Here is a 576716-nt window from a genome sequence, read left to right as displayed (position 1 = left end):
TATGACTCTTGCTCCCACTCCACACAAATACTGTATAGGAAGTAGCTCCAGCCAAACCATTGCCTCTGGCTGGTATGGAAAGTCCTGTCCCATCCATATCCTACTTACCCTCAGCATCTCCTGTAAATCTCTTTCCTTCCCTCTCGGATACAGCAGGTTCCATCCTATGGGAAGTCCTGTCTCCAGGCTACTATGAGGTGATTCTGGTCACCTGACCTATCTGCTGATCCAACCTAAATCTATCACCTACAGTTGGATAACCAGTGACAAGGGGGCTGAGCCCAATTCCCTTAAAGGGTCAGCCCACCCTGTGAGAGCCACATTTAAATAATTATTTATTATTTTCATTTCTTGCATGAAATCAATCAAAGACCCATTTTCCTTTGGGCCATGTTAAAATGCTTTTCAATTACACTGAAGTAAAATAACAAGGCAATTAGAACTATTAAATGTTTACAGAGCACTATGCCAAAATGAAATACATCCTCAGATCTTAAAGATACTACAGTAGAATCTCAGAGTTACTAACAACAGAGTTACAAACTGACCCGTCAACCAAGCACCTCATTTGGAACCAAAGTACACAATCAGACAGCAGCAGAGACAAAATAATAATAATAATTAATAACAAATACAGTACAGTACTGTGTTAAATGTAAACTACTAAAAAATAAAGGGAAAGTTTAAAAAAAAAGCTATGACAATATAGGGAAACTATTTCTGTGCTTGTTTCATTTAAATTAAGATGGTTAAAAGCAGCACTTTTCTTTTGCAGAGTAAAGTTTCAAAGCTGTATTAAGTCCATGTTCAGTAGTAAACTTTTGAAAGAACAACCATAAAAATGTTTTGTTCAGAGTTATGAACAACCTCCATTCCTGAGGTGTTCGTAACTCTGAGGGTCTACTGTATATCCATTGGGAAATAGGAAAGCCTTTGGGAAACATATTTGCTAGCTCATAAGAACATAAGAACGGCCATACTGGGTCAGACCAAAGGTCCATCAAGCCCAATATCCTGTCCTCTGACAGTGGCCAATGGTAGGTGCCCCAAAGGGAATGAACAGATGGATTACCTTATGATAACCTATGCCCTGTTACCCAATCCCAGCTTCTAGCAAACAGAGGCTAGGGACACCATTCCTGCCCATCCTGGCTAATAGCCATTGATGGACTTATCTTCCATGAATCTATCTAGCTCCCTTTTGAACCCCGTGATAGTATTGGCCTTCACAACACCCTATGGCAAGGAGTTCCAGAGGTTGACAGTGCGTTGTGTGAAAAAATACTTTCTTGTTTTTGTTTTAAACCTTCTACCTATTAATTTCATTTGGTGGCCCCTTGTTCTTGTATTATGAGAAGGAGTAAATAACACTTCCTTATTTACTTCCTCTGTACCACTCATGATTTTATAGACCTCTATCATATCCCCCTTAGTGGCCTCTTTTCCAAGCTGAAAAGTCCCAGTCTTATTAATCTCTCCTCATACATAAGCCATTCTATACCCCTAATAATTTTTGTTGCCCTTTTCTGAACCTTTTCCAATTCCAAGATATCTTTTTTGAGATGAGGTGACAACATCTGCACGCAGTATTCAAGGTGTGGGCTACCACGGATTTATACCAAGGCAACATGATATTTTCTGTCGTATTATCTATTCCTTTCTTGATGATTCCCAACATTCTGTTTGCTTTTTTGACTGCCACTGCACATTGAGTGGATGATTTCAGAGAACTATCCACAATGACTCCAAGATCTCTTTCTTGAGTGGTAACAGCTAATTTAGACTCCATCCGTGTATATGTATAGTTAGGATTATGTTTTCCAAAGTGAATTATTTTGCATTTTTCAACATTAAATTTCATTGGCCATTTTGTTGCCCAGTCACCCAGTTTTGTGAGATCCTTTCGTAGCTCTTGGCAATCTGCCTGGGACTTAATTATCTTGAGTAGTTTTGTAACATCTGCAAATTTTGCCACCTCACTGTTTACCCCTTTTTCCAGATCATTTATGAATATCTTAAATAGGACTGGGCCCAGTACAGCTTCCTGAGGGACACCACTATTTACCTCTCTACATTCTGAAAACTGACCATTTATTCCTATCCTTTGTTTCCTATCTGTTAACCAGTTACCAACCCATGAGAGAACCTTCCCTTTTATCCCATGACTGCTTATTTTTCTTAAGAGACTTTGGTGAGGGACCTTGTCAAAGGCTTTCTGAAAACCTAAATACACTATATCCACTGGATCTCCTTTGTCCGCATGCTTTTTGACCCCGTCAAAGAATTCTAGTAGATTGGTGAGGCATGATTTCCCTTTACAAAAACCATGTTGACTATTTCCCAGCAAAGTATGTTCATCTATGTGTCTGACAATTTTGTTCTTTACTATAGTTTCAACCAATTTGTCCAGTACTGAAGTGAGGCATACTGGCCTATAGTTGCCAGGGTCACCTCTGGAGCCCTTTTTAAAAATTGGCGTCACATTAGCTATCCTCCAGAAATGCTCAGGTTTGGGAATTTCCCTCACATCCTCAACAGTGAAGACCGATGCAAAGAATTAATTTAGTTTCTCCACAATGGCCTTATCATCTTTGAGTGCTCCTTTAGCATCTCGATCGTCCAGTGGAATCAGGAATCCAGGGCTTTACTCATGGTTTTGCTAAACATCTCCAGTGTGATTTTGTGCAAGTTGTTTAATTTATCTGTGCCTCAGTTTCCTCATCTGTAAATAAAGAAAATACCATACACAGAATTTGTGAAGCTAATTTAATGAATATTTGAAGAGTGCCTTGACATCCTCAGATTCAATGATCTGGTTTATTTTAATTATTTCTATATTTGACAACTAACTGCAGAGTGTCAAGGTAGGTGAGAGTGTATCGTTCTGTCTATGGTACAATTGGTAAATAATTATTCAATGAATGAGAGTCTTGTTCTCCAATAGATATTGAAAAAATTCAGTGACCTGAGGACCTCTTCTTGACATGTGAATTATAATCACCAGATTTTTATTTCAGGATTTTTATAAGAAAGGCATTGTCCTCACCAGTTTTTCCATTAAACCCTGAGAGTGGTGTAGAAATTTTAATAATGGATTCTTACCCTTTTCTTCAATTCTTGCCCAACAGACCAAAAAGCTGTTTAAATGCATTTAATTACCATGCAGAGAATAGCAATACTTGGGATTTGAGAAAGATTATACAGCAGCTTGTTCATATCTCCATCTGTCCACAAAGTTTTATTAGGGTGGGTGTACTGTATTTTCAAAAATATTATGAAACCAGGTGAAGACCATATGGTCCTTCGAAGACTGCTTTTATAAACCCAGCAAATGACAATCAGCCTACTGTACATCACATCAGTTTTACTCTGGCTTAACTGCTATATTCGCTCCCTTTCCAAAAATGCGTCTGGCTCCCTCCAGGAAGTATTTATATAACCACCTTCTGTTGCTGAACTTGACAGTTTGACCAATACTCAAATCACCCTTATATATATTGGATTTTGAATATATATATATATATATATATATATATATATATATATATATATATATATTCAAAATCCAATAGGCCCAGAACCACAAGCACAATTCTGTGGCTAATTTTGGCTGCAATTATTGTGGTTGCACTCATAAATCAGTTATCTGTGTATGCACATAGCCAGTTAGATGAATTAGTATATATATTTACTAATTTCTGTATTTATTACTCGTGGCTCAGTAAGCTTATACATTACCTTTTTCTCCTCTGAAAAGCTAGATTCCAGTGTGTCTTAGGTCATGACTGAAATGATTTTGGAGGCCTCAAACTCGTCTTCAGTGGAGATTTGCCAACCTTATCAAGCCACTATATGATCTTGCACAATTAGCAATCTCTGCTCAGAAGAGGCCAGGAAGCGTAGGGGAATTGAAGGACAGGATTCAGATCCATTGACAGGGCTATGCTGAAAATCTTGCACACTGTGCTTGGCTGTTCTCAATGCTATCAGTCTGTTGCTGGCAGGAATACTAACATTCACCAAATTAAAAAAATTCTAAGCATTGTATTTACATAAACTTGTTCCTTTTGCATCTTGCTTGAAATTCTCTCTTTCTGCTTGTTTTCCCTTTTTCTAAGAGGAAGACCAACACATACCTTGAAAACAAAACATTTTGATTGTACCCTAGTACATATTTTAAAATTCAGTAACATCTTTACTATAAAAAAAATCACAAATAATAATCTGTGTTTCCATATAGTGACTGACACAATAAGTTCTACTGATTTATATTCAATTGTCTACATTTTTAAATGTAGCTTTTATACTGTGTGCTCACAATTTCTTTTGTGTAAAATTCTGGATATCCATGTTTTTTGTGAACACACACTCACACGCACGCACGCAAACAACATCCTTGTAACCCAGTTTGATGGACCCAAACTGAATACCTCCAATTTTGCAGTTCGGTCATGCAAACACTGTTGATCTACTCAAATTCCAGTTTATTGGTCCTCAGGTTGTAGTCTAATTCAACTAGCAAATGTCACTAGAAAGTAATTTATTTTTATTTTTCAATTCTGTTAACACTATATCCTTACCCATTTGTGCATGTAGGATTTTTAACTCTAATTTTATGAAGGTCTTGGTATCTGATATATGAAACATTAATAAAATCAGTATTTCAGAAAAAACAGATGTTGGGTTCTATATGAATTTTGGAAAAAGGGGACAAATTAATTTTGGATAACAAATTTTGGATAAGCAAGGTTAAGAAAACTAATATTTACAAGTATAGTATAACAGTGAGATGGGAGGAACAAAGAAAGGTGAATTGGGAAATACAAGCCCCTTCTATAAGGGATACTTCTCTTCTTTTTATGTGAGTGTAATTTTTTTATTCACTTTTGATGGTGCAATGTGAAGCCCAAGTGGCTGGTTTATAGCAAAGTTACACTACATCTTTCTGCCTAAATAGACATGGTTCTGGCAGATTTTGGTTGGTATTGTTCAGAAGAACAAGCACTTTTACTTTGTAATTTCTAGAAATATAAACGTTATTCAGCAAAGAGACTAGATTTCATGGGTTTCATGCCCTGTTTTGTGGCTCTGTCAACAATTAACAGAGCTTGATCTTTCCTGAATCCTTTAAAAATAGATTTGGGGAATTGCTCAAACTAGGATTAAACAGCACCATTACTCATTTCCTTTCTTTTTTCTTCCTAGTTCTGGAGAAAGTTTGAAAGAAGGTAATTTCTGATTTCACATCATTAAGGACAAGTACCTTGTAAAGAAAATCCAGGAGTGGTCAAAGGAGTGTTTTATGATCAACTTTGTACCATACAACATTTTGATGGAAAAAAAACTAGAACAATATGAAATTAACATGGCACACATGAAATGAATTAAAAACTAATTGATGGTCTCAAAAATGTAATTGTAAAAGAGGGATCATCATTGAGTGGGTGTATTCCTAGGGATCGGTTGTTGGCCCTACACCACTAGTTTTCAATCTTTTTTCATTTGTGGACCTCTAAAAAATTTCGAATGGAGGTGCAGACCCCTTTGGAAATCTTAGACATTGTCCGCGGACAACAGGTTGAAAATCACTGCCCTACACTATTAGTGCCTTATGCTAAATATATTAAATATATAAAAATAAAAATATATTGATGGCTGGGGTTCTCCTGGAAGGCTGAGGTTTCAGGGTTTTGTTTGTTTGTATTTCCTCAAAGAAAAATTTTCCACTGTGTCAAAGAGACCAAAGTTAGCATTACTGGATTACTAGAATCGGAAAATGATATCAGCGTCTGTGAAAAATTTAATGTGGGTGCTCCAGCGATAGGAAGAAAAGCAATTTTCTATACCCCAAAGCTATCTATCTAAAGACTTTTCCCTTAGAAAAGGAGATTGACATTCTGGAATTTGGACATGGTGTCTGCTGCTAGCATCTGAGTCACAGATGTTGTCTTGAATCTTTGCATGTTACCTTAAATCTTTATGGAGTGAAAGACGGACTCATATAGAAACATGGCACATTATTATAAGTGTACCTATTTCTAAGGCACGTCATAAACATACAGCTAAGGGCAGCCTAGAATTCCTCCTTACCTGTAAGGGGTTAAGAAGCTCAAATAACCTGGTTCGCACCTGACCAAAAGGAGCAATGGGGAAAGAAGATACTTTCAAATCGGGGAGGGGCTTTTTTTGTGCTCTGTGTTGTGTGTTCTCTGGGGAAGCAGAGAAGCATCAGGTCAGAAAACTCCTTCTAAAATCATCCTAAAATGAGTCTCAGTATTGCAAAAAGAGTTAAGTAAATAAGGCAAGGCGTGTTAGATTATATTTTGTTTTTAGTTTGTGAATTTTCCCTATGCTTAGAGGGAGGTTTATCCCTGTTCTTTGTAACTTTAAAGTTTTGCCTAGAGGAGAATCCTCTGTGTTTTGAATCTGTTCACCCTGTAAATTTACCTTCCATCCTGATTTTACAGAGCTGCTTCTTTTACTTTTTTTCCTTTATAATAAAGTTCTGTTTTTTAAGAATCTGGTTTACCTATTTGGTTGGTATATTATTGTCAAGCCTCCCCAGGAAAGGGGGTGAAGGGGCTTGGGGGGATATTTTAGGGAACAGGAACTCCAAGTGGTCCTTTTCCTGAATCTTTGTCTAACTCAGTTGGTGGTGGCAGCAGTACCCATCCAAGGACAAGGAAGGATTTGTGCCTTGAGGAAGTTTTTAACCTAAGCTGGTAGAAATAATCTTAGGGGATCTTTCATGCGAACCCCCACATCTGTATCCTAGAGTTCAGAGTGGAGAGGGAACCTTGGCAACACAAATCCCCATAGCATCTAGGCACTGTGACATGGTTTTAAAGGTAACCTACAAAGAATTTTCTAAATTAAGGTGTGAATGTTGTTTTTTCTTTTTCAAAACTGTTTGTTTTCAGGGTGTTTTTTTTTTTTAACATTAGCAATTGAGGTCTTGTCTACCTTGCAAGAGTTACAGCCTTGCCTACACTAGGGAATTTTACAAAAAAAAAAAAAATTAAATAAAAATCCCACCAGTAGCATTGGTGGGAACCTTAGTGTAGCTAAGTTTCCAATAGCTTCTGGCAGAATTTCCATTGCATTGTTTTGACTCAGTAAATCCTGAAAGTGGCCCCAGTTAAATGCGTTCTGTCAGTGACATTGTAGTAAAATGTCTTCTCTGTCCATAGTAAAATGTATTTGACATCAAATGCCTTGGTAAAAAAATATCATTGTAAAATATATAACTAAATACTAAATTCACTGCATACTCTGTATTGGAGACATTAGGACCGATTCTCCATTGTCCTGCACTGCACGTAGTCGCACACCTGTGCAAAGTGGATGGAATATGCCACCAAAACAAAATGGTGGTGTTTTACACTCTTTTTGTATAGGTGCAAATAACTTCACAAGGAACAAGACAGTGGAGAGTGAAGTCCTATATAAAAAATGTATTCAATAGTATTAAAGTCTGAGAATCCTAACTGCATAAAAGCAGTAACATATTTCAAAATAGGTCATTTTAAAATGGTTCTCACTTTTAGCTTATTCAACAGAATCACTTAAAACTTTCCAAAACATCTTATCTGGACCACTTTAGTAACATATGTGAGTTTGGGGTGGGAACAATAGACATAAAATGACCCACAAATAAAAATAAATATCTGTAACATACAACCAACAAAAATCAAACCCTAAACAGAAGGGAGAGAGCCAGAGACTCCTTGATTTCCACTAGCAAAATTGCTATTTTTATTGATTTTTACATAGAAGGTACTCAGCTACTATGGCAATGCACAGCAGTATGTGTCACATAGATGGATTCCTTCAGCAAAGCATTACACACATACTTAGGTATATGCTTTATTTCCATTAACTTCAATGGGACTTCAGCACATTAATTTTGCTGACATGGGGTGTTAGTGACAATAGTTTGTCCATTTACAATGACTTGCATGTTTTGGACATATGGAAGTTGAGACATGTGGGTATGGTGGGGAAGTCTGAGAAATTTCTGTTCTAAACTAGTCATTCCCTGACTAATCATTATTCAATGGCTTCCCATTCTCCCAGGAAATGCAGTTTTCTCTCCTCTTCTGTATATAATTTTTTTTTACTGTGCTAAGTGTATTATGGCATTATTTACTTTGTTTTGCAGAGTAGAGACCTTGATGTGACTTTCCATTTGCCTGTCCTAAGTATTTTGCAAATGAACCATTGGTGGAGAAAACAAAAAACTGAGAAGGGAGAAATAATATAGACTGAATGTTAATTAATTATGTGTTAGCAAGGTATCTTAGGCCCTGATCCTACAACTTGATCAAGCAGAGTGGATCTCTGATGTTAGTGAGGCTCTATTTGGGTGTAGAAAGTCACATGCACGATATAATTTGCAGGACCAGTGTGAACTTGCTTTTCCAAAACACTCTACCAATAAAGGACTGCTTGGATGCTAAGGATATAGCAAAAAAAGGAAAATCATAGAATCACAGGGCTGGACGCGACCTTGAGAGGTCATCCAGTACCGTCCCCTGCACTCATGGCAGGACTAAGTATTACCTAGACTACTGGTCACCAACTGATAGATCGTGATCAACTGGTCGATCCTGGAGCCTCTGCCAGCCGATAACGATCTCTGGACGCTAAAAGTCTGGCGGCGCAGCGGGGCTAAGGCAGGCTTCCTGCCTGCCCTGGCCCCATGCCACTCCCAGAAGCATCTGACATGTCTCTGCAGCCCCTGGGGGGGCCAGGCATGTCCATGCACTGCCGCTGCCCCTTCCCCCTGGCGCTGACTCCTTAGCTCCCATTGACTGGGAACTGTGGCCAATGGGAGCTGTGGGGGCGGCAGTGGGTCTCTGCGTGCTCCCCGTGTTCATGTCCACACCCCAACTCTGCCCCAGCCTGGAGCCCCCTTATGTACTCAAGCTCCTTCCCAGAACCTGCACCCCCATTCCCCTCCCACACCGCAACTGCCTGCCCGAGCCCAGTGAATGTGAGTGAGGGTGGGGGAGAGCGAGTGATGGAGAGAGTGGGGAATGCAGTGAGTGGGGCAGAGCATCGGGGAAGGGGCGGGGTAGATCCTGGGTTGATCTTAAATTCAAAAAGTAATCTTGTGCATAAAAAGGTTGGAGACCACTGATCTAGACCATCACTGACAGGTGCTTGTCTAACCTGCTCTTAAAAATTTCCAGTGATGGAGATGCCACAATGTCCCTCGGAAATTTATTTCAGTCTTAACCACCTTGACAGGAAATTTTTCCTAATGTCCAACCTAAACCTTCCGTGCTCCAATTTAAGCCCATTGATTCTTGTCTTATCTTCAGAGGTTAAGGAGAACAATTTTTCTCCCTCCTCCTTGTTACACCATTTAATATACTTGAAAACCGTTTTCATGTCCACTCTGTCTTCTCTGCTCCAGTCTAAACAAACACAGTTTTTTCTATTTTCCCTCACAGATCATGTCTTCTAGAACTTTAATCATTTTTGTTGCTCTTCTCTGGACTTTTTCCAATTTATCCAGATCTTTCCTGAAATATAGCACCCAGAACTGGACATACTACTTCAGTTGAAGCCTAATCAGCATGGAGCAGAGCAGAAGAATTACTTCTGGTGTCTTGCTTACAACAAAATGTCAGCATGAAATTGTTTACAAATGTTATTAAAAGTTTTTCAGATGTAAAAATAACCGCTAAACAGCACTCAGATTCTATAAGTCAATTATAGCTGAAATAGAGCAGAAATACACAATCAAAGAGAACATATGCAAGTTTTCATCAGTCTAGACTCAACCTAATGGTGAATCAGATACCTCATCAATTAGCAAAATGAGCTGACCTCTTAATATCACTCTTGTCCCCGCCTCCCAACCCAATATTACATCTTGTTGCAATGTTGCCAATTCTCCTGATTTCGTCAGGAGTCTTGCAATATTTGGTGTTTTCTTAAAGTTCTGGAAGTCACCTGACTACACCAAAATCTCAGCTTTCTTTTTTTAAGTTTCTAGCTTTCATGGTTTTAAACATAAGCTTTGAAATATCAATGCTAAAGATTCAAACACCAGAAGGCAAAGAAAAAGAACTCAACATATATTATTTAAAAAGTTTCATGACTTCTTGGACTGCCTCATGATTTTTGGCACGCTTAGGGTTGGCAGTTACATTTTAAAAGTCATAATGTTTATCTGTTTTCTAAAAAAAAAGCAGATAAAGCACGGTATCTGCTAAAGGAAAAGGTATCTATCACGTGTTGAAGAGTGACAGAAATAGTACAGATTAGGAATATAAAAGCGAGCAAGGAGTTAAATGACAGGTTTCAGAGTAGCAGCCGTGTTAGTCTGTATTCGCAAAAAGAAAAGGAGTACTTGTGGCACCTTAGAGACTAACAAATTTATTAGAGCATAAGCTTTCGTGAGCTACATGCATCCGATGAAGTGAGCTGTAGCTCACGAAAGCTTATGCTCTAATAAATTTGTTAGTCTCTAAGGTGACAAATAGTACTCCTTTTCTCAAGGAGTTAAATGAGTCCTTGAAATAGTCAGCAAAAGCTCTCTGTGCCTTAGTTTCCCCATCTGTACCATGGGGATAACAATGCTGACCTTCATTGTAATGCGCTTTGAGATCTTCTGATGAAAAGCACTATAAATGTTACAGGTTTCAGAGTAGCAGCCGTGTTAGTCTGTATTCGCAAAAAGAAAAGGAGTACTTGTGGCACCTTAGAGACTAACAAATTTATTAAATAAATTTGTTAGTCTCTAAGGTGCCACAAGTACTCCTTTTCTTTTTATAAATGTTAGGTATTATTTGCCGTGTTGTAGCTGTGTTGGTCCCAGAATATTAGAGAGGCAAGGTGTCTCTCAGGTATTATTACTAATGAGCATATGTACATTGAGCTTTAGGAAACAGAGAATAAAACCTATTTTTCCTTTATTAAAAAGTGTATCTTGCAGCAACGGAAAATACACTCTAGTGTCACTATTGTAAAAGTATGCACCTTGCCGAAGACCAGGACCCCACTGAGCTAGGCCCTATACAAACACAGAGCAAAAAGACGTTCCCTGTCCCAAATTGTTTAGATTACTGCAGAATACTTTCCTATTTTTAAGAAACAAAGGCTGCCCCAGAAAACGGACCGTCCATAACACACATGCAGCGGTAAGCCACACACCACGCAGCGGATAAGCCTGCCTGGCTCGCCAAGACCTTTACAGGCGCCCTCAGCCGCTGTTTTTAACTCGCCCCTTCAGGCTGACTGTGCATCCGATGAAGGGAGCTGTAGCTCGGGAAAGCTTGTGCGCAAATAAATGTGTTAGGCTCTAAGGGGCCGCAAGTCCTCCTGCTCTTTTTGTCAATACTCTGTCACACACCCGCCCCTAAAACTGCCCCGCCGAGCCCCGCTCGCTCGCAGCTGGGGGGGGGGGCTCATTTTAAGGCAGTTTTGACGCCTGGGGGGTGGGGGGGCATCACGGGAGGGAGGCAGGAGACACCTCCCCGCCCTTAGCTGACGCTAGAAGAGACTGGCGCGGCGGGTCTGGGCGGCTTGGGGAAGCGTGCGAGGGACTCTGAGCCGAGCGGGGCCGGCTGCGCAGGCGGGGGCTGGGCGAGCGCGTCCCTGCCGGGCTCGGTTTCCATCCGGGTTGCAGGGAGGAGCCTGGCTCGCCGGCCCGAGCATGGTGCCGGCGGCTGGCGCGGGGGACGCCGAGGGCGCCGCTGCTCCCGCTGAGGGGAGCCCCGGGCTGGGGTCGCCCGTGGCGGGGGCGGGCCGTCACCCTGCAGCAGCCCAGGACAAGTTCTTCCTCATCAAAGGTGCGGAGAGCCGGGGGGGGGGGGTGGGGTAAAGGCCCCATGTGGGGGCGCTGCTGCTCTGCCCAGTCTCCACAAGGGGGGAAGATTCCCCCCCCTTCCTCATCACAGCAATGGCAGAGGCTGTGTCCCAGGGCGGGCAGTGGGGCTGGCTGGGGGGGCCCCTGGCCATAGTCTTGGCTGTAACAAGAAGGTCCCAAGGATGCCGCTGCTTCTCCGCTCCCCAGCTGAGCTGAGTGCCCCACTCCCTGCCCTTTGCTTCCTTGGCGGATTTATGGGTTGCAGGAGGGGCCATGGCTGCTCTAGCAGGTGCTGGGGCTTCAGCCACATCTTGGTACTGCCCGCCTCTGCCCGCCCACCCCCATCTCTGAGGGGTGGTTCCCCCTGCACTGCTGTTGCCGCAGCCCCAGCGCCCCGTTCCAGCCCCAAAGGGAGCAAGGGGACCGTCCCTTTGGGTGGGACCCGCTGCTGCTTCTTCAGCTTGCTCAGAGGGGAGCAAGAGAGTGCAAGCGGGTTTGGACATGCTCTGAAGCTACTGCACTTGTCCCAAAGCCATCACTCTGTATCTGAGCTCTCAGGCCTCCTCCTCAGAGGAAACCTGCACAACAGCTTCAAAAGATGAGCCTGGGAGCTTAAATTCACACCTTTGCTAGACCCTACAAAATATGGACTGAACAGACGCACTGGATTTATGGCTCATTACAACAATTTGTAACCCTCCTAACCAGCCCATGACTGGAGAGTTATTAATGGGCAGCTTCACCTTGAATGATCCTTTGAAATATGTGTTGGCTAAACAGTCTATTCCATTTTATGTTTATCAATGAAATCTGAGTACATTTCCCAGACCTGAAGAAGAACTCTGTGTAGTTCAAAAGCTTGTCTCTCTCACCAACGCAAGTTGGTTCAACAAAAGATATTACCTCACCCACCTTGTCTCTCTAGAGCAACTGAAAGTTGCACTTCCCCTTCTCCCCAAGACCTGCAGAAGCCCCTCAGCTACCACCATGGGGATAGAAATGGTGCTCTAGGCCACAACAGGAACAAAGCTGGAGAACAGCTGCTGAATGTGTCTTCAAATATGGGCAGATTTTCAGTCAGCAATTTGAACTGATGAACACTACAAGAAGCAGAGTTAAGTCTCCCCCTTGAAAGGGTGCTGAAGTGTATTGCCATGGGATACATAGCTCTTGAGAGACCCATGCTGCTGTGGGGCGATACTGCTCAGAGAGCACTGTAAAGGAGAAGGACCTTACCTGGAAAGCCTGGAGTCTGCCTGGTTTTATCTGACTTTCCTATAGATGAGTGCAGTGTAGTTGTAGCTGTGTCAGTCCCAGAATATTAGAGAGACAAGATGGACGAAGTAATATCTTTTATTGTACCAACTTCTGTTGGTGAGAGAGACAAGCTTTTGAACCACACAGACCTGACCAGAAGAAGAGTTCTGAGTGGCTCTAAATCTTCTCCCTCTCAACAACAGAAGTTGCCTTACCCATCTTTCCTATAGATGATCAGTCTCTACATGGATTTACTGGCCATGTGCCCTTTCTCTTCACCAGCAGTGTGAAGTAGCAAATCAGAGTTTTAATTTGCTGATAAAAACTAATCATTGACTTTTAAAGTACTATATTACAAAACATTCCTTGTCATTCACTAGATTGAGAAAATGAGCAGTTTGACAGCTATTCCATTCCCTTAGGCAGCTGCTGATAGATCTGCACTTCTGATTTTTTTTTTAATGTTTGAACATTATTTTTTTCCAGGAAATAAATGCATTATTTTAAATTTCTTAAATTTTGTTGGCAGGTGGAATTTTTCTAGGTACTGTTGCTACTGCAGGAATGATAGCTGGTTTTGGTACAACACTTGCTATGGCTAAAAAGAAAAACCCCAACTGGTTCGATAAGGTTTGTCTCTTTTAAAGTACTATACAACCACGCAAAAGTAAAAATAAAATTTTTGCTTCCTAGTGTATTATTGCATGCTAATTTTGGCTATACTAATTGTTAATGGTATAGTAGTTTTTATAACCAGGAGGCCTGATTTTGCGTCAATGAGAGCAGGAGTTAATTCTAAGTTAGGCATTAGTGTTCCTTACTGCTGTAGTGGCAGACCTGGGCTGGTTATAATAAAATCCATAAAAAGTTTATTCAGTCTGCTGTGATCATATTACTATAATCCAATGAAAAATATGAAATAAATTTATCTCAGTTCAGGGAGACTACACCTGTATTCCCCCTTTGTGGCCAATTAAGGGCACAGACGCTAGGCTTCTGGCTCTCCAGCCATTGTCTCTCTTGGGTGGAGACATGCATCTCTTACTTTTCTGACTGGGATATTTCCAGGCTGCACAGCTCCCTAATTATACTATAAATTCACCAGCAAAGTCAGACTGTCTAAGCAGACCTGTTTGTTTTCTCTTCAGAGACTAATAACAATGTTACCTCACAGCACTTTCTGTGCAAACTTATTTATTCTTAGGGTAAAAGCATTACAGAGAAAACATATTAAAAACAATAAAAGAACCTACATGCACACTAATAAGCTTACCAGAGATCAGTCCAACTCCAGCATGGGTTCTGGCAGGTGATTAGTCCTTCAGATCCCACAAAGGATTCTTGTCTAGGGTCACAAGTTTATAACAGACTCAGCACAGAACTAGCACACTCATGAAAAGTTTAGTCCAGCCTCATAGTTCAGGGCTCTTTACCTGCTTCTGGAAACCAGATTAATCAGTAGACAATGGGTTTTCCTCCTCAGGACATAGCTTCAAATGCCCTCCTAAGTACCTCTTAGGAAGCCCACTTTGCACATACTGTCCCTTTGAAGTTCATAACATTTCCCCAAGGTATACATTAGTCATTATCCTAGAAAAGTTACATACAGTCTTACAACAACACAAACAATTCTATTTTTAATACAATGGGTCCTTATACTTAAAAAATTTAACTTAATTCGCTAAGGTTTATCTGGGATATTGCAGGAAATTGCCCTCTGTCACAAAATTATTGAAACACAAAGCTGTTAAACAATACATTTGCAATTTAAAGCCCCGATTCTGCAAACATGGGTATACTTTACTCATATGAGTGGTCCCATTGACAAGTTTAAAGTTAAGCACACACATTTGCAAGATTACAACCTATATGATTAAATGAATATCATGTAGATAAATATTCTGTCACAGATAAACCTAGTGTGTGAATGATCACTGTTATAAATAAATATGCAGAAAGCTGTTTTAGTTAGATTATACAGAGAAAAACAAGGACATTTTAAATTAAAATGTTTACTCCATCTTTAACTTGTCCCATGCCACCTAGGTATTACAACACATGGTACATGTACTGGTCTGTAACTCACATGTATGTAACACTTGCAATAAGATAAATAAAAAATAGTGTTAGATCATTCAAAAAGCTTCTAAAATGTATTCAAGTTCAGGACATTCTGTGTGTATAATGAATGTAAGTAGGGAATTTTAAAATAAAGATTATGTAAATACATAATATTGACCTAGTAGAACATCTGTGCCATAAACATTTAGACCGAGAAACCTGTAAATAATTCTGCATTTTTAACTGCAAGGACAAACCTAATGATGGGACTATATGTGCAAATATATCTAATCTTGGAACAAAACACAACTATTCAAGAAGAGTTTTTCCTTAATCAGTTTTTCATTGAATGAGCATTTGTAAAATAAACACTTAGAATTGATCAAACACTAAAACTACTATAATATCTATTGCACCCAAGAGATACCTCATCCTCTAAATCCTTTCGATTTGACATACAAAATCATATCTTTTTATTCATTGTACTTTCTATTAAGTTTATCACAGCGTTTATTCTGAACCCTTAAAATCTCTTCTTTTGGAGGAGGGAATATCCGAGATCCATCCTTCATTTTGCAAAACCCTACTTTAGGCTGGGACACATTCTGTGGCTGTTCCATACTGATCCCATGTCACCTCTAATACTAGAATATCTAGCAAAAAATGCAAACGCCCTCTAATTTCAGATAGGTGAACTGTAAGATGCAGCATACACATTATTTCTGTGAGTAATGTAATAATTCTTCTAAAGACAAACTAATAGAAGATAAATTATCAAAATCTAGATAATTTAAAATAAGAAAATAAACAGCAGGGTACTTTTAGTAGCAGAAAACCAACAGGGATCAGTTTTTTTTTTAACATCCCATCCTCTCCAACAGTGACAAATGTTTTTACAGTTTAGCACAGTGGTGGGCAACCTGCAGCCTGTGGGCCGCACGTTACTCGTCAGGATAATCCGCCGGAGGGCTGCGAGACAGTTGTTTACATTGACCGCTCGCAGGCATGGCCAATGGGAGCAGAGGGGAGCGGCAAAGCATGGCTGTTGGGAGGTGTGGGCGGCCATGTCTACGGACGGCCAACGTCAGCAAAATGTCTCACGACCTGCCAGCGGATTACCCTGACGGGGGGTTGCGTGTCACCCACAGGCCGCAGGTTGCCCACCACTGGTTTAGCACAATTATTATTATGTTCAGAAGAGCCTTGTGTTACTAGAATACTGGGAAAGATGTGATGTAGGTGAGGATTAAGGTACACTGGGTGAGATTTTTTTGGAAAAACTTGCAGAGTGCCTTCCTGCCTTATACCTGGCTTTAGTAAGTGATAAAAGATTTTGATGAATATTAAACTTCACTGGATTTAAAAATAAACAAGCCAGGTTAATTGTAGAATGTATTTATACATTGTTTTGTGACTGTATTGTATATTGTATGGCCTATTTAGATTTGAAATATACAAAGAATTACTTAGTCTAACAATGCCCAGATTTTTTAACCTTCAAAGCTGTCTGCAAAACTCATCTTTCTCTCTCAGCTTTTGGTTATATTTATAGTATATATACTATAGTATATATAAGTTATAGTATCGGTTATTATGTTTTGTTTTGTTCTACTTAGAGTGTGTGAGTATAGTGTCATTGGCTTTTATACGTGTAATTATTTGTAATTAATTTTGTGACATTCAAGTTTTGTAAGATATGTAGAAACTAAGACAGTTGTCTCATTTTAAAAATATTAAGAAGTAGGCACATTGTATCATAATGTAATTCCACAAATTATATAAATCCTGTTTCAAATAGCACAGTTGGTTTCATTCGGACTAGCTATTACTTTTTACCATCTTGTAATGATGTTTTAAAACAACTTTTTCCTGGACATTACATTAACACCATTTCAGATCTGTATGCTCTCCACTGGCTCACCTGCCCTACTACTCAATATGAAATTAATCTAGAGTGACATTAAGATGACACTGAAGTGTATGTAGATTGGACGTGGCACCAAATGAAGTGAAGGATTTTCCTTTTTGGTTGAAACCTATATTTGCTGCTAGCCCTGCAACTGAATTAAAACAGTTTATCAACAAACATCAGTGTCTACCACGAACTAGAACCTTATAGAGCATAAAAAGGAAATTCTGCTTTTTGTCATGCTGATTGTGAGGATAGCTGGTGAACAGTTTCACAAGACTGAGGCTAGACTTTGAAAACGGTATAACTGTCAACAAAAGAATGGCTGAGGACTAGTCACCAAACCAGAAAAGTAGCTCTGTAGTAGCATTATTAATTTCATTTAGAATAGTATATTTTAGAGCATTGAACATTATCATTTGTAATAATACAACTTTTAAATGATATTGTACAAAAGTAAAAGCATAACCATGAATAACTAGCTTTAAAATTAAATGTAGTCATCATAGAGGTAAAATGCATAGTTAAAATGAATAATGTTTTTATGCTTACAAAAGTGAGAGACTAACAGCAGGGGTAAGAGCCAGGCATGATGCAGGAAAGGACTGCAGTAAATAAGTAAATAAGTAAAATCCGTTTATTCATGTCTGACTCTTGGTGAAACCATAGCAGAATTTTCAGACGCCTTCTCAATCCATCACTAGCTTTGAGCACTCAGCAGCTGACCTCCCAGTGATCTGCTGGACACCATTTATCCATCTTCTCGCTGGTCATGCCCTATTACGATGACCTGGCACCATTCCTTACATGATCCCTACCAAATTCACAGCCATGAAAAACATGTCGGAGACCATGAAATCTGGTTTCCCACCGTGAAATCAGGTCTTTTGTGTGCTTTTACCCTATACTATACAGATTTCACAGGGGAGACCAGCGTTTCTCAAATTGGGGATTCTGACCCAAAAGGAATTGCGGGGGGGGGGGTCACAAGATTATTTTAGGGGGGGTCATGGTAATACCAGCTTAGTTCTGCACTGACTTCAGAGCTGGGCAGCTGGAGAGCAGCAGCTGGTGGCTGGAGAGTGGCAGCTGGCGGCTGGGGTCCCAGCTCTGAAGGCAGCACCCCGGCAGCAGCAGCGTAGAAGTAAGGGTGGCAAAATCATACCATGCCACTCTTACTTCTGCGCTGCTGCCTTCAGAGCTGGGCGGCTGGAGAGTGGCAGCTGCTGACTGAGGGCCCAGCTCTTCAGGCAGCAGCGCATAAGTAAGGGTGGCAATAACATACCATGTCATACTTACTTCTGCACTGTTGCTCGCGGCGGCTCTGCCTTCAGAACTGGGCTCCTAGTTAGCAGCCGCCGCTCTTCAGCTGCTCAGCTCTGAAGGCAGCACCGCTACCAGCAGCAGTGCAGAAGTAAGGGTAGCAGTACTGCAACCCGCCCCCCCAACTCATTTTTGGGGCAGTACCCCTACAGTTACAACACTGAAATTTCAGATTTAAATAGCTGAAATCATGAAATTTATTATTTTTAAAATCTTATGATTGTGAAATTGACCAAAATGGACCATGAATTTATAGGGCCCTAATAATGACTTTCTCAAGGTTATTTCCATCTCTGTGCCTGATGTGACCACAGTACACAAATTTGCATCTTTTGATTAGGAAAGTATGAGGCAAGGCCCCAATCCTTTAGATGCTTATGTAAATGCTTAACTTTACTCCCATGAATTGAAATCATTGAAATTGAATCAGTGTAACTACTCATGAGAGCAAAGTTAAGCATGTATGAAATACCTGGAGGACAAGCTCTGATAATGTACCTTAATTCTGACTTGCAACACCCCAAAGCAGAAACTGCCAATTAAGAGATTTTTTAAAAATAAAATCCAGTGCCATTAAAGGAAAAACTCGTAATTTCTTTTTCTTGTGATTTAGGTTCCAATCCTACAAAGATTTGTGCATGCATTTAACTTAACTCACAGTGGGGTCAATCATGTCAGGTGCTGAGAACTCTGGCCCCAGTCCAGCAAAGCAGTGAGCATGACTTTCTGTAGGTGATGCAATGCATTAAATGATCATACACCTGACCATAACAGACACCTATATCCATCACACAATTCAATACATATGGTAACATGTTCAGAAGAAACAGTACTGAACTATTAAAGATGCTGAAAGTGACCAAGTTTCTTTGGCAGTTATTCAAGGAATACAGACCACTGTCTATATTAGTACTATCCTACCATTACTACAATATTTGATAAAATAAATAACTACAAAACACAAAAATACTAAAGGTCAACATGTATGAAATAACTTTTTGTTATTGAACTAAGCTCTACTCTCTGGTGTTACTGTCATATGCTGTTGAATCTTTAGTTCAATAGTAGAGTTTGCTAAAGAGACAAATGCATAGAGCAAAAATTTTTCTTGTCTTAGATATTTTAAAATCCTTTTGTTACTGAACCTTGATCTTTTTATCTTGATTCTAGGGTATTACTGCCACAGCTGCATTACCAGAGAATGGTTCATTGCTGGCCTTACGAGCCTTGGGGTGGGGTTCACTGTATGCCTGGTGTGGAGTTGGGCTGTTCAGTTTTGCCATCTGGAAGGCTTTGGGAGTTCACAGTGTGAGTACACACATCATTTTCTCACAAATTGTGATTTAGGTATGGAATGTCTTTCGTGGCTCCTCCGCACCACTTGAGCCCTACAGAGTGCCATCTGCAGAGGTGTATGCTAAGGGAGAATGGCTGCTCAATGGCCTCTGTGCACCAGAAAGCAGGGGCTTCATACTAGCCACAAATAGGCTGTTTTGGAAGGGGCTGTTGTGGGTGATGTGGGAGAGGAATGATTCATACCATACTTATATGAACCAGTATTCTAGATCCTTCACATAGGGCCACTATTCCAGCCATAAGACTAGAATAGTAGCCGCAATTTTTCTTTGTGTTAGGAGGTGTGAATTCCAAGTTATCCCTTGCTTAGTTCCCCATACAGTCTGAGTTTTGCCTTTAGCACAATCTGTTTATTTTCAGCACCCTTCAGGCATGAAGTGTCCAAGTTTTGCATTAGTACTTCAGCAACATAAGAGCCATCTGTTTTTCTTTCAGATATCAATTTCCTCAATGGTGTGTTTCTGTAGAGAGTAAGGGGACAGTGGATGGAGATTTCATGTGAAATAGAAGGAGGGGGAATCTTGTGATGTCATCAGTAGGACCAAGGAGCTAGGGAAACATCCTTATACTGCAAGGAGTTCAAGCTATCTTCACACAGAGATGCTTATGCTCCAGTGCCACATAGTATTGAATATGAACAGTAAAGATCGTACAAGCATTTCATTTTGTTCCTGGTAGTGACCCATGCCCCTTGCTGCAGAGGAAGGTGAAAAACCTGTAGAGTTTCTGCAAATCTGACCTGGGGGGAATCTGCCATCAGGGCTCCCTGTGACTGCAAGTTTGGTGGAGCTGTCTGCTTCCCAAGCTGGAATGTTAATGAGTAGATTATGTTCTTGGCTACTTTAACAAACTACATAAATCTCCATAGCCAGCAAGAACTTCTCTCTTAGTTCCCAAAATGAAAAAAAACCTAAGCATACTCCAGCCTGATATTTTCCTTATTAAGCAAACCCCTATCTCCACACCTTCCTCTGGCCCCACTGTGAATTACCTCATAACCCTTCTACTAGTAAGTCGTGTGTCATGGCCCTACTTCCCCTGGCATTTTTCCTAGCAGAACATTTGACCCCAAAATATAGTGTTCCACACACACACACTCACATTATTCTTAATAGAATAGGAACAAGTGAAGGGAGGCAGAGCTTTCAGTTAGGACATGAGACAAATGCAAAGCAATTTTGTTTAAACTCAAACACTTTATCAGGCTGCAGGGGGTACAATGTAGGAAAGAGGATGGGGACACCCAATTATCTCCTTTACATGCTGAGCTCCAACACGTCACTCAGCAGCCAAAATGATGCTTTCCACAGTATATTGCTGATTCTTATTTCCATTCAGTCAAAGCACTTCAGGCGGTGCCAAAGGATGGCAAGATTTGTCTCTAGTCAGTAATTTCTGATAATTCTGTTTTATTGAGCTTAGTTTGTATTTTCCTGAGAAGTTCAGATCTACCCTGACACTGGCCCAATAGCCTACCTGCCCCCCACTGATGTATATTATTCTGTTAGCTTTTTAAAATCTTCAGATCTTAGAGAAATTGGCATATCCCACATCTGATAATGTGGATTAGCACTGATTATTGGGTGAGTCTCACCCACATGCTCAGGGTCTGACTGATCATCATATTTGGGGTCAGGAAAGAATTTCCCCCCAGGTCAGATTTGCAGAGACCCTATGGGTTTTTTGTCTTCCTCTGCAGCAAGGGGCATGGGTCACTTGCAGGTTTGAACTAGAGTAAATGGTGGATTCTCTGTAACGTGAAGTCTTTAAATCAAGATTTGAGGACTTCAGTAACTCAGCCAGAGGTTATGGGCCTACAAGAGGAGTGAGTGGGTGAGGTTCTGTGGCCTGCAATATGTAAGAGATCAGACTAGATGATCATGACTGTGCCTTCTTGCATTAAAGTCTGAGTCTTTTGCACAATCAAAAATTGATGTTTTATACTAACCACTGTCATGTATTTGTTTCTCCTCTCCTGATCTTATCATGCACCTACTGAACTGTAAATGTTTAAAGTATCTACAGGTACAAAACCCAAAGTTTACTGTAAATGAAAAGTTTTCTAACCAAACAAAGAATTTCCTCTGAATATAAGTAATATTTCTGAGGAAAGTCATCTTTTTGTATTGTTGCTGGTGGTTTTTTGACCAGCCCTTTAACATACTTTACAGAAGCAAGGGTTGAATATCAAAATAGCGTCATCTAGAGTTTAGACATTAGTTTCCAGAGGTATCTCCCAAGAGCTATCTCTGGAAACTCACATTGCAACATTGCTATCATTCCCTTAGTTCTAGTTTTGCATGTGTTAGACAATCATTTTGACCAGGAGTTGCTGATGTATATTTTTTTCCTGTATCCAGGGAAACAAGTGCATGCTTTTTGGAAAGTTATCAATTGCTATCATGTGTGCAGAGGTATAGACCTACAAAATGGCCTGTTAAAAATGTTAGCTTGTTTAACGTATAGATGTGGAATGATGAAGTACCAGGCAAAAATCAGCTTTGATGGTAATGCTGTACTAATAGTTACTTTTAAGAGTGAACTTAAGTTCCTTTGCACATAAAACTGTTAAAGCTACAATAGTGATTATAGTTTGTAACCCGAGCTCAACATTTTCAAACCAGGGTACATGCATACTTAGACACCTAAATAAAAATGTACCTTCTGCTCCCATTGGCTTCATTAGTAACTGTGACACTCAGATGTTAGGGCTTATGGACTGCATTGATCTGGCCCTGATAGCAATGTACCTGCCATAAAACTATTCTAATTAGTTCGTGCAAAAATATGTGGAGGAAAGTGATGAGCATGTCATGCAACTTGTCTACCACATGCCTGGAAGTAAAGCCCTGCAGTGGGACTGGGATCCTGCAGTCCCCCAGGATCTGCTGCCATAATAGCAGGAGCGGGATAAAAATGCAACAAACAATGCAGGAGTGGGTGAGAGTGGGTACTGCACTGCGGGATGGAAGTGGCATTAAAAAAAAAACTACCCCATGCTGGGCTCTACCTGGAAGTATAAAATTAAAAACAATGTAGAAAGTTACAATATTTAAGAGCTATTTAAGGGTTAACAGAGGTGGATGAAGGAAAGGAGACTCAGTGATACTCTTTTATAAGAGCAGTGAAACTTGAGTTGTCCTGACAGAATTGGTATAATTAAGGGTAGAAATGATGCCAGCAGTTATTGTGATCTATTGTAGTGCACAGCTATGAAGGCAGAGGCATTTATTAGCCTGGGTTGTTGTATTTAATTGTCAAACATCAAGGTTGCACTTACTTCCGTGCAAAACAAAATCTTCCCTAGGAGACTTCTGAAGACCAAGAGGACATTTGTCTAACAGTCTCCATCTAAGGATAGTGCCATCTAAAGACAGAACTGGAGAGAACATCTCTGATGTGTTTGCATTGTGCACGGCACCACAGCTACATCTGCTGGCAGGAGATAAAATAAGCACACTTAAAAAATGACATTTCATAAACATTTTAATTTTACTTGCTGGGATTATTTTTGTATGTTTACACAAAAAGTTATTTCATACATGTTGACCTTTAGTATTTTTGTGTTTTGTAGTTATTTATTTTATCAAATATTGTAGTAATGGTAGGATAGTACTAATATAGACAGTGGTCTGTATTCCTTGAATAACTGCCAAAGAAACTTGGTCACTTTCAGCATCTTTAATAGTTCAGTACTGTTTCTTCTGAACATGTTACCATATGTATTGAATTGTGTGATGGATATAGGTGTCTGTTATGGTCAGGTGTATGATCATTTAATGCATTGCATCACCTACAGAAAGTCAGTCAGAATTTAAATTAATGAAAAAAATCTAGCACATTTACTTCTACATTTTATACTACAGCAGACCCTTGCTAGAATGCACATCGCTATAGCATGGATTCACATATAGCGTGGTCACGGCGATGGATCCCAAATTTAAATATTTAAATTGGGATCCATGGTTACACGGTCCCAGCTATAACGTGGTCCCCGCGTTAACGTGATACTGCGTATGGATCCCAAACCCCATGTTCTAGCGAGGGTCCAGTGTATAACTTTTCCAATAATTTGTTTTCATTAATGTGTTCATGTGGTTCAGAAGCAGTTGCAAAGCATTTGTGGTGAAGTTTCTTTACTGACTTAAGAACAACTAAAGCTACAACCTATTCTGGATGTTATATCCTTAAGCCTCCAGTAACAAGACTGTACACCACCACAACTTGTGCCTGCTGTAGGAGTAACCACAGAATTGTTATTGTCCGTTTCTAATATTGCAACTGTATGCTGGAGCCCTAGTCAGCAGCTGGGGACTGTCAGCCATGCCCATCTTAGGTTTTTGTCCCTTTCTTTAGGGCTCTATTTATTGTCTTTACAAAGAAAGAAAGAAAGAAAGAGCGTGCAAAATATCACAAACAGTCTGGTTGGGAGTTCAAACAGGGATCCTGTGGCAGCTACCACCTAAGACCCTTTCTAATCCTTGGGGCCTCCATAGGGCTTGGTTGCCTGCAGCCTTCTGCTCTGGTTACCAGAATATATCCTCTCTCCTGGTTCCCTCCCAGCCCCTTATGGAGCTCAACTCTCCTTTATATTATCTAGCTGAGAGTATGGGCCAGTCTTGAGGTGCTGACCTAGGCTGCCTTCCATCTAATGATTCAAAAGAAGAGACGCCCAAAGAAGACTGCAGGACTTCTCTGATCACAAGCCACAGATAGGGTAACATCTTATCCAAGTTCTGGGACACAGTAGTTCCAAATTTTCATAGCATTCCTTTTAACATGCAGTTAAACCTTTCTACCAATCCGTCTGTTTGCAGGGGGTAGAAAGAGGTTCTTACCAAGTGGACCTTCAGAAGGGCCAGTGCCTCCTGCATTAGTCATGATGTGAAGGCCATGCCCCAATCTGTCAGGATGATTCTTAGGCTCCCTACCCAGGAGAATACTTTCAGTAACTGTTGCCTGTGTGGTTGCAGAGCGCAAGGCCATGGCCTCCAGGTACTGCATGGTGAACTCTCCAATTACTAAAATAAATCAAAAAGAAAAGGAGTTCTTGTGGCACCTTAGAGACTAACAAATTTATTTGAGCATAATGCTCAAATAAATTTGTTAGTCTCTAAGGTTCCACAAGTACTCCTTTTCTTTTTGCGAATACAGACTAACATGGCTGCTACTCTGAAACCTAAAATAAATCAACATTCACTTGAACTCGGCTCTAGGACTCCTACAAGGCCTATCCTAACCCACTCAAATGGGGTGCCCACTAGTGGCTGAGGAATTAGGAGGCCCTTATGAGCCCAGTCCGTGGCCCACTAATTGGAATTCTGGGCAGGATGCATAATAATCCTTGATATCTTGGTAAATGCCTTGCCAAAAGAACCAGGCCAGTATCCTTTCCTTGGTTTTGTCCACCCCCAGGTGGCTGGACCAAGGTATATCATAAGCTAGTTTTAACACCTGGTTCCTGTATGGCCTGGGAACTGGGCTCTACGGGCGCCAGTCTGTTTGTCTTGGGACACCTTTATCAGGTGATCCCCCTCTAGTTCAAAAAGGGAGTCCTGAACAGGGTCAACCAGTACCCCATTCGCCCTAGTCGGTCACCATATAACAGTCTGAACACTGTATCCTCCCTGTGTCCCTAAATGAAGTTGTCTCCCTGGTTCAAGCCTGGCAGGTCTTCCCCTGCAGTTTGGGTCTGCCTGTTCTGGTGGGTGAACCCCAGGGAAGCCCAAATTACACTGCACTCCAGTGCCCTTCCCTAATCTCTTCCCCTTGGGCCCTGAGAGCTTCTATTCTGGCTTGATGCCATTCCTAGTGTGACTTGGGCCATAGATCAAACAGCATAAGATCAGAAAAGGGGAAGACTTCCTCAGGACTGTAGTCCCCCTAGGCACCAAGAGGGGGTTCTGATCCTGCTTTAATCACTGCCTTCAAAAGACTGGCTACCAGGCCCCAGTCTCAGCCTAACACCACTGTAGGCTAGGGCAGATACTGAGCTGCAGCCATACTCAAGTCAGCTTCTTGGGCCCCCATGGTCAATCTAACACTGACTGTGGGGTAAAGCAAGACATCTCCTGGAACGCAGCCACATACACCCATTCTGCGCCCCGTAGAGCCCTAGAAGCTACAAACTGCTCCTGTACAAATGTCTGTCCCAAGCCAGAATCTAGCACTGTGGTTCCCTCTATTGTGATTGGCACACAATACCTCTTCAGGCCAAGGGGTTCCTCCATGAATTCTAAAGCACAGGCATGGGTCTAGTCACACTGCATCTAGGGACTGTCTTTATACCCATGGCCTTTCTGACCTCAGGTAAAGCAAGTTAGGAGACATCCCCCAACCCTTTTATTTCATCAGTACCCCTCTACTACTGGCTCTTTACCTGTCATCCCTGGTGTACTTGTCAGGCTTGGCCCCAGGGCCAATCCCTTGGGAGAGCACAAACATATCCCACAGTCTACTGATGCTCTGCTTGAAGGGGGGTCTTGCAGCCTGTGCCCATCCTCTTATAGACTAAGGCAGTGGAGTTGGGATTCTTGGGCTTTTTTGTCAGTTGTCTAATTTTGCCTTCAGAAAGTGTTCCAAGAGGCGGATTGCCTCTTCTACACATATGAGTAGGGCGCCTTGGGTCTGGCCAGCAGGCTCTAGCAGAACTGTTCTAAGGTTACCAACGCCACTATTTGCGTGAGGGACTGATCATCTGTATTTAACCAACAAGTGCTAAAACCGTGGCACCACTGCACACCCTAAGGTGGAAGTCTGGGGAAAACAGTTTCTGTCTAGATCGCTGGTGATCCCCTTCTTCACTGAGCTGTAAGTGATGTAATATGGCAACCTTGAGCGTCCCATAATCTTTTGCTGCAGACACACCTAGAACCCAGTACTATACTTGTGCCTCTCCAGTTTGATAGGGTGCTATCTGGGTGGCCCAAGCTTTCCAGGGCCATAGTGGGTATTTACTACACTGCAGTTAAAAACCCGTAGCTGGCCCATGCCAGCTGACTTAGGCTCATGGGGCTCAGCCTAACGGGCTGTTAATGGCAGTGTATATATTCAGGCTCAGGCTGGAGCTCAACCTCTAGGACTCTGTAAAGTGGGAGGGTCCCAGAGTTTGGGCTGCAGCCAGAGCCCAAACATATACACCACAATTAAACACCCCCTTATCCCAGCCCCTTACCCCAACTCAGCTGGCATAGGCCAGCTGTGGGTGTCTAATTGCAGTGTAGACATATCATGATAGGTCTTAGCCACCCATTCAAAGGTTTCTAGGAAGGCCACCAGGTCATCTTCTGGTCCCATCTTAGTGAGGGCTCCTCCCTCCCACACTGGCAACCATGGCTCTGCATCAACCTGTGGAGCTTGGGGGTCCCAATTCAGACATTTGAGTATGACTGGCCGCTGGTCCTCCTGCTGGTTCTCCTCTCTTTGTAACTGCTGCTGTAACTGTTGCTGTGCTAGGATCAGTTGCAGCTTCTATTGTTGCGGCTCTCTCATCCATTTCCCAAGAATTGCAGGATCCATGTTTCTCCCTGGTCAATGGCAAGTTATGCCCATGTTCTCCACCAGTGTACACTCTAGCTATCAGTTGGGGATAGACTTGTCAGCCACACCCAGTTTAGGTTTCTGTCACTTTCTTCAGAGCTCTGTTTGTTGGCTTCACAAAGAGTGTAAAAAGTAACCCAAACAACACCTTGGTAGGGGGGACAGGGGTCATCTGGCCTCCAGTAGCTGCCAGGTAGGGCCCTTTCCAACTCCGGGGGCCTCTACAGCTACTACAGCCTCCTGCTCTGGTTACCAGAGTGTATCCTCTCTCTTGGTTCCCCCCTTGGAGCTGAGTTCTCCTTTATATTGTCCCGCTGAGCGTATGGGCCAATCATGAGATGCTGATCAGCTGTATCATCTGATTCAGAGCACCCTGTTTGCTGGGCTTCTCTATGGGGCAGGGTTGGCTGCTCCCTGTCCCCCAGTCCTGCCTCTGGGCTATTAAAGGACCAGATCGGGGTTTGGATCAGGCTCTGGGTGCAAAAGCATTGCAACCGAAGATCTTCTTTCTCAAGGTTAAATATATATTTTGCAGAATAGTGCAGAGAAAAAACTGTATTCTGCCTTAAAACAATTTAAGTTCTGCCTACTTCCATGCTCAAAAAAATAGTCAGAACACAGCATTCCTGTAAGTTTCATCAGGAATTTTTAGATGAAGTGTTTTTTTCATTAGAAAATGCTTGTTTATCAAAACCTAAACTTTTCGTGAGAAAGGGTCAATTTAGATGAATTTCCTGTTTCAACATTTTTAAGGGAAAAAAACCAGTTTTGAAGTTGTCATAAAGTTGCGTTTTGACATTTTCTAAATAAAAAGTTAATTTTTTCAGTTCTAAATGACTTTCTTAATTACATTTATCATAAAAAAAAGTTCAAAATTGAAACTAAACATTTTGAAATTGAGATGAACTGTTTTGATTGACTTGAACTGAACATTTTTTTTTAGTTTGGAAAAGTTTTAGAGATTTTTTTCATCCTGATTCAGGATGGGAAATTTTTTTGAAATCTCAAATATTTTAATGGGACAGGAAAACCTCACAGCTCTCTAAATGGCAGTGTTCTCCCGTTCTGCAACTAGTTCACCCACCACACACAATTTTTATTGTTTCTAAGCCATCTTCTAAATCTATATCTGAAATTAACTCTAATATATATTATACTTCTATGTCAGTTCAAGGTAACAAAGGCATTTGGGGAGTAAGACAGTGTAGTACCTTAGATTAGTCCTGATCCAGCAAAGCTCCCAAGCAGTGTCCGTAATTTTAAGCATACGGGTAATTTCATTAAACTCACATGGGACCTTAGTCCACTTCTTTCCATGTCTATAAACCTGCAGTGACGTACCTGGATATTCTGGCTGGAGGATAACTGCTGACAAAATGTATAACTGATTTTCTTTTTTAAACTAGTTTTCTAACTAAAAATCATCTACATTTTTAAAATTTATTTAAAAGGATTCTGGGCTCAGTTCTGTTCTTGACTGTATTAGAGTAAATGCCATTAAAGACAATGGGAATTGTGTCCATGTAACAGAGGGTAAAATTTAGCCTGCTGTCAGGATACTTTATCATTACTATGATGACTTATTGTTCTTAGTAGACACTTGGAAACTTGAAACAGAAACTTAGTACCTTACAGAATGCAGCCAAATTCTACAGTTTTATTTCTTTGGCATTACCTCATATTATAACTCTTCAATTAAACTAAGTTATAGTATACTAATTAAAAAAAAGTTAAAAACCTAAGCTGATTTGTTAGAACTAACATGACTTGCCAAACATATCTGACCAATCATTTTGTTTTCCTGTCCTTTGTCTGTATAAATTATAAGCATTTGGGAGCAGAAACTTGTTTTCTTACATGTCCGTATAGCACTGTGGTTCTCAATCTATTTACCATTGTGGACCACTTCCAATACTCCCTATATGGCCTGGAGGATGTGACATGAGCCGCAGCTGTGTGCTGATTGAGCCACAAGCACCCATGGGCCATGGGTTGAGAACCACTGGATAGCGTCATGCACACCACATAGCTCCTAGCTCTGTTTAAAGTCTGGTATAGACAGGGACCTGTTTTGAAGAGGAAATAATTTCTTTTCATTTTGAAGAGGTCCTCCAGGACCCATCGTTCCAGCCAAGCATGCTACTTACTCCATTCTTCTTGCTCCCGCTGCCCTGGAAAGTTTGCTTGACTCACAAAGTCTGACTCCCATGTGGCAGACTGCCAGACTGCCCCATTTAATCTTCCTCTTATACTGTATTCAACATAAATACTTAACCAGAAATATTCATATTGTCACAATTGAGTAGAATCATTATGTTCTAGCAGAGATTATTACATCAAAAGAGAGCTCTGTCACATAAGAGTCCTTTTGTCTTAAGTCAACATATGGAGCAAAGAACATTTTTTATATGTAATTGTAAGCTAATTCCAAGCACCATCATGAATCAGTTATTCTAAGTGAACATATGTGATGACGACAACTTTTCTATTATCTTTAATTCTAGTTTTCTTACAATTATAATAGCTACAATATGTCAACAGCACAAAACACTTGAAAAATGTGTAATAGTTTAGCAGTTTTCCAGCAGTTATGGTTGTGTTGTGATTACATATTTTAAACTAGAGGTAATAAGCAATATATTTTTGTTTTAATTAAACATAGCAGCTATAGCATTTGGCAACTATCAAAACATACCTTTGAATGCCTATTTTCTACCACCAGCTGATTATGATTCTTTTTCTAAAGCCAGAACAATGCCCCCAGCATTTGTAGAGCTGAAATGTACAACAATTAACAGTCAAGATAAACTGAGTCATAAAAGTCCTTTTGCTTGTGCTGCCTTCAATAAATCAGTTTTTTATCACCTCAGAAATAGAGATGTTCTCTTTCTCTTAGGAGAAAGGCAGGGATGATTCATGAAGGATATTTGTGGTGTCTTTTTTTTCGTGTTGCTTACACATCTGTTGTATGGGAAGCAGGGAAAATTCTGGGGAGAATCACATGGTAATTCATGACTAATGTACTTATTAACTAGAGTTTGTCATCTTTGTGACAACTTCTAACACACTATTCTGTTTTCCTTTATCTTAACCTTTAAAAAATGTTAACAGTACAAAACCACTGCACAGCTTGTACATACAGTTAAAATAATTAAAACACAAAAGACATGCATGCCATCGTTTGTTAGTGAGGGCACTGCCACAGACTTGCTGTGTGGCCTTGGGTAGGTGATTTAACCTCTGTATCTCCATTTAACTATCTGTAGAACAGCAATAATATTTTCCCTCTTTAGAGGGTCAGGCGTTTGGTTTAATTCTAGAAGACCTCATTGAAAAGTACATGTAAGTACAAAGTAAAAGTAGCACTAAATATGGATAAACTTCAAAAAGGAAATAAATACAAAGAGACAGGATCTCAAAGAAAGCATCCCTTTGGCATTCATAAGGCGGCATCTACACTACAAGCTAAGGGTGTGATACACACCCTGTACGCATATCCGCGCTAGCTTGCCGAGAGGTACCATGATATAAATAGAAGTGTAGCCACAGCAGCATTGGTAGTACCAGCAGAGGCAGCCACACTGCTATTTATACTCATGCTAGTTCGCTGAGAACTAGCATGAGTACGGTGTACACGAGCAGGGGGAATCACACCCCAAGCTCATACTGTAGATGTAGAACTAAATTGTACTAAGATTTATAGATCTGAACCAAGCACAAGCATGTCGTGCGATAAGGGCTGAATTTTGATGATAAATGATAAATTAATTGCTGTTATCAAAGCAGTGAAATATTTAGAATCATTAAATCAATTTCTTCTTTTTTAGTTTTGTTTTTTTTTTAATCCTCACTGAGGTTAAAGTGATACCATTTCTTTTCTCTGATCATGTTTCTGGATGAAGTATACAAAAACATACATGACTATTCTTTATTCCTTTCCTTTTGTTGTTGTTGCTGTTGCTATTTCATGATCAAATAACAATTCAAATCTTCCCACTTTTTCTCTGATCTAGTTTTCTTAACATAAAGCAATTTATTTAATCTATCTTTATAGTAGTATTACCTTATATAATTTTAAAAAATAAGGTGGGTTATTGATAAGAGTTTAGCAATTCACCATCTTTTTTTTTACACTCAGGATTTTTCTACAGTACTTAAGCTGCCTGGTTAGAATTTATGTTGAGAGGCATTGTCATCTTCATATATGTATTGCTAGTACTGCTCCCAAGAAGTAAAAGAATGACCCATAAACTTCCCCCATACATCTTCCAAAAAATAAAGCACAACAGGACATTTGCTGAAGGAATGAGGTCTGAATCCTATTCTGATTGATTTTATTGGGGCTGTAATCTCTGCCGTTGATAGCAGAAACAACTGTAGCAAAGGGAAGTATGTGAGGAATATAGGAAGGCAGTGATATGATTACATATTGAAATTAAGTCTCTTTAGGAATTTTATGACTATAATGTCCTCTGAAGAGGTTTCTAGCCATGTTACCAATGATTGAAGACAAAAGAGGTAGTACAAAATAGCAATCAGCTGTTTGTGTAGCAGCTCCACATTCAGTTGCTTGGCTTAGGATTTGGGCCTTATGTGTGATCCGGCCTCCTCAGATACATACTTGTATTACCAAAAATTTGAATGAGATGTGTCTGAAACATGCAAAATATCATAATGCTAAAGCTTAGCTCCATGGAATCCTACTGTCATATTAATTGAACATGGGAACACTATGCCTGTGTTCTACTTGTTGGTCAAAAACCCCCAAATGCTCTGTTGTTTAAATAAAAGTGCCAAGTCTTCACACATCTCATAGGGTATGTCTACACTACCTGCTGCATCAGCGGGCAGCAATCGATCCAACGGGGGTCGATTTATCATGTCTAGTCTAGACGAGAAAAATCGATCCCTGAGCAATCTCCCGTTGACTCCTGTACTTCACTGCTGTTAGAGGCACAGGCAGAGTCGACGGGGGAGCGGCAGCAGTCGATTCACCGTAGTGAAGACACAGCGGTGAGTAGATCTAAGTATGTCGACTTCAGCTACGTTATTCATGAAGCTGAAGTTGCGTAACTTAGATCTATTCCCCCCCCCAGTGTATACCAGGGCATATAAATATATATATATATATATATTTGTATATATGTATATGTACATGTATATTCCTGGACCTATTGGGTGAAATTCACCTTTCTGTAGAGGGTCAGCACAGGGTTTATCCAACACTGAAATGAGAAGGTGGGATTTAAGTGGTGCAGATGCCGTGTGCTGACCCAGTACATAGGAGTCAATTACACATGTAAATTATACACTCTCCAAGTATAAATTATTGTGTATAAATAGAGAAAAAAACAGTGACATGAGCCTTTTGGGGAGCTGTCTGGCTACATGTGACTTTTACACATTTTTCATTTAACTCAAAGACCCAAACTGCAGCACTCAAGGACTACAATTGCATGACACTCATCCTCTGATTTTGGGTCCATTAACCAATATGTTTTATATGTCTGTATATTTAGGTTGTTTTGTTTGATTATGAAATTAAGAATATTATCAATAGCATAAGGAATCGAGGGTGATTTAGTAATATTGACTACTATTGGCACCATGAGCCTATTTTCATATTTGGTCATTTAGCACAGCGGTTCTCAAACTTTGGGTCATGACCCCTTTTAAATGGGGTTGTAAGGGCTGATGTAGAATTGCTGGGGCCTGGGACCAAAGCCCAAGCCCCACCACCTGGGACCTTCAGCTCTGAATGGCAGGGCTCAGGTTACAGGCCCTCTGCATGGGGCTGAAGCCCTGGGGCTTTGACTCCTTCCCCACCACAGGGCGGCAGGGCTCAGGTTTTGGTCCTCCCTCCTGAGGTCATGTAGTAATTTTTGTTGTCAGAAGGGGGTCATGGTTCACTGAAGTTTGAGAACCCCGATTTAGCATTTGGATGTATTTTTAAGACAGCCATGATGGAAAATTAGACTCCATTTGTGAGAGAACACACTAGAGTGGAAATTGCTTATACAAAATGGAGTAAAGTTCTACGCAAAATATAGTATGTCTCTCAGTGAAGTAAAAGGTATGTCACTACTTCTCAGCCATGACATGCAAGCCTCATACAGTATTAATCTATAACCCTCAGAGCTTTTGGAGTAAAATTCCTTTTGCTTCCTGATTTCAGCACCATTGAAATTAATGGGAGTTTTACCATTGACTGCAACTGAAGTCAGATTGGTGCAGAAAGACTGACATTTTGCAGTTGCATTATTGTGTGCTTCAAGGAAATAATATATATCTTCTAGATTTAAGTCTCTGATCCTTTTTGTTTTTAGAAAAAACAAGATAAAATTTTATCTTAAAATCCTAGAAATGTCTCTTTGATTTCTCTGAATCTGAGAGATTTATAATAATTTATAATATATATATATATATAATTTATAAACAAATTAAAAAATTATATATCTACACTAAAAAAAAGAAAAGAAAAAAAAGAAAACTTTCTCTTTTGGCATTGCTCAGAGTTAGATCTCTGATCTCTCTTCTGATTTAAAATAATCTCCAAATAATCCTTTGTTATCAATATAAGGAAGTATGACTTTACATTCTCTAACTCATATCTATTAATAGAGGCTTTACTGTGACTGTAGATATATAAATACAAAGATCCAGACTAAAACTACCAGTGCTACTACAAGAAGTTAAATAATATACCTACAAAGATTCATCCAGCCAGAACAAGGCTTCTGATTTTTTTTGTGGTGTATGTCATCTACCCTCTCATTCAAAATTGCATGGACTCTCTCTCATTTGCATAGTATCCTGTGGCAACTACAGCAATTGTTTACATGGAAAAGTAATGTTAGAAGTGTCTTTATGTATTTGCATCTGTTAATGTGATATACCAGCTGGAAGAAGGAGACCTAGAATCATCTGACCACCCAGCTCTCTGCAGTGCACCAGTATAATTTGAGAAAGAAGCAGGGTGGATTGATTTAAATCAGAGTAATTTTAAATCACCGCTTTTAATCTTTTAAATCAGCAAGCAGGAAATCCTCAATTTTAAGCTTGTTTTGCATTTATATTTTTTAGTTATTTTCCTAAAGAAAGATTGAATTTCATTGGTTGGTAACCGTTAAAACTGTTGATTTGCAACTAAATATAACCTTTACACTACATTTGGTACTTCTTTTTGCCAACCAGGAGGATACACTATATCTGTACATATTTATTTAAGTAGTTATATAGCTTAACTTACATTTATTCAGATTCTTAATTTTTTTACATTTTTTATGTTAGAAAATGGTGAATGATGAACTTTTTATTTACTAGGATTAATGTTTTTACTTGTGATTTGTGTCAAGTTGAATTTGGATAGCAATTCAAATTCAACAAAAATGCACAAAAACAGCACTTATTTTTTAAATTAAATCTACTTTAAATGTGCTGAATACGTAAGACATTTTTTTTTTATCAAAAAGTGCATCAAAATATGTTTTGTATTTAAAACTGATTTTTTAAAGAACGGAAGTTCTACTATCTGTAATCAGTGAATTAAAGCGATGGTTTCTGGTCACCATCTCTTTCATCTCACACCTAGTTTTTATACATAGTTTGGAAGAGGAAAACAAGCTTTTCTGGTTTTTCAACTGCCAGTTGGTTTCTTGACTTTGAATGTACTATTCATTAAACTGAACTATTTGAATAAAATGAAATGAAGAAAATATTCTTTTTGCACGTGCAAAAGAAGCTGGTTTAGTGCTTCAGCAACTCTATGCAGGTGTTTGGCAGTGACTTCTACCACTTAAGTGGTTTGACTTTCTTTAAAACTTAGCAGCAAACATGTACGGTTTGATATTATTTGATTTAAGTGATTCTAATAGATTATAACTTTAGGCCTTAACATACATTGTAAATTTCATATTTAATTTTAAATAGGTTTCTGTTTAATAGATAAATCTGAATTTAATTTAAATTTTTAAAAATCAATTTTTATAAAAATCATAGATTTTTATCTACCCTGGATAGAAGATAAAAATCTAATCCTTCCAAGCTCTTCTGTTGGTAAATGTTGGTAAACATTGATTTCTCCATAGACACGCATATTTGCCTATCTGTAAATTTAGATTATCAATTAAAAGTAAAAAAAAATGAATTAGGCTTGTGAATGAACAATAAAAACAGGTATGATTTTTTGATTTGAGGATATTTACTTGTTATATTTTGATATGCGATGTTGACAATTAGTGTTTTAATGGTTTATAACTTTTTGAATCTCAATATCTACTGTCATTTAATAATACAAATAGACAAAATTAAAAAAATGCTTAAAATAAGCATTGATATTATCCATCAAAATTATAAAAAAAAAAAATTGAATTCTGCTAAGCCTAAAGATAGAGTGGCTTTGAGGAGATGGGTACCCTTTTTAAAGCCAGGACAGCTTCATTTTCATTGGGATTCCCTTTACAAAATAAATTTTCCTCCCTCTTCATAAATTTTAATTTTTAAAAGAAATATGTGAAAAGAATATAAAGTATGGTACACCTATATTAATTTATGATTATGTACACAATATGGCTGAGATTCTGGAAACACTCATGCTTAACTTTATGCACTGTGAGTTCAATTGATTTCAGTGAGACTACTCATTGCATAAAGTTAAGCACACATGCAAATCTTTGCAGGATCAGTGCGCACTATGGCAATATACTCTCCTAAAGGTTAGAATTTTCTCTGCTTCTCTGTTTCTCTGCATAAGCCTGGAATACACAATCCAGAAGACAGGTTAATAAACATTCCTATGACAATACAAAGTAGAGTAGTTAAGATAAAGTATGACGTGCTGCCTAGACTGACCTTTTAGATGCTATTTTCTTACGCCTGTAGTTTTTGAATAATTAGGGAAGATTTATAGTACTTTTCCAATCCAGCATGAGAGCTGAGACTTTGAAAAAGGGCATTTTTTCTATGCTCATTTTAGAGATCATTTTGCACATTGGCATAAAATCACCGACAATGAGTGTTCCACTTTACCTAGAAAATCAGAGAATTACCTTGAGCTAGCAGGCTGTCCACTCCGCTCTGAGAATATTTGGAGGGGCTGCATGCTTGTCATTTTGTAAGAAGAACTCACTATTTCTGTACGCTCACCGAGATCTGCATTTGCTAACTGGTATGACAGCAATAATTTTGAGATTTGGGGAAAGACAGTAAGAATAACAACCCTCTGTGATTCTCTTAACAAATCCAAAGCCTCTGAATTCAGTATAGGGCCACCTTTCTCATCTGTATGTCATATACAATTGAGTAAGATGATTAGAATATAAGACATATGCATACTGCATTCTGCTGCCAGTCACTATTCCATTTCAGAGTATCTAACCTCGTTTGACATGGAAGATAATGTAAGCAATTTTAACTAGCACAAGTACTAAAATAGAAAACTAATAATCCTCAGAATCCAGGTTGCCTATTATGAATGTCAAACATTAAAGAGAACATTCCTTTGAAAAACTTTCACTCTAGGATTCATAGAGATGCTCCACCCCCACCCTCTTTCCATTCATTTTAATATGAACGGACCCATAAGTGCTCTCTGTAATAGTACGATCCCCATTTTTGTGTGACATTCTGACAACAATGTACATTAAAAAGACATTATTTAATGGAAGATGCTTTTAGGTCCCCTCTTTTTCTCCTGAGGTGGGATCATTAGGTTAAGATAAAAAAAAATAAGTTATCAGTAGCTATTAGAGATTATTTAATGCAGTAAGGTAGATGAGACTCTTTTAGAAAGAAGCCTGACAGTCAGAGGTGGAACAATCACTGCAATTTATTTGGTAAGAAAAAACAGCATCAGGTTTTGCAGTATCTGTGATAAAAAAATAAAGTTCAGTTGAGTGAAATTCACTTCAGAGAGCTGCCTCTAGGAACTAAGCATGCTGGGATGTTAAATCAGGGAATGTGGTACAAGTTCTTCACATATGGTTAGGTTTAGAAAAGGGGCGGGCAAACTTTTTGGCCTGAGGGCCACATCGGGTTTCCAAAATTGTTTGGAGGGCCGTTTAGGGGAGGCTGTGCCTCCTCAAACAGCCACGAATGGCCTGGTCCCCACCCCCTATCCGACCTCCCCTGCTTCTCGCCCCCTGACGGCCCCCCCCCCGGGACTCCTACCTCATCCACCCTGCCCTACTCCCTGTCCCCTGACCACCCCTGGACCCCCCCACCCCTGACTGCCGCCCACCTCCCCATCAAACCCCTCCTCTCATTCCTGACTGCCCGCCCGGAACTCCTGCCCCATCCAACCACCCCCTTCTCCCTGTCCCCTGACCGCCCCCAGAACCCCTGTCCCTGACTGCCCCCTGCTGCCTCATCCAACTCCCCTCTCCTTCCTGACTGCCCCGCCAGGATCCCTGCCCCCATTCAATCCCCATTCCCTGCCCTCTGACCGCCCTGCCCCCTATCCACGCCCCCACTCCCTGACCACAACCCAAAACTCTCCTGCCCTCTATCCAACCCACCCTGCTCCCTGCCCCCTTACCGCACTGCCTGGAGCACTGGTGGCTGGTGGCACTACAGCCACGCCGCCCAGAGCACCAGGACAGGCAGCCGCACTGCCAGGCTGGAGCCAGCCACGCCACCGCGCAGCACAGAGCATCGGGTCAGGCTGCGGCTCTGCAGCTGCGCTGCCTGGCAAGAGCTCGCAGCCCCAACACCCAGAGCATTGCTCCAGCGGCGCAGAGAGCTGAAGCTGCGGGGGAGGGAGAACAGCAGGGGAGGGGCTGGGGGCTTGCTTCCCAGGCCAGGAGCTCAGGGGCTGAGCAGGAGGGTCTTGCAGGCTGGATGTGGCCTGTGGGCCATAGTTTGCCCACCTCTGGTTTAGAAAGACTGTGTTAGAGAGGGGCCTGTGATAGTGAAGCAAGCAAAGAAATGTACAATACATTCTACTGATGTTCAATTTACTAGACTTAATTGAAGATATCATTACAATTGAACTATGTGCCCTAGTGTTGCTGACAATAATAAAGAGCCATTTCAAAATATTGCATAACTCAGTACATTGCACATTAGCTTTTATTATTAAATTAATTTTAGTTTGAGACTATTGGTATGTATTGCGGGAATATGGAAGGTAAAGATCACTGTGTAATTTGTGTTCATAAGAAAGACTGTTCAGTTAGGTTCCACCTGAAAAGCTGTGATTTTTAAATGAGAAGAAGAGGGTTTAGATATAAAGTAAAAAGCGCGCTAGTCACCTCAAAAGAGCAAGTAAAGACGGGTCCAATTCTTGAATCTGATATCAATGGTACAAAGGGGGTGTACAGTGATGAGCCACTGAACATTTCCTCAGCATGGAGGAATCACTCATTAATGTAGAGCGGCCTGCATGCCATCCAGGCCCTAGCATTGCCAGAGTACAGCAACACTACAGTGATCCCCAGCTGCTCACCAGCCCTTTTGGGCTGTTGGCAGTTAGATGCATGTCAGAGCAGCCCTGAGGCTGCTGTCAGTTACTTTGGGGATTGAACTGAGTTCTGTGCCAAGCATAGCTGGGCCAGACCAGAGAATTGGACTCATGGTTCTGGAAGGTACTGGCTTGTCCTCAGCCCCGAAGGATCCACTGCCATAGCCAGATTCTTTCCAGACACAATTTTAGTTTCCAGACATAGGGAGAACCTCCCCACCCCCAAAACAGTTCCTCAGCCAACCCCTGGGATACAACTCCCAGGCACTTTTCTCCTTTGCCTCTCTCAGTCCCTCCTGCTTCAGGACCTATTGCAGGATTCTTCTGTGCTCTTTTAACTGAGCACTGGCTCCCAGATCTCACTCTCCGGAAGCTCTTTTTCCCCAGCAGTTCCTTCTGCCTCCCCTCCCCGGGGACGCTGGCAGCCCATCCCAGAGAATTTCCTACTGCTCCTGTTCCCCCTTCCTTACTGACTGCCTAGCTCTGTATAGCTGCAGGTGCTGTCCTTCCCTCTTAATTGGCCACATTAAGAATATCTGTTCTAGCACAGAGGAGCTGGATCTGCTTCATTTAAAGGGTCCTGCCACCTTGTGACAGTCTCTTACCAGAAGAGCTTACAACCTAAGTTCAGAAAAATAAGGTTCATAGGTGGGCAAATAATAATATTGGAAGAGAAGGGACAAAGATTACAAGAGTAAGATTATTCAGTCACTGAGATATGCACATCTTAGTTCCTTTACATCAGAGGGTTTGTTGTCTAAGTTATCTCAGTTCTTATAGGGAACATGGCAAAAGAAAGTTTTATGGGGAGATTTGAGGACAGGCTGAGAAGTGCTCTGTATAGTATGTCTATACTACCCGCTGGATCAGCGGGCAGTGATCGATCCAGCGGAGGTCGATTTATCGCGTGTAGTCTTGACATGATAAATCAATCCCCGAGTGCTCTCCTGTCAACTCCTGTACTCCACCGCCATGAGAGGCACAGGCAGAGTTGACGGGGGAGCAGCAGCAGTTGACTCACCGCAGTGCAGACACCACAGTGAGTAGTTCTATGTACGTCGACTTCAGCTACGTTATTCATGTAGCTGAAGTTGCATAACTTAGATTGATCCCCACCCAGTGTAGACCAGAAAAAAAAGAGCGTTCCAGCATAGAAACTGGCACAGAAGTGGAAGTGGGAGAAGAGAGCATCAGTGATGGATGGTGGGGACAAGGGGAAATACATTATTAGATAAAGAACCCCAAAACAAAAACACAACACTACACACACAGTTTTCTCCCCAGGAAGGAGAGAGAGAAAACAAACCACTCATGACAAACATTACCCATGTTGCTAATGCACTACTGAAAGGTGCCCAGATAGTACAGTGATGAAGGTGGCTTAGGAAATAATGTCATATACCATCTTGTGAGTAATACAGATATGAAAACTTCCCAATAAAAGTTAATAGCTGTGACATCTGTACTTCAAGCAAGAGGACGCTCTTTAGAAATGCTGTAATGACATTATATATTGTTTATTATTTAAGTGCCAACAACAGGCTGGACACTGTACCAGTCACAGAATATTATAGAAAATTCCTCCTTTGAAGGGCCAACAATTTAAAAAATAATATGGAGAAGACAAAATGCAGTAGTAGACTTTCAGGAGAGATTAATTTGCAGTTATAATTTATTATTATTATTATCATCGTCATCACCCATGGCATCACAGAACAAGTGAGTTTATCAAAGAGATTTGAAAGTAGAGAGACTGGTAATTGTGTGCAGTGGGATGAGAAGAGCATTTTATGCCTTGGGGGTGACACGGAAAAAAGCATCGAAGCTGCAGTGAAAGGAGGCAAAAAATGGGACATTGAGTCTAGCATTACTGGCAAAGTAATATGATAATGTAGATGAGAAGCAGAACAGATTTGTGATGGTTCTTAAAGGCAAGAAAAAGATGTTGAATATTCCAAATTTTATGCTCAGGTGTGAGGAAAGAATTGCTTTCCCAGGAAATGAGTTCCTTTTATGTGCAGAAAACAAATTAACACGCTAAGAGGAGATAAAGAAATGGAACATTCTTAAAGCCACAGTCACCACAAGAGGTTTAGTGCTTTCTGGATAAATACATTGTTGTCAGAATGGGCCTTTAGTATTTTTATTGCTCAGACAAGACTGTCTGGTACATTGTGAGGTTAGTGTTTTGGTCTCTGAGTTGTAATGAGTTATCTGTTAGTAGGGGAGCATTATGTTTTATTGGATGCTTCCCCCCACCCCTTTCTGGAGCTTTTATACTATTGCTTTTAGTTTTTCTATGAAATGTTTATGCCGTGTATAAATTGAGATTGAGTGCTTATGAGTTCAGCATTTAAATTTTGGTAATGAAAAAAATAAATAAAACGAAAACTGAATGTAGAGGTGTACCCAAGAAACACTGGACCAGATCCTCAGATGGTATAAAATTTCATATTTATCTTCCCTGACACCAGTTGACCTATAACAATTTACACAAGTTGAGGATGTGACCCATTATCTCTTTTTAACACCAAGATACTTAGAGCAAAAGTGTTTCAGTGTTGAGAATATATAGTGTTGATTGACTGGTTAGTAAGTAATGATTTGAAGTAAACCTAAAGTACATAGAATAGTTTGCACACATCAGAGCACCCAGGTGACTGAATTGCAGGATAGGAAAACAGCTGAGCCACAGAGCTCTGCTGGGTATTTCCTGCTGCAAGTACTTGCATTTAATTGTCAACAGTTGTTTAACATAATTTGGGTTGTCCCTCATGTCAGCTCTGACACTTGTATGCAATATTCTTAAAATATATTAACTTTCCAATTCATCAGCAATGCTGACCTGAGATAGAAAGATCTGGCCATTTGATATGAAGTGAGGGAAGTAAGAAATGGAATACAGGGTGAAATAATTTTGTATTAAAATCTCTCAGGGAGGATAATATAACTCAGTTTTCCTCATATTTCTTCATACAGTATTTTTCACTTGAGCAGCAGTGCATGGGGAAGTTTTTTCCTCAACTAATGTCCCAACTTGCTTTCTTGCATTGAATTTTTTTGAATTATGGCATCTCTAAAAAACTGTCATTTCTTTTTAAATTATTTTGTTTCTCATTTCTGTATTTTGGCCACATTGCAGCAACATTTGTGTAAGGAATTGTAGATTCTCTGTCAGAATTTCTCTTTCACTGAAGAATTTAATTAAGAAATACCCAGAGATATTTGTAATTCTTTTTATTGTTACCTTTTAACACACACAGTGCCCTCTTTAATATGTTAGAGGGAATGGCCCAGTGATCCAAGAAGCATTACATTTGAAATATCTAGGTTCCCTGGACACAGAGTTCAGAGCAGGACTGAGTCAGCCTTTTACCCTTGAGAGGTAGATAAATTGAGTTTGCATGCAGTTTGTTGTCTTTGAGTACCAAGGTCCTGTCTTCTTTCTGGGGACATTATAGATCCCCTAGCATTTCCTAAAAGTAAGAGTTGGCCAAACAGTCCATTCAGTTCACCTCTTTCCTTGTTTTTCAGCAGGAGTTGCACTGGTTCCCTTGCTTCCCAATTGTGGCTGTACTTCAGTAGTGCTCTGTGTAAAACAGTTTAGGATGAAAAGTGCTCTATAAATATACATTTTCTACAGAGAGAAGCCTTCTTTAAAGAAATAGGACATTGCTACTGCCCTGCAAAATTTGCCATTAAATTAGACCAGTGGTTTTCAATCTTTTTTTTCATTTCAGGACCCCTAAAAAGTTTTCGACTGGGGGTGCGGACCCCTTTGGAAATCTTAGACTGTGGATGCCCAGGGGTCCGTGGACCACAGGTTGAAAACCACTGCATTAGACTAACCCTGGACATGGTGACAATAGGGTTACAACAAATACAGATTTGATGATACTTATTGTTATTTTGATATGCAATGTATGATACTAGATTATATTTTAATCTTGCAGCAGACATTTTTATCCATTGAAGCTTGACTCTGTAGACAGAGATAGGAATTTCAGATCTCATTTTTCCTTCTTACTGCTGTACACTCTACATGCTTCCCTTAAAAAATATCAAAACCAGGCTTCTTATTGCATCACATATATTTACATCCTAGGATCAAACAGAGTTAAGTTATGTAATATAGTTGAGGGTTTTTGTATCCACTTTTTAAGAGTCCCTGATTCATACTTATAGACTACCAGGCTTTCATTAAAGTGTCTTTCTCCCATTTAAAATGTTCTTAATCTTTCTTTCTTTCTTTAGGAGGAATGTGCACTATGGTCAAAATCTGTAGTCCTGCCCTTCAAGTAATTTCCCTTCCTCCCCCAAGTAAAAATTCTTAGTTATATTATATCTGTGTAGTGAATCATTTGGAAGCAAAGAATGTAAGGAAGACAGCCTGGATTTTGTGGAGTAACTCAAGGTTGCGAGGTGTATCTGTCTTGATTTGTTTCCTGTACAACAACTGCTGACTAATTTAATATTTTCAACCTCCCTTATAGATGAAAGAATTTCGTCATAAAATGCAATCAATATTTCCAGCAATTCCGAAAAGTGCAGAGCACTCAGTCGAATGGGAAGACTTACTGAAATCCAAATGAAAGGAGCAGAAAGGATTTGGAATTTTATACTTCAATGGGAGAGACTGTAGAACTTGTGGAAAAATCCCATCTAAAAAAATAAGAAAGAAAAACAGACTGATTTGAATGCATGAAAGTGAGCAAAGTAGTGACTGTTTGCTGAACATGGGGGCGGCAGTTATTATTTTAACAGCAAAAGAACTGTTACGTTTTTGCTGTTACTTTTTCATCATTGTCATTAGAGTTGAATTGTGGAGAAAAGAATTTTATGGGATACCTTGGGCTGAACTTGAAAGAAGAATATAACTATATGAGAACGTGTTTCAGTAAAACAAAAATCAAACAAGAAACTGATCTTGAGTGGATATTTACAATAAAATATAGTTGCAAACTCTTACTCTCTCTTGCTTCTTGGATAAAATTCTAGGTTGTTCGGAAAATAAGGAACAGCTGTAATTTCATTGACATTTACCTGTCTTATTAGGAATAAAGGTGGCTCAGTCCATCACATCAGATCAGTTAATATAGTCTGTAGAAAAGGCATGTAATGGGTTACCTCAATTCCTGAGGATAGAAGAGATACCTGAATAATACCTATAGAGGGAGGGCTGAACACATCCAGCATACCAAGGGTATACAAGAAAGACCTATCTCGTTTCCTCTATGAAGTGAAGGATGTTCTCTCTATAAAAAAACATTTTTTGATCCATTGTCTATTTTTTTATTGGGACTCTGTAACAACGGGTCTGGTAGCTTGCACAAGAACCTGTCATGAAAATGAAGATGCTATAAAATAGTGCGACATCCAGTCTGCGCTATACCACAAACACTTAAGAAGCCATGTGGGCAGGTATAGTTTTCAGTATCTGAATGGTTCCTATGGCTCTGCTACCTGGCGAGTCCTAAGTAATGTGTCATTTTTCATGCTGAAATGATCTCATTGTGTGGGTGTAAGCTAAGGAAGATAAATGTCTAATTCAAATGTATTTGCAGAACTGTAGATCTAAAACAGTTGTAAAAATATTTTTAATAGGTAAATTTTTCCAGTGAAACAATTCCCCCAATCAGTTATCAGATTTCTTTTATTAATTGCTCAAGGTCCAATTAGTCAGCCATCAGGTTTAATAAAGTGCTATTGAAGTGTAGCCTTTAATAAGGTGCTGTTGAAGTGTAGTGTTTAAACCTTTTCATATCTAGTAAAGAATATTTTTTAAAAAATCATAAAGGTCAAATGAATAATAGAGTAGCGTGGTTTCTCACTGTAATATACCACAAGGATATTATCTTTGAGTAAACTGAACTGGAATAACTGACAACATTTAAATAGCTTACCTCGTGCATTTCAATATTAAACAAATCATGGTGAACACTCTTCAGCACACATCCAAAAATGGCATTATTTCATTACTTCTGTTAGTTCGTGTACAGTATTTACTAACTACTGTATTGCCTAATGCTAAGGCAGCTTGATGCTGAGTTGCCAAGATTTAAGAAGATGGATGTGCCATTTGCAAAGCCAAAGACAATCAAGTGCTAAACAAAATAACTGAATGTTGCATCATGTCCTTAAGATGGCTAGGCTCTGGTTGAACTACATTCTTGCTTCCACACAGCTAATAACATTCTTAGGAATAGCCCATCCCATATGTGGTAGCACTTCTAAGGTCCAGAGTCCACCACAGATCTTAAGAAGCACCTACACTCTGGATTCAGAGTAGCAGCCGTGTTAGTCTGTATTCGCAAAAAGAAAAGGAGTACTTGTGGCACCTTAGAGACTAAAATTTATTAGAGCATAAGCTTTCGTGAGCTACAGCTCACTTCATCGGATGCATTTGGTGGAAAAAACAGAGGAGAGATTTATATATACACACACAGAGAACATGAAACAATGGGTTTATCATACACACTGTAAGGAGAGTGATCACTTAAGATAAGCCATCACCAACAGCAGGGGGGGGAAGGAGGAAAACCTTTCATGGTGACAAGCAGGTAGGCTAATTCCAGCAGTTAACAAGAATATCAGAGGAACAGTGGGGGGTGGGGTGGGAGGGAGAAATACCATGGGGAAATAGTTTTACTTTGTGTAATGACTCATCCATTCCCAGTCTCTATTCAAGCCTAAGTTAATTGTATCCAGTTTGCAAATTAATTCCAATTCAGCAGTCTCTCGTTGGAGTCTGTTTTTGAAGCTTTTTTGTTGAAGTATAGCCACTCTTAGGTCTGTGATCGAGTGACCAGAGAGATTGAAGTGTTCTCCAACTGGTTTTTGAATGTTATAATTCTTGACGTCTGATTTGTGTCCATTCATTCTTTTACGTAGAGACTGTCCAGTTTGGCCAATGTACATGGCAGAGGGGCATTGCTGGCACATGATGGCATATATCACATTGGTAGATGCGCAGGTGAACGAGCCTCTGATAGTGTGGCTGATGTGATTAGGCCCTATGATGGTATCCCCTGAATAGATATGTGGACAGAGTTGACAACGGGCTTTGTTGCAAGAATAGGTTCCTGGGTTAGTGGTTCTGTTGTGTGGTGTGTGGTTGCTGGTGAGTATTTGCTTCAGATTGGGGGGCTGTCTGTAAGCAAGGACTGGTCTGTCTCCCAAGATCTGAGAGAGCGATGGCTCGTCCTTCAGGATAGGTTGTAGATCCTTGATGATGCGTTGGAGAGGTTTTAGTTGGGGGCTGAAGGTGATGGCTAGTGGCGTTCTGTTGTTTTCTTTGTTGGGCCTGTCCTGTAGTAGGTGACTTCTGGGTACTCTTCTGGCTCTGTCAATCTGTTTCTTCACTTCAGCAGGTGGGTACTGTAGTTGTAGGAATGCATGATAGAGATCTTGTAGGTGTTTGTCTCTGTCTGAGGGGTTGGAGCAAATGCGGTTATATCGTAGCGCTTGGCTGTAGACAATGGATCGAGTGGTATGATCTGGATGAAAGCTAGAGGCATGTAGGTAGGAATAGCGGTCAGTAGGTTTCCGATATAGGGTGGTGTTTATGTGACCATCGCTTATTAGCACCGTAGTGTCCAGGAAGTGGATCTCTTGTGTGGACTGGTCCAGGCTGAGGTTGATGGTGGGATGGAAATTGTTGAAATCATGGTGGAATTCCTCAAGAGCTTCTTTTCCATGGGTCCAGATGATGAAGATGTCATCAATGTAGCGCAAGTAGAGTAGGGGCATTAGGGGACGAGAGCTGAGGAAGCGTTGTTCTAAGTCAGCCATAAAAATGTTGGCATACTGTGGGGCCATGCGGGTACCCATCGCAGTGCCGCTGATTTGAAGGTATACATTGTCACCAAATGTGAAATAGTTATGGGTCAAGACAAAGTCACAAAGTTCTGCCACCAGGTTAGCCGTGACAGTATCGGGGATACTGTTCCTGACGGCTTGTAGTCCATCTTTGTGTGGAATGTTGGTGTAGAGGGCTGATCCCACTGAGAGTTACCAAAAGAAACTACAGCATTTGCTCAAGAAACTCCCTGAAAAAGCACAAGAACAAATCCGCACAGACACACCCCTGGAGCCAGGACCTGGGGTATTCTATCTGCTACCCAAGATCCATAAACCTGGAAATCCTGGACGCCCCATCATCTCAGGCATTGGCACCCTGACAGCAGGATTGTCTGGCTATGTAGACTCCCTCCTCAGGCCCTTCGTTACCAGCACTCCCAGCTATCTTCGAGACACCACCGATTTCCTGAGGAAACTACAGTCCATTGGTGATCTTCCTAAAAACACCATCCTAGCCACTATGGATGTAGAAGCCCTCTACACCAACATTCCACACAAAGATGGACTACAAGCCGTCAGGAACAGTATCCCCGATACTGTCACGGCTAACCTGGTGGCAGAACTTTGTGACTTTGTCCTGACCCATAACTATTTCACATTTGGTGACAATGTATACCTTCAAATCAGCGGCACTGCGATGGGTACCCGCATGGCCCCACAGTATGCCAACATTTTTATGGCTGACTTAGAACAACGCTTCCTCAGCTCTCGTCCCCTAATGCCCCTACTCTACTTGCGCTACATTGATGACATCTTCATCATCTGGACCCATGGAAAAGAAGCTCTTGAGGAATTCCACCATGATTTCAACAATTTCCATCCCACCATCAACCTCAGCCTGGACCAGTCCACACAAGAGATCCACTTCCTGGACACTACGGTGCTAATAAGCGATGGTCACATAAACACCACCCTATATCGGAAACCTACTGACCGCTATTCCTACCTACATGCCTCTAGCTTTCATCCAGATCATACCACTCGATCCATTGTCTACAGCCAAGCGCTACGATATAACCGCATTTGCTCCAACCCCTCAGACAGAGACAAACACCTACAAGATCTCTATCATGCATTCCTACAACTACAGTACCCACCTGCTGAAGTGAAGAAACAGATTGACAGAGCCAGAAGAGTACCCAGAAGTCACCTACTACAGGACAGGCCCAACAAAGAAAACAACAGAACGCCACTAGCCATCACCTTCAGCCCCCAACTAAAACCCCTCCAACGCATCATCAAGGATCTACAACCTATCCTGAAGGACGAGCCATCGCTCTCTCAGATCTTGGGAGACAGACCAGTCCTTGCTTACAGACAGCCCCCCAATCTGAAGCAAATACTCACCAGCAACCACACACCACACAACAGAACCACTAACCCAGGAACCTATTCTTGCAACAAAGCCCGTTGTCAACTCTGTCCACATATCTATTCAGGGGATACCATCATAGGGCCTAATCACATCAGCCACACTATCAGAGGCTCGTTCACCTGCGCATCTACCAATGTGATATATGCCATCATGTGCCAGCAATGCCCCTCTGCCATGTACATTGGCCAAACTGGACAGTCTCTACGTAAAAGAATGAATGGACACAAATCAGACGTCAAGAATTATAACATTCAAAAACCAGTTGGAGAACACTTCAATCTCTCTGGTCACTCGATCACAGACCTAAGAGTGGCTATACTTCAACAAAAAAGCTTCAAAAACAGACTCCAACGAGAGACTGCTGAATTGGAATTAATTTGCAAACTGGATACAATTAACTTAGGCTTGAATAGAGACTGGGAATGGATGAGTCATTACACAAAGTAAAACTATTTCCCCATGGTATTTCTCCCTCCCACCCCACCCCCCACTGTTCCTCTGATATTCTTGTTAACTGCTGGAATTAGCCTACCTGCTTGTCACCATGAAAGGTTTTCCTCCTTCCCCCCCCTGCTGTTGGTGATGGCTTATCTTAAGTGATCACTCTCCTTACAGTGTGTATGATAAACCCATTGTTTCATGTTCTCTGTGTGTGTATATATAAATCTCTCCTCTGTTTTTTCCACCAAATGCATCCGATGAAGTGAGCTGTAGCTCACGAAAGCTTATGCTCTAATAAATTTGTTAGTCTCTAAGGTGCCACAAGTACTCCTTTTCTTTTTACACTCTGGATTGACTTCTTTGGTGTTCCTAAATTCAATAGCAGTTACTACTTTTGTTTTTCTAAGCCCAAAGCAGTAACCACAGTGCTTCTAAGGCCTGGTCTGCACTACAGGGTTAGGTCAATGTAAACTGCCTTGTGTCTACTTAGCTGTGGAATTGCCTTCACTTAAATTTGGCTTCTGCAGACATAAGTGCCTCTCTATGCTGATTTAGTAACACCACTTCCTCGGGCGGCATATAGCCATGATCAATATAAGTAGGTTGACACAGTGTCAGTGTAGACACAGAGTTGATGAGGTCAACTGTTACTGGCTTTCAGGAGCCATCCCACAATGCCCACACTTACAATACAATTGATACAAACACTCCTACTGAAGTCGCTCACTGCCGACACGAGGCAAGTGTATGCACACACAAGCAATTTAATTATTGCGGTGGCTGAATGCTGATGTAAGTTAGGCTGATATAATTTTGTAGTGTAGATATGGCCTAAGCCTACAGGCTCCACATATATCGCTTTCAGAGCCATTTTTGAATATTTCACAGTATAAATAATAATATATATCAGATTATATTAAAAACCTGGAGAAATCTACAGACAAATTTTTAAACTAGAATTAAATTATATATATATAATGATACAGCAATTTGGTACAACAATCTTAAGATATTGATGTTAAAAAAAACAACTACTGAAAATAAAGGAATACATAGTTCAACTTCTTATACCATCCATAACTCCGCATCATTTATTCATGTTTTGCCTGTTGCAGCTTTGCTTGCAAGGAAAAGTTTGTGTAAAAAAGACAGAGTGCATGATTTGTAAATCAGATTCCAATCCATGTGAAAAATGTGGATTGCTCATCTCTTTTAACTTGTGTTGTGACTATAATCCATTGGATATACATACCACTCTTCCTGTGCCATTTTACTGCTTTTTGATATCATATTTAGCATGGATGCTACCTGAAACCATAATAACGGCTCAGAAGGCTTGCATACTTCTGCACAAAAAGAGAAGCAGGAAGGCAAGAATTACATCAGAGTGGCTAAACAGAAAGGCTCAAGAAGTTATTCAAACCAAAGAGAATTTGGAAGAGCTAAGTCTAGTGAAGCAAATAAAATGAAGGATCAACTTCTGTAGGCAATACATAAGAAAATTAGAAGGGCTAATGGATTTCAAAGAACATATAACTAATGGTGTACAAACAAACAAAAAGTTTTTTACGTGTCAGAAGCAGGAAGCCTGTGAAAGAATTGGTGGATCTGCTAGCTCATCATTTTCCCTCTTTTTTAAAAGTTACTTGCTTTTGACTGCTCTCTGCATCAAGAGTCTAGCCAATATGGAGGGGAAAAATCTAGGAAATAGAGGCAGGCCATTTATAATATCAACTCCTCCAGTGTAAGGGATTATAGTAATATCAGGTAGGTAATCTGGATTAGTTGTGGAAAGATTCTGGCTGCTTCAAGGCATCTTTGCTTGTATGTACATCTGTGTTGTTTTCATTCACTCTCACCTATTCTTAACCACATTCAGTAATAAATGAGACAAGCTTTCTCACCAACAGAAGTTGGTCCAATAAAGGTATTACCTCCACCAACTTGTCTCTAATATCCTGGGACTGACATGGCTACAACAACACTGCATACACCTTCAGTGATAAGACTCACACAAGCACTGTGTATTACATATGAAATCTGCCTATAAAACTATTAGTCACAATCCTGTGTTCCTAGGAAAATGTGGTTGCCCTCACTTTTTCCCCGCTGCTCATTTTGTAAAAAGGCAGGGAATGTGGAGTTATGGGGATGTAAAAAAACTAGAACAGGTCATGTCTATAGAAAAATAATTTACATATTACACAGTCTTTCTGAAGGATCCTGAAGTGCTTCCCAAAATATATACAGGACCTATGACACACAACTCTCTCTGCAGTAGAGGGTGGCAAATGAACACAAAGCACAGTGCTCTTGTGTGGGAGGTGGAACTATCTGATCCATGACATCTGGGCCTTCTACATACTCTGACAAAAAGTCTCATGGGCCCTTAATGGCCTGATTTTGGCACCTTCCACTGATTTAAACCAGTCATGAGTGCTGAGCACCTCTGCAACCTTAGGCCATGAAAATACACACAGAGCAGACTGGACCTTGGTTTTTAAGGTTTCATTCAAAAGCCCCCGGAGAGTTAAATGTGTGAACTTCAATTAAGGATGAAGAGCTGAGCACTGCTGAGTTTGAACCTGTTGCTGTGGGGATTCTAGATGTTTCAAACTTGATGCGCAGGCCAGTAAGTAATCCCATCTGGGTAAAATGGTCTATAGTAGCATTTGGAATTAAGCTGACAGAAGTTTTTTGTAATTTGTCTATTTCTTTTTTACCAGGGGCGTATTGTTAAACATCCCCCGCCTGTTAACTAATTTAACAGCTAATGTTATCCTTTATGTGAGCACCATCTGTGTATTGTGTTCTGAATGTTCCTGGCTATGGAAGAGCAGAAATTATATAGAATTTCAACTTTGCCGTTTTGTCATTATCTTGGGCTGAGTATGACGAACAATCACATTTATCTCCTGGAGCACACAATCATCCTATTAACCAGGAAGACATTTTTCACACACTTAAAAAGGAACAAAGCAGATATTATCTTCCCACAAGCAATTCATTTCATGGGTGCTGAGCACTAGAAACATAAAAAGGGGTGAATGAGACAAGGTATTTCCCCTTTACATCCCAATTAAGAGGGATTTTAGTCAACAAGGCCCATTTTAGTGGTTAATCCTGAAATTCTGAACTTGAATGCACAAAAGAGCTTTTGTAAAAAGCAGAAGAGAACTTGGTTTGAACTATTTTTTCCGTGCATACAAAAAACAGATTTTGTTTGGCCATTTATTACTACCAAATATGGTTACGGTTAATTTAAGTTTCAAGAGAACAGGTCAGTTATTCATTAGACTGGTAAGTAGGCCACTTGGCCTCATTTCATCCTATGTGTTTTTCTGATAATCCAGGGAACGGGGAAGGACACAACAATTAATAGTTTTAGTATACAAAACAATATTCCTCCTATGGCTGTCTAGCCCTAGACCACAAGAGAATGATGAAAAGAATTAAGGACAGACAGAACCAACCCTAACTGACTGTAATAAACTATATATTCATTGCCCAAAACTCTGTTAATACAGTGTTCAGGTTGAGTACCAGCCCCTGGTACCTTCCAGAATGTGAAATGTACCAATACTTAAAACCTCTCCAAAACAGGAAATAAAGCATTACAGTAAAACAAATTTAAACCTTTAAAAAATGCACCTTTCACCCCCACCTTAACTCTGCCCTCCTGGAGTTGGCTTTGGGCATGGGGACTAAACCAAACCTGACCTATGCCAAACAAAATCTGCTATTTTCTGTGTTGTGTCCCACACAATGCTATATTGTCATGCCTCCTCATAAACTCCTGACCCTCCCTCTGCTAGGTATAGCTGTATGGGACCTGGGGATTAGGCGCAGTGAGTCGCCAGAGGTTACACTGAAATCTGAGAAGTGCAGCTGCAGCTGCAGCTAGAAGAATCAGGATGCTTTTTTCCTGGGCTGTGCTATGTAGACTGTCCAAGTAGATGGACACACGGGCATCTCTTGGATCTAAAATCTATGAATGTATGACATTTCTTGGGCTGCTACAATGACTACAACCGTCACTTCCAGAGGCCAGCATCCCAATACATATGTCAAGAAAACTGGGGAAGATAAGAGAGCTTTAACCCTTTGTAAAACTTGCATATTGTCAGTGCCCGTCAGAACTCCACATCTACACTGGCATTCCCACAGTGCTTGCTCTGTCTTCTGTACTGCACTGTTGTCCTGAGGAGTTCTAGTGGTCGGGTGGCACACATCTGTCTGTCCCAAATGCTCAATAAGGGCTAACTAAAGAAGATGGCCTGGAGGGACTCCCTCTGACCAGGCTGAATAGGTGTGACCATCTCCATCTGGAAGGACTTTGGTAGTTTGCCTGGAGTAGGTGAAGTGGTTGAGTCTAGTCTAGTTTATATAAATTCTTACATCAGCCTCATCACAAGTTTAGTGTTTGCTAAGCCTATCCTAAACTCAACCTTTATTCTAGTGCAGAGACGGCCTAAGAGTCACCCGCCCCCCAACACACACACTATTCCTGTGCACTTTTCGCAGTATCCTCCAAATGCTCAGGAAGGGTGGAGTCCTATGATCTCACACAGGCAATCAGTGTGCCATTGCTCGAAGAGGAGAGAGTGAAGCTAATGGCATAGTTAATCTCAGGAACTCATTGACCAAATGACCCCAAATTTGCACCATAAACTGCAACATGGCTCCTGTTGTGGCATACCAGTTTTCAAGACAATCTCCTTATGCACATGGCATGTAGTGCAATTTGAATATATTAAAAGCAGCTTTGGGGAGGAGCATATCTGAGGCACCCCCGACCAAATTACTCCAAACTTGCACCACTAATTCTACCCTCTGATCCTGATGAGGTACAGCAATTTTCAAAACAATTTGGATATGTCTATGAAATTTAGAGCACTTTGAAGTATCGGTTGCAAATTTTCCAGTACCTTCTTAGCTGATGCAGACAGAGGATAACTAATGTGCACAACTCACTTTCAGAAAGCTCCCAAGCGAAGGACTCAAATTCTCAGTACATAGGTATGGCTCAGCTCCAACAGCCATAACATGTCACATGCAAATGACTTTCTCTATCACATCAGGTTGTCTCAAACCTCACTGGAAAGCCTGAATAACTTTTCAAATACTGCCAGATACTAGCTCAGATCAAACCTGAGGGGGGGTGAGGCATCAGTTTGGGAAGAACCAGAGCCATTCTCTCAGCCCCAGGCATGAACAAAATAAGCTATACAACCCATAAAATGTTGATGTCATGATAGTTTTTTGGGGAGGCTATTTCTGAAACCCCTGGCTTAAATGACCCCAAATTTAGACCACTAACCCTACTCCAAATCCTGATGACACATAGCAAATTTCAAAGCAATCTGAATATGCATGTGGATATTAAAGCATTTAGGGAAAAAATCAGCTGTTGAAGTCTCAATCTTAACTGAAGTGATGCTACCATGCTGCTCTAATGTTGTAACTGTTTAGCTGGGTAATGATTTTGCCTTGTTTTCTGTATATTCCACCTTTAAATCTCTAAGGACTCTGAAGACACCCCTCTTGTGTATGGTCAGTGCAGCATATCAAAGGAGTCACACCCTGCATGCTCTAACCATGGAGACATTGGTTCTTACTGGTATAGTTCTCTTAAACTAAATTAAGTTATTAAAGTTAATTAATTAATTAACTAAATAGTTATACTGACAAAGCATTTATTTTATTTTTTTATTTTATTTTTTTATATCTGGAAAAACATAACAATACACAGAGTGAGAAATCACTTCATTTTAACAGGTTTCAGAGTAGCAGCTGTGTTAGTCTGTATTCGCAAAAAGAAAAGGAGTACTTGTGGCACCTTCGAGACTAACAAATTTATTTGAGCATAAGCTTTCATGAGCTATAGCTCACTTCATTGGATGCATTCAGTGGAAAATACAGTGGGGAGATTTATATACATAGAGAACATAAAACTATGGGTGTTACCATACACACTGTAACCAGAGTGATCACTTAAGGTGAGCTATTACCAGCAGGAGAGCGGGGGGGGGGGGGGGGGGGAAGAATCTTTTGTAGTGATAATCAAGGTGGGCCATTTCCAGCAATTGACAAGAACGTCTGAGGAACAGTGGTGGGGGGGGAGGGGAAGATAAACATGGGGAAATAGTTTTACTTTGTGTAATGACCCATCCACTCCCAATCTCTATTCAAGCCTAAGTTAATTGTTTGCAAATTAATTCCAATTAAGCAGTCTCTTGTTGGAGTCTGTTTTTTTGTTGAAGTATTGCCACTTTTAGGTCTGTAATGGCGTGACCAGAGAGATTGAAGTGTTCTCCAACTGGTTTTTGAATGTTATAATTCTTGACATCTGATTTATGTCCATTTATTCTTTTACGTAGAGACTGTCCAGTTTGACCAATGTACATGGCAGAGGGGCATTGCTGGCAGATGATGGCATATATCACATTGGTAGATGCGCAGGTGAACGAGCCTCTGATAGTGTGGCTGATGTGATTAGGCCCTACGATGGTGTCCCCTGAATAGATATGTGGACACAGTTGGCAATGGGCTTTGTTGCAAGGATAGGTTCCTGGGTTAGTGGTTCTGTTGTGTGGTTGCTGGTGAGTATTTGCTTCAGGTTTGGGGGCTGTCTGTAAGCAAGGACTGGCCTGTCTCCCGAGATCTGTAAGAGTGATGGGTCGTCCTTCAGGATAGGTTGTAGATCCTTGATGATGCGTTGGAGAGGTTTTAGTTGGGGACTGAAGGTGATGGCCAGTGGTGTTCTGTTATTTTCTTTGTTGGGCCTGTCCTGTAGTAGATGACTTCTGGGTACTCTTCTGGCTCTGTCAATCTGTTTCTTCACTTCAGCAGGTGGGCATTGTAGTTGTAAGAATGCTTGATAGAGATCTTGTAGGTGTTTGTCTCTGTCTGAGGCGTTGGAGGAAATGTGGTTGTATCGTAGAGCTTGGCTGTAGACAATGGATCGTGTGGTGTGGACTGGATGAAAGCTGGAGGCATGTAGGTAGGAATAGCGGTCAGTAAGTTTCTGGTATAGGGTGATGTTTATGTGACCATCGCTTATTAACAATCTCCCCCAGGATTTGTTAATCATTTCCTGTGCAATAGCACATTTTTTGTGAGAGTTTAAGAGCACGACAGATCGGTAGTCAGTGAAAAACAAGAAATGGAGGAGATCCTTTGCAGTGCATTTATTTCCACTGCATTATGCTTCACCCTTAATTTGAATTTGACCTTACTTGTAAAACCACAATGGAAACCTTTTTTCATTGTTTCACTGACTCTTTCCATGTAGGATAATTCTGATTTCGAGCCTGCAACTTTTTATCCACTGCAACTGATCTTAATCTACCTGCTTCTCTTCAATGATGCCTCCACAGATCTTTGCCACCTAGATTAAAATAGGTTTGTGACTTCTCTCCTTCACCATTTTTGTTGGCTAGGAAACTATTTAGATAAAGTAGACTGAATCAGAGGTTCCTTTCTTCAGACTATGGACCTCTACTCTGCTCAGTTACATGGCCTATTGTTTGATATTTTGTATCATTCATCTCAAGAACAATCTGTGGATGGGGTGTGCAAAAACTCTGGGATCCAGTCATTTAACTCTTGCAGAAGAAACCCAGACCACGTTCTTGGTGAGTGTCTGTGCTTTGGCCTTTTAACCCTTGACTTCATGCTTCATTGCGCTCCATATTTTGTCTCCCGTTAAGCAAGGCAGTTGCCACTCCCACACATACAATTTTACTTTGCTTTCCTCCATTAAATTCCTTTTCCCCCCAATTTAATGTACAAATATTAGCCACGATTTCCAGGAAGTGACAAGTGATTTTAAGTGCCTTGATTTTGAATGTCAAATTTGAAAAGCCATAACAGGGGCTAATATTCAGAGAAGAGTGCTCAGCACTTTCTGAGAAGCAGGCTCCTGCAAAGTGTTTCAGGTTGGGTACTCAAGTAACTGATTAAGCGGCTGAGAAGCTGCTCTGTATATGCCCACTCCCAACACATCTAGGGTTAGTGAGGTTGAAAAGCAGCTATCAGCCAGGAATGATGGGGACCCAGTGGCTTGCAGATATTTTCCCTGGCAGGCAACAGAGAGCATGGAGCACAATACAAGCCCTGCAAACCCCTCTAAAGCACAAGCACAAGCACAAGCACAAGCACCTGTTCTGGAGGACTGAGTCTGAGATCCTGATGCCCCTCTCTCTCTCCCTGATAGAGGCTCCCCCTTGATTCTGCAGCTCTCCATAGTCCCTGTGCAGGGTGTTCAGATATTATGGAGGGGGAGCTTCAGTCAGACAGACAGACGGGCCAGGATCCAGTCACAGGGAGAAGAAAAGCCCCTTTTTGAATCCTTACGCTATATGTTCTGATCCCCCACAGCTCCTGACCTTGGGACTGACCAAGTAGCTATTCCATGTTCACAACTGTGCCTGTCTGACTGTCCTCAGGATCAGACAGCAAAGAGCTCTGGCACAGAGCTCCCCTACACAGGATTAGGGTCTTCGGCATCCTCTGCAAACAGATACAGATTTACTTGAAAGACTTCTGCACATAAATCCTTAGGCACATGATTTGGTCATCTCTCTTAACCCCTCTTCAGGGGAAGACAAGTGGCTTAGGGAATTCCCCACCCTGCATTCAGCCACCCAGATCACTTGATTAACTGAACCTCTCACTATTTGAAGGTTTCAGGCATCTCTAAAGACTCTCAAATAATTAAGGCTCTATTGCATTTCAAAGCTAACAATTAGCTGAGTAAGCCATCACCATAATGTTTGACTGCTGATGTGATCAATTAGGGATGGGAAGATGAGTTACAGTAGAATAACTGGAAAGGCTAATGATCTCATACAGAAGAGTTTTTTCATCTGTAGCTTCCATGACTGCATGACAAAAAAATAAAACTAGCGAAGAAAGCTTAAGGTTCCACACTGCCTTCAGTAAGAATGAATCAATATGGAATACAAATCCATTAAAATTAGAGTTACTGTAAGTGACTTAGAAAAATTCCAGGTCCCGGTGTTTAACTAATATTCACAAAAACGTCTGCCCTAGTAACTGTAGCTCTGTTTGATATGTATGAGGGCTTTAATATTTTATAACAGTGATGGTTGTGCTCAGTTAAAGGTGGCAGCTTCAAAAAAAAATTACAATCCCAGAAAACACTTGGTCTTCCAATTCAGCATTATGTAATATTTCAGATGTGATGCACACTCTTTTGAAGGCTTTGCGACCTGGTAATATGAGTGTCATCTAGAAAAGATGTTTCATCTAAAAAAGTTGGTGATAGATAGATAGATAGATAGATAGATAGATAGATAGATAGATGATAATGTTATAGTGATAGTGTTAATGCTTCATCTGAAACAAAATCGGGAGCTGAATAGGAAGAGTGTTATAGAGGAAGACATTGGGGAACACATTTCTTAGCTATCACACACATTCTCAGTGAAGCCTAAGTAGAAATGCATGGAGTATCAGATCTTAAGAGAATGTAATGCACTCCAGAAAGGATAGAGATATTGCATGCTAATATAGTCAATATTTTCCTCCGATATAAATGTAAGGATTATTCCATATATTTTATTCTATCTCTGAATTAATTTTGGTTGGAAACCATTACCCATTAATTATCAAATATGACTAAACTCCAGCTCACTTTTTTTCTTAGGTTATTAGATGTCTGCTGTGAGGCAGCTATGTTGCAGAATGTCATTTATATCAGCTTTGGCTAATGTGTTAATATTCTTCCATCCTGCACCACTGTATAAGGCCTGCTCAGTGCCTAAAAAAAATAAACCTAAGCTTAAAGGGGCATAATCATGTAGTTTGGATCTAATATTTTTCTGAATGGTAAATGCTGCCATTCTTAACTGCTGCAGTAAGTGTTTGCTTGAATAAAGATGGCAGCATTTAGTCAAAAATATTCTCCAGATTGTCGATTATATCCCGAGAAGTACTGAGCACCATCAAGTCCTATTTGACTCAGGCTTGTGTGTTGGTTTTTAATAGCTATCACTCCAGTTTTCAATAATATTTTATATAATGGATGATCTCTAATTACAGCCCCAATTTCTCCTGGCCCAAGTTCAGAACTTGAGGTATATCCAGAGCTTGTCACTTTAAGACCAAGCATATGCTAGTTAGGCATAGATTCAAGTAGAATAGAACTTATAGAATCATAGAACAGGAAGGGACCTCAAGAGGTCATCTAGATTCATAGAGACTAAGGTCAGAAGGGACCATTCTGATCATCTAGTCCGACCTCCTGCACAGCGCAGGCCACAGAATCTCACCCACCCATTCCTATGAAAAACCTCACCCATGTCTGAGCTATTGAAGTCCTTAAATCATGGTTTAAAGACTTCAAGGAGCAGAGAAGCCTCCCTCAAGTCAACCATGCCCCATGCTACAGAGGAAGGCGAAAAACCTCCAGGGCCTCTCCAATCTGCCCTGGAGGAAAATTCCTTCCCGACTCCAAATATGGCAATCAGCTAAACCCTGAGCATATGGGCAAGATTCACCAGCCAGATACTACAGAAAATTCTTTCCTGGGTAACTCAGATCCCATCCATCTAATATCCCATCTCAGGGGATTTGGCCTATTTACCCTGAATATTTAAAGATCAATTACTTACCAAAATCCCATTATCCCATCATACCATCTCCTCCATAAACTTATCAAGTAGAATCTTAAAACCAGATAGATCTTTTGCCCCCACTGCTTCCCTTGGAAGGCTATTCCAAAACTTCACTCCTCTGATGGTTAAAAACCTTCGTCTGATTTCAAGTCTAAACTTCCTGGTGTTTAGTTTATACCCATTTGTTCTTGTGTCCACATTGGTGCTGAGCTGAAATAATTCCTCTCCCTCTCCTGTATTTATCCCTCTGATATATTTATAGAGAGCAATCATATCTCCCCTCAACCTTCTTTTAGTTAGGCTAAACAAGCCAAGCTCCTTGAGTCTCCTTTCATAAGACAAGTTTTCCATTCCTCGGATCATCCTAGTAGCCCTTCTCTGTACCTGTTCCAGTTTGAATTCATCCTTTTTAAACATGGGAGACCAGAACTGCACACAGTATTCTAGGTGAGGTCTCACCAGTGCCTTGTATAATGGTACTAAAACCTCCTTATCCCTACTGGAAATGCCTCTCCTGATGCATCCCAAAACCGCATTAGCTTTTTTCACAACCATATCACATTAGCAGCTCATAGTCATCCATGATCAACCAATACTCCAAGGTCCTTCTCCTCTTCCGTTACTTCTAATTGATGCGTCCCCAACTTATAACTAAAATTCTTGTTATTAATCCCTAAATGCATAACCTTACACTTCTCACTATTAAATTTCATCCTATTACTATTACTCCAGTTTACAAGGTCATCCAGATCCTCCTGTATAATATCCCGATCCTTCTCCTATCTAGTCCAGTCCCCTGCACTCAAGGCAGGACTAAGTATTATCTAGACCTGACAGGTGTTTTTCCAACTTGCTCTTAAAAATCCTCAATGATGGAGGTTCCACAACCTCCCAAGGCAATTTATTTCAGTGCTTAACAACTCTGACAGTTAGAAGTTTTTCCTAATGTCCAACCTAAACCACCCTTGCTGCAATTTAAACACATTGCTTCTTGTCCTATCCTCAGAGGTTAAGAACAAATTTTTCTCCCTCCTCCTTGTAACAACCTTTTATGTACTTGAAAACTGTTATCATGTCCCCTCTCAGTCTTCTCTTCTCCAGACTAAGCAAACCCCATTTTTTCAAACTTTCCTCATAGATCATGTTTTCTAAACCATTAATAATTTTTGTTGATAGTTGCTAAAAGAACATGCAAGAGAAAAATGGAGATAGAGTGTGACAGGTACCATTTGTATTACAATAAAGTGCGTATGCAGGGGTGGGGGGGCGGGCGTAGATGTTCTAACTACATGCTCCCCAGTAAATAGATTTAAAAACTGAAATAAACTGTTGAAGCCATATGTGTACCTTGCTAGTTTTAGTTAAATAGCTTTGTCAAGTAGTAGGCCTGGAGGAGATGCATTCCCTCCATGTCTGTAAGTCTTTTTTTCTCCCCTACACGTTTCTCTCTCTCATCACCAGGCCTCCTCTTCACTCTCACTAGTGATTTGGTACTGAGGATTTGGTCCTATTCATTCAGAAGTTCTCAATCTATGGTCTGTGAACCACTGATGTTCTGAGGAGCACATACTGGAGAGCTGCCTGGTCACATAGTGTTGGCTCCATTTTTCCAAATACTAAATTGTACTAGGAAATATAAAAATACATGATATAGTTTCCTGATATTAGTTTTCCCTTTAAACCACTGTAACTGCTGTAGTTGTCACAGGGTACTACCCTACTGCGGTTTGAAGGAGCTGGTGCACATGGTTATTAATGGGATACAAAACCATCTCTCTATTAAAATGATGAAAAAGTTTGAGAAACCCCATATGAGCTTGTTTTCCCATTTAAATAACATTGTTTAAGGAAGGCAGCAACATCCCTTGGCAAACAAACTAAATGCATTTCACTGGAAATTTATTCCTGAAAAATACAACTGTAGCGGTAGTATAGCATTATGTGCAACTTCCCTGGGAACCTTTGCTAAAAATACTGCCATTTGGTACAATCTAGCCCATTCCACAGGTAAAACCCTTGTTCTTTAGAAGTATTTTTATGATCCCCAAGTCTCAGACAGGGATGATTTAGCTACATCTATATAAGGGTGAGTCCAACTGAAGTAGAGAAGTCATCCAATACTCCCTTGAGTATGCTGACTATATTTGAACGAGGAACTTCCAAGAGCACCCTCCAGCACATCACTGCACCTGGTTGTGTTACTGTACATTGGCTAACTGCAGAATCCAGAGACAAATGTGTGTACTCCATCCACAATAAGTAAATAACTCTTCTCTTCAGTTCGGTGACTGAATTTTAAGAAAGGGCTCCTGAGAACCCCCTACAAGTAGAACTCCTTCCTGAAATATTTATAAAATCCATCTTTCAGACCAAATGAAAATATCGTGAATGGCAGGTTTTAAATATCTCCCAGCACACTGATGCAACTTAATCTCTTTCCTTCTCACCTACAGGAGTCTGTTACTGAACCATGAAATAATGTCATGTGTTTACATTTCTGCAAGAAGGCATAGTGAAGATGTACTCCTCACTCCACTGAGGTGCTGATACAGCAGCTCTTCAGAAGTACAGGATCTGTGCAGAAGACCAGCAAAGCCTAATTTATCAGAATACAAGGCTACAGAAAAGGGGAGGGGGGGAATGGTGGTGGTGGGAGTACAGTAGTTAATTGTTAGGAAGTCCTTGAAAAATAAATCTGAACAAAACACCAGAACATGCGATGTACTGTAATACGTTTGGAATTAACTTTTACTCCCTGTTTTATTTTAAGTTGCTGTGCAGACAGTCAGTTGTATTATTCTTTTCATTAAAAACAGCTTCTTCATCCTCAGCAGATGTTCAGATCTTTCAATATGTATGTTCTGTAATTCCCCATAATGCTAATAATATGTCTAGTAATGTCAGGTCAACGAGTTTTCTTATGTTACTTCTACAGTATCTGTAGCATTCCCCTTCAATTCTAAATATAAAACAGCTTCAGGTTTCAGTGCGTAGAGGGAATTGTTTTCAGATGTCCTCATAAAAGAAGACTTTGCATCTTCCCTAAAGGGCAACAATTATAATCCCTTGAGTCCACATCCATTCTAAAATATTTAAACCAAAGCCTTACCTCACTCTGCCATAACTCCAAGATCTTGTAAAAGACATCTGTTGCCCTGGTTATACTACATTAAATTAACAAAGGATTTGGGAGTAGAATTTATGACTGCTGCTAATTGCATTTGATACGAAATGTAGTTTTTACACTATTTCACATCAATTAACCAAAGACAATGCACCTGTTACAATTGGGAAACAAGCAAGTAAAAATATAGAAGAATGCCATTTTTCCACAATGCCAGCCAATGCCAGCTTAATTTCAGAATCTGAGTTTTACTTTGTCTTGAGCTTTGTTATGAAAGCTTCATAACACTAAGACCCCTGATCAGCTGACTTCTTAAGCACATGATTAACTGTAATGTCAATACTCTTCAAGTTTCTGCCAGAAGGTGTCACTAAAGGCGATACAAGGAGCTATTTTCTTTCCCCCACCTTCCCCAAGTCACTCTTTACACTACATCTGGTGGGCTTCCTGCCTTGGCTGGTATGATACCTTGGGAATGAGCTCAGGATCCTTGTTCTGTTTAACTCTATCACATTTCTATAGTGGTACCAGTATGTGCTCCTAATTCTGACTTTTCCTTCACTCCATGTTCTGTGCCTTTACTGACAAGTTTCAGAGTAGCAGCTGTGTTAGTCTGTATCCGCAAAAAGAACAGGAGTAATTGTGGCATGTTAGAGACTAACAAATTTATTAGAGCATAAGCTTTCGTAGGCTACAGCATTAGGATGTGTAGAATGGAACATATAGTAAGAAGATATATATATATACATACAGATAAGTTGGAAGTTGCCATACAAACTGTGAGAGGCTAATTAGTTAAGATGAGCTATTATCAGCAGGAGAAAAAACTTTTGTAGTGATAATCAAGATGGCCATTTCTGGGTTTGAATAGAGACTGGGAGTGGCTGGGTCATTACACATATTGAATCTATTTCCCTAAGTTAAGTATCCTCACAACTTCTTGTCAACTGTCTAGATGGGCCATCTTGATTATCACTACAAAAGTTTTTTCTCCTGCTGATAATAGCTCATCTTAACTAATTAGCCTTTCACAGTTTGTATGGCAACTTCCAACTTATCTGTATATCTATCTATCTATATCTTCTTACTATATGTTCCATTCTATGCATCTGATGAAGTGGGATGTAGCCCACGAAAATGTATGCTCTAATAAATTTGTTAGTCTCTAAGGTGCCACAAGTACTCCTGTTCTTTATGCCTTTACTGAGACATATCTTCAGTACAAGGAAATAGGAGGCCAGTCCTCAAACTCAGCCATAGAGAAAGCACACACATGGCAGTAGAAGGGGCTCTTGCAAAGTTACACAATCTGCTTGTCTAAATCCATTACTGCCTAGCACCTAATATCTCTCCTAGGGAAAGGGTCCCAACTAACCTGTTCACAATCAACAGATAAACTCTAGGGCCATTACCTTAGGCAAATTCTCCCTCTCCACTTCCACACTCCCCATATGGACTTTTGGATCTTCCCAGGACAGCACAGGCTATAGTTCATAGGGTGATGGGTAGAGAGCAGTCACCACCACTTGCTGTTTTGACTCATTGTTGTGTTTGGGTCCCTCCTCTAACTTCCAGCCCATGCCTTAATCCAATTGGGTAGGAGTGTTTGCAGCTAACTGAGCCTATATGTACACTATAAGTGAGGAGGGGAGCAATCTCAGGCATGAATCTCAGCAGCCCAGAGCTGGATTAACATTCAAAGGTTTTTAAAAAGCTTCTGTGGCCATATGCAGAGTGACCTTTAGGCCTTTTTGAATCTGGCAGAATGCAGATGAGGAAAGAGAGCCACATTATAAAGACAGAACCATCTTTCTGTGTCTTGCTGTCACCACAAAAGGGCCCACTGGAAGAAATGAAAATCTAACCCAAGCAATCACAGTTCATCTATGTTTCATGGAAATAAATCATGGGGTATGTAAGCATGCCTCTTCCAGCAGCACTTCCCATAGGTGCAAAGAACGGAACAATTTGTATGAACACAAACCTTGCTGATTTTGTGCTTTAGATGATGAGAAATTAACATCTCGCTCTGCTAGGCAGGGGGCCAATTTAAGGTCGTGAGCTTGCTGTGAGAAGGGCTGGGAATACCATATAAGTAGCATGCTCACCTCATAGGGAGGGAGGGAACAATTTGCATTGTTCTCAAGCATCTGCCCCTTCCATCAGCTGGTGCTCAGAACACCATCAATAGGTTCCAGAAGGAACTACATTAAGCCCTCTTGGACTAAAGGAACCCTTCAAGGAAATTATGAGAAATTTCACTGCCAATGTCAGATTCCTTTTTACATAGATTATGATTTATGACATTAGGACAGGGGTTTTCAACCTAGATATCACACAGGTGTCAAAGGATTGCGACAATTTTGCCCTATTGCTAACTAGGAGAGGGGTTCTGGGGTTGTTCTGATTTGGAAAAGGTTGAGAACCGTGGTATTAAGGCAATAGCAGCTATAAATATTAGAACCATATTCCCCTCATCCCCCTCCTCCAGTTAAAGGGATACTATGTAGGTTATATCCATACATTTAGGCCTAATTTTTCAACTGTCCATTAGTTTTGGATGCCCAACTGTAAAAACCTGGGGCATAGTTTTCAGGGTTGCTGAGCACCCACAAGTCCAACTGAAATTCATGTGAGTTGAAGATGCTATTAAGCATTTGTGAAAAACAGGCTGTAGGTTTCTAAGTTAGGAACCAAAAATTAGTGGAGTTTTACTTACCTTAAATTTCACTTATCTTTGATATTAATATTAGAAACTATCTGGTTGAAATGTTTTCAACAGATTTTTTTGGTTGAAAAATTGAATTTTCTGAAACTTTTTTTTTGCAAAAAATTGACGACATTGAGATTTTATTTTGTATTTGTGCCTTTTTATATTTATTTCAAAATTTGTATCAAAACATTATAAAAATGGGTTTTGATTTTTGTTCACTGAAAATCCAGGCTTTGAGCCTTTAGGGTTAATAAATAATAATGTTTTCAAGTTTTTCTCCACAGTAACGAAGGCTAAAAACTTAGGGATTTTTGTAACAAAAACAAAATCCTAGAGTCTCACATAATGACCCAAGAGCTGGAGCTTTGAGGAAAACCCCAAATATGAGGAGATTTTACAATACTGTGAATATTTTCTTTTGCTTTCACTGTCCTACAACTCTACCCATGACAGATTTTTCTTCACCATCCCAATCCTCAACCAAACAGCAGGACTCCAGCCTGATTTTCCAATCCCCAGATATTTCCCCATGGTTTCATAGACACTGAGGCCAGAAGGGAACACTGTCATAACCTAGTCTGAACTTCTGTATAATTACACTTGGTAGAATTCAATTTTTTTTTAATAATTTTAACAGATAATATTGATGTTTATTTTTAAGCATTTTTTATTTTTATCAATTTAAATTTTCACAGTTGTGCAAAATTATGGCTTTTAAGCTTTTTTTCAATTTTATTTATTTAAAATTTTACAATTGCAGGAAAGTATGGATGTGTATGTCAGACAACAGGGAGGTCAGACAATAAGTATTTAATGACAGTAGATGTTGAGATTAAAAATTTTGAAGCTTTGTAACTTTTAAAACACAAATTGTCAACATCACATCACATGTCAAAATATAAAAAGTTAATATCCTTAAATCAAACTCTCATAAGTTCTTAAGCAGCATTTTTCTTACTTTTCTTATCTGTATATTTAGATCATCATCCATGGAAATATTTTTTTCATGTGTTTGCATGTATGTCGTGGAATTGACATTTACCAACCTTTACCTATAAAAATCTAATCCTTCCAGGCCTATGTGTAACACAGGCCATTCAACTTTCCTGAAATAATTCCTCTTTGAACTAGAGCAGAGGCAACATGTAATTCTTGAGAGTGAGGGGGCACAATTTAAAGGGTCTGGGGAGGGGGCACGTGACCACCACACGTGTGGCCTCTGGATGCAGAAACCTTCCAGCCCCACTTCCCGGGGCCAGGGCAGCCAATTCTACCAGCTCCTGGGGGCTGGAGATACAGGAGCAGGGAGCATGTGCCCCTGGTCCAGCCCAGGTCCCGGACCGGGAACTCACAGCAACAAAGTTTCTCCCCGGAACTCCAGCACCTTCGTGGACACCTCAGCAGGGAAGGGGTATGGGCAGTGCCCCAACTCGGGCTGAACACTGGGAACCTGCTTCCAGCGCCTTCCCCAGTGACCCCCAACCCTGTGCCCGGACCGAGGCCACTGCGCTCTCCCCACCCCGTCAGGGTTATCTGCTGCACAGGCCCCTGCTGCCACCTTCTCAGCTGGACTCTTGCAGGCAGCTGCCACGCTGCACAGAGGCAGCAACCTGGAATGTTCGCTCTGATCCAGCAGGAGAAGCAGCTCCGTCCTACCCCCTCCACTCCCCATCCAGGCCCCGCTGCCAGGGAGAGGGGCTAGGCAAGATGGAAACATGCCGGTGGGTGCAGCGTGAGAAGGACAGAGCCCCCCCACGGCAGAGCAAGCACAGGAGCAGCCTGATGAGATGTGGTGAAGGGCCAGGAGCTGGAAGGGGAGCAGCACTGGGTGCATTGGCCCCCTGTGCATTTCACGCAGCACCCAGACATTGCAGTCATGGGCTCTTTGTGGGGCTGCAGGGTCACTTTGCTCTGAGCCCTGCAAGGGCAGCTCGGTGCTCACAGAAATCAGGGGAGGGGGGGCATTTGACCCTGCATTCCCTCCCATCCCCCCGTGTCACCTCTGAACTAGAACCTATCTTTCAGAAAAACAGTCATCTTGATTTAAAAATGTCCAGTGATGGAGAATCCACTAAACCCGCTTGGTAAGTTGTTCCAATGGTTAATTACCCTCACTGTTAAAAAATAGAACCTTATTTCTAGCCTGAACTTGTCTCATTAGTTCATCAGGCTCATCCTCTAACCTTATTCCAAGTATGTCACAGCTCTCCTGTATGTCCCTAATTTTTCCCCTCTCCCATTCACAGATCGAAGCCCCATTTTCCCCTCCATTTTACCTCCTATTTCCCATGAAAATGTCCCTATTTTATCTGCTGATATCTATGCATTTTTGGGAGGGCGAAAACTCCAAGCTTACCTTCTGGCATCTACAAATGTACCAATTCCCCCAACTTTCCTCTTAGCCCCTATAAATTCCACACACACATGCACACATCCCCACTCCTTTCCTTAGACAGGTCTGATTCCAACCCTGGTTTACCTCTCAGAGACTCAGCCTCCCTAGTGAGGGATTTTTTTTTAGAAAAGTCAGTGGACCACACTGCCTGCTTCCCCTCCAGTCTGTGATATTTTCTAGGGGAAACGTCAGGTGTCAGTCCCCCAACAGGAGATCTTCTGGAGTGACTGAGGGGCCTGAACTGCCATGATGGCTCAAATGTGAAGAACCTGCAGCCTAAACCACATATGCACAAAAACAATGAGGAGTCTGGTGGCACCTTAAAGACTAACAGATTTATTTGGGCATAAGCTTTCATGGGTAAAAAACCCACTGGGTAAAAAACCAAAAGTGGGTTTTTTACCCACGAAAGCTTATGCCCAAATAAATCTGTTAGTCTTTAAGGTGCCACCAGACTCCTCATTGTTTTTATGGATACAAACTAACACAGCTGCTCCCTGATACTTGACACATATGCACTGAAAGTATCAGAGATGGGTTTTTTTCTGATGTGATGTTCCAGTGTTTGGATCATGGATTTAGATATTTGTTTTCTTTAAAATAAAAAAATTGAATTTTTGAAAACATATTTAAAAATTAAAAGTAAAGTAGCAGAGAAACACAAAAGGCTGGATCCTCAGCTGGCATAAACTGACATAGCTTACAGTTATTTCAGTGCTGATTTGCACCAGCTGAAAATCTGGACCTAAAACTGAAAGTGAGAGTTTTCATTTATTTATTTTCCAGATACAGTACTTGTATTTCTGAGCCTAAGAAGACTGATAATGGAAACATATTTAGCACCATGTGTACTTTTGGATTTCAGATTGGGTCCCTTCCCCACCTCTTCTCAGAGCCAAAGATTATAAATCATGCATTTTTAAAAAACGACCAGCAATGAATTGAAAACGTTCTGCTCTGGTTTCTTGTAGCACTTTACACACAACAAGCTTCCTCACTCATGATCATATCATATCCTTTCATCTCTCTGTAGCTGGTCTATTATTATTTATTATTTGCATCAAACAGGTAGAGAGTACTGTATTTTGAAGTTATTGTGGTATTTGATGTGCATATGTATTTGAGGTTGCAGGGAACATGTTTGCAGTCAGCAACATAATATTACAAGATATGCATTTAGGGATAAGCCCTACAGTGGGAATCAAAATTTCCCAACATTCAATGTAGTGTGAAGTTTTTACTGTAATTTGTTGTGTTTGAAACTTAGATCAAAGCTAAAGGGTCTGGAAAACATCTTTTACATCTGAGAAGCAATAATTCAAAGTTTCCTAATTTACTGCTCTTTCTTGTACTGCTCATTTTGAATACTGGTATTTATTATCCAAGACCTTCGTAAGCTGGAAACTACTGAAACCTTTGAAAAATACAGCAGTAAAAGCATTAAAAAACAAAATACAAACATTAAAATTGCAGCAACCAGTGTAAGAGAGAACCCTGGTTTCAGTCCCTACAAAGCAGTCCCAGACTCCTCTCAAATTCTATATTCTCAGCCTGTGGGTTAGGGTAGTGTTGTCTCTGGTACAGCAGGGAGTATTAAGAATCAGGGCACTCAGACACCATTGAGTCTTACCTGACACTAACCTGAGAAAAAAAAAAAAGAAAAGGAGTACTTGTGGCACCTTAGACTAACAAATTTATTTGAGCATAAGCTTTCGTGTGCTACAGCTCACTTCCTGCATCCGATGAAGTGAGCTGTAGCTCATGAAAGCTTATGCTCAAATAAATTTGTTAGTCTCTAAGGTGCCACAAGTACTCCTTTTCTTTTTGCGGATACAGACTAACACGACTGCTACTCTGTAACCTGAAAAAAAAAAGTTACCCAAGGAAAGAAAGAATGTTTCACAGAAAATTAAGTAGTAACTTACCATTTCTCCAGCAGAGGGTGGCCTAAGTATAAAAGAAACAGTCTTGCACTTCACTAATCAATCCTTTCTGCTATGAATTGTGGTAGAGATGGTGGAATCTTCTGTCTTTTCCTTTTAAATAATTGTATATGTAGATAGAAGACCTGGAGACCTACAGAGTAAATTTTAGGCTCATTGCTGAAACACAGAAAAAAAATTTAAAAAAATGTTAAGGCAACATCAAGAGTACACATTTAAATTAAAAAGGTTAGAAATGCAAAAATTGAGCTTTCAGCAGCAATGTTAACTTGATTGTGATCGTGAACGTGATCCACATCCTTCATTCTTTATGGGATATACACAACCAGTACTATTTTACTTATTGTAGGGTGACCAGACAGCAAATGTGAAAAATCGGGACACGGGGTGGGGAGCAATAGGAGCCTATATAAGAAAAAGACCCAAAAATTGGGACTGTCCCTATAAAATTGGGACATCTGGTCACCCTAATTTATTGGTACTGTTAACGAATATTTGGATTGTGGTAGTGTCTAGAGGCCCCAATTCTTGTCTGGGGTCCATTATGCTCGGTGCTATACTCCACACACAGATAAACATGTATCTTGGAGCAGGGATTAAGGCCTCATCCTGAAAATACTTACACGAGAGTAACTTTTCTAAGTGCTTGCAGGATCAGGTCTTGATTTTTAAAAAATGGAATAACAGATAATCTGTATGTGCAAGGTGGCTGAGTTAACATAACTCTTGAAACCTTAACTTCTGCGTTTCCTGTCTTTATAATTTTCATTTTATTTTAGAATAGTTACATTAATTTATGTTGCCTGGAGTCTATCACTATAAGACATGTTTTCTTTATATATGTGGGTTGTGCTATTCACTATAAAGATACCAGAGGATAGGACAGGTCTAATGGACACCCCCAATCACATTGGAGATGTCATGAGGCTACCAGCCTTCAAGGTGACAACAGTTATGGGGGAACCAGGAGGTGCTTTGGGAAGGGAAAGATGTGTAAGAAGAGGTTAAAGGGTCTGGCAGGAACTTCTATAGGTTCCATAGCATCTGTGTTTTAAGATGCTTATCTGAACTCTGAACTTTTGGAGTTCTCTCGTATAGGGTCTGAATTTTTATTCCATTACTCCAATTTTATGGAGATGTATAACTTTACTGAAATCAAAAAGTAGGGGATCAGACCCAGTGTGTTTATATATATTTTTGTGGCACCTTAGAGACTAACAAACTTATTTGAGCATAAGCTTTCGTGAGCTACAGCTCACTGCATCCAATGAAGTGAGCTGTAGCTCACGAAAGCTTATACTCAAATAAATTTGTTAGTCTCTAAGGTGCCACAAGTACTTCTTTTCTTTTTGCGAATACAGACTAAAACGGCTGCTACTCTGTAACCTATATATTTTTGCTATATTTACTGTGGGGTTTGATCTTATGGTTTTTGCTATGCTGCATAATTATGATAAAACACACACGAATGACAATGCAACCTATGGGGATGGAAACATAGTGGATATCTATTCTGACAGGAAAATGTAACTGTATCATTTTGATAACTCAGATAATTATATGAGTAAACCCTCTAAAATGCATACACAAGCCTTCAATGGGTGGGGAAATAAAGACCCACAGACTGTTTTATTTGGAAAATTGTTCCCGAGGGAAAAAATGTGGATGTTGGTAACTATGGGTTTAATATCCGGGAAATACTGTAGTCAGTGGTACTTACAACTGAGTTTGACCAGGACAGTTTCAAGTGTTTTCAATCTTTACAACCTCAAGAGCAGCCCAAGAACTGAGTATCTTTCTCAATGGACGTTGCTTGAAACACGAATCCCACCCAGTCTACCTCGGAGTAAGCCTATCACATATCTTAGGCACCTGAGGAAAACTGTGGCTAAGGTAAAGACATGTGACAACCTTCTAAACAAATTGGCCAGTACTTCCTGGGGAGCAAATGCTCAAACTCTCTCATCGTCTGGTTTAGTTCTGTGTCACTCTACAGCAGAAAACTATGTGCCAGTCTGGCTCAATTTGTCTCATGTCAAGTTGGTTGACTCAACTACACTCAACCAGGCACATTGTAACTGGGCCAGTTTGACCCACACCAGTACCATGGTTCCCTGTGTTAAGCAACATCACTCCTCTACTCATCCCTCATGGTCCCACTTGCCTGCCCAGACTTCTCTGCGACGTTGATGTGGCATGAAGAATGGTCTGCAGCCAACATCAGAAACCAGTCTCTTAAAATTGACCTAGCCATGCATTTGACTGAATGCACCCCGTATTCAAATCCTACATACCATTGTAAATTCTTTGTACAAAATATGCCTTGGGAATGTCATTTGAAAACTAACAAGTTGCTGGTCAATAATATCATGATAAAATGTATGTTGCAACATTATATGTAAAGTTATAAATTCCCCCTGAATGATGTTGGTGACAATTAAAACTAATCCAGTGTTGTGAATTGTTTGGGTAACTTCATTTAAGGTAGCAGGCTCTTGTATGTTGATCCCCTTAGAGGAGCAATGGATCTAATATATCTAGGCTGCTCAGGAGAGAGCTGGACAATACATAACACACATTTTTGGGGGGAAATCTGGGACTGGGAGTGTGTTGGGATCACCCTGCAGGTGCTATCAAAGGCTGCTAGAAGCCACAGTGTGGCTGGTGTTTGCTGACAGGTTGCTGGGGTCAGAGCAGCTGGACCAGGGCTATGGCTATACACATAGACACTCAGGGTGTGACCTGAATGCTATTTGGCTGTTTGTGAGGAGCTCAGGTTGAGAGCTACAGCGGCAAAGCATGGTGAGGCTCCCCAGGTTGCAGAGCAAGTGGTGACACAGCCCCTCACTGGTCTGGATTTTACCCTGATTGCATAGCATGTACCTTGTTTTGATTTGCCACACCGCTTATGGGCCCTTCTGAACAGATTTTGAACGGGCCTGGGTCAATGTGCAGCCAGCCTTTACACCTGGGGCCAATGAGATGATCCCACATGTGGCTTTGGCCAAATTCAGACTATGTCATACATCACTGATGACTGCCCTCTGATCAGATTTGGCAGTGGTCTGATGGCATTGCATTTTGCTGATGAGGCTGCTGAAAAAAGGCTTGGCAAGCGTCACATCCGATAAGAATACCCTGGATTGGTGAAGTTCTAAGGTTCCAGCCCTGTAAACATTCACACACGTTTAACTTTGTGCATGTGAGTAAAGTTCCACTGACTTCAATCTGACAACTCACGTGCATAAAGTTGTGCCTGTGAGTAGGGTTTGCAGAATCAGGTCCTGAGAAAAGAAAGAAAGGGGGGAAATTAAAAGCTAATTGGAAGGAAAACCGATGTTGAAAAGCAGGAGTGGGGGAGGGAAGAGATGCAGAAAGAAAAGAAGAGAACAGAACTAAGTGGCTGAAATGAAAAGAAAGAGAAAGAAAAAGCCCTAAAGGGGGAGAAAATAAAATTTGCTGCCTACAATTTATATTGTAAAATATAGGCTTTATTCATAAACACACACACACACACACACACACACACACACACACATATATATAACACAAGAGACACATTCATTTTCATTGCATTTTATCTGTGCAGGGTAATCCACAATTTAGATTAGTCATGTTAGTTATGTATAATATTAGTAATCTTATACACATACGTATAATTTTAAAACCATGTGAAATTATAAAATAAAGCATTTTTAGTTGCCCATTTGCCACTTTCATGCCCTCCTGAAAACCTCCTTCTCTCCTCCTCCCATTTCTCTCTGAACAGGATATCGCTAATTTAAAAAAAAAATTGGCAAGATTCAATAGGGCTTTTTACCTTCTCCCCTTCCAACATGCTCCTCCTCCCTTCCCACAGATACAAATTGCTCATCTGCTCTAGCCCCTCCACCTGCCACAGTGACTCCATCTTGCCTCACTGCCTTATTTCACATAACCCCTAAGTTATACCCCTTTCTTTGCACTTCTCCTCAATCTCTCACCCTCCTCCCTTCACAGTACATGTATGCTTTACTGTTCCTCAAGATGAAAACCCCCCTCCAACCACCATCCCATCCTCCTTCTCCCTTTCACCTCCAGGCTTATTGAATGCACTATCTACAACCAATGCTTTAAACTTCTTTCCTCCAATTCAGTCCTTGATGCTTTCCAATCTGATTTCCATCCTCTCCACTCCAGTGAAGTGGCTCTCATTAAAGTCTCAAATGATGTCTTCCTGGCCAGATCCCAGAGCTTCTATTTCATCCTAATCCTCCTTGATACACTGACAGCTTTGGACACCATTTACCACTCTTTGCTTCCTTAAATCCTGGCCTCCATTGGCTTTTTGAGGCTCCATCCACTCATGGGCTCCTCTTACATCTCTTTTATTTGAGCATAAGCTTTCATGAGCTACAGCTCACTTCATCAGATGCATTAAGTGAATGCATCTGATGAAGTGAGCTGTAGCTCATGAAAGCTTATGCTCAAATAAATTTGTTAGTCTCTAAGGTGCCACAAGTACTCCTTTTCTTTTTGTGAATACAGACTAACATGGCTGCTACTCTGAATCCTACATCTCTAATAATTACTTTAGCACCTTAGTTGCCAGGGCCACTTCTTTCCCTCTCTCTTTCATTGGTCACCCCAAACCACAAGGCTCCATCCTTGGCTGCATACTCCTCTCTTTCTACACCCCATTCTTAGGGCTCTTATCGACAGTCCTGGCTTCAAATACAATTTTAACACCAATGGTTCACAAATACATTCCACTAAAGACCTGTCTCCTTCTACTCAATCCCTCTTCTTGGCCTGTCTTTCTGACATCTCCTTGTGGATATCCAACAGGCAACATGACCGAAATCAGGCTTTTGATCTCTCTCCCACCCTGCCACAAGCTTTCTCTTCTCTCCTATTTCTTTGTCGCCATCCTCCTCCCCAATACCATCCTCCTCCCCATCATTCAGGCCTGTAATCAGGGAGCCACCTTTGACTTGACTCTCTCAACGTGACACATGCAAACCATCTCCAAGCCTTGCCACTGCTACCTACATCACACTTCAAAGATTTGGCCATTTTTGTCTATTCAGACTGCTTTTGTTCATATCCTCATCATCTCATGCCTCAGTTACTGTAATATCCTCCTCTCTGCGCTTTATGCCACCCATACTGCACCTCTCATAATGACCTCTCAAGGCCATTTAAAGTGCTCATGCTAAGATTGTCTTCATGGTTCATTGCTTTGACCATTTCCTTTGGGTCACTCTGTTGGCTCCCCCTCCTCCACAACATCAAACACAAGTTCCTTGTCTTTGTCTTCAAGGTATTCACCGTGTATCTACCAGATCTAGTAGCTTTTTGTGCTATTGAATCCCACCTTCATTCTTCATATGATGCCAGCCTCAATCACTCTGTCTGCTCCTCCTTCAAGTACCTCCACCCTTTCTTTCCAGTTCCCCCACGAGGAAAACTCCCCTTCAAAAATGGTAATGCTGCCACCTTAGCTCTTAAATTCCTCCTTTAAACCTGCCTATGTTATGATACCTACAAACCATGCTCATCTGGCATAGGTTAAACAAGTGATGAGCTGACACTTGTATTGTTCTGCTACATTTGGTTTATTTTATTACCTTGCTCTCTGACCAACCCCTACCCTGAGTGTCTATTTCATCCATCTCTTGTATCCTGTCCGACACACAGGCTGTAAACTCTCTGAGGCAGGGATTGTTTTCCTTTTGATCTGTTTTTCCAATGCCTAGTACAATGGGGCCCTGATCACTAGGGCTCCTAGGCACTACTGGAAACAACAACAATAGCATCTCTGTTTGAGAAACATAGAAATTATTGGGTTTTTTGTCTGCATACCCATATGTACACTGGTATAGAAGGGCCCAATCCTGCAAGCACTTAATCATGTGTAGTGGTTTTATTCACGAGTAGTGCAGTTGAAGTCAATTGATACAAGTGAAATTATCCATATGCTTAGGTGTTTGCAGTATTGAACCCCCACCACCACCCCAGATTAATTTATTCTTGGCACTATCGCAAACAATGTTCTGCCCTTACTTACTGGTTACAGGGGAAATCTTGCATAATGACAGGTTTCAGAGTAGCAGCCGTGTTAGTCTGTATTTGCAAAAAGAAAGGCGTACTTGTAGCACCTTAGAGACTAACAAATTCATCCGATGAAGTGAGCTGTAGCTCACGAAAGCTTATGCTCAAATAAATTTGTTAGTCTCTAAGGTGCCACAAGTACTCCTTTTTTTTTTAGGGGAAATCTTGTTACATTATAATCAGTAATAGATAGCGCCCAATCCACATTTCTGAGTCAACCAAAAAGTCTTCCAACAAAAAAGGGAAGAAAAGACTTAAGACACCTAATATTTTTATGGATAAAGCAACATAAAAATTGCCATTGGATTAGAACCAAGGTCCATCTCATCCAGTATGCTGGCTCTTACAGTAGCCAGCACCAAATGCCTGAGAGGAAGGTGCAAAAAGAAAGAAAAGAAAAGAAGGCAGAAGTAGGATAATCTGCCCCCATGAAGATCTCATTCTAATTCTTAATAGATAGAGATTGATTTAAACCTGAAACATGAGGTTTCCTAACAAGCAAAAATAACTTCGCCCCTCGTCAAAAAAAAAAAAAAAAGGGCACAAACTCATTGAGTTTTGTTTGGAGAACACTTTAAGCAGCACAGTGAGAGACCAGAGGTATAAAAGTCTGTGCTGCTCACGTGGGCTCCGCACATGGTGAAAGTCAGGGGCTCAGTTAATCTCTTGTTTTCACTGTCAGCTTGCTTACAGCAAAGATAGTATCAGAAAGTTTTAAAAGCAAAATAGAGGTTATATTCCATTTAATGTTGATACTCTAAATTTAAATAATAAATGAATCATCCAGCTGTATTTAATTGGCAATTAACATAATTCTGGTCCAGTGTAGCTGAAAGATAATGAAAGAGCTGACTGCAAATGAACCAAGAGTAATGGGGGAGGTCATAATAGTCCCATACCTCTGAATGAAAAAACAGTTTCTCCTCTAACACTAGATGCTTTGATTGGTGAAGGTCTTTACCATGCCATGAAATTCATCCATCACAGTAGGAGACATGAAAGGAGCTTCTGCTGTGTAGAGGGGAATGGTAGGTGGCTATAGAACATGCACCTTGTGAATAGTGGAACTGCAGAAGCCAGTCCAAAGAGGGGAATTAGAGGTGCAGAGGTGTGTGGAGAAGGGAGGGACACAGGTGGTGCCAATGAGTCCACAACTATAAAGAATGAGTGGTCACAAACTGCACAGAGAGTATACTGGGGTGACAGCCCCTCTTCTGGCCCAGGGGATGAAGCAATGGTTGAAAAGATGACCCACACTCTGTCCACAGGTTGGAAGTTGGATAATCTCTCCCTAGCCCATAAATTTCTTCCCATTTAGCCAGGTTGTCTGTGGTTGGACAGGGTAAATTCCACCCATAACGTTTTTCTCTCCTTTCCACTCACCACCTCAGTTCATGAGCCTTTTAAAATTTAAAATCCATTCAGCAAATTGTCATCCTATAAAACAAATCCTATGTAATGCCAATAGTAATGCTGACAAAAATCAAAAAGACAACTGTGTCTAAGTCAAGGTCCACCTTTAGCCCCTTCTTGGGCTTGGGAGGGAAAAACCCATTTATTATCACTTTAGAATTCTGTATAAAATGGCAGATGAATCTGGTTCCTGGAAACAGATATAATGTTAATGCGGTGAAGGTACACCAAAAAAGAATATGGTCTAGGGAGGCAACTAACTTTTCTCAGTGTTAACCATCGTCACTCCAAGGTCCTTTTCCTCCCAGTTAAGCCAAGTTATTAGATTTTTTTAGGGAGAGGACATAAGCTTAGATCCAGACATAAGACATTACAAATCAACAAACTTATCCCATGCATTACAAGCAGAGCTGGCAAAAAAATGGAACTTCATCCTACTGTAAGGGGACTGTTTCCCCCCTTACTAACATTCAGTGCGGGTGTTTTAGTTGCTAGCTCCCAGTACTAAAAAGGAGGAAGGGTTGATGGGGAATCAGGACCTTGAGACTGACAGCCCCCAGGAACAATGGGGAGAGGCCAATGCTCCAGGTCAGCCTGAATGACAGGGCGAGCAGGCTAATCAGGGAGTCAAGTGGCCAGGGAGGTCCTGTCCTCCATGTGAGCTGGATTTGCCTGGGTCAGACAGAGTGGGGCTGAGCTAAGGAGAAAGCAGGGGCCCAAGCTGAGCTGGGGGTAGAGCTGTGTCAGATCCAGAGAGAGCAGACCCTGTCCTGGGAGCAGAGCTGCAGCAACCAGAGTCAGAGGGGCCAGAAAAGCAGCCCAGGGAGCAGGGTCACAGAAGCAGCCTGCAGAGCAGACCTGTCCTGGAAGTAGAACTGTAGCAACCAGAGGCAGAGGGGCCAAAGAAGCAGCCCAGGGAGCAGGATGCAGAGCAGGAGCAGCAGCAGCAGTGCAGAGACAGAGTGGTGGAGCTGGGGCTGGAGCAGTCTGGAGCTGGGTGCGGTGAGCAGCTGGGGAGACCGAGGGGGACCCTGGGCAGTGGGCCCAGCACAAGGAGATGCCTCAGCCAAGAGGCTCTGCAGGCCAGGCTTGGATCGTAACCCTGACAGGGCGGGGGCGACACTAGGAAGAAGGGTGGCCACCACCAGAGCGAGTGTCCAACCCACAGCATCCCTGCAGCACAGCCAGGGCCTGAGAAGAAGGCCTGGGATTTACAAGGAGCAGACTGTGAACTGCCCTGACATTCCAAAGACACTGTGATGTTCCCTGCCACAGAGCAGGTTGATGTGTTTCCTTTAACCTTTCCCATTTTTCCTTATTCTTTTTAAAATTAATTGTTGATTAAATAACTTGCATTTGCTTTAACTTGTATGTAATGGTCAGTGGGTCAGAGAAGTGCCCAGTGCAGAGAGAGTACCCCAGAGTGGGGACACCCTAGCCCCTGTCCTAGGTGACCACAGCAGGGTTGGGGGTCAAGCCCCCCAGGAATCCTGGGCCCAGCCTTGTTGGGGTTACGAGGACTCTGCCAGACAGGAGAGTGGAAGGGGAGTCCTCAAGGGCAGGGAGGCCACTGGGTAAAGGAAGTGGGAGCGAAGACTCAGATCCTTTCGCTAGCCCACTTCACCAGGATAATGCAGAAGCCAGGAAAGTTCCCCACAGTAGCGGGACTATTCCCCCATTTACGCTACAAAAAAGTGCACGTTAAAAAAACAACACTTTCTAAATGGACACAAAATGTCAAAACTGAATTTTTTTGCAGGAAATGTTTTAAGGAAAATTTTCAACCAACACTAGACAGGAGCAAAGTCTGTCTGTCTATCTGTAAATAGTTAATAGAGGAAGTAAGTGCCAGTAGATAGCACTCAAGAGTATGTAGCATAGTGCCTGCATTTTGTAGGACCAATAGAACTTCAAGCTGTTGTGCACTGCAAATGACTTTTGTGTAGTTCTTTTCATCAGCTCTTACCACCATCGACTTGCTGAGATACCCAGTGGAAATATATATAATCAGGCAGGTCAACTGAGAGCAAAGATACCAAATGATTTGTTACAATCCTTTCATTCCGAATACCCAAATAAATACAACCCAGACCACAGATAAACAACTAATTTGGTGATAACAGAATGGCCACAAGCGTGGTTATAGTACATTGTGTTATCCCAGATGTGATGGAGCATGGTTTACTGACTGCAGCAAGGACGGGAAGAAGGAATGGCTAAGCAACACAGTGCTTAATTCTGAAAAGTACAGAGCATCCGCAACTCCTGAAGTCAATGCCAGAGGAGGGTGCTCAGCAGCGCACAGAAGGCAACCAACACCTTGTAGGATTGGGCTCTTTAAGAACACTATTTCTCCCTAACCTATGCCAGTTGGTTCCTTTGTTTTCTTTGATTAACTTAACAAAAGATATCTTACACCAGAGAAAGATACTTTCCCCTTCTCTACCTTCAGCTGAATTACACTAGAAGTCACCAGTGATAAATCTCCCTAAAAGAAAAATCGTAGAAATTTTTTTACCAGGCTTTATTGGAATCGTCTAATGTAATCTCTCTATCCTAGTTGAGTATCACTATTGCACTTAACACAGTGGTATCTGAGCACTAAATAAACTCAGCTCTGCCAAACGAACTCAGTACAAAGCCAATCAGGAAAGAAGAACTAGGCGTAAATTTAGAATAGGAGTGGGGGGGGGCGGATTATAGAAAAGGGATTTAAATACACCATTATGGACAAAATCACTAGGCAGAGCTGTTACGCCTAGTCTGACAAGATCTTTTTGCATAGCATGTGAGCACTGCTCAGTATTTAAAGACATACTGTATTGTAGTTTTGTGATGGGGTTTCTTTTTGTGGGAACTGTTGTAACCAGCAGAGGAGTTTTCCCTCTGCCCTAATCTCTCTAACTGAAATCACTTCTTGGGGCAGAGCTGCTCCCCAGGACCTGGGCATCGGTGTTTTAGCTGAATACCTTGCAAGACAGAATTGCCTGCATGCTGTTTGACCACCCATATTCAAAGACTGGTGTATATAGTAAACAAAACAAGCTAGATTAACGCTATCCCAGGAGCCTGCATCATTGATTTCTCCTCTAATGGGAGGTCAGACTAGACTATCAGAATAGTCCCTTCTGACCGTGAAATCTATAGAAGCTGACCCGCAGGACCCTGACATCTACTGCTGCTTGGCAGTGGAGTGACACATTAAATCCTGCCCCTCCATATATAACACTATCAAATTAAGGGCCCAGTCCTGTTCTACTGAAGTCAATGTCAAAACTCATATGGACTAGGATCAGGCCTTAAGATATTATTTTGATTATAGTTTGTTCCGGAATCCTGGCACTGGTCTGTGGGCTTTATCAGTTATAACAAAATCTAAGGAAATGCATCCTGACACTGAAATCCTATGAAATCTTACACATAAAATACCAGTTTGTTTAATCAAAAGCTTTGCCTCTTCCCAAGGACATAAGAGCCTTCAGTTTACTGCCCACAGAAGAACGAATTATTAGTAAAACCGCCTCCACGTATTATTTATTAAATGGCTGTTCAACGTAAAACTGGCCTGATCGCTGACACTGTCTAGCTTTATTTACCAGGTTGTATATAGTTGAGCTTCCAAACCCAAGCAAAAATTGTTCTTTGTGTTATATTCACCCTTGTGCCAGAGGCTATCACAACCGAGAAGTGGGTTGTCTGATTTAGCTGTCGGAGCAGGAGCCAGGCCAGGCTGGATACCAGGGAATCAGAGTCTGCAATACTGCCACAGGGCAGAGCCAGGAGATCAGAGTCAGGCAGGAAATCCTAAACAGGAAAAATCCCAGTTGCATAGACAATTGCCTGTTCCTCTGCTTGGCTTAAATAGAAGCAAGGAACCAATCAGGATCCTCCAGTGCTTTGCCAGTTAGCTCCCAGGGCTGGAGTCCTTTGTCAGAGCTGACCTTCTAGTGTTGTAGCAATTAACAGGTCAGTGGCTAACAGGTTGGAATTACTGGGTCCTAGGAGCCCAGTAGACCAGGGTTTGTCCCTGGCTGATACCAATAGAAGGTCTATGCAGCACTTAAGTCCTAATGCGGGCCCTGATGTATGTGCTCTTCATGAGGCTGAGTTTCACCCTTTCTCCAGGAATAGCTGGCTATAAGTAAAGTGAGGGGCACTTGTCCTCCATGCGTATATTGGTTGCTGTGCCTTTTAAACGTAGGATTTCCTTTCCAGATAGAGTTTCACCAACTATTTGGAGTATGAAAAAGAAGATAAGTACTAATAGCAACGTCTGTGCTTCTTTAATGCCTTTTGTAGGAGGATGCCAAAACCCTTTACAAATATTAACTAATTAAGTTTCAAAATGTCTGTGCAAATTAGGGACTATAGTCCCCTTTTTTGCAGATGGGATGATTGATACAGCGAGAGATCAAGGCCTACATTTTCACAATCGTCTTTTAATTTTGTGTGCCTCGTGTTTGGGTGCTCAGTTGGAGACACATTAGTGACTCAAATTGAACAGCCATAAATGGAGACCCTAAAATTAATAGACACTTAAAAATTCTTGTCCACATTCACCCAGTGTCTGCACAGTAACATACATTTCTACATTTCTCCAACCTGTCTGGTCTAGATAAATTACCAATCTCAGTACGATCTGAGATCATAAAATATATTCCAAGGATGTTCTCAATTTCATAACTATATAGTAGATATGAGTTCTGGACGGATCCCAGACAAAAAAAATCCCAAATAAACACAAACCCAAAATCAAGCCAAACGACTTTTAGCAGTAGAAAGAAGCAGAGCAGAATGACAAAGCCAATGAAGGAATCTACAATGTGTCTGCCTGTATCTAATGGTAATTAATGGTTTTTGAGATATTAGATAAACTTTCCTTTGTTGTAATAGAAAAAGATTTCCCACATCTACTCTTCCAGCTCTCATGGCCTACCTTTTCTCTGCTTTGTTTGAAATTAGCCACATTTTCCACCACTTTAATAAATGTGGAATACATTTTGGAAATTATCTGTTTGCATTAGTCCTTGCAATGAACAATTGCTCAATTTTTGAGCGTCAAGGCTTCAATAATAAGGCCTGATTTTCTTCACAATCAGATGCACATGCATGTGTGCATACACACACACACACACACCTCCCATGTATCTCTGTGAATAGGCCCCAAAACAGTTGCAACCTTCCAGAAATTAATTGGATTCTGGATTATTTGCATTTTGATATAGTTTACCAACAAAAGATGGAGATAGTAAGTTTATTAATGTGCAAAAAAAACCAACACACACACACATACAAAACCTGTCAGAGAGAAAGTGAGTAGCATTCTGGGTGAGCTACTAATCCAAATTTTAATACATGTAGTTCCCTCCAGCTCCTCACCCTATACTACTGCAGTAGACCCTCTAAGGTGGGAATTGATATGCAACTCTAAAATGCAGGCAGCTGTTAAGGACTACTAGTGATTGCCTAAAGCCCTTACAAAACTTCATCTGGGTAGGCATTATGATTTGATAATGGCCATTTTCAGACAACACCCAAGGCAATTCTAGGATTTGCTGTCACAATAGACATAGTCAGTGTAAATAGATTAAGAAATTGACAGAATAACAAGGCAGAAAGAATTAGAATGAATACACAAATGCCAGATGACAACTAAATGCATTGTGCTGCAGAGATAGGATAAGGGAAGTGGAGCTGGAGGATTTATCTACTGGCTGTATGGCTTCAACCTGCTTCCTGACTGTATAGATGCTTATTTCACTGGGAAATGAAGTCTTTATTAGATTTCTTATCTATCTGGCTTCCTATTGAAAATCTTTCTTTGTCCTAAACTGAAAGCAAAAACTCTTGCTCTGCAGATGTAAAAAATGCCTTTGGTTTTTCAAACTAGTCAGCTGGTGACTAATTGGCATAACTGGTCATGTGGATTTTGGAGTGGGCAGTGGGAAGACAATATTGGCCTGATTTTCAGAAGGCCACATTACCCTAACTCTCAAGGATGTCAATATGAGCTGTAGGTGCACAGAACCTCTGGCCCTTTGTTTACTTCACACAAGGATCCCCAGCAAAATCTAAGAAGGGATGCAAGTGAGGTTTAGCAAAAGGAATGCTCTATTGATTCCATTATTCAGTGTTCAGAGTAGCAGCCGTGTTAGTCTGTATTCGCAAAAAGAAAAGGAGTACTTGTGGCACCTTAGAGACTAACAAATTTATTAGAGCATAAGCTTTCGTGAGCTACAGCTCACTAAAGAGATGGAATTTGATTTACTCACGTTTACTATGAACTATGAAAAACAGCAAGTTAGCACTATAGAGATGAAAAGAGTAAAAAACAACAATACAACACAACCCCTATCCCCACAAATCACACTAGTCCCAGAAATATGAAAACGTGGCTGCATAGTTTGACATACAAAATACCTACAACCAGTACATGATGTATTGCTTACCTCCTGTCATGTGTCATACCAATGTATATATAAACATTTCAAATGGGCGAGGGAAGGGAAAAGAATAAGCATGAAGATGAAGAGGATGGACCTCACTGCTGTATTTGGAGTAAAGGTAAAGTTAAATAAATAATAGCTTAGTTTAATAAGAGTTTAACTAGTCTTCATGAGCTGGAGCACAGCTTCTCTGCCATGCCACAGAATCCAGGTCGGATTAGCGGGTGTTGCTGGGCAACATTATCTGAGCAGTGCACATCCAGTGCCCTCAGTGAAACTGTTCAAGTGGCATCTCCAGGGTACTTTTCAGGGGTTAGGCTTCTATTTGCAAAATGCTTAAGGACATGCTTGACTTTAAGCATATGCTTAAGGCTCTGACTTCAGTGGCATTCAAACACATGCTTGAGTGCTTTGCTGAACTAAATTTCTTATGAAAATATATGTGCACAGAGTGTGTGTCATACATGTGTGTAACTTTTCCCATCAAATTCTGTAACATAACCAATGGGGGGGAAAAACACCTCACCATTGTTGCATTCCAGGATGCAATTCAGACCAGTGACAGTTTGTGTCACTGCATGCCTATAACCCTGAGGACCTCACAATGTTTTGCTGTTGTAGCTCCCAACCGGGGTTGCTCACAAGCAGCCTAACAGCATGCCGGTCACCCCCAGAGTGTCTGTGTATAGCTACAGCCCTGGTCCACCGGCTCTGATACCAGCAGGCTGTCAGCAACACTCCAGTCACACTTGGCTTCCACCAGCCTTGGTTACTACTTACAGGGTGACCCCAAAACACTCCCAGTCCCCAATTTCCCCCAAAATGTGTTCTGCACTGTCCAGCCCTCTCTTCGACTGTTCAGATATTAGAGATACGTTGCCCCTATAAAGGATCAGTATTCAAGAGTTTGCTACTTTAATTTGAGTTACCAAACAGTTCAGTTTAAACACCGCACTCTGGATTAGTTTAGAAGGCAATGTGGAGTCTGGTGGTGAAGGTGTCCCCATGTTCTTTCTTCTCCCTTGTGTATAATGAAATACAGATTTGCCTTGTCTCCTGCCGTTCCCCCCCTTGCTGTCTGAAGGACCCTGTTTACTACTTGTATGTAAATTGAGGTAAACATATATTCCCTTGTCTAGTATAGAACAAGAACTCTTAAGAACTCTTGCCTAGTCAGGGCTGTGTGGGTTTGAACATGTGCTAACATCATCAGACGGGGAATTCATAACTTCACATACATTTCACTCTGATATTACTAACCCACAAGTTATTAGTTTTCAAATTATACCTCACAAGGCATATTCAGTACAAAGATTATTACAATAGTGTGTAGGGTGTGAATACAGGAGCGCTGTTGGTCACAAACATGCCTTGCTTTTTTCTTCTTTCCCATTCCTTCACTCCATTATCCTTGTGCTGTATCTTGATGCCACCATTTCTTTATATTTTCCAGTGTCTGTTTTCCCTCAGTCTGATTGTAGTTTAAAGTTTAATAACTGTCCCCACTTTTATTCTGTCTCTCTGCTCTTCTTTCTTTCCTTGTGTTGTGTTCTCTTGTTTCCTTCTTGTGCTTTTTTAGTCTTTCCTTTTTCTTCCCCTTTATCTTCTCTATCACTTCCATTGCATACTTCCTCTGCTTAACATTCATTCACTCTTTATCATCTTACCTTCCCAGTTTTCAGTCTCTCTACTCATTCCCTCACCATTCTCACCAGCCTTTCCAGGGAAGAAAAAGTAAAGGGGGACAGAGAAACAACCAAAGGAACAAGGAATCAGATATTAGGGATTGAGGAAATGGAATAGAGTTGCTATAAAGGGGAAAGTGTTGGAATAATCATTATGGGAGAGGTGAATAAAGGAAATCACTATGGGAAGAGAAGGGGTAGAAGGAGACAAACGGAGAAGCAGTATGGCGAGTGGGGATTGAGAATGCTAATGCTTTTATTTCCAATTTGACCCTACCCTCATTTTCTGTGGGATCTGAAATTGGAATGGATCAAGGCTCCATTTAATCTAAATCACCCCTGTTAAAATTCATCTAGGGAATGTTACAGGAATACCTTGATTACAATTAGTTTGCTGTCATTTAGAAATTAGATGCAGCCCATAGCCAACATTATTTCTGGCAATCCACCTGGATACAATAAGATATGTAAGGGAATGATGAAGTATCTAAGTACAACAGGAAGCTCTTACTTATTTAACTTTCATTAACCTTACCTGAAATTCTGCCAATGTACTTGGACAGCACTGAAAAGCCAAGCAAGCTATAGTCTCACAATCATGCAAGGTTCTGAAAGATCCAGGCTCCCCGCATTTGTCCTGCTTAAAGACTTTATAGTGCCCCAGTTTCCGAGCAGTCAAGAAGGGTTTGGACTCTTGGGGTGAAATCCTTACACCCTTGAAGTCAATTGATGTCAAACTCCCATTGGCTTCAATGGGGCCAGGATTTCAGTCCTGGAATGGGTTAGTTCTTCATTGATAGGGAATTTAGTGGAGACTGGCTCAGGATAATCTCATCTAGTCTGTTTTTATTTACACAATATGCACTGAGTTCAAAATACTAATTGGGAAAAAGATGGCTTAAAAGCAGTAAAGGAGGAGGGAAAGCAGGCAACTAATAGACCTGGTCACTGGGGCATAACTGCTGCAGCATGTGAGAAGAGGGCCAGAGCCACTGATGCTGAGGGGGAAACTGAAGTGTGTATGTGAGAGGATGGGAAAAGCATAGCCCTCTGGAAGTGGGAAGAGAAGGAGGAGAGAGGCAAAGGTGTCACAGACCGGAGCTGGGGCTAAAGGAAGGGGATAGTCACCGTTAGCTCCATTAGAGAATTGGGATTAGAATCACTGTGGATTGAGGGTGAAGAGAGAGGCCCAGAGAGGGTGAAGCAAGAACCCACACTTGGCTTAAAGAGAAGATACAGCTACCAGGGTTTGGTAGATGCAGGGATGAGTGAGGGAAAGGAGACAGAATGACCAGGAACCAGAGACAGTGTGTGAATAAAAGGGGAAGGAGACACATTACAGATTTGTGCTTGGGGGTCCAATCCAAATACTGGGTATGTTTACAGTTCAAGTTGGAGCTGTATCATTTCAAAATCGAGGCAACATTCCCACGCTAGCTCTAATCAAAATCAACATGCTGAAGACAGAGCACAGCTGTGGTGGCAGGTGGCACTCTGAGTATGAGACCAGAAGTAAATACTCCGAGCAGCTAGCCCCTCCTGTCACCACAGCTCCACTCTATTTTTAGCATGCTAGCTAGATCAGAGCTAGGCAGGTATGTCTCCTTGAGCTGGAAACTACAGCTTGAAGTGTGGACATAGTCACTGTTACATCCCTACATGTCACATCATAGCTGTGAAATACAACTTTAAAACAGTATTAAACAGAAGAACAGCTGAGATGAACATTCAGCATTTACAGTGCTGATCTTTTAATTGCACGCAGATTCTGAGCTTCCCGTCACACTGGGCCTGGTGACCATTTTGGAGCTTTTCCTCAGGCGGAAGAGGGAAGCCCAAGAGCAGCTCTGGAAGACTGAAAAGCGTTTTTTCCCACCAACAAAAATTCTATTGCATCTCCCCCAATTAGAAATAAAAATGTTAAATTGTTGAGCGAGTAGGCAATACAAATGTATTAAATTATTTTCTGTTCAACAGAACAAACACAGGATAGGGATGTACACTCAATAAATAGTCATAGGTGTTGGAGATGGAAAGGGTCTATTAGATTATCCCACCCCTATTGTTGCCTAGGCAGGATTGTTCTTTACAGTGCATTTTCTACTGTTTTGTGCATTCTAGTTTTAAAAGCCCAAGGGATCGATCTTCGCTTGGAAGATTATTCCACGTAGATTTCATTGTCAGAAAATTTTCCTGTCTTAATTTTGCCCCATTACTCCCAGTTACTTCATGACTTGGAGGCATTAGGATTTAACAAATTTCTCTTTCTTATTGGCATTTACACCCTCCAAATGTTTATCATGTATTCTATTGCTCCTTAGTTGTCACTTTACCAAGCGATATATATTTGGCTCTTCTAATCTCTCCAGCCCGGTGACCATTTTTGTTGCCCTTCTCTGAACTCCATTCACTTTGTCAACCCTTCCTAAGTAACATGGTGACTCAAACACATAACAGTGTTCCAGGTGTGGTTACACCAGAGCCACATACAGAGGGACTATTAAGTCCTGGCTGCGTGATATGATGCCTTTCCTTGTGCAGTCTAAAAGCTAAGGTAGTTTTCCTTGCAGCTGTATTGCATTATGCAGGCATATTTAATTTGCTGTTCACTCTCACCCCTGAGTAATAAAGAGGACAAGGATATAATCCCATTCAATGCCCTAATTTGAGCATTGCTTTCATGGTAATAAAGATGTCATTAAGAATGTTTTTATGTCTGCATTTTGCCATCAGGGATGTACCATAGTAATTATGGTTGCAACAGAATATTCATTTAAGCTCCTATATTTTCAAAGACTTATTCCTTACAGAAATACGCACTTTTTGGACTGAAGTTTCTCTTGCTTCGTATCAGCCCCAATGCAGTTTTTCATTTTGAATAGTTTGAAGAAAATCCATTCAAATCTTTTGTCCTAGCTGAGCAAAAGGAAATAGTGTCTGTCTCCAGTTTGGAAAGTTTTCTGGTGCTCTATTGGGGTTGGGTAATTCAAAAGCTGTTTGGGTTTAAAACTTAAAATTGGGAAATGTGCTGGCGTCTGAGCAAAGACTGTGCATTTTGCTAAGTTTGAGTGTGGGAATTAGTTAACACCATGATATTGAAAGGACATTTCACTCCTAAATAAGGCCTTAATGCTGCTATGAGCTCTACATAGACAGAGCTCACTGCTGGATTGGGGTCTAGGAGGGTACCAGAAAGCCACACTCAGATACCATAATGATGGGCTCAGTATAAGAACCTAAATTGAATAGAATTTAAGAGTATGTTGTAGAGGTTACAAATAAATCCAGTCTTTTAAAGGATGTATAGAAAAAGTTTTATGCAATTGGAGAATATTTTGATTGCTACTACACTTAAGTCTCAATCCTGCATTCTGCATCCACACAGGTCCTAATGCAGGCTGAGGGCCCAACTGACTCTTAGTAATTAATGTAAAGTATCAGGGGGTAGCTGTGTTAGTCTGTATCCACAAAAACAACAAGGAGTCTGGTGGTACCTTAAAGACTAACAGATTTATTTGGTTTCAGAGTAGCAGCCGTGTTAGTCTGTATTCACAAAAAGAAAAGGAGTACTTGTGCATAAGCTTTCGTGGGTAAAACAACACTTCTCTGTTAAAAGAAAAGGAGTACTTGTGGCACCTTAGAGACTAACAAATTTATTAGAGCATAAGCTTTCGTGAGCTACAGCTCACTTCATCGGATGCTGTAGCTCACGAAAGCTTATGCTCTAATAAATTTGTTAGTCTCTAAGGTGCCACAAGTACTCCTTTTCTTTTTGCGAATACAGACTAACACGGCTGCTACTCTGAAACTTCTCTGTTAGTCTTTAAGGTGCCACCAGACTCCTTGTTGTTTTTTAAGTAATTAATGTTTGTCTTGTAATGCCTACAAAAGACTTGACAATAGTTAGGCAACTTGTGTGCTACAGTCATCACTGATTATGGATATCACAACCCTGACATTGTTACCCTATGATTTCCCCCTCCTCCCATCTCATTGTTGGACCCACCTTTTAGACCTTTTAGACAGTCTGCTCAGATTGGAAGCTCTTAGAGGCAGGGGCCATCTTTTTCTTATGAATTTGAATGGCTCCCAGCACAATGGGATGTGGCCTTCCCAGGGCTACCACAACAAAAATATATAAAATAACAACACCTTTCTGAACATGAATGAAATACATTGCTTGCTGTTGTTGTTTTTCATTTATGCGTCTAGTTTTTGTTTACTTTAGCTCCCTTTTTAAAAAAACCCTCTGATACTATACTCATATTTTTACTATCAAGATACAGTAATACTATATTGGTTAAGAAAAATACTGGCTTTTTTATAAAATATATTAAGAAGAAAATTAGTTCAGCAATAAAGAAATTATCAGTGAAGTAGACTAATGCATCGGTTCTCAAACTGAGTCGTGACCCCCTTTGAATAGGGTCACTAGGATTGGCTTAGACTTGCTGTGGCCCAAGGCTGAAGCCAAAGCCTGAAGGCTTCAGCCCTGGGTGGCAAGGCTCAGTTTGCAGGCCCCCTGCCTAGGGCTGAAGACCTGGAGCTTCAGCTTTGGCCCCCTTGCCCAGAGCAGTGAGGCTTGGGCTTTGGCCACCCCCATCCAGGGAAGTGGGGCTTGGGAAGCTCAGGCTTCGGTCCCCCTCCTAAGGTCATGAAGTAATTTTTGTTGTCAAAAGGCGGTCATGTTGCAATGAAGTTTGAGAACCCCTGGACTAATGTAATGTGCCAAAAGTCCTATTGTTTTATGCTGTCATCCAGTTCGATTTCTTAAGCTAAGCAGGATCAGCTTGGGACGGTTCTTACATGAGAAACTGCCACTGAGGAACATCTAGGTGTTGATTAATTAGTTAATGTTTATAAATCAGATGTAGGATGCTATGGAATTACAAAGCAATATTATTTCCTGTACTAGCCTACTGTAACTGTGCACTATAGGTGAAATGAACCCCTCTGCAGAGGGTCTGAATGGGGCCTACACACCATGTAAATCCAATTTAAGCCCTGAAAACAGAATTTAAGTGGTGCATCGCCCTTGCACTTGCCCTCTTCACAGGGGCGAACGTCACACTATCTGTGGATATCTGCACCAAGCCCTTGACCCTACAGACCCTCCCTGAACCTCGTCACAATCTGCCCTACACATTGCTTTCCTACCTTAAATAAAGTATGTCAAGGGACAAGCCTCCTATCCCTACAATTAAAAAATTATGGACTCTTCTATTTAGTTTAAACTAGTTAAGTTTATCCCTCAAGTCAAACACAGCTTCACCAGGCAATCCAAATTTCAAAAGAATTTAGAGCAGGGGTGGCCAACCTGTGGCTCTGGACCTCATGCAGCTCTTCAGAATATACATGTGGCTCCTTTTATAGGCACTGACTCCGGGGCTAGAACTACAGGCGCCGACTTCCCAATGTACTGTGGGATGCTCACTGCTCAACCCCTGGCTCTGCCACAGGCCCTGCCCCCACTCCACCCCTTCCCACCCCCTCCCGAGCCTGCCATGCCCTCATTCTTCCCCCCCCCCCAAGCCTGCCGCATGCCACAAAACAGCTGATCGGGAGGTGTGGGGAGGGAGGGGGAGATGCTGATCAGTGGGGCTGCTGGTAGATGGGAGGCACTAGGAGTGTGGGGCGGGGGGCTGATCAGGGGCTGTTGACATATTACTGTGGCTCTTTGGCAATATACATTGGTAAATTCTGACTCATCTCAGGGTCAGGTTGGCCACCCCTGATTTAGAAACTGTGTTTTAGCATAAATTTGACTTTAAACTGAATTTGGCCTTTTCCATATAGGCTGACTAACTTATGTTTAAATCAAGACAGCATGAACTGGTTAGTTTTAACTCACACACACACATACAATCATGACCCATATATTAAGTATGTTATGCATACTTTAGCGCTGAGCCTAACTTTTTCAGCAGTGACTAAGCACCTTTCAGTCATTACTAGAGCCATTAATTTAAGTATCAGCATTGTCAGGATGTACTGTTCTCCTAGTGTGCCAAAGATGTCCACACAGCCATTGATTTAAGAGATAATATCACTTGCTTCCAAGTTTATGAAGCAATAAACAGCTCCTGCATATTGATGACTGCTGAGGTGTTTGCTCAGCACATTTGCAAGGGACATTTATTACCAAGTGCTGTGCTTTAAAAGCAAATGAAATTGAAACTATTCTCACTTTCTTTTGTGGGGGGAGAAAAAAAACTGTTGTTTTTAATTTGTTCCTCCACTTCCCCTCCTCCTGTGACTCATTAAAATGACAGATTTAGCCCTGCAAGTTTCCTTCTGTGTGAACGGTTCAAGACTACAGTCTGGTTTTTCTTTTGTTGCTTTAGGTGAAAATGCTTTCAAAGTGGGTGAGATTGTCAAAGTACTTGAAAAGAATGGCTGAGACTGCTTTTTAGTTCTTTATTAGCCAAACCCACCTCCAATGCCCCCTGGGATGAATTTCAAGTTAGCCCATCAGGATACTCACATGGATTGTTATGATTATACTCACATTCATTCATCTGTCCATACCATATACAATGCATTGTTTTTAGTCTGTGGATCATGAAAATGTCAATGACTATAGAGGAGTCTTTAGAGTGTTCACCAGGTAGAATGTTTTTTGGAATCTAAACACTTTTACCTGTTCAATATTGTGAAGGGAGCAAGGAGTGGGGGGAAAGGAATGAGACTGACTGCAAAGCTTCGTGCCAACTGAGCCATTATGAGGATGCCAACTAGAGAGAGCAACCCTTGAAAAATGCATTAGATTATCAAAAACATAAAACTGATTTATAGCTGCAGTAATCAATTCTGTGCTCTCCATTTCCATAATAGAAAGTGATTACAAAAAAGTGCATTTAAGGCTGTAATAAAAAGTTATGCAAAGATTTTCTGTAGATATTTTGTTTAGCTGCAGTTTGGAGCTAAAATAGGAATACATTTGCATGAAAAGTTGGAATGCAAAATCTAAGTTGGAAGAAAGAGTATTTTCCAAAATCTAAGAATCTTTTCATGAGAAAAAGAAGAGCCAATAGGATCTTTTAATCTTTTGTGCATGATGTTAAATGTAAGCAGCAGCAGACCTATGTGTTATTTTAAAAATGTGTATTTGAGCTTTTTAGTAGAACATGAAAATTCCTTCTTCATCCTTAAAGCCTGATACTGGGGAAGAAAAATAGCTTCAAATACATTATGATGTCACTATTATTTGCATTGTGTTCTTTCTAATTTAGGAGCCATAACCATGCCATCCGTTGAGGGGTTTTCACTTTTAATGGATGGTACATCATGGATGGACCGTAGTGCTCTGAGGAAATAAAACAACACATGGAACAGACATTTTCTGTTCCTCAGATACACCCACTCAAACAGTCCCTTCTACCTAATCCTCACAACTCCCATCATGACCCTTTCTCCTTTGATTTATATTATTTACACTAAGGGTATGTCTACACGGGGATAAAAGCCTTGTGGCACAGCCGTGGCCGGCCCAGTCAGCCGACTCAGGCTGGTGGGATTTGGGTTACTGGGCTAAAAATTGCCGTGTAGATGTTTGGGCTTGGACTGGAGCCCAAGCTCCAGGATCCTCCACTCTTGCAGAGCCCCAGAGCTCAGGCTCAGCCTAAACCTGAAAACCTACACAGAAATTTTTCAGACCCAGAGCCCGAAGCCAACAAGCCCAAGTCAGCTGACCTGGGGTGTGACATACCAGGGTACAATGCAGATCAATGGGGGGGCTGTATCACCCCTGCCCTGTAACCTGGGGTGCCTTGCAATGCCTTGCTGTTGTGGTCTCCAACCTGTACTGCTCATAATCAGTCATCAGCATGCAGGCTACTCCCAGATGTGTTTGTGCAACTTCAGCCTGCCAGTCAGGCCTTGGCTCTTACCAGCCCTGGTTTTACTGCAGGGTGATCCCAATGCACTCCCAGTCTCAGACTTTCCCCCAGAAATGTATGTTTTGTACTGCCCAGCCCTCTCCTAGACAGTCCATATATATATTAAATCTGTTATTCCTTTCAGGGAATTATATACACTAGCCTGTTCTCTTAAATAGAGTTACCCAGACATTTAAATTTAAACACACTGGATTAGATAAAACCATAAAAACTACAGAGAGAGAGATTTTAAGTGAGTACAAGTAATGAGGCATAAAAGTCAGAAATGGCTATAAGAAAAAAAAAAGATAAAATGTTTTCTAGTGCCTAACAAACTGTATTAGATTCAAGCAAAATTTCTCACCGCATACTTTCAGCAAGATTACTGATCAGACTCCTCAGGACAGGACCCTCCTCCCCGCAGAGTCCAACAGCTGTTTCCTTTTGTCTTTACAGAGAAAGCAATGGGGGGGACTCTCTTGGGGTCTTTGCCCCTCCTTTTTAAAGTTCCAGTCCCCCTCTTGAAAAACATTTCCAGTTGAGAACCAAGAGACAAGGAGTCTATGTGGAAGGATGTTCCCTGCTGGTTGTTTTCACCTGTTTGAGCTTCCTTTGTTTTCCCTTCCTGCTTGATGACTCTGTTTACTGCTTAAATGCAAATTAAGGCAAGCACACATTCCTTTGTTTAGGACAGACCTGTTTGCTGGCTTCTGCCTAGGCAGGGATGTTGGGTTTGGAGCATGTGTTAATAACATCATACAGGGGAATTTTATGATTTCACATACAATGTTACCACACATATTTTATCAGGATATTACTGATCAGAAAGTTATGAGGTTTCAAATGATACCTCACAAGGCATACCTAGTACAAAGATTATTACAATAGTGCATAGTGTGTGAATTCAGAGTGTATTATGCCACACCTGGGCCAGTTGCGGGTTTTTTTTATCCCAATGTAGACATAACCTGTGGCCCCTTTACATTGCTTTGCCATTTAAAGGGGCCTTAAAGTGGGAGTAAATGATTTACTCTCAGTTTAAGGCTCTTTTACCAGAATGGGGTAAAAGGTCTTAGTGTAAATGAGAATAGGGCACATTCTCTTCTTTTTAATTTACCTGGGTCACAATAATCAGTACATTACAGCAATATAGGACAGTATGGGAATATTTAATCTAAATAAAGATTTTTTTTTACTGAACATTTAAATATAATTTCCAGACAAAAATTGTGTTAAGATGGAGTTAAGGTTGAGAATACATTGCAGTAATTTAGGATAAAATACATCACAGGGACAAAATGATACCACGCAATAACCATAAGATTACAAAGGCATTTTAGTGTTTGTCATCCCAGATTAGATCAAACTGATTTTTTAAAGACACATTATATTTTCCCCTTCTTCATATTGACACTACAGGGCAAAGTAAAGGTGATTTGGCTGCCCTAACTGTGCACTTCCATTCTTTAACATGACTTTTCAATTCAGAGAAACTCATGAAGAATTGTACCCTTTCAAAATGACTGCCATCTATAATTTTCCTCAAAGGGACTGAGGTCATAGGCTTCCCTCAGTTAAACTGCCCTCTTTCAAAATGGTCACAGCCACGCTGTCCTCAGGGAAAATAGTCCCCTATGCTGTCAGAAGGTAGAGAAGAACACTGTGAGGAGTAGGCAGAAGTGAAAGTAAGCCAGTCTGGTCTGGTACGGCGTACTGGCAAGAGCCAGTACGCCATGCCGGACCAGCTTCCCCGGCGGTGATTTAAAGAGCCGGGGACCTGCCACTGCAGGGAGCCCTGGGCCCTTTAAATCACCTCCGGAGCTCTGGCAGCCGGGCTTGGGTGGCGCTTTAAAGGTCTCGGGGCTCCCCGCAGTGGCAGGTCCCCGGCCCTTTAAAGCACCACCGGAGCCCGGCTGCCGGAGCCAAGCTCCGGTGGGGATTTAAAGGGCCCAGTGCTCCTGCTACTGTGGGGAGCTCTGGGCCCTTTAAAGCACCGCCAGAGTCCTGCTGCCGCTACCCTCTACCTGCAGGGAGCCCAAGGCCCTTTAAAGTGCCACCGGAGCTCCGGCAGCGGGGCTCGGGTGGGGGCTCCCTACAGTGGCCAGAGCATCGGGCCCTTTAAATCTCCGCCTGAGCCGGTGCTCTGGCAGCTGGGCTCCAGCAGGGATTTAAAATGCCTGGAGTTCTGCTGTGGCTGGAGTCCCAGGCCCTTTAATTCACCCCTGAGCCCCGAGGCTCCCATCCCCCTCTGCAGCGGGGTGATTTAAAGGCCCCAGGGCTCCCAGCCAGCCCTGGGGCCTTTAAATCACCTCTTCCGGTTGAGGTCACACCCCCCACTCAGTACTCCGGTGTACCGGTAAATCCTTTAGTTACTTTCACCCCTGGGAGTAGGTGAATGGTGGCAGTGGCCATCTTTGGTAATGGCAGCCTGTTGTGTTAGTCCCACTAAGGACAAAAGGAGGTGGTGGTTATTTTGAGAAGATAATTTTGAATTAAGGCAGCCCATGGCCTCCCTCCCAAGGAGAACAGTAGGAGATGGCAGCCATTTTCAAAAATGGCAGTTCTTTGTGGAATTTTCTGAAGAGTAAGATTATGTAACAGCCCTACTAAAGAAGAAACTTTTAACTGTGAATTTAAAAATTACCATTAATATTAAACAAATTCTTCAAATGTAGCCAAGGAACAAGATTTCAGATTTTCACTTTTAATGATATGAGAAGTTTGAAGAGTCTACATTAGTCTGTTATGAAGATTAATGGGGGCAAAAAAAAACCAAAAGAAAGCAAAAAACAAAAACAAAAAAAGCCAACACCAAGTGCTAAAATTATTTAAGAACATCTAATTAATTTTAACAAACTAATTAAAAGATTTATTTTTAAATGCTGAGGAAATTAATTCTGTACTCAAAGAGTAAGGGCTGTAACTTCAGGGATGATATGTTGTATTTTTCATGCATAACAAAGAGAATCTCTGCTCTAAATGCAAAACTCAATTCAATCTTCTGTCAGCCTCAGAGGGAGGCCACTCTGCCTCGCTACGCTACCTACCTACCTACCTAGAACCAATCTACAGGGGATTAGCACAGTAAATCAGTAACGAGTCTATGACCCTGGCCCCTTGGGACCGGGCAATTGGCAGCCTTTAGCCCAGCCCCCTGGCTGGGGCAGACAACCACCACAGTCAGGCTCAAGCCCTCTGGCTGGGGGAGGCAGCAAGCATGGACAGGCTCAGCCCTCTGGCGTGACTGTGCCAAAGCAGTCTATTGCTCAGTTCCCTGGCTGGGCAGACAGCAAACAGATGCAGGCTGTTTGACCTATGGTGGATAGGCAGCAGTGTCTGACTCTTTCCTGGTTCTCCCTGAACTGAGCTGTTGGTCCTGCCTCTTATCCTTCCTGTTCCGCCCCTCTGCTTCTGGTGCAAGGGGCGGTCCCATCCTGGCTCCACCCACAAAGGTGAAGGGAGTGGTTCTTCCCTGTCAGCATCAGAGGGAGGCCACTCTGCCTTGCTATATGCTTCTGTGGCCCAAGTAGTTAGCCCATATTTGGCGCCTTATAGCATTGTTTCCATTAGGAGGAGAAATGGCTAATACAAATTAGATACATACTTTGCAGTGATCCTCTTTGTTTACTGAGTCCTGTTTCTCTGAAAACAGTAGAAAAAAGTAGGCAGTACCCTATCAATTTCGAAGTGTGTCCCTCCACTCAGTTCTGTACCCCAAGGAGCTCTGTCTCTCTGCTATCTCTCAGGGCTATGCTTACGACTGCCTCTCTTGCGGTTTGCTTGCTTTCACACTCTAATAGATACACAGCTTGCCAAACAATCACCTTAGCCTCTGTTTGCAAACAGGAAACCACTCAGCCCACACAGGTTAGCTTGTGATCTGGCCTGGCCATGTGGCCCAGGGCCTTGGGCAGTGGCTTCTATTGTTTCCAGCTATCTCACTGCATAAAGGAGCTTACTTTGCTTAGCACACCCATCAGTGCTAACTGGGTCTGTGATTGTCTATAGATCAAAGATCTGCTTGATGGCAGCCATGAACATTTTCTACCATAACATTATTGTAACTGGGTACAATACTAAGTACAATTAATTTTAAACTAGAAAAGCCCTTTTATTCCTGAAAAAAGAAAAGGAGTACTTGTGGCACCTTAGAGACTAACAAATTTATTTGGAGCATAAGCTTTCATGAGCTACAGCTCACTTCATGGGATTCCTTCAAGTAAAATATACACCACAAACATATATTCTTAGAAAGTACTGACTCCTGATATGGATGGGAGATATGTTTTAAAAGAGAAAAAATAGAGAGGAAATACAGCTGGCCCTCTGATTATGTGTGATTTTCACATTTAGTACCTTAATTAGATCTCTTCAGAAGTAGAGCGGGCAGTCATTTAATTATTAACAGAAAAGGAAAGTGGAGCTCCTTAGCACCGCAGTGGTAAGATAGGAGACTAACTTTGAATTGGGGCAATGGTGCACAACCATATGCTTTATACAAAGAGGACACTTTGTGTCAATCTTAATAGAATATGCATATGTGGGAGGGGGGAGGGAGAGGAAAATTGGCTCTTAATTAAGAATTACTCCATGCAAGCTTTCCGTTGTGGATTTGGGTAAACCCTCCTCCCTCTGAAAACAGCTGCAGTTGTTTTTCATTTTTAATACCATTTGTTATTTCCTGCATAAGCCTGAACTGTGGCTCACCCTCCAGAAAGCAGACATAGAACTATTAAAAGTATCTTGCTATAAAGGACTCTATAAAACAGTATGTTTTAATTGCTTCCTGGTTTCAGCAAACTGTTTTATATTTGAAACTTAACATCAGAATTACATTTTATTTTGTTGGACTTCTTATTTTAAACAAATTATTGTGAGATGTTAATGTGTTTAGAGGGTGTCTTTCTGAATGTAGATGGCACTTGTGTAACTGATAAGGTGTTTTAAATAGTTGTACAACCCACCAGCTTTTAATTAGTTACACAAAATGTCACCAAGCCCTGTAAATGTAATGCTATTTGTATAAAGAAAAGGAGTACTTGTGGGACCTTAGAGACTAACAAATTTATTTGAGCATCTGAAACCTGCTATTTGTATGACAATACTTCAGCAAATACTGAACAATTAAGTGTTACTTTTTCATCATTAAAGTATGGTATATGTATCAGTTAAATAATCCTGTTGGTAGGTAATTATATCCATTTGACAGAGGGGTAAAGAAGTTAGATGACTTGTCCAAGGTCACAGAAGGTTTAGAGGCCTAGAACTCAGGAACTGATGGCTTCCTGTTCTGTGCTCAGGTCACACTTTTTCATCCAGTATCATTTAAAGCATATATATGACAGGCCCAATATTCATGACAGGCCCAATATTCATGCTGTGCACTGCCATGCCAGGGGAAAACACATGAAACGGAGTATCTATCTGCACTGGACAGTTTTAGCAACATTTGGGGAGTTAATGCTGCTTGTTTGGTACTCACATAATATGTCTTCTCCTTGGTAATTTGTCATCTTGCAGATTTTGAGATTGTAATATGACTGCTAAAATGTGCCTAGGTGATTTATAGACTCAGGGACTCTCCTGAAGTCTGTGTTATAATAAATGGATGTCATTCTGGAGAGAAAGATATAGAGGATCCAGTGTACTCTGGCTCTGCCACTGTTTATCTCAAGCCCATGAAGTTAAAAATCAACCCAGGGATTTTTTACATTATATATTCTGACTAGAATCAGATGAAAACTGATGATGTGTAAGAGAACTGAACAGTTTGACATGATTGTGGTGCGATTTTCAGTAGTAATATCCTGTTTAGTTCTGAATTACCACGTGATATATGGCAAGATGGCTGATCCATGAGCATCACAAAGTCATCAGGTGACAAAGATGTGTAACTTTTTCAAAGGGCTGTTTTATATTACTTCCTTGGGAGGAACAGGAAAATGCAAATTAAAATGGTATGCTGCTTAAGGATAAATCAGCTCTCCACCCCAATCAACAGAAACAGGTCTGCATGGACTGAAGGCTCAGACATCTCTCAGAAGCTTTCCAGCAGTCCAGCTTTGCAAGCAATAGTGAAATCAGTGGAAAGCCTCAGTATCAATAGTGGATTTTACCCATATTTGGGGAGATTATAGGGACACAGTAGAGGGTCCAACCCCAAATCTGACAGTCGCTGTGCTGTTGAGGAGGATGTCAATCTCAGGGAAGGAGAACATTAAGCTGGAATGAAGGGAAACAATCCTATAGTTTGGACCTTCCTTCCAGGTAATGTCACAGTGTCCTCTCACATAAGGCTATCCCTCCAGAGGAGGTAACCCCAGTTATTATGAAGAGATAGGAATCAGTAATGGGGGAGTCAATCATTAGAAATGTAAATAGCTGGGTTTATGATGACTGGGAGAACTGCATGGTGAACTGCCTGCTGGATGTGAAGGTTGCAGACCTCTTGAGACATCCAGATAGACCTATGTGCAGTGCCGGGGAGGAGCTGGTGGTCATGGTACATATAGGTACTAATGACGTAGGGAAAGGTATAAAACAGGTGCTGGAGGCTGACTTTATGCTGTGAGGAAAGAGATTAAAGTCTGGGACCTCCATATCATCATTCTCTGAAATGCTTCCAGTTTCATGCACAAGTCCAATTATATGGGCAGAACTGCAGGATCTCAAAGCATGGATGAGATGGTGGTGTTGGGAGAAGAGATTTAGGTTTATTAGGAACTGGGGAACCTTTTGGAAAAGGAGTAGCATATACATGAAGGATGGACTCCACCTAAACCAAAACAGAACCAGATTGCTGGTGTGTGAAATTAAAAAGGTTATAGAGGAATTTTTAAATTAAGGGCTGGGAGAAAGGTGAAGAGGAGCACATGGTTTGGACAGACAGATCCCTTAGGGAGGATTTATTAAAGGGGATACTCTATATCCTACTAAAGAGGAGATGACAGAAAGTGATAAATACAGGCAGGAACTTAAAAGAAACAGTCAAATGAAAAAGAGTCACAATCAATTACACCACATGAAGGAAGACAACTATATATTGACAACATTTATGTATGCTTGTATACAAATGCAAGAAATCTAAATACTAAGATGGGTGAACTTGAGTGTCTGGTCTTAAATGAGGATAATAATATAACAGAAACTTGGTGGAATTATGATACTTAATGGGACATAGCAATACCAGGGTACAAAATATAAGAAAAGAAAAAAAGAAAGCAGAGAATCAAATATAGTAAAAATCTTAAATGAATCACACAGTACAATAGAATCTCTATGGATAGAAATTCCATGCTTGACTAATAAGAGTATAACAGTAGGAATATATTAGCAACAACCTAAGCAGGATGGTGATGGTGATTGTGAAATGCTCAGGAATATGAGACTATAAAAACAGAAAACACAATAATAATGGAGGATTTCAACTATTTCCATATTGAATGAGAACATGTTACCTCAGGACATGATGCAAAGATAAAATTTCTGTACACCATTAATAACTGTTACTTGGAGCAGATAGACCTGGAACCCACAAAGGGAGAAGCAAAACTTGTTTTAGTCCTAAATGGTGCATGGGATCTGGTCCAAGAGGTGAATATAGCTGAACCACTCATTAATAGCAACCATAATGTAATTAAATGTAACATCCTTGCAGTGGGGAAAACACCAAACAAACCCACCACAGTAGCATGTAACTTCAAAAAGGGGAAATACACAAAAATGAGGAGGCTAGTTAAATGGGAATGAAAGGGAATGTTCACAAGAGTGAAATGCCTGAAAGCCGCATGGAAACTTGAAAAAAAAGCCATAATAGAGGTTCAAATTAAATGTATACCCATGTCATGGGGTAAGTACCCCTCATCAGGGGGCGCTGGGTTGCGGAGGAGTTAGAACACAGCTAGGCAGCCCAAGTGGCCAAATCTCCTGAGCCGCCACAAAGGCCTTTAAATGATTTCTTGGAACTGTTAGTCCTGGAACCCACAAGAGGAGAGGCAATTCTTGATTTAGTCCTAAGTGGAGCACAGGATCTGGTCCAAGAGGTGAATATAGTTGGACTGCTTGGTAATAGTGACCATAATACAATTAAATTTAACATCCCTGTGGTGGAGAAAACACCACAGCAGCCCAACACTGTAGCATTTAATTTCAGAAAGGGGGACTACACAAAAATGCGGAAGTTAGTCAAACAGAAATTAAAAGGTATAGTGCCAAAAGTGAAATCCCTGCAAGCTGCATGGAAACTTTTTAAAGACAATATAATAGAGGCTCAACTTAAACGTATACACCAAATTAAAAAACAGAGAACCAAAAGTGACACTGTGGATAAACAACAAAGTAAAAGAAGCAGTGAGAGAGAAAAAGGCATGCTTTAAAAAGTGGAAGTTAAATCTTAGTGAGGAAAATGGAAAGGAGCATAAACTCTTGCAAATGAAGTGTAAAAATATAATTAGGAAGGTTAAAAAAGAATTTGACGAAGAGCTAGCCAAAGACTTAAAAAGTAATAGCAATTTTTTTAAAGTACATCAGAAGCAGGAAAGCCTGCTAAACAAAAAGTGGTGGTCTTGGACAATCGAGGTGCTAACGGAGCACTAAAGGAAGATAAGGCCAATGCAGAGAAGCTAAATTAATTCTTTGCATTGGTCTGCAGAGGATGAGAGGGAAATTCCCACACCTGAGCCATTCTTTTTTAGGTGACAGTAGAGAAGGTTGTGGAACAAATTGATAAATTAAACAGTAAGAAGTCAGTAGGACCAGATGGCGCTCACCCAAGAGCTCTGAAGGAACTCAGATATGAAATTACAGAACTACTCTTTGTGATATGTAACCTATCGCTTAAATCAGCCTCTGCACCAGATGACTGGAGGATAGCTAATGTAACACCAATTTTTAAAAGCAGCTCCAGAGGTGATCCTCCTAATTATAGGCCAGTAAGCCTAACCTGGCAAATGGTTGAAATTATAGTAAAGAACAGATTTATCGGACACATAGATAAACACGATATGTTGGGGAAGAATCAACACAGCTTTTCTAAAGGGAAATCATGCTTCACCAATATACTAGAATTCTTTGTGGGGGTCAACAAACATGAGGACAAGGGTGATCCAGTTGATATAGCATGTCTGGACTTTAAGAAAGCCTTTGACAAGGTCTTGCACCAAAGATTTATAAGCAAAGTAAGGAATCCTGGGATAAGAGGGGAGGTCCTCTTATGGATCAGTAACTGGTTAAAAGATAGAAAATAAAGGGTAGGAATAAAAGGTCAGTTTTAACAGTGGAGAGAGCAGGGTCCCCCAAGTATCTATATTGGGACTGGTGCTTTTCAACATATTCTAAATGATCTGGAAAAAAGGATGAACAGTGAGGTAGCAAAGTTTGGAGATGATACAAAATTACTCAAGATAGTTAGATCCAAAGTAGACTATGAAGAGTTACAAAAGGATCTCACAAAACTAGGTGACCAGCAAGAAAATGGCAGATGAAATTCAATGTTGAAAAATGCAAAGTAATGCACATTGGCAAACCTAATCCCAACAATACATACAAAACAATGGGGGTCTAAATTAGCTGTTACCATGCAAGAACGCGATCTTGGAGTCATCATTATGTTTCCATACTCACTCAATGTGTAGCAGCAGTAAAAAAGCTAACAGAATGCTAGGAACTATTAAGAAGGGGATAGCTAATACGACAGAAAATATCATAATGCCACTATACAAATCCCTAGTATGCTCACATCCTGACTACTGCATGCAGTTCTGGTCACCCACATTTCAAAAAAGATACATTAGAACTGAAAAAAGTACAGAGAGAGGCAACAAAAATGACTGGGATATGGAACAGCTTTCATATGAGGAGAGATTAAAAAGCCTGGGACAATTCAGCTTGGAAAAGAAATGACTGAGGGGGGATATGATAGAGGTCTATAACATCATGAATGGTGTGGAGAAAGTGAATAAGGAAGTGTTATTTACCCCTTCACATAACAGAACCACCACGGGTCATCCAATAAAATTAATAGGCAGCAGGTTTAATACAAACATAAGGCAGTATTTCTTCATACAACACACAGTCAACCTGTGGAACTCATTGCCTGGGGATGCTGTGAAGGCCAAAAGTAAACTGGGGTCAAAAAAGAATTAGGTACGTTCATGGAGGATAGGTCCATCAGTGGCTATTAGCTAAGATGGTCAGGGACACAACTTCATGGTCTGGGTGTCCCTAAGTCTCTGACTGCCGAAGCTGTGACTGAATGACAAGAATGGGTCATTCAATAAATTGCTCTGTTCTGTTCACTCCCTCTGAAGCATCTGGCATTGGCCATGGTCAGGAAACAGGGCTGGATGGACCATTGGTCTGATCCAGTATGGCCGTTATTATGTTTTTAGATTCTAAGCTATGCTGCATAGCTTAGAGCAGGGGTGGGCAAACTACAGCCCGCAGGCCGAATCCGGCCCACGAGCCATTTTAAGCTGGCCCATGAGCCACACCACGTGGCTCAGCCTGACTCTGGCAGGGTCGGGGGGGCTGTACCATTTTAAAGCTTTTTCTGCAGTCATAAGGTCTAGGAATTTACTTTAAAAAGCTGATAACCGAACTCGAAGAACCGGGGATTTGCAAGAGTCACCAACACCGCCAATATCAAGCTGACCAGCCCCATCTCACATGTGATTTCAGTTTGCTTATTGCTCTCCGGTTTTAAGTGCAGTTAGTAGTCAAATTAACACAACAAGTTTCAGCAGCTAAGAAACTAGACCCACAAAAAGCAATGTTCAGTGGGAATGTATGATACCATTTCAAGTATTCTGGATTTTCATCTGACTTTTAACACACTTCACACTTTTCTTTTCCCACCCCCACTGTCCCTGTATGAAGAAACAGAAAGGGCCTCTTGAAGCTGGCAACTCTTTTTCCGGGGATGACTGTGACTTTGTGCCTCCACCCCCAAGAGGGATGTGCTGTCACTGGGGAATTTGCACACAGCGAGTTCTCCCCAATTCAAAAAGAAAGCTGCATAATTTGGATGAGTTGCTTTTATCTTCCAACTATAACAAAAAGAAATCTCATTGAGCAGAAAAAGCCCATAATAAGGAATGAGTGAAAATGTAAGGAACACTTAGCCCTAGGAGAATTCTAGCCAAGGTACATTTACAAATTGATATATTCATGCTAACCATTTCCATAAGCATTATTTTTAACCAAGTCTGCGGTGCCTCTTGTTCAGTTACTCAGAACTTTATATCGTCTCATTCCTGAGGTATTTTTGTGGTGTTTCTTTGGTCATTATGGGTCAAACGTGGCCCTGATTTACAGTTTATGTAACCCTACTGAGGGGAATGGAGAGGTGAAACGCAGGTCAACATTTGGCTCTAACCATTCAAAATGACTCATACCTTCTCTGTGAATTGACTTTTGTTAAACAAAACACATTTGCTTTAAAAAACAGGGCCCTATTGCTTCCCCAGATCTGTACACATCCCTTCCCTAGTCTGCTGAAAGTTGAAGAAGGGATGAAGTCTCCATTTTCTAGGATTTGTGCATGGGGAGGAGGAAGGGGAAGAACAATCAAAAGAAAACCCTATGGAGAATCTATGAAAAAGTTAATACTACCCCAAACTTTTTATAATTAATTTTCTTTTAACTTTCCCAACATAAAAAAAAATGGGTTACTTCCCATAGAGTAACTGGAGTTCTTTGGTTTCAGAGTAGCAGCCGTGTTAGTCTGTATTCGCAAAAAGAAAAGGAGTACCGGTGGCACCTTAGAGACTAACAAATTTATTAGAGCATAAGCTTTCGTGAGCTACAGCTCACTTAATCGGATGCGTTTGTGGTCCCTATGGGATGGGTATTTCCTGTGGGTGTGCATGTGCTCCATGCACCTGAGCTCAGAAGATTTTTCATTAGCAGTGTCCATTGGTCCACACCTGCATCCTGCATTTCCTTGTGCTCCAAACTGAGGGCATAAAGGGTGGTGCGGACTAACTGCCTCTCCAGTTCCTTCTCTACCGCAAATCACTTTAGAAAAGGATCCAAAGGATAAGGATGGTATGGAGTACACTCAGGAACCACACATTTGAAATACTGCAGAACAGCTATCCAAATCTTTCTGCATGTATTTATGTGGCCGATCCCCACACACTGACACATTCACGCTTGTAAATCTGATTAGCAGACAATGTTTGACTTGATTAGTCAAGTGTGAAACTCAATGCATTCAGACATTTGAAATTCAAGATTTCCTGGAGCTGTGTTAATAGAATTCAGAGCTGAGCAGTGTGAATATGAAGCAGCAGAAGCCACAAATTCCTGTACACAGCATTTTGCTTCTGGATATGCGGGGGCTACTGATGCAGGAACTGCCTCTGAACTCCTCTGTTTGTCAAGTGCCTTGGTTTATTGCTTGCCATCACAACTTTTCTGGAGCTTATTAAAATGAAAAGAAAAGGAGTACTTGTGGCACCTTAGAGACTAACAAATTTATTAGAGCATAAGCTTTCGTGAGCTACAGCTCACTTCATCTAATGCATCCGATGAAGTGAGCTGTAGCTCACGAAAGCTTATGCTCTAATAAATTTGTTAGTCTCTAAGGTGCCACAAGTACTCCTTTTCTTTTTGCGAATACAGACTAACACGGCTGCTACTCTGAAACCTATTAAAATGAAAAGCAGTAAATGTGTGCAATATAGCTACAGCAAATTCCAGCACCCCTATTGTCTTCTCTGCATATATCTGATAACCTCTGGAGCTGTTGCCAACCAGCTCTTTCATTTCAGAAAGTTGGACCATATACCCCGTTCTCCAAAGCCCACCCTATGTACCCCACGAGAGGGCCTCCTCTCTGTTCCCTCTGTAATTCAGTTTGATATTTTTAATGTTTGTTGTTCCTCTTTCTCCCCTAACATGAGTCACTTATTTTTAAATCTCACCATGAAACCTTCCTTTCCTTCTTTTAACATTCACATTCTCAGTAGAGCATATATGATATTGTCCATTAAGGATGCTCTGTGAAATCAGTTTCATAGTAATGATATGCTAGATGTGCTTAGGAACACCCGTAAGTTTCTAAATGTCTCCTTGTGTACTCTTAATGTTAGCAAAGCAAGAAGCTGAGTGCTTCTATCTATTTGCAAACTGGACACCATTAAATTAGGCTTGAATAAAGACTGGCAGTGGATGGGTCATTACACAAAGTAAAACTATTTCCCCATGTTTATTTTTCCCCCTACTGTTACTCTCACTTTCTTGTCAACTGTTGGAAATGGGCCATCCTGATTATCACTACAAAAGGTTTTTTTTTTTCTCCTGCTGATAATAGCTCACCTTACCTGATCACTCTCTTTATAGTGCATATGACAACACCCATTTTTTCATGTTCTCTGTGTGTATCTATCTTATCTATCTATCTTCCTACTGTATTTTCCAATGCATGCATCCGATGAAGTGGGTTTTAGCCCACAAAAGCTTATGCTCAAATAAGTTTGTTAGTATCTCAGGTGCCACAAGTACTCCTCGTTCTTATCACTGTAAGGATGCCAGAAATGATGCACATGACTACAGCTGCAACATGATCATGGTTAATTTTAGGAAAAGTCATGGAGGGGACATAATTACTATTTATATGGAGCCAAAGGTGCACATGGTACTTTACAAGCCAATAAAAAGACATGATCCTTCCCCCTTGGGTTTTATAGTATAAGGCCCAGACTATATGAATGAAATACATGCTACAGTGATGTAATTACACTAGTGCAAACCCTTAACACAGCCATGCTGCACCGACGCAGCTTAATCTAGTAAACTGCATCAGTGTAAACCCCATGTACACTACTGGCCTGTCTCCTCAGCCCAGGAAGGACTGACACTATGCCTAGAATCTGATTCAGACTCTTTTCTCAGGGCTTCAGCTTTATTTCTTTCACATAAAACTAGTACAGCGCATCAATCACCCCTTCTTCCCTAACCTGGGATCTTCTGCAGGGACCTATCTATTCCCTACAGGTTCCCACTTTACTGGCCACTTTCCTGAAAGTCACCCTGCTCCAGGGGCTCACAGAGGAGCCTGCCTGCTTCCACTGATACAGCTGTAAGGGGACTGTTGCACTAAAACTCAGTGGCGGTTTTTTGGTTGGCCATCTCCCAGTACCAAAAGAAAGGGGAAGGGCCGATGAGAAATCAGGACCCTGAGCATAGACAATTGGTGCCTCCACATACTGGGGGAGGGGCACCAGCTAAAGGGGAGGATACTTGTCTCCTCCACACCCCCATCTCAGGGCCCCGTACTCTTCCCACCCCTTCCCCACATCCCACATTACCTGCGGGGCGGGGGTGGGGGCTCTGTCGTCCCGCTGCACCGGCTCCCCCCAGCACATTCGGCTGCTCTCCTTGGGGGCCAGGCCTGGGCGGGGAGCTCCCGGTCGCTGCTTTGCGCAGCGTAGTTAGCTGCCCAGAAGACAGACTGGCTAGGGAGGGGCAGCAGCAGCAGCCCGCTCCCTGCCTGGGCTCGGCTTCTGGAGAGAGAGGCTGAGTCTGCCGGAAGCCGAGCCTGGGTGGGGGCAGCCTGCCTCAGCCAGGGGCTCTCGCAGGCAGGTGCTGGCGCTTGCCCCCCACACGTTGCCTCTGACCTGAGGGCCAGTGGGGAGAGGCCAATGCTCCAGGTCAACCTGATTGACAGGACAGGCAGGCCAATGAGGGAGTCAAGAGGCCCGGGGCCCCGTCCTCTGTGGGAGCTGGAGCCGCCTGGGCCAGCTCAGAGCCCAGCTCAGGGGAGAGCAGGAGCCCGAGCTGTGCTGGGAGCAGAGCTGCACGAACCAGAGGAACAGCCCAGGGAGCTGCGCTGGAGGAGGAGCAGAAGCAAGGCCGAGGCAGAGGGGAGCTGGGGCTGGAGCCGGGTGCGGTGAGCTGCTGGGGAGAGCGAGGGGGACCCGCACCCAGTGCAGGGAGACGCTCCCAGCCAAGACACCTTGCAGGCCAGACATGGAGGGGGACAGTAACCCGGGGGGTGGGGGCAACACTGGGAAGAAGGATCCTGTCCCCTAGAGCCTGAGGGCATGTGGCCACCACCAGAGCAAGTGTCCGACGTGCCGCATCCCTGCAGTACAGACAGGGTCTGGGCAGGAGGCCTGGGACGGATGAGGAACAGACTGTGAACTTCCCTTACGTTCCAGAGATGGCTGTTTGTGATGTCCTAGGGTTGCCAACCCTCCAGGATTGGCCAGGAGGCTCCCGGGATCAGCATCTCCCTGAAAGGAGTCCAGGAGATTTTAATAGGATATTTTAAGAAAATGAAATTATGTCATGTTGGGAAAATAAAATCTCCTAGAATAGCTTCAGTCAGAGTTGACAACCCTAGGATGTCCCCATGCCACAGAGTGGGGTTACGTGCTTCCCTTTAACCTTTCCCACTTTCTCCTTATTTTTTTTAATTGATTGCTGTTTAATAAATTCTATTTGCTTTGAACTGTATGTATTGATCAATGGGTTAGGGAAGCATCTGGTGTGGAGAGAGCACTCTGGAGTGGGGACACCCTGGCCCCTATCCTAAGTGGCCATGACAAGATTAGGTGTCGAGCCGCCCAGGAATCCTGGGCCCAGCCTTGTGGGGGTTACAAGGACTCTGCCACATGGGAGAAAGGAAGGGGACTCCTCAAGGTCAGGCAGGCTTCTGGGTAAAGGGAGTGGGAGTGAGGACTCAGATCCTGTTGCTAGCCAATTCCACCAGAGTAGTGTATAAGCCAGGGAAGTTCCCCACAATAGCAGGACCATTCTTCCCCTTACACAAGGTCTTCCCTGCCAGTAACTCCCTAGTCCTGGAAGCACTCTACCACTTGCTGGCTTTTATAATCACCTCATCTGTCCCAGGAGAGGCTGGGCTCAACTCCCCTTACAGGGTCAGTCACCCCATGACACCCCACCTTCGTGCCTGTGCAATATGTCCACACAACGGTGGAATTTCCTTTATGACCTACGGGTCTGATCCTGAGAGGTACAGCAATGTCTCATCATAGGTACGCAAATTCCTCAGAATCAGACCCTAAAATATGTCATAAACACAATACAAAAATAAGACCAGATCATGATAGATAGGGATAAGTAAAAGAGGGAGGAAAGAGATTCATAAATACAAGGACAGGATACTTAACTGCTCTTGGGTGAGGATTCATCGAGAGATTGTGTTGATTTGATTTGATTTTTTTAGCATACTTCTTTTTGGCTACTCATGTTTTTTATACTATAATATATATTTATTTTGTGTCTAGACTATTGTTGGAAGGACTCATCAAAGACAAATTTAAGGAAGGATGAGAAAGAAGAGAGGATGGTGGTTGTTCCATCCATAAGGGTCACAACGGATGTACTTATAGGCGTGAATATTAGAGCAGATGTTGTAAGTATTTTGGCCAATGCGTATAATGCTAGGGTATAGTATATATGCTTATATTTGTAGTTGGGTTATAACCAATACCAAGTGGCCTTGAGATTAATAAGGGAATGCTTGTGAGGAAACTGCATCCTTGTAAATCTTAATAAAATTATTAGGAAAATTATTTCTACCAGAAGCGAAGGAAGAAAAAGAAAGTCTACATGGAAGACTTGAGTAGAACAGAGAGCATGATGGTAGTATCACATGAGATGAGACCAGGGATTAAGTAGAAAAATTATTGATGCCATCATTTTAATAATGATTGAGCTGGCATTAAATAGGTCAATTGGGTCAAAAATAGAGTCCTTGGTCACCAAAACCCTGCACTCCTGAGAATACAGGGCAAAAGTAATGGGACCCAAATTAAACAGGCTTACTCCAATACACGAGTTTATCTGCCTGTCTTAACTCAAAAAGAAAAGGAATACTTGTGGCACCTTAGAGACTAACAAATTTATTAGAGCATAAGCTTTCGTGAGCTACGGCTCACTTCATCGGATGCATTTGGTGGGAAGTGAGCTGTAGCTCACGAAAGCTTATGCTCTAATAAATTTGTTAGTCTCTAAGGTGCCACAAGTACTCCTTTTCTTTTTGCGAATACAGACTAACACGGCTGCTACTCTGAAACCTGTCTTAACTCACTCTCTCTGCTCACACTGTGCTGTCCCATCTCCTGTATTTAACTACACCTTCTCCCTCTTCCCAGATAACGAGTCAAGTCATTCTAATGTCCTGTCTACATGAAAAAAATGTTCAGTATAACCTACAGTGCAAATGTAAATCAATATAATTATATTGGTATAACCCCTCACGTGGACAGTTTGATCCCAGTATAAAAGTATTTTTTTGAATTTAGCTTATGTTGCTTGCAAAGGGGTTTAAGTCAAACCGGAAAAAGCCACTCTGGTGCTGGGGAAAACACCGCTATAACTATACCTGTATAATTATATTCGTATACCTGGTAAAACTTTCTTGTTTAGACAGACCCTCATTCTCACTTTGTAAACTTTATTGGCATCTACAAGGGAACAGTTAAATCCAAACCCAAATTTTCATTGAATTGAAATGCTAATTAATGAAAAATTAATTTATAATTGCAAAAAGCATTTTAAAAACAAAACCATGAGACTAAATGTAACCTGCGCAAACCCCTTGAATATTTGAGTTTCATTTGATACAGGTTGAGCGCAAACTAACATCAAAAGAGCATTCTCTGCATCATTGGCATGATTGCAAAGTGGTCATTATTGGGAAATTTAGTAAAGATTTAAGGGAAATTGCATTATTTTGCATAGTACTTGCTGAAAAGACAATTTTAGCATTTGTTAATATGCAGGGACAAATACTGCTTGCCTTAGAACAGAGGTTCTTAGACATTTTCATAGTGTGGATAATATTTTAACCACATCAGCCACACCAGCAGGAGTTCATTCACCTGCACATCTACCAATGTGATGTATGCCATCATGTGGCAGCAATTCCCCTCTGCCATGTACATTGGCCAAACCAGACAGTCTCTACTCAAAAGAATAAATGGACATAAATCAGACATCAAGAATTGTAACATTCAAAAACCAGTAGGAGAGCACTTCAATCTTCCTGGACACTCAATAAGAGACTTAAAAGTGACCATTCTTCAACAAAAAAACTTCAAAAACAGACTTCAACGAGAAACTGCAGAACTGGAATTAATTTGCAAACTTGACACCATCAAATTAGGCCTGAATAAAGACTGGGAGTGGCTGGGTCACTACAAAAAATAATTTTCCCTCTGTTGATACTCACATCTTCTTGTCAACTGTTGGGAATGGGCCACATCCACCCTGACAAAATTGGCCTCATTAGCACTACAAAAAGTAATTTTCTCTCTGTTGATATTCACCCCTTCTTCTCAACTGTTGGGAATGGGCCACAGCCACCCTAATTGAATTGGCCTAGTTAGCACTGACCCCCCCCACTTGGTAAGGCAACTCCCATCTTTTCATGTGCTGTGTATTTATACTTGCCTACTTTTTTTCCTTCCATGCATCTGATGAAGTGGGTTATAGCCCACGAAAACGTATGTCCAAATATATTTGTTAGTTTCTAAGGTGCCACAAGAACTCCTCATTGTTTTTGTTGATACAGACTAACATGGCTACCCCTCTGAAACCTGTCTTCCACAGGTGACATACTTCCTGGCAGTCTCACCCCAGGACTGAAGTACCCTCTCAGTCCATGATGTGATCCTTCACTGTCATATTCAAGTATAGTAGTGGGATACTGTACTGAGGATTATGCTGCTGCTCTCTGTTCTGTGGAGAGGGCCAAAATCTCCAGCACTGTAAATGTGGGACAAGATTTTCAAGGGCACTGTGATTTTGGGTGCCTCAAATTTTAGGTGCCAAATCTGAGACATTTGAAAGGGGAGGAGAAGCTGATTTTCAGAAAGTGCCGAGTACCTACCCTCTGAAAAGCAGGCTCAAGATGTCTCAAGTTGGGCTTCCCAAAATGTAGGCATCTAAAGCCACTAGTCACTTTGGAAAATCCTAAAAGTGTTTTTTTTAATAAGCAATACATAGACATGTATAGTATTATTCATCCCACATATATCCTGTACTTTAATGAGACCTAAAGCTCAAATTCACTTACAGTCAAGGGAAAAAAGATGCCTGCTCTGTCTACAATTCACAATGAATTTTTCAGTGAATTGAGCTCTGAAGCCTGAATAACTGAGCAGTATACATTTGGAAAACTGAAGTATTAATAGGTTTAATTAAGTGCAATCCCGGCAGCTCAGTAGAAACATTTAAACATTGTTATTTACCTTAGCATGAATCATCAATCTAGTGAAGGAAAATCTGAGTAATGAACAATGGCATCTAAATTTCTAAGACTGGTTTCCTTCATAAAACTTATTACTTACACATTTGTATGTATCAAAATGTAATGTATTACTCAACTTTGAACTAAAAGGGTTTGAAAGCTTAGCTTTATATAAATAGAGAGCCTCTCACATTGAAATTCTCCAAAAACTGTTCCTTTGACATAGGAACCCATTTAAGAGAGTGAGATTTTTTTTTAGAAAAGCCAAAGAAGAAAATAATCCACATCTCTCTGCCAAACCTTACACATTTTCTACTTCTTTGTGGTATTATTTTGTTGGATAAGTATATCATCAAATGAAAGTTTTCTTAATTTAACTTAAAAATAAGCCAGAGAAGGCTGTAATTCTCTCTTTGTTTTTTTTTTTAACTTGTGAGTTTTTTTTTTTTAAAACAGATGGAAAAAAAGAACAGTAACAGAGAGTAGAGACGATTAGGAATAAAACCCAAACAAACATGACTTTGTCTAGTTTCCAATATTAGTTCAGTGGAAAAAAAAATCAAAGAAAACTGATAGTAAGTCTTCTAAAACCATTAGATTTACCGATGTTCTTTGACTGTGGCTGTTACCAGTGGGCAGGGTTCCATGTACTAGCTAGTTGAGTGGCTGCACAAAAGGACCAGAAAGTAGAGGACTCACCTCACCTTTTTGTCAACTTGTGCATTACACCCCAGTTCAGAAAAGCATTTAAAAATGTGCTTAATTCACAGTGAGTCATCAGAACTTAAGCACATACTGAAGTGCTGTCCTAAATTGGTGCCTACATCTTCAACATGCTGCTATTGTGCCACTTCTTGAGCTTGAGGTTCTCCACCCACCATTCTGCCTTCATCTCCCTTTTCTGTTTCCTTGTGTTGTGGTTTTTCACAAAAGAGGAACCTCAGTGGTTTTTCTGTCTGATTCTAAGCTGCTCCCTTAAAAGGACATCATGGGTGGATAGAAGAACTTTCTAGAATGGGGATTGGCAATGAAGACAAGAGAGGTAGCTGGCTCTCCTGGACCTTCTGTCAGAGGCAGGGAGAAATCATTTGTAAGCCTTACTGTCCAGACCAAGGTCGGGAGCAAGCATGCAGAAGCCTCCACGCTATTTAGGATTGTTAAGGAGAAGAGAGTATGTGGCTTACTGGAAAGGCAATGGCAAGTCAGAGGTAGCTCCATATGGCATATAATTAAATATTTCCCCTATGCTGCAGATTTTTAGAATTATTTCAGTAGAACTGGAGGCTGACAGCTGATTTTGTAATCAAGTTAATGTTGCTGACTAATTTAGTTCTGCTCTGCTATATATTTTAGGCCTTATGTGCCACATAAGACAAAGGATCTTGTCAGTGATAAACGTGGTGCGGGGATTTACCTTAAGAATTAGCTAGGTGGTGCATTAGTATGGTTATATATTGTTGTACTAATGTGACTTGTCCAATCCAGGAGGTTGATCAGAAATACCTAGAAAAAAGGAATGTTTGGCGGTAATATACTGGTACATCTTGACTTTATCACTTTGATTCATTTGTTTAGATATTCTATTAAAATCTGAATTTCAGTGTATATGCATGATATAAAATGTTTTATTATATATAATATTTTATATTATATTATGTTTTGACTTTATCAAAACGAAATGTTTTAATGGTTCCAAACTGTAAATGTTTTTGAATGTCTTTTCTTTGGGAATTATTTTAATTTGAACTTTTTGTATGATTTGGAACATACAAACATTTCAGAATATCCGAATTTCCCACAGAACGGAAATACCAGTTTCAGATCAGCTTTACTTCTCATTTAGCCTCTCCAAGTTCAGAGGTCAGGTTTCTTCTCTCCAACGTATCCCAACAGTGATTACCCCATCTGCAGTCTTCTCATCCATATAAAAGGACAGCTTATTGGCACAGTACCGAAAATTAAAATATAATTGGAATCAACAATTACAGAATTGGAAACAAGAAAGAGAACTGAAAATAAACATTTTTCACTGGGTACTTTGAAAAGCACGTCCATTTGGGTCTAAAGCTTGTTTCACAAAGTATGGAAGTATTCTCTACAGTATGGGAAAACAAGGTCTTGCATATTGGTTTTTTAACACACAGAGAGTTCATATTTAAGATGGTCATTATTTTATTTAAACATCCTGTAACTCCAACAAAACAGCACCCAGAGCCTGGTGTTCACTGGAGCCTGCAGCTCTCTGGCAATTGAGAGCCCCATTGTCCAAAATGGAGAATGACCTTTGGTTAGTGCAACCACCCTTGCATCCTGACACGACGATTGTTACTTCACACAGATCTCTCTCTGCCTGACAGACTTTCTCTTGTTGCTAGATCAGTCTGTGTCTCCTTAACTAAACTGTTCTCTTTTGTTAGCTCAAAGTGACACCTCTCAGCCTGTGTCAGAAAGCTTGAGACTGTCCCAGCATGGGGCTTTAGAAGAGATGCATTTCCCCCCTCTTTTCCAAAAGCTCCACCCTTTTAACCAGCCAAAGTGATCCAGGATATCATGGTCACCCACCGCTCAGCACCAAGGCTCCATGACCTTGCTTAGTTTTTATGGATATTTGGCCAACGACAAATAATTACGAGTAATTTTGTTCATTGCTGTGCTTGCTTGCTATCCTTTCCTATGAATGCAAAACATCACCTCAGACTGTTATCTCCTCCAACCAAGGAATAGGAGGAGATGAACAGATTGGTACTGCCCTTTCTTATATAAAGCAAAAGTAGCCCAAGTATCAGTCAGGCACAGCTAGATGCATACTTCCTCCTTTTGGAGTTGGTCACTATGTCAACACGTATTTCAGGGATGAGATTAGACCAAAGTGCACAGAATGAAATGGCAGCCTCTTTCTGTCTGCACCTATTCCTTGTCAATGACCTCCAATGATTGTGAAGTAGATGTGCTACTGGAAAAGCTGCTACACCTCTCCCAAAGGAGTTCTGCTGAGCAACATCCAGGGTTCTCAAAATACTCACTTGCCCTGCAACAATGGGACCTTAAACTGGCCCTGTGCAGCCAGCTTTACACAGGTTAGAGGAGCATCAGCCTCTTTACCTCTGGCTTCCTGAATGACAATGTTTTTTTCCCCTATAGGATGGGGAAGGTGGTCCTCCTTGAGCAGCTCTGGCCAAAATCACATGCATTGTCATTATAAGTCTCACCAATAACACATTGGAGGTGGGCTTCTTACCGGCTTGCCCTTTCAGATGAAAGGAAAACAAGACTCCTGTCTTCTCCCATCCTCATCAGCAAACAGTATATGTAAGGAGAAGTTTCACAAGCTGAGGGGTCAAGTGGAACAGAAATGTAGTCCAATGTTAACCCAAGCAGACAAATATATATTGAAGTGGTTGGACAGTGTTCGTCACAAGGGTATGAAAGGAATTGCGCAATACCAGTCGATAATGACTTACCAGTATATTTATATCGCCCCTGCCCCTTCCATCTTGAAGGATTCCACAGTGGTGGTCCTGCAGCCCTCTCTGTATCTACATCTGTTGCAGGAAGGTGCTTGGCATATTGTAGGCTCAGTGTTCGAAGTGTGTCTGCGATCACTTGTATCAGGTGTTGGTGTGAAGCTCTGACAGGCACTTGGACTAAGCCAAATCAACCAGTTCTTGGGCCATTTGGTGCTATAGAAAAGCTTGGTGACAGGGCATAGGTGATCAACTTTAATAGTGCAGGTGCGGGGGGGAAGCTCGGAGAGATTTTTCATCCCACAGTCACAGTTTCAGTAACTAAGCCAAGGATATAAAAGTTAAGATTCCTGCTACTTCCAAATTCAATTGAGTGAACTGCATATCTGAATTCCATGCTGCTACCTGGTGTCTAAAGACAGAATGGCAGGGAAATGTACACAACTGGAGACTTATTTCAGGTTTTACACCACTGCATGTCAAACATCAGTATCAAAATGGAGGCACAAGTCATTAGTGCAAAACAACAACAAAATCAAATGGAAAGTGTTTGAATGTGAACAATTTTGATCTCAGTTACACTTGGGTAAATCAGGAGTAAATCCACTGACATATGTAGATCTGGAACAAGTACAGAATCTGGCATGCACACGCACACCCACCCACCTCCTAACCTGGTATAAATCAGCATAGCTCCCTTGACTTCACTAGAGCTATAGCAATTTACACCAGCTGAGGATCTGACCCATATAGCTTGAAAAACTAAACACCTTGCTCCAGATCCTTAGCGGGTGTGTATTACTGTAGCTTCACTTAAGTCATAGTAACGACAAAAGCTGAGAGGCTGGCCTCAGACTGTGTATAATGTATAATACACTGTACGCTATTAAGCAGACTTATAAAGACAAACACAATGGTTCAAACTGCATTAGGGATTAGATTCTCCTTCTCTTTAAAATATTTTCTATATTCATACACGTTTAATCTCTGTATAGACATTATATATAGGAATACATACATTTTGCATTGTATCTCATGTTTACTTTTCTGAGTTGTTGGTCTACTTGTCAAAGTATTGGCAATTTAGTTTTGCTTATTAAGCAAGATAAGTGCATGGTGACTGATGGAAATAAGCTATACTGGTAGGTATGTTGAACTACTTAGTAAACAGAATCTACTGTGGTTGAGTTGACTTTTGGTGTTAATGTTATTGGCCTCAGGGTATACTGCTCATGCATCTGAGTGCTTTTAAACTGATAGACTGATTGATATTTAAAGCAAACACTTTTACTCAGAAGACCTAATAAAAGAAAAACTAGAGGGAATAGATCACAACTGGGAAAGCTGGTTAGTCACGCTCACCATGAGTAACAAGTTCATCCTTTCAGGAGGCATAGAAATGTAAGTAACTGCAATTTCTTTCTCTTTCCTATCTACCGTAACAGGGGGCTCAGAGTAAACCCATCCTGTTGGCACTGGCAGATACATTGCAGTTTTGGTCACTTTTCTGTATAGGATAAGTATATGTGACAAGGACTAGCACTAATGTCTGATATAGTATGTGAATCCTACTGTACAATAAAAGATCAGTAGCTGACAAGATCCAGGTTTCTGAGATATTTGAAATGTCAGGACTCTGCATTTGGCCCTAATACCCTGAGCGAGAGAGAGGCAACAGCAAAAGCTTTGAAAAGCAAGCATTATAAAAAAACAAGAGAAGCAGCTTTCCTCTTTCAATAGCATATTATGAAGTATGCTAATATGTTAGTAAAAGATGCTAAATTGTATGCAAAACTGAAGCTGAACATGAGACGAGGCTGTTTACTTTAAAGTCATACATCAGGATCAAAACTACAGAGAGAGAGTTTTTTGCTTTTTAAGGATTTGGACTAAAACAGTCGGCCACACATTTCAAAACTGATCTCTGGTAATTAACCAATCAGATTTTTATGCAGCTATGGAACAGAAACAATTAAAACTGCATAATGCAGGGGCCACACAATGCAGATTATGACCCAAAAGACCTTGCTGAAATTAAGCTTTTGGGCCAAAGCTTTTCTTGCCGTTTTAGAATACCTTTTAGACTCACACAATGTTGCCTTCAATCTGAGATTATCAAAGTATTTTACAAACATTAATTAATTAAGGCATTGAGGTGGGGAATTACTATCCCCACTTTAAAATCAAGAAACTGAGTCACAGAGAGGTAAAGTGACATGCCACAGGACACTGGTGGCAGAAGTTGGAAACAAAACCCAGGAGTCCTTACTGTATTTTTATGACAAGATCATCTTTGTCTTTTTTATGAAAAGATCATGACAGAACATTTCAAGACCTCCAAAAGAGAAAAGCTCTCTTCATAGTTTGCAGTGGAAAGGTATTTGCTAGGATTGACATAAAGCATACCATCAGATACAGTGCATGCACCATGATGCAGCAGTGGAAATTTTCTTAAGTAGGATGGCAGCAATAAAACATTTGCCAGTAAATGTTAAAAGGCAGATTCTGTCTTCCACAATGTAGACCCATAAAGTGCTCAGTACCAGTTTTGATGGTAGAGATTCAATTATGTTACCTTGATGATTTCCATGTACTGTGTTTCCCTTGGTATAGTTGCTTTATGTTACATATCAAAGTACTTCATACAACAGAACAGTCCCCACCCTCACAACATATCTGACTTATATATCATGCAATAAAACCAATGTAACATTCTTTCTGTTTCCCTTCCTTTTGAGAAATGTTGGTTTAACAATTGAGTTTATAGTCCTCGGTTATAATCTGACTGCAAAACACCAGCACTTTTATAGCAGGTGTTTGCTTTCCATCTTCTTTCTTATTTTACACAGAAATGACCAGCAAAATTTACTAGTACAGACATACCATAAGGTATCTCTCGCTTTTGTCTAGCATTAGTCTCCTAGGATTAAAAATCTCATGTTAGAGAAATCCTCCCTGTGATTTATTTATTTATTTTTTAATACTTGCCTTTTGTTGCATTCTGTTGCATACCAAAAGTCAAACCATTTGCTCCTCAGGATTCTCCTTATGGACCAAGATAAACATAACCCCTGATGGCTTAGCCATTTGCAGATAGGCGGAGAAAGAGTGGAGGGGTATCATCGTGCCAGTGGAAGGCAATTCCACCCCACCACCTGTTTAAAAATTGTTCTTTAATCATTGGATTCCACAATGGAAATGTGATATGTACATAATAAGAGTGGTTTGAATAAATTAACAAATGGAGGGCAAGATAGTGTAGCCCTATTAAAGTCAATGGAATTTCCCTGATTTCCTCCAGCTGAGGAGCCAGCCCTGTGTCATATTTTAATGTGTTTTGGCAATACTTTAAAACTAGAATTCTATTGCTACAGTTTCTGCATCAGCAAGATTGAAAAAAACTAAAACATTATGGGCTTGAGCTTCACTCCACCCATAAAAGGCCTCACTTCATTGCACCCACAAATTTCTGAGCACAAATAATTACAAGCACGATTTAGGTCATTCATGTACGTAGGTGCCTGGACTGGGCACACAACAGACATCTAAGGCTAAGATATCTAGGCTATGATGCTCCCACAGTTATTTATGGACACAAAAAGGGAGGTCAGATTTTGAAAATATGCCCCTAATGAGATGCAAGAATATGGCAACGAAACTCATCTTATCACCATGCATCAACTATGGCGGAAAAAAAAAGAAATTCCTCTATTCAAACCATTGTTAGACATTGTTATACAAATTAAGAAACATGGATGGAGTTAGCAATGAAATCGATATTAATGCCCTTTCCCCTGCCTTCTCCAGCCAGGATTCAAGAGAAAAGATTAGTAATGTGAATAATTAAATAAAAAATAAACATAGCACTCTGAAAGTGGTGCCTTTCCTTTAAGTCTCACACCTACTTTCCTTCCCATCAAGCACTGATGCAGTGCCAAGTTTCCGCCAAGTTTTATGCCAGCATAACTATTCTTTTCACGGGAGCAATGCAGTGGTGAAATAGGCCTTGAACTCTGTTATTCCTTTCCTCTTGCCTCCTCTTCTGTCTCTTCTTTCCCCTGATGCCTGTATCTTTCAGCTGACTATTCTTTCTTTCCCTTGGATCTCCTGAGTGTTTCTTATCTGTTTCCCATAGATCATTCTCCTCCAACATTTTCTGCCCCCATTCCCTTCCCCAGGTTTCTCTTTACTTGAAACTCCTCCCTTATGAAGTGGGAAAAGATTCTGTAAAAACCAACTCTTCTCCTGCTGCCCTCAGCCAGCGAGAGGGACATCAGTTCTATTCTGCCCATTGACAGCTCCAGCAATACTGGTATAGAAGAGCATGAGAGAGCACATAGGCCTGCACTGTTAGTTCTGCTTGGCTTTCTAAGGACAAGTGGAGCAAAGCAGAGTACACAGCGCAGATCTCTGCTCTCAGCAGCAGCAGATCCTGATTGATGCCAGCAGGTAGTGGGAGCAATGCCTGTTTTTGCCCCCAGGCACATCCAGCTGCATGCCATGGCACATGTAATGTGTGGCTGACTGTGCTGCTGCATGTATAGCCTGAAGGCCCTTACAAATAACCTACAGAGTGCTAAGCGCAGTCACTCTATTACTGGTGAGGGATATAAGGTGGGAAGACATCAGCTGGACCCAGAGTTCAGATTAAGTTTGCACAGCTGGTAGTTAGCAAAAACACCCCCATTCTCTGTACCTGTAAACAGAGCACATTTCAGTAGGAATCCTTGAGAGTCAATCCTCCTGGAATTCACAATGTTGTCTTTGCAGAGTCAGTTCTTTTCAGAGTTTAATAACCAGAGGCACTTTAATAACCATAGGCACAGGGTCCACTGGAATTGCAAGAGCAGGGCATCTGGGGGATGGCTGTATTCAAGATAGGCAATGATAAATCAGGGGCTATCAACCTGAGGAGAAATTACCATAGTAGACGACAGCCACAACCTGCAAGATTGAATGGAATGCTAATTCCATCAGAAATGGCGACAGGGAACAGAGTTCTTGATGGTACAGAAGACAACTGAACAGCGCATCCATATTACCCTCTGTTAAGCAGAGAGTACAGAAGCAGCTGATTCAGTGGCTCCACTCAAGAAAAAAACCTGATGAGAAAAGAGCAATAGGGGAAACAGAAACCTCACAAGGCACCCTGAAGAAAATTTGGGAATGTAACTGCTGTGTGGAACCGTCTTCTCAGGCTTTATAATTCCATTTCACTGCAAGAGCTGAGCGGAATGGTTCAGAGGTGAAGAATCATCTCTTCAGAATCTTTTGAGGACCTGCCCTTGTTTGCAATAATATAAAAAAACACTGTAGTAACAGCACCACACAAAATAGTGTGACTGTGATATTTTGGATGACTGCTGTAGAATACTTCTGAATCTTCCCTTTCTACTGATGGACAGCAGCAGATGGGCAGAGATGAATACTTTGTTTCTACAAAATTAACATCAGCTTTTGAATGAAACAGCCATGCTGCAAACAGAATGGGATAAACATTTGTGAGGGTCTAATGTAGACAGGGCCTTGACTTGGGGTGGAGGTGTGTCAAAAGCCACAATTGCATCTGATTCTTATTTAATTTACAGTATCTTTACACCCCTCTGGCAATAGAAGAATGCATTTCACTGACAGAATGTCATACAAGGGTCTTAGTATAAATGAGAATCAGGATAATTGTTTTTTATTTGTTGCTATTTTTCCATAGGTAACTCTTTTCTGTGTTCTTTTCTTTTCCCCTGGCTCTGGGCACTCAAAGGGCAAAGAAAATACACAAATGGTGGAATAAAACATGGAGTCCTTTGCTTCCAGCATCAAAATGAGGCGGGGGGAGTGGATAGGTTCCTTTTGCCTCCTTGTTTCCCAATAGGGAAACGGGATAGAGACTAAAAGGAACAATATTTGTTTCTGTTGAAAGGGATAGTCAGATCTGGGTTCCTAAAATAGTTATGGGGCACATTGGTCAATAAGACTCCAATGACTCCACATATGTGGTATCTACGTTTTTAATCCATATAAAATTAGTTGCTTGGGTTTGCCAAAGGAATAGGTGGTTTATTAGTAGGTAACACCCCGCTATTTCTATTTAACCATCACTGCTTTAAAAATAACACACAGCCACCTTATCTTACATAACATTTTTCTCTTACAGTAAGATTTCAAACATTGTGACTCTTCTGTTTATGTTATTCTCAGCTTTTTGCACAGAATTTATGCTCAGACTGCTGGAAAGACAGTAAACGCTACACATTTTTGTTACCCTCTGGTATTTAATCCTTACAAAAAAATTCTTGCCACAAGCAGCTCAGATTTGTTCACAAACCAATTAGAAATACCCTGAAATTTGCAATTCTGATGTAAAATCTTCTCCAAAGGCTTTACTTGGACACCATTGGTTGGAAAGGTGCAAACTATGTATCAAATTAAAAGAGGAGAAAAACTGTTAGATCTTTCATTGGTGTTGCAACATTATCTAATGAATTGGATCTGCTATTATCTTAACTGCAAATCTACCAAACTCATGCTGTCTCTACACTAACCATCTTCCCCAATTTCCCACTATTTCTACCACTGATACAACTGAACTGGTAGTAGTTCTACTGTAGATAGGGATCCTGTGGCTGCCAATCCCTTTACCACAATATTGTCTAACCTCCTCCAAGCAAATCTGATGACGCTGGTTAAAATATTTTAGCACTGGTACAGCTCCCATAGTGGTAGCAATGGTGGGAAATTTGGGAAAAAAGGCTAGAGTAAAAAAGGCTAGAGTAAAAAAGGCCCAGTAATTTTTTTTTTCCTTCTTTGACTAGCCAGTAGACACAGGAAAAAGGACAGGAAAGGACTGATTACAGATCAATTTTGGGTTTAGATAACAGCCTGCATCCATACAATGGATAGTATCACTCCCTAAAACAGTGCTAGCAACTGCGAACAGTATTGGATACTGCTTCTCCCTGACCTGATGTTAAGTTGTATGCCTCTTCATGTCATGGAGAGTTACAAATGGGTTATAATTCAACATATATGTCTGAATGTATTGTTATGCAAGAGAAAAAGAGATCGTTACAGTAGGTGATGTGGGAGTGGATAGATTACTGTATAAAAAAAACTAAAGGAAAAATTACTTTTCGTGACACTCCAGAGTCACGTTTCAAACGTGGATTATAATTGTATATACTTTATGTGTCGATGAAACTTGCTGCCATATATTAATGTGTTAGAGTGAGCTACATGAAGATAAGCAGTAGGCCTGTGGGAGTAGTAATTCTCAAGAAACTCTGTACTGTGATTGGAGAAAGGAGGAGGATACTAACAGTGTAATTATGCAGCAATTCTGGGTAAAATGATTATTATTAGCTTTTTATGATCACACTAACAAAGTCAATGTTCCAAGATGAAATAGCAAAAATATTATGGTTGAATATTCAACTATGAATAATATAAACAATATTCAGCAACGAGCTGATCACCAGGGGAGCGGTGGATGGGAGAGAGTCAATATATCTGAAACCAGATAAATCCTGAAATTTAAATGGCCATCTCCCACCAGTTGTAAGAAAGGATGTGCTGTATTAAAGCCTGATCTACTTGAATGGGAGTTCCAGGAACTCAGCACCTCTCAGAGGAAGATGCCATGAGTGTTGTAAGTATGCAATAACGTATACAATATCAAGGAGCATGTGTGTGTTTACTGTGAATGCCCATATCACTTGGGTGCATTGTGCCTTTACCCAGAAGAGAGAATTACAGGTAGTTAGTACAGATCCATTTCTTGAAGTTGGTTCGGGCTTTAACAAAAATCTTGTGTGTCACTTTTTCTAATATTCTCTTTATAATCCCTGACTGTAGCAAGTGGAGTGGATACCTGCTGAATCAGCACTATCACCAGCTAATCACATCTTCTCCTTTTAAGATCACCTTTTATAAGTAATAACTGGTATCTATTCTCTGGGATCTCAGAAAAGAGTCTTTCAAAAGGAGAGTAAATTAATGCATCACTTGATTAATATTACAGATTAATATTTTTAAAGTCATAATCATAAGGGTGTGGGGGAGCAGAGAATAACTATTATTGCAGTTTCTTGTACTTGGTTTGTTTTTTGGTACACTACATTGAAACTAGAACATTATTCAAGAACACCCATCACAGTGCTTAACAAGATTTAATGTACATTTATTCTTAACATGTGGAACATATAAAGATTTTATACTGAATAAATGATATTCATTAAGCCAGAGGAAAAGGAGGAATTTACATCAAGTTTTTTTTCCTTTTTAAACTACATTATCTTGAAATACAAATGCGGATTCTCATCACTGAAAAATCTTTGAAGCTGTGTTTCTTCCTTTTTTTCTGTATATATTTTTTTGTCTGTAGATTGATAACCATTTTCTTAAATCAATCTATACGTAACCATTTCCACACCTTGATTTATAAAGCAAATTGTGATCGGCTGCTCTCCCGAAATAGAGCATGACTTTATACATACAGAAACTTGTACATTACCCTCGGGTTTTTTTTGAGATATGGCCCAAATGAAAGAAAAAAAAAATTCTACTGTCACTTTGGAGTTACGACATCATGGAAAAGAAACTAAAAACTTTGTACTTAAAAAAAAAAAAGATGAGGGCATGTTTAATGTACAACTTCTATATACATCACGGCCCTTAGGCAATAAAAAAAATATTTAAAAAAATGATTAAAGGAATTGTGAAGAACTGTCATTGTGGAAGGTCAAACAACAGATGCAGACAAGACAGTTCTGGTGAGGAAGCAATTTACGTTTATCGTCGTAAGGTTTGTGTTTAAAATCTTTTAAACTTTAAAAACTTTTTTTTTGTTTTGCTCCTAGCCTAATGTAACCATTTCTCCTGTTGAGAAACCAGTATCATTTTGTATTTTGACTACTGACTGACACCCTTGGTGATCCCCTATACCTACATCACTAGAATTTTCTATTGCACAGAGCTTTGGGTGATGGTGTACAGATTATTTTTATTTTTCCTTTTTTTGAAAAAATAAAACACACAGGAACTTGGTATGTTGGGTTTTTTTTTCACTTTTACATTTCAAAGTGGTGAGATTTCTTTTCCCCCATCATACAATGGTTTGCCACAATTTTTTTAAAGTCACTAGTTCGCTTCCCAAAAAATATGTAATACAAACATGGAAAAGAACATTGAAAAGGATAATCTATGGAAAAAAAGTGTGACCTTTGAATGTACTAGACAGCAACTTTGGTTAAAAAAAATAAAATAAAAAGATGTACTTATACACATAGACAGCAAATATTAATTTCATAACTGTTCAAATTAATAATTTCTTTAATTCCCAATTGGTAAATAGTGAATGGGGCAGAGGAGCAAAGATTCTTTTTTTTTCCTTCTTCCTACGCTGGATAAACAAGAACAGAAAACAGCCAGTTATATGTGACCCTCTAATCTCCACTCACACATGCTTGGCTTCTCACTTATGTCATAACTGCCCAATCTGAAAAAGTACATCACAGATGACAGATGCAACCATAGAGTTCAGGACAGCAGATATTGAGATATCCAACAAACGACCCTCATGCAAAAGGAACTCTGAGCGGTTCTCGTCCACTCTAGCCATGGCTAGCAAGGCCTTGGCTGCCCTGCACATCATGTCTACGCTAGGTGGCTCCAGAGGTGGAGGCTGCATGTGCATGAGGTTATGCTGGCTCTGTTGGTACTGGGCCATAGTGACCCCATCCTCCAAGAAACTTATCAAATTTCCAATGCTTCCCTTCTGCACAGCTATTGCCCTTGCTGCTAACATGTCCCCCTGGGCAAGGTTCGATAAGAGAGCCATGGACATTTCTCGGCAGACTGGGTTTTTGCGGTCCCCAACGTACCTAACTAAAGTAGCGTAGAGTTTCTCCTGACGACTGAATGGAGGAGTGGCCAAGATAAGGTCCACATTATTGTCCTGGATACTGAGCTTACACAGGGTCTCCAGCACAAGTCTTTGAGGCGATAGGACTGAGTTGGGCCCCACGGTTGGAAAAGGATCTTGTGCCTCTGCAGATGGGCACACCATCCAGTGCAGCAAGCCATCCAAAATTGGCAAACAGATGCTTTCTGTATAAGCAGACAAGTCTAGCTGCCCAGAAATGTTGGCTAATGTGACCAATGTATTATCCCTCAAGACCTCGAGGCAGTCCCACCACCACTCATCCTTGCTGCAGGCCACCCCTTTGTCCTCCTCTTCCTCCTTCTCATATGTCTGCGGCGCTCGCTTTCTTTCCGGATGCTCATGGTGAAGGAGGATCAACTTTCCCAGGATCAGCACCAAGCCTGGATGTTTGGACATTTCGGCGTCATTGCCAGGCACAAAAGACAAGCTACGGACAATATTTGACACACAGATGCAGCGTTTAGCCAAGGAGTCTTGCCAATGAGTTATGGTGCATAGAGGAGTCTCATCCCGGCTCCTTGGCTCATCTTCTAGCAGTTTAATATTCCGGTGGCTTTTGGCTTGATGGATTCCAAAGGGAAATTTACTGCTCTCTGTCTGGGAACTAGGGTTTGAGTCTTCGGGCAATGCTCCTGGTCGAGCTGACAGAACATCATCGATGGTAGCTGTTATACTTTTTTCCTGTTGTTCTTCAGGTTCACCTTTCCCCTGTAGATCCTTTTTTTTGCTTGGAGAATTCAAGGCCGGAGGGGCCCGCCTTCGTGGAGGAATCTCCATCTTGCTTTCAAAGTGAGTCTGGATGTGTTCAGTTGTATCCCCCCCACCAAGCTGCCAGTGGAGAAGCCCACTGTTGAATTCTTGAACACGCCCCAGTTTGTCAGATCTGTCAACAACAAATAGATTATTTTTCTTTACAATCTTTATTGGCAGCTTGTCAAATTTACTGGCTTGTTTTGGCCTCTCACTTGGATCAGCAATGGCACTGGGAGTGGCAAAAACAGTGCTCTTTTCTTCTCCTTCTGTTTTTTCTATTTCATCTTCCTCCTCCTCCTCTTCCTCCTCCTCCTCATCTTCATCAAAGTAGTTAATACATTCATCATTTTCCTCCTCTTTTCCAGTATCCATTGCTAAGGACTGGCTGTCATCCTTCTTGACTGCGTTGGGATCAAGTGCTTTGTGACCTGGATCTCCCACTTCATATTCCATAAGGATTCCAAAAATGTCAATCAGGCATTTTCTGAAATATTCTACCAAAAGCTCAAGAAATCCAGATAACTGAGGAGAGAAAAAATAAAACACAAGTCAAAAAATCAGATGAACATTTTAGACTGCATGGAATTTGTTAGTAGCAATGAGCATATTCAAATGATGCTAAACAATCTATTCCACCTTGTATTTAGCAGTGACACTCTGAGTTAGTTTCCAGACCTGAAGAAGAGCTCTGTGTAAGCTTGAAAGCTTGTCTCTTTCACCAACAGAAGTTGGTTCAATAAAAGATACTATCTCACCCACCTTGCTTCTCTAATATCCTGGGACCAACCTGGCTACAACAACACTGCGTACATATTTCTATGAATGTTTTCACACATCCTTCAAACTACTGACAGCCAAGCCTTGAATGACAAACATTTACTAAGGGAAATTCTTCTTCCCTTCTGTCTACTCCTGAATTGGTGTAAACTGTCATAGCTCCTCTGACTTCACATGAGCTAAGATGATCTACATACGTTAAGGACCTGACCTACTCTCTCTAAACCAACTTTCCAATATGTGGGACTCTGGCAATGCTGATTCTAGGAGTTGATACTCTCCCCCCTGTATGATGTATATAGCAGAATATTTTTCATTATGTCCATGCATATTTGAAAGCTGTTACCAGCTGGCAGTTCTCTATACTGTAAGATACCCTCAAAAGTAGTTTTCCTGTGTGTTTAAATCTTGATTAATGTGTAATTATTGCACTACTGGAGGGAAACACTTGGATTCCTGATTCTGGTTCACCCTCAGTGGCTTTGTGTCAAAGATGAATTACTGTTACTACATTCAGTCCCAAACGTCTGCCTATTAATTGTTCTTATTAACTATGGAATAATAATCAGGGATCCTAGAAATCCATTTGCCACAGAAAAACATGGAATTTGCATTTTTACAGAGAATCTTTAGTTTTTACGTTTAGTGAAAAAATAAAAACACGTATTAACTACTGACTAAATTTTACTGAAATACCAGTGTCCCTTATTCAATGCATGCAACCTCCCTCTCTTGTGGTTGATTTCTGAATGTGCTTAAAATTAACATACTCCAATAAACAGCTTCTGGTGTATTCAGGTTACTCAATGGTGTATAGGGGTTTGTGTTTTAATGCAGCTCAAATTTCATTTCAGCCTTCAGATGTAATTAAAGTTATAAAAAGATGCCAAAAACTTTAAAAATCACCCCTCAGGATCATGTCACTGAGTTTGGCAAGGACAAATTTCATGCTGATGATAATGTGTTGTTCTGTACTGTATGCAGCAAGGCTGTAGATTACATTTGAATTGTAGAACACATGGAAAATGCTAAACATAAACTGAATGACAAAAAAGGAAAACAAGAGCCTCAAACAGTGGGGCCATCAACAACAGTAAAGAAACAATGCACTGTGACTGGATTATTCCAGTGTTTTTGTGCATTTAAAAAAACCCCTATTTTCCCAAAATATAGAATACAGACATAGAAGTATTTAGTATACATAAGAAATACAAATTGCAATTCTGTTAAATTTATTATAATGATTAATGGTACTGGTAGGCTTCAAACTTACTTAATTGTAAATATATCAATAAAACATTGTGTTCATCTGATACCTATATATATTGTGGCTTGGGAAACTAAAGTTCAGCATTCAACTTTAATCGTGGAAAAGCACGGATTTTTATTTTTTTTTATTGGAGAATGTTGTTTTTTTCTGTCATGGAAAACTAGGATCCCTGATAATAACAATTCAGTGAAAATGTCCCATCTTACATCCAATTTCTATTTTTCTACACTAGTTTTATTTTATTGGGAGGACAAATATGTTCATATTCTATGGTTCTCTTAAGACTTCCAAACCCTCAAATATTAAAAAAAAAACCCCACCCCAAATAAAAATCTACATTTAATAACTGTAGAAATTTCCAATCATCATATGGAATCTTGATCAGCAGTTCAAATCAAGCCCAAGACAATAATACCCAAAAAATCATAACTGATGGCTGTACAGTGTTTTGTGTGAAATAAATTGGAGGTTTTAGACCCAATTCTAGTAGACTATATTAAAAATTGCCACCAAACTGGCACAGAACCTCATCAAAAAAGTGAAGGATTAAATGGGTCAAAGAAACGAAACGTAATAGAAACTAAATACTCTATTCTACATAGCATAGGTTCTTTAAACCATACTCATCACCATAGTATCTGCTACCTTGATTACTAGAACAGGGCTGAGAAACACTGGAAGGTAGCGTAGAAGAAGCTTACACCATTAGATCCTGTTTTATACATGGCTGTAGATAAATAGTGGATTTTGGTTTTAGCAGCATTATCGATCTGACACCTTTTGTGAAAACATAATTCCTCATTTTTTAAAAACGTCCAGTTTAAAAAAACCCCAGTATCCTGATATGCCTGGTGCTAACAGCCAATGTTTGTTTTAGTGTACCTGACCCAATGAATACCTCAAATGAGTATGTATTCATGGACGTTGCCTTCTCCCAATGCTGAAATGCTCCTATCCCTTAACTGTCCATTTTCACAAAGGATACTCCTCATTTTAAGCTTATAATCTATCCCACACTAGCCTGGGTTCCTCTTGTAGTTCACTGATGTTCAACCAGCAAAATTGAGGTTATGGAATCTTTTAATTTACGTTTTTAATTTATGCTAATGATAATTTTAATGGAATCAATCATTTTTCTGTGTCCATTCTGTGTCCCTCAATTTGGATTTTTGATCTTATCAGGTTGAAAGGTAAAGTGCCATCTCACCTACCTGCGAAAGGTTGAAAGTAGCAACAGTGCTGTCATCATACAGAAGAATATTAATAGTGTCTAGAGCCCAGGTACTTTCAGCCAAAAGGCCAGATTTAAGAGACATCATCACTCGCCAGGCCTCAGGAGTTACTGGAGAATGAGAGAAGAAAAAAATATTAGAAGCGGTGCTTTCTAGAGGAGAGCTGGTGGACTTTCAAGGGAGACTTCTGACATGCTGACTTTAGAGAATACAAACGAGGTAGTCTGCTGAACAGGGTGTGTTCAGGTTCTAAATTATGGCACTGAGCATCACTGCTTCCACCATGTGGTCCAGTTCTTCTTTTACCTTTCTGGCAGAACGGACATGAGCCTTGTTTCTAGTGAGTACTTGAAACTGGCAGTTTTTCTTGCCTTTCCTCATGGTGAGATACTTTTACTAATGTTTGAATAGTTGAAAAAATCTATGAAACAAGTTAAACAAAACAAAGAGTACAATGATCATTTTGTTTCTGCCCTTTACTCCCGTGTTGGGGTGGCAACTGGAAGGAATGCTGAGTGTATCTTTATCACTCAGAGATGCATTTACTTAGTATAACACACTGCAGAGAACATAAAGTAAAGTATCAAAAGCAATGAAAACAGCCAGGTGTCTCAGTGACTGCTGTGCTGGTAACTCAAGAACTTGGCTGAGGAGACTGATATGATGGAAGCTGCAGCTAAGAGGGCCTCACATATGTCATCTCCCATCAGTATGAGGAAGAGGAAAGGACAGAACAGAACAAGTCAGAAAGGACATGAACAGAAGTGGGAACTTGAACGAGTGAAGTGTAGTAATGGGTTCAGTCAAAATAGGAAAATATTTGGGAATAATGTGGAGAAAAATAATAAACTCTCAATTGTACAAGAGTAAATATTATGGGAATGAGCACTAAATCATAACTGATGCTATAAAACATAATCTCCCTCAGAAAGATTAAAATAATTCTTTAATTTAAAAAACCGTCTCTCTTAGATTATTTGAGTGATTTTTAAGAATATTTTCCACGCTCATCAATGAGATACAACCCAGGTCTATCCAAATGTTAAAGAAGTCCCAACTGTGATAAATATATAGTGCATGACTCAAGTCACTGAGGATCTTACACTAATATCCCCTACACTGGGCATACGATTACACAGCATGCCAAGTCAGAATGGCCTCTTGAATCTTACCAGTATGATTTCACACTAACACGTTTCTACCTTCCCCCAAAATATCACCTCCAACAGCACTTTCCTACATGATACTTAGAAGATACCTTTAAGTGTATTCGCCCCTCAGCCACAGAAAACCCATCTCCACCAATAACACAAAGCCTTACCATTAGAGTGGCAGGGAAATTCTTATCCTGGCTGGATATAAAACTTGCCATCAAAAAACAAAAGGTCATTTAATGAAGGTGTGTGAATGTAAGTAAACAATGCAACAACAAAAAGAAAAGGAGTACTTGTGGCACCTTAGAGACTAACAAATTTATTTGAGCATAAGCTTTCATGAGCTACAACTCACTTAGCAGTGCTTGGTATGCTTTCTGTGCCACAAGAACAAACTTTGCTCAACTGATGGTTGTACTGAACATTGCATAGGTGTAGCAGCTAACACATGGAATTTGAGAGCCTAAACTGCCTTAATCTTTTAATACAAAGAGACCTGTGGAGACTACAGGGGTCAACATTCCATGCTCCTTTTGTTCCCAGCTACTGATGTCCCATGTAGCATTTGCTGAGCTGTATATGACCCATGGGATGACCACCCATTCTGTACAATTTTTTTGGTGCTATTATGTTTTAACAGATAAAATCACTTTACATTTAGCTGAGTTAACTTTCAAAGCAAGGTCATAAACTCAAAGTGAAAAAAGAAAACCAAAACTGAAACCAGATTCTTTACTTCTATTTCTGTATTTAGACCTTTGTTTGATGCTCACCAATATCTTTTGAGGTAATCTTTCGTCTTGGTTTTAAGACGGGTTGCGATGCTTCTACAGAGCCTGGAGGGAAAGTAATTTCTCGCCTAATTGGTGGTGGCTGGGGTGGAGGTCCTGTGACTTGTGACACTGGAACTGCGGGTATAACCTTCTGCATCTTCATAGAGGGTAGGAAAGGAGACTTGCTTGGAGACATACGGTTCTCTAAAGAGCGCTGGAAGGATGCTGGACTTGGAGCCCTAGAGATGTGGTTTGGCATTGAGGGTGGTGTCTGGTAGGATGACTGAGGAGGTCGAGTGATAGGCTGCATGGAGGCTGAGGATGACATGTAAGAAGGCTGACGTTGGTTGACATGAGAAGGCCACTGACTCTCATGGTTTATCCTCTGGTCAGGTACCATCATATCATCAGTGCGGTTCATCCCTGGATAGGGTGGAGCCTGTGCAGGGCCTCCAGGGCCTTGCCTGTTCTGGTAAGGGTAAGGCATATCATTTCGTGTTGGCCACATGTTCTGCTGAGGACCTTCACTGGTGGATGATGACTGCATGGGGCCACCAATCATCTGCGGGGGTATTCCATGCTGCTGGATTTGTCCGGGGCCCTGCATCCTCTCCCTGTTATAAGGATATGGATACTGTCCCTGGATAGGCCTCCTGTCTGGTCCAGAGTAAGTGTTACTGTACTGGTTATACATTTCTTGCTGCTGATTGCCGTACTGCATGTTATACATATCCCCTTCATGGCGTTTTGCTGGAGGCCCATACATGCCATCCATATGACGCTTATAGTTCTGAAAAAGAATGTTTTGGAGAAAAAAGCTCAATCATATTGACAGTCAGGAGTTATATTTAATATGTAATTAAAAAAAGTTATTGGCATCCTTAGATTCCATGACACTAATATAAAGGCAACATTTCAGAATGAAGACGTTACACAGGAGGTGGTAAAATAGTAGTTTTATAATTATTTTTTAAACAAAAGTTTTCTGTCTTTTCCTATCATACAAAACGTATATGAACTGGCAGAAAGCTCATTTGAAAAATAAAAAATTCTTAGGACTGCACAGAATGTTTCTTATAGAGTCAAGCTAGCAATGCTATGGTTATGATTGAGCCAACTTGCATATTAAGACCCTACTTTGATGTGCTTATAAACTTATATTTAAAAAAAATTACCACTGGATAAAATTTCTCATGTTAGCTCTCAATCCAGGGATGAATTTTTTGCAAGTTTGGTAAAATTATATTGCTCACTTAGCACACATTTAGGCATGAAAAAGAAATTATCTTCACCAGCTAAGGTATTTTTTCAGTTTTTTTATTTTCGAACTACCAAAAAATGTCTTTTTAAAGTTTCAAACTTGTCACAGACTTAGTCTTCTTGGAGGACAAGTTTTGAAAGTCTTCTAATATCCCAGAGCACGATGCTTCTTCAAGTATGTATTCAGGACACTGGAGTTTGAAATAGAGTACAAGTCAGGCAAAACAGGCTGACTGGTGGGAGAAACACCCATCTCCGTTATGTCTGGTGTTCCAAAACCTCCATGCATCCCTACCAAGAAGATGAATCCCTCTCCCTAAATTCCCTAATCACATTTCATGTGTGATTATTCCAGCAGTTAAATTCAAACATTCTATTTTATTCTAGATAGGTGCTTATATGGTGCTCATCACCATAGAATCTGAACACCTTCCAGGAGTACATTAAGTGACATGACTAACATCTGTCATGTGTGGTTCTTTCTGTCTCTCATCCTCCCTCTGAAGGGGGAGAACTGTGAGCACAAAGTTGTGTTTTGTTTTGACAGGGGTTGATATTTTGTTTTAAAATGTACATGCTGCTCTGTGTTTATGTTAGAGAAGGCAGGGTGAAGAACTGCGCCTTGCACTTTGTAATGGTCTTTAGTTCCTGGGGGGGTTTGCTTCACAGTTCAAGCCACACTGAATGTCATGAGGCAAAAAATGTGAATTAAATGTGCAGTTTTTTGAATATATGATCTATATGGTAAACTCAAAGTTATGGCTCCCACAGAAACCTTAACTCAGTCACACTGCACAATGTATACTAATGTACTAAAGTTAACATCATATAAAATTCTATATGCATACAATGCGGGTCTGTTAGAATTGCTGTGGGAACCATTAATTCTCATTTTCTCACTTTGGTGCATTGAAAATCCTAACCACTGATTTGCATTTAATTTGCCAGTGAGCTGTCAAGCTATTTCAGAAACAAAGGGTCCATGGTTGGCTTCAGGTCCTACACATCTATGTAATATACCGAGTCTGTGACACGAACTCTAATGCAAGACACAGAAAAACAGGCATCATGTAAAAAATTGTCCACGTTGAACCACAATTTCAAATGGTTATGCATAAATCCACTTAGACGCTGATCCTGCAACACCTGTGCACATACTTAATTTAAAACATGTGAGTAATCCCACTTCAATGGGATTTCTGACACGATTAAAGTTAAGCCTGGATTTGTTTGCTGGATTGGGATCTCAGACAGTCAGATAACTCAGATGAAGGATATAGATGTAAAAGGGGTATAGTGGGACAAAAAGACAGCATGTCAATGGCACCTTTAAAGGAGGGTCCCACTATGATAATTCAGCCATTAACTCCCACCCAACCCTACGTCACACCACCAACCTAATCTTAACTTTGTCCCCTAATATGTGACAAAATATACAAAAAGGTCAAAATAATACATTATTAAGACATTACTGGAAATGGATACCAAGAATAAGAAATGAGATTTTATAGTTTCTTAATAATGTTAGTTTGACTATATATTTTTGCAAAGTTTAGTTTGTGAAGTTCACATCTTTCATGAGAATCTCGTTAGCTCATTCCCTGGATACCATAGTGTGGGATGTCACATGCTATTTTTGTTATTGATCTTTGTAATTTCTCCACTAAATTACCCCAAATTACTAAAAATGCTGCTCCTCAGCAAGACCAACCAACAAATGTGGAGTTTCTTGACCACGACATTTTGGAGATAGTATGAGAGAAAAAAGAGAAGTATAAAGAGAAGTATTTCAAAAGTGAATTTTAGATACATTTTCAAAACCCTGCAACTTTAGAGCTTCACTTCTGATCTTTACTGAACTTCCTAGAAAACCTCTGCCCCACGCTGAGATGTGGTATGTGAAATTTCAGGAAGATAAATTTATTTCTGGGGAATCCTGGCATGTTTGAAAATCTGTCTGATTCTAGCAACCTAGCACCAGCCATAATTACAGAGTGAGTACCAACTGCTTTATCATACATAGGGTGAAATCCTGGCACCATTGAAGTCAATGGGATTTCTGCCAATGACTTTAATGGGGGAAGGGTTTGCACACATATTATCAATACATTTTACAAAACCTATGTCTAGAAACAGTACCCATATTTTCCAGCATATTCTGTATATTTTATACATTACAGAAAGGCTCAAATGTTTGAATGTTTAAATATTTTTTCAATGTTAGTAATAAAATATATTGGAATATATCATCTGCTATACATTCAAAGTACATGATTCTCTCACATGCAGGTTCTATGATAGTCTTGGATTATCTGTGTGACACTCTATGCCAGCCTTAGCAACCAGGAGGCTTGGGTCTTTCTCTTCCTGCCAGACTTCCTTGGGTTCAGTTGCCTGCCTGACAGGAGTGCTTTCTGCTCTTCCAGTCAGCAGCTTTCCTATTTGTCTCTGGAAGCTGGGTGTGCAATATTATCAGCCTATGAATTGCTGGGTGTGCAATATTATCAACCTATGTTTTGATCTGCCTGTTTATTGTGCCTGGGGCTTTACCTGTCATGGACTCCACACCACAGAATTGCAACTTTAAATTACACCCTTCAACCTAACTAGTACATGGCCTTGTTCTTGTACATCTGCTGCTAAAATGGGCCTGATTTTGGCCCACACTATGTTGCTCACCGGTGCGAAAACTACATGCATTTTAAGAAATTGTTTTAATTTCATATTATAAAGTATATTTTTGGGGGCTTGATATTTACAAAATAAATGTCAAGAATATAAATGATTCCACCTCTTTTACCTGCTGCTGTGGATACATTCCAGGTTGATGTCCTCCATACGGTGGCTGTCCTGAAGGAGGTCCTTGCCCTGGATACTGCTGCCCATATGGTTCATGCCTAGAATGATGCATTCAAATCAGCACTTAGTACTGTTGGAACTTCCAAGCCACTGGAAAAATGAAATTGCTGTGATGATTCTACATCTTAAAGATGGCCACCACCATGAAACATTTGTTTTACCATACCACCTAATTTCCATACCAAGACTCAGCACAGTGATAGTAATTTCGTTTTTAGAATGGATGGTGACACCTTTTTTGGGCATGTTGCCAAAGTTGTTTGACCCCCCTACAAAGATGTCAATGAGAGGAAAATTAAGGACTCAACAACCCCCCAAACTGTACAAAACCAGTTAAATTCCTTGGATTCCAACAGTCAGGAGATCTCATGTATTCCACTAATTCAGCATTAAGACTATTGGTGGAAGTCAGCCGCAAGGATGTACCTGAAGGAATTACTACACAGAGTATAAAGCAATATAGTTGTAACAGAGTGAAGCAGGATATATATTCTAGTAAATAAAATATCTGACCTACAGTGTAAAGAGGGTGCGTTCAAATTCTAAAGAATTTTCAAAAGTGGGTCTGATCAAGAAACCCACTTTATGGAACATTAAAGACTCTACTGAACATAAAAAAATATTTTAAAAATTGGTTTAAACTGAATTTGTCATTTTCACTAGATCATAGTGGCACAAAATGAGTTTAAATACAAAACTATGAAAAATATTTCAAGATGCTACACTTATGCGCTGGAACTTTTAATAAAAAAATGTAGAACTAAGGCCCTGTGTAAATAACAATTTCACAGACTGCAAGGAAATAGTGAAATTAGTCCAATACTGTGATTTTTCCAACAGTGGGGAGGCAGAAGCAGAGATGCCCAAGGGATATTGGAAAAATCACAGGACTGGGCTAATTTGGCTGCTTGAGGTAGACCATGTGTGCGGGTGTGACCACATGGTGCCAGCCATCTGGCTCAGGCTGATGTTGCTGCATCCTGTCCAGCCAACCAATGGAGAGATTGTCAGTGGTGCTGACAATGTGCTTTGATTAGGAGCCCTGGCCCACCCACAGCAGCCTCTGGCAGGCCTGGGTGAGACACTATAGGAACTGAGACCAAGATCCACTGCTTGGAGCATGAACAGAAGGTAAGGGGGCTTGCTCAGCAGGGAACCAAAGGTGTTGAAGGGAGCCCTGACCTGACAATGGGATTGGTGTGTGTGTGTGTGTGTGTGTGTGTGTGTGTGTGTGTGTGTGTGTGTGTGTGTGTGTGAAGGGGACCCTGCCGTGTGAGGGGGTTTGATGGTGATGGATTCCAGTCTGAACCCGATCCCTGCCAGGGCTGGGCTCTCTCACACACCTGCTTGTGCTCCAAGCAGTAGATCTTGGTCCCAGTCTCAGCTCCCATTCCTGGTGGTGACTACTGTGGGGTAGGCCAGGGCAGGGCTTCTAACTGCTGTGTATTGTCATTGCCACCCCATGTCCCCATTGGCTGGCCAGTCAGGAAGCAGCCACAGTGGCTGGGGCTGGAACTGAGCGTGGAGTGAAACAGGCCTCAATGTCCAGCACCATGTGGTGGAATTACCACTTCTGCCTCCCTACTGTTGGAAATATTGCAGCAGTGCCTATCCTGTGAAATCCCAACACTTACCCATGATGATGATGTAATTTTTTTAAAACCTGCAATATACATATGGCTTCAATGGTGACATATTGTTCTTTTTTGAGGAATAATATAGCAGTTAATGAAATACTGTGTCATAAAGTACAGAGTTAAGGTTGCACTTACAAACTTACCTGTGGCAATTCCTGATTTTTTGAGTGCTTAACTGGGCATACTTTTATTTTTTTTAAAAAATGAAACAGAAAATCACTTGAAGGGAAATACATGGAAAGCCGTAAGGATGATAAATACCTGGCGCTGATGGTGGATAGGAAATTGGATTTGAGCTTGCAGTGTGATACAGTAACACAATAAATATCAGTTTCAGTTTGGGTAGTATACACAAAACCATCCTGTCACAGACCAAGATGTTAGCAGTCCCTTTGCATACAATACGAAAGAGACCACTCTTAGAATTCTGATCACAGTTCTGAACACCAGAATATGTTTAAGGGAAATTCAGGAAAAAGGAACAAAAAAGATGAAAGGGCTGGAGAATTTGACTTCTTAGAAAGAATTAAAAGAACTAACATGGCCTGATTATCAAGGTGCTGAACATCCGCAACTCTCACTGACTTCTGTGGGTGTAGTAGGTGTTGAATATCTCCGAAAATCAAGCCAGACAGAGAGGTTATCTAATTAATGTCAAATGAACTACTTAACTGATAGGAATTGTCTAGGGTTGTCTGAGGTAATATAACAGAGTAATGAGATGAAACTAGGCAAAGGAAAATGAAGGCTATATATCAGGAAATACTCCTTAAGAGTTAGTGTTACTTAGACTACAGAATGGCCACCAGCTGAGCCTCAGAGTTTGAATAATTTAAAACTAGAATGGACAATTTGAGAATATAACATTGTGTACATCCTGTATTGGCACCAAATTGTGTGATTTCCTTTTCTAACATCTATAATTCTATGGAAACACACAAAAAAAATAGCTCTCCCAACCCCAAAAGCAAACCCAATGGAAAAATCTCTATAGCAAAACACAAACAAATAACACACCAAGCTACTGAATATTCTGTTTACACACAATCAGTAGCTGCTAGGATTTAGGATTATCCAGATATTATAAACAGAGAAATCAATGTTCACCTCTGCTGGCCAGGGTAACGATTAGGAGAGTACATGCTTGGGTCACTGTTTGAAGGCACCATGTTGCTCTGACCAGGTGGTCCCATACTGCCTTCAGGACCCAGCCCATGATCCGACCTAAAAATGACAAAGGAAACCTCATTCTGTAAAAAGCACTTATTCTCCAAAATCGCCAAATCAATAAAACCTAATGGAAAGGATTCTTCTGGCCTAAAACCTTCTGCTGGGACCTTTAATCTGGCTGACAACACAGCAATACGGCTTTTGTTGAACAAAATGTTCAAAATGACAGTTGTGTTATTCTTCCCCTACTGCTTCAGCCTAAGTTTGTGAAAACTGGCCTACTATTAACTTAGGAGGCCAATACTGTACACTGCATTGGCTGCCATCAGGAAATGTTAGCAATGAAGCAAAACTGTACAACTAATTGATGGTAACGATGGGAAAAAATTTCTACAGTTCTAGCTTGCAAAACATACTGCAAAACTCAGTATACCGAAACACTCCAAAACCTTTCTGCCTGTTCCCAATGATCAGACATCAGTGATTCTATGGATTTAAAAAAAAACACAACACTTTCCCAGGATAAGGAAAATGGGGAAAAAATGGTTTCACTTCACTGAAATTTGGACCCTATGGGGATCTAAACTCAGTACAGAGGATCACTATGGTCAAACACTTGAAGAGCAGTGTCCCTATACCACAGGGATAGTATAGACCTTGAAAGCTCCAGATGAAGTTCTAGTCTCCAGCAGACCAAAGAAAACATTTTTAAGATGTATATTTTGTTTTTTATATAAAAAAAATCAACATCTTCCATTTAGGTATGAACAGGGCAAGAGGACTAACACAAGTGCTACTTTAGCAAGCCACAGCACAACACAACAGCCTGCCAAAAGCAGCTGTCAAGCAGACCTACTTGCTGATCAGCTGTAGATTGAGTGACTCCTGAAGTGTGACAACTCTCTCCTTATTAATTTCTGCAAAAAACTAGACTCTCTCATTATGTGGCTTGACTCCCAGTGATTTAGTAAGCAGCTGCAGGAAGTGAAGGACAATGGGACAAAGGAGAAGAGGACAGGATCATTTCCACTAACTTCGCTGAAGATTGACTCACCTCCTGTCATAGCCACTTCCATAAGAGAACTGCTGCCGCTGGCTCATGCTCATGGTGGACATTGCTCCAGATGGAGTCTGGTTATAGATATCCTGTATTCCACTATTGGGCATTTGTCCAGGGGCCATGAAGGGCTCACTGCTTCCAGGCACTGCAATAATAAGTAAAAACGGAAGAACTGCAAATTAAACATTTTATTTTTGGTGTTCAAACATGAGCTTCCAAGGTCTGTTAAATGACATCATTTGAAAAAATGCCTGAAGCCCTAACTCTGCCACGCAGAATTACTAGGTGTCTGACAAGCTCTAGGAGAGTGATGAAAGCAAATAAATCAGCACTATCGATAAGATGGAACAGCAAGGTAGTTAGAATATCAAATAACTTCCAATGAACAAAATCAGATTTGGAACCTCATGTTAGAGAATTAAACCCACCAGGTAGAAAGCTTTCTTCTTCCTCAGTGTCCTAAAGGGTCAAACTGGACTCTGTTCACAGTTTCTCTTCGTAGCCCAACAATGTTGACTCAAACTCAAATCTCTAAATATCAGAAAGCCTTATGTGCTAGCCTTTAATTAGCACCCTGTAGCCACAGGGCTGTTTTCTTTCCCTTTCCCAAAATGGGGCTGATGTCTGTGCATAGGATCCTGTATCCTGGAGGTATCCCCCTGAGCAAGGTAGGTACAATTCTAAAGGGTCCAAGAAGAGACTTGGTCAGCACCAGCCATGACATCATTTAGTAACAAAGGATTCAAGGAAGTAGCCCCATCTCTCTAGTTTGAGATATTTAACATAAAAAACCAGAGGTGAGGGGGAAGGTAAGAAGGCAAAGGCTCGTCTTGGAAAGGAAGAACAGGACTTCTCCAAGAACAAAGCTTTCCACTTCCTGTCACTTGCTGCCTTAGAACAGGCCAGATTCGTAACTAAAGCAATGGAAAGAATAGTAGGTGAGAGAACTAGGCACCCTTATAATAAAGAAGCAAAGAAGCAGTTCTATTAATTCCAGGAGCTAGAGATTGAGTTATATGCATGATAAGAGGATATTTGAAAATGCTACAGGAAGCCCTGGAATTGTTCCCGAAATTTTGTATGCAATCACCACCTTGCCAAACTCTTTTATAAATGCAGAAACACCATCAGCAGAATGAGCTGAGTGAGGGAACAGATTTGAATCACATGTGATCATCTTTCCAAGAAGCCTGAGATGATATGACAAAACTAATTTTTACTTGTAACCTAATCTAAATGTGAAATAAATGGGTATGTGCAGTAAACCAACCTGATCTCAAGATGACCATGGAAATCAAAATAAATTGAAGTTGGAAAGGATGTACTTCCCCTGAAGTTCTGCTGTACCAGGGTCCAGGGCAAAATACATGGGATTTAAAGGAAACATAAGGCCTCTACCCAGCTGCTGTTCCAAATGGTCTCATCAGTATCACTTTCACTCTTTTTTTTTTTTAAAGTAGTGACACCAGTACATCATCACTTCTCCTCCTCTCCCTGTTCTTTGTCCTTTTCCTCTCCGTTACCTCGTCCTTCAGCTGCCACTTCATACTCTTAAACCTCCATCATCTGCTCTTCTCTTTTCTGCTCTTACAAACTCTGAACTGCTTCCTACCCTCTCCCTTTCCTATACACAAACATGTAGGAGAATAGCTCAAATTATTCTTTCCTAAGATACTTTAAAATTCACAGAAAGACCCTGAGTGAAGTGCACCCAGGGACTGAGTTAGTTTTAGTGTTATTCTCATTTTTAACTTTCTAAAACACTAATCTTTGAATTACGTGGCACCTTTCACCAAAGGATCTCAAAATGCCTAACAAACATTAATTAATTATACCTTGCAACACTTCTGTGTGCTACACAGTTAAGTATACCTAATTTACAGATGCGCAACTTGAGGCAAAGAGGTTAGGAGATTTGCTTAAGACTGCACAGTGAATTTGCAGTTGAACCATGATAGCACCTATGAGTTCTGACTCCCAGTTTCCTACTCTAACAATTAGAAATGCTATCCCAAGTTGTAATATAGTGTACTATATTCAAAGATGCTACTAGAGCATTAAAAAACCCCAGGCCCAACTAATTTAACTTGCTGATCCTTAGTAGTATAGTCCAGTCACAAACAGTGCTGTGTAGTATTCCTGAACAACCATTTTGGGATCCCATTGAAGCCTGAAGCCTATACTTGCATAATTTAACTTTGAGAGGGGAAAAAATGACTAGAGAAGACTGAGGTGTGGTTACATTTCCTTTATTGCCGTGGAGATATGATGTTGCTGATGGCAAGGATAGGAGGATATGCAAAGAGACAGGGAGAGCATGCAAAAAGAGCCACACCAAGCACACACTGACAAATCAAAATACGTTGCTTGGATGAAACTAGGGAAGAACACACTGTGACTGCCACTAGTAGGTACCTTTTCTTATCCCACCAAAAGGATCCTTATTCGGTTCATAGGGCATCCTTCCCATCATATCTGGCATGTTCATCCCCTGCTGGTATGGTGCATTTGGCGTCATGGAATTTCGCTTCGGGAATGCGGAATCACTTACATCAGAAAAGGGATCGTGCACACTAACTGCACTGTTTCTAAATGGACAGACAAAATGGAGACATTAATGTCATAGGAACACATGCGAGAAATTGTGATACCAGACCAGACTATGGTCCTTCTAGTGCAGTATCCAGTCTTTGCTAGTAGCCAGTGCCAGATGCTTCAGAGAAAGGCATAAGAAATGCCATAATAGACAATTATGGAATAACCTGCCCACAGGAAAAGTTTCTTCCTACCCCTGCTTTTTCCTTAAGCATGAGGGATTTTTTTATCCAACCTAATGTAAATGTGCATATTGCCATTAGTCACATAAAAGTCCTCACCTTTTTGGAATCTAGATCAGCTGTTTGCTTCAATACTCTGAGGCAATGAGTTTCACACGTTAATTATGTATTGTGTCAAAAAGGTATTTCCTTTTATCAGTTTTAAATATAATTATCTTTCAAGTTCACTCAATGTCTCCTTGTTCTCATATTATGAGAAAGAATAAACAGCAGCACTTGATTTACTGTCTCAATACCATTCAAGGAATGGCTGTAACTTTTGTGGCTTCAGCTAGTTTTATTATAAGCCCATATAAACATGGCTTGAAAAACTGAGTTGCTCTGAGAACTGCCACATTTATTCTGAAGGCAAAGGAAAATGTTTTTATAAATAGGAAAAAAATTAATCAAACTGTTTGAATGAGAGGTAATTAAAAAAGGTTTGCTACTACCCCTTCTATCTCTCCACCTAGTCAGATCTCTTTGAAAACTTGTGCACCGATTACATCTGAAAACAAGAGACTATAATTAAGCAAAGTTGTGAATGATTTTGTTGTGGATAGTCTGGATCTCAATCCTGCTCCCACTGAAGTTGCTGAGAGTTTTTTGTCATAGACTTTAGTGGTAGAAGGGTAAGGCACTGTGTCTGCACAAGGACATTGCCCTTGGCTGGCTGACTGCTGCTTAATAAAACCACAAGGGTCCTTCTCTATAGACCAGAATGATCCTCCTGCAGTTACCAGTTAATTGATAAGTAACAGAACTCTCCCTTTAGCTCAGGGGCAGGAGACTGTACATTTAGAGGTGAAGGACCAGGGTTTTAGTCCTTGCTCTGCACATGTACGTAGTTTATGATGGAAAGGACCATTATAAAGATGATCATGATCCCACTTTTAACTCAGAAAAATCCCCATGTTCTCAAATTTTAAGGTTATCATTGACAACTGAAGCATTGACTATCAACTCAGGAATTCTGTTTTTTCCAAATGTACATTATTATGGGAATAGAAGGCAGAGCACTGATAACCATAGTTGCTGCAACCTGTTGCAGAGCAAGATGTTATGATGCAAAGTGACCATGCAAAGATGCCCTTGAAATGAACAAACGAACAAAAACCCTAAATGCTGCTTTTCTTTATACAAGCGACACCCTGATGGCACACTGTTCTACTCTATGTAGCAAGGGTAAGAAAGGTGAAATGAAGCACTGAGTTTTCAATACCTGCTGCCCTGCATGGGCGTCATCTGTCCATGAGGTGTTGATGCTGGTGTTGGAGGCTTCAGGTCGCCTGGCACTTCTGTCATGGAATTACTACCAGTAGACTGGGGAGTCTGTGGACCTTGCAGGGAACCAGAATTAGCTGGCAGATTTAAAATAAAGACATATTAGATATATCAAGCAATGTACTAGGGAAGCAGCAATCATCAAGGAGAAGAGAGTTATTTTAAAATGAGTCTGCTACTCTGCTTACATACTATGCACTTCAGTATGTCAGCCTTCCTGAGCATCCCCTGTAATTGGTATATTCAGTGTTGTACTATCCCCCATCTTATCTAGAACTATGAATTTAGTCCACTGCCTAAAGCAACATGAATGGAAATCATCTAGGCAAAGGACCTCTAATTTAAATAATAGGTCAGAGATGCAAAGTTAATTGTCTGTAGTTTACATCAATGTAACTGGTATCCTGTTCATAAAATGACATAACTTCATCACATAATCAGTACCACAATATATTATAAAATATATATTATATTATAAAAATATTTATACAGCAACTTTTACCCTGAAAGATTACTTTACTAACTCAAACTGATATATAAATACTACATCAGGATAATTTCATCTACCACTGAAATGCATCTCAGAGGTGAAATGTGGCAGCCAGTTAACAGTGCACAGCAATCTTATACAACCTATAAGATAGGATGAGAAGAATACTCTATGGAAAGAATACTGTATTCTTTGTTAAATATAGAGGGAACTTTAGTTAAGAATAAAGCAGTTACTAAAAATAGAGTTTGAACAGGACACTGTGGTTAACACCTCATATCTTGTGAAATAGCAAAGGAAAGTTTAACAAGTGGTTAGGACCTTGGTTTTACACATCATTCAAACACGACCACTGAGAGTGGAATATACTTCAATATGCTTCAGCTCTTGAAGAAATGACATAGGTAAAGCAATCTGCGAAGTACAGTATGAAAGGACATTGAAGTTCTTTGCTTCCATCCTGCACTTTCATAGCTGGTATTCTGCAGATGTCTTCCTCTGGCCCCACTGAACCATTTATTTCAAGGAAAAGGTATGCCCATGCTTAGTGTGTGTCTGTCTAGATTAGGTAACTCTGCAAGGCCACCCATTTCATCTGCAGCTGCACTTGTACTGAGATTTCAATGAGGGATGGAGAGCATTTGCACGCCTGGCACTCTTTCACCCTGTTAAGTGGCTACATTCTTACTATAATTACAAGGAGAGAGAGAGAATTCTGTGAAGAGTTCTATTCCAATGAGAATGAGCAGTTATATATGGCCCACTTAACTGAATATATTATACAAAGCTGGTGATGGAATACATTCACAGTGTTCCTTTTAAGTAAACCTACAGATACCCTTTTAACGTAAATATCAGATGAACATATTCACTGCATGAGATATTAGAATATTTTCCCAACTAATTTAGTTTTAGAAATTTGCTAGATGAAACTATACAAATCCATGTATGAGCTTTGGATCTGATTTGCCATGCCCCCAATATCAAGACCCCTATTGACTTCAGTGGGAGTACCACCTGAGGAGGGCTTGCAGGATCAAATCCTTTAATGTAGTTGCTGTAAACAAAGATTCACCAGAATGAAAAACAGAGCTCTAGAATACTTAGAAAAAAAATCTTAATTTAGCCTTAACTTGGCATTTCCTGGTTTTTTCCCTCTAGATGGCTACAATCTGTCATGTAAACTCTTTCTAGCGCCTGGCTTGTCTACATGTGCTCAATGACTAAATCACAAAAATGTGTACACCACTGCTAGGAGGAAAAATCCAGAAGGAGGCAGCAAGGGTTAATCTGTTCTGATTTCTGGGAAGGGACAGTGGGTCAGAGTTTGCCCCAAATCCTAGGAATCACAGCATCTTGATGGATGCAGCTCACTCTTGCTTGAAGGACGCCTTGCTTCGGTTTGCTTCATTCACATCTGTACTGAATCTTGCCAGTATCTGGAAATAATTCCTGTTCCTGAAACATCAGGACCTTTGCACAGCATGTTTCATTAGTCCTAATGGTGCCATCCTTGGTCCTCAACTTTCCCAACTGATTTGATTTATGCCCATATAGTAATGAAGTTCTAAAAGCTTTTAAAAATCACTGAGCCCACTAAAGATGAAGAAAACCAAAACACAAATACAACACAAAACTCATGTGCAATGAACATTACATTTGACTTGGAACCTTGGGTACGTCTATAAAAACCTCCCACCAACCCTTGTGGCAGCAAGTCTCAGAGCCTGGGTTGCACTATGAGGCTAAAAAGAGCAATGTAGATGTTACTGCTCAGGCTGGAGTGCAGGCGCCGACACCCAGTGAAGGGGGAAGGTCTCAGAGCCTAGGCTCCAGCCTGTGCCTGAACATTTACATTGTTATTTTTAGCCCTGTAGCATGAGCCCCACGAGCCTGAGTCAGTTGACCTGGGCTCTGAGACTCACTGCTGCGGGTTTTTTTGTTTTTGTTTTTGCAGTGTAGACATACCCTTTGGGTGCTACAGCAATACACATTTAAATAATAATACTAATGAAAGTCACATGTGCATACACAACAAACCCTTTGACTACATGAAAGAAGTCGAGTGATTCAGCTGTACACCCCCCCACACACTTTACATCTCAAGGTATCCACTGATACCAGGCAAATTCTACATTACTTCCCTGAAAAGTGCAAAAAACTGAAACCATTTCTCAGTTAAGTTATACAGATTTTAGAGTCCATATACTAGAACCAGGTAAGTATCCTAGCATAGCCCCATGCTATTTACTATAAAATACAATATTACCTCACCACTGTATTTCAAGCTTCTCTCATGATGGGCCATTAAGTGCCAATTAAATTTTCCCCTCACCTACCTCAGGCAAGAAGAACTTAATTCAGATCTAAAAAATAAAGCTGACAGCGGTTAAAATATATTTGCAGTATTTATGGGTTGCATAAATATACCATATTTTTATTAAAAATAATAATACTGTGTTTTATAGTATTTCCTTATATAAACATGTCTGACTCAAAAAATCAAAAAGCAAAATGAGACACCCAGCTGAGAACTTGTAAGCCAAATTTCTACCTGCTGGCTGTTTTTAAAAAATGAATGGTAACAAACAACTGAAAAATGTGTTGTACAATAGAAATGCCAATTCCAGCAGAGTGAATGCAAGCTTCCCGAAACTACTTTGTCAGTGTGCCTCAACTTTGACCTGGCAGGAGCACTTCTAGAGATGTGAAAGCATTACAATGTCTGTGCCTGTAAGGTCGTGGAGTGCCTACAAGGACATAAGTGTGTGTGATGTGGATCCTGTCCACTAGGAAATGAAGAGAGAACAACTAGTAGGCCACTGAAAAGTTAATCTATGGTTTTTGAAGAGTGTTAATGTACAAAACACATTCTTCATGGCAGAAAAATCTAAGCTCCTAACTCAAAACAATAGTTATTATAGACAGGGCAGACTGAATTGTCTATTATTAAGATTGCCCAACACTTCCCTTTATTATAAGACCCTGTTTGCCAAACTTTAACCATTTGGACTGAAATTTTCCAGACCAGGTATCTGCTTCAGGATGAATTTTTTATTTGGAAAGTTTCAGTCAAAATGGTTTAGTTGTTTCTGGGAATAAAGCTCAGGAAAACACATGATTTTACCCATTTAAAAAAATCTGGCAAGTATTCTTACAGAAGCTTTAGTGTACTCATGCTTTGAAGCATGGACTTTCAATCTGGTGTGAGGCGGTCTTGGTGTCAGTGGTGTGCTTTTTGCCGCCTTTGTGAAAGCCTTTGAAAAAATCAGTTTGCAAATGCTCACTAGTGACTTGCTAGACCACAGCTTAACTCCCCCAAGTTCCTGTCTGTATTGAGCATGCTCCAGTCTAGGGCTGGGCGGGACTTTCCCTGCAATTTCTGTTCCTGGTTGCTCTGGGCTGTGCTGGATCTGGGTCTGGGCTTGGAACAAACAGCAGAAAGTCCATCTCTTCTGTGCTCTCAATGCTGTGTGTGCTGGGCCCAAGCAGATGGAGAAGTTGTCTGAACTGAATGCAGAAAGGAAAAGACCTAGACCAGGAAGGATGCAGGGGTAGTAGACTGGGACAAGGAGCCTGGGAGGGGGAGGACTGGGAACCAGCAAGTCAGGGGACTGAGTTTGTCTAAGGGATTATGGGGGGAGACTGGAGCTAACTGGGACTGGGAACCATTGGGATGGAGAAAAGTTGTGTGTGGGGGGGCAGATATATGATGAGGAGGGTGTTAGAGATTAGCTAGGACTGGCTGGGCAAAGAGAATGGGAAGAAGAGCTGGATGTTGGGGGACACTGAGATTGGATGAGAAGCCTGGGGAGGGAGACTGGGACTGGTAGCTAGCAGGAATAAGGAATGTGGAACTGACTGGACATCAGAGGAAAGGAGACGAGAGACAGACTGGATGTGGAACTGGGAGAGGCGAAACTGGGACTGGCTGGGCAAGGAGACTGGAACTAATGATGGGGTGAGTGAGACTGGGATGGGGAGTTTAAAGGGTAGACTGGCTGGGCAACACCGAGACTAGGATGAGAAGCTTGAGGTGAAAATACTGAGACTGTCCGAATAAGAAGAATGGAACTGGGACAAGGAGCCAAGGGTAGGGAAGAGACAGGACAGGAACAGGGGCAGAGGGAATGCGGCAGAAAGGGTCAAGGCAGAAGAGTCTGGCCCGCTACAGCACATTCATCTCCAGAGACTGAAATGGAGCCAAGATTCTTGAGTATCATTATTCCTCTGCTGTTGGCAAATATCTGTGAAACCAACTGGCAAAACAACTCATCACCCTGTAGTGCTGGTCCACATAGAGGATGACAACCTACTATTGCTAGCAGTTATTCCATTAGCTCAAGAGGTTTGTTAGATGGATCTAAAGGTTTCAACTGCTGATGAACTACATGGGTGTCAATAGGACACCACATGATGGAATTTCTTCTTTTTTTTTTCAGTTTGCTTTTTAAAAAATCTTAGGATTTACACACAAAAAATCCTATGTTAAAATAACATTATTATTAAGGTTGCAAACTCAAGCACTCAGAAGTTAGGAAATGCCAGAATTAAGGTTATCTGTGTTACTTAATTGGCCCTTGTGTGTATGCATTATGATACAGTCTTTAATTACATGATCACACACAATTTTTCCACAAGACCCTTCCCTCATTTAGTGCACAGCACTGACATACTCTGGGGATGAATCAGCATTATGTAGTGAAGGAGACTGTTGTCTGTAGGACCCTTGCCTCATTTACAGTAGAAGTTGGAAGGTATGTTGTCAATGAGGCAGGGGATTACAGGAACAGAAAGAACTTTCTCATACTTAAGGCAATTGAATGCTGTCCTGCAAATTGGAGTCTATCCTTGTCTGTATTACACAGTTCCCATGTGATGCTAGGCAAGTCACTTAAACCAAACTTTTCATAGGTGGTCACTCACAGTGTTCTTCATTTACTTGATATAAGACCCTGTGATCTGATTTGCAGAAGTGCTGAGGACTCATGATTGCAACTGCAGTCAATGGGAGCTGTGCTTTGAATATATTAAGTACTATATAATGCTAAATACTCTGAAAAATCAAGGTCCTTGGTGTCTCAAATTAGGCTCCTCAGATTAGTGGATACTTTTGACCATGATCTCTCTTTGTCTCAATTCCTCCCTGTAAAATGGGATAATAACCCCTCAGAACACAGGGGTTTTGTGAAGACAAATTAATTAACGCTTGTGAAGTACTCAGATATTATACTGATGAGTAACATAGAAAAGCCTATGAGGAAATTAATAATTTTGTATTCAGAGCAGTAAACAAGGCCTTAGGCTACACAGTGAACAAAATACTGAACTGGAGGAGAAAACAAAATATTGAAAAGCTGCTCACTAAGTGATCAATGTCCTTTCTGTGCACTGAATGAAGAATGGGTCCTTTGGAAAAAAAACAGTATGATCATGTAATTAAAAGACTGTACCATAATGCATAGGCACGAGGGGTCTGAGCTAAGGCTGCACAGGCAAGCTTAACTTTGGCATTTCCTAACTTTTGGGTGCTTGACTTTGCCATCACAATAATGTTTTCTGAACATAGCTTTTGTGTATGTTATATAAATACCGTGTACACACACACACGTTATTTATTATTTATACTGAGTACTGTCCAACATGTAGTAATACTTTTCCAGTTAGAAATGATGAAACTAAACCCTTTTGTCTGTGTGTCAAAGCTGCTACCTGCTCCTTCTTCAAATCTCTCCTTACATCCCACTTTTGTTTAGATTTTCAATGCTACGTTGTTTTCTGACACTGTTTACATCAATCCTTGAAGCTTATCTTTTTGTTTCTATTGTAACTGTTTAAGTTGACTGTAAATTTCTTAAAACAGGGACCCTTTCTTCTTACTTTGTCAAGTTCTACATAAGTACTCAGTACTATAAAACAACAACAACAACAACAGAGAATTAAAAAGAAGGAAACAGACAATTATTTGAAGTGTTTAAGCTGTGCATACAAGACCGTACAGAGATGGCCAGAAAAATACTCCTCTGTGTCTAGTCAACTAGTGTAATATGTGATTTTTCAACATACAAAAAAACCTGAGCAGCACCTGCCTTATAGGTGCCACCGCAGATTTTAAAAAATTGAAAGAAAATTGTCTGAAAGCAACGTTTTCATTATGGCATCCTTAAAAGCGTCCTACATGGACCAATTTGATGCTAGCTGCTTCCTTAAAAGGCCTGCAATGCTAGGGAGTGTGATTTCAGGAAAGACCCTTTATTTATAATAGTTCAAATGTGCAGTTAATAAAAACAGAAAAAAAATTCTTCCTCTTGCCAGAATTATTTTTCCTTCAGGGGGGAAAAAAAAAAGAATGAAACCTCTTGAAACTCCATTACTAGGAGGCCTGACATGCTCTCTAGGATATCCCTACCTTTTGCCAGAAGCTACAAATGTATACGCTAAAGTAAACAATGGAAAGGTTACTGAAGGTTAAGTACATTCACATACTTCAGACTGAACAGCCAGACGCCACGCTGGGAAGATAATTTACACAGCATGAACCCAGTGCCCTAATTCTGACTAGGGTGGGGGTGGGAGGGGAGAGTTAGTAAGATATGCCACAGGTCTACAGTGAACAGAGGTCAGTGAGAGGGCACCTTTATTTATAACCCAGACCCTTTTCTCATTTATCTTCCACTGGGGATTCCCCGGTTGGCTACATGACAGGTTTTGTGACATCACCTGTCAGCTAATAATAGAAATTCAGTCAGCCACCTGCCAGTAAAGATGGATGGGTTTTTGGTTACAAACTTACTAATTGGATGACTGGCTTTTTTTCCCCCGCCACCCCAAGTCTCGTCTCTGCTGCCAAGGAAACACAAAGAACAGGCTGTTGGATCTCTGGGTTACAACAGGAGCACAAACTTTCACAGGTTTGCTATCATATGATCTCAGTGACACCATCAAGACCAAAGTCTTGTCTGAATTTTATTCAGGAGTTCCCCCAATCTATCGCTGAGTACTGTCCAACATTCACCAGGTGCTATGACAGGAAGGTATGGTCCCACATATATGTTTATATAGTCTGTTAAGAATGATTATTAGCAATATTTTCCAATTAGAAATGATGAAACAGAATCCCTTCTGTGTGTGTCAAAGCTGCTACCTGCTCCTCCTTCAAGTCTCCTTACATCCCTTTCTCTGTGTCAAAGCTGCTACCTACTCCTCCTTCAAGTCTCCTTACATCCCACTTTTGTTTAGATTTTAAATGCTATGTTGTTTTCTGACACTGTCTATATATACATCCATGAGCTAACCCACAACCAATTCTGAGCCAGTACAATAATGAGTAATACACCCCAAATAGACAGGCTAACAGTGGCCATAACTTCCAGATTCATGTGTACTCAATTGATCTGTTTATTGTGGCTAACAGAATTTCTTTTTTGACCAACGAAAAACTCTATAGTGTCAGAGTCGAAAACAGATCGTATATGTTGGAAGCTTTTTGCAATTTGCCTCCTTGTGACCATTAGCGTTTTACCATAATGGCCACCTTGTATTTTCAATTTAGAATTTTCCAAAACATTCATGTATATTTTGGTTAAGAATATCAAAACACTAATGAGCTAATGGCTGTATGGAACACTTTGTATTCTTCACAAGAATCTTCAAAAAGCATTAGCATCCCGGATGTGCTATTCCCTAGTGCTTGTTTGTCTGCAAGAAGCAGCTCCATGACACATTCAAGGCCATCTCTTCTCATATGATTTCTGAGCAGACTGGAGAAGTTCTGACAGTAGCATACATTCAACTCATGCTTTAAAATGGACAATTAGAACAAAAATAACAGTAAGTTGGTTGAAGTGTAGCTGACTCTGGCCTCCAGTGAACAAGGCCCACTGACCTACTGCTTTGCTGAACTAGTCCAACTCTTCCTTTGGAATTGTTGGGATATACCTTGAATTGTCACAGGCAGCAAAGACAGCTAAATTCTACCTTCAGTTACTACCCATCCTCACTGAAGTCAAAGGGGTTACAAGAAGTGTAAGTGATGATAGAATTTTGATCCCCCAACCTCCTTATGTAAGCCATTGGGCTATATACCAAAGAACACTCTTCAGCCACAGGATTTCAGATTTACTTCAGGGCTTTGGTTTTATTTCTTCAAAACGAAACTGTTTGATACAAGTTCAACATACCAATCACATGCTTTCTCCCGACCTAGGGTCTTTTGCAGGAGCCTATCTACTCCCTGAAACTCTTACATTCCTTCTTAGCCTGCTCCCTGCAGGATTCCACTCCACAGACCATCTACCAGGGAGTAGCATATGAACTCTGAACTAACTCCAGCAAGGAACTAAGGGGCTACAATGCAGAGCATTGCAAAGCATAACTCCTAGGCTCTCGGCTGCCTAATCAGAGTCCTCAGCCCCAAGGTAGGTGCCCAGGCTCTGCATAAAATGCATGGGGCAAGTTAGGCACCTAAGAAACGGAGCCTCAGAAGCCAGCACGCTGAGTTGGGGGCCACCTAAGCTAGCCAGGAATGAAATGCCGAAGAAAAGGGCAGGGCTTGGGACTCAAATTCACAAAAGTACCTTAGCACCTAACTTGCAGCGATCTAGGCCTTAGGTGCCTGACTGACAGGCCAAGCCTGTCTATGCTGGAGTTAGACGCCTAAGGCAGATCTGCCCTTTCTGAAGAAGAGAGAGAGAGAGACTGACTCTATAGCCCCAGGTCAGTCCTTTCTCGGGGGAAGGGGAGGAAGAAAGAGAGAGAGAGAGTTTGACTTTCACTTTATAGCCCAATGGTTAAGAGCACTCATCGGGGAGATGTGACACACAGGTTCAAATCCAGCCTCCAAAATATATATTTAATTATTTATACACAATGAAACAGTTCCAACAGGAGAAAAGAGAAAGACCCCACTCAGAATACTCAATAGCCCAGTGGTTAGAGCACTCACATGGGAGACCTGTGTTCAAATTCCTGTTCCAAATCAGGCATACCAGCAATTTGATTCTGGGTCTTGCACATCCCAGGGAAGTGCTCCCTAACCACTGGACTACTGGGTACTCTGAGGACAGACTGACATGCACATGTGTGAAAAATTGCTTGCCCCCGGTTGTCTTTTGTGCAAGGCCTGATCCAGCAGGCATGCTCAGAGATATGCTTACTGGCTTTGGCCCTGTGAGTGAATGACTCATTTGAGAATCCTGCTGGGGCTTAGGCATGAGTGAAGGCACAAAGCAGCTTGTTAGCTGTGGGGTAGCCATAGACCTTAGGTGGCTTGGCACTTGCCCACTGGAGGCACCTAAATGTTGGAGTTTGGTGCTTAGGTACCTTTGTGGATCTAGTCCTCGGTTCTTCCCCTGACCCAGAGACTCTGGCAGGATTCTTTCTACTGTCTGAAACCTCTTCCTAGCAACCGAGCTACTTGCTGGTTTTCATGGAGACCATGTGATCGTCAAGCTAACACCTGAACCTCAGTCTCACAGAATCAGCTGTGAAACAGGTGATCTGTCACTGAAGGGGGTTAAACCCAATTCCTTTAGGGCAATCCTACCCTTCTTCCTCATGTACTGATTATCAATATCGCATCAATATCGCAACTGGTTCGGTGCAGCTGAAGCAGGCTTTAAAAAGGCTGCTATGTCCAGCACAGAGGTGTCCTGCACAGAACCAATCTCATGATGTCTTAATGTTTAAAAGCAAGAATCTTTTAGTCTACTGCTTCCTGTTCCATTTGCAAGCCAAAGATGGATGGATTACCTAAAGTACATCTATAATCCTACTGCTTTTGTGCAGTTAAAACATTAATGTTGCCATAAACTGAAGAAAAAGAAAAAAAAGAGCTAACTGTTAAGGGAACAAGCCCTGTACTTTCTGCAGCATCTATACCTCAGCGGGATTTCATGTATTAAAGCTGATACACACTGGGAAAGCCTTTTTCCACACAGAAGTGCAATCCATTCAGTGACACAAGTTCTTTTCCACCAAACAAAATAAACCTTGAGATCTTTGCTCGAGTCTTCCCCTCTTCTGGTCCCTATGTCCAGCTGTGTTTTTATTTTGGAAAAATAGTTTCAGTTCTGCTCCCAGACAGCTTGTTTGAACTGAATGTAATGTTGTGATAAATTCAGACTTGGACTTTGTAGTTTTCATTTACAGTTTCAAGGTGCACATGGACCTGCAGGGCAGCCCATGACATTTCTCTGCTTTTGTTCAAGGTCTGGATATTTAAATCAAGATTCTTTAACTCAAAATTCAGACAGTTTTATGATGATTGTTCCTGGACCACTAACCAAAATTACTGAATGGCAACATTGTAAGGGAGTTGGGGAGAGGAAGAGAGAAGCGAAATATTTATTTAGTTTTGCTGCTTAATTAAAAAAAAACACATTTCCTTTTCCTCCTCCCTAATGAGTCTAATGGTCTCAGCTCCATTTACTGGTCCTTGCTGCAGGTGATGCAGCCAAATCCAACAGCTTTCAATTTTGAATAAGAGTGCGTGTGCTGACTAATCTAAACTCCCTCTAGGGAGTCAAATACTCTGACTGCTGCTCTTGTTTATAATACGTGGGCCTTTCCCCCTCCTAAACTTGTTTTTCAGAGTGACATACTTGCTTGATACAGTAAATACCTATTGATGGGGTACATGATAATCTTAAGTATTTGTAAGGTATAAACATTTAGGGTGTTATAAAGGGGTGAACTTAGTGGTGATGGAAGATAAATTTAAACTGAGTAGCAGGAAAAAATTCATAATACTGAATTCTATTAGACTATGGAAGCAGTTTAAACAGGAAGCAGTTTAAACCCAATCACTGGAGACATTTACATTACTGGACAAAGCACCACAGAGAGCATCAGAAGGAATAACCCTACCTGGTAACTGAATGTAACTGCATGACTTAATGAGTCTTTTCTATTTCTAATATCTATGACAGAGGGTCACAAACTAAGGGGACAATTGGCTGGTTTCCTGGCTCTTCTCCTTATTTCCAGCTGCTAAAAGAAATCAAGTTATATTAAATACTTTCCTAATTTCACATTTCCATGTAAGCAACTGTTGTCACTTTCACAGGGATGATACTATGTTACTAATGGGAGGAGGTGGCTTGTGTAATAGTGAATGCCCCCCCATTCACTATTTATCTATGAGATTATTGTGTATTAAAAAGTACTCCACACCAGGAAAGAGTTTTCTGAGAATTCCGTCTTTCTGATTCACACCTTACAAAAGTCTTTGCCCTTCTGTGATTTCATGCAGACAGGAAATAGCGCATACCAATTAAAAGTCCTGTTTTCCTCTTCTGCCTGAAGCCAAGAAGTTAAATTCTCCAAAAGGCAACAATACTTTCTATTTATTCTTTCACATGTAAACATGTTACTCCTCTAGATTTCACTAGCTTGAATGTCAATCATGATTGTCATCTTACGAGTCTTGAGTTGAATGCAGGCAGAAAAAAAACAAATCTCATTCTCCTAACTATTTCAAGCACCATACTGTACATGAAGATTCATTAACCAAAATCAACCATTTGGACTGCAGTGCCCTTCTACAGCTGACAATAGGATGCAGACAGTGCTGCTAGCACTCCATCTAATACACAAGATTAGCAACAATGGCAGAGGAAAGTGACATATTCTAAACTACAAAGCTTGATATTATACTATGGGTGTTCTCTAGTCTCTCAACTCTCTCCATTTGCCAGGTATTTCAAATAAACAGTAGTGGAGCAGCAGGCTGAGTTCCATTTATTGGACCAAAAGCTGCCATCCTTACTCACACTGAGTAGTTCTTTTACCTGCCAGCAGGCCCATTGAAACTCAGCTCCAGATTTCCAATAGTTGAAGTGTGGGTGGGAGAATCCAGCCCTTCCTTCCTTTATTTGTTTATTTAGTCCTGGGTATCTGATGTCTTACAGAGAGCAAATGCAAGGGATGGAAAATCCCTGTAGAACATTGCTGTTATTATTCATTTCCATTTAACAGTTTGATCATTAGAATGCTTGTATTTTTCAGACAGAGACAAAGAAATGCTTAAAGATGTGTGGGCATATACATATCTCTGCAGCCTACCCCTTAAAGTTAACTTCATATTGTCTTGGAGCCAGTTCAGAACACAAATAGGATCCCCAAGGAGTATTTATTTAGCTAGCTTATCTAAGGTTAGCAAGGGATGCTTCTAAAATGTTTGCTGGGACAGGAGATTTGAGAGATGCAGGATGCAGTCTAGTGAACTATTGTATAAGAAGCTGCAGTTCTTCTACTTACCAGGAGATGGCGGTTGAATCTTAGGTTGTTTCTTAGTATCTCCAGTGCTGAAGACCTCTGGAGGGGGCTCCTCCCCTCGTTCAATCTTACACTCAAAGGCAAACAGGTACTGAATATACTGTTTTTTCAGGGAGCTGGCTGCGCTGCTTGAAGTGCCAACATTCAGGTTGGTTGCCAACTCACGCCACTTCTTGTTTTTATTAACCTACCAAAATAAATGGCAGAAGTATTGGTTTGCAGCAAAGCAGCTTGTTTAAAGCCAAGAGGAAAAAAAGCACTTAATGTCTTGGTTTACTTTTTTTATTTGCCTCTTTTAACTAATGCTCATTACTCCCCCACTCAGTACTGCACAGACAGCGTTTACAGTTATAAACCTATTAAGGAACCTGCTGATAGCTACATAAAAAGCTTGTTGAGAGTCTTCTGCATGGTGCATCTTTTAAATGCCTTGCACTCTTCCAAGGCTTGTGCTGTTCAGTTAGCTATTTATCTCCATTCAAATGCACACTCACTGACTCTCTCTCTGACACACACACACACCCTATTCTAATTAAAAAAGCAGCTTTTAGAAACTAATTTAAAAAGCAATAACAATGTTATTCTGCAGTTTAAGTGTTTCAGCACTGATATGAAAAATGTTTGCTCCAGAACAGCCACCAGCTGTCAGATAGTTTAGCCTGTAATTTCTGGTTCAAATCCTTTCACTTTAAGGCTTCTTGTGGGATTGATCAATGATCCCGTTGCAACAGGAGATGCAGAGTCAAGTGAGGCCCCTTCTTATTAATTAAGACAGACTTCAAGCACACTGGGACAGTGCAATAATGTTCTGAATTACAGTTCTGCTGGCACAAGCATGCCGTTGGTGTGAGCCTTGTTTTGATTTGTATGCCAGAGTACTGAAAGGGACTCTTCAAAGTATGCTCTTAAATTGAGGCACACTGGATTTACCACACCAGATCAGACCACTGGTCCAGCAATGCCTCTAGTAATGACCAGTATTTTTCCTTTAAACAAAAGGTGAAAATGCCCCAATGTGAATCAAGCTAGATGTGCAGTGCTGGGTGTGATCCTATGAGGTGCTGAGCACCACTGAAGTAAATGGAAGTTGAAAGTGCTCAGCGTCTCTTAAGATTATATTCTGTGCGGGGTGGGGGGAGCTTACTTCTTGAATGCTATGATCAGTTTACATCCTGAAGCATGAGATTTTATCATCCTATCTTAGCTTAAATAGCTACAAAGTTTATTACTGGTCATATCTGTTGCCAACCCTATATGCCAGCCAAGAAGATATTTATATAGTTTTTATCTTTGTGTTCAATAATCCCTTCACAGCTGCCAGACAGGACAGTTCTCTTGGCAAAAGAGTTAATAACATACAGACTGGCATGGTCGAGTGAAGAGCTTTATTTTCCCTGTATATTCCAGGTACATCTGGCAGCAACCCAGGGGTCAAAGAGAAAGTGATTTTCATAAACTGGCACTTTTGAGACTTAAAACTCCAATCACACAGCCCTTTTTTGCCCATTTACTTAGCACTACGTGGTATACAATGAATCCACTGCATAATGCACGCAGAAGTACTCAATGCCTAAATGTCCAGTGTATTGGCATATAAAACAAGGCTGCCAACAGGTCTGCCCATGGATTTGGAAGAGAGAAGCAAAGCGCTATTTGGTGTACCTTGAAATGTAATGCTTCAGGAGGATAAATACACACCATCGCTGCACATCTACATCCTGTCACTCACTGGGCAGAGATCATGAAACATGGAGAGCAGTGGTAGGGGAAACTATGCTTTTCAGGTGGGCACCATCCAACTATATTTAAATAAATCTCATTAGACAAACACATGCATTTCTCTGTAGCCCTAACCAGAGAATACATGTTAACAGGCCCCCCGCGAACAATCAACCTTTGTCGCCTACAAACCTACAAATCAAGTTACTTTCAAAACTGTGTCTGAATCGGACAGCATCTCCTCACCGGTGATATATGTTGGTCCATACTGGAAAGTAAGCTTGGTCCCAAAATGTGTTTTAAAAAGAAATTAACCTTGTTATAAACAAACATGCAGGCCTTTTTAGGATTTCAAATTTCAACTCCCACTTTCTTCATATTTAATGGTTTAATATTAACCAATTGTATAGAAGCATTTGAGCTTCTTTAGACACTGAGACAAATGCTGTAGCCAGACTTAAAAAGAGGGCTGCAGAGCGTTATGACCAATAACAAAGTTTGCAAGCTAAGGGAAACTCTGGGGCACACATCAGCTGGTCATTGCAAAATTCAAAATTGAATCCCACCTTTAGACAGCATTTAACAAGTGGCAAGGTGCAATACATTTGATCTTCTACCTTCCTCTGCGGCGCCATTTAGCATCACTGGATTTGAAAGACCATGGTCTAATTCAATATGCTACATCATGCTACATACAGTACTACTGTTAAAATCAGCTGTAATCACTGTTGGAAGTGGGTTTCCGGAACTGGCTAGATGGGAGGGCTACTAGGCGCTCACTTTCCATGGGCCCAATTGAATTTAACACACTTCTGTTTTCAGATTGTATGTTTTAGTGTACAGAGCTCATGTGTATTTTAGTTATATTTAACTAATAATTTAGGGCCTGATCCTGCAAAGTGTTGATCACCCTCAATTCCCCTTAATTTAGTTGGAGTTGTGAGCTCTCACCATCTCACAGGAAGCATTCAGCACACAGCAGGCCTGGGCCTTAGGTGGAGGGGAAAGACCATACTACATAAGAGAGAGACAGCAAGGCAAAAAGAAGGTTTTGAATCCCAAATCCAATAATGCTATTACTTAATATTTAGTATCTACTCTAGTGCTTTACTCTTTCAAAGTGCTCCACAAACATTAAAGGATCAACCTGGCTCTAAAGACACGAATGGGACTGAACTTAAATAAGTTAATGTTCACAGCACCTGTGTGAGTCAGGCAACTATTATTAACCCCAAGTCGCACGTGCGAAAAGGAACCTCACATTCTCTCACCTGTGACATCACAGACATCATATTTACTCTCGGTGGGAAAGACAAGGTTCAGTGCAGCAAACTGTATCTCTGACTTCTACGTTTTTTTTATCTGCAGCCCCTTCCACAGTCTACCTTCCTGTCCTTAGGTTAGGTTTCCCCATTATTTATTATTATTGTATTTATTTATATAGATTTAGACAGTGCAAAACATGTGGTAGGTATTTTCCAAACAGAGAAAAATACAGTCCCTTCCCGGCTGAGTGTACCAATCTAAACATACAGAGGAAGAATGGTTTGGGACAGACATTGCTTGCACATTAAATACTCCTGCCACTTCCTAAGAGATTTGAACCGACTTTTCCTAGAGGCACTTTCCTGTCTGAGATGGATGGATTTCAGGTTCTCTCTTTTCTTCCATCTCTAGAATAGCTGTTTTCCACCACCTGTTTTGATCTTCTTCCATGTTTCTAACCCTTCTCTTTAATCCAATGGCCTTCTCTTCTGATTCTCTCTTAGCACTACTAGAGTCCCCTTGATCAGACAGCAGCCTAAGCTCCCTTGACACTCGGCAATTTAGAGCCACACTGTGCACTATGAGAGCACTTGTGCAGCCCAAAATGGACTTCAGGGCTTGTTTACATAAACACTGAGTTCATGGCAAGCTGGGGTGTAAATCTACCCCAAACCGAGTGCATGTTTGAACCTTGCCTTCATCCCTCGGCCCACGCCACTTCCCGCACCTTCATTCCTGCGCCTTCATCCCATGCCACTTCCCACACCTTCAACCTCTTCCACTCACCTGTGCTAAACCTCCAATCTCTTTGACACAGACATAAAGCCTGAACAGGTCCAGTGGCTTCTTGCCTACAGCCGGCAGACTGGCCACAGGTGTGCCCCTTTCTTCCATGAAGGTGAGGTATCGATCCACCCACATCTTGCGCTCTGGCTCACTTCCCAGCTCATAGACTTTTGTGATCTTTTCTCCCGTTGTGGTGGAGGAACTTGATTTCTAGAGCACAAAACGAAAAAAAATAGAGTTGGGGGAAGGGTGGGAAGGGAAAGGAAAAGAAAGTAAGATACTCACAACATTGAAGAAGAGAAGATGTCAAACAAACTAAAGCTATCACACAACAGTCAGGAATGAAGGCTACTAGTTCTGGCACAAACAGTACATTCTGTCCATATACTGCAAGTTACATGATTTTAAATAAAGGGCCCAAACTCCCCATTTTCATTATTTTCTTATGTTTCTTTCATTGATCTGAGCTTTGGATCCCAGAAGGCAAGTTTCTGATGATGCCTCAAATCATTTAAAAAATCATATCTAGTTTTTATATAGTGCTTTTCATCCGCAGATCTCAAAGCGCTTTACAATTTTAAATTAAGCTACATTAAAATCAGCCTCTTCTGAACAACTTGTAATAATACAAAGAACACCCTGAAAGAAAGAAAGCACTAAAATGCTCCATCAGAAGAGGAATTCTGAAGAAACAGCTTAGAGCAGAAGTTAGGACAACCAACCTTCTTTGGGAGCAGGGCTGGAATTGGGTAGGGGTAGGTGATTATGTCTTTCCTACTCTTCCCCTCATGGCTGGCTAAAAAAAAAAACCCACAGAAAAGGGAGCCAACTCTCATTTTCTCATACCAGCCAATTTGAGTACTGGTCATGAGTAACCACTCTCTTCACTTGCAAATGTGAAAGAGAACCACAGAGCATAGCCATCACATGTATTCGGCGTGTGCAGAAAGAGCATACATAGCACACTGAAGAAAATTAGGGCTATAAACAGAAGTAGAGCCCCTTCCAAGTAGCTGGGCCAGGCAATGGGAAAATCCACAAAAGTGGAGGGTGGGAGGAAAATTAGTTCTCCCTCTGTTGAGTAGTAGGAATGGAACCATTATGTGGCTACTCTTCTCATTTGACCTCATCCCCCACCCCTTGTAAGGAAGGGATGGGAGAGGAAACAGCTGGTGGATCTGTGTAAAAGTGCATCCACCAGCCTGCCTTGGACCTGTTCACCACACCTTTGCTATGCAAGCAGAGACCCTTGTGAGCTAGGCTCTGTGACTCACAGGAATTGCATCCCACTCATGTGTAGCTCTCTCAATAGTGTCCCCCTTTCACACAGGATAAGTGCTCTGGGTTCTGCTGCAAGAGGGCCCTCTGCCCTTACAGAAGAGGGGAGATGAACTTAGTGAACTTGGTGTTATTCAGAATTAGACATGATCAGGACATTTGAACACAAAGGTATGTGGGAAGGAGATATTCACATAACATTATGGAGAAGGACATGTATTCTGTATATATAACATATCAGAGGTGTGGCCCTGGCTGTGGTAAACACTCCACCTATCCTTGTCCACCCACCGCCCTTCCCCTTCTTAACTTTTCTCTCTCTCTCTCTTTTTTTTTTTTTTGCCTTGTAGGGTAAAATATTTTAAAATAAGCAAAAATTTGTTTGGATTGATCAGCTCTAAACAAAATTCCTAAATGTACTTTGGGATGAGTACAGAACGAGCTCTCTGTTGATCACAGGTTCTGAACGGGGCTTGGCACTGTGGCACGGTGCAACATGTAATGTGGCGACACGCAGCTTCCAATAACTTTAGCCTGTTGATTACTGTGGTGTTCAAAAAGCCAGTGACAGCTCACATAAAGCATTGCCACCAATCACCTTGTACAATTTGGTCTGGAAAATCTGAAGCGCTCCAAATCTCACTCTGGTCTCTGCCTGAAACTTGACAATGTTGGGGAAGAGCCAGGAGGGAAGAGAATCAGAGCCAAGAGGATGTGACCCTGCAGTTCCATTGTTGATGTTATTTCCAGTGAATGGATATTAATTTTAATTAAATAAATAGCCTCCTGAAAAGCTCCCCATTTTGCTAACTGAATTTCTAATTTCTTAAATTGTAATCCTCCCTACTGATATGTATGTAATATTATCTTTCACATTTTGAAATTAGAAGGTGCAATATTGAATTCAGTGAACCAAATTCAGCTGTGCTGCAACTCTCCCGGAAGTCAATGGAGCCAAGGCTGAATGCGGTTTACCGGTTTTAAATGGACGGAGGAGTGCGCACTGGCATAAGCCCCATGGATTAGGCTGTGAAAGCACAAATTTAATGATTCTGTATGTGGTTGTGATATCAGTTCAGTACCTGAAATTGCTTCATCCCACACATTTAGGAGCATTTTGTTTTTAAACAGTATTTAAGCAGTAATCTTTTTACTTCAAAGCTTATTAAAATGGAAAGGAAAATTAAAAAAAGAGGATGGACAGTAAGTGGACAGTCATAATCCTAAATATTTTATTCTCAAATAGGAACCTAGGGATAAGCATATAATGCTGAATAGCAGAGCAGAGTGGAGCTACAGTGCTACCCACTTAAGTGAAGAACAAAATGATTCTACCTTTTACCAGCATTAATTTCACAGTCTCACATTTGTGATGTCACAGACATCTTTATCTATATTCTAGGCAGGAACTACAAGGTTTTATATAGCAAATTTTATCTCCACTTACATCTAATGTAAGAGGTAATAAACTAGTTTCTATTATGCTTTTATACAAGTTCACCAGTAGAATTTTCAGGCTTAATATTCAAATGAAAGGTTTTACACTGTAAAATTCTTCTTCTTTTAAACCAGTATCACTGCAAAATGGTAATTGGTTTACAGTCTTTCATACTGGGCTTATACTATCTCTACAGTATATCACACCAAAACATATCAAATTATGTTGCTTTTCTGTAACATGGCAGCAGGCTCCAAAATGACAGTATAATCTGAAAACTTCTGAAAGTTTGCAGAAGGTAAGAAGTGCTTCTCACTCTGTAATTTTCTTTTAAAATATAAGATTAATTTTAGAAGAATGCACTGGGGGAAAACAACATCCTTTCCCCAAAGTAAATGTTTTTTTCTCTTCTGAACTATTTTGTGCAAAATGACAGATTTTACACAAGCTTGTTCACACACTAACACAAACTGCAGTCCAGCATGGCCAGATTCAGCCTAGAGCTGGTAAGTTTTAAACCTTAGAAAATAGGGATTTATTACAGCATAACTACTGACTAACTTAATTAAAATGGGAGCACCAGGCAATAGTGGAATAATAACAATTATCCTACATTTTTCTTTGTGAGTTCATTTATGGTCTGATTAAAATAACCAAGAGGGTTTAGGCAAGCTTGTCAGACCTCGCTCTATTACAGGGATTGGCAACCTTTGGCACACCGCTTGTCAGGGAAATCTGCTGCTGGGCTGGGCCGGTTTGTTTACCCGCAGCGTCCGCAGGTTTGGCCAATCGCAGCTCCCACTGGCCGTGGTTCACCGTTCCAGGCCAATGGGGGCTGCGGGAAGCGGCGACCAGCACATCTCTTGGCCCATGCCACTTCCCGTAGCCTCCATTGGTCTGGAGCGGTGAACCGCAGCCAGTGGGAGTCGCGATCGGCCGAACCTGCGGACGCTGCAGGTAAACAAACCATCCCAGCCCACCAGCGCATTTCCCTGACGGGCTGCGTGCCAAAGGTTGCCGAACCCTGCTCTGTCACCTTGCTTCAATTCCCCTGTAACCAATGTTCCCTCTAATTTTTGGCAGTCCATGTGTGCAAAAAATTTCTTCTGTGCAAATTGTGCTTCTGTGCAAATTTCTGTGCATGTGGTGTTTCGCAGTGTGCGTGGGGTTTAGGATATGTGTGTGCGTGCAGACGCGCACAGCTTCGAGGGAACAGTGCCTGTAACCCTAACCTCTGCTGCTCTAGCCCCAGGACTTTCCTGTGGAGAGATCCTGTCATGCCAAAGTGGGTGGAGGCTTTTGAAACAAGATGAGAAGAAGCAAACTCATTTCCATATTTAATTTGTATATTATTTATATCACACCAAAACATACACTGATGCCTCATAGAACAATAATCTACCACATCTCCTATGGTAAATTTGCAAGAATCCTTCAGGCAATCCAAGGTATCCGCTTGATAGTTCATTGTCTCCTACAACAATTCCTTTCAGATTTTAGCGGTAGGTAGTTATGTTTGTTTGCGTCTGTGTGTGTGTATAAAACACAGCCTGAAAATCCCACTTTAAGAGTTTAATATTTTTTTAATAATAAAGACCTATTTTGATTATATACCCACCCACCCACCCACCCACAGAGTACACATACAGTCAAAACTGTGCATGGCTGAAATCTCAAAAGACTGCTTGCAAAAGACTCCTTCGTGCTTTCAAGAGACAATGCACAGTCATGGAGATTTTTATTGATTGCCTGAAGGATTCCACAAATTGCAAATCTCTCACTGAAAGCACTGTGGGAAAAACGTACCATTCAACTATCTCTACTGTAATATGCATACATAGATACACACAGTGAACAGTTTCAGAGCATTTTAAGGGGGTTCATGACCCTACTGTATTAATTTGTGTCACAATGACCCTGCTCACAGTCTCTCTCATATTGAGACACTCACATATTTTCATATTCTATTTTAATTAATTTTTAAGCCATTTTGTTCTTTACATAACTGATTACAGTATAGCAATGCCACTGTAACTATCCAGGTGGAGCATCCCACAATGTATATCATTATACAATCCCTCCTCTGCATCTTCTCCCTCCACACTTGCATAAAGGAATTACTGAACAAAATGACCCACTGTGCTGGTGCAGGGGTTCTGCAAATCTAACCACAGACCATGCTCACCCTTGCCCACACTCACTCCTGGAGCTAAGAACTCTATCAGAACCTTAGCACTTGATAATCTGATGAATAAATTAGCCAGCACAGACTATTTTCATATATCACTGGGAAGAATGGGGAATCCCAATAATCATTTCAATCAAAGTCAGACTAGTGTTGTCAATATCAGCTGTAAACAAAGTTATCCAACAGTCTGGCCTCCACAGATAAAAAGAGATCAGCTGGTTGACATTTCTTATTTTTCTATAATTCTACAGTTCTCCAAACCAGCACCACTCTAGTCACTTGATCTATGTATTGAGAAGCTAACTGAAATTATGGAATCATTGCTAAGAACTTTGAACAGGAGTGTAACATTGCATTTGAAGAGACAAGCATGTGGAATAGGAGCAAAACCATAATGCCTTCCACCTCCTTCACACATATATTCTAATTTTCTTTGTTAATTTTAAGTGGGAACAAAACGTATATGCTCACGATGGGCCCTGTGGTTTATTAACAAATTATTAAAATGAGCTCAGGAATGCACATTCACTAGACAAAATATTTTCCAATCTTCCAGAAAAGAAAAAGTGAAACATTAAAAAAAAAGAAAAGAAAATTTCCCATTACCAGTTTATAGCATCGTCCATTCAGAAATGCTATTAAAATAAAGACAGGATGGGACCCGGAGGGCGTAAAGAACACCAGCTGCCTTCTGAGACTCAAAGTCAATGTCATATGGACATCAAAATTAATGTGGTGCATTTCATCCCTATACTTCCCCGGTTCTCTCCTGCAGAGCTTATATTTGCTACATACCTCCTCAGGCCTTTTAAGGTGAAATTCACACCAGTGCAGAGGGCATGCACAAGAACTCTAAAAATCCACTTGAGCCTATTAAATGTGGTTCAGAAGATCTTGTATGGACCCTCTACACTAGCAAGAATGTCACCCTCCATGAAGAAAGCTGTCTCTGCAGATAAAATGCCATGAGCTTAACTACTTTCTCAGAGGAACAAAAAGTTAGTAACACTGAATTGCCATGTGAAGTCTATAAACATTTTTGGGGACAACTTTAATATCTGGTCTATCTGCTGCAACAAGATAATAGTGATTAATAACATTCCCTGTCTTGGATGTTATACTTCCAGGCTCTGGATTGGTAGACTTTTTCCCCCTCTCCAAATTGCTTTCACCTTGAGTTGCGCTCTTCAATTTATCTTGTGAAAACTAAGGCATTACTGAAGACTAGTTGCAAAGTTAACTATGCATTAAAATTGAAAAAGAGCATTATATTTCATATATAACTATAATACAGTATTTTGCTTGAGTGAAGTTATATTTTAAATAAAAGAATGACGTATACTTTCCTAGTTTAAGAAATAAGCCAAAAATGGTCAAATGGATATTAGATCGCCATATATGCTTATGTTTGCATACTTTTTTTGTATTTTTTTGCTCTATGCATCTCATCTGGAAATGATAGTTAATTTAAATGTTATGTCTCATGCTGTTCTGGATCCAGATTTTTCTGCATAACCTGTTTCTAGTGTGAGTACACATTGTTCGTCTAAAAAAGGAGCTTTCTAAAAATATACATCCATTAACTTTTCCATCCATTAACTTTTGGTTCATTTTAACTAACTGAGTGAAACAAATCACAACTGATATTATTTCAGATTGTGCCCTGAGAATTTAAATTTCTACATATGAAATTTGGAAATAAAAATGTTTCAGAACTGTAAATGACAGACTTGTCTGAGGTGCCTTTTGTGGTGCAGAGCCTGTAATCCATACTGTGCCTGTTCTTACTACCCATAGAGAGGAAAATATTTGTTTTTTTTTAAATAGTAATACTTAATGAACAGTGGGACAAACAATGAAGTCAGTTGTGTGAAGGAGTTTGGACCCAATAAAAGAAATGGAATGTCCTTATCAACACAATTGGCATGCTCTGTAAGCTGATGCATTATGGGACGGATGCTTTCTTCACAACAACTGTTGTATTACCAGACAGTAAACTTACACGATGCACTCAATTTTACTTTTTTTATTACTACTGGGTCAAATTTTGCCCTCTGATAGGCATGCTCAGGTCCCACAGAAGCCAAGTCAGTGGGAGTTGTATGCATGTATCTGAGAGCTGAATTTGGCCCTATTATTATAAAGAAAGAAAATCCTTTAGTGGATAAATAATGAAGAAAAAGAATTTATAAAACAAACAAGCAAGCATTAAAATATAATTAATTACAAAAAAAACCAAAAAAACCAGAGCCACTTACAGGGCTTGATGGAGTCTTTGGCCAGCCTGGGCTGCTAATGCTATCACTTTCATCTCCATGAAATGAGGAGATGCTAGCAGAGCTTGGGGACATTGGGGAAGGGACTGGCAGGTTGCCTGGGGTTGGGGGCTGAGAAATACCCTGAGAGCTGTAGCTATCCTGTGGTAGAGGAATAAAAAAAAATAATATGACAAAGGCAGGGCAAACTTTATTAAAAACAAAAACAAAAAAAATACATCCAGTTTAACAGACTGACCAATTCTTTTTATATATAAAATATATATATATAAACAGAGAGACACATACAGAAAACACACACATATAGAAATATATATATATATATAAAGGTATTAAAACAACATTGTTAATTAGTATAATTTGGAAAGTTTGCTGGATGCTTGGCTAAAATCACTAAGCCACCATGCTTACTTCAAGCTCAAATGGAATGCTAAGCATGGGTTTCCCCTTATGAAAGAAAGAAAAAAAAGCTGTTCACCTTATTTTATCAAATAAGGCAGGAAAGCAAAATATTAACGTATGTTGCTGCTGCGGAGGCGGCCAAAACAGGAAGCTATAACTGAAGGCAGAGAAAAATGGCTGCAAGTATTGAAACCAGGCAAGACCCTCCTTTCCCACCCACCTGGCTTAGCCAAATCCCCACACAACTGTTTGAGTGGGTTGCTTTGCCCCCGCGAGTTAAAATGCCATAAGAACTAGTAACTTTCAGATCCACACAATGGAGGAAAAAACAAGAAAGAAAAGAAAAGAAACAGAATGCACATGAATGGAAAAGGCATGCAGGAAAGAACAAAAGAGGGTAGGCCAAAACCAGAGAATGGAGGACAACATAGCGGACTTCTGCTGGGCCGAACCAATACCACGTGCAGAGGAAGGAAATACCTTTGACTTGCTCTCGGGCGGTGGGGGTCCTTCTTCTTTGTTGTCTGCTTTGAGAGGAAGGGGCAGTTTGGACTCACCAGGTGTCATCATATCTGCAAGACCCATAGGTGCTAATCAAAAACAGGAGAAACAGTTTAGCATGATAGGTTTGGCTTTACAAGAAAATGCTTCCTGCTGTCAAAAATTGATGGTATATGAAGCACAGGTCTTCCACCTTCCTCTCTCCTCCTTTTATTATAGCACCTGGAAATCTGGAAGCCTCTTAGGTTTAAACAGACAAAAAAACAACTATCGCACTGCAAAATCATTTTACAAAGTATAAACAAAATTTTAATACTGCTGGCAAGTTTGTGTCTATAACAAGATTGGGCTGTTATACAGTAAGAAGATGACAATCTTCTTTGGAAACAGTTACATCTTTCACTTTATCTAGAGAAGAACATAAGCCAAAACTTTGAAAAATTGATCTCTGTGTTAATGCTGGGAAAAGGGTGACAATTCGAGTCATACTCCTGTTTGATTTCGTGGCTAGCAGACCATGTTGCTACTTCTCTTCACTATCTGCAGTTCGAACTCCATGGTTATGTGGAGTTTTTTATTTAAGGTACTAAAAGCCTTGGAGTTCCAACACATTCATCTTCCAACTACTGAATCATACATCTATAAAGTCAGCTCTAAGGGAGAAATGGGCATTCAACTTTTCTCTCCTGCAGAAGCCAGGTGGGACAACAGGTGAGTACTCAGACTACATGTTTAGATAATACTTACACAGACACCTTGTTGGGGTGTTGTGAAGGTTAGTTAATTTTTGTTCAGTGTCTGAAGATGCAAGTGGCAAGTATATTTTTACTGCAGCAGTGCTGCTGAGTTTCTGGATTTCTAATATGAATGCAAGAAAAGATTCCGAGGTAAAAATACATACAAATAGCCAAAGAACAACTGCTAGACACTGCCTGAACACTATGTGCACAGCGTTCACTAAAAATTGGGACCATCTATAAGACAACCATTTTATTTTTAGAGATTCAAGATAAGCAAAAGGGGGAAAGACAGATAAAAAGGTGCGGCAAAAAAGGGGAGGAATTAGAGTTGCAAAATGTACAAATTATAAGAATTAGAAAAGCAACATTCTTTAAATAAAATAACATAAACCTGATGGTTGTTGGACCAGATTGCTTTTCTGCAAAATGGCAACACTGGCTAGTCAGCACACGCACAGCATAAAAAACTGAGGGGGGATATTAGCAGGGGACAGAAGAAGCTTTAAAAAATACTTCACAGATTGCCCACTACAAAATGATTATTGCACATATTCATGTATTACTATGTTTTAGAAAATAATTAGTTTTAATTATAGCAGTCAGAGAGCAAGCAGGACTCTGGCGAATAAGCTGGCAAGCTTTGCAGTGCTAATTTGCTAATACCTTTAGCATCACTGCAGGTTGAGATTATGGGTCTGCCAAAAAATCTACCCAACCATGTGAGTTTACAACTGTATGCTTAATATTCTGTGTGGAACTACTGGTCTTTTTCATGGGCATGTTTTCTTGTTTTTTTTTCAAAGCATATTTGTAGCCCTATCAACCCCTTAAAGACATCACAACACAGAAATCATAATTGAGACACTTTAAAAAAATTACTCGCAATACTTAGAGACTTTAAGAACTGGAACATAAAGCCTTTTTTAAATGATGCAGCTGCAGCCAAAATCTATTGAGATCAGCTAAAAACGCTGTTATTTTTATGAATGTGTGTGAAACCTCAACAAAACAACCAAGCAATATTATGCTGAGAAGCCTGTCTGTATTAAACATCTGATTTGTATGCAGTATTGCTCTTAACTCCCTTGAAAGAACAGGGCAGCTTGTGACCAGAATGAATTGAGGACCAATAACTTGACACTTTTACTTTTTTAATCCTACATATTTTTAAAATAAGTTTGTTTCCCTAAAACAACATCATCACCACCACCAAAAAAACCCCAAACAAACTAAAGAACAGAAAACCCACATTTATGTAAGATGCATAAAATGTGCTCCTGTAATTTGGTTCCAAACTGACATAATGTTACAGAATTTCATGTCATAGAAGCTGAAAACAGAAAGTAAACTTTTAGTTTAATACCAAACCAAACATTTTCCCAAAAATTATTTTGGAGAGGTGGAAAAATCAGCTAAGCACTAACCACATTTCTGCAGCAGAACATCATATGACTAAATCCTTCTTTTTATAAATTATTCGATATTCTTTTCTTGTGATTCTGTTTATATCAGAGGTTACTATTATGAATCCTGTTTTTGAAGGGTTATAAATTAATAGTTTAATAAAAAGAGAAATGACCCAAGTCTGCAACTTACCACTGTATTAGCCATTTTTAAAATTCACTAAAAAAAATCAAATAATTATTTTGGATGGTAAATTATTTTGAACTTTTCTGATTTTGTCTGCTTTGCAGTGTACTTAAAGACAATTCCACACATACTGGTAACAGGGATTGTCAGGAGCTGAAGACAACTATGAAAAACTTTTTATTTAATAAAGTGCTCAGAAAAGTGGTTAACAATCTTTGTTATATGTTTATTTTGTTTCATCTACCTTGCAATGGGAACTGCAAGGGCTTTGCTATGCTCATTGTAAGACTGTCTAGTTTTCTTGTAGATTCTGTAAGTACTTCCCCATCCTCTGATGAAATGCTGTTTCATAACTTCTTGCGAGAATACTCCCCAGTGATTTGCAACAGACATCCCTTCACTTTCTAGTGCAACGTCACACTAGGGGCATTCTTTTGACCCTTTTCCAAGCAGTGGGAGAACATCACTGTCACCAAACTCCGCTAAATTAAGACATCAACCCTTTCTATATATACACTAATAATCCTGCATGTAAAGTGGAGACCAAAAGATAAAAAGTAAAAAAGAGGATAACAGGGAAATTTGTGACTCAAAAAAAGTATTGCAGTGTACTGTGAACAGGTTTCTAATTCTAGCCTCTCGCTTTATTATAAGAATATAAGAGCTAGAATGATTTCATAAAGCGAGTATGAATTAGCTATTCTACACCGAATTTAATGTACTCAAAGGTATATATGACATGAGTAAAACTGCAGCAGAGTATTCTTCTTGCTAAAGGTTGACTATCAGAAGAGGGTGAAATACAGTAAGAGCAGCAATACACAAACATTGCTTTTCTCTTTATTGCTAGTGCAACAACAAATCACACTCTACAAACAGAATATTCTGGCCTCTCTAGCTCTCTCCCTTGCGTATAGGGTTGGCAACCCTCCCAGTTTTGCCGGGAGTCTCCCAGAATCGGGCTCTATCTCCCGGAGACTACTGAAGCCGAACCAGGAGATTTTAGGCTGCTAAAAGTCCAGCAGCACAGCGGGTCTAAGGCAGGCTCCCTGCCTGCCCTGGCTCTGTACTGCTCCTGGAAGCAGCCAGCAAATCCCTGCAGCTCCTGGAGAGGTGCCGGGGGGCTCCGCGTGCAACCCCCATCCCGAGCGTCGACTCCACAGCTCCCATTGGCCAGGAATGCCTGCAGGCAGGGGTAGCATGTGGAGCCCCCTGCCCCCCTTCAGGGACCACAGAGATATATCGGCCACGTCCAGGAGTGGTGTGGGGCCAGGGTGGGCAGGGAGCCTGCCTTAGCCCTGCTGCGCTGCCACTAGGGAGCTGCCCGAAGTAAGCGCTGCCTAGCCACAGCTCACACACCTCACCCCCTCCTGTACCCCAACCCCTTGCTCCAGCCCCGAGCCCCCTCCTGCACACAAATTCCCTCCCAGAGCCCACACCCCCTCCTGCATCCCAACCCCCTGCCCCGGCCCTGAGTCCTCTACCAGAGCTTGCACCCTGCACCCCATCCTGCACCCCAACCCTCTGCCCCAGGCTGAGCCCAGACCCCTCTCCCACACTCCGAACCTCTTGGCCCCAGCCCAGAACCCACACCCCCTCCCAGACCCCAATCCCCTGCCTCAGCCCAGTGAAAGTGAGTGAGGGTGGAGGAGCGCAAGGAATGCAGGGGGGGGATGGCGTGAGTGGGGCAAGGCCTTGGAGAAGGGACATGGCAGGGGTGAGGCCTTGGAGAAGAGATGGGACAGGGGGCAGGGCAAGGGTGTTTGGGTTTGTGTGATTAGACAGTTGGCAACCCTAGCATGCACACACATAAAAGTGAATTTAGTGCTCATGTCAGATTGACAGCACTGAAATCTCAAGTACTTTTCACACCCACAGAAGTGATACAGCATGGACAGCAGCACTGCCAATGTGCCTCAAACTCTTGCCTGAGGAGACCTCACTCTACAGGTGAAATGATAACGTAGGACCTGATAGTGCAAAGATCTGTGCATATGAGCAGCCCCATCAAATTCAATTAAACAACTCGTGTAAGTAAAGTTAAGCATACATCTTTGCAGGATTTTGGGCCCTAATCTTTGTGACCATTCAATCTCTGATAAGACTGCGAACTATGACTTTGGTTTCTGTGATGTGGACATCTGTCCACTAAGAACTGGCAAGACATCAGGTCATACAAGTTACAGAATGACAGTCACTACCAATATGGGCCTAGGGACGAACAGATCCATACACTGTTACTAATTCCACAAATCATATAGTCCTCTGAGAACTGTAATAGCTGCAGTAGTTTCTATGTGCATACACAGGGGCTGGGTTGAAGAGTATCACATAGCAGGAGATGATGACCTCAGTGAAGATTTTTAAGTGACTCTGGAGCAGGGTTAAAAATCAAAAGAAGTGTCCAAAACCCTCAAAATAATCTAGTCAGAATAGGGCAAACCATTTGATAAGCTGGCGAAAATTTGGCCACAACTTTTCTAAATCTGATCACCAATTGTAACCTTACAATAGGTCCCTTTATTTTTTCCTGTGGAGGAATGGAGATTATCCCTCATCCCTATGAAAAAGTGAGACCCCCCTGAGAAGCCCATTTCAATGCTGCTTTATCAGCCAGAGGAGTTACTGATGAGAAATATGAGGCTCATTTTCATTGTAAGAGATCAGAAAAATGAAAATGTAACTAATAGCAACACAGTGAAAAATAAATTCATTTTCTAAAAAATTTCTCATTTTTAATAACGTAATTGTTATCCGTATCATGCATCTGGACAATTACAAAAATATGTATACTTTTTAACTTGACAGCATCCCTTCAATTTCTTCAGCACAAACACCATTTTCCAGGATCTCATTTTTATAATTTGGCATTTCTGAGGTAAATAATTTACAATTAATTATAAAAGAAAGAAAATGCCTGGTATGTGTGGGACAGAAAACTTGGGTCTGTAATGAGGACTGTCCCTTGCAATAAGAGAGAGATGAAATTCTGCTCAATGTTTTATGCTTCTGTGGAAGTGCAAAGGAAATCAGGCCTGGTCTACACTTAAAATTTAGGTTGACATAGCTATGGCACTTGGGGTGTGAAAAATCTACACCTGTGAGCACTGTATGTCAACCTAACCCCCTATGTAGACACAGACAGATTGATGGAAGACATCAACCTAGCTACTGATGCTAAGGGAGGAGGTATTCCTACAGAGATGGAAAAATCCATTCTGTCACAGTAAGCTGCGTCTACACTATGGGACTATACTGGCATAGCTATGGCACAGTAGCTATGTTGCTACAGGCCCTGCAGGGTAGACATGGCCTCAGTGTCACTTTCTGATTCTCATGCACAAGAGCAGTGCTGAAACATTTGAGATGCAGTGGCTCCATGGGACAGATTGTTCAAATAATCAATTTCCACTAGAATTTTAAAACCACATCATGAAAATATTTTTTAATGGGCTTAAGTTTTGTGCAAATTTTGTTATTCTTTTTTAAAAAAAAGCAAAATATTGGGTCAGTTTAACTCTAAATAGGATAATATATATCTAAGAGAGATAAACCCGTGTGTTTCAGGATAAAAGCTGATGCGGGGGAAGGGAAAAGGAAAAACTTCCTCTATGGCAGTTTGTTTCATAATTGCCAAGGGATCCTAGCACTTTCTTCTGAAGCATCTGGTACTGTCATAGAGAGGACACTGTACTAGACAGACCACTGATTTGATCCAGCCTGGCAATTCCTATGTTCCTAAATTACTCTGTGTCAGCAGAAATTGTGAATGTGCTCCGCTTTACACATGGTGACTGCTTAAGTAACAAGATGTAGAATTGCAAAGCTATCTTCCATGGAACTTGTGGCATCTGTTTAATTTAAAATACCACAGAAAAAAACAGGGCTGACTGGGAATAATAAATATTAATTAATAATAAAAATCCAATCTGCAAAAACAAATATTAGGTCATATTGAGCAACAATGCAACTCTATTTTGAGTAAAACCATTGTAGAAATAATCCCTAATAACATCAACACAAAATCCATCTCTATTGTATGGAGATTGTAAAATCTTAAAATATGCTTGTGTTTTTTTAAAAATCCCCTCCTGCTTACTGTATTTTTTCCCTGGCATTATAGCTGAAGAAATAGTTGTCACATTCATATTCCTGCTGGCTCCATTTAAATAATTACTTGCTCACTGAAGCCTGTAACAATTTGTCACTACACAAGAGGCTTTTTTTTTGGCCCTGTACGCTGCCTAAAACACATTTTAACTGCCATGTTGTCTTAACTTAGCAGAACAATGGCTGAAGGGCCACTCAGCAAAGTTGGTGTCAATGGCATAGTAAATCCAATTTTCAGTCATATAACAGTCTTCATCTGTATGCTCTTTACCTCCTCAAATGCTGCACTTCAGCAAGAACAGAGCATTCTGGCAACCCCAATGTCTTCCCTTTACCCAACACAAAGTTATCATAACTACTGCATTTAGAGCAGTTCTTATCTTGGAAATTAAACCTTTTGCTTGATGTGGGTGGATTAGGGGTGGGGATATTTCAGGACATGGGAGAAATGGAGAATTCCCATTGCTCACCACCAGCATATTCTTGAATTAGGCTCCTCTTTTCTTTTCATCCCGGTCTTTACACAGTGCATATGCTCTCTTGTAGTTCTACTTCAAGAGGCAGTACAGCACAATACACATATGTGTGTGTGTGTGTGTGTGTGTGTGTGTGTGTGCACATCTCATATTTCACTTCCCATAGGGTAAACTCCCCATTAATAAGATTGGAACAAAAGAAAAACTTCACAAATGCACAAGAGAAAAAAAAGCTGATAAATGTTTAAATTATTAAAAATCCAATATTTCAGAATGCATAACACAATAAAAAGAATATGACTAGCCCATACAAAAGACTGCTAGGATAAATGGCCTTGCATTGAACAGATTTCCACTGTATGAAATAATGAATGGCTGAATTATCTGAACAAAAAAAAACCGTCTGTGAATCTTCCTTTAAACTGGTTATTCCTTAGGAATACATAAATCTTCTTAGGCAGGGAACTCTGCCATCTGTTTGTTGTTGGTTATTTTTGCAGCTCTGGGGGCCAAAGAAAAAGGAGGAAAAATTACTGCTGCTAATGGCAAGCCAGAATTTATAGTGTAGTTTCAATGCTCAGAAGTAATTTTATTTCAGCAAGCCAGACAAAACACATAACTACACAACCCAAATACAGTATTACCTGGGACAGCTGTGGTGGGGGAAATACAAGGCATTAACTAATGGCCTGTTCAATAGCTTCTCCCTTTTTGTCCAGAATGTAAGCGTGCTACCTGGACAAATAAAGAGCTGCCTAACCAATGTTAAGGAAAAGCTATTTTATTTTATTTTTTAAAATCTCTCTTTCTGATTCCATTTTTTTCTTCCAGTAACAGAAAACATACCGTGATCCCTTGAAAAATAAGTTAGCTGGGAATACCTCTGTTTAATAGTGGTCAAGGGAAAAAACCCAACACCCTGGACATAATGTGGTACTGTGGTATCACTGTCCATTTTCTATTTGAAAGCAAAAGAGGACTGATAGTTGAAGAGGAAAAAAACTAGAAAGGACGAAAAGGAAGGAAACAGGGAAGGTAGAGTTGGGAGAAAGGTATAAAACCCTAGCTCTTGGTAAGATACAGTTCATCTTAAGCAACAACAGGTAAGTTAAGTTAATCTTAAGCATCTTGCTTAAGCAACAGCAGGTAAGTCAGGTACTGTACCAGCTAAAGAGAGGAATCCCATCAACTTGCCTGACCTTTGTAACACCTCCCGAGGAACCCCATAAAAACAAAAGCTTTTTCAAGAGGAGTAACTATAAATAGCAAGTGCACAGATAGAGACTCAAAGGTTTGGGCTCAAGCACGCTGAAGTTATGCTTTAGGACAGTGATACTCAGAGCTCAGTGGTTCAGGAGCCAAATTAGCAATCAGCGTTACCCAAAAGAGCCACAGTCATGTGAATTCATTGTTTCATTTACTATGAAACAATATGTGATATAAAAATGTGTATTATTCTCATAGCAAAATGACGGACCAAGCATTATTATTTTATCAACGACAATTGGTTAATAACATAGTAAAAAATACTGAGTGGTTAATAACTTGGATTGGTTAATAATTAAATCACACAGTGTTTTAATATCAGGTGCTGCAAAGAGTCGCAGGAGGCACATTAATGAGCCACCTGCGGCTCGGGCGCTTCAGTCTGGGTATCACACTTTAGGGTCATTGAAATCCTATCCAAAACTCCCTAATGTCTTGGATATTAGGATAAATATAAAGGATAAACTCTTACTCATATGTGATCTTGCAGGAATTTAACTGTTAACTTTTCAGATGGGGTGGGGAGCCTCTCAATATTGTACACTTTAACATGTAACACAGAACCATATTATCAACAGAGAATTACATTAATTTGGCTCCCTTTCATAGGTGCTACGGGGCATGGAAGCCACAAATAGGGCAACAAATAACAGTACTAATACTAATCTTACACTCCCATAGTGCAAGGCACAACCTGTAACACAATTTTAGCAGGTATTTCAAGTGTATATTGTTTGCATTTGCAAGTTTTTTCCAGTTATGACTGAATCCAATTGTTTCATATAGTAAATGTCAACAAGCAAAGGAAAGAAGCACTATATAGATATACTGACTTTGCAAATACCATGTATATGGTACACATTTTCAAAAGTGACTAGTTATTGTGGGTGTCCAACTTATAGCACCCTGAAGTGGCTTGATTTTCAGAAGACAGATGCTCAGTGCTTTCTAAAAATCAGGCCCATTTTCGCTGTCTCAAGTTGGGATCTCAAAGAGTGAGGCACCCAAAATTAGTCACTTTTGAAAATGTAGGAGTCTCTCTCTCTGTGCACCTCCACATGCCCCCAAAGGTAGGCCAAATTTGGACCCAACTCCAAATATGCTGCCATAACTTTTCAAAATCATCACATTCATGTATACACTATGTGAGAGGATTTGATTGTAGCAGAAATATATCAAGTATTTCACCAAAAAATCTGAGCACCTCATCTCAGTATAGAGTCAATAACATGCACTTAGCTGATAAACTGTATAAAGGACAATCCCTCTGCCATCATTTGAGGGCTTGTACCTTTAAAGAGATTCATGGAGGAAGGTCACTCCTGAAATGTTACCCACCATTACCTGTTGAACTGTTCACCATGTTAGGTGCCATGCTGTAAGAAGGAGCTTGTGGGTTCATCAGGCCAGAGCTGTTGTTCATCGGCTGTGTGTAGGGAGAACTGGATCCCATAATACCACTCTGATTCATGCCAGGAAAACTGCCTTGCCTATGTGAAGAGAAAGCACACGCACAGGCTCTCGTTACATATCTATCTCACTGCGGGGTGTGTTATGGTTCGTCACAGCATTCATCTCTTAGCATTCATGGGTAGCCAAGGAAGAGGCAGGCAATTAGTTTTTTACCTGCATTGGGGGGCTATTAGTGTTGAATTAGTTACTGTACTAACACAAATTAGATCGAACACAAGCCTCCAAAAATGTACACACTTATTAATTTGAACTGATACAACATAACATCACAAAAGGAAGTATAGATTATTATCCGTTCCAAGGGAATAGAGTGATGGACTCAGAGGAGGGAGAAAGGAGAATTTTAAATTGGCATAAGAAAAGCAACTGGGGCAAGTTCTGTTTAAAAAATAAAGTTCTTTTGATCCTATATTAAAGCTCCTTTGTCTGTCACAAAAACCACACAAACAAAACCAAACCCAAAGAAAACTTGGTGAATGGGGGTCATTTTTAGGAAATTCACTTATTTGCTCTTATCAAAGGTGTCTTGTTTGCAGTAAGATTTCAAATCCCTGTGGTGGAGAGTGAACATTAGTTGTACATGAGAATGTATCTACTCATCCTGGGCTCTTTGAGAACTATTAATGGCCAAAATTAGCTTCAATGGCATTTTCAAATCACACCATGTGAATGTCATATATTACTGCTGCTGCTTCTTTCCCCCAAAACCAAGATCCTGCACAACAGCAGATTTTTCTCTTGTCAGTCCTGACTTTGTTCACAGGGTTATAGAATCAGTCCTTCAGTAGATGGCACCAAAAGAATGAAGGTAAAGAACCTAATTATGGATTTGATTACAGCATTGGGCACAAAACGTACACCAGGTTCCAATCCCGCAAACAGGCACTTATGTTTTTTACTGACAAAAGAAGTCTCAATGGAACTACTCAGATGCTTAAAAGTTACCCCCATTTATATACATGTTTGCATGTCTGGGATCTTAGTTTGCATAAGAAGGTGTCCTGAATGAAGCCTTGCCAAATGATACTCCTCCACACACCAGGGACCAGTAATTTTTTTTTGAAGACCTAGTAAAATATCATTATTTTTTTTTTAATCATCATCAATCTAGTAAAGGCTAGACTGAAGATTTTGTGCCTGGGCTAGCAAATTTTCATGAACAAAAGGAATTTGCTTAGTTGTGTAAACTATCAGTTTTGCAGTTCTTTACGGTAAACACAATGCCCATTCCACTAAAAAAAATAGCTCCTTTATTCCTTACATCTATACTGTAATTATGTACCATACATTGGTATACTTATGTCTGCGCACATACATATATATAAATATAAAAACATACGCACAAGTATACTTGTATATGTGTATCGTATGTGTGAAAATACAAACCCCAAATCTAAGAGTTTCTCCATTAAACATCTCATAAATTTTATTTTGTGATTTTCAAAAAATGAAATAAAAGTTACAAACCCACCTTTAGTGACCCCTTCTAGCAGAGAGAACATTTAGCTACCTTACAAGTACCTAAAATGGCATTTTATGGTGGCAGATTGCAGGTTTGGTACAAATGCTTTTTTCAGCATTATGTAATATTAAAAAAACAAAACAAAAACAAAAGAGAACAAACAAACCAATCCCAAAACATAAAAACAAACCTACAACCTCCGAATAACTTGACTAGCTTCAGTATTTTTTATTTTTTTTTGCAAAATAATGTTAGATTTCCAAGGTCTTTGACAGGAATTGATCTTTTCCTTTGGGAGTGGGGTACAGAGCATTAAAGCACCATTTGGCTTAATTTTTCCAAATACGTTGTGAATTTCTTTAAAGGAGTAGAGAATGTGTTGTCTAAATAAAGCATTTTTTAAAAATCAATTTTGTCCTTTGCTGTCACTCCTGCAAAGAGGCAAAGGATTCCTTTTGATATGAAGGAGACAACTGCCATAGAATGTCATTTCTCTGCCGTGATGATGAGCATGTGATGAGTTGTGGAGGGAATTAAAAAAAAATGCATAGTGGGGCAAATCTTCAAGGGAAAATTATGAAGGGAAATAAAGAGTAGGACCATTTGGCAACAACTTTAAAAGAGTTCAGTGTTACAATCAAGCTTTTCTTATGTAAATATTGTAACCTTTCAAAAGAAAGCACTTCTCAAAGTTTTGGCTAAAAACTGTTATATATCACAAGTATATCTGGTGGAAAAAAGCTTTTTACTCTGAATAAATGTGATCCTTGTAATTAAGGGCTACAAATACTAACAAAATGGGGAAACCCTGCATGTCTCTTTCTATGGGATAATACACAAAACATGTTCTGAAAGGTTCTTTCAAGGAGTGGGATGGGAAGGAGAGACAGGAAATAAGCTTCAGAAGCCAAGTCTCTCTCATGTCTGCCATTTGCTTTTAAAGAAACAATGCAGATTTCCAACTAGCAAGCAAACAGAAAATGCTCTTGGTTCAATAATATTATAATAGTACTACAACAATACCATATCTTTTTAATAGCATCCTTCATGCCAAATTGTTTTATTAACTATGGGGCTCCAGGAAGGTGTAAGGATCCATCTGAAATGATCTGGTTGTAGGACTGGGGGTCTTAAATTGACATACAAACTATATAATGGGATCACATCAACTACCACAGTGATCAAATGTGACAATTGCTAAGCAGTGCACAATAACACTATACAACAGGAAGTACAAAACTCTTTCCAGTTGAAACCGCAGGTGGGAATTAGGTAAACATAATGAGAGGTCTATCTTTGGCCAGGAGATCCGGAAAACTACCAAATCTTTGAAAAAGTGCCTCGGAATCTCGAATGACCATAATGACAGTAAATGGCAGAAAGAGAGGTTACTCCCTTGAGCAGTAACTGCAGCTCTTGTGTCCCTGAGGGTGCTCCACTTTAGGTGCACATGCGCCCCTATGACTTTGATCAGAGATTTTTGGTGGCAGTACCCATTGTGCCCATACATGTACCCTACATATCCTCGTGCCCCATACCAAGGCTAAACTGGGCTATGCAGGCAAACCACCTTCTGTTTCTTCTCTACCCACTATGTTGTTTGTCATGATCTTGATGGACTTGTTTTTGAGTAGGGAAAGAAAGCAGAGGCAAGCATTTCCTGACTCTCCTTAATTCCAATTCCAACAGATTGATGTGAAAGTGTAGTGCCCATTTACATTGGACTGAGTGAGAACCCATATGTGCTCTGCAACCCACGATGGAAGCGTCCAATGTTAATAGGACTGTAGAGAATTCTGGTTGAGGAGGATTCTTGCACAAAACTTTGAATGGATTCATCCACCCGATGAGTGACTGCAGGACCTGACTGGGTCCAGGTACCTGCTTGTTGACAGTGTGTTTGTTGGGTACATGAACAGTCCTAAGCTACCCCAGAGACATCGAACATACAACCTGGTGTTTTGTGTAACAAAAATGCAAGATGCCATGTGTTCCAGCAGTTTCAGACATATCCTTGCTGGAACTTGTCGGCTGAGCTGCAATCTTTGTATAAGGTTCTTTAGCACAAGGAACCCGTCGAGAGGGAGATAAGCTCTGCCCCCTATCAACTCCAGAATCAAGAGAATTTGTTGTACAGGGAGTCATGATTGATTTCTCAAGATTTACCTGCCGGCCTAGACTTCAGAATAGAGAAGATGTTTGAACTGCCAATCACACTTCCTAATATGACTGACCCTTGAGAAGCCAATCATTAAAGTAGGGAAAGACAATTATTCCTAGATGATGGCAGTAGGCATCGATGACCTCCATGATTTGAGAACATCCTTGGGGCGGATAACAGGCAAAGGGTAGGACCCGATACTGGTAATGATTGTCACTGAAAGTGAAAAGAACAAATCTTTTGTCAGAAGGATGAATCGCTACATGGAAGAAGGTATCTTTGAGGATGAGGGTCGCAAACCAGTCGCTTGATTCCAGGGAGGGAATTATAGCTGCTAGGGAGACTACCCTGAATTTCAGATGTCAGGAATCCTTATTCAATTGTCTGAGATCTAGTATTGGCCTCCAACCCCAATTTTTCTCGAGTATCAGAAAATATCTTGAATAGAACCTTTCCCCATCCAGCCATGAAAAAGGTAAATCTTCCACAGCTGATTGCATCTTCTACAGAAACCTGGACAACTGAATCCAGGAAGCTTGCCTCATTACTACTGCCGTGGAAACAGACCTGGCTTCATTGTCTGCCACATCAAATGAAGCCTACAGTGAAGTTTTTGCCAAAAACTGACCCTCCTTTACAATGTGCTTAACTGTTCTTGAAGTTCCTGTGGTAAATGGTCAATAAAAGCATTAAACTTTTCATAGTTCAGGTAGTCATATTTTGACAACAGCATCTGGTGGTTAGCTATCCTGAACTGAAGTGTTGCTGACAAACAGCTCTCATGACGAAAGAAGGTCCAGATGTTTCTGGTCCTTATTATAAAGGGTGGTTTTTTGGGTATGCTACCCACCCCTTTCATTGACTGCATCCATGACCGGAGAGTTTGGTGGTGGATGAGAAAATAAAAACCTTCTTGTCTGTCCTTGCCTCTTGTTCCTCAAAAGTCTCCTCTGGCACAAAATGGGGAGGAGGGATGGATGGTACTGGGAAATGGGGTCTTGTGTATTTCCTGTGGGACTGAGTTGAGGTCCCTCAAAACTGCCGGCAGTACATTGCCCATGTATCCCAATAAGGCCAATGAGGGAAACCATAAGGCATGGGGGGAAACTAATGCTGGGCATCCCAAGTGTTGGGAGGCAGAGATCTGGTGTCCTGCCTCTGTTGTATTTGCAAAGGGGAATAACATCTTCTGGAACAAATTGGGGATCCTTGAACAGAAAGTTCAGAGTCTGAGTCAGTATGCTCCTCCACATATTATATTAAAGGTGACAACCCCTCCTCATGGATCACCAAAGGCGGAGAAGAGGTAGGTCTCCTAGAAACATGAGCAGTCAGTGACCCAGCCAACCTTGGTACTGAGAGGCATCCAGAGGTTACAAGGAGTGGACACTCAGACTCATTCAGTACCATAAGGTGTTTCGAGTACCAGAATTCCTGCAATACCAGAAGCACAACAGAACTCAGAACTGGCACTGATAGTGCAGCAGAGGCCATTATACAAGGTGCTGATGTTGGTATCAAGGGAGTCGAGGATTCCACTGAAGCTGATCCCTTGCAGTAGCTGTCCTCAGTACTGAGCCCTTTACCACTGATGTATTGGACGCAGCTGAAATCTTAACATGCTTCATGGTATGCACGGTATTCAGAGTCTCACTAGCACTTGTCTAGAAGCCTGAGGCCCCTGGTGACCAGAACTTCTTTGATGAGGAACTTTCTTTTGTTTTGCTCCTCTTATCTCCTTCCTTATACTTGGACTAGAAAGCTCTTGACACTCGTGGTGTGCTTATCTGTACCTCAGTCAAGGAGAGTGTTGGAGACTGGGGTTTCAGTGTCATTTTCTTCTTGGAAGCTCTCCGTAGTAGCGATCTCAATGATGACAGGGCACTGACAGACATTGGGGGTTCTCTGTACCTGCGCCTAAAGCTGGTTTAAAGCTTGCTCCATTATTAATAGTCTATACTTAATTTCCCTTTTTTAATGAGATCCTCCCTTAAAAGAAAAGAAAAGGAAAGAAAGGAACATGAGAGTCTCCCAAGCAATGAATGCAGTGGAAGTACCTGTCACAAACAGGGATTGCTTACTGACAAGAGAGGCACCTTTTAAATCTTGGGGAGCCCAGCAGAAGAAAAAGTTGTTCAAGCCAATAGGAGAAAAAGAAAAACAAAAATGTATTCTTTTTAAGATAAGGGAAACAAACACCTCAACTATAAGGTATTAAACATACTACTACTAAGAACTCATTACAAGTATAAAACACTAATAAAAGGGGGAAGCAGGCACATAGGAAACAAGCACATACTAGACTTCGTCTCTGGCTGAAGGCAGTTGAGAAGGAACTGAGGGCAGTTCACCCGCACAGTCCAATATAGCCTCGGTATGGGGCACAAGGATGTGTAGGGTACATGTGTGGGCAGAAAGGGCACTGATACCAAAAATCTGCAATCAAAGGCACAGGGGCACATGTACACCTCAAGTGGAGCATCCACAGGAACACTATTCAGAGAAGAACTTCAGTTTTCACTGTAATCCAGTTCTATCCTAGCACATTGGTTCAGTAATGAAACAGAGAATCACCAAGCACCAGTTCTGTAGAACTTATGTGTTCTTTGGTGGTCTCCTATCAAAGTACTGACCAATACTGAAATATATTACATACGGAAGACTTGAGAGACCCTGATAGCTAAAACTTTATCAGAGTAAAGACTGTTTTATCCTGAGGTAAGCTGCAGTGTCCAATACACAGCTCACCAACTGTACGGCTCTATGATGGCCTGGAAGGACAGTTTCTGGTAGGGAGTAAAAAGTAGGTATTACTTCTGCCTCTAATTCTCACTTCACAGTGGTCCTCCCTTTGAGTAAAGACTGCTGACTGTGACAAACTGCATCAGTGCTATAATATGAAGTAGAGTCTATTAAAAAGAGAGCGGAGATCACCAAACTCATTTTGATTAACCTCCAGGTCACTAAACACTTATAAATATGTTACACAGCAGCTGCTAAACATATTTATATATGCTTAAGGTCATAGCATCATCTGTTGGTTGCAGGAATAAAGTCAAAAATCTTATGCTTCCTTCTGCAGTGTTTCACTAAAGTATTTGATACCTGGTTTAAGTAGTAGTTATTTGAAAATATATTTCCAATCTCTCCCTACATGCCCCCCAAACTCTTTATTTTTGCAAGGCAACATTAAAATTAATTGCTGAGATTTTTAAAAGACAGTTTTTACACATGGAGTGACATCTACTGGCGAGAACTTAACTAACCAGCTGTATACTGCTGAAGAAATCCAATGAGCCGTACATCGCATTAAGGGTGTGATCACCAAGGAAGGAACTGGTTAAAGGGAATACAAGTGATTATAAATAGGAATAACAAGAAGAAATTAAGAAAAGAAAAAAGTTAGGCAAAATGTAATGGAAAACATTCTAACCTTAAAGGGTATTTATCCTTCAAGGGAAGTGATGGAAATCCCATTCCTTTACACATTTACAAATAGACTACAAAAGGCATTAGAATATACACTGTAGGGAACTATTCTGTATTTGCAGGGGGCTGAACTAGATGACGAACCAGGTCTTTTCCATCTCTAATGTCTATGATTTTATGACACCGTAGCATACTGTTTTCTTTCCACTTTGGAGGAAAGTCATTTGGACTATTATAAAGTGACACCAATAGCTAAAAAAAACACACTTATATTCACCTTTGTTTGTTTTGTTTTAACCTACTATTGCTACAAGTAATCCCCAAGGATACTGTGATTGAACGAGATTAGGAATAAATTCTATATTTTTATTTACTTTGTGGAACTGACAGCACTTTGTGTACTGTCAGTTTCACTGTTTTGCTGATAATTGCTCTTCCTCTCTCTTGCACTAAGCATGATGACATCATTCCCATTTACTGTTCTGAGGGGAGTTCATGTTCATGCTCTTCCCCAAGCCTTCCCAGGAATGTACCGGGAACACAGAATCAGAACAGCAGAGGCGGATTAAGCTTTTGTGGGGCCCTGATCCAGAGCAAGTGGCGGCCCCTCCCCACCCCTTCCGCCTGCAGTCCCCTCTGCCCCTTGCAAGCTCTTGCCGGAGAAATGGGGTCAGGGCGCGGGGGCTTGCCCTGCTCGCCAGCAGGAGTGTTGGGTGGGCAGAGTGGGTGCCCATTTTTCCAGGGCCCCCGGGCATAGGCCCCGTTGGCCCAGTGGTAACGTCATGTACAAGTTTGGAACACTGAAAGTGTCCCCTTTTCTCAAGACTCCTGTATGGAGAAGGTAAGCAACAGGGACTGGGGGTGCCCAGGTGAACCCTCTTTCTTCACTCCCCAAGCACCTATCATGAGGCTAGGGACCAACTGAAACCTGGAGGTTTGGGAAAGACTTCTTCCTCTTTACTCAGGCCCTGCATGGAGGCGAGCGCCATGGAACCCTAGTTGGGGGATAACGGAGAAGGCAGGAGCCCCTTTTTTCAGTGGCCATTCTCTTGCAGAATGTTTCTCATTCCTTGGGGTCACTTTGCAGCCTTGGGGATAGAGCTTAGCCTCTTTATGGCCTAACCTCAATGCTGCTGCTGCAGAAAGTGGCAAGCAGGCAGGAGTGTGCACAGATGGGGGAAGGAATCACCTGAGCACTTAGTGCTGTTGTTGTGAGGCTCAATCACTCTCCCTTGCTGAGAAGGCCCATATAAACATCAGCAGGGAAGCACAAAAACTCTTACAAACGTTTTTACAAAAAACTGAGTGTAAGAAATGTGTCAACACACTATTTAAAGGGTGTGATCTCAGCTCCTAGCTGAAGTTAGTCTATTTCAAAATGTCCACATTTGCAGTGCTCTTTAACAAAGTTAGGGGTATTTCTCTTTCATTTGCAATCAATCTAAGAACGGGTTGGTACGTAACCCCTCGTCTATGTAAAGAAGAGCAACCTCAGGGTGGCCTTGGTAGCAGAGAGCTCATTTAACCATGTGTTCTGAGCTGAAGTACTGATCCTTACATTAAAAAAAGAGGGGTTGCAATGCTAGATCTGGTCATTATAACAAAGCAAAACAAGGCAATCTTATTAAAGAACAGAGATTACAGAAAATACACTGACAATACCAGGAGTCCACAGCATAATAGAGGTCACTGCTATCTGAGCAAGAATTCTGCCCCTTAAAATGAGGTGCCATTACTTAATTGGGCCTGCAATCACCAGTAGGTTAGTGGGCCATTTCAAGCTCTTATAGTGAAGCCACTTCACAGCACTGAGCTACTTTATGGAATGCTGACTGGTCTGTTGGTTTAGTACCTATTAAATGTTTCCATCTCATGTCAAGTGCTCTTTGCAGTCATCTTCCTCAGGTTGGGACAGATGACTAATTACAAAATGAATATCAGAAACACCAGGCACAATATCAGGAAATTCCAGAGGTGGGTCAGGATTAGCTATTCAGAATGATAAAAGCGGGTTAAGCTTCCCACAAGAACAAAAGTAAAACCTTACATCTCACAAGGAAACATGTCAGAGTTTGACTTTTTGCAGTGTGTGCGCGTGTGTGTGTGGATTAGGTTCTCTACACATATATTTACTCCAGGTCTTTAACCTACATTGGTTTTGCAGAGAATGCACTGTAGCTTCTCAGAGGGTAATTTGTGTAAACATTTTAAAAGGAGTATTTTTTTTAATGCTGACACATTGCTAAGGTGGCTACTTGATTACTAGCTGTGAAAATGAGTATGTTACTCTGTACTCACAAATCACAGTGTACTGACCAAATTGCCTTGCGCTTATCTGTGCTAGGTCTGCTGCATGACAATATTTCCTCTCTCTTTTAAATGTCAAAGTATGATTTGGGGGGTTGTTATTTAAACACACTGACCTGCACAATAACCAGAAGTATTTTATTTAAATCTGTCTTGAGCGGGGACTAGCCATAAACACTTATAATCTGTCATACTCTGACACCAAATGGGTTATTATAATGAGAGTAATTCAGGAGTGAGATCTACAAACACATTTTCCCTGGAGGATTTACACTCACTCACTCTCTCTTTCTCTCACACACTTTTGTTATGGATTTTCCCCCTTGCCACATTATGAGCTTCCTTGGAGAAGTGAAGCTGTAATCTGCCATCAGGGGAGGTTGTGAATTGGGAGAGAGAAAGAAAGGAAAGAAAAATAAAAAAGTAATTGCTTGCTGTGCTCTGACCAGAATCTCATCAGTGAGTAATAATTTAAACCACAACAAAATGTATGAGATCAGGATGCTGGTTACAAAAGCATTAAAATGGCATTTCAAGATAAGTATATGTGTATCTATGTGTGTGTATATATATATATATATATAAACAAATATAATGTAACACTATGTTAAAGCTTAATCTTCCCTTTTTTTTTGTTAGCTGTTACTATAAAACTCCCCAAACATGTATTTGTCCCTTCCCTTGTTTAGTGGAGAAACTCTGAGTTACAATAATAATAATAATAATTTAAAAAAAACAAACAAGAAACTTTCTGGTGTGATGGGTGCTGAGACCAAGACAAGATTTTTGATAAAATTCATTTTTCAGGAGCGGCAGGGAAAACAAAAGTGTATGCTTGAGTGGGCAAGGAGGAGCCATGGCTTTGAAATGCAGATGACAGTGAAGAAACATTATGAAATACCAATGACAAAAGCATATAGGTTAGTACCAGCGAAGATGTACTGATACCTCGTCAGTGGAATCAACCCACAACCTACAACCCAAACTAGGTTGCTCAATCACCATACATGAAAGGCAACACTGAAATGTGGAATAATTTGCTACCATCATAGGGAAAAGATAGTATCCAGCATCTCCTATCCACGTTATTATAATTCAAGGTTATATTTAGCTGTGAACCTAAAGGGAAAAGAAACCCAGCATTCAGTTCTCTATTGGCCTGATTTGGAGCTATGCTGCTCGGAACTTCAGAAAATTGTGGCCACATGTGTTTATCCATTAATTTACAGGCTATTGTCACCAAATTAGCAAATTTTTGCTGCTAAATGGTTCACCTCACTGGCCACCTACTCATTCCCATTGGGATCTAAAGCCCCGTGAATTGTAGTAGCATTACTTACATCATATCAAACTCTGAAAAAGAAAAGAAAGATGCAAATCTAATTCATGAATATTAACAGCATCACCACATAGCATTTACTTAGCTTTTTCAGCTACATACCTCTAAGCATTTGACAAAATGGGATATGTCTCTTTATCCCAGTGTTTTAGATAAGGAAAAATGAGAAGCAGAATTAAGACAGACTTTCAAAAGTGGTCTCAAATTTTGGTGCTCAGCTGTAGACACAGAAGTCCTGAATTTCAGGGCGGAGCACCCACAACTCCAATTGAAGTTAATGGGAGCAGCAGGTGCTTAACAAGTCCAAAAAGCAGGGTTGAGATTTCTAAAGCTGGAGACCCAAATTAGAGGCTACTTTTGAAAATATGGCCATAAAGAGACATACCCAAGGTAACATACTAAGACACTAACCCACAGAAACAAATCACTAATCTCCTTTGCTCCTGATCATATATGGGCATATTTAGCTAAATGCATTGTCCTTTGACTTTATAATCCTATTGGGGTATTGCAATATGGACTTGTCTACATGGTGCAGCAATGCATACTACAGGGATGTGATTTCTAAAGCACACTAATGTGTTGCACTTTAATTGATCTGCATAGATACTCCTGGTGTGTACTGAAGGTTCCCTAACCTAATGCTGTTTAAAACAGTACTATGTTAAAGCGCACTAGGGACCATTCAGTGCTCACCAGCAAGATCTACATGAACCAATGGCTGTGCAACGTATTATTAGTGTATATTATCCTACCATGTAGACCTGCATAAAGCACCGTGTGAACAATGGTCTTTTTTTTTTTTTTTAAACATGTGCCTAAATTTAGTGGAATGACTGCAGGATTTAGCCACTAATTTTTCTCTCACAATGATCTCCCAAAATATTTTTATTACACACCTTTCATCCATGTGCTTTGAGGCTTCTACTCTTTTATTTTCTAGTTTAAGAATAAACTAAATCATCTGTAGACAACTGCAACCTGTATTAGATAAACACAATATAATGCTCAGTGACAGAGAACATGGGACTGCTGAAAAGCTGATCAAGTCAAATGGTTTGTAATCACATTGAAGCTGTGCTCTCTTAATGACCCCTGGCTTCCTTACTGACAAGGTGGATTTAAACTGCAGTTCTAAAGACAGCTGCTTGTCTACTGTCCCTATGAAATATAACGTGCCAGCACTAGGAGGAGATACATTTCTTGGCACAAGTGGAGCATGCGATGGGATGAAGAGGGATTCTGTAGTCCAAACAGTAATGTCCTGAGCACAGCTGGACACAAGACAACCCAGCAAGCTCAGCTGGGCCCAACAAGCTGTCTCCAAATAGTCGTGCTTCCAGATAGGGCAAGGTGAGTACCACAATGAGTACCACACCCGCAGCTGCGCTTGCCTGCTCTCCCTTCTGCTTCCAGTCCTTGTTCCAGCTCTGCTCCTGCCTTGGCTCCCGCCTGTTTCAGCCTAACCCTTGCCTCTCTGCCCTGTCCCGACCTCTGGCTTGGGTTCTCAACCCTGACTTTGGCTTACTCTTCAGCTTGGTGTTCCTGATCTTGACTTCTGATTTTTTTGGGTTGGCACCTGAATCCTGGCTCTATGCTTGCCATTGCTCCGAACTGCCACTTCAACCACCAGGCAAGATCCTGCTCCACCCACTTTCAAGTGAACTGGTTTGTTGGAAAAACCAACTTGTCTTGTACAGTATGGGAATGCAAGGAGTCAGTCAAGCTGAACAGAAAGCCAAGAGGCTAGTTTAGTCTGGTTTGACTTGAAACCAAAATTAGGAGTGACTCATATGACTCGCTCATTGTGTACCTTCTATTTTTGTGTATTTTATAAATAGCATTATTAAAAAGGCAGAATGCCCTGTGAACTCCAATTCCAGAATGAATTACTTGAAAGCAGGTGAGAATCTGTTCTTGGTGCAGTAACAGCCATAAGGTCACCAATGTGTGGCACTAAAAATATAAACGAAGGGAAACAGACATGGAATTTTTCATACTTCCCTATGTGCAATTGCTGAAGAACTGATCCAATTTCCCCAGACATATTACTACCACTAAAAGAATCCAGGATCCTCAACTTCCTCTGCCACTTTGATCTTGCACTGTGATTCTCACACTTCCCTGCACCAAGATTTTATGATGGCTCAGTCACATTTTTGCATCACTTTTGAGCACTGCCTAGCTCTACTGAGATCACTATGCTGGCAACTTACTAAAATCCTGATCACTTAATGGCAGCACTTCAAAGTTCAGGATTTTCAGAGTAAATTTCATTTGTCTTCCAATACACTGAACACAACAGAGCAGGGTGCAGCAATATGGCAAGGGAGAGCAATTCAAGACAGCAGGTCCTGAAAAGGGATTTCCAGAGGGGCAGGTTTTCCATAGCATTCTTGTCCAATAGATAGCCTGGAGCTATTTAATTTTTACCAATAATAAAATAATATTTATAATAATATAATTATCAGCCTTGGGATTGCTGCATTCAGATATTCTCTTGCTAGTGACATGGTGCACATGTCAATACAAATCCCCAGCAGGCTCTTCCTGCATCTTTTGCTGAAAAGACACCAAAAACTCACTGAAGTCAGAGGAACAGTTTGACAGTTTCAGTGCATCTGCTATCATCATTACACAGAGACACATCTACAGCTGTAGAGGAGAGAAGCTGGGTAGCTCTCTCATAACATACGAAATGTAACCCCATATACTTCAGGATTTGCTGTATTTATGTATTTATTATTAATATTTAACTTATATTAGCAGCTAGCAGGCTAATAAAAATTTATGCTCCACCATTCTACATAGGAAGAGAGTCCATGCTGCAGAAGGTTCATAGTTTAAGAGAAAGGCATTATTTTCTTTTAATCTCCCCTGAACATCCTTGGTCAACCCCGATAACAAAATATAAGACCCTTCCTTCTTTCTCTCTGCTGTACGAGTCGCACATTGCCTGTGTCAGGTCACAAGGAAACTTGGTCATTCTTTCACTTTTTCCATTCTGCCCACTAGGAATAAGGGACTCTTCACCCAGTTTTGATTCCCATGGTCTCAATCTACATCACACACATTTTCTTTCTGTTCTTCAGTGAAGTTAATGATGCAAAGCATTAGTTTCTCTGGCCAACAGACTGATCCTATCTACGAAAGCTTGTTATCTGGCTCTTGAAATACTCCTGATCACTCAAAAACGGTGTTCAAAATGACATTTCCCTTTCTCCTGAGGAGGCCAAGCTCTGTGATTGTCCTAGAAAAGCAATCAATGAAGCGCTGTATTCTTAGTATTCCATCGATAAAGATAATATCTCTCCATTAAAAGCAAAAGTTAATTTGTGTTTCCCATTAAATCCAGTTCAGAGGCAGCAGGTTCCTAAGCTAGACAGATTCCTATACTGCAAATCTGTTTCAACAGAACTATAATTCCAATAGAGGGAATCATCTTTTCTAAATAACTAAAGGGACTAAGCCAAAATTGGAAGTGAGACAGTAATCAAATCAAAATATCTTTGAGATTTTTGAAAATTCAGAGCCACTATCAGAGAATCAATCACCCCTTCCCTGACCAATATACCCTTGCTCTCACAATTTAAAAATGAAAAGGAGTACTTGTGGCACCTTAGAGACTAACAAATTTATTAGAGCATAAGCTTTCGTGAGCTACAGCTCACTTCATCGGATGCATTCACGAAAGCTTATGCTCTAATAAATTTGTTAGTCTCTAAGGTGCCACAAGTACTCCCTTTCTTTTTGCGAATACAGACTAACACGGCTGCTACTCTGAAATTTAAAAATGGTTACTTTCAAAGGAGGGAAGGACTGTTTATTCCTGAGGTCTGTGGCTGATCTCTAATAGCATGAACATCATACAGCAGTCCATTTGATGGATGAGTAACAAAAAACAGGCTCCCTAAATCATTGGTTCCATGTTCCTGTGTGGGATCTATAGTCTGTTGACACCCAGGACTCCAGAATGATGGATTTGCTTTTCAGTAAAACAAAATTCCAGATAAAAATGTATTCCCCTCATTCCAGTACACAAATAATTTTGTTCAGTGTGAAGTTTCTGCTGTCCTGACACATTTTTATCTGCAATTTGAGATGATTTACAATATATATATCTTTATAAAAATCACAAAAGAGACACTTCCTGCCTCTCTTTAGTTTAACAAGTATACCAGCTAAATTATACTCTACCCCTCTGAAAAATTTCTTACTTCAAGAAAAACTTGTATACGGTTCTGCTCCCAAATGCAAAACATGAGCAAAGGAAGTTCACTTGAAGGGGGGAAAAAAGAAAAAAAAATAGCCAGCTGGAAGTAAATGACTGTTTTTGGTGGAGGAGGAGGGGCAAGGGTCTTTAAAGAAAAATCCATCAACCTTGGTTTCGCAGCTCAGCTAGAAAGTACAATTACAACTATCATTAATATCTTTCCTTTGATCCCAAAGTCACTTAGAAACTTTGTATATACAGAAATCACTTCACCAAAACACTGAAATGCAGCCAACAGCAGATGTTTAACAGTTCACAGGAACACCACACAACTGTTTAGGCCAAGAAGCAAATACCATATCATCCAATTGAGACTGTAGGGGGATTTTTTTGGAAGCAGAATGCAGTCTCCCTGACTGAAATTTATTGCTTGGGTATCCAAGCAGTAATAATAGAAGGCAAGGTGGGGCTCATTTTGACTAGATTTGTTAAGGCTCCTCTAGGAAATCAAAAGTCTGGGAGTCTTTGAAGGGGCAGGGGACGAAACACCTTGAGGTTTTAGAGTTGTGGATATTCTGAAATTCAATAAGACTAGCTACTTTGCATCTTTCCTCTTACACAATAATTGTATATTCATGTTATATTGGCTTGAAAAGATTAGATTTCTATCAGTAAATGTCGGTAAACATCGATCTCACTGCTCACGCACAAATCGATGAAAAAATATTCCAACAATAATAGATTACTGATAATAATTATAGATGGGTAAAGTAAGGAAAATCCTGCTTGAGAACTCAGAGTTTGATGTAAAACTATTTACTTTGTATATTTTCAGGTGATGTTGACAATTTGTGTGTTAACCATTATAAAGCTTTAACCTTTTGCTCCTCAGTGTCCACTATCATGAAATATCACGTCTGACCCCCCACAATTTCCCACAACTGTGAAAATTTAAATAGATTAAAATAGGAAAAAATACTTTTGTGTAACTGAAAATTTAAATCAATAAAAAATTAAAAAATGCTTAAAAATAAACATGGATATTATCCATTGAAATGATAAAAAAGGAAAAATTGAATTCTGCCAGAGAGAAGACTGGGCAGAAGGATGCTTTCTATAATAGGATCCTATTTCAAAGGCAATATGTGAAATGCCCCCAGTGCTGGCTCCAATTACAGCTACTAGTTGCTGTCTTAGCTTAGTTTACTTTGGGGATTTCACAGCTGCCAGCCTTACATCTAAAAATGGCCTGGTTTGAATACGCATAGAAACTTGAATGAGTACTTAACCTCCCTGAACTCCACAACACTTCCCAGGAGAGAAAAACAGCACCTCCAAGTTCAGGGGGAAGACAGTACACAATAGGAAACCCTACACCTTACCCCAGGAATAATAAAAAGAGGTTTTATTGCAGCACTTTAAACCTTTGTGCGATGTAAGCACTACATGTCACAAGTATGCTTTTTAAAATCATGATTATAATTGTAAACCCAAATTCCAAGATCAAAAGGGTTAAACTGGCAGACAATGTAGTTACAAAATTCCTCTCTTTGCATATCTGAAACCATTATGGCAAAACTCACTGTATCTAGGACTTAAAATGTTGAGAAGATTATATATTTTTTGTAATTTAGATTTTTTTTAAAGTGTATTCTTCTTCCTCTCCTTCCCATTTTTTCCCTTTTGACACTTTAATGCATCACGTCCATTACTATATTTCCTCACCAGTGGCTTCTAGTCCATCAGTAGTATTGTATTATCCAGGCGGTAGAGAAAATAATATGGAAAAAGTGCTTTGCTGGCACCAACAACACGAAATATGAATTATAAATACACCACACTGGAGAAATGCTGATGGAAGGTTTGTGTGTGTCAAATATATATGCAGAGATATACACATACTGTATACTAAATACACAGAGGAGAAGAAGTTACTCACCTTGTGCAGTAACGATGGTTCTTCAAGATGTGTCCCCCTATGGGTGCTCCACTGTAGGTGTGTCTGCGTCCCTGTGCTGCTGATTGGAGAACTTTCTAAGCAGAGTCCATTCAGCCCGTATATGCTCTGTTCCTCGCCAGTCACAAGGCTAGCCAGCATGTGTGGGTGAACCCTCTTTGGTTCCTTCTCTACGGCAGAGTCATTGACAAGAACTCCAAAGTAGAGGGGAGGTGGGCGGGTTGTGGAGCACCCATCGGGGGACGCATCTCAAAGAACCATTGTTACTGCACAAGGTAAGTGGCTCCCGAGCAGTGCCCATCACTGGAGGCTGAGACATTGGCATCGAGTCCGTTACAGATGATAGTACAGTGGCACCGAAATTGATGTCTGCAGCCAAGTCTCCCAGGACAGTACAGTGTGCTGCAAAGTTATGTGCAGATGCCCATGGAGCCGCCCTGCAGATTTCTGGTACAGGGATGCCCTTGGAGAAGGCGATGGAAGTGGAGACTGATCTTGTAGAGCGCTGGCATATTGAAGACGGGGATGCTACATTACACATCTAATAACAGAGCTGATACAGTTTGAGACCCATTTGGAGAGTCACTGAGCTGAAATCACTGTATCTTTTGACCTATCTGCAACAAAGAGGAAGTCTCAGAGATTTTCTCAAAGCTCTTGTCCTGTCTAAATAGAAGCTTAAGGCTCTCCTCACATCCAGTGTATGAAGGATGGCATCCCTATTATTCTGATGACTTTGGGATAAAAGATTGGAAGCTGAATAAGCTAATTTATATGGAATGCGGAAGTCACCTTGGGAGTGAATTTCAGATGTGGTCTAAGAGTGACTTTGATGGGGAAGAACACAGTGAAGGGGGGAAATCAGAGCCACTATCTCCCCTATCCTTCTTGCTGAGGTGATGGCGATCAGGAACACCATCTTCATGGAAAGGTGTGTTAAAGAACAAGCGGCTATGGCTTCACATGCAATCTAGTCCATCCTTTTAACACTAGGTTAAGATCCCACTGAGGAGTGGGAAGTCTGGGTCGACGAAAGAAGTACACTATGCCCTTGAGGAACCTCTTCATAGTCGGATGGGAGAAGATTGAGTATCCTTCTACTGACTAGTGGAAGGCTGCAGTTGCTGCTAGGTGAGCCTTTAACGAGCTAATAGAAAGACCTGATTTCTTGAGAATCAACAGGTAGTCCAGGACTCCTGGTAGGGTGGCTGCATTTGGGGTGACGCCTGTAAGCTGACACCAGATTTGAAATCTTTTCTACTTTTGTAGAGTAGCCCCTTTCCTACAGTGTCATAGCACCTCTTGTACCTCCTCAGAGCAAGCTGTCGCTATGTGCTGGAACCATGAAGAAGCCAGGCTCTGAGTCCTGGTCACAGAATCCGCAGGTTGGGATGGAGAGTGTGTCTCTCGTTCAGCAATCGCAGGTAGGGAGTGATAGGAACAGTCATCGGTGGACATAGTGCCAGTTGTGACAGGTAAGGGTACCACGTCTGTCTGGGCCAGGTGGGAGCAATCAGTACGATGTTTGCTTTTTCTCTTTTCAGGGAATGGGGGAAAGGCATAAAGACGACTCTGGTCCCATGGAAGGAGGAGAGTGTCTCGCGTGGAGTATCGCCCGATCCCCACTCTGGAGCAGTAATATGGACATTTCTTGTTCTAGTAAGTAGTGAACAGGTCTATTGTTGATATCCACCATTGTAGGAAAATGTCATGGAGGATAACCATATCTATTTTGCATTTGTGGTCATGTCGGAATTTGCGGCTTAGACTGTCTGTATCATGTTGCATACTCCCAGTAGGTAGGTTGCTGATATGATGTCATTGTGGAAAATGTACCAGTTCCATAGCTTTAGTGCTTCCATGGACATGGAAGGTGATCTGACTCCGCCTTGTCAGTTTATGTAATACACGCAGGCCACATTATCTGTCATGACATTTGTGTGTGTGTTTTGATCAACAGGAAGAAAAGGGCACACTCATTTTTGACTGCTCTGAGTTTGAGCAGGTTGATGTGAAGGCATGTTTTGGATGGAGACCATCTGCCCTGCACTGTGAGATCACTGAGATGTGTGCTTGTAGTGTGGCGGCTGCCCCACTCCAAGGTAAAAGGAGTTAAGAGCAGCTGAGGGAGGCTGGTGGTAGTTGGCCCCAGATGTGGCTGGCTTAATCAGGCCACAGCTGGCCCTGATAAAAGGACTGTGGGGCCAGGAGACAGAGGAGTCTCGCTCTAGCCCTGGAGTGGGAAGGGCTAGCTGCCTGGGAGCAAGGTATCTGAAGCAGAGCAGTGCTGGGGAAGGGCAAAGGCAGCTGGGGGGCTCCAGCCTGGTAAACCCCCAGGCTGCAGGCCTTGTTGAAGGCCTACGAAAGGTACTGGGGCTGCAGAGGGGAAGTCCAGGGATAGGCAAAGGCAGCAGACCCTACCCCCTTGCCAATGATGAGTGGCCATTATAAACTGCAGCCTGCCCCAGGGAAAGGGGGCTAGATGATGACTGGCAGGAGACACTGAGGCAAGGCGGGCTTAGAGGGTTGGGGGTTCCCCTGGGAGGGGAGACCCAGAGTGTGGGGGTATTGCTGGGGCAGAACCCCGAGATAAATGGCACCGGGGTCCGGGAGTGACACGGGGCCTGTGGCAGGCAAGACACCGGCCAGCAGAAGGCACCGCAGCAGTGAGTCTGCGATCTGCTACAGTGCTCCATCCTATGAGGAATGCATAGGTGGTCAGGAGTAATGAAGGGGAAGGTTGAACAAATGGGATTCCCATACAGACGTCATCTTGGTTCTTCCACCAGTATAAGGATTGTTTGATCTAGTGGGCATCAATAGTAGTTTGTTTATTTTGTCTCTGTTTGGCCTGTAAACCGAACCGAACCACACTTGGAGGGATCTCATGCAGAGTCTGGCATGAGTTATAACTTATATGCCTGATGCCATATGCCCCAGAAGCTGGTGGCAGCATCTGGCTGATATCTGAGGGCTGGATTGCACCGTCTCTAACAGTGTGGCGAGCCTGAGAAATCTGTGATGTGGAAGGAGCCCCTTCACCTGGATGGAGTCGAGGTAGACTCCTATGAATTCCAGCCTCTGTATTGGTGTTAACATCAATTTTTGTGCGTTGATTTGTAGGGCCAGATACAGGAACAGGTTCAGTGTGATCTGAATGATTCGCTGGGCTTTTGTGAAGGAACATGCCCTGAGAAGGCAGTCGTCCAGGTAAGATAAATCATGATGCCTTGAGAGTGTAAGAGGGATGCTACTACCCGAGAGGACCTTGGAGAATATCCTGGGGACTGATGAAAAGCCAAAAAGGGAGTACTCTGTACTGGTAGTGGTCTTGGCCTAGTGTGAACCTGAGGTAACATCTGTGACTCGGTAAAATCGAAACGTGGAAGTACACATCTTGGAGGTCGAGTGTTGAGAACCAACCTCTTTTCTCTAATGCTGGAATAACTGTTGACAGAGTAACCATTGTGAACTTCAGTGCCTGGATTTGTTGAGCGGTCTTGACATGTAGTATGGATCTTCTTTGATACCAAAAAGTAGTGACAGCAGAAGCCTTTGCCTTTTAGATGTGTTGGCACTGGCTCTATGGCTTCTATGCTGAGGAGATGGTTTATCTCCTGATGTAGCAGGCTTTTGTGAGAAGAATCCCTGAAGAGGGATAGGGAAGGGTGTTTGTCCCTTGCACACGTAGTGTGACCAGGGACAGCTGCTGGTGAGCCTGGTGCCTGCCGCAGTGGGCAGGGATGGAGTCGCTACAGCCATGCTGGAGGAGCTGCCTAGGCTGGGCACTGGGCTGCTGCTTTTGCCACTGTGGTTCCTGCCCCGGTTGTTGGTCATGGCCCTCCTGGTCTTGCTTGTTGTCGCTAGACCCCACAGCTCTGTGGATATCCACTTTATATTCGTGGATACCCACATCCATGGATATAAATTGTGTATCCACGTAGGGCTCTACAGGCATGCCCAACCAGGCCAAATAAGCTCCTCAGATAAAATGGGGGAGAAGAAAAATGTAAACCTCTGGCAGCTAGCTAACTAATTCCATACTAACAACAACTTTAACTAGAAACACCTAAACTAACTAAACAACTACAAACCACGCTGAGGAACACAAGAGGCAGACATGCTAGAACTCCAACTCAGGCTGAGGTGGTTAGAGAAGGAACTGAAGGTGGTTTGCCTGCCCAGCCCTATATACCATTGCAGAGACGGATGAAGCTGTACAGAGTGCAAGTGCGGGCCAAGCAGACATTGCTAACAGAAAATCTCCAATCCAGGGCTCAAGAGGTGTATGTGCACCTGAAATGAAGCACCCATAGGGACACTACTCAAAGAAGAAAAATGCCTTGTAGTGATAGTCTCAAAGAGCTCAATCAATTTAGCTTAAAAAAGAGAAGGCGAAAAGATTAACTTGGTTGCAGTCTATAAGAACCTACATGGGGAACAAATATTTAACAATGGGCTAGTCAATCTAGCAGAGAAAGATATAACATGATCCAATGGCTGGAAGTTGAAGCTAGACAAATTCAGACTGGAAATAAGGCACAAATATTTAGCAGTGAGAGTAATTAACCACTGGAACAACCAACGGTCATAGTGGACTCTCCAACACTGGCAATTTTAAAATCATAAAATTACTTGCACCATTTACAAGTAAAATTAAGCACAGACTTGTTGTGACTGCAAGCCCTGAAAACTCAGCCTGGGACTTGAGATTTAATCTGGTCTCTTTCCTTCTTCTGCATCATCAGCAAAGAGCCTGCAGGCAACATTAAGCCGTCTGTTATATCTGTGTAACTCCACTGTGTCCAATTCATGCTGTTGGTGACCCCTAGGCAGCTTTGGAGTAGAACCACATTTTAAAGCGTGTAGAGGGCATATCAACCCAATGTAAGACCACGTATTGCCTTACTGCTGTGGCACTTCTGGTCTCTGTTGGGATGATCAAAGAAACCGTATCACTTTAGTTTCCTATGTAACTCTTAAAATAAAACATCTGCCTTATGTCCTGTGGACACCAGCTGGGGTGATGGAAAGGAGGAAATTAACCAGCTCTCTCTTAGTATATGTATAAACAGCAGTTTTTAAATGACCAGAGGTTATAAATAGCTCCCAAATTCAATCAGTGACTATCATTTTAAATAATTCCTCTAAATGCAAATAATGAACCTCTTGCTCGATCCGAACTGTCTGAACAAAAAATCGTATCATGAATTTATAAGTTAACACATTTCCCAACAAGGCAGATTTACTCAGAATGACATAGTTGACAACAGGGATACTCTGAAAGTGCTTTTGACACTTGTCAAAACCCTGCACTAATTTTGGGTGCCAAACTTCAAACAAGTGGGGTTCAATCTGTGAGTGCTGAGTACCAACTTCTCCAGCAGAAGTCAATGGGAGGAGTCATGGCTACTGAGCACCTGTGATAATCCGTCCGTAGGTATCTCAAGTTGGGCACCCACAAATTGAAGAACACAAATTTAGCAGACACATGAAAATTTATTTGTTGCCATTTTACACTCTTGCATGTGTATCCAGTTGACAAAGTCTAAAGATGTATGTTCATTTTTATAGTGAGTTAATTGAATCCATCTATGACAACTGCACAGATTTGCCCAGTGATGAGCTGCCAAAATCTTAACAACTGGTTCCCTATAAAAAGTTCTGATTTAAGGGATGTGTCCCAGTATGTATTTTTTGTACCAACAGGGTTACCATATGTCCGTATTTTCCCGGGATGAAATTTTAAAATTTAAAAATTCCTCCCGGACGGCGATTTAAGAACCAAAAAGCCTGACCAGTCCGGGAAAATACGGATGTATGTTAACCCTGTCTAAAGTTCTTTTTTAAAAAGATGGGCCTGAACTAGAGATGAGCTTCGTTTCACATGTGTGGGTCCCCGCCACTCCCTGGGGGTGTGCTAGGGTGACTAGATGTCCCGATTTTATAGGGACAGTCCCGATATTGGGGTCTTTTTCCTATATAGGCTCCTATTACCCCCCAACCCCTGTCCTGATTTTTCACACTTGCTGTATGGTCACCCTCGGGTGTGTACCTGTGTGGGTCCCAGCTGCTCCCTGCCCCCCTCAATGAAGCAGGTGTGCAGGGTTACTGCCCTGGGAACTGCAGGGCACCAGTGGACATGGGGCCAGCTGCAGACAGGGGCGTGGTGCAGGGCTAGCTGGAGACAGGAGGGTGCAGGGTTGGCTGGAGGCAAGGGGGTGTGGGGCTAGCTGGAGACAGGGGCAATCTGCGGGCAGAGCAGGGGATGGGTGCGGCAGAGGTTGGCTGGATACAGGGCAGGGGGTGCAGCAGGGGCTGGCTGCAGGCAGGGGGTGCAGGGCGGGCTGGAGACAGGGCAGGGGGTGCATGCGGCAGGGGCTGGCTGCGGGCAGGGCAGGGGGTGCAGCAGGGGCTGGCTGCAGGCAGGAGGTGTGGGGGTGCCTGGAGACAGGCTGGCTGTGGGCAGGGCAGGGGGTGTGGCGGGGGCTGGCTGCGGGCAGAGGGTGCAGGGGTGGCTGGAGGCAGGGCAGGGGGTGGCTGGAGGCAGGGGCTGGCTGCGGGCAGGGTGGTGGTTACTCATGGGGAGAGCAGCAGCACGCAGCCCAGGCCCAGCAGAGCAGCCAGGGACCCACCAGGCAGCAGCGGGAGCCCCAGGGCCAGGGGTCGGGGGAGCAGCAGCAGCAACAGGGCTCGTGCCCAGGGCCAGGCAGCAGCCCACATGGCTCCCACAGTGCAGCACCCCCGGTGGCCGGAGGAGGAATTACATCACTCCCTGGCCGGAGCCCATCAAAGCTGCAGACAGCTGCAGTGGCACAGGAGCTAGCAAACAGAGCTCTAAACAGGGGAGTTTGAGTGGGAGTTCTCTTGGAGGAGAAGGTAGTTGTACTTGGTTTTGTATTTTTAGTATTTGTATGTGTGTGTGTGTGTGTGTGTGTAGGGGTTTTGTGCTGGGAGAGCAGCTGAGCCTGATTAGGGGGTGGGGCTTTGTGCTGAGAGAGCAGCTGAGCCCTGCCTAGGGGGTGGGGCTTCTGACTAGGGGCCCTATAAAGGTAGCCAGCCAGTCAGGCAGCGGCACAGACAGCTGCAGCGGCACAGGAGCTAGCAAACAGAGCTCTAAACAGGGGAGTTTGAGTGGGAGTTTGTATTGTGGTGCCTGTTTGGGGTTTGCTTTTGCTGGGGGGTGTGTGGTCTTTTTGGTGTGGCTTGTGTTTCCCAGATTAACAGGATTTAGGTGGGAAGGCTATGACAGATACAGAGGCAGCTGTGGGAGTGACTCCTGCAGTGAAAAACACATTGAGGATGACTGGATGTGGAAGCTGTGGTATGTACATGATCCTGGAGGGGGGAACAGGTAAGAGTTTTGTCTGCATGAAATGCCGTCTGATAGAGCTGTGGAGGAAAAGATCCGAGGTTTGGAGATGCAGGTGGAAAGTCTGGTTGAGTTTAGGAAGGGGTTTGAGCAGATGATGGAGTAAAGATATGAGGTATCTGAAGGGAAAAGCTCAGACTCACGGATGGAAGCAGGGCTGGGGAATTTTGAGGGGAGACTGGATGAGGAAAGTGGTCAGTGGAAACATGTGACTCAAAGAACCAGGCAGAGAAAAAGACGGGCTAGTGAAGGAGAAATAGAGCTTAGGAACAGGTTTGCAGAGTTGGAAAATGAAGAAGGGGCTCAGCAGGTAGTCGCTGAAGGTGGAAGGGTAAGGAAGAAGAGAAGAGAGGCTAGCCCTATAGAAAAAGGGGAAGAGTCAAGGGAGACTACACCAAATATGAGCCCCAGGAGGATACAGGATGGGTTGAAGAAGATTGTAAGGGAAAATAGGAATGGAAAGAACTTGCAGCCAGAGAGAACAGGGGAGACACTGGAGAATAGCACTGTCACCAGGAAAAGGCAGGTCTATGTGATCGGGGACTCTTTATTGAGAAGAATAGACAGGCCTGTAACTAGAGCTGATCCTGAGAATAGAAGGGTGTGCTGTCTTCCGGGTGCTAAGATACGGGATGTAGACCTGAGGTTGAAAAGGATCCTAAAGGGAGCGGGAAAGAATCCCCTAATTATCCTTCATGTGGGAACAAATGATACGGCTAGATTCTCGCTGGAAAGTATTAAGGGAGACTATGCTAGGCTGGGGAAGACGCTTAAGGAAATTTTGGCTCAGGTGATCTTTAGCGGGATCCTTCCTGTTCCTAGAGAAGGGCAACAAAGGTCTGACAAGATTATGACTGTCAACAGATGGCTTAGGCAGTGGTGCTATAAGGAGGGCTTTGGGATGTATGACCACTGGGAGGCATTCACGGAAAGAGGTCAGTTCTCTCGGGATGGACTTCATCTCAGTAGGGAAGGAAATAGACTTCTAGGATCGAGGCTGGCACAACTGATAAAGAGAGCTTTAAACTAGGAATTGGGGGGAGATGGATGGGAGATGTCCAGAAAACCTCCACGCCAGATTTTAGCATTGAGAGGGAAGAAGATGAAGTAAAAATGGATACAGCCGTGGGTAGGAGAATGTATATAAGGAGTGAGGGCGGTGTGGATACTAGTCTAATAGGTTATACTGGATGTAGAATGACTGTGCCTAATAGGGTACAAAATGTGAGCGAGGCCAAACAGCAAAAAATAAGAAGTTTGTACACCAATGCGAGGAGTCTAGGTAACAAAATGGAGGAACTAGAGCTACTGATGCAGGAAGTGAAACCAGATATTATAGGGATAACAGAAACATGGTGGAATAGTAGTCATGACTGGACTACAGGTATTGAAGGGTATGTGCTCTTTAGGAAAGACAGAAACAAAGGTAAAGGGGGTGGAGTAGCATTGTATATCAATGATGAGGTAGAATGTAAAGAAATAAGAAGCGATGCAATGGATAAGACAGAGTCTATCTGGGCAAAAATTACATTGGGGAAGAAAACTAGTAAAGCCTCTCCTACGATAGTGCTTGGGGTGTGCTATAGACCTCCGGGATCTAATTTGGATATGGATACAGCCCTTTTTAATGTCTTTAATAAAGTAAATACTAATGGAAACTGCGTGATCATGGGAGACTTTGACTTCCCAGATATAGACTGGAGGACCAGTGCTAGTAATAATAATAGGGCTCAGATTTTCCTAGATGCGATAGCTGATGGATTCCTTCATCAAGTAGTTGCTGAACCGACTAGAGGGGATGCCATTTTAGATTTAATTTTGGTGAGTAGCGCGGACCTCATAGAAGAAATGGTTGTAGGGGACAATCTTGGCTCAAGTGATCATGAGCTAATTCAGTTCAAACTGAACGGAAGGATTAACAAAAATAAATCTGCAACTAGGGTTTTTGATTTCAAAAGGGCTGACTTTCAAAAATTAAGGAAATTAGTTAGGGAAGTGGATTGGACTGAAGAACTTATGGATCTAAAGGTAGAGGAGGCCTGGGATTACTTTAAATCAAAGCTGCAGAAGCTATCGGAAGCCTGTATCCCAAGAAAGGGGAAAAAATTCATAGGAAGGAGTTGTAGACCAAGCTGGATGAGCAAGCATCTTAGAGAGGTGATTAAGAAGAAGCAGAAAGCATACAGGGAGTGGAAGATGGGAGGGATCAGCAAGGAAAGCTACCTAATTGAGGTCAGAACATGTAGAGATCAAGTGAGACAGGCTAAAAGTCGAGTAGAGTTGGACCTTGCAAAGGGAATTAAAACCAATAGTAAAAGGTTCTATAGCCATATAAATAAGAAAAAAACTAAAAAGGAAGAAATGGGGCCGCTTAACACTGAGGATGGAGTGGAGGTTAAAGATAATCTAGGCATGGCCCAATATCTAAACAAATACTTTGCCTCAGCCTTTAATAAGGCTAAAGAGGATCTTGGGGATAATGGTTGCATGACAAATGGGAAGGAGGATATAGAGGTAGATATTACCATATCAGAGGTAGAAGCGAAACTGAAACAGCTTAATGGGACTAAATCAGGGGGCCCAGATAATCTTCATCCAAGAATATTAAAGGAATTGGCACCTGAAATTGCAAGCCCATTAGCAAGAATTTTTAATGTATCTGTAAACTCAGGAATAGTACCGAATGATTGGAGAATTGCTAATATAGTTCCTATTTTTAAGAAAGGAAAAAAATGTGATCCGGGTAACTACAGGCCAGTTAGTTTGACATCTGTAGTATGCAAGGTCCTGGAAAAAATTTTGAAGGAGAAATTAGTTAAGGACATTGAAGTCAATGGTAAATGGGACAAAATACAACATGGTTTTACAAAAGGTAGATCGTGCCAAACCAACCTAATCTCCTTTTTTGAAAAAGTAACAGATTTTTTAGATAAAGGAAATGCAGTGGATCTAATTTACCTAGATTTCAGTAAGGCATTTGATACCGTGCCACATGGGGAATTATTAGTTAAATTGGAGAAGATGGGGATCAATATGAACATCAAAAGGTGGATAAGGAATTGGTTAAAGGGGAGACTGCAACGGGTCCTACTGAAAGGCGAACTGTCAGGTTGGAGGGAGGTTACCAGTGGAGTTCCTCAGGGATTGGTTTTGGGACCAATCTTATTTAATCTTTTTATTACTGACCTTGGCACAAAAAGTGGGAGTGTGCTAATGAAGTTTGCAGATGATAGAAAGCTGGGAGGTATTGCCAATTCGGAGAAGGATCGGGATATTATACAGGAGGATCTGGATTACCTTGTAAACTGGAGTAATAGTAATAGGATGAAATTTAATAGTGAGAAGTGTAAGGTTATGCATTTAGGGATTAATAACAAGAATTTTAGCTATAAGTTGGGGACGCATCAATTAGAAGTAAGGGAAGAGGAGAAGGACCTTGGAGTATTGGTTGATCATAGGATGACTATGAGCTGCCAATGTGATATGGCTGTGAAAAAAGCTAATGCGGTTTTGGGATGCATCAGGAGAGGCATTTCCAGTAGGGATAAGGAGGTTTTAGTACCGTTATACAAGGCACTGGTGAGACCTCACCTAGAATACTGTGTGCAGTTCTGGTCTCCCCTGTTTAAAAAGGATGAATTCAAACTGGAGCAGGTACAGAGAAGGGCTACTAGGATGATCCGAGGAATGGAAAACTTGTCTTATGAAAGGAGACTCAAGGAGCTTGGCTTGTTTAGCCTAACTAAAAGAAGGTTGAGGGGAGATATGATTGCTCTCTATAAATATATCAGAGGGATAAATACAGGAGAGGGAGAGGAATTATTTCAGCTCAGCACCAATGTGGACACAAGAACAAATGGGTATAAACTGGCCACCAGGAAGTTTAGACTTGAAATCAGACGAAGGTTTTTAACGATCAGAGGAGTGAAGTTTTGGAATAGCCTTCCAAGGGAAGCAGTGGGGGCAAAAGATCTATCTGGTTTTAAGATTCTACTCGATAAGTTTATGGAGGAGATGGTATGATGGGATAATGGGATTTTGGTAAGTAATTGATCTTTAAATATTCAAGGTAAATAGGCCAAATCCCCTGAGATGGGATATTAGATGGATGGGATCTGAGTTACTATAGAAAATTCTTTCCTGGGTATCTGGCTGGTGAATCTTGCCCATATGCTCAGGGTTTAGCTGATTGCCATATTTGGGGTCGGGAAGGAATTTTCCTCCAGGGCAGATTGGAGAGGCCCTGGAGGTTTTTCGCCTTCCTCTGTAGCATGGGGCATGGTTGACTTGAGGGAGGCTTCTCTGCTCCTTGAAGTCTTTGAACCATGATTTAAGGACTTCAATAGCTCAGACATGGGTGAGGTTTTTCATAGGAGTGGGTGGGTGAGATTCTGTGGCCTGCGCTGTGCAGGAGGTCGTACTAGATGATCAGAATGGTCCCTTCTGACCTTAGTTTCTATGAATCTAAAAGCCTCAGCGCCCCCTGCAGGGAAGCAGGTTAACAACCGGTTCTAAAACTGGTTCAAAATTTAACAACCAATTTGCGCGAACCGGTGAGAACTGGCTCCAGCTTACCACTGGATTTCTTTTAAAATTGTAACTCGAGAAAGAGACTTAACTCTTCAGAGCACTCTCTTCCTCAAAGGCAGTCAGCGCTCCCCAGTCCTTTGAAGCCTGATCCAAAGCCCATTGAGATCAATGGTAGTCTTTCCATTGATTTCACCGAGCATGTAATCATATCCTGAATGCAGAATTCCTATCATGATAGTAACCTGTTTTCTGAATCCAACTGAGATATAAAAGAAAGATATTTCTTTGTAATCCCTCCGTATTACTTTCCTGAAGGCAGGGGGAATAATTGTATATAGTACTAGAGAGTTATTTTGTAAGTTGTTATGTAGGCCAAACAGAAACATTCTGGGCTACGTGGATTCCTAAAATCATGGCTGCTGCTAGTGAGAAAGGGCTTGGACAGATCTCTCTTTCCTTTACCTCCAGCATCTCAGTTTTCATTCAGGAAACACTAGGCTGAATAAATGACAGGGACTAATACATCATAAGGTTTCATTTCATAGGAAAAGTAAGCATTCTGTAGGCTGCAGGACATAATCCAAGGATAATACAGGGCAGGTTGCAAGGTCAGGTCAAACGCTCATGCAAACTGTGTGACACACACCTAGAACATTTCTCAACCATCTCTTTCTCTTTTAATCTTTCTTTACCTTTTTTTTTTAATTAAAAAGGTGATGTTCTGTAGTGAGTAAGAGGACTAGGTATAACTCACTGAGCACCTCACATTGTGATCATCCATCTCTGGTTAGGTAACACTGATTTTCTGCCCCAGTGGAAGTGATTTTACTCTGATGCGTGCCATTTAAATTCATTTTACACAGCTGCTTAATGTGGCTTGGAAAGCCAAACTAGCTTTCTATATCTAAATGGGACTCCTGAGTTCATAAAGGACAGATCCTGTGGATTAGCACTAGATAAATGTCTCTCCCCCACTGATATGTTGCTACTGATTTAGGAGCTGACCTTGAAGGCTACCACAACCTACTTATACAAACAGACTGCTGTATAACTATAACCTGCTCATTTTGTTTCCTTTTAACTCTACATACAAGAATATCTTTCACAATTATAAAGATCAAATAATCTTTGAACCCCACAAATCTATTCTACAAACTCGAGACATACATGGAAACAGGCTGCACGGTGTTCATGTATTCTGGCATGGGTAGATCATGGGTAGACCAGGGTACATCTTTCCAATTCCAGCAAATGGCAGGGGATTGAGGAGAGGGGGCAAGTTTTGCTATTTTGCAGCTTCTACCATTTTAAATAAAGAGAACCAATACTGATTTTTATAGTAGTTTCTCAACCTTCTTTTCTGGAGTTTCTCAACCTTTTTTGTGTGTGTGGCTATATAAACAATATACAGTTCACGGAAAACTGAAATTGAAACTTGCTGATGACTGGGAAGACATTGGCAACATGGGTCTCGAGACTTCCTATTGGTCAGTAATGGCGATAACGTCATGGAGGGAATTCCATGACACTTGAAACTAAGATGAAGTCTGGCACTGTGGAAGATCAAAGGCTGTGCTGGAAGTAGGTTTGTACATATTTCCTGCCCCTTTCCTCACCCTCGATGCTGTGATTTGTAACAGTGCTGCAGAAATCACAGCATGAAGAATTCTGATGGAAAAACATTAGGCATGTTTCAAGCTGATGTTTCATATTGGACACTTCAGCATGTTTAAAAGTCCTCGGTAGCGAGGGACTAGCAGATATCTTTCAAACACACACTCTCTCAGTCATGACGTAATGAAACCTTTTGTAAGTCCCATTAATGAATCTTGTCATCACTTTTAAAATAAGTCTCCTGTCAAAAAGGGGCTGTTGAATTATGTGAGAGTAGCTCCCTTAAGTGGTAATAATGCCAACAACTACAACATCACAGTCATGAAAGCAACGTTCCTAAACAAAACAACAACAACAATGGGGGAGAAATGATGCCTGGAGTGTGTGGTGGGGTGCTTTTCATTCTTTTTCAGTGATGAAGTTCTTCATTTCCCTCTCAGGCATGAAGGAAACAGAGCCATGCCAAAAGCCATGCAGGGTGTGTGTGAGTGAGTGACATGCAGATTTTCATCATATTGTCACAATAGAGTTAGTAAAAACAAAAATAAAAGAACCAAAGCCCCCTCTATGATGCAAATATTTGTAATTCTTTCACTTGATTTTTATTCCTTCAGTAGCCAGATGGCATGTTCATAAACATTAAAAAAAAAACTGCTAAGGTCCCACAGCAAGTCCAGTTTACATTGCTACCTACCCGTACTGGTCAGGCTGGTGCATCATGGGAGCCTGAGCGTTGCCATAGTTGGGGTGCTGTGAAGAAAACATGGGGCGTCCGCCAGCCCCAGACTGGCTGGGATAAGCAGGCGACCTAATGTATGGTGGCCTAAAGCAGAACAAAAGAACAGCTTCTTTGGATTTGTTCTGTATCACAAGTATGAATCACCCTGTCAACTACATTCCTTCCATATATAAGTATGGAGGGCCTGCAGAATTAAGGCCAAAAGCAATAATGCTGTCTCCCAAACACTTAACCTGGGATCAAGGAGAGAAATGTCATGCTTCCAACCCTTCAGAATAAGAAAGGGTTGACAGGTTTCACCCAATTTGTAGCTTGTAAATGTTCCTTTTGCGGTAAAGACTTGACAAAAGCATAGTCCTCCCTACAGGTGTTGGATCACTCGAATTGGCAACGTGATGAAAAGGCTTTGGAATGGTGCATTTTTGACCAGGCAAAGCTAGAAACTGAAAGCAAATCTACCAAACTGATTCGGGAGGGAGGCGTTAGGTAGGAGCAGGAATTAATTATCTTAGTTTTTAATCAAACACCAGGCACTATATTCGAAGTATAAGGCAAATCACCACCGTATACTTTCCATTTATTACAATCAATTATTTTCCTTTTAATTAAAAAAAACATGATTTTTTCTTTGTCTACCCACTTGTACTATTATAAAGAAAATGCTCCTGTAGTTGCAACATTAGCTAATTTATTCCTTCTAGCCTGACCTATCAGTTTATATCCTAAACCAGACAGACAGAACCAGACTTTGTAAATCTTACTCAATAGGTCCGTGAAAACAATCAAGCCAACCAGAGCCTGCTGGTCCACAGACCTCTGCAAGGGTCTAGGCTATTTTGCTGAAAGGGAATGTGATTTATTTTACTAAAAGGGAATGTGAAAACAATGAATTTATTATTGTTTTTAAAGTTTTACTAACACTTAACAGTAGGAGCCACCTGCACTCAAAAAGCACCAAACAAGAAAGCAACATGTATCTGAATGCATTAGCTTCCTATTTCCTTTTGACATTGTGTCTTGGAATTACCTGCACCTCCAACTTCCAAATACCGTTGTAGAATGTATACTAGAATTTTATAAAGACCTATACATGCATATGTGCCTTTGTTTGTGCGCTTACGTGCGCTTAATGTACACATGCATAAAAACTTTCATACACATAAGAGGGGAATGAGCTTGTAGTAACCTCAGATATAATGAACCTCCTTTTTTATGGTGAAACAGAATAAAAGTATCAGTCGCTATTTGTTTCAATTCAGTGAAACATGCACATTCCTTATATGAAGATGTTTGAGAAAAAAATGACTTCACTATAGGCACTTAGGCAACTTAAAAATACCCGAGGGCTAATCTGTGGCCTTGCCACAAGCCATGAACAAGTAGCAGTGTGTAGCTGCGCTGCCCTCAGGAGCAGACAAGAAACCAGATTGTGACTCAGAGTCACAATCTAGTAGTCCCCAGTTCTCCCCTTGCAGGTGGGTGGAAGTAATTTCCTACAGTTTATACCTGGTACAGCTTGCTTCTCGTTCCATGCCAGCTCACCTCTACTGGCCAGTGTGTTAGGGAGGAGACAAGGCTCCGCCCCACTCCCCATCCTGCCTGCATGCCTGCTTGGGAGCAAGAGTAATGGCCTCATAGAAATGGCTCTCCCCTAATGCTGTTACTACAATATGGATAGGAAGCAGAGGAAAGTAAGGGGAGCCTTGTGCCCCATTACTCCCCAGCACAGGCACTCCACCAGGGACACAGTCTGGCCCTAAGATAGCTATAGGGTTCCAATTCAAATATTAAAATTCTCCATTTTAAGTTGTAAGAGCTTGTTTTTGGCTCTTGATGTCAACAGAGCCCCTGTGGGATTTCCTGTTCTAACAGCCTATAGTGCCAGGAATCATATTGTAAATGGCAAGTCCTTTCCTTGTAAGGCTGGTTCACACAACATATAGCTGTACTGTGCTTTCCCTTACATTTAAAGATTGTTCTTTCACATTCTTTGTTACCCCTATATGTATAGGACATATAACTAGAGCATATACAGATCAACACACATATCTACGCAACTGTTACTTTAGAAGCTTCTGAAACCATACCAGGTTTCTACTTGTTTAAAACCCTTTCACTTGGATTCATACCTGCTCTGAGCGGAGTTTGCAGCAGCCTGCATCACTGCAGCAGCTGCCTCCTGTGCCTTACGGTTCACAGTTGGCATGGGTGGGCCCATCCCAGGGCCGCCCTGCAGAGACATGCCAGGAGAATTGGGGGTCATACTGCCCATGTTTCCAGGAAATGGTCTGCTTTGCATCCCAGCTGATGGCATCCGTCCCAGGGGCATGGTACCACATGGCTGGCTTGGCCCCTGTCCATGCATCTGACTATTGGCATTTATACCCATGCCGGGTCCTGGGCCACTGTAACTTGTGTTAGTCACCCCACTGTATGTTGGCGGTCTGGAGTAGTTTCCTAAACAAAACAACAAACACAGAGAAAAACATAAAACTTTTCATCTGATGTTTCCATTTAGCAAGTTGCCTGCTGGAAAATTCTTTAGGTAGTCAAATAATGTGAGCAACACCGGACATGAGTCAGAATTTCTATTAACCCCTAGAACACTGGTATTTTCCAGACTGATAGCCATATAAATGCATAGGGTAATATGAATACAGAAACACACTCATCTAAAGGATTAACAATTGATGTTCAAAATTGTTTTGTGCACTGAAGAGACGCCTAGGGTTAAAGAAACTCATATAAATTCTTTTCCTTTTTGCTCATTTTATATCCTCAGAGTTTTTATCCTTCTGTAATTCCAGCACCAAAATTTTCTCATTGGAGCCATGCTCCTAAAGGTTCTGCTCCTAACCACAGTGTGAATTTACAATACAAATGTGCCTGTGATGTTAAGATTTTAGGAATCTTTCCTTTCCCTTTCAGAAATCCATTTTTACCCTAGTAGAGCTCTACGTCCACAAAGTTTCTTTTTGCTTCCCAAACAGTGTTTCAATTTTCTGGAATTGAATTCCCCCTTTTGGTCCATATTCTAGCTGCTGCATGCATAAACACCAGTGCAGGCTCAGAACTCTCCCCCGCGTCCCTGTTTGTGTTTCTCTATGATTCAGAGTATTCCTTGTGGTTCTGTGGACTGTATTCAGTACATGAAAGGTGGGGTTTGACTCTCAGATTGTAAAACACTGAAAGATTAATAGTTGCCCACCAAAAATATATAAGTGTAAACATACTAAATATACCAAGTATCCATTGTACTGGACAGGGCAGCTCAAACACATGATTACACCAAAGCACCAACACCTCTACCTTCATCTTGAGTCTTTCATGCTACAAAAGGGACAGTAATATTTAGTATTTAACCCAACAACACTTTACATACTCAGATTACTTTACAAACATTTCCTAAAGAATCCTGAACATTACCCAAGTCAACGCGTTTTACCTTTTTCTTCAAATTTAAGTACTAACTTTTCTGGAACACAATATTACTTAAAAACAACAACAGCAACAACAACAAAATCAACCAACCAAACAAACAGCATAAGAAAGGAAAAGAGAGGAAGGGATATTTGACCAAGATGTTTAAAGAAATATATAAAACCGCACATTTCCCTCGATTGCTCAACTGCTTTGCAATTTCTTTTCCCATCACACCCAACTTAGTAGAAATACAGCTCAATTCCCCACCATGGGATAACACAGAATGGAATACTCTGACTCTTCCTCATTATTCCCACGCTTATTTAAATGGTACAGCCAGTGAGGTCTTCCTCTGAAATGAAGAAATAAAACATCTCTCTTCTCACCCCTCAAGCTACCAGAAAGAGAAACAGATAGAATACAAGGAGTCCTCCATCCTCTTCTGTTTATATTGAAAAGAAATATATTAATCCATCATCTGACTGTATGTGTAATTAATTCATATATTCATGCCATTTTACTGTGCATAGTTCTCTTTCCTCCCCCTCCCCGGCCACTTTTAACTGACTCATTCAGTTACAAGCTCTCTACAGTGGAAACATATGTGACCTATGCTTTCGAAGGAAATGAAATAACATGTTACTCTTGTTTTAGAAACCCAGTATCTATGCATGGTTGTTTTATAGAAGGATCCCCACAATGTGGTTTAGCAGAGATGAAAATGTCCAGATTTAGCTGTACTCTAAACACCGTGCCCTGTTATTCCCTATCCTCTTCTAGTCATAGTCATTGTCAACTGACCATTTCTATTCTTGAAGAGGGCCTGTTATTGATGCCTCTTCCAGCCAAACCTCTTCAATCCAAACATATTTCCACCAAATGAGTGCTTGTTAGAGCTTTCCATACTCTGCTTACCTTTGAACTAGTAACACACAGCTTAGCTGTTGCTCTGGTCTTAAGACTGCTTGGTAGATAGATTTATGCAACTGGGTTGAATGAACACATATACACACACACAGTACAGCATGTTTATATATATATATATATATATATATATATATATATATATATATATACACACACATACATACATACATATACACACACACACACACACATTCACACTGTATGTAAGGTACTTTCCAATGAGGAGCAAATTCAGCCCTTATGTAAGCAGGTATTACTCCCACAGAAGTCAATGACAGTTAATGCCAGGGTTGAATATTCCCTGAATACCTAATTTTTTTCTGTCTTCATTCAACATGGGTCTATAAAATATAATTCATCAGCACACATGGAAGAACAGACATGATGGCATTATTATTTTGAGACTATTTTGTATCAGGGACAGAATATTTCTGATTTTCCTTTTTTTCCCTTTGGCTTACAGAGACTGAGCACCAAACACAAAAACAGAGGAATCTTCTCCATAAACACATGTTGGCTCAGTTAAAATCATTCTAATCATTCATCTCCAGGGATCCATGTCCAAGAGTACAGGGAAATGATATCCTTTCAGAAAGGAAAACATGTTTCAATGTTTTTTCCACAGGTTTGTATTTTTTTGCTAAACATTTCCTCAATACCTCAAGTACCAGCTATTCTTCCACCTTTCCCAAACCACAAAAAAGGAAAAATAAAAGCCAAACAAAATAGAAGAGAAAAATCCAGGACTGAGAAGTGCAATCTTATTTCCATGTTTCTCTAATAGATTAGTAATTTGCTGGCAGTGGCTTTGACAGAAAACAGATGGATGCAGCATTAAACACAAAGAATGCAGCAGATGCTGGGCCAGCCCACATCAGCTGGACGTGTCAGGCTGCCAAGTCCAAGAGCCCACACTTTTCAAGTGGGTACAAGCCTGGCACAGCAGCTCTGGAATACTAGTGAGCAACCCCTCCCCTCTGCATCCAGTGGATTTTCGATTCCAGCTCACCCAAGCTAATTAGAATGGAATCCAGAAGTTTGGAGTCTCAAATGGAGGAGGAAGCAATCAAAGTTACTTGTAAAATGATAATTGGAGTTAAAAAAAGGGAAGACAGACAATAAAAACACTGAAGACACTGACAACCTGCCAAAGGCTGAAACTTCTGTCCCATACTCACCACTCCGCTCAGGCATTGCTGTGCATGAACTACAGTATGTAACTGCACTTAGGGGTCTGATACCTTGCAATTTCTAGGCAATTAGAGAGGAAGGAAGTTTCAGAACTGACTGTAAGTTTCCTTGCTTTATGGTTATAGGTCAGATTCACAGTATTAAAAATAATATCCCTACAAATGTTTTTAAAATTATCTACACTTCCATTTAACCATCAAACTGCAGTGGTGCCTTTTTTCATTGGATAAATATAGATTTCAGGAATTTTAAGGAAAGGCCCATATTTAAATGAATGAGTTAACACGGCTATGATGTTAAATCCCATTACAAGCATTTCTGATTAGGGGACGCTATCAAGTGGCGGAGACCTCATGTTTAGGAGCCAACCCTGCAAACACTCGTTTGTAGAACTGGAGCTTTAGTTTTTACTTTAAAAAGAAATGACAAAACATAAGATTAATAGGCACTAATGTTATATTTTTAAAATTAAATGAAGAGTGTTTTTTTGTTTGTATTTTAAGATTTTGGGTGGGATTTCAATAGCATTCAGTATTGGCCTAATACACTAAAGCAGTGGTGGGCAACCTGCAGCCCACCAGAGTAATCCACTGGCGGGCCGCGAGACATTTTGCTGACATTGACCGTCCACAGGCACAGCCCCCCCCCCCCCGGCAGCTCCCAGTGGCTGTGGTTCGCCGTTCCCTGCCAATGGGAGCTGCAGGAAGCAACACGGGACACAAGGACGTTCTGGCTGCCACTTCCCGCAGCTTCCATTGGCTGGGAACAGCAAACCGTGGCCCCTGGGAGCTGTGGGCTGCCATGCCTGCGGACAGTCAATGTAAACAAACTGCCTCATGGCCTGCCAGCAGATTATCCTGAAGGGCTGCAGGTTGCCCACCACTGCTCTAAAGTCAATGAGAGTTTTACTACTGACTTAAATGGGAGCAGAGTTAGGTAAACACTGCACTTCAGAAAAATCCCATCCTTAATAGGCCCTGTTGGGCTCTATTCTATGCTGATTCTTCTATGGCCTTAATAGCTAAGTATCTAAGAACCTTCCAGAAGAAATTAAGCGAAGTGACTAACATCCATTACGATAACAATTATTTTTTATTTGTATTCAATAGCACATAGGAGAGCTAGTCATTGACTTGGACCCCATTGTATGAGCCATTTTACAACACAGAACAAAAAGACAGCTTACATACAGTTTAAGTGTATTTATTTCTTTGGGATGGGCAAGAAAAATTGTGTTGAGGATTTTTTTCATATTTTTCAAAAATATAATATATGTACTCTTTGCTATGTCTGTATATTAGCAAAAGCAAGGTTGAAGAAGTGTGCCTTGAATTCGGAGCAGAAAGTGGTGAGGTTTGCGATGGTTTTATTTCTGTGGGAATTTGTCCCACAGACTTGGACCGGCCCGAGAGAGCTGTGTCCTATACAAATGAGCTTCACTATTGCCGTGAAAGTGCATGACAACCAAGTGAAACTGACCATAAACAACTCAGATAATTTCCACTCTATAGTTGAAGGCTAACTTCTGCAAACCCTAACTCACAAGAGTAATTTTTATTCTATTGCAGAGTAAGGACTACTTCCTTGAGAAAGGGTTTGCAGGACTGGTCCGTGAGTGACAAAGAAAACTTAAATTAAGGCACCCGATCTAGCAAAGCACTTTAGCATATGCTTATCAAGTACACAAGAGGTCTGATTGAGTTAAATGGGACTACTAATGTGATTAAAATTAAGCATGGGCTTAAGTGCTTTGCTGGACAAAGGCTAAAATGAACAAAACAGTGGAAAGTGAATATGCTTCTAGTGAATTCTTTTAGTTTTAATAATTTTATAAAATATGATTTATATTTTGACAGTTGAAAGACAAGTGGAGCAACACTGTCGTATATTCTTAATTTTAAGTATATTTTTGTGCAATGTAAAAGGTTTTGACTGTAACTTTTGAGGTTCTTATTTCCAAAGTGTTATAATGCTGTAAAGTGCAGCCTTTCAATGTTAATTTATTGTTTGTTTGATCTTTGTATATGTACATTTGGTGACTGAAAGAAATATTTAACAAAGCTATAATTTTAAAAAAAGTGATTTTTTGACTTTCTGAGCCAAAATGAGCTTTTATACAGACCTCTTTCCCAATATTCATAATGTATCAAAGGTTAGTGACTAAGTGTTAAGAGAGGAAAGTACAAGTTATGCTTATTAAAAAATGAAGAGGTGTCTATTAAAAGATAAAACTTAAGCATTCAAACTAAAAATATATTGGATAAGGCCCAAGACACATTATGATTAGTGATTGTGAATATTTAACATAATTATAAGATTCATGCCAATGTTTCATAAGTGGTCAAACAACATGGTGACAAATTTCAAGTTCTCTTCTCCCTTTGTCACCCAGACAACACAGAGTCTGCAGTGTACTAATTTTACAATTGCCAGAGGACGGGATCACCAGTCCCCTCTAGGCTCTGACAGAGAAACACCCTTTACATCCATCACACTATTCACGAAGCCCTTTTGAAATTACTTGTTAATGCTCATTCCCCTACTGCCCCCAAGTTCACATTTTAATAGCCATTTCTTCTGACCATGATCCATAAAATCATTACATAGGCACTTTCATCTACAAAGAGAGGCGAAAAACTGCTGAACTCAAGAGAAAAATAAAGTAATATTTGGCATGTTACTTAAATGCATTGATTTAGTATAAAAACCTTTCCATTCAATCAGCGTGGATTCATTCGGCTAATGTTTTACTGCACTGACACCAACTATTTCCGTGATCTGGAATCTCAACAGTATCAATGTGGCTGGAAGTAATGACGGTACATAATAAATCCACTGGATTTTTACCACTTAAGCTAACTGCTCACTGTTCAGATAATAAAAGCACTCCTACAACATTTTACAACTACAAAATGCTTTACAAACAAAAGGAAGGCACCAGTAAATTGGACTTAACTAATTAATCTTCACACATCCCTGTGAGGCATTATTATCCCCATTTTACAGTTAAGGAAACTGAAGCAGAGAAATTAATTGACTTGCCCAAGTTGAAAGAGGGAATCAGCAGCAGAGTCAGAATTAGAATTCAGCAGTTCTTGCTCCTAGTCTTTTGTTCAGACCACTAGAACAAATGTATCATAGGGATTAATGAGAAGGGGATTTTCTGTGGAGTGAGAAGAGTCACCAAAACAAAACAAGGAGAGGGATTAATTCTGATAGAACTCAGAATACTAAAATCATCCTCCTTGTTAGAACTCACTTCCAACAGCATTCTGATGAGCCCTCTACAGAATTTCCTGGATCAAGATACAGACCTTTTTCAATAAAATACTGTTTTCAGTAAACAAGCAATGGGAAGAACTTGCTGAAACAGACAAGCTTTTTGATCCAATTTGAAAGGAAATACTGTCCCTGTATATTCAGTGGTTTTGCTGGAAATTCATTAAATCTCTAAACAGATGCATACTTTAAAGGTTATCCATTAAAGACGAAGCAACAGACTAGTTCAAGGTTGTGTGCATTAAATGTTCAGGGGTAGAATTTGTTTCTTCTTTTTTTTTTAAATCCCTCAACAGTTCTGTCAAACAAGCAAAATAAAAGGATGTCTCTCTCTCTCAATTTGAAGGGTTAGTTAAAATTCACAAACCGCATACTTTAGAGCTCAATATTACATGCCCACAGTAACTACTGTATTATGATACTCATGAATAGACTTTAACCCTCACAGTTACTTCAAACTGGCCTCGGGGCTCCATATATAAAGGGAAGACCAGTTTTGTGATGCTTGTCCACTGAGTTGGTAGAACTCAAGCACATCCTAGGGATGACAAGCCTGGCCTCCAAAAAAATGGGCCAAACAGCATTACAGATCCAATATTCCATGTGTATTTTATGGTGGCACATTTGCAGACAGAAAGTGATGTTAATTAGAAGAAGCTACTCCCTTGGGCAGAAAACCAAACCAGTGAAGACAACAATCTACTTAGAGTAAATTAATAAAATGATAAAGAATAATTAATACCAGCTTCATCAACATACACATACATTGCTGAAATGCTGTCATCTGTTGGCTAATGAGGGCTAGCTAAATGGTGTACAATGAAGTACCCAACACTGGTGAGTAGGCAAATTTTGGACGAGGACAAACATTTGGCCAACTTATGTTCTGACCCAGGACAAACTCTTGCTCTTACAAACATACCATGAAATCTTCAATTTCCATTAAAAGGAGACCGGAAAGTAACAAATCAAAAACAGGAAGAGATATGGACAATTAGGAAGTAATTAAGACCATTATCAATACTGTAGCTGATGACAAAAAGCAATTAAGGAAATACTGGGAAAATGTGAACTTCCACAGATCAGCAGGTCTCGGTGATTTGTATCCTAGAGTGGTAAGTGAACAAGCTAACTAATTTACTAAACCACTTATAACCATTTTTGAAAAATCATGGAGCAGCCATGAGTTTCAGATAAATTTTGTTTTAAATTGTGTGTTAATTCAAACCTGAAACTCCAAACAGAGTTGGAAGGGTGTAAACCACACAGATTTAACCCATTAAAATGTTTGCTCAAGCCAAAGTGAAGTGAAACCCTAAGTTTTGCACAGATTTAATTAGCAATAGTGTCAATTATTAGTCTAAATGGAAAATAAAAATACATGGCTATTAGTGCTTCTACCTCCCTAGGAAATAACTGGTAATGTTTCAACTCAAGCAGACTTAACCCTACTTTAAAATTTACAAAGCGTCTAACATTGTGTCTTGTCTGTCTTGGATTATTTTATTTTTATATACATGTTCAGTTTTATCTTCAGTCACCAAGTCCGATGTGGCAACACTGGAAAACAACTCCATGTATGTCCCCAAATTATTTTTTTGGGCCTCAGTATAATAATGCAAAACAAAAAGTTTTAACTCAAGTGACATGGTAGTGAATTTTACTGAGAAATTAAATAATACAAAGATTGCTAATAACATTTTGAATATGATGTTAGCTAAAGTTGTTTTTGCAATTATTTTAAAACAAAAGGTGCATCGAGTCCTTTTAAAAAATGCATTCTTTGAACAACAGTTTTCCACAAAATTATCAGTTTTTTACCTTACAGATTAACAGCATGTCTCATGGTTTGTTTGTTGTATTACCTTGTGGTCCATACTGGCTCATCTGAGGCCCGTAAGTACCACTTGAATTACTCTGCTGGAAACTACCAATCCCAGGATGCATTTGGCCTCCAGGTGAAGGATGTGGTGACATGGAAGGCCCAGTTTGTTGAGGTCCATATTGGGATATTTGTGGGTTCCTTTGTATGCCTGACATAAAACCTAAAGAGAGATAAATAACAAAACAAAAATGTAAATACAGAACTTTCACTTTAATATTTCTGAAGACATTTATATTTTCTCTTTAAGGGATCCCCTTCCTTATGAAGAAACTTTTTCAATCATTTTCAAAGTAAAGATTCCCAGACTACAGACAGCTGTAATTGCTCATATCAGAAAACAAACAGAACCAGAGACAATAAGTCAAAATCTCTGCTGGCATAACTCCATTGCAGTCAGCAAAGCAGTTGACTCAAAATCCAAAGTCAAGAGATATGGCTCACAAATTTTTATTTTCCAAAGAAGGGCAGTGGAGTCCTACTTATTTTATTTTAATTAAATTGAAAGACAATTTCAAAAACGGAAAGTCTCCAGAAACAGAATTAACAGCAATTCTGTTCACTGTAATAAAAATAACTAAATTCACCAGGGGAGGGGAGGTGGGAGGATCAATATGTAGGAAGTTTAGCATCTGACTGTTTGCTACCAGAACACAGGGTTTTTTTGTCCAGTAATGTGGCATTTCCATCAATACTTCTATTACCTGTGCCACTTATAAAGAGCTCCAAACATCACTGAAAAGAGGAGCAGGATGTAGCAGTCATAAATAAAGTATACCTAAAGGTTCCCATCCATTTTCCAGATCCTTATTCCACCAATTTAGAGGCATCTATATTGTCATCAACACATCTGAACTCCATACTTTTTTATTTTCCCTCCATAAATGAAAAGTATTAATGAATCACATTTTTGATATATGCGGTCTAATAAAATTCATTAAAAATCAACAGCCCTATAAAGTCACAAAAGTAACCCCACAAAATGGGAGGGAAGAGAGGGGATTCCATGAAACTTTTATCTTTCCAATAATTAAAAAGAAAAGAAAAATCTTACAAAATGCAGCCCACCAAATGTCTGTACAATTTTGCGGGTTTTTTTCTCTGAGAATCTTCAGTTCTGCTTTTAACTCTGATGATGATTTGCTGAGGAGAGGGCAAGTCATTCTCTGTTTTCTTGAGGAAAGGTAATTTCTTACCTTTTCTGTTTGCTTGTTAAGATCTGTCTTTACATTTGCCTGAAAAAAGCCCCCTCAACTCAACATTATAGAGAAAGTTTTGAGTAACAGAGTTTTTTCCACTACTCTTCAAGCACAAATAGAATTACGTATAGTGAGGCAAAAGCATGTTAGGCCTTGAAGTTGTATTTTAATAAAAGTTACTGTTCAAATACAAATGTTAGGCAACAAGAATATGAAGACATTCAAATAAAAAATGAAAGATCTTTTGTTATTTTTTTCTCAAGTACTGCAGACACTTTTGAGTCAATACTCAGTGGGATTAGACAGTTTAAAATGGCAATTTTACTACAGTGGAGAGATAGCATTTTCAGATTCTACAGCATAGTATAAAATGCTGGATCCAGCTTGCCGGATGTGTTGATGCTGCCATATTCAGATTCTGCAGAATGTAAGTGTTCATGAAAAAAAAAAAGTAAGTTTCTGTCCTTCATGATTGCAAACAAAACCTTCCAAAATGCGAACAGAGTACAAACTCATGCAGTGTCGTCTTCTGGGACTGGAGAGATCAGACACAAAAGCTCTGAAAGGTGTCAGTTTCCCCTTCTCTCCATTAATCTAATTGGGGGGAGGGGGTTAACGCTAAAGCCTATTGACACCTTAAACGTCAGATTTAAAGAGATAAGAATATTATGCCATTGCTTGTATTAGTGGTGGAATGGAGGAGGGTAAAAATGAAGCCCATAGATGAGTACTGGGAAACTGGAAGTTGCTGCAGGTAAGGAAATTCAGAAGGAAGAAAGAAGGAGAGATACAAAGATAAGGAAGTGGGAGAGAAATAGGGAAAGGAGTTTGGTGAAAAGAAGTGGCAAAAAAAGGGACAGTGGCCCTAACTGTAAGCATATTTTCCCCACTGAGTGATACTGAGTGTGACAAAGTATTGAACATTTAATTATTATTGTAGTGCGAGGAATTGGGTAGTATCCCTTTAAATAGTTTGTGAGCCCAGAGTCTAGAGGAAGCAAACAGTATGCACTGTAGTGTGGCAAGACAAACCATGGTAGTCAAGGTCAAAAGAGATGTCTTGAAGACTGGGTAAAACCGACCGGGAACTTCCGTACTTCCAGACTGGGAGAATTTATGTAGGTTTTGTATTCAGCTCTGTTTTGAGACAGACTCCTACACTGTAAAATAGTTTAATTTACTACGCAGACAAAACTTATTACAAAAAATCTGCGGCCAGAGGACATCATTGTAACTAATTTAAATCCTAACATAATAGTTGGCATGAAATAAATGTTAATATTTCCAACAGACACCACCTGTATCACACTCCTGGGATCCATTTAAATGAAACATTCTGTACTAGCTGCACTGTAAGTCTTTTATTATAAAGATAGTAAACCCACTTCTATATCCAGTTAGCACATAAAGTATACAGCCTTCCTATTCACAATGGACCTTTTAATCTATATGACATGGTTAACTTTCCAAATGTTGCACTGGCTAAAAAGATTCCTCAGCCAGGCTATTATCATTCCTAATACCTTCTTGACCATCCTGGCTATGGTGGACACACTAAAAGGCAATGATTTGTATTGATATGAATGAAGTGATGGTTTCCACAGGTGGACAGGGCCTGATGGGTATATGCAGATACATTTCTTCCACCTCCACTGACATTGGAAGGTCTCCTGAAGAGACTGCAACAATAATGGAAGGAAGAGTCTCCATCCCAAATGACCTCTTGTTCAGCTTCTAGAACTTTTGGTTGAACTGGACAGCTCCTGAATCTTTGTCTGACCACAAAGCAAAGGGAGTGGAATCCTCATCAGCTTTTGAGCTGAGGGACTGTTTCTATTGCCCCGCTTTCAGAAGATGTGAGATTTCTCTCAGGATGGTTTGGTGTTTCTTGTTATCTTTTGAGACTAGAGAGGGGAGGAAGTTATGATGTGATGGAGTCTGGAGATGCAGAGAGAGCATCTGTGCTACATTATCTTTTGTTCCCAACTGGCTGAGACCAGTTAAAATCATGTCCTTAGAAATGGGATATCCTGCCCCTTAAGGCCCATTTCTCTCCAGAAATAGGTTATGTTTCAGTCCCACTGTTGATGTGAACTGGAAGGAGGGATTGGATTGGGTCCTGATCTGGATTTCCCTGAGACATGGACATTCTCCCATGGCTCCTTGGAGAAGTCCAAGCTTGTTTCCAAATATCTGCAGGAAGCCCAAATATCTTAGAAAGGAAACTGGTTCATGATCAAAAAATTAAAGTTCTCACACCACAAAGAGAAAACTGCATCAATTTTAGGAATCTTATCAAGAGGGCAGGGAACAGCTGGCATTCATTCATTTTTCCTTGCTTGCACATTTTCCCACAAGTGTTCAACTTCATTTTATAACCAAAACAAAAAAGAAATGCATTTTCTTTCTAACAATTAGATTTAAGATAAAGTTTTTTTGATTTTTTTTAAAAGAAGAGAAGTAGGATTAGATTAGGGTTACATTTGAGTTGGAATGGGGTGGTCAAATAACTAGATTGCATCAGATGTGTCAGTTTGTGTGACAAGTTTGCTTCTTTTAGGAAACTGCTGTAAAACAGCAGTATGCTTAGCCTTAAAAAATCATCATGGAAATGCACTCATCAAAAAACAAAATCTATTTATGGTAATGGAGGAACAAATTCTATTTTACTAGCCATCAAAATAAGAAATTACTTGCCACAGGAAAATATGCAAATGAGATTTGGTACGCATGAGCTATTTAAAGAGTAGCTGAATAAAGTGTATGCTGCTGTATTTTTAAGATGTATAGAACTTTTTTATTTACATATTTCTTTTTTAAAAATAAACTTTTTATTAAGTACACAATTCATAAAGGCGTTAAAGTTGCCTTTGCATTTTGCAGGAAACAAGTGAAATTGTAGCAGACTACCTATTAACAGTTATACAATTAACTTAAGATAAAATACATTTGTACATTCAAATAAAGCATACATGTAAAGTTTTAAATTGGTTAGGTACAAATTGATCTCTTTTTAGTAAAATGCAAAAATAAAACACACAATCTTTGCTATTGACAATGAAAAATTGTCTTTTCCTTCAGAAAGGGCCAGAAAAAGTAAATGGTATTTTTACAGTATCCTACACATCACTGATACTTATTTGTGTCTGAAACATTTATCACAGAGATTTAAACTTTTACTTTTTCTCTTCATATGTACATATATATGTACAACATGCTACTCGATGCTTCATGAACTAATGCACTCAGACTCACTTAGGCCATGTCTAGACTACAGGCATTACAGCAGCACAGTTATGGAACTGTAGTGCCGTAGTGTAGAGAAGGGTTCCTACAGTGAGAGAAGGGTTTTTTTCTTTGCTGTAATCCATCTCTCTGAATGGTGGTAGCTAGGTCGATGGAAATTTTTTTCCATTGACATAGCCATGCCTGCACCGGGGGTTACGTTGGAATATCTATGGTGCTCAGGGGTGTGAATTTTTTACTTCCCCTGAAAGATATAGCTATGCTGACCTAACTTTAACTACAGACCACGCCTAATACATATTTGTACAATGCCCACCATCACTATCTATTTACTGAATATGGTTATATTCCAGGGCTATCTATCAAGCACTAATCAATTTCTGAACTGCAATCCTAGTATGTACGGGGCCCTCCTTTAAAATCTGAGAGGGATTCTATCAATGTTTCATATTTCTGGTTTGGACTCTGGAGAGCTTCCTTCCAGGACATAAAGAAAAGGAGTACCTGTGGCACCTTAGAGACTAACAAATTTATTAGAGCATAAGCTTTCGTGAGCTACAGCTCACTTCATTGGATGCATACGATGTCTCTAAGGTGCCACGGGTACTCCTTTTCTTTTTGCAAATACAGACTAACACGGCTGCTACTCTGAAACCTTCCAGGACATGACACTCAGGGCATGTCTACACTACAAACGTAAGTCAACTTACAGCCCCCCCCCAGCCTCTTGGCTCCCTGGTTCCCACCTGGAGCATGGCAGCTGCCCAGCGGAGAGCTCTGTTGTGTGGAGCCTGGGCAGCTGCCTGGCTCGGAGTAGGGAGCCTGAGCGGAAGCCCCGCTCAGAAAGGGGAGCTGGGAGGCAGCTGGGCTGGTGCTGGAGCTCCCTTCCTGCCCCAGAGTGACAGCCCAAAGCATGTAAAAGCCCATAGTTAGAATCACATTTTGCACACGACTTTGTTTATTTTTCTTACTTGCCCAGGAGCAGAGGTTTTTATTCAAAGTTAAAAGTCGGGGGCAGGGTGTATGTTGAAAGGGGTTCAAAGGAGCTGCTTTCTTTAGGGAGAGAGGAGGCACAAAATGCATTTTTGTATTTGATCAAATAAACGATTAATAGAAACACTAAAGACAAACATTTGAGAAGTGGTACCCTCCTTTCAACTGAAGGGTAGCACCTTTATAAAATCAATTAGCAACAGAATCAAAAGAACAATGGTGAAGCCAGGGTGCTCAGTTAATGGCCCATAAAAAAGACATCTTTTTCCACTTGATGAACTAGCAATTCCTGGATTCTAAAAAATGCTGAAGGATCTCAAAATTCTATGGGGGGAAAAATATTCAGGGTTGATGTGAGCTCTGACTCATTGTTCATTCTACAATAAATTCTAAAGCTTGTTGGGAAAAATATTTTATTTCTGCCATACCAGCTATGCAGAAATCAAATTTCTATATTCAGCTGTGTCATTAGCTAGCAGGAACCTCAACTTCTTCTACAAGTGCAGCAGGATGCCACTAAAAACATTCAAGGTTCTTTGGGCCACAATTAACACAAAACATGTTTTCTCTTTGGCACCTTGACAATTTATTTTCATCTTGACATCTGCTATTATTTGCAGACTGATTGCCTTGTTTCTTTGCACCAGTTCAACAAAAGATGTTTCTTTGCATGTGTGAAATAATAGTCACACAACGCACCACCTTAGCAAAATCATCTCCAACTGCAAAGACAGCGAGAGCGATTGCTCCTCTTCACAAAGAGGACAAGTTTCTATTTGGGGGGAGGTGGGGATATTGGATCTGTTGCATTTATTTATTTATTTTAAATTTCCTATTATTCTTTAATATCTTACAATATCTTCATTGTTTATTTTTCAGCCAGTTTCTCTTAACAATGCCAGTAGCTTTGGGGAAGATGGAAACTAATGACCTAGCTAAGGCTTTAACCCAGAGCCCCTAGTGTTCTACCAGCTGTGCTATTAGGTTAACTGCCTGACCCTCTCCCAGTTCTTTCTCCGATATTACAAAACCCTGTCTAGGTATGGCATGCAATAATATTTAAATTTCTTCACACCCCCAGCCCTGCTCAGCTACTGCCCAGCCTTGAAATTCATATAATCTATCATTGATAAACTGGAATCAGGGGAAGGATCAGACAGATTACCCAGATGGTAGTTTAGGAAGAAAAATCCAACCATTCCTTATACAACTCTTGCCTAATGCTCTCTGGTGTAAAGTTTAAGTGCAGCACTGTGGGTAGATTGTGGAGTCCTCAACACACTGACAGAGGCAAAGACTGCTGTTCATGTGGCCCTTAATGCACTATCTCACATGCAAACAATGTATTATCGCAGCACACATGGTACATGATGCCTTTTGCCATGGAAACTGGGACAACAGTAAACTGCAGTTAGAAAACAGATCCACAGTAATTTCACTTGTTAGCGTGGCCTGCAAAAAATGAATCTGAGAATAAGTGTGAAAACTCCAAGGAGTCTGTCTGCTTTATACAACTGACATTTGTCTGTTTCCCCCGTAACATGCATACTTATGAAAATAAAAGATGAAAGAGTGGAAGGAAGGGCATTTTTCAGTGTGTTAATCTGTAGCATCTGCAGGCTTTATAGTCAGAACTTCAGGTCTGAAAAATTTAGTGTCCTGGAGACTCAGGTTCAAATCTCCACTTGATTGCTCAGCGCTTCCTTCTTATGAGGTAAATATACTGAATTCCATGAAGTATGCAGAGTTTTGAGCATAAGACCATAAATATATGTAGTATGTCCTGTCTGTCTTACATGGACATAAAACGTTATGTGACATTTTTCATAAATGAAAAGTTAGCCTATTGTCTTTGGCCCCAAAATGTCCCTGTCCTCACACTGTTGTACCACATGCTGTGGTCTGTTGATTTTCGCCTTCCCCATTTCTGGCAGCAGCTCCTCAGTGATAAATGTATATATTGTAGTTTGCAAAGCCATTTGGGATCCTTTAGAATGCAAAGACCTAAATAAATATAAGCTATTGTTAAATATATTATTTAGATCTTAGATAATTTATGTATTGACTTAAAAAGAAATAAGGGAGCTTAGATTAGCCATTCAATATTTTTAGGGAGGCCTCGTATAAAGGTTAATTAAGGTAATGTAAATACCAAATCTCTTTGAAATTATAATGCTGCTCAATAGGCAGACCAAAGGCAGCTCAGATGTTACAAGCCATGATAGGAAGCTGTCCCAAGGATAGCGATCAGATTTAGTAACTTTACAGTAAGCCTGGTGACAGGAACAATGACTGTCACTTTGTCAAGTTCTTCATCAATGACTGGTTGTGGCTTATTTCACTCCCAGACCCCAGAGGCACAGAATTCAGAGGCTGTCTAATGAAGTCAGTGGAAACTTTTCTGTAGAGAAGCCTCAGTGTTAGCAACTGTATAAACTCTTAGACTAATTCAATTCCCCTCCCCTAACCTCAAAAAAAGAATTCCCAATTCAATTTAAAAGATGAAATAAAGATTCATTCTCATGTATAACTATATTTAACATCTGCAAGAAAAGAGCAATGACCAGCTGGTAGAGTACAAAATTTATCTGGAGATTTGATTCCAGGTCTTGAACGTACTGGTCTCATTATTTACTCTGAACCCCACTTCTGTGGTTGTGCAGTTTATGAAAGTGGCTTATTATCTCTCCTAAAACACCCCAGCCCCTTTCAATTCTTCTTGCAAAAAGGCAATACTATTGTATATTTAGCATCATGCCACAACTGATCAGTTCACTCCAAAGCTGAAGCTGGCTGGTAAAGGGAATATGTCTGATACCCAAATCCGATCTGAAGCCCATGTCCATCAATTGCTGAAACTGGCATTTGGATTCTTTAAGAATTAACTTGGTTTGGCATCATGCATCACTCTAAATATTGTAAAACAAGTAAAACAACAGTCTCCCTTCAACATTTGCTATGCAACAGGTGAAAGGCCATTCAGACTCTAATGACCCAAAGCAGAGAACAAAGCAGAGACTTCGCAACCCAGCTCCCCTGATTATTCATATGACTTGCATCATTCCAGAAAAAAAATGCAATGGTAAAACAACCAGACATACTGATGATGACCTTTCTCCCCTTAGAAGTTGTGTGTGAAATGAGTAGTCACGAAAGCGAGAGATGAACAGTGCTGCCCAGAGTCATACAGAGAGCCAAATTCTTCCCTAGTGCAAGTCGGCAAAACCCATGTTCACTTCGACGGGAGGTACACCTGAGCTGAATTTGGTCCTCAAGAGAACCAGGTGCAGCACAAGCTTCCCCAACATAATTCTGCCAACTATTTGATCACTTTTATGTGCTTGTGTTGCCACTTTGGAAGAAGGGGGAGGAGGAAGCGTGCTGAGACTGTTCAGTAATGCCATTAAAGTTGAGAAAAACTGTTTTTATGGGGCAGCCTTATAACGAATAACTGCTTCTAAAAATCTGTAATGGCTTCAGCTAAAGTCTGCTCTGTGTCTCACATGAAACACTTCTCTGGTTGTCCAGAACACAATTCACCCAGTAGTAGGTTGCTGGGCATGTAGATTTTTTCCACATTGGCATGCTGTTCATGCATGTCTGTTTGAGCTAGCTCTGCTGCACTCACCCACTTGGAGAAAGGGGTGAAAGCAGAAGGCACCAAAATATACCTGTGGCTTTGCACTACGGTGCACAGCTTGAGCGCCTTCCCTTTTAAGAGCCTGAAACACTTCAGCCTACATCAAGTAAACTTAATAATAAGTCTGATTTAACTTTAAGTGGTGTCATCGTTAACATGGCAAGCAGAAGAATTTTAATGACAGGAATCATTTCATTCTCTGGCTCCTCTGTACTCTGAGTAGATCCCAAATCCCCAAATGAGAGCAAAAATGTAAGGAGGAGGGGGGAGCTTTTTAAGATCTAAAAGCGAACTACAGTATCTTTCTTTCTTTCTTTCTTTCTTTCTTTCTTAAAGTTGAGGAATAGATTTCATGGAGAAGTCTCTATCATCAAATGTCAGTATTAAACCACATCAGGACTTGTGGAGGAAATTTAGGGACAAATTCCCAAACTGGAATCTATGCCATCTGAACAAGTAAAAATGTTTATATTTTATTATAAGAAATTAAATAATGGTGAAGTTTGTGTAGTGACAGTGTATATATGAGGAAAGAAAATAACTTGAAAGGGGATAACAAAAACTTCATGAAATCTAATGAGTAAATTTGCAGTTTATAGTTACAGAAATTCAGTTTGCTGTTTCATGTTTTGTAGAGAAGCACAAAGAAAACATCAAAATGACTGATCACATCCCATCTGTTATTACCTCTTTCTGGATAACATCTCTGCTGCCAAAAAGACATTTAAATTTACTACATTGCAGCTATTGATAAATATCACTTCTGTGAAGATCTAATACTAAATAAGGACTAGATTTGGAGATAATGCTTACCCACAGCTGTGTCAAACCGATACAGATTTTGCTCAGTGAAACACCTGGATCCTATTTGTTACTCACTTTTCTCCTTTGTGATATGAGTTTAAGTACACTATAGTACCATCCCCCACCCACCACAAGCGGAAGCAGGTAAACAATGTAAAGAAATAAAGCTAGAAGTGGGAGGGATGACAAGAAAGATATTGGGAGGAGGAGGAGAGAAGAGGATGGTTACTGTTCAACAATTTCGGAAGCTCTCACTCTGGGCATCTTCCATGCAGATCTGACAGGCACACAATGGTGCCAGGAAACTGCCTCCAGCAAAGGAATATATTTTCCAGCACATCACAGCAACTGCATTGGCATCAATTCTGCTTACAATTCATGTCCAAACAGAAAAGTTCTCAGTGGTCCTATTTCAGCATATCTCAAGAACTAATTAAATCCTCATTATGATCTTCTAATTATTCCAGTACTCTGGGATTTCACTGAGCAAGTCCCTGATGGTGCATTAGATGAAAAGGGTTAAATAACCTGTGTTGATTCTGAGACTCCAGATCTATTTCAAGACCTTTAGCATATCATCAGCATTATCATGAATATTTAACTATACACCGCTGCGAAAATTATAAGGGGAAAACAATTAAAGATTTTTTATAAATTAATTCTGACCCATATTCATTTGCCCTAATAAATAAGGCTTCTTTAAGTATCCCCATTATGACAGCATATGCTAAAGTAGGAGTATGTGGTCATTTACTGTTTCCATTAAATTCAGTGGTTCTGAGAAGTTCCCAATTTACTATTTTAATATAAATAACACTGAAACTTGGCATGCAATTTTTGAACCCAGATAAGCAATTAAAAACATAATTTACTTAAATAGGAGAAGATGAGTTTTGTGGGCTTTTTTAGGATATAGGAAAGAACTTTTCATTTGTAAAAAAAGTCAAATTTCGACCTTATTGTAAAATATACTTTTATATTTATAAAACAAATAAATAAAATGATCAGGCTACTATAATAAGGGAAGGAGTATAATCTAGTGTTTAGGCCAGGGAATAATTAGGACTTTTAGATTCTATTCCCAGTTCTGGCATTAATTCATGTTGTGACCTTGAACACGTCACCAAGAACAGATTGTTGAAGGTACTTAGATGCTTAGCTAATTTCCATTGATTTCAAAGGGCATTAGGAGCATAAATAGCTTTAAAAATCTATCCCTTAGGCCATATTTTCAAGAAAGAGTGTGTTAATTTTGGATGTGTCAGTTTTTGTGTATCCAATCCGAGACACCTAAGGTGTGATTTTCAGAGGTGCTGCACATCCACAATACCTATTGACTTCTACTGTAGTACTGATGCTTGGTACCTCTCAAAGTAAAGCACCTAAAAATTGAGGACCCCAGAATTAGTGGATACTTCTGAAAATTTTAACTTTAACCTCCAAGTACCTCAATTTACCTATTTGTAAAAGCAGTTTCAATACTATCTTCTTCACCACCATATGGAGGCATGTGAGGCTTAAGAAATTTAATGTTTGTAAAATACTTTGAATTCATTGTATGGAAGCAGAGAAAATGACACCAGTGTACAATCTGGAGTAACCACTAAAATCAGTGATATGACTGAGGACTGAAATGCCCCATCAAGCTAAAAAATATAAATATATATAAATATAATAAAAACTTTGCATCAAAAAGATATGAAACAACCACAGTTGTGTAATTTCTTGTGGCACCATTTATATAAAACAACTTATTTTGATAAAAGCCATAGAGGTTCCATTGACTGTGTATCAAATCTAAATAATCAAAAGACGCCAATTATGAATGGAAGTGAGCAGCATGAACCAAATGTTTCCACTGATACCTTACCAGGCCAAACCAATTATGGACCAGATATGATATGAAAGATGTTCAAAATCATTTGCAAATATAGATAACTTTTTACATAACTGCTAAAAAAAAGTAAGAAATAAACGACATCAAAAGTAATTTGAAGGTCTTGGCAAATCGAAAACCCATAGAAATTCCTATTACTGTGCACATGAACATAGATTACACACACACACACACACACACACACACACACACACGGTACATATAAAAAAACCTGGTTCCTTGATACTGCACTTCTACAGTATGGGATGCATAGCCTTAGGCTGGAAAACATGAGCAATCCCAGCTGGGTGCTGAGTAACCATGGAAAGAAGGATAAAATACTATCAAACACTTTCAGAATAAAATAACTAACTGTAAACATAATGGTTCAGTGTGGGGCTTTAGGATTCAGAAGTGCTGTAGCTCAAATCCGACCCCGTCAATCAAGCTGCAGTGTATCTGACTAATAATATTTTTTTCAAGTGTTGAGCGTATGGGATTTCATTCAATAAGCCATTAGAAGCCTTTTGTTCATTCAATCATTTATCTAAACAAGGAAAGAAAAGTGATGTGATGTGCTAGAAGGAACAAAAACACCTTACCCTAAATTGGAGGGTCACTCGGTGTTTTTTTGCTGGAAATCATTCATATCAGTGAGCCAAGTGTTTAAATTACTGTAACAGATGCCAGTGGATCAGGTGTCTTCAGCGGCAACGATTTTCTGCTCAGTTTTTAATCAGTAATTGACAAGCACCTTCCCTTTGAGCCCCACCTTTCCCCCTCCTTTCCCTCTCCAAGTCAGTGGAAATCAGTTCAAGCAAGCAAAGGAATCAACTAATGTAACAGCCTTTTTAAAAGGTGAAGTTTTCCATTTCAAAGGAGCCTCTAATCAATGATATGGCACAAAAGGGAATGTACGCATGTTTATGTGTGTACTGCATAGCCTTTACAGAAGCTTTGGGGATCATGTTCTGCAAATCAATATAACCTAGCTGGTTACAAATTTCGTATCTGCTGCATGAAACAAACGGACATTTTATACAAGCTGGGTCACATGGATTGTGTGTAGCATGCTAGAAGCATCAATTTATAATCAAACAGAAACAAAGCATGTTGCACATAACACAATGCAAAAGTTATTAAAATACAAATCCCAAAGTTACAGCTTAAAATATGTTCTTTTAAAATATACCACTAGGTTCAGCTTCCATCTATGAAGAGCCTTTTGTGTGACAGCAGTAGGAAGAAACCTAGGCCAACTCAACCTTGTTTATACATTCTGGTTTCCCCACTGCTGTTTCCCAGTTTGGCTTTTTAGTTTTGGCAGCTGTCTTCTCCCTTGTTTCAATTTTGAACCACCCCATGCCACCCCTCCCCTTCACTTCAACCACACAGTATCATCTAATTCCCCTCTAAAAAGGTGATCAAGAGATTGACCCACATAACAAAGTTAGAGCATCCCACTCACCCTTAGCATCATTAACCCATCCTCTGAAGCCTAATAGTATATCATAAGATCAGCCATACTGGGTCAGACCAAAAGTCCATCTAGCCAGTGTCCTGTCTTCTGACAGTGGCCAATGCCAGGTGCTCGAGAGGAAATGAACAGAACAGATAATCATGCCCATTCCCAGCTTCTGGCAAACAGAATGTATTCACACTGCAAAGATACATTTTCTTGGGCAGTGCCACATGCTATGCGTAGACACAATCATCCAAGAAACGCACATATCTTTTGAGATGCTTAAGCCTCTGAAGCCCCTCCCTGATGCAATCCCACTGTTTTATGACAATCCATCCAATACACTGCATTAGTACTGGCTAGTGAAACTGTTCTTTCTCCACCATCTGGATCACTCTCAACAATTTTTATGGTGGAATTGAGGCCCTTTGCTAGAAATGGATTGTGTGTAAAGGTGACCTGTAAAGCAAACACGACAACTGAGTTAAACCCAGAATTATATAGTAAATGTTCTCTGCTAATCAGCATCCCAGGAAGGAGGCACACTTCAATACAGAAAAACTTTTCAACTAACCCTTTCCCCCTCTCTCTGAAATCCAATTGTACTTCCTGGATGATATCCCAGAATGCATCATTCTGTCCTTGCTTATACTGTGGGTTGCACTAGCTGCAAACAGACTTCTAGAAGTATTTCTAGACTTCTAGAAGATCTGGGATATCGTCAGTATCAAGATTATTATACTGGTGGCGTTTAACACAATCCTGTGGTTATCTCAGTTGGCAAGTTAGTTTTATAAAATTGTTGCTAGCACATTTCAACTGTAGTGTGGAAAGCACCTCTGGTTCCATAGTTATTTTGTTATAATCACTTTATGAAACTGTGATATACTATTATCCTGGGGTGGCGGGGTTATAATACAGTTATAATGAGAAAAAACCCCATACACATTGGTGAGTGAACCTGTGCTAGCCAGCAGCAGCCCTGCTTGAATGGGATTGTTGCTAGCCAACTTTCCACTACATTGTGAATAGGATCCAACACTTTTTGCAGGTAAGGGGTGAACGGTTTGGGGTCTTGAACCACTCAACCCTACCAGCTTGTTTCCTCCTCCTCCTTTTCTTTCTAGAGTTAGGCTGTAGACCAGCCATGGCCTACATCCAAAGGCCAGGGACACATCAGAGTTTTGCTAAAGTGAGAAAACTGTGGTGTATAAAGCAGATAATATTTCTATTCTACAGAGATCAAATTCCAATTTAGATACTTATAATTAAAGCTTAAGAAGTTTGTGAAGGCTAGGACTATAACAGGGTTTAGAAGAGAACTAGATAAATTCATGAAGGTTAAGTCCATTAATGGCTATTAACCAGGATAGCTAAGGAATGGTGTCCCTAGTCTCTGTTTATCAGAGAACGGAGATGGATGGCAGAAGAGAGAAATTTATTTTATTTGGATTCTGAAGAACAGTAAAACTTTGCAGAAGAATCCTTTTACAATTACTGTTATTTACAGTATTTTGAAAAAGGCTTGCATCCAACTGAGTTTTAGTAAATCCCCCTATTCACTTACTTTTCCCACAAGAGAATGAAGAACCCAACAGAGTCTATTTAAATGAAGGTTGTCATTATTTTACAGAGAGAACCAATTTTGGAGAAATTCCACCATGCTGATGAACTCCTGAGAACAAAAGGTATATCTGGCGTAAACTAATAAATAAATAAATAAATAAATAAAATTCTAACAAACCTCGATCTTGTGGCATTGGTGACTGGCTCAAGGCAGGATGGGAGCTGGATTCTGATTGGCTACCAGGAGGCTGAGGTGGCATTTGACTACCTGCAACACACAGAGAGAAAATTTAAAAAATAGACTTTCTATTAATCGTGCAATATGCAAAATTAAAACCTGTTACATTTTTTTAGACCACTATCAAAGAAAGTACTAATTGTATACATTAAAAACACAGCTCAGCAGGTCTAGTGTTTTTCACAGCTTTTTTTTTGGTAACCCAAAAGGAAGTATGCATAAACATATTTAGCAACAGGCATGCCGAAATGTTCAATTTTGTATTGAGCGAGTTCCCAGCCTCACTGACATGATCCAATTTACAGCTATAAATCTCCTGACACATATTTCTGTTAGAGAATTTAGCAAAATCCAAGTCTGCTGAACAATAGGGCTCACCCTGCCGAGTTTAAACTGGCCTCCAGCCAGGCAGACATGGACTGCTGCCAACAATATAACCAATGAAAAATCCAGTCAATACAGAAAAGACTAATAACAAGAGTTTAAAAAAGTATTTCAATGAATTGGTGGACTTAATATATATGAATGTCCAAGTTTAATGCAGAAATAAAAAATGAAAGTATGCACATGCTGTGAAAGTGTGGTATATGTGAGATCAGATAGCGACGGGGTATATTATTATTCAAAAGAAAGGCAAACATTTATTCTTATTAAACAAATAGCATGGTATCTTTCATGTACACAAAGAGCAGATATGACCCAATTTTAAGTTCATGTTAAAAAACAACAACACCGTCACAAGCAGTAAACTGCATCAATCACCATTTATCGATCCTGAAATGTTAAAGAGCACAGACATCAATGTCAAAATGTTCACCTCTTATTCAAGGTGACCAGACTTTCAAACCCATGAGGCTTAGAGCACTAGAGCTTTCCTCCTTTGACACTATTACACAGCAAAACAGGGACTTATTGTCATGGGTGGTGGGTATAATAGGCCAGGGGAGGCTAAACCTTCTCTGGCACAGCCACCACCAACCCGCTGCTGCACGCCTGGGCCATGATGGCCCCACCTGCACTCTTCCTCTTCCCCTCCCTGATCTCCCCCCTTCCCCAAGGACCCTGTCGCCTGCTGCTGCTTGGTGAGTTCCTCCTCTCCTCCAGTCCACTCCCCATCTCTGGAGCTCCCTGCAGCTCGCAGCATCTCTCCTCACCCCCATGCCTCTGCAAGGGAGGGTGGAGGAGAGGAGAGACATGGGGAGCAGCGGGTGGGGAGGTGGGCTCGCTGGGGAAGGGGTGGAGGAGAGGAGGGACACAGTGGGCGGTGAGGACCTTGCGGGAGAGCAGGGGAAGGAGAGGAGGGATGTGCTGTGTGGTGGTGCCAAGCAGAAAGGGGGTGGAGTGAGGCAGGGGATAGGGTCTGGGGCAGAGCAGGGGTGGAGTGTGGGTGGGGCAGCAGGTGGAAGAGATGGGGCAGGCAGCTAGCCTCCCCCAAGGGAAGCTTCACCCTCTGCCCATGCTTATTCTACTGATGAATAACACTGGTGAGCCACTTCCCTGGGATGCATCTCAACCCTCAACACAGTGCTAAGTGTGCAGGATCAAGCACCAACTCTTGTGCTGCTGTAAAATGGTGGAAGTTTCACACCAAGCAATCAAATTGCCACAGCCTAAGGAGAAAGGAGAGCAAGTCTCAGGTGTGTTTTGGGATTTTTATTCATCACTGATTTTGAGATGTGGCTGCTCTTGACAGCCAAAGCAGTTGGAAGACCAGCTCAGATTAGGCAATAAAAATACATTTTAGGGGGTCAGACATGGCAGTGACGAGTGTGGTATAAACAGTAGCAGAGACATTTAAATTTCTGATCAAAATCAACAGATTTTCAGACTGATTTCCTTTTTAAAAAAATAGCAAGAATAAAGAACATGTTACATAAATTTGTGCATGCAGAGTGCCATTTTCTCTTGCTTAGCTACCACCCGTTTTTACTGGTTATGGGGAAAATCCTGGGGTTATTTCTGTAGCCACAAAGAGTGTTAGTAAGGGTTGCTCTTTCTGTAGAACTATGAACTATCTAAATGTTATGGGCAAACCACAGAAGGCAAGTGAAGTGCTATGTTTTCTTTCTCCTCCATCTGCACTGTGTCAGAGAAACTAGCCACTATTACAACAGCTGATTTTAAAAGATACATTAGATTTATATGCAATACAAAGAAACAAACTATAATTTTGAAAGTAAAATATAAAAGTTGCCTAGCTATTTGAATGGAAAGTATTTGCACTAAAACTCATAGTATGCAGTACTATGATGGGATATGACAACTGCCTCATTTCTGCACTTCACAAGAGTATGCAAATGAAAGTCTAGAGGCAGAGTTCTTTCTCCAAAAGACCAAACATGGCACTACTATGAAATATTCAGTGCCTGGGGCCTTGGATCCACAGCCCATTTAGGAACTCTAAAGCATATGAGAACAAAATACTGACTTATTTTTTTATGTCACTCAGGAAAGGACTGTAACAAGACAGTAAGTGCCTATGTTATAATGAACACTTCTGCATGACAGAAAGGATTCAGTGACTCAGGCTGTAAATAAACAGTAATTCCATGTTAAAACAGGGCACTACCACTTATATTGTGTATGCCTGAGGCACTGCTATCAGATATAATATTTCAAGTAAACCTAAAACATGTTGTATCAAAACCATCTATGACTTTATAAGTTACTAAAAGAGGCAGGGGTACTGCTGGTTGCATTGTACAGCCCCAAGATGGGAATTCCTTTAGGGTCAGGGATAGAAATTCCTTTGGGAGCTGTTAAAAATCAAATAGAAGATCTATGCTGTGTAGTTTATTTTGCATCCAGTTACGATGAGCTGGTAAAATCTTTCTAATGCTCTAATTTTTAACACTGATGATAATGTCAATTGTCAAGCAAGAACCTTATCCTGCATATACACTCATGCAAGCATAGCACTGGCGAAATTAAACTTTAGAACCGAGTGTATGTAAATTAGGCACTACAAAAATCAGTTTCATCTGCATCCTCTAGAAATGTGAAGTCACGAGTTTCCCAAATAAAATGATGGGCACCTGTAACCATTTGCACAAGTATTTATTTATTTATTTACAAAGGGGGTACTCTGGAAATCTCCCTCTTATTTAATAAAAGCTTTCTAACAAAATCTGGCTACGTCACAAGAGAAAATTATTTCTATAAACAAGGAGCAGTTCAACACTGGGAGCCTTGAAGAAAGATTAGCTCAGCTGGGCTGCTGTAGATTATTCACATGTTGAAATTCAACAGACTACAAAATGCTAAGATCACCATTTAACCCTTAAAGGTGACCCACAAGGGAAAAGAATTTCTTTCGAATATATAAAGATGACCTGCAAGTAAGTTTGTTTCTTTAACAAGGTTTATCCTTTTTCTTTCTTTGATCATTGTTTTTATTACTATTTGTGTATTAGTGGCTCCTAGGAGCTCCAGTTGTGGAGTGGGACCCCATTGTTCTAGGGGCTGTACAAACACAGAACAAAAAAGATGGTACCTGCCGCAAAGAGTTTACAATCCAAATACCCTAGAAAGTAAAGCATAATTAATCGAGAACTGATTTGTATTAAAATCGGTTAAAACTCTGGGGTTTATTGTTTATTTCATATCCATTTAACTAAAACACAATGGAAAAAAATTTCATTGGCCTGATTGTGCAATATCCAATGGGTGAGCAAATGCTGCACTTAATGGAGCTCTGTGCAGTCACAGCCGGTCTACCTGTGTGGACTGTGTGTTGCAGAAGCGGGGCCTTTGTTACGAATTCAAGTCCCGCCAAATCTTCAATGTGAAGCACATAAAATTCCTACTATGCATTTTTGAGATGCCAAAAAGTTTTTCGGCACAGTTAGGGAAGACCAGACATTCCAGATATTTCTAAGGTAAAAAACAATCAAAAGAAAGACGTAACTGCTATTAAAATAACCTACCAACCGAGCCACCTTTTCTGGCCTTCAGACAATACATCAAAAAGAAGCAAGATTGGGCACAAACCTTCCCTCCCCATTCCCCTATTAGAAGATACAGTACTTTTAATTCCATATTAACTGATTTTTCTATTTAATTTTGGAAAGAAAACGGAAAAGAATGCAAACAAGTGTTTTCGTACATTACTGTAGTTATTTGAAAGAAAAAGAACAACATTTTTTTTCACTGACAAACTATTTTGACCCAGTGCAATACAAATGGAACTTTTAACAGAGCTGACCTTTTCCCATGTTTTTGTGTAGCGCTGTTGCTACATTGATGAGATATTCCATCTGCCAGAATTTATGCACGATAAACACTACTGTGTATGTTGCATAGCATTTTTATTATGCAAAATCATAGCAAATAGAGTAATGTGTGTTAAAATACTTGGCAATGACATGCCATTCCATTTCCGTAGATTTCCGTACAGTCAGACTGTCACATGTAAATCTTAGTAGCTGGAGTGCCATTCAAATCAGCAGCACTGTGTACTTGCCATACTACTGTATATTATATGTAGTGTGGAATGCAGTGCCTATAAAAATCTTTATGAAACTACTGGTGCATACACAATAGAAGCTTTTAAAATTTAGATAACAATCTTTTCAACTTTGTTGTTAAAATACCAAAAGTGGGAGCCCACATTATGTTATAATTGCCTATCAGACTGTACTATTTTTAAAAATCAACCTTTTATTAGACAAAATTACAGAGAAAGAGGAGAAAGCATTTTAAATGTTAATAATATAATGACAGACTATGATTTTTCTGCATATAAAAATGTGTTAGGTTAAACCCTTAAATATTTTGTTTGAAGGTTTGAAACAGAGGAAGAAAGGGTTAAATTATATCTTTCAGAGAGCTGGACTGAACAGAGTTGGGACATACTACTTAAACTGAAAAAGTACTAAAGAGAAGATTGTATCAAGATGAGAGCAGTTAAAACTGCAGTTAACAAAGAAGTGTAAATTCCTTGGAGCCAACATACAGCAAGAAAGAGAAGGCCTTTGATCCAGAAAGGGAAGAAAGTATTACAGGGAACTAGGACCCAAAATTACCCTCTGCCACACACATTCTGTGAGATTCTGAGTGCCCTGAATGCCCACTGATATAATGGGAATGCGGGAGGCACTCAATGTCTCAAAGGATTGTGCTCTTTGGAACCAATGCAGCAAAGTGTTTAAGTTCTAACTTGTTTAAAGTTGAGCATGTGCTTAAGTGCTTTCCTGAACAGGGGTGCTTTCCTGAACAGGGGCTTTAGTGATGTAATTTTAAATTAGCCCTCAGAGGTAGTGGAAGAGGGGCGCAAATGGACTTGACCTCAGAGAGGAAGATGTATTCTAAGGGCCTGATTGTGCAATAAAGGAAGCCTGGACATGTGGTTTGTACTCGCTCTCCCTCTGTGTCCAGATCCCACGCTCACCCAAAAAGAAGAGTTATTTTCTCCCTTTACCTATCCTAGGTAACTAAGCTTCCTGCCGTATTAACAAAACTTATAAACTATTTTTCATTAATACACTTTCTGTAAAATCCATTTTTATGGATTTTAGTTTATATTTGTCCCAGGTTCTCTTATCTTGTATGTAATGTAAAAAAATGGTTATTCATAATCTTCAGTGACTGAATTGCTTAAGAGAAGTCACTTGGCACATTTGGAAGGCAAGTTGTTACAATGTGCCCAGGCTGAATTTGTTTGCTCCTCATTAGCTGGAGCAAACAGCAGAGTGTTTTAACTGCAGCCCATTGTGCCAAAGTGGTTCCCTTGTTTTATGTTTACAAGCAGCCAAGGAATTTGAATTGCCTTGCACACTCAGATGATAAAGATTTCTAGCAGCATCATAAGGATAAGCCTACAAAAGACATGGTATTGTGGTCAACAAGGGAGGAATCTATGGCTGGCATATTTTTTGATAATGTATAACAACCCTCTTTTCTATAAACAAAACCAAAACCAAACCAAATAAAAATAACTATTAAGAAAATCTGAATCTTGATTAAGAACTCTCCCCACATTTAGAGGTGAAAAAGGGGCATGCACGGGGAGGAGGGGGACAAGCAGGGGCATGGACCTCCAGTACACAGCAGGGGCACAGAACTTCTCCGGCTCTGTGGTGGCGGGAGCTGGGGCAGAGCAAGTTGCCCTGGGGCAGGGGAGGAGGCAGGGTGAGCTGCCCTGGGGCCATGTTGGGGGAGAGTGAGCTCCTCTGGCCCCCGGGGCTGCGGAGGAGATAGCGAGCCCCAGGGCCCCTCCAAAAGCCTCAATTTTTTATTCCAGCACACAACCCCAGGGTGAAAAAAATCACAAATTTTACCCCTTAAAATGCATTTTTATAATTGAAATATTAGCTATAGTTACAGCAGTACTGCTGTGAAGACACTGCAATATTATCACTTTTCTACTTTCCACATCTCAGTTCTTTGCTCCTGCTGCCAGTTCTCACTCTGTCTGACTAGAATAAAGCCGGGGCCCTCACACCTCTTGACATTGTAACTGCAGGCTAACTAGGATTCTGAGGGCCAGGTTGACATCTGACTAATCTGTGTTGCTTTAGCAATGCAAAGTAGCTGTAAACTCAGTTTACCCAGCTGTTTAAGCCAGGTTTATAGCTATTTTGAGTTACAAGAGCAATGCAAAGCAGACACAGAAATATGAGTGGATCTGGCCCTGAATCTCCCACATTAGCCCTTTAAATACTGTATCAAAGCCACCGGTTTCTCTAATGTATATTAACTCTCACAAATCATGTAAAAATAACAACTAGTAAGAATTCTTTTACTGTTCATAACAATGTGTAGTTCTTAAATTGTAAGGGTTTCACGGCAGAACTGTGTCTTTTTTTCATGTTTTCACAGCGTTCAGAATAACGGAGCCCAAATCCTGATATGGTAGCACTCAGAGGCTCCTAATATAAACACTACATTATATTACAAAAAACAAAGCAAAAACAAACAAACAAAACAAAACCAAACCACAAACCAATCAACCAAAAACACTTCTGTGTTAAAGAACGTTCCTTAGGTTGAGAAGTCAAGCACTCAAAAGCCAGGAAATATCAGAATTAAGACTGCCTGTGTAACCTTAATTCTGCCCCCCTCTCTTGTGCATAAGTATTATGATACAGTCTCTAATTCATGAGCATATGCTGTTTGTTTCATAGAACCCCTTGTCTCATTCAGTGCACAGAGTGGGTGGTGCTCAATGAATGAAGGAGCTATTCAACATTTCTTTTTATCCTCCACCACTCAGTGTGTTGCCCCAAATTCTAATTTACTGCACACTATGCAAATGCTGCCCTGACTATGGAATTATTAAATACCGCATGGATTTTTCTGCAGTGCTCATCACTGTAGTGTGTGGCTGAAACTTGGGTCTGCCATATTGGAGATGCAGATTTGAAAAGGGCAAAGAATTATTAGCACTTCTTAGTAGAAACAGGGAGTCTAAGCACTCATAGACTCCTAAGCAGGCATGCCAGTGCAGCGGATGTTCCCTTAGGCCAGAGCGAAAATCACTGGAGGGTAAAGCAGTAAGAGAAGGATCCATTTTGTCTGTGTTCCATCCAGAGGTCCTGCTCTGGGTAAGGATTGCTGAAGTGAGGCACCACTGCAATGCACGATTCAGTGAATTTGAGAGCTTTTGGCAACAACCCCTAAGCAAGCCGAGCTGTATGAAATATAGATAGCCAATGGCAACTTTCAACAGCTCACAACTCGGCCAAATCTGAATGGATTTTCATGAGGCCACTAAAAGGCATCTTTCTGCCCAAGGATTATCCTGCTGCCAAATTTCAAAGTCCTGTTGCAAACCATGTAGGTACCAGAGCAATTCAAAAGAAGGTCACAAGGTTTTTTTTATAACAGAAAATATTATTTAACCTCAACCTAGGAATCACTGTCTATCCCCCATAACACCTACTTGAGATTTGTAATTTATATACAGAGAAGTTTCATTTTGGGGGTCTATTTCCTTCCACTTTCACCTTTGCTCATTTAATGCACAATCTCCATTAAACTGGGGAGCTACCACAGCGTGAAATATTTCTGCTGGAGGCCAGTCTTGAATCATACAGCTCAGGAGAACAACTAGTTAAGTCTTTTCTAATCCTTGCATTCAGAGATGGTGGCTGGGGGAGGGAGGAGCAGGAACTGAATTGATCAGGGAAGCTCATATTTCTCTCACCAGACCCAAATTAATAAAAACAAAACCTGATTTCTTCTTTTCTTATTCTTCCTCCTCCCCAGTGTTTTGCCTCTTTCTAACATCTTTATTTTTTGTTTTGTTTGAGAAGCTTAATATTTGGCTGCCTTCTGAAGAAATGTGCAGAGTGACGGATGAAAGACTATTCATCATATAATTCAGAATAGGGGAAAAAAGTTGACTGCTGTGCATTTAAGATTCTAACAACCTTGCAATTTTGTATAGTCGTTTCCCCCCATCCGTTCTTTTGAAGAAATCTGCTTTTATTCTGTTAATAACGAACCACAGTTGCAGCAGCATGGATCCGATTAGCAGTTCTTATGGTACAAAGGGGAGGGGGGAAAAGAAAGGCTGGTAACAGGGTTGCCAATTTGTCCACCTAGGTCCCCAGGAGAAAAATTAGATGAGACGCTTGCTCCATTTTTTCCACTCAAGCACTGCTCCATACTAGATAGAGCTTTTGAAAGCCAAGCCACTGACTTTTTTTTAAAAGCTTTCATTTGAGCCTCCCCAGCAAAAACGCCCTTCACAGGTTTTTCTCTCTGTGCCCCAAAAACATCCAACGCAACTGTGCAAGTTTGGGGGTGGGGGCAGAGGGGGGAAGGGCACAAAGAAACCAGCCTGTCCAACACATTTTATCACACCTCTACAGTGATTTTAAATTATTATTATTGTATTTGCTAAATTATATTTTCCTGAATAACATACAAGAGAGAAAATAATGCATAATGAACAGGCACCTTACAAGTGATACAGCTAAAAACATGTACACATCTGTTTAATGTACGAGTCAAATCCTTACTGCAGTTCTTACTCTGTCCTGTTCACCTGTGATTTCAGTGAGATTTACGTGAATCAAAGCAGAATAAGGGCTAGCCCGGTACGAATAGTTGATACATCACTTTCATCTTTTTTAACTATGGTAAACTATGTGTTCCAGCTAGTGAAAACAAATGTGTTTTTAATTGCTTTCTATATTTCAATTAACAAAATTTTTAATTTGCAATTCATCCAATTTGTAAGCAATTGAATGCTTTTAACAATAGATAGGGAAGTTGTCTTGCCTCCTTATATTACATTCAAGTTTTCTATTTTCTAAAATGAAACCTTAAAATACATTAAGAATTTAATTTAGGAAGTCAACACATGTTCTAAGGGAAGGCATGAATTCAAAGGACTTGCTTCCCAATAAAAACTGACTACATCACAATTTTAACATAACCAAAGGCATATATTGGTAGTTCACCTCTAATCTTTGGAAATTCACAACATCTTCAATGTGAAAATCATGTGGGACACCAAAGATAGGATGAAAAATGTTCTTGGACTCCCCACTACATTTCTTCTTGCAGCACCTGTCTATACTTGGGAATAATTCCAAATCAACAGCTGACAACATATGTTGCTGACCCCTACGTATAGATGAAGACTATCCAGGACATGTTCTTGTCTACACTTCGGGGTCAGCACTGGTGGCCAGCAATAAGTGAAGTGGCATCATTTGCTAAATTTAAGATATTCCCACTGTTCCACAGGCTCTTCTTTCTAACCTCATTCTTTCTCACCATCTCTCCTTTTTCAAGTTCTGGCAAGCTGGTAGAAATTGGAACAGTGCTGATCTGCAGCATTGAAGCAGTTTACCTGTGTGCTGCTGTTCTGTGCTCTACTCTACTCTAACTTTGCAACTTCCACTGCCTGTAATTAATAGATACTTTGTTAGAAAAAAGGTAGGACCAATAACTAATCCCACCCCACCCCCATGAGGATGAAGCTTCACAAGTGTTTATTGTGAATAACATGAGCATCTCAACATAATACACACTTGTGTTCAACAGGAAAAAAGAAAGCCACCAGGAAGGGAAAAAAACAAATCTAGGATATTATATGAGTAAAAGCCTCCAAAGGCAAAGCAGGTCCCAAACAGCATTTTACGAATCTGACCTTCCTTGAGACAGGATCTATCATGCCATATTTAAACTTGCCCAACAATGGGAAACACAAAAGACTAGTGCTAGAGCCTAGCAATTCATGTATTTTTAATCAACTTAAAACTTTCATCAATTTAGTACCCTCTGCAAGGTCACACACAGAACATTCCACCATATGCCTTTAATGTAGTTTGCAAATACGAACTTCTATGTCAGTTTCTGTTTGGAAGGGGACATATCAACATTAGCAACCCCTGGTTATATCATTTATAAACATGCAGATGTGGATTATTAAAGATTAATGCATTTTGGGATTGGTGTCGGCATTCCGTTTGTCTCATGCCGAAACCAATTCTGTTCTTCATTATTCAAAGACAACCCACATCACACTGTTGTGGAAGAGAAATCAAAGGTGCAAATGTGAATTGAGAATAAGTGATGAAACTGATTATCAAGAAACTTAACTGCTGTAATCAATCAACACATCACAATAATTTGAGTTATCTGGGGATGAGGAAATGAACATAAAAACTCACCATCAGAGTGGGTTTATTGTCTGTTTAGTTTTTAAAAACCATGTCTGATATCTGAGTTCCATATCTGACTATGGAACAGAACTGTTAACGCTCCACACATATATTGCAAAGCAACAGTTCAGTCCACACATATATTGTTACAAAGAAGAAGAAGATATTTCTTATTTAAAATTCATTTCTCAAAAATACTAGCCATGACTGAAATTGGAGGGATGTGTGCATAGTGGAAACAATTTCTTTGCAGGACAAAATCCCATTTTATTATTTGTCCTAAATTTAACTCACAAGGCTTCCAGGACTTTGTTCTGATACCTTTCTCCAAGTAAGGACACACAATACCTTCCTGAAGTTGATACTGATGGTAAATTACAGAGCAACCCCAAACTGGACCATTTCCAGGAGGAGTAGTGATATCCACCCTACATGAAAAGTAGGCACCAACACACCACTCTACTCCAGAAAACAAAATATACATTGTACTAGATTTATGGAAAGCTTTATCCATGTAATATGTTCAATTGCCAACAACAACAATTAATTGATAAAGTGAGAGTGGACTGACTTTCCCTGTAAACCCATCAATCATTACTCAATAATGCAAAGCACCAGGGAGAGTAAAGGTTTCAGAGTAGCGGCTGTGTTAGTCTGTATTCACAAAAAGAAAAGGAGTACTTGTGGCACCTTAGAGACTAACAAATTTATTTGAGCATAAGCTTTCGTGAACTACAGCTCACTTCATCGGATGCATGAAGGAAGGGAGAGTAGAGGAAGCCTTTCCATTTATGACAGCATCCACACCTATCTTTTATTGTGGCAATACATGAAATGGAAGAAAGGAACTAAATGTAGCCACATAAGAACATAAAAATTCAATTTCCCATAAAGTAAGCACAGGCACTATACCATGTTCCTTGGTGAAGGCATCAGTAGGTTGGAAGCAACACATAACTATCAAGGAACACAAACAGTAAATGCTAAAATTAGAAGCAAACTGTATTTGCCCTACTGTCGATCTCAGCATGCAATGCATAGCCACAAGATATGACAAGAATGATTTTCATATTTTTGGTAGCTTCAATAGGTATATTTGAACTTTGTATGTGAACCAAAATGCATGTACTAGAAACTTATTCGAAGACTTTAACTGGGTTTCCACACCTTTGTCACCAAAGATTCGGGCGGACTGACATATGGTATGTTAAGCAACAGAGAAAACTTTAAAAAAGCAGTAACACTGTTTTAAATTATTATTTTTTCTGGTTAGCTGGTTGTTTCTTCGTTTTCAATTTAATTTAGTGATGCTGAAAAGTACCAGACTGACAGTCCTGGACACTGAAGCTCTCTATTCTCAACAGAGCACAACATGGGCTGTAGCAGTGTAAGTCTCCCTAATGCTTCTTCCTTGCCACTGTGCCTCAGCTTTGTTCTGGAGAGACCACCTCCAGAAATGAGAATAGTTCCTTGACCTCTCTGATAAGACTGCAAGCAAGGAGCCAGTTCTGATAGAGTTTTTTGTGACATGTACAATTGTCCCCAAGGAATTGAACTGAAATTACCAACTCATTTCACACAGGCCAAACAGTCTTCAGATGGTAATTTATAATCACTATTGAAGTGATCTGATTTTTAACAGGAAACATAAGAACGGCCATACTGGGTCAGACCAATGGTCCATCTAGCCCAGTATCCTGTCTTCCAACAGTGGCCAACAGAGTAACAGAGGTTAAACACTCCATATAATAAAACCAATCCCTAGAGCTAGAGTACCTACAAATTGCCTATTTCTTCTCCCCTTCTCAAAAGAAAGTGGATTGCAGTACAAAAGTTTTAAATATTGTTAAGAATCATTGGAAAAGGGCTTTAAAACTACTGCTATGTGGAACATTCTAATATTTCATTTGTAAGGGAAATCCACAGCCTGGCAAGCATTGTAGGTTTGTAAAACTGCTGAATAGATGTTTTGTGCACTGCTGGTGATTAAAAACATGGCTATGTCAATGGCATTTTGTGTTCTGTTTTTTTTTTTTTCTGGTCTGCTTGCCAATAAACAGCATGCATCTTCCTTGCAACACTTGTTGCAGGAGTTTTGCCTCCGGAGAAGCTAAGAGGGAAATATTGATGGATGTGTTAAAATAATCTTTGTCTAGGCAGGAAGACCATGTCCATTTTAAAGGGAAATTACCCCCATCTTGTCTTGCAATGGTACTACGAGGTACCTGTAAACTTATTGGAAAAAATGAAGGTTCACAAATTCAGCTCATATGGTACTCATCTCTCTCAAATAATTTTGCTGAAACAACAAATGCTTTAATACACTAGTAACAGTGGGTAGTAAAGCAAGTTATTTTTCCTCCCTAAGTAAGGACCACAGACTTTGGCTCATTGGGGAAGGAAGTCTGACATTTTCCGAAGTGTAGTTTAAAAGAAGACATTTCCAATCAACTTGTCTTAGTCCAGTCATGCTTCTAGAAATACTTTATTTCACAGGCTTTACTTTTTGCCAGACATGAGACTACCATTCCTGCTCTGATTCTCACTCTGAAACCTCATTTTAGCCTATGATAGACAATCCTTAATCACTGTTTCCTTGCTCCACTAATTAATCCTTCTAATCTGCCCACATATTAACTAGTGTGTATACCAAATTAGGAGGCTGGGCTGGATTTCCAGCCACAACACTTCACAGGCACCCCATCACACTTCCCTCCTTCATGCCTGCAGCTGTATCACCTTGTATTGTAATTCTGTCAGGTCTTAGAAGTTAAGTACACTTGGGCCTGGTCAGTACATATATGGAAGACCTCCAGGTAAAAACTCATGAAGTAGTGTTGATTACACAGTGGGAAATACCCATTCCCTGGAACTAGTGTACTCTGTGAGTAGAAGAATGGCTATACAGCTGGGATATAATACTCAGATACTGACCACCTGTGGTCATTAAAGATCTTTCAAAGTGGATTAAGCTAAACCAGAACAAAGCACTCTTAATCTGGAATAAGAGTGTCCACACTTGGTGTTATTCAGGAATAGCTTCTCCTGAATAACTCTATGTGTAGACAAGCCCCTAGTGTAGACAAGGCACTATAGCTTTTACCGTGACTAACTAGGCAAGGTCAACACTATATTTCTCGATAAAAAACAAACACCACCTTTTTTGCAATGAAGACATAGCCTAGGAGCATTAAACCAAATATCCCAATCAAATTCCAATTAGCTTGTTGCAATCCTTCTCCAAAACCGAATAAAGATAATATTATTCTTCACTTTCTATGCTAACGTGCTGTGTAGCACTGGTGTCTATTGATAAACAGCTGGTTTTCCTTCATATGACAAAAATGCTGAGAGATGAAATGAAAACACCCAACAATGTGAAAAGCCACTGTTTTCCCCTCAGCACTTTTCTACATGGAGACTTGACAAGCAACAAGCCTGGGTGTAACAGCAGTGGGCGAAAGTGGACTATAGAACAGTTAGTGTCCAGTAGCAGGGTCCACATAGCCACTTAGTGCACAGCAGGCTACTGCACTGTAGATTTACACTTCAGCTTGCCATGCACTAGATTTCTGGGTGGACAAGCCCTGAGATATTTCTAAACACAACATTCATAATGCATGAAGAATTAGTGTCAAAAATGTCAAAAAGTGTGTCTAAAGGAGTAAACCTCTTTGCAGAGGGTTTCAAAAATAATGTTGCTTAACTCATGAAATCTGCCCAGACACTAAAGAGTTAACAGCTTCCTGGCCTATCAGCAATCTCCCACAGTACTCTTGCCCTTCTTAATATTTAAACACTGTTGCTGCTTACGCCGTAGAGAAGAAAAAGCTGATGAAAGCCTTTGGCCAATGAAATAAAAATTTGAAAAAAACAAAACAAAACAAAACAAAACCCCAAACCAAAACTGTTTAGGTTATTTACATTTTTGCTTTGTTAGTAAACTGAAACGGCTGGTGCAGGAGGCAAGAAAAGTGAAATTAACATCCACTACATCTTCTGGCAATGGCAGCACATTTTGATGTTATGTTGTGTCAGCTTCCACTACTGGGTTAGGGTTGAATTAGATACAGTGCAAGACCTAAACCCAGTGCAGAGCATCACATTTTATGTTTGTTTGTTTTTAAATCAGTAACCTAGTTCTGGAAAAGCTACAAAATAAAGAGAACTTTATTTCTGTTAAGTAAAATAATGGTCTATATTACAGAAATAAAAATATAGAACAGCATCTTAAATTGGCCTATTTTTAAGAGAGACGTGATACAGGTTTTGGAAAAATATGCACTTTTGATTTTAAAAAAATCCAAATTGATTTTTCTGCCCTCCATGGTTAATCTCCCTGCTATAGTCTAATAGTATGGATGGAAACAAAGCCACCAGATATGTGTACCACTTACCACAAGAAATATCCGTCCAGCTTTTCAAAGAGTACAGAAAGGAAATGCCCACTGATTTACGGATGTGCCAATGTCAGGGCTGTCTGTGCTGGTCCATTCTCATGAAATTCACAATGTGTGACAGAAAGCAATATGGGATGGCAAATTTTCAGAAAGGTGGAGAAACAGTTTAAACAGGCAATGGAACGGAATTAGCCATTTGGGAGGTTTAATAGTGGGCTGTTTGTTTGCCCTTTTGATGTTCCATTAGTTGTTGATTTTATTTCAACAAAGGAGGGATGGGGAAAAGGTAGCTTCTCTTCCAGAAAACCCTGGGAAAGCAACACCTTTCTTTTAATGGCCTTCCCAGCAAGACCCCCCTACAACATTTTGGCTTTCGCCCTCATAGCTATCAGCAACACAACAGCTGCTCTTTTTACAATGACTTGCTGGAGAGAAAATGATTGAAAGAGCCAATCTATGTCACATGGAGAGGCTGTAGCAAGACATCGCAGGAGGCAATAGGAGAGAAGTGAGGTCAGAACAAACAAGGGTAGGGTGAGGAAGGAGTGAAAAATAACAACAAAAAGAAAATATTAAAGGGAGGGCGCACGCTAAAGAATATTTGTTTCAAAAACACTGCAGCCTGAGCATCACAGGTCACAGAAATACAGACAAACTCCCTATTACTTTTTTTCCAAGGCATCATGGCTGTAATTGGGCTGAAAGGAAGATTAGAAAACCGGCAATAGCACACACAGATGGCAATTCCAGGTGGGGTGAAAGAGGAAGAAGACAAGAACAGTCTTATTTATATGGCGTGAAAAACTTAGCAGCTCTTAGCCAGAGGATTAAACACCCACTCACCCCCAATCTACTGGGAAAGCAGAGAGCACTTGGATTTCTACTAGAGTCCTGTCCCTGGACTCTAGCTAGGGTATCCATCCTCCATAGCAACCTTTGGTTAGTAGGTATCTGATAAATCAAATCCTACAACCAGCTATCCCCCTTGGCTGCTGGAAAAGCAAAGCATCTGTCTTCTCCTGACTCCTAGCCTCCAACCCATAAGAGAAGGTTACTCACCTTGTGCACTAACTGACCTTCTTTGAGATGTGTGTCTCTATGGGTGCTTTACTGTTGGTGCGGCAGCACCCCCTGCAGCAGTGCCTGTCAGATTGCACACACGCACCTCCCCCATCTCACGCCCATCACATGCCATGAGCGGAACATATATACAACGCTGCGAGGTCCGATCGCCCTCCAGTTCCTTCTCTGCTGCAGAGCCTATGTTTCAGCTCTGAAGCAGAGGGGAGGAGGGCAGGTAGTGGAGCACCCCGGGGGGGGGAGGGGGGACACATCTCGAAGAACCACAGTTACTGCACAGGGTGAGTAACCTTTTCTTTTTCTTCGAGTGATGCCCCTATGGGTGCTCCAGTGTAGGTGACTAGGAAGCAATGCCCCTAATTGGAAGGCTGGGACTTCAGAGTGCTATTTACTGCAGATGACAGGACAGTGTGTTGTAGTAGTGTTCTGCTGTGGTGGGCTGAGTAATGGCATAGTGACGATTAAAAGTGTCTGCTGATGCCCATGTGGCTGCTTTGCAAATATCAGCATTCGGGATATTATTGAGAAAGGCGATTGAGGTGGAGAGCAAGCAGGTGGAATTTGCTCTAGTTGCAGGAGAAGGATGTCAACTGTGTAGTTGGTACGACTGATGTGTACACTGCAAGATCCACTCGGAAAGGAGTTGATTAGAAATAGCCGCACCACTCGATCTTTCAGCAATTGAAAAGACTAAGATTTTTGGAAAGATTTAATTCTGTGCAGACAGAAAATGAGTGGTCGTCTAACATCCAGGGTGTGCAATGTTGACTCCTGTTGGTTGCTGTGTGGCTTTGGAAAGAAGCAGGGAAGATAGATAGGTTGATTGAGATGGAAAGAGGATGGTACCTTGGGTAAAATTGTGGGATGTGGACATAGCATAACTTTGCCTAAGGAAAAGTTGTGTACAGGGGGGTATCGATAAGGGCTCCAATTGAGGGCAGCGGGAGTTCTCTGGTGTGGCAAAGAGGTCTATGTGGGGGAATTTCCAGCAGCTGAAGATGTGCTGAAAGGCTCACGTATCTAGTTCCCACTTGTGATCATGGGAAAATCTGCTGCTTAGTGAGTCCACAGTGGTGTTCTGGTGTCCAGAGATGGTCGAGAAGGTAATGCCGTGTTGTATTCAACATTTCCATAATTTCAGTGCCTCCGAGCACAGAGTGGGACCTTGCTCCGCCCTGCCTGTTGATGTAGAACATGCAGGCGATATTGTCCATCATGACTCTGATGGTGCAATGTGTGATCAGTGGGAGAAAATATTGGCAGGCATTGTGGACTGCTCGTAGCTCCAGGAGGTTGATGTGCAGGGTGGACTCAGTTAAGGAACATCTGCCCTGCACTGTATGAGTGTGAAGGTTTGCTCCTCAATCAATTAAGGAGGCGTCAGTTGTTAGAATCATGGATGGCACTGAATGAAGGAAAGAAACCCTGACACAGATGTTGTGGGGCTATATCCACCAGAGTAGAAAGTCCTTGACTGTCAGAGGCATGGATAGGAGATTGTGTAGACTGTTTCTGTGAGGTGCATAGACTATATGTAGCCATGCCTGAAAACGTCACATGCGTAACTGTGCATACTTTACCACAAGTGTGGCCACTGCCATGTGGCCAAGTAGCTGGAGACATATCCTGGCTGATATTTGGGGGCAGATTCTCACCATGGATACAAGATCGATGATAGTCGGAAAATCTTTGAGATGGAAGGAAGGCTCAGACTTGTATGGCATCTAATTTTGCCCACATAAACTCAGGTGTTGCACCGGAGTCAGCGTAGTTTTTTCCAGGTTTACACAAAGGCCAAGGCTTGAAAAAGGTCCATTGTCATTCAGACGACGCAAAGAGCATTGGTTTCAGATGGGCCCTGAGGCGACAGTCATTCAAGAATGGAAAGATGATGACACCCTCTTTGCGTAGGTAGGCAGTGACTACCGCAAGGACTTTGGAGAACACACAAGAGGCTGTCGACAGTCTGAAGGCTAGTACCTTATACTGATAATGGTTGGTTCCCATGATGAACCAGAAAAAACATCTGTGGGCAGGATGTATCGTGAGAAGAAAATACACATCTTGGAGGTCAAGGGCTAAAAATCAGTCCCTCTGCTCCAGTGCTGGGATAATGGTGGAGTAACCAGCCTGAAGCACTGCAGTTTGATGAACTTGTTTAGGTTTTAAAGGTCCAGGATTGGTCTCCACCTGCCAGATTTCTTTTGAACCAGAAAATAATGGGAGCAACCCCTTCCCTCTGTGCTGGGATGGGACCAGTTCTATGACTGCCAGTTGCAGAAGAGAATTTATTTCTTCTCGTGGGATGGGTTGGTGAGAAGTGTCGTTGAAGAGGGAGGGTGGTGGGGCGGGATAGATAGGAAAGGGATGGAGTATCCTTCCCTGATGTTCTCTAGAACCTACTTGTCTGAGGTAATCAGCCACCATGATGGAAAAAAGGGGGCTAAGCGGTTGCTAAACTGCTGGGATGTTGGAAATGACTGATGTGACTGGAACAGGGGAAAGCTTCTCAGGACCTAAACCACACCTTCAAAATTGTTGTTTGGTTGATGGAGCATGGGAGGTAGCCCCTTGAAGAGTCACATGCCTGCGTTTGGTAGGGGGCTTCTGTCGATGGCGCTGAATATTGTATTGCTGCTAGGGAGTGTATTGTGGTGGTCAGGATCATGGGAGAAGCTGGTATTTCCCAGGACACTGCTCTCTTCGTCTCTTTGGCACTGGTGTGTAAGGTGTGTTGCTCGGGAATCCTTAAGGGAGTGTAGGGATTCATCCGTACACTCAGTGAATAATCTGGGGCCCTCAAAGGATACGTCTTTGACAGTAGTTTGTATCTTGGAGAGGTGGAGCCATGACATCTGTCATGACTATGGCAGTTGCAATGGAATTGGAAGTGGTATGCCTGGAATCCAAAGAGGCTTGTAAAGCTGTGAGGGGTCAAGAAATGTCCTTTGGATATGAGCTCCTGGGGTCTTTTTTGTCATCAGGAAGGTCATAGCAGAGTTCCTGTATTTTAGAATAGTTGACGTAATTGTACTTACCTCATAACTGGATATTCGGAATAGGAGCATAGCAGACTAATAAGCCTTGCCCCCAAATAGATCCAATCACTTCCAGTCTTGTCATGATGTGTGGGTTGAGATTGGTATTGGCATCCTTTTTCTTGCATGGCACTGAAGCCTATGGAATTTGGGGTGGGGTGACAAAAAAGAAATAGCAAGTCCTTTGTTGGAACATAATATTTTTTGTCCACCCTCTTGCAGGTCGGGGGATGGACGCTGGGGTCTGCCAGAGCACTTTAGCGGGATTGAGAAGGCCTCATTGGCAGGGAGGCTATTTTGGAGGAGGAGGATGTGTGCAAGATGTCGAGCTGCTTATGTTGTTGATCTTTCACCTCCTCCAAAGGAGTCTGGAGGGAGTCTGCAATCCTGCGAAAATGTCTGAAGTTGTCAGCTGCAGTAGGGGGTGGAGGCATGATAGCTAGAGCCTTACACGGATACAAAAATGTGGATCCGCATCCAATCCGCCAGGATCAACCTACAATCCGACCCACAATCCGCTAGCCATCTTTTACCTGTATCTGCATCCACAGCAGCAAGCCATCTCACAAGGGCTAGCAATGGAGGTGGGGGTGAAGGGAACGAGTGGGGGAGTGGGGTCTTGCAGGGAAGAGGCAGCACGAGGGTGGGGACTGGGGCTAAGGGGCAGTAAAGGGGCGGGATCTCGAGGAGAAGGGGCGGCACCTAGGAGTACTTGGGAAGAAGGGGCGTTGCATCGGATGCTGCCCTGGGGGACTTGCGAGTGAGGGCACACGGCAGCAGCAGTGCGTATTGCATCACAGTGGGGTGGAGTGGTGGGGCACTGGGGCAGGAGCAGGCAGGCTGGGCCTGGGAACATGGCCAGTGCTGCCAGACTGGGCCATGGTGGGAATGCTGCTGCTGCCCGAGGGGACTGAGCTGCTGGACTGGAATCAGCGCGGCAAGCGAGTGCTGGACAGCCCCAACTCCGACCTGTCGCCCAGCCCCAACTACTGGCTGCTGCCGCCAGCCCCAAGTGCACTGCACTCCCCAGGCTGTCTGAGCTGAACGTCATAGGCCAGGTGCCGCTGGTGAGTAGAGCCCTGCGTGGTTGTATCTGCATCTGATCCACTATCCGCAAAAATGGTCTGTGGATATCCGCGGATTTGCAGGGCTCTAATGATAGTCTCAGAAGAAGAGAAGTGGAGTGCTGGTACAATTTCATCCTCGTGTTCTCCCTTCTCTTCTGCTAGAGGCAGATGCTCAGCTTCTGGTGGTCGAGAGACCGATGGAGAAGGTGAAGGTGTAGGCCTCTGGCTTTGCTCCATGGGAGGTTTCCCAAACTGTGCTCTGTACATGGTCCAAGGATCCCAGTAGGGTCAATGTTGAGGGAGTGGCACATCCATGGCGGTCCGTATTAGGGCCCAAGTCCGGTTGTGGATTGTGGATAGTGAGGACGAGTAGAGGAAGTCTTTTGAGCCTATCTTGAGTAAGAGAGTGGATTGGAGTACTCTTCCTCTTTCTTCTCCTCCAGGTCGCTGGGGAAGAGTGTTGCCGTCCTTGGAGGGGAAAGGGAAGAATGGTGTGAGTTTGGAGAGAAGGATGGAAGTAGAGGGAGGTCATGTGTGAATAGTGGTGACTCAGGCACATAAGAGACAAGTTGGTCCTTGGGGTATCTGTACTCTTGGGGCAGAGGGAGGGGCATTATTGGCACCAGCGCAAGTATTGGTGCTGAGGGAGAGATGTATTCTCCTGAGCAACCAGTAGACAGAGTGGAAGACTTGCTTGGTGTCGAGGACTTGTTCAGTGCTGAAATGGAAATCAGCGCTGACAGTGCTATCAGTGCCATAATACTCGAAGTTGGTCTGGTTGGGACGGTTGGCACTATTCTTCAAGGTCTTGGGTCTTGGTCTGTATGTCTGCCCAGTTAAGGTCTTCAGACCTTTGCTTAGCTGTGGTACTGGAGGTACTCAGACAGGCTCTGGAGCTACGTCTCCTCTCTGAGGATGTCGAGGCAACTGACCTCACTGGGGATGGTGTTCTGGTGGGCGATGTCTCAGAAGGTGATGAGCCAGTTTCTTCTCAACAGAATGGGAAACAGAAGATCTTCTTTTAGAGGGGTGTGGTGAACGAGGGTTGGTAGACAACCTAGCAGAGGGGAAGTGTCTGGGCCAGAGTCTGATGCTGGACACAGTGATTTCCCCATCAGGAGAAGTTGCAACCAAATGTCCTGGTCTTTTCTGGCCCTGGCAGTGAGCACACTTTTTGGGGATGTGTCCCTCTCCCAGGCAGCGAATGCACTGTGGTTGACCAGCCGTTACTGGGAAGGCGATCCAGCAGGAAACACACCTCTTAAACCCTGGAGATCCGGGCATATGGCTGAGGGGAAAAAATTCCCAGTTTGGAAGAGCAGGAAGTGGGAAAATGAAAATCTAAGCTACAAACTAACAGGGAGGGTAAAAAGGCATAAAAGTGTGTGTGTGGGGGGGTTTATAGGGAGAGAACGAAAAGGGAGGAAATAACTACTAAACTGCACTGAAAGGTAACAGGTAAGGCAATATCTAACAGAGCAAAAGGAGAAGTGGACTCTGCTGCGGATTCCCTCCCAGACCAAAGGCGGTTAAGAAGGAACTAGGGGGCGGCTGGACCGTACAGTGCTATATATATGTCCCGCTCCTGGCATGAGATGGGGGAGGTGCGCATGTGTGGTCCGACAAGCGCTGCTGATGAAGAGCTCAGATCCTAGGCCCAGGGGGTGCTGTCACATCTATAGGGGAGCATCCATAGAAACATCACTCAAAGAAGAACCAATTAATATTATTAGTTGTGGGTACCTACTGCTCTGCTTCTCTCAGCCTCCAGAAAGCTGCAAAAAGAGTAAGTGATTGCCTCCATTACTTTATACTTGGCTGCTGGCAGAGTAGTGTCTCTATTGTTCTCCTTTCCCATGAATAGCTCCAGAGCTTTCCTCTGGTGTTTCTCAGTGCTTTCCCAAGCAGCAGAAGACTGAAATGGTCAATATTCCAGTCAATTTAATTGCTATTCAAGGCTTCTGAATTTCATTCTGTAGCTGTTGCTTGGGAACGTGTAAACAGCAGCAAAGGCACTGCAGCTGTCTGTAGATTCAGGAAGACAGCAGCTGCTCTTGTTCATGTCTGAAAAGTTCATCATCTACCAAAAGAGTTAGAAAAACTTGGTTTTGGAGGCTGCTTAGGCCAGGAGGCAACCTGGAGCAGCCTATCTTGTTTTTGTGTCATTCCTAAAAATGCTACCTTGGAAAGATGGCACTTCCAGGAATGGCAAATCGTTCTACAGAACAGGATGGCTGACATTCAAAACCATGTTCACTTCCTGGTCAAAAATTAATTAGATAGACAAAACACCGATTTATTTAGCTAGACATGACTGTTTGGAGGTCCACCAAATATAAATGAACTGATTTCCCATATTTTAATGCTGGGTTCTTTCAAACAAATTTGGGACTTCCAGCAACGTCATTTAATTTGAGCCCTCATTGCAAAGCACATGATTCAGTGTATGACCACAGCCTATCACTACTATACTAGTGGGGACCAGTTTAGAATGTGTCTAGAAATAATGCATATAACTGATCTTCTGGGCAGTTTAAGGTATCTTTATAAAAGTCTTAGTCTACATGAACCACCTTGTACCACACACCAAATGGCACTGGAAAATGAATGGTAAACATTTCACTATCATTTTAACTATTACTGGTGGGATGGAATCCTAGTGATTTCTTGTTCCTTCCAGCTCTAAGGTGGAAAATACTATCTTTACTTGTTTGCAATGATGTCCCAAACTATGTATTCATAATACAGCCTATGAATTATTTCCCCTTCCTGGGTTTATGGTACTCTATAACTCCAGGGAACAAAGACAACAAAACCCCAAAAACAGAATGAAAAAGGGCCCCAGAATAATTCAAAGAAGCGTGAGACTTTTCATAGATGGACCCAAGGATTGGCCGAAGGGAAAAGCTCTGAACTGTACTGCTCTAAAATTGAGAATGTCTGGACCAAAGGTTTTGACTGGTCCATTATAATGACACATACAAAGCACAATTTTGGATCTAGACCAGAAGATTCTAAGAATCTGGAGGTCGGGGTGTTTGATTTGAAGTTTTGGTTTGAACCCATCTCTGATAAGTGTGTATTTTAATAACAAAAGGCCACTCAAATGCAAGATTTCCATAAAATGAATGAATTTCAAATACCCAAGTCACAGAAGTAATTATTTTTAAAATTACATAAAACATCATATTTCTACTCATTTTATTTTTTAAAACAAATTTACCTGGAATACTTGCAGGAGAAATTGGACCAGATCTTGATTGGTTGCTTCCAACAGGAGAGCCTACAGGGGAAGGTGATGGACCGCCTGGGATACCAGAGAGATGTGGAGAGGCATGAGGGGAGAAAGGTGACTGTGCAGGGTTACTCTGCTCTCCCTGGCTGCTTGTAGAACCTGATGCACTAACTGCTGAACTCAGTGTTGCTTCAGTTCCAGTGGGCAAGTCATCAATGGAGCCGGATAAATCCTGAGAGAGAAGAAGAAGAAGAAGAAGAAAAAAAAATAGAGTACAAGTAAGAACTAACACTCAAGGTAGAGCATCTGAAAACTAGAAGGGTGGTGAGGAACTCTTTGCACTTCGGTGGAAACCATTATTATTTTTAAAAAGTTATTTCATGTAGAAGGATGATGACAGACCCTGCTCCCTTGTCTCATTAAAGATCCAATTGCAATTTTTGCAATAGAAAGGAAGTTTGCTCTGGTCTGTTGATTAAATTCCAATTTGTATAACTACATTCTACCAATCTAAAATCCCCCTCTAGTTTTAGCTGTATATGCCATTCTTCACTTGTTTTTCTTAACTACTATATAATCTAAGTTTGCTGTAACTTATGTGGCCGTGCAGCAGCCTATTTAGCGCTAAGCAGGCGCTCAGGGAACCTACCTGGGGACCTGCCGTGGCTGGGGACCTGCTGTGGCCAGGGTAGGGGCACCCCTCCCTTGGCCCCCAACCTGCCGTGGCACCCCTGCCCCAGCCCCAACTGTGCTGCGGCCTGGTCCTGCCATGGATGGGGTGCCTGGACCTGCTGCGGCCAGGGTGGCCCGGACCCAGCCATGGCACAGCCCAGCCCCAGGCACGGCTGGGGCAGGGCAACCTGGCCCCAGGTGCGGTTGGTGCACCACTCACCCAGCCCTGGCCCAAACCTGCCATGGTGGGGAGAGGCACCTTTTCCCACCAGCCCAGGTGCTGCTGCAGGGAGAGAAAGCGGGGGGGAGTCTCTCTCCCCACCACAGCCCTGGCACACCCTCCTGCACCCAAAACCCCTCATCCCCAACCCCACCCCAGAGCCCACACTCCCAGATGGAGCCCTCACCCCCTGCGCTCAACCCTCTGCCCCAGCCCTGAGCCCCGTCTCACACTCAGAACCCCTCGGCCCCACCCCATGAATTTTGTTATGTGCACCAATATGAAGGTGACATGTCACTCATCACCTCCAAATTGGTGCACATAACAAAATTCATTCCGCACATGGGTGGGAAAAATTAGAGGGAATACTGTATATGATGTTGCTATACACTGTTAAACAACTGCTGTGTTTTATTTCAGATATAGCTGCATTGCCACTGGTGCATAAAGTGTTCCCTATATAGTCAAACCTTGCTTATCTGAATGCTAGTTAACTAAAAATTTCAATCACCTGAAGGCTGGGTACATCCCCAAAAGGTTTAGATTCCTAGATTCCAAGGCCAGAAGGGACCACTGGGATAATCTAGTCTGATCTCTTGTATAACACAGACTACAGAACGTCCCCAAATTTCTAGAGAGTATCGTATAGAAAAATATCCAATCTTGATTTCTAAATGTCCAGCAATGCAGACTCCACTACAACCTTTGGTAATTTGTTCCAATGGTTAATTACCCTGACTGTTAGGAATTTATGCTTTATTTTATTTTACATCTGAATTTATCTAGCTTTAGCTTCCAGCCATCGGATCAGTTATAAAGTTCTCTACTTCACTGAAGAGCCCATTATTAAATATTTGTTCCCCAAGTAGGTACTTATAGACTGTGATAAAGTCACCTTTAATATTCTCTTCATTAAGCTAAATAGATTGAACTTCATGAGTCTATCACTGTAAGGCATGTTTTCCAATTCCTGTGGCTCTCCTCTGAACTCTCTTCAGTTTATCAACATTCTTCTTGAACTGTGGACACCAGAACTGGACACAGTATTCTAGCAGAGGTCGCACCGATGCCAAAATAACTTCTCTGCTTCTACTCCAGATGTTTATGCATCCAAAGATCACGTTAGCCTTTCGGCCACAGCTGGGAGCCCAGGTGCAGTTCATCACGACCCCCAAATCTTTTTCAGAGTCACTGCTTCCCAGGATATAAAAGTTCCCAATCCTGCAAGTATGGCCTACAGTCTTTGTTTCTAGACCTACACACTTACATTTGACCATATTTAAACACATAGTGTTTGCTTGTGCCCAGCTTCCTGAGCAATCCAGATTGCTCTGTATCAGTGACCTGTTCTCTTCGTTATTTACCACACCCACAATTTTTGTGTCATCTGCCAACTTTATCAGGGATGATTTTGTGCTTTCTTTCAGATCATTGATAAAAATGTTAAATAGCGTATGACCAAGAGCCAGTCCCTGTAGGACCCCAATAGAAACACATACACTCAATGATGATTCCCAGTTTACAATTACATTTTGAGACCTATCTGTTATCCAGCTTTTAATCCATTTAATTTGTTCCATGTTAATTTTATATCATTGTAATTTTTTAATCAAATGCTGTGTGGCATCATGTCAACTGCCTTACAGAAGTCTAAGTATATTAAATCAACACTATTGCCTTTATCAACCAAACTTGTAATCTCATAAAAAAATCAAGTTAGTTTGACAGGATCCATATTCCATAAACCCATACTGACTGGCATTAATTAGACTACGCTCCTTTAATTTTTTATTGAGTCCCATATCAGCAACTCCATTATCTTGCCTGGGATCAGTGTCAGATTGACAGACTTACAATAACATGGTTATCCTGTTTACACTTTTAAATATTGGCACAACATTAGCTTTCTTCCAGTCTTCTGAAACTTCCACAGTGTTCCAAGATATAGCAAGCTCCTCATCCATCTCTTTTAGAACTCTTGGATGCATCTATCTGGACCTGCTGATTTTAAAATGTCTAACTGTCGTAGCTGCTGTTTGACATTCTCCTAAGATATTAGTGGAATACAAAGACTTATCATATGATATGACTACATAATATTCCCCTCTCAATACAGAACAGAAATATTTATTGACCACTTCTGCCCTTTCTGCATTATTATTGATAATTCTACCACTTCCAGCTACTAATTAACCAATGCCACTTGTAATAGACCCAGGCCAGTTGGGTACAACAGAGTAGCAGAAGGCAGATATACTGGCCACTGGATTAACAGTTTTCTGTTTCCTGACTGACCAGAACAGGGGCGGCTCCAGGCTAATAAGAACACCTGACTCCAATTAACCTGCAAAGAGTCAGGTGAAGCCATTAAGCTAATGTGACCACCTGACTCTAATTAAGGCCCCTCTGATACTATAAAAGGGCTCACTCCAGTCAGGCAGAGGAGAGGAAGTGTGGCTGAAGGGCTGGTTAATGAAGACACCCTCAAGTCATTGGTAAGGGAGCCCCAAGGTAAGGGAGAAGCAGGAGAGCTGTGGGGAAGTGGCCCAGGGAAATGTAGCAACTCTGGCAGTGAAAGATTGGTGCCAATAGCTATTACCATTAGGGTCCCTGGGCCGGAACCTGGAGTAGAGGGCAGGCCCGGGTCTCCCCTCCCCCCCCCGCCCAACCTGCCACTACAGAAACACCTCCTGGGAGGGGAAAACAGGCCCCAGTCAGGACAGGAGGCTAAACTGTTTTGGTATAAGGCTGTAGGAGCAACAGAGACAGTGGGAGTTCTCTCACCAACCTCCTTGCTGGCTTATGTGAAAAGGGCTCAGTAGACTGTATCCCTGGCCCTAGAGAGAGAAGGGCTACTGGAGGGTTGCAGTGAGCCTCTGAAACTAGCATAAACCGCCTGGAAGCGCAGGACCCACAGGGACAAGGTCGGAGCTCTGCCACCCACTGTTAGGATTCTTTTTGTTTCTAACATTCTTAAAAAACTCCTTACTGTCCTTAACTCTGCTGGCCCTAGATTTATCCTTGTGTCCTTTTGCTTCGCTTATAAACTGTCTACAGTTTCTAGCTTCTGATTTATATTCATTACTATTAACTTCCCCTTTCTTCTATATATATTTTTATAGCTGTCTTTACTTCCCCCTTTTGCCCAGATCAGTTTTTTAACCAATACAACCTTCTTCTTCAATTGTGGGTTTTTTTGGGCATCTAGTAAAGTGTTTGTAAACAATTCCTAATTATATTTAACATTTTTCTCATTAAATTCTTCCTCCTACCTAATATAGCTCATAGTATCCAGCTCTGTGAAATTGTTCCTTTTACAGCATCAGGTATATTTATCACTGGCCTGGACTTTACTCTGTTTGCACATTATAAATTAATCAAGTCATGATCACTTGTACTTAAGATACCAATTTATCTTTTGACTGAAGCTCAAGCCCTATGAAATTACTTGGTTCTTCAGGATTGGACTTTAATAAATGTCAAACAACTAGAAATGTTGCAACAAGGTAGAGGTGTATCCCATAATTTTTCAATAGAAGTGGGAGCTCCCAAAAGTCTAGTAACCTTCTGTTAGAGGAAGCTCTTGTATAAGCATTCAGACTTAACAGACACTGAGAAAACCCAAAATGTTGCAAAATGTTGTGGATTTTTTACACAATGACAAATACTTTCAAGTTGTAAGGTATAAATTAGGAGGCAAACTGATACTTCTATTAGCTAAGTAAGGTGCAAATACAAGATTGCTATTTCACACATAAAACAGGTCAACTCCTATATGTCATCTCATGATCTCAAAGTCTTCAACAGATTAAATAACTAGTATGACAGACCATTTACCCATTTGGTTCCAATCTTGCTCACATGGTTCTAATCTTACTCACATGAGTAGTTCCACTGAAGCCAACATGATTAGTCACATGAGTAAGGTGTGGAGAATCTTGCTCCATCTGGGGGAGTTGACGAAGGGACAAATTATTCATGTACAAACATCAGCCAAATTTTTGATAAGCAAAGGAAGAATATCTCAATAATATTTTTGTTGAATTTTCAATACTTTGGGACAGATTGCAAAGGAGTATCCTTAAATGTAACAAATTTGCCATCACCTACTGGCCCCCTTACAAAAGACTCGCCCCCTAAAAAAACTAGATTTCTGAATGCATCCGATGAAGTGAGCTGTAGCTCACGAAAGCTTATGCTCAAATAAATTTGTTAGTCTCTAAGGTGCCACTAGTACTCCTTTTCTTTTTGCGAATATAGACTAACACGGCTGCTACTCTGAAACCTTTGAAAACTATAATTCACTTCCAAGTTGCACGAGTTTAAGTGGAAAATAAGTGTCTTAAAACTCAACCAGTACAGAAAACACCCAAGATGCTGGATTCCACTCTTCCTTGAGCATAATGAAGACTACTGTCTGTGCCTGACCCTCCATTTTTACTCCAAATTAGCCCCCCAACATAACACTTTGTGGACCTTCTTTCCAATCCAAATAAGATCTCCATTTCTGTGGGCACAACTTTGCACCTGTGATATTAATGCTTTTTCTTCTGAGCCCAAAACTGTACATGTAGTTCATTGTGCATGTAAAAATGGGAATCCATATTCATTATCTGACCCTGTATGTCAACACTGAACTGATTTTTATAGTAAAGTTGCAACCCCCTGAAAATAGCGGTATAATAGTGTAATTGACAAACTGTTTTTGTTCTGTCTGTTTTAAAAACTATTAATGTCTGTACAAAGTGTAAGCAAGTAATGAAGGTATTTCATATAGTATAGAATAATTATAGAGATTTTTAAACAGGAATATATTTGACAAATAGGTAAGCAATTACTGCTTTTCCATGCATAATATAGCTCATCCTTAAACAGAAGCAAATGATTACTGTTGTAATGTGTAACAAACGTAGCAGAGACTGCTGATAAAACAAATGCTGCTGAAAAATACATAATAAAAACTGAAAACAGAATCTAGCAGAATAAAAGCAGTTCGCAAAGAATACAGATCCTGTGTACCCAAGAGGTACAAGATATACACATACACAACTCTGTGTTTAGAGGCCATTTCGCCCAGACAACAGCTCAAACTTGATAACATTTTTTGGGCTGAAGATCGCTTGTTTCATGAAGCCAAGAGGAATTTGAAAAAAAATGCATTAAGCGGGTAATATTGTGCATGATAAAATGCTTTGTAGTTCAGGGATCAAGACAAAACTTGAGAGTTCACTGTAATATCACCATTTATCTTTGGCTTGCTGTGTGTGGGGGGTGGGGGAGAAAAGGAGGGGGACACGAGTGAAGTTCATTTTTTCCATCAGGTCGCATTACGACTTTTCATTGTTAATCCCCACGGCAGAGGAGTGAGTGACAAGTCCCAGGCAGTTCCTCAAGTGCATGCCTTCAAGGGATTTCCTCACAAACCTGATGCAGCTCATTCATAAAAGCAAAAGGTGGGGAGGGGCTCTCATGCGATGCCATTTTGCTTAAAGAGCTAAACTCTGAGCTAAACTAGAGAGAGAGCGTGCAAACAACAGACAGGCTTCAACTGCACTGCACACTACTTCAGCCTGATGTGACTGACCCGCCTCCTGTACATCATGATCCACACACACTGAACAAACTGCAGGATTTCCTTACAGGGCTGGATATTGTACATGCACACCTTGCAATTCATTTAGCCTCACTGTCAGGGGATGTTATGATAGCAACAGTGTGTGTCTTGCCAAGCAAGAAAACAGATAAACATGTAAGCTTTCTCACAAGAGTGAATAGACTTACATTATCCACAGAGCTCTCCAGGTTACAGGCAAAGAGGGAACATAAGTCAGTCATCCATACTTCATCAACTTGCCATGGAGTTGTCTGTGATTTTTTTCTTTTAATTTGATAATTGCTTTATCAATGAGAAATATATACATAAATATATGTACCTTGTGACCGCCTCCTGCCCCTGCCCCCATTATATTCAATGCAAGAATAGGTAAAGCCTTGTTATAAAAAAAAAAAGGTACATGAGGAAATTATATAGAGAAGAGAATGCATGCAGTATCCAGACACGTTTCAGAGTACCAGCCATGTTAGTCTGTATCCGTAAAAAGAAAAGGAGTACTTGTGGCACCTTAGAGACTAACAAATTTATTAGCGTATAAGCTTTCGTGAGTTACAGCTCACTTCATTGGATGCATACAGACAGTAAGAGCAGAGGTCGTCTTATTGTTCTCATGTCAGCAGCATTTTAATGTCCAAGTAACAGAACAGTAATAAAGTAAAAAGAAAAGGAGTACTTGTGGCACCTTAGAGACTAACAAATTTAATAGAGCATAAGCTTTCGTGAGCTACAGCTCACTTCATCGGATGTGCCACAAGTACTCCTTTTCTTTTTGCGAATACAGACTAACACGGCTGCTACTCTGAAACCAGTAATAAAGTAATATGCAATTTTCACAATACAGGCATTTATATACACATACAGTTTTATATGTGTGCACATACAGTTTTATATGTAAATTATATAAATACACTTATACACACACACACATCCACTTAACTTATCCATATGCAAAGATATTTAAAAACCTGCTGATAAGAGTTACCACAGTGATTTAAGCATGCAGCCTAGTTAACAAAGAAACTCTGTAACTAATACTTCTCTAGAGGACAATTTAGTCAGCAGGGCACCAACTCTATTCTTTTATAAGTACTATCAGATCTATGATGCCTGTAAAGAACAGAGAGACCTTACTGCATCTCATTCAAACCAAGGCACCTTCAAGCTACAGTGGTTCCATTTATCTTGTTGGAAAGCTGGCAGGTTAGGTAATTGCAAGGATTCTTTTAAGGGGCTGAGGTCCCCATACCCCAAGGCATGCCTTAAATTCTACCTCTTTTTCAGAGGCTTCATCTGTAAGGCTCTGATTTCCTGGAATAAAACACAGCAAACCTACTCTTGCCAAAAATCTTTTGCTACACAGATTTGATTTTCGTAGCATAATCTTATTAGTGTTATCTACAGTTTACTTCAGTTTTAGAATGTGGTGCCAGGTCTAAAGAAAAATAAAGGATGAAATACAATTTGCTATATCTTCTGCTACCAAATCATACCAAAATGCTACATTATCTATGTCTGTATCTGTATTATTCAGGACATCCCAACCAGTTCTCAAAGCTAGTTTCTAAATAAAACTTGATCACAAACCTAAGAGTCCCTGTGCCTTATACCTCTTAGGTAAGACTATCTTCCCTTTTCCCTTCACCTTCCACCTATATACCACCTTTATTCTTGTCCTTGTGACAAGTACAAGAGTTGTAATGAACAGGATCACATTGTGTTTAGGATTATGACATGTTTTCCCGGTGGTACGATCTTATCAGACTTTGACAGGAAAACCATTCTTGATTCTGATCCACAATTGTAACACAGCCAGCAGGGAAAGGTGTAGGAAATAAACTACTCATTCGGAGCCAGGAAACCTAAGGTTACTCATCAGTGAAGCACAGGGGAAACAACAAAATACATAAACACACATATATAATAATCCTTCTCACTCAAGGAATATTCTTAGAGCCGAAAAATATAAAACCCAACAACAAAAATGAGAATGCAATAACTTGATGATGATCCTGGAAGCAAGCAACATTCTAAACACAATTAGTTTGACAGCATTAGGACATTCTCAGCTCAACGGTAAAAACACATCACATAAGGTATGTCTATGCTGCAATTAAACACCTGTCAGCTGACTTGGGCTCAGGTTGCCAGGCTGTAAAATTGCAGTGTAGATTTTTGGGCTCAAGCTGGTCTGAGACTGAAGCCGCAGTTAATAAACTCAGGCCTTCTTACAGTCTTTTAGTAGTATTAAAGATAAAATGCTACATAATATACTCCCCCTCAACAAATTTAAAAGTAAAATCATATCTATCTATATAAAATAAATAAATGTGTGTGTGTGTATAAAATGTATGTAAATATAGATCCATATATAACATACACAAGTAGATATGCACACTTCACTATTGTTTTGGAACTAGAGGGGTTTATGAACAATATGCTCTGTAACTGAGATTAACTTTGAGCCAATGATTTGGCTGACAAACACACAAAGAAAAATGCCACAATAGTTCTGTTTAAATTTCAAGATATTTGTCAAACCTCTTTTCATCACAAAGCAGCCTATAATAGTGTGTTTCAAGAAGTCTTCCAAAGGCCCCGCTGGTCACATTGTCTAGACAGAAAGTGAGCTAACAGCCTCAGATTTCCTGTGCAACTGGAAAAATACACAGGCACAGAAATGATGGAGAACATGAGGAAAAATCTTTCATGTACTAATCCTGGCTCCCCAAGCAGGTATCTTCTATCCTAACTATATATGTTGTAATCCTTATCCAACCATTTCAAAAATGTGCATCTCTTAAAAATCTTATCTGACAAGACAAAAAGAATACTTCCCACCCATACCTCCCCACTCACCATAACTGGAGAAAAAATCAGCCAATCTACTTCTTTAAAAGTGAGGCTGTTATAATCTCTTTGTACAAGTGGCTTTCAACATTATCAGGGTGGCTCCTTGCCCACGTAACACACTCATGGCCAAAAGACAAGGAACCTTCTACAAATGTTGTTTGTTCAAGGTTCATTTGAGGCAAAGCAACCACGATCACTTCCATTACAAATACTTTCTTTGGGAAAGCCCTAGGTCTCTGGTAGGAAGCCTGATTCACCAACTTTCTGTCTCAGAAAATTCTACCGTGACAGGGAATCTGTTCTATGCTAAATTCGTGTGCAGGACACACCTGAGCTTTGCTAAATTAATGTTTGGTTAAAGACACTCTTCACATATGGTTAGTCATGGTATTCCAGACAGTTTCATTTCATTCCACTTATTACACATTCATTCTCATTTTTACTGTCAAAACTGTACCTGTGCACACTAAGCTATTCATGAAAGTTTCTAAACCAAAGTAGCTTGCTTTGTGCAAAATTTTAGCTTCTTGCACTAATTTTAGTGACAGTAAACAAAGTGGTGTGAAATGTGGACCATTTGCTAGGGAAACCCATTTCCTTCAGTCTATATACCTCAGGGGTTTCCTAAACCAGGGGCTCTCAACCTTTCCAGAGTACAGTACTGTATCCCTTTCAGGAATCTGATTTGTCTTGTGTTCCACAAGTTTCACCTCATTTAAAAACTACTTGCTTATAATATCAGACATAAAAATGCAAAAGTGTCACAGCACACTATTACTGAAAAATTGCTTACGTCTCATTTTTACCATAGAATTATACAATAAATCAATTGGAATATAAATATTGTACTTACATTTCAGCATACAGTATATAGAGCAGTATAAACAAATCATTGTCAATATGAAATTTTAGTTCGTATTGACTTCGCTAGTGCTTTATATGTAGTCTGTTGTAAAACTAGGCAAATATTGACATACCCCCGGAAGACCTCTGTGTACCCCCAGGTGTACATGTGCCCCTGGTTGAGAACCACTGTCCTAAACTACTCCAAATACTGAACTGTACTCTGAGACATCCTGCTTTGTTCTTGTAGAGTCAAATACTATTTTTGAAAAGTTATGCTGAACAGATTCCAAAAAACGCAGAATCATTCCCCCCCCCCCAAAGTCCAGTATTAACTTCAGCAATCAGGAACATGTGTGAGCAAATTCTTAAAAAAAAAAAAATAAAAAAGCAATGCAATGACTTGTTTTTGTTTAGAATTGATAATCCCCAGTCTTTGTGATTTCAGCAATGACTATAACCTATGCAAAGTCTATGTACCTGCACAGGATTCAGCTTCCATTTTAAAAGGAAGGATTCCCTTTACTAAGGGTAAAATCATGGTACTATTGAAGTCCATATGAGGTTTGCCATTGACTTCAATGGAGCCAGGATTTTATCCCAGGTTTCCACCTGATGGGAACATTTCTAGGCAGTAAACATAAAGGGATTCTAAGCTGATCAAATGCAAAGTCAGAACAAAACTAATGTACATATTAGTTTACAAACTATGGGTCCCGAACCTGCAATCTGACCCACATAGGTAGACCGCCTGTGTGGAGCCCTAATGACATCAACAGTATGCTGCACAGCCCTATGGGAAGCCCATATAGATTGAGGCCACATTTTGGTTATTTAGGAAAATAAGATTTCACTAGCCCAGGGGTTGGCAACAGGTGGCATGCGTGCCAAGGGCGGCATGCAAGCTGATTTTTAGTGGCACTCTGCTGCAGCCAGGGTCCCAGCCGCCCACCCCACTCAGCCTGCTGCGAGCCTGGATGGACAGAACCCCGGGTCAGCAGCGGGCTGAGCGGGGCCAGCGGCCGGGACCCCGGCTGGAAGACAGAACCCCAGACTGGCAGCGGGTTGATCGGCTCAGTGGCCAATTGGCCCAGTGGCCAATTCCTGATTCTTCAAAGGAAAAGAAGCCTTCAATAATATACCTGATTATTGTGCAAAGTTTCTGTGTTTTTAAGATGTCTTATTTTATAAATATTTTTAATAATCCTGGTTCAGTATATTTAGGTAACCAGGAAAAAAAGTCTGCAGTAGTAAGTTCACTGTAATTCCTATTTGTAGATAAAGCTGAACCATAGCTGCTCAATCCTCTAGATTTTATGATTTAAAGGAGTTATTTATTTCCTAGGATTTAGTCGTAGCAAATTCCTCAGTGTCATAAGGACTACAGTATTAAAATACATGTTGACAGGCTGTTCTTTTTCTACCTTTTTAAAAATGGGGTAAGATGTTACTACTATGCATATCTGTGAATTCTGCAAATTTAGAGATAAAAAAATGACCAATTTCATAACAACCCAAATGGAATCTGATAAACCAATATCTAGTCCACTAGTCACAAGTTGGGAAAAACAAGAGGCTGTGGGAATGAATGAAATGATTTTATAATTCCAACCATTTTCACTGGTCAAGAATGTAGTCCTATACAGTTGTGTTGGCAACAGATTGACAGGGAAGAGAGCTTTATGACAATCAAATCTACTAAAATTACATTACAGTTTCAAAAAAACACATGGAAATATGGCCAACTGTACACCTCAGTGATGGTATTCAGGACCACTCAGAATGTGATCCATAATTCTCTGATAGTTAATGGGAAGGGACCTCCTGAAGTCTCCAGGAGCATCAAGAAACCCTCCCAATGGCATGAAAAAAGTTGATATTTTACAAACATCAGCTTTATGAAATGATAAATACTAATGACCCACTGCTCTCAAAGCAAATTGATAAAGTCTAACAAGAACTGTAAACTGGTACAATTTAGGGCTTGTCTTCCAACCACACTTTTTGATACTGAAAGTAAACAATAAATCTTTAGAGCAGAAAAACAATAATACAACATCTCTCAAGGTACAAGCTTTCCTGTTTATCTCCAAAATGGAATGCTTAGCACGTAGAAATTCTGAAAATAAAAATTTAAACAAAAAGCCACAAACCCTTAGGAGCCATTTGTTTCTTTAGTATTCCAGCAATGAAATATTCTTACCCAGCAAGTCCTGTAGCAATAGCAAATAAATTACCAGCATTTTTTAAAAAACAAATTGCCCTAAATCCACTGGGAAGACAGAAAAGTTGTATTTGTACAAGAGCAATCTACTAAAACTTAGTTGTTTTGACACTATTTTTCATTCAGTTCTCTCAGAGTTGTTCTCTCTCCACAAACACAGACCATTTATAATAGATAAAATACCTTCCACTAAAGACAAGCTTAGCATCACATCATTTTTTCTAAAACCACTGTGGACATTCAATATTTCAGAAGTTTTTCTAAGAACTCATCAGCTGCCCCAAGACAAGAAAAGACTTTTCAGAGGGAAAGGATCATCCATATCTTCTGAGAACCCCAAAGAGAGGGGAAGGTAACTTTGCACAACGCAGGTATATGGGAGAAGGACTTATTCTCTTAAGAATTTTGGTAAGAAATTCAGGATCTGGGGAGAGAACCCTGTTTAAGAAATGAAGGAGGACTTCACAAACTTCCCAAGAACAATGGTGGGTATAAGAAATACAAGAGCAGCCTTCTTTGCAGTCAGTTGGGATAGCAGCCATCTCTCTAGTCTATGCTGTTCAATTCTTCCCCAAGGAAGAAGCAGACCAATCCACAAGGGCCACACAGCAGAGGGGCTCAGTGGGTGAGGAAATCTGAATCTTCTCAACCCCTAATGCAATTATCTTATAGGCACCATCTTGCCTCCCTCTTGCAGTAAACTTTTAGGTCAGATGCCCATGGAAGGATCAAGCAGCTACTGGCCACTCCAAGCTTCTCTTTTCTGCTTTCATTTCTACCTCATGGGTACATGGAACTTGGCATCACAAAACCATGTAATAAAATAAGAACATAAGAATGGCCATATTGGATCAGCCCAGTATCCTGTCTACGACAGGTGTCAGTGTCAGATGCTTCAAAGAGAATGAACAGAACAAGGCAATTTTGAGTGATCTATCTCCTGTCATCCAATCCCAGCCTCTGACAGTTGGAGGTTTAGGGATACTCGGAGCAAGAGGTTGTATTCCTGACCATCTTGGCAAACAGCCATTGATGGACCTATCCCTATGAACTTATCTAAATCTTTTTTGAACCCAGGTATACTTCCTGCCTTCACAACATCCCCTGGCAACAAGTTCCACAAGTTGACTGTACATTGTGTGGAGAAGTACTTCCTTTTGTTTGTTTTAAACCTGCTGCCTATTAATTTTATCAGGTGACCCCTCATTCTTGTGTTGTGTAAAGGGGCAAATAACACTTCCCTATTCACTTTCTCCACACTATTCATGATTTTATAGACCTCTATCATATCATGTATAACTAAGCTGAACAGTACCAGCCTTCTTAATCTCTCCTCATATGGAAGCTGTTCCATACACCCAATCATTTTCTTTCCCCTCTCTGTACCTTTTCCATTTCTAGTATATCTTTTTTGAGATGGGGTGACCAGAACTGCATTCAGTATTCATGGTGTGGGCGTACCATAGATTTATATAGTTGCATTATGATATTTTCTGTTTTATTAACTATCCCTTTCTTAATGTTCTGTTAGCTTTTTTTCACTGCTGCTGCACATTCAGCAGATGTTTTCAGAGAACTATCCAGAGTGACTCAAAGATCTTGAGTGGTAACAGCTAATTTAGAACCATTCGTTTTGTATGTATAGTTGGGATTATGTTTTGCAATGTGCATTACTTTGCATTTATCAATGCTGAATTTCATGGGTCATTTTGTGACTCAGTCACCCAGTTTTGTGAGATGCCTTTGTAGCTCTTCACACTCTGCCTATCCATTGCTATGGGATCGTATTACTGATCTCTTCTTCTTAGTATTGCTCTAGTATGTGGTGTCACTTATTCTACAATTTGATTAAATAAATCAACAATCCAACACATTCACTGAATACCTTACAGTGATAGCAGCTCCAATGATTTGCTCAACCATACCATTGGGTTGTCAGCCATGGCCACGTTAAGGAGACAGGTCAGATTCAGGGTGAATGCCAGTGAACATGCCATGGTTGTTTACTAGAGAAGTGAATTTGGCGAGAGTGAATGGAGGATTTTAAGAAAGAATGTGGACTAATCTTGCAATGTAAATACACAGATACAAACATCACTGATTTCAATATGAACTGAATTAGAAGGCATGATATTCTTTTGTTTTGGGTTTTTTAAAAGTTGTCATCTTCAACTCTTGATTTATACAGAGACATTAGATGGAAAAATATGCCAGAAAACTAACAGGAAGTGGACAGTTTTCCAGGAAACTGAATAAGCAAAAATGTATCAGAGAACATATAAACACAGAGATAATTAGCATATTGCCATTCTCTTTATACACTGAGTGCTAGAGAGGGGCAAGGGATAGATGGCGGCTGCAACACCAGTGCAGCGTTCACAATTCTTTCTTGATAGTCACAGAAGAATCAACCCTAAATCTTAAACGAATGGCTATCATCAATTAACATTTCTGGTTTCATCTTCATGCAAGATTTCCCCCTCTTTGTTTTTCTTCATTTTTGTGACTCCAACATGTGATCCCAATTGAGTGTGCAGTTGAAAGACTGATAAAGTGCAAACAATCAAAGGCTGAGATAGTTTTAATTAAGCTCTGCTTCAAACACAAACACAAACACACACACACACACACTCTTCTACTTTCTGATGTTAAAACGAGTTTATAGGGCACTAACAGCAAAGTCAAAGTATTATGGTTCCAAAGCTGCTCATTCAGACCCTCCCAACCTTTCATTATTAAGTAAACTGGAGAAAGAGTGTGAAATCAAACACAATATTAACACAGCAGAAAATAAACTTTCAGATCTCCTCTCAAATGGCAAATAATGTCACCTACCTTAATCAACCAGAATCCTGAACATGTCTCCATATAACAAATATTCATTTCTTCAGGACTATCTGGGATATGATATTATGTATAAAATCATTTAGCTACAAGGACAATTTGGTACTTTGATATAACATGCTTACAGTGAATTTGTGTAAAATTCATAAGCCTTTGACATTCACATGCAAGTTTTAAATGGTTTCTGAAATCCTAGACAAATGTCTGAGGACTCAGATTTTAAACAGCATCATGATTAGACTAATAGAAGGGATGTGTTGTGATGCTTCCTTTAATCACTTACACCTTTACAAAAAAATAAAAAAAGGCAATGGTCACAAAAAGACCACCTTTAAAACTGCATAATGTGCTCTTCCCAACCACATTTTAGCCAAACAAAATGATGGCAGCAGCCTGGCGGAAATATTCAGAGTTATATCAGAAATTATGTCTGTCCCATCACAGAGGGTGTTCACCTAACCTCTGTACGAGAGCTTCAAAGTTTGCATGTGCTCCTTGATCCCAATTAGAGAGAGGAAAGTAGAAATTCAGATTCATAGTTGGAGCACATTAAGCCAAAAAGAAATATACAATATATAGAAGTAAAAATACAGCATTCACAATGATCTGAATTTTAATAAATAAATCATGAGGAAAAACCTTTTGTTTGTCTTTGACTGCCCTAGCAAAATGGGACTCTTGAAAGTTGCAGCTGTTTCTTCTTATCATGAAGAATAGAAAGCATCCCAAACTCTTCCAGATAATGTTCCAATGAGCTTGTGTCTCTAAAGGTTATCATGGGTTGGGGGAGGGGTCTACGGAGAGGAGGAGTACTCAACTATATTACAATGAAAGAATAATAATTATGCCCTGAGAGAAATGGAAGGTGTTTCATAGATACTAAGGTCAGAAGGGACCATTCTGATCATCTAGTCCGACCTCCTGCACAACGCAGGCCACAGAATCTCACCCACCCACTCCTACAAAAAATCTCACCTATGTCTGAGCTATTGAAGTCCTTAAATCATGGTTTAAAGACTTCAAGGAGCAGAGAAGCCTCCCTGCTACAGAGGAAGGCGAAAAACCTCCAGGGCCTCTCCAATCTGCCCTGGAGGAAAATTCCTTCCCGACCCCAAATATGGCGATCAGCTAAACCCTGAGCATATGGGCAAGATTCACCAGCCAGATACCCAGGAAAGAATTTTCTGTAGTAACTCAGATCCCATCCATCTAATATCCCATCTCAGGGGATTAGTCCTATTTACCCTGAATATTTAAAGATCAATTACTTACCAAAATCCCATTATCCCATCATACCAGTATAGAACATTTGCAAGTGAAGAAGAAAACACTGTATTCAGCCAATTCTATTAAAGTACTGTATTTTATGACCTAGCTGTGAGTATTTGGTACACAGTAGTTTTATAAAGCTGTTGCCTGAGTGTCTATACTAGTCCCTTGATGGTCTGTAAGGTTGAAGGATTAGATCTGTACAAATAAGGCACAATTTCTCTATTGTTGTCCATCCCTCTTTTTATGCTAGTTGCCTTGTGACTACAAAAAGCTCTGACTGTGGAACCATCAAACCAAACTTTGTCACCATCAAATTTCCCTGAGTTATTCACTGGATAAGATTACAAAAAATAGCAAGAATGAAGCTGGCTTCCTCCATGCCTCCCCCAGAAAGGTGCTCTTTCAAAATAAACAAGCATATTAAGGTAACAAAGCAGATTTATGAATTAGGTAAAGGAGTAAACAAAGAACTAAATACTGGTATGTTAAAACTGTAACAATCATGCCAATCTGTTATAAGCTGAGCCATTGCCAGTTAGTGGGCCTCAGGGCTCCATGGGATTTCTCAGCACAGTGCCAAACTCTAGCAATATTGTTATGGTTAGAAAGGAATTTCTCACAAGAGCTAACAAAGGCAGAAGGTCATAAATAAACACAGCAGGATTGCCTTGTCAGTTCTCATTATTAGCGCTGTGGGCACTTGCTTTTCTATGGGCTGCTCACAGGTTCATTTAAGTGTAAGAGCTCCTCCTCAGAATTTCACATACTCATAAATAAAGAAAACGTTTCTTAACTCAAAGAAAAACACATTTAAAAAAACCTACACACACACACACACACACACACACATGACTGATTGAAAGCTTAGGCAAAGCCCAGACCCGTAACATCGTTTTTACCCAAGCCTTCATTATCTCTCACAGGCCTCTGTCAGACTTCAGTTATAATGAACAAGAAACTGTACTTTCTTACTATAACAACAGTCAACAGAATTACATCTGGGCAGGAAATGAAGCTGAGCTCCCAAACTGATCCTGACATGCACTATAATACCAGGAAAGCACAGCTGGGTGATCATTACTGCAATTATAAAATGACATTTAGTTTTAACTTTCTTTTGTTCCAGAATTGGGAAAAAAAAGAGGAGGAAGGTACCAAAAGTATTGGGGATATATCAGTAGGAGAAAAAAAGGGGGAAAGCTCTTGAAACCTCAGGTACTAGCCATTGAGCTACTAAAGGAGATGGGAAAAACGTAAAGTGGACACTCCATTCCTTTTGCAGCAAAGGAGAGATTTTGGGAAGACTGGAGACCTCCCCACACAAAAGAAACCAGTGATTTGGTAAGCTTAATGTGATGCATTTGCATTGATTTCAGGGTGTGTGGAGATATTTCCCAGAAAATTAGATCAAAATCAGAAACAAGCAACATAATTTTATTTAGCCCTATTCACTGTGCTGGAGTAGAGCTGTAAGGACTTAGAAAAACCTCACAAGCTCACGTCCTTAGGGAAAGTTCCATTAAAATAATGTTTTAAAAAGAAACTAGATAGTCTTGATGCCAGTCATCACTGATTCAAGGGTTGGGATATAGCCACAGTTTATTAATATTCCCTACTACCATGGGAACTTCAGGGATGCAACAGGAAGGATGTTGCTCAATCACACCCATTCTAACAAAAGAGAAGAGGTAAAGAACGCAATCACTCACTTGTTAGAATGACATACACATCCCCCTCCTGTGAATGTTATATAGCACTTGAGTGAATTGCTTTATTTTCTCTGGACAGACTTGTTAAAAGGATGTGCCAACCTTTAAAGGCCTAACCTGCATTATCACTGCTAGAATCTGGGCATCCTCTTCTAAATTTCTTGTCTTTTTAAAATACAAATTTTATTGGCTTCCAAGAAAATTTCAGACAAAAAAAATACAGATGGTTGTGATGGGCCTACACATCTATTTTCCATCTACTATTGTCTTTCCTTGCTTTTTAGCCAGTCATCTTCCAGCCAATGAAGTTAGGCTGGTAGTACTGAGGTGTTAGGATGGGAGTCATGTTCAGAGAATTGCTTCTCTCAATGTTGCTGCCTTTCATGGAGCACCATTCATTATTATCGGTATCAGAAGCTGGAGCAGCATTTTCTGAGTGAAAATTATTTTAAGAGTGTTAAATCAGTCTACACATTGTCCTTTAGTAAAAGCACACCTGGACTGTGCAGAAAATGTGTTCTGAATACTGGACAGCAGCTAGAGTCAAGGCAAGCCATACTTTCTATTCCAGAAACTGATACACAAGAGGCTATTTTCAAAATTGCTTGCACTCTTAGATAGACTTCCGTTACCGAAGAAACTAGAGGTGTTACAGGAATAGAATTCTTTCTGCAAACAGCAGCTATGTTTACTTCTCAGCTCCAGGTTGTTTTTACAGGAAAGAGCTGCTGGAAGTGAATGAAGCAGGAATTAAAGATAAATGATTTCGGCTGGTCCCTTTCTGTCTTCCTCAATTGCCAGATTAGGTATGGTCTAATCACACACATCATAATGCCTCCTTTGGAATGCTGAAACTGAGCTATCACTTTATTTCTGATGTCTTCTCTTTAATGTCTCTTATAATAGTTTCCCAATTCTCTGATTTCTGGCATTGGCTTAAACTTGTGCACTGCATCAGTCCTGACACTCAGCTTCCTCATAGTGAGTTAACAATTATTGCACCTGGATTCCTAACTGAAATAATGTAAACACACTGCTGCTATCTGCAGAATGTAACACACTCAATCTGGGCAGATATCCTGTAGCTGAAACAACAAACTAATTATTTTGTTATATGCCAACAGTGTGCTCAGTGCTGTAGGCCCAAAAGAAGACTTAATCCTTGCCCAGAGGAGCTTACAATCAAACCAGACAGCATAATATGGACAGGGACACCCAAAGCTAGGTTCTGTTTTATAGCATCAAGTTTTTAACTTTGTCCCTATTACCACTAATTTTCTCTCTTCCTCATTGGTAAACATAATTACAAAGAAACCTCTCACATAAATGTTGAAGCCAGGAAACAAAGAGTCCATAATAAACAATTTTATAGAATTAAGCACTAACCTTTACATTCCCAAGGGTGAGATATAAGAAAACCAAATTGTGAAGACAGCCCGTTTTGTAAAATCATAACCCATGAAGTATACCATCTGTGATCTAGCACAGTTCTCGTTAAATGATGGGTCCCTGTGCAGTTGAATATGATAGTTTATTGAATTCTGAGCTCCTGATATCTTTTTGATTTGTTTTCAATATCTAGTATATGCATTTCTGAGAACAAAAAGCAAAATAGAACCTATATTTTCCCCTTTTAATTTTAATTTTTTTGTAATATTTATCAGTCACTTTGCAATGTGCCATCTTCACTGATCAAAATGTGTCTATTTCTCTAGGAATGCTATTCAGCAGCTATTTTCAAAGCCAGGATTGGGTTTCAGCCTACTTTCTCCAGTGCATATTTGTATTTATTCATTTGTGTACCACAGCATATTAAAAAAGCAAAGATGTCTGAATACAGATTGACACTTCGTCCTGAAAACGCCTGTTGTATATATGAAGGGACGTCAATGTTGGTGAATTTGGTACTTAGATATTAGTGATACAGATTCCAGATTTGTCAGAATAAATTAATTTTCTTTTAGCACAAACTTTTTTGCTCTCCAGTGTTTGGACACGCAGTTAATACTACACTACTCAGAGCTTTGGGGTTTTTCATATCTACTACTTCCAATATTTTACATTTTCTCACGTGGATGTTTTCTGATTGCAAAATCATTGTTTTAATGGTTACAGGATTTCAAAACCAAACATGGAACTCCTTCTCATCCTACATACAAAGCACATACCAGATTCTATTGCCCTCGGTGCACTGCTTTGGAGATTCAAACCAGAATTAGGAAACATTATTTTGTACAATCTGTACAAGCCCACTTCATTTTTTTAGCAGTTTTCAAGAGTATAAAACAGGGTGGATTGATTTAAATCAAAGCTATGTAAATCACAACCTATGTGGGACACCCCGCCCCTCTTGTGGCAGCCCCTTGGTTACTGGCCGCTAGGCCACACTGCCCTGTGCCTGAGGGCTGTTATATTGACTCTGGCCACTAGGCTGCACTGCCTGTGCCTAAGGGCCATTATACTGACTTGGGCCACTGTAATTGACTCTGTCTGCTGGACCACGCTGCCCTGAACACAAGGGCTGCAATATCGACTCTGGCATTTAGGCTGCACTGCCCTGACTCCAAGAGTTGCCATATTGACTCCAGCCTCTGGGCCACACTGCCTTCAGCCTAAGGACACTCTGGTAGACTGTAACTGTAGTGACATCCCAACCCAAAGGAGGATGGGGTGTGCATACCACGCGACAGAGGGAAACTGAAATTCAATTAAAAGTGCACAAAAACAGATTTTAAAAAAATATTACTTTAAATGTGCTGGATAGAGAAGGAACAAAATTCATCAAAGAGTATCAAAACATGGTTTGCATTCAAAACTAATGGATTTATTAAACAAAGAAAGTATTATCTGTAGTTGATGAACTCAGCTGTTTCTAGTCACCATGACCTTGAAGATTTTAGAACTAGCAGATCTCATCCTGCCATACCCCATTTTTATTCCTAGATTAGAAGAGAGAAACAAACTTTCCAGGTTTTTCTCTTCCCAACTGGCTTCTTAACTTTGAAAGTCATTAAACTGAAATAGTTGAATAAACTAAAAGGAAGTAAATATTCTCTGCACTTGCAGAAGGGGCTACTTAGAAGAGAAGTATGAATGGGATGTATATTTTCAGCATAAAAAGTGATTGAGATGTTTTCCTGTTGTAACATTTGACTCATCATTTTTTGACAGGAGAGAACAACCAAAGAAAGGTGAAAAAGAGAGAGTACAAAGTATTCTAGGAAAATACAAATTTTCTTTGATTCCCAAACGGGCACATTATTGTCAGCATGGTTGACTGTTGTTGAATTGTCAGGACATTAACTGATTTTTTTTTTTAAAAAAAAATCATTAGTCTAAAGTGACCAACCCCAACTGGCCTAGGTTTTTTTTTTAAGACCAAAGTTGAAGAACTGTATTGTGTCCATGATCTATATTGCCTTGTACCTGCCCACTTCAACCTCCCTGACACTTGACCTGCTTTCAGAAAAGCAAGAAGTCCAATTTAAGTATAAGTTCCTATGGGGAGGTAATGGTTTGACCCTTGATCACCCCATCACAACTGTTCCAATTCTCTAATGATTTCCCTGCAGGGTTCATTTACCAGTTTTGGGTCAAAGACCAATACATCTGCAAAGACAAGAGGCGACACAAGCAGTGCATGATTTATTTGAAAATAAGTGCATCATAAAGGATTAGAGCTGGCCTTTGAATTCAAAATAAAAGGAAGCAAAGTGCAAATTTTATAGTATCCTGTATTCATGCTAGCAAACACAGACATGTTAGAGAAGAGATATTCTTGGCCAGGTCCAGAACCAACAATCCCTCTAGGACAAACAACCCTGGTTCACTTTTAAAAGAGTTGTTTTCATCACTTTTAATAATTGGGAAATTTGACTCACAACAAGTTTTCATTATTTCTGACCAATTTAACTTACATACATCATGATTTTAAAACAGCAAGTTAAGATGGTCTCTAGAACCATGGGGAGAGAAGGGAATGATGATCAAAATTATACTTAACTTTCACTTTTTCATTTTGTCTTAATTTACCATTACAATAAATGGTAAAAATGTCACTGAAAGGTGTTGTTTACCTCCTCTCACTGATTTATTTTAATTTTGCAACCTCTGATTTATTTTATTTTTTCTCCTGAAGTCTTAAACAACAAATTAAGTTATATGATTTTAACTTGAAGTAAAAGTATTTGAAAGGTGAAGGTGGGCAGAAAATTTTCAAAAAAGATCAAGAAAACAAATGTTACTATACTATTTGCTCCCTAAAGAAAGAAAACAAACTATTATTCCCTCTATCATCTGGGTATGTGAGAATTATAAAAACTTGAGCTCTGTAACACAGTAATGTTTGACGGGATGCTGATTAGATTAAAAGCAGCATGTAGCAATCTTATATAAAGGATCAGATTACACCACTGAGTCCAGTTCTATGGATGTTTTGTATCTGCATGGCCACAGCGACCATTAGACTGATGGTAGCTAAGGAAATCTCTGCAATAGCTTCCTATAGCCCTTGCTTGCATCATCTGTGTTCTGATATATGTAGTTCAGTTAAGGTTACAAGGTAATGAACTGAAGGAGGCAAAATATCCCCAGTTAAAAATCTCTTTTGGTCTTTACTATTCTAAGTAGCACCAACATTAAAACTTGGAAGAAATACCATGGTGTCATAGTCTCCTCTACTTTTTACAACACCAATAAATAAGTTATATTTCTAAGGTGTCTGCCGTGTTCATTTTCAAAGAAACGTGTAAAATTGGTTATCTGGTAGTAAATTATCTCCAGTTTATTAATTATCTTCCTGGACCAAGATTTTCCAAAACGATTAGCGACTTCGGGTGTTCAACTTGAGACACCTTAAAAGGGCTTAATTTTCAGAAAGTGCTGAGTACCTTGCATCTGAAAATTAGGCTCCTTTATGATGTTTCAAGTTAGGCACTCAAAAATCACAGGTCACTTTTGAAAATCTTGGCCATCTGAGTGTGCCAAAAAGGGAAAAGAAAGAAGGCAATCATTTTGATGTGACATACTTAGATACTATATGTATGTGACCTCCTTAGATTGCAGCTAATCTAATAAAATTATAATTGATGATGCACAGGCAGAGAAGTAAACAAAAACATGGTTGTGGTGCTTTCTGCTGCATCAAGAATATGATACAATTCATTATTTGCTAAATTTGGGTGAGAAAAAGAGGAGACAAAATAACTATGAAAATAATGTTTGAACTTTAATTTGAACATAATAATGTTATGACTTTTAAAACCTCCTTCTGTTACAAACACCAATTTAAAACCCCAGTGTGAAGTCCCTCAAGATGGGTAACCTTGATATTCTCACAAATTATCTCATGATGTGTTTATTGTTACCTTTTTCTGTTTTGGCAAAGCTGAGAAGAGGGCAACAAGCCCTTGAATCTAATTGGTTTTGTAAATGCGACCAGGCTAGGCTAGAGTGTATTCCTGCTGCCAGCTTCTTGCTACGTGACAGGAAAAGTTTCGCTAATAAAAGACAAATTGATGTACTGGTTGATGACTCGAAAACCAATTAATTGAATTTAAACCATGCGCCTGTTCATCAGGATTGTATTTTGTTACTTCATCTTACTTCCCTGTTTTCTCCACCCCTCATTGCTTACAAGCAGCTGGAATTTATTACCACACCCTTCCCACCACAACACTTCTACTTTCACCATTACCTGGCTTGGGGAGCCTATCACTTGAGCACTTCATTTGAAGTGCTCTTAACTGGATTTTCTAAAGAACAAAGCAGTTTTATACCTCCTGCTATAAAACCAGAAAGCACTTTTATCTGATATTTTCAGTCCATCAATAGGTGATACAGATATGCTGCAACTGGCTGCCACCAAGGAGAGAAAGTCTGTCCATTTGACCTCCTGAGAGTCAATCATATCACAATTTCTGCCTTTCCTTGGGGTGGAGGGGAAAAAAATAATAAAAAACCCCCCTAAACCTCAAACACTCTAGCCAGTGTACAGAAAATGTTTTAACACACAAGGCCATCATTTCCAGAGCAACAATACTGCATCTAAGAGCTGAATTAATCAGAGGACATGAATAAGCAAACACACATTCTCAGCCAGTTAAGAACCTAAATGATAATAATTTCTTCAATTTCTTTTCCTACATTTAGTATTTAAATTTAATTTTCTTATAAGGCAGTACAAGGGGGCATTAGATGAATGCATGAGACAGGTAGCCTGTCCTGCCTGTCCATGGGCCATGCAGCGCTAACAGGAGTCCCAACTTCTTTCAATAGGGAATTCTGCTTAAAATCAATAATGGGAATAAAATAGTGAGTGGTATTTTTTTTACTTTAACATTATCTAACCCTTTGTTGGGGACCAGCTTCACCCCTGCTTTAACACTGACACCATTACTCACCATGGCATGGTCTTTATTGAGTCAAAGGGTATGTTTACACCCAGGTTTTCAGTGAACAGCACACCATGGGCGCTACTCAAAACAAATAATAAATCTAACATGTTTGCTCTTTTTCGGGTGGATTAAATTATTTTACATGGTCCTTTTTAGCGTAACATGATGAATCACCTACTAGAGCAGTTCACCTGAACAAATCCTACATCTAATGAACTTACTAGATAGCACATATCAAGAAAGATGCTGGATGTCATTTCTCCTCATACCCATCCCGCTCCCAACCCCAACACATGCACGCTCCCCTCCTCTCTCAAAGAGAGATGGGAATAAAATAGTGAGTGGGTTTTCTTTTACTCTAACATCATGTCTGTGTCTGCATAATGATATATATTTACATCACAGACGTGAGCTTTCGGCAGCTTTTTGTATGGACTGATAGATTGTCTTTATAGATGTGAACTTATCAGGGTTTTGCTTAGTATAGGTATCCAGACAAGTAGTTGGCAGCAAGGTTTCTTTTGCACTAATTACATTCTTTTCCAAAAGTTCACCCTGCCTGGGTGTCCAGGTAATTGCAATTAAGGCAGGAATCTGGTAATTAGAAATTCAAGTGCCCTGCCAAGAACAATACACTTCCTCTTGACGTGCTGCCCAAAGAATTAATTCACTTTGAAAGGACAGAAGCTGATGTAAAGTGGCAGAGTAGATGTTGATTAAGCAACAACTACAGAAATAAATTCCCATCCCCCCTAAAATCAAATTCATTACACCTCATTTAGGCTCCTAGATAGTGTGTTTTATTACCTCTGAAACACGGATTGATAAATAAATAAATAAATGAAGAAAGAGCAGAAAATCACAAATGCCCAAACCCACAGTATTTTGTACTCATCAGTTTCAGAGTTAGCCCAGCTAGCAAAGAAGAGCAGGAACTTTTTTTTTTAAAACTGAAAATAAAACCGTTAATATTCCCCTTCGCTTTCCTACCAAAATGCTAATTCTCACATCAGTGACTCAGCTTTTGCTGCCTAGCATTCCTTGAAAGATTTTTAACAAGCCTCAGTAAAGAACAAGGAATACCGACAAGTACAAAGTAAAGCTACCCACAACACAGAGTTCTAACTAAATACAGATAATACATTCTCCAGTAAATTCAGTATACTGTATGTAAACATTTTCAACTAGAAACATTGCTTGTTTTCTTCTTTTAACGTGTAACGTTCCCAAACATTTACGTCTACTTCATACCTGTTCTTAACACATCACTTCCGAAAGAACAAAATAAAAAGGCAGATCTTTCTAAATTCAGATGGTGTCATATCCACAGGCTGTATGCTGCTCATACCACTCTAAGAATGTAAAAGACAATTCTTTCCCCTTTTCAGTTTGTCTACACTTGACTTTTTAATTGTATTTTATCATATGTTAACTAACACAACAGTAAATTCTAGAGTGGACACTACACAAATATTTCAACGTCTCAGGATATCAACAAACACTGGTCACCAGTCTATGCTAGAATTTGCAATAATGTTAATTAGAAGTTAGCAAGATTCAAAGGGGAACTGGATATTTATATAGATAACAAGAGTGTCCAGTAATAAAGTTAATGATAACAACAATTCTCTCTCTGTGCATGGATCTTCTCTCCTTGCAGATATGTCAGCTTTCGCCACAGCACAATCTGCGTGTGAGAACAGGGCAGACTGGGCCAGTAAGTGCACAAACAGATTGTTCCCCCCTCTCACACAAAGAAATTAGCTAAGAAATGATTCAAAGGATAATACAACCTCAGGTGGCATGACCTTCTGTGTGGAGTATCCCCATGCTATGGAACCCCCTCTGTTAGAATGGCCTGTCAGTGTAGCTCCTTCAGTGCCATACTGACAAGTGATGAGGGAGAGCCACAGGAAGCCAGGGGGCAAAATGAATAAGAAGTTCTTTGCGTGGAAGATCTTGGGAGAATCCATGCATTGAGGGATTCAGCCTCCTCCTGCCAGTTCCACAGACTGGGTGAACAAACTCTGCCCCCTAAACCCTCATGGAACATTCCAGTGGTAACTATGCAGGGAATCTTGCAGAGTTTTCATCTCCCACTGGCTCTTAGATGGCTTTTCTAAAGGAGGGGACAATCTGGCCCAGTGTTTGCTACCTAAATGTTGTAGCACTATGCCAGTTCATGAAAAGGCAGAAAGTGAACCTGACTAGTTCCTTTTCATTCAGGGTGGATGCAGAACAAAAAGTGAACTAATACTACTAATGATGCAAAGAAAATTGGATTTTTAAAACTGTCCCTTTTAACAGTCTATGGATTATTTAAAAAGAAAGATTTTAAAAAATATTATATATACATACATGTCTAAAAATTAGATTACATATACTGTATTGTTCAAAAATCAGGTAAGGTCACAAAATGTTGATTTTCTGGAATGCATCCGATGAAGTGAGCTGTAGCTCACAAAAGCTTATGCTCAAATAAATTTGTTAGTCTCTAAGGTGCCACTAGTACTCCTTTTCTTTTTGCGAATACAGACTAACATGGCTGCTACTCTGAAACCTGTTTTTCTCCATTCTGAAAATATTTACACATGTGCCTACCTTTAAGCACATGAATGGCTCCCCTATCTTTAATGGGATTATGCAAATTTAAGCATGAGCATAAAAATTTGAAGGATTTGGGCCTAAATCTCCTTTCTGTCTATAAAATATAAAATCTTAGGAAGGGTGGGAAAATTATCTCTCTACATGAAAATTAATATTAGTTACATGTTTATACTGCATGAATCAAGAAAAATGCTCTCTGGTATTGCACTCAATGTTTCCCAAATTGTTGTTTCTGGATGCTACCACTACTGCTTCTAAAGCAGTTATCTAGCACCACAGACTAGGACTCAGTATCAGGAGCCAGGATTACTTAAAACTCAGGAATTTCTGGTTCTTTGTTCTATGCTCTGACCACCAGAGGTTTTAATAAACTGACATAACTAGGACTGATCTGGGGATTACAAAGCAACACAAGCATAACACACAAAATTCAAAATGAACATCATAAACTGAGCCCGAGCCTGTTCCATAAAATGTATATAGAGCCCTGATGGGAAGGTATGAAAAGGAAAGGATGCTTTGAAATTGTTAAGATTATTTTTTTGGTTTTATAAAATATTATAAGATCAGTGTCCCCCTGTCTTTTAGTGTTTTTTTAAGTCTATAAAATTCACCAGATCTACCATGAGCTGTTTTCCTATTACCCTAGAGGACTATGCAGAATCCTCAGATCATAGCCAGACATAACTATTGAAGGAAGAAGCTGAGATCATCAAAACCTTATGACTGAAACACTGAAAACAAAAATAAAATGTACAGTTATCACCGCCCACCCCAGAATTACATCGAGTTCACAGTAAGAAAAGCCTATAGTACGAAAGTACTTCTCATACACTGCAGAAAAGCCTCAAGAGCTAATAACTCAAGAAATAAAACTGCTGTTTTGATTGATAGATCCGTTAAAGATTCTTACCGCTTATTTCCAACACTGTCAGTCAAATATGCTACATCTTTTATAGGTCGCAAAATAAAGCTATTTTTGACTAGACCCAAAGACATTTAAATTGGGGGAGGAGGAGGAAGAATTTACGCTCTAAGCCAAACAGCAAATGAGGATAAATATTTTTCCATTGACTTATCAATGTATTAAATATAGATGGTAGTGAAGGGTTAATTGATGTGAATTAGGCATTGCATTCCTCTCTCTACTCCTCCTTCCCACTGATCCTAGGCAAGGATTTTAGAGCTTTTCTATTTTGTAATATTAGTCTTCCCAACCTGCAGTTACTGTAGGTAGGTTTTAGGGCACAAGGGGAATTGTAAGCAAGACTTCTCAAAAAGGATGGCTTTCACAGAATATTTTAAGATAGAAAATAATGGCATTGACAACATATCTTTTAAGCAAAAATGCGAATGTTGAGAAAAGGGTGACACACAGCATCACTATGCTGCCATATCAAAATGAAAACCTTAATGGTATTTTTCTAGGTAAGATTTATTCTTTTTAATGAATACATGATCTTTCAAGTAGCAGGCTGATTTCATTGCTGCAGCACATAGTCTGTTGCCTGGTGCTTCACATGCCATAATGTGGAGGACAGACATGATGCCTATTAGGGCAGCTGGGTTTGGAGGGGCTGGGGAGAAAATAAGCATGTAAACATTTTTATCACAACAACAATTGGCAGGAGGATTTAGGGGCAAATATAGTACCTGGCACCATTTTGACTCATTTTCTGAAAATTACTAGATTTCAGGTATATTAAAACCATTCCTGCTGCCTCTACCCCATCCACATTTAAGTTCCTTTTAAAGACTCACTTCTGCTGTGCTTCCTACACTGAAAAAGTCTTTGAATAAAAAAAAAATCCTTAGTTATTGTTCTCCTTTCCATAACATGTCTCCTTTCCATAAAAGTTTAGGAACATGAATGTGTTGGGGTCCTTTGTACTAGACCTTAACACTGTTTTTTTCTGTCAGCTCAACAATGACATTAAAGATCCTGTGGTACAGGAATATGGCCTGGTGTCCTGAACTCAGCACTATTATGTGGTTTGCTGTGTGCCAAATGTCTGCCACCCTCAGGAGAGGTGGCTGCATTTCAGTGATGTCATACATCTGTAACTGCAAAGCCGTTTGGGTCTATCAGGATGAAGGCACTGTGTGCATTAAATATGTTATTACAATTAAATTATATTAAATCAACTTTCTTTTATAGTAGCTTAAAAAGATAGTTAACTAGGGACTTTAAAAAGTTAGCTTTATCCTGCCAATTACATAAAACAATCACACTGGAATATTACACCACTTATAGATATACAGGCTTGAGAGCTGCATCTATTCAAGCAATGGAAAAGTGCCAAAGTGCAACTAGCAGAACTTGCATTTTGAGAATGGAGCAGTCATTTTACAAAAATTATATTAACCAGCACATAGCACTATAAAATTGCTCTATAAAAGTAGCAAACATCCTTATAAATTGCTCTTTTAAAACTAACAACAAAAATAAATATTAAGTTAACAAAGAGCCACACAGCTGTAAAATAGGCTGCCAATCCTGGATTATGGTGATGAAAAGCCATAAGGAAACTTCAGCACATTGCAAAAATAATGTGAAAGCAAGGTGCCAATTATATTTAGTATGTTTGGGGGAAGTGACCAGCTCTAACAGAACCTACTTCAGTAACAGATTCTTCATCCATCTAAAGTTGACATCCATTTCAACAGGCATGTTCTTCTCAAGAAATCCATTACCACTGAATAATCTGTTTGAAAGCTATTTCCTGATAAACAGTACTACACTGGGCAAGTACAAGTCACAGTCTCCTAGCAGTTGACTAGGTGGTGATAACAATGTTAGAGGATCATTTCCCCAGTTTTATAAAAATGCAACCCCCAATACCCTATTTGCTTCTTCTACCATATCCTCCATTAAAGCTCAATACAATTTGAGATAACATTTCCCATATATCTGTATCTAACAGCCACTGGAAGCTTCCAGAAACCCCCACAACTTGAATGAGGGCCTGTGTGATACTTCTTCAACAGACTTAAGAGAGAACTGCTGTTTTAATTGCATTTTTAAATTAAAGGGAGGAACTCTTGTGGGCAAAGGCTCACCTACTGACAGCACAAACAGAAAAAATGTCATAAGGGAAAAAATTACTATGTAGCCTCCATTATTTTTCCTAAGTAATTTCATTTTTAAAGGAGATACAGTACATAAAGACCTTCCCACCCAAAGGGCAAGAGCTTTGTCATTTGAGAGTTATTTGTATACTCCTGCTAATTTTATTGTTACTCTACCCCAATTATTATGAATATTCATTTTATCTCACCTCTCTCTGTATGTACTTATTAACTGTATAGATACACCTGCGTTCAGGAAAAAACAAACAAACACCTATATAAATCCACCTCAGACCTATACACACAAAACACAGAATTCAACAGTGGTGCATTCGTCTTTGAAAATAACATTTCAGTATATTTGAATTGCCACTGAAGGGGTTCCAAATTACCGAATATCATCTGAAATTAAAACAATTCCTTTAACAGTGATTTTTTTTTGGAAGAGATGTGAACCTACTGAACATTATTATTATTATTATTTACTGAACACTAAACTGCATTTTTGACTTATACAGTTAAATTAATAGAGTAAGCTGCCTAAAAGATCTAGCCTTCTTGTGTTTGCTTCTATCCGCTGCTTCAGTTTTAAAGCACATTTTCCTTTATTTCACTTTTCCACAAGCCATAAAAAAAACTCATTTCTAATTCATCCGTTCGTTCAGCTTAACCTCTCTTCTCAGCAATTAAAGCACTCTGCGCATCCCTCATCTATCACACAGCCAGCTAAATAATGCATTGCGTCCTCCGCTCATCTTTTATCATCCCAAATGACAGGTATTAGCATATCTCCCCAGTCAATTACAGTGCAGCGGAATAATCACAGCATAATTGGGCGAAAGCCACTCTAATCACCAACCCTGCAAACTCGCAGAATAAAAACTGAGTGGCAGTTCAGACAGGCCTTGCTCTTGTCCATGACTCTAGCCAACAAGCTTGGCAGGTCTCCATTTCCTTCTGCCTTTTAAAACTTATTCTTCAGGGGTAAACTTCTCAATAAACACAAAGCAGATTAAAAATAAAAAAAATAAGTCTACACATACTGATATAGAAATACTATTTGCTATCTAGTGTGTACACATATATGATATATATTTCTTGACCTTCAGGTGATATTGCAAGTCTCAACTTTTTAGACAAACTTTTGGGGAGAGGGTTTTTGCTTGATGGGCAATTTATACAATTTTATTTTATTTTGTTTTATTTTATTTTATAGTAGTGCAGGTTGGAATTTTTTCCTCTCCCCACAATTTTCCTCCCTCCCTTCTCTCCCTGCATGAAAGGTTCATTTAATTGCTCCTGGGTTTGTTTTTCTTTTTAGTTTTGCTTTCCAACAAGTCACATAAGTGCCTGTTTATTGTTTGTCTTTTCCAAACATATATTAAAAAATAATTAAAAAACCCATATATATTGGAACATTAAACAGAATACAAGCAAAATTTCCACTGCTAGCCAGAAAGAAGAAAAAGTCATTTAAGAGCAAATCTCTGTCCTTTATATTCAACCTGAGTAAAGAGAATTGGCAGTGATGTCTCCCCACAGCCTGCAGCCTCAGAGTGCAGTGATCTCTGCAGGACATGTGCCTCTCCCATGTCCCTCAAATGAGTGTGTGAGGATCGTCACAGGAGCCCCAGCCTGATTAAAAAAAAAAAAAACATTCTGAACACTGGGGCATAAGTAGCCCATTTTGGGCATTGCTGTGTAGTGTTCAGGCCCTGTGTTGGCTCCTGGGCTCCTGCTATGTCTGGGGCCCTCCCCTCGTAATATTAGGGGAGGGTGAAATCATCTATTAATGACCCTGCTGCAGTTAAAAGTTCTGCTTAATCACTGTATCTCCATTCCTGCAACAGTACGTACTTGCACAAAGCTGTTTGCAGGTATGGAGCCTATGACAGCATATGGGGGAACTAGGACATGTTTTAAAAAATAACGTTTAGGCTTTTAATAAATACTTAGAAGGACATACATTTGCAAATGTCAGATATGTTATAAACTGGTGGGGAAAGTCTTCTCAATTCCAAGGGCCAAATTTTCTTCTTTCTTACAGTATGTAAATATAAAGTAACGTAACTGAAATCCATGAATTTACTCCAAACTTATGCTGCTGTCACTGACAGCAGAATTTAGTCCTAAATATTTACATTGCCTGTGTCCCTTTCCCCATTTACCAGTCCATCACAAAAACAAAACAAAAGAAACCCAAATGAAAAAAATTAACTGGATCTTGTTGCCATACCCAACACTGTAAATCTTATACCTCCCCTGCTAGTTATTCAGCAGCAGATGTAACTACAAGTTCCACCCACTATGTGGTTGGAGTGAATTTTATCTAGTCAGAAGAATTAGGTTTTATGCAGGTAAGGTTCAGGCAAGTTGGATACGTACTCCAGTCTGAGGTCACAGTGATCCCCTGCAGTGGCAACTACTCCAACTGCAGCTCCTCTGTGCCATCTGCACAACATGGAAGGGACCCATCACATACATGAAGAATGCTGATCCACTGGCACAACTCCATTGCCACCCTATACACAGCCATGCAGTTAAAGGACCCACCCAAAGGATTCAAGAGATGTGGAGGGCTTTATGCTGGTCTTTGGCACAAGAGGGTCATTTTTTATCTGTTTGAGACACTACAGAATTGTGGCCCTTACACATTATTTTAATAAGAACATAAAGTCATCGTTTTAAAATAGCTTTTAAGTTTTCACCTTATTCATAACTTTTCATTTTTTCTAATAAATTGTTTCCCCTGAGCCACTTGCCAAATTTATCACTGATGAAGGCAGTAGAGCTACACCAGATCAATCTGATCCATCGTGATTTGCCCCTCTTGATTTTCAGAATGGAGCTGAAAATGTCATGCCTTTTTTTTTCCAATAACTTCATGTTACATAATTTCTTGTCAGACATCTTTGCATGCCAGTATCACTGAGGATTTTATCAAAGCGCTGTAAAATTTTCTACTAGATTGCAGCTACAAAGCCAGAAGAGGGAACACAAAAGCCCACATTTTTGTGGGGTGTAAAGATGTAAGCTTTACTTGCACTGTGTTTTCAGTAAGGTCCAAATCATCCCTTTCCTCTCCAGGTGTGGTGAGACCCAATGCAGCACATCTACTGCAGTTCTACTGTACAGAGAGAAAAGAATGAAAGATAACAGGATCCCAAAAAGAAGGCCATACCCCTTGCACTCCCAGGTGACTGTTTGGAATTGGACAGGATTTGGGATGGAGGATTCCTGTGTCATTTCCACCTCCATGGATGGGACTGTATAAATGGCTCAGAAGGCTATTCAGGCCTTTGGGACACAATAGCAGCCATGAATTATCAATTGTTTGCAGCATCAGGGCAAGATTCCTCCTTTTGCCACTGAGAAACTCCCCAATGTCCAGCATGCTACTCAGGATGAGTGCGGGGGCAGGGTTTGGGAAATGCATATAGATTCTCTCTCTCAAGCTCCCATCACTTCAGACTGAGTCATTCCACTTCCCTCATTTATTGTTAAAAAAAATTCAGCTTTAGGAAAAATGTGTTTTAAAAACAGGGCATTATTTTTCCCACTCGACTTAATTCATGCAAATTCACTGAAGACCCATAGCAGCCTCCAACTTTCTGGCTCTTCCAGTGCCAGACTCTCTCATACTCTCAAGACATTCACTGAAACTCATGTGGCTTGGGGAGAAGCCAGTCAACGGGGAAAAAAAAGCCATTACAAAAATTGGCTTTAAATCTTGGCTTTGAACAGATAAAAAGACTCAAAAAAAAAAAAAAAAAAAAAAAAGGCAGCAGCTTTTTCCTCACCTCCTGTGAAGAGTAGCTTCATTCCTCCTCTCCTGTATCAATCCCAGCAAATTGCAGTAAGTCTGGTTAATTGCGTCAGAGCAGCTTGTGTTGAGGAAACCAGTATGCTAGATGCTGCCACAGGAACCTATAAAGCCCACAAATGTTTTCTTTCTACAGTGAATTTATTGCTCACAAAAGAAGTCTGACTGATAGCTCTGAGAATAAATGGAATTCTCCATTTATCTACACAAAAGACACAACATAGTATAGGCACTAGCACTACAAGCCTCCCCCTTGTTGCCCTGCCAATATTCTTCAACCCTGTTCTGGGGAAAGTGATCTTTAGTGGTGAGAAGATACCTCAGGTTTTATAGTGTAGAAGCTCTACATTACATAGTTCTACATAGTAACTGATCACTTTGCAAAAGCCTGCTGTCTCAACATCAGGCAAAGGGGCTTCATATTTTTATATTCCAGTTGCTCTGAAAACTTAAAAATTCTGCAACATGTGATGGAACATACTAAAAAGGCAAAGCTTTCACTGGGAATGACATGTCACATGTCTCACATCTACATCTTGGGGATATAACCAGACAGAGGTCTGGACTAGCCTATAATTAACATCATTATGTTAACATCTCCTTTTTTGAAAAAGTAACAGATTTTTTAGATAAAGGAAATGCAGTGGATCTAATTTACCTAGATTTCAGTAAGGCATTTGATACCGTGCCACATGGGGAATTATTAGTTAAATTGGAGAAGATGGGGATCAATATGAACATCAAAAGATGGATAAGGAACTGGTTAAAGGGGAGACTGCAACGGGTCCTAATGAAAGGCAAACTGCCAGGTTGGAGGGAGGTTACCAGTGGAGTTCCTCAGGGATCGGTTTTGGGACCAATCTTATTTAATCTTTTTATTACTGACCTTGGCACAAAAAGTGGGAGTGTGCTAATAAAGTTTGCAGATGATACAAAGCTGGGAGGTATTGCCAATTCAGAGAAGGATCGGGATATTATACAGGAGGATCTGGATGACCTTGTAAACTGGAGTAATAGTAATAGGATGAAATTTAATAGTGAGAAGTGTAAGGTTATGCATTTAGGGATTAATAACAAGAATTTTAGTTATAAGTTGGGGACGCATCAATTAGAAGTAACGGAAGAGGAGAAGGACCTTGGCGTATTGGTTGATCGTAGGATGACTATGAGCTGCCAATGTGATATGGCTGTGAAAAAAGCTAATGCGGTTTTGGAATGCATCAGGAGAGGCATTTCCAGTAAGGATAAGGAAGTTTTAGTACCATTATACAAGGCACTGGTGAGACCTCACCTAGAATACTGTGTGCAGTTCTGGTCTCCCATGTTTAAAAAGGATGAATTCAAACTGGAGCAGGTACAGAGAAGGGCTACTAGGATGATCTGAGGAGTGGAAAACTTGTCTTATGAAAGGAGACTTAAGGAGCTTGGCTTGTTTAGCCTAACTAAAAGAAGGTTGAGGGGAGATATGATTGTTCTCTATAAATATATCAGAGGGACAAATACAGGAGAGGGAGAGGAATTATTTAAGCTCAGCACCAATGTGGACACAAGAACAAATGGGTATAAACTGGCCACCAGGAAGTTTAGACTTGAAATTAGACAAAGGTTTCTAACCATCAGAGGAGTGAAGTTTTGGAATAGCCTTCCAAGGGAAGCAGTGGGGGCAAAAGATCTATCTGGTTTTAAGATTCTACTCGATAAGTTTATGGAGGAGATGGTATGGTGGGATAATGGGATTTTGTTAAGTAATTGATCTTTAAATATTCAGGGTAAATAGGACTAATCCCCTGAGATGGGATATTAGATGGATGGGATCTGAGTTACCCAGGAAAGAATTTTCTGTAGTATCTGGCTGGTGAATCTTGCCCATATGCTCAGGGTTTAGCTGATTGTCATATTTGGGGTCGGGAAGGAATTTTCCTCCAGGGCAGATTGGAGAGGCCCTGGAGGTTTTTCGCCTTCCTCTGTAGCATGGGGCATGGGTGACTTGAGGGAGGCTTCTCTGCTTCTTGAAGTCTTTAAACCATGATTTGAGGACTTCAATAGCTTAGACATAGGTGAGATTTTTCGTAGGAGTGGGTGGGTGGGTGAGATTCTGTGGCCTGCGCTGTGCAGGAGGTCGGACTAGATGATCAGAATGGTCCCTTCTGACCTTAGTATCTATGAATCTATGAATCTATTAAAACTCATATAACAATCTAACAAAATATGGAGATGTTGGAGATCAGCTAACTCCTCCCATATTACACTATTACATCTGGAGTTAAAAAAAGGGATCCAATGTCTCCTCTCTTTTTCAATCTAAATCTAGACCCACTCCTCTAAGTGCTACAATCTGAAGGAAGTATCTTTTCTATTCGTTTATTTGGAAATCTCGCAGCTCTGGCCTTTGTTGATGATCTGGTATTGATCAATGTCTCATGAGCATGAACAGAAATACCGGAATGCTGAGAGCCTTTTGTAATCTATCAGCCTCAAAATACTACCTACCCATGATTCATACACAATGAACAACAACAAACCCTGGTTAATCAGAATATGATCCACCCTGGAAAAGCAGAAAAATCTTGGGATCACGATGGATCCCTGGACAAGCCTCACTAAGCCAGACATTGTAGGGAACATAACAACCTTTACAGACAGGATCCATAAGTCCCCCTTGAAACCACCACAAAAAACTCAAATTCTCCAATGGTATGCTGTACCAAGACTGATCTATCTAGTGGACTACACGGACTGCACATAACCCAGGCTTATCATGGTGGAGAATATCATCAAAAAATCAATCAAAGAATGGCTCTATCTATCCACTAGCACATGCAACAACATGTTATACTCCAGGGGAAAGGATGGCAGCCTTGGGCTAACAAAATAGGCTTGTCTGATACCATCCCTCCAAGCTCGCCATTTGCAAAGGATTACCAACTCCTCTGATAACGCCAGAAATCTTGCAGAAATACAAGAACCTACAGAAGGAATACAAAAAAGCTCAGGTAGATCTGAGAATAAGATCCCAGAATTTGTCCGCGACAGGATAATCTGTTAGTAAAAAAAAAATCCAAATTCCACAAGATTGAGAACAAAAGGATGTCAAGTGTGACGCTGCCTCCTTCCATCCCAGGGTAATGGAACAATGAATGGATCAAGCTTCCAAGAGGGCATTCAAACAGAGTGCAACCAACCAGGAAATTTCTAAGATGCTTATGAATAATATTGCAGGCTTCACTTCACATTATGAAACATGTTCCCATATTCTTGGACAATGCCCATCCATCCAAAATATAAGAATAAAGAGGTACAACAAACTATATGACATTTTAGCTAAAGCAGCTGCTAAAAAAAAAAGAGGTAGTATATCACAAACCTCACCTCCGCAACAAGGATGAAGAATTACGTAAATCAGACATTGTTTTTGCTAAAGACCAAACTGTTCTCGAAGTTACCATTATTATGTGGTTAAAGAACAAAAAGAATGGTCTATAGGAAGCTGTAAAAGGAAAGGTAAGTCACTACTCCCTACTAAAAAGACACATCAAGGACAGGGCCAAAGAAATTAAATTTGGATTTTGGATTCCCAGTAGGAACCAGAGGCAACTCACTGGAAGGGAACTACAATCTATTATCCAAATTGGGACTGAAGGACTACATGCAGGACATATTTGCTCAGCTGAACAGTCCTGTATTCAATGGTTATTCTTGAAGCTTTCATTAATGATGGCCCTACAGAAATATTATTCCAAAACTGACATTTACTTGATTTCTTCATCACTTTATTATGTACTTTAAGTTTTACAATTTAGGAGTTTTGTTGCACTATTTGTATACTGTTATAATTACTGCACTTTATATTTGAGGTACATGTTCATTTCTGTACAACTATTTTACATGTTAAATTATTGCTATTTTTATTAAAATGTTTTCTCATTGTTATTCAAGCTGTTTCTTGGCTGGCTATCTTTTCAGATCCAAGTTGTCTTACCCTTTCTTTAATCTTCTCTTTCTCTCCTTTTCAAAGAAACTCATAATGATTATGCTATAATGACCAGAGTTCACATGAATGGCTGTAATTGGATGGGCGTCTATAGCCCCAAATAGAAACCCCCTAATGTTTGATAGCACAGATGTAACATAGTAACAACATACACTCACTACTACCTGGGGCTGAAATGAGGCCAGTGAGCTAAGGGTGCAGATTAAAATCCCTCTATTTAAATCCTGGAATCCATTATAAATCCCATGAGAATTTTTAAAAAAATCTTTACTATTTTTTGCCCCTATCATATTGATATGAAGGATGCTGATCAGACGAAGAACTTCTGGTCTATGTGGTCTCGAAGATTTATACTTTAGTTTAATTCTACAACTAGGCTATCAGAACTAGCTCCTTACTTCTGTGACATTTTAGTACACCCACACCAATGAAGTGGGGATAAAAATTTCTCAAAAGTAAAAGCATTTTCCTTCCAAGTCAGAGTACAGCAGGTCTGAGATCTCAGAAGAAAATAAAACATAACACACTTCAGTTAGTTCTGGTAGGAGCAGTAAGAATAATATTCATTGCCTAAAAAGGGAGTACAGTTCTGCTTCCCTTTGCCATATGAGAAAAAACAGTTACTTACCTTTCCATAACTACTTCTTCAAGATGTGCTACACATGTCCATTACACTGTAGGTGGGTGTGCACCCCAGACCCAGATGTTGGAGATTTTTTCCCTCAGCAGTACCCATTAGAGTGGCTTGAATGCCCTCCATCGTGGCGTGCCACTGCATGCTGGTACAAGAGAGCGGAGCTGCCCCCAACACTCCTCAGTTCCTTTGTACCAGGCAGACTCTGATAGAGAGGGGAAGGCGACGTGTAACAATGTCGAAGAACAACAGTTACAAAAAGGTAGGTAACCGTTTTTTCTTCAAGCGACTGTACATCCGTTCTGTTATAGGTGACTCACAAGCAAACACCCATGGAGGTGGGTTCAGAGTTTATCTGAACAGTGACTGTAAGAAAAGCCACCTGAAATTGACATTGTCTCTGGACTGATGGAAAATGGCATAACGAGAAGTGACAGTGTGGAGTGATGACCAAGTTGCTGCTTTACCGATATCTACAATTCACAGTCGTGCCAGGAAAGCTGCAGAAGCTGCTGGCGCTCTAGTAGAATATGCCAACACTTTAGCTGGCAGGATTGTATTAGCCAGTTGGTAGCAAAAGCAAATGCACAAAGAGATACAGAAAGAGATTCTCTGAATGGAAACTGGTTGGCCTATAACTGTCTACAACCACTACAAACAGCTGTGTAGAGGATCTTTAGTACACTCCAGGTAGAAAGATAAAGGCCTTCTGATGTCTGAGTGAAACTTTTCCTCATCCCCATGTGTATTGGGTTTCCGGGGATGGAGGTGGGGATGGGGAGAAATGGGCTAACAGATTGCTTGGTTAACATGAAAATTAGAGACTACTTTTCTAAGAAATTTTGAGTGGTTGGTTAGAATAAAATTGTTCACACTGTTTAGAAGGGATAAAGTACCTCTGGGCTTGTCTTGCTGTTGGAGGGGGGGAGGGACAAGGGTGTCTGCTACAGAGCCTTGCCTGGCTCCATAATGCGGAAGAGCAAGAAAAGGAACCTGAGAAAGGCCTGAGTCTTTTCTTCTATACTAGGAAAGAGGATCGAGGGGACGATGACAGCTCTGGTAAGCATACCAAAGTTGATGTACTTGCTGCTCTCTCTCCATGTGATGACTCCGATGGGGGCAAGATGCTGCTTCCATTAGCAAGCACTTAAGCCTCGCCACCCTATCTTTTTTAGAGAGGCACCTGAAACCTTTATGGATGTGACATTTGTCACTGACATAGGATTCTCCTAAATATTTCAGGCAGGTAGGATGAGGGTCACTGACCAGCATTTGCTTTGCGAAGGTCTGGCAGGACTTAAACTTTGGTGAGTGGGGCATTGTTCTGGTACCAGTCGTGGTAACAAAAGAGAAAAAATGATCAAAAAGAAACCAAAGACAAAACAAAAATCTAGTCCTAAAACTAGCTACAGTATGACTAACAAACCACTAATTTACAATTATATACAAAGAGGAGAAAGGGAAGTACTTGAATGAAGACAGCCTGAAGTCGTTCTGACAACCATCACTGGCAGTAAGAAGGAACTGAGAGGGGCAGCTCTGTTCTTTTATACCAGCACGCAATGGCACGCAGTGACAGAGGGTACTTGAGCCATCCCAACAGGTACCACTGAGGAAAAAATCTCTGACACCTGTGCACAGGGCATGCACAGGCCTACAGTGTAATTGACATGTGCAATCATTCGAAGGAGAATTATACCATCTTTCTAAAGCCATGGAAATAAGCAGTATCCTTTTCCTCCACTTTTTCTCAATGCTAAACTCATCTATTCTCATTCTCTGTGTGTGCATGAGCATATGTATGGTTATTCCAGTTCTTAATATATAAAAAAGAGGACATCAGATACTCTCTGGTAATCTAGCACTTGCAAAATGCAAGTGATTTAAATAATATACATTTTCTTAAAAAAAGGTAGGTTAAACACAGGGTCTAACATTTTGGTTTGCAAACTCAAGCCATCTTAAGGGAATGAGACAATAGTGGTTACCGAGTAGCTAAATCCAAGAGATAATCATGGAAAAACTGTGTAAATGTAACTATTAGATGCCATTTATGACAATTTCAAAACAGCATTCCAAGGCACAGCATAACTCCACAGACTTACAATGATCTTCTGAGACTAGGTGATTTTTAATCACATATGCCTCCTTTCTAGTTCCGTGCAAACTGGATCCAATTATTAGCAATATTCACTAGCCACGAAAGATTATCTATATTTGCAGACCGAAAATGTTAATAGAAACAACTTTCTGTTTTGTTTTAAAATGTCACTTTCTTTCAGTTATGTACCAAACACATACAATATGTACATATGCATTCACATACCCAAACTCAATGCAATCCCTTTAATGTTACTTCCTAGAGTATATCTTAAATAAGATATTTTTTCAAATAAAAATACTCTTTTTAAACTTAGGCACTATGTTCTAAATACCATTTTAAAATATAAAACAAACATTCAAAAACACTCTAAGAAGGTATTTTCCCCATGAGGTAGCCATCAATGCCTCTGGTCTAAAGGCCTTTAGAAAGGGTATTTAATAAGGTGGGAGGGGAAACTACCTTTGCTGTGATGCATTTGATACACTATGGCCCTGGTCCTACAAAGACTTAAGCAAAAGTTTAATTTCATGAATCAGAGAAGTCCCATTGACTACCAGGACTTCTAATGTGCTTAAAGTTAAGCACGTGCATAAGTGTTTTCAGGATCATTGTCTAAATTAGGAAAGTGGAGTCCCAAAGCACAGACAATATAAACTGAGTCACTATCTACTGTTTACACATTACAATGAAATAGAACTGATTGAGATACAAAATAATGTGTAAAAGGACAGCCAAGGATATAAGAAGAATCCAGGATAAGAGACCAACTGGGTAAAACCCATCTTGGTTTTAAACAGTTAACTTTGCCAGGTAATTAAAAAAGCGATGCACTGGGTATACTCAATACATTCATTTATATGTTTTTAACTTTGTTACATCAAATTCAAAAAAGTTTTGGCCATCCCTAGAATGCTATGGTAAGTTTGAGCTTTAAAACAAAATATTTTGCAAGTTATCAGGATGCAAAAGTCTAGTTTTTATTTTAAAAAGTCAGAAAATATTATTTTTCTTCCAAGCTCACATAATTAATATGGCTAAATGTATTTTCTTGAAATTTTAAAAAAAATCACCATTAGGCCAAGAGCAAGCATAAGAAATCTGAATCCAAAAGAAATATTTTTGAAAAAATAATGATTAATTTAAAAGGTATGTTTAGCATGCACTAGCCCAATATAAATAAAGTAAAACACAATTAATGAACAAATCTGTATCCCAATCAGCAGTGATTTTTTATTTTATGCAAGTGCATAGATACTACAGAAATGGTTATCATAAAAGAAGAAATATAGACAGATTATATTGCATTGACTTTAACTATAGCAGTCCTTATCAAGTGACCATTAAAGTTTCAAACTAGTTCCCAACAGAACAACCTGTTACAGTTTCCTAAATATTTACCTTTCGGTTTGTGTTTTCTACTTTTGGTCTCTGAAGATGCTTCCCCTCTCCCTTTCCAGAAAGCTGAAGCAAACTCCCATTTGGTTTTTTTGAATTATAGGAGAGTAAAAAAATGCCCTTATCCCATTTTAAAAAAATTCTAATCAACTTGCCCCACTCCCCCTACTGACAGTCTACAACAAAACAGCCAGGGTCCAAAATTTGAAACATACAATGGATATATTTGAGACAAAGTGGGTGAGGTAATATCTTTTTACTGGACCATCTTGGTTGGTGGAAGAGACAAGCTTTCAAGCTTCACAGAGCTCTTCTTCAGGTGTGGAAAAGATAACCAGAGCGTTACAGCTACATAAAAGGTGTGGAAGACTTTTGTGCATAAGACTGTTGCAAGAAACCACTTAAAATGAAGAGTCAAGCTCTTATGCTTAACAATCTGTCCCACCTTACATTCAGCTGTGACACCAGTCAAACGAAGGAAGGCACAGTCCCTGCCCTGAAGAACTTAAAACAATTAATTTATTTTAGTGTCCTGATGTACACCAAGTACCTGCCCCCAATCTCACTGAAGTCAATTATATGGTATGGTAATGGAATATTATATCATTAACTTCAATGGCTGCAGGATCAGGCAGATGTACTGCGGCTGCATAAACTGCTAAATAAGATCCAATTCTGCCACCCTTCCTCACATTGAGTATCTTATTCTCATGAGTAGTTCCACCAACTCAAAGGGGCTGTTCCCGTAGCTACTACTCGATGCAAGACAAAGGCAACAGAATCAGAAGGATACGTTTACACTGCTTCCCAGCTTAGGTAGACAGATATATACTAGTGGGGCTGGAGCCACTTCACAAAAATTAGTAGGCTGGATGTTGCAGCTCAAGCAGCAGCTTAGGGTCTCAAACTCACCCAACCCTGGGTCTGAGCTCAGGTTGCTAGCCCAAGTCTTTGCTGGAGCCGCAATGTCTACGCTGCTATTTTTAGCATGTTAGCATCAATCCTGCTAGCATGAATCTGTCTACCCAAGGTAGGAGGTTCGCTCCCAGCTGCCGTGTAGATATTCCCTAAGTGCTCACTAGGTAATTCAAAGAACTCTGATGTGTTCCTTGCAAAGTTGATGGAATAGTTATGGAACAAACAGTTCACAGATCAAATAGCTTTGCAGGTTCCTCCCCCCCACCGCGCCTCTTTTCTTACCCCTTTTCCATGTCCTTTCTTAAAACAAAGCAAATACTGTAATTAGGAACGAAATGCAAAATATGTGGTCCGAAAGCACTAAGGTCACACAGTTAAAAAAAAAAATTAAAAGAAGTTAGGAACTGGACGAATTAAGCTTCCAACAGCCACAGAAACTTGGCTCTGTTGCATCTAGGTACAGTTTTGTATTCCTGTGTTTCATTTTTAAATTTGTTGCTATGGTTTGTGTCATAAATAGGGAAATTCACCCCGGCACAGATCTATGGCAATTAAGATCTGCAGTGTCCCTTTGTAGCAGGTTGGGGGGAGAGGGTGTGGAGCAGTCACACAGGGAGGGGGCCTCTCTGAAGTCCTTCCCTAACACCCTCTGCCCCAGATTAGAACAGTGGAGAGAGGACAGGGCATGGCTACTACATTTGTCATCGTAAGTACCCAATGGCCCAAAAATCTTGATTAGATGCTGTGGAGGAGCTGAACTGCCCGATTGCGGGCTGGAGTGGCAGTGAATTCTGTCTGTTCCCCACCCAATTCCCACAGTGTTTCCTACACGAAGCCTGAGTAACAGCTTTCTACAGGAGACTGAGATGTGTGAATTCACTTGAAAGATATATAATAAAATACACAGGATGTGCAACATTGTCCAGATAAGATTACTGTTGGAACCCACTGTTGGAATTACTGATTGTGCAATTCAAAGGTTGCATTAATTCTAGTAAGGATTTTTTCTCTTTTACAAGTAATTATGTATTATTAATTAAATGTTAATAAATAACAAAAAATATCTAAAAATTTGAGAGAGAGAATTTGTAATGGATTTTAAATTCAAAGTAGAATATATTTCTAGTTTGCAAACTCACACAATTGGGAGCCAACACAGGACTGGAGTGGCATTATGAGGAGCAAAAGGAAAAAAATGAGAGCATATGAGAACTTTGTTTACATTAAGAGTGAATTTAGTGCACAGACCTGAAAAGGACCTCTTTAGCTAAACATTATAAGGTATGCAACTAACACCCAGTTTCAAAACTGTGCCTAAGTTAAGCAGAGAAGGCAAACTAAATATTAAAATGGTATCTGCATAAATATTATTTTCACATAAGCAAGCAGGAATTGGTTAAAATTTGTCTCTGAAAATGCTGGCAACCCAATACAGTAATTAATTTTATTATTTATTTATCATCATAACCACACCAACTGCCCTATTTCTTCATCCCTCTAGTAAAAAGGGTACATTTCTACTCCACTACAGCTGCAGGAATTTTTAGGCCATGTTAAATAAAGTAATAAAACTACCGTAGTTCTAGATCTATCATTTGCGTCAGATTGTAATCTCAAATGTAGAATTTGACATTATTTGAACAATCTGATACTGCACTGGCACGTGGAAGCACACTAACAGATTTTTTGAATTACACAGTGATCCACCCTGTGAACATGAGATTAGTTATTGAGCAAGCCAAATCTTCTCTAAGCAATATGACTGAAAGAATGATGGCAAGAACTACATCTGAGCAGCATCACAAAATTAGACTAGGATTGGAGGAGCTACAAGGACTGCAGTCATATACCATACCAGAGCAGGTTCTGGCCTTATCTTCTAACAGTTTCTTTTAAACTGTGGAAGTAGCTCCCTTTCCTATTCTATAACAATCAATAACATGAGTGGGGCATGAAATACAGAATTCTCACAGTTTAGACGAATGCAGGATATGAAATAAAGCAGCAGTGTATTTCTGTATATGAATCAGGAATAACAAGAAGTTTATTAAACTGTGGTGCTCAGATAGCATTCTATGGCAATTAAGGCCATATAGGTAGTTAGTAGAAAGTAACATATTGATTAATAATTACTATGCTCCCTTTTCCACCCCACCCAACCCCCCAATTTTCCCCTCTCTGTTGTTATATTTTGTATCTTCCAAAGAACAAAAATGTACCCAGCATTATGAGGCTTGATGATCATGAGAAGACGACCTTTTGTTTTGTTTTTAAAAAGGCTGTAATTTGCACGCTCTCACACCTGCTGATTTCATGCTCTGCCTCTTCTCAATGCCCATTCTAAGGTCTATTTTATGTAAATTCTGTTAGAGTAAAGGGAAGGGCTGTGCTGAGCTGAGCTGAGCTGAGCCCTGGCCTTCATTAAACATGCAGAACCTAAACTGTTGACTCAAAGTGATACTCTACTCACAGCACAGCAGAGGAGAGGAAAAAAAGGATGAAGAGACAGAAGAATGGAGAAAAGATGGGCAGAAAAGTCTTCCAATTCCTATTCAATACAGCCTGCTTGCAAGCACAATACTCTTTCAATTCACATCCAACAAGATTTCACTTGAAATTTTCAAGTTAATTAAATTTTACTGTTTCTAGTTCAGGCTTGGGGATCACTTAACAAGGTTGCACACCGAGGACAAGCCTTGGTTCTGTTGGTTTTTCCCACTGGCTTCACTCATGACTGTTTTATTAAACAAAATGTTTAATTCTGGTCTCTTTATTGACTTTTTTATTTATTTTTAGGAAAAACACAATTAAAAAACTAGTTCAAATACAAAGCTGAATTTGAGGAAAGCAGTGGTACAGTTGGGAACAGACGCACAAATTCAGCAAAGCATTTAAATACACGATTAAGTCCCACCAGAGTCAATGAGATTTAATCATGTGCCTAAAATTACACTTGTGCTTAAGCGTGTTGCCGAATAGGAAGGGATTGCTATGTTGTGTCTGGAGAATCACACTCTTTTCATGTCTCAGGGCACACAAGACACATGGTCTGTTCTCTGGGCTATTTCCCAATAGAGGAAAGAGAAAAAGAAAGTGACACAGAGAACCCAGAGATATGGTTTTCAAATGATTGAACCTATGGAAGATATTTAAAAGACTCAAAAAGAAAAGGAGTACTTGTGGCACCTTAGAGACTAACAAATTTATTAGAGCATAAGCTTTCGTGAGCTACAGCTCACTTCATCGGATGCATCCGATGAAGTGAGCTGTAGCTCACGAAAGCTTATGCTCTAATAAATTTGTTAGTCTCTAAGGTGCCACAAGTACTCCTTTTCTTTTTGAGAATACAGACTAACACGGCTGCTACTCTGAAACCTATTTAAAAGACTGGTTGACACCAGTTAGGCTGTACTGGAAGGAAAACTGCAGTTGGCATTATGGTTCACCAACTTCAATAAGCACCAGAGGGGGGCATTCTGAATGGGAAGGAAGGAAAACGTGTGGGGATGGAGGGACGGGAGCACTGAAACAAATATATTAAAAACCTACTGTAGATCTATGGGAAAGCAAAGTGGCTTTTTTAATTTCCACTTCAGCTACTGTGCTTGAATTTTTTTTAAATTCAAAGATAGCTGTGTAACACTGCCTACAGTAGAAACTTGAATTTAATAGGCACGAAGCAAAAGGTATATAGCATTTTCCTCTGATCACAAGGAACAAGCACTTAGCTGAGAGAGATCCACAATGAGTCACTGCAGGGAGGAATCAAATACATCACAGGTACATGCCAGCCTTTTTTTATTATTATTGTACCATCTGAAAAACACTTTATAACTTAAAGCCCTAGAAAAAAAATCCATCTTAAATCAACCAGACCTTTATACCTATCAGACTACATCACACTGTATCACACCATAGCAGTGCATTCACACAATTCTAGTGGAGGCTGGGGAAGGCCAGAGGGGAAGTTCAGCATTTCCTTTATAAACTCCTATTTTTAGTTGTTTATAAGTAAGCTTATGAATTCAATCCAAGCTGAAACTGGGCATACTCTCAGTCCCAGCACTGAAGTGAATTACTTTTCATGGAATTTCAAACTTTAGTTAAAAATTATTTTAATACTGCACATCTGCAAAATAGCATATTTTTAACATTTGATATTTTGACACCATTTAAAAAATCCTCTATGATTAATTTGAAGTTTAAAATACAGTAAATTTAATTAGGGGCCAGATTCTGCCATTGTTACACTGAATATCATCTTACTCCATGAGAGATACTACAAGTCTACACCTAACTGCTACACCTGCACCACTCTAGCGCTTCAGTGAAGACACTACGTACACCAATGGAAGGGGACATATTTTACCTCACCAAGAAGCGGTATCTAGGTTTTCAAGAGAATTCTCCTGTCAACCTACCGCTCTCTACATCAAGGATTAGGCTGGTTTAATGGCATCACTTGGGGTGTAGGTTTTCACACCCTGAGTAATGCAGTTATACCAAACTAATTTCCTAGTGTAGACAGCGCTTTTTGTTTTACCACAATGGCTTAGTGAGTGAGTATTTCAGAATCTGGCCCTAAGCAATTAGCCCTTAAAATAGTATAATTTTTCTTACATCTCCTATGTCTGTGAACCTATCTGTGTATTTTGGGTAGGAGAGAACCACCAATAGACATGTTGGCTTACATGTGCCTACTGAGCATACAGAATCACCTTTTTCAGAAGGATTTTTAGTGTGCATTTTTAAACACAAACTATACATCTACTGAATATCTATTTTCACAACAACATGGATAGGCTCTAAACAGTAGCAGTTTCTATAAAGTGAGAGATTCTTCTTAACATATGAGGTAAATTATCTAAGTACAGAGGAGTAGGATAAGATTGGAATTTCAGCCTGATATTGAAATTTCCTCTGTGGGTTTACAGCAGGCTCAGTATTTTATACTTTTTGGTTCTATCTAGTATTCCAGCCACTGCAACATACCACGCAAAATTGTACACCACAGTGTACCATTCAACAGAATATGTCTGCCAATTTCAATTTTTATATATATACACACACCTATGTACGTACAATGCTCCATTAGCTTCCCCTTGCCCACTGTATCAAGTTTAAACTTCTAGTTTTCACCTTCAACACCCAAGCTACAGGCAGAATCTCATTGTATCATGCTTCCCTTAGCCCCCTTCACTCTGTCAGTGATGACAGCTTCATTGCCTCCTTAATTTCCTTCTCCCACTGCTGTCTTCATTCATTCTTCCATGCTGCTCCTGATCCAGGGAATGACCTCCCAATACCATCATGCTTTCAGATCCCTCCTTAAAGACCCCTTTCTGCAAGGCGAACTATAGAAAAGCTAGATTTAAAAACCAAAAAAAGTTTATCTAAAGTAACCTTCCTTTGGGTTCTTTTGTGCTCTTTGGAGCATTGTCTTGATATCTTTGTCCTGCACAGCAACAAGCACACTATCACAACTTTACAAACAATACATACATACATTTACAACACGTAAAGTTGCTTACATTATTACATTAAAGTAAGCATACATTATGTACTACAGCAAACAAACTATTCAGCCATTATGAAACCTAGTTCTACAAGAGCAATTCAGTTTTTTCCTCTCTAAACAGCAGCTGGAACATTTCTTAAAACATAGCAACGAAATGCTGAATTTTTGAAATACACATGTATTTTAGCTCTCTCTCTTTCATAGGCATGTTTTCTAAAAAAAGAAAAGGAGTACTTGTGGCACCTTAGAGACTAAGAAATTTTTGAGCATAAGCTTTCGTGAGCTCACGAAAGCTTATGCTCAAAAAAATTTGTTACTCGCTAAGGTGCCACAAGTACTCCTTTTCTTTTTGCGAATACAGACTAACACAGCTGCTACTCTGAAACCTGTCATTATGTTTTCTAAAGGTATCACTGTATCAATGGACAGCCTTTACACAAGAATTAAAGATATAACCCCCCTAGACTACAGATTATATTGTTTACATCATAATGTAACCAGCATGTCTGCCATGATACTCAAGACATAACCATGAGTGAGTTCACAAGGGCTTCAAATAGCAGATTCAGATAGGTCTTGATACAGAAAAATGCAGCAAGTGGGATGGAAAGAGAAAGACACACTTGCAAAAACTCCACCTACCTATAAATACAGTGCTGAGTTTTGTTTGTCAAATTCCAATATTACCTAAGGTGGTTTTCACTACAGTAGCCTCTGGACTTCCAGCTTTCTGCTTGAGGTAGTATAGCAGATATCATAGTAAAACCATGCAATAATAGTTGAACAGTCTAATATTTCTTATAATTGACAAATACTGGCTTTTGCATACTGAACTCATAATACTGGACAGTTTTAAACATGAAAACAATATGAAAATCATATCAAAACAATCTCTGATCTTGGTCACTCATTAAATAAAGAGAAAACCACCAAAATAAAGAATTTTTGTTTTTTTTAATCCGGTAGAATTAACTGTTCATAAGGAAAATTTAATTTAAGAAGCTAAGGAACTGGATTGCTAATAACAAGACATCCCAATGCAACTCTACCCCAATAAAATTCTCCATCCAAATCCCAATTCAGAAGATAAATACAAAATCCTTGTTTTACAAGAACCACCTCATAACAAATGAGCAATGCAGTAAGGAAAACTGCAGAACTGTAGAAGATCATTTTTGCAATAGGGATATACTATTAGTATTATTAAACCATCATTTTAGTACTGTTGTTTTTTCATCTTTGAAGTGCCATGTCAGCAATAATTTAGAAAAAGGTTCTCTAACGTCACACAGAGCTAAGCCACTGCACACCTGAGTCAAGTCATAAAACGGCAAGCTGAAAATCCTAAATCATGCCTGCCCACCTAAAAAAGATTTTCACATTGTTCTTTGCAATCAGAATTTTTCAACCAGTACACCCCACTTTTACTATCTTATCCTGAAGTGGGTGTAAACAGACAATGAGAAGAAGTACATGTATGTTTCTGTCACTTATAGGTATTTTTGTTCTGTTGGGTTTCTTTTAAACAAAACGTATTATGCCAGTTGAAAAAAAAATTCCTAAATCCTAAGATTAATGGGAAACTGCTTTCTGTAACAAGGTGCGGTGTTTTGCCTCAGTGAGCAGCTCTGGACACATCAGTTATGCAATCGAGTACAATTTACAGAAAAAAAAAATCTGGTCTAACCTGCTCTACTTCAGACAGGGAAGAATATAATAGAATGTGGCCTACTTTGCAAACACTCCCTCCACCCAACCACACAAAACAGACTACTTGCCTCAACATTTATTTAAAAATTCCAGGTATTTAAAAAGCAAACATTATTCTCCAATTGTAAAACGGGTTCAAGATAAATAAATATGATACTCACCAAGAGTAAAAAAATCACCATGAATCAAATGTAAATCAAATGGACCACACAGAATTGTAACTGACCCACAGTAAAATAGGTAAATTGTATTGGTTATATTTTAACAGCCTGTAGTTCAGCTACAAATAAGGGAGGGCAGTATTAACAGAACACTGAATGTAACCAACTAGTTTGGACACAAGAGACTATAAAATATATGAGATCCCACAGACTACAAACGTTGTACAGAGGCAAATGACAATAAAAGCAGTGAGTATGTGTATATGCTTTCTTTTGTCACAACTCTTTTATGATTGGATTGCGGTGGCCTACATGTGTCCAATTCACACTGGACAGATATCTCCATCACAAAAAACAGTATCAGACGTTGCATCTTTCCAGTGTCTCAGCAGAGAGCTGAACTTCCTTCTTACCCGTAAGATGTTCTATTCAAGTCAGCATTGAGGCATATCAGTATAGCCATGTGGGGAAGAAAAAACTGCTCCCTTTCATGTAACTGTTATATGGATAAAAGATTTCAGTAGCCAGTGCTGTTCACCTGGCAATTTTTACCAGCACTAAAAATTAAATATAAACAAAAAACGTTAAAAAACAACCAGAAAAGAAAAAACTGTCTTGAACTGAAGACAACAGGCATTTTATTTATGAAAACTACATGCCAAATTCTGTCTCCAAATAATCTCATATGATATACCCTTTAAAGTCAGTGGGAGTTGTACACATGTATCGGAGAGCAGAATTTGGTACTATGTTTATGTTAAAGTAAACAGCAAATTCTACAATATCAGAGGTGGAGATAGGTAGTATATATTTGCTGGTTTATGCATGGGCATATTTCTTCTATTGAGCGTGGATGTGTAATGGAGATACAGCATGGCCTAAGGAATTAAGGAAAAGGCTGGTAGTTTAGGACCCTTTAGTGCTAATACCATCTCTGTGAATGACTCGCTTCGTGGCACTAGGCAAATCACTTTGAGCGGAATTTTCAAAGATGTTGAGATGGGCATGCAGTTGCTCAGCTTTGCCCAGACTGGTTTTCTGTTAAGGTTTTCAAAGCTTATTATGAGCAGAGCTGTGTTTTTAAAAATATAAATTACCATTTACCCATGAAGATTTTGTGCTAGAGCTAGGCAGTCACTGATAACTGCTGTCCAGTCTGGGCTAGGATCAAATGATCAAGCATTTCAGACCTCACACAGAGCACAAGGACTATACATATAATCATGGGCAGCTAAGGCAACAACCACCTGCTCTGGTAGGCGGTCTCTTAAGGCAAAGTAGGATGCCCAACTGTGCCATGCGAGAATGGCTATGCTCTGCCCAGCCTTGCTGAACCGTCACTCAAAAGGACATCATGGTTCCTCTCTGAACTCCCACCTAACCATTTTTGGGACTGTCACCCAGAAGCATAATATGGTGAACACCAACAAGTTTTGATTACAAAGATCGAGGAGGGAAGAACCAACTCTCAGTGTCCTGTTTTTTCAGGCTGTATTAACACCTTTGTTATGTTCTGTTGATCTCATTCTGTGTAGCTTCTTGCTATTCTGTATAGAGCCTTATTTTTTCCGCTTTTTGATCCAGTCCAGCCAGTTTCCCCATCTTCCCGATCTTCTGGTGGAGCTCTGTGCGGCTCTAAAATCATCTGGTAGGAGATGGACAACTATTGAGTGATAGAGCACTACAAGGAGGTAGTGCACTTCCTCAGAGCTGATTTGGGTGGGGACTGAGAAGGAGGCCAGAATTTTTTCTGCATCAATGTCTCTGCTCTGTCTTCCCTCTTCCATACTCCACATGGTTGGAGATGCTTCTCCAGAGGCCTTAACATCCAGCATACCCTGGATTACAATCAGTGTTTTCTTGAGAGGAAAGCCTATATAACAAAATCCTGGAATTTAGCAAAAATAAAGCAATTGCTTTCAGTTATCCCAGTGTCCTGAGGGAGTGCTTAGGGAACTGAGCTAGAGAGGGGGCTAAACTGAGACCACACAATATCTTCTCTCAGGCGTTCTTGAGCCTGTCCTGAATAATGTGGGAAGGTTGGGAGTAATGGAGAGCAGGCCCAACCAGCAATGCGTCAACTCTCCGTTTTGTGGTTAGTCATAGCTATCTCAGAAATACTTTGTGCATCTTTTGGGGCCTCTGAGCAGTTTTGAAAATCTCACAAGAGCCCCCTACAATCAAATCTCATCCCATTCCCCACTCTTAGGGCAAGGACCTTCAGGGGACTGGAGTGATACTAAAATGTGGCGTTGAAAATGCTGTAAGTGCTCAGAGGGGCAAAAAAATACTTTTAGCCACCACAACGGTCATTTTCAGTCATGCACACTTTTGAACATTTTGGCCTTAATCAGTCTCAGTTTCCCCATCTGTAAAATTAGGATGATAGTTCTCACTTACCTAACCCACAAGAAAATGTGAGGATTATTTGGACAGTGTTTTGAAAATATAAAGTGCTAAGTACTATTATTATTGGAGATTTTTTCAACCACAGTTTAGAAAACGAAAGAAAACATATATTTATGTCCACTAATTCAAGGCAGGCAACTTACCTGGGCACGAAAGTCTTAGTGATATAGTTATTGCAACTATATAGAAAAATATATGTATCTATAAACTTCATATTTGTCACATCTCAAGGACTCAGATAAAATTACTAATTTAGAATAAGTATAATCCAGATTCTATCCTCAGTCAGACCTGTGTAACTCTACTGAAATCAATGGAGGGTAACGTGACCATCAATCAATTCTAAATTAGACTGAGCCCACCAGTCCATTTCGCAACCCCCAGATTCCCCAAAAAATCACTGTTTACAAAGATGCAACCGGGAACATATTTCCCCATATTTTTCTACATATAAACGCACACACATGCACACGTCAAGTGTCAACATATCAAGACAGAGTTACTTCAGATACTGAAAAAGATCCTCTTCTAACAAGGATTAATTGGCTTTAAAGCAAATTTCACTGTGCTTTGAAAATGCAAGAGTTACTAATAACCAGCAGATGGCAGAAGCAGAGGCTGCTTAGAGGCCTCAACAAATGAAAGCTGTCTTATGCAAGACAGAATTATTAACAGCTACTTTTTCTTCTTCTTACATTGCTCTTTTCTGCCTTCTTTCCAGTAAATAATTACTTTTTTTGCCCATCAACTTACTACACTTTTTAAAATCTTGATGATACATTTATAATATTCTCAGATGTCATTCCTGCTCCGTCTCATATCTCTAGACTTCTCTACTATGAACGTTGCTACACATATCTTTCCGGATCCTCCACTCATGATAGGAAAAAATCATAGCTGACTGCTGAAAATACTCTCCTCGGTATCCCATACATCAGATCAGATAGCTGCAGTGTAAGATTCACTGTCCACCTAAATTGTGCCCGGGAGTTGGACTCATGGTATCTGAGACTACAAGAAGGAATGTGCTATAGAAGATGCATTGTGGCATGCTGTGCTATTGCAGTAACACAGCATTTGCAGGGCGGAGGAGGAGGAAGGAAACTACATAAACTGGAGTAAAAATAGCAAATTGGGGTGAAAAAGTAATGGTTCCCCCTTAGTGCAATGGTCTAACAGATTAGCTTATACACTTCACTTGGTTCTTGCAAAACTGGATATCCTATGTCAAAAAATGAGAGCATTAAAAAAATCTGCATGTTAGCAGCATATTTAAAAAGAGTTACATATAGTATCTCTTAATCCTTGCAGGTACAAAATTATGAAGATGAGGTCATCCATTCATGCTATGTCACTAAACCAGGGGTCAGCAATCTTTGAGAAGTGGCATGCCAAGTCTTCATTAATTTAAGGTTTTGCGTGCCAATAATAAATTTTACATTTACAGGGACCCCCTGATGGAACCCCAGACTGGCAGCGGGCTGAGTGGTGCCGGTGGCCAGGACACGGCTGGCAGGAACCGGTGGCCGGAACCCCAGACCGGCAGCCTGGGTGGCAGACAGAACCTCAGATCGGCAGCAGGCAAAGCAGCTCAGCCCGCTGCCAGTCTGGGGTTCTGTCCGCCGGCTGCTGCCAGCCGGGGTCCTGGTCGCTGGCCCTGCTCAATGAATGGGGCCGGCGGCTGGGACCCTGGCTGGCAGCAGAGTGCCACTAAAAATCAGCTCACGTGCCACCTTTGGCACACGTGCCGCAGGTTGCCAACCCCTGCACTAAACCATAAGTTTGGTTGGTTCCATCACCAATGCCGAAAGCTCCATTGCACTGACGCAAGTCATCAGAAAGGTCAGCCTTATTATAATTCTTTAACAGAACTGTCTCTCTATTCTGCTGAACTCTAGATCAAAGGCAAATATCTTCTATGTTTTTCTTCTAATGGAGAAAATGTAAAATCAGTTCCATGATGAATGTGTTCATTGGAAATAAAACAGCTCCATCTCCCGAAAGGCAACAATACATCCCCTGCCCCCAAGCTGAACAGGTGGTGCTACCTCCTACTTCACAACCACTTTGGAGGCAGTTGTATAGCTCTACCTCTGAACATTAGGAAACAGTCCACTTACAAAAAGAAAAGGAGTACTTGTGGCACCTTAGAGACTAACAAATTTATTTGAGCATACGCTTTCGTGAGCTACAGCTCACTTTATGCATCCGAAGAAGTGAGCTATAGCTCACGAAAGCTTATGTTCAAATAAATTTGTTAGTCTCTAAGGTGCCACAAGTCCTCCTTTTCTTTTTGCGAATACAGACTAACACGGTTGCTACGCTGAAACATTCCACTTACAGAGTCTGACAGGCTTTCTTTTTAAATGACACCTGCAAATCACTAATCCAGTTACCATTTATTTCATATGTCAAATTATAATCCTAATTTAATTTCATACAAAGCAACATAATAGGAATGATTAAGCCAATTACATCACAACACATCTTAAAACTACTCACAATGGCAGGATTAGAGCTCAAACCAAAGCAGAGAGCCCCAGTTCTTGATGGAGCTCCCCCACTGTACAAGCGTAGGTGTCTCTTTTTCTGTTGCACAAAGTTGTGTGCCTCCTGAAATGTGCTGGACTGTCATTAACAAACTTATTTAAATTAATGCTGCATTAAACTAGAATCACTGCATCTCAGCATTAGCTAGATGGCTAGCAAGCTGTGTGGCTGCCTCTACAAATAGTACTAATGGCACTTTGCAGGCTGAGATATGTGAAAGAGGTGATCTCACCCTTTTCCTCTAAGACACTGAGTACATAGTCTTTTACTCTTTATTATTTGGGTCAAAAGAAAAAGGTAGCTGTTGATAGTGAAGGCTCCAGCGAGAGAGAAGGAAAGAAGAGAGCAGGAACTAAATGAAGGTAGGGTCTTCTAAAGCAGGAGTATCAAATTCATTTTAGGGAGGGGGCTGAATTCCATTTTTAACTATGGTCAGTGAGCCACGTTAGAAATTACCCACAATCCACAGCAGAACTCTCACTGATATCAATTGGAGGTTTGTACAAAGATCAAAGGTAGGATATGGCCTTTATGTAGCAAGTAACTAACCTTTGAAGCTAAGATTTTTGGATGTCCTATTGAAAATTAGGTATCTAAATCTAAAAGGTATCTAAATGAAAATCTCAGCCTTAGTTATTATTTGGTCACCGTCTTACTGTCAAATTTAGCATCATTCAGTATGGCTATCTTTTAGGACTACCGCTATTTCTGTCCTCTATTTCTATTCCTTCCCCTCCCTCCTCTGTCTGTGCTCCCCATTTCCTGTCTTTGTATCTATCTGACTTTTTTCCCTTTGCTATTCCTTTCCTGCAGCAACTTCCAGTTTCATTCCTGGTGGTCCTTATTTCCACCTGCTGAAATGCATTTCCCCATCATATCTACTAAAATCCTGAGAAATGCAATAGTTACTGCTGGTATTTAAAGTGCTTTCATTAGAGTACAAAAAGATTAATGGAAGGGGGAGAGCATACACCTTTTAGAGGTGTTGTTTTGAGCAGTCTGTAGACAGGCTGCTATCACTGTATCAGTTTACCCTCATTCCACATTTGAAAGCTTTTCTTGGCAACTATGAAAAACGTAGGGGGTTGGTTTGTTTAATAAATGAAAGTTTAGATTCTACCGAATCTGAATGTACTGTACAGTACATAGCATGCACAGTATACGGCATGTAGACTGGGTGCGTGACACCATTATTCTAAGCCTTGAAGCCATTCTCACGAAGGCCTCTCTTGACAATAATAATTTTCTGACTCATGCATCCTGAAGGGGCCAAGGCATCTGTGGACGCATCCTCTCAGCAGGCTCCGTTATTGGGCCTCCCAAGCCCTAGTTGCAACCTAAAACTACCATAACAGAGAAAAGTGAAGAGGATAATGACTACCCTCCTTTGGGAATAGTTTAAATGGCACCCTAACCCCCCGTGAATAGGAAGCCAGGATGGTGGAGGGAGGACTAATACCTTTTTGTACCTTTTTAATAGGCAGCAGGTTTTAAATAAACAAATGGCAGTATTTCTTCATACAGTGCACACTCAACCTGTTGCCAGGGGATGTTGTGAAGGCCAAAACAATAACAGGGTTCAAAAAAGAATTAGATAAGTTCATGGAGGATGGGTCCATCAAGGGCTATTAGCTAGGATGGCAAGGATGCATCCCCTTGCTCTGAGTGTCCTTAACCTTTGTTTGCCAGAAGCTAGGAGTGGACGACAGGGGGATGATCACTCAATGACTCCCTCTTCTGTTCATTCCCCCTGAAGCACCTGGTATTGGCCACTGTTGGAAGACAGGTCCTGGGTTCGATGGACCATTGGTCTGACCCTGTAAAGCTGTTCTTATATGCTAGCCATGGTCAAACTGTCCCAGAACACCTACAGAATAAATGGTCATGTGTTGTTGACCCATTGTTTTCACACTCCCTCCTAGTACATGAACATGCACACACACAAATGTCATGCTAAATCCTGAAATACTAAAGTTAATCAAAAACTATCCCAATTTGTTGTAAAGAAGAAACTAAACTAAACCACATACCACTTCTACAAGTTCAGAAGCTGCAGTTGAATCACATTGAGTTATTTCCTCCATTCTACAAAACTGCTGGCACATACAGCTGATTGTTTTTCTTTTCTACCAGCCACTCAGAGGAAAGGTTTAAAGAGCATGTTATAAAGCTTGGGGTCTCTTTCCATCTAACCAGCAAACCCCAACTATTTTGAAAAAAAAAATGAAAGGGGTTCTCCCGTTGGCATAGCTAAATCCACCTCACCAAGAGGCAGGAACTAGGTCGATGGAAGAATTCTAGTGCCGACCTAGCGCAGTCTACACTGGAGGCTAGGTCAGCTTAACTATGTTGCTCAGGAGTGTGGATTTTTCACACCCCAAAGTGACGTAGCTTGTTCGACCCAACTTTTTAGTGTAGACTAGGCCTCAGAACCAAAAGAAAGAAAACATTTTTTTGGACCCTTCCATTAAAATTAACCCTAGTGAAAAAACTTTTGATCCTAAAAGGGAAGACTTCACAGAACTAGAGCAGAGCAAAAAAAGTATTCTTAAGACAAAGTGATACTAAAGGCATCAGTCTAAGAGTGCTTTCAATGTGCAAATCTCCCATTGACTTTAATGGGATTTAATACACATCCAACCACAACTATATGGGAAAAAATGCTCTCTGTCCACCAAAAAAGGCTCTTTTAAAAAATGTGCTAAAGCAATGCAGTTAGACATGTAATAATAAAATATTTAAGACAAAATTTTGAAAGTTTATAACTTAATAAGTTGTTCCTTTGCCTCTCTGGAATTTGTTGATAATGTGGACCAATAGCTTTCTTTAAATTAATCATCTTTTTGGGAGAAATTTATAGACAACAACTATTTTTTTCAAAACCATGTACAGATTTTACACAAAAATATCCTGAAGATTTCTAAAACATACATAGCATCATCAAAGACCCAAATGTTTTATGGTTATGGGGGGGCGGGAATCTACCACCTAACAATGGTCTCGCTAGACCAGGGACGGCCAACCTGAGCCTGAGAAGGAGCCAGAATTTACCAATGTACATTGCCAAAGAGCCACAGTAATACATCAGCAGCCCCTCATCAGCTCCCACCACCACTCCACCGCGCCCAGCGCCTCCCACCCACCAGCAGCCCTGCCCATCAGCGCTTCCCCCTCCCTCCCGCACCTCCCAATCAGTTCTGGAGGGTTTGTGCAGGAGGCTCTGGGGAGAAGAGGGGAGGAGCGAGTGCACTGCAGGCTCAGGGGAGGGAGTGAGGTGGGGTGGAGTGGAGTGGGGGCAGGGCCTGTAGCAGAGCCAGGGGTTGAGCAGTGAGCACCCCCCAGCACATTGGAAAGTTGGCACCTGTAGCTCCAGCCCCGGAGTTGGTGCCTATACAAGGAGCCGCATATTAACTTCTGAAGAGCCGCATGTGGCTCCAAAGCCACAAGTTGACCACCCTTGCACTAGACCTTCACCTGACAGAGCACAAATGTTGTAAAGAAATAGTGTTTTGCTAATTCCCCCAGTATGTGTTTTCTTGGGAAAGTTACACATTCCTAAACATTGCCAGGTTATGTGTTTACTAAATGGAATAAATAGGCAGAATTTAAAACAAAAGCATATTACTAGGAACTCTTTCTTTTAATAATTTAGTTTTCTCTTTTTTATTCCAACAAATCTAAAGGAAATACAGCTATAAAAGCCTTTCAATAACAGTAAGACCAACAGACAAACTTTCAGCAACAGGTGCAATGGATGAACCCACACAAAAATACACCAGCACCCACTTCATCCGCATAAACTTATACATGTGAAAGCCTGTTGGTGCCTCCAAATGTGAAGCACTTATTATATCTGCAGCTGAAAATCCAGCCCCTAGAAAGCCCGATTTAAACCTATAAGGAAATGAAGCCTAAAAATTGGTAATCCCGGTTGATACCATCATGCAAGCTCTGATTTTAAGCCTTTTCATCCAAGTCGTCGTCTATCTGTGAATTAGTCAAATCCACACAAACTGTTTTTCATAATTTAAGAGTTACTTTTATTTGCTATTCAGAATCATTGTTGGGAATCTTGAATCTGAAATTGTTTCTCCTCACAAACTGTGCTTATTCTCATTGACCATGGGCACACACACAGGTTTGTTAGCATAGTGTTGCTCATTAGCACTGGTCTGCGGGACATTTATTTTGCATTCAGACAAAAGGAAGGGGAAGCACTTAGTTTTAAGGGGAAAGAAAACAGTTATGCAGACTTTGGAAACAGGTGTAAAAAAAAATGTTAAGCCAATTAGCCAAATGTTGGATTCACTAAACTTGAGCGTATCTGTTTTATTCTCTCTCTCTCTTTGTGTGTATAAATGAACAGCCCTTGATATTTTACATAGATATAGATATAAATACCAAGGGCTATTCATCTCCCAAATACACACATAAAAGATAGCCCATGGTATTCCTTCTCTAGACATGGGACATTCTATAAGTAAAGCTACTTTCTGAGGGAAGGGTGGAAAAAAGCCTCTTGGACTTATAAAATCTTATAGAAAGACCCCACTCATGTCTCTAGTAGGTGATACTAGAAGTGACACTTGTACGGATTCAGACTTATAAAATCCAAAAGATTATGAGAAATCATTAAAATTACTGATGTAAAAAGGAGCTTCAAACTGTGTTCTCTATGAAGTTGATTTTAAGACTGAAACCAACCTGCAAGTTAGGCCATAAAACAATAGCATAGCCTTTTCCACAGTGGGTTAGGCTGAGAGAGTTATTGCTACAGTAATCTTCAGTAATACTTCTGTTTACCCAACTAGTATGAAGGTTTATGGAGATGAGTTCACAAGAGTTGACCTCCAGATTTATTAAATATTCAACAAATATTCTGTCTGCATGCTGGGTATTAAATAAAAAATGGAAAATACTGCTGACTACCAGATGTTAAATACTTCAGATAATACTGGAGTAGCACTATTTATTTTTTAATAATTTTATCAGCTATCACAACACAAAAACATGCAACAAGGACATAACCATAAGTCATATTATCATAAACGTTTATATGCTTTTAAAGTGTTAAAATTTAGGATTTTTTTGTTGTTGTTGGGCTAATTTTGTTTATGGTATTCCTTATAAACTTGCAGAAGTTATTTCATCTTCTCTTGATTGTTTCACTTTGGTAGTAATATCACTACTATTTTCTCACCTGCAGTGGTATCACAGCATGTGGGTTTTCAGCAGCAGGGGACTCTTCATTGTCATGATTTACCCTAATGTTCCTACAATCTCTTCCCCCTCCCTTATCTATTCTCTCTTCTCAGCTAGCTGGCTATAGCCTACACACAATCTGCCTTGCCTAAAATCATCTGCTACTAGCATTCAATTAAGAACTGTGATCAACACCATAAGGTACATCGACCAATAAGCGCTAAGATGCACCCCAACCAGTTTGCAGAATAGCTCTGGAGTGTTCTCTGGAACACATATGCAGTATGCCATGGATACACTTACAATTGAACACAGCTGCTGAATAAACTGCTTTCTGCTTGGGGTGCATTGTGAATAAGGGCCATGAACAAATGAGTTAACCAACAGATTGCAAATCAGATAATGGCTACCAGTACTTAATTGTTAAGACTTGTGAGTTGCAAATTTATGGAACATGAACAAATCGAGCATTCAGTCAACTGCAATTTTAAAAGTCACTAGAACACTACCTTTTGCTTTTCCTCCTTGGCTTCCCTAAATAAAATTTCCCTGAGTAAACAAAAGGAAATAATACAACCAAACAGCCCCACGTTACATCCTCAGAGTTTCAGGTCTACGGGATAGTTGTTGAACTGGTGGATCTGAATCACAGAACTCCCAAATCTCAGGTAGGAAATTACCTTCTTCTGTGACATCAGATCCACCAGTCTAAATTGATGGGACCTATATAACAAAACTGCATCAAACTACACACCTTCAGTCCAAATGCAGCATCCTCCGAGGCCAAGACTTCAACCTGAAATTATAAGGAGAAAGATCATTTCAAATTTAGCCACTATCAGAAACCTTCCCTGAGCACAGCACCAGAATCCAGGCCAAACAAATATCCTGGAAGTGGGGGCCCTTGTGTAGTTTACCACATGGAAACCTAAATAGGGAACTGGCCATGCCAAACAACTAACCAACCACAGAAATCCTCAGAGAAGAAAGAGGGAGCTCCGCAATCATTCTTTAAAACCTACACCTGACACAAAAAAGGTTACCTGCCTAAGTCATGCCAGGAGGGCAGACCACAATTTTTCAGTGCCACACACCTTACTGTAATACAGCTGGAACCATGTTTTCCCATGGATGTTGAGTCACAGGAAGAAGTTTCCTGTGAACATTCAGAATCACCCGGCAGGGTAATTATCTGACACAGCAGACCAGAATGATCTAAATTCCTACCCCCCTTCACTCCTCCGCACTAGGACTAATACTCTTGCATCCTCACAAAGTAGAAAAACTGCAGCTGGAAAGTAGGCAGTATAAAGTCTCACTTATAGACCCCTGTCCTGTCTTGGGCAGAGCAGATTCTTCTGAAACTCTGGAATTGAGAAAATAAGATCTCTCCCGGCAAAGACTGTTTCTGCCTGACTACAAGGTTTGGGAGCTCAAGGGACATAGGCTTGTTAAGTGCCAAAAGTGAAATTACTTATTGGTTGCCTTGCAGTTTACAGGTCTAGGAGTTGGTAACCTATTAATCTGGATTGAGAGCTGAGAGAATGGAAAAACAGGCACAGTATCTGATTTTCCATTGAAAATGTCAGCTTCTTGTAAATATTTCACATTTCAGTACTTCTACACTAAGAATCTCAAAGTGCTCTTATAAATTCTAATTAATTAAGCCCACAATACCCTTCTGAGGTTGGGAAGTGTCCTCATCCCATTTTACATATAGGGAAAGGAGGCACAGAAAAGTTAAGTGATTTGCCCATGGTCAGGCACCAAGTCAGTAGCAGACCCAGGAACAGAACTCCGGATTCCTACCCTTAGTCCCTGCCTGCTTTAAACACTAGAATATACGTCGTTCCTTTGACTTACATTTTATTTTAAAATGCTAATACTGCGTTATAATTTACAACTAGTATAACTAGAACTAATGTATCTAATCTACAAAAAGAAAAGGAGTACTTGTGGCACCTTAGAGACTAACAAATTTATTAGAGCATAAGCTTTCGTGAGCTACAGCTCACTTCATCGGATGCATTTGGTGGAAAAAACAGAGGAGAGATTTATATACACACACACAGAGAACATGAAACAATGGGTTTATCATACACACTGTAAGGAGAGTGATCACTTAAGATAAGCCATCACCAGCAGCAGGGGGTGGGGAGGAGGAAAACCTTTCATGGTGACAAGCAAGGTAGGCTAATCACCATGAAAGGTTGTCACCATGAAAGGTTCTCCTCCTTTCCCCCCCCTGCTGCTGGTGATGGCTTATCTTAAGTGATCACTCTCCTTACAGTGTGTATGATAAACCCATTGTTTCATGTTCTCTGTGTGTGTGTGTATATAAATCTCTCCTCTGTTTTTTCCACCAAATGCATCCGATGAAGTGAGCTGTAGCTCACGAAAGCTTATGCTCTAATACATTTGTTAGTCTCTAAGGTGCCACAAGTACTCCTTTTCTTTTTGCGAATACAGACTAACACGGCTGCTACTCTGAAACCTATCTAATCTACAGTTTAACTTAAAAAAGGAAAGAAGGATTTCAAGCAAATCAAGAAAAGAAATGAATGGCAAGTTTCAGCCTGGAGCAAATTTTAATGCCTGAGTTATAAACCTCTGAAAAAGACATTTTATAATGGAAAGGCTGACAAACTAACAACAATGGCAGCACTTTAACATATTTGTGTCATGATCTAACAACATATAACCTCTATTCATTCTGTACATAAAAAGGGGAGGGGGCGCTCTAATGGACCCTAGGATGGAGAAGAGAGCATGTGCCACATGCTCCTCAACTGTAACCTATCCAGCTGATTAAGGAACAGCTCTGACAGGCTCCCAAATGGAATCCTGAGAGGAATGTGAAGTAGGCGGGAACAGAGTAAGAAAAATCCACATAAATAAAATCAATCTAATAATGATAATTGTGAGCGCTTAATACTCAAAGGGCTTTATAAATACTAAATAATCAATTCTGGTGAGATTGCTAAATATCCATAGTACAGTTTGCAGAAACTGACACAGAGTTAACTGACTTCCCCAAGGCTACAGAAGGACTAAGTATTAGATGCAGGATTAGAACTAAGTATCATGCTCAGAACCTTACAATGCATATGGCTCTTCCCCAAAATGATATTTAAAGTATAACCCCTCTCTCTGTCCCTCTCTGCTTTCCCTTTAAGGGAAAAATAGAATGTTCTTGTTTCAGTTTCAAAATATACATTTACAAAACATTAATTCCAGTTTCACTTTCAACCAAAGATGGCAACAAATTGTGACACCCCAAACAATAAAATCAAGTTTAAGATGTTATACTGTACTTTCTCTTTACAAATGGAAATATTTCCTATATAAAAATCTTACAAACACAATTCAAAACCTTGGAGATTCTAATTACTAACGTTACTGGAATAGCTCTGATAATGTCATTTCTATTTTTCCAGCAAGGATCAAAGAGGCACTGTCACACACTTAGATCTTGGACTTTTAAACCAATTCTGTGATATAATATTTTATTTCATCTTGAAGACAGTCCAATAAAATATCAATCTGAATTCTTTGCTAGTATTGCATTTTTAAAACCATGCTGTACTCTATTCGGTTTATTTTTCACCTCTTTGTACAAAGATTTATTTAGGCTCTATCAGAGATGAGAGACTGCAGACACTGTAGGATAAATTCTGTATAATATTCAAGCAACATAAAGAGTCATATGAGATTTCCCCATACTTCTTTTCTGAAAAAGCATTATGGCCCAGCATGGGAGGAACCCCCCTCTAGTGGGGATGAGAGGGTACTTCAATCATCACACACACTGTTCAGGTAAAAAATTAGTGAATTTCTCTCTCTAAGAATCAAGCAAAGGGCACCTCTGTTTGCAGCCTTCTAAGAATACATCACCTGGTTTTCACTGAACAAATAGTGGATAACTGGTTTCATTATTACCCTGAGGCAACTAGGCATTAATTAATAGTTATTTGTGAGAGTTAACCATTTGTAATTCTAGTTGATTGTTCTGGTTATTTACAGATTTTAACATATTACCTTTCTATTTTTAAAGAAAGGGAAAAGCTCACTGTGAATAACTGAATACCTCATTGAAGAAAAGCAGACTTAGTTCTCAAATGCACCACTGTTGGTTTCATGTGTCTTTAATACTAACTCCCCTGCAGGCGTTTTGCTGAATACCCACTCCACCTCATTTTGCCTGTGTTTTTTCACTCCTCACAGTGCAAAATAGTCAAAGGTAACTATATCATCCATATTACAAATAAATTACAAATGAAAACACATATGCACACATGTATATATGTACACACAAACTCCATTCATTGTTCAATAGTGTCTCCTCCAAATGATCTGAAGAGTTTCTAAGGCCTTGTCTACACTAACGAGGGGAGATCGATCTAAGTTACGCAACGTTAGCTACATGAATAATGTAGCTGAAGTCAATGTACTTAGATCTACTTACTGCGGCGTCCACACTATGCTATGTCGACAGGAGACGCTCTCCTCTCAACTCCCCTTGTGCTTCTCATTCAGGTGGAGTACAGTAGTCGACAGGAGAACGATCTGTGGTCGATTTAGCGGGTCTTCATTAGATCCACTAAATCGACCGCTGATGCATCGATCGCCGTGCGTCGATCCCCCGGTAAGTGTAGACAAGCCCTAAGTTTTTCCTTATTTGACAGTGTGTGCATGCGTATGAATAAACTATATTCTATAGCCAGATCAGATTAGATTAGCACTATTGCTTACATAGTGTTCTAAGTCATAACTGAAGAATACTGTAGTATTGCTTGTTTGTTGTTTGTTTGTTTTTTAATTAAAGAAAGACTATTCAGGAACTCCTGAGGCCAGCCAGAGAAGTCCCTGTTGAACAATATGTGGCACTCCCACAAGTGGATGAGAGAGTAGCCCAGAAAATCCTTCCACCTCAGGGAGTGAGACTTAAATATTTTTGTTTTGCTTCTAAATAAGAGATTCATACAGTACATTCCAAACTCCAGAAACAATATTGCATCACTAACAACAAAAGACTTACTGTAAAGTATGCAGAGAGAGTATATAATTTTCAGTTCCTGCTCAAAGAGCCAAGAGTTGTAACATGCACCAAAATCATCAGGAGTAATGCTGAATACTATCTTTCCCAAGCAGACAGGGAAACATTTAGATGATGTAAGGATATTATTATAATTTGGCCAAATCCTTGTCCTTGCTCAGTTTACTCAACTCCTCTTGGGTTTAGTGGAAGTATGTATGAGGCAATATGGGCTGAAAACTGAAGGGGGACAGAGCAATGTGACACACTGGTAAGAAAAACCAACAACAACCAGCAACACTTTACATCTGGATTGTTATCCAGACAAAGCAGTATGAAGATTCTGTAGCAAAATATTTAAGATGTAAAGACAAAATAACCTAGTCATACAAAAAAGATGGACTGTAGTGCTCCACTTCCTCTCAGAGAGACCCAATATTAGCAACAATAGTTCCTTCCTGGTTCATTAAGATTCCCAAATAATATTCTGTTATTACTAATGCTTAGCAAGAGTATTTTATCTACAATTAACTACTTAGATAAAAACTTCTAATACCTATAAATTGAACATCAAGAACACCAAGAGGTCTCCAAACTTTTATCTGCTGGAGTTGCACAAGAAGGAGGTGGAAGGCTATGTCTATTTGCATAAAATGGAGCAGACTCCTGCCACTCTGACTAAGGTGAAGCATTCCATGCTGGCTCCTACAGTTTTTATGGGCCACACAACAGAATTCTTTGGGCTAAATTTGCCCTGCAGGCTGCACATTGGCCATTCTTTCTTTCTATTATCATCTGTTGGACAACTGTGCTAGGGAACATAGAAGATACTAATTGTTACCACTTGCCTATTTATTAAAAAGGCTAGCTTCTGGGACTTTTTAACTATGTTCAAATCAAAATAAAAACAAAAATTAAAGAAACATTTTAATAATCACTTATTGTGGTGCTTTTGTCTTCAGTCTTCATTGAGAAGTTCAATCAGATTAGAAAGGGGCTGCCTTCTCCTCTGGTTCCCCTCCATGATAACAATATCAGAACAGGATAAGATATGCACAGCCTGACCTGCATTAGTGTCAGACTGTCTTCCCCTTTTTGAGGTCCATCTCATGGTTTGGTGGGACCAAGCAAACTAAATGAGGCTGAGTAGTATAATTTTGTGCGAGTTCTGGCCAATTAGAAGATGCTGGGTTTGCAGCTGATGGAGGGATATAGTCTGGGTTGATTATTTAACATGGAAGGCCATGTTAAAGCAGGCGCTGCAAAGTAGCTATTACCATGTCTAGCTTCTCTTGAAAATCTCCCCTTCTCCGTTAAACATGAATGCTGCTATGGTCATTCATACCTTTCAGAAGCACAGGCTGGTTATTTGTAATACCCCCTTACTTGAGCTTCCCTTGAAATTGACCCAGAAATGTCAACAGTTTGCTTCTTGGTACAGGGACAGTGGATTAGTGAGTACCCTCTGCTCACTACCTTTTAATGAACCTTCAAGAATTTACCGATGGTATGTAAAGCTCTTAATAATCTAGGCCTGAGATACTGGACTGACCATCAACTACCATATACCCCACAAATGCAGCTGAGATCAGCTGGGATTTCCCTGCTCTCCATCCCAGGGTTTTAGTCGGATTGCCTTGGTCAAGGCCTCCTTGGTTCAGGGAATGCCATCTATGGAACTCCCGTAGCTCCTTAAGTATGATGTCTCTCTGTAGCTGGATAGAAAGTTTGATGTAAAGGCTTTCCATTCAGGTCAGTACAGCTTTGATTTTGGCCTCCACTTTTTCTAAGACCTTACTTTTGCCTATTTCTTTCTTATGTCGGAGCCATTTCCTCACCCCCCAGGTCACGGGGTTCAACAATAATTAAAATTAGGGTTCTAATTTGTGCAGCACGACAGATGTTTAACAATAGATGCCCCCAAAATACTAAACTAAATAATAAAATTAACTTATTTTAAAATAATACAGTAGCTTTGTGTTCTTTTTGTGTTAAAAGGGATTGGAAATATTTTCAAAAAACGATGTAAACCATGTCTTCATCTCACACTAGCTTATTAATTCTCCTCATTCTCCTTATTAGCATGTACAGACAACACAGCAGCTCAAGGACGCAGCTTGCTGAAACAGCTCTGTACTTGGTTAGCCAGAATTACAGAAAAAAACACGATAATGTCTCATATTGTTAAATGTTATTTAGTAGAATAGACCTGCCCAGTTCATATTTAAAAACAACTTTAAAATATCACAACAACTTTGGGAATCTAAAATTTACAGGAAAAAATGCACTCACAGCTTTAATGATGTTCATAATACATGCTCTTGGACATGATTTTGACTAACCCACTGTTTTAGTCTCCCATTGCAAACATTTTGAAAATGCTAGGAACAAGGCCAATCCCCAAGAAGCAAAAAGAGATTAGACTCTGGATATTGACTAAGTAAAAGTGGTAACCATCAACCTGGTGGGATACCATAGCTATTGCAGAACAACATATAGTGGGAACAACCCAAAGAAAGGAGAGAGAGTTTTAGGTTACAAAGCAATATGACAGTTCCCCCACCCCAGAAGAACAAAGACAGACAGATCTATTTAGACCATTTATCAAGGTATAGCTACCAGGGATTTTGGCTAAACAGATGTTTGGGATTGCTTTTCGTTTCTGCCTAAGGTGAATAGCTCCAGTGCATTTTACTGGAAGATGAGATACAAGAAACATTATGCATAAGCATGTTATTCTGTTACTGTAACACACACACTGGGGTTCAAATTTTACTTCACTGCTTCCTGACTGGCTCTTTAGGAAGTCAGTCCTGTATGCACTATATACACATATACAGAGACTTGTGGATTCTGATTAGTTTTTCAGTTTGTTTCTCTCCATTTTGGGGGACAGAACCTCTCTCTGCTGGAGTAAATCGGTAAAGTCTGGCCTTTGGTATTTATTTGTTTGGTGTTGTAGAGATCAAAATTACTGGTGTACTGAGCCAGAACCTAGAATAGCAGCTATTCTATTTACCTTACAAACATCCTTTATGAGGAGAGTGGAGAGCACTTTAAATACAGGATCAAAGCCTTTCATACTCAGACATTCTGACACATGGGTTCTCTTGAAGAGCTGCTGTTCGACCCTGCCAGACATACCGTGGCAATTACTTGATGAAAAGCCTTTACTTACTCTAGGTAGCGCACATATATTTTTTTCTTCTGCATTTATACTCATTATTCCTCTTGCTTGGCAGATATGGTAGTCTCCTCTTAATTCAGTGTCCCTGCACCTGTGTGTCCTAACAGCTGGTCTACTGAACTTTTCTCACTGGGAATCTAGGGCCCATCAACTACATTTACAACACAAATATCCCCATGCCTCAAATGCACTTTTTTACAAGCTTGGTAGCCTCTCATTTATTTGCGCCCAATGCAAAAAAAGGGGGAGGGGAAGGGCTTTAATTGCTAAATATTCTCTCCCCCCCCCCACTTTCCCATCCTTCCTTTTAATTATTGTACAGGTAACTCTTAAGAATGAAAGAGGCAAGACAATCCTAGCTAAAACTGGTTTCAGAGTAGCAGCTGTGTTAGTCTGTATTCGCAAAAAGAAAAGGAGTATTTGTGGCACCTTAGAGACTAACAAATTTATTAGAGCATAAGCTTTCGTGAGCTACAGCTCACTTCATCGGATGCATCCGATGAAGTGAGCTGTAGCTCACGAAAGCTTATGCTCTAATAAATTTGTTAGTCTCTAAGGTGCCACATGTACTCCTTTTCTTCTAGCTAAAACTGTACTTCTCAAACAACCTAAACTTAAACGCTGTCAGACAATTTACAGCAAAACTTAAAGATAAATGACCAAGGACAAACCTGCATAGAAACACAAGGCTTAAATTTCAGCTGTATGCCATCCTGTCAGCAACTTTTTATGCCATTTTGTTTAATTGAGCCAATATACAACCAACATAAATAATACTGAGTTATTTTGTGCTGAAGATATTGTAGGAATATTAGGCAGAGGTGACAAACACAGAAAGGATCTGTCAAAGGTAACAGATGTATCAAGGGCATGAAGCACTGTGAAGAAGGCGTTAATTACTTACCCTGAGAAAGAAAAGGTGTTTCAAAAGCAGAAACTGTTTTCAAAAGATTCAACAAATCCCTATTGTGCTGGGGAGAAAAAGCTTCCTGCTTCTCAGACAACACTTAGTTAAATCTCATTATTTTGAGAATGAGAGCTGAAAAAAAAAAAAAATGTTTGAAGGAAGTTGTGTGTGTGTGTAGGGCATTCCTTCCTTCCTTCCTTCCCCTCACCCTCCCTCATGAGAATATCTTCTGAAACCTGCTTCACAGACATACTTTTGATTTCAGAACCTTTATCAAAAGTTCTCTCTTAATCTCTTCAAATTATAAATGCCACTCTTTATTCCTATTTTTAAATTATATCATTTTGGAATGGGTACTTTGCATCCTTATGGATAGAAGGAGATTGAAGAGAAAAAGAAAGAGGGAGCATACCTGCCTTTTGGAAATTTAGGACAAACTCTAAAGTAATTTCCCCTTTTGCTATAAAAGCTATATTTTACTGTTAGTCCGCCTCTGAAGAACCTCAAAAAGAAAAGGAGTACTTGTGGCACCTTAGAGACTAACAAATTTATTTGAGCATAAGCTTTCGTGAGCTACAGCTCACTTCATCGGATGCATTCCTCTGTATTTGCAAAAAGAAAAGGAGTACTTGTGGCACCTTAGAGACTAACAAATTTATTTGAGCATAAGCTTTCGTAGCCATAAATTTGTTAGTCTCTAATGTGCCACAAGTACTCCTTTTCTTTTTGCGAATACAGACTAACACGGCTGCTACTCTGAACCTGAAGAACCTCAGTGTTTCATGAAAAGAAAAGGAGTACTTGTGGCACCTTAGAGACTAACAAATTTATTTGAGCATAAGCTTTCGTAAGTGTTTTCATGAGTAAACACCAATAATCAAAACTGGAGACAGAGAGAGAAATTTCCTATCAGAAGATCTGCCTTACATAAGGTTAATAATGTAAGAATTCTTTTTAAGATTACATAGGGCTCTGTTCACCCACAATCTAATTCTGATTCAGGAGACAAAACTGTCTCTTCATTATAGTATGCCATCTCTACCCTTCCCTCCTATCTCTTCCCTCCCCAGTCCTGTGGGATCCCCCAGGTCACACATTTCTAAAGCATGGTTGGTGGGGAGCTGGCTGGTCATATGCTGCAGATTCTCCTCATTTGCAAAGGAGAGAAACTGACCAGACAGACGAAGAGATGAAATGACATCCTCTGCTTTTGATCATCAACAATTTTGGTTGTTGTTTTTTTCCCCAAAAAGGTCAATATATGCATCGCTCTAATGACAGTTAAAACTATTAAACACATGCCTTATATTACATTTTAATGCAAGCAAGAGCTGTAGCTGCACAGGGACATTAGATGATCGCAAGTGGGAAGTGGTCTATGCAATCATACAGAGAGACTTCACAGTATCTCTATTACAATATGACCCATGCAGTATGAAAAAGTTAAAGACCCCTGTCATCCCTCCTTTCCTATATCAATATCATACTATACACAAAAAAAGGGCTACTAATGACAATATTTGGGAAACACAGCTCGGCATTACCCAGGATTGTCAGATGACAGTACAGGGGTGGAAGGGACAGTTTCCAAGACAAAATATCAACACATATGCTGACAAAAAGTCATAAAAGATACGGTAATTTCCCACATGGTTAGACATACATGTGCTAGCTCTGCTTCAGCTAGTGCCTAAAAATAGAAGCGTAACCACAACAGGACAGGCGGTGGCTTAGGCCAGCTGCTGGAGTACAATCCATACTTGGAATTACACCTCTTAGCTACTGTATTGGAGAAGATCCTGAGTGATGTTCTGTATATGAAAACCTGAAAGGGTAAATTTGTGGAGTGCATCTTTGCTAAACTAAATTATTTTCCTTTGTTAATGGTTGGGCTTTTTCTTTTTGCCAGGGTACAAAGACCTCTGACTGGATTAACTGCCCTAAAAAATTAGTCAGATGTCACAGCAGACCAGTTTTTGACCCATCTGATACCAGGATTTAAAGGTTTTGTGGGAGGGAACAAGTATACTGCTCGCTGCCATAGATTCTCCACACTTTTCTAGATGGCAGCACCAAGACAATCATGGATATGAAGGGAAAAAAAAAGTCTCTGGAGCCCAATCAAACTTAGTGCTGAGTCACTGTCACCATAACCACCATGCAAGCCAGAGCCACTGTCACCATCTCCACCACACAAACCACAGCCACCATCATCTCCACCACACATTTAACACTGGTAGTCACTTCAAATTCTAAACGGCCCCCATCATGTTGAAAGTCTGGATTAAAAAATAAAGGAATAAGGAATAATTTGTGCCTTCATTTCACTCAACAATTCTTAATGGGAGTAAAATTAAAAACAACAATACAAAAGTGGCCTCCAAAAATGTATATTCCCTGATTTACCACACAAAACTTAAATTTGCATATGCTAATCAGATAGATACTCAAATGCCTGATTTGATTACACAAATATGGGTTTCTGCACACCAAGGTAGGAGTATGCAGTTCTGCAGGCCACACTTGAAAATTCAGCTTTAACATTCTTTAAAACAGGAAAATTCAGAGGCAAATTTTGCTATCATTTATTTCAGTGGAGATATTACTCACTTCTACCAGTGTGACTGAGTTCAGAATCTTGCCTACAGACTTCAGTGACACACTAAAATATGAAGATATCTGGAGTCCATAAAGCAAACAATCACTATAAAAATGTTTGTGGCATTTTTAATATTTGGATACCATCTTACAAAATGCAAATGCTCTTTTATTATAAAATTGAAATTTCTTTTCACAAACAGGAAAAGAATAATACTCCTGGAGACAGGGAAAACAGAAAAGATGAAGTAGCTTGCTGTAATTCCACTGCCTTACAATTTCTCGTTCTTCATTGTGTTTTATGACTGTCTTTTGAGTTTTGTTCCAGATATATGGGGTACTTCTAGATAAATATAGGGTACACATTAGTATTTTTCTCAAGCTATGTGAACTTTAAAATAACTCCTTCTTCATGTATTTTTATTATTCCAGGTCGAGTAAATCAGCAAAAACCCCAAAATAATCCACTAATCATTTACTGTCTCGTGTAATTTGTTTTTTAAAAGTAGCATTACTTTATCTCTCTAAGCTCCCTCCAAAAACCTTAACAAGGCCTCAAGCAAATAAGAACTCCAGCAAGTACACTAGGTAACATACAACCCCCAAATTCACATTCAGGCATGAGAACCAACACAAACTCAAACTAATGCTCTGGTGACTATTTCAGTAGAGATTTCTTCATCGGTTTTCATCATCTAATTTCCATGTGTGTGTAAAATGCACACACACTTTGCACAAACAAAACATACGTAGATAAAAATGTAGGTGAGTTAAGATTCTTTCCATAACTTTTCTTTAGGGAAGAAACCCCAGAACTGGCTCTGTTTTCTAATTAGGAAGACAGCACCAATTATATGCAGTGGGCTGGGGATACAGCTTACACCATGAAGCTCCTTTTACATGGAATGTAAAGGAAGACTCGGAACAGCAATCTCAAAGGTGAAAGGCTAGAGCTTTAATCTTTAAACCACCCAGCCCTGGCAGATCCTTTCAACACTTTTGTGTTTTGTGGAGTCCATTTCATTTCTGCACACGTTTTCACAAAAGGTGTTTCTTTCAAATGAAGAATGTATGGTTAAACCTAAAAGGAAGCCGTTGTTGACAGTTTTTGCTGTAGTTCATTTGTTATGTCTTGCTAAGAGTTTACAAACAGATGTCCCAATGCATCTCCACTGGATACAATTTTAGTCTAGACAAGGGAAATCCAAGCTACTGCTGCCCAAACAACATAAACACAGGAAGATTTTAAATCAGTCATTTCATTAATAGGAACACATCTAATAATATAAGGGGAGGGTGTTTTGGAAGCAAGCCTACTTCAGAGCCTAAAACAGCCTAATTGCATGGTATTGTTCTTGTGCTAGGCAGGGCTATGGAACGATAAGTCTTACAAACCAGATTTTGGTGCTGTGGTGGATTACAATAAAATGAGCCTTGTTTCTCTAATACAAGTGGCTTTCAAGATCAGTGACAACTTTGCATTAAATGGTAAACAGACTAAAATGTCTTATGCAGCATAGGTATTCATCTCTGCTTTGATACATTCAGGTCAGTGCCCACACAAATATATTTCTAGCATGACCATTATTTCTGTTTTCCTTAAAAATTTTTTATCTGGGAAACAGGGTTAAATACAACTGCTATTAACATCCTCCGTATTCATCCCTGTGCTCCTGAGTCCTAGCCTGCTGTCTGTTCCCCAAACATATAAATGTCTATGGAAGATGGTTTTATGCCAGTCAATTCCATGCCTTTTGGGTTTTTAAACAGTAGGTTTCTCTTCATTTGTTTGGGGGGAAGATTGTTATTTTTGTTACTTATTTTGTTTATTTGTATTCTGTGAACAATAGTTGTGCCTTCTTCAAGAAGCTCAGTATACAACAATCATCTCAGACCAACTGTTACCAGTAAGTGTTGGTGGAACAGTAGAATATGATGGGGCTGAAGGGTGAGGAGAAAAGTTTAAAAAATCCACAGATGGAGTCTAATTTTTTAGATTCGACATGTACATATAAACTGAAGAAAGAAATGTGTTTCTTTTCAGCAGCACTCTATTCCATTGTCAATGTGCTCTGAAAAGTTGTCAAAGCATCTTTTAACCTAACACGCATATTTGTGTTACTGTGTCCAGAGGATCTGGTTTCAAGTTTCATTTCCCAGCTTAGATATACTGATTGTATATATACACATACATACATACATACACACTTATATACATATTCACCATGCATATTATTTTCTTCCCTAATGCATTTCCAAAAGGAGAGAAGGTGAGGTTGTCTCTTTAATTCAGATTTCATAGTGAGGAGTTAAGAGGCTCTGCAGACCCCAACTTATTAACCTGTGCCAATTTAACTAGTATTACTCAAGAGGTTCAGAAATCTAAAAATAGGGGCTAATCTTTGCAGACTGACAGCAGCTAATCAGTAGCTGCCCTGTCACAACATGTCCCTCCTACTCTTTACAATCTAAGTAAGAAACATTATATATAGATAGATAGATAGATAGATATGGATGGATGTTCTGTAATTTGTTTTGTGCTCATCTCTTCTGGAAAAGAAAACAAAAAGACGTAATTTTAGGTTGCTTTCAGCTTAAAATGAAACTTCTGGGCTTCCTTAGCAGTAAGCAATGGCTTTCTAAAAACAAGAAATACTTGTACGTCTATCAAATCCTGCTGTCAAAGTGATAAATTCCTTTATTTTTACTTACAATAAAAATAAACAAGCAACTCTGTGAAATTAGATGCATAAGAGATATGTGTTTGAAGTTTTATACATGTAACTTTGGTCTTTCTAGATTTTATTAGAACATAAAAAAGACAAGATTAACAATCTCATACACATTCACTGTTTCTCCCCAAGCATATAACAAATTTGTATATGTGGACACATTTCTTGCCCTATTGCTTCTCAACTTCCAATCCTCTGTAATAAGCTGGCGCAAGTCCATATTATAACAAAATATTACACGCCTATACACTCAGATCTGTTATTAAGGGAAATAAAATTACAGCTAGGTGCCATGAAAAAGTATCCCAATCCAGAGGACAGTGAAATACTAGGTGATAAGCAGTTCTAGCTGGAGTGGCAATGAACAACTGAACTGTGCTATAAAAGGGAAAAAGGCAATCAACATAGTTTATAACTAAATTGTAACTAAGTACTGGACTGTATTTGGTCTTTTAAAAACACCTTATGGTATCTAGGATGCACAGTGTTAAAAAAAAAAAAAAAGGGAGGGGGATATCCTTCTGTGTTTAAATGGCTGTGGACAGAAGTGCAGGAAACATTAAAATAACATTAAATAACCCCATTGCTAAGAGAGGGATATAAACAGCAGTGGGTAAAAAAGAGAGAAAAAAATAAACTTTGCAGGCGTAGCCTGTACTCTGCTTTAAGCGCAAAAAAAATTCCCTGCGTCGGTTTTCCCGCCAGTCAAGGCTGATGAGCCTGCATTTGGCTCTGACTAGCAGCTATTAAACAAATGGAACCAAAGTGCCTCAGCAGTAACTGCCATCCTGCGCTCTGCTCCCACAGCTGCTCTGGAGCCTAGAAAAGAGCCAATGGCAGGAAGTGCGCCCATCCCCCTCAGCCGATCAAGCAGACCTGTTTTTGTCTGCTTCAGCAGTAGCGCTCCAACCCTCTTAGCTTCCTCCCTCAGCCTCCACCCCCCTCAGCCTTAATTTTCCATCCCTTTCCAACCATCATCCACTCATTTTAATTACGCCGAACGAGTTGCAACTCATCCAGCCTGGAAGTTATATTAAAAAGGGGAGGGGGAGGAGGAGGGAGAGACGGGAAGGGACAGGTTTCAGAGTAGCAGCCCTGTTCGTCTGTATTCGCAAAGAAGAAAAGGAGGACTTGTGGCACCTTGGAGACTAACAAATTTATTTGAGCAAAAGCGTTCGTGAGCTACAGCTCACTTCATCGGATGCATTCGGTGGAAAGAGAGAGAGAGAGATGGCAGGAGAGAAAAAAGCAGTGGAGGGTGGAGTTGTGCCTAGAGAGGGCCTGATCAACGACACTCCTTGCCTTGCACTATGTTCTAACGCAACATTTGACTTTAGGTGTCTCCTAGGCCAGCAGAAACTTTTTTCTTTGAGCTATGCCCCCCTCTCTCTCTCTGCTTCCAAGCAGGGGCCAAAAATGAAACAAATGTAGTGCCTGCACCCACAATGCACCATAAAAGATCTGCCCAACAAGGATCAAAAACTCCCGCGGCTGCCACGCCCTGGTGCCCAGTGTCAGGCTGGCACACGGCTGGGCTGTTTGGGGTGGGCTAGTCTCCCGAAGTGAAGTTTTCATATTTGGTTGGCTGCCAGTTTGGCGGGGGTGGTGAATTCATTCTAATCCAATAAGCAGCAATAATAATTAAGAAAGAAAAGTGTGTGTGTGGGAGGGGGGATGGGGGGGGGGGAGGCAGGCCTTGAAGAAAGGAGATATGGCCTGCCATTTGCATTGGCCCCATCTTCTGAGGGGAGGGTGTTTGCCCTCAGCACGGAATCCTTCGCAGCATTTATATGGATTTACAAAGGCACATCTGTGCGTGTTGTAGGGCCAGCCTGACGTGTTTTCTGCTAGCAGCAGCTGCGGTTTCTGAGGAAACAAGGCTGATTTTCTAGTCAGGCTGGAAGATTTTTTTTTTTTTTTTTCCAAGCGCCTACGTGTGGGGGAGGGGAAGAAGGGATAGAAAGAGGAGGGGAGGCAGAAAGAGCAGCAATAAAAACCTCCAGAGCTCAGAAGGGGGAGGGGAGGAGTAGAAGAAGAGCCTGCTGGGAATTTTCTTGTGCTTTCTTTCTCAACATATCTTTTCTGTGTTGCAATCTTCACTTTAAGGGTATTTTTTTTTTAAATTAACCTTTGTAGTTTGGTTGCTGCTGCTGCGGTTGTGTGTGTGACTGCTGCAGTTGGGGTTCATAACTGCAAGGGGGTGTCTCACATCACATGCCAAAAAAACCTTTCAATCCTGCCAAGTTTAAAAAAAAAAAAAAATAAAAGCTTAACTGTCTAGTCCACTCACTTCTTTGCTCCTTTAAATGGATTTTCACATTTTTCCTGTAAATTTCCCCCGATGTTTCTCAGTCACTTTGTGACTGGGTCAGTCACTTGAAAGGTGAATGGTTAATTTAATACATTCCAATTATTTTAATACACTAGCAGGTTTGGTACATGAAACCATTTTGCAAGGGATGAGCGCCTTTGGGGAGGTGACTGTTCCCTTTCTCTGCCTCATATTTTCAGACTCCTTTCTCAAAACCAGTCCCCGGCAACCAATAAAAATAGATAAATTCTCATGCTGATGAATGATTAACTCTGAAGCTGACATACAGGCCAGCATGGAAAGAGGAGAAGGGGGAGGAGAGTGCGCACAAGCCAGAGAGCAAGACAGAGACACATACACAGATCCACATGCACAGGGAGAGAAAAGGGGCCCTATCAGGGAGGCTCCAGTTCAACAACAAACTAATGCAGTTTTCATTTCTGAATCATGTTTTTTTCTTTTTGAGGGGGGTTATGAGAGATGGGGCTGTATTTACATTTAATTCTTTAAGTTCAGCATTTGCTACCTTTACTATTTAGAGCACTATAAAGCATAATTCAGTATTACAGGTTCTGGGGCAAATACTACTGCCCTAACAAGAACATTCTAAGCATCATCAGAATATTTTATGTAAAAATTAGTTTAGCACTTTCAAAAAACCCCAAAAACCCTTGATTTTTTGGGGGGTTGGGGGAGGGTTTTTTGGCAAGGGGGAAAGAAGGAGAGACGAAGAGGGAGGAACCAAGTAGTATGAACAGGGAAAACTCTTTGCTGATACCATTAAATTAAAACCAAACGAACACTGAAACTAAAATTATTTATTACTTAATTTTAAGATGTGCATCAGTGGGTGTTTGGGGGTGGATGGGGGAAGGGGTAACACATATTTGCTCTTTGTATCTGGTCTTATGCTGAAAATGTCAAAACTTTAAAACTTCAGAAGTATTTTTTAAATATTAAAAATTCTTCTGTGCCAATATTGCAAGATACATTAATTGGCCTGATGTTTATGATTCAAAAATACAGAAGATAAGCAAGAAACACTTTAGAAATATAAAAGGCAATAATAAACATTTTCAACCTTGACTGACTAAAGTTAAGCACCTAAATTCATATTTAGGCACTTTAAAAGTGACCTGATTTCTTGAGGTGTTCAGCACTCACATACCCAATTAGCTTCACCACCTCAGAGAATCAGGCCACTTATTTAGGTGCTTAAATATAGATTTTGATGTCTAATTTTAATCAGCTAGATTTGAAAATTTTAGCCAATACCTTTAAAATGAAGGGAGGGAGGGGAACCATGATATCAGTTTAGGTTCCATCCAAATAACTGCATAATTATTGATTAAATATGAAAAGGGTATGAAGGGACAGAACATATTTATTGGATGAAGAAATCTACTGCCATTGCAGCTAATTGATAGAAAACAATGCATACATATTTGACATCTGCTATTCATGCTGGGACCACTTATTGCACTGGATGTATTTAGTGTAAAAAAAAAAATTTGCAGATTGTGAGACCCATCACATCTTTCTGCATGAATCAGACTGCACTGGTTTCCAGTAAAAAGACTACATTTAAGAAAAGAATTGCCTCTGATTAAAAAAAGAAAAGGAGAGCCAGCCAGGACTCTACATATACAAACATACACATACACACAGAAAATTTCACTTAACTGTTATTTCTAACTTTACAAGCAATGAAATGCTATTTTCTGCACCATTTAAAATTATTCACTTCTAAGACTCACACTTCATTTGTTTTTTCTAAAGGTTTATGGCCACATTGTTTGTGTCTGGCCCATGAGATGGGGAAGACCCACCCTGCCCAGGGTCCAGGAACTATCATGTCCCTTCAGTTTCCCAGTGTAAAGACTACTAGCTTCTACGTACTACTTCTGACACTAGAATTAGTATTGCCAACTGCAAAAAAATGGCTTAAAATTCATGAGTTTTCTTTTAAATAATTATTTTGGTTCTTTTTATTCACCTTTTGTTTTTTGAGCCTTCAGGGTACACTCCAGTCACATTTTCAGGTGTCCCCCCCACCCTCCCTGATCAGGACTTAAAAGCTACTTTTTTAATGAAAAGAGATAGTCTCTTTTAATCACATGACTCCAGGAGCTGGAGTTATAAAAAATTCTAGCAAGGCTTGTAGGAGGAGAGGCATGCTAAGTGTGGGGATACTGCATGTACTGCTGAGGAGATTCTGGGAAGCACTGCAGCATACAGGGCAGCCTGCCATAACTTAGTGGCCACCAAGGTTGCCAGGTAAAAATCTTAGTGAAGACAAGGCCATCTGTAGTTTTCACATGAGATAACATGTTGAGTTAAGACTATGAAGGAGCGGGTTGCCTTGACCCACTAACTTACGTGAAAACTACAACTTGCCTTTGCTTCACTAGGCTCTTAACTTGTGTTAGTTAACTTGATAAGAACACACCTGAATACAAGTTACAGCACAGAATCTCACTCACTGTATTGGCCTAGGGTACAATAACACCACGAGCTTCCATGGGAGTGGTGAGCATTCATCCCACACCCTATTCCAGGCTCTGTATGGATACCACAATTGAGCAGTCGATGGTGAAACCTAAAAAAAAGCAAGCAGCCTATTAGTAGTCAAGGGAGACAGAACAAGACCCAAGGCCCCTTTCAATGGTATGGGGAAAAATAAATGGTCACTATTTTTAAGTGTGTAGAAGAATGTCACTTGCACTTTATCACTATGTACATAATGAGTATACATTTGGATATAATGACTCTGAGCAGCAGATGTGGCTTTAACTATAATGGGAGAAAATATTATCCACACAAATTATAGCTGAAAAAGCAACAACACATGTAAAAAACATAAATAAAGCTCCTGCATAAAACATATGTGTATAATGTGTACTTGAAAGACATGTCTAATATATAGCATGTGCCTGTTTGCATGACATGTTCTTCATGTGCATGATGCTTCTTCATCTACCTACTGGACTACTATTGTGCACATAAAGCAAAAAGGGAAAATATAAGCTTTTCAGTGTCCCTTCCTTGAAAATCAACTTTCCAAACACCTAGAAGGGCACAAAATTTCCCTAGTCTGTAACCAGGCTCTTGCCAGCATATCTTCCAAAATCTAATGATAAAGTTTAACACATTCTTCTCACCACCCTGGAATATTGTATACTGAAGAGAACAAACTTTGAGGGTACAGCTTCACAGGAATCTTTCACGTCTCTCTATATTTTAAGTGAGTAACAATCGGAGGGAAAAAACATTGTATATTTGGCACATTAAGCCCAGTGGATCAAAGCTTATGAAAAAGAATCAGTAGAACACGTTAAAGAAGCCAGCCTGGTCAAACTGCCTCTTTGACAAACGCTCACTGTGATTAGATGAGCACTGCCATCCATCCTCCTCCTTTCACCACTGAGTGAAACTGTCATTAGCAGAATGTCAGTCCCAATATCATCAATGTACTAATTGCCAGGTTTCTGCAGGAGACAAATCGAGGTAACGCAGTCCCGTAGGTGGAACCCATGCTGAAAGGAAACAGTTTGACAGATATGGTGGTTCCTAATATATTGAAGAACAATTATTTAAAAAGGAAAGGAGGCTCTTTGTTTCCCTGTGCACACAGTTTGAAACTCTTATGAATGAACGTCGGCAGCAGGGATCAAACTTGGGACCTCTGAATCCACAACCCTGAGTCTCTACCACCTGAGTGAGAAAAACCTAGCTCTGTTAACTTATGGACTGTAGCAAATCCATAAATCCCTATGTGTTCAAGTTATCAGAGGGGAAGACGGACAACCAAACAAAGTAAGCATGGGTTACAAAAGAAACACAGTAACAGAACAGAAATGAGTTATATATAATTAATTGTATATGCAAAATATCTCAAACTCTACTCTTGCAGCCTTCAGCACTTGGACAAATTAATAATGAGATGGGTAACAGTAGCCAGGACAGTCCACTACTTTTTTTAGTAAGTGCCTTGGGATCTTTAATTTGCACTAGTACCATCACTAGTGTTGGGAAGAAAGAACCTGTGTTTAAATGTCATTTGAAGAACTTCTTATATGCAAGAAAAATCCCCATAACTTTTGGGAACCTCTAGATGGGGATAGAGAAGAGATTTGATTTCCTCTGAAACTGGTTACCTAAATTGGCTGACAAGTTGGCTTTCTGTTTGTAAACCAGAAAACCGTACTACCAGTTCCAATCAAAAAATGAGAATTCAAAAACATCTGAAGGAAGCTGTGTTTGCTCCAATGGGCATGGTCCTGAAAAATGGGGATTTTCCAATACAGTACAGAAGCTGCAAACCAGAATAGAAACAGGAAAAGTCAGAAAAGTTACAGCTTAGTGGCTCAAAAAACCTCAAAAAACCCTCATCTTCTACTAGTGGATCAAGTCATTTATAAAGTAGAGCTCTGTGAGCACCACTGCACAATAGGACCAATTTCTACAGCAAGAACCCTTACACTCCATGGCAACGTTAATATATTCTATTACAATGGAATATCTTTCATTATTACCCCACCCTCATACACATTATGGTTTATAACTGAAAATGGTCAAAGCACAAAACATCATGATTTTTGACTCAATATTTTTGGAGAATGGATTTTTCTACTATATTCTTTAGGTGGTGTGACTACTCCCCGAGCTTGGCCGATTATGCTAAGAACATAAGAATGGCCATACTGGGTCAGATCTATGGTCCATCTATCCCACTATCCTGTCTTCCAACAGTGGTCAATGTCTGATGCTTCAAAGGGAACAAACAGAACAGGGCAATTATTAAGTGATCAATCCCCTGTCGTCCAATCCCAGCATCTGCCAGTCAGAGGCTTAGGGACACCCAGAGCATGGGGTTCAGTCCCTCACCATCTTGGCTAATAGCCACTGATGGACCTGTCCTCCATGAACTTATCTACTTCTTTTTTGAACCCAGTTATACTTTTAGCCTTCACAATATTCCCTGGTAATGAGTTCCACAAGTTGACTTTGCGTTGTGAAGTTTTGTTTGTTTTCAACCTGCTACTTACTAATTTCATTTGGTGACCCCTTGTTCTTGTGTTTTGTGAAGGGGTAAATAACCCTTCCTTGTTCACTTTTTCAACACCATTCAAGATTTTTAGACCACTATCATATCCCCCCATAATCGTCTCTTTTCCACGCTGAACTGTCCCAATTTTTTTTTAATATCTCCTCCTACTGAAGCTATTCCATACTCTTAATTATTTTTATTGCTCTTCTCTGTTCCTATTCCATTTCTAATATATCTTTTTTGAGATGGGGTGACCAGAACCACAGTATTCAAGATGTGAGCATACCATGGATTTATATAGTGGCATTATGATATTTACTGTCTTATTACTGATCCCTTTCCCAATGGTTCCTAACATTCTATTTGCTTTTTTTGACTGCTGCTGCACATTAAGCGGATGTTTTCAGAGAAGTATCCACTATGACTCCAAGATCTCTTTCTTGAATGGTAATAGCTAATTAAAAATCCATTATTGTGTATGTATAGTTGGGATTATGTTTTGCAGTACAATATGCAGTACAATGCATTTATCAACATTGAATTTCATCTGCCATTTTGTTGCCCACTCACCCAGTTTAATGAGATCCCTTTGTACCTATTCTCAGTCTGCTTTGGGCTTAACTATTTTGAGTAATTTAGTATCATCTGCAAATTTTGCCACCTCACTGTTTACCCCTTATTCCAGATAATTTAGGAATACGTTGAACAGCACTAGTCTCAGTACAGATCCTTGGGGGACAACACTGTTTACCTCTGTTCATTGTGAAAACTGACCATTTATTCCTACCCTTTGTTAGCTGTCTTTTAACCAGTTACTGATCCAAGAGAGGACCTTCCCTCTTATCCCATGACTGCTTACTCTGCATAAGAGCCTTTGGTGAGGGACCTTGTCAAAGACTTTCTGAAAGTCCAAGTACATTATATCCACTGGATCGCCCTTGTCCACATTGGTTGACCTCCCCCAAAGAATTCTAGTGGATTGGTGAGGCATGATTTCCTTTACAAAAGCCACTGTGACTCTTCCCCAACAAACTCTATATACCTATTTCTGATAAGTCTGTTCTTTACTACAGTTTCAACCAATTTGCCTGATACTGAAGTTGCTGTTCTTCAGCTAGCTCAGCTCACTAGCTACACTCCCTCCACTACATGACTGCAACTTCCCTAATACCCTGCTGCTTGGCTCCATGCACTATTATCTAATTAACACCCCCTTGGCAGGGAATATTGAAGAAAAAGTAGTAGTTGTAAGGTAAGCAGGTCCAGGTAAGCAGGGCAGGGAGATGTAAAACAAAATGTCAGGCATCTGGTTACAACAAATAGTAAATTCTGTGGAATCTTGGAGAATATCAGACTTCACAGCCATGGAATTGCAGAAACCACAAGACCCTAACTGAGACGAATAGGACAGTTCTCAACTGTTAGAAAGCTGAAGACACTGGCAGGCATCACTGCATTGTTTACACTTGGGTCAGGTTTTCAAGGTTATTGCTGTTGCCATAATGGCCAGAAACATATTTTTTTTTTTAAAAAAAAAAATCAAAGCTGAGGTTCTGAAGTATAATTAATAAGCAAGAAGTGAATTCTGCAGCATATTTTGCAGATACAAAACTGCAGAATACACTGAATCTTGTTCCTATGTCACTGTGTAGTGTTCTATTCGGCTCTCATTTAAAAAATTTTAAGGATACTTTATTGCATATATAATACAAAATATCACAAGCATATTTTGTGTAATTACGGTATTTAGTGTGAAGATGTACCTGAATTAATTGTTGTTTCAGAGCATCTGTAGCTAAACAATTCAAATAGTACCAGAACCAATAGCATGAGTCAAACATTTTACAGTAAGCAAAACAACTTTATCCAAATTTGAAGTCCAGTATTTTAAAGGCTGCAAACCATAGCACTTTGAATGTCATACTTCTTTCCTTTCAAAGGCACAAGGGTAAAAGCAAAGTCTACCGCTGTTAGCCTAGGACGGCGCATTTGTCACATTATTATGCAGAGCAGCTGTACCATGCATTCAAAGACACTCAAGTATTCAACTAGTTTAGTCCATGACATACAAAAATCTCATCTTACACCATCAGATTTCCAAGATTTCTAAGATATGTAAGTCTCCTCTTAAGGTAACACATCACCAAAACTTCTGAATGACTGATAACATTTTATCCCCTTTCAAAAAAAAAAATGGTTTCTGGCAATCTCAGAATTTTGAGAGTGAAAAATGAATGGTTTCAGAGTAGCAGCCGTGTTAGTCTGTATTCGCAAAAAGAAAAGGAGTACTTGTGGCACCTTAGAGACTAACAAATTTATTTGAGCATAAGCTTTCGTGAGCTACAGCTCACTTCATCGGATGTTGCATCCGATGAAGTGAGCTGTAGCTCACGAAAGCTTATGCTCAAATAAATTTGTTAGTCTCTAAGGTGCCACAAGTACTCCTTTTTTTAAAAAATGAATGGGTTTCTCAATCCTACCCTTTGAAAGAGTTCATGATATCAATGGTGAAATTGCTATTAGAAGTTAAGAAAGGTTGCTATTGCCTTCCTCCATCCCCAAACACAATCTTTTGCAAACGAATATATATTGTAAAACTTTTTTTTAATCAAGGGGAGCTATAATAGTGACATAACATAGCCACTTAATGTAAAACAGACAGGAAAAAAGGGTTTCCCTAGCTCTCTGAGATCTGTTTCATTTTAGGATGCTTGCTAAGAATTAAGACAATGGGTTTAAACTAATCCCCTTGCAAAGGTGTAAACTAACAATTGGACTGGACAGCTAGACTTCCTTGGTTAATATGAGTTCTATTCAACAAGCTCTTTGACACAGGAGCCAAATGCAGGTCAGCTCTCCTCTAAAAGAAGAGGTTAGTTCAAGTTTGGTAAACTGGGACTATCAGGCTGCTGTTTCCATGCCTACTCAGACTGGGTGGGTATATTTCTTATATTTTTTGGTGCAATGCTTTAAACAGACACTGCTGTTTAAAGCAGCTGGTTGGAGGGTAGCATGGAAGAAGGGAGGGGGAGGGGAAGAGAGAGACCTTGTTATATGAGATACTTAATTGCCCTGCTCCTAGATCCTGAATACTGTATCCTTCAGTGGAAAATTACCTCTGTTCCATAAGTAATTTATCTGTTTTCACAAAATGAGTCTGACCAACACACGTCTTTTGACACCAGGTTTTTGTAATCCCAAATCTGAGTTCACTCTGAACACACATTATAACAAATGTTTACATTCTTAATAGAATGGCTAATAAATATGGCTTCTCTTCATTTAAATGAAATTTTCTTGTTCCTACATCTACCCCTTGGTTAATTCGATGTACAAAAGCCTTCTTCTATGGAACTAAAATTGAATTGCTGTTCTATATATTTCAGCACCTCAGTAACAACTGTGGTACTCTAAGTTATTGTACAGCAAAAAATACTTGGACCACTGTGCCATGGGCGCAAAATCTCAAATGGCTAGAATGAGGACCAAGAAATTCTACAACACAACCATTGACATCTTTATTAGTGAATTGCAACCAGTGGACAATGCTCCATCCTGACCTAAGTGGGCTGCACCTCCATGTATTAAAGATGGGGATTGCTGCAGCAATCTGCTCCATTTTATAAAAACTTGATGCACGTACTGAGGTCGTGTTAAACAGCCAACACAGTTCTCAGTTTGGCAAAATTTACCTGTCCTTGTCTTAACCTTAATGTTTGTAAAAACAATTCTTATTGCAAAAGTACATGAAGACACATTTCTAATTAATCTATTCCTTAAAGCAGATATGTCCAACATATTTTAGAGTTATGAAAAGTAATTTTCAATGACTATTCAGTAAAGCGAAGTTGTTATGCTTAAAGTTATGTTGATTTTTAAAGCAAGACACAATATATGAGATGTTGTTAAATCCTTTAAGACTTTCATTGCTATTATACTTTTGGTATATATTAAGATTATGAAATACAGTTTTATAAAATGTGGCAAAGCTGAATTCAACCTGTTCTCCTTAACTCTCCACCCACACGTGCACCCCAGCCTGTAGACTGATATTTTCACAGGCAGTCCAGCAGGCCAGGCCCACAGAAGATGTCATCTTTATCTTTCAGCTTGAACAGGAGGCTCCAGGAGAAAAGGAAAAAGAAAAACAAGGGAAGAAAAAGAGATCTGTAGTTCTGCAGATGAAACACTGATCCAATCTGCTTCAAACCATCAGCATCTCGATTTTCATGTAACACACATATTCGAGCTGGTGCACTCACACCACAAGCAGGCAGCACCTAATCAGATACTTCATTAATATGAGGAAAGAAAGAAAAATAAAGAAAAACATCTCCTTCACATCCTAATCAATAGCATTTGGGAGAAAAAGTCCTCCCATAAGCAGAACTAGGCTAAAAGTTGTATGCCTACTCATTTAAGACAAAAATACAAAATATGCATTTCTGTTCATTTTTTTTTCTATCCAACCAATAGGCCCTCTGTTCCTGTTGAGGGAACAAGTTAGGTTAAAAGCTAGTTAGGAACTAGGTAACAAGTTAGGAACAAGCAAGGTTAAAACTTGCAGTGTATATTAAAAAGACAGAGCTAAATAGAGAAATCGGCCTTTCAGAATGTGAGAGTTAAGATACTCTGTGAAGTATTTAGCAAAGCAGCAAGTGTTATAATTAGAGGATATGGACAGTTTACTTAGGTTCCCTTTAGCAGGAACCGATTTGCATAGTGTAGATATTTTACACAAGAGGACCTGGCTGGCTGGGAAGAAAATTGGAGACAGCAGTCACCCAGCTATTGCAAATTATTGGATAATTCTGTCTCTCTGTGGAATTTATAATATCACCATTCTGAATTTCATACATCAATGCTCCCTTCCCCCCCAAGTCCTAATTAACAATGTCCCCAAAATACTTTAATCTTTTATCCATCATATGTCTGAAAACCTCCCTGATCACCCACTTTTTAGCTTAAAGTAACAACAAAATCAATTATTTAGATCTAATTTCTACAAACATTGACTACAGGTGTAGTGATTGCTATCATGAGTAGTTGCATTGACTTCAATGGAACTAATCACTGGAATAAGCACTATGATCAGTAGCAAGTGTTTGCAGGATTGAGCCCTTGTGAGGAATATCTTTTTTAAAAATTCCAGATATCTCCTATGTAGACAGGTGCACTTGAGACCATATTGTGGTTTCTCTGCCACCATTCCCTAAAATCACAGAGGAAAGTGCAACTGTCCTAGTCACGATCTTTTTGTGCAAGAAATTCTGTTCCACAATAGGATAATTTTCACTGGCATTTAAAACACTCTAAGAAGAAAAACTAATGTTACCTCCGCTCCTGCACCCAACAAAAGGCCCCCAACCAAACAAATTCAATAGTTGTGCTGCATCAGCATATAGACAAGAAAATGAAAGGAGTGGAAAGGCAGGCTTATAAAAATACATATAAAGAAAAAGTCAGATCATAAATGGCATTTTAGCCTTGGGGCCCTTCTTCAGGCTGTAGGGGGAAAAAAAGAACAATTAACAGCTAACTCGCTTGCTCTCAGTTGTAGGGGTGTTTGTGTGCATGTGCGCACGCATGCGTGGTGGGACATTATAGATCATAATCTATAGATTTCCTGAACAGATGAAATACTAAAATTAATTTTTTAAAATATAGAAAGAGAGGGGGATGTGAGGGAAGGAATATGAATGGTTTCTTTTTTCCCCCATGGCCTATGGGAAAACTGTACTGATTATTTTTCATAGAAAAAACAAAAGAAACCGTGCTTAGTCCCCCACCACTGAGGATTAACTGTTCAGAAAAAAGATTTTTCATTTTCACACATGCACACGCTTATACACATGCTTGGTTTAGATAAATTTGCACAAGCTGCTTTGACTAAACTGACGGGAAGCCTGGCTGCATCTGAAATACATGGTTATTCTCACAGACAAGAGGGTGATACTGCATGCAAGTTGTTCAGAATTAGACAGCAGTTTAGGACTCTACATTGATCAGGGAAGACCAGCCTTGTCTTTATTCATCACTTCAATCATCAAACAAATATTGTGACGGAGGTAATAAAATACAGTGCATAGGTGTGTATGTGTGGAAGAGGAAAAAGGACATGGTTTGATTCTGCATGCCCACTTATTTTCCCTCTGTGTTCTAGCCAATGCAAACAATTTAAATTCTGGAGTGGGTACTGGACATTTTAAGGAGATCCGCTCATCTAGCCCTTATATTTCACTGAAGGCTAAAGCACAATTTATCTTCTGTTCCACCCTTCCCCAATTTCCCTTCTAATCAGAGCTGCCAAAAATCAGAACAGTTAGATTTTATTATGACATCTTTTCAGAAGTTACCTGTGAATTATGACTGAAAAATCCTACATTACTGTGAAACCAGAGCTCATGGACAGATTATTTCACTCACCATGGCTCACTTTGCTTTTAATGCTTAATTTTTCATTACTAAATACAGTGAAGTTTCTGCAGTGATTTTTTTTTTTTTTTAGAAATTAGTTACAAATACATTTCTGTAGTGCTGTCACAAGGAGGAGGAGGATGCTCAGTCCTCCAACTGTAGCCTAGCAGGGACAAGAGCGCCGCATGCCACCTCCAAGAATAGCACTGAGGGGCTCCAGCAGAAACTGAGTACAATCCTTCTCTACTTGTGGAAAAGTTCCAGTGACATCAAGTGTTGGGAGAGAGAGAAAGAGAATCTTTGAGGATTCAAGTTCAGCTCTGATGACCTCTTCAGGACAGGGGGAAACTGCATTTCAAAGTAGGTTGATCTTGTTACTTTATATGCGGTGCATGCATTGTGTTGCACATTGCAAATAAGCATAGACCTTGTGAGAAAGATCCAGTATGAGAAGAAATGCTGCAATATGTGCCTTTAAGTACACTCGGCCATTCAGCTATCACATCCATTCGAAACCGTTCACTGTTCTATATTTCTGACCTTCCCCATTGAACAGATGCTGTGTAAAACCGGACAGTCTCTACATAAAAGAATAAATTGGACACAAATCAGACGTCAAGAATTATAACATTCAAAAACCAGTCGGAGAACACTTCAAATCTCTCTGGTCACTTGATTACCAACCTAAAAGACATAATATTACAACAAAAAAATTCAAAAACAGACTCCACCAAGAGACTGCCGAATTGGAATTAATTTGCAAACTGGACACCATTAAATTAGTCTTGAATAAAGACTAGGAGTGGATGTGTCATTACACAAAGAAAAACTATTTCCCCATGTTTATTTGTCCCCCCCTACTGTTCCTCATACGTTCTTGTCAACTGCGTGAAATGGCCCATCTTGACTATCACTACAAAATGTTTTTTTTCTCTCCTGCTGGTAACAGCTCACCTTAACTAATCACTCTCATTATAGTGTGTATGGTAACACCCATTGTTTCATGTTCTCTGTGTATATAAAATCGTCCTACTGTATTTTCCACTGCATGCATCTGATGAAGTGGGCTGTAGCCCATGAAAGCTTATGCTCAAGTAAATTTGTTAGTCTCTAAGGTGCCACAAGTACTCCTACCTATTGTATTGTACATCAGGAAATATTTCTGTTTTGAATGTCTTAAACTAATAGTACTGGACATTTATATAGCACTTCTTAGTCCAGAGAATCCAAAAGTGCTTCACAGATTATAGTTTCAGTCCTGAAAACTCTTGTGTCTTTGCATGGTCCTTGACTTCAATGGGAATCCGTAAGTCAGAAAGGATTTTCAAGATTAGGCCCTATATCTTTGTACAGGTATCATTTTATTATTAATATTTTGCACTCTGATAGACGCCTTCATCCTACAATCTCAAAAGTCCTTTCCAAAGTCTTCTACAGATAGGGAAACAAAGACACAGACTTGCACAGGCCACACAGCAAGTCAACTCTCCTGATTACCACAGGCAGTAGCTTGCTCCCATGACCTCATGAAGATGGCTAACTCAAGAATGTAATAGCGTAGAACACTTTACACAGTGTAGGCTACCACAGGAAATGAAGAATACTGTGCCCAATTCAAACTCTGTGTTCTAAATTCCCTTCACATTTACCCAACTTACCATTTAATCAGGATGCTGGGGTAATACTCTCTCTCTTTTGTTAATTTATCATTAAACTATCATAATCACAAGTAGACAGGATCTCCATTTTATATTTCATCTGAAAGATGGCACCTCCAAGAGGACAATCTCCCCTAAAATCATGCTGGGACATTGATTCAGCACTGGCTCAGAAAAAAGAATGTCACCTATTGAATCGTGAATACCACTAAGATGTCCTTCTATGTGTCACATCTAATCAGTATAACACAATTCTCACAGCTGCCAGGCAAGCTGAAAACATTCTGTTTCAAGAAACTAAATTTTAATTCTATTCAGAAAAGACTTTGGCATTGCTAGAAAGAGAGGCTTTTACCAAGATGTGGAAGAGCATTAGTAAAATGTTATGGGACCATATGGCCTTTAATATCCTGGCCAGACTAACAACCATTTAGGGTATTGAGACATCTATGGGCAAACGCTGCCACCCTCCTTCCTTTTCTTCCAGTTAATAATTTGCAAGTGATGAATGTGGATATGGTCATATATGTTGTAGTACATCTTTAAGGTTCATTTATTGCACTTTTCTTGTTACATTTACTATCCTAGGGTTTTTTTAGCTCAGATTTGCAATTCTAATAATACTGAGGGTGTTCTGTTAGTATTAGGGATTCATCTGTACAGCCTCCATGGCACAGGAGAATATTGAACCCAAGCGGCTTAGTGACTAGTTATGTGAGCAAGGCACATGCCTCAGAGGATGAGAAAAAATTGCAAGATACAGCTTGCCAACCTTTCCCACACTCTGATTCTACTTTAAATCTGTAGATTAACAAATTTCAGTGTTTTCTGCTCATTTTCCCCCTAGGATTATATAGAACTGGTGCAGATCTCTTCTCCAAGTACCTTCATGAGATGGTTCTTTTGTGAAGAAACCCCTATTTGATTACATCTTCCCCTAGATACTGAAGGACTTTTCCTGGGATGGAGATGTTATCTCTATGAGCTAAATGATATTACAGCTTCTATTATTTACAGTCTTCTACTAGTTGAAACTGGGTTGCTTTTTCTGCAGGCTAGAACTGCACATTTGTGCTGGATCTGCTTTTCCATAATGTTAGACTGCAATAAATTGCTTTTTTGTAAACTGCTTTAAAAAATACAAACACACACACATTTCAGAGAGAGAAAGAGAGACAGAGAGAGAAAGAGAGATCGCACACACATAGAAAATAGCAGTTTATTTAAAAGAATACCTTTACTATAAATATTTTTTAATCCAGTATGCATTTTTTGGAAACTTTTTTTAAATTGTAAACATGAAGAAAAAAGATATCACAGAATACTCTACATACCTGCAAAATTAATATGACTGACTATACATCTTGACAGCCTAACCAGGGAATCTTTCACAGCAAAGCATAACATAGAAGCTGAGGTTACAAGAGAAGATCAAATAGTAGAAATACACCACCACAGCAACCAGAAAGCGTGTTAGGTGTTTGTCCATTCAACTATAGACCTTTGGCACAATTTGTCTTCCAAAGATAGCAACTGATCCAGTCCAGTGAAATACCAAGTCTGGTGTGACGCGGAGGACTAAGGGGTGGGAAAGGGTGAAATAGTCACAATGGAGTGAAGGATGAAACATCAACTTAACTTAACATTTCTTGTCATTCATTGGATTGTTTCACAACTTTAATTCTTTTTGTACTGAAAACAAATTTTTTTTAAATCATTTACATTTTAATCTAGGTAAAGTAAAGTTAAAATAAATCTGAACCAAAAGGTGTTTTAAAACATGTTCTGTACGTCCAGTTTGTTTTCTTCATCCCCAAGGTCACAATTAGTTTCTTGCTAACCTCCATCGATACAATTACCATAATTACTGAGCAGTATTATATTTAAGCTTCTGCTTTAGAACTGACCATTTATATGTAAAGAGTTGCACCTGCACCCCCTGAAGCACTACAGAAAATTAAAAAAATATTTAGCTAAGGAAAGAAAAACACACGCAAACAGATTCCTGTCTTCCTATGTTTCTGCACAAAACAACACTGTTTGGTTATAGAATTGTATTTGTGTTAATGATGCAGGATCTTGCTATTTTTAACCCCCTATTGTTGCTATTTTGAATAAATACACACCAGCTAATATGAAATGGAGATTTTACCTCACTCAAACTTCTTGGAATTACATTCTGTTCACTCCATTAGCTTGTATTCCATAAAGCACTGGAAAGTGTACGATATCTTCCATTTGACCCCATCATTTTCTCCCCCAATATTTGTTCAAAGGAGATAAAAATGACCTCATTTAACATTTTTGGGGCTGCAAAGCTATTACACTTACTAAACACTCAGCAAACATATAATTTACCAGGCAGCATTTGACAGAGTTCAAGCTCTTCCTTGGCATACATTTAGTATCCCAAGCCCGTGACATTTCAATGTAAAGCAGGCTTCCTGGGAAGTAGACTAGTGCTAATCAATAGATCTGACTCAGTGAAAAGCCTTGGACTGATAAAAGGAAGCATCAAACATGAAGACAGATCATTACCTCATCCAGCAGCTGTCTGTCATTTACAGAGGTGCAAAACTATTTCTTAAAACATCACTTTCACTCAGTTCAAACTGAAATACTCTTTCAAAAGTGAGCTCTGTGGGTCTAGTATTGTCACTATTTTACTAAAATTGGTCAGATCCCATTTTGCAATTGCCAGAAACCATTGTTATTATCACTGTTCAAAGTACTTCCACAAAGACTGCTTTAAGTCTACACACAGAGATATTCAGCTACCCCCTTTAAAGTCAGGTACTTTAAAGGTAAAGGGATCTGCAAAAAGGTAAAGAGTTTCTTGCTGGAAGGCTGCAGTCGAAACTGATCAAGTTTTTCTCCTTTTGCTACACATAAGAGGTGTTAATAGAGGTTGTATTCAAACCTTCAGCCTAAATTCATTCCTGGTGTAGCTATTTAATTCAATAGATTTCCAATACCACAGATGAATTTGACTCCCACTGTGAGTTTTGGGTTTTAGCCTATCAACAGAATATAAAAGATGCTATAAGTATTTTTAAATGGAGAATGCTATATTAATATTTGGAGAAAAGAAAAATCTTTCAAGAAATCCCACCTCTTATGCATATAAAGAAGGCTATTGTAAACACCATATTCAAAGCTGGAGGGCATGGGATCAAAAAATAAAATGCATATGCAGCTTTGAAAACATTATCAATAATTCTAATAATTCCATGCTCAATTCACAGAGTTCTGACCTTCCAAGACAGTCTTTCAGTTAATCATATTTACCTTTATGATTTAAGCACCTAAGAAAGTTTACAACTAACGTGTACATAATACAAAGGACCAAACAACACAGAATTTTTACAGTATCAAACCAATACTTAATAAAATATTATGAACAAGATATTTCATTATAATATGCAAATAATGATGAGGAAGACCATGGATGTTTAAATATGTACTTGTGTGTTAACCTGTGGTTTCAAGTGTATGCGTGGACACACACACATTTAAAAGATCTTAATGTTTGCAAAGTCAAACACTCAAAAGTTAGGAAGTGCCAGAATAAAGGTTGCCTATACAGCCCTAATTCAAACCCCTTGTGGGTATGCATTATGATATAGTCTTTAATTTCATGATCACATACTATTGTTTTCACAGCATCCTGGCCTCATTCAGTGCACAGAATGGACAGTGCTCATTTATTCAATATTTTGTTTTATACTCCTTGTTTAATTGTGGGCCTACGCATTACTTACTGCACACTATTCAAGTCTTGCTTTGAAGACAGAATTATTCATTTCCTCATGGATTTTTTTATGGCATTAATGACTGTAGTATCTGAATACTTTAAAACATTAATGAATTTATTTCACAACACCCCTGTTATGTAAGGGGATAATATTCAGTTTTACAAATGGCAAACTTAGACACAGAAGATTAAGGTCAACAGTATCTCCTAATTCTGGGTGCCCAATCTGAGACACTCTGATTTTTCAGAGTACGTAATAGTATATAGCACTTTATATGTTCAAAACACAGCTCTGATTGATTTCAGTTGCAGCTGTGAGTCCTCAACATTTCTGCAAATCAGACTCCAGGGTCTCACATCAGGCACCCAGAAAATGAAGAATTCAATGAATGATCCCCTGTGAAATGTTTCATTTAAGTGACTTGCCTAGCATCACACGGGAAGTCTGGCACAGGCAGGGACAGAATTCAGTTCCCCAACACAGCATTCCACTGATTTAACTGTGAGACCTCCCATTCTCATTCTGCAAATCCCTTTCCTCATTCACTACACACATTCCAGCTTCTGCAAAAATGAGGGAGAGGTACTACACACAACAAATTCCTTTACTACACAACCCTGATTCATCCCCGGGGCAGGTCCAGCCTGTGCCCTGAATGAAGCAGGAGTTCTGTGGAAAAAACAGTATGTGATCATGTAATTAAAGGCTGTTATCACAATGTACGCATATAAGGGTGGGACATGAATCAGGTTGCACAGGTACCTTAATTCTGGCATTTCCTAACTTGACTTATAATGTTCTTCTAACATAACTTTTTATATGCGTAATTTCCTAGGTTTTTTAGAAGAAGCGAACTGGGGAAAAAACATTCCAGAATATGGCATTATATTGACATTCACATGGGTCAACAGTAAGGTTGGAACCTTTAGATCCACCCCACAAACCTCTACTACTTGAACTACTGGAGTAACTGACAGAAATAATAAGCTGTTATCCTCTATGTGGACCAGCACTAGAGAGGGATAAGACACTTTGCCAGTGAGTTTCACAGATCTTTGCTGACTTCAGAGGAATGGTGAGACTCGGGAATCTTGGATTCCATTCTGGGCTGTGGAGGGGAGTGTGCTGTAATGGGCACAAACTCCTATTCCCTGCAAACTTGATGCCTTCTGCCCTGTCCCCTCCAATCTGTACTTGTTCATAGAGCTGATGGAGGAAAAGATCCGAGGTTTGGAGATGCAGGTGGAAAGTCTGGTTGAGTTTAGGAAGGGGTTTGAGCAGATGATGGAGCAAAGATATGAGGTATCTGAAGGGAAAAGCTCAGACTTACAGATGGAAGCAGGGCTGGGGAATTTTGAGGGGAGACTGGGTGAGGAAAGTGGTCAGTGGAAGCATGTGACTAAAAGAACCAGGCAGAGGAAAAGACGGGCTAGTGAAGGAGAAATAGAGCTTAGGAACAGGTTTGCAGAGTTGGAAAATGAAGAAGGGGCTCAGCAGGTAGTTGCTGAAGGTGGAAGGGCAAGGAAGAAGAGAAGAGAGGCTAGTCCTATATGAAAAGGGGAAGAGTCAAGGGAGATTACATCAAATATGAGCCCCAGGAGGATACAGGATGGGTTGAAGATGATTATAAGGGAAAATAGGAATGGAAAGAATTTGCAGCCAGAGGGAACAGGGGAGAGACTGGAGAATAGCACTGTCACCAGGAAAAGGCAGGTCTATGTGATAGGGGACTCTTTATTGAGAAGAATAGACAGGCCTGTAACTAGAGCTTATCCAGAGAATAGAAGGGTGTGCTGTCTTCCGGGTGCTAAGATACAGGATGTAGACCTGAGGTTGAAAAGGATCCTAAAGGGAGCGGGAAAGAATCCCCTAATTATCCTTCATGTAGGAACAAATGATACAGCTAGATTCTCACTGGAAAGTATTAAGGGAGACTATGCTAGGCTGGGGAAGACGCTTAAGGAAATTGAGGCTCAGGTGATCTTTAGTGGGATCCTGCCTGTTCCTAGAGAAGGGCAACAAAGGTGTGACAAGATTATGACTGTCAACAGATGGCTTAGGCAGTGGTGCTATAAGGAGGGCTTTGGGATGTATGGCCACTGGGAGGCATTCATGGCCAGAGGACAGTTCTCTCGGGATGGACTTCATCTGAGTAGGGAAGGAAATAGACTTCTAGGATCAAGGCTGGCACAACTGATAAAGAGAGCTTTAAACTAGGAATTTGGGGGAGATGGTTGGGAGATGTCCAGGTAATCTCCACGCCAGATTTTAGCATTGAGAGGGAAGAAGACAAAGTAAGAGAGAGGATACAGCTGTGGGTAGGAGAATGTATATAAGGAGGAAGGGCAGTGTGGATACTAATCTAATAGGTTATACTGGCTGTAGAATGACTGTGCCTAATAGGGTACAAAATGTGAGCGAGGCCAAACAGCAAAAATTAAGATGTTTGTACACCAATGCAAGGAGCCTAGGTAACAAAATGGAGGAACTAGAGCTACTGGTGCAAGAAGTGAAATCAGATATTATAGGGATAACAGAAACATGGTGGAATAGTAGTCATGCCTGGACTACAGGTATGGAAGGGTATGTGCTGTTTAGGAAAGACAGAAATAAAGGTAAAGGTGGTGGAGTAGCATTGTATATCAATGATGAGGTAGAATGTAAAGAAATAAGAAGCGATGCAATGGATAAGACAGTCGGTCTGGGCAAAAATTATATTGGGGAAGATAACTAGTAAAGCCTCTCCTACGATAGTGCTTGGGGTGTGCTATAGACCTCTGGGATCTAATTTTGATATGGATAGAGCCGTTTTTAATGTTTTTAATAAAGTAAATACTAATGGAAACTGCATGATCATGGGAGACTTTAACTTCCCAGATATAGACTGGAGGACCAGTGCTAGTAATAATAATAGGGCTCAGATTTTCCTAGATGCGATAGCTGATGGATTCCTTCATCAAGTAGTTGCTGAACCGACTAGAGGAGATGCCATTTTAGATTTAATTTTGGTGAGTAGCGAGGACCTCATAGAAGAAATGGTTGTAGGGGATAATCTTGGCTCAAGTGATCATGAGCTAATTCAGTTCAAACTGAACGGAAGGATTAACAAAAATAAATCTGCAACTAGAGTTTTTGATTTCAAAAGGGCTGACTTTCAAAAAATAAGGAAATTAGTTAGGGAAGTGAATTGGTCTGAAGAACTTATGGATCTAAAGGTAGAGGAGGCCTGGGATTACTTTAAATCAAAGCTGCAGAAGCTATCGGAAGCCTGTATCCCAAGAAAGGGGAAAAAATTCTTAAGAAGGAGTTGTAGACCAAGCATCTTAGAGAGGTGATTAAGAAGCAGCAGAAAGCATACAGGGAGTGGAAGATGGGGGATCAGCAAGGAAAGATACCTTATTGAGGTCAGAACATGTAGGGATAAAGTGAGACAGGCTAAAAGTCGAGTAGAGTTGGACCTTGCAAAGGGAATTAAAACCAACAGTAAAAGGTTCTATAGCCATATAAATAAGAAGAAAACTAAGAAAGAAGAAGTGGGGCCGCTAAACACTGAGGATGGAGTGGTGGTTAAAGATAATCTAGGCATGGCCCAATATCTAAACAAATACTTTGCCTCAGTCTTTAATAAGGCTAAAGAGGATCTTAGGGATAATGGTAGCATGACAAATGGGAATGAGGATATGGAGGTAGATATTACCATATCTGAGGTAGAAGCGAAACTCAAACAGCTTAATGGGACTAAATCGGGGGGCCCAGATAATCTTCATCCAAGAATATTAAAGGAATTGGCAACTGAAATTGCAAGCCCATTAGCAAGAATGTTTAATGAATCTGTAAACTCAGGAGTAGTACCGAATGATTGGAGAATTGCTAATATAGTTCCTATTTTTAAGAAAGGAAAAAAAAAGTGATCCAGGTAACTACAGGCCAGTTAGTTTGACATCTGTAGTATGCAAGGTCCTGGAAAAAATTTTGAAAGAGAAATTAGTTAAGAACATAGAAGTCAATGGTAAATGGGACAAAATACAACATGGTTTTACAAAAGGTAGATCGTGCCAAACCAACCTGATCTCCTTTTTTGAAAAATTAACAGATTTTTTAGATAAAGGAAATGCAGTGGATCTAATTTACCTAGATTTCAGTAAGGCATTTGATACCGTGCCACATGGAGAATTATTAGTTAAATTGGAGAGGATGGGGATCAATATGAACATCAAAAGGGGGATAAGGAATTGGTTAAAGGGGAGACTGCAACGAGTCCTACTGAAAGGCGAACTGTCAGGCTGGAGGGAGGTTACCAGCGGAATTCCTCAGGGATCGGTTTTGGGACCAATCTTATTTAATCTTTTTATTACTGACCTTGGCACAAAAAGTGGGAGTGTGCTAATAAAGTTTGCAGATGATACAAAGCTGGGAGGTATTGCCAATTCGGAGAAGGATCGGGATGACCTTCTAAACTGGAGTAATAGTAATAGGATGAAATTTAATAGTGAGAAGTGTAAGGTTATGCATTTAGGGATTAATAACAAGAATTTTAGTTATAAGTTGGGGACGCATCAATTAGAAGTAACGGAAGAGGAGAAGGACCTTGGAGTATTGGTTGATCATAGGATGACTATGAGCTGCCAATGTGATATGGCTGTGAAAAAAGCTAATGAGGTTTTGGGATGCATCAGGAGAGGTATTTCCAGTAGGGATAAGGAGGTTTTAGTACCATTATACAAGGCACTGGTGACACCTCACCTAGAATACTGTGTGCAGTTCTGGTCTCCCATGTTTAAAAAGGATGAATTCAAACTGGAGCAGGTACAGAGAAGGGCTACTAGGATGATCCGAGGAATGGAAAACTTGTCTTATGAAAGGAGACTTAAGGAGCTTGGCTTGTTTAGCCTAACTAAAAGAAGGTTGAGGGGAGATATGATTGTTCTCTATAAATATATCAGAGGGATAAATACAGGAGAGGGAGAGGAATTATTTCAGCTCAGCACCAATGTGGACACAAGAACAAATGGGTATAAACTGGCCACCAGGAAGTTTAGACTTGAAATTAGACGAAGGTTTCTAAGCATCAGAGGAGTGAAGTTTTGGAATAGCCTTCCAAGGGAAGCAGTGGGGGCAAAAGATCTATCTGGTTTTAAGATTCTACTCGATAAGTTTATGGAGGAGATGGTATGATGGGATAATGTGATTTTGGTAAGTAATTGATCTTTAAATATTCAGGGTAAATAGAACTAATCCCCTGAGATGGGATATTAGATGGATGGGATCTGAGTTACCCAGGAAAGAATTCTCTGTAGTATCTGGCTGGTGAATCTTGCCCATATGCTCAGGGTTTAGCTGATCGCCATATTTGGGGTCGGGAAGGAATTTTCCTCCAGGGCAGATTGGAGAGGCCCTGGAGGTTTTTCGCCTTCCTCTGTAGCATGGGGCACGGGTCACTTGAGGGAGGCTTCTCTGCTCCTTGAAGTCTTTAAACCATGATTTGAGGACTTCAATAGTTCAGACATGGGTGAGGTTTTTCGTAGGAGTGGGTGGGTGAGATTCTGTGGCCTGCGCTGTGCAGGAGGTCGGACTAGATGATCAGAATGGTCCCTTCTGACCTTAGTATCTATGAATCTATAAGTCCTGTCTCTTTGCCACTCCTGGCTCCTCATCCCAGTCTAGGGTGACCAGATAGCAAGTGTAAAAAATCGGGATGGGGGTAGGGGGTAATAGGTGCCTATATACGAAAAAGCCCCCAAAATCGGGACTGTCCCTATAAAATCAGGACATCTGGTCACCCTATCCCAGTCCCATTCTCCTCAGCTAGCCAGTTCCGGAGTCCACTCCTCAGGCTTCTCATCCCTAGTCCCACGGTCCCTGCTCAGGAAGTCTTAGTCTCACCCCTCAAGAGTCCCAATCCCAGTCAGTCCTGGTTCTTCCCCTCCCAGTTCCTTATCTCATCTGCCTCTCTCCCTGACTCTGGCATCCAGTTGTTCCCCCATCCTCATTTCCCATGATCCCCATCGGCTCCTACTACCAATCTCCTTCCCCAGGCTCCTCATCTGATCTCCACCCACCCCTCTATCCTTGTTCCAGTCTCTTTGCCCAGTCACTGCTATTCTCCCCCACACCCTCGCTCTTCATCACATCTATCTTCCCTGCCACTAACCTCCTTCCCATTGGTTTTCAGTCCCAGTCTCCTTGCCCAGCCAATCCCACACTCCCCCCAGGCTCCTCATCCAGTCTCAGTTTCCCACTACCTACGGGGTCCCTGTCTCGTCCCCATCAGTTTCCCTCCCTGGCTCCCAGTCCCTGTCTCCCCCTACACTAACTCCCAGTCCCAGTCCCCTCTTCATCCCCAGCCCCAGTCTTTCATCCCCGTCCCCAAGGATCCCTCTCTTTCCTATCCCTGCCACACGTCTGGCTTTTGTCCCTTCCGTATTCAAATCAGGTAGTTCCTCCTCCAAGCTGCCTGGGCCTAGCAGAGGGATCACGGACAGCAGAGTAGAAATAGTCTCCCAGCTCTCAGTTCAGGTACCCAGACCTGCAGTTGTGAGGAAATTCCTATTTAGCCTTAGACTGAAACATGCCCAGCGTGGACAGAATTTTGCTGCTATAATCTGAGGCCCATCCCTGACAGAAAAGCTACCTCAAACCCACCAAATTTCAAGACCATGCTCCAAAGCTAGAGCTGTTCAAAAAGTTGTTTTAACACCGGAAAAACAACATATTTTTCTCCAGCCTTGATCTCGGAAATGGCAGAACCATTTTGGACGAAATTAAAAAAAAAAAAATTATAAACCCCTGAAAACAGGGACTTCCAATAGGAAGTGTTGGGCAACCTTAATAATAGGAAGCATTCAGAGCCCCACCTACAATAATCTCCAAAGCGAATTTAGATTCTGTGTCATGTCTTCACTCAAACGTGTTAAAAGGGCACCCATTAAAAAGTCCAAGAAGAATCAGTTTCCATAGACACCAACATTCACAGTTTTTCAGCTACTTTTTCTCATTTTGGAGTGCTGTGCAGGATGAATTTGTTCCCATACTCACACTGTGGGGCTGGCCTCCCAGGGGATACTCCCACCTCTTCCTGGGGAGAAACAAGCCAACCCGAGCAACATGAAACAAATAAAAAGAAATAGTATTTACTTTCTGTAAGCCTTAACAAAAGCAAAACACAGGATTGAACTCTGCACTCCTTCAAAATGAAGATGAATGAAGAGGGAAAAATAGATACAAACTTCCCTTTCCATATACTTAAAATATACCAAATGTACTGGTTTTTCAACCCACTTTTAACCCTCTCATAGACCCTGTTTTTTTTCTTTTTAAAGAGAGGACAGTAGGGGAGGTTTATGTATTTTTTTCTGTCTAGAGGAAGAAAATTAAGGAAATCCCTGCCCTAGTGGACCTTACAATCCTACACAATCTTTCCTTGATCAGCCTCTAATTTGCAAATCAGTGAATGTCAGTAAGAGGAATCACGGCCATCATCACCACCATCACACACACTACTATTTTGTTTTGACAATTTACTTATTCCATCCTCAAAAAGTTGCATTTCTTTTTCACATTGTTTCAGTATGGTAAACACTATTTTCTAAACTCACACTCTTCAGCTTAACCAGGCAATTTTGACAGTCTGAAGTACTTACATTGCAATGGAGCTTTGTATTTAAATAGGCCACATTACTTGTCTGATCTCAGTTTATCAATGTACCTCTAATACTTATTTCAAAAATACACTGAGAGGTATACAAGTGTGTGTGTATGCATGCGTGCGTGCAACTGGGAGTTGGGGGATGGGGGTGCACAGTAAACAAATATGTTAGAGAGGGCAGAAGAAGGTAGACAGCAGTACCAAGAAACCCAGTATATGTTGTTGGGGGCCAGGTTTTAGCGCTGGCTTTAGAAATCTGGCAGCAAACGCATGCAACTGTTCTGCTTTATCACACAAATGGAGACTGGAGAGGATGCAGCAGACTTCTCTGTACTGATGACCTTCATCCTCCTGGGTTAAGTAGTCCAAAAGGAGAACTGAACAAATACCACTAGTAAGAACATAACAAAGCTGAAAATCCCAAAGTATTTTGGAATAAGATGGGTTTTACGTAAGTACTTTTTACTGGAACATGGTGTCCATTCTCTCTCAAAGCAAGAGGAGAAAGCCATCACCTACAGCAGTTTGATGCAAAACTCAACATCAGCATTGTAGCTGTGGTTTTTATCCCTTCATTCCTCCAGCTATCATTCTTTATTCACTCCGCACGCTCCAAGAGAGAACCTCATCTCTTTGAAAGTAGTGGAGAAAAGTTCAAAGGGGCGGGGGGGGGGGGAAGAAGAGGAAGGGAGGGAAAGAGAAAGGGGAAAAAAGACAGAAAGGACGCATCAAGTTGAATTAGTTTTCCACATCATTTATCCTACAAGAAAGTACATGCTTTAATCTACCCTGAACCAGTCACAGGCATCATTAAGGCTGCATTTTGTCTACAAAGCTAAAGGAGTAGTGAATGTAATCTTACACTGCTGTGTCAGTCTAGTTTAACCAGTTTCGCAAGTTCACTTGAGAAGGAAGTGTGATGTTTTCATTTAGAGGAACATGAAAAAAGCTTGAAAACATGGCTGGAAGTATTAAAGTAAATGGGACTGTGTATATCTGAAGGGGAAAGGAACTTATTTTTAAAAATTGTCAGTAGAATTTTAACAGTTGATGACAGATTCACTTAAAGTTAGAATCTGAACACTTCTGTTAAGATCATGGGGGGAAACGTGATGAATAAAGAGATTTCAAACGAAAAAATATTTACTGAAATGTAATCCATGACCCCAGATACAGTCATTTGTAGCAGGAGGAATCAGACACTCTAGACAAAGAGTGCAATCAACAAGGTTGCTCTGGATGGCAAGAAGGGGCCACTTTTAAAATACTGTATATTGTTTTCTGAGTAATTCCCATCACTATTACTGTACATGGGACTATCCCTAAACCAGCCTGATATATTTTATGTACACAATTAACTTCATAGGATGCATCCCCATTGGACAAATGTATAGAAAAATAAGCTGTCCACATGAAAATTATGTTAGCTTCCTCTGGAGAGAAATCCTGTGACCATTATGAAAATAATGAGAAGATAGATTATGAGCCAGATCTTCAGCTCCATTTTGGCTCCTTTTTGCCCTTCCAGTGGTGCAAGGAAGCCAAAAGGCAAAGCAGGTTTACATCTAATACAGTGAAAGGATAATCCAGTTGTAGGGGAATCCTCCAGAGGCACAGAAGCAGTATATCTACTTCTAAGCCACCCACATTTCTGGCATGGAGGCATGGGGGGCAGGGATAGCTCAGTGGTTCGAGCATTAGCCTGCTAAACCCAGGGTTGTGAATTCAATCTTTGAGGGGGCCATTTAGGGATCTGGAGCAAAAACTGGGGATTGGTCCTGCTTTGAGCAGGGGGTTAGACTAGATGACCTCCTGAGGTCCCTTCCAACCCTGATATTCTATGATACCCAAGGGGAAAGGGACATGGCCAGGACTTCCTGAAGCCTATTCTAAACTCTGTCAGGAAAATGGCCTGGCACCTAGCTGGCAAGGGGAGGAGGAGAGCAAAGGCCATCTTTGCACACTCCTACCTGAACTGTGCTGAGAGCTCATTGTATGTTGAAAAGGATCTAGCCCCTAAGTTAGATGTAATTATTATAATATTTAGCCATTCATGTAGTAATTTATGTTTTTAAAATGTTGTACAAACATTAGTCAATTCTGTTATCATTTGGGGATGAACAGGGAAAGACAGAAATCAGAAAATATTTTAAGGTGACTTGACTGAATCCAAACATTTGTCTCCACAAGGAAATATGGTTGTCCCATATTTCTACAGCCAAAATAATCAAAGTTTTTAAACATTAAGTTATGTTAAATGGCTATTTATTCTTCAAATGCATTCGAAGACAAGCCACAGATCTGACTGAATCCACACACAACAGCCCTGAGTTCATAAAATGACTGGTGTTTCCAACTGGACACTAATAATTAAATGTCTTCCTGCAATACCTCCTTTTTATTTTAGAGGCCACCAAACAACAAAAGTCCTGGGTAATTTGCTTGTATAGCTCACCATTTCTGCCTCTGTTCATTCAGTTATGCCCCATACTTCAGAAGAAATATAGCTAGCTAATTATGCAGCAGTATGGGTTAGAATTTTCATTCAGGGGCTTTTAGAAAGAAGCCAAGGCAAGAGACTAGTTTTCCTTTTCATCCTCAGGTCAGATGTATTAGTATTCAATGTGTATAAGTCTCTAAGAACAGGTCACAGCCTCATCATCAAAGCAAGCAAAATGCAATTAATGTTTCACTTCTTTGCACCAATGTTTTGGTTATTTGAGGCTGGTACTTAGAATTTTTCCTATATTGTTGGGGGAGAGGTGCCTGTGAGGCTAAGAAGGGGCTCTACTGTTGACACAATAAAAGTATCCCACAAAGTTGTACAAGTTTATGGTTTATTAGGCAGTGTGATAAAAATTAATTCAAACACAAGTGTAAAGATGACCCAGCCAAATGTATAATCAGCGTGTTCCATTCATAAAAATATGACTAGAAGCCATTAAATGCACAGCCAAGTGAATCTTCTTCTCTGACACAGACTGCATCCCCACAACCTTTTTTGTGAAATCTCCCACTACTGCATTACATTTAGTGGGAGAGTTGGTATAGACAGTGCTCATGCATTTTTTTGCCACCACATTATCTGACGCTGTTCAGAATAGGTCTACAGAATACTGTGGTAAAAATGCCCAACTACTTCCAATGATGAAAGATTAAAAAACAAACAAACAAACAAAAAAAACCCTAGCGCAGACAGGGCTAGAGCAGGTTTTGGAAGGGAGCCATATCAAAATCTAAATTGCTGGAATTTATGAGTTTTGAAAAGAGCAGCTGGAAACTTTAAGGAAAAGCCTGAACATGGAGAAAATCAGAGGAGGGTGGGGAAACAGAAAAGAAGTAACAAGGAGACAAAGAGTATATTTAGAAGAATATGCAATTGTTGAACTGTATATTCTGTTCAAATCTTGCATTTTCTGGGGACGTGTGCGCCAGAGTAGGGGCTCTAAAAGCACATGAAATTTGAAATTCCTGGCATAGAAGCCCAGGAAAAAACACTGCCATATCTGCTGGTCCCCCTCCAATCTCATCTTAAAGACAGAAGGGAGTGACAAGAAGGAATGAGTGAATAGGTGCAGGCAGAGTCCTGAAGATGAAGATTTGCATGCACATATCTGAACAGACATACTCTCTGAGCAATTAAATCACTAAAGGGAAACAGGGTACCATGTACAAAGTAGGATGCTATTTTCAGTTGGTCATAACCTCTTTATTTCTTAACTAGTGTTTTGCAACATTTGGAAAGCAGGTTTTCATGCTAAGTTTGAAGTTAAATATTCTAAATCATTTGAATTAAAACAGCTAACATTTGTATGATTTTCTCTCTCTCTCTCTCTCTCTCTCTCTCTCTCTCTCTCTCTCTCTCTCTCTCACACACACACACACACACACACACAGAGTTTTTTAAATTAACCTTTTGCTAGAAAAGAGGACCTTTAACAAAAGGGATACTTTTAGTGGAAAAATTATTTTTGTGACTGAAGGCAAAGCTTATAATATGCCCCAATCTGAACCACAGCATTACCATCACGGTGTTATGATAAACAGAGATAACATAATAAAAAACATTTTTTAAAAAAAGATAAATTGAGTATACAAGTACACATGGACCTAAGAAAGGGAATCAATTTAGTTCTCCAAATTAAAATTAGATTCATGGCAGCACAACAAAGCATTGTGGATCTAGTATACTCCTAAAAAGTCTATATGCAGTCACTGGGCCAAATTCAATTTTAACTAACTTTCAGTTTTATCCACCTAGATTCCTATACTGTACTCAAGCACCATGGCAAGCAAGTGCCTTATGTAAATCTTGAATTTGATTAATTTATTCCAGATTTACACAGGTTTAGCTCAGACTAGAGTTTGGCCCACTGTCAGCAAACTATACAAATAAGAGTACAATCAGCTAAGTTCAGTTAATGCGACTTTCATATCCCAGACTTTTATATGAATTATCAAACTGAGATCTAAGTCAGTTTATTCCATTTGCTACATTTTCTGTGTAAATATTTCTCCCTAAGTGATGATTTCTACACATCAATTAAGTTAAAATAAACTTTGAAAAGAAAGAAGAATGTCCATATTCCCCACAGTTACTGCATATACCACGTGTTCCACTAAATTTTCTTTAAAAAACAATTCATCTGTGAAGAACCTTTCAGTTCAGACAACAGTATTTTTGAACATGAGTTACTTGTAACACAGCTTTCTTCTGTGTGTTCATTTTGTTTATATTTGCATCCTCCATGTCAGTTTAAATTGCTATGATTGCATCTTTTGACAAGTCACATGCACTGACTGTCATGCCACCCATCACAGGGAAACAGAATCAAGAAGCACTGTGTCCATTTTGCTTCTGGCCCACCCCAAAGATGTTGGTTACAACCAACGCTAGTCACTTGAATAAGATTCTGTTCAACTTGCAGGCTGTATTTTTTGGGGTGAAGACAATCCTTTCTGAAAAGATTCACTATGTTGTGACCTCAAGGACTTACCTTTTTGGAGTTGGAAGATATGTAAATATAAGACCTAAACATCAGCTTGCGTTCTAATAGTGAGAGAAATAAAGTAAGAGTCAGGACTCCACTCCACTTTTATTCTGATTCTGCCTCTGACTTGCGGCATAACATTGGACAAGTCAGTTAGTACATCTGTTCCTCAGTTTACCAATTCTAATTGGTAAAGTGATTTGAGATCGTGTGATAAATTGTGTTAAGTAAGTGCAAAGTTCAATTGCTAGTTTATCAGGCAGTCTAGAAAATGCCAGTCTTCTTTTGAGAGTTAAAAAAAAAAGTCATCCAAGAATTACTTTGTTCATCTATGAAAATACTTAAAACAAATTGGCTCTTTGCTCACTATCTCCATTGCTAAAATCCCTCTTCATGCCCCTGGTCATCGCTTGTCTTGATTACTGAAATCTTCTTACTGTATGTTTTCCTGTCTGGTCTTCCTGACTATCATGTCTGTTTCCTCCGAGTCTATCCAAAACACTGCCACAAAAGCAATCTTCCAACTCTGTTGCTGTCCATGTCACCCCATTCTTGAATCTTTTCACTGTTTTCCTCACTCCTACCACAAATAAGTCAAGCTCCAAATCCTCACGTAAAACATCTTATGTCATTTGGCCCACACCTACACCTTAGCTCTCATTTTCTTCCTGCCACTTTGTACACTCTTAGCAATTCTTCCATCTACTGATCCTTTTCCTACCCTCATCTTTGTGCCTTCTCCCCCCATCCTCATCCACTAACTGCCCTCCTCCTTCCACCTCCTCCAAACTCACTTATTTAAAATAACCCGTTCTTCCTCCTTCTCACCAACAATAGTCCCCATCCTTCCTTTGCCTGAGCGGTTGTCCATTGACTTTTCTTTATGTTTCATAGACTATAAACTCTTTAGGGCAGGAATAGGATCTTAATCTGCATTTGCAAACAACCTCTATAACCATAATGCTACACAAATGATATTAATGGCAAGAATAAATTTACATCAAAAAAGCAATTGCTCAAAAACCTTGCTGAATAGTAAAGAAGTGATGATTTTCATAATACTTTTAATACTTTCACATAATGAAAGAGAAAGTATGTCATTTCCCTGTAAAATGAGCAGGGCAAACTCAAGAATCAAGAATAATCATCTTTGGTGTTGGTCTTATTATGTCTTCAGTGCCACTTGGGATTCATAATGGCTAAGTTTGAGTGGTGCAGAATACACTATATTCAGAAGTTATTTGTAACCAGGCAAAAGTTTCCTTTTTTAAAAAATATTTCCAGGTCAGACACTAATGATTTTGCTTTATCCATAGCTAGCATCTCATCCATTAAAACACTGAAATACAACTGGTTGCTTGCAATAAGAGATACTGGTTTGATGTTCTGAACAATACTTTACAATTGCTACACCCACCCCATGCTCAAGTTGCCAGCCCTCATCCCATATCATTATACTTGCTTGTAGGTCTAGTGGGAATGCTATAGGGCTAAGGCAAGTCTCCAAGGCCCAACGGCCTCTGAGAAGAAACAGGCCACCTTCTGATCTGTAGATGGAATGAACGGATTAGCAAAGAGCCAAGCCAGCTGTTGCAAGCTTTATCAGTACACAGTCCTAACAGATGGGAACTCATTCTAAAAGCCTCCTGCTACAGCAAGCAAGGCCCTGGTGATGGCCTTCTGTTCACTAGCCTTCTTTTAGACAGAAAAGCAGACAAAAAATACACTAAGGGGTATATATACATTTAAAACTACACACACGTTTAAACTTTATCAGCTCTGGAGCAAGTCAGTTTAAAAATACTACACTTTGCTGAGTTTTCAATCATTCTCTGGGTTTATATTTAAGATTTTCAAAAAGATGTTACTATTATTTTCTTTAAATCTGAAATAACACTCATCTCTCTATGAGACTCAGCAAGAGTAATAAGGGATTTAAAAGACAGAAGACACTGTAAATAACAGAGATAAATTTAAACTAATTTGTTTTCTCTTTTTGATTTACTGCATGATAGACACTGGGTCATCTATAACTATATAAAGCATAGATGTTGAAAATAGCTGCTTCCCATCCTACTGCAATTAAGGGATGGGGCTTCTGTACTTTCGGAAGTACAGATCTAGTGTGTTTGTTTACTTAGGAAGTGTGAGATTCAGGGTTGCCCCCAGGATGATTTGGTCTGTTATTTGAAACAACTTCTTGTAACAAAAGCAGATATGTATTAGACAATTTTTTGATGAACTTTCTGATTGATCCAAATTAAAAAGAAAATTAAAACAAAACCCACAAAATGTCTCAGAAATAGAAAATTACAACAACAATTAAAAAAAACAACACATCATTATGGTCCAGAAAATTTTCTGTCCACTGAGCCATGAAAAATACAAGAAAGCAATTAAGCTTACATCTATTTAATAGATGAAAATATCTTACCAGATTGTTATATGGGCATGATACAAAGCCAAATGGAGTCTTGATGTCAGTGGGTTCTGACCTCAAAAATACATGTAATTAAGTTCACAGTATAATTTAGAAACCTGCAATTCACTTCTTTCTCCATGGGCACCAATGTGAATAAGATTCAAATGAAGCAGTTCAGTTTGACAACCTGCTACGTCATAGCCTCATATTTCCTCCTCTCTCATTTCTTGATGCGGGTTTCACATAAAAGCATGCTCCAATCTAAATTTATAGTATTTTCACTTTGGATGATACACATTCAAAGTTCAGCAAAGCTGCCTACCTGCATGCAAACTAAGTATGCCGAGTCCTATTTACAAAAGTTACACTAGCACACTTCCTGAAGGTCTCCTTTAATTTGTTTTTAAAGATATAAATTGCTATTACAATTTGAGATAACTCCTTGTAACAAATTTTGATTCTTTGCAACATTGCTGTTTATTTCTGCCAAAAAATTATATTTGAAATATATTTCCAAGTCCACTAACTTAACTCTTTCTACCCACTGCATTTAAGGTTAATTAATTTGACAGTTTTTTCTTGACTTAGAACTAGAAAATGCATGCATTATAAAAACTGAAATCGAAACAACATAACATTCCAGACAAAGAAGTTGTTTAATAAACACAACACCTAAATCTGGATGAACTTTCACTGACTCAAGATGTCTAGAACAGCTGGGTCATTCATCCATCTTAAGCCAAACTATTTTATTTACTCTTACACATAGTGAAATTTATGATCGACACTGATGGAAATACTTTACCCGGACATGTTTCTTACCACACATTTCTTTTGAATTAAATAATTTTCTTTAATTTACTGAAAAAAACTGTAGTGTGCTGCATATATTTGTTTAAGAGGTTAGACAAGTCCCTACCCTCAAAACCAAACTTTTTCAAGCATCTCAGCTATTGTTCTATGCCTTCAAAACAAGAAATGAGTCCTACATTGCTCCATCATACTAATGAGATTTATCCCAATATCCTAATCAATAATTTGACTGTGAACTGCATAATCATGAAAGTGATTTTTAACAGTGGATTACAATTAACAACAACATCAGGATAAAATAGCATAGAATTTAGTAAAATGTTAAAACACCTCAACCTACACACACATAGAGATTCCTTAGGCATTGTTCATGATTTACAAAAGCAATACTTTAAGACAGGATAAACCTGTGGTACGTACACAAAAAATGTTATTTAAGAATGCTGTTTCATTGTGTTTAAAGTTTGTGAAATGTATATCTGAATCCATCCCATGCCACCAAGCATTGCTTTAGGGCACAAACAAGGAAGTTTAAGTGGTAAACAAATAATAATATTTTAAAATATTTTAACTAAAGAAGTCCTGTGACCTAAAGATTTTTTACATAACAATGTTGAAAAACACCCCCATAAAACCCGCAACACCCTCCTCCCATCCCACCTGGCCCTCGCATGCATACCCAAAACCTATTCACTATAAAATATTTGCAAATGTGAGGTGCTGTCACATATTGAGGAATGGCAACATGGAAGCTGTCAAGGAGAGTTCACATATATTATTCAGTCAAGGAATGAGAAATCATCTGTGTTTTAAAAGTCTAATTTGGATGAGAAATCAATTCTTAACTGCCAACAAGGACCAGAGAAGCAAGCAACAGTTTAGGATTTTACATTTGTACTTTTAGGGATGCTACTGTGCCATCATCAATTCATGTCCTGAACCCCCATACTTCAGGATCACACTTACGACCTGCAAGGCCATAACTGGAACCAGCTGGAAGCCATATCCATTTGCATGGTATCTTCTGAAGAATTCTGACTCAGTTTGCTGGAGTCTATCAAGGTTGCCTGGCAAAGGACTTTTAAAAAAGTGGCCTTTTCAAGTGTTGGAGACTGATGGCTGGACATCCAGAGCACAGGCCTTCTAACCTTTTGTGTGTAGTGTATTAAATTAGTGAAGTCTGAGGGTAAAGACGACAACAAATTCTGGCAACAACTGAAATAGAGAAACAACACACAAGTTTTTCATTAGGACACGTGGGTCAGAGCGCGAAACAGTAGTAGCTGCTATCCATAAACACTTCAAACATGCATAGACTTGATCAACAGAATTGTATTACTCACAGTCTTCAAAGCACAGCACACACACCCTACTGCTGTCACCGTACAAGGGTCCTAAGTTAAGTTTGACAGTATATCTCACACTCTCAAGGCTTGTAGATATCTGATAGTCTACTTTAAGGACAATATCCAAGGTTTAAATGTATAGGTAGAAAAGCGAAAGGGCATAAAATCTTCCTCCATATCAGCTGGTTCAGCATGCTAGAACATGCTAGAACAGTGACTCTCTCACGCTTGTTTCAGAGTAGCAGCAGTGTTAGTCTATATCCGCAAAAAGAAAAGGAGTACTTGTGGCACCTTAGAGACTAACAAATTTATTTGAGCATTTTAGTCTCTAAGGTGCTACAAGTACTCCTTTTCTCTCATGCTTGAATGTCTCGTGGAACAAAGATGTGCCATTTGTGTTGTATTAAGTAACAGACAAATCACAATGCTTGTGAATGCTCACATTACTGAACATAAAAGAAGAGAAATGGCAGATAACAGAATTTCTCTATTACGTGGCAACAGCATCAGAGTTCCCAACTCAATTTAAACAGTGACAGCATGCTGCATGCCAGGACAGTGACAGCATGCTGACTGATGCTCCATCTCTCATCATAAGTCACTACTTCTTGTCAGTACAGCTATAAACATGCATATTTGTTGTTCAGCACTAAAGAAACTGTATAATGTTGTTATTCTCTACTATTGCTATGACCATGGTCACTAAGACAAAACCAGCAGGTGAAGAACAGCCGTGAGAAATGGCATAGGAAGCTATGAATTTATGAAAAATGAAGTACATTCAGTACTGAACCTCTTGGTGGATTTACTCAACCAGTAGAAAAGACAAAGACTGGACAAGGGAAGGAAGATGTTACGTCATGTTTAGCTTTTCTTCTTGGCAATATAGACAATACAGAAAAAATGCAGTCTTTTGAACACCCATTCCTACTGAATTTAATACTTAGCAGTAGCAGATCCAGATACTAATTGTAATCTTAAGTACTAAGTAACCACTCGGTCAGTGGAGTTAACATGCCAAGAAAAAAAAAATACCTTACAGTGCCATCACTTCCAATCCTATAGACATTTTCGTAAATGATGAAAATACAATCTCAAGACTCGCCAGAGCCAGGAAAAGTAAGCATGCAAGCTGACTTCCTCACAAAAAAATCCGATTAGCAGACTGTCTCACGCTGGTATTAACACTTTTGTTGCCAGTTCTCCACTGCAGATGCAATACAGCCGCAATTGTATTAACTTTCCATCAACGTGAACGGAGGGTTGGAAAGCATGTGGTATAGTCACAGTCAAAGCACAGCAGGAATTTTTTACTTTGTCCATTCAGTAGCACTTGAAAGGCGAATGGGAGATACCTGGCTAAATTCCCACACACAGTTTTGGCAATTTAGGGGCAAGTGAGTAGAAGCTAAAATAACTTTCAGCCACATCAGAAAGAATTTTAGCAGATGAACTCTGTTGACTGAAATTACACAATTTTAATACAAACAGAATTTCACTGAAAAGTCAGATTTTGGGTTTGTTTACTCCAAAAGTGTAATCAGTGGAGAGAATGGAGGAGGTTAGAAAAGGAAAGTAGGAACAAATTCAAAATTACAGTATCAATTATTTCATGAAAATATGATACATTGCATCAGAAAATTCAAATGAATCAAATCTCTCCTCAGAATTTAAACAGTAACTTGTTAGGAAAGAACAAGGCACACATGTGTTGTTGTAGGATTAGGCTTTGCATCTATATGCAGTGCAGATGTTTAGGATTTACAATCAATATGGTTCTCTTTTTCATGCTATAAAATGTATAAACAGTTATGCCCAAGATGTGTGTAAAAGTTTCAATATTAAAACAAAACGGAGATTCAGGATGTTAGAGGTTTATGTCTCTGAAAAGAAAAAACTATTATATGAGGATCCAATCACTAAAGTGATATTAATATAAAATAAACAATATATTTAAAAAAACCCACAAAAACACAACTGAGGTTGTTGTTGGCTAAAAGGTAAACAATCCATTGCTGCCAATGTTTAAACTGTGGGAGCAGACACATTGCAATTACCGTTTTAAGATTTACTTTTGTCTCTTCGAAATTTTGATATCATCTTTTAAACGCGTATGTGTGTCTTTCCATTTTGAAACTTTAGCTTCTTTATTTAAATTTCAGAGTAACAGCTGTGTTAGTCTGCATCCCCAAAAAGAAAAGGAGGACTTGTGGCACCTTAGAGACTAACAAATTTATTTGAGCATAAGCTATTGTGAGCTACAGCTCACTTAAATTGTCACTAAGGAGTCAAGAATTGTGGATAATAACTAGCAGCAAAAGAGGAGTTTCTTACTACTCTTCAGAACACTTTTACATGCCCTGGATCCATCAGTTTTATCTACCTCTTCTTGACTGGCAAGTCAGCAATTAATGAGAATCTCAAGTTGTCTCACCTACTAGCCAAACGGGACACAACTCCCATCACCTTCTCTTCAATTTGAGGACTTCCAAAACTTAAAACTCTTGGTAACACCACAAGATGCAACAAGCAAGAAGTGCAAATTCAAAACCTTTCACTGACTAGAAGGACAGATTCTCACAGTGATAGAACTGGGTCCCAGAAAGAAATTGTTTGATAAGAAATATTTCAGCTCCCACTGGTACAGGCTGAATGGGATCTACAAAGAAAGTCCTGGACCCAAAGGCTAATAATACAGAAGCTGGGAAAAGGCAAAGGCACCAAGCTAAGTAGATTCCATTCAAAGTATTTAGATCAACTATCAAATAAAGAGCTTGGTTAAAAAACAGTAGCAACTTCCCTGGCACATCTAACAAAAATAAAAAGAGGGAGGGGAAACCGAGAGGCCCACAAAGCTACTCACTCAAGTCCCAGCTACAGAACATGCTGCCCACAAAAAACATCCACTGAGGAAAGCACGTCACAGCTAAACAGTGCTTAGAAAATGCATGGAGGGATCAGCAACAGGCAGCTTTGCAGAATTTTTAACAAAAGCCTCTCCCTTTTTCAGTCTGTGGGAGGTGAAGATTATGCAGTTGATTGGTCTTTTATGTTAAGAGGACAAGGAAGGCACATCAGCTTGTATGCTTCTGATATAGAGAGTTTTATCCATTTAAATAACACAAATCTAGATGCTTCTTACCCTCAAAGGAGAATGAATAAGGATTCTGATTTTCTAAATTCAGCTACTCTAAATAAGTAGGTCTTAAGGGCCCTAAATGCATCACATTTGAGTCAAAGCTTCTCCTTTATTGCTTTAGGAGTAAGGAAACAGCTGGGAAGGACTATCTCCTGTTTTAAATGAGAAGAGGAAGCATCCTATAGTAGACTTCTGATGTTTCTTTCTTTCAAGGGACCAGCAGTATGGAAAGGACTTTATTGGAAATTCCTGGATTTTTCAGCGTTCTACATTCATAAGCAAGGCCTACAGGCTGAGTTCATCAAGCTGCCAATGTTTAAATAACTATGTGGCTATTTTTCTTTCCACTTGGTCCTTAGGAGAAGAAGTCTCTTTCTGGTTCTCCCCAGAGTTCCATCATCTGAAAAATACTTTGCCTTTAAAGACCACTACTTAATTTGCTTCCAAATACTCCTTTCCTAGAACATGTAGGGCTGGACAAAACAGAGGTTCAAATTTGTCCAATGAAACAGAAGAAGCAACCCATTCAGAAAAAACCCAGCTGGTTAATGTAGGCTACCACAGCCATTTTATAAGATATGAGCAAAACATGATAACGAAATGTCTGTCAAGATGAGGAGAGTACATCAAACAGCACTTACCTTTGAGCATACTGATGTGCAATTCTCTGATGTATTCCAAACACCTTCTACCATTCTTTGACCTGAATTAGCTCCTCAGCCCAAAAGAACGGAATATGGTGTCAGCTAAACATAAACCAGACACTCTAGAAGTATGGCTTTCAAGGCATTCTCTAGCTCATCATCAACTGAGGAAGCATTCTACATCCTCTAGTCAAAGGGACTAGTTAAAAAAGATGTCTCAAAGAACTCCTTTCCTGAAGTAATAGGAATTGCAGCATGTTCCTAAGGTGATGCTGAGATCAAAGTACCAAGTCTTGGCAAGATAACATTAACCTCAGGAAGCACACCAAGAAGTAGCAGAAAAGTATTCCTGTGCCTCAATGAACAGTTACAGCTTCTGTCCAGGGATTGAAACACTAGGATTGGTACCCCATGAATTATCCACAGACAGGCAATAAGACACCTCTTCTTGCATTTAATAGCAAATCTAGACAATTAGGTTCCTAATTTTCTTGACCACAACAGCAATCTGTGCAAAGGTGCTGGCCCCAATCTAAACTAGGGGTTCTCAAACTTCATTGCATCACAACCCCCTTCTGAAAACAAAAATTACTACACGACCCTAGGATGGAGGACTGAAGCCTGAGCCCGCCTGAGCCCTGCCATCCCGGGTGAGGGGGGCCCAAGCCCAAGCCCCACCACTCTGGGCGGGGGGACCAAAACAGAAGCCAACGGCTCCAGTCCCAAGCAGGGGGCCTGTAACCAGCCCTGGGCAGAGGGGCTCAGAAGTCCTTGGGCTTCGTCTTTGGGCCCAGGAGATGGGGCTCAGGCTTTGGCCCCAGGCCCCAGCAAGTCTGAGCCAGTCCTGGTGACCCCATTAAAAACAGGGCTGCAACCCACTTTGGGGTCCCGACCCACAGTTTGAGAACTGCTGATCTAAACCAATAACAAATCTCCTACCTCCAGAGGTCTGCTGCCACAACGTCCCGAGTTTGTGTAACATCCTGAGAAAGTAACCACTCTGAAAACATGGATCCAATACTAGAAAAGGGGCTGGATGAACACATGAACCACATGAACCACAGGTACCTTGTCAGAGGATAGCAACTGACACGTATAGATAGATACACCCCTGCATGTTGATCAACGCCAGAAAGTTACATGGAAACATTGCTGGAAGAGTCAAATGCAGGTTTCCATCTTGAACCAAGACATTTTATGAACAAGTTTAACATTTCAAGCTTGCATAAAGAAAACAATTTTTGCTATGTTTTGTAGAAAAAAATATATAATAAATCTGAAAAGAGGGTGAAAGGACTGAAACTTGAAGTGTTCATAATAGAGAGACACTAGTGCCCCCCCAAACCGCAACTTCCATTGGTGATGAAGGATTTAAAAAAAAGGGGGGGTAATTCAGAATGATAACATTTCCCAGTTCTTTCCTTAGAGAATTATTTGGAAGTATTCTGTATTTTGTTAAAGTTTGTAATTTTAATCATATGGAATGTTCTTAGATTTTGAGAAAGGAAGAAACAGATAAATCAAACTACTTAAAATTCTTAATAAAGATGGTGCCCTGATTGGCCACCAGGAACCAAAATCGGAAGTTTTGACACCCAGCCTCCGAAGATGAGAAAGAGAAACTGCCCATTCATCCTATGCTGGTGGGAACCAATCCACAGAAATACAAATAGCAGCAAAGATTCTAGGACCGCACCACAGAACAGACTCCCCCAGCATGCAGGTGGGCTTTGATGATCAGCTGATGAAAAAAGCAGATCCACCAATCATTCCTACCAGACAGAGACAGGAGCTACAGGGCTTCTGCAGCCTGAAAACTTCAGTAGTCACTTCACAGTCTGGATTGGATGATTCTTCTACCCCCGCCACCCACAAAGCACCCTTGTAGTCAGGATTCAACCCCGAGTCTTTCAGTAGATCCATTATACCTATCACTTGACTAGACAGTATTGTTGTCTTGTGAGAACTGACCAAAACAGGTACTAGTTTCCTTTTTTTTTTAAACTGTCCCAAAATCAGAAGCATCCAGTAAATGGGTTCAGTAGCTATAAAAAAAAAATTAGGATGACTAATATTGTTTGTGTTCTTAGACTTCAGGGAAACTATTTCTAATGCATTTTAGCTAATGAAATTAGTGAGTCACATTACTGATTTTACTTAAGTCTTCAGGGTAGTTAAGGCTATATGTTAAAAGGACACCACTCAAGCAAAAAAATAGAGTTTTATTTATTAAAAAAAAACCCCTTGGAATGCCCCTTATAATCACTTGAAAATAAAAATAGTTTTCCCTACAGATACTGACGCCTCTTTTTTGCCAACCATGACTCCTGAACCCACTCTAACCATCTGCAGAACAGAGCTGAAATTGTCATTGCTGTTTTTATTACAGCTTTAACTTACAGAAAATCTTCAATCAAAATCATCTCTTTGTGCCATAGTCTAGAATGTCAGTAGAGCTTTAGGAATGAGTATTTGTTATGCTGTAAAGTCAGCTGGAGTTCACATTCTTTTTGTATGATCAACAAAAATTGTGAAATCTGCTGCTCAAATTTTTCAGATATCAAATGAGTGAATTTTTTAAAAAAGTAATATGTAGATTAGGTAGATTTGCTCATCATTATTGTAATCATTTTAAGGTACACTAAATTCTTGGGAGTTGGACTGTGTCTTTGTAACCTGTAAGGCTCCTATAGCAAACCTCTGAGCATTACAAAATAAACACACAAAAATAAAGTCATATTATGAGTTCTTGGCTACTGTATCTGACATTTACTGATGCTAACTCAGAATCTTATGACATGAATTAATAAGGAGAAACACATGCCAAACTTTATTTAGGCAAGGGAAATGGGCTACTAAAATTACATTTGATGCCAGTTCAACTGCCAAATCTCCTCTGAAAAAAAAAAAAAAAGTAAAACCATACCAAAGATTTTAATTCTCCTCAGCATATTGTTATTACTTTACAGAAACACCATGAGGAGGAATAGCTATTGTTTTTATTTTGTTTTCAATCCCCTTATGCTCCTAACCATTACAGAGATCAAATTTAAATACACCAAGTAGCTGGTTTGAATGTCTGGAGCCCTAGCGAAACAGAACATAAGCATGCTGCAGCTTTATCCAACCCTGCTGCCTGGCTGCCATCCACCCATCATTTGGATGGGTAATTTCTCCCCTTGAGACCATATGCAGTGCTTAAAGCTGAGTCAGTTTGCTGTTTGGCATTATTCTGTAAAAGCAAAAAGACTTTGCTGGAATCTGACCTAGGAAGGGTAAAGATTTCTGCCTGGTTGGCTCAGCAGTTGGCTGGACATATTAAAAGAGCAAAAAAAGAAAAAGAAATGTAAATGTTACTATAATCCACCTGTTTCAGAATGTTTCTCATCCTGAAAAAAGGTAACTATTGGCTTTAAGCATTTAAGAATTAGACATTACTTTTGTGATCACTTACTATTCAATTGTGCAAAAAAAATGCAACAGCCAAAGGCTCCACAAAATTAAAATAATTAAACTAAAAATAAAGTATAATACAATGTAAACTTGTATTGCACCCAGACAATGTTGATGTCTGACTCTTCCTATCTGTCCACTTTTTCTCTTTTTCAAATCATTCACACAAACCCCCCCGAACAACATCAGACACTAAAGATTCTCAAAATGGTTACTGGTTGCACTAACAAAGCATTCCTTTGTATTTCACAATGTTTACTAATATTCTCCAAACTTATTCTTATTTTATCATGGCTACCTACTTTGGCTGTTCACTGAACTGTGGGAAAACGATGATTTACGTATAGGGAAAATGGAATTGGTGCTTCTGTAACTGTCTCTCTTTCTGTGCACAGTACAATGAAAACAAGTCAAGAAAGAATAATATACGTATAGAATGAATATTCCTTTTCTGACAAATACCGCTTGTGCTAAAGTTGGATTTTCCCCACAGTAAGTGGCTTTTCTAACACCCTCTGAAACCAACAGTTGAACAGAAATTTAAGATAGGGCCCAATCGTTCAACCCTTATTTATGCTGGTAGTTCCATTGATATTTATGGAACTACCAGTGTTAGTAAGGATTACAGAATCAGTCCTTAGGTATGATCAGTACAATCAGCAATAAAATGTTTAAGGCCTCACAGAAACAATAGGCAGGAACTGCTTGACAAGAAGAACATGGTAAGATGCTCTTTAGGATACAAAGGAAACAAATCCTTTCTAGGCCCTAATTTCAGAAAAACTGTACTGTGTGCGAGAGAAAAGGGAAAGGGGAGAGGAATATAACTGTAGCGTACTTGTTAATGCAGATTTCTGCTACATTTCCTTAGCATGGACAACCGGTGCTCAGAAGGGGTCCAGCCAAAATGGAACATGTGTGTAGTATAACTCAATGGCGTTGACCATGGGTATTAAAATATTCATATCTTCTTTCAATATCACTTGCATACAAACAGCCTTTCCTCCTGCTCTGAAACATCAACATTAACCTCTGCTCTCCCAGGTGATGCCAACTGGCTACAGAATTAATAAAGTCTTTCCAGACAAAACAATGATGAATGGAAGCACCTGTCGGACGTTTTATTCTGTCCCTACAGTATTCAAAGGACTATGAAACTACAGCCTACCAGCAGGAAGAGGGCTGAGCATAGTTAGGATTTTTGGTGTAGTTTTTAAGGGCTATTTTAGAAATACTAAAGCACAGTTTAATCACTTCACTCTTTAGTTTTATATAGAATGTTGCCATTTCCACTCCCCTCTAGCCTTCCATGTACATTAATCATATGGGCTATTTACTAGAAAAAACTATACGATAGCCTTAACTTCATGTGTTTTAAATAAGACATTCTATAAAAGGGAAGAGTGCATAATGCCTCCCTTGTGAGGCACTAAGGAGTATGAATAATAATCTGAGGACTCATATGGCTTTGTTATTACAGGGCTTTATATGATAAAGCTCCCAGAAGATTTAAAAAAACTACTGTAGTCAGTCTGAAAGTGTTTTTGTTAAGAAGCATTATTCATTTTTTGTTTTTTTAAATGTGTACAGTAATTGTATTCACAGTGGAGTTTAAAACATGGAACTGTATTATACGTTTCATCCCAGCTCCAATGCTTCCCCTTCAGCTACCTACAAGAAAGAAAGAAAGAAAGAAAGAAAGACAGAAAGACAGAAAGAAAAACCCAAGGCATCATCAGTTCCTGAATGAACAATAAAATTTTACAAGATGGGTGTCCTATGGGAAGTCATGTCTAAATTAGCCCGGCAAAACGTGGCAGAAAAATGTACCATCAGGAAATTCTGTTCAAAAATCAAACTGGAGTTTAGATCTTGTCATGCCACAGCAAATCAGTCTAGGCAAGTGGTATTTAAAAAAATAAAACAACAGTCTTCTGCCCCGTCTTGATGTTTTCCCCATATAGAACTAAGTGTCTACAGTGTGTTAAAAATACACAATTCACAAAAGTTCAACAAGGAAGTTTTAGGGATATTGACTGATAGTAAGGCTGTACACATTTACAGCCCCTTACATCAGAGGATCTCAAAACACCTTGCAAATATGGGATCTGCTTCTCCACTGCTTTGCAACATGTGTAGTCTTTTACAGCTGTGCAAAGTTAATGCAGAGTGGGTGTAAAACATTTACCAAGTCAGAATGATAGCATTTTACATCAAACTATGTAGAGGCATAAGTGCCTGTGCAAGGGAGTAGAGAATCAGGCCTGTAATTTATTTCAGCCTCAGAACAACCTTCCAAGACAGGGAAATGATATCATCTCCATTTAATGCCCTGTAAACTTAGATACAACACTGATGGGTGCATAAGAAGTATAAATGGACTGATCACACAGATGGAAAGACTGACAGGAAAGGTCAAATGACTTTCCCAAAATCACCCAGAAAGCCAAAGGCAAAGCTGTGAATAGTTCCCAGATTATTATCTAGTGTTCAAGTCACTCTCCCCCTGCAATAGCCTGCTTCTAGAAGTTGTTTTTTATCTGGGGATGTTCGCTCATTAGAGGTCATATATGACAATTTCTGTTTTTATTCAATTTGAAATGACTTTGCAAGGGAAGAAAACAAGCCCAGAATCTTAGAATTAGATCCACTTGTTCATTTTAATTATACCACATTGCTCTTTTCAAAGGAGTACTGTGTGCCTTTATAAGTTGATGTGTTCCCCTTTGAAATGAACAATTTCGACCTGATAATTACGGAGTTGAAACTGTGTGGTATATTGTTTGGGGATGAGGGTGGGTTTAATAATGTTTAATTTTACATAGTATTTTACCTCTAAATCTGGAAAGCTATCACCAATCATGTAAATTCCCATTTTACAGCTACACTGATTAATACATATGTAATGCATTTAGGTGGACTTTTTGGACCATTGTTGTTTGTGCATTTCAAGAATTTCCTCAATGTTGGCTGTTTGAAATGACTCTCTGCAAATACCTTCTTTTAAATGATGATTTCCATAAAAGAAAACGGTAAATTTTTAGGGAACAATCCTGAAAATACATCAAATTACCTTACATGAAATTCCATGCTTTATTCCTATGTTTTCTTCTTTAAAAGAATGTTTTTTCAGGAATTTAAGTACTAAAGATTTTGTGGATCTTTTTCTTCTTAAGGGTTCCTCAGAGAAGGCTCTGCTGTAAAATGTCTGGATGTCACTAATGTATGATGCATTACTGCAGGAACTGCACCGTTGGATCACATGACTGAAGCGACCCAGAAAGGCAAAGTTGGAGCTTTCTACTTCCTAAAGTAACAATCAATATGTGTGAAGCACACATACTAATCACTTCTCTTAAATATTTTGTTGTTTTAAATGATATTACATGCCATAAATCCCCAAAGTTATCTTTATCAAATTGATACCGCAGAAAGATTGATAGGGAGAGACTGGCAGACATCACAAGTTTCAGCGTCAAACAACATCCTGGAAAAGCCCACTAGAAGAAAAAGTCTGACCTGTTCATATTTTGGGGTTCCCTCCCCACCTTTACATAATAAAACAGACAAGGACAGATAGGAATATTGGCCATTTCTTTGACATGCGCTCAAGAGTATTATTTATACTAAGCATTTACAATACTGTCTTTCATCTAAGGCTCTCAAGGCTCCTCGCAAACTGTGAGGGAAATACTTTTTTGACAAACAGAGAAACTGAGGCATGGAGAGGTTTAATCTTTGTCATTAACTAAATCACACAGGAAGTCAGCAACAAAGCTGGGACAAACTAAGCTGCAATATCTTTCCACTTATAGACATATTCACTTATAACATACATACACACAATTTTATATATAAAATAAATACCGCTAGAGAAAACAATGCAATGCTGAGGTTTTAATACAGTTTTCAATCCATTTGTTTCTCAGCAAGGAAAGCTGCCAACTTTCGGATAACACTCTGAATGAATGCACCACAGCACTATTTCTGGCAAAAACAAAACCTGAAGCACAAGGTATTTTCAGGCTATTCAAAGTTTTAAAGCACTTGGTACATAAATTTTCCTCCTGGAATTCTGCTTGAAGCCAGCGTGGTATAACGACGGGTGAAAGTGTCAGAGAAAGGAGGAGGGAACCTGGTTCCCATATATAGGATCAAAGAACATAAAACACAGGAGACAATAAAAAGAAAGCAAGCAAGAAAAAGTAGTATTTAAAAAAGGCATGATGAATGGCATATACATCCTTGTGATAATTCCTTCCCTGCTTTATTGCTCAGTAATGATCACACAGTACTATACTTCATTGATCACTGCTTGAAATCTAAGCTTCATTTCCTTCACATACGTTAAACACCTTTGACTAGAATTCACTTCACGTAACTTTTCAGCACTTTCTTTTTACTATAAAAAGAAACTGCATATAAATACTGAATGAAGAAAAATCATTCAACATTATTGTTCTTTAACATCTACAGAGTCAGGAAATTTCTTTGAGGTTCAAAAGCTTCTGTGGCAAAGCAGGGCACCACATCAAGGCTTTCCATATATTAAATGCACGCCTTGGGTTAGTGATTTAAATCAGCTTTGCCTATGAGTTGCAAAGGCTTAATACAGGTTTCCCCATAGCAAAAAAAATCTCTAATCTCTGGACAGAAGAGACTGGACCTACACTCAAATTACTTAACACTTCTTGACTTTACAGATATTTTCAGCTCCCAAATTAAAAAGTATGAAGTTTCCTTTGTCTTGATAAAACACTTACTAGAATGACATCATTTATGGACAGTCCTTTTTTCCTTATCCTTCCCCCTTTTCTTTTGATGGGCTGCTAATGGACTTTGCAGTATTCCCCCTGAATAACCACATGTCCTTCCCAATGTGGAACAAATGACCCCACACATAGGAAAGCATCCAATGAATCAACCAACCGCAGATAACTAATATTAGTCTGTCAGCTGACTTATAATCATTTATTCCAAAAGATAATGTTGATCCTGTGTTGGGGGAAAGATGTGTTCATTAAGAATGCCCATATCCATTTGTTTACATTACGTTTTTAAAATTCCAGCTTACCCAACAGAATTAATGGAGTACAACTATCTATAATGGATTAATATGGATATTTATATACACATACATACATATACATATACACATATATATACACATATATATATATATACACATATATATATATATATATATATATATATATATGCATGTGCGTGCGCACACACGTGCGCATGCACACGGATAGATAGACGGTACACTTAACTATGAGATTAAGAGCCAAATCTTGAAGTCCTTTTCCAGTTTTTATAACCGACAAATTCTCATTGACTAATAGAGCTATGCCTGAATAATGACTGTGTAAAAACAAATTAAGGACTTTAAGATATGGCCCACCAGGAAGGATGGATAGATAAATGGTTGGAAGGAATCAAAAACGCAGAAGGAGAGATGTGACTAGGACACTGGAGTGGGACTCAGGAGATCAAGACTGAGTTTCAGCTCTGCAAGAGACCACCTGCATTATCATGGGCTAAGATTGCCACCTGTTCAGGTTTTACCGGGACAATCCATTTGTCGGGGTGCCATTTAGGGAAAGCCCAGTCGGTGGAGGGGGAGAGGTGAAGACGATCCAGCAAGCGATGGGGGCGGGGCCTTGGGGGGAAGAGGTGGAGCATGGGTGGGGCCTCGCAGGTCTGGTTACCAGTAATTAGAAAGGTGGCAACTCTATCATGGGCAAATCATTTAATCTCCATGACACACTTACCCCGCAGCGATAGTAATAATAAAACTTTATTCTCACAATATCCCTGCGAGGTGGACATTCATTAAAGTTTGTGAAGTGCTCAGCTACCTCCTTGATGGATCATATAAGCATACAGGTGCACTATAAATGGTTTATATGTTGTTTGTTTATAATATTTGGTATCAGCAACAAAAACTCTATCTATTATAAACAACACTAGTTCCTCAGAACAGCAAGCCTCACTACTTTTGTAGACTGTTAGCTATAGCAAAGAAACTGAAATTCTTCTAAACTGACTTCTCAGTGCAAAAATATCCCATAATGATACACTGTGTAGTTACAGCATATGGCCACTCACTGTAAAATATGAGGCTAAAACAGCCAGTAATTTATAAATCTATATCAGATACCTGTGTGCTTCAATATAAGTGTGCTTGTGTCTGAGGCATCTGAAGAACATTTATTTCATGTGTAGCACATGTGTAAATATTTACATACTTGCACAAATCAAATATAATTGAAAAGCTAAAAAATTAACCAAAGACAACAAAATAACTAGAGAGCAACATGCATAAGCAAACACTAGAGACCACAAAAAGAAAAGGAGTACTTGTGGCACCTTAGAGACTAACAAATGTATTTGAACATAGATTTCATGAGCTACAGCCCACAACTTACTAGACATCCTTACACTTCGGCAAACAATAAAAGTGGCCTATTAAAATATTCTTCAGTTGTTCTGCAGATCACTTAAAAACAAAAAAGAGAAGTAACTATTTCTAAGCATGTATATTTCAATATAACAAGATTTAATACTATGTATTTATTATGCCGGTCGAATAGCTCTACTGCACTACAGTATCTAACTCTGAAGCTTCTACATAAGCCTGAAATTAAACAACAGGAAATAAGTGACTATGGCACCTGATTAAAAAAGTCAATCAAGCTAAATGACAAAAGAATAGCATGGGTCAGAAGAAAGTAACTCATGTTTACTGGAAAGCAAGCCAATAGCAACTGTACCGTTGGGAGTTTATAGTCCCTGAACTGATGTAAACAAATGATGTTGTTATTCCATCTTGGCACACGTGACATCACCTGAACATGCCATAGGTGGAAGAAAAAAAGGTAGCAAAAAGTGTGGGAAAGAAAGACATTCTCAGAGGTATACTGAAGTTAAGTGGCTTGTTTATGATTTAAAGAGGGAGTAGAGAACTTGCTTCAATTTTGAACATTATTGTTCCATATAGACCAGAATGCCTGGGGATTCCCCATGGGTCTTGAGACAATGTCAGTAAAGAGTAGCCTCAGAGAAATTAAATATAATATTCAGACCATTAATTCAGCATGCATACACAGCTTTTATATAATATATACATATTTCAAGCATCCTTCCTTCAAAACTGGTTTATCCCTTACTGAAATGAAAAAAATGAGTTTTAAATTTCTCCACCTCTGAGATTCACTCTGGCTTCAAAGTAAACACAAAAGCTGTATGTCTACGTTGCTGTGTGCATACAGAGACGCAAATGCACCACACAAGGGCGGGGAGGAGGGGGAGGGGACTTTACTAGCAGGACAGGAAAGGTAAGCAGCCTGTCTAGTCAGAATAACACCCGTTAATTTTTAAAAAACATGTCCTACCCCACATATTTCAAATGTATGCATAGTTTTAATATTGAATTATAGGCTGTACAGTTGGGCTCCAAAGCAACTGCTGAGGGCAAGGACAAAAGGGAAAATAAAGGTGGCTTTATGTCCCCTTTAAACTTCTCTTATTCTCAAGCCAGTTGGGGTGCAACATGGGCCCAGGGCACAAGTTAAAGCTTCAGAGGAGATCTAACTTTTGCTCATCTACTAACAGCCGATAAGGGCTGTTCTGGCAATCAACAAGGCTCTGTCAATGCCACCTTCACCAGGGCTGCAAGGAGTGTGGTGGGGCAATTAACCCTCCTCTTTGACAACAAGGAATTTACCCTAAGCCAGGAGAATTCCTCAGCAGATGCATACAGGGACTTTACAGCCCTTTTGTGCCACTCCCCCAGCACAAAGGGGCTGTATCACAATGAAAAGGGCTGTATCACAATAAATAATTGAGCCCATTGTCTTTTTAGGGTATTTTCACCATCCAGGACCAAAAACAGTATGAGAAAACCAGAGCTTCTGCACCCATGTGGAGTCCCATTGTCTTCAAGAGAGCTGCAATGGGATTCCACAGGGATACAGAGTTCCTCACTTGTAATTGCCAAGACAAGTCTGGGATCTTAAAAGGGAACTTGTGTCGAAAGTCAATTTTTATAGATATGAACTTTTTGGAGCATGTATGGATCCTTAAACAGGAGCCAGAGGCTATGGTAATTGAATTATGTATTTGCTACATGCAAAAATTAATTTTAACAAATCATTTCCTTATTTTGCTTCTACTCCTTAGATTATTAACACTGACATAATTTTGCCTCATGAAATGAGTTACATGTTCCCATGCACACAAATGTTTGCGCTTGTGGATTGCTCTATAGGATTTGGGCTTCTGGGGGTTGAAATAACAAAGTCTCTGACAGCAGATCTCAAAGCAGGATCAGGACCTAAGAAAAAAAGCAAACAACTAGTGGAACCCATACCTACCCCTAAGAAAAAGGTGATTATGGAGGGATGCGCAGGGAGAGATATTTTGTCCCAACATCAAGAAGCGTTCCCCTAGAAGGGGGAAAAGTCACTAAGCAGCCCTGTTTTCATAATTTTCATTTTTAAATTATGCTTAAAATATTTTTAATATCAATTGTTGCACAAGTTGAGTTCAGTTCCTGTAAAATTAAATTTTAATGTTTAAAAATTTTGTGACACGTTACTAAAACTTCTGGGATTTTACAATGCCCTACCCACAGTATTAGCCACACATCAGGAAATATTAGGAATAGTTTCTTGCCTTTCCATGGATGAAAACAGGGAGGGGAGGTTAAGAGAACTGAAATGAATTTAAAGCTGCTGAAAGCTAATGTCTACCACATGAGGAACAAAATAAGCATGCAGTTTTATATTCAATAAAAAATAACTGTTATGAAATATTCATTTGAAAAGTAATTAAGCCCTGCAATTGAAAAGCTAACCTTTCACAACACAAAATAATCATGCAGCTTGGAGATTAACGTGTTCTGTGTCCTCTGGTGTTCATCACAATTTATGTAACATCTCATCCATGCTGATACTTGGAGTGCTTATATATTTTTATTTCTCTTAAAGCTTAAATGAAAAATAATCAAGATTGGTTCTTCTCAGAACCATCCCACAAACTGAAGGACCAGATTCTATCACCGTTATTGTCATTGAGTAGTATACCTTTCTCCATTAATAGTCCAGAGTATTAGGGAAAGTAATGGAGGCAGAATTGAGCCCCAAGTAATTAAAGCATTATTTAAAATGGTCTTATTTGAACAAAAGAATGCCCAGTTGTTGCTGATTTTACAGTGCAAGTCAGCTTGACTTTAGTTACTCAAAACAATTTACTTGACAGCACAACACAAACGATGACATCTATCTTTAAAGGTTGAAGATAAGCGACTTTCTCATGCAGAACTGATATTCTATCCCCCAAACTATGAGCGATTAACCCATCAAGCAAAGAGATATTTTGCCATTCCATTCATCCTAGTTAATCAATATCTCCAAGAATATTTACCTTTACTTACACTTACATACAAAAATACACATTTCAAATTGTATAAATATAAATATGTATTATAAATATGTATCTTTAAATCCCACAGTCTTTGAAATAGTCTGTTCTAAATTTTCCTTACGCTGAATCTCATAATTAGCCTTTCTGTAGTCTAGGCACATACAGAGATCAGGGATTATTCATTAGAGGAAGGAATTAGTAGGATTTTAGGCTTCAATGGTCTGAACAGACTATTAGCTTGCATTTGGCTATTAGGCGGGTAAGCAGAGCGGTCTCTAAAGCGTCACCAACAGATAACAATAAATTCTCAAAATGAGACTTAACACCTGCTTTTCTAATCTTGAAGGGAGGAGAAAAAAAGCTGATTCAGCGGATGTACAGCATCCATTTGAGTCATACACACTCCTGATGTCATACAGGGCCTTGATAACTCATAGCGCTGGAAGTCAAAGGTCACAAGATGAGTTAATAAGCCATGCAGCTGAGACCATGGCAATACAAGGCTTGGGTATCAAACAATATTTCACACATCCACAAGACAGCATGCAGAATCTTTGTGACTGTTTCCCTCTGACAGAGGAGTTTTTGAAAATGAAACAAAAAAGTCGTATGGAGGTTTGGCTTATTCAAGAGCCATCAGCGAGTCTCCTTTCATAATTTGCAGGGTCTGTATTTAGAAGATGAGATTGAAAACTAATAATAAAGACACAAAGCACATGTATATCCTGTAAATGGATATTTATTATGAGTGCCACCAGTTCTTGTCAACACCCTCCACCTCATAATTATACCCAACCAGGGCTTTCCTTTTAGCCAGATCATTCAGTACTTCAAGCACAAGAAAAATGTCAGTGGAAACATGAAAACAGTCCAAAGAAGGTCACTTTTTGTTTTATTAAAGCTGCTTTATAGAGCTGCACTTGAAGATGAAGGAGTAGGTAATGGCTTGTGCCTAGAAACCAGTGCAACAACGACTTTGTTCTTACTCCTATCATTTACATACTGGAAAAACAAAGTACTTTGGTGTAGCTTAACCTCTCAGATGATGACACTCTTTTGCATTTCCAAGGCACACAGAAATAAAATAGCCACGTTAAAGTTTTTAAGAACTGCAGAACTGACAGATAAGCAGCATGATCGCAATCAATACTATGTCTCACATTCTAATACATTTCTTCTTCACCTGGATGAGCAGAGTTTTTTAGGCAGTTTACAAAGCACAGGTGAAAACACTGGTCCTGATTCACCATCACACCATTCCTCCAGCTTTACACAGGCATAAGTCCCTTGATTTCAAAGCAGTTATGTAGAGGTTGAACAAAACTGATGCAGTCATGAATCAGACCTACTAGAATGATTAACTCTAAAGTAAAATGCAACTTCAAAGGAACTCTTCCATACCCCAAAATGCATACTAGTAAAAATAATAAGCTGCAGCATGAAACAGTTCTAATAATACAAAGCAGAGAAACAAGACTTAGCTTCATTATGTCAATGGACCTATGCCAGTTTACCCCAACTGAGGATCTGACCCTATATATTTAAGAAAATAAATAAATAAATGCCAGAGTGTGTGTCAGTTCTGACAAAAGAATCAGGTCATTATTAATAATACTGTGGACCTTATGATTTGAGGTAACTTTAAAATTCTTTATTGAGTAACTCAAAAATAAGTAGGTAAAACTATCCAAAGAGTAGTTTTAAGGTAACCCGAAAAAATCAGGACTAATTTAAGGAACAGATTAATCTTATACAGCCAAATGGCTGGAGTTGGAAGGAAAAAATGATAAGAAAATTGTTTTGGGATATTGATCTAATTTAATGTCTTTGTACTATCTAAAATAAACAATAAAAATAATATACACAGAGTTTATATAGATACATTTTATAATCAAAAATAAATATAATTCAAGGAAAGATGATGAAATAGAGACATCTGAATTAATTTGAGCAACTTTTCTGTAAAACACAGAGGTTCAGTAAGGAGCAATTCAGATGTAGGGAAACAGGAAGAGTTGGTAATTTTTGTTTTTTATTCACTTAAAATAGTAAGATAGCGAAATCTCTTCTATTCCAACTTAATTTTTACCCTTGCTTTTTTTAGCTAGAGATGGTTTTCTGATTTATTGTTGTTCTGAGTCAATTAAAATTATATTCACAAAAAGAGACCTAAGATTCATTTCTCCCTTTCTTTCCCACGTTTTCACATTTAATTGTGAATGAAGTTAGCATTCATCAAAGTGAGGGACTTGTAGCACAGATCTGAGCTAAGCATACAGTAGTACCGTGCAAATTTCCCCCATGTACAACAGCTATAATGCACTTCAATCATGACAAGCAACTCCTCCGTCAATTCTAGTTCTGGACCTCACTTCAGAAATTATTATTAATTTTGCAACACTTTTGTGATGTGAACAAAAGGAATGGGCAAGAAAGTCACTTTCACTGGAGACCTTATACAGAATTTGAACTTGTTTCTACAAAAAGTGAAAGATTCTCACTATGTAACACAGTCTCTGAATGCCCCTTTTTCTGATCCAAAGTCGAATGATGTCAATGGGAGTCTTTCAACTGATTTCTGAGGGCTTTGGATCAGGCCCTTTAGTAAGAAAAGTAAATGAGAATTAGTCTGGTGCAACAAAGCAAAATCTTTCATTGGAAACCAACAACCAAACAGGAGAGTGGATAATTCAACCCCTCATTGTAAGACCCAGGCCAAGATTTTCAAAAATGGGTGCTGCCTAAAGCAAGGCTCCTAAATCCTCATTTGGCCCTCTAAATAAATGGCCTGAGTATGTAACAGTTCCCACCGACTTCAAAGGGGTTGTACTGCAGCATGAGCTCCCAGGAAGTATTCGGTCTGAGTCAGGGCAGTGTTGCTTCTGGCATCTCCAAAGCAGTATGTTGCTCAACAGTGATCACTTAACACTCTTCATCCATATGCAGTATTGATCCATAGCTTTCACATTTAATACAATAAAAATGAGACACCACCGCCCAATGAATTCAAAACTGAAAATGAACTATACAGCTTTCTATCAGAGGCCCGGCCCAATCTCCAGAAGTTACTCAACTTTAGCAAACTAAACTGTATTTACTTCACTCACTTCTCCATCTCCAATGTCCAATGACAATACACCCACAAGCCATACCCTACTTTCCAATCACAAGTGACTCCTCTCATTCCCCTTCAGGCTTCTGAACAGTTCTGTAATTTTCTTATAGTTTCTTAATAGTCACAACAGGAACTTTGATGTTTTCATTGTTTCCCTTCTAACTTTTAAAAATACTTTTTCATTCACAGTTGGAAATTAGAGTCCATTTCTAATACTTAAAATCTTTTGAGCATACCTTATATAAATATTTGAGTGACACAGAAGTTCAAATAAAAAGAAAAGGAGTACTTGTGGCACCTTAGAGACTAACAAATTTATTAGAGCATAAGCTTTCGTGAGCTACAGCTCACTTCATCGGATGCATTTGTTCAAATAGGAAGTAAAGATAAGAAGAGGTTACTCATCATGTGCAGTAACTGTGGTTCTTCAAGATGTGTGTCCCTATGAGTTCTCCACTTCAGGTGTGCATGCGCCCCTCAAGCCCTTGATCAGAGATTTTCCAGTAGCAGTGTCCATTCAGTCAGCGCACGCACTCTATATAACCTCATGCTGTGCTCCAAGGGCATATAGATCTGCCTGGGCGAACCGCCCTCAGTTCCTTCTCTACCCGAATGTACAAAAAGAACAGTCCAAAGCAAAAGGGAAGGTCAGATAGTGCCCCATCGGGACACACACATCTTGAAGAACCACTGTGCAAAGTGAATAACCTTTTCTTCTTCTTTGAGTAATGTCCCCCTGGGTACTCCATTTCAGGTGACTAATCAGCAGTATCCTCACAGGGAGGAAGGGGCTTCGGAATCAAGTCCAAGACTGAAGACAGAACAGCAGACCCAAGCAACACACCAGATCTGACGATGTGAACCAAGGCATAGTGTTTAGAAAAGGTATGCACTGAAGCCCATGTAGCAGCTCTGCACATCTCAGACACTGGAATGTTTTGGGAGTAATGCTCCGAAAGTTGCTTGTGATCTGTTAGAGTGTGCTATAATCCTTCGGGGAAGCCAAGCATCAGATGCATCATAGCAAGCATAATACACCCAGAGATCCATTTTGACTGTCTCTATGAAGAGATCATGGACTCCTTTGATCTTTCCGTGATGGACTCAAGGAATCTAAGTGATTTCTGAAATTGCATGGTGCTACTCAGATAAAAGGCCAATGCCTGCCGTACATTTAACACATGAAAAGACGTTTCCTGCTGAGATTTATGTGTATAAGAAAAAATACCGGTAGATGAATAGATGGATTAAGATGGAAATCCAACAGCAATTTAGGTAAGAACTTTGGGTGCAATCAAAGGAGACCTTGTCCTTGAAAAATATCATAAATGGGGGCGTTTGCCATCACGGCTTCAATTTCTCCATCGTGCAGGCTGACATCATAGCTACTAGAAAGGCTGTCTTCACAAGTAAGTGAAGCAAGGAGCAGGGTGCCACAGTTCAAATGGAGGTCCCCATAAGGTATTTAAGTACCAGGTTATGATCCCTGTAGAATCCTTAATTTGGGCATGACAATTCCCCAGACCCTCAATAAATTCCGACGACACAGGGTGAGCAAAATAGAATACCCCTCTAGTGGGGAATGAAATGTTGATACTGTGGCAATATGAACCTTAATAGAGATAACTGGTAAACCTGTATTTTTTTATGTCCATCAGATAATCCAAGATGGCTGAGAGCAGAGAAAATTCAGACACATGGCGGTGATGGTGACCCTAGTGGTTGAACTTTTTCCATTTCTTAAGGTAAGTCATTTGCGTTGACTCCCTTTTACTGTTTAGTAATACTTGTACTCCTGTTGAGCAAGTGGATTCTAATCCTGTGAACCATCTAGGACTCAGAGATAAAGGACCCCTAAATTAGGGTGAAGCACATAACCCGTGTCTCTTAAGAGAGGAGATGAGGGATAGTCAGAAGCTTAAGCATCAGCTGGATGCAGAGATGAAGCACGTAAGGATACCTAACTTGCCTTGGCCATGTTGGTAGTATGAGAATAAGTCTGATTTGTCCTGCCTGATCTTGTTCATCACGCTCAGCATTAGTGGTGTTGGAGGGAATGCGTAGAACAGGCCCTTATTCCAAGGAAGGAGAAAAGCAACTCCCAAAAAGAGGTGATCTAGGTCTCCTCTTGGGCAGTATAAGGGGCAATTCCTGTTGCTAGATGTGGAGAATAGGTCCACCTGTATAAGTCCCCATCTCTGGAAGGATTTGGGAGTCCAACTCCCATTCGTAGTCCTGGTAGAAGTGCCTGCTAAACATTGGGCTGTGACATACTGGACTCCAGAAAGGTAATCAGCTGAGATCTGAATCTGATGGGCTGTACACCAATTCCATAACTTTATAGCTTCAGCATACAGGGAGGGGGATCTTGCTCCTCCCTGTTTGTTGATATAGAACATGCAAGCCACATGATTGTGACTGATTTGCCCTCGATGAGGGGCAGGAACTGAAGACAGGCATTCCTGACTGCCCAGAATTCCAACTAGTTGATAGAGAGACAAGTTTCCTAAGTTGACCATCTGTCCTGAGTTATGAGTCTGCTGAGGTGTGCTCCCGCTCGCAACAGCAATGTGTTCCTTGTCACACTTATTGTTGGAACTGCGTAGACAAAAGGTACACCCGCACAGACATTGCATTGATCTTTCCACCAATCCAGGGAGTTCTTCACCTGGAAGGGAATCATAACTTGTTAGTCCAAACTGCCTCTGGTTGAGGAATAGGTCTTCCTGAACCAACCCTGAAAGCATCAGAGGCACAATCTTGCATGCTTGGTCACAAAGGTGCAACCTGCTATATGATTCAGGAGACATAAAAAGTTCCTTACTGTAGTAATGGAATTGTCCTGACCAGATTCAATGAAGTTATGAATATGTCTGTGGGAAGGAAGGCCCTGGCTGCCAACGAATCCAAATATGCTCCTATTAATTGTATTTTCTGTACAGGGACTAACGGATTTCATTATGTTTAGCTGGAGACCCTGCTCCTGGAAGAGAGAGAGAGAGAGAGAGAGAGAGAGAGAGAGCAGTCTGAGTGGAAGTTAGTACCGCTTCAATAGATCAGCCCTTGAGTAGCCAGTTGTTGAGATATGGGAAGACTAAAATTGCTTTGTGTCGAAGGTAAGCAGCCACTACCACTAAAACCTTTGAGAACGCTATTGGGGCTAAAGGAAGTACTCGTTATTGAAAATGGTCCTGGCCCATAGCAAAGCATAGGTATCTCCTGGGTGTGCGATGTATCGCTATATGGAAATAGATGTCTTGTAGGTTGAGGGCCGAAACCAATCTCCTACCTCTAGAGTAAGGATTACAGCTACCAGAGTAAACATCCAGAACTTTTGAGATTTGTTCAGTTGTGTTACATCTAAGATTGGTCTGCATCCTCCATCCTTCTTTGGCATGTGAAAATACTTTACAAAAAACCCTTTCTCCGTGTGAGGGGATGGGACTCATTGCTCCTAAACAAAGGAGAGAGTGTATTTTTTGACTCGATATAGTCTCATGAGAGGAATCCCTGAAAAGGGATTGGGAAGTGGGGCGGGGATGCTATAGCCCTTTGTTATAACCTTCATGACCCACCTGTCTGTTGTAATACACCACCAGGCTTTTGGAAATGGGAAAGGCAGTCTCCTGAAGTGGGGAAGCGGGCAAAAGGTTGCAGTTTGCAAGCTATAGGTGAGGGAGGAGTCAAGCTTGTGACCAACCCCCAAAAAACCGCTGTTTCATTGATAACTGGGTACTAGCCAAAAAAGGATGAGAAGCTCTTTTCCTCTGGAATCTCTGTCTTTTTCTAGTGGGTTTGGTGGTTCTGTGAAAATCAGAGAACTGAGCCTGGTGCAATCTCTGGGTAGTGAGAGATCTGCATCTCCTCTTGTTTGTTGGGGTGTATATACTAAGAGACTTCAACATGGCCCTGGAGTCCTTCAGCATATGCAGGGAATTGTCCATACTTCCTGAGAAGTGCTTCTGACCATCAAATGGCAGGTCCTCAATCGTGTTCTGAACCCCTCTTGGGAATCCCAACTGGAGCCAAGATGTCCTGCACTTGACAACTGTTGTGAGAGAGGGATCTAACAAAAGTGGCCACGGCATCCAAAGATACTTGGGAGAAATTTTGGCTAATGAATTACTTTCCTTAATGATGGTCTGGAAGCATTCTCTATGCTCCTGTGGAAGATGTTCAATAAAGGATGCAAACTTGTTGTAATTTGAATAGTCACACTTGACCATGATCGCCTGACAGTCTGAGATTGTGGATGAGTAGACCTTCTGTCCAAAAAGGTCTAATCTTTTCTGGTCCTTGTCATAAGGATTAGACCCAGAATAATGCTGTCTACCCCACTCGTTTATGGCATCCATCAGCAGAGAATTATGTGGAGAGTGAGAAAAAAAATTTTGAGTCCCTGCAGGGGTTACAATCTTTTTTTATCCACTCATTTAGAAGTTGGATCCAGGAGCACTTCATTAATGGGTAGTGCAATCTGAATGAATTTTGCCAACTGAAAAATGTCCAGGAGTTTGTGATGTTAGTCTTTAACCTCCTCAAGAGATATCTATAGGGTGTCCACCATCCTCTTCACAAGGTTCTGGAATTGATGAAAATCATAGGCCATTGATGGTGGTGGAGGCATGACTGCCTTCTCCGGAGATAACGATGAAATAGAAGTTTGAAGGGTAGCCTCTTTGTCCCTCAGAGGTGTCTCTGAGTTGGGGGTTTGGTAGAAAAGACTGTGTAACCCTAGTTTCCTGGTGCAGTAGAGCTGGAGGTCTAACAAATTGCTGCTGATATTCCACCCACTGGAAAAGCCCATATGGGAGAGGGGGTGGAACCCAGGACTGATCCCACTATTCCTGATGTGGGAGAGGTCTTTGTCAAACTATGTATTCCTGTAATAATGCAGAGGGGAACCCTGCACTAATAAGGAGGATGAATGTCTCCTTCATCCTTCTCAATGTCCTCTAATGGCAGGGTGCGGGGGGGAGGGGGGAGGATGGCAGCAGTAAAAAGGTGTGGAGAATCCTACTGGGAAGCATTGGTAATCTGGAGACCAGGGTCTCGATATGAAGAGTTGTTTAGTACCCATAAAGCAGTGGGGAGTCCAGCTCGTCTAACACTGACAAGTCCCTGTGGTATCAAGTGGGTCAATACTAATGCAGCTGTTGACTTGGGCAGTACCTTTGGAGCATGTAGGTATTGGGCCCAAAGGTGTTTGCTTCAATTCTGTTGGTACCGATGGAGCAGAGTGGGAAAGCACTGTCAGCAAATCTGTAATAGATAGTGCCAATCTGGAGGCAGACAGTGCCAAGGTCATGCCAGCACTGTGTTTCTCCCAAGTGCTCCTGGTACCCGAGGAAGAGTCTTTCCCCTCCATAGTATCAAGTCAGAGGTTGATGCCTTTAACACTACAGACTTAACAGGAGATTAGGACTTCTTGGGAGTTGGTTCCTTGTGGTGATAGACCAAGCTCTTCTTCTTTGGACCTTTCCTTGAGTCCTCTAAGATAGTCTCCTTTTTAGAGCTGAATTTTTGCCCAAATTCAAAGGGGCACTGGATCTATCTGTAGACAGAGGTACAGGGGGATCTCCTGACATGACTCGCAAGCAGATCAAAGGGAGCACTCTAGCATCATCAGCTTCAGTCTGCTTTCTCGATTCTTCCAAGTTCTAGCTTTTAGAGCCAGGCAAAAGTTACACTTTTGGGAGATATGGGACTCTCCCAAGTAACAGATACATGTACAGTGGTCGTCGCTGATCAGGATAGCCTCCTGACAAGAGAGGCAGCATTTGAAACCTAGCGAGCAGGCATGCCCAGCCAGGTCAAGTAAGCTCCTTGGAAAAAAACAGGGGAGACAAAAGAGGGAGAAGAAAAACTAAGACCTCTCACAGCTATCTAACTAAATTCTATACTAACAATAACAAACACTAACTAGAAACACTAAACTAACTAAACAACAAAACAAAACAAAAACACTCTGAGGTATGCTTGTACACAAGAGTTCCATCTCAGGACAACACGGTAGAAAAGAAACTGAGGATGGTTTCCCCATGCAGCCTTACATACTCTCGAAGTGAGATATGAGGTTGTACAGAGCACATACACAGACCAAACACACAGTGCTAACAGAAAATCTCCAATCAAGGACTCAAGAGGCAAATTGTATCTGAGTGGGGCACCCACATGGACATTCCTTGAAGAAGCACACTGACACCAATGCAAGTGTTCCCCCCTCGTTTTTCATAACCCCCGTTTTTGAATAATCTTTTAATTAATTTTCTCAAGACTAGAATTTCAAAATCCCAAATAAGTCCTTTTCAACACAACAGTATAACAAAGTGCAGCCCTCAAGCAACTCTTTTTAGTTTTAAGCTTCAGATGAGAAAATATAAAAGGTTCTTCATGAAGTCTGGATTTATAAATTCATATTCCATTGGTATCAACTACACAATCGCTCCCTAAGTCAAAACTGAGTTTTGTGAAGCTTGCCTGAAATTATATCCATATTGTAACACAGTAGAAGTCCAGTGTCAGTTTAGGTAAGTTAACTGAATAATAAAGTAACCTAGAAGTTACTTTTAATTATTAGCTTATGCACGAGACCCTGTTGAAAGCTTTTTACCTAGTGACAGATACTTTTTTATATACTTAAAAGCAACCCAAACTTGAAATGAAGAAAAGTTGGTAATGTAATTTCCTGCACCTTATCAAATAAAGGCTACATCATTTTACTACAACACTACCATGGCAACTAACACTAAAAAGAAAAACAGATGCAAGACTAAACTTGTTTGTTAAAATAAGCACCAAATAACCCAGGAATAATGGATCACTATAATCAGGAATTTTAGAAACCACATATGTCTTGGGAGTAATTTCAGTTTTGCTTTGTTGTTCAAAAATCACAGCAAATTTATATATATAAATTTAGCTTGCAAAAAATTAGCAGTTTATTTTAGGAGCAACCATTCCATAAACAAAGCACAAGAGAACACAGTGGCATTCAGGAATGGACATCTGTCACCCAAACAAATACCACATCACACATTCACAGCCCAATCCTCCAAGTGGAAAAGAGGAATCAAAACAACAAGTAAAACCAAAAGTTCACTACGTGTATTTTTAAACTTTTAGTTACCAATAATATCCAGATACCATGACAGATGTACAACATTACACACTGAGGAACTGCCAAGAAACACAATGACAAAGGACAATCAAAAATGTCACCTGATATTGGAAAAACCAAGCCCTGTATAGTTTCCTTGCTTTATCGTACAATGGGGGAGGGAATGAAGAGGAGAGGAGGGAAGGAAGTCACATTCAATGTCATCTTGACAGTGAACTCTTATTCAAAAACTCTTATTTTTCCTTCTTGAATAGGAGAGAACCAAGTACTCTTCATAATCACATAAATGACCTAGCTCTCTTTAAGTGCTCTCTCTTAGATCAACAAAGAGCTATCACAAGCAGAAAGTATTACTCACAACTGTCCTTTCATCTCGCTGTAAGTCCTTACTATAGCTCAACCTCACCAGAAACAAAACCTTTAAAGGCAAAAAGCCTCAAGAAATACATTAATCAAATTATTTTCCTGCTTGTAGCAATCCTCTCACAATTGTGTACAGTTAAATTAAACAACAAAAACAACAAAAGAAAATGAAAAAGCAACAAGAGAGAAAGCAGGAGTGAGGTGATAGTTAACTTTTATTTTGCTTCAGGAAAGAAATCAATAACTTTAAATTGGCACTTTACAAGGACAGGAGGAAACAGTTATCAATCCTTTCTATAGACTGCTTACTAATGCTGCACTTTCAAAAGACCCTCATAAACTACTGATTGAACTACTAAGGTTTTTACTGAGAATCTCCTTACTGTGAGAAACTGCACCAACATGTACCATTAAATCTTTAAGCCCACTCTCCTAACCACCAGCAGACACTCAAATGAGTCTGTTGCAGCCAACAATGGATAAGTCAGTGATCCTTTAAGTGGGGGGGGGGGGAGGAGAAGGGAGGGAGAGAAGAAGCCAAATACGTTCATGTTAAATCAAAGCAGAGAGAATGATGTAAGAAATACTTTGTAAGAATGACAAAAGGAATATTTTTCAACTGCCAGGATATTGCAGCACTTCATACAAAAGTATCACAGACATGTTTTACTATTGTCTTACTGGAAATAAATTTACTATATAAAATCTTTTAAAAATCTAGAGTAAAGTTGAGAATTCTGTTTTAATTCAAAGAGAGCAGAATAGGTAGCACAGGTACTGACTCACTGAGCTGGCACCTCAGCTAGCAGCCAGGAGGGGTGGAAATAGAGCGATATTGAAATGGATAATTAAATTTAAAAATGCCTCATCCAATTTCAAGTGGTCTTCTGCTTTGCTACTGTAACAGTTCCAAAGTACTCCCCCTCCTCCTACTGTACCTGTGACACACAATGGGACCACCTCAAAGTTGCAAAAGTTTGAGTTTCTCCCCAGCTACCTGAGCTGGTTTGTTGTTTGTAAGGAAAACTAATCTAGTATTCTACTAAGAAGTCACTTTGAAATACTGAATGTAAGAATTTCAATTTCTAATCATTCTTCTAAATAAATGGTGAGGAAGCAACTCTATCTCACGGAGATGCACTGAGTGGAAAGTCATATCCTCTCAAACAAGATGGGTAAACCCTAGTAGCAAGACAATATTTACTTGGAGATACTCATCTTCGTGGGGCTTCAACGTATTTTCTGCAATGAGAAAAGGCAAAGGGCTACACGGAGCTAGAGCAAGGACCAGGGAAGTTCAGAACTTCTTCAGAAAGTAAATCCATAAATTCACCTTCTGCCACTAACACAAAGCAGAAAGATCAAGTTTATATTGTGAATAAAACAGACCAAAAGGCAATAATTCATTCTTCTATTTCTACCAGTGGAGAGTATAATAAGCCACAAAAGAAAACAAACATGAGAAAATCATAAGAGAATGCTTGCATTTGACCTTTACCTTTTTTTTTTAAAATTCTGTAAAATTGTTACTATCTTGGTGACTGCAGAGTAGTTTCGATGAATACATAATTATACATCTATTAACCCCTTGTGATCAGGTGTACCTAAGCTATACCTAGATTACATTTATGGTTTCTCCCCATAAAGACACAGGAGGAATTTGTGCACCAGACTACCAAAGTGCTAGTGAGAGATACAATAATCACCAATACATATTGCCAAAGAATTAAAACATAAAATTAAACTCTTAACCACATTTTACTAGGTATTTTTCTCACTTCTTCCCACTTACTCCAATTTGCCTGTAAATCTTCAGACTCAATTGATCTTAAGGGTATCAACTCACTCCACAGTAGATCCACAAAAACACACAATGTATAGTTCAAGTGCACTACCAGTGCAATCACTAAAAATCATGGAAATCACCACTAAAGGCAACATTTAAATCCTCATTAACCTCAGTTCACATAACTTATACCATATGAGCATTTTAATACTCAAAATGCATTCACTCATACAAAACATTCCCCTTCACTCCCAACATATAAATATCTGCACTGGATGTGTGCACTGGGCCTCTTTGTATGCTGGAAGAAAAGAAGTATGAGAATTTAAGTTTTCATCCTACACATTAATATGTTTAAAGTAATAAGAAATTGTGACTTTTTAAATGGTATGTGATATAAAGATATACCTGAATTTGTATTTTCCAAACATAAGTTATTCTATTTTTTTTTCTATTAATGCTTTTTCAAATAAGTGAAATGTGTTGTGGGTGGTGGTTTTTTGGGTTTTTGTTTTTTTAGTAAGTACACCTGCGGGCCTTATTTCCTACTAGTAATGGAAATTATTTTGGAAATAATTAAAAGCATAGACTTAAGTATTTTAATGGCCCACACAACCTGTGCTAATGGTCAAGTCTGGACCCATGTTGTGTAAGAGCTGTCAACAAAAACAATGGGGGATTGCAGATCTTGAACTGAAACATTTAAACAAGAAGTTTCACACAGAACATAAGTTTAGATGGTCTAATGGAAGTCAATCTTCCAGACAGTCAGAGCACTGGCTGGAAGTTAATGAGCTTGAATATAGATCCCAAAAACATTCAGTTAAATATGTATATAAATTTAGATATCAGTATTATATAACTTGACTCTTCAAAAGCCATTTTCTCTAATTTTATTTTTACACACAAACGCACACACATTTCATTTCAAATGAAACATCCATATGTGCTAGAGAAAGTGGTTGAGGCCTAGCAGTTTCAATGCAGATGATAATGAAAACACTGAAGGTAGTAACTAACAGGGATTTTTAGATGTCTTGATCACTAGAAATCATGCATACTTTTCAAAATATAACGTGTTGTTTATAACTGGTGAGACTGCACTACTCAAAAAGAACATTAAAATCTATGAGAACATGAAGGAACAGGATGATGATTGTCAAGAAGAAACAGAGGAATTGGGTTGGGGGGGAGGGTTAATCTAAAACTGAGTGAAATCAATGGAAAGATTCTCAATTGATTCTAAAAGGCTTTGGATCAGGCCTTAAAGGAGGAAAGAGAAAGGATAGTAAAAAGTTGAGAAAAAGCTCGCAGTGGAAGTTATGGAGAAAAGTACAAAGCACATTCAGACAGGAAGCAGATGAATGGCTCTGACCATGAAGTATCTAAGCAAGATGACGTTAGCAAAGAAAATATGGAGAATGGCTTGGAAAGTAATTTGGAAAGATTACTGGGCACCATAGGCTGTTGAAGGAGGAAACTAGATACTACTTTAAATAACTTTATTAACTGTGTAAATATTTTTAATGATAATATGACTGTTTTAATTACAGAGGTCTGTACAAGGTTGTTCATATGTCCATGTGTTTTTAATAAAGCAGAACTTTCTCATGTTTTATGGTGTTATATTTTATTGTTAGTTGTGAATTCTTCCTAAAACACAAATAAATCAACTTAAAAGAGCTTTCTGCAGATAAAGATATTATCTGAAGTTCTATGTTTCCAATATGCATAGATTCCTCACATTCTTTATTTTCTTAGATTGCTATTTTTAAATTTTCCTGCATATATATGTCTGGTGCCTGCTAATGCAAATGTGCCCCCTTTTGCATACTTTTTTGTTTTTATAAAGGCAGGCTATGTCTGCCTTTATAAAAACTATACATTAGGCCCTGTCTGTATTAAGGATTAGCCTTTAGTTTCAGCAATCAGGAACCAGCAACCAGCGTAACTCCAGTGGGACAAACCCATAGTACAGATTTTAAAAAGCCATGATTTGCACGAGTGGCGTTCACTCCAGTTTCAAGCAAAGGTAAGGTTTACTAGTGCACATTCTTTCATTCCTTACAATAGGGATGTAAACTAGTTTGTGGCTGTAATAGTTGCTAGGTTTAGACTGCTGAAATTGGGGCTAATCCCCAATACAGACAAGGCCTTACTGCTGACTGAGTGTGGTTTATGGATGGACACACCGTCTGGATGTTCTTCCTTGTACTGTATTCTTTTCTACTGGCTTTCTAGTCTTTTTTCATTCTAGGTAAGCAGTGTCATATACTGAAGTGATCCACACACAAAAAAATGAACATGTTTTGCTGGCCTCCACAGCAAAAATAAATAAATAAAACCTACAATGATTAAGCTAAATAACGTTGTGTATATTTAGTTTTGTTTTCACTTCCTTCCTCCTGTCCTCCAACACATGCTGGTGTAAACTGTCAGAGCTGAGCTGAAGATCTGGCCCAAGGACTTCAGAGATTAGAGAACCTGAAAACAGTGCGACCTGTGAGAAAATTTCAGAAAGGAATGATTTTACATTGCTTAGAATTCTGCAAATACAGCTCTAAGAAGTGCAGTGAGTACCTAGGAAATTAGTTTATCCTCTTTATTGAAACAGTTCTTGTTTGAGAATGATTTGTATGAATTTTCATGTTTAATTAAGGGACTTATACCCTGTTTTAAGTGGGAAAACTCAACTCACCTTAACTATGGACCCACTAGAGCATCTCCATAATAAATTCATGTTGGCAGATCCAGGACTTGGCTTTTAAAAAAAAGACAGATATTACAAACATTCAGTTCAAATATCAGTCACACGCATGTGCAAAATTAATTTACAGGCAGGTGAAAGCACTAAGCGTTCTAGGAGACAGGATATGTTAATAAAAAATGGTGAAATGGGTTTTGGTCTCATACAAGTAGTCTCATTTGGTCTCATTCTTTCCCATGCAATGAATACAGATATTTAGTTTAGATTTTTTAAATGCAGTTATTAAAAAACAGCAACTTAAAAGAGCCTTGTGCAGATAAAGATACTGCATGTTTATACATTCATGCCTGATGTTTCTTTCTAAGTCCTGAGATGTAGGTAGTGGACCAATTTTAATGAATAACTTGGCAAATGTTATTTATGCCCCAGATGCATCAAACACAGGTTGCAATTTCCATCTGAAGCACACTTCTCTCGCTAACTGTATCAATAAGCAAATAGTAGTTGAATATAAAACTTCTCAAGCTGATTTTTGATTCCACAACAGAGGATTTCTTCAGAATTTGAAGATTACCTTCATTTCTAGCCAATCAGTTGCTTTGCCATAATTTATTAATATATGGTTTCAGCTCTGTAGTCCTTTTAGAGAGATACAGTATGTGGTAACCACAATATACAGCAAAGTATCTATTCCAAAGACACAATTTAACACGAGTAATTTTAATCTTTTGTCAAAAACTAAACAGAATTTTACTAGTGTAATCTGTAATTTTTTTTTCAAATGTGGCTAAAGTAACAAGAGCCCAACTCACACTCCAAAACAAAGAAATTAGAGGTGAGATTAAATTTCTGGACCTCCTATAATAATTAATGAGCCCAGTTGTGCAGTACATACAGTAGGTTCTCAAAAATGCGCCACTGTTTGGAGCTCCCTGCAAAATCTTGAACGTAATGTAGTAGATAGAATTTCAATCCTCTCTCTGAATTCAATGTCATGTATTGGCTTCTTTTTTTAAAATGACCTTTTAAAACTTGCACTTACAGAGTGATGATTTTAAAAACACATATTATTGGTGAGTTCACCACTCTGGTGACAGCAAAACACATCACTGTATAGGTAATGCAAATCTGGGCCACAAATATACAGAGTCCCAGGCCTATAAGAAATGCTACTGAAGTAATACATTTGGCAAGATGGAAAAGTGGTCTTGCACTGTTCTCAAACTACCTCCTCTGCCAGTTAGAAAATTGTGTTGATTATCCACTTATCCTCTATTGTGGAGAGAAGGATGGTCAGTTCTTTAGTCTCCCTGAGGCAGGACATACATTTTCTTTGAAGTATTTCCAGCTGGTGCTATGAGTTGCATGTATATAAAAAACACCCACACCCACAGAAATTCTTTTTAGTGTGGCAGACTGGATGGCTTAAGGGTAAGATCATGAACTTTACACCCGTAACAATAGTTTGAGTCAGCCTAGGTCACCTATGTAAAATAAACGTAGTGATCTCAGTCCATTTCCCAGAAAACAAGTATCCATCACATAAAAGCCATCACTACAACTGAAACCCTTGTTGGCAACATCAGTAAAAAGGCCAAGAATTGAGAGACTTGAAAATTAGCAGCCCTCTGATCCCTAGAGATGGATCCTTCCAGGTCAGGGTTTAGAGAGATGGGGGGTAGCATGGAGAGGCTTGCATCACTGTTGCCTGTCCTGAATCTATTCTGTGGATAAATTTATGCCTTCTGCTTCCCTAGATCAATCAAGCACCTTTCAACAAGTACAACAAATGTACAGTTAAAATGAAGGAAAAAGGGTAAAACAAAGTCAGATTTGCTTTTCAGCCTCAAAATTTGCAAACAGAAAACTGTGTGTGTGTGTGTGTGTGTGTGTGTGTGTGTGTGTGTGTGTGTGTGTGTGTGTGTGTGTGTGTGTGTGTGTGTGTGTGTGTGTGTGTGTGTGTGTGTGTGTATATACACACATGCCTGCAGGGAGGCAAGAATCTCTACACCTGAAGTACTTGTTTGTACTGAATACATGCTACCTGGTAGAGATTATGAGCAGGTCTACACTTACAAAGCTGCAGCAGTACAGCGCTTCAGTGAAGATGTTATTGTGCCGATGGGAGAGATTCTCCCATCATTGTAGTTAATCCACCTCTGCAAGAGGTGGTAGCTATGTTGACAGGAGAAGCCTTCTAGTTGACCCAGTGCTGTCTACACCAGGGACTAGGTCAGTATAACTGTGTTGCTCAGGGTTTGGATTTTTCACACTCCCGAACAATGTAGTTATACTGATATAAATTTATAGTGTAGACCTGGCCTATGAGATTGCCTATACAGTGCTTTATCCTTTACCAACTGTTGTGTAAATTCTAATGCACACCTGCGTGTTGCACGCTGACTGACTGTAGGGACCCTGCTGGTGCACATTACAAGTTCCCTAATGTGCGTTAATGTAGTCCCGTTTCAAACAGTAGTACATTAACATGCACCAGGGTACTTATAGTGAATACCAGCAGGGCCCATACTGGCTGGTCAGTGAGCAACCTGTTGGTGCGCATTAGAATTTACACCCCTGCAGGTGCATACCAATGCACCATGCAGACAAGCCCTAGAAATGATCTCACAACTTCCTCTAGAGACCAATAAAAATGAAACAAAGTGTTCAGATGATACTTAGTTAGCTTTATATTTGTTGAGGGGAAGAAGAAAATGCAAATGAGGGAAGCCTCACCTCCAAAAATCCCCACCCCTTTTACCACCCAAGCTGGCAACAAACTTTGCATCTCATTCCCATATCCACAAATGTTTTGAGGGGAAGGAGTCCAGGGGAGAAACTTGACAAAGATATCAAACTAGTGGACAAAATTTTCTTTGACTTGAACCCCAGGCAGCCCCACTGAAATCAAGGAGCTTGCACTTGAAGTCAGAAAGCACAGTACTTGGCTCGTATCGCTTGTATTCAGTGAACAAAAACGGATTCATCTGCATCATTATTTACCAATGCTTCAAAAATTAAGCCTCTTTCTTTAAAATGTGAGCATCCTAAACTGTTCAAAGCTTCTTTCTAAGTTGCTGAAGGAAAAAGCAAGCAGAGAAAGGGTTAAGTCCTGAAAATAAGAGAGCAATGGAGCAAATCTGACTGCATGTTTGAAAAAGCCTATAAAATGTTACAAGCAAAACAGGAAAGCTTGTGTTAATAATGCATAAACCAAAGGGGGGGGAAATACCCATTTAATGGAATAATGCTTTTATCATTGCAGTTAAAATGAAATAAACCATGACTACTAATCTAGTAAAACCATGTAAAAATGTGATTTTTAAACATTCACTAAAAGGGGATAGTTCAGTAACCACTCTAAAAATCAAGGCTTTGTGTACAGCAGCGTTCAAACGCTAAATACCGATCTCCTCTCTGTGGAGGCCATTACCCACCCTGTCACCATAGCAACGCTAACAGTGTGCCTGACTTCAAAGACAAAGATGTAATTTCAGACTTCCAGCAGCCAGAGGGAGTGGTAAGAATATTCTACCCAGGCTGTGTCAGCCGATGATAAATTATAAAAATATCCAGGAAGGTTAGGAGGTGGACTGAACCACTGTATTCACAATCCTGGGGGAGATTTTTGCATTAACGAAACACACTCACAGAGACAGCAAAGTCAAGAAGTAAACAGGAAAGAATCTCAACGGAGTCAGATTAAACAAAAATTATATAGCATAGAGTCCTGCCTTCCTTTTATTTCATTTGCAGGCAAAAGTAAAAATAGCTGGTACCATCCTTCTTTTTGTTCAAAACAGAGTGACTGCTGGATCTGCACGAATCTTCTAAGGGACTTGCTAAAACACCTCTGTAACTGCTACTTCTATATTTGTGTAACTCCAGCATTTGTCAAAAACTGTTTCAAATACCAAGCATCCTCTAAGAAGCAAAATCTATTTACTCATTTACCGAACAACACTATAGCCTCTTGGAGTTTTTAAAATCAAACACGTATTTTACTCTTATAATTTCAGTGAAGTTAGAAGAAGGAAGGGTTTATTTAAATGAAGAGAACTTTAGGACCAATTCAGAGTAGAAGAAAACACTGGAAGGGAGGAAAGGAAATGATCTTTAGCTCACTTTTAAATGTTGCCAATCTTTAGACTGTGGCAATAATAATGATAATACAAAGCCACCCAGATTAGTGTAGGCTACATGACTGTCTCATCAATACGTTCCTATGAAACAAACTAAAATAACTACTTAAAAGACTGTGCATGGGGCCGGTCCTGTAGCCTAGTGATAGTACAATTGTTACCAGGAAGACACAAAACCGAGTCAGAGTCAAACAATGGATCTAATTCCCCAGGTCAGCAGGCGGCATGTGTTCCTTCCACAGAGAGGTGGGGAATGCTTCATGTCCCACTCAGTCTGACACCCTTACAGCTGACCCAAGCAGGCAGCAGCAATTAGCTCCTGTGGAATAGTGTGGGGGAGAGTTGGGTCAGCCTGATGTGGAGCCATTTAGAAAGGGAAATAGGTCAGTGGGAATGAAGAGATTCCAGAGGACGACCTATCACAGCCCAACACCTTGATGCCTGACTTGTTTCTGTCTTGAAGTTTTATTTGTTGATACTTTTTTTTAAATCTAGATGACATTTGCTTGCATAACTTGTCTATTATTTCATTAAGGGGGAGAAATATTGACCATGAATATGGAGTTATCTTCTGTTCTCTTCAGAAATGGATGTTTATGTTCTTCGCTTCCACTTGGACAGCTACCAGAGGGGATCACAAGTAACTTTGGGCTCCAGTATATTCATCTGTAAAGAACATTCTCATCTCAGTACAGCACTGCAGTGTCCAAACTGGCTGAAAGCCCAACTCGTTTGTAAAACCTAAACCCATGTCCTTCAAGACAAGAAGCAAATGTGATAGCTGGCAGCTGTACACGAATATATGTTACGGTAAAATTCACTTCCACCTTCCTACCTATTATATCTCACAGTGTCAAGAGGCATTTATATGTACCCTCCATGGAAGCAAAAATTCACACCAGACAGTGTGGTTAAACCAGAAGCTCCAAGTCTCAGGGCAAGTCTATACTACAGCGCTGCATTGACACAGGAAGCTGCGTCACTGTAGTGTCTGGTGAAAATGCACTATGCCAATGGGAGAGCGCTCTCCCGTGAGCATAATTACTCCACCTCGGAGAGAAGCAGATATAGAGCGGGGGGTGGGGGGGCAACATAAGTTATATCGATTTAGGCTGTAGTGTAGACCTGCCCTCAGATGCAACATAAGACAGAAGACAAAGGGGAGCCTGACTCTCCACTGCCTTGCACCTTATGTAACGTCATTTATACCTGCATAAACTGAGGCATGTAAAACCATTCTGACAGGGTTTTACACTCACTGTTTACAGGCATATGGATTTGATCCTACAGGGTGCTGAGCACTTTGGTCCTGATCCAGAAAAGCGTTTGCACCCTGGTTTAACTTTAAGCCCAGATAGGACTACTCATGCTTTTAAAGTCAAGCAGGTGTGTAAATGTTTTGCTGGATCAGGGCTACAGCATTCAGCCCCTTGCAAGGTAGATCCCTTAAGAGCAGCTTAGACTACCCAAGGTGTGAGAAAAGAAGAATTGGGCTCAGAGCACCTCCAAGCATTTATAAAGGGTAGAGAATATTCTATGTTCCAGAATATTTCATTTAAAAACAGAGGCTAAGTGTAAAGAGATCTAATCACAGCATTCATTTGTGAAGTATTACAGGTTTTTTAGCTGGGGGGAGGAGAACATGTCAATCCATAGCTCCTTCCCCATCCTCACAACTCTCCACCCACGCAAACCAACATTTTCAATGTTCAACCAGCAGTTCAAAATATTAAAGGATAGTTCTCACTCTGATGTCTACACCACACTTTCTTGTGGACTCAGTGCTTACAAACCCATGCCTGAGCATCCCCACTGCACTTTAAATCTGGTTTACAATTGCTGGACCCAGATACAGAACCATCCTAATGTGTCCATACTGCAAACTAAATATGAGTCAACAGTATAACACTGTTGCAAAAAAAGCGAACATCATTCTGGGATGTTTTAGCAAGAGTGTTATAAGCAAGACACGAGAAGTAATTCTTCCACTCTACTCCGCGCTGATTAGGCCTCAGCTGGAGTATTGTGTCCAGTTCTGGGCAACACATTTCAGGAAAGTTGTGGACAAATTGGAGGAAGTCCAGCGAAGAGCAACAAAAATGATTAAAGGTCTAGAAAACATGACCTATGAGGGAAGATTGAAAAAATTGGGTTTGTTTAGTCTGGAAAAGAGAAGACTGAGAGGGGACAAGATAACAGTTTTCAAGTACATAAAAGGTTGTTAAAAGGAGGAGGGAGAAGAATTGTTCTTAACCGCTGAGAATAGGACAAGAGGCAATGGGCTTAATTGGAATTGGTTAAAGGGGAGAGTGCAACGGGTCCTACTGAAAGGCGAACTGTCAGGCTGGAGGGAGGTTACCAGTGGAGTTCCTCAGGGATCAGTTTTGGGACCAATCTTATTTAATCTTTTTATTACTGACCTTGGCACAAAAAGTGGGAGTGTGCTAATAAAGTTTGCAGATGATACAAAGCTGGGAGGTATTGCCAATTCGGAGAAGGATCGGGATATTATACAGGAGGATCTAGATGACCTTGTAAACTGGAGTAATAGTAATAGGATGAAATTTAATAGTGAGAAGTGTAAGGTTATGCATTTAGGGATTAATAACAAGAATTTTAGTTATAAGTTGGGGACGCATCAATTAGAAGTAACGGAAGAGGAGAAGGACCGTGGCGTATTGGTTGATCATAGGATGACTATGAGCTGCCAATGTGATATGGCTGTGAAAAAAGCTAATGCGGTTTTGGGATGCATCAGGAGAGGCATTTCCAGTAGGGATAAGGAGGTTTTAGTACCATTATACAAGGCACTGGTGAGACCTCACCTAGAATACTGTGTGCAGTTCTGGTCTCCCATGTTTGAAAAGGATGAATTCAAACTGGAGCAGGTACAGAGAAGGGCTACTAGGATGATCCGAGGAATGGAAAACTTGTCTTATGAAAGGAGACTTAAGGAGCTTGGCTTGTTTAGCCTAACTAAAAGAAGGTTGAGGGGAGATATGATTGTTCTCTATAAATATATCAGAGGGACAAATACAGGAGAGGGACAGGAATTATTTCAGCTCAGCACCAATGTGGACACAAGAACAAATGGGTATAAACTGGCCACCAGGAAGTTTAGACTTGAAATTAGACGAAGGTTTCTAAGCATCAGAGGAGTGAAGTTTTGGAATAGCCTTCCAAGGGAAGCAGTGGGGGCAAAAGATCTATCTGGCTTTAAGATTCTACTCGATAAGTTTATGGAGGAGATGGTATGATGGGATAATGTGATTTTGGTAAGTAATTGATCTTTAAATATTCAGGGTAAATAGAACTAATCCCCTGAGATGGGATATTAGATGGATGGGATCTGAGTTACCCAGGAAAGAATTTTCTGTAGTATCTGGCTGGTGAATCTTGCCCATATGCTCAGGGTTTAGCTGATCGCCATATGTGGGGTCGGGAAGGAATTTTCCTCCAGGGCAGATTGGAGAGGCCCTGGAGGTTTTTCGCCTTCCTCTATAGCATGGGGCACGGGTCACTTGAGGGAGGATTCTCTGCTCCTTGAAGTCTTTAAGCCACTATTTGAGGACTTCAATAGCTCAGACATAGGTGAGGTTTTTCGTAGGAGTGGGTGGGTGAGATTCTGTGGCCTGCGTTGTGCAGGAGGTCGGACTAGATGATCAGAATGGTCCCTTCTGACCTTAGTATCTAATTGCAGCAAGGGCAGTTTAGGTTGGACATTAGGAAAAACTTCCTAACCAACTGTCAGGGTGGTTAAGCACTGGAATAAATTGCCTAGGGAGGCTGTGGAATTTCCATCACTGGAGATTTTTTAAGAGCAGGTTAGACAAACACATGTCAGTGATGGTGTAGATAATACTTAGTCCTGCCATGAGTGCAGGGGACTGGACTAGATGACCTCTTGAGGTTCCTTTCAGTCCTATGATTATATGCAGACATTCTGGATGACTGGAAAAAGGCTAATGTAGTGCCCATCTTTAAAAAAGGGAAGAAGGAGGATCTTGGGAACTATAGACCAGTCAACCTCATCTCAGTCCCTGGAAAAATCATGGAGCAGGTCCTCAAGGAATCAATTCTGAAGCACTTTGAGGAGAGGAAAGTGATCAGGAACAGTCAGCATGGATTCACCAAGGGCAAGTCATGCCTGACTAATCTAATTGCCTTCGATGATGAGATAACTGGCTGTGTGGGTGAGGGGAAAGCAGTGGACGTGTTATTCCTTAACTTTAGCAAAGCTTTTGATACCGTCACCCACAATATTCTTACCAGCAAGTTAAAGAAGTATGGGCTGGATGAATGGACTATAAGGTGGATAGAAAGTTGGCTAGATCATCAGGCTCAACAGTTAGTGATCAATGGCTCCATGTCTAGTTGGCAGCCAGTATCAAGCAGAGTGCCCCAAGGGTCCACCCTGGGGCTGGTTTTGTTAAATATCTTCATTAATGATTTGGAGGATGGTGTGAACTGCACCCTCAGCAAGTTTGAAGATGACACTAAACTGGGAGGAGTGGTAGATACGCTGGAGGATAGGGATAGGATACAGAGGGACCTAGACAAATTAGAGGATTGGGCCAAAAGAAATCTGATGAGGTTCAACAAAGACAAGTGCAGAGTCCTGCACTTAGGATAGAAGAATCTCACGCACCGCTACAGACTAGGGACCGAATGCCTAGGCAGCTGTTCTGCAGAAAAGGACCTAGGGGTTACAGTGGACGAGAAGCTGGATATGAGTCAACAGTGTGCCCTTGTTGCCAAGAAGGCTAACAACATTTTGGGCTGTATAAGTAGGGGCATTGCCAGCAGATCAAGGGACATGATCATTCTGCTCTATTCGACATTGGTGAGGCCTCATCTGGAGTACTGTGTCCGGTTTTGGGCCCCACACTACAAGAAGGATGTGGAAAAATTGGAAAGCATCCAGCGGAAGGCAACAAAAATGATAAGGGGACTGGAACACATGACTTATGAGGAGAGGCTGAGGGAACTGGGATTGTTTAGTCTGCAGAAGAGAAGAATGAAGGGGGATTTGATAGCTGCTTTCAACTACCTGAAAGGGGGTTCCAAAGGGGATGGATCTAGACTGTTCTCAGTGGTAGCAGATGACAGAACAAGGAGTAATGGTCTCAAGTTGCAGTGGGGGAGGTTTAGGTTGGATATTAGGAAAACTTTTCACTAGGAGGGTGGTGAAGCACTGGAATGCATTACCTAGGGAGGTGGTTGAATCTCCTTCCTTTGAGGTTTTTAAGGTCAGGCTTGACAAAGCCCTGGCTGGGATGATTTATTTGCGGATTGGTCCTGCTTTGAGCAGGAGGTTGGACTAGATGACGTCTTGAGGTCCTTTCTAACCCTGATATTCTATGATTCTGACCTGGGTCTGTGGCTTGAGCTGCATCCACATTGCAGAATGACAGGGGTTGGACCTGAGTCACAGATCCAGCCCCTAGCAGTATCTTAGGACCTGGGTTCTGTGTGCTTGCTGACCCAAGTCAGACTGATTTATGTGTGTGGAAGGGGTATTTGGGCTCAAACCTGAGCCAGAGACCAGGCTTAGTATGTAGCATAGACATAGCTTGAGTGGCTAGTTAACTATAGTCCTTCTGATTCCAAGTGAGCAAAATTATTATACAATAAAAGAAAGTTTGTTTTCTTTTAAGTCAATTTTTTAAAACTCTTACCTTATTTTTCCAGTCTAATCTACATTCCTGGGAAAACGAGAGCAAAAACAGCAACCGGAACTCAACAGCAAAGAATCTGCACTCTTCTGCCAGTTAGGCAATACACGTAGTGTGTGTGTGTGTGTGTGTGTGCGTAAGAATTAACACATTTAAATAAATAAAAATCGTGTGTGTATGTTCCTCCCTACTCTGTGTCATTATCTTTAAAATTATGAGCAAAAATTCTACCATCAGCTACCAAAAAATGAAGGAGAAAAAAAACCCACCACCACACACTGGCTAGTATAAGAGTTTGAGGGTTATGTTTCACTACTGTGAAATCACAGCTGTGAAATATTCTTCATTAAAAAAAAACCACCCAAGATTGTTTTTATAGCCTTTTAATCAATAAATCATCCACACAATGCTCCACAGTTCCCCTGAAAGCTAAAATCAACATCTCTACCTTTTTTCTAATTTTTCATGCATTTTCCTAACTGAACATTACTCAGTATGCATATGCAGGAAGAAAAAGGATGCTTTGAGTGAAATATTCATTCAGTAACTGTTCTTATTATTAAAATATTGTGAAATCCTGCAAATAAAACATATATAGAGATTATTGGAGGTTCTTCATAATACACAGAAATAAACAAATGAATGGGGGGGGGGAAATTAGCTTATTTCCAAGGACATCAAATAAAAATCTAAATTAAAGGGGCCAAATTCTGCAATAACTAATGCCTCATGCAAAACTAATTCATGTTAGTAGAGAATGTGTATTTAAAACCATATACAGGATACTGCAAAATTAGAAAGTTAGTCAGTTTAGTCTGATAAAGTCAGACCATGTTCAGATTCTGACTTTCTCCAGAGCTTTTTGTTAATGAGTGGACTGGGCTTTGTGCAGCTTACATTTTATTAAAAGTAAAAATAATAATAACGTTTTACACCTCTTTTTTATGCCAAAATATTTTAATAATTTGTTATAATATACCAGTATATGTGCGGGAATGCAACTTATGTTTTTATGACCTGAAACACTAGCTTTATTGTCTTTATTGGGTCCGTTTATTGTGTGTACAGCAATTTACTCATCGCTTACAGCTGCATGTGTATTAGTACATACAGATACACATATCCAGACTCCCACTCCCACAAGCGTGTTATATGTTACATCTCTTCACAAAATATTAATTTCTTTAATAATCAACAGCAAGGATACTTTAAAAGCTGTTTTTCCTCGCATAATTGCCACCTTCAGAAATAGTTAAGATCCGGCACATCATGTAGTGTAGTTTATAAATTCATGTCACTTAATCAATCATGATGTGAAATAAGAGAATCCAGAACAGCACATTTTCCTATGCTAATACAATTATTCAAATGTGCCTCAAAATTCAGTTCTTGCTATTTATTTAGAAGAATAGTTCTCAACCTGTGGGGCAAGATGCCTCAGAGGGTCATCTGCAGTTATCTGCGGGGAGGGGAAGGAGATCAGAAGCCTGTTTTCAATTCCCTATCCCTAGCTTTTTGCTGAAATGGCAAGCTTTCACAACCCAACTTCAGATGCTATTGTGTACCCCCATACAGCACTGTGCCAATTCCAGCAGTACCTCCATTGCTGAAATTATGTGGGACTGGCACAAAAAACTCTTGTTGTATCTAAGGAAATCTATTGCAAGTGGCCAAAATGCAGGGTGTCCTAGAATGACAGAGGTAGAGAACCCCTAATTTAGAATATTAATCTTTGCAGTCACTGAAATGAAGTAATTTACTCAGCAACACAGAGAATATTGTATGTACACTTTTCATACTTTTCTACACTATATTTTGCTATTAAAATAGATAATCCATTTTGGATTTCCTTACTAACGGGGGAGATTAAAGGGAAGGTTGCTGATAGCGAAACCAACATATGTGACTTCAAAAAAGTGATAAATGGTTTCTGAGAATGCAGTAGTACAACGGTATTAGATTTCAAGAAGGCAAATTTGAGGGAAGTTAAGACCCAATTGAAAAACCACCGTCATCAACAGAACTCACTACAGTTCAAGCACGAGACTCTGATTCTTGATCAGGATTTCTATGCATGACCATAATATAAAATAAACAGACAATGAACAATAACCATGTGTTTATATTTATCATTTGTATTATGGAGGCCTCAATTAACATTCGTGCACCAGTATGCTAAAATGCTCCACAAGCACAGATGACGACTCAGGCCCTATCAGATCTGGAGCTGACAATCTTAGGCCCTGATCCTGCAAGCATTTACCCACATAGTGCCATTGAGTTCAATGGGACTACTCAGATGTGTAAGTGTTTGAGGACTGAGAACTAAGAAATTTTTTAAAGAAAATCATGATCAGGGTACCAGAAGACAACAGAGCACTGGTTATCATGCTGATCAATACCATTTCCTCGTACTCCACCTGTCTGTCTGTATCTATCTGTTGTCTCTTATTGTATACTCAGATTGTAAGCTCTCTGGAACAGGGACTGTCTTTTTTTTCTGGGTCTGTACAGTACCTCACACAATGGGGTCCTGTCCATAATTCAGGTTCCTAGGCAGTATGATGGATACAAATAAATAAACAAACGAGCAAACAAATAAAGACTAGGTGGTGGAGGAGAAAGAAAAGGGAATCTACTATCTGACTTCTGATGTTGCTGGTCAGAATGAGTTACTGGATTTAATCAGTATTCTGAGGCTTAGCCCATCCTTTAGAATGGTTGGTACTCATCAGTAAGGGAGCGATGCCACAGAACATGCTCTTACAAAAATACTTGTGGTAGAAATAAAAGAAAGAAAAACTATTAACAGTGTCTCAGGTATTTCCCGCAATACTATTCCAATGAGTAATATCCTTTTGTCTTATTATTCTATACAGTGTTCTAAATGTGCACACAGGAATCAACAAAAGTAGGCCACGGTAAAAAAAATCTACTATTTACTCAAAACTTACATGTAATCAAAGAGACGAGGAAAACATGTACAATCACACAAATTGTGGCCAGGATTGTCAAAAATCGAAGTCCAAACTTAAGTTCCTATGCCCACACTTAGGACACCTAAGTATCTTGATACTGAGAGGCATTGAGCACATGTATGCAACTCCCACTGACTTCTATGGGAATTAATGGATGCTCAGCACCTCTGAACTTACAGAACTTAATTTTAGGCTTCCATTTTTGAAAATGAGGTCTTAAATAAATAAAGGCCATTATGGCATTAAGCTTTCAGTATCCCCGAGTTCTAATCAAGGCCTTGAAATAGCCTCCCTCTAGGGGCTTGACAGTTCACTTAACTTTTCCGTGTCTAAGTTTTCCCAGGTGTTAAATGGGAATAACAATTTACCTGTCACAGAGGGTTGTTGTGAGGATACTTTTTAAAGTCCTTGGAAATATAATATGCTAAAGAACTGCTTAATATTGTTTTACACTGTTCTGGTACTAAAAGCTATTTTCCATACTCGTATAGCAGGCATAAGATTGCATTTTAAATATTTAAAATAAACACGGCCAGTCCATCAAATAAAAGCAAGCATCCCTGAAAAACATGGAAAACAAACGAACCACTAATAACAGAATAAAGGAGCTAAGAGATTTTATCTACATTTGAGTATTATGATTATTTTACCAGCAAGAATACTTACTTGAAGAATAGATGTTCCAGTTTTTATGGGTGAAATTTATCCTTTTTCAGAGGGCTTGCTCAGGGTTACTCATACATAAATTTAAAAACCATTTACATACAACTGGAGGACTTAAACTGAATTTAAAGGGGGCCAGGATTTCATCCTGTATTATAAACAGGTGAGTGATTACAGTATGTGCTGAACCAAATTCATCCCTAGTATATCGTTGACTTCAATGGAATTGTGCCTGACTCAGTATGCTGACCCAAACAAATGTATGCATACAGAATCCATACTAGAATCAGCACTTAAATATGTAAAAGCAGAAAAAACTCCTGTGGCACCTTATAGACTAACAGAGTCTGCTAGTCTATAAGGTGCCACAGCACTCTTTGCCGCTTTTACAGATCCAGACTAACACGGCTACCCCTCTGATACTTGACACTTAAATATGGTGATAGGTGCTTTAGAAACACAGGAAGACAGACAAGATTTTATTTATTTATAGATATATGTGTGCACATGTGTGCGTATAAACATGTTCTGTCTTTATTATGTGAAATGGCAGAGGAAGAAGAAAATAAAAGGCAACGAAGTTCAACTGGGGATTAAAATAACTTTTTTTTTTTTAAAGTAGCACCTTCAGACTTTTTAACCTGATGTAGAGTGGCAGGGAAAAGCATTTGAGAAAGCTCAGTCACTTCTTTGTAGCTTAAAGCTTTTTTCCCTTTATTCCAGTCTTAAACAGAGTTCAGTGGGGCATCAAAATGCCTCAGTTTTAAATTACAGTCTGTACTTTAAAATAGAATGCATGCACGACATGTTCCTAAAGCTAGAGGGTGGGTGTGTTATTCACTGAAAATTGAAGGCTTGTTGAGTCAATAATCTTCTTTCACAGAGTAACAATTTTCAGCTAAAATTTCTTGACCCAAACAAAGGAAAACAAGATCATTCAGTTATTTTATAACACTGCAGGAGAAAGCAAAAGGAAAGTAGGGGAAAGACACCACTCTCATCCCTCACTGTGTAAAAACAATGGAAAACTTCATTCACAAGTATTATATATTCCTATTTCCCCCCTCTTTCTTGACTTTAACATATTCCCAAATAGTTATTTTCAGCTCAAGAGATGAATAAAAGTAAATAAACAGAGGCTACAATTGCTACCATGCACTATCCATGTATTTATCAGCCACAGGCTACATTTACCTTCTATTACCAAGAACCAGTTTACTGACCTTTCTTCAAATCAGTAATAGCATTCTGAGTTTTCTTAACAGCACTTGAATTTTTATTAGGTTTTCTTTTTTTCTTTTGGTTTGTTTACTTGCAAAGTATCCATCTGGACTACCAAATTATAGAGTCTCTACCACCACTTTTCCCTTACTGCTTCTGATTTCCCCTTTCCCTACACCCCTGTAGCCTGCCTACCCTAATAATAATTATTTGTATTATGGTAGCACCCAGAGGCTTTGATCCCACTGGACAAATCCCTGCATAAATATAATTAAAAAGCTTACCATGTACGACATGAGAGGAGATCATTATTATAAAGTCTCAATTACATATCCGATATAGCACTGGAAATGATTTGTCTGGTCTACGCAAGACTTCAGTCATTTCCAATACTTGTTCAGGAGAAACCTTTTGATGAAAATTTTTTTCCGTGGTGGCTCTACTTCCTACTGTAGACAAGACACTTAGCTGCCATTACTGCGCTAGATATTTCTTCCCATCAGATAAGCATCTACTTGAAACATTGTTTTATGGTCCAAACCCATCTAACTTTGCATTTAAGCTTCACCATTCACTATGTTACCTAAGCAGAGAATCTTGAAAATCTAATTTTCACAATAATAGGAGCAGTTCAAAAATACACAGTATGCAAAGAATAACTGCTCAGCATTTACAACTTTGTGTAAACAAAATATCAGAAATATTAAGTGGTAAACAAAACCACAGAGGAATAATTGTTGTGTTGTTGTCCATACTGTCAAATGTAATACAACAAGGTCCCATTTTACTATGGACCTCTGTATAAGTTTGTGCACCCAAACTTAAACATGACTCACATAAGGTAGGGACAGCATTCTAATTTCATGGTTCATTGCTATTTTTATTTGTTCATAAAATTGTTGAGCATCCATAAAAAAGACCCAATAAAGATATTAGATTTTAGGATTAACCTGAGAAAACAGAAGTTAAAGGCAGAGAAGATCTAGTACAGCATTTACTCCATTGCACAGCAAATGATGGATATCATCTTTCCCCACTCACCCCAAAGGAAATACCTGATATTAAACTGATTCTAGATCTGATCTTAGCTAAAAGATTAAAAAGAAATGTGTTAGGAAGCTGCTTGCTGTATAGTACAGGTTAGTGGCCCACTGAGCTTTGGAATGAACTATGAGGGAAGCCATCCAGTCTCCTCTAGGGGCCTAGTATAGAGTAGGGGACTTGTAGCTAGTGTAGGAGAAACTTGTATTCTAAGGCAGGGTGATCTTGGTAGAGTCACTTGACCTTGTACTCAGCCAACCAAGCTGGAAACTGGACAAAAATAGGACCTTAGTGAAAAATAAGATACTGCATCTGAGAACTTTCCCGTGGAAATCAATTAAAAACTAATAACAAATAATAAATGAAACTTCCAATTTCACCCCCTCATCCTAGCTATCTCATCAGCAGTGAAAGTTTATGAAATGACACACACCACACGCAGAGAGTCTAGAGCTAATCTAGGCTCTTTTACTGCCTGCAACAACCACTTTGCTGATGTATCATTAGGGAGCCTCATCTGCAATGCGAGCAGAAAGGTAAAGGATTTTTACCTTTCCAGCGATCACAGAACCATGTATCTTTTGCCACTATTCCTTAACTTTAAAGAAATCTCCTCCATAGTAGCTGTTCTCCAGACATTTTCATCCAAGCTTCTCCCCCCTCCCCGCCTAATAGGGAACAGTTTTCATTTATTACTTCCTTTCCTTCACAGAGAACCAAATAGCCAGGTTTTCTCAAAAGCCTGGCATTTCCTTCCAATTGTACCAAAACAAAAGTGCTGTAAGTACTATTCTACGCAACATTTCACTTGGACTCTTAGTGACTCCACATGGTCAAAACCCTCTAGAGCAAACCCTCCAGAGAGCTGAACATTTAAGAGAAGGAAGGGGAACTTTGTATAGCACCTGATGGGCCATTAGGAGTAGCCAATAAAACTATATTTGGTTTGTAGACATTTGTTACCAATCCACATTACAAATTTGTCTGCTTTGAACTTTATGGGGACATTCATACCAGGACTTTTATCTACAATGTGTGAAGGAAATGGAACAACTATTGACCTGTTTAGCTATGCTTACTATGACACTAACCTGTTGGGAAACTTCCAAAAGGATGACACAAATCAGCTTTCAGAGCTGCAGAAGGTGGTTAACTCCTCTTGAAATCCATCAAAGCGGTAGCCTTTTACCAGTGCCAGGGAAAACCATCCAACATTTATTATTTGGTTTCTTTGTTCTTTTAGCAATGTGTAGAAGTTTTCTACATAACTTAGAGCGAGCAGTTATGATGTCATCTAACACCCTTAAAAAGTAAACTATAATAGGTAAACTCTATACTGTATAGGAGTATCATGAACGAAAACATAACCAAATTTTTTTTATTAAAAACACAACAACCTTGGCACATTTGAGACTAAAATAGCCCATGGAAACTTATTGACTACTCTCAAGAACAGCATTACAAAACAGATTTTAAAAACAGCACTCAAAGGATATATTGAATGCCCCCCAAATGACTCCCAAACACCCAGTTTTAAACTACAGGAATTTGTGGAATATTACAGCAGAGATGTTGGTCAAGGGTTTTGGTAGCTAGACAAAAACTGGATACAAAACTTTACTGTCCAAATAAGGGGTGGAGGGAGCTGCTGCGGGTGGAGTAATATGTTCAGTCAATTCTTTACCCCAGAAAAAAACATGTTACAGTATTTACTACTGTAGCATCTTTTGGACACTGATTGTTCCTATTCCAAGTAATATATGGGCTAGTGTCATTTTAATCCCTACACAATCTCAGAAGGACAAGTATTTTTTAATACAAGAATGATTTTTTTTCTGAGATTAAGAAAGTGGAGGATAGTTCATTCACAAGATAGGAAACAATGTGTATACATATGTAGGGTTGCTTTTGTTTTTAAATGGAATGAAAAGAGAAAAGATCTTCCACTCCGTGCTAGTCTCAGGAAACCCCCTCTTCCACCTTTTAAAATAGTAAGATTTTTGAGTGGATGAAGCAGATTTGGGATTTTTATCAAAGTTTTTTAGTGATGAATTCAATGAATAAAGGTATTTAAGACTAAGTCACAAATTTAAAACTATGGGGCCAAAGATTTTATAATTCAATTATAACACCATCAACTCACGGTTAGAATAATAATGAACTACTGAATATACCAAACACTTAGTGACGCATAATACCTGATACTCTTCTCATACTTTGGTGATGGGGGGGCCCCCCCGCGGGCGCCTTATAAAAGTAGGACAGATGCTGAAATTTGAAATAGCTTGCATATAGCATGCAACAAAACTGTAAGCATATTATTAGACCATTATGTAGTTGGTAATTCTTTACACTGTGTGGGTTAGGGAGACATAATCAACTATGGAGAGGGGGAAAGGGCCTGCCCACATCAAAGTTTTTAAATCTGTTTAACTGTTGCCGAAACAGCTCATGTCCACACTATTTGCTATGTACAACTGACTGTCAACAACCATTTCTGAGTTAGTCTCAAAAACGGTTTACTGGAAAAATGCTGAAATAAAAACCAGTTCAAAAGTAAGTGGACAACGCTGTTTAAACCAATGTTCATAGATCCTCCACAAAGCACACATATATCTAAGTGTATAAAACCAGGTGGAAGGAATTTATGGTATACATACTTCTGGTCACTGTTCTATGTTTTAAAAATGGAACTTTAAAAGATCTAAAAATATGCTGATTACACAGTCTTTTCTTTAACCCAGGCTTCAAAACGTCTGTAGACAGGACAGATAAGATAGGTGATTTGAACAACAGAAAAAGCTACAAGTGGGGAGGGACTCAGCTTGATCAGCCTACCAAGTGGAATTGTTACAACATGAAACAATTTTATGATAATTTTCTAGTTCTGAATATTTGATTGATTTGCTGCAAATTCTTCTTATGCTTTTAGAAATGGATGGTAGCATCATATGTCATTGGAAAAATGCAGTAAGTTCTTGGATTTCACATGTAACTCCAGTGTCTAGATAAGTTAAGCATACTTAATTTACCTGTTCTTCAAATGGGTCCCTCCACTAATTTAAAACGATTACACGCCCACTGAACTGTAGGAGATCTCTTGGAAATATCCTACAGTTCAATGCAACTGTATTCACAGCCACAAATCACTTGGTTTAACCAATTTGCCTCTTTTAACTTAAAAATATTTAAACTGGTTTAAGTTTGTTTGGGTACATGAAGCTGATTTACTTCTTATAAAACCACTAGAGGTAAATGGGAACACAGCCAAAACATATTTTGCATCTTACAGCTGGCATTTATCAGGACACTGAAGACCTCCATGTGCAGGTAGCTCTGATGTCTCTGCTAAGTGTATCAATTTATCGGTGTTAGTTTGTTTTTTTCAATTATGCATAAAGCTAATACAACTAGGCAAGGTTAATTTAACATGATAATCTATCACAAAAACTCAAGTGATAATAACCAGACCAATATAAAGTATTACTATAATTCTGATTAATATCATTCTTTAGACTGTTCCAATAGACTAAAACAGAATTAACTTGTGAAAAGATGCGTCCAGTAGTTTTGCAAGTGTCTTATACTTTGCTGACAACTAATGAACTGTGTTTGGGGTTTGAAGGGAATAACTTATGGCAGTGTTGCTTCCTTACTGATGCCTACAAGGTCTTTAAAATAAAATAAAACGTATTTCAGGGGAGAAAACCCTCAAAGGAGGAATCAGGAGTTAAAAATAATAATTTTTATTTTACCCTGAATAATTATCTTGCGTATGACTGCAAAACCAAAAAAACTAACAAGAAGCTATACTCTTTCCTCTCCATGCACAGACAAATCTGGGTACAAATTTGTGAATCAGTTAAAGTCCTGAACCAGTTCAAGCTATGAACACAAACACACACACACACACACACAATATCTGAACCTTACACTGATAGAATAAACTATATTTAATATGGCAAACTGTGTGGTGGCCACTAAACAAATTAATACCAAATGAATTATCTGACTAAGAGACTTCCTTTAAGGAATACGGGATTACCCTAGATAATATATTGAACATTCACAGTAATAAGTTTTCATTATGCCTTTAAAACAAATGTCGTACTAAAATTTTTATATATTGTCATCCCAAAATCTCATCCACATATCATAGAGACAATAAGATCTTTATAAAATATTTTTCATTTTAAAATAATGTACTACTATTCTACAACTGGCACATTAATTTCTTACTGGTAAGCTTGATGGTCTTTCTTGTTGTATTAGGTTTAAGTCTTCATGGTTAGGCTTTCCTGAGGCTATAGGAGGTTGGGATCTGTTTCCATAGCCTTCCTGAGACATGTCCTGCAAAAACAAAATTATAAAAAACACTATGGTTATTCATATGCCACAGCAGTCACAGATAAACCCATGTGAAGGAAAGGTGAAGAGATAACAGTTGACTTCTGATCTGTTTTTTGTTGATCAAAATTTTGTATTAGACAAATCTTATTTTTCGGTGGAATCATCAGATCCTACTGGGTGCCATTATGACTTTAATGTTTTATAAAGGAATAAGAATGACAAGAGTCTAAACAGAGTTGTATGTCCATTTGTGTTCCTCTGGGACAGGTTAAAATAATCAATTAAATATGTTTTTTGAGAGGTTAGAGGGATTAAGAAGTCAAAATATTCTCCAAATGATACTGATACTGATAGCAAATCTTTGATGAAATACTAAACCAGTTGGAAGATCTTACCATGTTGGATCTGAGAATGTTATATAATCAGACTCCACCACAACCCCGACAGCTTTCAAACATAAGCTGTCAACCCATAAAACCCTCTCTGCAATTGTGTGAAATATATATGGCCTAACTTTCCAGAAAAGAACTAGAGCTGATCAGTGGTACATCTATGTCTATATCAGCAACTTATGTGAAAGTCAAGAGCCTTTCTAAGGCCACGGCACAAGCCTAAGCAGTGTTACATAATGGCATAAGATCACTTACACCACGTAGAAAAAATATTCTCTAGATGCAGAGATAATCTTAGCCACTATACTTCAGATTACAAACTTCTACACATAAAGTCGAGGAGGACAGAATGTGAAATGCTTATTTTAGCATGTATAACTGGCAGGGAATGTTGAAGAACCAGTTTCTGAGTGTGCAGGAAAAAAGGTATCATACTTTAAAGATTTTTCTGTTTTGTTTCATTTCATTTTCATGTTTTTATTTCTCCCCAATATGTACAAAACATTGCTAGCTTAAGTTGTTTTTGTTTCCCTATCTTACAATTTTGATAAGCACCTAAAAGAACAATTATTTTTAAAGACTACATTTTTTGGCTTGAAAGTGTACCTCAAGCTTCTCTCCACCCATACTCTAAAAAATTACACTGCTCCTATTTACAAAGGACTATTCCTATAGCTAAGATTCCCTAGTCCAACAGCAGTTATTGACAATATAGTAACACCAGAAAAATTAGCTTGCAGAGTAGTAGTTTTCTGCTCCTGCTCTAATGAAAGTCTGACACAGGGAAATATGTGAACAACTATACTGTTTTCACCCAGCCATCTCTGTCATTTTGAGCTATACCGCAAAAATGTTAACTGGAAGAAGAAATAAGAGCAAGAGAAAATTTAATAAGGTTTAAAAACAAAAGCTGATAGTGGTACGTAAACCAACAATAAACTGGTCTAGCCATCATAAGCATGTTTCAAGTAAAATCAAGGAACACTTAAAAGGCCAGCACTTCAATCTGGTTACCAGCAGAGGGTAACAATTAGGTTTACGGGTGACAAAGGCTGATGGCTGAATAATTATTATCTACTGTGACACACCCCCCTCCTGCTTTTTCCCCTCCCAGATTTCCACTTGTCACACAGCTCTCCTGCTGTGTAGACCAGCAGGTTCCTGTGGATTAACAGCGAGGTTTAAAATCAACAAATGGCACAAGTCCTCCATTCAGTAGCCTTCACCCTGTTACAAAGGAGCAAAAAGGTGCAGGACAGCTTCACAATAGGCAAACAAATGAGCAAACCTCTGCTTTCCTTTTTGTTTAAGCACACACACAGTCACACACTATTTGTGGTCACTGAACACGCGTCCGTAATAAACCCGGTTTAGAAAACAGTAGCAACAGTGGATTTGAACTGTGCATTCAGCATTCTATTTCCTTTTCATTCTCCCTTTACAACCAAAAAACAAGAACCACTTTAAAAAAAATCACTGAGGAAGATAAATGGGATATTCAATTTAGCAGTCATCATCTCAGAAATAAAGTTATTCTTCATTCCAAACCGACACTGTTGCATTAGGACAATTTTCCTGGGAAATGAAAGATGTTTTATGGTTTGAAAAATCAAATAAGAGTTATTAACCCCTTATGAAGTACCAAGCATGGCTGTGCCCACATGTTTGCTGGGTCTTATTTAAAAACTCATTTCCTACTAAAATTTCCTGGGGGGAGGAAACGTGTTTTCATGAGAAGCACAGAAGGACGAATTGAATCAGTTCTTGGTTATTCATTTGGAGACAGTCCATGGGCCATCTTTCCAGACTGAACTGACAGCCCTGTAGCCTTAAATGCACTATTTAGCCACAGATTATCTTAACAGGCAGCAGGAGAGCAATCTTCCCAATAATAGCCCACCAGTGCTCTTCCATTCTGATCTTGGAGAGACCAAGTCTAAGGGTGGGAGGAAAGACCAGCCGGTAAGACACAGAAGTGGATACTGTAGACAACCGTGCCAACTAAGATGTGGACATCTGTGCATTCTGAACAGGACTGAGACCATTTCATGTAAAGTTGTTACACAGAAACTTCTTGTGTCACTGGCAATTTGGGAGCAGCGACCTAGAGGTGAAAGACTATTACTGTTTGCAGTGTTGTTGTAGCTATGTTGTTCCCAGGATATCAGAAAGACAAGGTAGGTGAGGTAATATCTTTGAACAGAGCTCTTTGAAGAGCAGCTCACTGTAAGCTCATCCAAGAAAAGGTATTACCTCATCCACCTTGTCTCTGTATGTTATTATCAGCTTTCTATAAAAAGAAAAGGAGTACTTGTGGCACCTTAGAGACTAACAAATTTATTAGAGCATAAGCTTTCGTGAGCTACAGCTCACTTCATCGGATGCATGTGAGCTGTAGCTCACGAAAGCTTATGCTCTAATAAATTTGTTAGTCTCTAAGGTGCCACAAGTACTCCTTTTCTTTTTGCGAATACAGACTAACACTGCTGCTACTCTGAAACCTGTCAGCTTTCTATGAATTTCAGACAAAGTGCTCTCTTTACATTTTTGAAAAAGTATTTGTTTTCAAGTTATGACAGTGGAAACCTAGAGAAATAATTTAATACACAAATTTACCAAGGTGTTGGCTTTATAAACAAAGGAAGGAGCTCAATATCATTCTTTCCCGGAACAACAGGAGGGATGAGATCACTTTTCCCTCTTACAGCAAAATATTTTAATGCAAAGAACAGTAAGAAAGAATCTAAGAGGTTTCTGCAGATAAAGACATGATAAGGAAGGGTATATTCAAATAGGATAGTGTGTCATGTCACTACAGGTGCATATGGAATTGTAGTTTTCATTTTCATATCTGAGAGTGAGGAATCTAAGATTCCTGATAATTTTTTCCATCTTTTCACTCACAAAATTGTAACTACTGACAACTTCAGCTTTCTAAACAAAGCTTAGGGTTTTTATTAATCACAGCAAAATATAATGGTCTAGCAAGTGTGCGTGCTAGAGAGAGAAGGGCTTACTTTAAAATAGAAGGCTAAAAGTTTCCATTCACTCAAACCTTTCTAATTCTGGAAGAAATCCAGTGGCTGCTACAGCAAGACCTATCAGCAAAATCCTAAAGTAACTCTGAAAGTTGAGCTTCTCCATAAGACTTTAGGAAAGGCAGCAGACCAAGCCATCGAATTGTCAGGTATATGCAACAAAAGTGGATGAGATTTTGATTTTTTAAAAATACACAGCTTTGTTTGTGTTGGAACTTTTTTTTATTAGTGTAATGCATATTATACAAGTCACATCAAAACAGTATGTACTCAGTAAAAAGTAGATAAATTATCAAGATGACAGATAACTGAGTGAGCCTATATCTATCTATCTATAGATAGATAGATGATACACACACACACACACACGTGAAAAATCACACATATGGGGATGTAAGTCCAGAAAGTAGTTAATACATACAACTATTACATTTAGAAATGCATCCGATGAAGTGAGCTGTAGCTCACGAAAGCTTATGCTCTAATAAATTTGTTAGTCTCTAAGGTGCCACAAGTACTCCTTTTCTTTTTACATTTAGATAGCAGTGGTACCAAATTACACTTTACTAACACAACCAGGTATGGTTGTGTACCTAGGAAGCCATCTCCCTCAACATATGGCAGTACACTAATTAAAATCTCATTCCAAGACATTGTTTACCACACCCAGTAAAAGTTGATTAATTTATATGGCCCCAAAACCAGACACTCCCAGGGATGCATGTGCATGTGATAGATTCTCTCTCTCTCTCGGTATTCTGTAAATTTATACCATTTAGTAAGATAGAGCATGTAGATCATTCACGTTGTCATTACTTGTCCGAAAGATCTTTGGTCCACAACTCTACAGCATGAGATCTCGCTTAGCATATGTCTGTAGAGCAAAAGTTGTATACGGGGCTAGCCCACCTGAGATAGCACAGATAACAAGAGCAGTGAAGACAATACAGCACAGACTTCAGCGCAGGCTAGTACGCTGTACCCAGGAAATCTGCGCTGAGGCCTTCACCGCACTGTCTTCACTGCTACGGTTATCCACACTAGCTGAATTTAAACTAGATTAGGTAGGCTAGCACATGCACAGCTTTTGCTGTGTAGACATATTATGGAGTCAGCTGCACTGGAACCATTGTGGAGTAAATGGATTTTTTAAAAATGACAACATGACATTGTGTAACAGGACCTCGCTCAAAGAGATCTGTTCACACCTACATGGGACACTTTTCTTGTTTTCTGTATCTGAGTTAATGTAGTACTGGTTTGCTCAAAACTTTTAGTTGTAATTTACTCCTCCCCACATAGTTCTGCAGAAGGAGAGAGAGGTTAATTATAAAACAGCTTAAATTATTTTTATTTTAAAATAATGAAAGCATAGTGGAGTCATTATTCTGTAGGGAAAACCCTATTAAAAGAAAAAGGTGGGTAAGAAAGAAAAAGAAACACCACCTAGATTTCCTTTCCTTTCTATTGCAGTAAATTGTAGAGGGATAACTTAAAGCCATACTGATTCCTATGAAGATAAGCAGGACAGTGGCTAAATAAGAGGCCACAGAAGTGGCCACTTAAAAGAAATACTCTAGAAGGTGTCCATTGTAAAACCTCATTACAAGCAATTTCAGTTTATATCCAGTATATATTCGCTGGCTGATCCTTAAAAGATTTCATATATATCTTGAAGCCTTCAATTCAACAGTAATGTGCCAACAATAAAATGAAAGCAAAGGAAAAAATCTGTTCCCAGGTCACCTCCAGAATGGAGGTCAGGACCCAGCTTAACAATCAGAGGAGGAGTATACAGCTCTACTATACAGAATTGTTTCACTCCGTTCTGAAGGGACTCCATGCCACAGAATCAGAGCAGGTGATATGTTAGCAGCTACAGAGAAATATTCATTGTGATCACTGCTTTAGATATTCATTCATAACATTTTGTACAACAAAGCATACAATGTTACAAGTGCACATATGCAAACAGATCCCCCATCTCTCAATTTTCCAACTCAAGAATGACAGATTCACCTGCCAGACCGAGCTTTCACCAAAGGACTGCCAACTTGTTACTGCAACACCATCAGAACAGTAGAGTGGGTAAGGCAGTACTCAAAGAAAAATGCCATGCTAATACCTTTACACTTCCAGCAAAAGGGAGTTAGAAGTAATATACCACGTCAGAATATGGAAGACAAACTAAATCCCAAATGTAGTTTATCTTTCCATTATACCACTCTGATAGTATTTTACCTTACAAGCAGTTTCTGATCTCATGCATCAAGCCAAACTGACGGGTTGCAACTCTAACCAATGAGTGCAAGGAAGTAGTATCAGTGGTATAACACCAAAGAAATTTGGAACTGAAAAGATCCTCTCATTTATTCCTCTGTCTGCTTTTCCCAATGAAACTTCTACAGTATTCAGACACAAAGGACAACAAACCAGAAACACACCACAGAACCTATTAACTAACAATCTCTTTTTAAAAGGGTGGGGAATAGGAAAGAGAGAAAGAGAAAGGCAGAAAACTATGCTGCTACTGCAAGAATGCATTTCAAAACAGGGCAAAGTAGATTTTCCAAATTGGTGTAGCAGAGGCAAAACTAACTTTAAATTACTTTCCATAATCTGGCATTCACCAGTCTAGAGCAATCTCTAAAAACACTCAGAGAACAGAGAGGGTTTAAAAGGGAACAGACATTGATCACAGTAAAGGCAAATGCTGTAACCTCAGAACCAGAGGTGTTCCACCTAAAGTGCTTGAGAGAGTGCCAAAATTACCAAACTGAAGCCTTCCAAAATTCTCACACAAGGACCCAGTCACTGGTCCTTTAAGGGCTCAGCCCCACTCAAGTTGATGCTGTGAGGCCAGGGTTCAGGCCTGAAGATCACTCCTAGTCTTCATAAAATCCAACCAGTAGCTCACTTGCTGCAGGGAGTAGGTAGGCTTCTGCAGGGGTCCCTGGGTCAGGGGAAAGAACCAGGATCAGACATGACTCAGATGAATGGCTTGTAGAGTCCTGCAGGGAGCAAGCTAGAAAGGAGCAGAGATGCTTGCCTAGAATACTAAGCAGATGGCCTCTGGTAGACAATCCTGTGGATAGGATCCTGCAGAAGACTGTAGGTCAAGGGGAAAAGAACAAGATTGATATACTGAATGTGTGTTAATTTGAAGCAATAAACTGAAGACCTCGAGAAAAAGGGACTGGAATCCTATGTCTTGAGGATACTATGTTCTCTGGTGCACAGACCAAAAAGCTACCTACTTATGGGTCACAGAGAAGAGGGGACTGTAAGCCAGCGGGCTTTCTCCACAGAGGAAAATGCCTGATTGAGTCTGGGTAGATTGGCCCAGCATCTATCCATCGTCTAGAGTGTAAATAAAAGCTATAGTCTGCCATGTACTACATATTGGCTACTAAAGCAGTAACTCCACTTCACCCCTGAAACATGTATGCACCTAAAGAATTGGGTGGACCCTTCTCGTGGTTAAAGTCAGTGGACCTCTTTATAGTAAAAAAAATGAATGTAAAAATGGAGACAAGAGCAGCAGCTATCGTGCCGGTCAGCACTGAACTTCCTGCTTCAGCTGCACCTCAATATCCTGATGACTGAATGCTACCAGAAATTCTTTATTGTTTACATATTGATATGCTCAAACCCAGTTCCATCAAACCCCCATAAGGCATTCAGGAAGTTACTAGAAGAGTGAGGCAATCCTACTTCACTTGAAAAATGCCTCTGTAGTAGCAGATTTATACAGAGGGTGGGGCATTAAAATCCTCCCATCTCCCAGCTCTATTTGTTTGGACAGAGCAGCGTCTTGCCAAATAGCAGGTGATTTTAATCAGCTAGCTATTTTTCCAGGACATGGACATTTCTCACAGAAAATTCTAGTCCATTTGTTCTACACAGATAGGGCCTCCAGGATCAGTTCTAAGCTAGAACTGCAGAAGCAGTTTAAAGACAAAATTTGCTCTCTTAAGCTCTTACTTTGTTGCTCTATTTCTTTTAGCCCAATTGTATTCCATGGATCAAAAAGGGCAGCAACAACTGATCTGATGAGAAACAAGACATTTTCTGCTGGCCTTTTTTCTGTCGCACCTTTCTAATGTGTAATAAAAGCAGAGAGAAGAAGTGTGTCAGTTTGGTACTCACATTGAAACATACTGGGAAGGGAAAGGGCCTCATTACACGGGCTGAATACACACTCGCCAAAACCTAATTTGTAGACAAAAGAAGGATTGCTCAAAGAAGAGTGGTCTCTTCACTAAATCCACAGATAAGGATTTTGAGTACGAATGAAGAGGTGACAAAGAACTTCAAGGGGAGAGCCTGGAAGCACAAGCATAATTTGGAAAAAAAATTGTCATAATGCACATCTCATTCCAAATGGGCCATCCTGCATTTTTTAAAGGCTTCCCAGGCGTTTCCCAAAGCCCTACTATGTTGGCTGACCACACTTTCAGTTTCTCCATCCACTATTTCCATTTCCTGACTGTTTTTAACACAGACAACTATCATACCAATACAAATTATAAACCTGCCATTTTTACACATCCTATATCTCTACTCTCGTTTGTAACAAATCATAATATTACATTACTCCCTTTGCATGCTCTCCCTACTCTACCCTTCCAAAAATTTTTGCAGGAAACCTTTCCTTCTCTCTGACACATCTGAGAGTAAAAGCTAGGCTGCAATATTTTCAACAGTTCCAGCTGATTTAAAAAAAATCAAAATATCTGAATATGACAGGATTAAAAACCTGCTGCTTCTTTAAGATTTCTTGCTGCACAAGCAGTGAGTTTGTGCATCTCAGTGCTCCAGACAGCAGAATCCTCTGCCAGTCTGCCAGCCACCAGAGAAGAGTATCTCTGAAGCATAGGGCTTACTCACATAAATGAGGTCATAGCAGTGTCCCAAGCTTACAATCAAGCTGAAACCCTGAAGACAGCTTACTGAATCAAGAAAAAACTGCACCAAGAGCAGTTGCTTCTCTAGGCTAATCAAACTAGGTACCAAAGGATGGTACTTCCTTGAGACTGGGAAATATTTTGTCTGCATTTTCTCAGTGGCACCTTCCTTAGTGAACTATATAGGAGAAGGAAGCCTCACTGTTGTCTAAAGCCACACTATGTCTAAAGCAGTGTTATTCAAAGTGGTGGTCCATGGACCGGTGCCAGTCCGCGAGCTATCAGCTGCCGGTCTGCTCGCACATTGGAAAAAAAAATGCTAGTCCCCCACATCAGATAGCTTGAGAAGCACTGGTCTAAAGAACTTCATAAAGGCTCATGAAAAGCTACAGTTGTATTTTGGGAGGGGACCCTCCCCCCAAAACAAACTCTCTGAGAATAAGGCAATTGTAAGGATTTTTGTTTCTTTATACACACAAAACAGAATGTTACAGACAACATTCAAGGCATAGCACAGGGAAAGCTCCCCAATTCCATTCTTTATTACTCCACAGCACATCTTCTAAGGAAGTGGAATATGGTATATCCGCTACACAGTGACAGGATAACCACTGAATAAGGCAGTGAGGTTTTCTTCAGGATTCATACAAGTCTGCGAATATATATTAGCTTTGGTCAAGAAGGCTGTTTACTGCTCAATGCTATTTGATATAATTTAAATGGGGGTGTGGGAGGGGTCTAGCATTTCAGTTTTTTGGGGGCCACTGAAGAAGGTGGTGCATTACCATCATCTCCTCTTGCGGTACTACCAATTCTTGTAGTCACACAGTTACCACTGCATACAGCCACCAACCAAGCAAGGAGATGTTTTAATTCAGGACAGTGAAATAGAGAGCAATTAACAAAGAAAAAAAATTTATCCAGCTGCAGAAGCATTTTTAATACACTGTATAAATAACACCTTAAGTCAGAAAAAGTGCATTGGTTCTTTGAAGCTAAGGATCTATTACAGGAATGGGTAGGTGAGATTCTGTGGCCTAAGATGTGCAGGAGGTCAGACTAGATAATCATGATGGTCCCTTCTGGCCTTAAAAGTTCATGAGTCTAAGAGGGAGGTAGTCAACAGGCAAACCATGGACCAAATCCAGACTGACACATGCTTTTGAATGGACCGTGAAATCTTTTTATTTACTTATTATTGTTACTATTTTTGTATTATTTTCTCTGGAGTGGACTTTGACTATATACCAAGAGATCTGGACCTTGACACAAAATAATTGATTACTCCTGGTTTAAGAGTTCTTCACCACCACCACCTCCTTTATATTTTCAAAGTAAAGCATTTTAGATCATTGGGGGAAAGAGAGATGTGGTGTGGTGTTTTAGGACTAAAATACGGACATCTTTACTCATTGTCACTGGGCCGTGTTTCTCCCCAGCTCCAAAGCATGTGCTGCCACGCCCAGTCTTTTCACAGAGGTTAGCATACCAAATGGAAAAATCTTAACTCTATCCTCGGCCCTAAGCTGCACAGCCAACACCTGCAGGGGTTTTTGCCACTCTAGCTCCTAGCAGCTTCCCAGCCTCAGTCAGCTCTGTTCCCTTCCTGGAGCAGCAGTCACAGGGCTGCCTCCCTGAGCCTCTAGCCCCTTGCTCTAGGGACCCACCACAGGAGCTACCTCCACCCCATTGTGCCTTTCCATCCCCAGGGCTCAGTCTGTCTCAGTTCTTTCTCCTCCAGCTGCCCACTAGCAGCCCCTTATACGCCCCAGTGTTGCCCAGCCTTCTTTAATTAGCAGGATAGGGCTCACCTGCTCTGGTTCCAGGGAGCTGGGCCTAGTCTATCAGCAGGGGCCAGCTACTCTGTGACACTCATCCTCACTGAAGATAATCTAGGTCACAGCCTTTTCATTAAAAAAGGGAAACAGAATTGTTAGATAATAAGGCAGCAGTAAACCTCCCCATCTTATAAGATGGGAAAGTATGCAAATTTGGTCTTGCAAGCCCTCTCTGCAGTTGAAAATTACTTAATTTTACAGAGAGTTACGTGATTTTCTATTTGCAAATAGAAATGGTGTGTTTGGTTTTTGTTTATTTTGTTTTGAAGGGGGGTTGAGGGAAGAGGATTGGACAGTCAGGGAGAGGAGAAGGGAAAATGAAGACAGACTACATGTCATCATTTTCCCAGAGCTTGGGCTGCAGAGAACAGCAAGTCAGTCACCCCTCAGTCTCTACACAAAAAAACATATGAAAACCTTTGGTTAGTCATCTCACGCTAATTTTTGTAAGCACATTTGCTTTTGTTATTGGCCTTAATTTGCTGTTCCATTTCAATTGTTGTTGTTTAGCTCTAATTGCAACTGCTGACAAAAGAAAAGAGGATTTTGGAAGTGTGCTCACAAATATGTTAAACTCCACTGCAGCAGAATAAGTGGGCATACTGGAAGACAGAGATGAATGTATATGTGGTGTACGCTGGCTTATGTACAGGTAGAACATTGTGTATTAGCAACCAAGAACCGGATTCAAAATACAGAAAATAAACCTACAAAGAAATATTTTCACTGAATATCTTTAATTAGAAAGGAAATAAAGACAGGGAAAAAAATTTAATAGTAAATCTTGTGCCAGGAAAGGTTAGCAAACAAACCCCGAACTGGAACCTTTGCCTTTGAGGAAAATGAGGCAAAGTTAATTTAAAGATTTTAACAGAATATTGTGGAGTTGTAACTGGCCATAAAGTATAATTTACAAGACCACTAAAATTTGAAATATATAACACATATGGTACTCAAAAAACAAAAGAAAGAAGCAGACACATTGATACTCTAAAGATTTTACTTCTTTACTATTTATTCCATGATTTGATTTTATTAGCATTTAAAATTATAAAAAAAATCTGTGATTTGTATTAAACACACTTGTTTTAGGATGAAAATATAGAGAACTATAGGTGTGCTCCACAATCAGATAAGTGAATCAGGACAATGGAATAAATTACTATTATATAGGCAAGCAACCTTTCAATGCTCACTACTCTGTTTATCCTACCCTTCAAATTCTATCAATAATTAACTTAAAGTTGCTTCTTGGATATTAATGGCACTCTTAAACCAAAAAACCCACCATTGATGTCTATTGCCAGAGGAAAAAGGAGGGAAGTGGAAGGGGGAAGGGAAGGGAAAAGCAGGTTTGAGTGGTAATCTCCTTTAAAACAAAGTGATTTTTATCAGCCCACATTCCAATAGTTTTATCATCAAGTTAATTAATAGACTCCTGTGCTAATATCTAAATGCTAAGCAATTAACAGCACTGAACTATAAATGGCACTGTCTTTGCTCTTGAAGCAAAGTCTTATAAAGCAAATGCAATTCTATCACTTCAGTGATTTAACACAGCCTTTACAAGGTTAATATTCTCAAGCAGTTGCAGAATAAAGAGCTGTTTTAATTAACCTTCTGTGATTTAAATACTGGGAATCAGAGTTTAGAAATATATAATACAATGCCATAATAACAACAACAACGCTTTGTGGATTAAATTCAAATCACCAACATGATTTGAGAACTTTACTTACCTTTGAGAAATACATTTGCACATTTTCTTAAAATTTAGAACGATTATATTTTCACTGGATTTTTCAACTTGTAACAAGGTTTTCTTCTAAGCATACCATACTAAATTCTTGATACATTTTCCATACTTTTTTAAAGGCAAGTGATCAATTGTAGCTGGCTCTCTGCTTCAGCACACAACAGGTAGAGAGATTTTAGTCAAGTGAGTTAGGATAATTCATTGTCTGCTTAATCTACAAATGACAGTCTATCAATATCTACCTACGTAAGTATAAAGGAAAAAGCACCAGTTAGATTTTTTGGATAATTCCTCCCCCATGTCTTCTGTTTGTTTCTGAGCCAACAAAATTTCTACTCCAAGGAGGTTCACCCCATCAATGCTTCCTAATATTATTTACTATTTATATGCCAGTAGTGCCCAGAGACCGTACTCAAAATTGGGGTCCCATTTTACTAGCCAAGCACATAGACATGCACTAGAGATCATCCAAAGGATGTCATTCAATTATAATAATACCACCTCATTCTTAGAATAGCACTTTCCATCAGCAGATCTCAAAAAGCGCTTTATAAAGGAGGGCAGTATCATTATACCCATTTTCCATGGCACGGGAAATAAAGAATAAAAGTTTCAATAAAAAAATCACTGGTATATCGGTTTTGTGGTATTACCGATATCGGTAATCGCTGCTAGACAGCTTCTCATTGTGCTCTGATCAGTCTTCTCGGATTCTATCCACCAAGATCTAATCAAACCCACCTCTAGTAATAGATGTCTGGAGAAGCGTGTCAGCTACTTTCTCAGAACAGCACAAGCCTTTTAAATTCCTCCTTTCAAATCCCAAGAAGTAATGCCTTGTTTTACTAAGTAAGAATTAATATTGAACATAGGGTAGAATATAGTGAAAGAAAGCATAGACTGAGAAAGCAATTCTTAGCCACAGATGGGACCCTCGTTTGGAGATAACCTGGTAGAAGCAAATGTAAGTTATTCATTACACTGACACTTTTCATTAACAATACTTTTTTTAAAATTGGGATGATATGGAAATAAATGGATAAACATACATGAAGGTTTGGCAATTTATAAAGTATCTAGTGCTGCCACTTCCCAATTTGTGTGGAAAGATAAAACATATTTTGCCTCTTGCAATAATAATAATACTTTGCATTCATGTAATCGCTATATAGATATTAACTAATAAGGAAAAAACCTACAGCTCAATTTTGGTTCCATGCTGGTACAAACAGTTTCAGGAAGAACATCCTGCAGTAAAAGTCCTAGTTGTTTAATCAATCAGTGTGGCCCTGAATCTTTATCGTTTAGGGCCAAGAAAGGTTTCTCAGATCACAAATTTCAGAGTAGCAGCCGTGTTAGTCTGTATTCGCAAAAAAGAAAAGGAGTACTTGTGGCACCTTAGAGACTAACAAATTTATTTGAGCATAAGCTTTCGTGAGCTACAGCTCACTTCATTGGATGCATTCGATGGAAAATACTGTGGGGAGATTTATATATATAGGTACACATGCAGAGTGAAAAGGGCAATAGGTTAAACTGTTTTTATTATGATTTCAAACCATATTAATACACGTAAAGCCCCCAATACTTTGAAACAAACTCGACCAAAATTCTGCATAACTCCAGTGCAAAAGACTGGAAACTTCTGTGGTAATTTCTGATAAATTAAAAAATTGAGGGTTTTATTTAAAAAAAAACTTGATGGGGAGATATAAAAGTTTTATCTGGAATTATTTGGGACGATCTGCATAACTCGGTTATGGCTTTGACACTTGTGAGTAATGCAACTCATGGCAACAAAAGCCTTTCTACGACACCAGCATATGTTATGAATGTGTATGTATACATACAAATGTATCTACACACTGGCACAAACAGCTTGATTATGTTAATAGAGTTAAATATGCCACATACCACATAATTAAAAGGACAAATATCAAATTAAAAAACATATTTAAAAACAAAATTTCCTAACCCATAGTACCAAAAGCACTTTACATTATTAATACAATTTGTGATGATTTATATTGATGTTTTATTATAATCACACAACTTGGGCATTAGAACAGAATACTCAAGATCACATTCTTGGCCAAGTTTTCAAAAATATGTTCTAAAGTGGGCAATCTTTTCTGTGCCCCACTTGCACTCATTTCATACAGCATATAGGTGCATATATATGCATGTGTACATGCACGTCTCAGACCTGCAAGGATAAACTGGAGAAACGAATACCCTTTTACAATATATTTGCATAAACCTGAAAATTTGACCCTTTGATTCTCGAGCATGAATACAATGCTGCAAATTTGGGGTTAAAAAAATCATAAAAGAATATTTAAAATGTGTGGAAAAAAACAGAATTTTGTTTAGATTTAAAAATATGTGTGAAAAAAATCTTTCATTACATTTTATAATTTCTTCCCTTTTTAAAATAAAACACAGCCTAATGTTGAGCCTGATTGTCACTTTAAGGATTTTGAATCACAATAGACACAAGAGAAAAATGAAAGATACACATTCCACCTTTTAACTTATGTTATCTAGAGTGCCTCGCAAGAAGAGTGTACCCAAATGCCACACCTCAAACACCTGCCACTTTTTTTTTTTTAATATTAAGACCGCAGTGTAAGAAAAGGGATCGGTTTACTACTACTCCATTTAGAAATTCACACACACAAAATCCTCAAAATATTTAAAATAAAAATGGCATGATATACGCCAACAAGTGTACATTAAAACTGTTCTTTTAATTGGAATAAGGGTGAATCTATCACTGATTCATGGCTTCATTTCACTCTGTCAAACAAATGACATTTTCTATCAATTCATAAGAATATTTTTCTAAACCTCAACAAAGACATGATCTTTTGAACAGACATGCTACATAAACAAGATATATATGTCTGTTTTAAAAGTTAGTTGTAAACTATAATAATCTGAACTACACATCTCACTACCTTAACAAAATAATGTTTTATTACTAGAGTTTAAACTCTCATTTATATGACATTGTTGAGCAAAATATCACTTTTACTCATTGCAAATGATTTAATGTCCCCAAAAAAACAGCTGCAGCAATTATTCACTTATATGCCATTTCAAGACAAAAAACATTGCCAAGAGCAACAGTTGTATTGGTGTAGTGTATTCCACTCCCCACCCTTTCTTCCCTCTCTTCCCCCCGTTTTTTTTACATGCTAAAGGTAAAAACAGAAATCCCATATGCCAAATGGCAATGAATATAAATGTAAATGAATCTGTTAGCTATAATAAACTTGGTTAAAACAAAACACTTCCTTTCACAGTTTTTACACAGTAGGCATCTGAAATTAACAGGTAATGATGGATGCTGTCTTACATTATTGCCATAAAGCAAACCATATAGATATTACTATCAAACCACCTCCCATACCACCACCAACAAAAAATCACTTAACCAAAGATTTAATCAACTTGTTCTTCCACTGTTAAGCAAATTCCCTACCGCCCTCCTCATTCAGAGGAAGAGTGCAAAGTCACCAGTCAGTGAGATGCATCTCCAATTATTTTGCCCATTTACTTTTATTGATGATGTTGTATGTTGCATATGAGTGAATCAACGCCTTAGCAAAGACGCAACGCTTTCACACCTCAACAATAAATGAGAAGTGAAGAAGAGAACCGATTCCAAAGCACAATATTAAGTGTTAAACCTGGCTCAGTTGTATTCCGACTAGAAGAACAAAAACAAAACATTTATCACTAATTTCATATCAGTTTTCATCTCTTCCCCTTCCTGCAATAAAATACTATTACATCAAATTATAAGATTCCATCTAGAAGAAGCAGGAGGAAAAAACTATCCATCATCTAGCCAGAATAAACACTAGCTTCTCCCACCTTTGTCAGTTTGAGAATCTCCAAAACAAATACCTTTACATCATTGAAAGGGGAGGAAGAGAGGGAAGCAGAACAGGGAAAATAAGACTATAACAAACCAAATTATCGGCAACTATTTTCCCCCTTGTCTTAAGTCTCTCTTCTTCCCCTTCCTACACTGTTACATCACAAACACATTTTCAAATGGTGCAACTATAAACAGTTTTATTTACCCTTAACGCAACTGCAAAACATGCTTCTATCCACATCTAATAAATACTCTGCTGTTACAAACAGGTGCAGTTTCTAGTATTGGACCAAATTGTGCCGGGATATCATCCACTAAAGCTGCATCCTTCTCTATCCAAGTCACAGCATCTGATGCAATTGATCGGGACATATTCTGGTAAGGCCTTACTTACATTTAGGTGTGTTTTAACACACTTCATGTCTTTCTAAAAACAACCAGTTCCTTAACTAATAAAAGTTTTAAGTATAGATAAAAACAATGGGATTTTTTCTACTCTTCTTTCTTTGTAACCATCTATGATAGATTATTTGATATAGCTCCTCCTTGCCAACAGTTGGAGATAGTAAAAGTATTTCTTTATGACATATCTTTGCATTTAAGGAACTTGTTGGCTCCCAAAACAGTAAAAGTCATATTCACGATTATTTACTTGCAACCTTATAAACTTGATGACTTTAGTATGAACTTGGAACTTAACACTGAAAGGGAATCTTGACTAGCCCAGATGATCTTGAAGACCCATTCTCTCTTTGACTTCCTATGCCATTTTAGACAACTATGGGGAAGATAACGGCATCTAATGATAGCCTGCTAAATGCTCCTTCCAAACACTAGCTCATTTTTCTGGGCAGGTATCCTGCAGTGTTTAGAAAATGTGCGTAGCAAGCTCCAGTACTGTCTTATGTATCTTCAATAGTGTCACATCTGCCTTCCATCCCCATAGTGAGGTTACCGATGCAGTTTAAGCATGCCAACTATCAGGAGCAGTTTCAGATTACAAGCTTTTTTCATGCCTGCCAATCACTAGCACCCCATCAGAAAAATTGAACCAGTTTAAACGTGATTACTGACACAGCTAAATCAGTGCTGGGGCCAAAGGAAAGGGTACACCAGGATTGGTTTGATGAGAATAACAAGGACATCTCCAAACTCCTAAGTGACAAGCAGTAAGCATTTGTTGAATGGCAGAATGAACTCACTTCCATCTCAAAGAAAGACAGGTTTAAGTACCTACAAAGCAAGGCTCAGTCTGAACTAAGGAGAATGCAGGATGAGTGGTGGGAGAGGAAAGCTGCAGAAGTCCAGCATTACACAGATACAAACAATGCAAAGATGTTCTTTGACTCTCTCAAAACATTCTATGGACCATCTAAATCTGGCACATCTTTCTAATTGATTTCATTCTGCAGATAGAAAACCAAAGTCTGACAGACACTGAGAGAGTGAAGTCTTCTCTTCTCATTGGGAGTATGAGGTTTTGGAAAGAATACCAGACAGTGAATAGGTTAATTCATGTGAAACTCAGAAATTACCTTAGGGATAAATTTCAGGTGAAGGTGAAGGGAAACATTCTCCTTATGAAATTTGATATATGGTGGATCTGCTATAAGTGCTCCCAGTTCACTCACCATTTTAGCTGATGTGATGGCAACTAGGAAGGCGATCCTCATGGATAGGTAGGACGGGGAGCAGGTGGCTAGTGTTTCAAAGGGAGGGCTGGTAAGTACTGAAAGAGCAAGATTAAGATCTCATTGCAGTGTTGGTCTTGCCACCAGTGAAAAAGTTCTGATGAAGCCCTTCAGGAATCTGATTGTTGCTGGACAAGTAAAAACAGCACAGTCTTTGACTGGCGGATGGAAGGTGCTGATTGTTGCAAGGTGGACCTGCAGCAAGCTAATGGAAGGCCCGACATCTTGAGAATGAATAAGTAGTCTAGAATAACAGGAATTCTTGCAGATGATGGGGATAATTGGCTCTGTTGCAGCCAGGTGAAGAAATGTCCCCATTTGGCCAGATAACTTTTTCTCATGGTTCTGCTCTGACTGACTATAGACAGAACAGCTTCTGACCATGAATGGTTCTGGTCTGACACCCATCCAAATACCAGGCCATGAGATGAAGGGGGCCTGGGTTGAGACATCTGGTCTTGCCATTCTCTTGAGTGAACAGAGGTGGAAAGGGTCAGAGGCAGCTGGGAAGCTGGGTTGACATATGCAGAAGGTCTGAAAACCAAAATGGTCTAGGCCAGCTGGATATGATGATAAAGACCTGAGCTTTGCTGTGGCAAATCTTTCGTAGAACTTGTAATATCAGTGGGATGGAAGGAGAGAAAACCCTGATTTGATATGTCCAAAATAGGAGAAGGGCATTGCTGACCCACAGCTATACAGGAGCAGTATAAGGACAATGTCTTGTTTGTCTGGGTAGTGAACAGGTCCCAGGAAAGCATTCTGCCCTGGGAGAAGATCTCATTCAGGAAGGAATTGTGTATCTCCCATTTGTGTTCTGTACAGAAGTGCCTGCTGAGATTGTCTGACAGAGTCTTCTGCACACTCAGTAGGTAATTTGCTGAGAACCACTTCTACACAAAAAGAAAAATTTTTTGCTTCACCCTGTTTATGTAGAAAATGGTCATCACGTTGTCTGACATTATCTGGGTACGGCAGGACCAAATGAGTGGAAGGAATGCATAGCAGGCTAGACAGACTGCTCCCAGTTCTAGTAGGCTGATATGCATCCTGGCCTCTAGAGGTCCACATGCCCTGTATCAGTGGTTCTCAAACTTTTTTTTTCATGGACCACTTGAAAATTGCTGAGGGTCTCGGCGAACCACTAAATGATCTTTCCAAATGTTGTTTATACCATTAGCTAACTACTGTAAAGCACTTTGGGTAAAAACGCTATATAAAAAAAAACCTTAATAATAATAATAATAATAATTTTTTTGTTCTATAAATAAAAGCACACAACTCATATTTTAACATCCGTAATCTTATCTTTCTAATGTGATGTGCCCTCTCTCTCCCACTGCGGCAGCCTCCGAACTGGGGCTGGGAAGGAGAGGGGTCTCTAATCGGCAGCCACAGTCCTGGAGCTGAGGAAAGTCACCTCTTTCTCTGGCTGCCGCAGCCCTGAATGTCCCAAATTCCCCCCACCCCCTCGTCTCACCCCACTGTCCCCTCCCACCTACCCCCTTCTCCCCAGTGCCACCATCTCACCTTACATGTGCATCTTCTCAGCGGCCAGGCACCTAATTAGTGAAGCCATGCCTGTGCGGCTACACTAATTAAGCGGGTGGCCCTTCATTCTCTCATGTGCGGCCACCCAGGCAAGCACCTTAGAGGGAACTATCTGCAGACGACCTGAATGGAGCTCGCGGACCACTGGTGGTCCACAGACCACAGTTTTAGAACCTCTGCCCTGTATGGTGCGATTGTCTATCCGGGCTCCCCATCTTATGAGGGATGTGTCAGTGACAATGGTCATGTCAGGAGTGGGTGTAAGGAAAGGGATTCCCACACAGATTTGTTCCATGTATGTCCGCCAAACAAGAAAAGCTGTGACCTTGATGGGAATTGCTACCCTGATATTTATAGTGTTTCCATATAATGCGTAAGCAGACTGGTGCCAGGCCTGTATGCAATGGAGGTGGAACCTAGCAAATGGTTTTACATAAGTACATGAGACCATATGGCCTCACAGGGAAAGGCACACCTTGACTATGGTCCAAGGTCTAAGGATGACTTGTCTTAACAAGTTGTTTGTGGCCTAGAATCTTTCCATAGGGAGTAAGCCCCTGCTCTGATTGGGTCTAGGATTGCTTCTATAAAGTCTATGGTCTTTGTGGGCATCAAAGTGGACTTTTATTTGATGACACAGTTTCCCAAGGAAGACAGCAGACAGAGTAGGAATAGAGGTGCCAAATGAACCTCCTTGCTGGATCTGCCCATCAGGAGTCAGCTATCCAGATATGGAAAGATGATGTAGCTCTTTCATCTCGTTTGAGCTGCCACCACTGAGAAGACTCTGGGTGCTGTAGCAAGTCTGAACAGAAACACTCTGAACTGATTGTGTACTTGTCTTACCAGGAATCCGAGGAACCTTCTGTGAGATGGGCGAATATCCACTGAAAGTAAGCATCTTTCATGCCAAGAGCCTTAAACCAGGAGCCCTCCGCTCCAGAGAGGGGATTATTGATGCCAATGAAACCATGAAGAATTTTGATTTTCAAAAATAGACTTTCTGTTGGTGTAGACTGAGAACTGGTCTCCATCCTCCACTTTTCCTGGGAACTAAAAAATATAGGGACTAGAATCCTTTCCCTTGATGTTAAGGTGGCACATGCTCTATATTTCCTGGCTAAAGAAGAGAGTCTACCTCCTAATGGAGGGACCTCCTTGTGACAGTGTTCCCTGAAAACATGCCGGGTAGGGGGTTTGTGATGGAGAGGTGATACAAACTCAATCATGTAGCTAGACTGAATGATCTCTAGCACCCACCTGTCCATTGTTATTGCTCTCCAGTTGTGAGTGAAGAGGGCAAGGCAGCCACCAAAGTTTGGGGGCAGGGTAGGATGGAATCAACAGAAGAATATGGTTCTCAAATGTCCCAATGAAAGAACCCCCTAGATGATGGGTGGGGTTGAGCAGTGGCTGTATATATGGAGGAAGATGTGTACCAGAATCTCTGTACCCCCTGGTGTTTGCACAATAGTTCGTAAAGGCACTGGTCATAGAATTGTTATGGGGGCGGTCTTGGCCTGTACACTTGTTTATGATGTTTCCTCTTTGCAGATAAAGTATAAATGTCCAGGGAATGGAGAATTATTCTGGAGTCTTGGAGCAAGTGAAGGGACTCCTCTGTTTTTTTCACTAAGTTAGCCTCATCAAACGGTAGGTCCTCTGTGGTATTTTGTACCTCCCGGAGGAACCACAAGAAGTAGAGCCACTCACGCCTCATGAAGCTATCCCTCTCGAAGCAAAGTCAGCAATAGCCACTGCAGCCTGAAGAGATGTTTTAGGTACCAGTCTGCCCTCATCACGGAGGGCTTGGAATTGGACTCTGTCCTCTGAGGCAACTTGTCTTTCAAGTCCAAGAATTTGGAGTACTTGGTGAAATCACACTTTGCTAACAGGGCCTGGTAGTTAGCAATTCAAAACTAAAGGCTGGTGAAAGAAAATACTTTCCTCCCTAGGAGATCAAGGTGTTTAGCACCCTTATCAGTGGGTATTGCCTTGGGATGCTGCAACTTCTACCTCTCATTGGCTGCTTGCATCAGCAAGAAGTTGGGTGCTGGGTGTGTAAACAGGAACTCTGCTCCCTGGCTGGTACAAGATAATGGCTGTCAGCCTTTTTTGGGATCGGAATACAGCCAACAGGAATATACCAAACTTCCGTGGCTGGTTCCATAATGGCCTTGTCACAGGAAGGGCCAGCTGGCTAGGACCAGAAGGCTGGAGAACATCCAGGAGACTATGCTGAATATCCTGCACCTCCTTGAGCTGGATCTGGAGGTCAGTTGTCCCCCTCTGCAGAAGCTCTTGATATTGCCCGTAGTCTTCGCAAGGATGGCAAAGATGGGAGCAACTGCCTCATCTGGCAAGGAGGAGGACACATCTGTTGCAATTGTTTGTCCTGATGGATCCAGCTCAATTTCTTCTCCCTTATAGGTCAACAGAGTGAGTTAGGCAAGGGTAGGTGGGATTCTTGCACAGATCCTGGGTGTCTAGAAATGGGATCCATGAATCCCAACAATGCCAGTATGAAGGGTTGATCACTAGAGGGGGACCCCATCGCATTGGGTACCATCATTCCCCTGGATAGTCACATCTGAGGGGAGGACTCAAACCAGACCTTCAGGAGCCTCTATCCAAGCTAGCCTCCCTATGTGAAGGTGATGTTCCATCTGGAACCTCTGACATGGCAGACAAGAAGGTGAGTTCCAGTTCAACCGCAGAGACATTGGTAATGGTGGACGAATGCTCCAGCTCGATTGAATAGGGGAGTATTCTGATCTCCTCAAGGAGATTTCTCCCTCCAAAGTCGTGATGTCTCTGATTAGGGCTGCAGACAAAAAGTGAGGAAATCGCAGAAAAGGTAGGGTAAAGATATCCTCCAGGGAGGTGTAGGTTTTGGGGTATCCCAGAGTGCAGCATGTTCCAATGGTCAGGACCACCAGATCTGGTGCATCCCTACTTATGGTGGATGCTGGTTCCTTATGGGAGCAGGCCAGTGCCAGAACACAGTCTAATCTGGCATTCTTTGATAGTGATGGTGGGAGGCTCTCCTTGAGCTTATGGAATCATAGGATGGAAAGGGACCTCGAGAGGTCATCTAGTCCAGTCCCCCTATGTTGAAACAAAGTCACTATTGATGAATCCTTACTCCTTCATGCCATACTCTCACATCCAGCAGGTTTGAGGGGACCTAAGGCCTCAGGACCTGTGATGAGGACTCACTTGTCTTGGATGGAATCAGGGAAAGATCTTTTCATTTAGGAGCAGATTTATCCTTGTGTTTCTGAGAGTGTCCTTTACTCTCATAAGAAGTCCTTGGTAACAACTCTTTGGGCCTAGCATCTCTGGCCTCAGGTCTGGAGCTCATGCTTGGAGGGACACTGCCCATGGACTGAGGCCACTGTTTGGGGCGGGGGGGGGGGTGTCTCCTTGGCTCAGGACTGAGATCTCATGGCCTTCTCCATGAGATGCTTCTTCAGTGAGAGCTCTCATCCCTCACATGTTCGAAGAGGGAAGGCATGACAAATGCTGCACTTAGCGGAGATGTGAGCTTCCCCAAAGCAGTAAAGGCAACATTGGTGGTCATCACTCACAAAGAAGGAGTGGGGGGGAGGGCAGGAGATGCAGTTCTTAAACTCTGGAACTGTAGGCATAGTCTTTGTCTGTGGGGAAAAACTTCCCAAGGAGTGGAGAACCAAACTACAGTAACTAGACTGAACACTAACCTAACACTACAAAGAATACTAAAAGAAACTATTTATAATATATGTTTACAATAGGTTTTGAAGAATAAAGATGGATGTAGCTTCAGACATAATGGATTCTAACTCAGGCAATGAGCTGGTAAGAAGGAACTGAAGAGGCATCAGACTGCACTTCCTCTTATACTGGCAGTTTGGAGCAGGAGAGCAACCATGCAGGTGCAGACCAAAAGACACTACTTGATAGAACTCTCTGATCTCAGGAGCATGGTACACTTGCATACCCACATGTAGAATACATGTAGGGCCTAGCACTAAAAGAAGAAATACATTTTTTTAAAATCACACTTTCAAAAGAATTAGGAGTTACTGAACTGTTTCATCAGGAAAAATTAAACTACACCTTCCAAGTTTTTGCTAGTATCTTTGTATGTAATGTTACCCACCACGTTGTAATAATCCCAGCAGAGGTCTTCAGTAGAGACAGAACCCTTGAACTTCAGTACCAAAATCACAGGCCTCAATCACTTTATCTAAAGGCATCCTTCCCTTAGGTGGTTCAAGTCATATGTTCTTAACCTCTGTGTGGAGTAGGCACCACATGGAAATATGACACACTTAAGTGTGTTACATAGAAACCCCATTGGAACAACTCGTCCCAAGCAGCTGAGTTACACAGAAGTTTGAATCCCCGTAGCGGCCAAATATTCAGCCAGAGGCTCAATCCCAGTTTGGGTGCCTTTTCTCTCTCTCCACTTACTCCCTTCCCCCAAACTACTTCTGTGTAATCTCCTTAATTTGTTGAGGTATACAAAAACAACTGCACAAAATTTCACTGAACTGGACACAGTGGCAGGGATCATCAATGAGCCATGCACCATCGGGATAACCAGATTACTTGTTATTAGATACATACATTTTGTGTTACATTCAACAATTATATGATTTTTAAACAGATTAAAATGTTCAAGTTACATGCTCAAGTGACAACAATTCAACATATGATCAAGCGTCTGGGCAGCCACAAACTGATTCAGTTTGTCAGGTGGCTGATTGGAGATATGTCAACTTGCAAAGCTGTGCGCCCTTATTGGCAGTGCTCTTATTAACGTCGAACCACAGATCACCATGTGCTGTATTACTATGTCTCTGCCTGCCAACTGACTTAGTCAAAGTTTTTACATCAACAGAATCAAAATTTCCTATCAGAGGTTGAGAAATCATTTATTTAATGTCAATGAAAATGGAGAAAAGGAGGAAATTAAATGTAAAGACAGAACTACAATTTCATATTTGAAATCATAGTTACATGTTTAAATGATGGAGCTGCTTACAACTGTACGACTGGTATGCCTAAGAATTGTATTTAATAAATGCTGCAGTGTTTTAATTAAAATGAATTTATTTCCAATGAAATTTGTTTTAATCATCTGTTTATCTAATTTTAATAAAGCAGTAAAAATATTTTAGCCTTACTTTAAAATCTGAGTATGGAAGACAACAACATTCGAGCTACATGGCTTCTCTTGTTAGTTTGTTTCATAGTGTATTTTTATCACAAGCAAATATTTCTCCCCTGCCCCTGGTATGCTAAGTAACTGTGCCTGAGGGATCGTCCACCAGTGAACTGCAGAGAGTGATGATACTGCACAGTTCTTCCAGAGGCACCTAGTCTTTAGCAACTCAATTTAGTTAGATCCCTCAGGATACTGAATATATTTTGGTTTAATTTTCCTCTCGTCTTCCTTCCTCTCCCAGGCAGGCAGTCCCTCTGTGGTTAACATTGCTGGGACTATATTTGGAACTTAAGTCTACAAGTACAGCTACAGGAACTAAGGGCACCCAAGGCCTCTTCAGTCCAGGATGCCTTGCACAGGCATTCCTCAAGTTCTAGCATATTAAGACAGCCATTATTGCTCCTGATCACATTTTAAAAGAAGACTGTCTTTAAAAAAAAAAAAAATCGAGCCAATAAATAATGCCGTATTTGTAGCAGCTTCAATGAAAATAAATGTTTCATATGGGTGCCATGGCTGGGTATAAACACAAAACAGTAACTGGCATGGAAATCAGGTTATTTAGCACAGCTAAATGGATGTGTGGAATGAGGAAAGTGAAGTGCTGTTTTAAATGTATTTTCTTCCCCACCAGCTCCCTTGAAGAAGCAGCTCCACCTATTCTTTTTTTAAAACCAACAGTGATCACATCAGCTGAAGGAGGCACCACCAGAATGACTTGCAAAGAATTTTAAAACAAGACACATGGAAGTCTGTGACCCACACTTACATTAAATCAATGAAGTATGTTACCTCTTTTTTAAAAGGAGGGGATAGTTGAAGGGAATGTAAGACTGGCTTTATTCTAAATTCACACAGATTGCAAGCAAAGCTTGAAACAGATACACCTATATATACCAACACTTTCCAAGACCACTGAGGCTTTGTTTTAAGTTCACAGTTTATAGGAGGGTGGGGTTTGGGGGTTTTTTTGTTTTGTTTTTTCCTTTTGGAATAGTACCCATTTGGAAAATCTTCCATCTTCTACATGTTGTGTTTTTTTTAATTAGAGCAATGTTGTAGCTGTGAGCAGTGGGTGACTATGCTTACCTGCTGTGTCTGGTACCTCTGGTGGGCCTGCGACAGATACTGTGCCTGGGGTGGCAGATGCTGAGGTTGCGGTTGCTGGTTGTAATATGGCTGTTGGCCCTGTTGGCAGTAGCCACTTACACCTTGCTGACCATACTGAGGCGGCATCTGTTAGAAGAGCCAAGCAGAGCAGATATATAAGTCAGGAGGTGGAATCATATGAAACCAAGCAAGGTTACAGTCGCACACTAACCTCAAGAAGTGGAGTCCTCACCCACAAATCTGGCTCAATATTACCAATCTTTTTACCAAGCAGTTAATAGAAGTGCTCAGATCTATTTGCAAAGTATCACTTTTAGTACCCAAGATACTTTCTTCTCAGCAAGAATGTACAAGGAAATCAGCTACCGCAATTTATGAATGTATATCCTAGTGACAGTCACAATTCCGTAATGTCTAGTCTCAACCTAAATAAATAAAAACAGCAAAAATTTTAAATAGAAGACATTTATTTTGAGTAGGCACAAGGCTAACCTACTGCAGGAATTGTTCTGATCAGCTGATCAAGAAGTAGAATTATGAAAAAAACACCACAATTCTAAGGTGTGCTTCCAAAGAGGAATGCCATTTTGTACAAACAAACAATATAATACATAAACATACACCAGCAACTTGCCAAAGGTGCTAGAACAAACAAAATAGTGCACATAACAGATCACACCTATGAAGACTTCATGTTATAAATGAAATCAAGTCACTTAACCCTCCCCAAAAGATTGGTGCTTGAGGTATCATCTCAGTGCTACCACCACTGAACTTGTAAGGTCTGTGTCAGTAGGCTTTGAAGTTTAAGTAGTCTTGCAAGCATTGAATAACAATGAATAACAGTTGCAGTGAACTGGTAGAGTTTCAACAAGCTCCCACTACTGTCCATGCATTGTTTCTTTGGTGCATAGGGTGAATCTGCTTACTGAGTTTATTAGTACATAGCTGTTCTGCATTGGGATCAGTAGTTGATACAACAATATTAGATAGGCAATGAAAACAACTATGAACTTTTGCCGGAAGTTGCTCTGTCCATACTGCCCCAAAATTACATTTTGCTAACCCCACAGCACTGCATCCATGTAACCATTCCTTTGGTGCTTGTGCTCCTGTTCCTTTCCTCTTCCATTAGTTTGCACTCTACTCACCTTCACCATGTCTCCATAATCGCCCTTTTTTGTACACTCGCACATACCTTCCCACCTTCTCAAAACGTATACTTATCACCTCAATTAAAACAAGAATACAGCCATGAAGGGTTAGATCTATGCCGCAATTAAATACCAGCGGCTGGCCTGTCCCAGCTCACTTGGACTTCCGGCGCTCAACCTAAGGGGCTGTTTAATTGCGGTGTAGACATTCAGGCTCTAGCTGTGGGATCCTAATTACCTCACAGGGTCCTAGAGCCCAGGTTCCAGCCTGACACCAAACGTCTAGTCCGCAATTAAACACCCCCTTAGCCTGAGCCCGAGTCGGCTGGCACGGGCCGGCCACGGGTTTTAAATTGCAGTGTAGACATACCCAAGACGCACACACAATGAACCTAAGCAACCCCAGGATCTTATTTATGTCATACTCGTCCTTCACTTCTCCTCACTCTTCTCGCACATTATCTTATGTCCACATTTAGACTGTGCAACCTTTGGATCAGGGACCACTGTCAGTTCTGTTCTGTAAAACACCTACCACAATTTCGTGTTGCTATTTAAATCAATAATCAACAACAACAACAATATGGAAATTAATCCCCTGTCTAACAGACCAGGATAACAAGGTACTGCTTGTGGACAAATGCTTATTAAACAGCATATAAAAAAACGTAATTAAAATCTCCCCAGAACAAAACAAATCTGAAGCCAATTACTTACTCTGCTTGCAGTGAATGACCTGAGCATAAGCTTTCTTTCTAGTGAAGCCCTCATCTTTCACTATTAGACCCACATTCTTTGTAGCCTTCACAACTCAGGAGATCAAAATTCAGAACGCTTTTCTTCTCCTACGTTAGCACATGAATTCTTGGAAAGGTACAGGGAGAACAGATCAGCGCTTTAATCTGTTTCTAGGGAAGCACAGACATTGTAATAATTATACCATGACCCCTTTTATCTGACTTGCACAGTGCAAATAGCATTATTTTTTGGAGGAGTGTGACTGACCATCAGTGATTAAACTGCTTTGGCTGCTAAGAAAGAAAGGATGAGAATGAAAGAGAAACCAAATTGACAGCTAGAATGAAGGGGCGGGAAAAATCCAATTAAACCAATAACTCAGCCCATAATCTTTCATCCTTGCTTGAACAAGGGGTCTTATGACAGACATTCTTTGTCCAGGCAATATCTTGACAGTAATGGAAGTTTCAAGTGATTCTTTGCATGCACAATCCATAGCTGAAATCAAAGTATTAGGTAAAGGGCCATTAGACAGCTGTATGGCCATTATTTATAAAATAAAATGTAACAGAATTAGTATATTAGCATAAATATTCTAATAATATTGGCCAAGAGCTATTATTGGATTTCTCAAGTAGAAGGGTCTCGTCAGTGACCCCATCACAAAGACCTGTGAACAGAGACTGTGGGCTCTACCTGAACATCTCATCCTGCCTAGACACCTGTGTCCATGCTGAAGGTGTGGGAAGTGTCCGAGTAAGACTGGGCGTTGTTGCTCTCTTGGATCTTACACAGAGGCCCTATTTTGGTGCCCTATGGAGAGGAAGGCCTAGGAGAATCCCGCTGGCTGGTAGTCTTATCTCCAGAAGAGTCCAGATCTTTACAGACTAGTTTAAAAATTGTGGGACAGTTTGGTACTCCCCAACTCGGGCATTTTCTGCCTTGTCTGGTAAGACTTTTTGGTTAATAAATTAAGACAATTGGCTGCTATCAGATATCTCTGAAGCAACAGAAAATCTGAATGCCAAAGGCAGGGGTTGTAGTCAGCAAGAAAGGGGAGCCTTTTCTGGATTCCCAGAAAAAATTGTGTTTACGTGTAATGGTGTTTCACACTGCAAGCTAAGAAAGAACATTTCCTCTGTTAATAAAATGGTGTCGCAAATTTTCTTTTTATTTTACAGTGATCACTAATAGTGACAGTTATAATTAAGATGATCAAATACTTTCCATTATAAACATCTGATTTCATATACTGGTAGCTTTCTGAAACATTAACATTGGAAATTTCCATGTAAAAGAATTAAATGTCTGACAAAAGGAAATTTTTTCCCTAAAAGTTTAAGCAACAGTCCTCTTGCCACTTCTGAGTATGCATAAAAATACATTTTAACTGTCGCATAAATAAATAAATAAATAAATAAATAGAAATTTAAAAAATAATTCTAACCATGTTGGTTTTATCTAGCTACAGAATGAATAAATAATATTTGAAAACTGAGAGTCAATATAAGCACAGTCTTTTCAGAAAGGACTAGTACCTTCATTTGGTTTACAAATAAATTAAAAAATTTAAAAGATCATTAGCAACCGGGAGACAAATACTTTTAGGAACATGCTCAGTGGGAATTGAGTAAGATTCTAACACAGCTTAGTGAAGTTCAGCCTCTTTTGTGACATCACTGCATCCAACCCATTCCTGCTGGTACAGGTACTTGCTTCATAAAGGCTGCAGATACTTCTCACTGAAGAGCACACACTAAAATCCTAAAAATAATTCTAAATAAAAATTCTGTCTTGACCTCAATGGCATATGAAACAAATCCCATGCCCAATGATTATAAGGTATCTTTAAATTTTTAAATGTATACTGCAATATTCTGCAAATTCTAATCTTTCATTTTAAATTTTACCTTTGTTATTATGAAGATACCTTAGTCATGAGATTAATCTATGTGCTCCTGTATTTCTAGCCCGGCCAAATATGATATTGTCTCCAGATGAACAGTAGCACCAAATGTGGGAATTTAACACTTTTAAACTTTTAAACTCACTTTTAACACTGAGGTCTGAACTTCAAAGACCATTAAAATTAATTAAGACCATTTAAATTTTAATACTGGGCCAGATTATGGACCATCCTGTGGGCCAGCACAAGGGAATAAGGATGTGTTAGACAGTCCATTATACTGGTGTGCCTTAACACTGCTTCCATTGTACGCAGAGCAGTAGGCTCTGCAGAGCCACTTATACAGGTGGATGAGAAAGGATGGAGCCTTGACAGTACGGATGTTCATCATGCCTCCAAAAAAGACATGCCAGAGGAAGGTATGCTGCACAAGACATATACATGTCATAAAGCACTCCCTCCCTGGAATAATGTAATGCCTCCTACTCTTGTCTAAATTGAAACATCCTGAGCTAACTCATTCTTAGTACAGACAATTTTCCTCTTTTAAAAGAAACAAAATAGAAAAATTAGATGCAAAAAAAAAAAAAAAAAAAGCCAATAAACCCCCCCCACCATTAAGGCTGAAGTTTAAAAATCCCCAGTCAGGAAATACAAACATCAAGGTTCAAACTGCCAGATTAACTGAGCCATGTTGCACATATATAGTACCTTCTATTCCAGATTTATGTTGTAAAATGTATTTCATAAAATATAGGATGTGAAATGTGACTGAGTTAATGTGGGTGCTGGAATCTTAGCATTTATGTTTTCTGATTTCTTAGTTGTGCCAACTTCATATTGCATTAACATAGTTTTTTTGCATGAACCTATATTACGGAATAATACTTATGTTTTATGTATTGATATATTTTTGATGTACTGAGATTTTGAATACGTTTGCTATTCTTCATGATGAGAGCCAAATAAATAAAGACTATTACCACAAAATAGTCAATCTTGTCTACAGAAAGGTAATCTCTCTCCTTCCAAAAAGAACACTTTTGATTCCCTTGTCATGAATTGATGAAATTTACATCTGCTATAAATGCTAAATAAATCTATGTCACTAATAAAAATAAGAGGTTACTTACCTTACAGTAACTTGAGTTCTTCTAGATGTTTTGACCCTATGGCTGATCCACACAAGATGCATACAGGCCTTTGGGGGGTCTTAACTGGAGAATGCAAAGCAGTGTCTGCAGGACAGGACCTGCGCAGTGCAGCAGCTCATGATTCCAAACAATGGCATATCAGAAGGTGTGGACCCACTGCCACTCAGTTCCTTCTCCACTACGAAACAGAGCCTCCACAGCCAACGGGAAGGAGGGCAGGAGATAGAGCACCCATAGGGACAAAACATCATGAAGAACTCAAGTTACTGTAAGGTAAGTAACCTCTCCTTCTTCATCCAGTATATGTCCCTATGGGTGCTCCACTGTAGGAGATTCCCAAGCAGTAAACTCAACAAGGAGGTGAGTGCTGAAGAGGCAAGTCCAAGATGCTTCAGAAGACTCCATCACCAGAGGTAGTGTCATCCCTGGAAGCAGGCACGATGGCACAATGTTGGGCCAAATGTGAATGGGAGACCAAATTGCAGTCCTACAGATACCTGCTACCGGAACATTTTTCAGTAGAGCTATAGATGTGGAGTGAGCTGTCACTGTGACGGGGTTGCATCCCAGCAATTCATAACAGGTTAAAATGCAACCTGAAACCCACTTTGACAGTCTTTGAGTAGAAACAGGGTTGTCCCTTCACCCTCTCTGCAAATGATACAAATAATCCAGGAGAGGCCTTGAAGGTCTTAATCCTGTCAAGTAATAGGCAATATCCCTTCTGACATCTAGCATATGCAGGCTGGTTTCCTCTTTGGAGGCGTGAGACTTTCGGTAGAACACCACTAGATGGATTTCTTGATTAATATGGTATTCTGAAGAGACCCTAGGGAGGAAGTGAGAATGGGGGCACAGTGTAACCTTGTCTTTATACAAGGTAGAAAATGGTGGGTCTGCCATGAGGGCACCGAGCTCTCTCATTCATTTAGCCAAAGTGATGGAGAGGAGAGGGAGAGGTGACCATTGGTTCAAAGAGGCATTTCCTCAGGGAATTAAGAATCAAATTAAGTTTCCACTGGGGGTGGGGGTGGGGTTTCCATACAGGGTTAAAAAAGGTTGTGTAAACCTTTAAAGAATCTGGTCGTAGTATGGTGGGCAAAAACTGGGAAGCCCTCGATGGCCGGGTGGAAGGCTTTGACAGCAGTCAAATGTACTCTGACTGAGCTCATTGACAGACCTTGAATCTTTAAATCCAAGAGTCAATCTAAGATTTTGGAGAGTGGAACTTCTGATGCTTGAGAAGAGTGAAGAGAAGCATTTCCACTTTTGAAGGTAAATTTTGTGGGTACTAGGTTTCCTGCTAGCTAGGAAAACAGACTGGACCTTATCTGAACCGGTAAGCTACATGCTTGAGATCCATCTAGGAACCATGCTCTGAGGTTCAAGGAGGAGTGGTTGCGATGAATCAGGATCCCAGAGTTTGTGACAGGAGATCCTTCCTGAGAAGAAGGCGGAGAAGTATTGCCACAGAGAGCTGAAGGAGATTTGAGCACCGTAATCAGGATGGCTATGAAAATAACCTTAGCTCTTTCCTATTGCAGTCTGAATGATGTCTTGAGAAAAAGAGGTAGAGGTAGGTAAGCACACAGCAATGTACAGGGCCATTGTGTTATCAGATGCATCCGATGAAGTGAGCTGTAGCTCACGAAAGCTTATGCTCTAATAAATTTGTTAGTCTCTAAGGTGCCACAAGTACTCCTTTTCTTTTTGTGTTATCAGAGAATCTCCCAGTGAGTTACAGTCTTTTCTTTGGAGCAGAAAAGGCAACATTTTGTGTTGATTGGGGTGGCACTTCGAAGTCCTAGCCTCTGGAGGTGCTGCTGGAACTCCAACAGCCACTGGAGAGGCCTGGGATGTTGAGGTCAATGTACAGGGGAAGAAGTGGACCCTGTTGAGGCTTGTGAATGTTCCATTAGAAGGAGCTTCCATCTAGCCTCTCTGTCTTTTCTAGACCAGCTTTTAACTCCATTCAGACCTTACACTTTTACAGGATGTGGGTGTCTCCAAGGCAGCAAAGGCAGCTTGAATGTCCTTCACTAGGGGAAAGGCCTAGCAGGGCTTAAATCCTGAGAACTTTGGTATAACCCAGAGTGTTAAAGGACCAAAACTTGGGGTCCTAAAATCAAAAGGGGGTATAGCCCCCCCTTCCAAACAATACTGGAACTAAAAGAAAAAGAGAAATAAAATAACTAAACTAACTAAGGGAAAAAACTCAGAATAAAATGTCTGTGTAAAAAAGGTGGGAAGCTGAGAACAGCTGACACACAATTGCTCCATCTTGAGCTGCAGGTGGCTGAGAAGGAACTGAGTGGTTCACGCCTCCTTATATGCCCTCTTTTGGAAGCATAAAGTGCTGTTCTGTGCTGGTGTGGGCCCGTGGACACTGCTTTGCATTCTCCAGTCAAGAGCACATGGGCACACATGCATCCTATGGTGGAGCACCCACACGGAAATATACTTGAAGAAGAACTATTATTTTTAAACAGGAAAAAAAAATCTCTGCATATTTATAAAATCTGTTTAAAGGAAGGGAGAAACAGATGAGTCTAAAAACAACAGGGAGAAAAACCTTTTCACATAAGAGCACAATATAGTTGCTTTGTATATTGCACTGCAGTTCATACTAAAACTACAAAGAAAGACATTTTGGTCCTTTGTGTAAGTTACCAACGACTGAAAATCAAATCAAACACAGCTGGGCATTTCCATAATTTTTTTATACCCATACCCATCAGACTGATACAATACCTCACAGTAAAGCAATATGGTCCAAGACCCACATAAAACCTTCAGAAGAGCTGTTATGATCAGCCACATTTAAAAAACCACTTTTTTGTGTATTAAAACAGATGTACTCGATATATATCTACTAAAATATCAGTTCTCCTACATATTTCTGTCTTGATTTTTTAAAAAGTTTTGTTAACAACTGAATGGAAAGATGAAAGAGTCAAGCAAACTGCCTTTTTTAAGTAGAGGACATTTATTCTCTAGAACTATTATATCCATATCCAGTAAAATTTCATCAACCATTATTTAAAAAAAATAAAAAGTCTATGTTTATTTTCATTTTCGTCTGGTGATAGCAGTAAGGGCTTCAACACAGGGCATTTCCTAGGCATTAATGACTGGCTGTGATTAATGGCTGAAGGCACAGCCTTTGGCCATCAACTCCTCCCAGCTGGTCATTAATATCCTGGAAATGACCTGTACCTTGATCATTATTACTTAAATAAAAATACTACCATAAAAAAAAAAACTATATGCAAAACTTATTTTTTGTCCTCTTCATACACTGAGAAAGAAGGACTGTTCTTGATCGTGCACTTGAAAGAACAGCTCTGCAACACTGTGGGTCGCTTCAAATTCTCTGATGCATGAGGACTGTGGTGTCACCTCCTCCACACTCCCGTAGGCCATTGTAGCGGGGTGGCCTGAAGGGCTTGAAATAAGCCCTGGGAGAGGGCTGTGGCTGGGAGCAAGCAGTTCCCAAGCTGATTGGGGGAAGAAGGCTCAGCTGTGGCCACGCCCTAATCAGGGCTCAGCTGGCCCTTATAAGAGGGCAGTGGGCCAGGAGCAGACAGTCTTCTCTAGCTGTGGAGTGTACCAGAGTACCCGAGGTGGAGCAGGGCTGGGGGAAGACCAAGGGAGCTGGAGAGCTCTGGCCTGGAAACTTCCCAGGCTGCAGGCCTAGTGTAAGGCCAGATAGGTACTGGAGTTGCAGGGGGCAGCCCAAAGATAGGCAGAGGCAGCAGGTCCAAACCCCCCTTGCCTGTGATGATTGGCTTATACACTGCAGTCTGCCCTAGTGTGCGGCGGATCAATGGTGACTGGCATTAGCCAAAGACTGAGGCAAGGTGGGGATAGCGGGTGGGGGTTCCCCGGAGAGGGAAGACTCAGAGACTGTGGGGGTACTGCCAGGGGGCAGCACCCTGGGTAAAAGGGGCACTGGGGGCTGGGAGGGACATGGGGGTCAGCGACAAGCAGTACACTGGCCTGCAGAGGGCGCTCCAGAGGCTGGAACGCTATTTCCCTGGAAGCCCAGCAGGAGGCACCAGAGGGGTGAGTCCTGCACCGTGACAGCCATATACTCCCCTGGGAAATATGGTGAATACAGAGGAGAAAGAAGGGTAGGATTCCCACAGTCCAAACACCCAGTTCAAAAACTCATGCTCAATATATAGGTACACACCTAACAGTAAAGGGAACAAATTATGTTTGGTGTTTTCTAAACAATTCTATTGGTTTTGCCCCAGCAAGCTCAAATATAGTAACACTTTCTAGCTAACACCCATAATTCTGACATCAGTGCCTTAGTCTGAGTCAGCACAATGAGACTTGCTGACAGCAAGGTAGGTTGTCTCAGGTTCTAGTCTTCCGCTTTTCTAAGAGATATCTCACTCTTAATCACTGAGAGCCTCCCACATGTCCAACCAAAGAAAAAGCTATAAAATCACTGTGCTTTCATAATGGATTTCAATCACCAACTCGTGCCAATAGTACAGGAGGTAAATAGACAAAAGAAAGAGGTATTACTTTCTTGAGTACCATATCAATGTTTAGTGATCTCTATGACAAATCTGGTAATTTCTAGAGTCCACATTTTGCTCGCTTCTGAAATCACAGCAAGATCAAAAACATATTTTTCATGCTACAACAGACTAAAAATACCCCACAGCAAGGAATTCTGAGGCAAACAGAATACTTGGCTGAACCAACTGGATAAGTAAATTTGAGTATATCAACATTACCACCAGCCTGGCATAATGTTATGCTGGAAAGTAATAAAAAACCTGCTGATAAAGGGCAGTTCCCAATAATATAGCCAAACACTTCAGGGTACTTTATGTTTTGATTTGCTTTAAGAAAATGAGAACAACCACAGACACACCTCCCCTGTCCTTCAGGGTTAGGCCACACATCATGAGCAATAACAAAAATAGAAAAATGTACATATTTCCTATACTGACGCCAACCCCTCTCTGTATTGGGGGCAGGTGGAAGGACTATAGCTTCTTAAATAAAAGAGTACTTAGATACAGATCTGAAACACTACAATCTTGCAATAATGATACCGCCATAGCATGGGCTGCCACCGTAGTAGGGTTGTTGTTGTTGTTTTTACAACAAAATAACTCAAGAACCCACCTTCCTTGTAGTTACAAAATTTTGCCCTTTGATTTATCCAAACTCTATTCTTTAATTAAAAAACTTATTAATACTTACATATTCCAAACAAACAGCTTGTTAAGTCAGATTTAATAGATGACCTACAATAGATAATCAGTCCTTGTATAATTACAATCACTTTTGGTGTTTTTTTACAATCATCATCTCATTCTAGGAATATATTATTCCTTGTACTAGTTATCCCGAATAAATCTTGTACACCAACTAATGAATTTAAGTGTCTGTAAATAAAGATAATCCGACTGCCAAGACATAAGGGATCATAAGAAAGAGAACACAGGAACACACACAAGATACATTACAGTCAAAACATTACTCATTAAAAACTCACCATTCCCATTGTTTTTAAATGTTAGGCTTTTTCAATCACCAAGTCCATTTACCTAAAGTCAAATTAACAGGACTTTTCCCCACAAGTACTTACACTAAGTGCAAGTCAGTTATTACGCTCTAACACTATGTATGTTCAGAGTATCTACTATTCTCTTGATGCAATGCGTGTTTACTAATCCCTTGTGCACTCACATGCATTCCTTCCTCCTCCACATTTCTTGATCAGAAATGTTTTTTCCTTTCATTTCAGGTCATTCTATGAATACCATTTTTGCTAAAGCAGTCACTAAACACACTCTTGCACTCATAATCAAAAGGCTTCCCCCTCTCATTTATGGCCAATGCTGAACTCAACTTTTAACTGTACACAAAATTAACACAGAGAAATATATAATTGTAGTTTTATGCTCAAGTGCTCCAATTATGCACTTTAAAACACTTACAAGGATACAGGGGCATTCAATACCTCAGATCCATAAAGTCTACACAGTGCCTTTTGGCAAGACAGCTGCATAAAGGAGAAATCTTACAGTTAAAAGCAAAGAAACGGGTCATTTTATTTTGCAATTTTACTTACAGACATGCATATGTATAGGGCCCTACCAATTTCACCACTGTGAAAAACATTTCCTGACCTGTGAAATAAGCCCTTTCCCGTAAATCTGATCTCCCTGAAATCAGCCAGGCTGGGAAGGGACAGGACTTGTGCTTTGCCTGCATGGTTGTTATCAGAGAGAGATCAGACCCACCTCCAAAGTGCAGAAGCTGAATTTCTGGGCTTCTGCCCCCCATGGCTCTTGCTGAAGCTTGGGGCACCCAGGCTGGGGGCTGCAGCCCCCTGCGGCTCCTGCCCAGGCTCGGGGCACCCAGGCTGGCAGCTGCTACCGCTGCCCACAGCACCTGCCAGGACTCCGGGGTGCTGCCCCATACCCAGCAGCTCCAGCTGGGGCCAGGGGCTTCCACACCCTGCAGCTCCTACGCAGGCTCAGAGACCAGGTCTGGGGGCTGCCACTCCCTGCAGCTCCAGCCCCCTCAACTCCTGCCCCACTTTTCGAAGTAAACAAGATGGTGATCAATTAGGTACATAAGTGACAAAAACGTACACTCTTGAAAACTTCAATATTTTGTGAGAAAAATAAGTCAATCAAAGCCACAAATGACGAATTATTCAAAGCCTATTCTATTCTATAGAAAACAACATAAAATAAGAAAACACATGTGATACAGTGTAGGATTTCCATACTACATCTCAGCCTCTGTTTCAAAAAGCAGTCTGGGTATCTAGGTTATTTTATGGTGCTCATCACCATCATATCTCAGTACCTCCCAAGAATTAAAAAGGAACAATAACAATTGCTCCCCTTTCTTCCTAGCAAAGAGTAGTAACAAATCACAATGTATTTTGAGGGGAGTTGTATTTGGGTGTGAGCAGAATTACTGTAGGAAATCCAAGTCACATATATCAGTTTTTATTTTGTTCTGAACACTATCATTAAGTGATGAACTCTATGTACACACACCCTCTGCAGTATGGCTTAACAATTCTTTCACTGAATACCAATTCCGTTTTCATTGGCTATGACATTGTTTGGGACTGAGCTTGGTTTTTGCATTTAATTCAGATCTGTTCCTTCGTTTACCCAAAATATTTCCAGACAAGGGGCACAGGGTAAACTTTTGATTTTACAATCCTCTAAAAAAAAATCAATATATTTAAAATATTCAAAACAGCAAGTCAATATTTCTTATTGATTTATTCAAACTTCAGATCAGAAGATTCATGTTAAATCTTTAAGAGGTAAGCTCTGTTTTATATTTTAAAGCAGCAGTGTTCATTACTTAATTGGCCCAATAATAATGTTACCTTGTGCTACAGAATAAGGAGAGAAAAGCTCAAAAAAACCTGACGTCTGCTTTGGAGGGAGCCACTTGCCCATCTGCCCTTCTGGCCAGAGGTTTAATAGATTTCTATTTTTATAAAGGACATAAGGGGAGGGGGTGGCTCTCTCACTTTTCTACAGAAACCCAGCTGCCAAACTGGATTTGCCAAAGGGGAATTTTAGGGAATTTTAAAGAGATAACCTCTGCTGAGACTGCAATGTCAGCTTTGTAACCTCATGACTGGAACATGTGCAGTGAATACTGGATTGAAAAAACTATGCTATGGGAGTTAGAAGAAAGAAAAAGGAGAAAACACAAACAGCACAAACTGGAATCATTACTGTGTGATGTTAAGGGGACTGTAGCTCAAAAAACAGCCCAAGTTCACTCTGAAAAAATAGATCTGTAGAGAAAGTTCCCTTTGATTTGGATATTTATTGATAACCACTTCCACTCTCACAAAGCTGATATCGTGTTTTATGTGAATATTATAGTTTCATTTAAACATGATTAACTGCACTGTACGTTAAACTCAAAGGACCAAACTGATCCCTGCTGCAACTCTATTAAGGACTAAAAGATTCAAAAAAATCAGAAAATAGGGCAATTTTGAACACATTTTTCTGTCAGGTAATCCATGATGCTTCTGGCTGTGTATTTCTTCAGCTTTCAACTCTATTCAACCCTTTCTGCAAGTTCACAATTATCAGGAATCTTTCAATGTCTAATTTTATGGAAAAAGGATTAAATTAAATATTAATAGCATATACTTTGTATATCATACATTTTACCTCCCAGGGCCATGGCACCAAGTGGAGAAACTTTTATGGTTCAAGCTAAGATTTAACATTCCAACAACAATAAGAAAAAGCTTAACAGCCCCACCCAAATATTACAAAGGGAAAGTCTCTCTTGGAAAAAAAAATGAAAACAGAGATTTTTAAATTTAGCAGAGCCATGAAGAAGTTGTATAGTGTCCACAGAAATTCGCTATGTTATTTTATAGATAGGAAAATCATTCCAGTATAAGATCCATTTGCAAAACACTTCAACCAACACCCAGCTGTTCCCTTCCTTAACCTCAACATAACCTTGTCTAGTGATAGGCATGCAAAATGTATCCCTTTTGCTTCATTCAAAATACAAAATAAATCAATGGCAGAAACCAACATCATCACACAACAGCTAGAGAGGAAGCAATAATAAATATATTTTTGCACTAAAAGTGAAAATACTTTATGATAAAATATCACAAAAGAAATATTTCAAAGTAGTAGGAATACAAAAAGGTAAAATAAATTAATAGTTGTGCTGTTAAAGGTGACCTACAACTCTCTATAATCCAATTCCATCAACAGTCCCAGTAAGTGCTGAATGCCCTCAAATTGCCAGTTTAAGAGGAGAAGCTACCTTTAAATTTCTAAACAAGTGCTCCTCTCAATGTGCCAATTTGGGAGCATTTAACAAATATACTTAGTGTTGAGGGAATTTTTGAGGAAGACATCATGAGAGCCACTAGAATGATTAAAGGATTACAAAACATGTCTTACAGTGATAGACTCAAAGAGTTCACTCTATTGAATTTAACAAAGAGAAGGCGGTGACTTGATTACAGTCTAAGTACCTACATAGGGAACAACTATTTAATAAGGGGCTCTTCATTCTAGCAGAGAAAGGTGTAACACAATCCAATGGCTGGAAGTTGAAGTTAGACAAATTCAGACTGGAAATCAGGTGCAAATTTGTAACAGTGAGAGTAATTAACCATTGGAACAATTCACCAAGGGTTGTGGTGGACTTTCCATCACGGACTATTTTTTTCGAAAAGATCTGCTCTAAGAATTATTTTTGGGGAGTTCTATGGCCTGTGCTTCATAGGAGGTCACACCAGATGATCACAATGGTCCCCTCTGGCTTTAGAATCTATGAATCAGCAGGTCACCCTTAAAAGGTAGTTATTTTTGGTGCATTCAACATGCAAATTTTATTGCAATAATCCCACAACTAAGAAAAAGCTGATAAATTAAATCTTTATATAAATATCAGTTGGCTTTCTCAGTGTCTTTTCTTTAAAGCAAGGGGAGAAAGTATTCAGATGATTATTTTATTTGCTTCAGACCTGAGCTGGGTTAGGTTGGGCACAATCCTGTATGATATCTGCACTGGCAAAATTAAAAAGGTGACAGGTATTTTAGAAACCTGCATGTCACTGGGCCAAATCCTGCTTATTGCACGCCTGTCAACAGTCTCACTGAGGTCAGGGGAACGGTCACCTGAAGTAAGGCAACCGGGGTTGACTTAGCACATCTACAGGCCACTCCAGAAGTAAAGGAGCACTGTAAATAAAATAATTAACACCCACTATAACCACTCGCCATTATCAAAAGAGAAAAACAACATGAGCAACCATGTAAAATGTTGTTCCACTCTGTTGCTTTTAACTGATCTGAAAATAATTTTGTTTCATCTTAAAGTTAAAAAGAAAACACCATTACATTACCATTATGGAGAGGCTCCTTGGCCAACTTTCAGGCAGAAAAGCTTTGGGAACTCACAAGATTTTCACTTTATTAAAAAAATTTATTTCTGTGATACACTATAAATCTTTAACTCTCTCATTTGGGAGGTAGATATTTATGCCTTAAAAAAATATTACATCTGTTTGATTGTGCTTCCCTAAAGATCCTCTTCAGCATCTGTTCCTTCTAGCTAGTGAAAATTCTATTAAGTGCAATAAAACAAAGGCATAACGAGAAACGGGGGGTGAGGAAGCAAATGTATTAGGTAAACTAGAAAGACAAAGATACACATGTAGTGCACTTCAGAACCCTATGAATCATGTTATGACTGGATGCATGAAATATGTGATTCAGAAATACTCACTAGTCTCTAGTTTTTATATCTTATTTACACTAAGTTATAGAATATAAATAAAGCAACAACTAAAAGCAAACTACAAACAACATAACTTAAAACCCCATGAAGATGTATATATTAGTCTCTAAATTACCACACTAGCTTGTGGGAACCTTTGTCCTCCTTTCACCCTACCTAACCCTTTGGTTTTTTTATATCTACTTCTTATGCCATGTGTTATTTAGGCTCCAGTCCACCAAACACTATCATGCATTCTTAACTTTACACATATGAGTAGTCCCACTGATCCCAATGGGACTAATTAATTGAGAATAGCTAAGCACATGTGTAAACATTTTCAGGACTACGGCCTTAGAGGCAAGGACCATGCATTTCTCTATGTTCCATGAAGTATCACACACGTTAGATGATGAACAACAAATAAATAATCATCCAAGTTTCAAAATTAAGAGTGTGCTCACCATTTGTGCTGATGGACTATCAGATATCAATACCATAGAGCTCAAATAGGATGGCAGTGAGTAGAGTTCAAGCTGTGAGACAAAGTCAAATTGGACTAGATGATCTCCTGAGGTCCCTTCCAACCCTGATATTCTATGATTCTATGAAAATAAAGGATCTCCAAATACTCTTCTCTGGCTGTGATGACTTTAAATCAGGACTGGCACTGCACAAGCTACACTACACCACCAGAAAAATGCAACTATTAAAAGGCATCTAGATAAGAATAAATGAACAACAGAACCAGGACACCGCATTTTCCTGATAGCCATTCTGAGGCGACAAATACAAATGAGACCCCCTTTTTCTTTCTTTGAGAAGATTCATGTCAGAAGACATGAAGATACAGACTGTGCAACTTAATTTACTATAAAAAATATGCAAGCAGAACTCTGATTCCGAGAAAAATAAGTAAAAGTAGGACTATAAAATTATTACAGAGTATTGAAGTTTTAACTGAACTAACAAGCCCTTCTTACTTTTGCTTTATTTTCTTGTGCAAGTACACTCAAAACTAAAAGAAGAAAAAATTGGAGAAGAAAGAGTTTAACTGTACAGAAGTTCTGTTAAACCCACCATTTAGAAAATCAGGCAAGTCATTAATTCTTCAACAGCTTTTCCTCGCTATACTAGCACATATACAGCAGAAAGCTATCAAAACTATTTCTATGTTGAAGCAATAGCTTTATCCTTCATATGTGGAAACCGTAGCAAATTCTATTATAATACAAATGTACAGTAAAACCTTGTTAATTTTCACTGAAGACTGGGAGTCCTATTGTGAGTTACTGAAGAGTGCATATTAGCAACAGAGCAAACAAGATTTAAAGAAAAAATATCAAGGCTATTTCATCATAAAATATACTTTAAGTTATTTTCAAAATATTAGTTTAGTTTACAGTAACATTTCAAAGTACAGTACTGCAAACAGTAAAATGTTATAAAAGTAATGGATCATTAGTAGTACAAGACTTCACTAAAGTCAAATTGCTAATAAATCTTTGCTGAAAAGTGGGATTGAGACCTTAATTTTTTTTATTTGGTTGTTTTTGAGAAATATTTTGTTTGCAGATTAACTACATGCATATTAGGAAGTTTCTTCTTATCCAAAAATAGCTCTATTCCTCTGTTTTATGTCAAATATAAACATGTACTATGCTTTTAATTGTACAAATGCAGGGTATGACACGTAACAAAAAATGTAAGATATGAAACAAACATTGCCTTGCCATCAAGCTAACGTCATGTAAAACTGCTACATAAAAAATCTGTATTAACCAGAATTTGCATGTAAACAACATTTCTCATCACATTCACGTTTATAATAGTGACTGAACATAGAAGTAACAAAATGCTGTGCATCTCAAAAATACTCTCCCTTGTTCTTAGTTTTTATAAACAATACATTGTTATTTTTGTAAGCATCAAAACACACAGGCAGTTGACTTCAACATTTCATCTTCAGGAAGAAAACATCTATAAATTAAAAAAAGGGAGGGTGCCGGGGGGGGTGGGGGGTGTGAACAAGAAAGAGACACAGAGAAGAAAGTGAGTCTTCAGACTCTTGACAAGGCTTATGTCCCAGAAAACCCCTTGCATGTGAGCCAAGGCGTAGCAATATACCGTTTAGGCACATCTAGGAAAAATGCTTGTAAATTCCACTGGTCCAATGAACAGAGACACAGTTTTCATAATTTTATCATTCTACTCCATGGCTGACTGATTGTCAGGCCAATGCCAAAGCACAGGTCCCCATCTGAATGACATATGGATTAAACCAACCAGAGAGATGTTAGAACATTAAATATCATAGACAGACAGGACAAGAATACAAAAAGCCAAATTAGCACTCACACAACCATATACTCTGGTACGGACCTCAATTTTTTCTCACTACATTTTCAAGTTCTCTGTAACATTATGAATACTGCCTCTTATAGATAAACAACCTCTCACTTCATAAAACTGAAAGACACTCTGAGAAATGAAACCATGAAGGGAAAAAAGGAAAAAAATAACTATAAAGATAAGAAAATATGTTCCTTATACTGAAAACTGTACATTTAGAAGCTGGGGACTTTTATATAATTTCCTCTGTTACACTGAAAAAGCAAGGTGGAAAATACATTTTGCCTGAATGGAAAGCCATTCCTAAGACAGAAGTGTTTAACATGTTATATAAACATGTTATGCAGTGAAATGTAAAACACAGGGGGATTTTCATTGCATTTGTTAGCCAAAATGTAGTAGTCTTGTAATCACCACCAAAGCTGCAGTAAAACACTTCGGTAATATTAACAAAAAAGTGGCATTAAGCCATGCCTGTTGAAGGGAAAAGAAAAATCTATTGAACAACTCTGAGATTTAAAAAAGGACAGATTTATTTTAACCAGCAATTCCCTAGTGGAAAATGTGCTGCTGTTTTAACTCCAGACTGTTTTGGCTTTTTGTCTTAAGAAAGAAACCTCACCAGCACCACACATACAAAATATGCTTACCAAAACTGCATACAGGGCTCCTTTGTCTGGCTGGCAGGAAGAAAAGGGGTTGCTACCCATATAAGGGCTCCCTCTGCAATTGATGGCAGAGGGTGAAGGAAGGGAAGGTTTACCTGGATGGGGCAAGGAGAAACAGGAAGTGGCTGAACCAGGTGGAAGAGGGCTGTCTTTTGAGATTATCCTGGGGTAATCTCAAATCTCTCCCTGGGATTTGGCTGGCACGTGTATGATGATCATTTTAAATGATGACTGAAGCCTTAATTATCCTTTTCTGGATACTGAGGCATGAAGTGGACTGTCATCCACAACACAGCCCAAGATTTTGTTTAAAATCTCCCCTAGAAATCCTCATTTGTTTAAAAAAAAATAATAATCAAGCCTAACATATAAAATATGAGCTGTCCCCTCAACTTGTGAAGCAATGAAATAATGAATGAACCAAACTAAGCCACCAGCATGAAAGAACGGTTTGGCTATTGGGGAGCATACGGTGCTCAATTAGCACTTTTAAGGCTTCAATCAAAACACAAAAATACACCCTCCATTCACCGTAATTTAGTGGAATGAATACTGAACTCACACAAAAGATGGCTTGTACTGAAGTAAAGACCAGAAAAAGCTAACAGCATTGTACACAACTGCTTAACATACTTTTTTCATATGCTAGCAGATTTTCACTTGAGAACACTCCAACAGGTAACCTCCCATGTGCTTTCTTACTGTTGTGTATCCTGCATAAACAAACGTAATAAAAGAAAACATGTTTAGAGCATCAAGATTATGCATTTAACAGCTTTGACTGTATTCCTACCAGATTTTTTTTTTTGTCACCACATATTTGAGTTGCAACCTGCTAAAGGCCTTTAACAATAGCGTATGCATCCAAGGAACGTTTCTTTAATTGACTTTAAGAGATTTACTCTTCTCAATCTCTCCTTCTGTGCTCCATTTTTCCCCACTATAGATGTCTCGCTATACATGGTTTCTTTAGTGCCATTCTATAACATCAGGTTTCTTTTTTCCTTCTCCTGTATTTTCCTTTCCCCCTTTGCTTTACCCTCTCACTATTGTGTTTTCTTTATCATCATACAAATAATAACTGCTAGAATGAAAAGTGGCTTTGAGAGTAATGAGAGAAACTATAAAGTAGAGGAGAGGCTAGCATAGCATTTAGCAGACAACTGGTCAAACTGGAGGTCCTCTGATTCCCTAACATGAAGGACCTTTGAGAATTGCTTTACTGACATCATCTAAAAATATACAGTAATTATTAACTTTAAGGTTGAAAGTGAAAATGAATAAAATATCCCATTTTTAGTTTATTTTTTCCATAGCTAAAGCTTTATTTATCTTTAATCTATTGTGCATCATATTGGTATGAAATAGAAATATATATATATATATATAAACTTGTCCTACATTTCCCATATTTTATTTCTTTTTAACATTTCCACAAACTCCAAGGCACAGATCCTCATCTGGCATAAACTGCCACAGGAGTTATGTCCCAAGTTTTCTCAACAAATATTGTATTGGTTTCTGTCTAGTAACTTTGTATTCTAGCATTATTTTGAACTGACCACCTCTATCTTCCTCCCACCTTTCTCTCTCTGGTTAATTACTGGGGACACATTTTCTGGGTTAGCAACACTGAAATATTAAAGAAAGTAACTCTGGCTTTAAAAAAAAAAAACAGAAAAAACAACCTATTTTTTGTTGCACAAACACACTTACAAAAAAACAAACAAACCCCAAAACCCAAGAGACACACACACTACCCACAATCTAGGAGGATGGGATTAATTTTTAAAATGAACAATGTGGTGAGTTTAAGAAAAGGGTTTTAATAAAAAAAAAAACTCCACAAAACTGAAAATTAGGCAGCTAACTTCTGACTAATAGCCACATAAAATTATTTCAGTTTAATTAATACAAATGAAATTAATCTAAATGCAAGATGATGTCATATGATTGGAAAAAATGGGTGGGGTGAGAAGCAGAATTGACAGTGATGGTCTCAAAATACTAAGATTCATTCTCATGACTTGTGGGCTAATCCATCCCTGTGCTCTGTCTTTGAGGATTATACTCTCATATTAAAAGATCCATCAAAGATTGCCTACCTCAGTCAAGGAAAAAGAAAGCAGCCAAACTAATGGGCAGAAACCCCCGAGCCAGAGGAAGAGTAAGGCCTGATCTACCCGACAGAGTTAGGTCAAGAGAAGGCAGCTTACGTGGGCCTAATTATGTCACTGTCCACACTACAGCCGTGCTCCCGCTGATGTTAAGTGCCCTACTACACCAACATAATAACTCCACCTCCACAAGAGGCGTTAGGGTTTATGGCGACACAGTGTCTGTGTAGGGTGAGACAGTGTCTTATGTCCGCTGTCATTCTTCCTGGAGCTGTGATATTGACAAGAAAGCCCCACAGCTTAGGCTGTCACCCCAGCTAGAGCCCAAATGCCCCCTGAGCTCCCTACTCCCAGCTGGGCTGCTGCCCAGTCTCCCCGCTCCCTGCCAGGCTGGCATCCAGGCCCACAGCTCTCCAGCTCTAAGCGAGGTCTAACCCAGATTCCCAGCTCCTTCCTCTGACCTGGGATGCTGCCCAGGCTCCCCACTCCCTGCAGGGAGTCCTGCTGCCCAAGGAGTCCCAGCTCCCCACTCCCAGTCAGGCTACTTTAGCCCATGCTCATTGCTCCAAGTGGTCCCAGCTCCCAGCTGCAATCTAGGTTGCCGCTCAGGCTCCCAGCTCTCCATTCTGCTGGGCTGCCTCCTGGGTTCCCTGAAGGGAGCCCTGCTGACCCCCTGGATCCCAGCGTCCCACTGGGCTGCTGCCCATGCTCCCCACTCTGGGGAGCCGAGAGCCAGGTGGGCCAGCTCTGGGGAGTGGAGACTGAGGTTGTGGCCAGATCTGTGCAAGGAGCTGAGAGCTCAGGCTCTCAGCCCCCCATACTGCCCCTCAAGTCAGTGGAAGCGCTCCTGGTGAGGATGCACACCACCAACAGAAGAAGAGTAGTGCCAACATGAACCACCACAGTCATTACTGCAGTGGTTGTAAGTCAACCTAACAGAGGTCAACTTAAGTTTGTAGTGTAGACATCCCATAAGTCTTCTCTGAAACAGCTGCCATTATCCCCAGTCTCTTCCATGTTACAGAAAGATGGCAAACTGAGGCAGAGCTCACGAATCAAAGCCCAATAAACTTTTCAAAAAGGTTTAGTAAATCTGCAGGAAAATTCTCATAATGACTGTGATCATGACTATGAATTTGGCAGGGACCAGAAAAAAGAATAAAACAGACTTTTATGGCTGAAAATGTCAGCATTCAGAAAATTAGAATAGGATATCTCTTAGAAGCTAAAAAATCATATTAGATAGATGTAGATTTCAATGCTTGTTTTCGAGGTAAGAGGAATTCTGAAGATTTGGATTGGGTTTTTTATGCAATACCAGAACAGGGCAGAGAACAGAAATTACATTTCACAGAGGATTTTGAAATTTGTTTTAGTTTTGATTTGGAATGGAATTTTAAAATTTCAAAATTCTCAACAAAAGAAAATTCTGCAAAAAAAATTCATTTCTACTTGACTGAAATGTTTCTTTTGGAAAATTTATATTTTTATTACAGAATAGAAAATAAAAATAATTACTATGGGACAAACGTCCTTTTTCTTTGAAAGGAAAAATATATATGGTTTGTTCTGAAAATGTCAAAACAGGACATTTCTGCATCATCAGAACTCTTAACCATACATCACCCACATTACTGAACAAGTGAGCTATACAAGTGCTCTGAAGTAATAGGGACTTAAAACTGATGGATCTTTGGAACACATAGACAAGTATTTTGAGGTAAGTTAGTAAATATTATTTAGCTGTTTGTTTCATTGGGTCTTTGTAGGTAGACACAACTGGATTAGGTACAAATTTAACAGAGTCTTTTAATAAGGAAGAATGTGTTATCCCCCCCACACCTTCAGAATTCTAAAACGTGCCATGGCACTTCTCCAAGACACTGGTTTCTTTCTTCAAGAACATGAACAGTTAAAGAGGGAGGAGGTGGGCTAAATTACTTTTCACATAAAATGAATGAAAACTGGGATGTGGCTATACTACTTAATAAAACAGTCTTTTTGTTTGAAATTATTCAGGAAACTAAAGTGGAGGTTTGAAAGATATTGGTGAAAACACTTTCAAGTCAGCCCAACACTTAACATTTGCGCTATGATGCTTCAGGGTTTTTCCAAGAAGAGATTCTAACTGAGTCTTGAACTCTGAATGAAACAAAAGCTTAAAAGCAATTGCTCATCCCCCAAGGCAGCAAGTCCCTTCAAGAAAATAATCTGAATTCCCCTCGACCAAAAGGGTATTACAGTAAATAAATATGGCTAATCTAACATATATGTGGGGGAGGGATAGCTCAGTGGTTTGAGCATTGGCCTGCTAAACCCAGGGTTGTGAGTTCAATCCCCGAGGGGGCCATTTAGGGATCTGGGGCAAAAACGGGGATTGGTCCTGCTTTAAACAGGGGGTTGGACTAGATGACCTCCTAAAGTCCCTTCCAACCCTGATATTCTATGATATATGAATACTCACTAATGGATGCTTTAAAAGATTTGATGAAACAGGGTGATTTTTTTTTTAAGTTTTGAGAGCAATGCCCACTCATTCACAACCCCTCCTGCCCTCTGCCCCAATTTGTGCAATGGACTGAAATGCTGAGAGTTCTGTAATGCTGTTGTGAATAGTCATCAGAATGAAACAACTCCTTTGCCCACGATCTGATGGAACAAAGGAATAAAAAGTCAGAATTGCCCTTCATCTCCCCTACTTTTTCCACTGGTAATTGAATTGTACATAATGGAATGACAGAGATACAGTGCTTGAACATGGGAAACTTAATGAACAAATTATCACTTGGAAAGCAATGCCCTGCTTATTGTTAAAATATATTTTCATATGTATACAGAAAGGTAATGCTACTGTTTCTTGATTAGTGATACGACTGAAAAAAAAAAAACCCTTATATTTCTGGTTTCAAAATTAATGAGTTGAACTCGAAAGCCCTCTAGGAAGATAACTGAAGCTCAGGTATTAATCCAGAAGGAGGAAGGTTTCAGGTATAAGGATGTAAGAATTACACTGAAAATACAGGACATGTAGAGAGTTAATGATAGTTTGACAGACCTGACTGAAGATCACTTGGCTAGATGGCAGTCGCTGTCTATTATTGTAAAGCTGGGATGGGATTATTTAAACAAATGTTCGACCTAAATTCCTATTTCAATAGCTACTAATTGTCATTATGATGAACTACTGGATACACCTCAGATTAAACAATTTTTTCCAAAGACCTCATTCTACCTTGTACTACACATTGCTTGTTACATTGCTTTACGGTACAACGGAAACCTTAAATACTATGAAACTTGATATAAGGCCCTAAGAGTGAAGCCATTCTGGAGTAGACTTTGTGAATTCATATCCACAGTATAAACTCCTTATCCTTGCACGTGTACAGCTAAAGTGAAAATATACAAAAAATTTCCTGGATGAATATATTGTATAAGTTCTTAGAGAAATTAGAAATTGAGTCTTCTCACATATTACTCAATCTCTAGACTGATTTATGTTCTCTATCATTCTGATGGCACCTGAATACAGCTGGGATCAAAGAAATAGGTGGAGGGAGGCCTTGTTTTGTGGAGGTAAACTTTTGGAAGATTGATATCTGAAATTCTTTTAAAAAGACATAACTCTACAATTTTCAACAGGTGAGACACTAGGTTTAATATAAACAGGAAAGCACATATCTGTCCTTACTTCAACTAACTTGAAGGAAATATCTCTGGAGAAATAAAGGTAAAATATATTTTTCACACACACCACAAAGATCTATCTATATTCCTGTTCTGTGGATAGAAGTTTCAGTCTTTCTGCACACAAGTGCCTACATCTGTATTAAAAGTATTTATTTCAGTCAACCTGATCCTATTTTTTCATTTAATTTGTTTAATACTGGGATATAAAAACAAGGATACTATCTTATATATTGAAAGGAAACAGTTATTGAAAATATTTCTGGTTGAAGTCAACAATATTTTGGTTATACAACCAAGTCCCATTCCTGGTCCCCGATTTCAAATATGCATTGTGACTTCCCAGTACTAACAGAAAGCTACACAGTATACAATTAACAATTCAAATTTGTTTGGTAGTATCCACTAATTTAATTATACTACAACATCTTGTAGACTTACAATTTTAAAATACAGTAAAAACACAAGCCGAGAAGCTAGCATCATTCTTTTAACATATCAGGAGATATCTGAACTTTAAAAAAAAAAAATTCCAATTTTTTTTTTAAATCTGCTGTCTTGTGCTATAGAAACTGTCATTTTATACTACTTAATCGAGATGTTCAATGACAACATGTTGTTATGGTACAATCATAACAGAATTGCAAGACTGCATGTCTCCCCTCCTCCAAAGAAGCTACAAAGAGCAGAAAACAAATTATAAAAAAAAGCTGTACCATTTAATTGAAATAAAAAATTAGCTACTATTAATGCATCTACACTACTTTTGGACATTACATTTTAAAAACATTTGCTTTCTCCATCTGTCTTTTCTGAAAGGACAACTCGCTTTGTCAATGAGTCATGTTTTGGACACCATTTCACGTGATGCCATTAAAAAAAAAAAACAAATGAAGAGCAAGAGGAGGCTTTGTGAAGTAACTTTCTGCCACAAGATAGATATGGAATATTAAAACAAATTAATGTCAAATGTATTTTCTATTTCCAGTGCCTAAACTCTACAGACAAATATTTAAGGAGGACTGGAGGGGGAAATGAAATCATTTCCCAAACGTTCTTAAGGCCTCCAAGTACCATGTATTCCTGCACTTAACATGTTACATGTCAGAATGATGGAGAGAAAGAAAGACATGCACCTGATTAAATGATCTCACAATTGGTAATTTCTATTTCATTCAAATACTGTCAGAGGCTTTGTTACTGGGGGATTTTCTAACATCCCTCCCCTCCCACTGCTTCTCCACCAGCGCTGGAAACAGTGGGAGTCATAGTTCGGGCCAGCTGCTGGACTTTTTACCTTCATGTCATCTTGTCCAGTTTTCTATGTTAGGGTTCCCATTTAGAAAACCCCTTCAGCATAGATGCAGACAAGGAGTTCGACTGGTAGTGCATAACGTCTCCATATGGAAGCTCGAAATTCACACACAGCCTCAGGATTCTTCTCAAATACGCACAGACACAGCACATTTAGTTTATGAATCGGAAAGATTTGCTAGCATCACAAATAGGAGCGCCTACAAAACCAAAGGTTTTCTGCTAAGACCACTAACAAGGGTGCCAATTATGACCATAACATCTTATGCTGTGATTTCATTACTTCTCACAAACCAAACACGATTTACTAAGGAAAATCCAGTATGTTGCAAGCTGCATTGCCAGTTATGCAATATGTGACACTTGTTATATCTTAACGCCCTACCACGGTGCTAGGTGACAATGTAGTGATGAAAGTAGTCTTTGGGTTCAGGTGTAAAAGACTGTAACCACTTTCAGTCAAAGTTTCCTTTTTAATTTTCACAAGAGCAAGAGTGTTACCCCAGTATAATAATAATATCTAGTTCTTCCTGGACAAATTCTAATACATATACCACACATATATTTGTAGTAATAATTAGCCTTCCATTTAAAAATCTTTAAGTAATTTATAAGCATTAATTAAATTATACAATATACCCAGGAAGCAGGTAGATATTATTATCCCCATATTACAGATCTGTAAAGTGAGGAACAAACAGGTTAAATCCATTGTCCAAATCAGCAGCAGAGCTGAGACTAGAGCCAGTGTCCTATTCTAATTACTTTACAAACGAGCATCCTTATTGCCTACTTTGATTCCACTATTACCTTAGTTTACTAAGGTATTTGCCTTCACTTCCTATCTTTAAAAAACTCTGTGTACTGTTGCTGCTGCAGTGTAATTGCTGCTGCATTCTACCTCACAGATGGGTAGGTGGTGAATTTAAGTAATCCCTGAATGTATATATTGCAGTTTGCAATTCTGTAAAGTACTTTTAGGCTTGTGAAAGGTGCTATGAAAATAATTAATTAAAATTAAAAAATAGCTACACTATTTGCCCTAGCCGGCAAGTCTTAGAATAAAATTTCTCTGTAGGTACTCGCAAAAAGAAAAGGAGTACTTGAGGCACCTTTGAGACTAACAAATTTATTTGAGCATAAGCTACAGCTCACTTCATCGGTTGCATCTGTAGCTCACGAAAACTTATGCTCAAATAAATTTGTTAGTCTCTAAGGTGCAACAAGTACTTCTTTTCTTTTTGCGAATACAGACTAACACGGCTGTTACTCTGAAATCTGTAGGTACTGAATTCACTCTGGTATATATTCTTAGCGCTAATTTCTTTTTTCTCTATTGAATTTTTAAGCTATTCTGGAAGCAGTAAAATTTCTATGCAATGAGCTAGTGTAAATTCTTAGTGAAGTATCGAAGGAAGTAGAGTGGTTACCTTGTTATTGCTAATTGGATTATGGTGCTTAACCTGACCCACTAAAACTTTACCTCATTGGCTCAACCAAAAACAGTGTACAAAAGAACAATAGCTCCATAACAAAGGCTTGTTAAAGCCACTGGCAGAAAGCTAGAAATTATTTGAAAGGTAGGAGAGAGACTACAAAAATTGTTCTTATAAACTTTGTCATTAGGACACTGACAGTACCCTGACATATCAAAGTAAAGAAAGCAAAAGGAAAGCAGATATCTCACCTGCCCCAATCAACTCTCTGGATGTTTAAATGATTAGATAAACCCAGATAACTTTAAATATTTATTGCCTAAAGCTTTTACATTTCAGAAACTTCACATGAAATATACAGATAGCTTGTTGGAGGAACTGGATTGTCGTAAGGAAAAAAACCCAAACCCCCAAACTATATAAAAAAAAACCCTTGGCTACTTAATATACTGCCATTACTAAGGATCAAGGGTAAAAACCAAAACGGATGAATTGAAGGCGTATTCAGTGCTCAAAGCAGACTTCTGAAAGACAAGATAACAATTTGTCTGAGAGCATCCCCTCTATCTCCCTCAGAGGTTTGCAACACTATTAATCTTCAGAGCATAAAGAATTGAAAAACTACTACTCCCAGTGTACCCTGCAGCCCATTCAATTACTACTGGTACACAAGGCCTTGCTAGGAGGTGGAAGATTTAGTTTTAAGAAAACAAAACTAACCTTCCTATGTGGTTCCCAGTTTACAGTGGCTAGATATATAATTTTTCCACTCTCTGCTCCTCTTGAAGAAAGACAGAAAATTCATGACTTGCTAGAGGCTGAACACTAATCTGAGAACAATCTCAAGGCAATACTGCAAGTATACAATAACCTTTGGGACAGAATTTGGCAATATCTTAAGCATAATTTTACCAGTGTGGTGTTGAAACAGTAACTCCAGATTGGACAAAGAATGTATGTAGCTGGGTCTCTACCACAGAGAAAATTATATTAAGTGACAAACAGCAGAAATTAAAACTGAGTTCAAATGAAATGGCAGCTCTGATAGGGTCTGCAGAACTTCCATGAGAGAACAAAGCTTTCTGACTCTGGGTGTAAAGGACATTATCCATCCAGGAAAAAGTGAATGATTCCTATTTCTTAGCTCAATAAGGTTCCTACAATCTTTAATACTCTGCAGTTGTGAAGCTGGAGATTTCAAGAGCTGGGGGTTAAAGACACTACAAAAACTTCTCAAAGCAACACTACTTGAAAAAATCTTGCTGCAGCATGGAGCACTTTCCACATCTTCCTTTCTTAATCTATTACAATTTGTAGCTTGACAAAGACAACTTTTATTTGAGCACGAGCTTTCGTGTACTACACGTTAGTTACCAAGAGAAATAAAGGCTGTCAAAGTTGTCTTTCAGAGTAGCAGCCGTGTTAGTCTGTATTCGCAAAAAGAAAAAGAGTACTTGTGGCACCTTAGAGACTAACAAATTTATTTGAGCATAAGCTTTCGTGAGCTACAGCACACTTCATCGGATGCATTTGGTGAAAAATACAGTGCATCCGATGAAGTGAGCTGTAGCTCACGAAAGCTTATGCTCAAATAAATTTGTTAGTCTCTAAGGTGCCACAAATACTCTTTTTCTTTTTGCGAATACAGACTAACACGGCTGCTACTCTGAAAGACAACTTTGACAGCCTTTATTTCTCTTGGTAACTAAGAAAATGCAGCAACAGTCTCTGATAAAATAAAAGCCTCACTCCATGAATTTATGCTCCAGTAATGAATCAGCCACCATGCAGAAGAAACTAATTGTGTTTATTACCTCATCTACTTAAGGGAGAAGTAATAGAGAACATCCAAAAATAGAGACCACCACAATTCTCTTCCTGGATGGAAAAGGCTGAAGAAGCTGTCAGAAGCTTCTCATCTCATTTTCAGAAACAGGAACTGAGGAATGGCAGTCACAGGCTATTACCTGAAGACGGAGGCACACACTTCCTTCTGATATACTGACCAATGAGATGGAATTTTGAGCTACCAAAATCCCGATGTGTAAGACAACAAAGGAGAGAGCGCTACAGAATGACGCTCTATTACATTTAGACGTAGTTGGAGAAAGAACTGTTCCATGCAGGAGATAGAAACAGACCTGAAATTTGGTGCCCAGAGATCTATTATTTGTCCCTTCCATTTTGTTTGTCTCCCCCTGTTGGCAAGAAAGGGTAAAATCTACAACACCGGGCCTGGTATGTATAATAATGAAGACTTAACTAGCAGAAGGAGCCAAATTTACAGCCCAGTACTAAAGGAAGACTATCAGTTTGACTTACTACCTTTTTATCGGCATAAATCCCACTTTCTAATGGCCTTCTTGTTCCTGCTTATGAGAAATTATTGCACAGTTTATGCTAACTGCTTTCTGCCATGTTTCATTTCCAACCATCTTTTGTCAGTTTTTCCCAATCAAACCCAGAACAGACCATCAATGTGAATAAACATGATTTGTCCAACATTTTTAATAAGCTCATTTTGAAGGTAATATTCATCTCCCCCACTCCTTGAATCAACCCCTTCCCCCCCCCCACACACACACAAATCCAAAAAGAAATACCACTCCAATGAATCCTAAATGCCACAAGATATATGTTTATACGTTAGCTGCAAAGCTCATTTGGCTGAAGTGCTACACTTGCCTGACAAAAAGGGAACAACACAGAGATAGACACTCAAAATAAACTGCAGATTTTTATTTTTATAATACACAAAGCTGCACTGTAACTGTGGAATACACATGCACTGTTTCTCTTTTCTTATCATAGAATATCAGGGTTCAAAGGGACCTCAGGAGGTCATCTAGTCCAACCCCCTGCTCAGAGCAGGACCAATCCCCAATTTTTGTCCCAGATCCCTAAATGGCCCCCTCAAGGATTGAACTCACAACCCTGGGTTTAGCAGGCCAATGCTCAAACCACTGATCTATCTTCCTTTTCTTGTTCATCCCGCTGGATTTTACATTCTGACCTAAAGCAGGACCAATCCCCGTTTTTGCCCCAGATCCCTAAATGGCCCCCTCAAGGATTGAACTCACAACCGTGGGTTTAGCAGGCCAATGCTCAAACCACTGATCTATCCTCCTTTTCTTGTTCATCCCGCTGGATTTTACATTCGGACCTAAAACAGCAGCCTTCTTATCAGGGAATAGAGCTCGGACCCCTTAGTTTCCATGGCTCATCAGACTCGTATCAAACCTACATCAGCGCTGGATACAAATCCTCAGAAGGTGGCAAGTGATGGAGATCACTTTTTTAAAAGGACAAGAACCAGTGCCTGCAATGAACTACAAGCAATTATGTAACTAGATTTGAAAGAAGTGAAAGTTACAATAAAAATATTTGCTATGACAGCTCTTCACATCAGTAGTATCATGCCCTACCCATACTGCAGGGGAGCAGATGGTACTTTTCAAACACATTTAGACCAGGTCTTGAAGGACACTTACAAATACAACCATCAACAAATAACAGCACATGTGAATTAAACAGACATCATTTTAGCTTTGCTAAATTTTGGAAGGATGTTAGGATGGTCAAGATGCTTTGGCAGGAACCTCTTTAACATTCATTGATATCAATAAACAACTCCAAGGAACTTGCAGCCTAGACTCTATAGTGGTCAGCAAAAATGTAAAACGACTCCTGTCCCTTCAGATGAAGTGGCTTTTAGGAGTTATTCTACTGAAGATTTTCCCTCTATCTTCCCTTTTCCCCCCAAAAATGATTGAACATTTATCTCGTTTCAAGCACTTAAGGACATAGCACTAAGTTTAATTTACATACTATGATTACCTAGAGATTTAATGTGACATTATGCTTACCCGGAAACTCCAAATAGTTATTTAAAAGATTGGGTTGTTTTAAATCCTCTTGCTCTTTCAAAGTGTTGCCTGCTCCATAAATGACTCTAGGCAGTTTTCCACTTCTCCAAGCAGATGAGTCATTTGTCTGTGGCCATGAAATAGGTGGATTTGTAGGGTCTTAATCTATTTCTGATTGTCATGACAAAGTATATATTTGGGTTTGGAAGGATTAAATTTTTACTGGTAAATGTCAGTAAACGTCATTTCCAGCACACACACACACACACACACACACACACACACACACTCTTCCATCAGTAATAACTGAAATTTACAGACAGGAAGAGAAAGAAAAATGTTTCATGAGAAATTAGAGTTTCATATAAGCATATTTACTTTTTATATCTTGACATGAGATGTTGAGAATTTGTGTTTTAATGGTTATCAAACTAAGTTTTTAAATCTCAACATTTACACTTAAATAATTATTGTCTAACTCCCCCCACGGTCAGACCGTCCCATAATTTCCTGAAACTGTGAAAATTTAAAATCAATAAAAACAACAAAAAAGGTTAAAACATAAATTTTGTGCTACTATGAAAATCTGAACTGATAAAAAATATACCTTATACATAAAATAAATATTATCCATCAAAATTATAACAAATAATAAAAATCAAATTTTGCCAAGCACTGTACAATACATTGTATGTCAAGATTGTTTTCCTGCCTGGTCATCCTTTCACAGATGCTGCCTATTTTGAAATAGATTAACTGGCAAATACCATTGAAAATCATATAAAACACTAGAAACCATGCTTAAGACACTGTTTTGTCAAAAGGAAAAAATGAAGGCAAAATTTAGCACTTAAAAATGGTTTGCCTACTGCTAAAATAAATACAAAACTTTAAACTGCCCTGACACATGAAACACTATGAGTAAAATATAAACATAGCATACCACTTTTACACTCCAAGGAACTAGCTATGCCCCTTTTCCAATGCTTTTTTAAAGCATATAAACCATTCTATAAATACAAAAATCTGGAAAATATGTAACTCGACCCTCTTTTCTAGGTATTCGCATCCAAACTATGCCTAAATCCTGATGCTTCATCCTGCATAACAACACCTCTAAGATCCAGCCTTTCCTCTCTCCAACTCTCCCGTTGCCAATTCTGTCCACATATCTATTCAGGGGACACCATCATAAGGCCTAATCACATCAGCCACACTATCAGAGGCTCCTTCACCTGCGCATCTACCAATGTGATACATGCCATTATGTGCCAGCAATGCCCCTCTGCCATGTACATTGGTCAAACTGTACAGTCTCTACCTAAAAGAATAAATAGACACAAATCAGACGTCAAGAATTATAACATTCAAAAACCAGTCGGAGAACACTTCAATCTCTTTGGTCACTCGATTACAGACCTAAGAGTGGCTATTCTTCAACAAAAAAAACTTCAAAAACAGACTCCAACGAGAGACTTCTGAATTGGAATTAATTTGCAAGCTGGATACAATTAACTTAGGCTTGAATAGAGACTGGGAGTGGATGGGTCATTACACAAAGTAAAACTATTTCCCCATGTTATTCTCCCCCTTCCCGCCTCCCCCTACTGTTCCTCAAACGTTCTTGTCAACTGCTGGAAATGGCCCACCTTGATTATCACCACAAAAGGTTTTCTTCCTCTCCCCCCGCCCCCCTTCCTGCTGGTAATAGCTCATCTTAAGTGATCACTCTCCTTACAGTGTGTATGATAAAACCCATTGTTTCATGTTCTCTGTGTGTGTATATAAATCTCCCCACTGTATTTTCCACTGAATGCATCCGATGAAGTGAGCTTTAGCTCATGAAAGCTTATGCTCAAATAAATTTGTTAGTCTCTAAGGTGCCACAAGTACTCCTTTTCTCTCCACACAGCTAAGTGTCTCATCCAGACCCCACTATCTCACATCTTGACAACTGCAACATCCTCCATTCTGGCCTTGATAAATCTATTTTACCCCACTTACTGTATATTCATTCAAAATGCTGTGGCAAAGATCATTTTCTTGGCTCATTACTTTGATCCTGTCATCCCTCTCTGTGTATCTTTCTATTGGCTTCCTCCTCTCCAACGCATGCACTTTTAAGGCCCTTCATGGCTTATCCCCCTATCATCTCATAGGTGGTATCAAGATGTCCACCTCTGTTCTTCAAATGATGCCAATCCACCACTCCTGACTGCCCATGTAAACATTTTTCCAACAAGCACCTTCGTACTTTCTGCCATGCTTCCCCTTACTCATTGGAGAAGTTCCTCATAAATATCTGCAAGACTACCTCAACTGGTTTCCTTCAAATCCCTCTTTAAAACTCTGCTCTGCTGTGATGCCTCCAAACAACTCAACACTGCTTAGGCAGCTGGTTTGCTGTGACTACTGTTTTTCATGATAACCAGTAACATTTCATTGTTTTCTCGTGCTCCCCTGCCTCCCTCTTTGTTGTATCCATCTGTTGTCTACAGTCTTATATTTCGTTTATAAGCTCTTCAGCGCGGGGCGATCTCTGTTTATACAATGCCTAGAACAACAGACCCTGGCTTCTAGGTTCCACTATCAGGGGATAGCCGTGTTAATCTGTATCCACAAAAACAAGAAGGAGTCTGGTGGCACCTTAAAGGCCAACACATTTATTTGGGGATAAGCTTTCATGGGTAAAAAACCACTTCTTCAGATGCATGAAGTGAAAATTACAGATGCAGGCATTATATAATGACACATGAAGAGAAGGGAGTTACCTCACAAGTGGAGAACCAGAGCTGACAGAGCTAATTCGATCAGGGTGGATGTAGTCCACTCTCAATAATGGATGAGGTGTCAATTCCAGGAGAGGCAAAGCTGCTTTTGTAATGAGTCAGCCACTCCCAGTCCCTATTCAAGCCCAAATTAATTGTGTTAAATCTGCAAATGAATTATAGTTCTGCTGTTTCTCTTTGAAGTCTGTTTCTGAAGGTTTTTTTGTTCTAGTATAGCTACTTTTAAATCTGTTATAGAATGTCCAGGAAGACTGAAGTGTTCTCCTACTGGTTTTTGTATGTTACCATTCCTGATGTCCGATTTGTGTCCATTTATTCTTTTATGTAGGGACTGTCCGGTTTGGCCAATGTTCATGGCAGAGGGGCATTGCTGACATATGATGGCATATATAACATTAGTAGATGTGCAGGTTAATGAGCCTCTGATGGTGTGACTGATGTGGTTGGGTCCTCTGATGGTGTCGCTAGAGTAGATATGGGGACAGAGTAGGCAACAAGGTTTGCTACAGGGATTGGTTCCTGGGTTAGCGTTGTAGGTAAGTATATGTAGGTAAGTTCCACTATAATACAAATAAATAATATGTTCTATAAATACTGTAGTGTCATTAAAGAAAAGAAAAAATATCCAACTCTGCCCATTAATGTACATGTAATGTAGTAAAACCAAGTAATTAAACTATATAAATAAATCGATCATTGTGCTGTAAACCTCATTGTTCCATAAAGAAATGCTGTGGCAAACATCCTCTGTCATGCTATTTGAAATAAGACTTTCTTGGCAGAATTGTAAGGAGAGTCAAACAAGGCTCTGTGATAAGCAATTATTAATTATTCCATCATACAGTTCATGAGTATTTGTGCTTGACGTGCAGGTGCACCTTTGTTAGGGGGTACCGTGTTGGACTTCTTTTAAAAAGAAACATGGAGGAAAGAATGAGACTCTGCTTCTATATCATTTTCTAAAAAGTGTTCTTTCCAATGGACGAACGACCCTTTTGGATACTGTATTCAGTTATTTGCAAACAATCATTCAGTTATAATAAATTAACAACATTTGGCACTTCTACGGCACTTTTCTTCCAAAGGTCTCAAAGTGATTTACAAAGTTAATTAATCCCTCAATATCACAAAGGGTCAGGGAAGTATTATTATCCCCATTTTATAGATGAAGCTGATTCACAGAGTGGCTAAATGATTTGCCTCTGGTCACACAGCAAGTTAGCAGCAAAGCGAGGTTCTAGTACCCAGGCATTCTGACTATCTGCCATATGTTCCACACTCCAATCCCTTTGTGGGACCATATTTTGGAATGTATAGTAATTTCTAAAGATTAGGTTGATCATAAATAGCATCCTTAAATTTTAGTAGGGTTTGCAGGCATTTTAAAGAAAGAAGAACATAAATTGTAATAAATAATTTTTTGAACAAGTGTTCTGAATTTTAAATACAATTGATTCCCCATCCCCTCTCCCAAAAACAAAAAGGTTTTAAATGAAAAATTACATCTCACATAGAAGACAGGATTTTAACTGTCTATTCCATTGTCTGAAGAAAGTAGAGGATAATATCTGAAATAATAATTGGAGTATATTGTAACATGGCTCCCAGGCATTAAAAAAATATAAAGTAAGTCATTAGCTATTAACAGAGCCAGAGAAAATTGTTATAATTAAATCCTAGTTTAACCTACGGTATAGTTTTATGAGTTAATTGTAACATGTTTCCTTGTGGTCAGTTTTGGAAAGTAAACTGTTAATCAAAAAACACCTGTTAAAGGAAACTACTGTCAGTGGATAGAAAAAATACAGAGAGAGCAAGAGGGAAACATATCCTTGCATGGAAATTCTATGAGATTAGCTTTCCTTTACCACAACTTCATGGTGCCTGCTCTTTGGTACCTCTTACATCAACTGGCTCTAGGAAGTAAAATGGGCTAAATTCCACAGGTTAGTCAATCTACAAACTATCATACTCATCAGAAGGAATCTTCCCACATACGAACAGCAAAACTTGAAGAAATTATGATATAAATCCTGAAGTTCTTACTCAGGTAAAACTCCCACTGACTTCAGCAGGTCTTTTGTCAAAGTAAGGACTCCAAGTACTGGTCCTACATTTTTAATTAGTGACTTTAAAAAAATCTCCAATGTCTTCTGTACCAAATTACTTCAGAAGAGGAAAGGACATGTGCTGAGTCACATAGTCAAGAGGACCCAACTGTTGAACAGCTTCTCAGCTAAAGGTGCCTAATCTTCAGAGATGCAGCTGTCACTGATCCTAGTATGAGGGATAGGTGTTCACGACTTCTAAAGATCAGGATTTTTGTGTATAGTTTTGAGAGGAAGAGGGCACAAAGACCACGCTGCAACTTTACAGTTGTCTGAGATAAGCTTCTTGTTAGGAAGCTACTACTGCCCTGGTGGTCTGAGACTGAATGACACAACAGGACACCACTACTTTTGTATGTAATCTCAATTCTCATGATGAAAAATTTAGGTGATGGAACAGTTACTCCATTTACAGACTTTTGATCTCTTCTATATACATATTAACTACCTGTCTGGAATCTAACGAATGGAAATCTTTTCCTTAGCGCTACTCACATAACTACAAAATGAAAAGAAATAAATTACTTTACCTTTATGAAACTTCATGTACAGTTTCGGAAGGCACAAGATTCCTTTCTAGTCTTATGGGCTGCGCATCTTGCTACTACCAGATTCTTTGTAGAAAGCAAAAAAAATGTGTACCCTGATTGTAGGGGTTCAAAAGGACTGAATTACCATTTGCAGAACCAAAAGTTTGAGAGAATAAAAAATCAGTTCTAGACCTTACTAAATTGGTTGCTCGATAAAATTGTACAACATCTGGAGGAGATTTCAGTTGGAACCACTGGAACTGAGATGGTGTAAATGACAACTGCTGAATTTTTAAACTGCAGACTTCCAACATTTATGTCAGTTTCTTTCAGAAAGGATTACATGGTCACCCAATGACAACTTCTCAGTTGTGACATTCAACACCAATTGGTATAGACTTGCCTAAATTTTTCATTCAGCTCTAGAGTCACAGTACTTTCAGGATCTGTGAAGACTTTAGTGTAGTGCAGAGATTCATAGCTTATAAAACTGGAAGGGACTACTGTGATCATCTACTCTGAAGTCTTGCATCTAGTCTGAATTGTCCCGCTTCTACTTCCAGACATTGGATTGTTTTTTATACTTTTGTCTATTGGAATGAAGATCCCCTCTGTGATCACATTTCTGTTCCCTAATTTTTGAATATAAAAACTGTGACCAATTTACTCCAAGGATCACATTAGTAAAATATATTCAAGGATCACATTAGTAAATCTGGCCACAGAGTCACAATGGGAGCTCATGTCATTCATCATGACTCTCAAGTCTTTCTCATCATTGCTTCCCAGAACAGAGTCCTCCATTCTGTAAGTATGGCCTGCATTCTTTAATCCTAGATGTATGACTTTACAACTGGCCATATTAAAACATACATTGTTTGCTTGTAACCGTCATATCAAGCAATCTTGATTGCTCTGTATCAAGACCTGTCCTCTTCATTATTTACCACTCCCCCAATCCTTGCATCCTCTATTTGTGTCTTCTCTAGCCAGAATAGAAATTCAAAGACTGTAGCTCCAAGAAGATACTCAATCTTATAAAATAGACTCAATCCAATATTTTCACTTATCCCTACTGTCATATTAACTTCCCTGTGTGGACATTCAATGGTTTTATACACTACTGAAAAGTCACCATCTCAATACACAGCAGGGTGTGGTAGGAAATCAATTACTCTGACACTAGTGATACAGTAGGGGTTTAAAGATGTAGAAAGAGCATCAGGAGTAAAGTCCACATATGAGGCCATTAAATCAGGGTCAACAGGCAATCATTTACTGACACCAGCTACATTCAGGAGAAGGTTCATCAGTCTCTTTTGTAAGATTTATCATTTATCCCTAGATAATCCTTCTTATCCTAAATAGTAAAAATTCACCACGATAAAAAGATTCAGGTTCTGCCTCCAAGCCAGGTTATACTAGTTAAAATGTAGGTTCAGATTTTCCACTGCATATTCTGTCACTGTATTTCCAATTAGACTGTTACTGAGGTAGAGAGGAGATATATATCCTTTTGAGACCATTCAGCTTTAAACCAACAGGACCTTTCACTGAAGAACCTAGGGAGTGGAGATTATGCCAAAAAGAAAGTACTGGCATTGGTAACATCTTCCACAACCTATGAATGAAACACTCCTAACATAACAGGAAATCTCCTGTAAACCTATTTATAAAGCGCTGGCCACAGAGATCAAAATGATGAGAGTGGCACGACCTTGGGCAAATTTTATTGCAAGTCAGAGACATAATGGCAATGACATTCCTTAACAATAACTAAGAAGGGTCTTCTTTCTTCTTTAAAATTACCACAGCAAACTCTACACCCACTGAGGCGGTGGGTCGGGAGGAAGAGGAAGGGAGAGAAAATGCCCTACACGGCAGCATACAGAACAACCATTCAGAATTCTACTTGCCCATTCCTACTTTTCATGGATAAGCAAAATACGATTACTATTGTCATCACCATTGCAATAAGGATGAGTCAATAGATTTTTGTGCCTAGGATGGCAAATGTTCATGACAATTTTGCAAGGCTGATTTAAAGCATCTTCATCTTTTTGGATCAATCACTAGAGTTGAGGGATCAGTGAAGGAGTTTAAAAAACCTTATAATAGTTTCATAAAACTATAAAACTCACTGTTCAAATATCAGCTATGATATAGTTGCTCCAACTGTATGGAACTAATTATTTAATTTTAAGAAAAGGTTTCCCCATAAAGGAAAGTGTTCATTCTCATGTGAATCTTCTAGATGTTGAACCATTTTCACTTATCTAAAAAAAAATAGTAATTTTACACGTTGCACACTGTGTCCATTACTGGATAAGACGTAGTGCTGAACACACAGGGAGAACAAAAATTATAGTCCAAAACCAAAGGCAATGCAGTCATAAAAATGTGCAGATTTATATAGGATTCACTGTTAAAATATCTCCAGGCTAATCATAAATTGTTCTAACATCCTGAAGATTTCCCACTGCTACCTTCCCCTTTTATTCAAAGAAAAAAAGCAATGACTCAAAATGGAAGCTCAGTAATTATTTACAGTTCAGTATGTAAACTGTAAAATGACTGGCAAAGTTCTTAGCACATCAACTTAGATATATGTAAGCAAGACATTCTTTCCCTGTGGTAGGCGGCCCCATGTCAAGTAACTATGTGCTAGAACTTGTCCCGTGCTACCTGTTCAAAGGAAACTGCGCAAGAATATTTCAAGCTCTGACAGATACCACTCTGTGCAAAAACATCCACAGGAGTATTACAAAAAAAGACAGCAGTGATGTTTCAGCAAACCCTGTGTCAAGAAAGGTGCTCTCCTGCATTTTTATTGACACACAAGAAGTGAATGATCATTCCTTACATAATCTGTTTCAGAGTAGCAGCCGTGTTAGTCTGTATTCGCAAAAAGAAAAGGAGTACTTGTGGCACCTTAGAGACTAACAAATGTATTTGAGCATAAGCTTTTGTGAGCTACAGCTCACTTCATCAGATGCATCTTATGCTTATGCTCAAATAAATTTGTTGGTCTCTAAGGTGCCACAAGTACTCCTTTTCTTTTTACATAATCTGTGTCAGCAGTGCTGATACTGCTTTTCTACAGTCCACAGTCCTTTCCAGACATCCCCAAAACCCTTTCATTTAAGATTTTACCTTCCTCCACTGGGGATGGGACTGAACTTGGCAAATATTCTGGTATAACTCTGCAATCTTCACAGACAGGAAAAGGTACCCAGTAAAAAACTGCAAGCTGTATTTTACAGCACTATACTACTAAATGACTAAAGGATTAGTGGGGCCCCGAAATGTTTTGTCTTTTCCATCAGCAGCTGTTTATAAATTTTTAAGGACTTTTTATAACCAATTTTAAAAGGATCTAGAACTCACATACCTCTGCCTATTCTTGTAAATGGGACACATTGGACCACGTCTGCTTTAAAAAAAAATACCTTTCAACTAAAAAAAGTGTTTTCTTCACTAAGGAGAGCACCAAATGTAACCTACATTTTGACATTCTTTATAACAATAGCTACTACTAAACTTCAGAATAATTTTTTTTATTTTCTGAATTTATGAGTATTCTTCTTCTGGTTTTACAGAAAACGTATAGTAGTTACAGAAGCCCTGTAGGCAAATGGAAAATGACCCAAGTAGGAACAGTTATACTTTACATTTATTTTTAACAGGCTCTCAAGGCATTTCACAAAGGTGGGCAAATATTATCTCTCACTTTACACATGTGGAAAAACTAAATCAGAATACAAAAAGCAAAAAAATATTAAATTACAAAAGACAAGATTCAACAAGCTATCAGAGAGGTACAAGGGAGATTAACAAGATGGGGGGAAAAGCAGAATCCAGAGTTACAGGCATACAGGAGCATTTCTTATATAACAGTGTTATATTATGAAACTCCAAAAATAAAGAACAAATGTCTGCACAGTGATGGCATTTATCAAGTGTACTTTTTACCACTTGGTCCAAGATTACACGTTTATTCATAGAATAAATGAATAGAACCTCCAAATCTCCATTGTAGGGAGGATATATGCAATGTTCCCTCTATTTTTTTCCATCCATGTGTGGAATGATTTTTGTTATATGCACCAATATCGAGGTAATGTGCAGATGTGTGCCACCAGTAGAAACAAAAAAACCTAGATATATATTTTTAAAAAAGTTACCATCGGGATAATTACTCCACCCAGGACAGGTTAGGCATTTTAGAACTCACTACTAAATTTAAGCATAAGAGAGAAATAAAATTATGAAATGCATAGATCAGTCCAGAAACTAAAATAACAGTACTCTGAACTAATACAATTACAGAGAATATATATGCATTGCAGGAAGTACCAAGAAGTAACAACAACAACACAGGCATGTGTTGGGAGGTGAGTGTGAGACAGACACAGGGACTCTGTGTGTGTGTGTGTGTGTGTGTGAGACAGACTGTGTATGTGACAGAGTATGAGTGTGTGACAGTGTGTGACACAGACAGTGTGAGTGTGTGACAGTGTGTGACACAGAGACAGTGTTTGTGTGACAGAATGTGAGAGAGAGAGACTGTGTGTGTATATGTGTGTGAGACAGACACTGTGCGTGTGACAGACGGTGTGTGTGAGTGTGAGAGAGAGCATGGGGGGAACAGAGGGTGTGTGTGTGGGACAGAAAGAGTGCGAGAGAGAGAGACAGCGTGTATATGTGTGTGAGACACAAAGACTGCGTGTGAGAGAGAGAGAGATACAGAGACAGCATGTGTGTGTGACTGTGTGTGTGTGTGTGTGAATGAGAGATTGAGAGAGACAAAGAGTGTATATGTGTAAGAGAATGAGAGACACAGAGACTGTGTGTGTGTGCATGCATGTGAGAGATTGAGAGACACACGAAGAGTGTGTGTGTGTGTGTGTGTGTGTGTGTGTGTGTGTGTGTGTGTGTGTGTGTGTGTGTGTGTGTGTGAGAGTGAGTGAGAAACACACAGAGAAAGTGTGTGTATGCTGGCTGTTGGGGAAGTCAATGAGAGACCGTGCACTGTCTCTTGAAGGCACTCACACCAGAAGGCTCAGACCACAGCAGCTGCCAGCAGCTCTCCTACTCCTCAGCCCTGTCTCCCCTCCTCCACTCTGCGGAGATGGGGTACATGGGCAGGGGACAGGCTGCGGAGAGGGAGACCCTGACATCAGCGCCGCTCTTTCCCAACCCCAAAACCCCAGGAAGCAGCTGGCCAGGGGCTCCAAGACAGAAGGCAAGAACAACGCGGTTGCAGAGCAGTGGAGGGAGGAGCACCTGAATACACACCACCACGCACGGCACTTGATTCACTCCTGGGCAGCCGCACAACCATGCAGCTTAGAGGGAACACAAGATATATGGGATTTCTCACGGCATCATCTTCAGGGCTTGAGAATTCTACTCACCTGCTCTGCAGCAGCAAGAAAGATTTTTTCTTTGTGAGTGTGAGGCCTAACCCATCAATTTCTGCAGAATTTAAGCTTTCATTGTAAAATATATATTTCTATCTCAGATAACCTTCTAAATATAAACTGAGCATAAACCCATTAAGTACCGTCTTCCTGAATCTCCAGAGGGCTAATGTCCAGTACCTCTGCCTTAGTTTTAACTCATGGTTACACCAAGCAGTACTAAAATGAAAACTGACAGGACACACACTGGTCAGTTTCCACCGGTGCTTTTAGAATGCTGTGGGCCACAGCTGAATTGTCAAAAATCATGTTAATTTTATTGTGCTGATGATTGGGAAAGTCAGAAGCAGCAGCACAATATTCAAGGAGAAGAAAAGGACCCTTAAACAGAGGCTTGCAGAGGAACTGCCCCCCCCCCTCTTGCCCAGAGAATCAATGTGTTTCTAGCAATGAACCACACATATTTACTTTTCCTGTTTGCACAACATAAAATAGTTCAGAGAAACAGACAGTCCTGTAAAAGAACTAAGTAACTCTGCCAATCTGGCCTACAAAGCATAAAGAACACTCAAAATAAATACGTTGCTTTTATAATTAAATCATCTTTCCCAAGTGGCTGCCTAAACCTTGCTCATTTAGATCAGAATCTTGTATCAAAGCACAAGTTTATATGGAGTTTTCCCAAAACCGAGGGAACTCTACCTCTGTTCTATGGAGTATAGTAATAAAGAGTGTGATGTGCCCCTTTGACATAAATATCAAAGCAAGGGATCACTTATTTTTCCCCAAAGAGAGACCTTTTAAAGTAAAAATTTGAATTTATTTTCTAATGTGGACTTGCTAAAGGGAAAATATGTAATAACCTGGTTAACAATGCCTATATATCTTATCCTTAAAGCATCAGTCCAAATAGCACAATGTTGCTAAATAAAAATAGCCAGAAAGGAGAAAAAGGGGTAGCACACATATAAATATGAGAGAGACATGGATTCCTCTCCCCACCACCCTTTATTATTTATTTTAAGGTATCTGAGGATTCATATATTCAGTGCTTATAACCAATAATGCAGGAATTTAATACTCTTGCTTTATTTTAAAGAAAAACAAACTAAGCACCACAGGTGCAAGTGCAGCTCCAGTGAAAGAAGTGGTCACACTCCAGCCTATAAAGTAACAAAAGCCTGTGAAAAGTGGATGGGCTTTAAGCAGTACTCCTACTTTTCCTTCATTCCATCTGTACCTACTTTTAATTTAGTCTTCAAAAAAGAAAATGAAAAATCAAAAAATCAAGAGAATTAAACCTTCTGATTCAGTATTTACATTGGGATCTTCCCCTGCCCCTGAGATGGGAGGAAAATACCAATGTTTAGTGAAAGCTATAAGCAGCAAAATGATATATGAAGAGCTGATAAAAGCTATGGAAACTCTGGTGTCAGAATAGAAATCCAAATAGAAGAAATAAGGAACTTAAATAAAAACAAAACAACATACACCCCCCAATTTTACATTCACGGGTAAAGCTATGTCCAATAAAACATTTACATGAGAAGGTGAGCAGGCTTGATCCTACTTCTTGAACTTACACACTGTGCAACATCAACTACACAAAAGAGGGTCGACAAGGATTTTTTACTTTTTTGCAGTATTGATCATTCCACCACAAGCTATTTTTCAAATCAAAAAGGTCTAATTATTTTTAAAAGAATTTTATGTAATTGATTCTAGTTTAATAGGTTTTTTTTTTTTAAAGGAGAGAGAAGGTGCGGGGGAAATGGGAGTCTAACTAGAGAGTGAGCTGTTGAGAACTCAGAGACAAATCATTTAAAAAAGGCACCTCAGCACCAAAAGAGCCACAACAGCTAAATTTTACTATATAGGTTTATTACCTCCATTTTTTAGATCCCCAGAGCAGCCTGCCCGTGTCTGAATGATCCCATTCCACTCATGCATCCCAGAGTACAATGGAATAACAACATAACTGCCTTTATAAGTCTGCTTCATTCAATATTTAACTTTTTGGTGCTTTTGAAGATTTTACCCAAGTGACATAGGTGTCGAAGCCTCTCAGAAGACTTAGTCCTTAGTCCCTTTCAATGAGACTTAGGCTTCTACATTCAAAAATATGGTTTTGGCTCCTATATCACTTAAAATGCTTTTGAAAAATTTTACTCAATAGTTTAAAATTTTTAAGTATTCTTATTTTATAGGTTAAAAATCAGAAAACTTCAGAAAAGAACTTAGAATCACTTTTTTTTAAAACAACATTTCTGATTACCTTTTTAAAAAGGACAGCATTTAATTAGCACAATAATAAATGCACTAGAGGCTCCATCTGACCCATTCTACTGTTGCCAGGCTGGAATTCTGCCTACTGGATCTCAAGGGGCTGATTCTGATCATGCTTACAATAATGTCAATCAAGGATAACTCAACTGAACTCCAATATCATCAGATCAGAATCAGGCCCATTGAGTGAAATCCTGACTTCACTGAACTCAATGGCAAAACTCCCATTGACTTCAACGAATCAGGATTTCACCCCTTATCTACAGTTCAACTATTAGCCATGGGAAACATACGCCCTACTCATTTTAAAACTCAAATACCAGTGACTCCCCTGCGCCCACTGCACTAGTTCAGATTTATGGACAATTGATAGTATGTGTTGATAAGCTTATATCAGCTATATATAACATTTTCAAAATGTCTAGTGAGTATACTGTAGCAAGTGCAGTCGAAATGCTACTACATATATATGTTAGTTGTAGTTAGTTCAAACATTATGAGCACAAAACTCTCCTTTGATAAATATAATCGACAAAGAGCGGTTAGCTAAAGTTATAATACAAACAGTAGCGGTTAATTATCCTTAACCTAAGCCTCCTGGTTAGACATTAAATTGACAGTATTAAACATAATTTCACAGCAGAGTTTTCTTAAAAACAGACGACACTTATTTAAATACCTTAATTCAGGTCTCAAGCTGCCACGCAAAACAAGCTGTCCATAAATAAATGATTCCCCCGCTTCACTCAGCAGAGAAACACTTCCCTGTCCCCTACTGCTGATAATCAAAATTCAAGTTTACTAGCTAAATAGCACTTTGACTGACGGCTAGTTCTTTTCATATACAAAATTCTCAACAACAACAACAAAATCCTTCATATAGGGGAGAGTTGTGCCTTGCCATCTCCCAAAACAGCAACCTTTCCAAATCCCCAATAAATATTTCTCCAGGTTTTCTTCCCTCATCCTTTCCATGAGCAGCACCAGTTCCAATTTGGTCTAGCTGCACAACAAATGTTATTGTATTCATCAAGGTGTTCAGATTAAAGCACAATAATTTAGTAGTATGGACAGAAAAACTTGATTAGAAAAATATATTTATTAAACGTACACATATCAATTGCCACTCTCTCAAAGATCAATGTTAAATGAGCATTTAATGAACATCTGTGAAGAAGTGGTCAGACTGAAATTTTGGCACGAGTGTCCCTTCCAAGATAGCACTCTGCCATCCGCTTGAAAGAACAGCGCTGTTTCCTTGAGGCAGCTGACGCTCTCTGCTTAACCTACAATTTTTTCTACACAGTTCTAAAGAAATGATAGAAACATTTCAGTGATTTCTATTTTCCATTATAATGCAATTCTGCTACTTAAGGGATTTCCTTCAGTAAACATTGTCAGATGACCAGTGTTAAGATGAAGAGCTAAGCTACCATAAAGACCCCAACTTATGTCAAATCTGATTCTGCGATTATCTGTAATCTATGCTCACCTCCCTCTATAGAGTGAATTACACTGAATGGAAGGGATAATTCTAAAGGAGACAATACAACATAAAGCCTTATCCCACCATGAACTAAAGTGGCTGCCTTTTTTCAATTTAGTCAATGAGGCTTAGCACAAGAGAGAAAGAAAGAAAAACACTGAACACTTTCCGACAGTCTGCACAACACACACACTTTTTAGTGTTTCTATAAACCTAAAATATAAAATCTCATTTATTTACAAGACAAAGGACAACTGCAACTTTGATTTTGCAATGATTAATGGTGAATATCAAAAGATCGACTCTTAAAGATGACCTAAAAAGGAAAACAAATGGGGTCAGGCCCTTTTTTCCCCTCTTTAAGATGCATAAAGAGAGGTCTACAAGATTCCCCCATCAAAGAAGTTTTTTTCCTACATTCTGCCTTATTATTTTGTCTACCATGTTCTTTTCCTGGAAGATTATAGAGGACTGGTAGAATGACTGAGATACCATTCAAATAACACCTTGAGTGAAGAAATTACTTTTATTCAAACTGTTCACAACTCTTTGAATTAAACAGACATTAAAAATACTAAAGCAGGGGAAGAAAAAGTCGCCTTCTTAAAGATTCAACAACCCTTCTTTGAATTAATATTCCAAATATGTAGAAAATAAAAATAACCAGAACTTCCCAGCCCCTATAGAGTCACATTGATATTTTTCCCCTAAAAAATAATAGAGCAAAACATTCTACTTTCTCCCTCCTTCCCTCTACCATCCACACCAATATACCTACTAAAAACAATTTCAGAACATAAACTGCAATCTAACCACAATTCTGTCGCAGGATGAAGACAATATATACACTAGTGAAGAAAATATATATACAGCTGGACTAGTTTTCCTTGTATATATGCATTAGCTTCCAATTACTAGGTTGAAACAAATCATTATCGTGAACCCCACCTTCTTCTTGGCATACTTCAATCTTCTGGAATTAAAAGATTTCACAAAGTAACACACACACCAGTTATCCAGCAGCTAGTACGCTAGTGTTTGCTAGCTATAAAAAAAATCTACCTGCCAAGTCAACAGCCAATTGATTTCCTTGGTTTAAACTGGACATTTTTGATCTGGGATGTCACCCAAGGTGAGCACTGTGAACAGGTAATCATATTGGTGCTGCTATAGTTCTGGCTGACTTGCCGTTTCCATTATAACAAAGCCTTACTGTACATTCCCAGAGGTTTTATAACTTTCCTGGGCCTTTAAAATTTACTCCAGGTTGAAACCTGTAGCAACCAGAAGCAAATTTCCTCTACTCCACCCAAACAAAGTGTATAAACCAAAATAAGTAAGTTGGTCTCAGAAGGTTTAAAGTTCTGCCTTTTTAATTATCGGGGATCAGATACCTTATATAAACTGAGTTCACCGTACACACCATGGGCTCCTTGTATCCCTCCATTCTGCTCTCCCCTCACAAGGTCCCTGTGTACCATTCTCTCATCACACTATTTCAAAGACTCTCCACAACTCCCCCAATCACTCACATGCCAGTGGCTCAATGTACTCCCCATTCAGCTCTCCTCCCATACCATCCCCGCCACTCTCCCTCCACCACAAGAGAGACTGTGTGAACCCCCATTCCCACTTCCCCCCATGCGATTCATTCTCCACACACACTGACATGCCAAAGGCTCTGTGTGCTCCCACTCTTCCCTCATACCAGGTTCCCCCATTCTCCATCCCATGGCAGAATCTGTGTGTGCCCCCAATCCCCTCTTTCCAACCATGGCCCCCATTCCAGGTTCCCCAATCATCCCCCAACAGGAGCTGTGTGCCCCAGTCTCCCTTCTCCCAATTCCAGGGGTTATGTGTGCACTCCTATTCCCCCCATACCAGGGTCCCCCATTCTCTTCCCCATCATCAGGGCTCTGTGTGCCCTCCCATTACTCCCTCCACCCATTCCAAAGACCCTCTCCCTTCCCCCATAGTAGGGGTTCTATGTGCCCTCCATTCCCTCCCCTGCCCCATTTCAAGGGTTCTATGTGAACTCATTTCCTCCTTCCTGTTTCCACTTTCTCCCCATGCCAGGGGCTCCGTCTGTCCCCCTCCCCAAGGGTGTGTGTGGCCCATTCCCCCCCCACCATTATTCTACTTTCTGTCTGAGACGTAAGTCATTCAGGGTGTCAACATGTTAAACTCTATTGGTAAGATGAGCAGAGAGAAGCAAGGGTATTGCTACGCTAGCAGATGTTAATGGATGCCCTCAACCAGTTGTCTGATCCACAAACAACCACAGCGCTGCTTGAGACTGTGGCTGTGCTAAAGAGCTGGCAGGAGCTTCCTGAATTCTCCATCTTTCCCCAAAATCAATAGGATTCCTCCTTGAGGCAGTATTCAAAAGTTTCACATTACAGTCGGACAGACAAATGCCACTGAGTTGAGTGTAAGGCCTTTGAAAACTCAGCCAATAAAGACACTTAGAAGGTGCATTTTTGCACTCTTAACACTCAATAGTTTTAAAACAAAATATGAGAAAATTATCCAGTTTGATTCCATTTGGATATTCTGAAGTTTAAGGTACCAGTCTTACAAATGACTCAGCGTGAGCAGGTTCAAAGTGGGAGCAGAGATCCCTACCTAGAGAGTCTGCAAGATCACAGTCAAAATTAGAAAAAGGCAGCTATATTAAGCTTTAACTGGCTATTAAGAATGGCTACTGTACATACATATGCAACTATTTTCCATAAAGATTTTACTATGCATCTCACAACACAATCTTATTTTACACAATAATATGTTGTTCCAGTCCATAAGAATTTTTAATACATCGTAAACATCAATTATCCAGTGATTGACTGATTAAATAGGCCCATCGCAGCACTGAAAAGACCATCCTATTATTTCAAACATTTATCTATATATTCAGGCTTTCAGACTTGGTTGAAAAATTTATAACTTTTCATAAACTATTGTAGGTTTGTTTGATTTTTTGGAAGAGATGATTTCCTCTTTTTAAGCTGAGGAATAGAAAATATTACAGGGGTGTGGGTGTGTGTGTGTGTGTAATAAAACAACCTTAATTTTAATAGAAATGTTGATGTATTTTTAATTTCAATTAAAACTTTATTTAAACATTTTCCTACAGAGCTTGGAAGCCAAGCACAACAGTATTTATACAGAAGATAATTCAACTCCTTTGAAGTTACAAGGTAAGTAATTCTGATATCCACATGAGAAGAGAAAATGATTTATCTTGTAATTCTGCATCTCTGGAGTTATAATCTTGCAGGATTCTCACATCTGAATCTTGGCTCCATGACCAGGCAGAACTTCCCCATACGCTAAAGGGTTTTTTGTTTGTTTCTAAGGGAAGTAGTAGTGGGTGAGAGCATGGATCATTCCACAATTAAAGCTGCATGTCACTATACAGAGGCTAACAACCACCTTTTATATCTGCAGTACTTTCTTCACCAACAGGTCCAACATAGGATCCAAGAGAATGGTAACCCTATTGGATAGGAGTTCCTGACCCAGCTTTCTCAGTCATAAGCCCTTCTAGCTTCTACCAAACCAACTCAGTCTGCCAATACAGCTAGCTGTTTAAAAGACTTGTAGTAAAATCAGTTCCTCAAACAGAGTTGCTGTCATGGCATTCTTTTGCAGAAGAAATATACTTGGCATCAGAAGAGCCCCAAGCTCTTGTGACCAACTAGGAATCATTGTCTCCCTGCTCCCACACAGTTAATTGATCATGGCATGCTGACAGGGGAGCCTGGAGCATCAACCAGGGCTCAAAAGGCACTGACAATATAGAGACATTCAGTGCACGAGGAATCAGGGATACCAGCATCAGAACCAAAATTTATGGCCAATGCTTCAGAATCTTGGGGTGTAGACATCTACCTTGATGTTCCCATGTGTTCAGATTGTGCTGACAGTTCCAACAATTCTAGATATATGAAAGTTTGCTGTGATTTTCCTCCCCTCAAAAAGCTCTTCTTTTCCTGCAAGGGTGGGTGAAAAAGTCCACTAAAAATCCCACAAAGGCTTTTATTAAATGAAACAGAAAACATTATGGGATTCACTTTATATGAATTATTCCTCGAGCATAAGACAGGCACACATTGTCCAAAATAAGAAGTTTGCAATTCTGTAAACAAAACACAATTGACTCCGCAGTTGACTAATTAATAAATGCTTTCCAATTTTATATTTGCACTGAGATACAGGTATACTTTTACCAACCTCTCTGATTTTTCAGCACCTACCTTATTAGAACAATTTGACCAAACCAATCCAAGTGTACTAAATATCTGCTCAATTCATGTGGAACTGACTGGATAAGTCTTTCAAAAATTGACAAAATTCTCAGCCAAAATGACCTGCCTTCTGTGATTTTAGTTCCACAATATCCTATTATTTTGATGCAACAATTTTTTGACACAACCTCCTTCACAAACATAAGTCTGGGTTAAAAATCTAAATCTTCAATGTCAAGTGAGCAAGGAAATCAGGTTAACAATTCTTCAGCCTTACTTTTGCCTTTCCTTCTTGTTCTAGGCTCAACCTACACTACACCCTTTGTATATAGGATCACTAAAATTGGCAAGAAATGCAAAGGTCCTCTGCATTGTATTTCATATTTTGTCCTTTGTGTGGTTCCAGTTCTTTTTTGTTAATTAATTCAAACTAGATTTTCACCAAGACCAGGAGAGTGATGTCATCATCCTGTACGTAATCTCTCAAGTTCCTCCAAAACCTCCTTCAATGCTTTGTTAAGTTTAGTGTCTCTCTTTATGAAGCCCTTTGTAGCAGTTTCATAGAATGCACCCCCAACACTGTTAGAGACACTGTTATCCTGAGATTTCCACCAACCTTTGTTGGAAAGCTAGGTACACCATTCCCATGTTTACCTCAATCAGCCACGAGGCAGATGGTAGTTGTGAAATAATTTTTTAACTTCTGCTGCATTAGGTTTCTTCACAAGTTTTACGTAACGTGCTGAACACCTACATGTCAGAAATTTAGGCTGCCTGCACCAGATAAGTTCTCTCATCTTTTTTCACTATATCTTCGTTGTGTGAACAAATAGTAAACACCTCCCTGTCATACTTGTCTCTGTATCTGTGGATGGCATTATCGTCAAAATGCACACAACATTCTGCAGTGTCTTTACAGAGACAGAATCAATGGCATTCAGCAGGAACATGTTTTCTCTGTATGCATGCTTATAGCCAATTATAGGATCATTTCTCATGTTTGACCAGGCATCTTCATTAATGTTGATTCTTTTATTCTTTCTTTATTTTTTTCTCTATTTCTTCATTTGCAGCATCTATTAATAGACCTCCAAGTTAAAATCTGCCAGTGCAGACAGCTCTAACCCCAAGCCCTGGCACATAGTGGCTGAAGTCAACTCAGGCTTATCTTTCAAGGGCTTCTCCTTCAAGGCCCTAAAATCTTTAGAGCTTTGAGAACTTTTGCTTGTCTCCTGCTATGGAGCTGAGATTCAGGAGTAAAATTCCTGCACAAATGGAACATTTAGGGAAAAAACATTTACCATGCACCTTTAACCATCTCATTTGAACTCTGCCCACTAATTTCCCCTGGGATTTAGTCTACTATTCCAAAACCTTTGGATAGCATCAAACCATCACTTTAAAACAAAACAAAACAAAACAAATAAAAACAATCTCCCAGAGACATGTTTCTTTCCCTTTCCTGGCTCCAAACCATAGCATACCCACACTCCAATTAGACCAGCACAACTCATAGGCTTTAAGTCCAGATAACTCACAACTCATCAGATTTTCAGAAGTGTATGGTATTTCTGAATACCTCAAATTGTTGGTTGTTCAATCTGAGACATTATAAAGCGCCCCAATTTTCATAAAGTACTGAGCACACACCCCCTGAAAATGTTAGCTGTATATTTATTTTATATTATATATAAACATACAATCACTAGGCAATCAATTCCAAAAAGCATGACTGGGCCCTCTTGGTTAATATTCATGTCACAAAAGTAAAAATCCAGGCAGAAATGAAAATGTGGCATCCCGAGCCAAAGATAACTTACCACTCAGCTGGTAAGTTGGCAATTCAATTTACAAACCTGGATTCCTGCATTTTAATCCTTTGTAGAAAGGTGATAATATATGAGCAATATGAAAAGAACTGGATTCAGATCATTAGAGGTTCACGAGCCAAACACATGAAGCTCTGGAGGCTGTCCAAAACAAAATCATGCCTGGGTGGTGATGTCCGTTCAATAAAAATTCAATGTCATAATTATCCTCTCACTTTTTCCCTGAAGAGTATTAGTAATCATAACTGTAATGTTGCTCAGCCAATTACATTAATGCTGTGAGAAGACAGATAGGGCCAGCAGCCAATCACTGTGCCAGGTCATTGCCTGTTGACAGATAATGTACAATTATCGAGCAATTAGTAAATGAAGTGAAAAATTCAAACACCCATCTCTAAACAACATAGAATAATCCCTCTAAAAATAAAAAATATGTTTTAATAACTTTGCTTTGGCTGTAGCTAAACAAAAAACTGAAGGCTCCTTTTTTCCACATCCCTTTCTAATGACAACTGGGTACCATTTATTAAACTGGCAAAATGCCTGGGCTGTATTAAGCTGGCAACAAAGTAAGGTGTTGGGCTCCTTTAAACCAAATCGCCTCTTACAAACAAGTAAACATCCATTTAAAAAAATCTAATGAGGAAAAAGAAAAAAAGTCAGATGGTGAAATGCTGCAACTCAACTCACTAACATATCTGAAGTAGCTGAGAACCCATAAGAATACTATAGTTGAAGTTACAAGCTAATTAGACACTTCTTGTGTATTCTATGGCAATGGGTATTGGGATTAGATTGAAATCAATATATTTACCTGGTAAATCATTATTTTCAGTCCTTTTCTATATTTAACACAAAATAAAGTAAAAAAAAAAAATCTGCAACTAGTTAGCCCATGTAAAGACAGAACACTGTTTTCCATTCATTATCAAAAAGCCTTGTGCTTGCAACTGAGTATAGAATTCTCAGTCTGCAGTAACAACTCTAATCAGAAATCTAGCAGAAATTTGCCAACATGCTTTTTTGGATAACTTTAATCTGTTTTTCCCTTCAGAAAACAACTACTGTATCTTCACTAATTTATGGTGAGAACATGAGTAATTAGTCATCTTTAAAAGGGTGGGAAAGGGGCAGAAGAGGTCACCATCAACAGTGAAATCCAACTAGACTAGGGGAGATTGTTACATTTATATATCCTCTGATACAAAAAAGAAGAAAAAAAAAGCAACCTTTGACTTTAAAAAGAGAAAAAGAGAGAAAAGAAATAAACCACAGAAAGCTTCGATAAAAATCAACTCTGATACAAAGACATGACAAGCTCTCACACACTGAACAATATTGGTCTCGCTCCAGTAAACGGGTACTGTGTTAGCGTAAGCTTGGAGTTTTTCTTCTTTGGATGAGAAAACCTGTTAGGGGAGGGGAGAAAGGGAGAGAAATGGGTACCTATATTGGTTAAAAAAAAACAAAACAAAATCCCAAAATCCAAAGAGATGTACAGAGCTAGTTGATGTCAACCAAAATTTTTTTTGGCGTTCAACATGTTCTTCTCCTAAAAGATATGTCTGTAGCATATTAAATAGTTTAGACATAGTGTGAAATTTAAGGAAACAAATTTATGTCATTATTTATTCATTTTTAAAATAGCCCCTTACCTTCATTCTGAAAGCAAAACACTTTGATTTGAGCCTTTTCTTGTGGCCTGACATTAAGCAGAATGGCGGAGGGGAAGAGAAGAGAAAAGAGAAGAGAAGAGAAACCAAAGCAATACAAAAAAATCCTCCACCAACCTGTTGCTGTGGATACTGTATTCCTCCCAGGGCTCCCGAGGTCCGTCCCTGCATTCCCATTGGATATCGCTGAGCTCCTGGAGGGCCATATGACTGCCCTGGGTATGGACTGCTTTGCTGTGTCTGGGAATGAGGGTTATTGCCCATTCCATACAACTGAGGTCTCTTCATTACCATTGGATCCATTGGGCTGCCCTGTTATTAAACACAAGCAAAGATCTGATTTAAACATACTGTAAGAAGAAATTAGGAACACCCCTTAGTGTAGCACAGATTATATCTGCATTTATTCAGCACAATGAACCTTTATTCTGAACACATCCAACAATGATTCGACATACAAAAACACAGCGAAGTGTAGGGCTCTACAAGCAGCATGTTCTAATTTTCCTATTAATTAGAAAAGAGTTTTAAAATACGGATATGGGACTTAAAATCAGAAATATGACAAAAAGATTTTGCACTCATAAGCAAAAAAAGAAAAAATGGCATTTACATTTTCTATTACCTCTGCAGATTAAAAAAAAAAAATCAATAAGCACACTAACATATATAATGATTAGCAATACTGTCTTTAAAGTATTCTTCCAGCTACACCAATTTTATTTAGGTGTAAAAGACACAGTCTTGGGCAAAAATTTTAGCCTGGTAAAGGTGGCTAGTTTTCAAATTCATAACCGAGATGGTGGAAGAAAAAGGAAGTTTTGAAGGAGCATTAAGCGTATGATATGTTAGATTTCAGAGCCTTTGCATTGCAAGTATGTGCATTAATAAGCTTCCAAATCATAATGTGAGTCATAAGCCACATTTCACATGAAAGTCAATTTGCTTCCTAGCCAGACCTCAGAAAATCCAGGACTGGAATGGTTTGGGTTTTTTTGGTTGGGTTTGCTTGTTTTTGGGGCAGTATGTACCATGCATCTCAAGAGTTTCACGACTGGTGTAAACCAGGTTTCAGAGTAGCAGCCGTGTTAGTCTGTATTTGCAAAAAGAAAAGGAGTACTTGTGGCACCTTAGAGACTAACAAATTTATTAGAGCATAAGCTTTCGTGAGCTACAGCTCACTTGTGTGTGACACCTTACTGTAACCTTTTTAACTAGTGAGGACCAACTGAATCAGATCAAGAGTATAAACTGTCAAGTACAGCTCTATTATGCTCCTACAGGGCTAAGCTACAGTATCTATCCTCTACCTCTTAATTAATGTGCATTAATTCAAGGTACAGAAAAGTTACACTTAAAGAAAAAAAGCTTAACACAATGTTAGCTTAATTAATGGCAGGGTTTTCATAGAATCATACAAAGCAGAAAAGGAAAAGACCTATTAGTTTATCCAGTTCATTTCCCTCTTAGTGCAGGACTTCTCTACAGTATAATTTCTAAAATTTTGGCCAATCTAGTTTTAAAATGTTTCATGGGGTGGGGCTCCTTTTTGGAGATTATTCCACAGCCTAAACGGCTATGATACCAGTATGTTTTTCCTGATACTCAATTTAAATTTTGTCTTTCTTAATTTCATCCCACTACTGCTACTTACACTAATTTTTATTTCTTTATGTTTACATCTGGCAAAAATCTGCAGGGTACATCTCCTCCAAATTAGTCATTGCTTAGCCAACCATATATATTTAGTTATTTTCATCTCTTTCCTTACAAATAAAATCACTCAAACCCATAATTTTTATCACTGGCCTTCTGTAACATCCCACCTATTTGGCAGTATCTTTCTGATAATGAGGTATCCAGAACTGAATGCAGTATTCTATATGTGATCATACCACAGCTGTGTAGAGGGGAACTGTTACTTCTTAGTGACGTGCCACCTCTATGTAGTTATTTCAAAAGTGCATTAGCCTTTCTTGCTACCATATTAAATTGAATGCTCATCTCTAATTTGTGATTCACTATTGCTCCTAGATCTGTTTCACACGGTTTCTCTTTTTCTTTACATATCCGACATTTCAAATTATTTTTGCCAGATTATTAGCTTGCATTTGTTTTCAAATTGAGTGTCATTGGGTAATTTTCTGTGCATATTTCCTATGTCTCTAGGCCACTATGTATTATTACTATATTCTCACTATAGCATTTGCAACGCTTTCCAATTTAGAATTATCCGTGAATTAATTAAATTGACATTTCCTCCCCCTTCCAAAGCATTAAACAAGATGTTATATAAATCAGATTTAACAACACTCCCTGAGCTTCTTTCACTAGACTCTTCCCTTACTCAAAATAATGCCTGTTACTCTTCGTTTTAGGTTATTTCTTCCAAGTTTCAATCCACTTGACAATGTTCACATCCAAGACAATTTCAAGTGTAACATTTCTGCTAGATGGTATCAAATATGGGGCTAAAAGTATAGGCCTTATAATTAGCAATTCCTATAGTTACAGTTACCTGACACTTTCCATTATAAGACCCTATTTTCAGTTAAATAGAATCATAGGGTTTGAAGGGACCACAAGGGTCATCTAGGTTTAGCCCTCTGCCAAGATGCAGGATCTGTGGTGTCTAAACCATCCAAGATGGATGGCGATCCAGCCTACTTTTGAAGGAGCTTCCATAACCTCCCTAGGCATTCCATTCCATTATCTGCTTATAACTTTCAACTAAATTGCTTATAACTTTGCCAAACCTTAACCATTTAGACTGAAATTTTCCGGAGAGGGTCTACCTGAGGCTGATTTTTTTTTATTTTAATTCTTTTAATTTGGCAAAGACAGTTCACCCATTTCTCAGAGTGAGGTTGGGGGAAAATACATTGGTTATGTTAATGTTAAAAATTCTTACAACTTTTTAACTGAGAAGCTTTAGCACCTCCATACTTTGGCGCAGGAACCTGAAATTTGCCCAGAAAGTTATCCTTATGCCTTTTGCCCTTTCCATGAAAAACTGCCCAAATTTGGACACAAGACTGGAAGCCAGGGATGGGGAAAACAGACAAGGAACCAGGGGGAAGGTAGTGTGTGTATGGAAGTGGAGAAGAACTGGACAAATGGAGCCGTAGGACTGACTGAATAATGAAACTGAGACAAGAAACTGGGAGGGGGTGACGGGGTGGGGAGAGAAGAGACAGGTCTCTTCACCATTCCTCTGCTGTCAGCAAATATCTGTGAAACTCACTGGCAAAGTGTGTGTCTGATCCCCCTCTTCTGGCTAGTCCACACAAGGATTACAACTTCTTACTAGTTTCAGAGTAACAGCCGTGTTAGACTGTATTCGCAAAAAGAAAAGGAGTACTTGTGGCACCTTAGAGACTAACAAATTTATTTGAGCATAAGCTTTCGTGAGCTTCCGATGAAGTGAGCTGTAGCTCACGAAAGCTTATGCTCAAATAAATTTGTTAGTCTCTAAGGTGCCACAAGTACTCCTTTTCTTTTTGCGAACTTCTTACTACTATCAGTTACTCTGTAAGATCCAGTGCCACTGCACGCTCCTCTGCCATTTGAAGTTTCAACACACTTGATGAACCTTGCAGGTGTCAATATGATTCCACAAGATGAAATTTCTGTTTTTTTCAATTTGGATTTTTAAAAACTTGGGAAGTAACACACACACAAAAAGCTAAAAGAACGTTAAGTTCGCAAAGTCAAATACTCAAAAGTTAAGAAATGCCAAAATTAAGGTTGTCTGTGCAACCTTATTTTGGCCCCCTTGTACATATGCATTCCGATACAGTCTTTAAATTATATAACATACTATTTTCCCACAGGACCCCATCTCATTCACGGCACAGGATAGACCTGCTCTAGGGAGGAATCAAGGTTGTGTAGTGAATGAGGCTCTTGTATGTAGGACCTCTGTCTCCCTCATTTGTTACAAAAGCAAGAAGGTTTGCAGTAAATGACGCAGGAGGTAATAGGAAAAGAAAAGATGGTCTCATGGTTAAGGTAGCTGAATACCACCCTGGAAAACCAGATCCTATCCCTGCCTCTGCCACAGAGTTGGTATGTGATGTCACTTAAATCGAACTCTTCCCAGGTGATCACTAATTGTGCGTTCCTTATTTTCTGGGTGCCTAATGTGAAATCCTGGGGTCCGGTTTGCAAAAGTACTGAGCACTCAATGTTGCAACTGAAATCAATGAGAGCTGTGCTTTGAACACATAAAGTGCTATATAAAGGTACGTGCTCAGAAAAAAATCAGGTCATAGGCATCTTAAATTGAACCCCCAAAATTAGTGCACACTTTTGTCCTTAATCTCTCTATGTCTCAATTCCCCATTTAATAATAGAAATAACACTACCCCCTCATTGCACAGTTGTGTTGTGAAAATTAATTAATGTTTGTGAAGCACTTAGATACTACAGTGGTATGTGCCATAGAAAAGCCCATGAGAAAATGAATAATTAATAGTAAAAATCTTGTTTCTGGCATTTTCTAACTTCTGAATGCTTCACTTTGCAATCATAACACTCTTTTAATGTATTTTTGGATGTATATAAAGTCTGTGTCCCCCTTCTTCCATTACTATAAAATAGCAAGTTTGTCGAGCAAGATTTGTTCATTTATAAACCTATATTCAAGGTTCCTTTATCCTTTTGGCGTTCAGGTATTTTTTCCTCTTAACATTTGTTCCATTAGTTTGCTAAAGAGAGAAGTTATAGCAACAGAATGACAATTACATACATCACTCATTTTCTGAAGATCAGAAAAAACTCTGCTTTTAGCCAGATTTCCCATACCAGTTTGCCAACACTTTTCATTGTCAGCAATACCATAAACTTATTTAATTCTTTCAAATATTCAGAAACATATACTCTCAGAAACAGCTGATGTGTACATTTACACACTTTCCAAGTACTCACTTACCTTCTATCAAAAACTATTTTACAAAGCTTTAATCACTTCTTAATTGGCCAAACTTATTTTCTTTATTTTATTATAAAAAATAATAATTATAAATAAAAATAACATATTTTAGTATTCATTAATTTCATCTCGCCTCCTTTATTAATGGACCTAATTCTCTCCAAGACTATTTTCCCCCCTCGATACTTGGAATAAAAACCATTTTACTGCTTTGGCTTATATTTGCTTATTCTGCTTGTCTACTGCCCACATTTTTTTTCTTGCAAGCCTTCATGGTCTGTATTTTTCTTAAGTTTCCCCTATCCTCTTTTCAATTTCTAGTGTAGGTTTCTTTTAAACCTCAGATATTTATTCAGCTCCTCATAATACCATATTGTACAATTCTTGTTCTTTGCATTCTTCTTTAGTGGTAATGTAGCCTATAGCATCTTTGTTATAATGTCCTTCTTATGTCAAAAGAAAAAGGAGTACTTGTGACACCTTAGAGACTAACAAATTTATTTGAGCATAAGCTTTTGTGAGCTACAGCTGCTGTAGCTGAAAGCTTATGCTCAAATAAATTTGTTTGTCTCTAAGGTGCCACAAGTACTCCTTTTCTTTTTGCGAATACAGACTAACACAGCTGCTACTCTGAAACCTTCTTGTGTCAGATCACGTTTGTACACATGACTTCCAGACTCCAACTGCAACAAGAGCGCATATAGTAATAATCCCAACTACTACTCACCTTTGAGTGCTTTAAAAACACCCAGGGTGAAATCCTAGCCCCACTGAAATCAACAGGAACTTTGTTGTCGACTTTAATGGGGCCAGAATATCACACACACCCATTTTTAGATTAACAATCCAGGTACTAAAACAGAAAGAAGGTGGAAAGTGCCCACTGACTGAAAGGGTTAACTGAGAGCTACTCTTCTGTGCCTGCTATTTCTCCAGGATGCTCAAATACTATACAAAGCATCAAAAATGTACAAATTCAGCACATTTTCATGAGCAAAAGTGGGGCAATTTTACACTGCAACCTCTTATAAACTCTCAATTTCACCAGTATCACCACAGTCTTCCCAGTCATAAGGAAACTATACAAACAAAAGCAGATCCTTGCCTCACTCCCCAAAATGTGAAAAGATGAAATGTTACATTGACCTTCCCTTCCCCAATGTACCCAGAGTACTACTGGAGGTCCTTCCTCCACAGGGTGGATTTGATTTAAATCAAACTGATTTAAATCATGATTTAAATCACTAGTCAGGAAGACTCAATTTAATCATGGATTTCTACATAAAAGTGCATTATTGTTGGTTGTTATATCCTTAATACATATTCTTCACAACTCAGAGACAGATGAGACCCAAACTGGGTCTCTTTTACGGCCTGCTGCCATTATAGGTTTTCCCTATAATGGTATGGTAGATCTCAAATCAATGAAGGCTACGCTCAGAGAGACCTCAAGACTTCTGGAATATGCTGCTCAAACAGTTTCACGTTGGTTTCTACTGCCTGACCCTCCCTTCTCACATTTATCTCCAGACTTCTTCTCCTTGTCCAGATCTATTCCACCCCCAACAATCTTCTATTCATTGAACTTTTTGAAACTATGCTCTTTTAGATAGAGGTAAGTGACTGATTGTGTGTACATATATTTGCAGAGGGACAATAGGGTTGAGGTCTGTTTCTTCTCACCTCTATACATTATTTATTTATTTATTTAAACACTCTTTTGCTATTAACAAGCATGTTATCTCTGGAGACACAAATCCAGTTTGAGAACTACAAAACTAAGCATCTCTGATGGTATCTTCTAGACTTGGCACTGAGTCTCACTGGGTAGATAGAAAGATTATTTAGCTTAATCGAAACAGAAGCCCCCAGAACCCCATAAAATTGGGTCCCTAATCCATGAACTATTGGAACTCATTTACAAAACTTTTCTTAAGCATTACATGACTATATTGTCTCATACTATAGAATTAGAATTTATAATCCCTATTCCATGATGAGATATCTTTGAGCTATAATGTGTCTTAATTAAAACTATCTTTAGATAAGTTTTTTCCTCAAAAAGCATTTTATCAAAAAAATCCGATTTAAATAAAAAAATCCATTTTTTTTATTTTTATTTTTTACATCATTGCTTTTTATCCACCCAGTTCTTCCATCACAATTCCTGTGGCGTGTACTAAGTTAAGTTTTCAACTGGTGGTCAGTCTTGAACTACATGCTTGAACTACATTTGCTGGCAGCCAATGTCCTGCCTTTAGTCTCAAAACTTTCTCTCAAATACACGCAGAAAGAAGTTTAAGGCTATAGATGGCACTTGCCTGAAAATACAGTCTCAACTTCAAAGCAGACCACTAGCCCATACGATGTCACAAGATATCTCACAGATGTGTTCTAAGACAGGTGAAAAGAAAGCACCTCCAAAAGGGAATGGTAGAATTCAGCAAGGATGGAATGAGGACTCTGTACACAGATGAAAGTTGCTTTATTTTTACCTAGTTTTCTTCACAAATGAGCAACAAAGCTTAGTAGGCTCCAACTCTGCATAGCTCTTACATCAGGCAGACAAAGTGCTTCACTAGAAGAAATATGTTCACCTAAGATAAAACTGCTGTTCAGAGTGAAAAAGTGCAGCTTTTTACAAACTAGTAAAAAAAATGTTTTGATGATTATGCCAGTGATGCAAATTTTAAGTGACTATGGCACTAGGTTCGTGCTGTCTCATTTGTAACTATAACAAATCAACATGGGCCCAGTGCAGTATATTCTGGAATATGTTTGCCCTCAAATTCTCACAAGTTACCATACACACTACGTTCACCACTGATCTGCTGCCACAACCTCTGCCTCTTTATTAAAAAGTACCTGCTTCTCCATTTGTAACAAAGCTGAAGCTGCGAAACCTTGTAGTGAAGATAGTTGACAATCAGCTACCAACATTCCAAGATAAGCAGGCATGAAGTTCCCAGCTCCCGCCCATGCTACGAGTTTTGAATGAGGTATTTATCACAAGAGGTACTTACAACTATTCACTATAATAAAATGACACAGGAGACAACTGGGGAAAAGGTAACCCATCCCTAGATTATGGCTTGATCTCTGTTGAATACTATGAAGACTTCCCAGACAACACATCTAAAGTGACAAAAAAGTGAGGAAGATATCAAAATATAAAAGGTGTGCATGTTTTAAATATCCATTTAAAAAACTATGTTGAAATTTAGAATTATATAGTTAAGTACTGAAAAGTCAAGATATTATAGAAAGTTTTCATGTACATCCTTAAAATCTTACTTTGCATTATTAGACTATTTAAGAAGCAGGAAATCATCTGCTTTTTTATATATCATATCATCTTATTTAATCCCTTATTAAAAAAATGTTTAAAGTACAAAAATCTCAGCTGCATAAGGAAACTTAGAGAGATATCACTCAAAAGACAAGGGGACAAATTCACCATGGGTATCAGCAAGGGCAAATCAGTGATATAACCAAAGTATCTATTTTACCTGTCTTGCAACCTCTGCTTACTGCATGGTCCCAGCTGCAGAGGGCCACCCACAAATATTCTTCCTTGTTCAAAACAAAACAAAAACAAAACAAAAAAAAAACAGAAAAAATTGACACCCATCCCAACACACACCCCCGTCTCAACAAAAAACACTCTCCTACCTCAAAAAAAACCACCACCAATATATCAGAGATTCAAAATACAGGATATTTGCTTATTTTTGGCTACATGCATTTTCCCCAACATTCTCCTAAAACCATTTACTATTACTTAAAAACTGGAGAGTTACGGGTTCAACCATTTCCTAGCTATTATTTTGGAGGCGGATAAAGCTATAATGCCTATTGAGAGAATAAATCACAACAAAAACAATGAAGAAAAGAAATCTGTTTTTAATGAATCACATATGAGTTACATCTTCATGTTGTCAATGGAAGTGCAAGCAAAGGTTAAAACAACATTAAAAAGCAATTATATACATTTATCACACCCGATGGCCAAAACAATCCTATGGGCTGAAACAAGTTCATGTGACAACACAATTTAGTACTACTACCCTTTGAGTTTTTTGGTTTTTTTGCTACCAAAAACTATTAACAATACTGAGTGAACTCCTGGCACCACTGAAGACAATGGGAGCTTTCCCATTGGCTTTAATGAGGCCAAGATTTCAAACCCAGAAACCTACCTCTTCCTGTCAGCATTTTTCCTCATCACCCACCTAATCACCTCCATTTTCATTCAGGAGGACCCAGAATTACCTTCCTCCACTTATAACTGTATATTCATTTCCTCTACTAACACTGCTTTTCTTTGCTCCAAAGCATCTACCTGTGGGGCCCATAAATCTGCTCTGACAACTACCAATGTGCTCTTCAATGATACAAAAGTATCTTCTGGTGAAGCAGAAACTAAGGTGATTCTGAGCCTCAACGGTGGCCAATGCTGTGGTTCAGCCAGGAAAAGAAAACCAATTTACATAAACCCACAACTGCAAAAATGAAAAATTCCAAAAGATACAGTTGTGGAAAATTTACGTTTACACAATTACAATATCTTCCTACCTTGAAAAATTAAAATTAAAGACGTCAGTAAATCTGGCCACTGCCTTACACACACATAACCAGATGAAGAAGAACCACAAGTGAGAAAAGCAGGTAGCCCAAATAAAAATGCATCTATAATTCAGCAGAGACAATGAACTTTCCGACCTTCCCACTCATCTTCTGAAGACCTACTCTCTGGGTTCAAGGCACCAAGACCGTCTTGAGTGGAAGCCAACTTAAACCCATTTATTTTTTTCTGTGTTTGTATAGCACCTAGCACAATGGGCAGGCTCCTAGGCTCTAGGGGAATACAAACAGTAGTGTTCAGTTCATGGCCAATGGCTCCCTAGACTAGAGCTTGTGACCTCATCTTCCTCTCTGCTTCCAGCATATCCACATAAATGGGTTCATGGAAAAGATACTATAGCTGGGGAAGTGTCCCGATTTGGTTTACACTCCTCTTTTTCCTAGCTTGTCTGGGGATGAGGCTCTCAGACTCTGCAGCAAGTAAATGCCTTCTCCACCCTACAAGCCTGCTCTCTGCTTGGTATCTGGAACCGAGGGCTGGTCTATACTGTGGGAGGGAGGGGGAGATCAATCTAAGTTACGCAACTTCAGCTACGTGAACAACATAGCTGAAGTCGACGTACTTAGATCTACTTACTGCAGTGTCTTCACTATGGTATGTCGACGGGAGACACTCTCCTGTCGATTCCCCTTACGCTTCTCGTTGAGGTGGAGTACTGGAGTCGACGCTAGAGCAACTGGTGGTGAATTTATCGAATCTATACTAGACACGATAAATTGACCCCAGCTGGATCGATCACTGCCTGTCAATCCGGTCAGTAGTACAGACAAGCCCTGAGAAGAAAAAGAATTCTTTCACCTACTTCTTCGTGAGGCTATACTAACATAGGTAATGGGAAGGAAGAACATTTACTAAGAGTGGTAGCTGCCAGGCAGGAATCAAACAGCAGCCTACTATAGGCTGAAAGGAGCTCATTCCCTCTAAAAAGAAGACCCTGCAAGGAAGAAGTTGAGTAAGAGGAAGCATGTATAAAATCTTGGTGATTAGCTAACGAGAGGCGCAGGAAAAAAAAAAACAATATCACATTTTAAGGAGAATCTTGCTGTAATTAAATGGATATCCAAACAGATCTTGGGATATTTTCCCAACTGTTTGATCTTGTTGGGGAAAACTTAATGGTTAATGTATTTTCATTGTGGGGGGAGGGGAGGGAAAGCAGGCCTAGTTAAGGAAATGACAACATCAATACTGGGGAGAACAGCATACCCACAAAAAATTATGGTACTGCTATAGTAACTAGGTCATAAGCCTAAAGTTCATAGTTATCTGCAGATTTTTCTATTCTGAGTGTTATATATAGTTCTTTATTAACACACACAAAAGTATGCTGGTCATATATCCTCAGCATTTATGGCAAATTATTAATCAAATCCCACCTGAAACAATTTGTTAAATTGATTTTAATCACTGGGCCTCTCATGTGAAGCTTTGTATAATCAGCATTTCATTTACAAAATTAATTGCCTGATTGATTCTCAAGAGGCAGTAGCTGTCATTACACTGCTGTCATAACTTTTGAGTAGGGGTGTCACAACATGGAATTCTGACAGTATGAAAGGCACTTCTATTTAAAAGTTGGGGGTAGGGGGTGAAAATAAATACAGTGATTTCACAGAGTTGCTCTTTGGTCTGAAAGAAAGTAAAAAACATTACTTGCCAGTTTTAGACTGACTCCCTGACTTCCTTCCACTGAATTAATGGACTAATCTACTCTTTGGCACTCCTTACTCAGGAGCAATGCCCATGTAAGTCAATTATATAATGGTTTGTGCCTGGGTATAATGGAGTTGTTGGTGGATATAGGTGCTAATCAGGACATAAATAAGTACTAAGGTTGTTTGTGGAGTACAAGTTTCCTAACTTTCAAATGTATAGAGATTTTTGCATATATATTTTTCCTGACAAGGTTGTTTTAAATTAAACAAAGAATGCATATATAATTTACAACCCTGCCATCACAAAATCTCTTGTCTAAAAATTCTTGTTTTTTCAGGAAGTTTCCTAAAATGTCATGGATATATATTCCACTATTTCGCTCAAGAAAATTAAAACTATATTAAAACAAACAACAAAGCTTCTAAATTCCTTGATTCACAACTGCTAGACTCCTGGATTAACAAACATTTCTGGAGAGGCAGTGTGGTCCAGTGGCTGAGACAGTGAATCAGGAGATCTGAATTCTATTGTTGGATCAGTCCACCAATTTACTGTGTGAGCATGCCATGTCACCTTTCTGTTTCTCAGTTTCCCTTCCCAACATGCTTCTCTATAGTCTGTCCCCATTGGCAGGGAATGGGGTTTAGAGATTTTAGGAAAGAAGATATTGGATGCTAGGACCACATAACCGAGCTAGGAGTTCAGGAAGGATATATAGTGGATGGAGGATCTCTGGTTTGGGGTCCCCCAATATTTAAAGGAAAAATCATTGTTATATATACAATAATGAGTTTAGGATTTTAAAAGCTACCTTCACAAAGAAAAAATTATGGAAACTTTTTTTTTTAAAAAGGTAAAAATGTAAGTTTCCAGTAAACCCTTTGGAGAATTTTACAGTCTTCTAAAAGCTGACCTATTTCTGAGGGCCTGGCTACACTTGCAGCTGTAGAGTGCTTTGAGTTAAACCAGCCTTCGGAGACCACAGCAGGGAAAGCGCTGCAGTCTGTCCACACTGACAGCTTCAAGCGCACTGGTGTGGCCACATTTGTGGCACTTACAGCAGCATTGGGAGCAGTATCTTATGGGCAGCTATCCCAGCATGCAAGTGACTGCAACATGCTTTTCAAATGGGGGTGGGGTGGGAGGGGGTGGGTTGTGTGTATGTGGGGGGAGAGAGAGTGGGTTTTTGGGGGGCTGAGAGCATGTCAGCATGCTGTCTTGTAAGTTCAGACAGCAGCAGACCCCCTTCCCCCCCACCTCTCTCTCTCTCTCTCTCTCTCTCTCTCTCTCTCACACACACACACACACACACACACACACACACACAGCATTCCACACTAATGGTTGCTTTGTCTCGGAGCAGATAAGCATCCAGATGTCAGAAACGGAGCTTTGAAATGGCATATCCACATTCCTAAAGCGAGTTCAAAACAATGAGAAGAGTGGCCACTTTACTTTAGGGGATTATGGGACGTTTCCGGAGGCTGACCAGAGTGCAGTAATGCAACACCTCGTCCACACGGGTGCCGCGGCGCTCCAGCAGGGGCACAGCAAACATTATTCCACTCGCTGAGGTGGAGTACCAGCAGCGTTGTAGCCACGGAGTCAGAGCGCTCTACTTGTCTTGCCAGTGTGGACAGGTAGTGAGCTAGTGCGCCCAGGGCTCCTTTATTGCACTGTAACTCGCAAGTGTAGCCAAGCCCTGAGGCAAATCCAAAAATAAGCTCAGATTCTCAGAGTCCTATGCACTAGATCTCACCAACTGCTCTTGAATAAGACAAATTTCAATTTTCTAGGCCAGGCTGTTTTTGAGACAAGTGTGACAAAATATCATGGAGGTAACTTTTCAAAAAGTGATTTATAGCCAGTACCGGGATATGTACTAGAACTCACCAGAATGAAGTTCCAGGATTAAGTCTAAACCTGAATGCCCCAAAATCCAGTGGAATGTAATGGCGTGAATAGTCCCACCCAAATTCTAATTCTGACCAGTGACAGTCCATCTCTCATTGCAGCCCTCCACCCTTGTCTGACTTTCCTCTGGGTAGGTAGGCTCACTCTCTCCCAAACTTTCCTAGTGTGGCAGTCAGCACATGGTACTTCACCATGCACAGGATTCTGAGACCTATTTTCCTTCCTTGACCTACTCCCCATCATTGTGAGCCTCAACTTTTTCAGGTGTCCCAGTGCATGATCAAAGAAGCAGTAAGAGGAACCTCAGTAGTAGGTAGGTTGCTGGTGTAAAGTTAGGAGGACCCAGAGCTTCAGATGGCAGAAGAACCAGTAAATAACTTCCTTTTGCCCCCGCAGTAGGAGGGAAAGCTGTTCAAAAACCCATGGCCCCAATGACAGAAGTGGTGGGCAGAATTTTCAATTCTGATTAGGTTTTACTTGTAAATATCATTTTACAACTCTGATTAGGCTATTAGTTTCTGAACAACCCTTCTGCCACCCAGCCACAGTAAGACCATGGAGAGAACTGGAGATCCATTTAACACCCACAATGAGAGAAGTGGTAGCACAGTGAGGTTTTATGGGGGAGTATAAAGCAGAGACCCATTCAACAACCTCCTGCCTCATAGAAGGTGGTGAGTTCTGTAATGTTTTCCCATTTTCAACCCTAATTTCATATTTTTTTCCCATAATTGCCTATTATCTAAGAATGGCTTTGATTTAAAAAAACCTTTAGCCAGAGATAATATGCAAAATTCCTAAAAAATGTTTTTAGGCTGATGGGTGATTTTGAAGGCAAACTCGGCCCTATAATGGAAACCCTGTTACAACTTCAACTATGAAGAGTCTACTGTCTCTTCACATTTATATATAGATATAAATTTTCCCCTCCCCCACAAATATTCTGCATGTTATTTAACTTCCTCTAAAAAAGGAAAATTTGGGGGCTTAAGTAGTTTGATGGTCTAATTTTAAAATAGTAATTGCTTCCTTTCCTTGGTTTGTATGGGGTCCCGCTCAAAAGTGATAGCAGCTTTCACCAGTTGTTCGCTGTTCCATGCACTTTAATAATACATTGGTGGTGTCAGTATAGTTCCTATAGTGAACAAATGATCATATCACTAAAACCTGTTGTCCCAATTAACAATCATATTAGCAGTCTCAGCTGAGAGACCATGGACCGAATGGGCATAGATAATGAATCTAAAGATAGGCCCACCTGAGCAATGTTTAAGCACAAGATATTGTTGACTGGGCTGTCCAGCTTTCCCTAACCTACAGATACGCTAACTCACTCTATCAATGCTGGCACCTGTCATGACTATCAAACTAACTTTCTAAGACAAAGAAAAACATCAAAAGCAGATAAGTATCACACCAATTGCACTGTGATTTAAAGTGTTATAGACAGGAAGTGGATTTCTTCAACAGCCAAAACCAAATCACCAGAATGAACAGGATTAGGTACAAAAGGAGATTTTTCAATATTAGTTTCTCACAATATTAATTTCTATTTTAAAATGAAGTAATAAATCTGAACAAATGGAAACACTGAGGAAAATCAAGTCTTTAAACTGTTTTAGAGAACACTGTGTGAGGAAACATTAAATTTACACTCACACTCACAGAAAACTACATCTACACCAGCTCTTTTGTATAATGTAACTGATTTCCAAGTATCATTTTACAATTCTGATTAGGTTTTACTAAAATCTTGTTTATTAAATTGTTTTCTTTAGGCATGCATAGCTGCTAATTTGTTTCCAACTAAATCATGTATCATCTGAAAAGATTACATTGCAACAGTGAAACAACACATTTGGGATTACACTTCATCTGGATTTTAGAATTAAAAGGACTAATATTATACAGTTGTAAATTTCCCTTTAAAAAGAAAGAGGGGTTATGTTTAACAGTATAGTTGTAAAGCAAAACAATTACGGTATCTTGTCTATATAACACACATACTCAAAGACACACATGGCAATACATAAACATCTAAAGAACTTGGGGTTTTTTTCCATAGCTGTTCAAATCACAGTTTCTGCTGTACGCAAACAAACAAACAAAAAGGAAGAAAGAAAAAAAAGAAGCAGAGATGGTTTACAGTTCATTGTACCAACAGTTGTGGTATGCAATGGAATCCATGAAAAACAATGGAAGCAAAAGTGAAAGATTACTTTGTCTCATTCAAAGAGATATGTGTACTGTATAATATTCACAGAGATGCCACATTACAAAAAGACATCTTTTTTAAAAGCCTATTTTCAGAGATTTTTCAAAGGTTTTACCCATGACTCCCACTGACTTTCGCTAACTTCATCGGATGCATCCGATGAAGTGAGCTGTAGCTCACGAAAGCTTATGCTCAAATAAATTTGTTAGTCTCTAAGGTGCCACAAGTACTCCTTTTCTTTTTGCGAATACAGACTAACACGGCTGCTACTCTGAAACCTGACTTTAGCTAGTAACAAAACTTAAAACTCCATGTGTACAGCTCTGACAGTTACTCACAAGCCCCTTTGTTTAACAAATGCATGACTTCTGTGCAACTTCATTCTAAACGTTCTCAATATACTATAATTGTTTTTAGTATCAAACAATTTAAGAAGTCATTCAGGACCAACATGCAAGATATTTATTTGAAGTATGCAAGAACAGAAAATATAATCTTTATTCCACTTTGCATCTTCCACTCTACTGAAATCAGTTTTAACTAAATAAATATGGAATGCCATTTTATTCAGAATATATACCATTTTTAATTGCCTCTTTCTTGCTTTATTACTGTTGGGAAAAAATATTTGACCGTAAGCCTACCTCTGCTTATTTATCAACCCACAAAAGGTCCCAAGCATGGGCCTGAGTTTTGAATCTGAATTTTTGCCCCTTTAATGGAAAAAATGGAACTTAAGAGGAAGATGAAAGTTGGGGAGGAGATGGAACTGGGACGGGCTGGTTCCGTGGCAGTTGAACAGGAGGAGGAGGAGGAGGAGGAGGAAGAGGAGTGCAGGAAAGGTACCATCACAGCATCCATTGCAGCTAGAAGCCCATGAGGAGGAGGAGGAGGAGAGAGGCGGGGCAGAAGAGACGGTGGGAAACCAGGCAACACGTATGAGCAGGATCATGTCCTAGACAGTGGACATGACAGAGGTGAAGAGGTAACCAGTACTGTGAGGGGAGACAGACAGATGGGCGGAGGGACAGTCACCTGACGGGGTAAGTGCCCAGCTCCACATTACTGCACTAAGGGGGGGGGGGGGCTGTACAAGGGTCTCCTCTGTACCATTTCCCCCACTTATTTGACTCCACACCACCAACCTGAGCAGGAGCCCTAAAGACATCCCGCCCCTAACTGCACCTGGCTTGACCAGGTGAGACCCAGTCAGTCCAATTCACATCAGCTTGTGCTCAAGTCAGGGATGGATGCCTTCCTTGTTCCTCCTAAAACCAGACTCCTGCATATGGTTCTGGGCAGTAATTACTTTGGGTGAGATGTAAACAGGTTTGGGTCAAAGCTGCAAGTAATCAAAACACCTGGAAACTACTTCATCAGGGAAGTCTTCTTTCTACATCTGCATAGTTATGTCTAGAAAACTATAGCTGCGACAGCCACTGCAGGAAACTCAGGAGACAGTGAGGAACAGAAGGGGAGACAAGATGTACAATAAGACAAAACTTATTACACTGCCACATATTATTATTCCACCTACTGTCTGGGAGAGTGGGTTTCTTAAAGCATCTCTCCACCACAGAAAAGCTGTAATACCGATCAAGCATCTAGGAACAAGCATTTTGAGCCCGTTCTATCATGTACTGTTCTTAGGCTTCCTGCACTAAATACTGAAGTCCTTTTATGATAATATGATACCAAAATTCTGAGATACTTTTTATAACCAAGCAATTCTTTCAAAACAGCAAAATTATTATGGGCTTTTCTAAACAGTGAAATTTACTGGCATAATTGTACCACTTTAACTCTCAGTATGGAAACTCTTATTTTGGTATAAAAAGAAAAGGAGTACTTGTGGCACCTTAGAGACTAACAAATTTATTAGAGCATAAGCTTTCGTGAGCTACAGCTCACTTCATCGGATGCGAAAGCTTATGCTCTAATAAATTTGTTAGTCTCTAAGGTGCCACAAGTCCTCCTTTTCTTTTTGCGAATACAGACTAACACGGCTGCTACTCTGAAACCTGTCGTTTGGTATAAAAGTGACTTTTTCTAGTTTAGCTTCGGTTGCTTTGGAAGCAGAATAAATTAACCTGGAAAAAGGCATTCATTCTGGAATAAGAGGGTCACCGTGAGGAGTTATAGCAATATAACTATAGCAGTATAATTATGCTGGTAAATTTCCCCATGTAGACAAGCCCTAGGCCACTAGTTCACACAAAATTTCTAGCAAAACAAATGGACACCAAATTCTATTAAAGATACATAATCACATAAAACACTTGGTTTATTTTTGTTCGATACACTTTCTTTATTTTTGAACGATGAATTACAGAAATTAATCTTACTGTTTTCAAATATTTTTGTCCTTCAAAGCCATCCCATACAGTATTAAATTATTCCTCTGGTTGCAACATCATAAACTAACACTTTGAGAATGGCTGTGATATCTCCCACACAGATTTAGTTCCTCATAGCATAAAGCAAGTGGTGAGAAACAAGGTATAATGAAGGAGAAAGGTGCCGTTTACACATTTATTTGTTAGGCTAACACCTTCTGAAGTACATTGCCAGCTAGTTTAAACAGTCAGTGCTGCAATAATTTAGTCTCAATCCTTTTGACAATTTGATTCACACCTCATTTGCTACCAAAGTTAAAATATTTCAGTCAACCTTGAGAAACTAACCCTTTTTATTCCCCACAGAGATGATGTATACAGTATATTTTTAAGAATTGTACCACAGATTTGAGTTGAAGCTATCAACAGAGGTTCTTCAGAATTCTGCCTTCTCCAACAATGATGGTTAGCTGGTAGCCAAAAAATATACATTAACACCAAATAAAATTTGTCACCATTTAATACAGGTGCTCTAACAAGAAAGTAAGAAGTAATTCTAGCTACATTAAATAAATATACAAACATGGAAAGGCATAGATCTACTACCTTAGCCATATCTGCGAAATATGTATAGTGAAATTATTAAAAATAATGATACTTTAATTTTAGGATTTCTATTTGTTAACAAAATAATTAAGTCTTAAAATACAGTTGAAAGACAATTAAGCATTATTATACCCATTTTGCAGATGGATAAATGCATACCCCAAAGAGAGTTTTTTTTTACTTTTAATTATATATTATATGGTTTTGTGAAGAATTTTATGTTTAGGAAATATATTGTGTATATAAATTTTGTTATTTGGATTATTTCTCTAATGCCCCTGCAAGTGGTTTGTTAGGGCCAATAAGAGTGGGCCAACAAACAGTGCATGAAAAGTGAATGATGAATTACATAGCAAGTGATATGAAACGCATTTTTCTGGCACTATTTGCAAGTTTAAATCTTGCATTTGCATGTGCAAATCCCCAAATTGTATGTACACAAATTCAGAAGTAAATACATCAGAAACCTCAGCCCAGGGTTTTCAAAGCTACAGGTATGTATCTTGTGGTGTTCTGCATTTTAAAATACAAAAGTATGGTTATCACTGTTAAAAGGAAAATTTTAAAAATTTAAAACACGAGGAAAAAATTGTAGAAGGTATGTTTGAGTGGATATTACAAAAAGGAGGGGAGAATTTTTTTTCCAGTTTCCTTGCAAGCTTGAAGAGTTATCTTCAGCTATTTAAAAATAACCATAAATTTCAATTTTTTAATAAGATATTGTTGGAAGGAAGGTTGGCCTTGTGAACTGTGATTTAGATTTGGGTTCTCTTGCCAACTCTATCACATACTGCGTGAGCTTTGGATAAGTGATTTGGAGCCTGATTTTCAAAAGGTACTGAGACCTGCAAGTCCTGAAGCAAATGGGAGTTCTGGATGCTCAGGATCTTGCCCATTCTGTACCTTGCCTTCTCATCTGTTAAATGGGGATAACAACCCCCTTCCCCACAGCAGTGTTGAGAGGTTAGACCCATTAGTGTTTGTAAAGTGCTTTTAGAGTCTTGGATGCAAGGAGCTATAGCAGTGCAAAGTATTATTATTGAGTACCCAGATATCGTGGAAAAGGCCACACAGAAATGTAAAATTAACACTTATCTAAACAAAACAAAAACCCATAAACACTGAAGAAGAGCTCTGTGTAGCATGGAAGCTTGTCTCTTTCAGCAACAGAAGTTGGTCCAATGAAAGGTATTACTTCATCTATCTTGTCCCACAAAAGCAGTCTTTCCTCTGGCGGATTCTAGCTTGACAGCACACAATGTGCACATATTTCAAATTAGTTTAATAGTATTTTGCTACTGTTCACAAATAAATATTTTACACTGGTTAGGCATGGAGGACATTCACTCGATTCAGGTCCTTCCTTGCTGACCTCCTGTCACTAAAAGGTTTACTACCATGAGCTCAATCTCTGAATCTTGGGAGTCAAAAAAAGCTGCCTGCTCTGTAAGAGATGGCTAGATCTTCTGCTGAATGTCTGAATAGTGAGCTAAAAAAACTCAAACACATTCAAGATTCCTTACATATTCTCAAGCCTTGAATCTGAAAGTGACAGCCAACACATGCTACAGGCTGCTAGGTAGGGAATGACAGTTTGAGAAACAGAACAGATTTAAAAAGAGGTGAGGGACAGAGACACTGTGGCAGGCATCAGAGAGGATGTGTATCCTAATTTCTGGAAAGAGAATTTTAGCTTTGTTTTCCTACCTTTGGCACCTTGTTTGGAGGCAACTTTGCTAGTCTATGGCAATGTCACTTTGGCCTACAGATTTCAAGAAAGATTAAATGCCAAAATATAGAAACACCAAAAGGCTAGATTTCATTAAGTCATGTATTTCAACATCACAGACTGCTCCACTTTGCAATCCCGCATTCTACTTTTCTTCCTTTTCAGGAGGACTCCAATGAAGTGATGAAAATGATAAATACTAAATATGATGAAGAGTCCAGAACTGTATTATTTACAACTAACAAAAAAGATAAGCGAGGTATGACTAGAGACCTCAGACCAAAAGGTGTACCCAACCAACGTCTGTCCACTGAGCATTTTGAGATCAAAAGGAACTCCATAATATTTGGAAAGTGAAACACATTACAAAAATAAAGCTTACTGGAAATACAACTCAAAGAAACTTGCTCTCAGCCATAACTGAGGAAGAAAAAAAAATTAATGCTAGCACAAAATAAGAGGAGGAAGGGGGAAAAGATACAGTATCCCTCTGAAAACAGAAATTAACATGGGCAATATTTTGATCACACTGTCTGATTTTAAGAGCAAAGCCAGATCCTGCACGCCATCCACTCAGCAGGAGAGAGATCCTAAAGATGACCAAAAAATCCCTCGTTTTTCCCTGACACCAATCTCACGTCTTCATCTATTTCTCCTTGCTTTTTGTTTCACTCTCCTCGTTACCTTTTTTTTACCCCTTTCTTCTTCTTCTTCTCTCTCATTGTTTGTCTTCCCAAAGTCTTAATCCCACTTATACTTTCACAGATAATTACTTCTGTAAAGTTTCTCTTCTCCATCATCCACAGATAACTATTTGTATTACACCACCTGTTCCATACCATATCCTGAAGAATATTCAATTAATGTTCTGATCCCCACTCTGCCATAGCCAGTACAGGGCACAGAAGTAGCCCTAGAAGCCCAGACCTACCAACAGACCCATATGGGCTGAGGCCATTTACGTTTTTAAAAACCTGCCACAATGGAATGTCAAAGACTATGGCTCCTGCTGTCTGAGAATTTTTCTGAAAAGTAATTAAGACCTCCCACCACTAGAAGTGGTTATATTGGGTAATACAAGAGGCTAGGTGGTAAATGCCCTGCTTCAAAAAAAATAATTCTGTGCCTCAGCCACTTTTGTGCTCCTGCTGATTCCCCTGTAGTATAAAAGTACATAGCCAAAGGCAGGTCAGAGACAGAAGGGGTTCAGGGAACATTCACAAGCCATATTCTTCTTGGACATACAGCCTCATTAGACCATCCTTGCCTAATTCTGCAATAGCAGGGCTGAGTAGGGGTGGTCACCTAACCTAACACTGCAAAGATATGAAGGCTGGGAGTATGAGAAGGGACTCACCATTCCCATTAATTTCAAGGGGGAGGGGATAAGAAAGAAATGGGGTTAGAAATGCAGAGACATAAAATTAGAAAAGACAAAGGGGGATGAAAAATAACTCTCAGAAGGGAGAAAAACAGCATGACCTTGGAAAGGAAAGGAAAGGAAAGGAAAGGAAAGGAAAGGAAAGGAAAGGAACAGATAAAGACGATCAGCAAATTAAATCTATTACTCCCTGGAAAGGGAAATATAATAGGGGAGAAAGCTTGAGCCAACCCAACCCACAGCAAGGCCGGCAGATAGCAGTGTTCCTGGAAACTGCCAAAGAAGGGAATGGATACAACATCTTTTCTTGAACACACCAAATGATTTCTATAAGTAAAGAGCTCTAGGTAAGAAGAATCTTCAGAGTCATGGAGATGGATCAGTCACAGGGAACAAGAGAGTATCTCATAAGTTTGGATATGACTCCAAACTTCTGAGCTCTTCGGGGCAGGGACTGTCCCTAGAGTATTTTTTGTGAATTCTGGTGAATATCAGAATATTTGTTTGGTAAACATCGTAATTCACAAATTATACAACACACATTAATTCCATGTTTTAAAGCAAAGAGAGAAAATCATTCTTAAGATAAAGTGATTGCATACATACCTCTTCATTGGTAATAGACTATCCTATTTTTTACATTTGGAAATTAATGCTTTTATAATTTAAAAATTAAATGATCCTTTAAAAAAAAAATCTTTAAAATACTCAAAGTTGCATCATTTTCTAACACTTAAAATCAGATTCTGCATAGAATGTTAAAGAGGGGGAACACACTTCAAATTATTAATAGTAAAAGGTTATAAAAGAAAATCTTTTTAGGGGATGCAGCTAAGCAATATACAGTCAAGAATTATCACTCAAAATAAACAAAATATTCCCCAAACTTATCTTGCTGTAGCTCACAAAAGCTTATGCTCAAATAAATTTGTTAGTGTCTAAGGTGCCACAAGTACTCATTTTCTTTTTGCGGATACAGACTAACACAGCTGCTACACTGAAACCACTCTTTACATTTGTTTTTCATAGCATCTAAATCAGCAGTTTATCTGTACCACTGAATTATTCCCTTCTCTACAAGGTAAGAAAGCTGCCTGTCTGTATATACTGCCTCTGTGTGTTATCTATATGCATTCCATTTGAATCCAATTTCCTTGCATTACCTCTGCCCAGGTCAGGGATGAATGGCTGTCAAATTCCCTGAGGAATAAAAAGAAAAACCCTTTCTTCCTGAGGCAGCAAGTTTCAATTCACAGAGCACATGGCTAATCTACATATGTGAAGGTCACCGCACTTCAGTCAAAGAGGTTAAGAATGGAACAGTTCACGTAAGGGGCTGTCTTAAACATCTTGGCGTGGTGCCCAACAAGTGAAATTGTTGAAAAGCAATAGATAGCTTCTGGCAGCAGTGAGGAGGAAAATATTTTGATCATGTGATACCATACAAACTAACTACTTTGCTTCATATGTGAAACTTTTATGCACAGTACAAAATACCAAATTTGGAATCAACTCCAGATTCCAGCCTACTTTCTTTGGCTATATTGCCTACTTGTGAAAAAATATGAACTGTATTTAGCATTATTTTAGGATACAAATTCCTGAAGCCAGGTTAAAAAAAATAACATTTTAACAGTACATATAACAAACCTTTACAGCCAAGTGACTATTAACTATATATTATCAGCGAATTTCATCTCCACCAAACATAGGAAAGCAAGAAACTATTTATGCCACAGAAATCTACTGCATCTTTTCATTTATTAGAAGAACTATAAAATTAAATTAAATCTGGCAAGCAAAATTAATTTTTCATTGCTAGTACTCTACTAAAGTTTGCTCCACTCCAGTGCCAAATATATTTATTTTTCACAAGTTATGCAAAATAATTTTGTATTTGAGACTGCCATAGAGGCAGAATTATTTATCTTCACCAATCACATTGAAAATAAAAAATTTTAAAAATACTGTAAAAGGCTCTATACTACCTATTTTTTACTCAGAGCTTTGTTTAAGTAAGGAGTAGTGAGTAGGATCAGAAAAGCAGAATTATTTTCTGCAAACAACCTTGATTGAAGGTAAAGTAAAGCCTCAGTACTTAGTATTTTATATAAACAAAGAAGACTCAAATGTTCACAATACAAATTGTTACACATGAAATACACCGCTCCATCCATATTTCCATTTGAATCAAGAAGTTTCAAATAAAACCAGAAAATTCCTTAACGCTGTCAGAACAAACCTCTTTATCTCTATTTTTAACCTTAAAAAAATACAATTTAGGTACTACAACTCAAGTCTTTTTTTCGAAAGAAAATTTCAGAGCTGATGTTTCAGTACCTCACAAATAAATTAGTCTGACAATCTAATCAACTGATACAATCAATTTATGTCGAACAATTGGTCCCAGGTCCTTTCCAGGAAAGGAAAGAGTCCAGTCCCCAACCCGTCTTCTTTCTCTTGTTGTAAAATATGACAACTGGCTGGTTGGATTAAGCTAATATACAACTGAAAAATATTTTACATTTAAATAGCACCTTTTATTCAAGGAACTCAAAGCACTTCACAAAAGCAACCACATATTATCTTTTTATACCTGGCGGAACTGAGGCACACTGATGTTAAACCAATTCTCCTAAGACAGTCAGTGGAGAGTTGCAACAGAATTCAGGATTCTTGACTCCATCTTTCTAAAGCTACAGAACTTATTCAAAATGGCCAAAATTCACTACTCGTGTAAATCAGCACTATTCCACTAAAATCAATGGGGATTGCACTGGTTTATGCCAACAATGAATTGGCTATGTCCACATCGGGACTGGAACTGTAGTAACACAACCCCATGTTTTAAAATGGTGGTCGCTTGCAGGGTTTTCCTAACCCGATTTTCCTTATCTCCTCACACCAAGAACCATATCAGAACTGTATTTAAAGGGCCTTTCTGCACAGACCAGTCTATAATTGTTATAACAATCCAATCCCTTCTGTCTCATAATATAATTCAGTCTTGTTTAAAATGGGACCAAATAGTGTTTTAGTTGTGTAATCAAAATGGGCTACTGCCCTGGACTTTACAGGGCAATTAGATTGATTCAACAACAATTAACAAAAAGAAAAGGAGTACTTGTGGCACCTTAGAGACTAAGGAATTTATTAGAGCGTAAGCTTTCGTGAGCTACAGCTCACTTCGCTCACGAAAGCTTATGCTCTAATAAATTTGTTAGTCTCTAAGGTACCACAAGTACTCCTTTTCTTTTTGCGAAGACAGACTAACACGGCTGCTACTCTGAAACAACAATTATGTAATTGTTCTAATACTTATGTTCACAAGCAAAATTATATAATAATATAAACTCCCAATACAATAGATATGATTTGCATAGGAAGGTCCTTAAACACAATTCTAACACACTTCTCAGGAAAAAAAAAATCCTGTACACAATGATTAAGGGAAATGGACTATTACTCTACTAGGCAGAGACAGGGAAGCAGAAAAAAAGGGCAGCAATTAATTTCTGTGCTCAAAACCCTGCTTACCAAGTCCAGAAGCAAAAGTTTATCTGACCAGTAATGCCCAAATTAGAGAGAATGGGAAGTGGTAAATGGGTTGCATCCTTCTATAGGCATTCAATCTTCATTAACAAACAGCTGCTGCCAAAACCACTATGCTTTAAGTGCAAGATGCTACATGAAGGGTACACCAAATGCTGATAACTCTGCACTGAATACAGGTCCCCTCGAATATTTGGGGAACCAAGAACTAAATTCATATCACAGATTACAGAGTAGCAGCCGTGTTAGTCTGTATTCGCAAAAAGAAAAGGAGTACTTGTGGCACCTTAGAGACTAACAAATTTATTTGAGCATAAGCTTTCGTGAGCTACAGCTCACTTCATCGGACGCATTCAGTGGCCACAAGTACTCCTTTTCTTTTTGCATATCACAGATTAGACTTTCTGTACAGAAACTTTGTAGTAGCTTCACTGCTGCTATTATCTCTGGATTTGGTATTGGATAAAATAGCTGGCATTTCCAGAGCACAAACATGCCAAACAAAGATTTAACAAGAATTTTAATGAAGATGTAAAGGTAAAACCCTTGTACACTGTCTCCTGGACAATGACTCTGTGCAAGATGGGTTCACACTTTTCTAAACATCTGCAGATGACCAGGGATTTTTAAACAGAAGATACGAAGTTTGTTGGATGGAAAGGTGCCTAAGATGCTGTGTTCCTAAGATAAGTGAAGCTGCCATATGAAGGAGGCTGCTTAAAGAAGATATAATAACTGTGATTGGGATATACAAAACGCTGGTACCTCTAAAGCTAGAGCTGAAGACAGACGGGGGGGGGGGGGGGGGGGGGAACTCATCTGCATCTCATCTTAAAAAAATGAGATGGCTGTGGATATAGTTAGGTGCTTCAAGATTTTCTTGAATATCCTCATTAAATAAACGCCTCCCTTTGAAAATACATATATTGTCTGGGACATAAAGCTGTGTGTATCAGGCTTTTCATCAAACTCCAAGTTAGAGCACATGTAGCATCAATTAAAAGTGTGATTTTACTCTAAAAAGTAACTTGCAAGATGACATTATGGGTACCATGTACACTATCTCTCACTGAATTCTGTATCAAGTTTGTTCAGCTTACACTTTATTTACCATAAACTCACCGTGAACTCTGAAAGATATTCAGGATTCTTTCAGCATTTTACATCATCAGAATGGAAGTTCTATAGTCCAAACTAAGCCTCAGGATACACCTGTTCAACCCAAATTTCCTCAGATTTTGCCCTCAGTGACACCCATACAAATGCTAAGGTTTTGCACAGACACCAGTAAGGGAATAATCAAAAAATAGTGCAAGACAGACAACTGATGTACACGCATTATTTAGAATTCATGACGACTATACAGGCATGAAGTTATTTTCTTTTCCTATTGCCTGAATAGTGTCTATGAAGCCACACCACACTGAAGCTTGATACTCACATTATTTTAGATCAGTTTTCAAAATAAATTTGAAAACCACCAAGGTACATTGGCAATTTAAGTTTTAATTCATTTACGGCCTTGCCCAATCCTATCAAAAAAATTATTTAGTACTATGTAAATCTTAATATTGTAAAAACCACAATGCTGAAATATATTCTGGCAAGTTAGCTTACCACATCTAAATACTACTGGGAGCTGAAATCCTCAAGCCTTGAGCATGCATGCACAGTGAGTGTAGTAACACTGCTTTACATATCCACAGCGAATCTTTAAAGCCTCCTGATAAATGGCACATTTTAAAAAGATATTGAAATGCAAGCCTGTACCCATGTCCTAACAAGCTGAGGACAGTTATGTGAACTGAAGTATAAATAAAATACTGTCACTTAAAATATTACTGGTGAGAATTTCAGGATACCCATACTTGATTTTATATGCTTTGCAGGTACAATAGCAAAAGAAAGAAAAATAGAACTTTCAATTATCATTCAAACTTATTTTAGTCATCAGAATTAATCTAGTTTTAACTTACTTTTTTAAAAATATATTTCAAATGAGAGTATCAGGTAACCTATGTTTGACCATCAACAATCAGTCCAGTTGGCAATCTCAAAAAAATTAATTATATATGCATCCAGGAATAAAAATACATCAACAGTATAAACATATTAGCTTTCCTTCCCACAGACTTGGATCAAAATGCCAGAAACACACTAATTGACTATTCAGTTGTACAAGTCTAATGTGAAAGAGGAGGTAATATAGTATAAAGGTATGTACCACTTTTATTTATCGTACCTCATACACAGAGTCTTGTTCTTCAATTTGCAAGCGTAATGACCACTACAGAAACCAACAAGCGAACACCAAACCACAAAGTGTCAAATATATAATCACAGTACAAAAAGATGCTACTAATTCACACTACTGCTCTCTGCTATTTCTAGGTAGAGAATGTATAACAGCAAACTGTTTGTGAATAAACACACAGGCTGAAAGGAAGTCTATTCTCCCATTAATGTACTGAGAATCTATGCACCATACTCACAGTTGTCTAGCAGCCCCCAGACAAAGGACCCAATCCTGCAGTTCTTACTCAGACAACACTCCCCTTTAAAGGCAATGCAACTAGCATAAGAAGAGCTGCAGACTCAGGCCCATTCTGAGTTTATGGGAAAAATAATTCCCATAGAAAGAGAAACTATTAATTTTCAAACAAACAAATCAGCTGTTCCACTGAATTGATTTTTTCCTAACAACTGGTAAATATTAAGTGCAACCCAGATAATACTGAAAAGGCCAAGTTCTCTCTCTCTCTCCCCCCCCACATTTTTATATAGACACACAGAAAGAAAGCACAGAGAAAGCGAGTGCAGAACTTGAGTGTGTGTGTGTGTGGTGTCTGTCTCTCTCTCTCTCTCTACCACATGCACACACCCACCCACCCACCCACCCCTGGAATGAAACTCAAAATATAGAGTAAATAGGGTCATATAACTACAAATTTGAGTTATACTATCAATAAACTGGTCAATAATTAAACAAATGGCTTATAAGATTTCATCATTCCCCCTTAACTGTGATACCATAGAACTTATTATTCATAACCAATTAATTTTGCATTAACAGTATCCAGCAGCTTTTAATATTTGTGCTTCTTCCCTTCTTCTGCAATGAGAGGCCTGCTCTTCAAGCTGCATGTCTCATCTCTGTTTCAGGCAAGTAGATTAAATGAAGCAGAAGCAAAATTTCCTTAAATGATTTAATAGGTTAGACAGGCGGACATTTCAGCTCATAGTGGGAATCTATTGCCCTGGACACCAAGAAAAGTACCTTCCTATAGGCAATAATGTCCTAATCATGCCGCTTCAGGTATTGTAGCCCATTGTTCACAGAGCAATAGTTTATATATGTTTAGAGTCAAATCATCATTAGCACACTGACACTCACACATATTAGTAGTGTACACATATATGCAGCAGAGTATTTAAAAAAAAAATCCAAGAAACACTACATTCAAATGCTACAGGAAAGGTTCTATTTCTCACTTATTAAAAAAATGTACAATTTCTAAACCCACTGAAATAAGGTACCAAAAGAATTAAAGATATATACAAAGAAATATCTGTACCAGCAACTAAAATAATTATTTTCTACTCAGTATAATCTATTTTCCTTTAAAAAAAAGGAAAAAAAAAAAAAAAATCAAACCAGCATATTTTCTTTAAGATCAGGCCAGATGATACACACAGTAAAACTGTAATTAAAAAGGAACAAAAATATTACTGATGAACGACTTCTCTTTATTACAAACATTATAGGAAATATCAAAGGACAGTAACTTGGTACACTATGTCTTATAGGTATATCATATAATACCAAAATTAAACAAATACTGTGTAACTGTGGAACAAGACATAGACCCATAAATATAAAAAAGTATTAACAAGGATCATACTGAAGACATAATTAATTTAGTCTCAAATACAATAAAAAAAAAATCTTGTACAAATCCTGCCATAAAAAAAAACTACACTCAGAAGTAACATGTGCCTACAGCTGTCCTAATACATTTTCTCCTAGCTTTTAAAGCTGTAAATTTTAAACTACCTATGTTTAATTAACTGTGAAAGGTTATGCATATGAAGCTTCATTATTTTATGGTTCCTTATGACCCTTTTACCAGTCCAAATTAAAAAAGGGAAAAAAATAACATTCATGAAATTCTTATTTCCCCATCAGAAATAGCAAGGAAAAAAAGGAAATAGAAAGTAAAACACTGCAGTAATGGTCTGTAGACAAAAGACAAACATTTTCATTCTGTCCAAGGTTCACATTATTAAGGTCAGTCCATCATTCACTACAAAAACCAATATCTGCTTTAGGACATGCTCATTTTAAAATTTCTTTTACAGTAAAATACAACAACAGCTTAGTGTCGCTAAAAGCATACACCTGTACTAATTTCTATTAGTCCTAATTCTTAAAACCTATTAAAAAAGACTTAACAGTTATTAAAAACAAAATCTTGTGGAGGGAGAAGGAACTCCACAAAACTTGAATGCATTATCTCTCCTTTTTAAAACAGTTTATTTTCCTATGGAGAATTCAAGCATAAGCTCATTATGTATTTGTATACAAAAATAATTAAATATTTTTCCTGATATATCTTTCCCCCCCAACAATTCAAATGTAAAATAGATTTTTTTAAGTATCTGGATTCATAAAAGTGATATAAAAATCACTGATAGTTTGAATGGCTTCTTCTCCCTTTTTATAATATGCTATATATGTTCGTATATAGGGTGCCACAAATAAATAAAAAACCCAACCTACAAACACAGGGCTATGACCATGGTAAATGTTAGACACCGAAATAAACTGAGAACATAGGATGATCTTTAAATTAAGATTAAATCACAAAAATATCTAGTTTCCTTTTGTAACTAGCACATTTTTACATTACAATATGTTTAGTAAGAGGCATAAAGGTTCAAATAAATATCACTTGAAATTACTGAATCCTCATCCAAGCCATGCTATTATATTTTTTTCTGCAAGTCTGATTTGCTCTAAAAATAAAGGCATATTAAATCTAAAATCAACACCCAGAAAAACCATCACCTAACAACCAAATTAAAAAAATAAATAAGATGCCACTGGCTTTTCGCTATACTGTTCACAAGCATAATTTTTGTTGAGGCACATGAAACCTCCACTGTATAAATATGGTTGCTCATTGTTTCAGCTTCTTCTAACAATGTTTAACTTTTGCATCTGCGAGCGATACTGCTCAGTTATTATTTGTGGCAAGAATTTTTGTGACTCTACTGCTCAGCACTTCTATTTACATCAGCAGTGCTAAATGCCCAATGGTGAGAGAGGAGCCAATCAGATGGCAGATTAGATGTCAACTCAGAGGCAGCTGTCTGGAGACTATTACAGCCAGTTTACCTCCACAATTCAAATTCCAAACCTTGCAAAGGAGAGATCAAGTCACTCTTTAGGCTCAGACCGCTAGCAAGAAATGTGGAGTTAAGACCATTTCCTAACCAACCCCTTATAACTTTGATGATGGCAAACAAGCAATCTACAGAAACATAATCCAACAATGATCTGATATCGATTTGTAATTTACTGGATTTAATTTATCAGGGACGCGTACATTAGTCAAAACAAGCAGAGCTCTCAATATCTGGATCTGTTTACTTACATAAAGGACTCTTCCAGTCTCTTCATCAAAGTATGCATTGTTTCAAAATGGGAATAATAATGTGTGTGTATCAGACTCACTTTAAACACAACACTTATTTACATCTCATTCTCGTGTGGATGTCTGGGGCAACTATGCAAGAAGAATGAGGTACCTAACGCACCTCAGCGCCTATGAAATGAATGTTCATGATTATGGCACTCACACTTCAAGTAGCAAAAGCAACCTGACTGCATTTTTGCTGGATCTCACCACAATATCTTCATCGGCAATAAGACTAATTTGCTGAAAGGGTATTAAAGGTACCTGCTCTGTCTACAAACATTCTAACAGAGGGCAGTCAACGTTATTTTCCAGAAGCTGACAGTGGAGCTAAAAAAGCAGCTCCTCCCTCCTCACCCCAAAGTGCTTTTCCTCGGGGCCTTGTATCTCCAAATCTCCATTTCAAACTGGAGGAAAACTTTATGCTGTTCAATTGTGTAACCGAATAGTGTAATTTTGTACAGCGAAAGCGTCTGTCGGAAGCCTCCAATCTAATCAGTCGGACGCTGTGCCTTACCAAACCCTGTTATGGAGGCAGCAAGTAGTTCAGATGGCCCAGGGGGGAAAAGTAAATTGGAGAGAAACTAGGCTCCAGAGACGCATTTAAACTATATAGGGGGTGGCCTTTGGGAAGGGGGGTTTCTGGTGGTTACCTGGGTTCTGTTGATGGTCTGACCAGTGCTTCCAGGGCTCATAGCTGGATGAGCTCTTTGTTGTGCTGCAGCCCAGGCTGGGTTTGCAGATCCATACTGGGAGCCCATGTCTTTGCCCATGCCCATGCCCATGCCCATGCCCATGCCCGCTGCTGCCTGCTGGCTTCCTGGGGCTGCCGCCGCTGCCTGGGGTTGTGGCTGCTGCTGTGGTGGGGCACTGGGGTTGCTGTAATCAGGGTAGCTGCTGCCATAGCTCCTCATCATGGGGCTGGGGGAAGTGAGCAGCTGGTTCAAGGTAGGGGTGGCCCCGGACGGGTGCTGGCTCTGCCCGGAAAATCTCTGAAAGCCTCCAGCCCCAGAAGTCGCAGCCGCCTTGCCAAGGCTGGCCCCTGCACCTGGGCCCATCATCATGCCGCTGCCCTGCTGCCTGGGGGAGCTCAGCACCCCGTAGCCAGAGGACGAGCCCCCATAGCCGCCTCCTCCAGCTCCGGCTGCAGCCGCGGCGGCAACCGCCGCCGCTCCCGCTCCTCCCGCTGCGGCGCCGCCGGCCCGGCCGTAGCCAGGGTAGTGGTTGTACTGGCTGTTGGGGTAACCCTCGTGGGAGTTCTGCAGGGGGTCCATGCTGTTGGGGGCCGCCGTGGGGTGCATCAGCCCCATCCCGGGGCTTTGTTGTCCGCCATGTTGATCAAAGCAAGGCCCGGCTCGGCTCGCTGTAGCGCTGCTGGCGGGGGCAGGGTTGCCGTAATAGCTGTTAAACTCCGGGACCCCCACCGCGGAGGGGCCGCCGCCGCCGCCGCCGCCGCCTCCCCCGCTCCCGCCGCCGAGGCTACTGTTGCCGCTGCCGCTCCCAGCGCTTTGGGGCTGCTGCTGCGGCTGCCCGCCCAAAGGTCCCAGGCTGGGGTGGTCGTAGCGGCCGCCGATCTGCTCTCCCATTTTGCTGGGCAGCTCTTCCTCCTCGCCCCCTTTATTCAGCATTTGCGGCGGCGGGGGCTCGGCCTGATTTCCCAAAACACTGTCTTTTCCTCCATGTTGCTGCTGCTCCATGTCTGCACTGGGCTGAGCAGCGCCGCCACCGCCGTTGTTGTTGTTGCCGCTGCCGCCGAGGCTGTTGTTATTCTGCATCGGATGGGGCTGAGGCGGCGGCGGCGGCGGCTGCTGCTGCTGGAATTGATTTAGTTGCTGCTGTAGGGCATGGTGGTGGTGGTGGTGCTGGTGGGCATGGTGGTGGTGGGCATGGTGATGAGGGTGGTGGGCATGGTGGTGGTGGGGAGGTGCAGCCGGGTGATCGCCTCCAACGTTTTTCAGTTTGTGGTTGGGGAGCAGCCCCGTCTCCATGGCCGAGCCCGGGTTGGAGGAGGAGGAGGAGGAGGAAGAAGAAGAAGACGGTAACCCCGATGAGCTTCCACCTTCTTTCAGAGCCGACTCCGAGGAGGAGCTGCAGCTACTGCTGGTGTTAGCGTTGTTGTTCTTATTACCGGTGGCAGCAGCAGAAGTTGCATTGTTGGCCATGTTCAGTTCATTATGGTGGTGCAGGAGATGGTGATCTACATTATTCAGGCTGCTGCTGTTAGTCCCATCTCCGACCCCCAGCATGGAGCCCGGTCCAGGTCCCCCAGCGGCTGCGGCGGCGGCGGCTGCTCCCCCCGCGCTGAGATCCTGGCTCAAGTTGCCCGGCAAACTCGGGGTTTTGCCCTTGTTGTTCTTCGCACCCGCTGGAGCCGCTGCTACTTGCGCGGCCATGATCATTGCAACATTGCCAGTCCGAAAGAAAAAAAATCCAACACCCACCCTCAAAAATAAAATAAAATTAAAATAAAATAAAAGCGAAACGGGGGGGGGGAGGGGCACAGGAAGGGAGCGGGGCGAAAAGAGAAACGGGGGCAATAAACTTATTTGAATAAACAGCAACCCCTCCTGATCGTTCTACACACACAAAAATTATAAAAATTCCCCTCCCCAAGTCCGTGATTGAGATTAGAAATGGTAAGAATGCCTTACGGTCTGTGCCTGTTCCTGTTGTGTGATTTCATGTTGAAAGTTTTTTGTTCAGGTTTAAATGAAACTTTTTTTTCTTTTCCTCTCTAACCCGGATATGGGTAAATACACGTCTGACTGAGCCTATCTGGCCCAGCATGGCATGAGAGAGAGAGCGAGCTCTAACAACTATTATCCACTTCTCTCTGATTACTCCGGTACACTTGGAAAACCCGGACTGGATTTCCCCCTCCTCCCCCTGCTCAGCTTTAGCGGTGGCACACTGAGGGAGTCAGAGAGAGACGCGCATTACAACCTTCAACAGCCCCGAACCAGGGCAGCTGCTTCTGCTAATGCAAAAGGCTGCACTCTCCCCTTTCGTATTTTTGCCCGTCAAGAAGCGTAGTGGTTAGAGATGGAGAAAACCCTTCAGTCACTCCCTTGCAAATCCAGTCTTCCATAGACAATGGAATATTAAGCTGATGTGACAAATGATCTTAACCAAAAAGGCTAACTAAGCATCACCGGGTCAAATTCAGCCCTGGTGTAATTCAACTGAAGTAAAAGGTGTTACATCAGGGATGAATTTGGCTTTTTGCATATGTATTTTTGGAGTCAGGGCTGTAGACACTCATAGAAATAAAAGAAAGCATTTCTTTTAATAGATTTTATTGGACTAAAAGATAAATTGGTCAAACTTTCAAAATCTAAACTCTGTTCCTGAGGTCAGTATGCAACAGTCAAAACCTTTCTAATTTTATGACACTAAAATGTTCTGCCTCCAAACTGTTTTATGGAAAAATAAAAATACTTCTAAAAAAAAGATGTAACTGGAGTATTTTGAAAAATTTAACTTAAAATTCTGCAGTAATGGCATTTTCGCAATAGTGTAGTGTCCAGCTGTCTCAAAATTCTAATGATCATTTGTGCTAATGATGCTTTTAATGTAAGCATTACATATGGAGCTGTTTGGAACATGTTCTATGTATTTATATGCAGATCAAGAGGGCTCCCAAGGAAAATGAAACATTTTCAGTCCTATAATTGTGTCCCCAAACAACATAATTTTCTAGTATATCCAAGACACTCATGAAAATGTAGTAATATAAAACATAATATATGATAAAAGCAACATTTACTCCTAATTACTTACATTTATATAGCAGATTTCAGCAGCTATTGGTAGTTGATTTTTTTTTAATAATTGTCTTAATACAACTGAGAACTTGGTCAGTGCAAAAGTAATGGTCAAACACCACATTCAGCTCATAAAAGCAGTTGGAAGATAAAATATTCTTTCATGGACACAAGCAAGATATTAATGATATTTAGGCAATTTAACAGGAATCTAAAATAGATTGAAATTAATATTTTATTAAAATCTGTTAAATAGCAGCATTTTCAGATTTTCAGCTTACTAAATAGAAGACTTGTTAATAATGACAGAACATAAAACATAGCATATCATGAATGATGTAATAATGAGTAGGAAGATTTTTGTTTTGTATTTCCATTGTGAAAACATTAAAGAACAGACTCTTCATGACAGAATGTTGATAAATGTACGAACAATGTGAGCCCACTGTCCACTGATTTTTTTTCTGCATAGCTAAGTAAGAAAACATTAGGATTTTCCAGTATGAATCGAGTTTGTAAAAGTCTCAAAATTCTTCAACTACACGTTGATATTACTTCTATTTCAATTCTTTCTCATTCTTCCTTTTTTTCTTGACTCTGTGCAAGTGCAAAAATGCTATATAGTTAATAGAAACCAATAGAGTAGAAAAAAATCAGTGAGTAATTCTAGTGGGGGGAATCAGGTGTGTACCCAAGGGTCATTACAGTCTGTAACAACAACAAATTGCAGTTCTATGCAAACTGCTAGAAAGGGGGTATATCATCTTTGTAGAAGAGAGAGTAACAGAACTATAAGATGAATTCATGCCAAATCATTCATCAGCTTTTGCCAAGAGAATACTACATCTTTGTTAGTGAGCCTTTTTGACATTTTCTCCTAGATTTTCTTCTTTTCTATATTCAAACACATACTAATTATACACATTAAACCACATAGGTTTATTTTTTAAGGCTTTCATATGCAAATATAAATATAGATGTCTACTTGTGCATATTTATTTATATGTGTATTCTAAAATAAAATATAAGATCAATTACACATTTATGCTTTTAGGCATTTATAGTCAAGCAGAAATGTAATATATATATATATATACACACAAATCTGATAAGATGTATTGACGGTAGCTCACTTGAGGATTTCAATACTTTCTGACTTATTTCACTAGTTCTGAACAGAAAAATAAGCCAGGAAGTTTAATGCAGATGTACTTTTAAAATATTTTCCTGGGGAAAATGATGAACCTCAAAAAATGAAAAGTTTATACTACTCAGTCTTTTTCATTACATTTGTTTTAGCAACTCAGCTACAAGATTGGAATTAAGGCTGTAAAATAGAGGCCCTCAACACAATGAAATCAGTCTGCTATAAAAGGCAACACATGCCAGTTTTTCCTCCCCAATGGCAGATGCCACACCCAAAAGCAGACAGAAGGCACTGCAGTCTGTGCAAGTGAAGCACAACACAAAGCAACTATGGTTCAGTTTTGTTTTTTAGATCACAAATAATGTTGAAATACCTCGTACCATCTTTGCTCAGATGATGAGTGGTAGTATATGTTAAATTCAAATTATCCTTTCCAAAAGCTCTCTCTGTTGTACAAATTATAAATATATATGCATATAATGTAAAGAGCTGTAATTGTCATGCACAGTGTCTGTTACAAAATTATGAAATCTAATGTTTAATACTACAAATGTATGATTTCAACTTCATATTTCAATTGAATTATTTTGTATAAATCTATATTAATTTAACACTGTTTCTCTTTCATAAACTATTGCTCTGTAACATGATGTATGTTGATTTTTCTGATAAATTTAATACTCCTATATTTGGGATGCATTTCCAGGATTAACGATCTAATTTTCTAAATTTACTGTTTATTACACTAACTATAACATCTATACAGATTCCCAAGACATCTCTGTATAGCTGGTCCAGTCTGAAAGCCATACACATTTCACAGCACTAAGGCAGCCACCTTTTTGTTTGGTCAGAATAGTGGCTTTTTAATGTTATAAATGGTAACAGTAAACAGATATATAGCATATAAACCAATATTTTGACAGTGCTAAGGTCTTATTACTGTTAGAGAAGGTAGGGAAAAAAACATTCTGTTTTGGGGTTCTATTTTTTTTTTTTTTAGTAAGGGTTAAGACTCTTTGGCCCCACTGGAGGTTCAAGACTTTTTTGTATCTGATCCAGCTAACCACTCTACTCTGCAAAATTATTTTACATAAAGTCCCTGTTTGGGTTTAACAATTTGATTTTCTAGTTAATTCCACTACACATCTAGGTAACACAGTTCACAAATTCACCGTGTTTTTCTGTATTCTAGTTATTTTAGATTTGCAGTGATTTAAGGGGGGGAAACCATAAACAACCAAGGTTTAAAAATTCAGACTTATTAAATTATCACTTACTTCTCTTCTTTCATTAGTTAAAGATCCTACTCAAATCATATTGAAATAAATGCAAGCCTTTCCGTTGATTTCAGTAAGACATAGATCAGACCTTAAAAGAAAAAAATATGAGTTAAAACACACACACAAGTATACAGCTAGCACAGTGCTTTGAATTTAGCTTTATGTGAAGCTCAAGGTGGGGACTCTTGAAAATCACAGAGTAAATGCAATGAGAAATCACTAATTTGTATTACCTATATTTATTTTATATATTAGTAATTAATAGAATGCATGAACAACTATAATTGAGTAACAGCCAATATGCAATAACCTGTTCTTGTAAAGTATAATAATTTCATCCTATCTAATCTTAATACGTTTTAATGTATACAGTGTTTACCAAAAGCTTGTAGCCTCATGTGTGAGAGTGACACATTCTGCCATTTGATTAAAATCCATTCTTCAGATGCCACTAATACTGGGGAGTTTAATCAATTTATTCTGGCTGTCTAGAACCAAAAGGACTTCAAAACATTACCGTCTTCATTTCAAGAAAATCATTCATTATTTCATTAGGAAAATTTACATGAACAATTGTTTTCCTACAAGATTTAGATCCCAACTCAGTAAAACATTTAAACACGAGCTTAATTCTACACATGTGAATAATCCCATTGAAATCACCAAGATTATTCACTTGTTTAAAGTTAAGAGCCTGGTTAAATGCTTTGCTGAACTGAGGCCTTTATAATGAACAGTTTTTGAGGCTCTGTACTTTGGTGGAACAGCATGAGCAATTAAAAAAAAATCTTACACTTTGCAATAATTGTGGGTATAAGCTGGCTGCCAACTTCACTCATTCTGAAATCTATGAACACTTGAGAGAACACCCCAAGAATTCTGTTTCCTGTGCCATTGTTTGGGAACAGCATTGTATTTCTTGGGAGTGTAAGAGAAGGCCATACATCCTGTCTTCAAAAGAATAGTAAGTCATGGTCATGTTAACTTAATCAGTGGGGTTTTTTTTCGTAAAGTGGAAAGTAGTTTCAGGTACTATATCAGCCCCCAAATCCTCTTGTTGTTTGTTGTTTCCTATTTTCCTGTACTTAAAATTTCCTTTCTCCCCTTGTTGCTATGTGAGATCCAAACAAATGAAAAGAGAGAAAAAGATTGCAATTTCCTTCATGCAGCTTTAAGGGTCCACTCACATGGAGTCAATAGTAGGATTAGGGCCTGGCTGATATACAGGGGAAAACAGTGAAACTCACTATACATAAAGCACTGTCAAATTCACAAAGAAATTGAAAAAAACATAATTAAAAATTGTTTTCACTAATTCGTTTAAATTACAGTAAACTTGTGTGTTATTTGTAATAACATAAGTCAAACCATTTCAGATAGAAGTTTTGTTTTTAAATTGGTGTTGAGTTAAAATGGTCATCAGTAATAAAATTAAGGCCTTGTCTAAACAGGGAAATTGAGCAGCATACCTGTTGAGGCAAAAACTGTTCCTGAATAACAGTGGATTTTATTCCTGAATACTCTCAATATGGGGGAGTTATTCCAGAATGGCTACATTTTCCAGAATAACTATTTTGGTCAATTCCCCCTCCCCCCCCCCATGTAGACAGGACCTCATAGGGATGTTGGTGGGGTAAAGGGTGGGAGAGGAGATTTAATTAAAATGGGACTAATTTGCAGAGTAAGGTATTACTCAGTGTGATTAAGGGTGGCAGAGTTAGGCCACCACCTCCCCCCACAAAAATAGTGCTAATGCCATGGATTATCTTCACAAAAAAATTCTTATGTTGATTGTTTTCTTATTTTCCCTATATGTGATTATAGATTTTAGTTGTTGTTGTTCAAGATTTTATTACCATTTGCAGCTATCCTGTCTATTCCAGGGTTTTTGATACTGTAACTGTTGATGTATTCGCACTTGAATTTTCTTTATTTTTGTCTGGAGTTTACAGAATGTAAGAATTCACTTCAGGCTGCAAGTTGGCATGCAACATTTCACTCCAGTATTTTTAGCTTTTACATTTAAAAAAAATCTTTTAAACAAGTCTATACTTTGAATGATGGTAACAAATTGGGTATAAACATTATAGCACATGTTACATCAGATAGGGAGCAAAAAGTGGGTGTATCTTGTCAGGATCATACTTTGTGTTAATGTTTTTAAGATTTAAAGAACTTTGTACTTAGGTTAGAGTGTAAGGCTCAGATTCATAAAAGCATCTCTTTTTAGGAATGGAACTTAAGCATGTCCTTACTGTAAACTCCCTGAGGTAAGAGAGTGCATTGATAGAGATGTACAGCATTCCCATCTCATCAGCCACACCAAGGTAAAGAGGGTAATTAACTAAAATTGGAAGAAGTTAAAACCAGGTAAGTTTCAAGCATATAAACATGTGAATTCCAAAAGATATCTAAATGCAAAGTTAAGATGGTGAATTTAAAGACAAAAATAAGGAAATAAAAAGTTAAAGTTCATTTAGCAACATTTACTTACCCAAGTTGAACATCTAAAGCCACTTTTTACTTAGTTGTTCATAGATTACAAAACCCAAAGGGACCATTTTGATCATTTTATCTGACCTCCTGTATAACACAGGCAATAATACTTCCCCAAAATAATTCTTAGAGCGTATCTTTTAGAAAAAAAATCCAATCTTGAATTAAAAACTGTCAGTGTGTGTGATAACTAAACCACGTTCACCCAAGAAAAAGAAAAGCAAATCTTAGAATCTGTAGCAAGACACTGTAGAGCAAACAGAACACAACTGTTCACCCCTGCAGGCTTAAGGCCTGATCCTAAGCTCACTAGAGACAATTGAAAGACAAGTGAGCTGTAGCTCACGAAAGCTTATGCTCTAATAAATTTGTTAGTCTCTAAGGTGCCACAAGTACTCCTTTTCTTTAATTGAAAGACTCTGATTGACTTCAATGGTCATTGGATCAGGCCCTTAGTAAGAGAATAAACATTTTCCCCCTCTGTCATAAACTTGTTGGATCACCAGAGATTTCCAGGTCAAAGACATAGTTTTCATTCTTAATTAAACTGGTACAGTAATCTGTCATCAGATTTAATATTTCAAAATAATACAAGCAACCTTACTCTACATGATGGTTATGACCTGCTGTTTCATGGACGATATCATTGTGACCTTCACACCTTCACTATGAAATTTCTTCTGGGTGTAGCATATTCACATCTAAAGCCACGAGTCTCTGGATTTAAATCTAAAATAAAGAAAAAAAACTTTCACAAATTAGAGATTTTTTTGCTCTGACTTAGAAGTATCCACCCTCTTGAATATCTGTGGGAGTCACAATTATGGCTGCCTCAGATACCCTGTTCTATTTATGGTAGGTACTTATATGGCCCACATTAGTGTAGCATCTGAGCACCACAGTCTTTATGTATTTATTCTCACAACCCTTCTGTACACATTGTACACATAGGGAACTGAGGCACAGACAAACATGCCCAAGCTAACACAGGAAGTCTGTGATGGAGCAGGGAACTGAACCAAAATCCCAATCTAGCACCCTAACCACCGGACAATCCTTCCTACTCTTATAGAGTAGCTGGGTTCTCTAAATGGCTAGGTTGTAGCTATTCTTCTGCAAGTATGTGAGATGGGAAATCTAGATTGATTTTTTCCTCTCCCTTGTGCACTTATGAAGGATGCGGTCAAAATGCTGGTGTCTGCATTCTCTAAGTATATGAGAAGAGGGGGCAGAGCTTAATGTGTCTGAAGGCAATCCACACACCTGATGGAGAAAACATAGTCATGGCTCTGTCCCCTGTGCACCCACTAGTAGATGGAAGCTGGCACTAGAGAACAATGTGCTCCTAAAGGGTGCTGTAGTTATCAGTTAAGACTGTACTCTCCGAGGAGGCCTTCTGTCCGTCTCTGTCCTCTGCAAACAGAATACTTCAACCAACTGCTCTTCATCCCCTCTGTCACATCATGACTGCCTCTCAAAGCCATGATCAAATCTTTCTTGGAGGGGCAATACATTTCTCCATAAAAGCATCCTTCATTATATTGGTCCCTTGCTTCAACACTTCTAAGAGCTTTTTAAATAGTGGAAGTGAATAATTTTATAACATGAACATTTAAAACCTTAAATTTTACTAATTTAGCACCTGCAAGTCTTTACTTATGTGAGTAATCTTTACTCTTATGAGTTGTCCCGTTAAATTAATTGAGAGAACTTGAATGGGAACAAGGTTTCCCAGGATCAGGCCCTTAGAATGGTTATTTTTTCTTATTTAAACTTAAAATGAATTTGATTACAAAATCTAAATTACCAGGTTACTAATCCAGAATATCACCTAGTTATTTAAGGAAAAAACCAACAATGTACTGAGCTGAACTAATAAATCTATCTGCTACAAAGTCATCAAAGAATTGGAAACTGACAAGAAGCTTGCTTTGTTTTTAGCTTTGTCGCTGATCCCAAACAAACCATTCCTAATATGGCTTTTAGGAAAATTGTGGGTTAACAGAAAACAAATTCTCAGATTGTCTCAATTTTTTTTTTATCATGATCTACTAAGACAGCCCTGGCTTTGATTTCTCCTTTTCAGTGGATCTATTCAATATTAAATATTTGCACATTTTCTGACATAGATTCTTGATCCAGCTATAACTGTCTTCTATCACTCTGGAAGTGTTGGGCAACCATGAAGCACACTTTACTTGCCCCTTGAAGAAACTCCCAAAAGTTCCATATCATCATTTTCTGGCCACTGGCTTAATGGGCATAAGGATCTCACACAATACAACCGGGTTACTAGACCACAAAATGGCACATGAAATTCATTGTTGATAAATGCAAAGTAATGAACAATGAAAAATATAATCCCAACTAAACATACAAAATGATGGGGTCTAAATTGGCTGTTACCATTCAAGAAAGAGATCTTGGAGTCATCGAGGATAGTTCTCTGAAAACATACTCAATGTGCAACAGGATTCAAAAAGCTAACAATGTTAGGAAGCACTAGGAAGGAGATAGATAAGAAGACAAATATCATAACGCCACTATAAATATCTACAGTATGCCCACAGCTTGAATACTGCATGCAGTTCTGGTTGCCCGCTTCTCCCCCAAAAAAAGGTATATTGGAATTGGAAAAGGTACAGAGAAGAGCAACAAAAATGATTAAGGGTACGGAACAGCTTACATAAGAGGAGAGATTAAAAAGCCTGGGACTTTTCAGCTTGGAAAAGAGACGATTAAGAGGGGATATGTTATAGGTCTATAAAATCATGACTGGTGTGTAGAAAGTGAATAAGGAAGTGTTATTTATTCTTTCTCATAACGCAAGAACCAGAGGTCACCCAATGAATAAATAGGCAGCAGGTTTAAAACAAACTAAAGGAAGTATTTCTTTACACAACACACACAGTCAACCTGTAGAACTTGTTGCCAGGGGATGTTGTGAAGGCCAAAACTATAATGGAAATCAAAAAAGAATTAGATAACTTTGTGGAGGATAGGTCCATCAATGGCTATTAGCCAAAATGGTCAGGAATGCAACTCCATGCTCTGGGTGTCCCTAGCCTCTGACTGCCAGAAGCTGGGAGTGGACAACAGGAGATGGAACAATCAATAACTGCCCTCTTCTGTTCATTCCCTCTGAAGCACCTGGCACTGGCCACTGTTGGAAGACAGGATACTGGGCTAGATGGACCATTGGTCTGATCCAGTATGTCCATTTTATTCTTTGTGGACTCAAGGATCTGGCCCCTTATGATTGGGATTTTCAAAACCGCTCACTGGTGACCTAATTCTGCTCCAATTAAAATGAAAGGCAATCTCCCACTGACTTCAATGGTTAGCAGAATTAGACCAAAATTGAGCACTTCTGAAAATACCACCTTAATGTATCAGAGGGATAGCCGTGTTAGTCTGTATATCCACAAAAACAATGAGCAGTCCGGTTGCACCTTAAAGACTATCAGATTTATTTGGGCATACTCTTTCGTGGGTAAAAATCCCACTTCTTCAGATGCATGGAGTGAAAATTACAGATGCAGGCATAAATACACTGACACATGAAGAGAAGGGAGTTACCTTACAAGTAGAGAACCAGTATTGACCAGGCTAATTCAATCAGGGTTGCATAGGGGAAATTTCCTTGACTTACTTGCACAGCTCTAGAGAGAAGTATATTTGAAAGGTACCACAGATTAGTTAGGTTGGTCCAATCCAAATGAATTAACTAGACAAATTTTATATCTATTTTATATCTTATCATTATTGTCCCCATTCAGGAGCTTATCCTTGTTAATAGATTTATTATTAACTTTATTTGGACAGAAATGGGAAGTCAGCAATAATTAAATTTGCTACATAAACCTCTCAAGTAAGGTGATCGCTCTTACAGTATGATAGACTTGTGTATCTGTTAACTAAGGAGAATTGGTGTTCCAGTTAGACTTTGAATATAGATGGATGATGGGTTGGTTGGTGTGGAAAACCTTCAACAGCTTCTTTGGACCAGACTGAATCTAATATCCAAACCACAGCTGTGACACTTGCTCTGTGGAAAGGTATATGTCAAGTTAACAGTAATCTGTTTCCTTTCACATGTATTTAGTCCAATGTGCATTTTACTGTGGCTCTCTTGAAGGACTGGAATCACAGAATGGAGATCAGTTGATTTGGAATATTTATCTCAACTATTCATTAAAAACAAATACATGTTTGTCTCAGAAGTACAACAGAAATGGAACATGCTAGACTTCCCTTTGTTTCTTTACTTCCAGTTCAGGAGTTCCATTACTTAATCCAATGTTAAGTCGACTTGTATTAGAGAACCCTATTTATTTGAGCAAATTTTATTCCTTAGCAATGAATTGCAGAACATTGTGTGGTGATTGTATGAAGCAATTGCATTCTCTTTATTGCCCACTAAAGAAACATTTATGATTAAATGGGAAAGAGAACTATCTCATTCTCTTGAGCTGGAGGTATTGGACTCAATAATGCCCTTTGTATGTGTATGTTCTATTTCAACTAACCTGCTCGAATTGCAATATAAAATTATAAATCAATGGCACCACACAACTGTGAAACTGAGTAATATTGCAAGCCATTTCTCAGACAGATTTTGGAGACTGTTCTCAGCAAAGAACACTTTTACATGTACTCCAGTCCCTGTCCTAAATTATCCCAATAAAAATCACTTGTTAAACATCATATTGAGAAGTACTGGCTTCCTGATGTTAAGTACTCTGGACTATTGTACATAGGGACACTTGGACATTGAGGTATAAACATACAGACAACTGAATGTTAGTACAGTCTTGTTACCATGTGTTCACAGTTACTTGCAGAAGCTGGAAAATTCTTTTTTCATCCTGGAATGGGTCTGGCAAGCCTGGAACCTTATAAATCTGTTTAAATCTGCTCAGCTGTACGTGGAAATGTGTGTATTATATTTGCAAATATGATGTGTTCTTTTGCTGATTACATTTGTAAAAGGAAGAGTATTTAAACTGAACCACTCAGCAGTGCTTTAAGGACTGGAATAGAAAGGGTTTTTTGTTTTGTTTTTCCCCTCACAATAGTTTTTGTTTTCTTTGTGTCTTCTTTTTTAAGGCTACTTCTTTCACCCTTCTTGTCAACTTTAGTAAAATGGATTTGTAAAGTATAAGTCATTGTGCTGCTGTATTTTGCAATAAGTTTATCAAAACTGAAATATATTAAATGTCCCAAAATTTCATTAACACAGAGTTAAGGTTGACCATTGGTGTCTTGTGCCCTTCCAGAATGTGGAGAGTGGCTAAACTTTAATTTCTGAAAACCAGGAAATACAAAGGTAAGATATACACTACTCCCACAGCACAACCTTAACTGTTCCCCCTTCCTCTCTCAAAGCTGGTAAAAACAATGGGAATGGTTTACTAAGAGTGATGCAACAGTCAACAAACTAGCAAGGGAAGTGGTGGATTTTCCATCTCTTCATGTCTTCTAATCAAGACTGGATGTTCTTACTGGAAGATACTTTAGTCAATCAAAAGTTATTTGTATGTGTATGTTCTATTTCAACTAACCTGCTCGAATTGCAATCAAAAAAGGTCCTTCTCCTCCTTTGTTACTTCCAAGTGATGCGTCCCCAGTTTATAAAAAAAATTCTTGTTATTAATCCCTAAATGCATGACCTTGCACTTTTCACAATTAAATTTCATCCTATTACTATTACTCCAGTTTACAAGGTCATCCAGATCTTTCTGTATGATATCCCAGTCCTTCTCTGTATTGGCAGTACCTCCCAGCTTTGTGTCATCCGCAGACTTTATTAGCACATTCCCGCTTTTTGTTCCAACGTCAATAATAAAAAGATTAAATAAGATTGGTCCCAAAACAGATCCCTGAGGAACTCCACTAGTAACCTCCTTCCAGCCTGACAGTTCACCTTTCAGTGTGACCCGTTGTAGTCTCCCCTTTAACCAGTTCCTTATCCACCTTTCAATTTTCATATTGATCCCCATCTTTTACAATTTAGCTAATAATTCCCCATGTGGAACTGTATCAAATGCCTTACTGAAATCAAGGTAAATTAAATCCACTGCATTTCCTTTGTCTAAAAAATCTGTTACTTTCTCAAAGAAGGAGATCAGTTTGGTTTGATACTATCTACCTTTTGTAAAGTCACATTGTATTTTGTCCCAATTACCATTGACCTCAATGTCCTTAACTACTTCCTCCTTCAAAATTTTTTCCAAGACCTTGCATACTACAGGTGTCAAACTAACAGGCCTGTAGTTACCCGGATCACTTTTTTTTCCTTTCTTAAAAATAGGAACTATGTTAGCAATTCTCCAGTCATACGGTACAACCCCTGAATTTACAGATTCATTAAAAATTTTTGCTAATGGGCTTGCAATTTCATGTACCAGTTCCTTTAATATTCTTGGATGAATATTATCTGGGCTCCCCGATCTAGTCCCATTAAGCTGTTCAAGTTTGGCTTCTACCTCCCCATCCTGTCTGCTACCCCTCATGTTTCCCCTCCCAGTCCCCTAAACTCCATCCCCTTCCCTGGACCAAGCCCCTCATCCCTACCCCCTTAATCTCCTTCCTTACCACCCATCCCCATTTATATTCCTCTCCTAATACCTCCTTCTCTCACTACTGCCCTAATCCCTCTCTCCCTACTCCTCCGATTCCTCTGCCACAGCCACTCCTCCCCTCCCTGAACCCTACCAATCTCCATATCCCATGTATTATCCCTACCCTACCTGATATTCCTCACTACTCCAACAGCCCCATATTTCCTAGCTCTGCACTGAAAAAGTTATAAGAATCCGAAAATGTTATGAGCGGTTCATGTTAGGAGGGCTGGGTATCAGTAATCCCTTGGCCAAATGATTGCTTTTCTTTGATCATGCTCAGATCCATTGTTCAGGAAACATTATTACATCTTAACTGAGTACTTCTTCTTTCCTCTAATTCATGCTGATTTCCTTGACAATATTTATTAAGTAAAATCAGAGTTTGCATGTGGGGTTTAGAGAACTTTAAAATATCGCTCTTAAACCAGAAATTTTGGTCTCAAGGCAAAACTGCAAAAGCGAAATTCTGGAGAATGAAGGCAGAAAGAAACAAATGTGCAGAAGACTCTGAAAACTGCCCAGGGTAGGGCTCAAAAGCCCTATGCATGGCTGCAGCTGATGTTCAATGACTACAGCAGGTGACTTTGAGCCACCAGTTACTGTGACAACTGAGTGCCTGAAAACACGCTTATTTTAACAAGTCCCAAGTCTTGCTGCATATGTATATTTCACTTTTTAGGTGCATCAGTTTGGCATTTGCCAACCTGAACTTAGAAACTTTATTCCTAGTAACTTTTTCAGTATTGTTTACCACATGGCAATGGGTGCTGTCACTAGCAGAGATAAATCCTCAGCAACTGAAATAGGTTCAGAGCCTAATGTGAGACCCAGGTGCGTGCAAAAAAAGCTGGAAGAATGAAATAATTTTGAAAATGCTGGGTTTGTAAACGGGGGAATATCTCAGGACCCCCTGTGCTCAAGTGACCCCAAAATTGGAACATTGACGCTACCCAGCACCCCCAGAGGCACAGGAAATATCAAGACAATCCAAGTCAGAATATGGACTCTAAAGTATTTAGAACAATCCATCTTTAACCAGAAAATAATGCTCTACCTTAACTACAACAGTTCTGATGCTGTTATAACTATAAATGTTTTACAAGACTACAAACACACAATTTTAAAAATATAACAATGGCTGAGGCAATTAATTTTAATATCGCTGATAGTTCTGTAGTAAGTTGTCTCAACAAAAATGTCATAAGGAATTTAGCACATAGACTTTGAGGGCATGCACAGCAAGAATCCAAACTGACATCATATAGTTAACATAGGCAAAAGTATTTATATGTAATCTGGAGTTTAGTGGGTAAATAAACATGCACTTTTAAATTAGTTCAATATAGTATAATACAAAAGTACGGAATATGGTGCTTTTCATAAGCAAAAAACATTTTATGAAACCAATAAATTAACTGTAACAGTTGTGTCAATCACAATTGTAAAAGTTTATGGTGCACTTGACTTCTGTACATTTATATTCTGTCAAGTGCCATCTAGTGGCTGAATAATCTAATTGCTCTAATAGCACCTTGTGTTCAGATGAGGTAATTACTGAAGAGCATGCTGGGAGTAACAGCCATGTCATGAAGCTTAGGACGTGAGAAACAGGAAAGAGAAGTTCTGTGTACAGTCTGCCTCAGTTTGTTTCTGTCTGTGATTTATTCACGCTTTACACAATCATCGTCCTGCTCTAGTTGAAAGAAATATAATAATCCAGTGATACTAAATTATCTAATAAATACTAATAAAGTTTTTCTTCATACTCTTAGTATATTGGGCCTGATCTTTAGATGTTGCAGATCAATTTTGTTCCATTGAAGTCAATGAAGTCATGCTGATTTACACCAGCTGAGGATGTGGTCCCATTATTTTTCCATGCTTTTAAATATCTTTTCCCCATACCAAAAGTTGTCTATCATTCTGCTTTCAATACATATTTTTCTAAAATATATGAAATTTAAGTTACATCATGGGACTCTGCAAATCTGTTATCTGTAGAGATATAGATATTCCATCCAATGCAGATATTCATCTATTGTATGTGAAGTCAGTACTAAATCCATCTAGTGCTTGAACCTAAACCTCATGTAAAGATATCTGAACATTCAAAAAGAGGGACATTCCAGGAATTAAAGAGATCGGAAAGATTCTAGATATAAGCTTGCGCAAATAACTATTTAGGATAATCCTTCACTTTCCAATATGCTGAGAAATGTAACTACTTTCTTGACTTTGCATTAAAGTCCTGATTGCACTTCTTGGAAAAACCATTTAATATGTTCAAGCTTTTTCTTCACTGTTTAGAAGACACAAAAGAAGAACCACCTGAAAGAAGCCTTACATTTTAAAATTCTACCTTCACAAGTGCCTTTCTTTAAGAGCTGGAGGAAAAAAACATCTTCCACATATTGATTCCTCTTATATACACACATTAAAAAACCAGATTTATAACCCATTCTGTAGTTCATACAACACTTGGAATTACCATATTGCTGATAAGTGGTGTACAGTGAATACATCTTTGATATGGTATGCAGTGTCTGAAACAAAAAGAATTCCCATATTTTCCTCTGTATCAGAAGCTTCTGTTTGAAGGCAACTGTAATTGGAGGAGAGACAGGAAAAAACACCATTTAAAACTAGCATCCTAGTTCACCTTCTATCAATTCATGTGGAAAAATACCAATACCTAGCTGAAGACCTGAGGTCTTTCTACTGCAAAAAACACTGAGACAACCACGAAGCGATCTTTTAATAAGCTTGGTGGAACAGGAAAGAAAATGGCTTTTTCTCTAATATATTAACTGAGGAAGTACAGTTTTTCCCCATCATTTGCTCTGCTCAGTATCTATCTATGTACAGATAACAGCAGAGAATTCCAATTAAGTAGTAGATTCTTAATGAATCTAACTATTGGTTTCTTTGTGATCCTCTCAGACGATTCTCCTGTTGTTTGGATCCTCTAAATATTTAACTCCAATTCTGAAGCATTTAATGGGCATAAGACTCCTACCACTAGAAGGAAAACCTCTGTCAGCTGGAAACAAACTAACAAAAAAAAATCTGATTTGTATCCCATATCTCGAGAAGGATCCAAACCCACTTATTATCTGAGGCAACTGATACAACAATGACACGGGTACCAGAAAAACAACCAATAATCATCTGCATATTGAGATAGCTCATGAGCTCTTTCCTTTTCTCTGTGCCCTGAATGCCTTCATGTTTTCTGACAGCTATTACAATGGCTAATGGCGGGATTGAACAAAAAGGGAAAAACAAGGTGGCGGGGGGGGGGGTATGTGCATTAACATTAGTAGCTACTGTTGGAGCAAGGAAACTATCCAATCCAGAGACTGTGCCATCCTGAAAATAATGGAGTCCTACACAGAAGATTTCCCCTTCTTTCGAATCTTTTCTCTCTCTCCCAGTCTCAAAGTAATCTCTATTGTTATTTTGCTATATGTTGTGTACATTAGTCTCCTATTATTTTATTGCTTTTAGGGATGGGACCTGATTTTCTCTAGCTCCAGACATATTTGAGTTGTGAAGAATGTCTGGTTGATAGAATTCTACTTCATCTGCATGTATTTCCTAAGGCCAAACTTTTCCTTTGTTGTTTACTGTGTGAGAAGGACGTTCACTTCAGCTCTCTGTGCTCTCTGCTTAGCCCTGGATTTTAGTATGTTTTCCCACATACAAAAAACTCAAAATCTGTTGTGTTCAGTCCAGATTACTTTTACTTTAAAGTACAAATAAAGACTCCAGGTAGCCTTCTGCACTGGAACTGAAACACAAAGTGGCAACCATCTCATAGCTGCTCCGTAGCAAGCAGGAAGGCTCCCTTACATTTAGAGATACAGGATGCAAAAAATAGAATAAACATCAGTCACAACTCACAACTAAATGCATGTGTTTATTGTTTTCTGCAAAATCAGTCTGGGCCAGGGTTTAGTGACTCACTTTCATGAATGATATTAATCAATTTCATGTTTCAGTGACTACTTCACAATTCACCTTGACTGTTTTCCCTTTGTATCCTGGTCTGTGTCTGGCCACCAAACATAAGTTACAGCCACATTTAAAATTTTTACTATACTTTGGTGATGTTTGTATAATTTAACCAGCTTCCTCACCTGTAAGCCATTGGGTATCACTGCACATATACTCTAAAGAAAACAATCATTCTGAATGAGAACTCCCTCCTGGGTACTACCACAATGAAAAATAGAATTAATAAAGTCCTTTTTTTGCTGTAGGAGTTGGCCATCCACAAAGAGTGCATTGCACTACTTTGTCCCAAACAAGGTCTTTCTTAGCTTTCAATGCTCTCCATTTGGTTGTCATTGGAAGGTCTGCTGGTAAAGTACTGATTTTACTTATGGTGTGTCTCTATTTTCAGAGGCACTCAGGATAACATCAGTACCAGCATGTTCCTCTGAAGGCTTGACCCTTATATTGCACTGTCATACAGTTCAAATCAAAGGCTATTTCTGTATTGTGGCTGCTGCCAGAAGTGAATGCCTGTCTTTGGGCCTAGTGCCTGATTCTCTGCAGCTTTGTATCTTCTGTAGTCACATAAACCAGTGCAGAATTAGTATAGAATGGTTATAAAATGTTACCATCACTGTAAGTAGAGAATCTAATCTGGTAGTATTTGATATCCACTTTGTATAGCTGTAAATGACTACACAAGGTTCAAGTCTAGGTAACTTTTATTTCAGTTGAAGGAACATAAGAACATAAGAATGGCCACACTCAGGTCAGACCAAGGATCCATCTACCCCAATATCCTGTCTTCTGACAGTGGCCAATAGCAGATGTTTCAGAGGGAATGAACAAAACAGGCTCTCATTGAGTGATCTATCCTGTCATCTAACCCCAGTTTCTGGCAGTCAGAGACTAAGGACACCCATAGCATAGGGTTGTATCCTTGACCATTTAGGCTAATAGCCATTGATGGACCTATCTTCCAGAAACTTATGTAATTCTATTTTGAATCCTGTTTTAGTTTTGGCCTTCACAGCATTCCCTGACAATAAGTTACACAAGCTGACTGTACGTTCTGTGAAGTACTTCCTTTAGTTTGTTTTAAACCTGCTGCCTATTAATTTCACTGGGTGACCTCTGGTTTTTATAATATGTGAAGGAGTAAATAACACTTCCTTATTCACTTTCTCCACATGAGTCACAATTTTATAGCCCGATATCATATCCTTTAATTGTCTCTTTTCCAAGCTGAAAAGTCCCCGTCTTTTTAATTTCTCTTCATATGGAAGCTGTTCCATACCCTTAGTCATTTCTGTTTCCCTTCTCTATCCCTTTTCTGATTCTAATATATCTTTTTTGAAATGGGTGACCAGAACTGCATGGTATTCAAGGTGTGGGCATACCATGGATTTATATAGTAGCATTATGTCTTATTATCTATCCCTTTCCTAATGGTTCCTAACATTGTTTGCTTTTATGACTTCTGCTGCACATTGAGTGGATGTTCTCAGAGAATTATCCACAATGACTCTAAGATCTCTTTCTTTAATGGTAACAGCCAATTTAGACCCTATCATCTTGTATGTATAGTTGGGATTATGCTTTCTAACGTGCATTACTTTGCATTTAACAACACTGAATTTCATCTGCCATTTTGTTGCTCTGTCAGCTAGTTGTGCGAGATCCCTTTATAACTCCTCACAGTCTGCTTTGGATTTAATTATCTTGAGTAATTTTGTATTGTCTACAAATTTTGCAACCTCACTGTTTACCTCTTTTTCATTTATGAATATGTTGAACAGCACTGGTCCCAGTACAGGCCCCAAGGGGACACCACTATTCACCTCTCTCCATTCTGAAAACTGACCATTTATTCCTACCTTTGTTTACTGTCTTTTAACCAGTTACTGATTCATGAGAGGATCTTCCCTCTTATACCAAGACTGCTTACTTTGCTTAAGAGCCTTTGGTAAGGGGCCTTGTCAAAGACTTTTTGAAAGTCCAAGTACATTATATCCACTGGAGCACCCTTGTCCACTTGTTTGTTGATCCCCTGATAGAATTATAATAGATTGGTGAGGCATGATTTCCCTTTACAAAAGCCATGTTGACTGTTCCCCCACAAATCATGTTAATCTCTGTGTCTGATAATTCTGTTTACTATAGTTTCTACAAATTTGTCTGGTACTGAAGTTCAGTTTACCGGCCTGTAATTGCCACCATTCTCTCTGGAGCCTTTTTTAAAAATTGGTGTCACATTAGCTATCCTCCAGCCATCTGGTACAGAAGCTGATTTAAATGATAGGTTGCAGACTACAGTTAGTAGTTCAGCAATTTCACATTTGAGTTCCATCAGAACTCTTGGGTGAATACCATCTGGTCCTGGTGACTTATTACTGTTTTAATTTATTAATTTGTTCCAAAACTTCCTCTATTGACACCTCAGTCTGGGACAGTTCCTCAGATTTGTCACCTAAAAAGAATGGCTCAGGTGTGGGAACCTCCCTGACATCTTCCTCAGTGAAAAGTGATGCAAATAATTAATTTACAGTAGAACCTCAAAGTTACAAACACCAGAGTTACAAACTGGCCAGTCAACCACATACCTCATTTGGAACAAGAAGTACTCAATCAGGAAGCAGCAGGGACCAAAAAAAAAAAAAAACAACATACATAATACAGTACTGTGTTAAATGTAAACTACTAAATCTTGACTGGTGTGCAGAAAGTAAATAAGGAAGTGTTATTTACTCCTTCTCAGAACACATGAAATTAAATTAATAAGCAGCAGATTTAAGACAAAAAAAAAGGAAGTATTTTTCACACAACACACAGTCAACCTGTAGAACTCCTTGCTAGAGGATGTTGTGAAGGCCAAGACTATAACAGGGTTAAAAAAAGAACTAGATAAATTAATGGAGAATAGGTTCATCAATGGTTATTAGCCAGAATAGACAGGGATGGTATCCCTAGCCTCTGTTTGCCAGAAGCTGGGAATGGGCAATGGGATGGATCACTTGATGATTACCTGCTCTATTCATTCCCTCTGGGGCACCTGGCATTGGCCACTGTTGGAAGACAGGATACTGGGCTAGATGGACCTTTGGTCTGACCCAGTATGGCCATTCTTATGTTCTTATGTACTAAAAAAATAAAGGGAAAACAGCATTTCTTCTGCATAGTAAAGTTTTAAAGCTGTATTAAGTCAATGTTCAGTTGTAAACTTTTGAAAGAACAACTAAAATGTTTTGTTCAGAATTACGAACATTTCAGAGTTATGAACAACTTCCATTCCTGATGTGTTTGTAACTCTGAGGTTCTACTGTAGCATCTCGCAATGACCTTATTTTCCTTCCGTGCTCCTTTAGCACTTCAATCATTCCGTGGCTGCACTGATTTGTAGGTTTCCTGCTTCTGATGTACTTTAAAAAAATTGCTGTTAGTTTTTGAGTCTCTGGCTATTTGCTCTTCAAATTTTGTTTTGGCTTGTCTAATTATATTTTTACACTTGACTACCTAGAGTTTATGCTTCAATTTTCCTCAGAAGGATTTAACTTCCAATTTTTAAAGGATGCTTTTTTCCCTCCATTTCTTTTATTTTGTTGCTTAACCATGGTGATACTTTTTTGGTCCTGTTGCTACATTTTTTAATGTGGGGCATACATTTAATTTGAACCTCTATTATGGTGTTTTTAAAAAGTTTCCATGCAGCTTGCAGGCACTTCACTTTTTTGACTGTACCTTTTAATTTCTATTAGCTTCTTCATTTTTGTATAGTCCCTCTTTCTGAAGTTAAATGAGATCCTGACATGAGATCAAATGCCTAAAGTTGCTCATTGAATTAATAATCCAAATACTAAGTGTATTATATTTTAAGCCTATGGTCAAATACAAGATAATGTGTCATCAAGTAACAGTTCTGTGTGTATGTGGGAAAGAGGCGGGTGGGAGGGGGTTCATCACTATAGATCCGTTTACTGGAACATCATGGCTTGAGAGACACACATTCCAACTTCTTCTTTAAAACATTTGTACCTATTGATTTAGCCCTTTTTGGCTCTTGAGCAATTACTTTTAATGAATCCTTAACCACCAGAGGTAGATTCTTGTTGAACAGCTTCTCTCACAAATACAATGATCAGAATTCACAGTATTTTAACTAGAGAACTTCTGGTGGCATATGACAAATATGTTAGGAGAAAATGTCCCTCTCCGTATTGCAAGAGCATAGCCTCATGATCAGAGTACAAGAGTAGGTGACCTGAGTTCTGGATTCCATTCCTGGATCTGCCACCAAGGATAAACTTAAGTGAGTGACTTAACCTCTTCGTGCTTAGTTCCACATCTATACATTGAGATAATATTGTTGTCAAGTGCTGTATTGAGGATTAATTAATTATTAGAAATCATCCCTAGAAGAAAGAAACTATGTAAGTATAAATGTTCAATAATATGCACTTATATATTGTTTCTCCCTGAGGGGAACCAATAATATATTCCTTATTTTTGTTAATGTGCCAAGTGACACTAAGAATATTTCTGTGGTTTCCCCCTACCTCTTCCTTCTACTTCTGTCCCCAAGTGGAATGGCCACAGCTACATTGTCATTCTTTTTACTAGCTGCTATTTTAATTAGGCTTAATTTCCCCATTCTTTGGCTTTACTCTTGCTAATCAGAATCATATAATTGAGTTGTCTGCTTGCTGATTTTTTTTTTCTGGAGGATGTTGCCTCCAGTTACAGCTTAAAGCTAACACTTAAATAGAGTGTTTAAAGCATTTCTAGAAACTAGGCCTAATCTAAATATCTATTATGTATAAAAAGCCACATCAACCCTTTGAACTTTATCTCCTATTTGCTTCCCTTCATGTTAGGAACAGCTGTGCATAACTATCTGCCTTCAGGTCCCATACTAATGGCCATCAACATAGTATCTGAGTGGTGCATTGCAATCCTATGATCATACAAGATCCTGTCCACCTGCCTCTCCGACTAATTTCCCAACTAACTCTCCAGCTTCCCTCCACCTCATCTCAAGCTCCTCCTTCACCCATCCATTCTGTACTCTATAAATCTTTCTTCCCCATAGCTGTCACGCCAGCTCACTCCCTTCAGTGCAGCTCCTCCTGCTCACCAAAGTGTTCTAACTTTCCCTTTCAATTCAATCCCACTGCCATTATCCTGCTAGTTTTCTTCATTGCTTTTTTTTGGCGGGGGGGGGGAGCAAATGGGCTCATGATGCAGCATCCGAGTTGAAAAAATAAACACTGGCAAATGAAGAAATACTCCTCAGGTTGCTAGTCAACCTCCATTTTGAATTTTCTGGCTTCTGGTGTCTTGATTTCTCCAACTTACATTGTTGCAATAACAATTTTTTAAAATTAGAATTTCACTGACTTTTTGCTAAGGAAAGAAAAGACGAAAATTATAAGCAACTGTAAATAGGAGTTTAGAACTGAACCTTTTTCTCAATCTTAGCATTGGCTAAATAGTGTCCATGAAAAAATCATGTCCTTTGGAATAAATGAGGCTTGGGATGTTCCTTGCTGCTTGATGATTTTAGCTTGTCAATCACTTTAAAATACCCCACCTTTTTACAACAGTATGGTAGTTATGAAATTCTACACTGAGAAGAGACATTAGTGGACCACTTCCTTCACCTTCCCCTGCTTCTCTGCTCAGCCCCAGGAAAGGGAAGAGGGGAGGAAAAAAAGGGGAAAGTTTGCTGGAGTCTTCCTGCAAAGCAATGGAAAAGGAGTGCTGCTAATGAAATCCTCATAGTTGCAGGGTGAAACAATACCTTTCCTCTTGCCCCTTTGTAGCAGCAGATGAGCACATCTCCATGAAGGCCAAATATATCTTCTTCTGGTGTCTCCTGAAGTGGGGTGAGGGGACATTCCTGCCACAGTCCTTCTGCTGCTTCAGGGCTGAAGATGTTGCTTTACCAAAGCTTCCTAAAGCTGGAATTGGGAGGGAGGGCTAAGAAAAAGATATCTAAGGACTGACTCTCCTCTCACAAAAGATTTTACAGTGGTGTATCTTCCTTGATGGCTGAGCAGAATCAAGTTTTTGCAAGGTTATTGAACCTCTAACAAAAAGGCCCTATGAATAATGGCAGAGCCTATATTGATAAATCTTTTTGCAAAATATTAAAACCTACTCACTATTAATTAATTTGCTTTAATGTTGCCAAATATTGCTCAGGATGAGCAACTTTCTCTCTAACAGTAGTTTCACTGGTTGTCATTAAATCCCACTGGGTGTCAAATGAATTCCTATCAATAACACGACAGTAAATCACACTCAATAGGAATAAAATATCCCTAGTAAAGATAATTCCCACTTTCTACCAACAAAACCAGCTGGCAATTAGAAACAAATCCTACTATGGCAATATTGCAAATACTAACAAGGCAGTGAGAAAGCAGGTAATATAATCATCATCATCATCACCACCATTTCCTTTTTCCAACACCAAGACTGGGTAGAGCTGATTTATGAGCATATTCCATTCATGCCTGTTTTGAGCTGCCATTTGAGTCTGTGGGAGGATTGCCTGGATCGTTTTATAAACCACGTTATACCATTGTTTCCTTAAATGTCCAGAGCCTCTCTCACCAGGTACTCTTCCACAGAGAACAGTTTTAGGTAATTGGTATGAAATCAATCTAGCAACATGGCAAAACTATTGTAATTGGCACTTTTTAACCACTGCAGTCATGCACTACACTTTCAGTCTCCTACAGATGTTGTAATTTTTTAGTCTATCTAGCCTTCTCATGTCTAGGATATGGTGCAGGCACCTCGTTTCAAATGTTTGCAGCTTTTGCTTCAGACACTTTTTTCCAGTATCCATGTGTCACAACTGCAAAGTAACATGGGTCCAATGAGTGTTGTATGTAATCTGGTTTTAGCTGTTATAGACACTGACTTAAGGTTCCATACATTTTTATTAGGAATGCACATGTTCTGTGTCAGTAGCTATCCGCTTCTGGATGTCATCTTCACAATGCTTGTCATGTACTATAATGGAACCCAGGCAGCAGAAGCTATTTGCCCAACGTACACAATTAATGCCTAGTTTAGCCTGATTTTTGATGTTACCATTAGCTTGGTCTTTTGTTCGTTCCTTTTTAATCCACATTCTGTGGCTGTTGTGGCCAGATTAGTTACTGCTTCTCAGTTTTATTCTTCCATAGGCATTATCATTACAATATCATCTGCAAAGTCTGGATGATTGATAATTTGTCCCAATGTCATGTAGCCTCCATCAATGTTTGACAAGTACAGAGCAAATAGTATTGGGTTGAGTATGCATCCCCATTTCACTCCAGTTTTCACTTCAAACCACGCAGTCTGCTCACCACTGTCTTATACGGCATGCAAAACTATGCTATACAGACTCTACAGTATTTGAATCAGCATGGTACTAAAACTGTGTACCTCTTGAGTACTTTCCACAGAGTCAAATGGTTTCTTAAAGTCAATGAACGTGCAAAACAGGGGTTTGTTGAACTCTATGTCTCTCTCCAAGATTTGACAAAAAGCAAATATCTGATGTATGGTGGAACATCCAGGTCTAAAGCCAGCTGGTGACTTAGAAAGAATTTTCTATGTCTTCTTTTCATTCAGCTGAGAATCACTGTACAGCAGAGGTTCTCAAACTGTGGTCCAAGCTCTATTCAGGTGGTCAGTGGATGGTTCCCTCTCAGGTGTGCGCCTGGGTGGCTGCACACGAGAGAATGAAGGATCACCCACCTAATTAGTGAAGCCATACAGGCGTGGCACTAATTAGGTACCTGGACCCTGAAAAAGACGAATATGTAAGGTGAGGTGGCGGCCTTGCAGGAAATAGGGGGTTTTGGTGGGAGGGGACAGTGGGTTGAGAAGAGGGGGTGGGGGGAATTTGGGACATGCAGGGCTGTGGTGGCCAAAAGAAAAAAAAGAGGCGACTTTCTCCAGTTACAGGGCTGCGGCTGCTGGGGTGAGATGGCCCTCCTTCCCAGCCTCAGCTCTGTGGCTGCTGTGATGGGGGGAGAGACCCCCTGCCTTCTCAGCCCCAGCTCGGGGGCTGCTGTGGTGAGGGAGAGAGGGCACACCCATTGCATTAGAAAGGTAAGACTACTGATATTAAAATACGAGTTGTGTGTTTTTATTTGTAGAACAAAAATGTTTATTATTAAGGTTTTTTTTTTAATATATTGCTTTGATCCAAAGCGCTTTACAATAGTTAGCTAATTTGGAAAGATCATTAAGTGGTCTGCTGAGACCCGCAGCAATTTTCAAGTGGTCTGCGAAAAAAAAAGTTTGAGAACCACTGCTCTACAGAATATCTTGCTGGGAATGTTTATAAAACTTATTCCTTTGTAGTTATTCCAATCTGTTGGGTCACTTTTCTTTAGGAGTGGTACAATGACGGAGGGTTGCAAGTCTTCAGGGGTTTAACCTCATTTGGGCAAAGGTTGAAATAGTTTGCAAAGGAGCATGACCATGCCTCTTCCGCCATGTTTTAACATTTCAGGCAGTATACCATCTGGACCAGGTGACTTGTTGTTACTGAGGGACCTGATGGCAGCTTCAATTTCTCTTTCCAATATGTGGTCTTCTTTGTTGTTGCCTTCAAAATTGATAGCCTCAGGTACACTTGGGTCAGCTTGACTAGTCACATTCAATAGCTGATGAAACTATTCTTTACGTCTTTTTCTGTTTATCAACTATATAGTTCCCCAGAGGATCATGTAGCTGACTTGCTACAGGAGTTAACTTCTTTGATAGTAATCTAACTTTCTGAACAAGTCCTCTTACATTACTTTTTTGAAAGTGTTTTTAACCTTTTCCAACTTCTCCCTCAAGCCTTTCTGTCTATTCTTTTTAGTTCCTTGTTGAGCCTCCCATATTTGTTTTTATGCTCAGGGCAATCTTCAGCTTTCAGATGTTCTTGATGTGTTTCCTTTTTTCTTCCAGATAGATTTGTAATATCTGATGTAACCCAGTCTTTCCTTTTTTTCCTTCATCCCTAAAACCTCCTCACTCATAGCGTCAATGAGGTCTTTCACCTCTGCCCAGAATTGTACTATTGTGTCCTCTTCATCTAAGAGCTGGTCAAAGTAGCCTTCGGTAGCATTCTGAAAGGTCACCATAGTCTCTGTATTTTTCAAAGCTTCAACCAGAGGTGAAAGTAAGCTGGTACACCCCAGTACGGCGTATCGGTAAGAGCCGGTGCGCTGTACCGGGACCGGCTTTCCCATACGGCAATTTAAAGCCCTGGGGTAGCGGCGGCGAGGCTGTGGTGGGGATTTAAAAGGCCCTGGAGCTCCAGCTGCTGCTACCACCCTGGCCCTTTAAATCTCCACCTGAGCCTTGCTGCCTGAGCCTTGGGGTAGCGGTGACAGGCGTCTGGCGGGGATTTAAAGGGCCCCGGAACTCCAGCTGCTGCTACTACCCCGAGGTCCTTTAAATCCCCGTCTGAGCCCTGCTGCTGAAGCCCTAGGGTAGCAGCAGCGCGGCTCCAGAGGGGATTTAAAGGGCCGGGACAGTAGCGGCTGCTAGAGTCCCGGGGCCCTTTTAAATCCCCAACAGAGCCCGGCCGCTCTTACCCCAGGGCTCGGGCAGCAGGGCTCTGGCGGGGATTTAAAGGGCTTGGGGATCCAGCAGCCACTACCACAGTGGAGCTCCAGGCCCTTTTAAAGCTCTGCCAGAGCCCAGAGCCCCGGGGTAGCAGTGGCAGCCAGGAGCCCCCAGGGCTCCTCAGTGATTTAAAGGGCCCAGGGCTCTGCTGCAGTAGCTCCCAGCCACCACTACTGCTGCTGGAGTCCTGGCCCTTTTAAATCAAGATTTAAAGGGCCCGGGGATTTAAGGCCCTGCCTCTTCCGGTCGAGGCCACGCCTCCTGATCAGAACTCCAGCGTACCGGTAAGTCCTCTAACTTACTTTCACCCCTGGCTTCAACACAATAGATTCTCTTGTCTTTTTTGTGTGTGTGCATATTTTGAAGTAGTAAATCTGATCCTGACTGTAGTGATCACTGCCCAATTGTCTGAATCTGCATTTAGGCTTCTGTAGACCCTGCAGTCTAGTACACTTGCTGTCCAGCATTGCCTTACTAAGATGAAGTCAATCATGTTTTTTGCAGTACCATTGTTAGAAATCCATGTTTCTTTATGAACTTGCCTGTGCTGAAATGCTATGTTTGTTATAAACAAACTGTTGATTGCTTCTGTTCTGTACTGTTACCTCACTTATTTTTTGATCCTGTTGTTTCTTGTCCCACGATGTTCTCCCAGTTAGTGTTATCGCTCCCAGCCTTGGCATTAAAGTCCCCTATTATAACACTTGATGGGGTTTGTGAAAGCTCTACTTGAATTTAATTGTAAAATTGGCTTATGGCATTGTCTTCTGCATCTGTTGTGGGTAAGTAGAGTTGTATTATAGTTACAGGATCATGTTTCCCCGTAGTTTAAATGTTCATTATGCATGAAGAGATGTACCTATAGCTTTTCAAAGACCTGTAGGCTTTTTCTGATAGTACAAAGCAACCTCTTCTCTGTGAACACTGTCTGCCCTTTCCAGAGTAAATGATTTTACAGTGCTTTATGGAGAGATTGCCATTTCCAGTCCAAAGTGTTTCACAAATACCGAGAATGTCTGTGGAAAAGGAAGTAGCTCTAGTTTTGAGTTTGTCACATTCATACAGTAGTCTCATGTTCCAATGTGCACTCTTGTTTTGGTGCTGAACAATCTGTTCTTTCTTAGCCAACTTTTTGCACAGTCAAAGTTCCCAAAATGTCGACCTTTTTAGGCTGGGTGTTGTCCGATTCAGTATGCATATTGCTTTAATTTTTGCTGATTTGATCAATTTCTTAAATATGTAGCTAGACTGCCAGCCACTTCAAGTCTAGGCAATCCCCTTCTATTCACTACTTACTGAAGGTACCCATATTGCATCACAAGAAGTTGCAGTGAGACACTGGGTTTGTGGCCTGGTCGAATCCCTGCTCCCACCTAAGTTACCACAGGGTTGGTCCTGCCACTGTTTGACTTGCAAGCAAGATCTGCTAGCAGGAAATCCACTCTCCCTTTGCAAACCACTCACCCTTTGCAAAGCAGGTAATATCCTTGTCCAAAATTGAGAAGCAAAAGGTTAGAAGGAAGGTCATTTTAATTGAGCTCTCTGTATAGTCATGTTTCAAAGTTAGATCTGATTGTCTACTACTGAGTGGGGGGCTCTCCTGTTTTACAGCCTCTTTCACTTCTTTGCTCTAAAACTATGAGGTAAAATCTGATCTATGGTCTCTACTTAGTCAGCTATACTGTGCTTAACACTGGTGTCTGAGTTCCTCATAATTTTTTCCCACATCTATATCCCACAGCCAGTGGGGTTTGTTGTATTGTTATTGTGGGAAGGCTAGAACAAATGGGTTTTTTATTTTGATCTGCTGGAAGTGAGAGATTGTAGTTATTTTAACTTCTTACAAAAGTGAAGTCTACAATTGTGGACCAGCTACTGAGAAAACTCTTGTCTCCTTTTACTTACAAGTCTCACTCTTGTGAATGATAGCTTCATTGTTCCAGAGATTTGTAGATGTCTTGAAAGGTCATGATCATGTGAGGATAAGGCACTTCCTCAGGTAGCAAGGACCCCTCCCACAGAGGGCTTTGAAGATAAGGACCCAAACCTTAAACTTGACTCCATATTCAGCAGGTAGCCAGCACAGAGAGCAGAGCGTTAAGGTGATGTGCTCCTGGTAGTCTGCCTTGCAAGAAGATGGAGTACTGTCTTTTGAAAGATTTAAGTTTTTTTTATAAGTTTTAGTTCCTACATGTTTGCAGTAATCAAGCTTGGAAGTCACAAATACATGGTGCTTTGTGGCAAAGTCTGAATATTTTTGGCTTGGATGCATTCTCTTGGCCAGGCTCTGGTTTGGGCTGAGTTGGATCAGGTCAGGTCACTGGCCTGCTACTTTGCCCTAGGGGCTACCATCTTGAATTCCAGAATCTAAATTAAGATTAAAAACAATTAAATAACCATCATAATGCCAATACAGTGGTATATGCTTCAGTGTCCAGACAGCCTAAAATAATAGCTGAAAGTGGTGTAAACTGACATGTTTGTCAAAATGTTGACAAGCTTAGTTCTGACAATTTAAATGTCACAATTATTAACTATTACACTTCTATCAAAACACCCAAGAAAAAAGGATGAGAAAATTATGAACATCTGTGAGTGGCATTTCATTCTGGCATCATGAGTGGGTAAAGCTGTGTTTGGGGTTGGAGTTTGGTCTGGGGGCAGGACTTGTGAGTACCACAGTATATTTTTTTCCCCATTCCCCCTTCTCCTGGCTATCCACAAGTAAAAATCATCCTAGATTTCTCACTTCTTGATATCTCACATCTGGGATACTTTTTCTGAATTTAACCATTTATGAGTTATTTATTTGAAATAAAGTGTGAAAATAATATTTTAAAATAGGAAAAGTACACCTTTTACCCCTCCACCTCCTGGGTAGATTTAAAATGGCTGAGGGAATTTTACTTGGGTATAAAAGAAAAAGTCACCTTTGACCAGAGATGGAGAATGGAAAATTTCAGCTCCAAAGGTGAACTTTTCAGCAAGTTATTATGAACATATGAAAACAAGAAATTGTCAGTGGAACTGTTGTGTTACCTTACCTTATTTGCAACCAAATGAATGCTATACTTTCTTTTCATGTTTGTACAGCTTCGAGCATAGTGTCCATATTTAGGGCTCAGTAATACAAATAATCAATCATGATGATAATAATATGGAGAGCAGGGCTGCCTTCATCTAGATAATGGGCCTGGCCCTGCCATTGTTCCTGCCTTGCACACAGCTACTGTGGAATAGAATATGAATGGACTATGTCTCAACTTAATGCAGATGCACAGTATCAAAAAACATCTGCTAGCTGCTGATTTTATACATATTACAAAGACTTTCTGACTGTTAAATGGACTGTTTTTTCATTCCAATCCATAATTTTCCATCTGGCATCATTTGATCTGTCCTCACTCCAATATTTGGTTTATCTAGCCATTTCTTCCCTCCGATGTGTTTTGTAACTTTCTATTTGGCTCTCTGTGTGTGTCCTGCCTGTGAATGTAAATTACAACAGTACTCCTGTCATGATAATATGGTGGTAAAACAGAATGTGTTATTTTAATCCATATATTTTATTTCATTAGCATCTTTCAATAGTGAACTGTAGTCTAGACTATTTAGATCTTATGATAATAACTGCTACCCAGTTAAATAATAGAATAACATGATAAAATGTATCATCTTAGAAGTTCCATCCAAAGTCTAGCAAGAGGATAGAGGCCCCACATTATTTTTTCATTAGAATTTAAATGCAACCAGAGGGGAGAAGTGCACATGTCCCACACAGAACTCCTACATGGCTCAGTGACCTTCATCCTTTACTGGAAACACTTCACTGAAAGTAATGCATGCCTCAGTGCAATGATGGCCTTGTCTATGGTTATGCATGAAATGCCTCTTAGTGAGTCTATTTGCAGAGACAGGGACTACTCTATGTGAATTGGGCCCTTCACTAGGTTATCAATATACTTTTCATTGTTCATATGAGGACTAATATTTAATTTCTAAATTAGTCTTGAACAAGTCCTTAAATCCCTGCATTGTTCCCATCCCACACTGATTTGTCTTTTATAGATTTCTGTTCATGGAGGCAAATTTCATTTTATTTTATTTTTTTAAAGTTTCTTAAGACCTTATTTTATGGAACATTATTCAGATTAATAAGGAACAAAGGCAGCTAAAAATGGAGTCCATCTGGCACAGGGTGGTGAAAGCAGTGGAGAACCTGCACTGGGACTCTGCACACCATGCACTCTGTGGACGGGGTCTCTGTGATGCGTGGTGATGGGACTGTGGGTGTGACAGAGTTGTGGTCAAGGAGTTCATGCACATTCTGAGCATACATGGCCATAAATCTATGTTGGAGCACTGAGGAGAAGCATGTGGTATTGGCTTCGTACCTAGCTGAACGCACCTAATGGGCGCCCTGGATATTGCCTTCAGTTTGGGGCTAAGGAGTGAGAATTCCAATCCCACAACTTTGTCATAGTGAGTAAACTCCTGTAGTTAGGAGACCTCTCAAAACTGTAACACAGTGGCACCCAGAAGCCCGTGCCCCTAAAACCCGCACTGACATGTGGGAGCATATGGATTGTGAACAAGGCTAGATTCAGGCAATGCAGGGCCATAGGCACATCATGACAAGGGACCCATTATGACCCCACTCTGTGCCATGGTCCAACCCTCACTTGAAGTGGCAGTAGCAGCAGGAGCCATCCACATAAAAGCTGTCTCCTGTGAGGCCAGTCACTGCTCTCTTTTTAAAAAAAAAAAAAAAAAAAAAAAAAATGAAGTTGATGTCAATGTCAGATTTCAACTTGATCATTTTTGAGATATCTGAGCAGTGGAACTGAGGAAGGAAAAAAACATTTTCATCAGACAAATTGTTTTTAAATTCATGTTAGTTTTACATAAATCCTCTGTGCACATCTCTGGCAGGAAGAGGGTGTGGGGAAGGTGTAATCCTGTCCCCCAGCCAAGAACTAGTCAAAATGATGTATTATTATTTATTTGTATTGAAGTGGTACCCAGGGGCCCCAGTCAGTAATTGGGGCCCCAATGTGCTAGGCACTGTGATCCAGACTCACAATGGTACTTAGGCTTATACACATGTCTAATCAAACAGACACTTCCTGCCCCAGAGAGCTACAATCTAAATATATGATGAGAGTGAACAGATAGAAACAACAAGTAGACAGGGAGAGCATGAGGTAACAGAGAGATGATTATGATTAGTATAATAAGCTGTGGTCACAGCACACCAGCTGCCTAGCCATTGTCAAGTGTTTTGTGGCATCACAACAAGAAGAGAACTGAAAGAGTTTAATGTAGTAGCTTGGCAGACTTTTACAGGGAACTCCTTCCATACATATGGGGAGGCACAGGAGAAAGTGCTTGTGGGAAAATTGAACTAATGGGCAATAAAAGCCATACCACTGGCAGAGCAGAGACGGGAATCAATGGTTCTAATCAATACCCGTATCAGAGATGGAAAGTAGGGCAGGGATATACCATGAAGGATCTCAAAAAGGAAGACAATTAGTTGTGCTTAATGGGGTGGAAAGAGAGAGCCAGTAGAGGGATGCAAAGAAGGTAGAGTGGAGAGATATGGCTGAAGTGAAAGCCATGTAGCTCTAAAGACACCTCATGACCACTATTTCAGCTTCTAGGCTATAGGAGCAGCCATACTGCAAATCCATTGACCAAACATCATCCCTCTTGAAGCCTTTTACCACACTCCCCTTCTGTGTTCCTGATCGGTAAGTATTCCTCAGCACACAATGGAGGAAGAGTCCTCTTGTGCTGACTCTCTCTACCCTAAGCAAAGCAGTTCCACTGCTTTTCAGTTCTTTCATTCCTCTGCACACACAACTTGTCCCATAGTGCTTTTGCTTGCACATGCAAGCCTAAATCGAAGTGTGAATGTTCAAATGTTCACACATGTGCCTTCTGAGCCAGTCAAAATGCAGACAGGGGAGAGGATTTATGGACCCCCCTAGAATTCTGTTCCATGCAGTCTCCCTGTGCCCCAGCCCTGGCACGCTGACATTCCCACAACTCCCTGCAGAGACCTCATTCACACATTCAATGGCCATTCTCTGCAGGCTACAGAGGCTCCTGTGGCTCTGATGTTTCTCCAGTGCTAGCCCTGTCAGAGAGTCCAGGCCTGCAGCCTGGCCATTCAGTTGTGTGTTAGCGTCAATGGGAGTCTATTGACTTCAATGAATGCTGGACTAGAACCAGAAGCCTGACATATCAGATTCATAAACATACTTAATCCAAAAATTTCAGATTGTGCATACATACTAAAGATCCCAAACCTCCTTCAAAGTGCCAAGCGCCATCAACTCCCAGTTAATTCAGTGGGATTTAAGGGCACTCACTGTATCACTACCACAGTTAGCACCATGTACAATATGCAACATGTGTATTCACAAGAGGGTCTAGTTCTGGTGACTCTGATTTTCTTGAGTTTTGCATGTTTGCAATCTTAACAATAATGCTGCTTTATTGTATTGTTTTGCCATGAAATACCTATATTCAGAAAGTTATAATCAACTTTCAAAAAGGGCTTAGATTGAAAATAGTAAATCAATCTTAAGTATGGCTAGTACTCCAACTGTAGGTAACTTTATTCATTTTGTCAAATAAATATTTTTTAAAATACTTTGCAGATCACTACATTTTTGTACCAAGAAGATGTATATACCATGACAGACGTCCTTTATTATCACCTCTTCACGACTGACCTAAACAAAAACCTCAATCAAATGTACCTTCTGTTGTGTTGTAAAAGCTGGTCATTTTAAGACTTTTACTCCTTTTACATTGCAACACCAGGAAAACAGTGTGGCCTAGTTGATACAGCACTGGCCTGGGACTCAGCAAATCTACATTCTATTCCTGCTGCCCTGGTGGGTGACTGTGGACAAATCACATCACCGCTCTGTGCTTCAGTTTCCCCATCTGGAAAATGGGGATGCCACTTAACTCCTTTGTACGTAAACACACCAATCAACAGATGGCCCCGTTTAACATATAACATATAAAGACTAGCTACATACACACTCCTGCTCTGACAGCGTTCAGGTGGCTTCTGAAACACAGAAGACAGTGAGGAGCACTATAGGGCCACAAACTTTTTAAAGGGACACTACCCAATCCCTAGTCACTACATTCCACAAGTATTTTCTGAAATGGTGCCTTCTTTTAATACTGTAACTGACAAACAACAGTTCTTACTTAGAAACACAATATCGTAATTCAGGAAAATAATCTTTTATATGCTCCCAACAATATGATCTGACATCCTACATTTAAAAGGGTTTAAAAACACAATACCCCAAACCATCAAATAAACAGTAAAAGTAACATGTGGAAACAGCCATAAAACCAGACTAAAAAGGTTTTTTTTTTATTATTCTCGTCTGTATTACCATAAATGACATGCTATATTTAATTTTATAGTGCCCCTGGACAAATCATCAAATACTTTAATAACTACACAAACAAATATTTAAATACAAGAGATCCCCTAAGTTACTGAATAATCATAACTCTGGATTGATAGGGTACTAAATGGGAAAATCCTGATTAGACAGTTGTAAGAGCGGGGATGGTGTTTAATGAAACAAGTGGATGGTCTTGTCATCATAAAACTGATAGATATTTGGCACAATTTCTATCTGTGCTGAAAAGAAGTTTGAGAAATGGAACAACTGTGGTGACGATTAATTTTCCCTTCTTACACTACAAGTGAATAGATCATTCCCTTCAGATCATTAGCAGAAATGTATAACAAAGCTTGCACTGTACCCATGTAAGCCCTATATTGACTCTTTTTAAAAATGCACATGTTAAATAGATGTGGCTTTCACACTTAGAGGATGGGCTGCCCAACCATTATTACTGCTACCTAGCTAGACCAGCAGTTCCCAAATATTATTGGCTCACGTACACCTTCTTAAAACATTGATGTTTGAAGTACCACATGCAAATTTCTCCCTTTTGTGCACATTTATTTGCGGCTTTAATAGGCTTAACTTAAGTATTTCCAGACTCTATAGTAAAATAAATTGCTAAGGAAGCCTAAAGTGTTTGATTATAACTAGGGCTGGCTAGAAAACAAGAATTCCATTTCATGAAAAACACAGAGAGAGAGATTATGACTGAATAGGCAATAGCCCACTCAGTAGGACACTCTCCTAGGAAGTGCAAGGCCCACGCTCACATCCCTGGGCTTAGTCAAACAGAGCAGGAATATGATCCTGGGACTCCCACATCCCAGGTGAGTGTTCTAACCTCCCAGCCTATTCTGGGATGGCTCTCCCATTCTCTGGTTTTGACCAGAAATTCCATCCTGGACATGAGAAATCTTCCTGAGAAAAATTCAATCAAACCATTTAAAGTTCCCAACCAGCTCTAATTATACCATCCTTTCTAAACATCTCAGGTTTTTAGACAATGCATCAAAAAGAAAGAAACGTAGTAAAGTCGCCATTATTAGTATTTAAGTCTTTCGTGTTGATCAACAATTAAATACATCATAAATGACATCTTGATATGTTTTGGTGTATGCTGCTGAACTACAGTTAATAGTCTGCTTTATTTTTTTTTTAACTTGTCTAATTTAGGTTTGAAGTTCTAGCTAATTCTTGTCTGGATCATTGTTGAACATGAGCCAAAGTTGGCTTTGCACACCTTTTCACAACATTTAAATCAAGAAAAATACAAAAGATTTTGAGTAGCTTTTGAAGAAAATGAAGAAAAAATGCCATTACTGAGAAGAGGGGGTGTGTGTGTGTGTGTGTGTGTGTGTTAAAGAGCAGTGAGGTATGTGTGTAGGAGGGCAGAGGGCTCAGATGAGAGGAGTAGAGAGGTGGGGGGTCTTGGCTAGAAGTCAGGGGCTCTACCTGGGCCTGACACAATTTAGCTCCTGGAGGCCTCTTGCTCCACAGCAGCTTTGGACCACTCCCAAGCAGGGCCCTGAATGCCTGCAGTGCTGGGCAAACTGCACGGAGGCTCATCTTGCTGGGAGAAGTCTAAAGTTGCAGCCAGCTGGTACTCTACCACTGAAGAGCCAGGTGGCTCTCTTCAATCCTGAAGCCAGGCTTTTATCCACTGGACCTGACCAACCACTCTCACTCCCCAACGTCTCTGTGCAGACAGGAGGGAATTCCCCAGGCACTCCTTGCCTTCCAGCCTTACAAGGGCCAGGTTGCAGCCTCTGCAGGGCAGGGAGTGCGAGGCAGCTCCTGCTGTGCAGCAGCTTCCCATGTTGGGGCCCTTTGATCTCTGGGCTCCCTGCCACTGCAGATTTTGTAGCTGCTCTAAACTGGTCCTGCATCAGTGTGTCCTTTTGGTTGAGAGGCGCTCTGTTGGCATGATATGGAACGTCACGAGTTCACCTCAGTAACTCGAGCTGTACAGCTTGGTACAAGCTGAAGGCTAGGCCGAGCAGAAAGCCCTGCTTATTGTCTACTCTGGCCCCACAGTTTTAATCCGGATTTTGTATTTTCATGCATGCCTTCTCAATGTCATGTTTTATCTAATATTGAAGTGCAAGCACTGAAATTCCACAAGAAAGGCTATTCTGTTTCCAGGATATTTCTGATACTGCCAGTGCTAAAAATCTCACCAGGAAGCCCATCCTTGAAAGTTCTGCAGCCTGACTTCTGCAGCCTGACTTCTAGACCAAAGTGATTCCCATAAGCATCTGAATTCTTGGTCATTTACCCAGATTGGCAGAGATCCTGGAGGGGTTTCCTCTGCAGTGTGGGGCACAGGTCACATACTGGTTTGAACTAGATGGTGGATTTTCTGTCACTTGAGGTCTTTAAATCAAGATTTGAAGACTTCGGTAATTCAACCGGAGGTATGGGCCTGTTGCAGGAACGGGTGGGTGAGGTTCTGCAGCCTAAGATGTGCAGGTCAGACTAGATGATCATACTAGTTCCATCTGGCCTTAAAGTCAATAGAGTCTATCTGAACCAAAGCATCAACCCTTTTTAGATTGTAAACTCAAGGCACGGCTGTGTTTATCTGTGTGTACTGTGAAGCACTGAGCAGATTGCAGGCACAAAACAAAAAATGGCTGCCCATCTTTAATGTGGCATCCAAATATCCTTTGTTATACCATATCAAACAAGACTGAGCGACCAGACATTTTTGAAATAGGAAAAAACACAGTGATTACAGACTGAGGAGATGGACTGCATTTATCTATTAGCCTCTCACCTTTCTTGCCAACACATTGCCGTGTTTCAAGCTACTGACTGCTGGCTAGCCACGCTATTGTAACTCACCCCATTTTGAGGCCAAGCACTCAAGGCTATGCACAGAAGGGGACATCTGTATGCAGATCTCACTCTTCCCATGTGGAAAGGGGTGGGGTTAATGGCCTCCATTGCTACAACCCCTCTTCCCTTTTCTGGGATCATGTGGGTTGGCAGCAGGCAGGCCTATGGGTATGGCCAGATCATAAATGATCTGGAAAAAGGTGTAAACAGTGAGGTGGCAAAATTTGCAGATGATACAAAACTACTCAAGATAGTTAAGTCCCAGGCAGACTGTGAAGAGCTACAATAGGATCTCACAAAACGGCAGATGAAATTCAATGTTGATAAATGCAACGTAATGCACATTGGAAAACATAATCCCAACTATACATATAAAACAATGGGTCTAAATTAGCTGTTCCCACTCAAGAAAGAGATCTTGGAGTCATTGTGGATAGTTCTCTGAAAACACCCACTCAATGTGCAGCGGCAGTCAGAAAAGCAAACAGAATGTTGGGTATCATTAAGAAAAGGATAGATAATAAGACAGAGCCCAGCGGCTGGGACCTGAGCCCCAGGTGCGGGGTTGGGGAGCAGGGCCAACAGCTGGGGAGTGGGGCCGGTGGCCAGGACTCGAGCCCCAGGCACACGGCCAGGGAGCGGAGTCCTGGGCGGAGGGCCAGGAGCAGGGGCCCTGGTTGCGGAGCCAGTGGCTGGGGAGCAGGGTGTGGGACCTGACACAGGACCCAAGCCAGGGAGTGGAGCACTGGGCACAGGGCCAGCAGCCCCACATAAGAGCTGGGGGTGCTGCAGTACCCCCCACACTCCTACTTCCTGCACCTATGGAGTCCTCTAACGAGTCCCAAGTGAAAAAATCCCTGAACACTAAATCTTTTAACCAGTAAGGGAGTACAAAAACCTGCCAGGCCGGTTAAAAAATGACTAAGTGGTACCCTAAACACAGGCCCTCTGTATAAAAGATCCTGGCTTCCCATGTGTTGGCAGACCTTGGAGCTACTAACGCACTACTTTGGAGAGGGCCTCCTAGGAAAATCACAAGGGTCACAGCAGGTCTGTAACAGGGTCACATATGGTACACTAATTAAATGATTTGCTCAGGATCACACAGGTAGTCTAGAAGAACCAGTAACAGATCCCAGATATCCTGAGCTTTCACCATAAAGCCGTCCTTCCTCTCTATGGCACCCTTCTGAAATGGAAGTCTGGACAGACTAAGAGATACCAAGGCTGATTCTTGTGATATTGCTATTTTCAATGCAAAGGAAAAAATGGCTGTTCTCTCCACTTCTCTGTGAGAAATGAAAACACTGGGAAATCCAAAGCTACTGAGCAGGAATAAGTACTAGAGCAGTACTCCGAGGGTTAAAGCAACATAAGAAAGTCAGCATGTACATTGTTGCATAGGGCTGAGTAAACCGTCAAGTAAGTAATTCTCCCTGCTCTCTCTCTGACACTCTCTCATCTTTATATGCTTCATCATAATTCTGATAGCTCTGTTTAATTTTTTGTCTTGTTCAAGTGATGCAGTTAAACTAGAACGAGCTAGTGCTGAGTTTTTAGTATCGGAGAAAGTGCAAGTGATCACCAGTTCCTCCTCGCTTTGAACACAAGATATTTCCACATCCCCTGTTGCTGTAATTTATGCACACTCTTGAGGGAGGAATAGATTTAGCCATTAAGTACAACTTGTTCTCACAAAAAGAAAATGAGAGAGCAGTTTCCAGAAATAAACAATATTTCTCTTGCTTTCTTTCCAACTATTCTTGGAGGACCGGTGTCCACCGGAAAGATTTCCCATAGCTCAAGATTCAAATTTTTGCTTGAGAGTTGGGACAATGGCTGACTTTCTATCCTTAAGTGCAAAGAGGAAAAAAAAATCAGCCTTGATTTTCTCACTTCATCTGCCACAAATCTACCTTTAAATACTGTTGGAAAGGAGAAATAAAAACCTGAAGAGGAATCTTGTCCAAAGAAATAAAGACATTAGTGAAGAATGAGATTCTGCAAACCGTCTCTCCTTTACGATACTGTTTATGTACAATGTATAGGAATGAATAATGGAGCTCCCCTAATGGCGGAAAGCTATGAAAGTGCATGTTCTTGTGACTTGTTCTTTCTGCTTGTTGTTAATAAAGTTAATTCAAGACTGACTTGGTGTGTGCGTGCATGTATGTACGTGTTGTCGCACTGCATCTTCTTTCCAAGAAATCCCCAAGGTATCACAAGGTGATGACCAGAATGCGATTCCTAAATAACTTATCACTGCTAACACTTACCAAATCAGTGACGGAAACAGAGGTAAGCAGCAATTTTGTGAAGCTGTATTTTAATCTGCACTAAAGATCTTTCTGGGGATAGACATAATGCCTAGGTTTATTGAGCACATGAATCCCTGTAACGAATCCTGTGTGGAATGACAGCTTTCAGAGTAGCATCCGATGAAGTGAGCTGTAGCTCACAAAAGCTTATGCTCTAATAAATTTGTTAGTCTCTAAGGTGCCACAAGTACTCCTTTTCTTTGTGTGGAGTGAAAATCATAACAGAAATACTAGAGCAGTTTATTTTATGTTAACTGATAACAGAGATGCAATCCCTTTTGAGCCTGATGGGAAGTAAAAGGTATGGACAGTTGAGTATGCTCATAGCACCAGCGACACCAAAAGTGAAGGGCTATGCAGAGATTTACAAATACATTTGTCTCCAAAAGCTTTTTTCACATGGAGTCCATTAGCACATATATGGAAGAGCTAAGGAAGCCACAAAGCTATTCTTGGCAATGATGGAAGGTACCATGAAAATGATTCACGCCTGCATTACTCCAGCTTTATGCCTGTATAACTCCATTGACATAGAAGATTTCATGGGATCTTTCTAGGGCCAAATGTACTATGCTGAGATCAATGCCAAACAAAATGGCTGGAGGTAATCTGTATTTTATTAAAAAGAAAAGGAGTACTTGTGGCACCTTAGAGACTAACAAATTTATTAGAGCATAAGCTTTCGTGAGCTACAGCTCACTTCATCGGATGCATTTGGTGGAAAAAACAGAGGGGAGATTGATATATACACACACAGAGAACATGAAACAATGGGTTTATTATTCACACTGTAAGGAGAGTGATCACTTAAGATAAGCCATCACCAGCAGCAGGGGGGGGAAAAAGGAGGAAAACCTTTCATGGTGACAAGCAAGGTAGGCTATTTCCAGCAGTTAACAAGAATATCTGAGGAACAGTGGGGGGTGGGGTGGGATGGGGGGGGAGAAATACCATGGGGAAATAGTTTTACTTTGTGTAATGACTCATCCATTCCCAGTCTCTATTCAAGCCTAAGTTAATTGTATCCAGTTTGCAAATTAATTCCAATTCAACAGTGTTCCTCAGATATTCTTGTTAACTGCTGGAAATAGCCTACCTTGCTTGTCACCATGAAAGGTTTTCCTCCTCCCCCCCCACCCCCCCCCCCCCGCTGCTGTGAAGGCTTATCTTAAGTGATCATTCTCCTTACAGTGTGTATGATAAACCCATTGTTTCATGTTCTCTGTGTGTGTATATCAATCTCCCCTCTGTTTTTTCCACCAAATGCATCCGATGAAGTGAGCTGCAGCTCACGAAAGCTTATGCTCTAATAAATTTGTTAGTCTCTAAGGTGCCACAAGTACTCTTTTTCTTTTTGCGAATACAGACTAACACGGCTGCTACTCTGAAACCTGTATTTTATTAATGGTAGCACTACACAATGATGAAGTAGTATTTACCTTGTTTGCAAGAACAGGTATCCTAGAGCAGCTCATCGGTGATAACAGCCCATCATTTACTTAACAGAATTTCAGGAATTAATGAAGTCAGACAGAATCATGCATCTAGCCACAGACCCAGACCATCCATCCTCCAGGGGCTGAATGGTCTGTTTACCAGTCAAAAACATTATCAGAGTTTATGAAGTCTGAAAAGGGTGCTCAGAAAAAAGAAACTATCAAGCTCCTTACTGATGCATGGTGCCGGAATACTCCATACAGCAGCATGCCCAGGCATCTTCCGTTTTATATTTTGGAAAAAACAACAACTTTTTTTTTCTTAATTGGATCTCCTTAAACCAGGCCTTCAAGCATCTGCTTAAAAAAGCAAGTAAAGTAAGCTGCCAATAAAGAACAGGCCATTGTCTATAAATTGTACATGGGCCAATGAGATTTCCATGGAGACCAAAACTGGGTATTAGGTGTCCTGGTTGCAGGGCTAGCTGCACCTCCGTCTCCTTCCTGGTCTCTCTGAATGCACCCCCTCATGCCTTTACCACTCCTGGGGTGGAATTCTACAATTCTTCCACTTTTACACTATGTCCCGGTGTACTAACTGTGCTAACCCAGAAGGTCCAGCTGGATTAAGCACCTGCAGTTCTTCCCTTCAGGATCTGTGACTGGTAGTATATAGTGACCAGACAGTCTCCTTCATGCCAAAGTATTATTTAATTTTAACAGGAGACATAAAGCATTTAGAGAAAAGAGATTTTAAGACAACTAACATCTATACACGTTTGTCTTACCTAGAGGCTCACCATTCTCTGATGATAGCCTAGGCAGGCCTAACTTCTTCAGATATCCCAGTGGGTGCCTTTGTCACTCTGAACAGCTCCCCAACAACTGCCTCCCTCTCTCATCCCTCTTTAAACGGTTGTAGTCCTTTTGATTTTTGTGTATTCCCAGGTTCTTTCCTGTCCAAAATTGTCTCTTAACAACCTGTGATGGGTGTTCACCAGAGCGGAAGAGGTTAATGGAGGCCAGATGGGCCAATTAACTTTGTAGATTGGAGGCTAAGAAGAAAGCCCAAATCAGAAAAACAGGTTCACCTGTGCTGGAACATGCAGGGTCTGTAGAAAGCCAGGTACCTGGCTACACACAGAGGTGGCTGTTGCTGGGAAAGCTGGCTACTGAGAAAGGGCAACCACGCCCTGATAAGAGGGAGGAGGGAATTGGCCCTGCTTTGAGCAGGAGGTTGGACTAGATGACCTCCTGAGGTCCCTTCCAACCCTGATATTCTATGATTCTATGAAGAGGGTTCTTGGAGCTGATTTACCCCATGACAGAAGGGAAACCAGAAATGGAGGAAGCAATCCAGGGAAGGACCAGTGAGGGCAGAGAGGGAACCCAGAACTGATGAACTGAGGGTATTTTGATTGGAACCCGGAATAGAGGGTGGGTCCGGGTTCCTCTACCAGCCACAGGGAGAGTGGCACCAAGGCAATGAGATGGAAGACTGGCTAGGACTGTTGATGGACTGGACCCCGGAAGGGAGAACACTGAGTGACCTAGCTGGAGGGTTAAGTCTCGAAGAGACGCTGAGGGTCCTGGAGTGAGAGGAGCTGCAGAACAGAGTCAGAGTGACAGTGTGCAAACCATGGACGGGGAAATTGGCCTTGAGAGCTAATCCCCAGAGTGACCAGGAGGAGGTGCCAGCCCAGCAGTGAGTGGTGCACCCTGTGACAACTTGGTGAAGAATGCGGGCACCCAGTTGCCATGATACAAGGGGAGGATCAAAGACTGGGCACATGATTACCCCTGATAGAAAGGGCATCTAAGAAACAGTAAAGGATCTTAAAAGGCAGTTACCTAGAATACAAGGGACAATGGAGCAGCCACAGGCAGAACCTTTTTTGGGGAAGGCCAGGATACTTTCCCAAGGTGGACCCTAGAGTTGCTGCTCCCATCTAAGGGGATCCAGTAACTACTAATGCAAGTCCTGGAGAATCAACAGAGTCAATGGGAAATGCAGTTGTATCTGCAGGGTTACTTGCTGAAGTTGGCCAAACAACAACAGGGTTTACTGAAGATTCTCCAGGTGCAGATTAACAGAGGCTACAGAGGCCACGGGCAGAGAAGAGGCTCAGGGACTAGAAGGCCAGAGACCCACCTAGAAAATGTTACACTTGTGGGAAAAGGGGACACCTGAAAAAGGGAATGCCCCAAAATGAGCTGTGGTAAGAAGCTCTGTCCTGGTGAAGGGAAAGAAGGACAGCCCAAAAAGTCCCACTTATTGCGAGAGCAGGAAATGGGGGTGCCTGATTTTCTTGCGGCGAATTAGGACACATGAAGAGGTATTGTTCTCACAAGAAAAAGAAAACCAGACAGAAAGAGGGAAAGGGGTCAATAAGAGACAAGAGGGAAGTGCCGGGGGCCAAGAATAAGTGCAAAAAAGTGGTGGAGAAAGCTGAAGGGGCTGTGAGGGAGAAGAGAGAGGCAAAGTTGGAGGGAAGAAAGAATCCGTCAGAGGCAAAGATAATGGGACCTATGGAAATTAACTGGCGTGGAGGGGGAACTCAGACCCTGAGGGAAGGGGATCTGGGGGATTCTGTGGAGCAGGTAAGGGTGCTGCAGAAGGAATTAGGAGCAGCTGCACAGGCCTTACAAGAAGCTGCAGTGGACTTAGACACATAGGGAGTACAGAGACACCATAGAGGAGAAAGGAAGATTGTTCCTCATGGTGGGAGACTTAGCAGGAAAGGGATGGTCTGCGTGCTCAGCTGTATGAGAAGCAGGGGGGGCATAGCTCCTCCCAGGGATAGCAATCTTGAGAGGGAAGGTAGGTGATGGGTACCCTACACTACAGTGGAAAGGGTTAATGGACACCAGGTAGGCCAATTAACCTAGTAGAAAGGGCAGTCAATCCCTGGGAAGAGGGAGTATGGTTCTTGGAATTGGTATACCCTGTGACAGGAAGGGAACCAGAAGTATAGGAAGCAATCCAAGGAAGGAGCAGTGAGGGCAGAGAGAGGAGGCAAAAAGAGGGTGAGCCCAGGTTCCCCTACCAGCCACTGGGGGAGTGGTATTGAGGCAGTGAGATGGAAGACTGGCTAGAACTGTTGATAGACTGAACCCCAGAAGGGAGAACACTGAGTGATCTAGCTGGAGGACTAAGTCACAAAGGAGACACTGAGGGTCCTGGCGTGAGAAGAGCCGCAGACCAGAGTTGGAATGATGGATGTGGTGTGGAATGATGGTG

General features: G+C 39.9%; 2 protein-coding genes across 26 annotated transcripts; one reads left to right on the top strand and one right to left on the bottom strand.

Annotated features, from left to right (window-relative positions):
* Window positions 1–11565: 11565 nt before the first annotated feature.
* TMEM242 (transmembrane protein 242) lies at window positions 11566–43692 on the top strand. 2 transcript variants are annotated; one of them, XR_006280443.1, is made up of 5 exons: window positions 11566–11804; window positions 13608–13708; window positions 19542–19679; window positions 31405–31576; window positions 43218–43692. XR_006280443.1 is itself a non-coding variant. In XM_038396128.2 (4 exons), the coding sequence occupies exons 1-4, from the start codon at window positions 11669–11671 to the stop codon at window positions 43314–43316; spliced, it is 474 nt and encodes a 157-aa protein (XP_038252056.1). In that variant the 5' UTR covers window positions 11610–11668; the 3' UTR covers window positions 43317–43692. The 2 variants fall into 2 exon arrangements, 1 of the variants encoding a protein (XP_038252056.1); XM_038396128.2 differs by lacking the exon at window positions 31405–31576 and having other exon boundaries at window positions 11610–11804.
* A 79885-nt stretch (window positions 43693–123577) lies between these two features.
* Window positions 123578–533413, bottom strand: ARID1B (AT-rich interaction domain 1B). Of its 24 annotated transcripts, none has more exons than XM_038394479.2 (23): window positions 531147–533413; window positions 499945–500139; window positions 446763–446909; window positions 421286–421396; window positions 319455–319496; window positions 257955–258198; window positions 234468–234557; window positions 219487–219666; window positions 210931–211258; window positions 208757–208885; window positions 177544–177695; window positions 168003–168112; window positions 167103–167261; window positions 159941–160150; window positions 156152–156356; window positions 143342–143480; window positions 141719–141891; window positions 139298–139448; window positions 138181–138297; window positions 135378–135474; window positions 131318–132107; window positions 129370–129500; window positions 123578–126633 (listed from the first exon to the last, which is right to left on the bottom strand). In XM_038394479.2, the coding sequence occupies exons 1-23, from the start codon at window positions 532890–532892 to the stop codon at window positions 124897–124899; spliced, it is 7383 nt and encodes a 2460-aa protein (XP_038250407.1). In that variant the 5' UTR covers window positions 532893–533413; the 3' UTR covers window positions 123578–124896. The 24 variants fall into 24 exon arrangements, with proteins under 24 accessions (XP_038250407.1, XP_038250408.1, XP_038250409.1 ...); XM_038394480.2 differs by having other exon boundaries at window positions 177550–177695; window positions 531147–533399; XM_038394481.2 differs by lacking the exon at window positions 319455–319496 and having other exon boundaries at window positions 531147–533400.
* Window positions 533414–576716: the final 43303 nt, after the last annotated feature.

The sequence above is a fragment of the Dermochelys coriacea genome, chromosome 3, assembly GCF_009764565.3.
Source record: "Dermochelys coriacea isolate rDerCor1 chromosome 3, rDerCor1.pri.v4, whole genome shotgun sequence".
Classification (NCBI taxonomy): domain Eukaryota; kingdom Metazoa; phylum Chordata; order Testudines; family Dermochelyidae; genus Dermochelys; species Dermochelys coriacea.
Note: the sequence above shows the minus strand (reverse complement) of the source record. Positions and strands in the feature narration are given on the sequence as shown.

Coding starts and splice junctions, on each gene's coding strand:
- TMEM242 (XM_038396128.2), top strand. CDS start 11,669: ATGGTGCCGGCGGCTGGCGCGGGGGACGCCGAGGGCGCCGCTGCTCCC. Junction 13,709..19,541: donor ACCCCAACTGGTTCGATAAG/GTTTGTCTCTTT, acceptor TCTTGATTCTAG/GGTATTACTGCCACAGCTGC. Junction 19,680..43,217: donor AGGCTTTGGGAGTTCACAGT/GTGAGTACACAC, acceptor CCTCCCTTATAG/ATGAAAGAATTTCGTCATAA.
- ARID1B (XM_038394479.2), bottom strand. CDS start 532,892: ATGATCATGGCCGCGCAAGTAGCAGCGGCTCCAGCGGGTGCGAAGAAC. Junction 319,497..421,285: donor AAAGACCATCAAGCTTACCA/GTAAGAAATTAA, acceptor TTATAATTTCAG/GTTGAAGTCTTGGCCTCGGA. Junction 219,667..234,467: donor ACCAATGCCACAAGATCGAG/GTTTGTTAGAAT, acceptor ATCTCTCTTTAG/GTTTTATGTCAGGCATACAA.